Source organism: Chiloscyllium punctatum, chromosome 49 (assembly GCF_047496795.1).
Source record: "Chiloscyllium punctatum isolate Juve2018m chromosome 49, sChiPun1.3, whole genome shotgun sequence".
NCBI lineage: Eukaryota > Metazoa > Chordata > Chondrichthyes > Orectolobiformes > Hemiscylliidae > Chiloscyllium > Chiloscyllium punctatum.
The window spans coordinates 37757107-38333822 of record NC_092787.1 but is presented as its reverse complement, the minus strand read 5'-3'; the positions used below and the strand labels follow the sequence as shown (position 1 = coordinate 38333822).

General features: G+C 46.9%; 8 protein-coding genes across 16 annotated transcripts in view; 3 read left to right on the top strand and 5 right to left on the bottom strand.

Annotated features, from left to right (window-relative positions):
- LOC140469589 (rab-like protein 6) overlaps nucleotides 1-55624 on the bottom strand; it is a 133224-nt gene extending 77600 nt beyond the window's left edge. Inside the window, exons 1-6 of one of the 2 annotated variants that reach the window (XM_072566255.1) lie at nucleotides 55386-55624; nucleotides 44972-45106; nucleotides 39553-39600; nucleotides 24699-24751; nucleotides 7008-7099; nucleotides 5415-5555 (exon numbers count right to left, since the gene is read on the bottom strand). In XM_072566255.1, coding sequence (XP_072422356.1) covers nucleotides 5415-5555; nucleotides 7008-7099; nucleotides 24699-24751; nucleotides 39553-39600; nucleotides 44972-45106; nucleotides 55386-55515 — 599 coding nt within the window. In that variant the 5' untranslated portion in view covers nucleotides 55516-55624. Of the gene's footprint in view, nucleotides 1-5414; nucleotides 5556-7007; nucleotides 7100-24698; nucleotides 24752-25200; nucleotides 25220-39552; nucleotides 39601-44971; nucleotides 45107-55385 lie in introns of those variants that run through there. The other variant, XM_072566256.1, reaches the window with a different exon arrangement.
- Nucleotides 55625-125178: 69554 nt separating this feature from the next.
- On the bottom strand, nucleotides 125179-223412 carry LOC140469584 (coiled-coil domain-containing protein 183-like). The gene is made up of 14 exons (XM_072566247.1): nucleotides 223169-223412; nucleotides 206602-206723; nucleotides 205231-205308; nucleotides 201445-201612; nucleotides 181035-181139; nucleotides 178035-178157; nucleotides 173260-173370; nucleotides 170084-170153; nucleotides 161468-161559; nucleotides 139762-139922; nucleotides 136662-136827; nucleotides 132960-133085; nucleotides 131193-131277; nucleotides 125179-125377 (listed from the first exon to the last, which is right to left on the bottom strand). The coding sequence occupies exons 1-14, from the start codon at nucleotides 223236-223238 to the stop codon at nucleotides 125205-125207; spliced, it is 1650 nt and encodes a 549-aa protein (XP_072422348.1). The 5' UTR covers nucleotides 223239-223412; the 3' UTR covers nucleotides 125179-125204.
- A 1961-nt stretch (nucleotides 223413-225373) lies between these two features.
- On the bottom strand, nucleotides 225374-233611 carry tmem141 (transmembrane protein 141). 5 transcript variants are annotated; one of them, XM_072566251.1, is made up of 5 exons: nucleotides 233370-233578; nucleotides 233041-233107; nucleotides 232864-232947; nucleotides 231861-231968; nucleotides 225374-226544 (listed from the first exon to the last, which is right to left on the bottom strand). In XM_072566251.1, the coding sequence occupies exons 1-5, from the start codon at nucleotides 233421-233423 to the stop codon at nucleotides 226474-226476; spliced, it is 384 nt and encodes a 127-aa protein (XP_072422352.1). In that variant the 5' UTR covers nucleotides 233424-233578; the 3' UTR covers nucleotides 225374-226473. The 5 variants fall into 5 exon arrangements, with proteins under 5 accessions (XP_072422352.1, XP_072422350.1, XP_072422353.1 ...); XM_072566249.1 differs by lacking the exon at nucleotides 225374-226544 and adding an exon at nucleotides 229066-230280 and having other exon boundaries at nucleotides 233370-233556; XM_072566248.1 differs by lacking the exon at nucleotides 225374-226544 and adding an exon at nucleotides 230287-231303 and having other exon boundaries at nucleotides 233370-233597.
- traf2b (Tnf receptor-associated factor 2b) lies at nucleotides 233123-297536 on the top strand. 4 transcript variants are annotated; one of them, XM_072566243.1, is made up of 12 exons: nucleotides 239771-239878; nucleotides 241026-241314; nucleotides 243576-243808; nucleotides 251058-251136; nucleotides 253087-253185; nucleotides 265049-265210; nucleotides 268867-268941; nucleotides 269576-269650; nucleotides 276855-277289; nucleotides 278702-278879; nucleotides 292464-292612; nucleotides 293266-297536. In XM_072566243.1, the coding sequence occupies exons 3-12, from the start codon at nucleotides 243606-243608 to the stop codon at nucleotides 293482-293484; spliced, it is 1674 nt and encodes a 557-aa protein (XP_072422344.1). In that variant the 5' UTR covers nucleotides 239771-239878; nucleotides 241026-241314; nucleotides 243576-243605; the 3' UTR covers nucleotides 293485-297536. The 4 variants fall into 4 exon arrangements, with proteins under 4 accessions (XP_072422347.1, XP_072422344.1, XP_072422345.1 ...); XM_072566244.1 differs by having other exon boundaries at nucleotides 241026-241325; XM_072566246.1 differs by lacking the exons at nucleotides 239771-239878; nucleotides 241026-241314 and adding an exon at nucleotides 233123-233141.
- Nucleotides 297537-298137: 601 nt separating this feature from the next.
- On the bottom strand, nucleotides 298138-417041 carry fbxw5 (F-box and WD repeat domain containing 5). The gene is made up of 9 exons (XM_072566242.1): nucleotides 416910-417041; nucleotides 336785-337001; nucleotides 325284-325441; nucleotides 324263-324437; nucleotides 319673-319821; nucleotides 307220-307685; nucleotides 304718-304865; nucleotides 304374-304586; nucleotides 298138-300216 (listed from the first exon to the last, which is right to left on the bottom strand). Exons 2-9 carry the CDS (start codon nucleotides 336975-336977, stop codon nucleotides 299979-299981), a joined length of 1740 nt encoding a protein of 579 aa, XP_072422343.1. The 5' UTR covers nucleotides 336978-337001; nucleotides 416910-417041; the 3' UTR covers nucleotides 298138-299978.
- An 18368-nt stretch (nucleotides 417042-435409) lies between these two features.
- c8g (complement component 8, gamma polypeptide) lies at nucleotides 435410-469747 on the top strand. The gene is made up of 7 exons (XM_072566241.1): nucleotides 435410-435613; nucleotides 449430-449566; nucleotides 457917-457987; nucleotides 458108-458209; nucleotides 462156-462257; nucleotides 466145-466180; nucleotides 469586-469747. Exons 1-7 carry the CDS (start codon nucleotides 435422-435424, stop codon nucleotides 469606-469608), a joined length of 663 nt encoding a protein of 220 aa, XP_072422342.1. The 5' UTR covers nucleotides 435410-435421; the 3' UTR covers nucleotides 469609-469747.
- Nucleotides 469748-487680: 17933 nt separating this feature from the next.
- Nucleotides 487681-500104, top strand: LOC140469366 (lipocalin-like). Its single transcript, XM_072565815.1, has 7 exons — nucleotides 487681-487835; nucleotides 489977-490116; nucleotides 492099-492175; nucleotides 494046-494159; nucleotides 497818-497919; nucleotides 499286-499311; nucleotides 499965-500104. Exons 1-6 carry the CDS (start codon nucleotides 487740-487742, stop codon nucleotides 499309-499311), a joined length of 555 nt encoding a protein of 184 aa, XP_072421916.1. The 5' UTR covers nucleotides 487681-487739; the 3' UTR covers nucleotides 499965-500104.
- A 32968-nt stretch (nucleotides 500105-533072) lies between these two features.
- Nucleotides 533073-576419, bottom strand: ambp (alpha-1-microglobulin/bikunin precursor). The gene is made up of 10 exons (XM_072566240.1): nucleotides 576264-576419; nucleotides 569144-569289; nucleotides 549373-549455; nucleotides 546075-546188; nucleotides 545891-545992; nucleotides 538213-538256; nucleotides 536893-536974; nucleotides 536456-536623; nucleotides 534958-535131; nucleotides 533073-533303 (listed from the first exon to the last, which is right to left on the bottom strand). The coding sequence occupies exons 1-10, from the start codon at nucleotides 576375-576377 to the stop codon at nucleotides 533266-533268; spliced, it is 1065 nt and encodes a 354-aa protein (XP_072422341.1). The 5' UTR covers nucleotides 576378-576419; the 3' UTR covers nucleotides 533073-533265.
- Between the last annotated feature and the right edge of the window lie 297 nt (nucleotides 576420-576716).

Below are 576716 nucleotides of genomic sequence, written 5' to 3'. Positions count from 1 at the left end.
CAAGGTTCCCCATGGGAGACTGATTAGCAAGGTTAGATCTCATGGAATACAGGGAGAACTAGCCATTTGGATACAGAACTGGCTCAAAGGTAGAAGACAGAGGGTGGTGGTGGTGGAGGGTTGTTTTTCAGTCTGGAGGCCTGTGACCAGTGGAGTGCCACAAGGATCGGTGCTGGGCCCTCTACTTTTTGTCATTTACATAAATGATTTGGATGTGAGCATAAGAGGTACAGTTAGTAAGTTTGTAGATGACACCAAAATTGGAGGTGTAGTGGACAGTGAAGAGGGTTACCTCAGATTACAACAGGATCTGGACCAGATGGGCCAATGGGTTGAGAAGTGGCAGATGGAGTTTAATTCAGATAAATGCGAGGTGCTGCATTTTGGGAAAGCAAATCTTAACAGGACTTATACACGTAAAATGGTAAGGTCCAAGGGAATGTTGACGAACAAAGAGACCTTGAAGTGCAGGTTCATAGCTCCTTGAAAGTGGAGTCACAGGTAAATAGGATAGTGAAGGCGGCATTTGATATGCTTTCACTTATTGGTCAGAGGATTGAGTACAGGAGTTGGGAGGTCATGTTGCGGCTGTACAGGACATTGGTTAGGCCACTGTTGGAATATTACGTGCAATTCTGGTCTCCTTCCTATCGGAAAGATGTTGTGAAACTTGCAAGGATTCAGTAAAGATTTACAAGGATGTTGCCAGGGTTGGAGATTTGAGCTGCAGGGAGAGGCTGAACAGGCTGGGAGGGTCGGAGGTTGAGGGGTGACCTTATAGAGGTTTACAAAGTTATGAGGAGCATGGATAGGGTAAATAGGCAAAGTCTTTTCCCTGGGGCCAGGGAGTCCAGAACTAGAGGGCATAGGTTTAGGGTGAAAGGCATTTGGATGGGTATATGAATAGGAAGGGTTTGGAGGGATATGGGCTGGGTGCTGGCAGGTGGGACTAGATTGGGTTGGGATATCTGGTCGACGTGGACAGGTTGGATCAAAGGGTCTGTTTCCGTGCTGTATATCGAGAGAGAGAGAGAGAGAGAGAGAGAGAGAGAGAGAGAGAGAGAGAGAGAGAGAGAGAGAGAGAGAGAGAGAGAGAGAGAGAGAGAGAGAGAGGGAGAGAGAGAGAGAGAGAGAGAGAGAGAGAGACTGAGGTTGATGGAATGAGCATTTCCTGTAAAGAGTAATATTGTGCAATGCCAGCCCGTCTGCTGCTCCAGCTCTTATCATGAGTTTGCTCCTCACGGGTGTGAAAATCCTGAGACTGTGGTTACAGCCATCACTACGACCAAGTGGAGCACCACATACAGAGTTCGAGCTTTGCAGGATGACAACTCTACAAATCAAATCAGTGATAGCTACCTGGAATACAGATAGCACTATCCATTTTTTTTTTAAACAGGGCAGCAGCTTTGGCCTGGCTCTGACAACATTAAAAATCTGACTAGTGAACATTAGCTCTAACATTCAATTCTTAATTATACATGATGTCATTGGGACATGCACACAGGCAACAGGGCCTTAGTCTGGGCCCCTGCACGCACAAATCAGCTCCCAGCTTTGATGGAGTTGCACTTTGGGGAACACACAGCCCATTATTCTGATGCTCTCCTGACTAGCCTCCCATCCTTTGTTGTGTAACCACCACCTCATTTGGAATTTGCTGCCATATTCTGACTTGTGCTAAGTTCGCTCTCTCCTCAGCAGTGTGTGCTGACCTGCACTGGCTCCCAGGCTTCCACCTTCTTAAGTATAAACCAATCCAGTTTTGTGTTCAAATTTATTCATGGCCATCCACTTCACCTCTTCCTAGAATTGTACCCCCACACACTCAAATTCTCCATTCTTTTCACCTCTTTGGCCTCCCAATCCTCCAAATTTAACGTCCATCCCAACATTACTGTCCTTTTCATTGTTTCATAGTAATAGAAGGTGGTGGTTATACAGCCCATCGAGCCTGCTCCATCACTCATTTGGATCATGGCTGATCAATCCATTGCCTCAGCTCCTTCTACCTGTATTACCCCCATATCCCTGAATCGCCCTACCATGCAAAAACCTGGATGGAATCCATTTCCTAATTGGTTTCACTTTTCTCCTTTTCAAAACTAGGCCCTTGGTCAGCCTTGCACATTGCCTTTCAGGATGCAGGAGGGGAATAAGGCCACTTCACCACTCAAAGCTGCTCTGTGATTCAGTGGGATTAGGGCTGACCTGCTGCTACCTCCATATTCCCACCTTTGAGTTGCCAGGCAACACAGATTTGGTCTGAATGCATTCAAGGCTCTGCTAGCATCAGCCAAGGAAGGTTGCTGGGGCTTCAGGACGTGAACACAAACTCCTGGCTGACATTTCAGTGCAGTACAGAGGGAGCCAGTCTTTTGACCAAGATCCCATTGTTTTTAATTACGTGAATGTAGAAGATCTTCTGGCACTAATTCATAGAACAGCAGTGCTCTGGCCAATACTTATCCCTCAGCCAGCCTGCAGATTGACTGCTGACATTCTTACACTGCAACAGTAACTGGATTTCCAAATGTTTCATTGGTTACAAAGAGCTTTCGATTAGATTCCCTGCAGTGTGGAAACAGGCCCTTCGGCCCAACAAGTCCACACCAACCCATCCACACTCATTTCCCTCTGACTAATGCACCTAACACTACGGGCAATTTAGCGTGGCCAATCCACCTAACCTGCGCATTTTTGGACTGTGGGAGGAAACCGGAGCACCCGGAGGAAACCCACACAGACACGGGGAGAACGTGCCAACTCCACACAGTCAGTCACCATAGGCTTGAGTCGAACCTGGGTCTCTGGCGCTGTGAGGCTAACCACAGCCACTGTGCCACTTAGGATGACATGAAGTTGTTAAAGGAGCTAAGTAAATACAAGGTTTTCCTCTTTATTGCTGAAAACAGACATTTTCTCAAAGCTTTTAGTCCTAAACTCAAAATAACAACTCACAAAAAACAAGTCTAGGGGAAAACCAACTTATACAGGGAAAATACCTGGAGGTCATTTCAGCATATTGCTCCTTCTGAGATCCAGCACAGACACAATTTACCCAGTGCCAATCCCCAAACTTCTCCCTTGCATATTCTCCCTTTACAGCTCCCTCTTAAAATCTTTGATTGAACTTGCCTTGACCACAACCTCAGGCAGTGCATTCCAGATCCTAACCACAGGTGTGAAGACGTTAATCATGTCAATATTACTTCCTACCTAAAGTCTATGCCCTCTGGTTCTCAATCCTAGGCCATCTTCAGTATTGTGCATGAACGAGGATTTGACACCGTGAATGGTAATGAGTTGGGATTTGCTGCCCAAATGGATGGTGGAAGCAGACATAACGACATCAAAAGGGAAAAAAGATGGGCATTTGGAGGAAATAATGCGACAGTCCTGTATCAATGTGCAAACTAATTCCACTGCCTGACTCCATCCCTCACTGCCCCTGCATCAATCAAACTGCTCCCAGAGGGAAGGGCTGATGCATCATAATGTCATGAGCTAAGTAATCTAGAACACCAGTCTACATGTTTGGGGACATGGGCTTGACATGGGCATGGCAGATGGTGAAGTTTAATTCCATACTGTATTTGAACACTAACCTGATGATAACCATGTAACCACTATCAATTGCTGTAAAAACCCCACCTGGTTCACTAAACTCCTTTAGGGAAGGTAGTCTATTGTCCTTACCCAGTCTGACTGATACATGACTCCAGACTCTCAGCAATGAGGTTGACTCTCAACTGCCCTCTAGGCATTTAGGCCTCACCTGTGACACACACACAACGCATGAACAAATAAACTCTATCGATCCCCTGCATCAATCGCAAACTAATCCCGCTGCCCCGTTCTCTCCACACAGCCCTTTATCAAACTAATCCCGCTGCCCCGTTCTCTCCACACAGCCCTTTATCAAACTAATCCCGCTGCCCCGTTCTCTCCACACAGCCCTTTATCAAACTAATCCCGCTGCCCCGTTCTCTCCACACAGCCCTTTATCAAACTAATCCCGCTGCCCCGTTCTCTCCACACAGCCCTTTATCAAACTAATCCCGCTGCCCCGTTCTCTCCACACAGCCCTTTATCAAACTAATCCCGCTGCCCCGTTCTCTCCACACAGCCCTTTATCAAACTAATCCCGCTGCCCCGTTCTCTCCACACAGCCCTTTATCAAACTAATCCCGCTGCCCCGTTCTCTCCACACAGCCCTTTATCAAACTAATCCCGCTGCCCCGTTCTCTCCACACAGCCCTTTATCAAACTAATCCCGCTGCCCCGTTCTCTCCACACAGCCCTTTATCAAACTAATCCCGCTGCCCCGTTCTCTCCACACAGCCCTTTATCAAACTAATCCCGCTGCCCCGTTCTCTCCACACAGCCCTTTATCAAACTAATCCCGCTGCCCCGTTCTCTCCACACAGCCCTTTATCAAACTAATCCCGCTGCCCCGTTCTCTCCACACAGCCCTTTATCAAACTAATCCCGCTGCCCCGTTCTCTCCACACAGCCCTTTATCAAACTAATCCCGCTGCCCCGTTCTCTCCACACAGCCCTTTATCAAACTAATCCCGCTGCCCCGTTCTCTCCACACAGCCCTTTATCAAACTAATCCCGCTGCCCCGTTCTCTCCACACAGCCCTTTATCAAACTAATCCCGCTGCCCCGTTCTCTCCACACAGCCCTTTATCAAACTAATCCCGCTGCCCCGTTCTCTCCACACAGCCCTTTATCAAACTAATCCCGCTGCCCCGTTCTCTCCACACAGCCCTTTATCAAACTAATCCCGCTGCCCCGTTCTCTCCACACAGCCCTTTATCAAACTAATCCCGCTGCCCCGTTCTCTCCACACAGCCCTTTATCAAACTAATCCCGCTGCCCCGTTCTCTCCACACAGCCCTTTATCAAACTAATCCCGCTGCCCCGTTCTCTCCACACAGCCCTTTATCAAACTAATCCCGCTGCCCCGTTCTCTCCACACAGCCCTTTATCAAACTAATCCCGCTGCCCCGTTCTCTCCACACAGCCCTTTATCAAACTAATCCCGCTGCCCCGTTCTCTCCACACAGCCCTTTATCAAACTAATCCCGCTGCCCCGTTCTCTCCACACAGCCCTTTATCAAACTAATCCCGCTGCCCCGTTCTCTCCACACAGCCCTTTATCAAACTAATCCCGCTGCCCCGTTCTCTCCACACAGCCCTTTATCAAACTAATCCCGCTGCCCTATGTCAATCTCAAACTAGTTCCACTCATGCAGAGAGATAAGTTTTGAAGGGATAGGGTACACAGCATAGACTTGTTAAAGGTCTTTTCCAATTCAGTTTGTCAGCCAAACTTCGATCTCCATTCTCACGTTCTCACCTCCAGACTGTGATCACTCGGGTGCAGAGAGTCGGTGCTTCCATACCTGTTGCTGCTCTTTATGAAGTCCCTGACATCGTCAGGCAGGATGACCCGATGCTCTCCCATGTCACGATGGTTCCCAAGCACACAGACGGGAATGTGGTCTGGCACTTTCGGGAGTTCTTTCATGATATAACTGAACGTCCTGCAGAAAGAAGGGAGGAAGTTAATCAACAACCTTCTCCCTCCTAATTGAGTTGGTCCTGCCTTCATATCAGTGTTGTTATTACATTGCTGGTCTAGTAATCCAGAGAGAGCAAGTCCAAAACTGGAAATTAAATAAAAAGTCACAGCAGTAAAAACAATAGTGAAGCATGCAAATTTTTAACAAAGTTAACTGCTTAATCAATTTGCAACAAGGATGGCAAAGTCACATTTGCCAATCATAGTGCAAAGAGACCAGCTCCATGCTGGAAGGAAGATCTCAGAAAACTATCCATACACTAACCAAAACTGGAGGGAACTTGTAAAATAAATTACATGAAGCATTCATCCTTAACGATGAGGCTGGGGACTTTCTACACATTAAAACATCACAAGAACCAAAACTAGTCAACTGCACAAGTTATATAACATGAATATAACATGATCAAAAGCAGTCAAAGGTTCTAGCAGATCCAGAAGTGGAACTGTCAACATAACTTCAGGGAGTGGCCAGATTTGGATCTCCAAATCACCCTTAAACTCAAGGACCATGTGCTCGAGGTGGCAGGTTACACACTCAGAGTTGGCCAATGGGGGCAGGTGAAGGGTGTGAACTCTGGGTGAGAGGGGTGGTGGGAGAGGTGAAGGCTGCACATGCAGTGTGTTTGCAGTCACAGCACTGTGATCAGTCATGAGCAAGGTTGCTGACTAACTGACTGTTCCAGAGTCATCCTCAAACCACCTAAATACTGCTTCCATAGACTCCACGAGATTCTGGTCTCCTGCCTAGTGGAAGGATGTTGTGAAACTTGAAAGGGTTCAAAAAGAGTTACAAGGATGTTGCCAGGGTTGGACAATTTGAGATATAGGGAGAGGCTGAACAGGCTGGGGCTGTTTTCCCTGGAGCATCGGAGGCTGAGAGGTGACCTTATAGAAGTTTATAAAATCATTCGGGGCATGGATAGGGTAAACAGACTAAGTCCATTCCCAGGGGTGGGGGAGTCCAAAACTAGAGGGCATAGGCTTAGGCTGAGAGGTAACAAAATTTAAAATGGACCTAAAAGTGGCAAGGTTTTCACACAGAGGGTGGTACGTGTATGACAGGAGCTGCCAGAGGATGTGGTGGAGGCTGGTACAATAGCAACATTTAAAAGGCATCTGGATGGGTATATGAATAGGAAAGGTTTGGAGGGATATGGGTCAAGCGCTGGCAAATGGGACTAGATTAAGTTAGAATATCTGCTCAGTTTGGACAATTTGGGCTGCTCTATGACTCTGTAACATCAAAACAGGGTTCCACTTAAGGCTATTTTTGGTAGACAAATTTAATACAGCAAACTTGGTTTAAATTAATGTCGGAACATCAGAGGGTGTCAAATCTGAAGCAATGGGTTTTACATTCACAAGACTCACATGGGATGGACACCTATTATGAATGCGGAGAAATGCTTACCACTGCTTGGTGATATCAAACATCATGATCACGCCATTACAGTTCTTGTAGACATCGAGGAACTCTGCATCCAGAGCCAGTTCTGCATCCGACTACCAACAGAGCACAACATGGAGGATTAGATAACAATTATTGATATTATTGGGCAGAGTGAGCCAAGTTTGCACTCAAAATGAAAGTTATATCCTTAGTCAGGCCCAATCTAGTGGAATTAACTCTTCAGTTCTGGGCACCAATGTTCCTTCATGAGGTACTGGCCATGTAGTGGCTACAGCGCAGATCTACCAGAGAGTGATACCGGTGCCAAAAGGGTGAAATTATGATGATGGATTAAGCCCCTGTAGTTTGTATTTCTTAAATAAATCAAACTGAAGTCTTATGATTCAAGGATTTTCCTCAGATGACAGTATCACCAACTAGGGTACATACCCTTTGAATTCAAGCCAAGCCACTCAGTCATGGTATCACGTCGTCCTTTTTCACTGGGAGGAGTGGAAATCTGGAACCCTCATCCTCTTCTCCCACAAAATCTTGTAGATTCTGGGGATTTCAACTGAATGCTTAATAATTGATGGATTTTTGTTGGGTAAGTCGATCAAAGGGTATGTAACCAGGATGGAAACATAAAGGTGAAGTGCTGATCACTCTGGTCTCACTGACTCCTAGAGCTGAAAGGTCTGCTCCTGTTTAAGGGTCCATTAGCAAAGCAGAACATTGGACACGCTTGCAGGATTAGAAAATGGCAGCTCAGAATGACTTGAACAAAATAGCAACTCCTGTTAGCAATCATTTCATGGTGCACAAGCAAACAGAACAACAATGCATTTCCTAGTGGCTATTTTTAGTGAGCCAGTTTGAGTTACACACAGCGGCCCCTTTCAGAGAGTGATTAAACACCAAAAACAAATTAGTTGCAACCTGAAAACCCATATCATTCCTCAGCAGCAATCCCACTGGCCTCATCGCACTATTTCACAAACAAGAGGGGAAGCAGAAATCTATTTTTACAGTTTAGCAAACATCTTATATGCAAACTAGATAATAAATAAAGGTGTGAGCAGGAGTGGAACTTGGGCGCTTGCATGCAGAGAAATGGCAGAAGGGGTGAAAAATGTAGTTAATAAAGCATACAACATCCAAGGCATTATTAACAGGGGCAGAAAGTACAAGCGCAAAGTGCTTTTTTTTAAAAATGCCTTGATGGGAACTGGGCACCGCTGGCAGGGCCCATCTGTAATTGCTCATGAAGATGGCAGTGAGCTACCTTCTTGAATTGCTGCAGTCCTTGCAGTCTAGGAACACCCACAGTGCTGTTAGGAAGGGAGTGCCAGGACTTGTAGAGTCATAGAGATGTACAGCATGGAAACAGACCCTTCGGTCCAACCCGTCCATGCTGACCAGATATCCCAACCCAATCTAGTCCCACCTGCCAGCCCATATCCCTCCAAACCCTTCCTATTCATATACCTATCCAAATGTCTTTTAAATGCTGCAATTGTCCCAGCCTCCATCACTTCCTCTGGCAGCTCATTCCATACACGTACCATCCTCTGCATGAAAAAGTTGCCCCTTAGGTCTCTTTTATATTTTTACGCTCTTACCCTAAACCTATGCCCTCTAGTTCTGGACTCCCCCACCCCAGGGAAAACACTTTCTCTATTTACCCTATCCATGCCCCTCATAATTTTGTAAACCTCTACAAGGTCACCCCTCAGCCTCCGACACTCCAGGGAAAACAGCCCCAGCCTGTTCAGCCTCTCCCTGTAGCTCAAATCCACCAACCCTGACAACATCCTTGTAAATCTTTTCTGAACCCTTTCATGTTTCACAACATCTTTCCGATAGGAAGGAGACCAGAATTGCACGCAGTATTCCAACAGTGGCCTAACCAATGTCCTGCGTACCAAACGCCCTCTTCACTATCTTATCTACCACATTCAAGGAGCTATGAACCTGCACTCCAAAGTCTCTTTGTTCCCTAGGGCCTTACCATTAAGTGTATACGTCCTGCTAAGATTTGCTTTCCCAAAATGCAGCACCTCGTATTTATCTGAATTAAGCTCCATCTGGTCAAGATCCTGTTGTAATCTGAGGTAACCCTCTTCACTGTCCACTACACCTCCAATTTTGGTGTCATCTACAAACTTACTAACTGTACCTCTTATGCTCGCATCCAAATCATTTATGTAAATGACAAAAAGTAGTGGACCCAGCATCGATCCTTGTGGCACTCCACTGGTCACAGGCCTCCAGTCTGAAAAACAACCCTCCACCACCACCCTCTGGCTTCTACCTTTGAGCCAGTTCTGTATCCAAATGGCTAGTTCTCCCTGTATTCCGAGAGATTTAACCTTGCTAATCAGTCTTCCGTGGGGAACCTTGTCGAACACCTTACTGAAGTCCATACAGATCACATCCTCAGGAACAACATATTTCTGGGTCCGTACGGTGATGTCAAACTTATAGAAAGCACTAGAGTCTCGTGTCCACTTTGGACTCCACATTTTAGGAAGGTTGTGAACAAATGGAGAGAATACAGAAATAGTTTCGGAGAATGATCTCAGGGATGAGGAGCTTCCGTTCTAACCTCTACTCTATCGTCCTCACTGTTTTCCATGGAGTAAGCTGAAAGGAGAAGTGACTGACGTAGCAAAAACCATGAGGGGATTTGGACACATAAGATGGAGTTCTCAGAGCTATGCCTTTGTTTCCCCATGGTCAGACTGACGCTCAATATGACAGGCTTTTTTTTTAATGGAGTCTGGTGCTGCTCTAATTCTACCACTTGGAGAAGTCAGAGTAACCATGTGGAAACGCTTGCAGAGAGACACCATGAAAACTTGATCAATCCTTTTTTTTAAAAACCAGCCATATTGCAAAGTTGGCCCTTTTGCTGATAATTAGTCAAGGACTGTAGCAGAGAACACATGAATTAAAAGGCGCAACCTTCAGGTTACTATCACAAATCTAACAGACAGGTGCTTGGATGGGGCATTGTAAGTCCCACACACAGTTCCTAAACTAAAGGAGACACAGGAACATTCAGTACAGGAGACAGTCATTTGTTGCTGGTGCTAGGCCCAGGCCACTCATGAACAATATTACATAATCCAATTGCATAGAATTCTCCACGACACATTTATGTGCTGTACCTACAAAATGCTGGTCAAGCTGAATATGCCAAACAAGAGACTTGGGTTCCATCAACTTGTTCAACCACATGACCGTCAAAAGTAAGGATCAGGAAAGGGTCACTGAGCTTGCTCCACTGTTCAAGGGAGTCATGGCTAATTTTCATTTTGAAAAGGTGACCCCCATTCTATGTTTGAGCAAGAGAGAACATCCTCTCCAGATCTACACTGCTCAGTACAGGCAAATTCAAGCTCGAGGCTGTACCAAAGCTCATTCCTTGAAGGTATTTTCTAATAACCTATTCAGAGGTTTGTTTTTACACACCTCTCAGGCAGGTATGACTTGAAACCAGACCTCTTAGTTCAGAGTTAGGGGCACTACTACGACACAGGAGCTCCTAGTTCATCTCTTTGGCTGGGCCAGCAGATATTGCCCATCCCTAACTGCCCTGTAGGTGGTGGTGGTGAGCTGCCTTCTTGAATACCTGCAGCCCTGTGTGTGTGGATATCCACAATGCTGTTAGGGAGGGAGCTTCAACATTTGTGACCCATCCACACTGAAGGAGTGACAATATATTCCCAAGTCAGGACGAAGAGTGGCTCACAGAGAAACTGGCAGATGGTAAATACTGCCCTTGTCCTTCTAGATGGCAACGATCTCAGATTTGGAAGGTGCAGTCAAGGTGCCTTCAGGGAGTTGCTGCACTGCGAGTCTGTCGATGATATACAGTGCTGTTACTGTGCTTCACTAGCTAAGGGAATGAATCGTGAGAGTGGTGAATAGAATGCCAATTAACTGGGCTGCTTCGTCCTGGGTAGTATCAAGATCTGTTGGAGCTGCATCGGAGACAAATTATGAACTTGCCTGGCTTGTATGAGCCGTATCAGAGGAACTAACAGATAGCATGTTCAAGACAGTAACGGACGAAAATCTTGGTCCATCCATCCAATCTGAGCCAAAGTTCAAATGATTGCAAAATGTTGTGGAATTTTCCCCATCACCACTGAATGTTAGATCTAGTTTTAGACAGATTTTTAGTTAGCAAGGGAATCAAGGGTTTTTGGGGAAAAGGTATGAATATGGAGTTGTGGATTATCAGGCCAGTCATGATCTCACTGAATGGCTGAGCAGACTTAATGAGCTGAAGGGCTTATGTCTACAGCCAAAGTTTAAGTGGTCAGTCTGTGTTATGAAGGAGATCCTGATATCAATGTTTTTTTGTTGCATTTATTAGTTTGATTCCTACTTTAAATGCAACATAAAACCAAAACATGTTTCCAACAAAGACGACCACTTAGCCTGTTGTCTCTACACTGACTCTCTAAATTCACCTCATGCCAGTCTTCTCCCCTAAATCTACATCTACCTCCTTTTCAGGTATTATTCCAGTTCTCATCTGAAAGTCTCAACTGGCCCTGCCTCAGGCATTACCTTCTAGATCCCAACCAGGCACTGAGTGAAGGTTTCTTATGATGTTATTGCCTCTTTTGCCAATTAGTTTAAATCTGCATCCTCTAATTCTTGATCTTTTCACCAATGGGAACAGTTTCTCTCTCTCTCTCTCTCTCTTCAGTGGCCTTCCAGATCCCTAATAATCCTGAGCACCTCAACAAACCTCAATTTTCTCTTCTCCACATGGACCAGTTCCAGCTTCTCCGACTGATCCATGTCACTGAAACCCCCTCAGCCTTGGAACGGTTTGCATGAATATTGTCCTCATTCTCACACAGTGCTTCACCTGCTTCCTGTTTTGCTCATTATTTCAAGCTATTTGGGTTATGAGCATTGAGTTCAACTTTGATGTGGAGGTGCCAGTGTTGGACTGGGGTGGACAAAGTTAATAATAACACAGCACCAGGTTATAATCCAACAGGTTTATTTGGAAGCACTAGCTTTCGGAGCGCTGCCTCTTAATCAGGTGGTTGTGAAGCAGGGTCATAAAACACAGAATTTATAGCAAAAGATTAGTGTCATGCAACCGAAATGATATATCGAACAAACCTAGATTGCTGTTAAGAATGGGTTGCAGGTTTCAGTTCATTATTATGCAAATCCCAGAACTTCCTTTAAGTCACATTCTCAAGATAAACTTAAAAAGTTTTATTAAAAAATGACATCTTAGCTCAATGCATTAAAGGTGTGAGGTTAGATTCTGTCTGTATCCCAGTCATGAGTCAGACTGGTTCTATTTCCACAGTAGGAATTTATAAAATGTTACATGGACTGACTGCCTACAGATTGTGTGCTTTTTGAACAAAGTAGTATGTACCTGCAATTACAATTCAGCAAATTCAAATTCACCCCATCGACGTGAGTGTGTATCCATGTATGTGAGAGAGCGTGCACAAGAACAGATACATGTGCTTGCTTGGTACAGTGTGAGCGTGAGTCTGACAGAGTATAAGCCTGTGAGAGGTAGAGTGTGTGAGGGATGTATGTGAGAGTGTCTGAGGGACAGTCTGTGTATGAGGGTGTGAGTGAAAGTGCGAGAGCGAGAGTGAGTGTATAGTGTGGCGGAGGTTGAGTATATCCTTGTGTACTGAACTTGGCTATCAGCCTCTGCTCGGCCACTCTGCCAAGATTAAATTAGATTAGATTCCCTACAGTATTGAAACAGGCCCTTCGGCACAACAAGTCCACACCAACCTTCTGAAGAAGAACTCACCCAGACCTATTCCCTGATCCGATATCCACGTTGACACTTTGACAGGTCTTGCAGTGGTTGCTAAGACAGGGTAGTAATGCTGTTGAGGCCGATGTTGTCCTGAAGCCCGGGCAGTTTGTTGCAGACAGTGGTCAGTTTAAGGTTCGGTGGTTGTTTCAAGGCGAGAATTGGGGAGGGTGGAGGGAAAGTTTTGGCGAGGTGCTCATTCTTATCGATAATGCGTTGCAGGCTGTGAAGACCATGGTGTAGTCTCTCCACTCCCGGAAGTGCTGGCCATCGAAGGGTACGCTATCGGTTGCATCCTGTGTCTGCCTCCTGAGAAGGTCATTACGGTTTCTTGCTGTGGCACGTCGGAATTGGCGAATTGACCACAACGTTTACACCTTGACAACCAGTTCTTCATTCAGACACACGGAATGGCCATGGGGACCAAAGTTACACTCCAATATGCCAACATTTTCATGCATAAGTTTGGACAAGACTTCTTTTCTGCACAGGACCTCCAACCAGCACTATACACCAGATGTATTGATGTTATTTTCTTCCTCTGGACCCATGGCGAGGAGTCACTGAAATGACTACACAGTGACATCAACAAGTTTCATCCCACCATCAGGCTTACCACGGACTACTCTTTAGTATCTGTCTCATTCTTGGACACATGCATCTCCATCAAGGATGGGCACCTCAGCACCTCACGCTACCGCAAACCCAGAGTTAACCTCACAATGCTTCACTTCTCTAACTTCCACCCTAAACATATTAAAATAGCCATTCCCGACAGACAAGCCCTCCGCATACAGAGGATCTGTTCAGATGAGGAGGAATCTGACGGACACCTAAAAGTGCTCAAGTATGCCCTCATTAGAACAGGGTACAATGCTCAACTCGTCAACCGCCAGTTCGGATGTGCCACAGACAGAAACCATAATGATCTCCTCAGGAGGCAAACACTGGATGCGATTGATAGGGTACCCTTCGTTGTCCAGTACTTCCCAGGAGCTGAACAACCGCACCATGGTCTTCACAGCCTGCAACACATTATCGATGGGGATGAGCACCTTGCTAAGACCTTCCCTACACCTCCCTTCTCACTTTTAAACAACTGCCAAACCTTAAACAGACCTTATTTACAGCAAACTTCGAGAGGCCATGAAAAAGCCTTGGTGGGAAGGATTGGGAAAAAGGCATTCTACACTCGTGAGGAATAAGAGAATGATCAGAGAGGATGGGCTGATTAGGGATAGTGAATGGAACTTGCGCCGGGAGTCTGAAGAGGTAGGGGAGGCCCTAAATGAGTCTTTTGCTTCAGTATTCACAAGAGAGAGGGACTTTGGTGAACACTGATATTAAGTGGAAGTGCTAGAAATTCTGGGAAGCATCAAGATAGGTACGTCCCCAGAGCCAGACCAGATGTATCCAAGGTTACTATGGGAAGCAAGGAATGAGATTGCTGTGCCTCTGTGATACTCTTTGCATCCTCACTCTCTACGGGAGTAGTACCGGATGATCGGAGGGAGGCGAATGTTGCTCCTCTGTTCAAGAAAGGGAATAGGGAAATCCCCAGGAATTACAGACTAGTCAGTCTTATGTCTGTGGTAAGCAAGGTACTGGAAACGATTCTGAGAGATAGGATTAATAACCATTTTAAAAAACATAGTCAGTCAGCATGGCTTTGAGAGGGGCAGGTCATGCCTCACAAGCTTTACTGAGTTCTTTGAGAATGTGGCAAGACAAGCTGACGAAGGTCGAGCAGTGGATGTGGTGCATATGGATTTCAGTAAGGCATTTGATAAGGTTCCCATAGTAGGCCCATTCAGTAAGTGAGGAGGTATGGGATACAGGGAAATTTGGTTATCTGGATACAGAATTGGCTGACCGAAAGAAGACAGCGAATGGTAGTGGATGGAAAGTATTCCGACTGGAGGTCAATGACCAGTGGTGTCCCGTAGAGATCTGTTCTTAGGCGTCTGCTCTTTGTAGTTTGGGCTGAAGGGTCTGTACTGTTCAATGTTCACACAATCCACAGGCAGTCAATTCATGTTACATTTTATAAATTCCTACTCTGGAAACAGAACCAATCTGATTCAAAATTGGGATACAGACTCACTTTAATCTCACACCTTTACTGCATTGTCTGAGCTGAGATGTCACTTTATTTTAATATAAAAAAACCTGAAATTATCTCGAGAATGTGACTGGAAAAAAGTTCTGAGACTTACATACTAATGAACCAAAACCTGCAACCAATTCCAAAAGCTAAAAGACTTAACAACAATCTAGGTTTGTTCAATAAATAATTTCAGTTGCATGACACTGTGATCTTTTGCTATAAATTCTGTCTCTTATGATCCTGCTCCACAGGTGCTCCAAAAGCTTGTACTTCCAAATAAACATGTTGGACTATAACCTGGTGTTGAGAGTGTTTAACTTTAGCAGGATTCATGGCTGCTCATATTGCACTTGACAACCTTTTGTTCCACCCCATGAATATTTTCTCTCGTATGACCGGTGTTTCCAGAGATAAGCTGGAGTTCCGCACTGTAACTTTGGGCTAGCACAAGTTCTGCAGGCTAGCCACATGACTACCAGTCACAGCACAGTAAGGCAGTCCAAGGGCATAAAATTATGGGGAACTGGACAAACCATAATTTGACATCACAGCCTTCCTATGAAACACCTACAAAACTTACAAATAAGGCAAAACATTTCAGTAAATGTCCAAGTGTTGCTGATTGGAGCAAGGAACACGGCACTGCTGTGGTCTGCCATGTCATTCAGCAATTTTGCCTGTTTGTCAGCAAATTGGGTTATATAGGGACTGCCTCAGGGATCTTGAAACTCTGAATGCAAACTTATGCTGGATCCTTTGAGTTTCAACTCACTGGAAATTTACTGTTTTACGGGCAGGGCAGCAACACACCAGTCAGATCTTATCAAACAATTGTTTGTATTACCAGACAATCTGCAGTAAGAACATCAATGCCTACCACCTGTTACAAACACAATAACCTGACCAATCAGCAGTAAGAGGCGCCCAAATATTCCATCCTCCACGCCATGGAGAAAGGTGACCCAGTGGTATTCCACAGGGGTCAGTGTTGGGGCCACTGTTGTTTGTAATATACATAAATGATCTAGAAGAGGGCACTGTTGGTATGATCAGCAAGTTTGCAGATGACACAAAGATTGATGGAGTAGCAGAAAGCATTAGGGACTGTCAGAGAATACAGGAGGATATAGATAGACTGGAGAGTTGGGTGGAAAAAGTGGCAGATGGATTTCAATCCAGACAAATGTGAGGTGATGCATTTAGGCAAGACTAATTCTTGAGCGAATTATACAATGAATGGAAGAGTTTTGGGAAATGTTGATGGGCAGAGAGATCTGGGAGTGCAGGTCCATTGTACCCTGAAGGTTGCTGCACAGGTAGATAGAGTGGTCAAGAAGGCATATAGTATGCTTTCCTTCGTTGGACGGAGTATTGAGTATAAGAGCTGGCAGGTCATGTTAAAAGTGTACAAGACATTGGTTCGGCCGTATTTAGAATATTGTGTACAGTTCTGGTCGCCATGTTACCAAAAGGATGTGGACGCTTTGGAGAGCGTGCAGAGGTTTATGAGGATGTTGTCTGGTATGGAAGGTGCTCGCTATGAAGAGAGATTGAGTAGGTTAGGTTTGTTTTCACTAGAAAAAAGGAGATTGAGGGGGGCCTGATTAAGGTTTACAAAACCATGAAGGGTATAGACAGGGTGGATAGAGACAAGCTGTTTCCCAGGGTGAAGGATTCAATAACGAGAGGTCATGCTTTCAAGGTGAGAGATGGAAAGTTTAAGGGGGATACACGCGGCAAGTACTTCACACAGAGGGTGGTGGGCGTTTGGAATGCGTTGCCAGCAGAGGTGGTAGAGGCAGGCACGGTAGATTCATTTAAGATGCGTCTGGACAGATGCATGTGCAGGTGGGGAGCAGAGGGATACAGATGCTTAGGTACATTTGATTCGGCTAAGGCTTGGAGGGCCAAAGGGCCTGTTCCTGGGCTGTAAATTTGCTTTGTTCTTTGACATCTAATCCCTCTTTTGCCTGTTCCAGCCATTCAGTCAGATGAGAGATCGATTATACTGCCAGAGTGACCTACCAGTCCTCCTTCACAATGTTGTTTTAAGTAAAAACCGCACATTTTAGAGAAAAATCTTACATGTTGTAATAGGAACATAGTTTAACTCCACATTATCGGTCTCATCATGGCAATCTTCATATCTCCTCAGATTAATGCTATGGTACCTTTCATGCAGTCAGATGGACTAACTTCAGTTTCTAATTCCCGCTGCACAATAGAAATGCAACCCCTCTTTTTCTGATCTGTGGTAACAAACTGACTCAGATATGAATGTTCCTAAGGTTTCAGCTGCAGTAGGTAAGATCCTCAATCGCTCTTCCCTTACCTTCTGAATACAGAGAACAGGTGGACTGCACTGAAACATCTCAACCATGTGCACCACCCTTGTACTCTACTTCTCAAGTAATGGAGAACTGAGCCTCAGCAAGCTGAAAGCCCCAGGTACTGCTCAAAAACAGCACTGAGACACTTTAAGCAATTTCTTTAGTGATCTGGGAATGCATGGATTGCAAGGCAAGCAAAGACAGTGCAGTGCTGAACACAGAATGCATAAGTTCCACTATAGGTCACTGACATTGCCATCATATCCACTACCAAACCTGGAACACTTGAGTCGTTAGCATTTCAGATCTTCCATTCCAGCAGAAAGCATTAACAGCTACCAAAAAGATGATTAGAAATGTTATGAATGACCAAATGAAAAATTCAATGCACCAGATATACAGCATGTCTGGGACATTCCAACAACTGATAACCATAACATCATGTGCCCACATCTTTGTGGAGATTTCTGAAAAGCTTGCCAATGTGGTAGAACATTTAGTTGCATCTAAATTTAAAATGCAGGTCACACTTGGTGCGAATAACTTCAAAGCCAACTGATACCATCAGCTTCTTTTCACTGTTGGGAGAACATCAGGTTTATGTGAATTCGCCCACTCTGCTGTTCATTAAGATCACGGTAGATTTGGATAGACCACATTCCCACCTACTACTATTAACCTTTCATTTCCTCGCTCATCAGGAATCTTCCTAACGGCCTTAAAATATTTAAAGAGGATGTTGTTGCTAGGGTTGGAGGATTTAAGTCAAAGGGAGAGGCTGAACAGGCTGGAGATTTTCCCTGGAGCGTCGGAGGCTGAGGGGTGACCTTATAGAGGTTTACAAAATTATGAGGGGCATGGATAGGATAAATAAGCAAAGTCTTTTCCCTGGGGTTGGGGAGTCCAGAACTAGAGAGCATAGATTTAGGGTGAGAGGGGAAAAATATAAAAGAGATCTACAGGGCAACTTTTTCACGCAATTGCAACATTTAAGAGGCATTTGGATGGGTATATGAATAGGAAGGGTTTGGAGGGATATGGGCCGAGTGCTGCCAGGTCGGACTAGATTGGGTTGGGATATCTGGTCGGTATGGACGGGTTGGACCGAAGGGTCTGTGTCCATGCTGTACATCTCTATGACTCTGCCTCCACCACATTTTCAGGAAGAGAGTTCAAAAGACTCCACTCCCAGAGAAAGTTTCTCCACACTCCTGTTTTAAATCGGCAACTTCCTGAACTTTAAGATAGCAATCCCTAGTTCCAGATTCTCTGCCAAGAGGAAACAACTGAGAAGACTGAGCAGATCTTACACACTTCAATCGCGTTGCCCCTTCCCCTTCTAAACTCCAGCAAACACGAGCATCGCCTTTCCAACCTTCCCCATAAGACAACCACCACCCCATCCAAGAACAAAAACTAAAGAAGTGTAAAGCTGAACCAAAAACAATAATTGCTGGAGAAACTCAGGAGGTCTGGTAGCAGCACCGGAGAGAAAGTAGAGCCAACATTTTGGGTCCAGCGACCCTTTTTCAAAAGTAATCGCAACTAGAAAAAGTTGCTTTATTTTGCCTGGGTGGGGGGGGTGGGGGGTGTGGGGAGGAGGGAATAGGTGGTGAACAATACGTGGAGGTCGAGGGGAGAGCGTGCAAGTGAGAACAGCAGTTGGGCAGACAAAGGAATGGATAATGCTCATCCAGGAGAAAGAAAAGCTGCTCATGGGGACCATTAGTGTGAAAACGTTTGGCTGTGGTGAAAGCAACCCATGTGATGGCAAGACCTGGTGTGTAGGAACTGGCAGAACAGCACCTCACTTTCCAGTCGGTGACCCTGCCGCCTTGAGAACTCGATAGTTGCATAGTTTCAGGGCCTGAGCACCTTCCCCCTTGTCCTCCGACCTGCTGTTTTCTCTTGCTGGGCTCGAACTCCAACTATCATTTACTCTTTCCCCTCTCCCATCTTCAGCAATATGCACCAATCCTCTCCCCGCTACAATTACTTCTGAAGGTCACTGGACCCAAAACATTAATTCTGCTTTCTCTTCACAGATGCTGCCAGACCTTCTGAGTTTCTCCAGCTACTCTTACTGCTTTTATTTATCCAGCTAACTTGCACTCAGAGTAACTTCTTTCATTTCTTTTTTATAAGACGTTCTTCGCTTTGTAAAAAAAATTCTGCATAATCTTCTGACCTGCCACTGCATAATAATAATGCCTTTTCTTTGGGTTTGGTATTACCTTTAATGTGTTTAGTTAACCAGAGGACAAGCCTGCCAATATTCTTTAAAGCACTGGTCACCAGTTCAGTCAAAGACTGCCTCCTCCCTGTGGGAACCTTACCATCAGCAAAACTTTACAATATTCCATATTGAATATAGCAAGTGTATTCAAGGGAATTTCAGTCTTGTTCTGAAATAAGTTATCCCTACTTATAGAGTCATAGAGATGTACAGCACAGAAATACAACCTTCTGTCCAACTTGTCCATACCGATCACATTTCTCAAACTAAACGAGACCAACTTGCCTGAATTTGGCCCATATTTCTCTAAACCTTTCCTATTCATGTACTTAGCAACAAGTCTTTTAAATGTTGTCACTGTACCTGTCTCTACCACTTCCTCTAGAAGTGCAGTCCAAATACAAACCACCCTCTGAAAAAGTTTCCCCTCAGATCCTTTTTAAATCTTTCTCCTCTCATCTTAAAAATATGCCCTCTAGTTTTGAACTCTCCCACACAAGGGAAAAAACTTTTGCTATACACCTTATCTATGCTCATTATAATTTCACAAACCTCTAAGGTCGACCATCAACCTTCTACAACTATACCCTTCCACAGTCAATAATTTAGAACATTGAACAATACAACACAGAACAGGCCTTTCGGCCCTCGATGTTGCGCTGACCTGTGAACTATTCTCAGCTCGTCCCCCGACACTATCCCAAAATCGTCCATGTGCTTATCTAAGGATTGTTTAAATCTCCTAATGTGGCTGAGTTGACTACATTAGCAGGTAGGACATTCCACACCCTTACCACTCACTGCATAAAGAACCTGCTTCTAACATCTGTCTTAAATCTATCACCCCTCAACTTGTAGTTATGCCCCCTAGGATTAAGACTTTCACTGTCTACCCTATCTAATCTTCTGATCATCTTGTATGTCTCTATCAAATCCCCTTTTAGCCGCCTTCTTTCCAATGAGAACAGACCTAAGTCTCTCAGCCTTTCTTCATAAGACCTTTCCTCCAGACCAGGCAACATCCTGGTAAATCTACTCTGCACCTTTTCCAATGCTTCCACCTCCTTCCCGAAATATGGCGACCAGAACTGTACACAATATTCCAAGTGAGGCCGCACTAGCATTTTGTATAGTTGGAGCATGATATTGCGGTTCCGGAACTCAATCCCTCTACCAATGAAACCTAACACACCGTACGCCTTCTTAACAGCACCATCCACCTGGGTGGCAACTTTCAGGGATCTATGTACATGGACTCCAAGATCCCTCTGCAATATATCTATAATCCCTCTCTATTCTTAAGTTCCCCTTTGAACATTATCATTTGTATTACATTGCTTTGTCCTCTGCCTTCCTAATAAAATGAAACACTTCATACATGACAATTCTCTGAAAAACCACTGTCTGCCACACGTCTGTCTTTCCATCGGCATTCTCTTTAAAATCTATCACTATTCTCACAGGGCACAACATTAAGATTTTGTCGTCTGCAAATTCTGAAATTATTTACCACACTCTTATGTCTAATCCATTAATACAGAGCAGAGAAAAGTGGTCCAAATAACAACCCCTAGAAAACTTGAGACATCACCTCCCAGCCTGAAAAGAACACATTACCCACAACCCTGCTTTCCTTCCAAGTCACTGCTATCCTTTTTTATTCCATGAGTATTAACTTTGCTGATGCTTGATGACCAGCATGTGGAAGGATTTTCTCAGGTTCAGTGGAGATTTTACAGCACAAAGAGGACCTTTGGCCATTGTGACTGCACAGGTCATTAAACATTCATCGATTTTAATGAACTACCTCTTATGCTGTCTGTATCCCTCTTCATACCCACCTATCTTTTTTTAAGTCACCTGTAAACTTGGCTATAGCACATTCACTTTCCACATCCATGCTAATCATATGTATTGCCAATAATGGTGACCTCTGCACTGATCCCCGTGGACTACCACTGTTACAGATTGCCAGAGTGAAAATGCTCCCTTTCTGGGTAACTCTGTCTATGAACTACACAATCCTTTATCAATGGTAAATACTCCCTCGAAAACTATGGGCTCTTATTGAATAGCCTCATGTGCACTACCTTATCCAACACCATCTGCAAATCTAAATCTATTACAACCATTGCTTCACTCTTATATACGTTTGTTATCTGTTCAAAGAATTCTATTCAATTTGTCAGGCATGGTTTCCCCTTCATGAAGCCAAGTCGACTGTTTTTGTCATCTTACATATTTCGAAATGTTCTGTTATTACATCCTGTTATAATAGACTAACATTTTCCATTGACAAATGTTTGTAAATAAAGGTGATACATTTCCAGTCCGCTGGGACTTTTCCAGATTCAAAGCATTCTTGGAATATTATAATCAGTACACCACTACTTATTTTATTATCATACAGACGTACTTTCGGTCCAACTCATCCATGCCAACTGGATATCCTGAATTAATCTAGTGCCACCTGCCAGCACCCGGCCCATATCCCTCCCATGTACCCATGTGTCATGGGTAGCCAGCTCACCACTGGAATCCATATTCTAGCTGTGGTTATACATTTGTTGTGGCATCGAACAAATAGGTGTTTCAGAGTTCATGGAGAAGTGGAATCCCACACATAGCAACAACTTTTTAAAACATTTTATTGACTTTTCAACTGTGGAGTAAAATCGGAAAACATTACTTTGAATTAAGAGGACTGTAGAAAGAAAATGACCACTATTTACAAAGAAACGACTCTTGCTGAATTTGCCTATAGTTTGCAAAGCAAGAACATTGAATGGGTGCAGAATAAATGATATTAACGTGTGTGAATATCAAAGCCAGACAAAACTTGTTCACTTTTAGGGAAAACTCTACGCAATGACAACGGTTTGACAATGCCTAGCTTTTTCATTGAACAGGAGGAGTGGCTTGGAGACAGAGCAAATGAGAAACAGCTTTTAGATTATGGTGACCAGTTTTTCCATGTAAACAGGAAGGGAGAAACTACTTTGTACGGAGAAATTACCTAGAGACAGCTCTCTCTCTCCCACCAACATCAAATGTACCAGTGAATCAAGCTTTTTTAAAAATTCATTTCTGGGATGGAGGCATTGCTAGCTGGTCATTGTGTTGCCCTTGAAGGGACTTTTTAAGAGGTTGGTATGTCTGAATGACTTCCTTGGCCTCATTCAGAGGGTAACCGAGAGTTAATCACATTGGAATTAGATGAAGACCAGACCAGGTGAGGATGGCAGTTCCCTTGCCTGAAGGATTATAAAGAATCAGGTGGGATTTCCTGAAATTGGTTTCAAGGTAGGCAGTCAATGCTGAATTCCAGCTTTTTAAAATTCAAATTCCCCTATTTGAACCCTGGTCCACAGAACATGAGCTGAATGTCTGGATTAATAGTCTAGCAATTGTACCACTATCCCATTGCTCCACATTCTATATTAACAATTTTCATCTACCCATTTCCATAAAACTACTTTTTGCATATCCCAACTGAAGGGACAAAAAGAAAACTTTCCAGAGTAGGATAAAGATCGATCTGAAATGTCACAAACCCTTTCTATTCTTATACCCATCCAGATACCTTTCAAATGCTGTAATTGTATCAGACTCCACCACTTCCTCTGGCAGCTCATTCCATACACGTACCACTCTCTGTGTGAAAACGTTGCCCCTTAGGTCCTTTGTATATCTTTCCCCTCTCACCCTAAACCTGGGCGGCACGGTGGCACAGTGGTTAGCACTGACCCGGGGAATTGACCCGGGTTCAATTCCCGCCTCAGGCGACTGACTGTGTGGAGTTTGCATGTTCTCCCCGTGCCTGCATGGGTTTCCTCTGGGTGCTCTGGTTTCCTCCCACAGTCCAAAAATGTGCAGGCCAGGTGAATTGGCCATGCTAAATTGCCCGTAGTGTTAGGTAAGGGGTAGATGTAGATGTAGGGGTATGGATGGGTTACGCTTCGGCGGGGCGGTGTGGACTTGTTGGGCCGAAGGGCCTGTTTCCACACTGTAAGTAATCTAATCTAATCTAATCTAATTTATGCCCTCTAGTTCTGGACTCCCAGACCCCAGGGAAAAGACTTTGTCTATTTAGCCTATCCATGCCCCTCATAATTTTGTAAACCTCTATAAAGGTCACCCCTCAGCCTCCGACGCTCCAGGGAAAACATCCCCTGCTTATTCAGCCTTTCGCTCAAACCCTCCAACCCTGGCAACATCCTTGTAAATCTTTTTTGAACCATTTCAAGTTTCATAACATCCTTCCGCTAGGAGGGAGACCAGAATTGCACACAATATTCCAACAGTGGCCTAACCAATATCCTGTAGAGCCGCAACATGACCTACCAACTCCTGTACTCAATGCTCTGATCAATAAAGGAAAGCATACCAAACATCTTCCTCACTATCCTATCTACCTAACTCTCCACTTTCAAGGAACTACGAACCTGCAATCCAAGGTCTCTTTGTTCAGTCACACTTCCAGGACCTTACCAATAAGTGTATAAATCCTGCCCTGATTTGCCTTTGTAAAATGGAACACCTCAATTACCTAAATTAAACTCCATCTGCCACTCATCAACCCATTGGCCCATCTGATCAAGATTTTGTTGTAGTCTGAGGTTCACTACTTCGCTGTCCACTATTCATCCAATTTTGGTGTCTTCTGCAAACATGCTAACTATACCCTTGTGTAATAACTCAGGAAGCTCACCTGGAAAGGAGCATTGCTTATTGTTAAACACCAAAACAGAGCCACTACTCCTGGCATACATAGACACGTCCCAGCCTAGACAGATAGTTCCTCAGACCCATCCCTGGATCTGCTTTATATATTTTCTAATCAAGCTATTCATGAACTTGATGCCACACAACTGGATTCTATACAATATTCATAAATAACTAAATAACAACACTTCTTTTAATTTTGGAAGTCAGGAGTACAACTTGATGAAGCATTAGCAATTCTGGGATGAGAGATGTGAAAATGAGCAGAGCAACTAATGGCCAGAGTGCATTAGTACATTTAACATGTTTACATGGGCAGATTCCATTAGAAATTTTGACAAATATGACGATTCTAAGTTAGGTTTAGGAAAAAGGAATGGAAAAATGAACAAATGTCTGTAAATACATTGTAAACAGTGCCTGCAATGGACATCCAACATATCAACAACAGGATCATGCAGCTCTCCAGTTTTAAATCTAACAACTATACCTCTTGTGGGTCATTCTCCAGTTTCAGGCCATCTCCTTTTTTCCGACATTTACCTAAACAAAGGCAACAATTAGTTAATGATTTACAAGTAAAACTTTCCCTCTCAGAAGCCAAGTATCCCAACAAACTATAAGGGCAAACACCTCATTTCAGTTCCACTGCAACAGCGCAGACAAATAAAAAAGCACAGTCCTGGAAGCTTTTTGCTCCAAGACAATGGTGAATATGAACCCTCTGCCTGCTTCACCTGGGTCTCATTCGTTCTGGTTCACTTTCCTTCCCTTTACATTCTACTATTAAAATAAGATACTTTACTTGTATTACGTATGTCAAAGGTTAGATTACAGGCACAGAGTTGGAAAAGCTCTCTATACTGTCTCTTCAAAATATTGCAAGGACAGGGACAGCATGGGGTAAGATGCAGCCTAAAGCGCTCTCTACACGGTCTCAATAAACACTGCCAGGACAGGGACAGCAGAGGGTTGGATTTAGAGAAATACACCTTCTACTCTTCAGCTGAAAGCAAAACTCCATCCACATTATCCCCATCAAACACTGCCAGGACAGGGGCAGCACAGTGTTAGCTCACGAGTAAAGCTCAGCTTGCGATGTCCCCGTCAAACACTTGCAGGACAGGCAGAACAGGTTCAATGAAAAGACATTCAATGCAAGCAGGAATTTGTTTCAAAATACATAAACTAATTTAGTCATACACAGTCACTGTAATTCCAGAATAACATTCCCCACAAGAACAGGGTAAACCCTGGTTCTTCTTCTGTGTTTCCCCCATCATCCTTGATTTCCTCGACTGATCAAGAATCTATCTCAGCCTTCAAGATACATAAGGTGCTGCCCAATAGCTCTCTGTGACAAGGAGTTGCAAAGACACTCCGTCTGTGAGATTAAAGTTCTCCTTATCTCAGTCTTCAATTGATGCCCATTGGTCCCAGACTCTCCCATGAGGGGAACATCCTCTCAGCATTTACATTATCAAGACCCTTAAGAATCCAATATGTTTCAATGACATCACCTTTCATTATTCTAAACTCCAGTGATTCGAATCCCATGGTGTTCAGCCTTTGCTCTCAAAACAATTCCTCCATATGAGAGACCGTTCCAGTGAACCTTTCCTGAACGGTCTCCAATAAAATAATATATTTTCTTAAAGACGACGACCAAAACTGCTCAGGGCTCCAGACATGGTTACACCAGCACCTTGTCCAGTTACAGTAAGGTTTCCACTCTGTTATACTCCAACTCCCTTAAAATAAGGGGCAACATTCCATTGGCCTTCTGATTATCTCCTGCACCTGTGTCCAACCTAGAGTCTCATGTACAAGTACTCCCAAGTCACTGTTGTAGCTTTTACATTTTTTTCTCTATTTAAATGATACTATTCTTGTTCTCTTCCTTCCAAAATGAACAACTTCATGTTTCCACATTATATTCCATTTTCCAACATTTTGCTACTTACTTAACCTATCACTATCTCTCTGGAAATTGTTGGAACCTGCTTTCTTATGTTTTGTGTCGCCTGCAAGTTTGACTGCAATACTTTTCCTTTCTCCCCCCAAGTCATCAATGTGTATTCTCAACAGTTGCGGTCCCAGCACTGATTCCTGTGGAACCTCACTGGATATTGGTTGCCAACTTTCGATTAGATTAGACTACTTAGTGTGGAAACAGGCCCTATGGCCCAACAAGTCCACACCGACTCTCTGAAGAGCAACCCACCCAGAGCCATTCCCCTACACCTAACACTACGGGCAATTTAGCATGGCCAATTCACCTAACCTGCACATTTTTGGACTATGGGAGGAAACCCACGCAGACACGGGGAGAATGTACAAACTCCAGACAAGCAGCTGCCCAAGGTGGGAATTGAACCCAGGTCTCTGGCGCTGTGAGGCAGCAGTGCTTACTACTGTGCTACTGTGTCACGCAAAAAATTCTGTGTCTTACGATTAGATTAGATTAGATTCCCTACAGTGTGGAAACAGGCCCTTCGGCCCAACAGTCCACACCGACCCTTTGAAGAGTAACCCATCCAGACACATTTCCCTCTGACGAATTGACCTAACCCTACGGGCAATTTCCCATGGCCAATTCACCTGACCTGCACATCTTTTGGACTGTGGGGGGAAACTGGTGCACCCGGAGGAAACCCACACAGACACGGGGAGAATGTGCAAACTCCACACAGTCAGTCGCCTGCAGTGGGAATTGAACCCGGGTCCCTGGTGCTGAGAGGCAGCAGTGCTAACCACTGTGCCACCGTGCAGTCTTCAACTTGAAAAAGAACTCCTTATTCTGTTTCCTGCCCATTAGCAAATTCTGCATTTGTACCAATTCCAAGACCACCAACTCCTATGATTTAACCTTTTGAGAGATACTTTGCCATAGAGTCAGAGATGTACAGCACAGAAACAGACCCTTCGGTCCAATCCATCCATGCCAACCAGATATCCCAACCCAATCTAGTCCCACTGCCAGCACCCGGCCCATATCCCTCCAAACCCTTCCTATTCATATACCCATCCAGATGCCTTGTAAATGTTGCAATTGTACCAGCCTCCACCACTTCCCATGGCAGCTCATTCAATACACGTACCACCCTCTGTGTGAAGTTGCCCCTTACGTCCCTTTTATATCTTTCCCCTCTCACTCTAAACCTATACCCTCTAGTTCTAGACTCATCGACCCCAGGTAAAAGACTTTACCTATTTATCCTATCTATGCCTCTCATGATTTTGTAAACCTCTATAAAGGTCACCCCTCAGCCTCCGACGCTCCAGGGAAAACAGCCCCAGCCTGTTCAACCCCTCCCTGTGGCTCAAATCCTCCAACCTTGGCAATATCCTTGTAACTCTTTTCTGAACCCTTTCAAGCTTTACAGCATCCTTCTGATAGGAAGGAGACCAGAATTGCACGCAATATTCCGAAAGTGGCCTAACCAATGTCCTGTACAGCCGCAACATGACCTCCCAACTCCTGTACTCAATACTCTGACCAATAAAGGAAAGCATACCAAACACCTTCTTCACTATCCTATCTACCTGCGACTCCACTTTATGCTATGAACCTGCAGTTCAAGGTCTCTTTGTTCTGCAACACTCCCCAGGTCCTTACCAATAAATGTATAAGCCCTGCTAAGATTTACTCTCCCAAAAGGCAGCACCTCATATTCTGGAAGTTGACAAATTCAACTGGGTCAACACAACGATCACAGGACAAGCTAAATATAGGACAGCCCGAGAATACTAGCAACATGGCACTCAGCCACAGACTCCAATCAACAAGCACACTGACCTCGACCCAATACACCGGCCACCACAGTGAACAATCAGATCCGGCAACCAGAAGCAGCAGAAACGGAACCAAGTGAATTGCAGAAGACACAGTACAGCAGCGCTCCACAGGAGGCTACAAAGCACTGATTACAGCACCTAGACAGGAGACAAAATGTCTGCAAATCAACTTCCCAGCTTCAACATAGCCACAACTACGACATCACAAGGAAGAGAATCACCAGGGAGATAGAAGGGGAAATGTGTGTATGAAGCCAAAGAAAGTTGGCAGAGTGTTAAAATAATACTTCACAACTGTCTTCATTCAGGAGGAAGGTGCAGATACAGAATTCAGGAAGATGGACTGGGAAGTTCTTGAGCAGATCTCCATTTAGAGAAGCAAAGCTTGCTCAAGGATAATCAGCAATGTTTTGTCAGAGGAGGTCACATCTAAGAAATTTGGTGGAATGTTTCAAAATGGTGACCAGGTGTGTGGATGAAGGCATATGGCAGTCAGTATAGTTAACATGAATTTCCGCAAGGCTTTCAATAAAGTCCCACATGGAAAATGATAAAGAAAGTAAAAGCACATGGGACCCAGGGTAACTTGGCAAGACGTAGCCAACATTGGCTTAAAGGCAGGAGACAGAGTGTGGTGGTAGAAGGCTGTTTGTGTGACTGGAACCCAGTGTGCAGTGGTGTACAACAGGGATTAGTGCTAGGTTCCTTATGGTTTGAGATTTTCATACACGTAGATGAGAACATCAGGAGGATGAAGAATGAAAAGCAAGTTTGGGCATGATTAGCCAGGTGGTTGACACTAAGGAAGGAGGTCTTAGGTTACTAGAGACTGTAAACAGATTGATCAATTAGATGATCAGTGCCATATGGAATTTAACTATGATAAATGGCAGGTGATATGTTGACAGAAGGAACAAGATAAGGGAGTGCTCAATGAATGGCAGGACGCTAGATAACTCAGAGAAAGAGGGATTTTTGGGTGCTTGTCCACAGAACCCGGAGGTAGCAGGATGGACGCTTGCCTATATCATAGATTAGGAGATCAGGGAGCTGTATAGAACTTGGGTTAGGCCACAGCTGAACTGGTTTGTGTTGTTCTGGCCACCACATTACAGGAAGAATATGGCTGCACTGAAGGAGGTGCAGAAAGAAATCACCAAGATACTACCTGGGATGGAGCATTTCAGTGATGAAGAGAGGCCGAATAAGCCTGGGTTGTTTTCTTTGGAGCAGAGAGATTGAAGGAGAATCTAGAGATATATAAGATTATGAGGGGCACAGACAGGATGGATAAAAAGCAGCAGTCATCCTCTGTTGAATGGCCAAGAACAAGGAGGTGTGATTTTACAGGGAAAGACAAGTTTCGGAGGGAATGTGAGGTAATCCTTTCCCTCAGAGGGTGGCGAGGGTCTTGAATACTCAGCTTCGGAGGGTAGTTGAGGTGGGAAAGCTCACCATCTTTTAAAAAAGCATTTGGATGAAGGCTTTGGGCCTACTGCGGGAAAGTGGGACTGGCATAAGTAGAAGTGTATTTTTGGCAGCACAGACTAAGGGCTAAAGGATCTTTCCTATTCTGTATGATTCTATGGCTAGATGATCTTTTAGCAATGGTGTTTGACTGTAAATATTTCACAGGGCACGTTCTGCAAAAAACTCTTACTTGAATATAGTTATACAATCACCTACTTACATCTGTGACAACAGACAGGGGTCAGACTTGCATCGAATTTCACAGTGAAACATGTCCTGAGGCCCACAATGGAATGTCAGCTGAGTAGGGCTTGAACTCAATGTTCTGACTCAGATGTGAGTGGGCTACCCAAGATTTCTGGGTACATCAAACAGAAGGTAAGGACTGTAAATGGTGAACATGGCTATTGAAAGGTATTTTGGCTTCTAATTTTCAAAAGGAAATTCAATTTAACCATAATTGGAAACAAAAATGTCAAATACTCAAACCAAGCAGCATTTACAGAGACAGAAATCATAGTTAACGTTGCAAACCCATGACAAATTATTTGAACTATGACTGCTTCGGAACTTGGTTACCTGCTGGCAGCAGCATTGTGAAAGACAGCCTGACATACTGAACTGATTGATGACATTTGCAGAATCAAACCCTTGATGACTAGGAGCCAATATCAGGATGAGTTTCAAAGAAAGAAAAATGTTGGGGAGGATGGCATTTTATAAATTCACCCGGAATATTTACATTCCAACTTTCAGTGGTTTTGAAATGTTACAATATCATGAGTTCAGGAGCAATGTAACATCTGTGATATCGGTTAAGCTGTGGAAAAGAGAAAGAACAGAATAAAGCAACTGACAAGTGAAAGAGGAGGCAGAAACAGGAAATGCCATGAAGTCTGGAAGTGTTTACTCAGGATGTTAAAAAACCATTGTGCAGCTGTTGCTAATATTTATTTTGATAGAGTTGCACGCCTCCCTGCCTAGAAGGTGGACACTATATGCAAATACAACCATTAGAATGTCTTAGGTTCCTGTTCCACACTCCATTCCCAAACATTTCTTGGCGAACAGTTTGTGAAAAAGCCGGTCTGTTTGCTACCACATTGCCAAATTTGACCCAGAGATAAGTATGCGACTTCATTCATGTTTACACGAAGACCGCCAATTCCCATTTGCATCATCTAACACTCCTTATCCTCTGGTCACTTGCTGCTGAAACACTCATTTCGTCCTTTATCACCTGTAGATTTGACTTTTCAAATGCTGTCCTCACTGGTCTGCCACGTAATCTGGAAGTCATCCAAAACCCTGATGCCCATGACTCACTCCAAGTCTTATTCATCAAAACCTGTCCTTTGCTGACTTACAATAGTTAACAGGTCAAATTCTCATTTCTCTTTCCAAATACCTCATGGCTCAAGAGCATTAGAAAACAGCGGGAGAATGGAGAACTGAGACCATCGAGCCGAATCCACCAGTCAATAAGGAAAAATTGCTGAAGTCCCAGTGGATCATAGTGCCAGTGGATGGTGGAGGTTTAACTCGATGGTGAGGGGAGAGGTTGTGAAGGAGTGTGCTTTCTGGTAAACTCAGCTGAAGCAGACCCCACCCTGTTAGTGCCACTTTGCACCGTAAACCAGTCGCTCAGCTCAAAGGCCCCACACCACTCAATATGATCATGGCTTTTCTTGGGTTTCAACTTCACATCCTTGCCTGCTCCCCATATTCCTTCATTGCCTGAGACACCAAAGTTCTGCCTACCCCAGTGTTAAATGCATTAAATGTGGAGCATCCACAAATTTCTAGGGTGGAGGCTTACAAAAATTCACAATTATTTACTTGGCCTTAACATCCCCACCTCTGTGATCGCAACCAGTTGCATTAGCCTACAACATCTCTGCATCCCTCTTATTCTGGCTCTATAACCATTCTTGGTTTAATCACTCCACACCTGTCCTCAGGTGTTTTGGCCCTAAACTCAGAAATCCTTGAACATCATCTCTCATTTTCCTCATTGAAGACAACACTTCAAAGCTGTCACATTGAGCATGCTTAGAATTATACAGTACGTAAACAAACCATTTGGTCTAATTCATCCATGCTTACCAAGTTTCCTACACTAAACTACGCGTTTGGCCCATATCACCCAATCTTTCCTATTCATGTACCAGTCAAAATGCCTGTTAAATGTGTAACTGCACCTGCATCTACCAGTTCCTCTGGCAGTTCATTCCACATATGAATGACTCCCTGTGCAAAAGGGTCCCCCTCAGATCCCTTTTAAATCTTTCTCCTCTCACCTGAGAAATATGCCCCCTAGTTTTGAACTCCCCCACCCAAGGAAGACCTTTGTTATTCACCTTACCTATCCACCTCTTGATTTTATAAACCTCTAAGGTCACCCCTCAATCTGCGATGCTCCAGTGACAAAATTGCCTGCCTTTCCATATAACTCAAACCCTCCAGTCCCATTGACATCCTGGTAAACCTTTTCTGAACCCTCTCCAATTTGATAAAATCCTTCCTAAATCAGGATGACCAGGACTGTACACAGTACTCCAGAAGAGGCCTCACCAACGACCTGTACAACCACAACATGACACCTCAATGTTTATTACCAATGGTCTGTGCAATGAAGGCAAGCATGCTAGATACCTTTTTAACCATGTAAATGTGATGCAACTTTCAAAGAACTACCCACCTTGACAGCACCACTTCACAGCCCTGCTATTAGCCTTGCCCTTGCTCACTTTATCAAAATGCAATACCTCAAATGTATTCAAATTAACTTCCATCAGCCACTCCTTAGCCCATGGACCCAACTGATCTAGATGTGTTTATAATCTTAGATAACCACCTTCACTGTTGACTACACCATCCATTTTGGCGTCATCCATTATCTTACTAAGCATGTCTGCTAAATTCGCATCCAAATCATTTCACCGCTGAAAAACAACCCTCCACCACCACCGTCTGTCTCCTACCATCAAACCAATTTTGCATCCAATTGATAAGCTCTCCCTAAATCCTATTTGATCTAAGTTTACCATCAGTCTACCGTGCAGAATATTGTCAAAGGCTTCAGTAAAATCCTCTGATGATGTCAAGTCATAAATCTTGTGTGCCTTAGTGCGTTACATGTTGAAACTACAACCAAGCACGTTTCTTTGTTTCCTTTATTCATTCACGGGAAGAGGGGCTTTGCTGGCTAGGCAGCATTTATTTACCACGCTGATTGCCCAGGGGGCGGTTAAGAGTCAACTGCATTGCTGTAGGCCAGACCAAGCAAGATTGGCAGTTTCCTTCCCTAAAGGAAATGTCCAAAAGTGAACCAGATCGGTTTCCTGACAATTGACAATGGATTCATGGATTCTTAATTCCATGTTGTGGAGGTGCCTGCGTTGGATTGGGATGGACAAAGTTAAAAATCACACAACACCAGGTTATAGTCCAACCGGTTTATTTGGAAGTAGCAGCTTTTGGAATGCTGCTCCTTCATCAGGTAGCTGTGCAGCAGGATCATAAAACCCAGAATTTATAGCAAAAGATCAGTGTCATTCAACTGATATAATATATCGAACAAACCTAGATTGCTGTTAAGTATTTCATCTTTGAGAATGGGTTCTTTAATATGTAAATCCCAGAACTTCTTTCAAATCACATTCTTGAGCTAACTTTAGGTTTTCTAAAAAGGGTGACATCTCAGCTCAGGCCATGTATTAAGGGTGTGAGATTTGCATTTGCAGCATTGTAATTATAAATACATTCTATTTTGTTCAAAAAGCATACAATCTGTAGGCAGTCAATGTAACACCTTATAAATTCCTACTTCGGAAACAGAACCACACTGATTCAAGATTAGGATACAGACAGACTCTAACCTCACACCGTTAATGCATTGTCTGAGCTGAGATGTCACTTTTTTTTCCCACAAAATCTTACGTTATCTTAAGAATCTGCTTTGAAAATAGTTCTGGGATTTACATATTAATGAACCAAAACCTGCAACCCATTCTAAAGGATGAAAGACTTAACAGCGATCTAAGTTTGTTCAGTCTATCATATCAGTTGCATGACACTGATCTTTTGCTATAAGATCTGTTTTATGATCCTGCTCCTTCAGCAGGTAGTTGTGGAGCAGTGTTCCAAAAGCTAGTACCAAATAAACCTGTTGGACTATAAACTGGTGTTGTGTGGTTTTTAACTTCTTAATTCCACATATTTATTGAATTCAAATTCCACCATCTGGCATGGTGCGATTCGAAACCAGGTCCCCAAAAGATCTCTGGATTAACAGTCCAGCGATAATACCACAAGGCCATCGCCTCCCTACTGGTCTCTACTTTGGTTATTTCGAGGCTTCTCTCCCTCTGCTAACATACTTTCATTTCCAGCACATCGGAAACTGGAAATCTTGCGAGACAGAACACCAGGGGGAGGCAGTGCCTCCTAAAGCTTCCTCCCCACCTGCCTCGCAAAAGACAGTGCCTACTGGAGAGGAGAAATCAAAAACTTTAAAAGGTACACAATCGAGGTTCATTATTTAGTACAATACCATTCACATTAGCCAGCAAAAGCAGACAATGGTTAATTTCACCAAGTGCCTTCTCTCACTTGCAAACACAAGGAAGCACACATCCATTTACCAAACAGAAATCGTTCCAGGCAGGCCAGCTCTCACCTAACGTACCAGGGAGGAGAACTGTCTGACCTGAAGAGAACCAAGAGTAGAAAATAATGAAAAAGGAACCAAGTACTGAGAAATGACGACAAAATTATATATAGATAAATGTGGTGAACCCCCATCATGTAACTGATGGGGGTTCACCTAACACACAACGCAAATCTAACATTTCATCTCAACATACTTTATCCTTGGTGACTAATGGGATTTCAGAGAAAATTAGAAAATATTAAAATTAAAGATTCTATATCAGTATGTGAAAGAATGCATGACAAACTAAGAAACGAATAGCAGAGATTTATATTAATAGATACCATTGAATAGTAATTTCAGGTTCATAATTTTACAAAGACTAAAGTTGGAAACTAAACAATGTAGGGCATACAGTGGGAATGACAGAGAATGGGGTCCAAGAACTGAAACTATGTCATAGCTGAACAACGTTAATAAACAATATTCTCTATTTAAGTCTTCATTTAGACAGTTTTAAAAAAAGATTTCTCACTCTGACAGCCATGAAACACGACACTATGTGCACATTAACAGTGTTTTCAAACACATCAGAATGGATTTCCACTGTGTAACTCTTACAGGAGATATGACAAACGTACAAGGCAAAGGCATAGCCCAGGTGACACAGGATTGGGTAAAAACAACAGGAAGAGTAGCTTCACTCAAGAATTCAAAATGTTGAATCTATTTGGGTGGAGCAGAAATACAGTAAGGGCAGAAGTGTCTCTCTGGGGTTGTCTGGTGTCCTCTGCAGCAGAGTATCAATCAGGAAATAAATACCAAACATTATCATGGCAGACTTTAATCCTCATTCAAACTCAGCAAATGGCAGTAGCAGTTCAGGGACCAAGCCCAAGAAAATAGGCAAGATAGTTTTCCCGATTAGGATATTGAGTTCCCAACCTTGAGAATATGCTATTTTGAATTGGGGGTTATCCATTGGGTTATTTGATAATGTTACAGTGACGTTTCCTCTTGGAAAGACTGACTATATTTTTCATACCAGATTTGATTAGGAAACTGCATTAAAAGATAGGTATGCAGACAAGTTACAAAGCATTTAAATAACAATGGCATTACTAATAATCAGGATTCGTTAGCTCAGTTAGCTGGACAGTTGGTTTGCGATGCAGAATAACACCAACATAGGCTCGTTCTAGCATCAACTGAAACTACCATGAAGGACTCTCCTTCTCAACCTCTCCCCTCACCTGAGGTGTGGTGACTGTCAGATTAAACCATCATCAGCCATCTCACGAGAAAGCAGCCCCATGGTCAGGTATGACTATGGTGACTGTACCATACCTTACATGATTCACAATGCACATTCCTTTCAGGCACAAACATTCCACAGAAAATGTAAACTGATTCCTGCCAATTGGGGAAGTTAAAAGACAGCATTAGGTCAAGGGAAGCTTATTTCATTAAAACATAGGCAAGCCTCCTGAGCACCTAGTTCGGCAGGGATATCGGAGACATAGCTGTATGTTAATCAGGGGTTGACCTGGTGAGATCTGGGCATATGGAGAAAACAAGAAATCATACGTTGGAATTTTGAGGCGAGTGTGTTGGAATAAAACTATGACCAGGAAAGTATTTGCCTGAACTCAGTCTAAGCAACCTTTAACCACTGGTGTCTATGTAGCCTGAAGAATGGGAGGATTGTAGAATTCAAGAAAACAGAAATTGATCAGGTCACAGCAACTGTCTCTGCAGAGTTTGCACATTCTCCCAGTGTCTGCATGGGTTTCCTCTAGATGTTCCAATTTCCTCGGATAGTCCCTAAAGATCGGCAGGTTTATAGATTAGCCATAAGAAATGCAGGGTTACAGAGTTGGGTAAGGGGGTGGGGGGGGTAGTCTGGATGTGAAGCTCTTCAGGAGGGTTGGTGTGGACTTGATGGACCAAATGATTTGCTTCCATGATGAGCAAGAACGTAACATGCTGTAAACAGCAAAGGGTTAGCAAGATAAAGGTGATAGGCAAGATTGTAAAAGGTATCAAACTCTGCATTTGCCTTCACAAACAAAATGCCACAAAAATATATGGGGAACCTTAGGCCAAGCAAGAAATGAATAAAATTGAAGCAATCCGAGAGAAGTTAAAGACAGTAAGTAACCACAAATCCCCTCAACTAGCATCTTGGCTTCAGTCTTCTGGAATTCCTGACATTTCAGGACAACTCTGGTAAGCAGCTCAAAATCCATTTCTATCAAATAATATTGAGACAGTACATTTACTTAGCAAGCAGAATTGAGTGAGTGGGAAAGTGTGCCATCTTGGGGCAGTACGGTGGCTCAGTGGTTAGCACTGTTGCCTCACAGCGCCAGGGACCCCGGTTCGATTCCAGCCTCGGGTGACTGTCTGTGTGGAGTTTGCACATTCTCCCTGTGACTGCGTGGGTTTCCTCTGGGTGCTCCAGTTTCCCCTCTCAGTCCAAAGATGTGCAGGGTGTGTGAATTGGCCATGCTAGATTGCCCATAGTGTTAGGTGCATTAGTCAGAAGGAAATATGGGTCTGGGTGGGTTACTCTTCAGGGGGTCAAGAGTGGACTTGTTGGGCCGAAGGGCCTGTACAGCAATCTGATCTTGATCTGCCCTAATTTCAGTAAAACATGTGAAAAGCCTCCCCACGGTAGGCTACTGCAAAAAATGCAAAGGCATGGGATTGAGGGTGATTTAGCAGTTTGGATCAGAAATTAGCCAACTGTAAGAAGACAGAGGGTGGTGGGTGATAGGAAACGTTCATCCTGGAGTTCAGTTACTAATGGTGTATCGCAAGGATCTGTTTTGGGTCCACTGCTGGTTGTCATTTTTATAAAATGACCTGGATGAAGGTAGAGAAGGATAGTTTAGTAAATTTGTGGATGGCACTAAAATCGGTGGAGTTGTGGATAGTGCGGATGGATGTTGCAGGCTACAGAGAATCATAGATAAGCTGGGCTGAGAGGTGGCAAATGGAGTTTAATGCAGAAAAGAGTGAGGCGATTCACTTTGGAAGGAATAACAGGAATAGAGAGTACTGGGCTAATGGTAAGATTCGTGGTAGTGTGGATGTGCATAGATCCTTGAAAGTAGCCACCCGGGTTGATAGGGTTGTTAAGAAGGCATACGGTGTGTTAGCTTTTATTGGTAGAGGGATTGAGTTTCAGAACCATGAGGTCATGCTGCAGCTGTACAAAACTCTGGTGCAGCCGCACTTGGAGTATTGCGTGCAGTTCTGGTCACTGCATTATAGGAAGGATGTGGAAGCATTGGAAGGGGTTCAGAGGAGATTTACTAGGACATTGCCTGGTATGGAGGGACATTCTTATGAGGAAAGGCTGAGGGACTTGAGGCTGTTTTCGTGAGAGAGTAGGAAGTTAAGAGGTGACTTAATAGAAGCATACAAGATGATCAGAGGATAGATAGGGAGGGACAGTGAGGTGTGGTGATGCCTGGCACAAGGGGACATATCTTTTTAAAAAAAGGGGCAATCGATGTAGGACAGATCTCAGAGGTAGGTTCTTTACTCAGTAGTAAGGGCGTGAAATGACCTGCCTGCAACAGGAGCAGATGCGCCAACAATAAGGGCATTTTAATGGTCATTATATCGACATTTGGATGATAATGGAATAGCTATGTTAGATGGGCTCCAGATTGGTTTCACAGGCCAGCCCAACATCGAGGGCCAAAGGAGCTGTAGTGTTCCAAGAGAAAGGGAGAAAGGCCAAGCAAGAGCTGAGATTTGATGTCTAGTGGCGTTTACTTGGTAAGCGGGTAAATTATTGGTTGGTAGTTTTATAACTCTCCCTGAGGCAGCAGTTTAAGCAAGTACTCAGGAGATAAATGCAGCATAATTAAACAACTTAATATGACTACACAATCATTGCATATGGTTTCTAAAGTTAAAATCCTAAACAATTAAGGGAAATTTGACATTGATAGCAGGGCAGGAGATATGTTGCAGCCATTGCATATGGGAGCTGGTGAACACACCTTGGCAACCATAGCTGCACTAAACCTCTACAACGTGAGGAACCACAGCTCTGTTGGCGAGTTGGAGTCCAAACTTTGGGCACTACAACACATCAGGGCAAATCCGACCCAGTCAATTACTGTCCCAATCCACTCTCAATCATCAGCAAAGTCATGGAGGTGAGGGTGGTGTGGAAGGGTCAACTAATAGTGCCACCAAGCAGCACCTGCTCAATAATAACCTGCTCATTTTTTTAAAAAAATTCTTTTATGGGATGTGGGTGCCACTGGCTGGGCTAGAATTATTTTTTTTCTGCCTAGCCCTAGCCGACCTTGAGAAGGTGATGGTGAGCTGCCTCCCTGACCCACGTGCTGTGGGTCGAATGCCATTACTGAGGGAATTCCAGGGAATTGATACTTGGTTTGGATTCCACAAGCTATTGACTTCTAGCTCACCACCACCTTTCTCCCAGCCAGTGATGCCCATGTCCTACAGGAGAATTTTAAAAAGTTACAACTTTGGTCCAAACATGGCCAAAACAGCTGTATTCCCGAAGTGATGTGACACCAAAGTTGTATTTGACAGAGTGTGGCATCAAGGAGTCCTAAAGAATCTTGTGCCAATGGGAATCAGGAGGAAAACTCGGCACTGCTCATAACCATACTTAGCACAGCCATAGATGGTTGCGGATGCTGGAAGTCGGTCATCTCAACTCCATGACATCACCGCAGGAGAGCTTCAGGGGAGTGTCCAAGGCTCAAACATCCTCAACCGCTTCAATGACCTTCCCGCCACCATAAGGTCAGAAAGGTCCATCAAAACCACCAAAAGGTCACGAGCAGATTTAACAGAGGGACTCAAAACCATGAAGGGTTTTGATAGTGAAGAAAGAATGACAGTTGATTAATGAAGGTCCCAGATTGAAGTAAATTAGATGAAGAAAGAGAGGGCGTGATGGGTGGGTATTTTTAAATGGCAAATTCCTCTGATATGGAACAGACAACCTGGAAGAATGATGAAATTATGCAAGAATAACCGCCAAAGGGAACGGAATACACAGGGATATGGGGAAAGAGTGGCCGTGGGAGAAATTAAACAGTAAAGCTTGCACAGACACGATGAGCCAAAGAACCTCCTTTGTGCTACAACAGTCTACATTTCATCGTGGTCATGAACATAATCAATCCACACAACACTGTCCAAACAAGATTTTACCACAGGAATTGTCAAGTTGAGATACAGAGGAGGACTGGACATGAAACTAGAAGGCAGAAGGAATTAAATAAACAACTCAACAGAGGTTCACTGTGACATTCTGCTCCATCCGAATAACCTCGAAAAGAGAATTACACAGATCAAAAATCTATATATGGAAATAAACTAAACAGATCTTCAACAGTTTAGAGTTGAGAATACGACTTACCTTTATCCACTATATCCCACACCTCCACCTTCACAATGTCATCAGTTGCTGCAATATAAGACAACATTAAATCATTTGCAAATGACAAATTTCAGCTCCTTTAAAGTTGCTTGAAACAGCAGGCTGAGGGTCAGAGGAGAAATTTAAACCAACTGGAACAACATGAATCAGAGACCCAATGCCTGCAATTTCTGCACATAGTCAGGACACTTCGGTATCTAAGATCAACTGTGAAACAAGTGTCTTCAGCTGCTTGAGCTCCACGAGAGGATGCAGAATATTCTGAAGGGGGCAGTGAGCAAATTTCATGGTAAGTCAGTGTCAGTGACATAAAACAGGCAGGTGTGGAGACGCTAGGTGCAGCTATTCAGGAACTAGGGAGGTGGTCAAAGAGTGGGACCCTATAGATACCAATTTCTGGATTGCTCCCAGTGTCTCTCACTACTCAGTAGAAATCAGTTGTAGCTTGAAGCTTTATACAGGAGGGAGACATTCAGGTGTTTAAACATTGGGACAGGAGACTCCTATTTAAAATGGATGAGTTGCACCTCCATATTAGATAGAAACAGATCAAAATAACCTGATGGTTTACAAGGACCAGTATGCTAGGGAGATTGGTCATGCTAAATTGCCCATAGAGTTCAGGGATGTGTAGTTAGGAATATTAGCCACAGGAAATGTAGGGTTATAGGGACTTGTTGGGCCCACCAAATGGCCTGTTTGCACACTGCGGGGATTCTAGGATCTGTAAATGCATAAAGTGTGGTGAGTTAGAACCTGAATACAATGGAATAGAAAAACATTGATGAATGGAGAATAGTTAATATTCAAGGATACAAAGTGTTCAGAAAAGAACAGGAACAAAAAGGGGAATCGGTTGGCAGCACGGATTAGGGAAGGTATTATAGTGTTGAAAAGAGACAAGGTCTTGAGGAGTTAAGGACAAAATCCACTTGGTTAGAACAGAGAAATAAAAAGACATACAACTGAGAATATTCTGCAGGCCTCCAAATGAGGGAATAGGAAGAGCAATTCAGAGTGGAAACCATGGAAATGTGCAAGAACTACAGAGTGGAGATATCACAGTCTTTAAGAACATTGTTCCAATGTTTTGAGTTCAGTGAAAGGAGGGAAGGGGAGAAATGCGCTTGGGAGCGCATTCTAACCAGGATATCCCGGGTCCAAACAGGGAGGAGGTATTGCTGGGTGAGGTATCACAAGGGGACCAAGTACCTGTTCAAGAAAACCTGGTTAAGAAGGCTTATCAAATGGTAAGGTTTAAACGGGCAATGCAGAAAAACAAGGAATAAACCAAGTTAAATGTCTAAACTGGAAGACGGCAAACAACAACTGGCTGAGAAGGGAGCTGGCGCTCAGTCCTTGGAAGTTAGTGAGGCCAGGGTTGGGAACTGAAGCTCAGGTCCTGGTAGTACAAAGTGTACTGACACACTGGTAACAGAATTGACATCTTTACCCGAAACTTCAAAAGGCAGCTCTGGTTGTGGGTGTGACTTTAACTAAGTGCTGTGATTTGCTTCTGTTAAATAGGTAGTTCAGAGGACAAACACTGGTAGCGGTGGATGGAATGAACGGGGAATGCTGCACTGCAGTAATCCTGGCACAACAATCAGCACTCAGGGCCTCAGCAACTGTGCAGGGCACTGCTCCCGAAACTAACAGTCCAGGTTAATTTTACATGCTACTTACTTCCTCTGTGAGCAGGACTGTTCTTCAGATTGGGACGCTGGTGCACCCTCAACCAGTTCAAAGTCCTGATGCAAGAGTGACTGTCCTACCACATTCAACCAACTCAAACTACAGATTAAATACAAGGTCATTTCATTGGGGAGCTCAATGCAACTCAATCCTTGGTTTGGAGGGATATGGGCCGGGGGCTGGCGGGTGGGACTAGATTGGGTTGGGATATCTGGTCAGCATGGACAGGTTGGTCCGAAGGGTCTGTTTCCGTGCTGTACGTCTCTATGACTCTAAGAGGAAGAATAACACTTGGGGGAAAAAGTGCTGAGTTTTGAAGCAACCCAGCATTTAATAGATGACATAGGACTGCTGGCACAGAGTTAGTGAGCTAAGAATGGCATTGGGTTCTGTCAGTTAATTTCCATTAAATGCAATATTGCAATGCTGTCAGCAATTAAACAACAGTAATATCTGGCACTGAAGACTGCTTACTCAAATTACTACTTCCAGGAATTGCATGCCTATCCAACATTTAGTTGATCAGTCTTTTAAGCAGGAATTGTAAAGTATCTGAACAATACCATTCCAACTGAAATTAACTGTGTTCACATTAGCTTAATGAAAATGAACCATTTTATTAAAAGCAAAGTTGGCAAGGCATAACAGTTAGAATGATAATTCATGACTAATCATTTCCTGTAATTGCATATTTAACAAGAGGTTACATTCCAGGAGCCAAGCATGGGACAACTTGAAAGACTCAGTGAGCTTGTCACGGCTTGTATACCTTTGAGGTCGCAAGAATTAGGATCTTTACTCTGTGCCTAACCCTGCACTGTACCCGCTCTGGGTGAGAGAGCAGTTTAGAATTCAGCAAAGGAGGACAAGGGCATTGATGAAGAAAGAGAAAATACAGTACAAGTGTAAGCCTGTGGGAAATATAAAAACTGACTGTAATAGCTTCTATAGGTATGTGAAGAGAAAAGTTGTGAAGACCAAAGTAGGCCCCTTACAGTCAGAAAAAAGGGAATTTATACTGGAGAACAAAGAAATGATGAAGCAATTAAACACATATTTTGGCTGTGTTCACCAAGGAAAACACAAACCACCAACCAAAAACACTGGGAAAGACAGGATTCAGTAAGAGGGCGGAACTGAAGGATATCAGTTAGTAGGGAACTGATATTGCAGAAATTAATGGGATTGAGGGCCAATAAATCCCCAAGGCTTAGCTATCAGATTACTTAAGGAGGTAGCCCTAGAAATAGTGAGTGGTCATCTTCCAAGACTTGGTAACACTCTGGAATGTGAGGGGTAACTAACGTAACTCTAAAATAAAACAAAGATTGCTGATGCTGAAGATCTGAAAAAGAAAATCCGACATAGTTGGACAAATGCAGGAGGTCTAGCAACATCTGCACAGAGAGGCAGAGTTAACTTTCCCAACTCCAGTGACACTTCTCCAGAAGCAGTTCTGAGAAAGCGACACCGTGGTTTCGCTCCATAGATGCTGCCAAATTTGCTTAGGTTCTCCAGCAATTTCTGTTTTTGTAACTAACTTAATAGCTCTACTTAAAAACTGAGGCAGAGCGGAAACAAGGAATTAAAAGACCACTCAACCCGGCATCAGTAATAGGGAAATGCTGGTGTTGACTGTACAAGATTCAATTGCAGGATTGGGTAGAGTCAGCATGGACTTAGGAAAGGAAAATCATATTTGACAGATCACATGGAATTCTTCAAGGATGTCGAGTTGTTAAAGGGAAGCCAGTAGATGTGGCTTATTTAGACTTTAAGGCTTTCAACAAAGTCCCACATAAGAGATTAATGTACAAACTTAAAGCACACAGACAGCGCATTTAGATAGGTTGGCAGACAGGAAACAAAACATAGCAATACAGTCAAAATCCCTACAGCGTGGGGACAGGTTCTTCGGCCCAACAAGTCCATACTGACCCTCCGAAGAGTAACCCAGCCAGACTCATTCCCCTATCCCATTATTCTATATTTACCCCTGACTAATGCACCAAACCTACACATTTCTGAACACTATGGGCAATTTAGCATGGCAAATTCACCTAACCTGCACATCTTTTGGATTGTGGGAGGAAACCTAAGCAGACACGGGGAAAATGTGCAAACTTTATACAGACAGTCACCTGAGGCTAGATTCAAACCCAGGCTCCCAGCGCTGAGAAGCAGCAATGCTAACCACTGAGTCACCATGCCGCCCCAGGGAACATAAATGGGTTTTTTTCCTGAATAATAGGCAGAGACTTGGAGGGTACCTCGGGGATCAGTGTTAGGACTCTAGAGTTAGGTCAGGAAACTAAATACAGTATCTGCAAATTTGCAGATGATGCTCAGTTGAGTGGGAGGGTGAGCTGCAAGGAGGAAGTAGAGAAGCTTTACTGTGATGTGGACAAGCTGAGTGAGTGGGCAAATGCATGGAAGATGTAGTATATTGTGGATAACTGTGAGGTTATCTACTTTGGGAGCAAAAACAGGAAGGTGGTTTATTATATAAATGGCTATAAGTTGAGAGAGGGGAAATGTGCAATGAGACCTGGGTGTTTTCGAACAGCAGTCACTGAAGACAAACGATCATGTTGGCCTTCATAGCAACAGGATTCAACACAGTTCAGGGTTATCTTGCTACAATTACATAGGGCCCTGGTTAGACCACACCTGGGGCAGTGTGTGCAGTTTTGTCTCTCCTTACCTGAAAAAGTTCTCGTTACGGAGGGAGTACAGCAAAGGTTTATCAGACGGATTCCCGGGATTGTGTGACTATGATGCATGGAGACAGACTGGATGGCTTAGGAGTATATTCACTGGAGTGTAGAAGAATAAAGAGAGATTTCATAGAAACTTTTAAAATTCTAACAGAACTAGTCAGGATAAGTGCAAGAATGATGTTCCCATTGACAGGGGATTCCAAAACCAGAAGTCACAGTTTAAGAGTATGGGTAGGCCATTTAGGACTGAGATGAGGAGACATGTATTCAGAATGGCAAGCATGTGGAATTCTCAGCCACAGAAAGTGGTTGAGGTCTAAACAGTGAATGCCTTCAAGAAGGTGTTAGATATAGTTCTTGGGGCTAAAGGGATCAAAGTGTAGGGGAGAAAGCAGGAACTGGGTACGGAGATGGATAATCCGTCATGATCATATTGAATGGCGGAACAGGCTTGAAGGGCCGAATGGCCTACTCCTGCTTCCTGAATTTCTATGTTTGATTGGTTAGCATTGAGGAAGCTTTAATCTGCATCTAACTTCATGCTGTCCTTGTCCTGGGGGGGTGGACATGGAAACTTCCTCTGTGGTTCACACTGATGCACTGCGTTCAGCAACATTCGATCACAGTAAGATGGAGAAGAGACTCTCTCCTGAACATTACACCAATGACACAGATATCAGAAACTGCTGTTTGATCTCCATCTGCACCTGAGAAGGCAGCGTCATCATTGCACATCAGTTTACTCTGCCTCCCGTGCTCCAATTTCACTTCCCGGTAAACACAAGTGATTCAAACCCAGAAATCTCGGAACATTCAGCTTCCCGTAGCACCGACTGCTCTGAATGTTTCCAACACTGGCATGCAGGGAGCGATTGAATCAGTTAGTATCATATTCACTGAATTGAAGGGGTGGCGGGGGGTGGGGGCGGGGGGGAAGGGAGGTGGGTTCTTTTGAAACATTAAAATTGTTGCTCGAGACTCACTCTTGTAGCTCCAGTGAATGCAGGTGACCTGGATCTCCTGTGTTGGAATGTACTGCTCCACAAATTTCTTGCCCTGCAGTCTGTGCCAGAGTGTAGTCTTGCCTGTGTTTCTGTCACCTCGTATCAGAATCTTCACTGCAAGTAAAAAGGAAATGCTGCAAGGTATTACAACCATCATCACTCTCACCTGACTACAGGCCCATTTCCCCCACACACCGCTCCATTCAAACCTTCAAAACCATGAGAAAAGAAAACAGAGAGCAGGAGCTTTATCGCTCGGGACCTCACGGTGCACATTACTGGGATCACAGAGTGGGGGAAGCTGAAACCTGAGCAAAGAAAAGGCTGGCTGATAGTTGGGAACAGAAATGGTGGAAAGGTAGGGTAAAAGAACAGAGGAGTTAAGGAAACTGGAGGCAAGAAACGTTAGACGAAGAAATGGGTCATGTCAGAGAAAGTAGAAAGACACAGTATTGTCAGGGCATATCCAACCATTCTACTCCAGCAGACTCTTTATCTCAGTCCTCCCTCCAACACCTCACGGCATCCCCTCTCCTCTCCTTCCCCCCCCCCCCCCCCCCCCCCCCCCCCCCCCCACACACACACACACACCCAATAACGAACCACCTCACTGAACCATGTATCACAAGGGAAATAATCCTGGAGTTCATTTATTCACACTCAAGAGGCCAAATAAAAGGTCAACCAACAGCCACTGCACAAAATAGATGAGTTTAGAGTAGACAGAAAGAAAGGGAACCGTTTTACAACATGTTATAAAATTAGTGGTAATTTCACAAACAATAGGTATATCCAAGTGGGGTCCACGTGCAAGTGCCGTTCTGATAAGGTTCAGTTGATTGCTGGCAACTGACAAACTCAGCGTTTGTAGCGTCGATCTTAATGTCTTTTAGGAATTGTGTTCAAATGCCAGCCTTTCAGCACTGAGATATGCCAAACGTCCTCTCACAGAAATAACTGTGCAGTGTAGAATGCTGCGATCTAGATGTGATAAGAGAATGCAGGTAAGGGGTCTGCTCTGTGTTGCACTGCGGCTGCCACACACTCCTATACCAGTGCCAGATTCCATTCTGATTGGTTTAAACAGTGACGAAAGGCAGTCAATGTACAATCACTCAGTGAGCACACTTCACCTGACTGCTGAGTGATCATAGTTGTTGCAGAGTGGCACAGCATCCAGTCAATGCAGCGCATGGATTCAGCCTCAAAACTGAGGCAAAAAAGCAGAAAATGAAAGTCAAAGAATCAACACTGCATTCAATGACACTCTTGTCTTCCTACCAACACTGAAGCCGTGTAACACAGTGAGAAATTTATCCCTCAATTCTGGATCCAAGTGTTAGACAGTAACAGACCTGTCCCCCAGTGTTATACAGGGACAGACCTGTCCCCACCAGTATTGTACCCCAGTGTTATACAGTGACAGACCCGTCCCCACCAGTACTGTACCTGTTATACAGTGACAAGCCTGTCCCAATTGGTATTGTACCCCAGTGTTATACAGCAACAGCCTGTCCCCCACCATACTGTACACCAGTGTTATAGTGACAGACTTGTCCACCAGTACTGTACCCCAGTGTTATACAGTGACAGACCCTTCCCACCAGTATTGTACCCCAGTGTTATACAGTGACAGACCTGTCCCCACCAGTACTGTACCCCAGTGTTATACAGCAACAGACCTGTCCCCCACCAGTACAGTACCCCAGTGTTATACAGTGACAGACCCTTCCCCACCAGTATTGTACCCCAGTGTTATACAGTGACAGACCTTCCCCACCAGTATTGTACCCCAGTGTTATACAGAGACAGACCTGTCCCCACCAGTACTGTACCCCAGTGTTATACAGCAACAGACCTGTCCCCCACCGTACTGTACCCCAGTGTTATACAGCAACAGACCTGTCCCCCACCGTACTGTACCCCAGTGTTATACAGTGACAGACCCTTCCCCACCAGTACTGTACCCCAGTGTTATACAGCAACAGACCTGTCCCCCACCGTACTGTACCCCAGTGTTATAGTGACAGACCCTTCCCCACCAGTACTGTACCCCAGTGTTATACAGCAACACACCTGTCCCCCACCATACTGTACCCCAGTGTTATAGTGACAGACTTGCCCACCAGTACTGAATCAGTTATACAGTAACATCTGTCCCAACCGGTACTATATTCAGTGTTATATAATAACAGATCTACCCTTTACCAGAACTGCAGTGTCAGACCTGACCCACTAGTACTGTACTCAGTGTTACAGTAACAGATGTTGTCACCAAAACCACACCATTGTGTTATACAGTGACAGACCTACCTTTAGCAGAATTGTACCCCAATGTTACAAAGTGACAGACTGGACCCCATGATTCCTGATGAAGGGTTTTGCACAAAACATTGATTCTCCTGCTCCTCAGATGCTGCTAGACCTGCTGCACTTTTCCAGCACCACACTCCAGACCCCCATGAGTACCATGCCCCAGTGTTATACAGTGACAGTCCTGTGCGCATCAGTATTACAGAGTGACAGACTTGCCCTCACTGGTATACTATCCCACCAACAGACCTATTCCTACTAGAACTGTACCCCAGTGTTATACAAAGACTGACCTGCCCCTACCAGCATTGTACACTTGTTATACAGTTACAGACTGCCATTAGTACTGTACCCCAGTGTTATACAGTGACAGACCTGTCCCCACCAGTACTGTACCCCAGTGTTATACAGTGACAGACCTGTCCCCACCAGTACTGTACCCCAGTGTTATACAGTGACAGACCTGTCCCCACCAGTACTGTACCCCAGTGTTATACAGTGACAGACCAGTCCCCAACAGTACTGTACCCCAGTGTTATACAGTGACAGACCTGTCCCCACCAGTACTATACAGTGACACAGACCTGTCCCCACCAGTACTGTACCCCAGTGTTACCGATAAACCTGTATTCAAAAACAACTTGCATTATACAGCATTTTGCACAAAACAAAATTTCAGCATGAAATTTGTGCAGCTTTTCGACCTGCATTCACTGTTCTCATCTCAGACAATATTAATGTCATGTTTCTTATGCATTGCAATAGAAACACAAGAGCAGGAGTAGCCCGTTCAGCACTTCAAGCCTGCTTTACAATTCAATATAATCATGCAACTCTACCCGGCTCCTGTATTCTCCCCCTTCCTGTGGGTGCTCCAGTTTCCTCCCACAATCCAAAGATGTGCAGGTTAGGTGAATTGGATCTGCTAAACTGTCAAAGTGTTGGTGCATTCGTCAGGGGGGAACGTGCATGCGTCAAGGGGGGAGCGTGCATGCGTCAAGGGGGGAATGTAGAGTAATAGAGTAGGCAAATGAATCTGAGTGGGTTACTTGTCGGAGAGTCGATGTGGACTTGTTGAGCTGAAGGACCTGTTTCCACGCTGTAGGGATTCTATCCTTTGGTCCCTATAGTTCCAAGAACAAGTACATCTCCCTTGAAAGTCTCAACAGTTTCTTGTGGCAGAGAATTTCACAACTCACCACTCTCTGGGTGAAGAAATCTCTCATCTATGTTCTAAAAGGGTTACCTCTTCGCCATCAACTGTGCCCCTGATTCTGGACTACCCGGTGTCATTAAAAGCATCCATCCTGCATCTATTCTATCTAATCCTGCTAGAATTGTACAGGTTTCTAAGAACCCGCCTCCCCCCGCCCCTCAAATCCAGTGAATATAATACTAACTGATCCAATCCCTCCCTGTATGCCAGTCCCAGCCTCCCAGTCTAGATTTTGCATTTCCTGCATAGCAAGAGCATATTCCCTCAGATAATGAGACAAGAACAGCACGTGATGATCCAGGTATGGCCACATCAATGGCCTGTACAACAGCAACAAGACACCCCTGCTCCTGTACTTGAATCCTCTTGCTATGGAGCCCTTCCTTGCCAGCTGCATCCACCTGCATGCTTAATTTCAGTGGCTGGTGTATGAGTATACCCAAGTCTCAGCGCTCATTCCCCTCTCTCAACATATCGCCACATCAGATTTACCTTCTTGATTTTGCTCCCAAAGCAGATGACCTCACCTTTGGCCACTTTATACTTCATTTGCCATGAATTTGCACACTTACCCATGCAAATCAAAAGCTTCTATGCCTCTACCACCCACCATACCGTCTGAGGGGAACGTGAGGACTGCAAATGCTGGAGATCAGAGTCATAGAATGTGGGGCTGGAAAAGCACAGCCAGTCAGGCAGCATCCAAGAAACAGGAGAATCGACGTTTCAAACATAAGCCCTTCATCAGGAATGAGACTCCTGATTGTCCTAGCCCTCAGACTCACTGTTTTTCCAATACCAAACTCTTTAACATACCCTCGCACCCAGCTTTGTCTCATCTGTAAACCTGGAGTTATGACACGTACTTTCCTCACCTAAATCATGAATATATGTTGTGAACAGCTTGCCATTCTGAAAATGACCCATTTATTTCTAGTCTTTTGTCTCTCATTTGTCAACTCGTTCTCACCTAATTTCAGTACACAACCCCCAATCCTATGCACTTTAAATTTTACACATTAGCATAAAATGTAGGACCTTACCAAAAGCAGTCGGAAGATCCAAATAAATCTCATCCTCTAGCTCCTCCTTGTCCACTCTATTAGTTACATCCTTAAAATACTTCACCTGTTTTTTCAAGCATTTATAAATCCATGCTGACTGTCCAATCCTGTCACTATCTGCCTATTGTATCTTTTATGATGGAATCCATCATTTTCCCATGACCAATCCCAAGCTAACCAGTCTATAATTTGTTGTTTTGTCTCTGTCCCCTTCACATTTACTACCCTCCAATCCGAGAAACTGTTCTAGAGTCTAACATTTTAGAAAATGACTACTAGCTCTTATAGAGCCCAAGCTGTATAGCATGGAAACAGCTCGTTCATGCTGATCAGATATCCTAAATTAATCTAGTCCCATTTGCCAGCATTTGGCCCAGACCCATCTAAACTCTTTCTATTCAAATAACCATCCAGATGCCTCCACAACTTCCTCTGGCAGCTCATTCCATACATGCACCACCCTTTGCTTGAAAAGGTTGTCCCTCATGTCCCTTTTAAATCTTTCCCCTCTGGCCTTGAACCTATGCCCTCTGGTTTTGGGCACCCTGACCCCAGCGAAAAGACCTTGGCTCGTCGTCCTATCCAGGCCCCTCAATTTTCTAAACCTCTATAAGGTCACCCCTCAGCCTCTGACGCTCCAGGGAAAACAGCCCCAGCCTATTCAGCCTCTCCCTTTAGCTCAAATCCTCCAACCCTGGCAACATCCTTGGAAATCTTTTCTGAACCCTTTCAAGTTTCACAACATCCTTGCTATAGCAGAGACACTAGACTGTGGCTGCACAGGACATTGCTTAGGCCACTTTTGGAATATTGTGCGCAGAACAGGCCCTTCAGCCGTCGATGTTGTGCCAACCTGTGAACTGTTCTCAGCTCATCTCCCTTCACTATCCCATCATCATCCACGTGCTTATCTAAGGATGGTTTAAATATCCCTTATGTGGCTGAGGAATACCATTTCTCATTGGTTTCTCCAATACCATTTCCCCATTTATTGCAGCGTCTTTCCAACTTCTCTGCTGAGAGCCAGGCAAAAAGTTTCTTCAAAAATGTGCCTCTTCTCACAATACTCAAGGTCTGCACTGTTTACCAACTGCTTTGCTATAAAATATTCCAATGACTCTCAGCATTATTAAACCAAGTTTAACAAATCAAAGGCTATAAAGGTCAACAAGTTGCTTTGCTGAAGTCCCAGAAAGGAAGAAAGCAACGTGGAGCAGCATAGGGAGGAAGTTTCAAAGCCACCATTGGTGAGGATATTTAGAGTGAGTGTGAATGTGGTCCAAAATGGTGGTTGGAAGCAAGGGTGAGCGAATTGGTGGAGAGTTTTGAAAATAATGTGGAAAATTTTAAAATTGGAACATTGTTAAGCTGACAGCTAAGGTAGATAAGCAAATTCTGAGGTGCTTGAGCAGGACTGGTGGGGTTTAAGGTCTGAGAAGCAGAGTTTGGTTGAACTCACTCCACAACGGGTCAACGACAATGCATTTTGAACAAGATCAAAGACAACATCATCATGGGTAAGGGTTTCAGCAGCTCTTGAACTCAGGCAAGGTGGGGTTTTTGGAAGTGCAAATGGGTTTAGTTATGGCATGGATATCAGAACAGCAGTGCATCTTGAGGATAAATATGAGATGACGACTTAAGAGTCTGCTCTCACCTGAGACATTTGCCACCAGAGGGATGGAGTCAGGTGCTCAGAATGAAGTTTATGATAGGAATCAAAACCAACAATGATTTTGGTCTCATGTAGTACTGGATGACAATGACCTACTCCATCTTGTTCATATGTTATGACCAAAGGGTCATGAGGTAGTGGCAAGACAGAGCTACTGTCAGCGTACAGGTGACACTTAACATTACTTTCAAATGATGTCAGTGAGCAGCATTATTGATGTGGAAAGCAGTGCTTAATGATAATGCACTAGGAGGCACCAGTGGTAATGATGCATGAACAGGATGAGAAGCAATTGTAAGGGATTCTTTGACCAACATTGAATGGATAAGAATGGAATGAGTTGCCAGCAGTTCCACCCAGCTGGATGGACAAAAAATGGACAAACTATGTCCAAGACTGCAGACAGCTCGAGAAGAAAGAAGGAAAGTTTACCTTTGTCAGTGACATTACTGAATCTGACAAATGAGAGTACGGACACAGGATCTAGAAGTCAGAGGTGCGGTGAAGAGACAAGTATGTGAACTTTGACCTAAGGAAACAAGTATGTGAACTTTGACCTAAGAAAAGCCCACCATCAGAAGCACAAACCTGATTCTCATTTTGAGGTCAATTCCCTTGAATATTCACAACATTAGGTGAGGGGAGAGTATACATCTCATTTCCTTTACAGACAGTCTTTTATTGGTGCTAGAAACAGCCCATCCCCAGGTTCAGCACTTCTCTTCAACTTAAGACAGTGTTCCCTGTCAGAACTAACTCTGTTCCCAAATCATCTCCATCTCCAAACCTTGGGCCTGCCCCTGGCCTCTCAGTACATATCCTCTCCCCTTCCCCGCCTCCCTAATCCTGGCATCAATCAGTCACAGCTCTCTCTATACTGCTCTCTCTCTCCTGTCCACAAACCATGACCCTATCTGCCTCTCACCCAGACTCCTCTCTCCCCCTTTTATCTTCTGTTTCCCTGCTCCTGTACTCCACTCTCCCCATAACCTCCTTGCCTTCTGAGCTGTCTTCTCATATCAATCTCCCCTCAGCAGCCAGCCTCATTCAATAATGTACTGCACACTCCCTGTCCCCTCACCCTGTGCCCACGTCTCCCCTCACTCCCTCCCCCCATCAGTCTGTCTGTCTCTCTACGCCCCCAGCCCCACTCATTGTTGTACTGCACTCTCCCTCTGTCCCCTCCCCCATGTTCTCCCCCACCCTCTGCCGCCCCCCAGCCCCACTCACTGTTGTACTGCACTCTCCCTCTGTCCCCTCCCCCATGTTCTCCCCCCCTTCCCCTCACTCCCCCAGCCCCACTCTCTGTTGTACTGCACTCTCCCTCTGTCCCCTCCCCCATGTTCTCCCCCCCTTCCCCTCACTCCCCCAGCCCCACTCTCTGTTGTACTGCACTCTCCCTCTGTCCCCTCCCCCATGTTCTCCCCCCCCAGCCCCACTCTCTGTTGTACTGCACTCTCCCTCTGTCCCCTCCCCCATTTTCTCCCCCCCTTCCCCTCACTCCCCCAGCCCCACTCACTGTTGTACTGCACTCTCCCTCTGTCCCCTCCCCCATGTTCTCCCCCACCCTCTGCCGCCCCCCAGCCCCACTCACTGTTGTACTGCACTCTCCCTCTGTCCCCTCCCCCATGTTCTCTCCCCCTCCCCCCAGCCCCACTCTCTGTTGTACTGCACTCTCCCTCTGTCCCCTCCCCCATGTTCTCCCCCCCTTCCCCTCACTCCCCCAGCCCCACTCTCTGTTGTACTGCACTCTCCCTCTGTCCCCTCCCCCATGTTCTCCCCCCCTTCCCCTCACTCCCCCAGCCCCACTCTCTGTTGTACTGCACTCTCCCTCTGTCCCCTCCCCCATGTTCCCCCCCCCTTCCCCTCACTCCCCCAGCCCAACTCACTGTTGTACTGCACTCTCCCTCTGTCCCCTCCCCCATGTTCCCCCCCTCCCCCCCCAGGCCCACTCACTGTTGTACTGCACTCTCCCCCTGTCCCCTCCCCCTCCCCCCCCAGCCCCACTCATTGTACTGCACTCTCCCCCTGTCCCCTCCCCCCCCCCAGCCCCACTCATTGTACTGCACTCTCCCCCTGTCCCCTCCCCCCCCAGCCCCTCATTGTACTGCACTCTCCCCCTGTCCCCTCCCCCCCCCCAGCCCCACTCATTGTACTGCACTCTCCCCAATCCCCTCCCCCATGTTCTCTCCCCCTCCCCCCCAGCCCCACTCATTGTACTGCACTCTCCCCCATCCCCTCCCCCATGTTCTCTCCCCCTCCCCCCCAGCCCCACTCATTGTACTGCACTCTCCCCCTGTCCCCTCCCCCATGTTCTCCCCCCCAGCCCCACTCACTGTTGTACTGCACTCTCCCTCTGTCCCCTCCCCCCGTTCTCTCCCCCCTCCCCCCCAGCCCCACTCATTGTACTGCACTCTCCCCCCTCCCCCCTGTTCTCTCCCCCCTGTTCTCCCCCCCTCCCCCCCAGCCCCACTCACTGTTGTACTGCACTCTCCCCCTGTCCCCTCCCCCCCCCAGCCCCACTCACTGTTGTACTGCACTCTCCCCCTGTCCCCCCCCCCCCCCAGCCCCACTCATTGTACTGCACTCTCCCCCCTCCCCCTGTTCTCTCCCCCTCCCCCCCAGCCCCACTCATTGTACTGCACTCTCCCCCCTCCCCCCTGTTCTCTCCCCCCCCCCCCCAGCCCCACTCATTGTACTGCACTCTCCCCCCTCCCCCCTGTTCTCTCCCCCCTCCCCCCCAGCCCCACTCATTGTACTGCACTCTCCCCCCTCCCCCCTGTTCTCTCCCCCCTCCCCCCCAGCCCCACTCATTGTACTGCACTCTCCCCCCTCCCCCCTGTTCTCTCCCCCCTCCCCCCCAGCCCCACTCATTGTACTGCACTCTCCCCCCTCCCCCCTGTTCTCTCCCCCCTCCCCCCCAGCCCCACTCATTGTACTGCACTCTCCCCCCTCCCCCCTGTTCTCTCCCCCCTCCCCCCCAGCCCCACTCATTGTACTGCACTCTTCCCCCCTCCCCCCTGTTCTCTCCCCCCACCCCCCTGTTCTCTCCCCCCTCCCCCCCAGCCCCACTCATTGTACTGCACTCTCCCCCCTCCCCCCTCCCCCCCAGCCCCACTCATTGTACTGCACTCTTCCCCCCTCCCCCCTGTTCTCTCCCCCCTCCCCCCTGTTCTCTCCCCCCTCCCCCCTGTCCCCTCCCCCCCCCAGCCCCACTCATTGTACTGCACTCTCCCCCTGTCCCCTCCCCCCTCCCCCCTGTTCTCTCCCCCCTCCCCCCTGTCCCCTCCCCCCCCCCAGCCCCACTCATTGTACTGCACTCTCCCCCCTCCCCCCTGTTCTCTCCCCCCTCCCCCCTCCCCCCTGTTCTCTCCCCCCTCCCCCCTCCCCCCTGTTCTCTCCCCCCTCCCCCCTCCCCCCCAGCCCCACTCATTGTACTGCACTCTCCCCCTGTCCCCTCCCCCCTCCCCCCTGTTCTCTCCCCCCTCCCCCCTCCCCCCCAGCCCCACTCATTGTACTGCACTCTCCCCCCTCCCCCCTGTTCTCTCCCCCCTCCCCCCCAGCCCCACTCATTGTACTGCACTCTTCCCCCCTCCCCCCTGTTCTCTCCCCCCACCCCCCTGTTCTCTCCCCCCTCCCCCCCAGCCCCACTCATTGTACTGCACTCTCCCCCCTCCCCCCTGTTCTCTCCCCCCACCCCCCTGTTCTCTCCCCCCTCCCCCCCAGCCCCACTCATTGTACTGCACTCTCCCCCTGTCCCCTCCCCCCTCCCCCCTGTTCTCTCCCCCCTCCCCCCTGTCCCCTCCCCCCCCCCAGCCCCACTCATTGTACTGCACTCTCCCCCTGTCCCCTCCCCCCTCCCCCCTGTTCTCTCCCCCCTCCCCCCTCCCCCCCAGCCCCACTCATTGTACTGCACTCTCCCCCTGTCCCCTCCCCCCTCCCCCCTGTTCTCTCCCCCCTCCCCCCTCCCCCCCAGCCCCACTCATTGTACTGCACTCTCCCCCTGTCCCCTCCCCCCTCCCCCCTGTTCTCTCCCCCCTCCCCCCTCCCCCCCAGCCCCACTCATTGTACTGCACTCTCCCCCCTCCCCCCTGTTCTCTCCCCCTCCCCCCCAGCCCCACTCACTGTTGTACTGAACTCCTTTGGCGAATCTCCGTTGCAGACTCTGGTTCATGCTCTGTAAGCCCGCGGGGATAATCCTCTCCCTGCCCGGGGCCTGCTCCGTGCCCACCAGCTTCTTCAGCGCTGAAAACATGTCTCCGCAGGAATGGGGCCTGTGCTCAGGCCCCGGGACCAGGGAACTGACAGAAACACAGCAACCGACACACAGCCCACCACCGGCCCGGGACACTGCGCCTGCGCGGGAGGATCGCCCTCAACGCGCAGGCGCTCACGCAGCCGGTACAGCCCACAACCAGCCCGGGACACTGCGCCTGCGCGGGAGGATTGCCCTCAACGAGCAGGCGCTCACGCAGCCCACATCCAGCCTGGGACACTGCGCCTGCGCGGAAGAATCATCCACAATGCGCAGGCGCTCACGCAGCCCACATCCAGCCTGGGACACCGCGCCTGCGCGGGAGAATCATCCACAATGCGCAGGCGTTGCACGCATCCTGTTCACCCCACCACCGGGCCGGGACACCGCGCCTGCGCGGGAGAATCATCCACAATGCGCAGGCGCTTATGCAGACAACAGGTGATCTCCCCACAAGAGGAGGACGTTCAGCCCATCGAGTCTCAGCCCCAATTTAACATCATCATGAGTGGTCATGCTTCAATTCCGCTTTTCTGCCTGCTCCTTACAGCACGAACATACTCTCTGTGCCAGCCTTCAATATAGGAGCATGGACAATCCATGGGATAGTAATAGTTATGGAGATGTTCGGCACAGAAACACACCATTCAGTCCAACTCATCCAAGACCACCAGATATTCTCATATAATCTAGTCCCATTTGCCAGCACTTTGCCCATATCCCTCTAAACCCTTATTCATATACCCATCCAGATGTTTTTTAAATGTTGTAATTGTACCGGTCTGCAGGACCTCCCGTGGGAGCTCATTCCATACATGGGTCACCCTTTGTGTGAAAAGGTTTGCCCTTGGGCCCATCTAAAATCTTTCCCTGCTCATCTTAAACCTACACCCTCCAGTTTTGGACTCCCCTACCCTGAGGAAAAGACCTTGGCTATGTATCCTATCCAGGCCCCTTATGCTTTTATAAGGTTACCATTCAGGCTCTGATGCTCCAGGGAAAATAGCCCCAGCCGATTCAGCCTCTACCTGTAGCTCCAACACACTGAAACAGCTCCTGATGAATCTAAAGGATCCTCTGCCAACAACCAGCAGAACGAATGTCATATACAAAATGTAACTGCAAGGACTGCAACAAATATTACATCGGAGAGACTGGCAGGACACTAGCTTGTGTTCAGGATATACAAGCCCCAACTAGCCCCCAAAAGACATGACCAACTATCATTAGTATTCTTACACACAGAGAACAAGGGACACCAGTTTGACTGGGACAATACATCCATCCTGGGACTGTTACTCGACATTTGTCAGTTCAGGTCTTGATGCTGTTGGATCTTTCGACATTTGTACAAGGACTACTTCATTGTCTGATGAGTTGCGAATGGTACGATCATTAGTGAACATCTCCACTTCTGATCTTCTAATGGAGGGAAGGTTATTGATGAAGATGGTTGGACCAAGGACACTACCCTGAGGAACTCCTGCAGAGATGTCCTGGAGCTGAGATGACTGACCGCCAACAACTACAACCATCTTTGAATGTGGCAGGTATGATTCCAATCAGAAGAGAGATCCCCACATCTTTCCATTCCCCTCACCCCATTCCCATTGACTCCAGTTTTGCTAGAGCTTCTTTGTGCCCCACTTGGTCAACTGCAGCCTTGACGTCAAGGGCTGTCACTCCCACCTCACCTCTGGAATTCAACTGTTTTGTTCATATCTGGACCAAGGCTGTAATAAGGTCAGAAGCTGAATGGCCCTGGACAGGGTGGATAGCAGCTATATCCCTCAGTTGAAGAGTCAGGAACAAGAGGGCACAACCTGAAAGTAAAAGGCAGCAAGTTTAGAGGGGGTTTTAAGGAAAATGTTTTCACCCAGAGGGCAGTGGAGGTCTGGAATACATTGCCTGGGAGGGTTTTTGAGACAGTATAGACTTGGTCAGCCAAAGGCCAAATTCTACGTTATATGATTTTGCCATTCTACGTTTTATTGCTGAGCAAGTTCCACTTGATAGCATTATGAAGGACTCCTGTCACTTTCCTGATGATCAAGGGTAGAATAATTGGGCTGTAATTGGCTGGGATGAAACTGTCCTGCTTTTGGATGGGACTTTCCTGGACAATTTTCCACATTGTAGGGTAGGTGCCAGTGTTGTAGCTCAAGGGATCTTTTTCAGGATGGCAGCTGGTGACTAGTTCCACAGGGACCAATATTGGGACCACAGGTATTCGTATTGTACGTGAACGACCTGGGAGAAGGAACGGAGGAGATTGTTGCTAGGTTTGCAGGTGACACAGCGAGAGGTGGAGAGACAGGCAGTATTGAGGAAGCAGAGTGTCAGCAGAAGGATTTGGACTGGCTGGGAAAGTGGGCGAAGAAGTAATAGATGGAATACAATGTAGGAAAGTGTGAGATTGTGCATTTGGGTAGGAGGAATAGAGATGTAGATTATTTTCTAAATTGGTAAAGGCTTAGGAAGTCTGAAGCACAAAGTGATTAGAAGCTCTATTTCAGAATTCTCTCAAAGTTAATATTCAGGTTCAGTTGGCAGTTAGAAAGGCAAATACAATGTTAGCATTCATTTCAAGTGGGCTAGAAAACAGGAACTGAGATGTACTGCTGATGCTGTATAAGGCTCTGGTCAGACCGAATTTGGAATATTGTGAGCGGTTTTAAGCACTATCTAAGGAAGGATGTACTAGCATTGGAGGGGTCCAGAGAAGGTTTATGTGAATTATCCTGGGTACGAGGGGTTTGTTATATGAGGAGCAGTTGAGGAATCTGGGTCTGAATTTGTTGGAGTTTAAAAGGTTGAGGCCTGGATAGAGTGACGATGTTTCTATAAGTAAGAGAGACTAGGACTCGAGGATCAACCTGAGAGGGAAGAGATGACCATTTTGAAATAAAGGGCATAGGTTCAAGGTGAGAGGGGAAAGATTTAAAAGGCACAGAAGGGTCAACGTTTTCACACTCATGTATGGAATGAGCTGCCAGAGAAAGTGGTGGAGCTGGTACAATTACACCATTTAAAAGACACTTGCACAGGTACATGGGGAGAAAAGGTTGAGAGGGATATGGCAAAAGTGAGGATTGCAGATGCTGGAGATTAGATTTAAGATTAGAGTGTTGCTGGAAAAGCACAGCAGGTCAGGCAGCATCCAAGGAGCAGGAAAATCGACGTTTCAGGCAGGAGCCTCAGGCGTGGAGAGATAACTGGGAGGGGGTGGGGCTGGGGAGAAGGGAGCTGTGAGTGCAAAAGGTGGATGGAGGTGGGGTAAAGGTGATAGGTCAGGGAGGAGGTGGAGCGGATAGGTGGGAAGGGAGATTGGCAGGTAGGACAGCTCATGGGGACAGTGCTGATCTGGAAGGTTGGAACTGGGGTAAGGTGGGGGGAGGGGAAATGAGGAAACTGGTGAAGTCCACATTGATGCCCTGGGATTGAAGCGTCCCAAGACAGAAGATGAGGTGTTCTTCCTCTCGGAGTTGGGTGGTGAGGGAGTGGCAATGGAGGAGGCCAAGGACCTGAATGACTTCGGCAGAATTGGGAGGGGGAGTTGAAATGTTGGGCCACTAGGCGGTGGGGTTGATTGGTGCGGGTGTCACGGAGATGGATATGGCCGAAATACAGGCAAATGGGACCAGTTTAGATTTTTTTTTCTTTTTATTGTCAGTTCTTCTCAAGTCAGTAGCTTATTTCCAACTCAAACAATTAACAAAGCTATGATAGCCAAGACTTACAAACATAGTCTGGGATCTATACTTGCTGATGTTACTGTACATTACACACTCATACAGCTGACTGACGACACTGACTCCATGATTTAGAGAGATTGTAGATGAGGTAGATTCTTTTTTTTTGACAAGCAGTGCCCTTCACATCAAACGCCCCACCAAGTTTATGGTTTTTTTTTCTTTTTTTTTGGGACCAGTTTAGATGAAGAAACCTAATCGGTATGGACAGGTTGAGCTGAAGGGCAATGACCTTATAAATATATGTTGCTATAAAAAGCCATGTGGGTCCATTGCCTCTTCTCCAACAACATCTGTAATCTGAGGAAGGGTCACTGAACCTGAAACCTTAACTCTGATTTCCCTATTCAGATGCTATCAGACCTTCTGAACTTTACTGGCAATTTCTGTTTTGTTTCTGATTTCCAGCATCTGCAGTTTTACATCCCTTTTCGTTCCCCGGTCTCTGTGTCCAGAAGTGTTGTTGTGGGAGGCAATGGCTCAGTGGTATTATGACTGGACTGTTAATCCAGACATCTGAATAACATTGTAGGGAACTGGATTTGAAACCCGCCATGGCAGATGGTGCAATTTGAATTCAATAAATATGTGGAATTACAAAACTACTGAAGACCATTAGATTATTGGAAAAACCCATCCGAGTTCCCCATTCTCCTTTAGAGAAGGAATCTTCCATTCTTACCTGGTCTGGTCTACATGTGACTCCAGACCCACAACAATGTGGTTGACTCTTAACTGGGCAATAAATGCTGCCTATCCAGCAATGCCCTCAACCCGGAAATGAATAACAAAGTTGTTATCGATGTCTTGGGAAGGGAGATGTGCAAGAAACAGGTGGGAAATACAAAGAATGGCCAGGGACGAAGGGCCTGCAGATCTGAGTGCTGTACTGTGCGTGGGTCAGTGTGTGATGGATCTTGTTTTAAAGGCTCTCAGATGCTGTAGCCCTCTTCCTCACAGGGGGAGACACACCCTGCTGTGACTGTGCTCACTACCATTTTCTTACCCATTATGTCCATTTGAATTCCAGCGTGATGGAAGGCCACTGCCCTCTTTCATTCACACTCTCATCTCACTGCCCTCATTCACTCACACTCTCCCCTCACTGTCCTCATTCACTCACACTCTCCCCTCACTGTCCTCATTCACTCACACTCTCATCTCACTGTCCTCATTCACTCACACTCTCATCTCACTGTCCTCATTCACTCACACTCTCATCTCACTGTCCTCATTCACTCACACTCTCCCCTCACTGTCCTCATTCACTCACACTCTCATCTCACTGTCCTCATTCACTCACACTCTCATCTCACTGTCCTCATTCACTCACACTCTCCCCTCACTGTCCTCATTCACTCACACTCTCATCTCACTGTCCTCATTCACTCACACTCTCATCTCACTGTCCTCATTGACTCACACTCTCCCCTCACTGTCCTCATTCACTCACACTCTCCCCTCACTGCCCTCATTCACTCACACTCTCCCCTCACTGTCCTCATTCACTCACACTCTCATCTCACTGTCCTCATTCACTCACACTCTCCCCTCACTGTCCTCATTCACTCACACTCTCATCTCACTGCCCTCATTCACTCACACTCTCATCTCACTGCCCTCATTCACTCACACTCTCATCTCACTGCCCTCATTCACTCACACTCTCATCTCACTGTCCTCATTCACTCACACTCTCATCTCACTGCCCTCATTCACTCACACTCTCATCTCACTGTCCTCATTCACTCACACTCTCCCCTCACTGTCCTCATTCACTCACACTCTCCCCTCACTGTCCTCATTCACTCACACTCTCCCCTCACTGTCCTCATTCACTCACACTCTCCCCTCACTGTCCTCATTCACTCACACTCTCATCTCACTGTCCGCATTCACTCACACTCTCCCCTCACTGTCCTCGTTCACTCACACTCTCCCCTCACTGTCCTCGTTCACTCACACTCTCCCCTCACTGTCCTCATTCACTCACACTCTCCCCTCACTGTCCTCATTCACTCACACTCTCCCCTCACTGTCCTCATTCACTCACACTCTCCCCTCACTGTCCTCATTCACTCACACTCTCATCTCACTGTCCGCATTCACTCACACTCTCCCCTCACTGCCCTCATTCACTCACACTCTCCCCTCACTGTCCTCGTTCACTCACACTCTCCCCTCACTGTCCTCGTTCACTCACACTCTCCCCACTGCCCTGATTCACTCACACTCTCCCCTCACTGTCCTCATTCACTCACACTCTCCTCTCACTGTCCTCATTCACTCACACTCTCCCCTCACTGTCCTCATTCACTCACACTCTCCCCTCACTGTCCTCATTCACTCACACTCTCATCTCACTGTCCTCATTCACTCACACTCTCATCTCACTGTCCTCATTCCCTCACACTCTCCCCTCACTGTCCTCATTCACTCACACTCTCCCCTCACTGTCCTCATTCACTCACACTCTCCCCTCACTGTCCTCATTCACTCTCACTCTCCCCTCACTGTCCTCATTCCCTCACACTCTCCCCTCACTGTCCTCATTCCCTCACACTCTCCCCTCACTGTCCTCATTCACTCACACTCTCCCCTCACTGTCCTCATTCACTCTCACTCTCCCCTCACTGTCCTCATTCCCTCACACTCTCCCCTCACTGTCCTCATTCCCTCACACTCTCCCCTCACTGTCCTCATTCCCTCACACTCTCCCCTCACTGTCCTCATTCACTCACACTCTCCCCTCACTGTCCTCATTCACTCACACTCTCCCCTCACTGTCCTCATTCCCTCACACTCTCCCCTCACTGTCCTCATTCCCTCACACTCTCCCCTCACTGTCCTCATTCCCTCACACTCTCATCTCACTGTCCTCATTCCCTCACACTCTCATCACACTGTCCTCATTCACTCACACTCTCCCCTCACTGTCCTCATTCACTCACACTCTCCCCTCACTGTCCTCATTCACTCACACTCTCATCTCACTGTCCTCATTCACTCACACTCTCATCTCAATGCCCTCATTCACTCACACTCTCCCCTCACTGTCCTCATTCACTCACACTCTCCCCTCACTGTCCTCATTCACTCACACTCTCCCCTCACTGTCCTCATTCACTCACACTCTCCCCTCACTGTCCTCATTCACTCACACTCTCCCCTCACTGTCCTCATTCCCTCACACTCTCCCCTCACTGTCCTCATTCCCTCACACTGTCATCTCACTGTCCTCATTCCCTCACACTCTCATCACACTGTCCTCATTCACTCACACTCTCCCCTCACTGTCCTCATTCACTCACACTCTCCCCTCACTGTCCTCATTCACTCACACTCTCATCTCACTGTCCTCATTCACTCACACTCTCATCTCAATGCCCTCATTCCCTCACACTCTCCCCTCACTGTCCTCATTCACTCACACTCTCCCCTCACTGTCCTCATTCACTCACACTCTCCCCTCACTGTCCTCATTCCCTCACACTCTCCCCTCACTGTCCTCATTCCCTCACACTCTCCCCTCACTGTCCTCATTCCCTCACACTCTCATCTCACTGTCCTCATTCCCTCACACTCTCATCACACTGTCCTCATTCACTCACACTCTCCCCTCACTGTCCTCATTCACTCACACTCTCCCCTCACTGTCCTCATTCACTCACACTCTCATCTCACTGTCCTCATTCACTCACACTCTCATCTCAATGCCCTCATTCACTCACACTCTCCCCTCACTGTCCTCATTCACTCACACTCTCATCTCACTGTCCTCATTCCCTCACACTCTCATCTCACTGTCCTCATTCCCTCACACTCTCATCACACTGTCCTCATTCACTCACACTCTCCCCTCACTGTCCTCATTCACTCACACTCTCCCCTCACTGTCCTCATTCACTCACACTCTCATCTCACTGTCCTCATTCACTCACACTCTCATCTCAATGCCCTCATTCACTCACACTCTCCCCTCACTGTCCTCATTCACTCACACTCTCATCTCACTGTCCTCATTCACTCACACTCTCATCTCACTGTCCTCATTCACTCACACTCTCATCACACTGTCCTCATTCACTCACACTCTCCCCTCACTATCCCCATTCACTCACACTCTCCCCTCACTGTCCTCATTCACTCACACTCTCCCCTCACTGTCCTCATTCACTCACACTCTCATCTCACTGTCCTCATTCACTCACACTCTCCCCTCACTGTCCTCATTCACTCACACTCTCATCACACTGTCCTCATTCACTCACACTCTCCCCTCACTGTCCTCATTCACTCACACTCTCATCACACTGTCCTCATTCACTCACACTCTCCCCTCACTGTCCTCATTCCCTCACACTCTCCCCTCACTGTCCTCATTCACTCACACTCTCCCCTCACTGTCCTCATTCACTCACACTCTCATCTCACTGTCCTCATTCACTCACACTCTCATCTCAATGCCCTCATTCACTCACACTCTCCCCTCACTGTCCTCATTCACTCACACTCTCATCTCACTGTCCTCATTCACTCACACTCTCATCTCACTGTCCTCATTCACTCACACTCTCATCACACTGTCCTCATTCACTCACACGCTCCCCTCACTGTCCCCATTCACTCACACTCTCCTCTCACTGTCCTCATTCACTCACACTCTCCCCTCACTGTCCTCATTCACTCACACTCTCATCTCACTGTCCTCATTCACTCACACTCTCCCCTCACTGTCCTCATTCACTCACACTCTCCTCTCACTGTCCTCATTCACTCACACTCTCCCCTCACTGTCCTCATTCACTCACACTCTCCCCTCACTGTCCTCATTCACTCACACTCTCCCCTCACTGTCCTCATTCACTCACACTCTCATCACACTGTCCTCATTCACTCACACTCTCCCCTCACTGTCCTCATTCACTCACACTCTCCCCTCACTGTCCTCATTCACTCACACTCTCCCCTCACTGTCCTCATTCACTCACACTCTCATCTCACTGTCCTCATTCACTCACACTCTCCTCTCACTGTCCTCATTCCCTCACACTCTCCCCTCACTGTCCTCATTCACTCACACTCTCCTCTCACTGTCCTCATTCACTCACACTCTCCCCTCACTGTCCTCATTCACTCACACTCTCCCCTCACTGTCCTCATTCCCTCACACTCTCCCCTCACTGTCCTCATTCACTCACACTCTCATCACACTGTCCTCATTCAGTCACACTCTCCCCTCACTGTCCTCATTCACTCACACTCTCCCCTAACTGTGCTCATTCACTCACACTCTCCCCTCACTGTCCTCATTCACTCACACTCTCCCCTCACTGTCCTCATTCACTCACACTCTCATCTCACTGTCCTCATTCACTCACACTCTCATCACACTGTCCTCATTCACTCACACTCTCCCCTCACTGTCCCAATGCACTCACACTCTCCCCTCACTGTCCTCATTCACTCACACTCTCATCTCACTGTCCTCATTCACTCACACTCTCATCACACTGTCCTCATTCACTCACACTCTCCCCTCACTGTCCCCATTCACTCACACTCTCCCCTCACTGTCCTCATTCACTCAAACTCTCATCTCACTGTCCTCATTCACTCACACTCTCCTCTCACTGTCCCCATTCACTCACACTTTCCCCTCACTGTCCTCATTCACTCACACTCTCATCTCACGGTACTCATTCACTCACACTCTCATCTCACTGTCCCCATTCACTCACACTTTCCCCTCACTGTCCCCATTCACTCACACTCTCCCCTCACTGTCCTCATTCACTCACACTCTCATCACACTGTCCTCATTCACTCACACTCTCCCCTCACTGTCCTCATTCACTCACACTCTCATCTCACTGTCCTCATTCACTCACACTCTCCTCTCACTGTCCTCATTCCCTCACACTCTCCCCTCACTGTCCTCATTCACTCACACTCTCCTCTCACTGTCCTCATTCACTCACACTCTCCCCTCACTGTCCTCATTCACTCACACTCTCCCCTCACTGTCCTCATTCCCTCACACTCTCCCCTCACTGTCCTCATTCACTCACACTCTCATCTCACTGTCCTCATTCACTCACACTCTCCCCTCACTGTCCTCATTCACTCACACTCTCCCCTCACTGTCCTCATTCACTCACACTCTCATCTCACTGTCCTCATTCACTCACACTCTCCCCTCACTGTCCTCATTCCCTCACACTCTCCCCTCACTGTCCTCATTCACTCACACTCTCCCCTCACTGTCCTCATTCACTCACACTCTCATCACACTGTCCTCATTCAGTCACACTCTCATCTCACTGTCCTCATTCACTCACACTCTCCCCTCACTGTCCTCATTCACTCACACTCTCCCCTCACTGTCCTCATTCACTCACACTCTCACCTCACTGTCCTCATTCACTCACACTCTCCCCTCACCGTCCTCATTCACTCACACTCTCATCTCACTGTCCTCATTCACTCACACTCTCCCCTCACTGCCCTCATTCACTCACACTCTCCCCTCACTGTCCTCATTCACTCACACTCTCCCCTCACTGTCCTCATTCACTCACACTCTCCCCTCACTGCCCTGATTCACTCACACTCTCCCCTCACTGTCCTCATTCACTCACACTCTCCTCTCACTGTCCTCATTCACTCACACTCTCCCCTCACTGTCCTCATTCACTCACACTCTCCCCTCACTGTCCTCATTCACTCACACTCTCCCCTCACTGTCCTCATTCACTCACACTCTCCTCTCACTGTCCTCATTCACTCACACTCTCCCCTCACTGTCCTCATTCACTCACACTCTCATCTCACTGTCCTCATTCACTCACACTCTCCCCTCACTGTCCTCATTCACTCACACTCTCCCCTCACTGTCCTCATTCACTCACACTCTCGCCTCACTGTCCTCATTCACTCACACTCTCCTGTCACTGTCCTCATTCACTCACACTCTCCCCTCACTGTCCTCATTCACTCACACTCTCCCCTCACTGTCCTCATTCACTCACACTCTCCCCTCACTGTCCTCATTCACTCACACTCTCCCCTCACTGTCCTCATTCACTCACACTCTCCCCTCACTGTCCTCATTCACTCACACTCTCCCCTCACTGTCCGCATTCTCTCACACTCTCATCTCACTGTCCTCATTCACTCACACTCTCCCCTCACTGCCCTCATTCACTCACACTCTCCCCTCACTGTCCTCATTCACTCACACTCTCATCTCACTGTCCTCATTCACTCACACTCTCCCCTCACTGCCCTCATTCACTCACACTCTCCTCTCACTGTCCTCATTCACTCACACTCTCATCTCACTGTCCTCATTCACTCACACTCTCCCCTCACTGTCCTCATTCACTCACACTCTCCCCTCACTGTCCTCATTCACTCACACTCTCCCCTCACTGTCCTCATTCACTCACACTCTCATCTCACTGTCCTCATTCACTCACACTCTCCCCTCACTGCCCTCATTCACTCACACTCTCCTCTCACTGTCCTCATTCACTCACACTCTCATCTCACTGTCCTCATTCACTCACACTCTCCCCTCACTGTCCTCATTCACTCACACTCTCATCTCACTGTCCTCATTCACTCACACTCTCCCCTCACTGTCCTCATTCACTCACACTCTCCCCTCACTGTCCTCATTCACTCACACTCTCCCCTCACTGTCCTCATTCACTCACACTCTCCCCTCACTGTCCTCATTCCCTCACACTCTCCCCTCACTATCCTCATTCACTCACACTCTGATCTCACTGTCCTCATTCACTCACACTCTCCCCTCACTATCCTCATTCACTCACACTCTCCCCTCACTGTCCTCATTCACTCACACTCTCCCCTCACTGTCCTCATTCACTCACACTCTCCCCTCACTGTCCTCATTCAATCACACTCTCATCTCACTGTCCTCATTCACTCACACTCTCATCTCACTGTCCGCATTCACTCACACTCTCCCCTCACTGCCCTCATTCACTCACACTCTCCCCTCACTGTCCTCATTCACTCACACTCTCCCCTCACTGTCCTCATTCACTCACACTCTCCCCTCACTGTCCTCATTCACTCACACTCTCATCTCACTGTCCGCATTCACTCACACTCTCCCCTCACTGCCCTCATTCACTCACACTCTCCCCTCACTGTCCTCGTTCACTCACACTCTCCCCTCACTGTCCTCGTTCACTCACACTCTCCCCACTGCCCTGATTCACTCACACTCTCCCCTCACTGTCCTCATTCACTCACACTCTCCTCTCACTGTCCTCATTCACTCACACTCTCCCCTCACTGTCCTCATTCACTCACACTCTCCCCTCACTGTCCTCATTCACTCACACTCTCATCTCACTGTCCTCATTCACTCACACTCTCATCTCACTGTCCTCATTCCCTCACACTCTCCCCTCACTGTCCTCATTCACTCACACTCTCCCCTCACTGTCCTCATTCACTCACACTCTCCCCTCACTGTCCTCATTCACTCTCACTCTCCCCTCACTGTCCTCATTCCCTCACACTCTCCCCTCACTGTCCTCATTCACTCACACTCTCCCCTCACTGTCCTCATTCACTCACACTCTCATCTCACTGTCCTCATTCACTCACACTCTCCCCTCACTGCCCTCATTCACTCACACTCTCCTCTCACTGTCCTCATTCCCTCACACTCTCATCTCACTGTCCTCATTCCCTCACACTCTCCCCTCACTGTCCTCATTCCCTCACACTCTCCCCTCACTGTCCTCATTCACTCACACTCTCCCCTCACTGTCCTCATTCACTCACACTCTCCCCTCACTGTCCTCATTCCCTCACACTCTCCCCTCACTGTCCTCATTCCCTCACACTCTCCCCTCACTGTCCTCATTCCCTCACACTCTCATCTCACTGTCCTCATTCCCTCACACTCTCATCACACTGTCCTCATTCACTCACACTCTCCCCTCACTGTCCTCATTCATTCACACTCTCCCCTCACTGTCCTCATTCACTCACACTCTCATCTCACTGTCCTCATTCACTCACACTCTCATCTCAATGCCCGCATTCACTCACACTCTCCCCTCACTGTCCTCATTCACTCACACTCTCATCTCACTGTCCTCATTCACTCACACTCTCATCTCACTGTCCTCATTCACTCACACTCTCATCACACTGTCCTCATTCACTCACACTCTCCCCTCACTATCCCCATTCACTCACACTCTCCTCTCACTGTCCTCATTCCCTCACACTCTCCCCTCACTGTCCTCATTCACTCACACTCTCCTCTCACTGTCCTCATTCACTCACACTCTCCCCTCACTGTCCTCATTCACTCACACTCTCCCCTCACTGTCCTCATTCCCTCACACTCTCCCCTCACTGTCCTCATTCACTCACACTCTCATCACACTGTCCTCATTCAGTCACACTCTCCCCTCACTGTCCTCATTCACTCACACTCTCCCCTAACTGTGCTCATTCACTCACACTCTCCCCTCACTGTCCTCATTCACTCACACTCTCCCCTCACTGTCCTCATTCACTCACACTCTCATCTCACTGTCCTCATTCACTCACACTCTCATCACACTGTCCTCATTCACTCACACTCTCCCCTCACTGTCCCAATGCACTCACACTCTCCCCTCACTGTCCTCATTCACTCACACTCTCATCTCACTGTCCTCATTCACTCACACTCTCATCACACTGTCCTCATTCACTCACACTCTCCCCTCACTGTCCCCATTCACTCACACTCTCCCCTCACTGTCCTCATTCACTCAAACTCTCATCTCACTGTCCTCATTCACTCACACTCTCCTCTCACTGTCCCCATTCACTCACACTTTCCCCTCACTGTCCTCATTCACTCACACTCTCATCTCACGGTACTCATTCACTCACACTCTCATCTCACTGTCCTCATTCACTCACACTCTCATCACACTGTCCTCATTCACTCACACTCTCCCCTCACTGTCCTCATTCACTCACACTCTCATCTCACTGTCCTCATTCACTCACACTCTCCCCTCACTATCCCCATTCACTCACACTTTCCCCTCACTGTCCCCATTCACTCACACTCTCCCCTCACTGTCCTCATTCACTCACACTCTCATCACACTGTCCTCATTCACTCACACTCTCCCCTCACTGTCCTCATTCACTCACACTCTCATCTCACTGTCCTCATTCACTCACACTCTCCTCTCACTGTCCTCATTCCCTCACACTCTCCCCTCACTGTCCTCATTCACTCACACTCTCCTCTCACTGTCCTCATTCACTCACACTCTCCCCTCACTGTCCTCATTCACTCACACTCTCCCCTCACTGTCCTCATTCCCTCACACTCTCCCCTCACTGTCCTCATTCACTCACACTCTCATCTCACTGTCCTCATTCACTCACACTCTCCCCTCACTGTCCTCATTCACTCACACTCTCCCCTCACTGTCCTCATTCACTCACACTCTCATCTCACTGTCCTCATTCACTCACACTCTCCCCTCACTGTCCTCATTCCCTCACACTCTCCCCTCACTGTCCTCATTCACTCACACTCTCCCCTCACTGTCCTCATTCACTCACACTCTCATCACACTGTCCTCATTCAGTCACACTCTCATCTCACTGTCCTCATTCACTCACACTCTCCCCTCACTGTCCTCATTCACTCACACTCTCCCCTCACTGTCCTCATTCACTCACACTCTCACCTCACTGTCCTCATTCACTCACACTCTCCCCTCACTGTCCTCATTCACTCACACTCTCATCTCACTGTCCTCATTCACTCACACTCTCCCCTCACTGCCCTCATTCACTCACACTCTCCCCTCACTGTCCTCATTCACTCACACTCTCCCCTCACTGTCCTCATTCACTCACACTCTCCCCTCACTGCCCTGATTCACTCACACTCTCCCCTCACTGTCCTCATTCACTCACACTCTCCTCTCACTGTCCTCATTCACTCACACTCTCCCCTCACTGTCCTCATTCACTCACACTCTCCCCTCACTGTCCTCATTCACTCACACTCTCCCCTCACTGTCCTCATTCACTCACACTCTCCTCTCACTGTCCTCATTCACTCACACTCTCCCCTCACTGTCCTCATTCACTCACACTCTCATCTCACTGTCCTCATTCACTCACACTCTCCCCTCACTGTCCTCATTCACTCACACTCTCCCCTCACTGTCCTCATTCACTCACACTCTCGCCTCACTGTCCTCATTCACTCACACTCTCCTGTCACTGTCCTCATTCACTCACACTCTCCCCTCACTGTCCTCATTCACTCACACTCTCCCCTCACTGTCCTCATTCACTCACACTCTCCCCTCACTGTCCTCATTCACTCACACTCTCCCCTCACTGTCCTCATTCACTCACACTCTCCCCTCACTGTCCTCATTCACTCACACTCTCCCCTCACTGTCCGCATTCTCTCACACTCTCATCTCACTGTCCTCATTCACTCACACTCTCCCCTCACTGCCCTCATTCACTCACACTCTCCCCTCACTGTCCTCATTCACTCACACTCTCATCTCACTGTCCTCATTCACTCACACTCTCCCCTCACTGCCCTCATTCACTCACACTCTCCTCTCACTGTCCTCATTCACTCACACTCTCATCTCACTGTCCTCATTCACTCACACTCTCCCCTCACTGTCCTCATTCACTCACACTCTCCCCTCACTGTCCTCATTCACTCACACTCTCCCCTCACTGTCCTCATTCACTCACACTCTCCCCTCACTGTCCTCATTCAATCACACTCTCATCTCACTGTCCTCATTCACTCACACTCTCATCTCACTGTCCGCATTCACTCACACTCTCCCCTCACTGCCCTCATTCACTCACACTCTCCCCTCACTGTCCTCATTCACTCACACTCTCCCCTCACTGTCCTCATTCACTCACACTCTCCCCTCACTGTCCTCATTCACTCACACTCTCATCTCACTGTCCGCATTCACTCACACTCTCCCCTCACTGCCCTCATTCACTCACACTCTCCCCTCACTGTCCTCGTTCACTCACACTCTCCCCTCACTGTCCTCGTTCACTCACACTCTCCCCACTGCCCTGATTCACTCACACTCTCCCCTCACTGTCCTCATTCACTCACACTCTCCTCTCACTGTCCTCATTCACTCACACTCTCCCCTCACTGTCCTCATTCACTCACACTCTCCCCTCACTGTCCTCATTCACTCACACTCTCATCTCACTGTCCTCATTCACTCACACTCTCATCTCACTGTCCTCATTCCCTCACACTCTCCCCTCACTGTCCTCATTCACTCACACTCTCCCCTCACTGTCCTCATTCACTCACACTCTCCCCTCACTGTCCTCATTCACTCTCACTCTCCCCTCACTGTCCTCATTCCCTCACACTCTCCCCTCACTGTCCTCATTCACTCACACTCTCCCCTCACTGTCCTCATTCACTCACACTCTCATCTCACTGTCCTCATTCACTCACACTCTCCCCTCACTGCCCTCATTCACTCACACTCTCCTCTCACTGTCCTCATTCCCTCACACTCTCATCTCACTGTCCTCATTCCCTCACACTCTCCCCTCACTGTCCTCATTCCCTCACACTCTCCCCTCACTGTCCTCATTCACTCACACTCTCCCCTCACTGTCCTCATTCACTCACACTCTCCCCTCACTGTCCTCATTCCCTCACACTCTCCCCTCACTGTCCTCATTCCCTCACACTCTCCCCTCACTGTCCTCATTCCCTCACACTCTCATCTCACTGTCCTCATTCCCTCACACTCTCATCACACTGTCCTCATTCACTCACACTCTCCCCTCACTGTCCTCATTCACTCACACTCTCCCCTCACTGTCCTCATTCACTCACACTCTCATCTCACTGTCCTCATTCACTCACACTCTCATCTCAATGCCCGCATTCACTCACACTCTCCCCTCACTGTCCTCATTCACTCACACTCTCATCTCACTGTCCTCATTCACTCACACTCTCATCTCACTGTCCTCATTCACTCACACTCTCATCACACTGTCCTCATTCACTCACACTCTCCCCTCACTATCCCCATTCACTCACACTCTCCCCTCACTGTCCTCATTCACTCACACTCTCCCCTCACTGTCCTCATTCACTCACACTCTCATCTCACTGTCCTCATTCACTCACACTCTCCCCTCACTGTCCTCATTCACTCACACTCTCATCACACTGTCCTCATTCACTCACACTCTCCCCTCACTGTCCTCATTCACTCACACTCTCATCACACTGTCCTCATTCACTCACACTCTCCCCTCACTGTCCTCATTCCCTCACACTCTCCCCTCACTGTCCTCATTCACTCACACTCTCCCCTCACTGTCCTCATTCACTCACACTCTCATCTCACTGTCCTCATTCACTCACACTCTCATCTCAATGCCCTCATTCACTCACACTCTCCCCTCACTGTCCTCATTCACTCACACTCTCATCTCACTGTCCTCATTCACTCACACTCTCATCTCACTGTCCTCATTCACTCACACTCTCATCACACTGTCCTCATTCACTCACACTCTCCCCTCACTGTCCCCATTCACTCACACTCTCCCCTCACTGTCCTCATTCACTCACACTCTCCCCTCACTGTCCTCATTCACTCACACTCTCCCCTCACTGTCCTCATTCACTCACACTCTCCCCTCACTGTCCTCATTCACTCACACTCTCCCCTCACTGTCCTCATTCACTCACACTCTCCCCTCACTGTCCGCATTCTCTCACACTCTCATCTCACTGTCCTCATTCACTCACACTCTCCCCTCACTGCCCTCATTCACTCACACTCTCCCCTCACTGTCCTCATTCACTCACACTCTCCCCTCACTGTCCTCATTCACTCACACTCTCATCTCACTGTCCTCATTCACTCACACTCTCCCCTCACTGCCCTCATTCACTCACACTCTCATCTCACTGTCCTCATTCACTCACACTCTCCTCTCACTGTCCTCATTCACTCACACTCTCCCCTCACTGCCCTCATTCACTCACACTCTCCTCTCACTGTCCGCATTCACTCACACTCTCACCTCACTGTCCTCATTCACTCACACTCTCCCCTCACTATCCTCATTCACTCACACTCTCCCCTCACTGTCCTCATTCACTCACACTCTCCCCTCACTGTCCTCAATCACTCACACTCTCCCCTCACTGTCCCCATTCACTCACACTCTCATCTCACTGTCCTCATTCACTCACAATCTCCCCTCACTGTCCTCATTCACTCACACTCTCCTCTCACTGTCCTCATTCACTCACACTCTCATCTCACTGTCCTCATTCACTCACACTCTCCCCTCACTGTCCTCATTCACTCACACTCTCCCCTCACTGTCCTCATTCACTCACACTCTCATCTCACTGTCCGCATTCACTCACACTCTCCCCTCACTGCCCTCATTCACTCACACTCTCCCCTCACTGTCCTCGTTCACTCACACTCTCCCCTCACTGTCCTCATTCACTCACACTCTCCCCTCACTGCCCTCATTCACTCACACTCTCCCCTCACTGTCCTCATTCACTCACACTCTCATCTCACTGTCCTCATTCACTCACACTCTCCCCTCACTGCCCTCATTCACTCACACTCTCCTCTCACTGTCCTCATTCACTCACACTCTCATCTCACTGTCCTCATTCACTCACACTCTCCCCTCACTGTCCTCATTCACTCACACTCTCCCCTCACTGTCCTCATTCACTCACACTCTCCCCTCACTGTCCTCATTCACTCACACTCTCCCCTCACTGTCCTCATTCAATCACACTCTCATCTCACTGTCCTCATTCACTCACACTCTCATCTCACTGTCCGCATTCACTCACACTCTCCCCTCACTGCCCTCATTCACTCACACTCTCCCCTCACTGTCCTCATTCACTCACACTCTCCCCTCACTGTCCTCATTCACTCACACTCTCCCCTCACTGTCCTCATTCACTCACACTCTCATCTCACTGTCCGCATTCACTCACACTCTCCCCTCACTGCCCTCATTCACTCACACTCTCCCCTCACTGTCCTCGTTCACTCACACTCTCCCCTCACTGTCCTCGTTCACTCACACTCTCCCCACTGCCCTGATTCACTCACACTCTCCCCTCACTGTCCTCATTCACTCACACTCTCCTCTCACTGTCCTCATTCACTCACACTCTCCCCTCACTGTCCTCATTCACTCACACTCTCCCCTCACTGTCCTCATTCACTCACACTCTCATCTCACTGTCCTCATTCACTCACACTCTCATCTCACTGTCCTCATTCCCTCACACTCTCCCCTCACTGTCCTCATTCACTCACACTCTCCCCTCACTGTCCTCATTCACTCACACTCTCCCCTCACTGTCCTCATTCACTCTCACTCTCCCCTCACTGTCCTCATTCCCTCACACTCTCCCCTCACTGTCCTCATTCACTCACACTCTCCCCTCACTGTCCTCATTCACTCACACTCTCATCTCACTGTCCTCATTCACTCACACTCTCCCCTCACTGCCCTCATTCACTCACACTCTCCTCTCACTGTCCTCATTCCCTCACACTCTCATCTCACTGTCCTCATTCCCTCACACTCTCCCCTCACTGTCCTCATTCCCTCACACTCTCCCCTCACTGTCCTCATTCACTCACACTCTCCCCTCACTGTCCTCATTCACTCACACTCTCCCCTCACTGTCCTCATTCCCTCACACTCTCCCCTCACTGTCCTCATTCCCTCACACTCTCCCCTCACTGTCCTCATTCCCTCACACTCTCATCTCACTGTCCTCATTCCCTCACACTCTCATCACACTGTCCTCATTCACTCACACTCTCCCCTCACTGTCCTCATTCACTCACACTCTCCCCTCACTGTCCTCATTCACTCACACTCTCATCTCACTGTCCTCATTCACTCACACTCTCATCTCAATGCCCGCATTCACTCACACTCTCCCCTCACTGTCCTCATTCACTCACACTCTCATCTCACTGTCCTCATTCACTCACACTCTCATCTCACTGTCCTCATTCACTCACACTCTCATCACACTGTCCTCATTCACTCACACTCTCCCCTCACTATCCCCATTCACTCACACTCTCCCCTCACTGTCCTCATTCACTCACACTCTCCCCTCACTGTCCTCATTCACTCACACTCTCATCTCACTGTCCTCATTCACTCACACTCTCCCCTCACTGTCCTCATTCACTCACACTCTCATCACACTGTCCTCATTCACTCACACTCTCCCCTCACTGTCCTCATTCACTCACACTCTCATCACACTGTCCTCATTCACTCACACTCTCCCCTCACTGTCCTCATTCCCTCACACTCTCCCCTCACTGTCCTCATTCACTCACACTCTCCCCTCACTGTCCTCATTCACTCACACTCTCATCTCACTGTCCTCATTCACTCACACTCTCATCTCAATGCCCTCATTCACTCACACTCTCCCCTCACTGTCCTCATTCACTCACACTCTCATCTCACTGTCCTCATTCACTCACACTCTCATCTCACTGTCCTCATTCACTCACACTCTCATCACACTGTCCTCATTCACTCACACTCTCCCCTCACTGTCCCCATTCACTCACACTCTCCCCTCACTGTCCTCATTCACTCACACTCTCCCCTCACTGTCCTCATTCACTCACACTCTCCCCTCACTGTCCTCATTCACTCACACTCTCCCCTCACTGTCCTCATTCACTCACACTCTCCCCTCACTGTCCTCATTCACTCACACTCTCCCCTCACTGTCCGCATTCTCTCACACTCTCATCTCACTGTCCTCATTCACTCACACTCTCCCCTCACTGCCCTCATTCACTCACACTCTCCCCTCACTGTCCTCATTCACTCACACTCTCCCCTCACTGTCCTCATTCACTCACACTCTCATCTCACTGTCCTCATTCACTCACACTCTCCCCTCACTGCCCTCATTCACTCACACTCTCATCTCACTGTCCTCATTCACTCACACTCTCCTCTCACTGTCCTCATTCACTCACACTCTCCCCTCACTGCCCTCATTCACTCACACTCTCCTCTCACTGTCCTCATTCACTCACACTCTCACCTCACTGTCCTCATTCACTCACACTCTCCCCTCACTATCCTCATTCACTCACACTCTCCCCTCACTGTCCTCATTCACTCACACTCTCCCCTCACTGTCCTCAATCACTCACACTCTCCCCTCACTGTCCCCATTCACTCACACTCTCATCTCACTGTCCTCATTCACTCACAATCTCCCCTCACTGTCCTCATTCACTCACACTCTCCTCTCACTGTCCTCATTCACTCACACTCTCATCTCACTGTCCTCATTCACTCACACTCTCCCCTCACTGTCCTCATTCACTCACACTCTCCCCTCACTGTCCTCATTCACTCACACTCTCATCTCACTGTCCGCATTCACTCACACTCTCCCCTCACTGCCCTCATTCACTCACACTCTCCCCTCACTGTCCTCGTTCACTCACACTCTCCCCTCACTGTCCTCGTTCACTCACACTCTCCCCACTGCCCTGATTCACTCACACTCTCCCCTCACTGTCCTCATTCACTCACACTCTCCTCTCACTGTCCTCATTCACTCACACTCTCCCCTCACTGTCCTCATTCACTCACACTCTCCCCTCACTGTCCTCATTCACTCACACTCTCATCTCACTGTCCTCATTCACTCACACTCTCATCTCACTGTCCTCATTCCCTCACACTCTCCCCTCACTGTCCTCATTCACTCACACTCTCCCCTCACTGTCCTCATTCACTCACACTCTCCCCTCACTGTCCTCATTCACTCTCACTCTCCCCTCACTGTCCTCATTCCCTCACACTCTCCCCTCACTGTCCTCATTCACTCACACTCTCCCCTCACTGTCCTCATTCACTCACACTCTCATCTCACTGTCCTCATTCACTCACACTCTCCCCTCACTGCCCTCATTCACTCACACTCTCCTCTCACTGTCCTCATTCCCTCACACTCTCATCTCACTGTCCTCATTCCCTCACACTCTCCCCTCACTGTCCTCATTCCCTCACACTCTCCCCTCACTGTCCTCATTCACTCACACTCTCCCCTCACTGTCCTCATTCACTCACACTCTCCCCTCACTGTCCTCATTCCCTCACACTCTCCCCTCACTGTCCTCATTCCCTCACACTCTCATCTCACTGTCCTCATTCCCTCACACTCTCATCACACTGTCCTCATTCACTCACACTCTCCCCTCACTGTCCTCATTCACTCACACTCTCCCCTCACTGTCCTCATTCACTCACACTCTCATCTCACTGTCCTCATTCACTCACACTCTCATCTCAATGCCCGCATTCACTCACACTCTCCCCTCACTGTCCTCATTCACTCACACTCTCATCTCACTGTCCTCATTCACTCACACTCTCATCTCACTGTCCTCATTCACTCACACTCTCATCACACTGTCCTCATTCACTCACACTCTCCCCTCACTATCCCCATTCACTCACACTCTCCTCTCACTGTCCTCATTCCCTCACACTCTCCCCTCACTGTCCTCATTCACTCACACTCTCCTCTCACTGTCCTCATTCACTCACACTCTCCCCTCACTATCCCCATTCACTCACACTCTCCTCTCACTGTCCTCATTCCCTCACACTCTCCCCTCACTGTCCTCATTCACTCACACTCTCCTCTCACTGTCCTCATTCACTCACACTCTCCCCTCACTGTCCTCATTCACTCACACTCTCCCCTCACTGTCCTCATTCCCTCACACTCTCCCCTCACTGTCCTCATTCACTCACACTCTCATCACACTGTCCTCATTCAGTCACACTCTCCCCTCACTGTCCTCATTCACTCACACTCTCCCCTAACTGTGCTCATTCACTCACACTCTCCCCTCACTGTCCTCATTCACTCACACTCTCCCCTCACTGTCCTCATTCACTCACACTCTCATCTCACTGTCCTCATTCACTCACACTCTCATCACACTGTCCTCATTCACTCACACTCTCCCCTCACTGTCCCAATGCACTCACACTCTCCCCTCACTGTCCTCATTCACTCACACTCTCATCTCACTGTCCTCATTCACTCACACTCTCATCACACTGTCCTCATTCACTCACACTCTCCCCTCACTGTCCCCATTCACTCACACTCTCCCCTCACTGTCCTCATTCACTCAAACTCTCATCTCACTGTCCTCATTCACTCACACTCTCCCCTCACTGTCCTCATTCACTCACACTTTCCCCTCACTGTCCTCATTCACTCACACTCTCATCTCACGGTACTCATTCACTCACACTCTCAGCTCACTGTCCTCATTCACTCACACTCTCCCCTCACTGTCCTCATTCACTCAAACTCTCATCTCACTGTCCTCATTCACTCACACTCTCCTCTCACTGTCCCCATTCACTCACACTTTCCCCTCACTGTCCTCATTCACTCACACTCTCATCTCACGGTACTCATTCACTCACACTCTCATCTCACTGTCCTCATTCACTCACACTTTCCCCTCACTGTCCCCATTCACTCACACTCTCCCCTCACTGTCCTCATTCACTCACACTCTCATCACACTGTCCTCATTCACTCACACTCTCCCCTCACTGTCCTCATTCACTCACACTCTCATCTCACTGTCCTCATTCACTCACACTCTCCTCTCACTGTCCTCATTCCCTCACACTCTCCCCTCACTGTCCTCATTCACTCACACTCTCCTCTCACTGTCCTCATTCACTCACACTCTCCCCTCACTGTCCTCATTCACTCACACTCTCCCCTCACTGTCCTCATTCCCTCACACTCTCCCCTCACTGTCCTCATTCACTCACACTCTCATCTCACTGTCCTCATTCACTCACACTCTCCCCTCACTGTCCTCATTCACTCACACTCTCCCCTCACTGTCCTCATTCACTCACACTCTCATCTCACTGTCCTCATTCACTCACACTCTCCCCTCACTGTCCTCATTCCCTCACACTCTCCCCTCACTGTCCTCATTCACTCACACTCTCCCCTCACTGTCCTCATTCACTCACACTCTCATCACACTGTCCTCATTCAGTCACACTCTCATCTCACTGTCCTCATTCACTCACACTCTCCCCTCACTGTCCTCATTCACTCACACTCTCCCCTCACTGTCCTCATTCACTCACACTCTCCCCTCACTGTCCTCATTCACTCACACTCTCACCTCACTGTCCTCATTCACTCACACTCTCCCCTCACTGTCCTCATTCACTCACACTCTCATCTCACTGTCCTCATTCACTCACACTCTCCCCTCACTGCCCTCATTCACTCACACTCTCCCCTCACTGTCCTCATTCACTCACACTCTCCCCTCACTGTCCTCATTCACTCACACTCTCCCCTCACTGCCCTGATTCACTCACACTCTCCCCTCACTGTCCTCATTCACTCACACTCTCCTCTCACTGTCCTCATTCACTCACACTCTCCCCTCACTGTCCTCATTCACTCACACTCTCCCCTCACTGTCCTCATTCACTCACACTCTCCTCTCACTGTCCTCATTCACTCACACTCTCCCCTCACTGTCCTCATTCACTCACACTCTCATCTCACTGTCCTCATTCACTCACACTCTCCCCTCACTGTCCTCATTCACTCACACTCTCCCCTCACTGTCCTCATTCACTCACACTCTCGCCTCACTGTCCTCATTCACTCACACTCTCCTGTCACTGTCCTCATTCACTCACACTCTCCCCTCACTGTCCTCATTCACTCACACTCTCCCCTCACTGTCCTCATTCACTCACACTCTCCCCTCACTGTCCTCATTCACTCACACTCTCCCCTCACTGTCCTCATTCACTCACACTCTCCCCTCACTGTCCTCATTCACTCACACTCTCCCCTCACTGTCCGCATTCTCTCACACTCTCATCTCACTGTCCTCATTCACTCACACTCTCCCCTCACTGCCCTCATTCACTCACACTCTCCCCTCACTGTCCTCATTCACTCACACTCTCATCTCACTGTCCTCATTCACTCACACTCTCCCCTCACTGCCCTCATTCACTCACACTCTCCTCTCACTGTCCTCATTCACTCACACTCTCCCCTCACTGTCCTCATTCACTCACACTCTCCCCTCACTGTCCTCATTCACTCACACTCTCCCCTCACTATCCTCATTCACTCACACTCTCCCCTCACTGTCCTCATTCACTCACACTCTCCCCTCACTGTCCTCATTCACTCACACTCTCCCCTCACTGTCCTCATTCAATCACACTCTCATCTCACTGTCCTCATTCACTCACACTCTCATCTCACTGTCCGCATTCACTCACACTCTCCCCTCACTGCCCTCATTCACTCACACTCTCCCCTCACTGTCCTCATTCACTCACACTCTCCCCTCACTGTCCTCATTCACTCACACTCTCCCCTCACTGTCCTCATTCACTCACACTCTCATCTCACTGTCCGCATTCACTCACACTCTCCCCTCACTGCCCTCATTCACTCACACTCTCCCCTCACTGTCCTCGTTCACTCACACTCTCCCCTCACTGTCCTCGTTCACTCACACTCTCCCCACTGCCCTGATTCACTCACACTCTCCCCTCACTGTCCTCATTCACTCACACTCTCCTCTCACTGTCCTCATTCACTCACACTCTCCCCTCACTGTCCTCATTCACTCACACTCTCCCCTCACTGTCCTCATTCACTCACACTCTCATCTCACTGTCCTCATTCACTCACACTCTCATCTCACTGTCCTCATTCCCTCACACTCTCCCCTCACTGTCCTCATTCACTCACACTCTCCCCTCACTGTCCTCATTCACTCACACTCTCCCCTCACTGTCCTCATTCACTCTCACTCTCCCCTCACTGTCCTCATTCCCTCACACTCTCCCCTCACTGTCCTCATTCACTCACACTCTCCCCTCACTGTCCTCATTCACTCACACTCTCATCTCACTGTCCTCATTCACTCACACTCTCCCCTCACTGCCCTCATTCACTCACACTCTCCTCTCACTGTCCTCATTCCCTCACACTCTCATCTCACTGTCCTCATTCCCTCACACTCTCCCCTCACTGTCCTCATTCCCTCACACTCTCCCCTCACTGTCCTCATTCACTCACACTCTCCCCTCACTGTCCTCATTCACTCACACTCTCCCCTCACTGTCCTCATTCCCTCACACTCTCCCCTCACTGTCCTCATTCCCTCACACTCTCCCCTCACTGTCCTCATTCCCTCACACTCTCATCTCACTGTCCTCATTCCCTCACACTCTCATCACACTGTCCTCATTCACTCACACTCTCCCCTCACTGTCCTCATTCACTCACACTCTCCCCTCACTGTCCTCATTCACTCACACTCTCATCTCACGGTACTCATTCACTCACACTCTCATCTCACTGTCCTCATTCACTCACACTCTCCCCTCACTGTCCTCATTCACTCAAACTCTCATCTCACTGTCCTCATTCACTCACACTCTCCTCTCACTGTCCCCATTCACTCACACTTTCCCCTCACTGTCCTCATTCACTCACACTCTCATCTCACGGTACTCATTCACTCACACTCTCATCTCACTGTCCTCATTCACTCACACTTTCCCCTCACTGTCCCCATTCACTCACACTCTCCCCTCACTGTCCTCATTCACTCACACTCTCATCACACTGTCCTCATTCACTCACACTCTCCCCTCACTGTCCTCATTCACTCACACTCTCATCTCACTGTCCTCATTCACTCACACTCTCCTCTCACTGTCCTCATTCCCTCACACTCTCCCCTCACTGTCCTCATTCACTCACACTCTCCTCTCACTGTCCTCATTCACTCACACTCTCCCCTCACTGTCCTCATTCACTCACACTCTCCCCTCACTGTCCTCATTCCCTCACACTCTCCCCTCACTGTCCTCATTCACTCACACTCTCATCTCACTGTCCTCATTCACTCACACTCTCCCCTCACTGTCCTCATTCACTCACACTCTCCCCTCACTGTCCTCATTCACTCACACTCTCATCTCACTGTCCTCATTCACTCACACTCTCCCCTCACTGTCCTCATTCCCTCACACTCTCCCCTCACTGTCCTCATTCACTCACACTCTCCCCTCACTGTCCTCATTCACTCACACTCTCATCACACTGTCCTCATTCAGTCACACTCTCATCTCACTGTCCTCATTCACTCACACTCTCCCCTCACTGTCCTGATTCACTCACACTCTCCCCTCACTGTCCTCATTCACTCACACTCTCCCCTCACTGTCCTCATTCACTCACACTCTCACCTCACTGTCCTCATTCACTCACACTCTCCCCTCACTGTCCTCATTCACTCACACTCTCATCTCACTGTCCTCATTCACTCACACTCTCCCCTCACTGCCCTCATTCACTCACACTCTCCCCTCACTGTCCTCATTCACTCACACTCTCCCCTCACTGTCCTCATTCACTCACACTCTCCCCTCACTGCCCTGATTCACTCACACTCTCCCCTCACTGTCCTCATTCACTCACACTCTCCTCTCACTGTCCTCATTCACTCACACTCTCCCCTCACTGTCCTCATTCACTCACACTCTCCCCTCACTGTCCTCATTCACTCACACTCTCCCCTCACTGTCCTCATTCACTCACACTCTCCTCTCACTGTCCTCATTCACTCACACTCTCCCCTCACTGTCCTCATTCACTCACACTCTCATCTCACTGTCCTCATTCACTCACACTCTCCCCTCACTGTCCTCATTCACTCACACTCTCCCCTCACTGTCCTCATTCACTCACACTCTCGCCTCACTGTCCTCATTCACTCACACTCTCCTGTCACTGTCCTCATTCACTCACACTCTCCCCTCACTGTCCTCATTCACTCACACTCTCCCCTCACTGTCCTCATTCACTCACACTCTCCCCTCACTGTCCTCATTCACTCACACTCTCCCCTCACTGTCCTCATTCACTCACACTCTCCCCTCACTGTCCTCATTCACTCACACTCTCCCCTCACTGTCCGCATTCTCTCACACTCTCATCTCACTGTCCTCATTCACTCACACTCTCCCCTCACTGCCCTCATTCACTCACACTCTCCCCTCACTGTCCTCATTCACTCACACTCTCATCTCACTGTCCTCATTCACTCACACTCTCCCCTCACTGCCCTCATTCACTCACACTCTCCTCTCACTGTCCTCATTCACTCACACTCTCCCCTCACTGTCCTCATTCACTCACACTCTCCCCTCACTGTCCTCATTCACTCACACTCTCCCCTCACTATCCTCATTCACTCACACTCTCCCCTCACTGTCCTCATTCACTCACACTCTCCCCTCACTGTCCTCATTCACTCACACTCTCCCCTCACTGTCCTCATTCAATCACACTCTCATCTCACTGTCCTCATTCACTCACACTCTCATCTCACTGTCCGCATTCACTCACACTCTCCCCTCACTGCCCTCATTCACTCACACTCTCCCCTCACTGTCCTCATTCACTCACACTCTCCCCTCACTGTCCTCATTCACTCACACTCTCCCCTCACTGTCCTCATTCACTCACACTCTCATCTCACTGTCCGCATTCACTCACACTCTCCCCTCACTGCCCTCATTCACTCACACTCTCCCCTCACTGTCCTCGTTCACTCACACTCTCCCCTCACTGTCCTCGTTCACTCACACTCTCCCCACTGCCCTGATTCACTCACACTCTCCCCTCACTGTCCTCATTCACTCACACTCTCCTCTCACTGTCCTCATTCACTCACACTCTCCCCTCACTGTCCTCATTCACTCACACTCTCCCCTCACTGTCCTCATTCACTCACACTCTCATCTCACTGTCCTCATTCACTCACACTCTCATCTCACTGTCCTCATTCCCTCACACTCTCCCCTCACTGTCCTCATTCACTCACACTCTCCCCTCACTGTCCTCATTCACTCACACTCTCCCCTCACTGTCCTCATTCACTCTCACTCTCCCCTCACTGTCCTCATTCCCTCACACTCTCCCCTCACTGTCCTCATTCACTCACACTCTCCCCTCACTGTCCTCATTCACTCACACTCTCATCTCACTGTCCTCATTCACTCACACTCTCCCCTCACTGCCCTCATTCACTCACACTCTCCTCTCACTGTCCTCATTCCCTCACACTCTCATCTCACTGTCCTCATTCCCTCACACTCTCCCCTCACTGTCCTCATTCCCTCACACTCTCCCCTCACTGTCCTCATTCACTCACACTCTCCCCTCACTGTCCTCATTCACTCACACTCTCCCCTCACTGTCCTCATTCCCTCACACTCTCCCCTCACTGTCCTCATTCCCTCACACTCTCCCCTCACTGTCCTCATTCCCTCACACTCTCATCTCACTGTCCTCATTCCCTCACACTCTCATCACACTGTCCTCATTCACTCACACTCTCCCCTCACTGTCCTCATTCACTCACACTCTCCCCTCACTGTCCTCATTCACTCACACTCTCATCTCACTGTCCTCATTCACTCACACTCTCATCTCAATGCCCGCATTCACTCACACTCTCCCCTCACTGTCCTCATTCACTCACACTCTCATCTCACTGTCCTCATTCACTCACACTCTCATCTCACTGTCCTCATTCACTCACACTCTCATCACACTGTCCTCATTCACTCACACTCTCCCCTCACTATCCCCATTCACTCACACTCTCCCCTCACTGTCCTCATTCACTCACACTCTCCCCTCACTGTCCTCATTCACTCACACTCTCATCTCACTGTCCTCATTCACTCACACTCTCCCCTCACTGTCCTCATTCACTCACACTCTCATCACACTGTCCTCATTCACTCACACTCTCCCCTCACTGTCCTCATTCACTCACACTCTCATCACACTGTCCTCATTCACTCACACTCTCCCCTCACTGTCCTCATTCCCTCACACTCTCCCCTCACTGTCCTCATTCACTCACACTCTCCCCTCACTGTCCTCATTCACTCACACTCTCATCTCACTGTCCTCATTCACTCACACTCTCATCTCAATGCCCTCATTCACTCACACTCTCCCCTCACTGTCCTCATTCACTCACACTCTCATCTCACTGTCCTCATTCACTCACACTCTCATCACACTGTCCTCATTCACTCACACTCTCATCACACTGTCCTCATTCACTCACACTCTCCCCTCACTGTCCCCATTCACTCACACTCTCCCCTCACTGTCCTCATTCACTCACACTCTCCCCTCACTGTCCTCATTCACTCACACTCTCCCCTCACTGTCCTCATTCACTCACACTCTCCCCTCACTGTCCTCATTCACTCACACTCTCCCCTCACTGTCCGCATTCTCTCACACTCTCATCTCACTGTCCTCATTCACTCACACTCTCCCCTCACTGCCCTCATTCACTCACACTCTCCCCTCACTGTCCTCATTCACTCACACTCTCATCTCACTGTCCTCATTCACTCACACTCTCCCCTCACTGCCCTCATTCACTCACACTCTCCTCTCACTGTCCTCATTCACTCACACTCTCCTCTCACTGTCCTCATTCACTCACACTCTCCCCTCACTGCCCTCATTCACTCACACTCTCCTCTCACTGTCCTCATTCACTCACACTCTCCCCTCACTGTCCTCATTCACTCACACTCTCCCCTCACTGTCCTCATTCACTCACACTCTCCCCTCACTGTCCCCATTCACTCACACTCTCATCTCACTGTCCTCATTCACTCACAATCTCCCCTCACTGTCCCCATTCACTCACACTCTCCCCTCACTGTCCTCATTCACTCACACTCTCCCCTCACTGTCCTCATTCACTCACACTCTCCTCTCACTGTCCTCATTCACTCACACTCTCATCTCACTGTCCTCATTCACTCACACTCTCCCCTCACTGTCCTCATTCACTCACACTCTCCCCTCACTGTCCTCATTCACTCACACTCTCATCTCACTGTCCGCATTCACTCACACTCTCCCCTCACTGCCCTCATTCACTCACACTCTCCCCTCACTGTCCTCGTTCACTCACACTCTCCCCTCACTGTCCTCGTTCACTCACACTCTCCCCACTGCCCTGATTCACTCACACTCTCCCCTCACTGTCCTCATTCACTCACACTCTCCTCTCACTGTCCTCATTCACTCACACTCTCCCCTCACTGTCCTCATTCACTCACACTCTACCCTCACTGTCCTCATTCACTCACACTCTCATCTCACTGTCCTCATTCACTCACACTCTCATCTCACTGTCCTCATTCCCTCACACTCTCCCCTCACTGTCCTCATTCACTCACACTCTCCCCTCACTGTCCTCATTCACTCACACTCTCCCCTCACTGTCCTCATTCACTCTCACTCTCCCCTCACTGTCCTCATTCCCTCACACTCTCCCCTCACTGTCCTCATTCACTCACACTCTCCCCTCACTGTCCTCATTCACTCACACTCTCATCTCACTGTCCTCATTCACTCACACTCTCCCCTCACTGCCCTCATTCACTCACACTCTCCTCTCACTGTCCTCATTCCCTCACACTCTCATCTCACTGTCCTCATTCCCTCACACTCTCCCCTCACTGTCCTCATTCCCTCACACTCTCCCCTCACTGTCCTCATTCACTCACACTCTCCCCTCACTGTCCTCATTCACTCACACTCTCCCCTCACTGTCCTCATTCCCTCACACTCTCCCCTCACTGTCCTCATTCCCTCACACTCTCCCCTCACTGTCCTCATTCCCTCACACTCTCATCTCACTGTCCTCATTCCCTCACACTCTCATCACACTGTCCTCATTCACTCACACTCTCCCCTCACTGTCCTCATTCACTCACACTCTCCCCTCACTGTCCTCATTCACTCACACTCTCATCTCACTGTCCTCATTCACTCACACTCTCATCTCAATGCCCTCATTCACTCACACTCTCCCCTCACTGTCCTCATTCACTCACACTCTCATCTCACTGTCCTCATTCACTCACACTCTCATCTCACTGTCCTCATTCACTCACACTCTCATCACACTGTCCTCATTCACTCACACTCTCCCCTCACTATCCCCATTCACTCACACTCTCCCCTCACTGTCCTCATTCACTCACACTCTCCCCTCACTGTCCTCATTCACTCACACTCTCATCTCACTGTCCTCATTCACTCACACTCTCCCCTCACTGTCCTCATTCACTCACACTCTCATCACACTGTCCTCATTCACTCACACTCTCCCCTCACTGTCCTCATTCACTCACACTCTCATCACACTGTCCTCATTCACTCACACTCTCCCCTCACTGTCCTCATTCCCTCACACTCTCCCCTCACTGTCCTCATTCACTCACACTCTCCCCTCACTGTCCTCATTCACTCACACTCTCATCTCACTGTCCTCATTCACTCACACTCTCATCTCAATGCCCTCATTCACTCACACTCTCCCCTCACTGTCCTCATTCACTCACACTCTCATCTCACTGTCCTCATTCACTCACACTCTCATCTCACTGTCCTCATTCACTCACACTCTCATCACACTGTCCTCATTCACTCACACTCTCCCCTCACTGTCCCCATTCACTCACACTCTCCTCTCACTGTCCTCATTCACTCACACTCTCCCCTCACTGTCCTCATTCACTCACACTCTCATCTCACTGTCCTCATTCACTCACACTCTCCCCTCACTGTCCTCATTCACTCACACTCTCCTCTCACTGTCCTCATTCACTCACACTCTCCCCTCACTGTCCTCATTCACTCACACTCTCCCCTCACTGTCCTCATTCACTCACACTCTCATCACACTGTCCTCATTCACTCACACTCTCCCCTCACTGTCCTCATTCACTCACACTCTCCCCTCACTGTCCTCATTCACTCACACTCTCCCCTCACTGTCCTCATTTACTCACACTCTCATCTCACTGTCCTCATTCACTCACACTCTCCTCTCACTGTCCTCATTCCCTCACACTCTCCCCTCACTGTCCTCATTCACTCACACTCTCCTCTCACTGTCCTCATTCACTCACACTCTCCCCTCACTGTCCTCATTCACTCACACTCTCCCCTCACTGTCCTCATTCCCTCACACTCTCCCCTCACTGTCCTCATTCACTCACACTCTCATCACACTGTCCTCATTCAGTCACACTCTCCCCTCACTGTCCTCATTCACTCACACTCTCCCCTAACTGTGCTCATTCACTCACACTCTCCCCTCACTGTCCTCATTCACTCACACTCTCCCCTCACTGTCCTCATTCACTCACACTCTCATCTCACTGTCCTCATTCACTCACACTCTCATCACACTGTCCTCATTCACTCACACTCTCCCCTCACTGTCCCCATGCACTCACACTCTCCCCTCACTGTCCTCATTCACTCACACTCTCATCTCACTGTCCTCATTCACTCACACTCTCATCACACTGTCCTCATTCACTCACACTCTCCCCTCACTGTCCCCATGCACTCACACTCTCCCCTCACTGTCCTCATTCACTCACACTCTCATCTCACTGTCCTCATTCACTCACACTCTCCCCTCACTGTCCCCATTCACTCACACTCTCCCCTCACTGTCCTCATTCACTCAAACTCTCATCTCACTGTCCTCATTCACTCACACTCTCCTCTCACTGTCCCCATTCACTCACACTTTCCCCTCACTGTCCTCATTCACTCACACTCTCATCTCACGGTCCTCATTCACTCACACTCTCATCTCACTGTCCTCATTCACTCACACTCTCATCTCACTGTCCTCATTCACTCACACTTTCCCCTCACTGTCCCCATTCACTCACACTCTCCCCTCACTGTCCTCATTCACTCACACTCTCATCACACTGTCCTCATTCACTCACACTCTCCCCTCACTGTCCTCATTCACTCACACTCTCATCTCACTGTCCTCATTCACTCACACTCTCCTCTCACTGTCCTCATTCCCTCACACTCTCCCCTCACTGTCCTCATTCACTCACACTCTCCTCTCACTGTCCTCATTCACTCACACTCTCCCCTCACTGTCCTCATTCACTCACACTCTCCCCTCACTGTCCTCATTCCCTCACACTCTCCCCTCACTGTCCTCATTCACTCACACTCTCATCTCACTGTCCTCATTCACTCACACTCTCCCCTCACTGTCCTCATTCACTCACACTCTCCCCTCACTGTCCTCATTCACTCACACTCTCATCTCACTGTCCTCATTCACTCACACTCTCCCCTCACTGTCCTCATTCCCTCACACTCTCCCCTCACTGTCCTCATTCACTCACACTCTCCCCTCACTGTCCTCATTCACTCACACTCTCATCACACTGTCCTCATTCAGTCACACTCTCATCTCACTGTCCTCATTCACTCACACTCTCCCCTCACTGTCCTCATTCACTCACACTCTCCCCTCACTGTCCTCATTCACTCACACTCTCACCTCACTGTCCTCATTCACTCACACTCTCCCCTCACTGTCCTCATTCACTCAAACTCTCATCTCACTGTCCTCATTCACTCACACTCTCCTCTCACTGTCCCCATTCACTCACACTTTCCCCTCACTGTCCTCATTCACTCACACTCTCATCTCACGGTCCTCATTCACTCACACTCTCATCTCACTGTCCTCATTCACTCACACTCTCATCTCACTGTCCTCATTCACTCACACTTTCCCCTCACTGTCCCCATTCACTCACACTCTCCCCTCACTGTCCTCATTCACTCACACTCTCATCTCACTGTCCTCATTCACTCACACTCTCATCTCACTGTCCTCATTCACTCACACTCTCCCCTCACTGCCCTCATTCACTCACACTCTCCCCTCACTGTCCTCATTCACTCACACTCTCCCCTCACTGTCCTCATTCACTCACACTCTCCCCTCACTGCCCTGATTCACTCACACTCTCCCCTCACTGTCCTCATTCACTCACACTCTCCTCTCACTGTCCTCATTCACTCACACTCTCCCCTCACTGTCCTCATTCACTCACACTCTCCCCTCACTGTCCTCATTCACTCACACTCTCCCCTCACTGTCCTCATTCACTCACACTCTCATCTCACTGTCCTCATTCACTCACACTCTCCCCTCACTGTCCTCATTCACTCACACTCTCATCTCACTGTCCTCATTCACTCACACTCTCCCCTCACTGTCCTCATTCACTCACACTCTCCCCTCACTGTCCTCATTCACTCACACTCTCGCCTCACTGTCCTCATTCACTCACACTCTCCCCTCACTGTCCTCATTCACTCACACTCTCCTGTCACTGTCCTCATTCACTCACACTCTCCCCTCACTGTCCTCATTCACTCACACTCTCCCCTCACTGTCCTCATTCACTCACACTCTCCCCTCACTGTCCTCATTCACTCACACTCTCCCCTCACTGTCCTCATTCACTCACACTCTCCCCTCACTGTCCTCATTCACTCACACTCTCCCCTCACTGTCCGCATTCTCTCACACTCTCATCTCACTGTCCTCATTCACTCACACTCTCCCCTCACTGCCCTCATTCACTCACACTCTCCCCTCACTGTCCTCATTCACTCACACCCTCATCTCACTGTCCTCATTCACTCACACTCTCCCCTCACTGCCCTCATTCACTCACACTCTCCTCTCACTGTCCTCATTCACTCACACTCTCATCTCACTGTCCTCATTCCCTCACACTCTCCCCTCACTGTCCTCATTCACTCACACTCTCCCCTCACTGTCCTCATTCACTCACACTCTCCCCTCACTGTCCTCATTCACTCACACTCTCCCCTCACTGTCCTCATTCACTCACACTCTCCCCTCACTGTCCTCATTCACTCACACTCTCCCCTCACTGTCCTCATTCACTCACACTCTCCCCTCACTGTCCTCATTCACTCACACTCTCCCCTCACTGTCCTCATTCATTCACACTCTCATCTCACTGCCCTCATTCACTCACACTCATCTCACTGCCCTCATTCACTCACACTCTCCCCTCACTGTCCTCATTCACTCACACTCTCCCCTCACTGTCCTCATTCACCCACACTCTCCCCTCACTGTCCTCATTCACTCACACTCTCCCCTCACTGTCCTCATTCACTCACACTCTCATCTCACTGCCCTCATTCACTCACACTCTCATCTCACTGCCCTCATTCACTCACACTCTCCCCTCACTGTCCTCATTCACTCACACTCTCCCCTCACTGTCCTCATTCACACACACTCTCCCCTCACTGTCCTCATTCACTCACACTCTCCCCTCACTGTCCTCATTCACTCACACTCTCATCTCACTGTCCTCATTCACTCACACTCTCCTCTCACTGTCCTCATTCAATCACACTCTCATCTCACTGTCCTCATTCACTCACACTCTCATCTCACTGTCCTCATTCACTCACACTCTCCCCTCACTGTCCTCATTCACTCACACTCTCCCCTCACTGTCCTCATTCACTCACACTCTCCCCTCACTGTCCTCATTCACTCACACTCTCCCCTCACTGTCCTCATTCAATCACACTCTCATCTCACTGTCCTCATTCACTCACACTCTCATCTCACTGTCCTCATTCACTCACACTCTCCCCTCACTGTCCTCATTCACTCACACTCTCCCCTCACTGTCCTCATTCACTCACACTCTCATCTCACTGTCCGCATTCACTCACACTCTCCCCTCACTGCCCTCATTCACTCACACTCTCCCCTCACTGTCCTCGTTCACTCACACTCTCCCCTCACTGTCCTCGTTCACTCACACTCTCCCCACTGCCCTGATTCACTCACACTCTCCCCTCACTGTCCTCATTCACTCACACTCTCCTCTCACTGTCCTCATTCACTCACACTCTCCCCTCACTGTCCTCATTCACTCACACTCTCCCCTCACTGTCCTCATTCACTCACACTCTCATCTCACTGTCCTCATTCACTCACACTCTCATCTCACTGTCCTCATTCCCTCACACTCTCCCCTCACTGTCCTCATTCACTCACACTCTCCCCTCACTGTCCTCATTCACTCACACTCTCCCCTCACTGTCCTCATTCACTCTCACTCTCCCCTCACTGTCCTCATTCCCTCACACTCTCCCCTCACTGTCCTCATTCCCTCACACTCTCCCCTCACTGTCCTCATTCCCTCACACTCTCCCCTCACTGTCCTCATTCACTCACACTCTCCCCTCACTGTCCTCATTCACTCTCACTCTCCCCTCACTGTCCTCATTCCCTCACACTCTCCCCTCACTGTCCTCATTCCCTCACACTCTCCCCTCACTGTCCTCATTCCCTCACACTCTCCCCTCACTGTCCTCATTCACTCACACTCTCCCCTCACTGTCCTCATTCACTCACACTCTCCCCTCACTGTCCTCATTCCCTCACACTCTCCCCTCACTGTCCTCATTCCCTCACACTCTCCCCTCACTGTCCTCATTCCCTCACACTCTCATCTCACTGTCCTCATTCCCTCACACTCTCATCACACTGTCCTCATTCACTCACACTCTCCCCTCACTGTCCTCATTCACTCACACTCTCATCTCACTGTCCTCATTCACTCACACTCTCCCCTCACTGTCCTCATTCCCTCACACTCTCCCCTCACTGTCCTCATTCCCTCACACTCTCATCTCACTGTCCTCATTCCTTCACACTCTCCCCTCACTGTCCTCATTCCCTCACACTCTCCCCTCACTGTCCTCATTCCCTCACACTCTCCCCTCACTGTCCTCATTCACTCACACTCTCCCCTCACTGTCCTCATTCACTCACTCTCATCTCACTGTCCTCATTCACTCACACTCTCATCTCACTGTACTCATTCACTCACACTCTCATCTCACTGTCCTCATTCACTCACACTCTCCCCTCACTGTCCTCATTCACTCACACTCTCCCCTCACTGCCCTCATTCCCTCACACTCTCCCCTCACTGTCCTCATTCACTCACTCTCATCTCACTGTCCTCATTCACTCACACTCTCCCCTTACTGTCCTCATTCACTCACACTCTCATCTCACTGTCCTCATTCACTCACACTCTCCCCTCACGGTCCTCATTCACTCACACTCTCCCCTCACTGTCCTCATTCACTCACACTCTCCCCTCACTGTCCTCATTCACTCTCACTCTACCCTCACTGTCCTCATTCCCTCACACTCTCCCCTCACTGTCCTCATTTACTCACACTCTCCCCTCACTGTCCTCATTCACTCACACTCTCCCCTCACTGTCCTCATTCACTCACACTCTCCCCTCACTGTCCTCATTCACTCACACTCTCATCTCACTGTCCTCATTCACTCACACTCTCCCCTCACTGTCCTCATTCACTCACACTCTCATCTCACTGTCCACATTCACTCACACTCTCCCCTCACTGTCCTCATTCACTCACACTCTCATCTCACTGTCCTCATTCACTCACACTCTCATCTCACTGTACTCATTCACTCACACTCTCATCTCACTGTCCTCATTCACTCACACTCTCCCCTCACTGTCCTCATTCACTCACACTCTCATCTCACTGTCCTCATTCACTCACACTCTCCCCTCACTGTCCTCATTCACTCACACTCTCATCTCACTGTCCTCATTCACTCACACTCTCCTCTCACTGTCCTCATTCACTCACACTCTCCCCTCACTGTCCTCATTCACTCACACTCTCCCCTCACTGTCCTCATTCACTGACACTCTCCCCTCACTGTCCTCAGTCACTCACACTCTCATCTCACTGTCCTCATTCACTCACACTCTCCCCTCACTGTCCTCATTCTCTCACACTCTCCCCTCACTGTCCTCATTCACTCACACTCTCCCCTCACTGTCCTCATTCACTCACACTCTCCCCTCACTGTCCTCATTCACTCACACTCTCCCCTCACTGTCCTCATTCACTCACACTCTCCCCTCACTGTCCTCATTCCCTCACACTCTCCCCTCACTGTCCTCATTCACTCACACTCTCCCCTCACTGTCCTCATTCACTCACACTCTCATCTCACTGTCCTCATTCACTCACACTCTCCCCTCACTGTCCTCATTCACTCACACTCTGCCCTCACTGTCCTCATTCACTCACACTCTCATCTCACTGTCCTCATTCACTCACACTCTGCCCTCACTGTCCTCATTCACTCACACTCTCATCTCACTGTCCTCATTCACTCACACTCTCATCTCACTGTCCTCATTCACTCACACTCTCATCTCACTGTCCTCATTCACTCACACTCTGCCCTCACTGTCCTCATTCACTCACACTCTCATCTCACTGTCCTCATTCACTCACACTCTCATCTCACTGTCCTCATTCACTCACACTCTCATCTCACTGTCCTCATTCACTCACACTCTCCCCTCACTGCCCTCATTCACTCACACTCTCATCTCACTGTCCTCATTCACTCACACTCTCATCTCACTGCCCTCATTCACTCACACTCTCCCCTCACTGTCCTCATTCACTCACACTCTCATCTCACTGTCCTCATTCACTCACACTCTGCCCTCACTGTCCTCATTCACTCACACTCTCATCTCACTGTCCTCATTCACTCACACTCTCATCTCACTGTCCTCATTCACTCACACTCTGCCCTCACTGTCCTCATTCACTCACACTCTCATCTCACTGTCCTCATTCACTCACACTCTCATCTCACTGTCCTCATTCACTCACACTCTCCCCTCACTGCCCTCATTCACTCACACTCTCATCTCACTGTCCTCATTCACTCACACTCTCATCTCACTGCCCTCATTCACTCAGACTCTCCCCTCACTGTCCTCATTCACTCACACTCTCATCTCACTGTCCTCATTCACTCACACTCTCCCCTCACTGTCCTCATTCACTCACACTCTCCCCTCACTGTCCTCATTCACTCACACTCTCATCTCACTGTCCTCATTCACTCACACTCTCCCCTCACTGTCCTCATTCACTCACACTCTCATCTCACTGTCCTCATTCACTCACACTCTCCCCTCACTGTCCTCATTCACTCACACTCTCCCCTCACTGTCCTCATTCACTCACACTCTCCCCTCACTGTCCTCATTCACTCACACTCTCCCCTCACTGTCCTCATTCACTCACACTCTCATCTCACAGACCTCATTCACTCACACTCTCCCCTCACTGTCCTCATTCACTCACACTCTCATCTCACTGTCCTCATTCACTCACACTCTCATCTCACTGTCCTCATTCACTCACACTCTCCTCTCACTGTCCTCATTCACTCACACTCTCCTCTCACTGTCTTCATTCACTCACACTCTCATCTCACTGTCCTCATTCACTCACACTCTCCCCTCACTGTCCTCATTCACTCACACTCTCCCCTCACTGTCCTCATTCACTCACACTCTCATCTCACTGTCCTCATTCACTCACACTCTCCCCTCACTGTCCTCATTCCCTCACACTCTCCCCTCACTGTCTTCATTCCCTCACACTCTCATCTCACTGTCCTCATTCCCTCACACTCTCCCCTCACTGTCCTCATTCCCTCACACTCTCCCCTCACTGTCCTCATTCACTCACACTCTCATCTCACTGTCCTCATTCCCTCACACTCTCCCCTCACTGTCCTCATTCCCTCACACTCTCCCCTCACTGTCCTCATTCACTCACACTCTCATCTCACTGTCCTCATTCACTCACACTCTCCCCTCACTGTCCTCATTCCCTCACACTCTCCCCTCACTGTCCTCATTCACTCACACTCTCATCTCACTGCCCTCATTCCCTCACACTCTCCCCTCACTGTCCTCATTCACTCACACTCTCATCTCACTGTCCTCATTCACTCACACTCTCCCCTCACTGTCCTCATTCACTCACACTCTCCCCTCACTGTCCTCATTCACTCACACTCTCCCCTCACTGTCCTCATTCACTCTCACTCTCCCCTCACTGTCCTCATTCCCTCACACTCTCCCCTCACTGTCCTCATTCACTCACACTCTCCCCTCACTGTCCTCATTCACTCACACTCTCCCCTCACTGTCCTCATTCACTCACACTCTCATCTCACTGTCCTCATTCACTCACACTCTCCCCTCACTGTCCTCATTCACTCACACTCTCATCTCACTGTCCTCATTCACTCACACTCTCATCTCACTGTCCTCATTCACTCACACTCTCTTCTCACTGTCCTCATTCACTCACACTCTCCCCTCACTGTCCTCATTCACTCACACTCTCATCTCACTGTCCTCATTCACTCACACTCTCATCTCACTGTCCTCATTCACTCACACTCTCATCTCACTGTCCTCATTCACTCACACTCTCTTCTCACTGTCCTCATTCACTCACACTCTCCCCTCACTGTCCTCATTCACTCACACTCTCATCTCACTGTCCTCATTCACTCACACTCTCCCCTCACTGTCCTCATTCACTCACACTCTCATCTCACTGTCCACATTCACTCACACTCTCATCTCACTGTCCACATTCACTCACACTCTCCCCTCACTGTCCTCATTCACTCACACTCTCATCTCACTGTCCTCATTCACTCACACTCTCCCCTCACTGTCCTCATTCACTCACACTCTCATCTCACTGTCCTCATTCACTCACACTCTCCCCTCACTGTCCTCATTCACTCACACTCTCATCTCACTGTCCTCATTCACTCACACTCTCATCTCACTGTCCTCATTCACTCACACTCTCATCTCACTGTCCTCATTCACTCACACTCTCCTCTCACTGTCCTCATTCCCTCACACTCTCCCCTCACTGTCCTCATTCACTCACACTCTCCCCTCACTGTCCTCATTCCCTCACACTCTCCCCTCACTGTCCTCATTCACTCACACTCTCCCCTCACTGTCCTCATTCACTCACACTCTCCCCTCACTGTCCTCATTCACTCACACTCTGCCCTCACTGTCCTCATTCACTCACACTCTCATCTCACTGTCCTCATTCACTCACACTCTGCCCTCACTGTCCTCATTCACTCACACTCTCATCTCACTGTCCTCATTCACTCACACTCTCATCTCACTGTCCTCATTCACTCACACTCTCATCTCACTGTCCTCATTCACTCACACTCTGCCCTCACTGTCCTCATTCACTCACACTCTCATCTCACTGTCCTCATTCACTCACACTCTCATCTCACTGTCCTCATTCACTCACACTCTCATCTCACTGTCCTCATTCACTCACACTCTCCCCTCACTGCCCTCATTCACTCACACTCTCATCTCACTGTCCTCATTCACTCACACTCTCATCTCACTGCCCTCATTCACTCACACTCTCCCCTCACTGTCCTCATTCACTCACACTCTCATCTCACTGTCCTCATTCACTCACACTCTGCCCTCACTGTCCTCATTCACTCACACTCTCATCTCACTGTCCTCATTCACTCACACTCTCATCTCACTGTCCTCATTCACTCACACTCTGCCCTCACTGTCCTCATTCACTCACACTCTCATCTCACTGTCCTCATTCACTCACACTCTCATCTCACTGTCCTCATTCACTCACACTCTCCCCTCACTGCCCTCATTCACTCACACTCTCATCTCACTGTCCTCATTCACTCACACTCTCATCTCACTGCCCTCATTCACTCAGACTCTCCCCTCACTGTCCTCATTCACTCACACTCTCATCTCACTGTCCTCATTCACTCACACTCTCCCCTCACTGTCCTCATTCACTCACACTCTCCCCTCACTGTCCTCATTCACTCACACTCTCATCTCACTGTCCTCATTCACTCACACTCTCCCCTCACTGTCCTCATTCACTCACACTCTCATCTCACTGTCCTCATTCACTCACACTCTCCCCTCACTGTCCTCATTCACTCACACTCTCCCCTCACTGTCCTCATTCACTCACACTCTCCCCTCACTGTCCTCATTCACTCACACTCTCCCCTCACTGTCCTCATTCACTCACACTCTCATCTCACAGACCTCATTCACTCACACTCTCCCCTCACTGTCCTCATTCACTCACACTCTCATCTCACTGTCCTCATTCACTCACACTCTCATCTCACTGTCCTCATTCACTCACACTCTCCTCTCACTGTCCTCATTCACTCACACTCTCCTCTCACTGTCTTCATTCACTCACACTCTCATCTCACTGTCCTCATTCACTCACACTCTCCCCTCACTGTCCTCATTCACTCACACTCTCCCCTCACTGTCCTCATTCACTCACACTCTCATCTCACTGTCCTCATTCACTCACACTCTCCCCACTGCCCTGATTCACTCACACTCTCCCCTCACTGTTCTCATTCACTCACACTCTCCTCTCACTGTCCTCATTCACTCACACTCTCCCCTCACTGTCCTCATTCACTCACTCTCCCCTCACTGTCCTCATTCACTCACACTCTCATCTCACTGTCCTCATTCACTCACACTCTCATCTCACTGTCCTCATTCCCTCACACTCTCCCCTCACTGTCCTCATTCACTCACACTCTCCCCTCACTGTCCTCATTCACTCACACTCTCCCCTCACTGTCCTCATTCACTCTCACTCTCCCCTCACTGTCCTCATTCCCTCACACTCTCCCCTCACTGTCCTCATTCACTCACACTCTCCCCTCACTGTCCTCATTCACTCACACTCTCCCCTCACTGTCCTCATTCACTCTCACTCTCCCCTCACTGTCCTCATTCCCTCACACTCTCCCCTCACTGTCCTCAGTCACTCACACTCTCATCTCACTGTCCTCATTCACTCACACTCTCCCCTCACTGTCCTCATTCACTCACACTCTCCCCTCACTGTCCTCATTCTCTCACACTCTCCCCTCACTGTCCTCATTCACTCACACTCTCCCCTCACTGTCCTCATTCACTCACACTCTCCCCTCACTGTCCTCATTCACTCACACTCTCCCCTCACTGTCCTCATTCTCTCACACTCTCCCCTCACTGTCCTCATTCACTCACACTCTCCCCTCACTGTCCTCATTCACTCACACTCTCCCCTCACTGTCCTCATTCACTCACACTCTCCCCTCACTGTCCTCATTCACTCACACTCTCATCTCACTGTCCTCATTCACTCACACTCTCATCTCACTGTCCTCATTCACTCACACTCTCATCTCACTGTCCTCATTCACTCACACTCTCATCTCACTGTCCTCATTCACTCACACTCTCCCCTCACTGTCCTCATTCACTCACACTCTCCCCTCACTGTCCTCATTCACTCACTCTCCCCTCACTGTCCTCATTCACTCACACTCTCCCCTCACTGTCCTCATTCACTCACACTCTCCCCTCACTGTCCTCATTCACTCACACTCTCCCCTCACTGTCCTCATTCACTCACACTCTCCCCTCACTGTCCTCATTCACTCACACTCTCATCTCACTGTCCTCATTCACTCACACTCTCATCTCACTGTCCTCATTCACTCACACTCTCCCCTCACTGTCCTCATTCACTCACACTCTCCCCTCACTGTCCTCATTCACTCACACTCTCCCCTCACTGTCCTCATTCACTCACACTCTCATCTCACTGTCCTCATTCACTCACACTCTCATCTCACTGTCCTCATTCACTCACACTCTCCGCTCACTGTCCTCATTCACTCACACTCTCATCTCACTGTCCTCATTCACTCACACTCTGCCCTCACTGTCCTCATTCACTCACACTCTCATCTCACTGTCCTCATTCACTCACACTCTCATCTCACTGTCCTCATTCACTCACACTCTGCCCTCACTGTCCTCATTCACTCACACTCTCATCTCACTGTCCTCATTCACTCACACTCTCATCTCACTGTCCTCATTCACTCACACTCTCATCTCACTGTCCTCATTCACTTACACTCTGCCCTCACTGTCCTCATTCACTCACACTCTCATCTCACTGTCCTCATTCACTCACACTCTCATCTCACTGTCCTCATTCACTCACACTCTCCCCTCACTGCCCTCATTCACTCACACTCTCATCTCACTGTCCTCATTCACTCACACTCTCATCTCACTGCCCTCATTCACTCACACTCTCCCCTCACTGTCCTCATTCACTCACACTCTCATCTCACTGTCCTCATTCACTCACACTCTCCCCTCACTGTCCTCATTCACTCACACTCTCCCCTCACTGTCCTCATTCACTCACACTCTCATCTCACTGTCCTCATTCACTCACACTCTCCCCTCACTGTCCTCATTCACTCACACTCTCATCTCACTGTCCTCATTCACTCACACTCTCCCCTCACTGTCCTCATTCACTCACACTCTCCCCTCACTGTCCTCATTCACTCACACTCTCGCCTCACTGTCCTCATTCACTCACACTCTCCCCTCACTGTCCTCATTCACTCACACTCTCATCTCACAGACCTCATTCACTCACACTCTCCCCTCACTGTCCTCATTCACTCACACTCTCATCTCACTGTCCTCATTCACTCACACTCTCCTCTCACTGTCCTCATTCACTCACACTCTCCTCTCACTGTCCTCATTCACTCACACTCTCATCTCACTGTCCTCATTCAATCACACTCTCCCCTCACTGTCCTCATTCACTCACACTCTCCCCTCACTGTCCTCATTCACTCACACTCTCATCTCACTGTCCTCATTCACTCACACTCTCCCCTCACTGTCCTCATTCACTCACACTCTCCCCTCACTGTCCTCATTCACTCACACTCTCATCTCACTGTCCTCATTCACTCACACTCTCCCCTCACTGTCCTCATTCACTCACACTCTCATCTCACTGTCCCCATTCACTCACACTCTCCCCTCACTGTCCTCATTCACTCACACTCTCACCTCACTGTCCTCATTCACTCACACTCTCATCTCACTGTCCACATTCACTCACACTCTCCCCTCACTGCCCTCATTCACTCACACTCTCCCCTCACTGTCCTCGTTCACTCACACTCTCCCCTCACTGTCCTCATTCACTCACACTCTCCCCACTGCCCTGATTCACTCACACTCTCCCCTCACTGTCCTCATTCACTCACACTCTCATCTCACTGTCCTCATTCACTCACACTCTCCCCTCACTGTCCTCATTCACTCACTCTCCCCTCACTGTCCTCATTCACTCACACTCTCATCTCACTGTCCTCATTCACTCACACTCTCCCCTCACTGTCCTCATTCACTCACACTCTCCCCTCACTGTCCTCATTCACTCACACTCTCCCCTCACTGTCCTCATTCACTCACACTCTCCCCTCACTGTCCTCATTCACTCACACTCACCTCTCACTGTCCTCATTCACTCACACTCTCATCTCACTGTCCTCATTCACTCACACTCTCACCTCACTGTCCTCATTCACTCACACTCTCATCTCACTGTCCGCATTCACTCACACTCTCCCCTCACTGCCCTCATTCACTCACACTCTCCCCTCACTGTCCTCGTTCACTCACACTCTCCCCTCACTGTCCTCATTCACTCACACTCTCCCCACTGCCCTGATTCACTCACACTCTCCCCTCACTGTTCTCATTCACTCACACTCTCCTCTCACTGTCCTCATTCACTCACACTCTCCCCTCACTGTCCTCATTCACTCACTCTCCCCTCACTGTCCTCATTCACTCACACTCTCATCTCACTGTCCTCATTCACTCACACTCTCATCTCACTGTCCTCATTCCCTCACACTCTCCCCTCACTGTCCTCATTCAATCACACTCTCCCCTCACTGTCCTCATTCACTCTCACTCTCCCCTCACTGTCCTCATTCCCTCACACTCTCCCCTCACTGTCCTCATTCCCTCACACTCTCCCCTCACTGTCCTCATTCACTCACACTCTCCCCTCACTGTCCTCATTCACTCACACTCTCCCCTCACTGTCCTCATTCACTCTCACTCTCCCCTCACTGTCCTCATTCCCTCACACTCTCCCCTCACTGTCCTCATTCCCTCACACTCTCCCCTCACTGTCCTCATTCCCTCACACTCTCCCCTCACTGTCCTCATTCACTCACACTCTCCCCTCACTGTCCTCATTCACTCACACTCTCCCCTCACTGTCCTCATTCACTCACACTCTCCCCTCACTGTCCTCATTCACTCACACTCTCCTCTCACTGTCCTCATTCACTCACACTCTCCTCTCACTGTCCTCATTCACTCACACTCTCATCTCACTGTCCTCATTCACTCACACTCTCCCCTCACTGTCCTCATTCACTCACACTCTCCCCTCACTGTCCTCATTCACTCACACTCTCCCCTCACTGTCCTCATTCCCTCACACTCTCCCCTCACTGTCCTCATTCCCTCACACTCTCATCTCACTGTCCTCATTCCCTCACACTCTCATCACACTGTCCTCATTCACTCACACTCTCATCTCACTGTCCTCATTCACTCACACTCTCCCCTCACTGTCCTCATTCACTCACACTCTCCCCTCACTGTCCTCATTCACTCACACTCTCATCTCACTGTCCTCATTCACTCACACTCTCCCCTCACTGTCCTCATTCCCTCACACTCTCCCCTCACTGTCTTCATTCCCTCACACTCTCATCTCACTGTCCTCATTCCCTCACACTCTCCCCTCACTGTCCTCATTCCCTCACACTCTCCCCTCACTGTCCTCATTCACTCACACTCTCATCTCACTGTCCTCATTCCCTCACACTCTCCCCTCACTGTCCTCATTCCCTCACACTCTCCCCTCACTGTCCTCATTCACTCACACTCTCATCTCACTGTCCTCATTCACTCACACTCTCCCCTCACTGTCCTCATTCCCTCACACTCTCCCCTCACTGTCCTCATTCACTCACACTCTCATCTCACTGCCCTCATTCCCTCACACTCTCCCCTCACTGTCCTCATTCACTCACACTCTCATCTCACTGTCCTCATTCACTCACACTCTCCCCTCACTGTCCTCATTCACTCACACTCTCCCCTCACTGTCCTCATTCACTCACACTCTCCCCTCACTGTCCTCATTCACTCTCACTCTCCCCTCACTGTCCTCATTCCCTCACACTCTCCCCTCACTGTCCTCATTCACTCACACTCTCCCCTCACTGTCCTCATTCACTCACACTCTCCCCTCACTGTCCTCATTCACTCACACTCTCATCTCACTGTCCTCATTCACTCACACTCTCCCCTCACTGTCCTCATTCACTCACACTCTCATCTCACTGTCCTCATTCACTCACACTCTCATCTCACTGTCCTCATTCACTCACACTCTCTTCTCACTGTCCTCATTCACTCACACTCTCCCCTCACTGTCCTCATTCACTCACACTCTCATCTCACTGTCCTCATTCACTCACACTCTCCCCTCACTGTCCTCATTCACTCACACTCTCATCTCACTGTCCACATTCACTCACACTCTCATCTCACTGTCCACATTCACTCACACTCTCCCCTCACTGTCCTCATTCACTCACACTCTCATCTCACTGTCCTCATTCACTCACACTCTCCCCTCACTGTCCTCATTCACTCACACTCTCATCTCACTGTCCTCATTCACTCACACTCTCCCCTCACTGTCCTCATTCACTCACACTCTCATCTCACTGTCCTCATTCACTCACACTCTCATCTCACTGTCCTCATTCACTCACACTCTCATCTCACTGTCCTCATTCACTCACACTCTCCTCTCACTGTCCTCATTCCCTCACACTCTCCCCTCACTGTCCTCATTCACTCACACTCTCCCCTCACTGTCCTCATTCCCTCACACTCTCCCCTCACTGTCCTCATTCACTCACACTCTCCCCTCACTGTCCTCATTCACTCACACTCTCCCCTCACTGTCCTCATTCACTCACACTCTGCCCTCACTGTCCTCATTCACTCACACTCTCATCTCACTGTCCTCATTCACTCACACTCTGCCCTCACTGTCCTCATTCACTCACACTCTCATCTCACTGTCCTCATTCACTCACACTCTCATCTCACTGTCCTCATTCACTCACACTCTCATCTCACTGTCCTCATTCACTCACACTCTGCCCTCACTGTCCTCATTCACTCACACTCTCATCTCACTGTCCTCATTCACTCACACTCTCATCTCACTGTCCTCATTCACTCACACTCTCCCCTCACTGCCCTCATTCACTCACACTCTCATCTCACTGTCCTCATTCACTCACACTCTCATCTCACTGCCCTCATTCACTCACACTCTCCCCTCACTGTCCTCATTCACTCACACTCTCATCTCACTGTCCTCATTCACTCACACTCTCCCCTCACTGTCCTCATTCACTCACACTCTCCCCTCACTGTCCTCATTCACTCACACTCTCATCTCACTGTCCTCATTCACTCACACTCTCCCCTCACTGTCCTCATTCACTCACACTCTCATCTCACTGTCCTCATTCACTCACACTCTCCCCTCACTGTCCTCATTCACTCACACTCTCCCCTCACTGTCCTCATTCACTCACACTCTCCCCTCACTGTCCTCATTCACTCACACTCTCCCCTCACTGTCCTCATTCACTCACACTCTCATCTCACTGTCCTCATTCACTCACACTCTCCTCTCACTGTCCTCATTCACTCACACTCTCCTCTCACTGTCCTCATTCACTCACACTCTCATCTCACTGTCCTCATTCACTCACACTCTCCCCTCACTGTCCTCATTCACTCACACTCTCCCCTCACTGTCCTCATTCACTCACACTCTCATCTCACTGTCCTCATTCACTCACACTCTCCCCTCACTGTCCTCATTCACTCACACTCTCCCCTCACTGTCCTCATTCACTCACACTCTCATCTCACTGTCCTCATTCACTCACACTCTCCCCTCACTGTCCTCATTCACTCACACTCTCATCTCACTGTCCCCATTCACTCACACTCTCCCCTCACTGTCCTCATTCACTCACACTCTCACCTCACTGTCCTCATTCACTCACACTCTCATCTCACTGTCCTCATTCACTCACACTCTCCCCTCACTGCCCTCATTCACTCACAATCTCCCCTCACTGTCCTCGTTCACTCACACTCTCCCCTCACTGTCCTCATTCACTCACACTCTCCCCACTGCCCTGATTCACTCACACTCTCCCCTCACTGTCCTCATTCACTCACACTCTCATCTCACTGTCCTCATTCACTCACACTCTCCCCTCACTGTCCTCATTCACTCACACTCTCCCCTCACTGTCCTCATTCACTCACACTCTCCCCTCACTGTCCTCATTCACTCACACTCTCCCCTCACTGTCCTCATTCACTCACACTCACCTCTCACTGTCCTCATTCACTCACACTCTCATCTCACTGTCCTCATTCACTCACACTCTCACCTCACTGTCCTCATTCACTCACACTCTCATCTCACTGTCCGCATTCACTCACACTCTCCCCTCACTGCCCTCATTCACTCACACTCTCCCCTCACTGTCCTCGTTCACTCACACTCTCCCCTCACTGTCCTCATTCACTCACACTCTCCCCACTGCCCTGATTCACTCACACTCTCCCCTCACTGTTCTCATTCACTCACACTCTCCTCTCACTGTCCTCATTCACTCACACTCTCCCCTCACTGTCCTCATTCACTCACTCTCCCCTCACTGTCCTCATTCACTCACACTCTCATCTCACTGTCCTCATTCACTCACACTCTCATCTCACTGTCCTCATTCCCTCACACTCTCCCCTCACTGTCCTCATTCACTCACACTCTCCCCTCACTGTCCTCATTCACTCACACTCTCCCCTCACTGTCCTCATTCACTCTCACTCTCCCCTCACTGTCCTCATTCCCTCACACTCTCCCCTCACTGTCCTCATTCCCTCACACTCTCCCCTCACTGTCCTCATTCACTCACACTCTCCCCTCACTGTCCTCATTCACTCACACTCTCCCCTCACTGTCCTCATTCACTCTCACTCTCCCCTCACTGTCCTCATTCCCTCACACTCTCCCCGCACTGTCCTCATTCCCTCACACTCTCCCCTCACTGTCCTCATTCACTCACACTCTCCCCTCACTGTCCTCATTCACTCACACTCTCCCCTCACTGTCCTCATTCACTCACACTCTCCTCTCACTGTCCTCATTCACTCACACTCTCCTCTCACTGTCCTCATTCACTCACACTCTCATCTCACTGTCCTCATTCACTCACACTCTCCCCTCACTGTCCTCATTCACTCACACTCTCCCCTCACTGTCCTCATTCACTCACACTCTCCCCTCACTGTCCTCATTCCCTCACACTCTCCCCTCACTGTCCTCATTCCCTCACACTCTCCCCTCACTGTCCTCATTCCCTCACACTCTCATCTCACTGTCCTCATTCCCTCACACTCTCATCACACTGTCCTCATTCACTCACACTCTCATCTCACTGTCCTCATTCACTCACACTCTCCCCTCACTGTCCTCATTCACTCACACTCTCCCCTCACTGTCCTCATTCACTCACACTCTCATCTCACTGTCCTCATTCACTCACACTCTCCCCTCACTGTCCTCATTCCCTCACACTCTCCCCTCACTGTCTTCATTCCCTCACACTCTCATCTCACTGTCCTCATTCCCTCACACTCTCCCCTCACTGTCCTCATTCCCTCACACTCTCCCCTCACTGTCCTCATTCACTCACACTCTCATCTCACTGTCCTCATTCCCTCACACTCTCCCCTCACTGTCCTCATTCCCTCACACTCTCCCCTCACTGTCCTCATTCACTCACACTCTCATCTCACTGTCCTCATTCACTCACACTCTCCCCTCACTGTCCTCATTCCCTCACACTCTCCCCTCACTGTCCTCATTCACTCACACTCTCATCTCACTGCCCTCATTCCCTCACACTCTCCCCTCACTGTCCTCATTCACTCACACTCTCATCTCACTGTCCTCATTCACTCACACTCTCCCCTCACTGTCCTCATTCACTCACACTCTCCCCTCACTGTCCTCATTCACTCACACTCTCCCCTCACTGTCCTCATTCACTCTCACTCTCCCCTCACTGTCCTCATTCCCTCACACTCTCCCCTCACTGTCCTCATTCACTCACACTCTCCCCTCACTGTCCTCATTCACTCACACTCTCCCCTCACTGTCCTCATTCACTCACACTCTCATCTCACTGTCCTCATTCACTCACACTCTCCCCTCACTGTCCTCATTCACTCACACTCTCATCTCACTGTCCTCATTCACTCACACTCTCATCTCACTGTCCTCATTCACTCACACTCTCTTCTCACTGTCCTCATTCACTCACACTCTCCCCTCACTGTCCTCATTCACTCACACTCTCATCTCACTGTCCTCATTCACTCACACTCTCCCCTCACTGTCCTCATTCACTCACACTCTCATCTCACTGTCCACATTCACTCACACTCTCATCTCACTGTCCACATTCACTCACACTCTCCCCTCACTGTCCTCATTCACTCACACTCTCATCTCACTGTCCTCATTCACTCACACTCTCCCCTCACTGTCCTCATTCACTCACACTCTCATCTCACTGTCCTCATTCACTCACACTCTCCCCTCACTGTCCTCATTCACTCACACTCTCATCTCACTGTCCTCATTCACTCACACTCTCATCTCACTGTCCTCATTCACTCACACTCTCATCTCACTGTCCTCATTCACTCACACTCTCCTCTCACTGTCCTCATTCCCTCACACTCTCCCCTCACTGTCCTCATTCACTCACACTCTCCCCTCACTGTCCTCATTCACTCACACTCTCCCCTCACTGTCCTCATTCACTCACACTCTCCCCTCACTGTCCTCAGTCACTCACACTCTCATCTCACTGCCCTCATTCACTCACACTCTCCCCTCACTGTCCTCATTCACTCACACTCTCCCCTCACTGTCCATATTCACTCACACTCTCCCCTCACTGTCCTCATTCACTCACACTCTCATCTCACTGTCCTCATTCACTCACACTCTCCCCTCACTGTCCTCATTCACTCACACTCTCATCTCACTGTCCTCATTCACTCACACTCTCCCCTCACTGTCCTCCTTCACTCACACTCTCATCTCACTGTCCTCATTCACTCACACTCTCATCTCACTGTCCTCATTCACTCACACTCTCCTCTCACTGTCCTCCTTCACTCACACTCTCATCTCACTGTCCTCATTCACTCACACTCTCATCTCACTGTCCTCATTCACTCACACTCTCATCACACTGTCCTCATTCACTCACACTCTCCCCTCACTGTCCTCATTCACTCACACTCTCCCCTCACTGTCCTCATTCACTCACACTCTCCCCTCACTGTCCTCATTCACTCACACTCTCCCCTCACTGTCCTCATTCACTCACACTCTCCCCTCACTGTCCTCATTCACTCACACTCTCCCCTCACTGTCCTCATTCACTCACACTCTCATCTCACAGACCTCATTCACTCACACTCTCCACTCACTGTCCTCATTCACTCACACTCTCATCTCACTGTCCTCATTCACTCACACTCTCCTCTCACTGTCCTCATTCACTCACACTCTCCTCTCACTGTCCTCATTCACTCACACTCTCATCTCACTGTCCTCATTCACTCACACTCTCCCCTCACTGTCCTCATTCACTCACACTCTCATCTCACTGTCCTCATTCACTCACACTCTCCCCTCACTGTCCTCATTCCCTCACACTCTCCCCTCACTGTCTTCATTCCCTCACACTCTCATCTCACTGTCCTCATTCCCTCACACTCTCCCCTCACTGTCCTCATTCCCTCACACTCTCCCCTCACTGTCCTCATTCACTCACACTCTCATCTCACTGTCCTCATTCCCTCACACTCTCCCCTCACTGTCCTCATTCCCTCACACTCTCCCCTCACTGTCCTCATTCACTCACACTCTCATCTCACTGTCCTCATTCACTCACACTCTCCCCTCACTGTCCTCATTCCCTCACACTCTCCCCTCACTGTCCTCATTCACTCACACTCTCATCTCACTGCCCTCATTCCCTCACACTCTCCCCTCACTGTCCTCATTCACTCACACTCTCATCTCACTGTCCTCATTCACTCACACTCTCCCCTCACTGTCCTCATTCATTCACACTCTCCCCTCACTGTCCTCATTCACTCACACTCTCCCCTCACTGTCCTCATTCACTCACACTCTCCCCTCACTGTCCTCATTCACTCACACTCTCCCCTCACTGTCCTCATTCACTCACACTCTCATCTCACAGACCTCATTCACTCACACTCTCCACTCACTGTCCTCATTCACTCACACTCTCCCCTCACTGTCCTCATTCACTCACACTCTCATCTCACTGTCCTCATTCACTCACACTCTCATCTCACTGTCCTCATTCACTCACACTCTCATCTCACTGTCCTCATTCACTCACACTCTCCCCTCACTGTCCTCATTCACTCACACTCTCCCCTCACTGTCCTCATTCACTCACACTCTCCTCTCACTGTCCTCATTCACTCACACTCTCATCTCACTGTCCTCATTCACTTACACTCTCACCTCACTGTCCTCATTCACTCACACTCTCATCTCACTGTCCGCATTTACTCACACTCTCCCCTCACTGCCCTCATTCACTCACACTCTCCCCTCACTGTCATCGTTCACTCACACTCTCCCCTCACTGTCCTCATTCACTCACACTCTCCCCACTGCCCTGATTCACTCACACTCTCCCCTCACTGTCCTCATTCACTCACACTCTCCTCTCACTGTCCTCATTCACTCACACTCTCCCCTCACTGTCCTCATTCACTCACTCTCCCCTCACTGTCCTCATTCACTCACACTCTCATCTCACTGTCCTCATTCACTCACACTCTCCCCTCACTGTCCTCATTCACTCACACTCTCCCCTCACTGTCCTCATTCACTCACACTCTCCCCTCACTGTCCTCATTCACTCACACTCTCCTATCACTGTCCTCATTCACTCACACTCTCCCCTCACTGTCCTCATTCACTCACGCTCACCTCTCACTGTCCTCATTCACTCACACTCTCATCTCACTGTCCGCATTCACTCACACTCTCCCCTCACTGCCCTCATTCACTCACACTGTCCCCTCACTGTCCTCGTTCACTCACACTCTCCCCTCACTGTCCTCATTCACTCACACTCTCCCCACTGCCCTGATTCACTCACACTCTCCCCTCACTGTCCTCATTCACTCACACTCTCCCCTCACTGTCCTCATTCACTCACTCTCCCCTCACTGTCCTCATTCACTCACACTCTCATCTCACTGTCCTCATTCACTCACACTCTCATCTCACTGTCCTCATTCCCTCACACTCTCATCTCACTGTCCGCATTCACTCACACTCTCCCCTCACTGCCCTCATTCACTCACACTCTCCCCTCACTGTCCTCGTTCACTCACACTCTCCCCTCACTGTCCTCATTCACTCACACTCTCATCTCACTGTCCTCATTCACTCACACTCTCCCCTCACTGTCCTCATTCACTCACACTCTCCCCTCACTGTCCTCATTCACTCACACTCTCATCTCACTGTCCTCATTCACTCACACTCTCCCCTCACTGTCCTCATTCCCTCACACTCTCCCCTCACTGTCTTCATTCCCTCACACTCTCATCTCACTGTCCTCATTCCCTCACACTCTCCCCTCACTGTCCTCATTCCCTCACACTCTCCCCTCACTGTCCTCATTCACTCACACTCTCATCTCACTGTCCTCATTCCCTCACACTCTCCCCTCACTGTCCTCATTCCCTCACACTCTCCCCTCACTGTCCTCATTCACTCACACTCTCATCTCACTGTCCTCATTCACTCACACTCTCCCCTCACTGTCCTCATTCCCTCACACTCTCCCCTCACTGTCCTCATTCACTCACACTCTCATCTCACTGCCCTCATTCCCTCACACTCTCCCCTCACTGTCCTCATTCACTCACACTCTCATCTCACTGTCCTCATTCACTCACACTCTCCCCTCACTGTCCTCATTCACTCACACTCTCATCTCACTGTCCTCATTCACTCACACTCTCCCCTCACTGTCCTCATTCACTCACACTCTCCCCTCACTGTCCTCATTCACTCACGCTCTCCCCTCACTGTCCTCATTCACTCTTACTCTCCCCTCACTGTCCTCATTCCCTCACACTCTCCCCTCACTGTCCTCATTCACTCACACTCTCCCCTCACTGTCCTCATTCACTCACACTCTCATCTCACTGTCCTCATTCACTCACACTCTCCCCTCACTGTCCTCATTCACTCACACTCTCATCTCACTGTCCTCATTCACTCACACTCTCATCTCACTGTCCTCATTCACTCACACTCTCTTCTCACTGTCCTCATTCACTCACACTCTCCCCTCACTGTCCTCATTCACTCACACTCTCATCTCACTGTCCTCATTCACTCACACTCTCCCCTCACTGTCCTCATTCACTCACACTCTCATCTCACTGTCCACATTCACTCACACTCTCATCTCACTGTCCACATTCACTCACACTCTCCCCTCACTGTCCTCATTCACTCACACTCTCATCTCACTGTCCTCATTCACTCACACTCTCCCCTCCCTGTCCTCATTCACTCACACTCTCATCTCACTGTCCTCATTCACTCACACTCTCCCCTCACTGTCCTCATTCACTCACACTCTCATCTCACTGTCCTCATTCACTCACACTCTCATCTCACTGTCCTCATTCACTCACACTCTCATCTCACTGTCCTCATTCACTCACACTCTCCTCTCACTGTCCTCATTCCCTCACACTCTCCCCTCACTGTCCTCATTCACTCACACTCTCCCCTCACTGTCCTCATTCACTCACACTCTCCCCTCACTGTCCTCATTCACTCACACTCTCCCCTCACTGTCCTCAGTCACTCACACTCTCATCTCACTGTCCTCATTCACTCACACTCTCATCTCACTGCCCTCATTCCCTCACACTCTCCCCTCACTGTCCTCATTCACTCACACTCTCATCTCACTGTCCTCATTCCCTCACACTCTCCCCTCACTGTCCTCATTCCCTCACACTCTCCCCTCACTGTCCTCATTCACTCACACTCTCTTCTCACTGTCCTCATTCACTCACACTCTCCCCTCACTGTCCTCATTCACTCACACTCTCATCTCACTGTCCTCATTCACTCACACTCTCCCCTCACTGTCCTCATTCACTCACACTCTCATCTCACTGTCCACATTCACTCACACTCTCATCTCACTGTCCACATTCCATCACACTCTCCCCTCACTGTCCTCATTCACTCACACTCTCATCTCACTGTCCTCATTCACTCACACTCTCCCCTCCCTGTCCTCATTCACTCACACTCTCATCTCACTGTCCTCATTCACTCACACTCTCCCCTCACTGTCCTCATTCACTCACACTCTCATCTCACTGTCCTCATTCACTCACACTCTCATCTCACTGTCCTCATTCACTCACACTCTCATCTCACTGTCCTCATTCACTCACACTCTCCTCTCACTGTCCTCATTCCCTCACACTCTCCCCTCACTGTCCTCATTCACTCACACTCTCCCCTCACTGTCCTCATTCACTCACGCTCTCCCCTCACTGTCCTCATTCACTCACACTCTCCCCTCACTGTCCTCAGTCACTCACACTCTCATCTCACTGTCCTCATTCACTCACACTCTCCCCTCACTGTCCTCATTCCCTCACACTCTCCCCTCACTGTCCTCATTCACTCACACTCTCATCTCACTGCCCTCATTCCCTCACACTCTCCCCTCACTGTCCTCATTCACTCACACTCTCATCTCACTGTCCTCATTCACTCACACTCTCCCCTCACTGTCCTCATTCACTCACACTCTCATCTCACTGTCCTCATTCACTCACACTCTCCCCTCACTGTCCTCATTCACTCACACTCTCCCCTCACTGTCCTCATTCACTCACACTCTCCCCTCACTGTCCTCATTCACTCTTACTCTCCCCTCACTGTCCTCATTCCCTCACACTCTCCCCTCACTGTCCTCATTCACTCACACTCTCCTCTCACTGTCCTCATTCACTCACACTCTCATCTCACTGTCCTCATTCACTCACACTCTCCCCTCACTGTCCTCATTCACTCACACTCTCATCTCACTGTCCTCATTCACTCACACTCTCATCTCACTGTCCTCATTCACTCACACTCTCTTCTCACTGTCCTCATTCACTCACACTCTCCCCTCACTGTCCTCATTCACTCACACTCTCATCTCACTGTCCTCATTCACTCACACTCTCCCCTCACTGTCCTCATTCACTCACACTCTCATCTCACTGTCCACATTCACTCACACTCTCATCTCACTGTCCACATTCACTCACACTCTCCCCTCACTGTCCTCATTCACTCACACTCTCATCTCACTGTCCTCATTCACTCACACTCTCCCCTCCCTGTCCTCATTCACTCACACTCTCATCTCACTGTCCTCATTCACTCACACTCTCCCCTCACTGTCCTCATTCACTCACACTCTCATCTCACTGTCCTCATTCACTCACACTCTCATCTCACTGTCCTCATTCACTCACACTCTCATCTCACTGTCCTCATTCACTCACACTCTCCTCTCACTGTCCTCATTCCCTCACACTCTCCCCTCACTGTCCTCATTCACTCACACTCTCCCCTCACTGTCCTCATTCACTCACACTCTCATCTCACTGTCCGCATTTACTCACACTCTCCCCTCACTGCCCTCATTCACTCACACTCTCCCCTCACTGTCATCGTTCACTCACACTCTCCCCTCACTGTCCTCATTCACTCACACTCTCCCCACTGCCCTGATTCACTCACACTCTCCCCTCACTGTCCTCATTCACTCACACTCTCCTCTCACTGTCCTCATTCACTCACACTCTCCCCTCACTGTCCTCATTCACTCACTCTCCCCTCACTGTCCTCATTCACTCACACTCTCATCTCACTGTCCTCATTCACTCACACTCTCCCCTCACTGTCCTCATTCACTCACACTCTCCCCTCACTGTCCTCATTCACTCACACTCTCCCCTCACTGTCCTCATTCACTCACACTCTCCTATCACTGTCCTCATTCACTCACACTCTCCCCTCACTGTCCTCATTCACTCACGCTCACCTCTCACTGTCCTCATTCACTCACACTCTCATCTCACTGTCCGCATTCACTCACACTCTCCCCTCACTGCCCTCATTCACTCACACTGTCCCCTCACTGTCCTCGTTCACTCACACTCTCCCCTCACTGTCCTCATTCACTCACACTCTCCCCACTGCCCTGATTCACTCACACTCTCCCCTCACTGTCCTCATTCACTCACACTCTCCCCTCACTGTCCTCATTCACTCACTCTCCCCTCACTGTCCTCATTCACTCACACTCTCATCTCACTGTCCTCATTCACTCACATTCTCATCTCACTGTCCTCATTCCCTCACACTCTCATCTCACTGTCCGCATTCACTCACACTCTCCCCTCACTGCCCTCATTCACTCACACTCTCCCCTCACTGTCCTCGTTCACTCACACTCTCCCCTCACTGTCCTCATTCACTCACACTCTCATCTCACTGTCCTCATTCACTCACACTCTCCCCTCACTGTCCTCATTCACTCACACTCTCCCCTCACTGTCCTCATTCACTCACACTCTCATCTCACTGTCCTCATTCACTCACACTCTCCCCTCACTGTCCTCATTCCCTCACACTCTCCCCTCACTGTCTTCATTCCCTCACACTCTCATCTCACTGTCCTCATTCCCTCACACTCTCCCCTCACTGTCCTCATTCCCTCACACTCTCCCCTCACTGTCCTCATTCACTCACACTCTCATCTCACTGTCCTCATTCCCTCACACTCTCCCCTCACTGTCCTCATTCCCTCACACTCTCCCCTCACTGTCCTCATTCACTCACACTCTCATCTCACTGTCCTCATTCACTCACACTCTCCCCTCACTGTCCTCATTCCCTCACACTCTCCCCTCACTGTCCTCATTCACTCACACTCTCATCTCACTGCCCTCATTCCCTCACACTCTCCCCTCACTGTCCTCATTCACTCACACTCTCATCTCACTGTCCTCATTCACTCACACTCTCCCCTCACTGTCCTCATTCACTCACACTCTCATCTCACTGTCCTCATTCACTCACACTCTCCCCTCACTGTCCTCATTCACTCACGCTCTCCCCTCACTGTCCTCATTCACTCACGCTCTCCCCTCACTGTCCTCATTCACTCTTACTCTCCCCTCACTGTCCTCATTCCCTCACACTCTCCCCTCACTGTCCTCATTCACTCACACTCTCCCCTCACTGTCCTCATTCACTCACACTCTCATCTCACTGTCCTCATTCACTCACACTCTCCCCTCACTGTCCTCATTCACTCACACTCTCATCTCACTGTCCTCATTCACTCACACTCTCATCTCACTGTCCTCATTCACTCACACTCTCTTCTCACTGTCCTCATTCACTCACACTCTCCCCTCACTGTCCTCATTCACTCACACTCTCATCTCACTGTCCTCATTCACTCACACTCTCCCCTCACTGTCCTCATTCACTCACACTCTCATCTCACTGTCCACATTCACTCACACTCTCATCTCACTGTCCACATTCACTCACACTCTCCCCTCACTGTCCTCATTCACTCACACTCTCATCTCACTGTCCTCATTCACTCACACTCTCCCCTCCCTGTCCTCATTCACTCACACTCTCATCTCACTGTCCTCATTCACTCACACTCTCCCCTCACTGTCCTCATTCACTCACACTCTCATCTCACTGTCCTCATTCACTCACACTCTCATCTCACTGTCCTCATTCACTCACACTCTCATCTCACTGTCCTCATTCACTCACACTCTCCTCTCACTGTCCTCATTCCCTCACACTCTCCCCTCACTGTCCTCATTCACTCACACTCTCCCCTCACTGTCCTCATTCACTCACACTCTCCCCTCACTGTCCTCATTCACTCACACTCTCCCCTCACTGTCCTCAGTCACTCACACTCTCATCTCACTGTCCTCATTCACTCACACTCTCATCTCACTGCCCTCATTCCCTCACACTCTCCCCTCACTGTCCTCATTCACTCACACTCTCATCTCACTGTCCTCATTCCCTCACACTCTCCCCTCACTGTCCTCATTCCCTCACACTCTCCCCTCACTGTCCTCATTCACTCACACTCTCTTCTCACTGTCCTCATTCACTCACACTCTCCCCTCACTGTCCTCATTCACTCACACTCTCATCTCACTGTCCTCATTCACTCACACTCTCCCCTCACTGTCCTCATTCACTCACACTCTCATCTCACTGTCCACATTCACTCACACTCTCATCTCACTGTCCACATTCCATCACACTCTCCCCTCACTGTCCTCATTCACTCACACTCTCATCTCACTGTCCTCATTCACTCACACTCTCCCCTCCCTGTCCTCATTCACTCACACTCTCATCTCACTGTCCTCATTCACTCACACTCTCCCCTCACTGTCCTCATTCACTCACACTCTCATCTCACTGTCCTCATTCACTCACACTCTCATCTCACTGTCCTCATTCACTCACACTCTCATCTCACTGTCCTCATTCACTCACACTCTCCTCTCACTGTCCTCATTCCCTCACACTCTCCCCTCACTGTCCTCATTCACTCACACTCTCCCCTCACTGTCCTCATTCACTCACACTCTCCCCTCACTGTCCTCATTCACTCACACTCTCCCCTCACTGTCCTCAGTCACTCACACTCTCATCTCACTGTCCTCATTCACTCACACTCTCCCCTCACTGTCCTCATTCCCTCACACTCTCCCCTCACTGTCCTCATTCACTCACACTCTCATCTCACTGCCCTCATTCCCTCACACTCTCCCCTCACTGTCCTCATTCACTCACACTCTCATCTCACTGTCCTCATTCACTCACACTCTCCCCTCACTGTCCTCATTCACTCACACTCTCATCTCACTGTCCTCATTCACTCACACTCTCCCCTCACTGTCCTCATTCACTCACACTCTCCCCTCACTGTCCTCATTCACTCACACTCTCCCCTCACTGTCCTCATTCACTCTTACTCTCCCCTCACTGTCCTCATTCCCTCACACTCTCCCCTCACTGTCCTCATTCACTCACACTCTCCTCTCACTGTCCTCATTCACTCACACTCTCATCTCACTGTCCTCATTCACTCACACTCTCCCCTCACTGTCCTCATTCACTCACACTCTCATCTCACTGTCCTCATTCACTCACACTCTCATCTCACTGTCCTCATTCACTCACACTCTCTTCTCACTGTCCTCATTCACTCACACTCTCCCCTCACTGTCCTCATTCACTCACACTCTCATCTCACTGTCCTCATTCACTCACACTCTCCCCTCACTGTCCTCATTCACTCACACTCTCATCTCACTGTCCACATTCACTCACACTCTCATCTCACTGTCCACATTCACTCACACTCTCCCCTCACTGTCCTCATTCACTCACACTCTCATCTCACTGTCCTCATTCACTCACACTCTCCCCTCCCTGTCCTCATTCACTCACACTCTCATCTCACTGTCCTCATTCACTCACACTCTCCCCTCACTGTCCTCATTCACTCACACTCTCATCTCACTGTCCTCATTCACTCACACTCTCATCTCACTGTCCTCATTCACTCACACTCTCATCTCACTGTCCTCATTCACTCACACTCTCCTCTCACTGTCCTCATTCCCTCACACTCTCCCCTCACTGTCCTCATTCACTCACACTCTCCCCTCACTGTCCTCATTCACTCACACTCTCCCCTCACTGTCCTCATTCACTCACACTCTCCCCTCACTGTCCTCAGTCACTCACACTCTCATCTCACTGCCCTCATTCACTCACACTCTCCCCTCACTGTCCTCATTCACTCACACTCTCCCCTCACTGTCCATATTCACTCACACTCTCCCCTCACTGTCCTCATTCACTCACACTCTCATCTCACTGTCCTCATTCACTCACACTCTCCCCTCACTGTCCTCATTCACTCACACTCTCATCTCACTGTCCTCATTCACTCACACTCTCCCCTCACTGTCCTCATTCACTCACACTCTCATCTCACTGTCCTCATTCACTCACACTCTCATCTCACTGTCCTCATTCGCTCACACTCTCCTCTCACTGTCCTCATTCACTCACACTCTCATCTCACTGTCCTCATTCACTCACACTCTCATCTCACTGTCCTCATTCACTCACACTCTCCTCTCACTGTCCTCATTCACTCACACTCTCATCTCACTGTCCTCATTCACTCACACTCTCATCTCACTGTCCTCATTCACTCACACTCTCATCACACTGTCCTCATTCACTCACACTCTCATCTCACTGTCCTCATTCACTCACACTCTCCCCTCACTGTCCTCATTCACTCACACTCTCCCCTCACTGTCCTCATTCACTCACACTCTCCCCTCACTGTCCTCATTCACTCACACTCTCCCCTCACTGTCCTCATTCACTCACACTCTCATCTCACTGTCCTCATTCACTCACACTCTCATCTCACTGTCCTCATTCACTCACACTCTCCCCTCACTGTCCTCATTCACTCACACTCTCCCCTCACTGTCCTCATTCACTCACACTCTCCCCTCACTGTCCTCATTCACTCACACTCTCCCCTCACTGTCCTCATTCACTCACACTCTCATCTCACTGTCCTCATTCACTCACACTCTCATCTCACTGTCCTCATTCACTCACACTCTCTTCTCACTGTCCTCATTCACTCACACTCTCCCCTCACTGTCCTCATTCACTCACACTCTCATCTCACTGTCCTCATTCACTCACACTCTCATCTCACTGTCCTCATTCACTCACACTCTCCCCTCACTGTCCTCATTCACTCACACTCTCCCCTCACTGTCCTCATTCACTCACACTCTCCCCTCACTGTCCGCATTCACTCACACTCTCATCTCACTGTCCTCATTCACTCACACTCTCATCTCACTGTCCTCATTCACTCACACTCTCATCACACTGTCCTCATTCACTCACACTCTCATCTCACTGTCCTCATTCCCTCACACTCTCCCCTCACTGTCCTCATTCACTCACACTCTCCCCTCACTGTCCTCATTCACTCACACTCTCCCCTCACTGTCCTCATTCACTCACACTCTCCCCTCACTGTCCTCATTCACTCACACTCTCATCTCACTGTCCTCATTCACTCACACTCTCATCTCACTGTCCTCATTCACTCACACTCTCCCCTCACTGTCCTCATTCACTCACACTCTCCCCTCACTGTCCTCATTCACTCACACTCTCCCCTCACTGTCCTCATTCACTCACACTCTCATCTCACTGTCCTCATTCACTCACACTTTCCCCTCACTGTCCTCATTCACTCACACTCTCCCCTCACTGTCCTCATTCACTCACACTCTCCCCTCACTGTCCTCATTCACACACACTCTCCCCTCACTGTCCTCATTCACACACACTCTCCCCTCACTGTCCTCATTCACTCACACTCTCATCTCACTGTCCTCATTCACTCACACTCTCATCTCACTGTCCTCATTCACTCACACTCTCATCTCACTGTCCTCATTCCCTCACACTCTCCCCTCACTGTCCTCATTCACTCACACTCTCCCCTCACTGTCCTCATTCACTCACACTCTCCCATCACTGTCCTCATTCACTCACACTCTCCCCTCACTGTCCTCATTCACTCACACTCTCATCTCACTGTCCTCATTCACTCACACTCTCATCTCACTGTCCTCATTCACTCACACTCTCCCCTCACTGTCCTCATTCACTCACACTCTCCCCTCACTGTCCTCATTCACTCACACTCTCCCCTCACTGTCCTCATTCACTCACACTCTCATCTCACTGTCCTCATTCACTCACACTTTCCCCTCACTGTCCTCATTCACTCACACTCTCCCCTCACTGTCCTCATTCACTCACACTCTCCCCTCACTGTCCTCATTCACACACACTCTCCCCTCACTGTCCTCATTCACACACACTCTCCCCTCACTGTCCTCATTCACTCACACTCTCATCTCACTGTCCTCATTCACTCACACTCTCATCTCACTGTCCTCATTCACTCACACTCTCCCCTCACTGTCCTCATTCACTCACACTCTCCCCTCACTGTCCTCATTCACACACACTCCCCTCACTGTCCTCATTCACACACACTCTCCCCTCACTGTCCTCATTCACTCACACTCTCCCCTCACTGTCCTCATTCCCTCACACTCTCATCTCACTGTCCTCATTCACTCACACTCTCCCCTCACTGTCTCCATTCACTCACACTCTCCCCTCACTGTCCTCATTCACTCACACTCTCCCCTCACTGTCCTCATTCACTCACACTCTCATCTCACTGTCCTCATTCACTCACACTCTCATCTCACTGTCCTCATTCACTCACACTCTCCCCTCACTGTCCCCATTCACTCACACTCTCCCCTCACTGTCCTCATTCACTCACACTCTCCCCTCACTGTCCTCATTCACTCACTCTCATCTCACTGTCCTCATTCACTCACACTCTCCCCTCACTGTCCTCATTCACTCACACTCTCATCTCACTGTCCTCATTCACTCACACTCTCCTCTCACTGTCCTCATTCCCTCACACTCTCCCCTCACTGTCCTCATTCACTCACACTCTCATCACACTGTCCTCATTCAGTCACACTCTCCCCTCACTGTCTTCATTCACTCACACTCTCCCCTCACTGTCCTCATTCACTCACACTCTCCCCTCACTGTCCTCATTCACTCACACTCTCTTCTCTCTGTCCTCATTCACTCACACTCTCATCTCACTGTCCTCATTCACTCACACTCTCCCCTCACTGTCCCCATTCACTCACACTCTCCCCTCACTGTCCTCATTCACTCACAATCTCCCCTCACTGTCCTCATTCACTCACTCTCATCTCACTGTCCTCATTCACTCACACTCTCCCCTCACTGTCCTCATTCACTCACACTCTCATCTCACTGTCCTCATTCACTCACACTCTCCTCTCACTGTCCTCATTCCCTCACACTCTCCCCTCACTGTCCTCATTCACTCACACTCTCATCACACTGTCCTCATTCAGTCACACTCTCCCCTCACTGTCTTCATTCACTCACACTCTCCCCTCACTGTCCTCATTCACTCACACTCTCCCCTCACTGTCCTCATTCACTCACACTCTCTTCTCTCTGTCCTCATTCACTCACACTCTCATCTCACTGTCCTCATTCACTCACACTCTCCCCTCACTGTCCCCATTCACTCACACTCTCCCCTCACTGTCCTCATTCACTCACAATCTCCCCTCACTGTCCTCATTCACTCACTCTCATCTCACTGTCCTCATTCACTCACACTCTCCCCTCACTGTCCTCATTCACTCACACTCTCATCTCACTGTCCTCATTCACTCACACTCTCCTCTCACTGTCCTCATTCCCTCACACTCTCCCCTCACTGTCCTCATTCAGTCACACTCTCATCACACTGTCCTCATTCAGTCACACTCTCCCCTCACTGTCCTCATTCACTCACACTCTCCCCTCACTGTCCTCATTCCCTCACACTCTCCCCTCACTGTCCTCATTCACTCACACTCTCCCCTCACTGTCCTCATTCACTCACACTCTCATCTCACTGTCCTCATTCACTCACACTCTCCCCTCACTGTCCTCATTCACTCACACTCTCCCCTCACTGTCCTCATTCACTCACACTCTCATCTCACTGTCCTCATTCACTCACACTCTCCCCTCATTGTCCTCATTCACTCACACTCTCATCTCACTGTCCTCATTCCCTCACACTCTCCCCTCACTGTCCTCATTCCCTCACACTCTCATCTCACTGTCCTCATTCACTCACACTCTCCCCTCACTGTCCTCATTCACTCACACTCTCATCTCACTGTCCTCATTCACTCACACTCTCCCCTCACTGTCCTCATTCACTCACACTCTCATCTCACTGTCCTCATTCACTCACACTCTCCCCTCACTGTCCTCATTCACTCACACTCTCCCCTCACTGTCCTCATTCACTCACACTCTCCCCTCACTGTCCTCATTCACTCACACTCTCATCTCACTGTCCTCATTCACTCACACTCTCCCCTCACTGTCCTCATTCACTCACACTCTCATCTCACTGTCCTCATTCACTCACACTCTCCCCTCACTGTCCTCATTCACTCACACTCTCATCTCACTGTCCTCATTCACTCACACTCTCCCCTCACTGTCCTCATTCACTCACACTCTCATCTCACTGTCCTCATTCCCTCACACTCTCCCCTCACTGCCCTCATTCACTCACTCTCCCCTCACTGTCCTCATTCACTCACACTCTCATCTCACTGTCCTCATTCACTCACACTCTCCCCTCACTGTCCTCATTCACTCACACTCTCCCCTCACTGTCCTCATTCACTCACAATCTCCCCTCACTGTCCTCATTCACTCACACTCTCCCCTCACTGTCCTCATTCACTCACACTCTCATCTCACTGTCCTCATTCACTCACACTCTCATCTCACTGTCCTCATTCACTCACACTCTCATCTCACTGTCCTCATTCCCTCACACTCTCCCCTCACTGTCCTCATTCACTCACACTCTCCCCTCACTGTCCTCATTCACTCACACTCTCATCTCACTGTCCTCATTCACTCACACTCTCCCCTCACTGTCCTCATTCACTCACACTCTCATCTCACTGTCCTCATTCACTCACACTCTCATCTCACTGTCCTCTTTCCCTCACACTCTCCCCTCACTGTCCTCATTCACTCACACTCTCCCCTCACTGTCCTCATTCACTCACACTCTCATCTCACTGTTCTCATTCACTCACACTCTCCCCTCACTGTCCTCATTCACTCACACTCTCCTGTCACTGTCCTCATTCATTCACACTCTCCCCTCACTGTCCTCATTCACTCACACTCTCCCCTCACTGTCCTCATTCACTCACACTCTCCCCTCACTGTCCTCATTCACTCACACTCTCCATCTCACTGTCCTCATTCACTCACACTCTCCCCTCACTGTCCTCATTCACTCACACTCTCCCCTCACTGTCCTCATTCACTCACACTCTCCCCTCACTGTCCTCATTCACTCACACTCTCCCCTCACTGTCCTCATTCACTCACACTCTCCCCTCACTGTCCTCATTCACTCACACTCTCCCCTCACTGTCCTCATTCACTCACACTCTCCTCTCACTGTCCTCATTCACTCACACTCTCATCTCACTGTCCTCATTCACTCACATTCTCCCCTCACTGTCCTCATTCACTCACACTCTCCCCTCACTGTCCTCATTCACTCACAGTCTCATCTCACTGTCCTCATTCACTCACACTCTCCCCTCACTGTCCTCATTCACTCACACTCTCCTCTCACTGTCCTCATTCACTCACACTCTCCCCTCACTGTCCTCATTCACTCACACTCTCCCCTCACTGTCCTCATTCACTCACACTCTCCCCTCACTGTCCTCATTCACTCACACTCTCATCTCACTGTCCTCATTCACTCACACTCTCCCCTCACTGTCCTCATTCACTCACACTCTCATCTCACTGTCCTCATTCCCTCACACTCTCATCTCACTGTCCACATTCACTCACACTCTCCCCTCACTGTCCTCATTCACTCACACTCTCCCCTCACTGTCCTCATTCACTCACACTCTCATCTCACTGTCCTCATTCACACACACTCTCCCCTCACTGTCCTCATTCACACACACTCTCCCCTCACTGTCCTCATTCACTCACACTCGCCCCTCACTGTCCTCATTCACTCACACTCGCCCCTCACTGTCCTCATTCACTCACACTCGCCCCTCACTGTCCTCATTCACTCCCACTGTCATCTTTCTGCTCTTCATGCCACTTAATTCATCACTCAGCCTTCACTCTCTGGCCACCCTCTGATTAGATTAGATTAGATTACTTGTTTCAATGACGCTCATAATAAATGTGCACAACATTCGCACATTTGTGCAACAGGCACTTCCACGGCATGTTGAATCGATGAGTAATTCAATTATCTGATTATAAAGTGTAGACCCCACCCCCTGTTTCGGTTGGCATCTTTTTGGTGGTAATTTGCCTGTCCATTTCAACCACCTGTGGAAAGAAATTTGGATTCTTCACTTGTTCCGACACCATTTCCTTTGGCTTTTACTATCAACCTTTCTGTGAGTTCATCTCTCCTGCCTTCTAAAGCATTATTGTCCTTGCCTTTTGGTTTCTTTTCTCACCTCCCCCCTCCCAGTTTTAAATCTCTCACGTCCTGGACAGTGCCCAGTTCTGGTGCCACAGCATCGATATGAAACATTCCCTGTGTTTCTCCCTCCACAGATGTTTCCTAATCTGCTGAGTATTTCAAGGACTTTCTGTTTGAACTTCAGATTTCTATCATCCACAGTATTTTGCTGTGGTAACAAGGAAGAAGCGGTTTGTTTTCAAAGTAAATAGACAGCCGTTTATTTTCAGTGTTTCGGACTGAGCTGTCCTCACAAACCCATATCACAAATGATTTTCTTCTTGCTGACATAGCGTTTCCTGCCCTTCTTCTTCACTCTCCTCACTATCCGTGTCTTGTCTTGCACAAGAAGTTCACTCCGTCGTTTAATTTCTTCTCTTGTGAGAATACCGTCCGCTCCTGCTGCTAAAAAGTCTAAATCATCTGGAAGAGAAGAATAGGAGAATTGGACACAACTCCCAAAGGTACTCGATTCTGGACTGATTACGTGGTGCTCTGGACTCGTTGCTGGGGGCCTGACTGAATGGTACAAGCACCATCCTTCATTATAGAGAGAATACTGAGGCTATCAGTTCTGACAATTCATCAGTTGTAAATCAATTCCAGCAGCACGCCATTTGCTGTTAAAAAGGCAGAAGTCAGGAAATTTGGGAAGGTTCCCTGCTCCTCCAGATGCTGTGCTGCAACAAGAAGGTTGGCTTGGGCAGGGTAGCTTTTTGTAGACCAGTGTACACAGCATGGGCTGGCTGGCAGTAAAATTTGTATAATAACTACGATAACAGAATCTTACTGGAACAAATGGAAGAGTGTGGAGTTGGTGTACAAATGTGATAGGTAGCCACAAAATGCACATAAAAAGAAAATGTGTGCGTCACATTCAATCATTGTAATTAGTAGCTTTATAAATGGTAATAACCCTTACAAGGCCCATGGAGAATCACTCATTAATCTAGCTGTGGAGCTGTTCCCTTGGTAACAGGCAATAGCCTGCCCACCTGGAACTCATCACCTGAGCCTGGTTTGGGGCCCTCTTGTGGCACAGTGGTAACATCCTTTACTCCTGCATCGGAGGTCTGGGTTCAAGTCCACCCTGTTCCAGAGGTGTGTAATGACATCTCTGAACAGGTTGATTTAAAAAAAAAGTAAGATAAAAAAAATAGAAAATGAGGTCAGGATGAGGGCACTGTTGTGGTACAGTGGTGGTATCTCTATCCCTGGACAGGAAGTTTCAAGTCCCACCCGTTTCTAAGGTGTGTAATAATATCTCTGAACCGGCTGATTAGAGAAATAGGTTAATAAAAAATTAAAAACATTAAAGAGCTGTGTTCTTCTCCTTATCTCTCCCTGGTTTACCCTTCCGCACTTTGCATGTAAATTAAGAAAGAAAATGAGGCCTGTGTTAAGGGCTTTTGTAGCATGGTGGTAGAATATCCTTGCCTCTGAGCTAGGAGGCCTCAGTTCACATCCCACCTGCTCCAGTGGTGTATCATGGTATTTTATGGAATAATAGAATCCTTACAGAATTAAAGCAGTCCACTCAGCCCATCGAGTTCACACCAACCACGGTAGCACAGTGGTTAGCACTGCTGCCTCACAGCGCCAGAGACCCGGGTTCAATTCCCGCCTCAGGCGACTGACTGTGTGGAGTTTGCACATTCTCCCCGTGTCTGCGTGGGTTTCCTCCTGGTGCTCCGGTTTCCTCCCACAGTCCAAAGATGTGCAGGTCAGGTGAATTGGCCATGCTAAATTGCCCGTAGTGTTAGGTAAGGGGTAGATGTAGGGGTATGGGTGGGTTGCGCTTCAGCGGGGCGGTGTGGACTTGTTGGGCCGAAGGGCCTGTTTCCATACTGTAAGTAATCTAATCTAAACCCTCTGAAGACCAGCCCACCCAGACTTACTCTGTACCTGTAACGCTGCATTTCCCATGGCTAAACAGCCTGAACATCCCTGGACACTCCGGGCAATTTCCCACGGCCAATTCACCCTGACCTGCACATTTTTGGACTGGAGCACCCGAAGGAAACCCACGCAGACATGGGGAGAATGTGCAAACTCCACACTGACAGTTGCCTGATTGTTGGAATCGAACCCGGGTCCCTCATGCTGTTAGGGAGCAGTGCTGAGCACTGAGCCACCGTGCTGCCTCTCTGAGGAGGTTGATTAGAAAAAAGTGGAAATCAGACCCAGGTGGGAGTCTCTTGGAGTGCAGTGGTAATGTCCCTGCCTCCAAGCTATGAGCTGAAAATGTGTTGCTGGAAAAGCGCAGCAGGTCAGGCAGCATCCAAGGAACAGGAGAATCGACGTTTCGGGCATCACCCCTTTCTCATTCCTGAAGAAGGGGTGATGCCCGAAACGTCGATTCTCCGGCTCCTTGGATGCTGCCTGACCTGTTGCACTTTTCCAGCAACACATTTTCAGCTCTGATCTCCGGCATCTGCAGTCCTCACTTTCTCCTCCAAACTATGAGCCCGAGGTTTAAGTCCCACCTGCTTCAGAGGTGTGCCAGCATGTCTCTGAACAGGTGGATTTGAAAATATTCTAAAGCAAACCCAGACGCAAAAATAATACAAAGCAGACGCAGAGAATGGACTCTTGTGACCCAGCAGTAATGTCCCTACCTGGGAGCTTGGCAGCCTGGGTTCAAGTCCTAGCTGCTCCAGAGGTGTGTCCTCACATCTGTGTACAGGTTGATCCAGAAATAAAGCTAATCCAGTGATGGGCCTGCAGGCTGTGACAAACCTATACCCACCACAATGAGTGGCTCTGTTTTTGTGTTCAATCAGAAATGACATTCCTTTTCAGTCAAGTTTCCTTACTCTTTTATAAAAGAATCCCTCTCGTGTGGGAACTGGCCCTTCAGCCCAACAAGTCCATACTGACCCTCCACAGTGTAACCCACCCAGACCCATTCCCTTACCCTGGGATCCTAAATTTAGACCCAACCACTGCAATTAACCTACACATCCTTGAATACAGTGGGCAACTTAGTATGGCCAATTCACCACCCTGCACATCTTTGGATTGTGGGAAGAAACCCACACAGACAGTCACCCGAGGCAGGAATGGAATCCAGTTCCCTGGTGCTGTGAGGCAGAAGTGCTAACTTCTGAGCCACCGTGCTGCCCCTTGTTATTACATGAAGAATAGTAATTTTATTTTAGAATGAATTGAAGTTAAAAGGTCAGGTGATCTTTTCTAATACATGTCAATATACATGAAAGTATAAAAGACCCGAGACAACAGGTGTGTAGACTTCTCAGTGCAAGAATCCTATTCTATCCCAATAAGATGTGAGGCCATTTGTAAGGACAATGAAAATCACTGAATCACAGAAGTGTTATAGTTGCAGAGGTAGCTATTCAGCCCATCCTGACTACACCAGCTCCTCAAATTAAGGTGATTACCAGGTGCCAATCTCTTGTTTTTTCCCCATATCCCTACACCCTATTTCTGACCAAATAATCATCCAACATCCTCTTTAACACCTCAGCTGAACCTGCCTCTACCATATTCCCAGGCAATATATTCCATTATACCTGGACTGCATTTGAGATTTTTCAAAGAATAACAGAAAGGCTTGATGACGGTAACACTTTTCAAAAATATATACACAGATTTCCAAAAGGTGTTTGATAAAAGTACCACACAACTCTCGTGTATGGGATGTAATAGGTTATTGCATAAAAGGTACAGTAGCAGTAACTACAAAATTGGCTGAGAGATGTGAAACAGAGACCAATGACCAATGGATAGTTTTCGGAATGGAGGAACATTTGCAGTGGAGTTTGTCAGTGCTTGGGACCTTTGTTCTCCCTGAAATATATTGATGATCTAGGTCTTGGTGTGTGTGGGACAGTTTCAAGGTTTACGGATGACATTAAACCTGGGAAGAATTGTAGACTGGGAGGAGGACAGTGTGGCGCTCCAAAAGGACATTGACAACTTGGTGGCATGGGCTGATGAGGTTCAACACAGAGAAACGTGACGTGTTGCACTTTGATCAGAAGAACATTGAAAAACAATAGAGAATACAGGGTACAACTCAAAAGGGAATGCAGGAGCACGGGGACTTCCCACAGGGGGTTGCAAACGGGGCCAGCCGGGTGGTGGAAAATGGGGGTAGAATATTTAGGGTGGTTATTTTTAACTGGCACAGATGTGATAGGCCAAAAGGCCTTTATCTGTGGTGTGGATCTTGATGACTCAGAGGTAGCTGTGTACATGTGTGCACAGACCAGTGAAGGTGGCAGGCAGGTAGAACGGGTGTCTTAATGCCGAACAAACTCTCCGGCTCTTACAACTGTACAGATTCAATCCTTCAGATTTGAATTATCTTTGAAAATGCCAAAACAAAAGGGTGGTAGAGTGGTTAGCACTGCTGCCTCACACCTTCAGGGACCCTGGGTTCAATTCCAGCCTTGGGCGACTCTCTGTGTGGAGTCTGCATATTCTCCCTGTGCCTCCAGGTGTTCCGGTTTCCTCCCACAGTCCACAAATGTACAGGTTAGTCGGATTGGCCATGCTAAATTGCCCACTGTTTCTAGGGATGTGCAGGCTAGGTGGATTAGCCGTGGGAAACGCAGGGTTACGGGGATGGGTGAGTGTTCTTTGGAGAGTCAGTATGGACCCAATGGGCCAAATGCCTTGGCTTCCACACTGTAGTGATTCTATGAAGTGTTTTTATTATTTTTCATCTCTCTCTGTCTCAACTGTCTGTCAACAAGCTGTTGTTTGTACGTTATCTGGAATATATGAAATATTTTAAAGCCAAGAGTGGGCAGTGATACACATTTTGTATGGAACATGAGCAAAGATGTTGCGCTGTATCCTCATGCCATTCTCCTGAAGGACAGTGGGAAGGACTGGAAGGATTTGCAGTTTGAACAAAACTGAACTACAGCAAAGGAACAGGCCTTTCAGCTCTCCAAGCTTGTGCCAATCATCATACCCTAACTAAACTAATGAACAAACCTTCTGCCCTGATTCGGTCCCTATCCCTCTGTTCCCTCCCTATTCATGTCACCGTCCAGATGCCTCTTAAATGTCACCACGATACCTGCTTCCACCACCACTTCTGGCAGTGTATTCTGGGCTCCTACCATTCTCTGTGTGAAAACCTTCCCTCGCACACCTCCCTTAAACTTTTCCCTCTCTCACCTCGAACCTGTGCCCCCTCATAATTGAGACTTCACTCCTGTGAAAAAGCCTCAATCAACCTTAGCTATGTCTCTCATAATTTTGTAGATTTTTATCAGATCTCCTCTCAGCCACTGTCTTTCCAGTGAAAACAATCCTAAACTTTTTAACCTTTCCTCATAGCCAACGGCCTCAAGATTGGGTAACATCCTGGGGAACCTTCACTCTCTCCAAAGCTTCCACCTCCTTCTGGTAGTGTGGTGACCAAAACTGCATACAGTTCTCTAAATGTGGCTGAACAAGGGTTTTATATAGCTGCACATGGTTTGTCAACCCTTGTAATCCATACCCCAGCTGATGAAGGCAGGCATGCCATATGTCTCCATAATCACCTTGGTCACAGGTGCTGCCACTTTTAGGGAATTGTGGACCTGCATGCCCATATCCGTCTGCATGTTAATGTTCCTAGAGGTCCTGTGGTGTATAATTCACACCGAAATGCGATCCTCCAAAATGCATCACCTTGCCTTTGTCTGGATTAAACTCCATCCGCCATTTCTGTGCCCAAGTCACCAATCTACCTATTCTGTTGTATGCTTTCACAATTGTTGACACTATCAGCAACTCCAACAATCTTCGTGTCATCGGTAAACTTACTCATCAGACCACCTACATTTCCCTCCAGATCATTTATATATGTATTACAAACAATGCAGGACCTAAGAGGACCTCTGTGGAACACCACTAGTTACCGGTCACCATTCTGAAAAACACCCTTCCACTGCTACCCTCTATGACCAAGCTAGTTTTGTATCCATCTAGCCAACCCACCCTGAAGCCCATTGATTTTAGATCTTGTACCAAAATGTCTATTAAAGTGAAATATGAGCTCTCTGTCCAGGGCTGAAACCATCTTTATCCCTTTAGGTCTAGACAATGAGGATTTTGCATGGTCTCACAAGCCATACTTCAGGGGCTGGGGATGAGGCAGGAGGATGAAATCATTCAACCTCATTCCATGCATCTTCATGAAAAAAAGAATAAAGAGACAGCTCTAATTGTAAATCAGCCCTTGGTCTGGGAGACTGTGTGGAACACTCACCGTGGATTTCAAAGTCATCAACATCAACCATGACATTTCTGTTCATTTCATTTTCACCAAATGTCTTCTCAATTAATTCTGTTAACTGAATTAGATAAGAGAGACAAATTAATTCTTATCAACTTGACAAGTTAATAAAGGGTAGGTTGGATGGTCAGTTTATTTTGTAATTGGTTTATTTTGTGACTGGATGACTGGGATGATGTTGCAAATGTTCATCTCTGCAGCTGAGATGGGTAAACTGTGTTTGACAGTTAAGTCATAAAACACAGTCTCAGGCTGCATTAATCTTGAGTTTTCTGGCTCTTCTAAGATGTATATTGTTGACTTTGCTGACCTCTCCCAAGACCCAATATTGGATTCAGACACCTTGGAAGTTAGTTAGTAATGAACACTTGCTTGATAAGATTCTACAGCTGGTTCTGAAGACTAAACCTCCTAATCGCACACTCTCCTAAAGTTGTTAAAAGCTATTACACTCCGCCCCAAACCCCTTGGTCATCTTGTGTGAAATAGTTTAAACTAATTCCCTTATGCCTTTTATGTTTAGGAGCTGTGTCCCGCTGTTTACAACAATGTCAAACGTGTCAGCAGAATCCAAGTATCCATTTCCTTCAAAATCTCCAATGCGTCACTATGTCTCTGAGATTCTTGTCTTCCCCAACAATGACCTAAAGCTGGCTGAAAGGAGATTTACTGCCATTACTTTGGCATGTGGAGTTTGTAGTTATACAGCTGAGGACCAATGTATTACCTTGTCCTCCTACTCTGGAAGTCTTTTGCCCTTCTACTTTTAAAACTTCCCCATTTAGTGTATTCCTTCTGCCGACTAAAACATAAAGGGCCCAATGGCAGCACAAGTCCCTCACTCACACTGGAATTAAACATCATCAAACACCAAGTTACAATTTGAAAGTACAAGTTTTTGGAACACTGCTCCTTCATCAGATAGCTAATAGGGCAGGATACATAGCACACAGAATTTATAGTAAAAGATCAAAGTGCCCTCTAACTGAGGCAGTGTGTTACACCAACCTAAATGGCTGTTAAGTCTTTGATCACCGAGAATGGGGATGCAGGTTTTGACTGATTGATTTATAAATCCCAGAATTTCTTTCAAGTCACATCACTGAGATAACTTAAGGTTTTATCAGTATATATAAAAAAATGGTGCCATCTCAGCTCAGACAATACATTAAAGGTGTGAGGTTAGAGTCTGTCTGCATCCCAATCTTGAGTCAGAAAGGTTCTATTTCCACAGTAGGAATTTATAAAATCTTACATGGACTGACTGCCTACAGATTGTGTGCTTTTTGAACAAAGTAGAATGTACCTGCAATTACAATTCAGCAAATTCAAATTCACCCAATGGACTTAAGTGTGTGTATGAGGGAGAGGGAAAGTGTTTGTGTGGGGGAGAGAGAGTGTGTGTGTGTGTGAGAGAGAGGGAGAGAGTGTATAAGTGCATGCATAATCACACACTCCCACTCTCTCTCTCCCTCACATGCACATAAGTCAGTTGTATGTCACTTTGACCTTTTACTTATAAATTCTGTGTCCTATGTATCCTGCCCCATTAGCCACCTGATGAAGGAGCACCACTCTGAAAGCTAGTATTTTCAAATAAACCTGTTGGACTATAACTCAGTGTTGTGCGATTTTTAACTTTGTCGACTCCAGTCCAACTACGGCCCCTCCACTACTCACACTGAGGACAGTTCAGACCAGGGATACAATGAGATTCACCGTAACGTGACTGCACATTACCTTCTGTTGTTCAGTTGACATCCACTCGTCAATGACAAAGTTTCTAACTTTGTTCTCCAAGAAAATTAACTTTTCCTCACAGATTTGTAACTTCTCATAGGTGTCCTGTGGTTCACCAGTAGACATCTGAGACACAAAACAGAGCCAGCTGGATTGTTTCCTGTAGGTACAGTTCCATTCAGCAAAAGCAATGACCATCTTCAGTAAGAGACAATCTAACCCCTGCCCCTTGCCATTCAATGATGTTACCATCGCTGCGTCCCCCATTATCAACATCTTGGGAGTTACCATTGACCAGAAATTCAGCTGGCCTCACCACATAAATACGGTGGCTACAAGAGCAGGTCAGGGGCTAGGAATACTGCAGTGAGTAATTCCCCTCCTGACTCCCCAAAGCCAGTTCACCATCTACAAGGTACAAATCAGGAGTATAATGGAATACTCCCACTTGCCTGAATCAGTGCAGCTTCAACAACACTCAAGAGGTTTGACACCATCCAGGACAATGCACCCCGTTTGACTGGCACCAGATCCACAAGTATCCACTCTGTCCTTTTTTTTGGATTAGATTACTTACAGTGTGGAAACAGGCCCTTCGGCCCAACAAGTCCACACTGACCCGCCGAAGCACAACCCACCCAGACCCCAGACCCCTACATTTACCCCTTCACATAACACTACGGGCAATTTAGCATGGCCAATTCACCTGACCTGCACATTATTGGACTGTGGGAGGAAACCCACGCAGACACGGGGAGAACGTGCAAACTCCACACAGTCGCCTGAGGTGGGAATTGAACCCAGGTCTCTGGCTCTGTGAGGCAGCAGTGCTAACCACTGTGCCACTGTGCCGCCCACATCGTCCTCCACCGACGTTCAGTAGCACTGGTCAGTACCATCTACAAGGTGCACTGCAGAAATTTGTCAAAGATCTTTAGACAGCACCTTCCATGACCACTTCCATCTGGAAGGCAACGGCAACAGATACATGGGACTATCACCATCTTCAAGTTCCCCTCCAAGCCACTCACCATGCTGACTTGGAAATATATCGCTATTCCTTCATTGTGGCTGGGTCAAAATCCTAGAATTCCCTCCCTATTAGCATTGTGGGACTACTTATAGCATAAGGACTGCAGTGGTTCAAGAAGGCAGCTCACCACCACCTTCTCAAGGGCAATAAATGTTTCCTGTTCAGGTCTATTCACCAAAACTAAAGTGCAGTAAACGCCCCTTGCAGAAGAAATCAATTAAAGGTACAAGAAAGTAAATACCCCCAAAAAAGGAGGGTTCTTGTGCACAGCGAGTGTCCCATCCTCTGGAACAGAAGATCTGCATATAGAGGCACATCTTAAACTGGATGAGCAAATTGATTCAATATGTCTTCAAAAGATGAGGAATTAGGGGTATGGGTGTGTCTGGGGTTGAGACACGTATTAGCAAAACTGTAGGCCAGTGAGAGTCAGTGTGTGTGGGACTGTATCCCAGTGAGAGTCAGTGTGTGTGGGACTGTACCCCTGTGAGAGTCAGTGTGTGTGGGACTGTACCCCAGTGAGAGTCAGTGTGTGTGGGACTGTATCCCAGTGAGAGTCAGTGTGTGTGGGACTGTACCCCTGTGAGAGTCAGTGTGTGTGGGACTGTACCCCAGTGAGAGTCAGTGTGTGTGGGACTGTATCCCAGTGAGAGTCAGTGTGTGTGGGACTGTACCCCAGTGAGAGTCAGTGTGTGAGGGAGTGTACTCCAGTGAGAGTCAGTGTGTGAGGGACTGTACCCCAGTGAGAGTCAGTGTGTGTGGGACTGTACCCCTGTGAGAGTCAGTGTGTGTGGGACTGTACCCCAGTGAGAGTCAGTGTGTGTGGGACTGTATCCCAGTGAGAGTCAATGTGTGTGTGGGACTATATCCCAGTGAGAGTCAGTGTGTGAGGGAGTGTACTCCAGTGAGAGTCAGTGTGTGTGGGACTGTACCCCAGTGAGAGTCAGTGTGTGTGGGACTGTATCCCAGTGAGAGTCAGTGTGTGAGGGACTGTACCCCAGTGAGAGTCAATGTGTGTGTGGGACTATATCCCAGTGAGATTCAGTGTGTGTGTGGGACTATACCCCAGTGAGAGTCAGTGTGTGTGGGACTGTACCCCAGTGAGAGACAGTGTGTGTGGGACTGAAACCCTTTAGGGTCCTCCATGCGTGAAGATGAAAGGACCACCCAGTTGTCAGGAAGTTGACAGGGTAGGTGTCAGAAGTTGTTACCCCTTGTGGGACAGTCGAAGGACCAGAGGGTCCAATCTCTGAATCTGGCCCCATATAAAACAGAGATGAGGAGGAACATCTTTTCTCAGCAGGTAGTGAATCTGTGGATTCTTTATCACAGAGGTCCGTTTATACTGTGTCGTTAAGTGTATTAAAGGCCTAAATGGACAGATTTTTCATCAATATATGTATCAAAGGTCATGAGGAAAATGCAGCAAAGTGGAACTAAAGATGATCAGATCAGCAATGAGCTCACTGAATGGGGGAGCAGAGTTGAATGGCCTCCCTCTGCTGCTAAATCTTATGGTCTCACAGCAGGAGTGTGTGGGCAGTTTTTCAACACTGTCGTTCTCTCAGTTTTAAATCAACAGCTGATAAGGTTCACCATTCACCACATAATTTTCTACCAAAAGGGTTTTGAATCCTGGGGAGAATTGGAGCTCTAAAGACTGAAATAAAAGGCTTGGCTGTTTGTTGCACCAAGGGCTCAGGAGAAATTATCACAATTGGTTAAGATTAGAGTGGTGCTGGAAAAGCACAGCAGGTCAGGCAGCATCCGAGGAGCAGGAAAATCGATGTTTCGGGCAAAAGCTCTTCACCAAGAGAATGGGGCCGCTGCTCATGAAGAGCTTTTGCACGAAATGTCGATTTTCCTGCTCCTCGGATGCTGCCTGACCTGCTGTGCTTTTCTTGCACCACACTAATCTTGACTCTAATCTCCAGCATCTGCAGTACCCACTTCTGCCACAATCGGTTAAGTAAAGTTGAGGGTATTCACAACTTGTGATCTAATTGAATGGCAGAGCTGGAGGGACCGAATGGCCTCCTCTTGTTCCAATGTTGTCTCTTGGCCCAGTTATTGTATTGTATTATTCATTTATGGAATGTGAGCATCGATGGCTGGGTCAGCATTTCTTGCCTGTCCCTAGTTGCCCTTGAGAAGGTGGTGGTGAGATGCTTTTTAAACTGCAGCAGTCCATGTGCTGTGAGTTGATCCACAATACTATAAAGGAGGGAATTCTAGGATTTTGACCCAACAATAGTGAAGGAATGGCAATATATTTCCAAGTGAGGATGGTGATTGCCTTGGAGGGGAGCTTGAAAGTGGTGTTGATCCCATACATCTGCTGCTTTTGTCTTTCTAGATAGAAGTGGTCGTGGGTTTGGAAGACACTGTCTGAGGATCTTTGGCGAATTTCTGCAGTGTATCTTATAAATAGTGCATACGGCTGCTACTGAGCACTGGTGTTGGAGAGGGTGGATGCTTGAGGATATCATACCAAGCAAACAAGCTGCATTGTCCTGGATGGTGTCAAGCTTGTGTGTTGTTAGAGCTGCACTCATCCAGGCAAATATTGCACCTCAGTATTATGGTTGACAGGATGGTAAATGTAACACTGAATATTTTCTTTCACAATAACGAATGGAAATGATATTACCCAGTGGTATAGCACAGACCTCAGTGGTACCAGGAATGCCGTATAGGGTGTAGTACAAATTGTCAATCCCATTCTCAATGGACAAGAGGAGATGTTCACTGTTGAACAGCTGCGTTAACACACTCGCAAGCTTCTCCTTTTCAAGCTTCAACTGTTGTTCCGTACCCGCCTTTAAAATGGTCAGGCTGATAAGACAGAAACACAAAGAATATCACCGAAACCAGTCAAAAAACCACTTTGAGGCAACTCTCATTGCTGACTTGTCCTGGCTGCTCCTGAAGCCAAGAGTTTTAAATTGGAAAAACAGTTAGGGCATTCTTTTTAACAGAGTCCATTTGTCATGTAGCTTCTCCACAGTACGGTGGGAAATTAGTGCTTATTGCAACAAAATGGAATATAGAATTTGAGTTTGATATGTTGTCACATGTACCGAGGTACAGTGAAAAGTGTTGTTTTGCATGCTCCACAGACCAATTGTACCGCTCAACGTGCATCAGGGTAACATTCCTGATGAAGGGCTTTTGCCCGAAACGTCTATTTTCCTGCTCCTCAGTTGCTGCCTGACCTGCTGTGCTTTTCCAGCATCATTTTAATCTTAACAGAACAGAATGCAGAACACAGTTTCACAATAGCAGAAGAAGGTGCAGAGAGACAGATTTGAGAGGTCTGTTGGAAAGTCTGATAGCAACAGGAAAGAAGCTGTACTTGAAGCTGTTTGTACGTGTATTCAAACTTTTCTACCTTCGGCCCAACAGAAGAGAGTATAACTGGGGTGTGAGGAGTCTTTGATTACATTGATTGCTTTCCAGACGCAGCAGCAAGTGTAGACAGAGTCAATGGATGGAAGGCTGGTTTGCATGATGGACTGGGTTGTATTTCACAACTCTCTGTATTTTTTTGCGGGATTGGAAAAGCAGTTGCCCTACCGCGCTGCGATGCATCGAAAAAGGATACTTTCTATGGTTCATCAATAAAAACTGGGTCAGAGTTTTTGTCGACATGCAGAATTTCCCCAGCCTTCTTTGGAATCAGAGGCGTGGATGTGCTTTCTTGACCGTTGCATCCACACGGATGGACCAGGACAGACTGTTGGTGATCATCATTCCCAGGAACTTGATGCTCTTGACCATCTCCACCTCAGCACCACTGATGCAGACATGGGTGTGCCCTCCACTTCCCTTCCTCAGGTCAATCACCAGCTCCTTCATCTTGCTGACATTGAGGGAGCGATTAGTGTCTTTACATAAAGCCACTAAGTACTCAGTCTCTTTCCTGTCTTCAGTCTCATTGTTGTTTGAGATTTGATCTACAACGGTGGTGTCGTCAGCAAACTTGTAAATTGAATTAGGACAGAATTTGACCACATAATCATCAGGATATAAGGAGTATAGTAGGGGGCTTTTGTAGGTATAGTAGGTAGACTTTCAGGGACCAGTGTTGAGGATTATGGTGGAGGAGGTTTAGTTGCCTCTTCTTACTGATTGTAGTCTGTGGGTCAGGAAGTCAAGGATCTAGTTACATGGAGTGGGGGGGGGAGCCAAGACCTAGGTCTCAGGGTTTAGAAATAAGCTTATTTGGAATTATAGTGTTGAAGGCCGAGCTGTAGTCAATAAGTAGGACCCTTGTTATTATGCAGATGTGGCCAGGAAGATGGCATCTAATGTGGACCTATTGCGCTGGTAGGCGAATTGCAAAGAAGTAGGGCAATTTGATATACTGGAGTTGATGTGAGCCATGATGAACCACTTGAAGCACTTCATAATCATGGAGGTCAGAGCCAGTGGGCGATAGTCACTGAGGCACTTTGCATGAATTTTCTTTGACACCGGGATGTTGGTGGTCTTCTGGAAGCAGAAGGTGACTTCAGATCATAATAAGGAGGTTAAAAACATCTGCGAATACTCTCACCAGCTAGTCCACACAGGATCTGAATGCACGGCCGGGAACACCATCCAGGCTGGTCGCTTTCCGTGGGTTCACTCTCAAGAAGGCCGATCTAACATCAGTGGCAATGCCTGGAGGTGCGTCCTGCAGTGGAAGAGGTGACATCACGTCAATGACTTTCTGTTCAAAGTAAGGTTTGAAGGTACTTAATTCCAGCTGTTCTGTGATCTCTCAAACGTTGACTCAGTTTGTAGCTTGCTCTCTCCTGAGTGACAGCCCTTCGTCTCGCTGTTTCTCTGTAACCTGAAGCATTGCTGTTCCTATATTCTGTTGGAAAAATCGACTTTAAACCTGGACTCTGCCTGAAGGCTTTGCACATTTATTAATGCATTTTCTGTCGTTAGGTCGAGTAAAGGTGTGAAATTGTCTTTTAAGATACAGATTTTAACTTTGGTGGAGCAACTGAAGGTTCAGCAGCTTTCCTGTTCCTATACATTCTTTACTCAGCGAGTCGTAAGTTCATGGAATGCCCTGCCAGTAGCAGTGGTGGACTCTCCCTCTTTATGGGCATTTAAACGGGCATTGGATAGGCATATGGAGGATAGTGGGCTAGTGTAGGTTAGGTGGGCTTGGATCGGCGCAACATCGAGGGCCAAAGGGCCTGTACTGCGCTGTATTCTTCTATGTTCTATATATATGAGGTAGAAAGATGCAAAGAATGTGGAATAGCTGTAGTGGAAGGGAACATTATATTATCTGTATGGAGGATATTTCTGGAGTTAGTGCTGAGGGGGGGCTTTTAAAATTCATTCATGGGACATGAGTGTCACTGGCTAGGCCAGCGTTTATTGCCCATCCCTAATTGCTCCAGAGGGCAGTTCAGAGTCATCCACATTACTGTGGGCTTGGAATCACATGTCAGCCACATCAAGTAAGAATGCAGATTTCCGTCCCTGAAGGACAGGTTAGGTTTTTCCGACAATTGACAACAGCGTTGTGGTTATCGTTAGGATTCTTAATTTCAGACTTTTTTAGTGAGATTCAAATTCCCCCATTCACTGTGGCGGGATTCAAAACCAGATTCCCACTCTCTGGATTTAGCAATTATACCATTAGCCGCTGCCTGTCTTGCAGAGACCTCCGGGGCAATTCCTGAAAGACATTTCAAAACAGGTGATGAGATAACAAGGTCTGTAATCAACTTCTCACAAAGGGTTCCAGTGAGCGGCTTGTACCTGGCTATTGTCTTGTTGGGGTCAAACTTTAGCTCAGCATGTTCTAGCAGCAGATTGTCCAAATCCTTGTTCAACTGATTCCGCTTCTCCTTCCGCTGCCTGAGTTTCCACTGTAAGTAGTCACTAGTCGCACCCTGCATGTTTATTCTCTGCTCAATATCCTGTGTAAAATAAATTTTAAATCTTAATATTGTTAGCCCTCTACCATATTGAATTTGGGCTCCAACAGTTACCAAGGAGATAACAGCCTTCCCCACTGAAGCCACTCTGTTTGATTGTTTGAGTCATGGGATACAGATGCTGTTTACCAGGCCAGTATTTATTGCCCATTCCTCTTGACCTTGAGAAAGTGGTGCTGAGCAAACTTCTTGAACCGCTGCAGTGCATATGCTGCAGGTAGACACATTACGGAGGGTGGGGTCCAAGGATTGTAACCCAGTGACATTGAAGGAATGGCAATACACTGCAAGCCACTGGCTTGGAAAAAGTGCAGATGCTGTTGTTCAAATCCATGTGCTGCCCTTGTACTGAGGAAATATCATGCTGTCATAGGGTTAGTACTGAGGGAGTACAGCACTATCAGAGGGTCAGTACTGAGGGAGTACAGCACTATCAGAGGGTCAGTACTGAGGGAGTACAGCACTATCAGAGGGTCAGTGCTGAGAGAGTACAGCACTATCAGAGGGTCAGTACTGAGGGAGTACAGCACTATCAGAGGGTCAGTGCTGAGGGAGTGCCGCACTGTCGGAGGGTCAGTACTGAGGGAGTACAGCACTATCAGAGGGTCAGTGCTGAGGGAGTACAGCACTATCAGAGGGTCAGTGCTGAGAGAGTACAGCACTATCAGAGGGTCAGTACTGAGGGAGTACAGCACTATCAGAGGGTCAGTGCTGAGAGAGTACACCACTATCAGAGGGTCAGTGCTGAGGGAGTGCTGCACTGTCAGAAGGTCTTTTGAGGGAGTGCTGCACTATCGGAGGTCTCTACCAAGTGGGTATAAAAGATTCCATAGCACTATTATGAGGAAGAACAGGGGAGTTCCAATTCACTTATAACTACAGTTTCAAAATGACAATGAGCAGAAAATGTCTTCAGGAAATGATCTCTCAGTTACATCCTCATCACCTTTTCTGCTGTAATCCACATTATAATGATTACGCTGTCTGATCCTGGCTACTCCACTAGTACTGTCCTCAGCTCTGCTGTTCCCCTCCATCTAAGATACAGTGTTGACAAATTTAGTTATCCAGTATCATATCTGGGTGGACTACATAAAGTATCTTCATGTCTTTCTCTTCCGTCTGCCAAAGCTACTCTCCACTGCAGTTTCCTTTACAAAATGAAAATATTGTGGATGACGGAAATCGGAAATACAAACAGGAATGCTGTACTGTAAGTACACAGCATTTCCAACAGGAGTTGTAGGGAGAGTCAGAATTAACATTGCAGGTCTGAAACTTCAGCCTCTCCTCTTGATTGCAAACTTCTCTTTTAATCTCTTCCACCCTCCCTCCCAGTATGTAAAAGGAGCTTGTCAGTGGGACTGAAATGCTGCAATCAGCTGCCTCAGCCACATCCCTTCCTTCCCTGAGCTCACTGGATCAAAGATCCTCTCAGGATTCCCTCTGCCTGAGCGCTGTACTTGCACCTATCTTTAGTTTCTCTCCTGTGTTTCCTCCCATCTCCTCCAGACTGATCTCTTGTATACGACACATTTTCCTCTATTTATCGTATTCTTATTATTTATTTTTCATTCCTTTCCAAAGTCCTTGAAATATTGTTACCTCCGAAATCCATCTCCACAGGTGATCCCTCCCATCAGGTTTCCCCTCCTGCCTCAGAGTTGAAACTGCATTATTAAAGTCATGGATGACATCCTGAGCGACTGTTGGAAAGGTAAACATTCCTAGTTAATCCTCCTTGCCTGTCTTCAGCCTTGGACATGGTGACCATACTTTCCTTCTCTAGCAATTTTCCTCTATTGTCCAGTTTTTTTTATATAGAATCCCTACAGTGTGGAAACAGGCCCTTCAGCCCAACAAGTTCACACCGACCCTCCAAAGAGTAACCCACCCAGACCCATTTTCCTACCCTATGTTTACCCCCAAACTTACACATCCCTGAACACTAGGGGCAATGTAGCATGGCCAATTCACCTGACCGGCACATCTTTGGACTGTGGGAGGAAACCGGAACACCCGGAGGAAACCCACACAGACACGGGGAGAATGTGCAAACTCCACACAGAGAGTCACCTGAAGCTGGAATCAAACCCGGGTAACCACTGCACTGAGCTAGATCCATTCTTGCCGAGCCAATTGTAGCAGAGAATTACTTGTAATCCTGCTCATGCATACCTCGGATGGTCATCAAAGATTGATTCTTATTCCACGTTTATTTCTTAACTACATCCACGTCATTATTTCAAAACACAATGTCATACTCCAGACAAACACGAACAACACTAACTCTACCATCTCCTCACATGAAAAGGTTGCTTCCCTGACAGTCAGTAAAGGTTGAGCAGAAATTTCCTCCAATTAGATATTGTCACCTCTAGACTAGACTCTTCCAACACATTGAGTCATCCCCCAATTTTGTACCATCCCATACTCTGCTGTTCATGTCCTCATTTACACCCAGCACCATTCACCATCCATCCCTGTACTTGCTGATTGATATTGGCTCCTGGTTAAACAATCTATCAAACTTTAATCTTCTCATGCTTGTTTTCAAATCCCTTTATGGCCCACCCATATCTACTTTTATGATGTCCTCCAGCCCTACAACCCTCTGAGATATCTGTTGTTCTTCCAGCTCTGGTTTTTTTCTCAACAATTCCAGTTGTATCTGCCCCACCACACTCAGCTATATTTTCAGCTGCCCAGCTGAGGAACTTCTTTCCTAACCCTCGCCAACTCTTAAACTCCTTTACTATTGAAAGGCCAGTAACCCGTCACCAAATCACCCTTTATTTACTTATGGACAGTACATTGGCTGTGGCCAGCCAGCTTGGTATCCTATGCCTAAACTGAGGGGATTCTCACCTCTTGGCTATATGAGTCAACCAATCACTACGTCCTTCACCCAACACCCCCCCCAAAACCAGGGATATAGGCCTAGTCTTTGGCTTGTAGTTTCTCCTGTGATGTTTTCACTCCAAGTTCCTCTGATTCTGACTGACACAGGCGGCCGGTACCAGTCTATAGCCCGTCTCTTGTGTTCGGAGCATTGCATGAGAGTCTCCTCCTCTTCTTCTGGGGGTAACGTTATTGAGACTGCATCTATCTCGGACTCTGAGGTTTGCTCGACATGAGACAGAGGGGGAGAACCTGACAGGCCTTCGGGCTGTTCTGAGGGGCCAGGTATGTTTTGCTCATATCTCTTTTGTGAGGTAACAGCTTTGAGTTGATCCCTGTGTTTCTTCAGGACTGTATCACTGACCTGATCTTTGTAAGTGACGGGACCTGACCTCGCATCAACCTTGCCTCATAGCCATATAAGACTATTTCCATGGTTCCGGCACCAAGCTTCATCCCCTGAATTACGTTGTCTCTCTCACCTCGAGGAGGCATTTGGCCATCATTGGCACTCCTGCTGGCATTTCACCCCCCCCCCAACCCTCCCCCACCCCACCCCATGTCTGGGAATATTAGGTTGAATCTGGTTGGGAGTCTTCTCCCCATTATCAACTCTGCTGGAGCTATCCCTCTTGTTGAGTGTGGGATGGTCCTATAATCAAACAGAAACCAGGATTTGGAGATGCCAGTGTTGGACTGGGGTGTACAAAGTTAAAACTCACACAGCATCAGATGAAGGAGCGTCACTCTGAAAGCTAGTGTGCTTCCAATTAAACCTGTTGGACTATGACCTGGTGTTGTGTGATTTTTAACTTAGAAACCAGGACAGTTTGGTATCAAGTGACACTGTAGGCTACTTCTTTAAGCCTTCCCTCAGCATTTAGACCACTCTATATGCGAGACCATTGGATGATGGATGGTATGGAGCTGTCCTTATGTGCCGAATGCTATTGGACTTTGGGCAGCACGGTGGCACAGTGGTTAGCACTGCTGCCTCACAGCGCCAGAGACCCGGGTTCAATTCCTGACTCAGGCAACTGTCTGTGTGGAGTTTGCACATTCTCCCCGTGTCTGCGTGGGTTTCCTCCGGGTGCTCCGGTTTCCTCCCACAGTCCAAAAATGTGCAGGTTAGGTAAATTGGCCATGCTAAGTTGCCTGTAGTGTTAGGTGAAGGGGTAAATGTAGGGGAATGGGTCTGGGTGGGTTGCTCTTCAGAGGGTCGGTGTGGACTTGTTGGGCCGAAGGGCCTGTTTCCACACTGTAAGTAATCTAATCTAAATATTCAGATTCCCTGCTGGTAAATAACGTCCCATTGTCTGTGACCAATACTTCTGGGAGTCCATGTATTACAAATGATGCTGGCAGCTTCTTAATCATCATCCCCGTGTTTGCCAAATGAATTATATGCCAACCACTATGAATGGGCGTCCACAATGACCAGGAACACTGAGTCCAGGCAAGTCCATAGTTGAAGTTAGGGCAGATGAAAAGCAACAAATAATCCAGCCTACTTGCAGACCTGCAGCATTCTCGGTTATAAGGGGCTTAACTATCCAAGAGGCATCAGACACTAAAACCTTCCAAGAGGTGACATTCCTGGTTCAGGAATGTTACCACCCCAAGCCTTCTCTAATGCTGAGATGGTATTGGTTTTATTTGGCTGTTCGAGAACTGGGGGAATTCATATCAAGGTTTTTGACAAGGTTAAGACGACATGTGACTTTCAGCTAACACTGAATGAGATTAGATTACTTACATTGTGGAAACAGGCCCTTCGGCCCAACAAGTCCACACTGACCCGCCGAAGCACACCCACCCATTCCCCTGCATTTACCCCTTCACCTAACACTATGGGCAATTTAGCATGGCTAATTCACCTGACCTGCACATCTTTGGACTGTGGGAAGAAACCAGAGCACCCCGAGGAAACCCACGCAGACACAGGGAGAATGTGCAAACTCCACACAGTCAGTCGCCTGAGGCGGGAATTGAACCAGGGTCTATGGTGCTGTGAGGCAGCAGTGCTCACCACTGTGTCCCCGTGCTGACAGACCGTTTGGTATGTGGGATTAATGACATAACCATGCAGAAGCGCTTACTGGCTGAAATCCAACTGGACCTCAAACAGGCACTGCAGCTGGCCTGGAGCATGAGAAAATGCAGCAAGTGGAGCATGGGAGCTATATCGTATCCCAATGGGAGTGGACTCACTCGCCTCTGGGACTGAGCTTGGGGAACACCCCTTGAGTATAGGCAATTGCAGAGCCTCACTCAGGGCATATGCTGAGCAGAGGGACTCTAGGCCAGCTCACAACAAAACCCCACAACAAAGCCGAGCCTTGGCCAAGTGGCTAAAAATGTACTTCAGGGCCAGCAAGCCATTGTTGTTGTTGCCAGTATGTGGATTCAAGACAGCAAGGGAGTCCCACAAGGCCTGACATGAGTAAAATAACTGCACAGAGGCTGGTATCCCATCACCAAATCATCCTTTATTTATTTGTGCACAGTAGACAGGCAAGAACCAGCCAGCTCAGAGATCTATGCCTGAACTGAGGAGATTCTCATCTCTTGGTTATATATATTTTTCTCTTTCTCTGAAGAGATTCTAATCTCTTGGTTAATCTCCTGGTTCTAGGTTTTGTTTTACTCATAGTTATACAAAATATAATATAACAGTAACAAGATACAAGAGAAATAGGGACCCAAGCATGAAGTGCCCGAAATCTCACAAGCAACACTACATAAAACACACAAAATCTCTTGGTTCTTTCTGTTCGAGTGCAGAAAACTTTATTCGTTCAGGTTATAAGTCTGCTTGCTGAGCTGGAAGGTCCATTTTCCGACGTTTCGTCACCATACCAGGTAATATCATTTTTGAGTCTTTGGTGAAGCTCTGGTGTCATGTCACTTTCTATTTAAGTATCTTCGTTTCTTAAAGTGAGTGATATCATTTCCGGCCCTTTTACTCAGAGGATGGTATATGGGGTCTAAATCGATGTGTTTATTGATGGAGTTTTGGTTCGAATGCCAGGTCTTCAGGAATTCCCGTACGTGTCTCTGTTTAGCTTGTCCTTTGATGGAAGTGTTGTCCCATTCAAAGTGGTTCTTCCTCATCTGTATGTAAGGATAGCACCACGAGGGCATAAATCTTTATTTATATTCCACCACCAAGAAGAAAGGAAACACCAGAGTGACCTGGCTCCATTAGTCAGCCAGGGCTTTCCTGATTGGCCGAGTTTAACAACCCCAATCAATGACCTCATGGTTAACAAGGTCAACCTGGATCCAATCACCACATCTATCCTTTATGACACTCATTAAAATCAACATCTTTAACCAAACTTCTTCAATGTCTACTGCCTCCTTTTGGAGCCATTGATAATGCTCCTTTGAAACACAATTTATTATATCAAAGGTGCTTTCCGAACAAAATACTCCCCGCCCATCTTGTTCGGTTAATCAATGTTGTTCTGTATATGTTTTTGGTGATGTCGTGGTATCCTGGTAAAATATTTATCACTCAAATAATGTCAATAAAGCACATTTCCTAACTTTTTTTATTGTTATATTATCTGGAAAGAGCTAGGAACTAATTATCCAGGAACTAATTATAGGTGTCAGTGTTCCATTGGGCAATGTGCACAGCTGCATTGCAGAGTCAGCTATTGTGCACAGTGTGATATCAGCCTCGGCAAATCTCCTAGCCAGAGCAACGTGACAAGGGAGAATTAAACAAAGAGCTCTCATCTTTCAATGCTTTAACATTGGTGACCATTGTCATTGAGTCATAGAGTTATAGAGATGTACAGCATGGAAACAGACCCTTTGGACCAACTCGTCCATGCCGACCAGATATCCCAACCCAATCTAGTCCCACCTGCCAGCACCCGGCCCATATCCCTCCAAATCCTTCCTATTCATATACCCATCCAAATGCCTCTTAAATGTTGCAATTGTACCAGCCTCCACCACATCCTCTGGCAGCTCATTCCGTACACGTACCACCCTCTGCGTGAAACTGTTGCCCCTTGGGTCTCTTTTATATCTTTCCCCTCTCACCCTAAACCTATGCCCTCAAGTTCTGGACTCCCCAACCCCAGGGAAAAGACTTTGCCTATTTACCCTATCCATGCCCCTCATAATTTTGTAAACCTCTATAAGGTCACCCCTCAGCCTCCGACACTCCAGGGAAAACAGCCCCAGCCTGTTCTGCCTCTCCCTGTAGCTCAAATCCTCCAACCCTGGCAATGTCCTGGTAAATCTTTTCTAAACCCTTTCAAGTTTCACAACATCTTTCCAATAGAAAGGAGACCAGAATTGCACACAATATTCGAAAAGAGGCCTAACCAATGTCCTGTCCTGCCACAACATGACCTAAATAACCTAAATGTGCAAAGAAGTACACTGACAACCGACTGAGGTAGTTGGTTGGACTTTTAGTGTGGAGCACTTGCATGAATTGGAAGGTACCTGTATTCACACACATTTCTTTGCAGATGGAGAGAACATTTCAGAGAACAACTGAAGAACACCTGCAGCGATGTTCTCGAGTTGAAATGATTAATCTCCATCTACCACAACTATCTCTGCTGCCGCGACCTGTCCACCCCTCTCACCCACTCCAACCTCTCACACTCATAACGCGCAGCCCTCCACTCCCTCCGCTCTAACCCCAACCTCACCATCAAACCGGCAGACAAGGGAGGTGCGGTGGTAATTTGGCGCACCGATCTTTACACCGCTGAGGCTAAACGCCAGCTCGCGGACACCTCCTCCTACTGCCCCCTTGACCATGACCCCACCTCCCACCACCAAACCATCATCTCCCAGACCATCCATAACCTCATCACCTCAGGGGATCTCCCATCCACCGCCTCCAACCTCATAGTTCCACAACCCCGCACCGCCTGTTTCTACCTCCTGCCCAAAATCCACAAACCTGACTGCCCCGGCCGACCCATTGTCTCAGCCTGTTCCTGCCCCATCAAACTCATCTCTGCATACCTCGACACGGTCCTGTCCCCCTTAGTCCAAGAACTCCCCACCTACGTTCAGGACACCACCCACGCCCTCCACCTCCTCCATGATTTTCGCTTCAGCGGTCCCCAACGCCTTATCTTCACCATGGACATCCAGTCCCTATACACCTCCATCCCCCATCACGAAGGCCTCAAAGCCCTTCATTTCTTCCTTTCCCGCCATACCAACCAGTACCCTTCCACCGACACCCTCCTTCGACTGACTGAACTGGTCCTCACCCTGAACAACTTCTCTTTCCAATCCTCCCACTTCCTCCAAACCAAAGGAGTAGCCATGGGCACCACATGGGCGCCAGCTATGCCTGTCTCTTCATAGGATATGTGGAACAGTCCATCTTCCGCAGCCACACTGGCCCCACCCCCCACCTTTTCCTCCGCTACATCGATGACTGTATCGGCGCTGCCTCGTGCTCCCACGAGGAGGTTGAACAGTTCATCCACTTTACCAACACCTTCCACCCTGACCTCAAATTCACCTGGACCATCTCCGACTTCTCCCTCCCCTTCCTAGACCTCTCTATTTCTATCTCGGGCAACCGACTCAACACAGACATTTACTACAAACCGACCGACTCCCACAGCTACCTAGATTACACCACCTCCCACCCTGCCCCCTGTAAAAACGCCATCCCATATTCCCAATTCCTTCGCCTTTGCCGCATCTGCTCCCAGGAGGACCAATTCCAATACCGAACAACCCGAATGGCCTCCTTCTTCAAAGACCGCAATTTCCCCTCAGACGTGGTCGACGATGCCCTCCACCGCATCTCCTCCACTTCCTGCACCTCCACCCTTGAACCCCGCCCCTCCAATCGCCACCAGGACAGAACCCCACTGGTCCTCACCTTCCACCCCACCAACCTCCAGATACATTGTATCATCCTCCGTCATTTCCGCCACCTCCAAACAGACCCCACCACCAGGGATATATTTCCCTCCCCACCCCTATCAGCGTTCCAGAGAGATCACTCCTTCCGCGACTCCCTCGTCAGATCCACTACCCCCACCAACCCAACCTCCACTCCCGGCACCTTCCCCTGCAACCACAAGAAATGCAAAACTTGCGCCCACACCTCCCCCCTCACTTCCCTCCAAGGCCCCAAGGGATCCTTCCATATCCGTCACAAATTCACCTGCACCTCCACACACATCATTTACTGCATCCACTGCACCCGATGTGGTCTCCTATACATTGGGGAGACAGGCCGCCTAATTGCGGAACCTTTCAGGGAACACCTCTGGGTCACCCGCACCAACCAACCCAACCACCCCGTAGCCCAACACTTTAACTCCCCCTCCCACTCCACCAAGGACATGCAGATCTTTGGCCTCCTCCGTCACCAGACCCTGACCACACGACGCCTGGAGGAAGAGCACCTCATGTTCCGCCTAGGAACCCTCCAACCACACGGGATGAATGTAGATTTCTCCAGCTTCCTCATTTCCCCTTCCCCCACCTTATCTCAGTCCCAACCCCCGGATTCAACACCGCCTTCTTGACCTGCAATCTTCTTCCCGACCTCTCCGCCCCCATCCCATCTCCGGCCTATCACCCTCACCCCCACCTCATTCCACCTATCGTATTCCCAGCGCCCCTCTCCCCTACCTTTTATCTCAGCTCGCTTGGCACACCAGCCTCATTCCTGAAGAAGGGCTTATGCCCAAAACGTTGATTCTCCTGCTCCTCTGTGTCGATTCTCCTCTCCTCCTGGCCTGCTGTGTTTTTCCAGCACCACATTTTTCAACTCTGATCTCCAGCATCTGCAGTCCTCACCTTCTCCTAGTATCTCTGTTTGTGCTATGGATGACTATAACCAGCAGAGAGATTCCCCTCTGATTACCAATGACTCCAGTTTTGCTGAAGTTCCTTGACACCAGTGGTGAAATGTGGCCTTTATGTCAAGAGCTGTCACTCTCACCTCACCTCTCGGATTCTGCATCATTATCCGTGTTTGAACCAAGGCTGGAATGAGCTCAGGAGCTGAGTGACCCCAGCGGAACCCAACCTGTGCATCACTGTGTAATCACATTGATGATGACATCTTCCATCACTTTACTGATGATCAAGACTAGACTGATGGGGTGATAATTGGCCAGGTAGGGATTTATCCTGCTTTTGGTTTACAGAACACACCTGCCCAGTTTTCCACATTGTCAGGTAGATAACAGTGTTGTAATGGTACACAGCCTGGCTGTGGGTGTGATTCGTCCTGGATACAAGTCTTCAGTTCTATTGCCAGAATTTTGTCAGGGCCCATAGCCTTTGCAGCATGCAGTGTCTCCAAATGTTATTTGCTATCACGTGGAGTGAACCAAATTGGCTGAAGACTATCATTTGTGATGTTGGGAACCTCTGGAGGAGGAGATAGATCATCCACTTGGCACTTCTGGTTGAAGTTTGTTGCAAATGCTTCAAACTCAGCTTTTGCTCTATGTGCGGGACTCCCCTATCATTGGTGTTTTGGATATTTGCAGGGTTTTCTCCTTCTCCTATTCGTTGTTTAATTGTCCACCAACGTTCATGACGAGAGGTAGCAGAATTGCAGGTCTAATCCATTGTTTGTGAAATTACTTTTCTTTTAACTCACTTGTGGGAAGTGGCCATTGCTGACTGGCCAGCATTTATTACCCGTCATAAATTTGTCATTGAATAGGTGCCATCTTGATGTGCTGGAGTCAAGATGTCGGTGGGTTGACCTACAGTGCCTTTAGGGAAGGAATTCCAAGACTTTGACCCAGCGACAGTGAAGAAAAGACAATTTATTTCCAAGTCAAGATGGTGAGTGGCTTGGAAGGGAACTTGAAGGTGGAGGTGTTCCCATGTGTCTGCTGCTCTTGTCCTTCTCGCTCTATCACTTGCTATTTAAGCTGTTTGGCATGCAAGTAGTCCTGTGTTGTAGCTTCACCAGGTTGACACTTCATTTTCAGATATATCTGGAGCAGCTCCTGGTATTCCCTTCTGCACTCTCCCATGAACCAGGGTTGAACCTTGGCTTGATTATAATGGCTTAGAGAGGATATGCCAGACATGAAGTTGCAGATTGTGGTTGAATACAGTTCTTCTGCTGTTGATGGCAGTATGAATGTCTCATGGATGCCCAGTCTTGAGATGTTATCTGTTTTAAGTCTATTCCATATAACATAACAATAGTGACATACAAGATGACGGAGGGTATCCTCAATGTGAGGATGGAACTTCGTCTTTGCAAGGACTTTATACGGTGGTCACTCTTACCGACAATGTCATGGACATCTGCAGCCAACAGATTGGTGAGGATGAGGTGAAGTATATTTTTGCCTCTTACTGGTTACCTGAATAACGTGCACAGACTCAGTCTAACTCTACGCTGTCGTTTATGACTTGACAGTACAGTCAGTAGCACTGTTGTCACCGAGTCACACTTACTGGTGAATACTGAAGTTCCTCACCCAGAATGCATTCTGTGCTCTTGCCACTCTCGGGTCTTCCTCTTCAATGAAGAGGAGCACAGTGGAAAAGCTGAGGAAAAGTGACAGATGGCAAGGGAAAATACATCCTGTTTTTCTGAGGAACGTTCTTATGGGGCTATGTTTTGGTTTCTGTGTTCCTTTATCTTTCTTCAAATGTCGCAGAACAGGTGGATAAGGTGGTGAAGAAGGCATATAGGATGCTTTCCTTCATTGAGCAAGATGCTGAGTACAGAAGTAAGGATGTAATGTTGGAACTACACAAGATACTGTTAGGCCAAAGCTGGAGTTTTAGGTGCAGCTCTGGCCACAGGAAGACACTGTCGAGGTGATTTTCAAAAATGCTGCCTGTGTTTGAAAACTGCAACTATGAGGAGTGACTGGGTAGGTGAATTGTTTTCTCTGCGAAAGAAGAAGTCGAGGGGTGGTTTAATTGAGGTGTATAAAATAATGAGGGGCTTGGATAAGTGGACAAGAAAACCTGCTTCCCCAAGTGAAGAGTTCAATTAATGGGGCACAGATTAAGGTGGTTGGGAGAGAGTTTAGAGGGGACATGAGTTAAAGGTTTTCATGTGACCAATTGCATTGGACCTGAGTTGGGTGAAGTCATCAGTCACTGCCTGTCAATGTGTTGGTGCTGGAAAGGTAAGCAGCCCCTGTTTATTTCTAATTGCAAATGCAGCTGAACTTTATTTTTCACCTTTCTCTGTTGTTTAGTGAAAGTTGATGTTAAGAACTGATGCAAGCCTTCACAATATCTGATGCTCCTTCATTTAAACTTGACAAGTGCAGTGAGTGGTCAAACACACGATAGAGGCAGTATATGTTTGGTAAATATGAGGTTTTCCACTTTGGGAGCAAAAGCAGGAAGCTGGAATATAATTTGAATGGCTATAAATTGAGAGAGAGGAACGTGTGCAGCATTTTTGGAGCAGCAGCAGGAGGAGCTGTGAGAGCGAGGACTGGGGTGCTGCTGGGTAGGTAAGTTAATCCTTTCATAACTTATCTCATAAATATGCTGAGCGCACACTGAGGAGGATCAGAAAAGGGACTGCTGAGGAAGTGAGGTAATATATTTGAGCAGTTACTTTACCCAAAACACTACTTTGGTAGTGTCTCCCACCCATCCTCATCCTCTAACCAAAGCAAAAGGTTCTGTGCGCCGATTCTGTAAGGTTCCTAGTTTTTTTTAAAAAATACTCTCTTTGGGAATTCAGAACAGTGGGAATGGATGTTAGGAGGAATGCATGCTCCTCCTGTAGGATGTGGGAGGTAAGGGTCACCACTAGTGTTCCCACTAACTTCATCTCTGGGAAGTGCACCCGCGGGTCCACTGCAACTGTGTCATGGAGCTGGAGCTGGATCATTCGGGAGGTGGAGGGGGTAACAGAGAGGAGTTACAGGGAGGTAGTCTCACCTCAGCTCAGGAAAAAGGTAGATGGGTTACAGTCAGGGGACGGAAAGGGAAGAGGCAGACAGTGCAGGGAATGCCTGTGGCCATTCCCCTCAATAGTAAGTATACCATCTTGGATACTATTAGTGGGGGATAACCTACCAGGGGAAAGCTATGGTGGCTAGGTCTCTGGCGCGGAGCCTGGCTCTGTGGCTCAGAAGGAAGGAAGGGAGGAGAATAGAAAAGAGCTAGTGGTAGGAGACTCAATAGTTAGAGGAACGGACGGGAGATTCTGTGGTCGTGAACAAGACTCCAGGAAGATATGCTGCCTCCCAGGTGCCAGGGTCCGGGATGTCTCTGATCCAGTCTACAAGGTTCCGAAAGGGAAGGGTGAGCAGCCAGAAATCGTGGTGCACATTGGCAACAATGACATTGCTAGGAAAAGGGATGAGGGTCTAAAAGGTGATTTCAGGGAGTTAGGGTTGGAAGCTAAACAGCAGGATGAACAGAGTAGTAACTTCAGGATTACTACCGGTGCCACGTGCTAGTGAGGAGAGGAACAGGGAGAAAAAACATGTGGCTACAGGGCTGGTGCAGGAGGGAGGGCTTCAGGTACGTAGGTCATTGAGATACTTTCTGGGGAAGGTGGGACCTGTACATGAAGATGGGTTACATTTAGTCTGGAGGGCACTAATGTTCTGGGCAGGAGATTTGCTGGAGCACTTTGGGAGGATTTAAACTAGTTTGGCCGGGGGATGGGAACCAGAGCTACAGATTAGACGAGAGTTAAATGGGCAGAAATAGAATGCAGAGAGTCTGTCAGGAAGGATACACAGCAGATAGGGCAAAGGGATGGGTTAAAGTGGGTCTGTTTCAATGCAGAGAGTATCAGGAATAAGAGTGATGAACTTCGAGCATGGATTAGTACTTGGAACTATGATGTTGTGGCTATAACGGAGACATACGTTTCAGAGAGCAGGAATGGTTGCTGGATGTTCCAGGGTTTAGATCTCTTCAAAAGAATGGGAGGTGGGGAGGGGGGGGGGGGTTAAAAGAGGAGGGGGAATACTATTATTATTTAGAGAATGCACCATAGCTGCAAAAAAGGAGGTTGTTGAGGACAGTTTGTGTACTGAGTCAGTACAGGTGGGAGTCAGTAACAGGAAAGGAGCAGTCACTTTATTGGGTGTTTTCTATAGACCCCCCCCCCCCCCCCCCCCCCAATAGCAGCAGAGAGATTGAAGATCAGGTTGGACAGCAGATCTTGGAAGGGTGCAGATGTAAGAGTTGTTGTTACGGGTGACTTCAACTTCTCCAATATTGATTGGAACCTCCTTCGTGCAGATACTCTGGATGGAGCCAATTTTGTCAGATGTGTCCAGGAAAGATTCCTGACTCAAATGTGTGGATAGGCCGTCTAGGGGGTCAGCTATATTGGATTTGGTGCTAGGCAACGAGCCAGGCCAGGTGTCAGATCTCTCGGTGGTAGAGCATTTCGGTGACAGTGACCATAACCGCATCCCTTTTACCATAGCCATGGAGAGGGATAGCAACAGACAGTATAGGAAGGTAGGTGAAAGTGAGGACTGCAGGTGCTGGAGATTAGAGTTGAGAGTGTGATGCTGGAAAAGCACAGGCCAGGCAGCATCCGAGGAGCAGGAGAGTCAACATTTCAGGCAAAAGCCCTTCATCAGGAAAGATATGGGAGCATGGTAAGGTATTTAATTGTGGGAGGGGAAATTATACTGCTATTAGACAAGAGCTGTGGAGTATAAATTAGGAACAATTGTTCGACGTGAAATACACAACAGAAATGTGGAGGCTGTTTAAGGAGCACTTTTGTGTGTTGAATAACTTTTGTCCCACTGAGACAGGCAAGGAATGGTAAGGTGAAGGAGCCTTGGATGGCAAGAGCAGAGGAGCTTCTCATCAAGAGGAAGAAGGAAGCTTACTTAAGGTTGAGAAAGCAAGGATCTGGCACAGCTTTACAGGGTTACAGGGTAGCTAGGAAGGAACTCAAAAATGGACTTTGGAGAGTTAGGAGGGGGCACAAAAACGTCTTGGTGGGAAGTATTAGGGAAAACCCAAAGGTATTCTACACACACATGAGGAATAAGAGAATGATCAAAGAGAGGGTAGGGCCAATGAGGGATATTGGAGGGAACTTGTGCCTGGAGTCTGAAGAGGTAGGGGAGGTCCTAAATTAGTTTTTTGCTTCAGTATTCACTAGAGAGAGGGACCTTGTTAATGGTGAGAACACTGTGGACCAGGTTAATAGTCTTGAACAGATTGATATTAAGAAAGTGGCTGTGCTGGAAATTCGGGAAGGATCAAAATAGATATGTCCCCAGGACATAACCAGATATGTCCAAGGTTACTACAGGAAGCCTTGGCGATGATCTTTGCATCCTCACTCTCCACGGGGTCAGTACCGGATGATAGGAGGGAGGTGAATGTTGTTCCTCTGTTCCAGAAAGGGAATAGGGAAGTCCCTGGGAATTACAGACCAGTCAGTGTTACATCTGTGGTAAGCAAGGTGCTGGGAAGGATTCTGAGAGATAGGATTAATGACTATTTGGAAAAACATAGTTTGATTAAAGATAGTCAGCATAGAATAGAATCCCTACAATATGGAAACAGGCCCTTTGGCCCAACAAGTTCACACCAGCCCTTTAAAGAGTAACCCACCCAGACCCATTCCCCCTGACTAATGCACCTAACCTATACATCCCTGGATGCTTTGGGCAACTTAGCATAGCCAATTCACCTAACCCCCACAGGTTTGGACTGTGGGAGGACACCGGAGCACTGGAGCAAACCCACACAGACGCAGGAAGAATGTGCAAACTCCACACAGATAGTCGCCTGAGGCTGGAATCGAACCCAGGTCCCTGGCGCTGTGAGGCAGCTGTGCTAACCACTGAGCCACTGTGCAATATAATAGATAAGCGGACTAGAGGGAGGCCATATTGGATTTGGTGCTTGGCAACGAACCAGCATGGCTTTGTGAGGAGCAGGTCATGCCTCACAAGGCTTATTGAGTTCTTTCAGGATGTGACAAGTTGACGAAGGTCAAGCAGTGGATGTGGTGTATATGGATTTCAGTAAGGCACTTGATAAGGTTCCCCACATTGGGCTCATTCAGAAAGTTAGGAGGTATGGGATACAGGGAAATTTGGCTGTTGGATAGAGTACTGGCTGGCCGAAAGAAGACAGATTGTAGGAGGGATGGAAAGTATTCAGCATGGAGGTCAGTGACCAGTGGTGTCCTGCAGGGATCTGTTCTTGGGCCTCTGCTCTTTGTAGTTTTTATAAATGACTTGGATGAAGGAGAGGAAGGGTGGGTTAGTAAGTTTGCTGATGATACAAAGGTTACAACAAAACATTGACAGGATGCAGAGCTGGGCTGAGAGGTGGCAGATGGGAGTTCAACCTGGCTAAATGAAAAGTGATTCATTTTGGAAGGTCAAATGGGGTCCATGTACATAGATGTCTCAAAGTTGCCAGACACGTTATTAGGGTTGTTAAGAAGGTGTAACAGTGGGACTGAATTTAAGAGCCACGAGGTTTTGCTGCAGCTCTATAAAACCCTGGCTAGACCACACTTTGAATATTGTGTCCTGTCTGGGGGGGTTGCTTCTTTATCGGAAGGATGTAGATGCTTTAGAGAGGATGCAGAGGAGATTTACCAGGGTGCTGCCTGTACTGGATGGCATGTTTATGAAGAAAGATTGAGTGAGCTGGGGCTTTTCACACTGGGGAGAAGGAGGAAGAGAGGTGACTTGATAGAGGTGTACAAGGTAATGAGAGGCACAGATAGAGTAGATCGCCAGAGACCTTTCCCCAGGGCAGAAATGGCTGTCACAAAGGGTCATAATTTTAAGGTAACTGGAGGAAGGTTTAGGGAGATGTCAGGGGTTGGTTCTTTACACAGAGAGTGGTAGGTGCATGTTATGCACTGCCAGCGGTGGGAGTAGAGTCAGAGACATTAGGGACACTTCAGTGACTGCTGGACAAGCACATGGACAGCAGTAAATTGAAGGGTCTGTAGGTTATGTTGATCTTAGGTTAGGATAAATGCTAGGCACAACATTGTGGATCAAAGGGCCTGTACTGTGCTGTACTGCTCTATGTTCTAAGACTTGGATGTCCTCATACACTAGTCATTGAAGGAAAGCAAGCAGGTGAGGTCACACTTAGAATACTGTGTCGTTTGCTCTCCTTATCAGAGGAAGGATGTTCTTGCTCTCAAGGGAGTGCAGTGAAGGTTTACTAGGCTGGTTCTGGGGATGGCAGGATGAAGAGAGTCTGAACTGATGAGGATTACATTCACTTCAGTTTAGAAGAGTAAGGGAGATCTCATAGAAACCAAGAAAAATCTAACAAGACAAGTGAGGATGGATCCAGAACCAAGGGTCACAGTCTGAACATACATGGTAAGCCGTTCAGAACTGAAATGAGGAGAAATGTCTTCACCCGGAAAGTAGTGAGCCTGTGGATTTTGCTACCACAAGTCAGAGTTAAACCATTTGATTTCAAGGAGGAGTTGGATACAACACTTGAGGCGAAAAGTATACGCGGGAATAGCAGGAACAGGCTGAGTTGGATGGTCAGCCATGATCATAATGATTGGTGGAGCAGGCTCAAAGGGCTGAATGGCCGAATTCTATTTTCTCTATTTCCATGCTGCTTTACACTAGTATTGGTGCTATGTAAAGACCGGCTATCCTTCAGTCAGTGTCACAGGGTCATGTGGTGCATAGGGTGGCTATCCTCTCTGCCTTCCTTCATACAGCTGTAGCTGACATGAGAATTGCTGATACAGGTGACCAGGTTTCTGTATGTACCAAGCAAACAGCTTTTTTTTTTTGCAAACAAATTGTTTTCAACCATTGGCAGAAAAGAAACGCAATCACTAACTTAAAATTTCCTAGAATTGAAACTCTACCCTGTTTAAAAATTAAAACAAACTCAAGGAAAATAAAAATACAAACAGGCACAGAAAGAGACAAATATTACAGATTAGGAAGAGACAAAATATCAGTGAGGCAAGTTCTGAAACCAATCCAGATTACAGGCATCTGTTATGGGCCAGACCAGACTCCTCAATATTTAGTAAAAACATAGCCGAAACCCTAACGGTTTCTTGTCTTAAAGGTAAAGGTCAGGTGCTGTGTTCCAGATGCAATTTGATTGGTCAAGCTACTTGACATTAAGTAAAACATAATTTATTCAAAAACTACAGTTAAAATACAACAAAAGAAAGAAGAACATGGAATTAACAATTCTCTTAGAAAACTTAACAGCATAATAGATACAGTAAGTATTATTAATTAACACACCCTTGGCAAAACGACAAATTCAGAAAACAGATTACCTCACCTGTAATACTCTAATCCAGGAGCAAAGAACATCAAAAGACAACTCAGAGAGATAATGTGTGGCAGCCGGGAGAGATTCACTGCCTTCCCAATCCTGCTGAGACCCCAACAGCAACTGCGAAAAGCTAACTAAAACCCTGGATCTGTGAGAGCTTGACCACACCCATTCAGGCTGCTTCTATTGTTCCAGTTAAAAATCACACAACCACCTGATGAAGAAGCAGCACTTTAAAAGCTCGTGCTTCTAAATAAACTTGTTGGACTATAACCTAGTGTTGTGTGGTTTTTAACTTTGTCCACCTCAGTCCAACACCAGCAGAAGGCTTCACGGGTTGTTTATCTTCACATAGACTGCTTGACACCTGTCACCCAATGTCTCTTGAGGGAAAAAAAAGGACAAAACACACCTTTTAAAACTACAACATCATCACACATCAATGAGAGGATTTCCTTCAGCTCCTTTACAATTCCTGATGACGTTTTGAGGAAGACAAAAGGTTATGGACACAGGATTCACTTTGTGTCCACTAGTTGAGTATTTACCCTTTTATTGTCTCTGGAGGTTTCCTTTTTGATTTTTCCCTTCAAGAAGGCAATTTTTAGACAGACAGACTCTGCTTGGAATATTCTTTTACTCTTCCACTCACAAAAGAGTAAAAGAGATGTTTTCTCTTTCACAGGCTGGATGTTTTTGCCGTATTGTCCAAGCACAAATCTGCATTCACGCACTCAGGAATTAATCAACAAGTTGTTATTAAGCTGAAGACACATTTCTGGTCCTGATGAAAAAAACAATCAAAAGTTTGTCACTGGGCAAAACTGCCCACATAAGGAACAGAGGTGTCTGGCATCCTACTCCACTATTTGAATTTTAAAAATCTTATAGATACAACGCACAAGTTATTTTTTTAAATTGCAAAATTTTCTTTCATATCTAATTGCCTTAAAGCAGTAATCTTACACATTCCACAGTCAAGAAAAATAAAAGTGGTCTTCACAATATTTCATAAGGTAAGCAATGCAAATTTGCACAAGAATATTCGCAACAGCTTACAGAGAGAAAATGTTCAAGGATGGACACACTTGTCCCTGCTAAATTTGGGAATATACAACAGTGATTCATTTCCCTGTTCAGTGACAGTGTGGACATTCCAGTACAGTGGGCTTACATAACTGCAGTGACAGTGTGGACATTCCAGTACAGTGGGATTACATAACTGCATTGACAGTGGGTACATCCCAGTACAGTGGGATTATATAACTGCATTGACAGTGGGTACATCCCAGTACAGTGGGCGTATATAACTGTAGTGACAGGGGTACATCCCAGTACAGTGGGCGTATATAACTGCATTGACAGTGGGTACATCCCAGTACAGTGGGATTATATAACTGCAGTGACAGTGGGTACATCCCAGTACAGTGGGATTATATAACTGCAGTGACAGTGGGTACATCCCAGTACAGTGGGCGTATATAACTGCAGTGACAGTGGGTACATCCCAGTACAGTGGGCGTATGTAACTGCAGTGACAGTGGGTACATTCCAGTACAGTGGGCGTATATAACTGCAGTGACAGTGGGTACATTCCAGTACAGTGGGCGTATATAACTGCAGTGACAGTGGGTACATTCCAGTACAGTGGGTGTATATAACTGCAGTGACAGTGGGTACATCCCAGTACAGTGGGATTATATAACTGTAGTGACAGTGGGTACATCCCAGTACAGTGGGTGTATATAACTGTAGTGACAGTGGGTACATTCCAGTACAGTGGGTGTATATAACTGTAGTGACAGTGGGTACATTCCAGTACAGTGGGCGTACATAACTGCAGTGACAGTGGGTACATTCCAGTACAGTGGGCGTACATAACTGCAGTGACAGTGGGTACATCCCAGTACAGTGGGATTATATAACTGCAGTGACAGTGGGTATATTCCAGTACAGTGGGTGTATATAACTGCAGTGACAGTGGGTACATTCCAGTACAGTGGGCGTATATAACTGCAGTGACAGTGGGTACATTCCAGTACAGTGGGCATATATAACTGCAGTGACAGTGGGTACATCCCAGTACAGTGGGTGTATATAACTGCAGTGACATTGGGAACGTTTCAAGTCGTGGGTTCAAGTCCCACTTACTCTGGAGCAGTACTGTACTAAGTTTGCTCTAGGCTGCAGTGTAATTTCCCTCAGTCCATGCCTGCAAATGGCAGTTTTGAAAGAAACGCTGATTTCGAAAGGATCTTGGCATACAGTGGTAATGTCTCTACATCTGGGCTAAAAGGTCATGTTCCAAGTCCCTCCTATTACAAGGTGTGCCTAAACAGGACGATTAATAACATGAATTGATTTCTGTTTGGGAAGGGGGCTGATCTGGAAGAGAGTGGAATAGTTCGGGTTGGGGTTCGCTTATTGCATTTACACTGGGCTGTGAAGTTTGAACAAACAAATGTGAAAGACAGACCAGCTCCTACTTCATGCAGTAGAATGAGAATTACCTTTATTATCATATGTTACTCAAATGAGTATCGTGAAAAGTTTACAAGTTGTGACTTACGTGTAAAGGTACCCAGGTACCAATTCTTCAGCACAAATTATTAGGGGGAAAACATTAGAAAATTAAGGCAATGAAAAGTCCAACATTACGGATCATAGGAATAAATTTTAAAAATGATGAAATAAAAAATTCTTCTAACCCAGTCCACGTTGACACCTCACCTCTAGTCCATACCAAGCCTTGATTTCAGACCATGTTGGGCTTCACCTTGAGGCTCTCAAAGCTGGGAGAATGCTCTGGATTGCCCTTGAGTCTGGAAGTCCATGCTGAGGCCATGTTACGCCGAGAGACCAACACACCAGGCGGCTGGGCACCCAACATGCTGGGTCGAGAGGCTGCCACGCTGGGTCCGCAGCACATTAAAAACAATACACATACCTGCTCCCCTGCTGGGAGCTCTCCAGGTTCCTCCAAGTTCAGCTGTGAATTTCACTGTTTGGTCATTTTTCCTGGACACACTCTGATGTCCAGAGACACTTGAACTCAAACAGCAAAGGCAGTAACTGTGCAGATTCACTGCTGTGTCAGACAGCAGTGTTGGCTTCATTCTCGGACCGTGCGGTCTCTACCTGTGTCTGTCTTCCTCCTTTTACAAGTGCTGTTGTTTTGATCTTTTTTTCCCTCAAACTTCCAAAACAATGCAACAACTTATAAAACAGCAAGTGCTGCTCCTGAAATTTGAGGAATTCGTCTCCAACACCTAAAATAGCTTTTAAAAAAGGAGCAATTCCTACAGCCACAAATCTTTCCCATCCTCCATCTTAGATTACTCAGAATTGTCCTGTGCATTTATCACATTTACCTGTATCTTTGAGCAGGTCATTAGTTCCTTCAGCTTGTTGATTTCACCGATGACTGTAATTTCAGCTCCGGTATGAACGCGGCTTCCATATTCTGTGGAACAAAGAAACCATGCCTAAGATTGGACCCTCCACAGATACTGCAGACCTACTGAGTCCTGTCGTCATTTCTGGTTTTGTTTGTTTGAGGAATTACTTTTGTTATTCCTGTCTCTCAATGCTAAATGTGAGGTTATCCATTTTGGAGGTAAAAATAGCAGATCAGTGTATGATTTAAATGGTGAAAGATTGTAGCATGCTGTTGTGCAGAGCAACTGAGGAGTGCTTGTACATGAACCGCTAAAGGTTGATTTGCAGGTGCCACAGGTAATCAGGAAGACAAATGGAATACTGGCTTTCATTGCTAGAGGGATTGAATTTAAGAGCCAGGCGTACAAGGTGTTGGTGAGGCCACACCTGGAGTATTATGTGCAATTCTGATCTCCTTACTTGAGGAAGGATATATTGGCTTTGGAAGCGGTGCACAGAAGGTTCACCAGGTTGATTCCGGAGATGACGGGGTTACCCTATGAGGAGAGGTTGAGCTGCCTGGGACTGTACTCGCTAGACGTTAGAAGAATGAGAGGGTATCTTAGAGATATAAAATATAAAATTAAAAAAGGGATAGATAAGATCAAGGCAGGCAAGTATTTTCCACTGGTGGGTGAGACTAGGACTACAGGAAATAGCCTCAAGGTTAGAGGGAGTAGATTTAGGACAGAGATGAGGAGGAACTGCTTTTCCCAGAGAGTAGCGAATCCTTGGAATTCTCTGCCCAAGGAAGCGGTAGAGGCAGATTTATTAAATATATTTAAGGCAAAGTTGGGTGGGTTTTGCCACATAGCACAGTTAAGGGTTATGGGGATAATGCAGGTAGGAGGAGCTGAGAGGATGGATAGATCAGTCATGATCTTAATGAATGGTGGAGCAGGCTCGATGGGCCAAATGGCCTACTTCTGCTGCTATTACTATGAACTGATGAATTCTTCCTTCATAACCATTTCTAGTTCATTAAAATGGACAGATGTTGCGAATTTTGATTTTACTTTGGGACTAAATTCCCAAAGGGGATCTTGTGGTACAGTGGTAGAGTCTCTACCTTAGAGCCAAGAGACCTGGGTTCAAGCCCCACCTGCTCCAGTGGTGTGAAATAGCATCTCAGAACGTGTTGATTTGGAAAGAATCGGCCGAAAATACCAATTGGAAAGATCATGGATAATAGCAGGAGAAGGCGTTGATTGGGAAATCTTTAGCAATTTAATAAGTTTTGGCAGGGCAGTTCAGACCCATAGAGGGCATGACCTGTTCCATTCAGGAACTCTTCACCTCACGGGCTTGTTGCAGTGATACCAAAACCTGAGCAATGGTGCAATTGCTAGACTATTAATCCAGAGACCAAGATAACATTTTAGGGCTGCCTTCGGCTGATGGTAGACATTTCATTCAAGGTTTTTGTTGAATTTAGTGTCTAATGACGACCACAAAACTGTTGTCAACGGTTGGAAAAACCCATCTGGTACATTAATATCCTTTAGGAAAGGAATCTGTTCCTCACATCTGATCTGGCCTACATGAGACCCCAGACCAACATCAATATGATTGACTCTTATCTGCCCTCGATGGAATTAGGGATGGATAATAAATGTTGGCTTCGCCAGCAACACTTACATCCTGTGAATCAATAAATTAATCGGAAATAAACTTTCAGGTTAAAGGCCATTAAATGTGTCTAAATATCAGGGCTCACTCAGTTGGGGTGAGGATGGACCCTGTAACTGAGTCACATAGTCATAGAGATGTACAGCTCGGGAACAGACCCTTCAGCCCAACTCGTCCATGCCAACCAGATATCCTAAATTAATCTAGTCCCATTTGCCAGCACTTGCCCTATATCCTTCTCAACCCTTCCTATTCTTTTAAGTGTTGTAATTGCACCAGCCTCATTCCACATACAATGGCAGCTCATTCCATATACACACCACCCTCTGTGTGAAAAAGTTGCCCCTTAGGTCCCTCTTAAATCTTTCCCCTCTTACCCTAAATTTATGCCTTCTATTTCAGGACTCCCCCAACCCAGGGAAAAGATGTTGTCTATTTACCCTATCTATGGCTCTCGTGATTTTGTAAACCTCTATAAGGTCACCCCTCAGCCTCCGACGCTCCAGGGAAAACAGTCCCAACCCGTTCAGCCTCTCTCTACAGTCCATCCCACCAACCCTGGCAACGTCCTTGTAAATCTTTTCTGAACCCTTTCAAGTTTCACATCTTTCTGATAGGAAGGAGACCAGAATTGCACACAATATTCCAAAAGTGGTCTAACAAACTTCCCATACAGCTGCAACATGACCTCCCAACTCCTGTACTCAATACTCTGACCAATAAAGGAAAGCATACCAAATGCCTATCTACCTGCGACTCCACTTTCAAGGAGCTATGAACCTGCACTCCAAGGTCTCTTTGTTCAGTAACACTCCTTAGGACCTTAGCATTAAGTGTATAAGTCTTGCCCTGATTTGCTTTCCCAAAATGCAGCACCTCACATTTATTTAAATGAAACTCTATATGCCGTTCCTCAGCCCATTGGCCCATCTGATCAAGATCCTGTTGTAATCTGAGGTAACCTTCTTCGCTGTCCACTACACCTCCAATTTTGGTATCGTCTGCGAACTTACTAAGTATACCTCCTATGTTCACATCCAAATCATTTATGTAAATGACAAAAAGCAGTGGACCCAGCACCGATCCTTGTACACCTCTGGTCACAGGCCTCCGGTCTGAAAAACAACCCTCCACCACGACCCTCTGTCTTCTACCTTCGAGACAGTTCTGTGTCCAAATAGCTAGTTCTCCCTGTATTCCATGTTATCCAAACTTGCTAACCAATGAGGAACCTTGTCAAATACCTTACTAAAGTCCATATAGATCACTTCGACCGCTTTGCCCTCATCCATCCTCTTTGTTATTTCTTCAAAAAACTCAATACAGTTTGTGAGACATGATTTCCCACTTGCAGAGCCATGCTCACTATTCCTAATCAGTCCCTGCTTTTCCAAATACATGTAAATCCTGTCCCTCAGGATTGTCTCCAATCAGTGCCCACCACTGATGTCAGGCCCACTAGTCTATAGTTCCCTGGCTTTTCCTTACCGCCCTTCTTAAACAGTGACATTATGTTATCCCAACTTCCATTCTTCCAGCACCTCACCTGTGGCTATCGATGATACAAATATTAGCAAGAGGCCCAGCAATCACTTCTCTAGCTTCCCACAGCGATCAGATACTGGGGATTTATCCACCTTTATGCATTTTAAGATATCCAGCACTTCTTCCTCTGTAATATGGACATTTTTCAAGATGTCGCCATCTATTTCCCTCCATTCTATATCTTCCATGTCTTTCTCCACAGTAAACACTGATGCAAAACACTTGTTTAGTATCTCCCCTGATTTCATGAGGTTCCACACATAGGCTGTCTTGCTGGTCTTTGATGGGTCCCATTTTCCATCTTGCTACCCTTTTGTACTTAATGTATTTATAAAATCACTTTGGATTCTCCTTAACCCTAATTGCTAAAGATATCTCATGTCCCCTTTTTGCCTTCCTGATTTCCCTCTTAAGTATACTCCTTATTGCCTTTATACTCTTCCAAAGATTCACTCTATCTCGTGCTGTCTATACCTGACATATGATTCCTTCTTTATCTTGACCAAACCCTCAATTTCTCTAGTCATCTAGAACTCCCTGCACCTACTAGCCTTTCCTTTCACCCTTAAGGGAACATATTATCTCTGGACTCTTGTTATCTCAGTACTGAAGGCTTCCCATTTCCCAGCTATCCTTTCATCTGCGAACATCTGCCCCCAATCAACTTTTGAAAGTTCTTGCCTAATACTGCCAAATTGGCATTCCACCAATTTAGAACTTCAACTTTTAAATCCCATCTATCCTTTTCCATCACTATTTTGAAACAAATAGAGTTCTGGTCACTGGCCCCAAAGTGCTCCCCCACTGACACCTCAGTCACTTGCCCTGCCTTATTTCCCAAGAGTAGGTGATGTTTTTCACTTTCTCTAGTCAGTACATCTACATACTGAACCAGAGAATGTTCTTGTCCACACTTAACAAATTCCTCTCCATTTAAACTCTTAACACTATGGTCGTCCCAGTCTATGTTTGGAAAGTTATAAACCCTTGCCATAGCCACCCTATTATTCTTCCAGATAACCAAGATCTCCTTGCAAATTTGTTTCTCAATTTCCTGCTGACTATTGGGCAGTCTTTAGTACACTCCAATAAGATAATCATTCCTTTCTTATTTTTCAGTTCCTCCCAAATAACTTCCCCGGACGTATTCCCAGGAATATCCTCCCCAGGTGCAGCCTTTATTCTTATCCTTTATCAAAAACGGTCCCCCCCCACCCCCTGGCTCTCTTGCCCCCTTCCCCCCCCCTCTCCCCCTCACCCAAACCCCCACCCCCTTTCTGTCCTTTCTGTAGCATTTATATCCTGGAACATTAAGCTGCCAGTCCTGCCCATCCCTGAGCCATGTTTCTGTAATTGCTATGTAATTGCCAGTCCCATGTTCCTAACCATGCCCTGAGGTCATCTGCCTTCCCTGTTCGGCCTCTTGTTTTGAAATGAATGCAGTTTAATTTACCTCATTTGTTTACTTTACTTTGTTTTAATTTACTTTGTTCCTGCCTGCCCTGACTGTTTGACTCGCTCCTTTTCCCAACTGTACCAGTCTCTGACTGATCTCTTTCCTCACTATTTGTCTGAGTCCTACTCCCCCTTAAATCCTCCCAAGCAGCTCCAGCAAATCTTCCTGCCCGTGTATTAGTCCCCTTCCAATTCAGGTGCAATCCGTCCTTCTCGTACAGGTCACCTCTATGCCAGAAATGATTGCAATTCTCCAAAAATGTGAACCCTTCTCCCCTGCACCCGGTGTCTCAGCCACGCATTCATCTGCTCTATCCTCCTAGTCTTACCCTCACTAGATTGTAACACCAGGAGTAATTCAGATATTACTACCCTCGAGGACCTCCTTTTTAAATTCTTGTTTAACTTTCTGTATTCTCCCTTCAGAATCTCATCCTTTTCCTTTCCTATGTCGTTAGTTCCAATGTGAACAATGAGCTCCTGATGTTCTCTCTCTCTCTCCTCTGAGAAATCCTTAATTCTAGCACCAGGGAGGCAATACACTCTTCTGATTTCTCAAATTTGGCCGCAGAAATGTCTGTTCGTGCTTCTAACTAGAGAGTCCCCTATCACAATCGATCGCTTGGAACCTGACATGCCCCTCAGATCCCATAGTAAAAAAGAACATGGTCTGGAACTGTTGGCACACCATGGGAGAACTTCTGCAACATGATGTGTGGTCAAGAGGGATATGGGCCGGGTGCTGGCAGGAGGGACTAGGTTGGGTTGGGATATCTGGCCGGCATGGACGGTTTAGACCGAAAGGTCTGTTTCCATGCTGTACATCTCTATGACTCGATAACTCTGCAATCATTACAAACAATGGTGACCCTGAAGCCACAGGGTCATCCATTACACTATCTCCCCATTTCTCAAGGAATGGCAAAGCATATGTCCAAGGATAACTGCTCCTGTTGTTGTTGTAGCTACCTGTGACTAAAGTCGACAAAATGGCCCCCTGGGACTTTTTAGCTGATACAAGATGGCCGAAAGGCATTGGCAGCTACATATAGCTGACTTTCACAGGCAGAATTGTGATATCCATACAGAATTACTAGATAAGATAATGAAAGCTCCCTTCAGTGTCCTAAAAGTGTACAGATGAGAAGAAAAGATAGGGAATTTAATCGGATTTTTGCAGACAGTTCTAAATACATAAGCATTTTGAAAAAGAATATCCTTAGTAGGATTAGATTAGATTACTTACAGTGTGGAAACAGGCCATTCAGCCCAAAAAGTCCACACCGACCCTCGGAAGAGCAACCCACCCAAGACCCATTCCCCTACATTTACCCCTTCACATAACACTATGGGCAATTTAGCATGGCCAATTCACCTAACCTGCACATTTTTGGACTGTGGGAGGAAACCGGAGCACCCGGAAGAAACCCACGTAGACACGGGGGGAGAATGTGCAAACTCCACACAGAGAGTCGCCTGAGGTGGGAATTGAACCCGGGTCTCTGGTGCTGTGAGGCAGCAGTGCTAACCACTGTGCACCGTGCGGCAATAAGTAAAATTTCTGCTCTGTCAACTGAGGCAAAAACAGTAAATGGTCAGGTTGTAAGTTTGCTCACTGAGCTGGTAGATTTGTTCTCAGATGTTTTGTCACCATGCTAGGTAATACCATTAGTGAGCCTCCAATGAAGCACTGCTGTTATATCCCACTTGCTTTTTATGTGTCTTGGTCTGTTGTGGTGGGTGAAATCATTTTTGGCTCTTTTTCTGAGTGGATGGTAAATGGGGTCCAAATCGATATATTTGTTTTCAGTTTGAATGTATTATTAGTATCCTTACACACAGATGAAGACGGACACCAGTTCGACTGGGACAATACATCCATCCTGGGACAGGCTAAACAAAGACACACATGGGAATTCCTAGAGGCCTGGCATTCAAACCGACCAAGACACGTAAATAGGAAGTGGGCCAGAAAGCCAGCGCTTCACCGGAAGCTCACTGATGATGTTACCTAGCATGGTGACGAAACGTCTGAAAACGAACCTTCCAGCTCAGTGAGCAAACTTACAACCTGAGCCACAAACCTTCTCAAAAATCGCAAACAATAAATGGTGTAAACACAAGAAAAAGAGCAAAAGAGGCTGTAAAGCACGGAAAATAAATAATTGCAGCTTAAGTACAGATCAGTGCATCCAAAGATCAACGGAAAAATGGCAGTGACCATTTATAAGATAATAGCGACAGTGACATCATGACCTTGAGAATCCAAATAAGTTTCTTTTAATGACTTGTTAAGTTGTGCAAGTAATTGAATTTCACTCTCATCAATGGAATTCGAAAACATGCTGTCTTATTTACTAAAAAGATCTAGTTTGAAATAGAGACAGTAAGATTTATAAAGAATTAATCTTCTGGTTTAAAACCAATGTATAGCATGGAAATAGCAGGGGTCGTAAAATGCAGCAACTAGGAGACAGTGAGGACTGCAGATGCTGGAGGGTCAGAGTCAATATAGTGTGTCGTAGGAAAAGGCACAGCAGGTCAGGCAGCATCTGAGGAGCAGGAGAGTTGACATTTTGGGCAGAATTCTGCCTGAACAGTTGATTCTCCTGCTCCTCGGATGATGCCTGCCCTGCTGTGCCTTTTCCTACGACACACTGTATCAACTCACAAAATGAAGCTGCAAGGCAGAAAGACTGTATTTGTTGGTTCTCCCAGGTTCGAGTGAAAGAGAAGCCGACTCATCTTCCTCCAACCACAAGGGGTGAATACAGATTTCTCCAGCTTCCTCATATCCCCTCCCCCCCACCTTGTCTCAGTCCCAACCCTCAGACTCAGCACCACCTTCTTGACCTGCAATCTTCTTCCTGACCTCTTCGCCCCCACCCCCACCCCACTCCGGCCTATCACCCTCACCTTGACCTCCTTCCACCTATCTCATTCCTAACGCCCCTCCCCGAAGTCCCTCCTCTCTACCTTTTATCTTAGCCTGCTGGACACACTTTCCTCATTCCTGAAAAAGGGCTCATGCCCGAAACGTCGATTCTCCTGCTCCTTGGATGCTGCCTGACCTGCTGCGCTTTTCCAGCAACACATTTTTAAGCTCTGATCTCCAGCATCTGCAGTCCTCACTTTCTCCCAGTTTGTTAGCCTTGTTAAAGAACTACAACATTAGGCGTAACTATGTAACTTTATATTAGAACTGAGATTATAAATTTTATAACAGTCTGTAGAATTTAGCAGGCTTTTGTATCATTTGTAATAAGGTTAGTTGAGATTTTGGAAGAGTTCTTAGTGGTAAGAAAGTATCCAGTTTTTTTTGGCAATTAACATGATGCAGCTGACGAATGTCTGGAAATTTGTATAAGTGTAAGATCCCAAAGATAGATGATGGCGGTACCTGGTGAGTATTAGGAGGACCTAGGGCTGTCCATAGATTTGTCCATCATTGATTGTGCATTTACAGGATTGGATGTATAGATTTGGGGATGTGGCTAAAAATGACATTAATGTTGCATGTAATTATTGTAATGCACAATGTATAGAAATGCTGTACTTTGTTCAAGGAACAAGAGCGTCCTATAGGGGTCCTCTGCCACACAGCAAAGTAAAGAGCTTTGAATAAAGGTCGATTTGATCTCCTCAACGTGGGACACAGCACTCCCCTTTGATATCTCCCTCCAATTGATATCTCCCACCAACATTGCAACTGTCGGATATTATTGGACTGAGTCAAAAGTAACAGCAATGTAGTAGAGAAAAGAAGATTTCAGGGCTGTCTCTCTCGGTGGTTAAGACATTATTTCACATGCAACTTCATAATTACATTATCCAGTATTAATATAATTCCACTCATATACTTAATAAAATAACAAACACAGATTATCTGATATTTAACATAATTCTCAATCTTTTGTTACCTGTAACACTTTTTCTTGATTTTAATCCACCAGCTGATGACTGACCAGATCTAAGCGAGGAAGCATCAATCTAAATGGGATTAGATCATTCATGAGAAATATTTATAGTATGTTATATTTATTATTTCAGAGAACAGGCTTGGGTGAACTTGCTGCTCTGCCACCATCTAATCTGTACTTCAACTACATTGTTCCAACTGTCTTCAATTGTCCTAGATACCCACACACAAGATTCTATATTGTCAATGTTCGCATTGTAATTGCCCACAGCACCCTTTGCCTTCAGGGAAGTAGGTACAGGAGGCCATTCAGCCCCTTGAGATGGATCTACCATAGAGTCATACAGCATGGAAACAGACCCTTCAGTCCAACTAGTCCATGCTGACCATGGTCCCAAATTAAACTAGTCCCATGTGCCTATGTTTGGTCCACATCCCTGCAAACCTTTCCAATTCATGAACTTATTCAAATGTCTTTTAAATTTTGTAACTGTACCTGCATCCACCACTTTCTCTGGTAGTTCATTCTACACATGAACCACTTTCTGTGTAAAAAGGTTACCCCTTATGTCATTTTAAAATCTCTCTCCTCTCACTTTAAAAATATACCCCCTAGTGTTGAAAACTCATCCATCCGAGGGAAAAGACCTTTGTCAATAACCTTATCTATGTCCCTCATAATATTATAAACCTCAATATAGTCACCCCTCAACTTCCGACACTCCAGTGAAAACAGTCCCAGCCTTTCCAGGCTATTTTTATATCTCAAACTCTGCATTCCCGGCAACACCTTGGTAAATCTTTTCTGAACCCTCTCCTGTTTAATCATATCCTTCCTATAACAGGGAGTCCAGAACTGCACGCAGTACTCCAGAAAAGGCCTCACCAATGTACTGTACAACCCTCAACATGACATTCCAACTTCTATACTCAAAGGTCTGAGCAATAAAGGCAAGCGTACTAACCACCTTCTTAACCATGCTGCCTACCCATGACACAAATTTCAAAGAATTATGTACCTGAACCCCTTGGCCTCTCTGTTCTACAACACTATCCACGGTCCTATCATTAATTCAAAAAATCACATGACACAGTTATAGTTCAACAGGTTTATCTGAAACTGCAAGATTTCAGACCACTGCTCCTTCCTCAGGCAGCTGGTGAGAGAGAATACATTGGACACAGAACTTATCAGTAAAAGACCAAAGGCAAATGTATTAAACAAACCTAGATTGTTATTAAGTCTTTGATCAGTAATAATGGAGATGCAGGTTTTGATTCATTAATATGTAAATCCCAGAATTTCTTTCAAGTCAAAGCCCCGAGACAAGTTAAGGTTTATCAGTAGAAAGGTGACATCTCAGATCAGGCAATGCATTTTAGGTGTGAGGCCTTGTTTCAAGTCGGTTTGTGTCTCAACCTGGAGTCAGACTGGTTTTATTTCCAAAGTAGGAATTTATAAAATGCCACATTTATACAGACACTTACAGACTGTCTACAGATCATGTCCTTTTTGAACAAAATAGAATGTATCTGCAAATGTAAATTCACCCCATAGACTTAAGTGTGCATGCACATGCATGTGTGTGTGTGTGTGTGTGTGCACGCTTGAGGGAGTGTGTGTGAGTGTGAGGGAATATGTGTGAGTGTGCGTGTGTGCATGCGTGTGAGTGTGTGTGCTTGAGAACGAGTGTGAGGGAGTATTCACCTCTGAAAGTGTGTATGAGAGTGTGAGTGGATGTGCATGTCTGAGAGAATGTGTTTATGAGAGAGGGTCTGTGTGAGTGTGTGTGTATATGTGTCCTTGTGTGAGAGTATGTATAACGTGGTAGGGTCACCTGTAGTGTGACATGAACCCAAGGTCCCAGTTGAGGCCAATCATATGGGTACTGAAGTTGGCTATCAGCCTCTGTTCGGCCACTCCACATTGTTGCATATCCTGAAGTCCACCTTGGAGGATGGTCACCCAAAGATCCGAGGCTGAATGTCCCTGATTGCTGAAGTGTTCCCCGACTGGGAGGGAACACATCTGGCAACTGTTGCGCCGTGTTCATTCACCCCATGGTTGTAGCGCCTACATGGTTTCACCAATATGCCATGTCTTGGAGTATCCTTGCCTGCAGCGTATGAGATGGATAACATTGGCCGAGTCAGATGAGTATCTGCTGTGCATGTGGTGGGTGGTGTCCCCACATGTAACAGTAATATCCATGTCTAGGCTTTGACATGTCTTGCAGAGGTTGCCATGACAGGGTGGTATGATGTTGTGGTTGGTGTTATATTGAAGGCTGGGTAATTTGCTGTGAACGATTGTTTGTTTAAGGTTTGGCGGTTGTTTGTAAACAAGAAGTGAGGGCATAGGAAAAATCTTGGCAAGATGCTCATCATCATCGACATATGCATTACAGGCTGTGGAGAACACGGTCTCTCTCTCCCTCACACATACATATAAGTCCATGGGGTGAATTTGCATTTGCAGATTTGTATTTGCAGATACATTTTATTTTGTTCAAAAAGCACACAATCTGTAGGCAGTCCATGTGACATTTTATAAATTCCATTTTGAAAACAGAACAAGTCTGACTCGAGGTTTGGATACAGAAAGGTTCTAACCTCACACCATTAATGGATTATCTGAACTGAGGTGTCACTTTTTTTAATATACTAATAAAACCTTAAATTATCTCGGGGCTGCGACTTGAAAGAAGTTCAGGGATTTCCATATTAATCAATTGACACCTGCATCCCCATTCTAAGTGATTTAAGACTTAACAGTAATCTAGGTTTGTTCAATATATCGCATCAGTTGTATGACACGATGATCTTTTGCTATAAATTCTGTGCCTTATGATCCAGCCCCACTAGTTAACTGATGAAGGAGCGGCGCTCTGAAAGCTAGTCCTTTCAAATACACCTATTGGACTATAACCTGGTGTCGTGTGATTTTTAGCTTTGTCTACCCCAGTCCAACAGTGGCACCTCCATATCATGTCCAAAAATGGCTCTTGTATGGCAGTGGTAGTGTCCTTAACTTTGAACCAGGAGACCTGGGGTTCAACTCTCACCTGTGCCTGTGAGGTATGCAGTAACATCTCCGAACAAATTGGTTAAAAAACATTCTTAAAAAAAGACACAGTCCAAGACACAGCAGCAGAAGCAAACGAGTGCTATCCTTACACGTTTCAGTGCATATTTCTCCAAGTTCAGTAGCTTCCTCCGATTGGCGAGTAAGGTTTCTCGCTCTTTCTTTTCCGTACTGTATGACTTCTCCAGAACATCCAATTCGATCTACATACAGCAGAAATAAAAAGTAAACAACTGTAGCTTAACACGGCGGCTGAAGGTTTTTGGGATCGTCTGTTATTAGGAAAATTATTTGGTCTATTATAAAGGATGTAATCGCAGAGCATTGGTGAAGTACAGTCAGCATGGTTTCATGAAGGGCAAATAATGCCTGACAAATTTACTGGACTTCTTTGAAACGAACAGGACAGATAAAGGGGAAGGAGTGGATATAATACATTTGATTTTCGGAAGTCATTTGATAAAGTACCACAGATTATTCCAATTGTTCCACAGAAAGGGCACAGCAGACATGTGGAGACTGTTTAAGGAACAGTTGCTGTGAGTGCTGCATGCATTTATTCCTCTGAGACAGGTAAGAAGGGGTAAGATTAAGGAACCTTGGATGATGAGAACAGAGGAGCTTCTCATCAAAAGGAAGAAGGCAGATTACGTAAGGTGGAGGAAGCAAGGATCTAGCACAGCTTTAGAGGATTACAGGCTTACCTGAAAGGGGCTCAGAAATGGACTGAGGAGAGCCAGGAGGGGGCACTGAAAAGGCTTGGCGGGAAGGATTAGGGAGAACCCAAAGGCATTTAATTCATACGTGAGGAATAAAAGAATGATCAGGGAGAAGGTAGGGCTGATCAGGAATAGCTGAGGGAACTTGTGCATGGAGTCTGAGCAGATAGGGGAAGCCCTAAATGAGTTTTTTGCTTTGGTTTTCACTAAGGAAAGGGACCTTGTTGTGAATGAAAACTTTGAGGAGCTGGGATACAGTCTTGAACAGGTCAAGATTGATGAAGTTAATGGGATAGAAATTTTGGCAAACATTAAGATTGGTAAGTCCCCAGATTTATCCGAGGTTGCTCTGGGAAGCAAGAAAGGAGGTTGCTAAGCTGCTGGTGAAGATCTTTGCTTCCTCACTCTCCACGGGAGTCTTAGCAGAGGATTGGAGGGAGGCAAATGTTGTTCCTCTTTTCAACAAGGGTAATAGAGAAATTCTGTGCTGTATTTTTCTATGTTCTACAGATTGGGCTACTTAATACGGTAAGAGTCCATTCTGTTGGAAGCAGTACATTAGCATGTATAGAGTACTGACAGAGTACTAATAGAAGACAGAGACTTGGGATAAGGGAAGCATTTTGAGGATGGCGATCTTGTGGAGAGCACCACCAAGCTCAGTGCTACGGCCACAGTTATTTACAATATTTATTGATGATCTGAATGAGGAATGTACTGTGGCCAGGTTTGTGATCACACAAACGTAGGTCGGAAAGCAAGTGGTGAGGGTGATATGAAGAGTCTGCAGAGGGATGCAGTCAGATTAACCACGTGGACAAAGATTTGGCAGATAGAATATAATGTGTGGTTATACATTTTTACAGGAAAAACAGAGGAGTGGAATACTAATTAAAAGGACAAAGACTGCTGAAAGCTGCATAACAGAGGGATTTGGGAGTCCCCATGCATGAATCACAAAAAAACTGGCATCCAAGTTCAGTGGCTGGTAGGGAAGGAATGTTGGCCTTCAAGTTTCAAAGGGAATGAAATATAAAAGTTGGGAAGTTCTGCTAAAGCTATAAAAGGCACTAGTCAGATCAGAACTAGAATACTGTGAACCGTCTTGGTCCTCTTATCAAAGGAAAGATATACCTGCATTGGACGCAATCCAGAGAAGGTTCACTAGATTACTTACAGTGTGGAAACAGGCCCTTCGGCCCAACAAGTCCACACCGACTCACCGAAACACAACCCACCCAGACTAATTCCCCTACATTTACCCCTTACCTAACACTACGGGCAATTTAGCACAGCCAATTCACCTAACCTGCACATCTTTGGACTGTGGGAGGAAACCGGAACACCCGGAGAAAACCCACTCAGACACAGGGAGAATGTGCAAGCTCCACACAGTCAGTCGCCTGAGGCGGGAATTGAACCCGGGTCTCTGGCGCTGTGAGGCAGCAGTACTAACCACTGTGCCACCGTGCAGCCCACTAGGTGGATACCAGGTATGGAGGCCTTATAAGGAGAGGTTGAGTAGGTTGGGGCTGTAAATTTTGGAATTTCGAAGAATGAGAAGCAATGTTATTGAAACATACAAGATTCTTAGGGGACTTGATAGATTGTTTCTCCTTGTGGGCTTCACCCAAGGGTATTGTCTCAGAATAAGGGGTCGCCAAAGAGGAATTTTGTCTCTCAGACAGAAGTGAATCTATGAAATTCTTTTGTGTTCAGGGCTGTCAAGGGTGAGTTGTTAAGTATGTTCAGGGTTAAGATTGATGCATTTTTAATCAATAAAGGAATCAAAAGTTATAGGGAAAAGGCAAGGAAGTGATGTTGAGGATTATCGGATCTCATTAAATAGTTGAGTAGCTTTTTGTACAGAGATTAGCTTTTATTTGTCATTTCTACCATAAACAACTGATACAGTAAAAACGAGACAGAGTTCCTCCAGGACCAAGGTGCTACATGGACAGCACAAACTACACAATCATTCACAGGGCGACATAAAGTGCAAAACACGCAAGTTACAGTGTAATAAGAGAAAGATAATTAATAGACATTGTTCGAGCAGCAATTCAAAGTCGTGCAAAGAATTTCATATGGGAAAAGAGTCTGATCATATAGTGTTAAGGAGCCTGGAGGCTTGAAGGAAGAAACTATTACAGTCTGGCCATGAGAGACCAAATGCTCCGGTATCTTCGGGTCTTCCAAAATTCTCTGAGCTTTTCAGATGCAGTGTGTGTTGAAAATGCCTGTAATGGTGGGCAGAGAGACCCCAATGATCTTCTCAGCTTGGCCTCACTATCCATTGTAGGGTCTTACAATCCAAGACAGTGGAATTCCCAAACTATGCTGTGATGCAGCAGCTGAGGGTACTCTCAATTAACCCTCTATAGAATGTGGTGAGGATGGAGGGGGGTGGTGTGGGAGGTGGACTACACAGAAAGGAGAGGCGCTGCTGGACATTCTCGGCTATGGAGCTGGTGTTCAGGGTCCAGGTGAGATTGCCTGCCAGGTGAATGCTCAGAAATTTGGTTCTCTTCACGATCTCCACGGGGGAGTGATTGCCCCAAGCCCTCCGAAAGTCAACAACCATCTCTTTCGTCTTGTCCACGTTCAAAGACAGGTTGTTGGCTCTGCACCAGTCCTATAGCCACTGTACCTCCTCTCTGTATGCTGACTCGTCGTTCCTGCTGATGAGATCCACTACAGTCGTGTCTTCGGCAAACTTGATGATGTGATTCAAGCTGTGCGTTGTGTGTCATCAGGGTGAACAGCAGTGCAGCAGACTTGTGGGCTCAGCAGCCCACTTCTGCTCTTACGTCTTCTGGTTTTGTAGGTTCTATTGCAATTGCAAGATAGTAATTTTGGAAATTGAGGCTGATGGTATGAATGGCTGGATGTAAAAGGGGCATATCAAGGCTTTAGCCCAGAAATCTTAGCTGGAATCCCATTTCATTTCCACTTATGCAATTGTTTGGACATCGCCACATGAGCCACATATCAAAGTCTTCTGGAGAAGCAGGAGGATTACAAGTACACAGACTTACTTGTGATGCAGAGGGCAGATATTGTTTAAAGCTCAGCATTATGAAAGAGTCCATTCTTGGGAAAAGGAAAAGTGCAAAAAGTCTAAATGTCTGAATTGTTAACAGAGAAACAGAAGAGTGACTTCGGCCACAAAGTTGGAGTGCTGGCACAAGAAGAAAATGAAATTCAAAACTCTTACAGAAAACATATAAAAGCAAAGAGACAAAGCAAAATTGGCAGAAGACATTGACGAGACCTGAATATTGTGCACAATCCTGAGCATCAGGTTCAATAGAACACCGTTATCTAACTGTGCCACAGCTGCACTTAAGAGTGTTTGACGGGGACAATGAAGAGAAAGTTTTACTGTGTTTAATCCAGTGCTGTGCCAGTCCTGGCTGAGTTTGATGGGGACAGTGTAAAGGACCTTCACCCTGTATCTAACCCCATGCTGTCCCTGTATTGGCCGGGTTTGATGGGGACAGTGTAGAGGGAGCTTTATTCTGTATCTAACCCCATGCTGTCCCTGTATTGGCTGGGTTTGATGGGGACAGTGTAGAGGGAGCTTTATTCTGTATCTAACCCCATGCTGTACCTGTATTGGCTGGGTTTGATGGGGACAGTGTAGAGGGAGCTTTATTCTGTATCTAACCCCATGCTGTACCTGTCCTGGGAGTGTTTGATGGGACAGTGCAGAGAAAGCTTCACTCTGGGGAGGAAGACAGTGGTGTAGTAACAACATCACTGTATTAGTAATCCAGAGGACCAGATTAACGCTCTGGGAGTGTATGCTCAAGCCCCAACACAGTATGTGGAATTTGAATTTAATTAATTAATCTGGAAGAGAAAGCAAGGCTCATGGCAGTTGAGCATCAGAATTATCATCAGTTGTTGTAAAACCTTATCTAGTTCACTGTTTTTGTTTAAGGAAGCAACTCTGCAATCCTTACCTTTTAGAGTCTACACATGACTCCAGCTCCACAGTTCTGTGGTTTACCTTTAAATACAAGGCACTTGGTTCAAGAGCAATTAGGAATGAGCAACAATTAGCAACTTTGCCAGTAATGCCAAAGTCCACTGAAAGAATATCAGTAGCATGCCTGTCGTGTCGTAGGATTTCTGGTCCTTACCCACATGTTCTTTCGGGCTTCTGCAGCTTCTCGAGACACCTGGGCTAATGCAGTGAGCTCAGCTTTGTGTGCATCCACAATCGCACTGAAGCTGTCCACTCTCTGAGGTATATACGCTGCATCCTGAAACCATATAACAGCAATAACACAAAATCCGGAGTCATAAATAACCACTCAATTCATCATGTCGTCTGAGATAACAAATCACAGCAGAGGAAAGGAACAAAGTCATCAGCAGGACGAAAACAGAATCTATGTAATAAAGGGTCAATGACACTAAGGGTGTAGGCGACAGTGTGTGTGCAGGGTCAGGCTCACAAAGAAGTTGTTGAGTCTCAGTTGTGAATTGGGGGTGGGGGAAGATTCATTCAGATGTTGGATGTGCATGGGGAGATGGGGTGGAGAGGTCACCTGTCAGGTTGGGTAGCAGTCAGATCTGGGAGAGGCAAGAGGGGCTGGCTGTCCCTGAGGGCATGTTGGGAGTGGGGGGAATCAACTTTAAAGCTAGTCAGTAGATACAACAGGTCTTAATTTCTTCAAATTTCCCAGACTAATCATTAACGTCAGGGAGCAGAAAGTGAGGACTGCAGATGCTGGAGATTAGAGTCAAAGAGTGTGATGCTGGAAAAGCACGGCAGATCAGGCAGCATCCGAGGAGGAGGAGAGTTGACATTTCGAACATCAGGAAAACCTGGAGTAATAAGTAGCCACGCAATGCATTATTTCTCCTTAGATAACAAGCAGAGAAAAGGAACAAAATCATCAGCAGGATGAAAACAGAATCCACATAGTAAAGGGACAATGATGACGGGCTTATGCTTGAAACGTTGACTCTCCTGCTCCTCGGATACTGCCTGACCGGCTGTGCTTTTCCAGCACCACACTCTCAACTCTGATCTCCAGCATCTACAGTCCTCACTATCTCCCAGTTGATTATAACCTTATTGCGAAGCCTCTTCCAAGGATGCCTACCTTGAAGAAGTTCTCCTCCCCCCTAACCGTTGAGATCAGTCAGTCTGAAGGGTCTGACTTGAACACACAGTTATGGATGTTTTCAGAGGTGTCAGAAATAATTGCCCATCAGAAATTCAACTTCATATGCAATTCTATTCGCTCCACACGATATCAAGAAATGGTTGGAGACACTGGATACTGTCAAGGCTACGGGCCCTGACAACATTCCAGAAATAGTACTGAATATTTGTGCTCCAGAACTTGCCATGACTCAAGCCAAGCTGTTCCAGTCCAGCTACAATAGTGGCATCTATGTGGGAGATTCCAACAATGCGAAAGATTCCCCATGTATGCCCTATGGACAAAAAGCAGGACAGATTCAACCCAGCAATTATGCCCCATCATTCTACACTTGAACATCAGCGAACTGATGGCATGTGTCAACAATAGCACAATCAAATGGTAATAACCTGCTCACTGATGGACAGTTTGGCTGCTCAGCTCCTGACCTCATTACGACCTCGGTTCAAACATAAATAAAAGAACTGAATATTCTGGAAGTGAGGTGAGCCTGACTGCCCTTAACAACAATGCCACCTTTGATGGAGTGTGACACTAAAGAACCCTAGCAAAACTGGAGCCAAAGGAATTTGAGAAAATCCTTTCAACTGTTTGAATCATACCTGGCACAAAAGAAGATGGTTGTTGTGGAGGACAATCAACTTAGTCCTAGGATAATCTCTGCAGGTTTTCCTCAGGCTAACGTCCCAGGTCCAACCATCTTCAGCTTCTGCAGTGATATTTCCTCCATCATAAGGTTAAAAGTCAGGATGTTTGCCATTGATTGCTCAATGTTCAGCTCCATTCAGGAGGCCTAATGTTGAAATATTCCATTTCCAAATTCAGCAAGACTGGGACAACATCCAAATTTGATGATTAGTTGCAAGTAACATTCTCACCATGCAAGTGTCAGACAATGACCATCCACCATAACAAACATGAGAGAATCCATTTATTATTCTTTGGTGTTCACTTGGCATTACCATTACTGAATCCCCCACTAACAACATTCTGGGGGTTACAAATGAGTAGAAACCATATTTATAACCATATGGATTCTAGCTACAAAAGCAGGTCAGAGGTTGATAGATCTGTGGCAGATCCCTGAAGAAGGGCTCATGCCTGAAACGTCAATTCTCCTGTTCCTGGGATGCTGCCTGACCTGCTGCGCTTTTCCAGCAACACATTTTCAACTCTGATCTCCAGCATCTGCAGTCCTCACTTTCTTCTTAAATAATGAAAGATCAAACCCAATCAGCACCATACCATAGTGATATACAGTGACAGACCTGCCCACCAGTACTGTACGCTACTGTACGTTATGCAGTGACAGACCTGCCTTTTCAGTCCTATGCCCCAGTGTTATACAATGACAGACCTGTCCCCACCAGCACCATGCCCAGTGTTTTATGATAGACAAGCAGGAGGCTGGAAGAACATAGCAAGCCAGGTGCCATCAGGAGATGGAGAAGTCAACATTTTGGGTATAACCCTTCTTTGGAAATGGAGATGGGGATATGGGGAGTTGCAGATAAAGGGAGGGGGAGGAGGGTTTTGGGTGGGGAGAGGAGTAGAATGGTGAGGTGGTGATAGGTGAATACAAGTGGTGGTGACAACCTGGTTGGTCGATGGGGGGGTGAATCTGGTTGGTAGCTGGAAGGAAGGGTTGGTAGATGGAATGGAAAGGAGGTGGGGCTGGGAAAAGAGTCAGGGAATGGTTGGGAAGGTTATACAGTGTTGTACAGTGACAGACTGATTGCCACTAGTACAGAACCCTATTTTACATTGGTCAAGTTTGGAGGGACAAAATATTTAACTGCTCTTGTTTCTTTTCTTCATGTTGAGTGGACCTGGGATGAAAGTTGCAACAACAATATGTTAGTATTTAGCAAAGAGATGGAGGTGTCGAACTGGCTGCAGCTGACACAGGCTACACTGACCATTGGAAATGGGTTGAAATCCCGGGCTGCACTGTGGTTTACTCACCCGCTGCAAGCACTCCAGGATGTTTTGATACATTTGATAAATCTGTTTTGCAACCTGCACTTTAGTATCCATCTTCTCTATCTTATTCTCAATCTGACGAATAATCTATAAACAAACAAACAGATCTTAGTGTTTCTTCTACAAAGTGCATGTAAAAAGAAACAACTAGAGATAGTGAGGAAAAGAAAGGTGGTTTGGAACGCTGAGAGGATTAAAAAATTTGAGTAGTTATCTGGTTGGTATTCTGGCAATCAGGATTCAGAATAGTTTTTGTTGAGTAAAGGCTTCAGGGATTATAGAACCTAGTCAGGTGGAGTAACAATACAGATTAACCTGATCTCTGCCAATAGCAGAGGTAAAAACAATGACTGCAGATGCTGGAAACCAGATTCTGGATTAGTGGTGCTGGAAGAGCACAGCAGTTCAGGCAGCATCCAAGGAGCTTCGAAATCGACGTTTCGGGCAAAAGCCCTTCATCAGGAATAAAGGCAGTGAGCCTGAAGCGTGGAGAGATAAGCTAGAGGAGGGTGGGGGTGGGGAGAGAGTAGCATACAGGGCTAGAGAGCTAAATTAAATATTTTGATGCTAATAATCAGATGTTTGATAGTTTTCTCAGTATCTGAACTTGAACATGCAAAGGACAGGATGTCAGCCATTTGTTCAGGTAGCATGGACAGGAGACACTGACAGTGGGCAGTCAGGACGGTTGGATTTCGGGGTTGCACCTCATGTACTTTGTTGTGAGACAAACATATAGAGATATTGAATGTTTAAGCACAAATTTTTTTCAAACAAAGAAAGGATTATACAAGTCCAAAAATGACTGATAGTATAAATTTAGTAGGCGAAAGTGGAGACTGCAGATGCTGGAGATTAGGGTCGAGATTAGAGTGGTGCTGGAAAAGCACAGCAGGTCAGGCAGCATCTGAAAAGCAGGAGAATTGACATTTCGGGCAGGAGCCCTTCATCAGAAATAAATTGAGTGACTGAGAAATCCCTTTGAGGATTACATACAGTGTCAAGGAATCTTTACACAGCAACACCTGAAAGGGAGAGATGCCATTCAAAAACTAGACAGTGATCTCCTGTGACTACAGGCATTATTAGGGGTTAATAGGTCATAGTAAGAGTAATGTAAGCAGTTCTGGATTCCCATACTATAAAAGTAATGTGACTGAATTGGAGACAGGGCAGGTGAGATTTACCAGAATGTTGCCTCGGCTGGAGAGTTTTGGTTATGAAGAGAAATTTGATCTATTGGAGTTGCTTTCCTTGGAGCAAAGGAGACTGAGAGGGGGACATGATTGAGATATTTAAATTATGAGGGGCTTAATCAGGAAGAAACCTTGGTGGAGGGAGCAATGACTAGGGGGCATAGATTTAAGGTAGGGGCAGTCAGTTTACTGAACATGTCAAGAAAATACTTAATCACCCAGAAGGTGATGATAATCTGGAACTCATTGCCTGTAAGGGTGGTGGAGTCAGAGACCCTACTAACATTTTTGTCTTTAGCATATGTGTTTGCAATGCCAAAGCATACAAAATTATGGGTCAAGTGCTAGAAAATGGGATTACAATAGTTAGGTAGTTGATTTTGATTGGCACATATTTAATTAACCAAGGGATCTTTTTTCTGTGCTGTCGACCTCTGTGACTATGAATGTCTCTCTCTCTCTCTCTCAACAAAAAGTAATCTTCTATGGTTTGTCTCCCAAACTGTAGACATGAGAAAGGTAGTTCTGGGCAAAAGGTATCTTTATGTTTTCCTCTTCCAAGAATATGCAAGAAATGTGATTTAATACCAATTGCAATCCCTGGTTTTAGTGTGTTTTGGCAGTGGTTCCCAACTTTTATAGTGTCAAGGTACACTTAAATGAGACAAACAATTTTATGGCTCAACCACTTTGATTGATTCTAAACAGAACACTGACTGCATTTATTATGGTTACAGTATTTCTAAAGACATTTGGAATATAATACACAAATAAGCAAACGTAGGATCAGAAGCATTAATATTTCAAATCCACCACAAGGTGGTAATCCTCGGACAGGCTTGAGAGTTCCATTGATCCTGAGAATGATGCTGTCTGGTGTTCTCAACTCCTGGAAGTGCCACCTATGACAGTAAGATCAGAGCAGAGGAACCAGACAAAGCACAGTTCAAAATAAGTCCTCAATGGCGATCCAGACAGAAGATCTTTATGTGATAGCAATGGCTGGGACGGTGGACGATGGCTCTGGCAATAAATAGGGAGATCCATTGTATTGAGGTTTCTGCCAAGGGCCATGTGACTGCTGATGTGCAATAGCATTTCCACATTAAAAGATGTCCTGCACAAGGTGTCCACCTGCGGGAATTCAACTTCCCAAATACACACAACACAAGCCCTGTGGTGATTAGAGGTGACAGGGTGACAGGGACATGATCATGAGATCTGGAAGCCCTTAACTTCGGACCGGCAAGTAGGCAAGTAGATAGAATTTAACTCTGTCATTTCACTCTTGGAATCAGAACAGGAGAGTGTATCAGCAGCTTTATTCATGATTGAGCAGCCCTCTTCAGGGTCCACTCTGCGCACCCTGCATGTGTAAGAGGCGAGAAGAGCTGGAAGCATAAAATCAATAGCTATACAGTATAGAAGCAGATCCTTTGGTCCAACTCATCCAGGCCAATCAGATATGCTGCCCTAAAAATAATCTGTTCCGTCACCAAACATGCTGGAAAAATGCATCCAATGGACTCATCTACTGTGGTCTGGAAACTAAAGTCAAACTCATTCTCAAAACTTGGAATGTATAAACCTCATGTACAAATGGGCAAAGCAATTGTGTGCAATGAAGAACTGCACTTGTGGCCTGTGAACACAGGCACTTCAACACTGATATCACTGTCCTGCAGGAGACTTGGAGAGCAGCTGAAGGGCAACTCAGTGAAGGAGGGACTGGTTACACCTTCGTCTGGAGAGGAAAACCCAGAGGATCAATCAGAGGAATTGGTTCGCTATCAAAAATGAACTCATGAACCAACTCTCACAACTCCCTGTTGGTGTCAATGATCATTTCATGATTCCATCTGTCACTTGCTAAGAACTAGCAGGCAACTGTGTGACTGTCTATGCTCAAATCTCTTATGCTACAGATGACTCCAAAGAAGACTCCTATTCCACCCTTGACACCATACTAACCAATATCCCAAAGGAAGATACAATGATTTTCCTTTGACACCTCAATATCAGGGTTGGAGGATACCCAACTCTGAAAAGGAACCATCAGAAAGGAAGGATACAGTACTGGAATTGCCATTCCAATAGGATTCTAGAGTTCACAAAATGTGTGGAACACCAGCTGGTCATCACCGACATAGTATTCCACCAAAAAAAACAAGTTTAAGATTCCTTGGAGGTATCCATGATCAAAATGCTGACACACGATCGATCGCATCATCTTTCAATCCCAAAACCGGAAGGATGTCTCCATTACCAAAGCAATGAATAGTGCAGATGACTTCTGTTCAGGCCACCAGCTCATTGACTCTTCAATGTCTATCAAATGCCACCAAAAGCAGCGAAAGACAAAGAAACTGTTTAGAAAAAAGCTCAAAATTGAGTGGCTTCAAGAGCTGACCTGATTAGCGAAGTTTCAGCAATGCTTTCACCAAAATCTCCAAAGTGTTCATTTTACCGGGGTGGATGAAATCTGGAAACAGCTGAAGACCGTTATTGTCTCACGCCATGAAGAAACCACTGGCTACAAGATCAGGAAACATTAAGACTTGTTCAACAAGAATGACCACATCATCCAAAACCTCATTCACAAGAAGAGGAAAGCTCTCCATGCCTGGCAAAAAAATAACACCAAAGAGCAAAGCTTGTTAAACAGCAAAGCTGGAGTTACAAAAAAGGTCAAGGGATATCAAGAATCTGTTGTGGATTGAGAAAGCTAAGGAGCTGCAAGTTCTTGCTGACAAACACAATACCCAAGGTTTCCTCAGTTCCATCAAGGCAATGGTCTCAGTGAGACAGCATTTTGGCGATAGTGATCGCAACTCCTTGCCCTTTACTATAATCACAGGAGCAGACGGTATGGGAAAGTACTTAATTGGGGGAGGGGGAATTACAATGCTATCAGGAAGGAACTGTGGAGCATAAATTAGGAACAGATATTCTCAGGGAAATGCACAACAGAAATGTGGAAGTTGTTAAGGGAGCACTTGCTCCAAGTGCTGGATAGATTTGTCCCACAGAGGCAAGGAAGGGATGGCAGGGTGAAGGAACTGTGGATGGAACATCCAGTCAAAAGGAAGAAGGCAGGTTACTCAAGGTTGAAGAAGGAAAGATCAGAGAGGCTCTAGAGGGTTACAAGGTAGCCAGGAAGGAACTGAAAAATGGATTTAGGAGAGCTAGAAGGGGGCATGAAAAAGCCTTGGCAGGTGTGTTTAAGGAAAACCCTAAGGTGTTCTACACTTGTGTGCGGAATAAGAGGATGGTCAGAGTGAGGGTAGGTCCGATTAGAGGTAATGGAGGGAACTTGGGCCTGGTGTCGGAGGAGGTAGGGGAGGTCCTTAATAAATATTTTGCTTCAGTATTCACTACTGAGAGAGGCCTTGTTGTTTGTGAGGACAGTGTGAAACAGGCCGATATGCTCGAAAAGGCTGATATTGAGGAGGAGGATGTGCTGGAAAGTTTGAACAACGTAAGGATAGATAAGACACCTGGGCCAGACGGGATATACCCAAGGTTACTACAGGAAGCATAGGAAGATATTGCTTCACCTTTGGCAATGATCTTTGGATGGTCACTGTCCACTGGAGTAATACCAGATGATTGCAGTGACAAATGTTATTCCCTCATTCAAGAATGGGAATAGGGATAACCCTGGGAATTATAAACCAATCAGTCAGTCTTACATCTGTGGTGGGTAAATTATTGCAGAGGATTCTGAGAGACAGGATTTATGATTATTTGTGAGGGCAGGTCATTCCTCACAAGCCTTATTGAATTCTTTGAGGATGTGACAAAACACATTGATGAAGGTGGAGCAGTAGATATTGTTATGAAGTGTAGGCATGTACCTTACCTTTAAAAGAGTTGAAAAGCTGGCAAGGACTGACTGCAGGTACAGAGTATGCTGAAGAAGTTAAAATGTAATATTTGACTGTAAAACCAATAGTATAGCTGAGTTGCCATGGTACACAACAAATTCAAATTTGGCCAATCAGTTTAAAATATGCCCCAAGATACCAAACACCAATCAAATTTGAAATGTAGTGTTTTGATGACATCAAGCCAATGAGATGGTCTGATGCTTTGGGAGAATAAAATTGGGCATTTTGAGCAGTTAGCCAGAATGGTAAAGAGCACCCACAGATTTGCTCACTGAAAGGTACCTGTTCATATGAAAGACCTGTGAAGCAGAATACTGAAGAAAAGATGACAGAGGAAAATCTACAGAGGAAGATACAAAGAGAAGATTTGACAGCTGGCTGGTTTTGAAGTTTGAATTTTTTAAATAAATTTTCATCAGGGTTTTTATCAGACTAGAATTATAGAGTAGGGAGGTTAACTAGGTTTAAGAGAAAGGAGTTGTAAATAGTTGTTAAGAAATAAATTGGTAAGTTTTTTCTTCAAATAGTGATATTTGGGATACTTCTTTCTCACTCAAAGTTATGGCACGAGGTGAGCTTTTCTGTGTGTCTGATTTAAATTTGCAGAGGGGTTTACCCCATGTCACAACAATGTGGTGTACAAGGACTTTAGGAAGGCATTTAACATAGTTCCCCATGGTAGGCTCATTCAGAAAGTAAGGAGGCATGGGATAGAGGGAAATCTGGCTGTCTGAATACAAAATTGGCTGGCCCATAGAAGACAGAGGGTGGTGGTAAATGGAAAGTATTCAGCCTGGAGCTCGGTGACCAGTGGTGTTCCACAGGGATCTGTTCTGGGACCTCCTCTTTGTGATTTTTATAAATGACTTGGATGAGGAAGTGGAAGAGTGGTTTAGTAAGTTTGCTGATAACACAAAGGCTGGTGGAGTTGTGGATAGTGTGGAGGGCTGTTGTAGGTTGCAACAGGACACTGATAGGATGCAGAACTGGGCTGAGAAGTGGCAGATGGAGTTCAACCTGCAAATGTGTGAAGTGATTCATTTTGGAAGGTCGAATTTGAATGCAGAATACAAGGTGAAAGACAGGATTCTTGGCAGTGTGGAGGAACAGAGAGATCTTGGGGTCTATGTCCAGAGATCTCCCAAAGTTGTCACCCAGCTTGATAGGCTTGTTAAGAAGGCGTGTGGTATGTTGGCTTTCATTAGGAGGGGAATTGAGTTTAAGAGCCACAAAATTATTCTGCAACTCTATAAAGTCCTGATTAGACCACACTTGGAATATTGTGTTCAGTTCTGGTCGCCAAATTATAGGAAGAATATGGGAGCTTTAGAGAGGGTGCAGAGGAGATTTACCAGGATACAGCCTGGACTGGAGGGCATGTCTTATGAAAAAAGGTTGAGGGAGCACGGCCTTTCCTCATTGGAGTGAAGATGGATGAGAGGTGACTTTATAGAGACGTACTAGATGATGAGAGGCATAGATAGAGTGGATAGCCAGAGACTTTTTCCCAGGGCAGAAATGGCTATCATGAGGGGGCATACTTTTAAGGTGATTGGAGGATGGTTTTGGGGAGATGTCAGAGATAAGTGCTTTACACAGATAGTTGTGGGTGAGTGGAATGCACAGCCAATAGTGGTAGTAGAGTCAGACACATTAGGGATATTTAAGCAACCTTGGATAGGCACATGGATGATAGTAAAATGAAGGGTATGTAGGCTAGTCTGATCTTAGAGTAGGGTAAAAGGTCAGCACAACATTGAGGGCTGAAGGCCCTGTCCTGTGTTGTACTGTTCTATGTAATATATGGATCCAACACCCTGGGCCTCAAACTGGTGCACAGTAAAGAGACAGAGAAAACATCAGCTTCTGATGGAGAGAACACTTCAAAGAATTCCTAAACTGCAGTGCAATCACTGATAAGGAGGTTGTTGAGGAACTACCTCAACTCCCCATCAAAAATGATCTTGGACTCCTATTGAGTGTGGCACAAGCTGAAGCACCCCATTTGACACATGGAAAATGGGAAATCTGCAGGAGTAATTGGAGATGTTTAAACTTGGACAAGCAAAGCTTAATCATCATCTTCATCAATTGTTCCTGAACATCTGGGACAAACAAGAAATCCCTGATAATCTCAGGAATGCTACTTTCAGTGTTGTCTTTAAGAAAAGAGACAAAATGGACTGTGGGGAAACACTGAGTAATCTCCCTACTTGCCACCTAGGAAGATCATTTCCCAAATCCTCGCTCGGCATTTTTAGCAACTCCAAGAGAAATGCAGGAACAACTCCAACCAAACCACACGGCCTTCATTGATCTGACTAAAACTTCAGACTCAATCAATCGGGGGGGTGTCATGGAAGACCCTGTCAAATATCAGCTGTCCAATGAAATGTATCAACATTCTCCATCTCCTCCATAACAAGATGTCCTCACTGATGTAATATGACAGAATCCTTTGAGATCAAGCAGGGATGTGTCATCAGCACCACCCTTTGCTTTACCTTCACTGCAACCATTCTTCATCTTGTCAAGACAAGCTTTGCAGTGACATGGACATTTTCTGTAGGATGGACAATCTTTCAACCTCAATCAGTTGCAGTCCAAGCGAGAAAACACGATCAGCCTCGTTTGTGCAACTTCAATATGTGGATGACGACATCATCGCCACGCTCTCAGAAGAGAACCTTCAAGTTTTGCTTAGCGCCTTTGTGGAAGCATACCTAAGAATTGGTCTCAGCCTTAACTTCAAGATGACTCAATCCTTAACCAACCTGTCCCAGGTCAAATTCTGGTCCATCCATCCATTAAGAACAATGAAGAAATCCTCCCAAACATGGAACATCTTCCTTATCTGGAAAGTTACCTCTCATCTGAGGCTGATATCTATGTAGAGATTCAACATCACATTCAATCTGAATGCTGTCTTCAGACATCGAAGGATGAGAGTCTTTGAAAACTGTGACATCCTTGCTGATACCAAGATTCTTATGTATATCCTTTGGACTCTTCTTTATAGCTCTGAAACTATAGCTCTGGACTATGTATAGATGCCTTCTCAAGACCTTTCCGAAGTACCATCAACACTTTCTGAGATGAACTCTCCACACCAGCTGGAAGGACAAGCATACTGACATCAGTATCCTTCCAAAAGCACCAACCAATAGCAGCTATTAGCACCAGCACCGAGGCCATGATCATCCAAAACCAACTTCTCTGAGTTGGCCACCTTCTTGGGATGCCCGAGTTACAACTGCCAAAGCAAATCTTCACACAGCTCAGGCACGCCTTCAAATGACAAGAGTTCAAAGGGAGAATTTCAAAGACTCCCTGAAGGCTTCCCTCAAGAAATGGATGGGAGACCCCTGCTTAGAAGTAAATTAGAATCAGAATCTCTACAGTGTGGAAACAGACCCTTTGGCCAACAAGTTCCACACCAACCCCCCCCCCTCCCCCCCCCCACCAAAGAGTAACCCACCCAGACCCATTCCCCTACCCATATTTGCCCCTGACTAATGCACCTAACCTACACATCCCTGAACACTACGGGCAATTTCCCACAAACCAATTCACCCTAAGCTGCACATCTTCGTGACTGTGGGAGGAAACCGGAGCACCCGGAGGAAACCCACGCAGACACGGGGAGAATGTGCAAACTCCACACAGACAGTTGCCTGAGGCTGGAATCGAACCCGGGTCCCTAGCGCTGAGAGGCGGCAGTGCTCACCACTGAACCATTGTGCCGCCCTAGAAGAGACCAATTTGGAGAAAACCGATGTATGAAGAGGCACAATTCTTTGAGAATACCCGGCAGCAAGAGGAAGTGCAGAAAAAGAACTGGAGAAAGGAATACTAATAATCTCAGGGCCAAGGACCAATTCCACCTGCCCAATATGTGTCGGGGATGCAGCTCTAGGTCTGGCTCAACTACCATATAAGGACCCACAGATACCATGACCAGTGACATAGAATTTCCTCGGTAGTCAATTAAATTCATACGTGAGTGATTGCGAGGACCATTTCAAATCCATTGGTAAAAACACACCGTCTTTGACTGCAAGCAGACACATTTGCGAAGTCGATTCAACTCAACTATCTTTAACTGTTCATGAACAATGGAGCATAGCAAAGTACAACAATTGTAATTTATCAGATTAGTCGGAGTCCTGCTCGTGCTGGTGTGCACAGAGCCTTTTGAGCTGGACAGGAATTGAAGAGAGGGCCACATGCAGATCTTGCTCCTCTAACAAGTGCTACTTCTTGTTGTTTTTCATGTACAACACTGCTGAAAATGGTTGCACCCAGAGGTTTGTTGTTGCAAACAGCAAGAGTACAGGAATAGCATTGTCAGAGATAGTCAGATATTCAGCCAGACCATGGGCAAAGACACCTCTCCAAACTTCAGCTTCATCATGTGGTCAATCCGTAGCTCTGTGTATTCCTCTTCGTCTTTTGACACCAGCTTTTGTGATAAAGACAGTGAACCAAATGGTTCATGTATCTAGTCAGAGTCTTCCACATTTGCTATGGGGAGGTAGAATTTGAATTTCTCTTGCCGTGCTTTGAGTTGTTCGAATATGAGGCTGTGCATCTTCACCGTTGCACCTGCTGCTGACAACGTTGGTGGGAACATCTCCAGTGAACCCCCTAAAACTGCCTCTTGCCAAAGGCCCAGTTTTGCCCTGAAACCCTGAAGTTTATCAATGATGGTGAGGATCGTCTCATTCTTTCCACTCCACGTTAGCATTCAGATGGCTGAAAATGTCTGTGAGGCATGCCAGCTTTTCCTGCCTGCAATGATCAGAGAGGAATTTTTTATACATTGTTGAAAACCCTCTCAGTTCTGTCCGGAATTCATGAATATTGGAGAGAATCTTTCCCCATAATAGCCATTGCACCTCACTGTGTAACAGTAAACTCTGATGCTCTGTTCCAACTCTGCCTACAAAAAGAGTGAACAAATCTGAATTTGTGATTTCCATAACTTGCTCTGGATTTGTACGTCAGGATCTTATTGACCAACCCATTGATTTTCTCCCAGTCATTCAGGCTGCTCCATCTGTACAAATGCTCCAACACAGGCATACTTGTTTTCCCTCAAAAAGCTATCTGTTCCCCAGAGTACTTCTTCACCAGTCACATGGTAGCTCCTTACAGAGGAAACATGTTCTGAATGGAGTTGCCATAAACATCTCAGCAGCTGGTAGTGTCCACCACCGGGAAACTAGCCTCTTGAGCTTTATCCAATATCTACACACACTTCATCAGATATTGGACCTGCTTGACATTTTCTTCTCTAAACCTCTTGAAGCACTGAGTATGTCTGTTCACAAGAGATGAGTGTTTTGCCCATTAATAGTATCTTAACATACTTGGTACCATCGTAGTGTTTGCCAGTTTCTCTCAGCAGATGAGACATTCAGGTAAAGGGCAAATGGCATCTCCTGTCCAAGAAAATTCAAAGGTCAGATAGCTCTCGCTGTACTGTCTGTGAACAGTTCTTGCTTTTTTTCTGCTTTGGGTTCAGATGTTTCATCAACTGAACTAGCAGAGCAATTGCCTTTTTTGACAATAAACTTATCCATTTCTTCTTAAAATCTAAGGCATAGATAAGTGGTGCAAGGTCAAAGAATACCAAAAATATTCACTTTAAAATCTGTGCTAATGTGGAAATGTGTTCAGACAGACAAGCCTGTTCCACAGCTGTTTCAATCGCCTCATTACAGCAGACATGCAGTTTCTTCAACTAGGCAAAAGTGAGGACTGCAGATACTGGAAACCAGAGTCTAGATTAAAGTGATGCTGGAAAAGCACAGCAGTCAGGCAGCATCCAAGGAACCTGGATTAGACTCATGCAGTTACTTCTCATTACCAATCTCTCGCTAACAAGTATGATTGTCCACTGAGGAAATTTCTCCTCATAATGAATGTTTGGTCTTGTGTAAGTGCAGGTGCCAAATCCCTGCAGCAAACTGGTTGAAAATCTTTGTTAGCGTGCTGATGTGCTAGTTTGCTCATTTCAAGTTCAAGTTCCACTACGCTAAATTGTGCAGTGAAAGGTACAGCTAAGAACTTTGTGTATACACAGGTAAAAAGAAATATAGTCTCTCTCCGATTGCTTAATGCTAGTCGTCAGCAAAGCCACTACTGACAGAAATCAGACAACTCAATCGACCCGACAGTGGAACCAAACATCTGCAAATAACTAGTCAACTGCCAAGGTCAGTTCAATAATCACCCATCTCAAAGGCAACAATATTTCACAATCTATTTCACAATCACAGATGAGCCAAAGCCTTCCTTTGACTTTTTCAATGAACTTCTTTGACTTCCTTCAGCTTTCTGGATGGACTTCTCGTTTCTAATCTGTGTGCATGAGAATTATGATCTATTATCTTCTTGTGTGGTGTGGTAGCTAATAAATGCACTCTTTCATAACCCAAGAAAATCTGGTTAAATTTGCTGTAAAACCTTAATGCACTGGGATGGGAAAAGATATCCATGAGGGAAGGGGTCATTTCTAAAGTAACCATGTTGTGACTAATGAAAGGAGGAACTGAATAAAGAAGGGAAGTCAGATCATCACTCCTCACCCAGGTCTTTAAAGGTCTGGGCTATTCCATCAGCAAGTGTAATGAATTGGGGATCATTGACTGGAATCAAATCCAAACAACTTGGAACTCTTGCAGCAGATGTAATAAAGCAAGGCCCTGATATTTGCCCTGGGATAATCCAGGATTTTAACAAGATGTTGTGCTTCAAGCAAACAGAAAGACTGGTTTCCAACACATCATTAAAGGCATAATGTCCCTGCTGCTTACAAGCTGCAGGGTTGTCTATTGGGAGCTAGATTGCATACTGGTAAGGAAACAAGGCAATAATTAATTCCAATAACAGAAATAGAAGTTGCACGATTCTGTCTGTGATCTGGATCTACAAGGGAGCGAGGCGTTAGTGGTGAATGAGGGGCCAGGAAGTCAAGATGATGAAGGCGATAGGGCTGTGGAGTAGCTAAAGCAAACAACATGGGAAATAGCTCAGATTAAAGGCTGAGTGAGAATAAAGAAGCAATGATTTTGGCAAGGTAAGCAATGAGGTGCTCAAATGAGTAAACATCCAGTGAAACAGCTCAGAGTAAGTGGCATGAAAGGTCAAACAGAGAATGTGGAAAATGTAGCTGGGTCGGATTGTCTTGGTGAGAGAGACAGAATTGACAGGCCAACTAAGTGTTGGAACGTAGCACAGTACAGCACGACAACAGGCCTTTTGGCCCACCATGTCCATGCAGACCATGATGCTATTCTAAACTAATCCCATCTGCTAGAACATTGTCCATATCCCTCTAATCTTTGCCTGTATAAGACTTTGGTCAGGCCACAGTTGGAGAACTGTGTGCAGTTCTGTTTGCTGCACCACAGGAAAGATGTGGAGACTTCCAAGACGGTGCAAAAGAAGTTTACCAGGATTTCTCCTGGATTGGAGTGTCCTCACTTTAAGAAAAGGTTGGACAAACTTAGATTGTTTTTGTGAGAGCATCAAATGCCGAGGAGTGACCTGCAGCGTAGAAAGCACGCTACCTGGATGCATTGCTGCTTGGTATGGCAACAGCTCAAAGCTGCAAGAAATTACAGAGTTGTGAACACAGCCCGTCCATCACACAAACCTGCCTTCCATCCATTAACTCTGTTCATATTCCTTGTTGCCTCAGGAAAGTAGCCAGCATCATCAAAGACCCCTCACACACTGGTTCAACTCTCTTCCACTCTCTTCAATTGGGCCGAAGGTACAAAAGTTTGAAAATACATACAATGGATTCAAGAACAGCTTCTTCCCCGCTGTTATCAGACTTTTGTATGGAACTTTCATGTATTAAAGTTGATCTTTCTCTGCACCTTCTCTGTAGCTGTAACATGATATTCTGCACTCTGTTCTATTGCCCTGATGTACTTATGCAAGATGTGATTTGACTGGACAGCACACAAAGTAATACTTTTCACTGTTTCTCAATACATGTGACAATAATAAATCAAAATCAAATCAAAATCAATCATCTTTGTCACTTCCTCAAAAAAATCTAATCAAGTTTGTGAGATATGATCTCCCCTGCAAAAAGCCATGCTGATTATCCATAATAAGTCCATTCTTTTCCAAATCCAAGTAAATCCGGTCCCTAAGAATCCTCTCCAAACATTTCCCACCACTGATGTAAGGCTCACTGGCCTATAATCAGCATTTTCATCCAAGGTAGGGAGGCGATACTGATAAAAGATGTGATATTTTCAGGGAGATGTAGAAATGATGGGACAGAGGTAGAGGTAGATTAGAGGTAGATAGAAGAAATTCACTTAGTGGCCTGGGCAGAGATTGGGTAGCTCATTATCGGAAAATATTCAAGCATTGGACAAGGAGAAGAATAAAAGTTCACAAGAATGTTATCAGGCACAATAAATCATAGGTATGAACAATCAAATCATATGGAAATTTCTGTTGGCCTGGACGTGAAATGAAGATGGACTAGCGATTTTCAACATTACAAATGCTTGAGAAATAAATAATGGAGGTTAGTTTCCACTGTGAAGTTCAGTCACAAGGGGAAACAGATTGACCGATAGTCACAAGGGACAACAGCCATGTGAGGACATAAAGTGAGAAACAGTCACAGGAATCAACTAGTCAGGGAGTAACAGTCATAAAGGGACACAGACCAACTGTGTCATGATGGGGGGGGGGGGGGTGTCGACAGAGGCTCAGTAGCTCACTCCCCATCCTCTCACCCTCTAAACTTCTGTAATATGGGGCCGCAGAGTCTGCCTTGACTCATGGATTAGTGAGATCCCTCACTTGAGTGGGAACTGCCTCAAGTTTTTCATAGAATAGATTCCCTACACTGTCGGAATCTGGCCATTCGCCCAACAAGTTCACACCAACTCTCCAAAGAGCATCGCACCCAGACCGATTCCCCTACCCTATTACTCTACATTTCCCCCGACTAAAGCACCTTACCTGCGTACCATGGCCAATTCACCTCACCTGCACATCTTTGGACTGTGGGAGGAAATCCACGCAGACACGGGAGAATGTGCAAACTCCACACAGACAGTCACCTGAGGCTGCAATCGAACCCAGGTCCCTGGCGCTGTGAGGCAGCAGTGCTAACCACTGATCCACCGTGCTGCCCAAACGAGGGAAATGAGGGAATGACAGAGTGGAGAAAGGGGAAGGAATGGGATCTGAGGAGATTGGCTGTAGCTGAAAAGCATGAACTGAAGCCTCCCTCCTGTGCTGACATACTCATCAGTAACTTTTTTTTTGTGTATTATAGAACCAGGCGTCGACATACATTTTCCCAATTCAGAAGGCACACTACCAAAATTAATTGACCACTTCACATTCTCTCCAACTACCACCTCAACTCTTCCAAAGGTTTTAGCAGCTCCACTCTATCCCAGCATTCCCTGGATGAAACACTTCCATTGTGCTCCTGTCACAGAACCAAATCCTCATGAATCAAAGTCATGGAATAGTATCTTTAAATACCAACAGCCAGGTCTGTGGCATCACTGTTGGCTCTGCAGTGGAGGAAAAAGACTGGGACAGCTTTAGAGAAAGGGGACTTGATTGTAAGGGGAGCTGACAGGCACTTCTGTGGTTGCAAATGAGACTCTCAAATGGTGTGTTGCCGCCCTGGTCAGGGCTGTCTCGGACCAGCTGCAGGGCATTCCAAAGGAGGATGGTGAACAGCCAGCAGTCATGGTACATGTCAGTACCAACGATATGGTGGAGCACATTAAAAGCCGGGGAGGCCAGTCAAAAGTGTAGTGTGCATCAGAGACTGCCTCAAAAAGAAATTAGGAAGGCAAAGAGGGGCCATGAGATATCTTTGTGAGATAGGAACAAGGAAAACCCCAAGTATATGTAAATATATTTAGAGGAAAAGGATTACCAAGAAAGGGAAAGATTGGGAGCTATCAGAGTACAAAGGAGCAACCTATAGGTGGAGCCAGAGGTCCCGGGTGAAGCCTTCAGTGAACATTTCTCATCTGTATTTACAAAGGACAAAGACGTTGCAGTGGAGACTTCAGTCGGGATAGTGAGGTTTCAAAGTATATTCAGATTAATAAGGAGGAGCTATTCAATGTTTTAGTGGGTACACACGTGTATAAATGGAGCTGCTGAGGTTTATCCTAGGCTGCTATAGGAGGTGAGGGAGGTAAAAACAATGACTGCAGATGCTGGAAACCAGATTCTGGATTAGTGTGGTGCTGGAAAAGCACAGCAGGTCAGGCAGCATCCGAGGAGCAGGAAAATTGGTGTTTCGGGCAAAAGCCCTTCATCAGGAATACAGGCAGAGTGCCTGAAGGGTGAAGAGATAAATGAGAGGAGGGTGGGGGTGGGGGTGGGGAGAAAGTAGCATAGAGTATAATATGTGAGTCGGGGGGGGGGGGGGGGGGGATGAAGGTGATAGGTCAGAGAAGAGGGTGGAGTGGATAGGTGGAAAAGAAGATAGGCTGGTCAGACAAATCATGGGGACAGTGCTGAGCTGGAAGTTTGGAACTGGGGTGAGGTGGGGGAAGGGGAACTGAGAAAACTGTTGAAGTCCACATTGATGCCCTGGGGTTGACGTGTTCCGAGGCGGAAGATGAGGCGTTCTTCCTCCAGGTGTCAGGTGGTGAGGGAGCGGCGGTGAAGGAGGCCCAGTACCTCCATGTCCTCGGCAGAGTGGGAGGGGGAGTTGAAATGTTGGGCCACGGGGCGGTTTGGTTGATTGGTGCGGGTGTCTCGGAGATGTTCCCTAAAGCGCTCTGCTAGGAGGCGCCCAGTCTCCCCAATGTAGAGGAGACCGCATCGGGACCAGCGGATACAATAAATGATATTGGTGGATGTGCAGGTAAAACTTTGATGGATGTGGAAGGCTCCTTTAGGGCCTTGGATGGAGGTGAGGGAGGTGGTGTGGGCGCAGGTTTTGCAATTCCTGCGGTGGCAGGGGAAGGTACCAGGATGGGAGGGTGGGTTGTAGGGGGGCGTGGACCTGACCAGGTAGTCACGGAGGGAACGGTCTTTGCGGAAGGCGGAAAGGGGTGGGGAGGGAAATATATCCCTGGTGGTGGGGTCTGTTTGGAGGTGGCAGAAATGTTGGCGGATGATTTGGTTTATGTGAAGGTTTGTAGGGTGGAAGGTAAGCACCAGGGGTGTTCTGTCCTTGTTACAGTTGGAGGGGTGGGGTCTGAGGGCGGAGGTGCGGGAGGTGGACGAGATGCGTTTGAGAGCATCTTTAACCACGTGGGAAGGGAAATTGCGGTCTCTAAAGAAGAAGGCCATGTAGTGTGTTCTGTGGTGGAACTGGTCTTCCTGGGAGCAGATACGGTGGAGGCGGAGGAATTGGGAATACGGGATGGCATTTTTGCTGGAGGTAGGGTGGGAAGAGGTGTAATCCAGGTAGCTGTGGGAGTCAGTGGGTTTGTATAAAATGTCGGTGTCAAGTCAATCGTCATTAATGGAGATGGAGAGGTCCAGGAAGTGGAGGGAGGTGTCAGAGATGGTCCAGGTAAATTTAAGGTCAGGGTGGAATGTGTTGGTGAAGTTGATGAATTGCTCAACCTCCTCGCGGGAGCATGAGGTGGCGCCAATGCAGTCATCAATGTAGTGGAAGAAGAGGTGGGGAGTGGTGCCAGTGTAATTACGGAAGATGGACTGTTCTACGTAGCCAACAAAGAGACAGGCATAGCTGGGGCCCATACGGGTGCCCATGGCTACCCCTTTGGTCTGGAGGAAGTGGGAAGATTCGAAGGAGAAATTGTTAAGGGTGAGGACCAGTTCGGGAAATTGTTAAGGGTGAGGAGACTGCTGGGGTCCTAGGGGAGATATTTAATACGTTACTGGTCACAGGTGAAGTTCCAGATGTCTGAAGGATAGCTAATGTGGTTCTTTTGTTCAAGGAGAGTGGCAGGGATAGGCCAGGTGGACCAGTTATTCTGATAGGAATGGTAAGGAAATTATTAGCCAAAGTTCTGAGGGACAGGATTAACTAATACTTGGAAAGGTAGGGTTTGATCATGGATTTGTGAGAGGGGGACTGTACCTAACTAATTTAATTGAGTTTTTTGAAAAGGTGACTTAATGTTTGATGAGGATAATGCAGTTGATGTGGTTTACATGGACTTCAGTAAGGCCTTTAGTGAGGTCCCACATGGAAGGCTGATCCAAAAGGTAAAAAGCCAAAGTAAGTTGGCAAACTATTTCCAAAACTGGCTTACCATTAGGAGGCAAAGGATGATGTTGGAGGATTGTTTTTGTGATTGGAATCCTGTGACCAATGGCGTACTGCTGGGACCCTTGCCATTTGTTATGCACAGTTATGAGTTGGGTGAGAATGGAGGAAATCTAATTAGTAAGTATAATTAGCAGATGATTGGTGGTGTTGGTAGTGAGGCTACAGTCTGATACTAATCAACTGGTAAATTGGGGACAGCAATGGCAGATGGAATTTAATTCTGATAAGTAAGAGGTGATGAATTTTGGGAGATCTAATAAGGGGAGACGATACATAATGAATGGTGGGTCCCTAGGGAGTACTGAGGAACAAAGAGACCATGGTGTACAAGTCCATAGATCCCTGAAGGCGGTCAGTGCAGGTACATTCAACAGGGCGAAGAACATCGGAGCAAGGAAGTCTTGTTACAACTTTATAATATGTTGGCTTGGCCACAGGTGGAATACTGAGTGTAGTTCTGGTCACCACATTATCAGAAAGATGGGTTTGCAGTGCAGAGGAGATTCACCAGGATTTTGGCAGAGTTGGGAAGTCTTAGTCATGAATAGAGATTGGACAGGCTGGGTTTATTTTCCTTAGAGCAGGTGAAGCTGAAAACAGATCTGATTGAGGTATACAGAATGAGAAGATGCATGGACAGAGTAGATCATGAGAATCTTTGTGCAAGGGTCTCAGACAGAGGGAATAAGTTTAAGGTTAGGAGGTGGATTAGAGGAGACAAGGAAGAAAACCCTTTTAACCTTGTGGATGGTAGAATTAAGGAACGTGCTGCCTGAGCACGTTCAGGTAGGAACTCTTACAACATTTATGAATCATCTGGATTAGCACTTAAAATGCCCGTGCCACTGTAGGCTATGGACCAAGAGCAGATAAATGTGATGAGTATAGTTTGGTGTTTGTTGGTCAGCATAGGCATAGTGGACTGAAGGATCTGTTTTGATGCTGTTTAACTATGACTCTATCAAACATTTCATGTCTTTGTGCCTCTTGTCCACAATTAGACTCAGTGATGTTGGGGTCTCCTGGTACCATGCTAACAATCACTTACAATGTTTCATGACCTCAGCTAAACCCCAACGGTCCAATCTTGAACACTTCATCTTTAGTTTTTACATCTGAGACCCAGGTGATGTTATCCAGAAGCTTAAAGGGATTTTTCACTAAGTCCACAATGAACCTCCCATCAATCTTACCTCCTCTGTCAACTCACGGCTTATTTATTAAAGTCTTTCAAACTGCATCTCCAATATTCCTTAACTCAATCATTTTAATACCAGCAAGACCAAAGTCATTCATTTCCCACACACCCCCATCAATCCTTATTTCACCTCTGTCTCCTTTTCACTACGGGGTACACAACCTTGACGTGTTACTCAACCAATATCTCAGTCATTGTGCCATCAAAGCTGCTTCTTTTCACATCGAAAACATTGACTATCTACGGTCCACACCTCGACTGCTCTCTAAATCATAACTTTATCAATTACAGATGGAATTCTATCTAAGCCTCTCTAATTGGCTAACCTCTCTGATTTTTATTAAACTACAAATGTCCTCTCCCATAAACACCATTAATCAGTCACTGCCATCACTAAGCTCCACTGACTTCCTGACAATTGATATTCAGAACTCTCAATGTGCTCTTCCCCCTCTCTCACCTCTTGCACCTGCTGTCAGGATCTCCTGCCTTCTCTCCACAATCGAAACTGTGCTTTCAGGTTCTACCTACACCCCATCCTTGCCAACTGCAACTCCATATTCCTTCTTTCTTCACTCCCTCCCTCCTTACAAACACCTCCTCCTCTGCTTGTTTATTGAGTTGTCACCTTATACAGCTCTAGGAGTTAGAACTTGTTCACCCGACTTGGCCATTTTCCTCCAAGTTTCATTTCATCATTCCCACCTCCAAAATAGCTGACATTCTTGCCAGTTGAAATAACTCCACAGAGGCCGGTATCCCATCACCAAGTTACCATTTATTTACACGTTGACAGTCCTTGACACGAATCCAGCTCACTCAACGTGAACAGAACCTCTGACACTCCTGTTTATGTCTGCCAGCCAGGGCTCCCTGATTGGACCAGATTAACAGCCCCAATATGGGAACTCACATTCTACAAGGTCGATCCTTGTTACAATCACACCACAAGTCACCATCCTCTTCATCCTTACAGTGTATTGTACATACCCTAGTCGGACAGTGAACAGCCTCTTGGCTTTATCATTCCAAATCACAGAATCATAGAATCCCTAGAGTGTGGAAACAGGCCATTCAGCCCATTGAGTCCACACCAACCCTCCAAAGAGCATCCCATCCAGACTCACCCTTCTACCCTATCCCTGCAACCTTGCATTTCCCATGGCCAGTCCATCTAGTCTGCACATCCAATAATTCTATGGGTAATTTAGCATGGCTAATCCACCTAACCTACACATCTTTGGATTGATATTTGATATTTTAGTAAAAGTCCGAGTGGGGTAAGAATGCATGCAAACTAGCAGTGATATCTCTCATAAACATGTTTAAACAAAGATTGAGAATTACCTGAAAGAAAAGCTAAAAGAAAAAAAATGAATGAATGTGTCATGTAAGAAAAACAGAATTTCAAACTGAGTAGGATTTTTATTTTGTTTTTCAAAAATCAGCTTAATATTGAGCTTGTGCATCAGATTGTTCAGATTGATGGTATCGGCATACACTGTTTATTTTGATTACAATAGTATCTTGGAGATTAATGTTCAATTCTGAAATAATCCTTCAGTGTTCCATTTGTGTTAGCAACTGTCTAAGATATATATCACTGCACCTTACATTCTTCACTCTCTAAAGATATATCTCTATACTGAATATACATTCCTCTGTACCTAATATTCACCTGTAAACATAAATCACTCTGTAAATATACATCCCTCTGTACCCAACGAGCAGTATTTCCAGTTCATATTAATCTGCACCTTTTGACATAGTAATATAGACACACTGATTGACAAGGGAGATGAAAGGATCAATGTTTAAAATATAAAGGAAAGTGTACCTGAAGATCATTGTGTTCTCCTACGTCAAATTGCGTCTCCTTTTTAACTGACCTCAACGTTTCCATAAGGTCCATCAAAATCTTTTGACGTTTCTTAACCTCATAGCAGTTCAGATTGTAATGGTTCACTGTGTCATACAAATGTTTACTTAGCAACTCTTTGGAACCCTAGAAGGTCAAAAATGCAGTGAGTTAGAAATCCAGAAACTGAGAAATATGGTGGCAAGTTTAATACTGTTGCAGGTTCAATAAACCTCAGGCTGTATGTTTGCTCACTGAGCTGGGAGGTTTGTTCTCAGACATATCATCACCATACTAGGTAACATCATCAGTCAGCTCCTGATGAAGCATTGGTGTTCTACCCTACTTGCTATTTATGTGTCTGGTCAGTTGTGGTGGGTGATAGATTTGGACCCCATTTACCAATCTCTCAGAAATATAACAGGAAGTGATATCAAAAGTTCACCAAAGAGGAAGAGAACAACAACAGACTCCCCTTCCTAGACATCACAGTGCAACGAAAAGCTAACGGCTGCAGACCAATATCTACAGGAAAGCCACACACGCTGACCAGATACTTAAGTACAGGAGCAATCATCCTAACGCCCATAAACGGAGTTGCATCAGGATATTATTTAAATAGGTAGAGGTATATCAGGAATAAAAGAATGATGAGAGAAAGATTAGGGCCAATCAAGGACAGTAGTGGGAAGTTGTGTGTGGAGTCCAAGGAAGTAGGGCAAACGCTAAATGAATATTTTTCATCAGTATTCACACTGGAAAAAGACAATGTTGCCAAGGAGAATGTGGAGAAATAGGCTACTAGACTACATGGGATTGAGGTTCACAAAAAGGAGGTGTTAGCAATTCTGAAAAATGTGAAAATAGATAAGTCCCCTGGGCCGGATGGAATTTATCCTCAGATTCCCTGGGAAGCCAGGGAGGAGATTGAAGAGCCTTTGACTTTGATCTTTATGTCATCATTGTTTACAGGAATAATGCCAGAAGGCTGGAGTATAGTATATGTTGTTTCTTTGTTCAAGAAGGGGAGTAGAAACAACCCTGGAAATTATAGACCATTGACCCTTCTTTTGGTTGTGGGTAAAGTGTTGGAAAGGGTTATAAGAGATAGGATTTCTAATCATCTAGAAAGGAATAACTTGATTAGGGATAGTCAACACGGTTTTGTGAAGGGTTGGTCGTGCCTCACAAACCTTATTGAGTTCTTTGAGATGGTGACCAAACAGGGCAAAGCGGTTGATGCAGTGCATAAGGCGTTTGATAATGTTCCCCACGGTAGGCCATTGCACAAAATATGGAGACATGGAACTGAGGATGATTTAGTGGTTTGGATCAGAAATCGGCTAGCTGAAAGAAGACAAAGGGTGTTGGTTGATGGGGAAATGTTCATCCTGGAGTTCAGTTACATGTGGGGTACCACAAGGATATGTTTTGGGGTCATTGCTGTTTGTCATTTTTATAAATCACCTAGATGAGGGCATTGAAGGATGGGTTAGTAAATTTGTGGATGACACTAAGGTCGGTGGAGTTGTGTATATTGCTGAAGAATGTTCCAGGTTACAGAGGGACATAGATAATCTGTAGAGCCGGGCTGAGAGATGGCAAATGGAGTTTAATACAGAAAAGTGTGAGGTGATTCACTTTGGAAGGAGCAAAAGGGATAAAAGAGTACTGGCCTAATGGTAAGATTCTTGGTAAGGTAGACAAGCAGAGAGATCTCTATGTCCAGGTACATAGATCCCTGAAAGTTGCCACTCAGGTTGATAGAGTTATAAGGCGACATGAGCTTTTCTTGGTAGTGGGATTGAGTTTCGGAGCTATGAGGTTATGCTGCAGCTGTACAAAATTCTGGTGCGGCCGCATTTGGAGTATTACATACTGTTCTGGTCACTGCATTATAAGAAGGATGTGGAAGCGTTGGAAAGGATACAAAGGAGATTTACCAGGATGTTGTCTGGTATGGAGGGAAGGTCTTATGAGGAAAGGCTGAGGGACCTGAGGCTATTTTCGTTAGAGAGAAGGTTGAGAGGTGACTTGAGACATATAAGATAATCAGAGGATTAGGGAGGGTGGACAGTGTGAACCTTTTTCCTCGGATGGTGATGGCTAGCACGACGGGATATAGCTTTAAATTGAGGGGTGATAGATAGGACAGATGCCAGAGGTAGTTTCTTTACTCAGTAGGGACGTGGAATGCCCTGCCTCCAACAGTAGTAGACTCGCCAACTTTAAAGGCAATTAAATGTTCATTGGATAGACATATGGACAAGAATGGAATAGTGTAGGATAGATGGGCTTCAGATTGGTTCCACAGGTTGGCGCAACATCGAGGGCCAAAGGGTCTGTACTGCACTGTACTGTTCTATGTTCTAAATGAGCCACAACACACTGCAGCACCCAGGAACTACAAGAAGCCAAAGAAAAACACCTATACAACGTATTCAGAAACAACGGTTACCCGATAAGCACAGTGCGCCAATTCCTGCACAACAAACTTAAACAAGAAGACACAACGCACCCAGAGACTCTAGCTACCCTGCCATACATCAAAGAGATCTCCAAGATGATGACCAGACTACTCCGGCCCCTCAGCATCATGGTAGGCCACAAACCTACCATCACACTGAAACAGCTCCTGATGAACTTAAAGGATCCTGTGCCAACAACCAGCAGAACAAACGTCACACACAAAGTACCCTGCAAGGGCTGCAGCAAACATTACATTGGACAGACAGGCAGGGAACCAGCCATCAGGATACACGAGCACCAACTAGACACCGAAAGGAGGTGTAAGAGCCAAAGTTTTTTCACACAGAGAGTGTTAATTGCCTGGAATGCACTGTCACAGGAGGTGGTAGAGGTGGTATACAATAATAATGTTTAAGAGATATATTGACCGATTTGTGAATAGGTACGGAACGGAGGGATATGAACAGTGTAGAGGTAAAAGGTTGTTAGTTTAGAAAGGCATCATGTGTTGGCGTAGTTTTAGTAAACCAAAGACCCTATTCCTGTGCTGTACTGTTCTTTGTTATTACAGATACATCATTACATACCATGTCCTATGTTCTATATGACTTGACTACAAAGATTGGTACACCATTTCAAGAATCTGGTGACTTATGCAGCTTATCAGTTTATTCCAAGTGTAAGCCCAAAACGGAGGCAAGTCATCTGTCCTTTGTGTTTTACTGATAAATTTAAGTGATAAGCTGTTCTGAATTTTGTTCAAATTGTTAATGTTTTTGTGCAATTATCAGTGTAACCGTGTCAATGATACTGAGTACTGTGTGTTTTATGTGCCACACACTGTGAAAGCAAAACAAACCCAAAAGTGAACGGTAGTCATACCTGGCACATTGAGACACTGGTCATAAACAAGTTCCTCAGTCAATCAGTGACAGGAGAATTACATACATCCTCAAAGAGCAAACTATTTCAAAGCCATGTCAGGGGCATAGGAACTGGATCCATCACTACTGCATAATTCTATGACAGTACAGACTGAAATGGGGAATATTGAATCTTATTCTCAGTAGTCTCTTTGTCAAATTCTTACTTTGGGAGTAGAGTCTTTGATTTGTCATCAAATCCACAGGTATGTCAACTGTGCAGCACAAACATGGACTGAAACAAGAACTATTTGAAGCCTATACAAAGATTGTGCACCAAGTGTGAATGATGTGTTTACCCATGCTCTATTAGGAATCTACTGGGAGTGAGGTTGGTGCTGATGCGTGGAATTAAATGGTCTGATTGTAATACCTCAATGGTCGCTTTTGCTAAGCAGAGTCTCAATTCCTTTCGATCCTCACATTCTCGACTAATGATGTTTTCGACCACCTGCAGGAAAAGTAGATAGAGTGAGGGAAGGACCAAATGCTTAAAACTATCTCAATCTTATTCAAAATGTACCAGACCTTGAAATTCCTTGTTAATTAAAAGTGAGGAGATCTATAGATCCTAATGAATATTCCTCAGTCTCCCAGATCACAGCACTGGAATAACGTCATTGCTCTGCACTAACCCACACTGTTTCCATCTTCAACTGCACATTGCAACAATGAGGGCTAGGCTAACAAGCTAATGGCATTGTCCATTATTCCAACAGAACGGTCAGACTGAGCAGGAACCTCTCACTGACAGTAGCTGAATAACTCCAATAGGTGGAAGACTGACAAGTATGAGAAGACAAGCAGTGCAGAAGAGAAAATCCAATGTGGGGATGTTCCTGACTCACTATACTGAAGCACCGGACAATTGGAGATGAGATTTCACTAGGGCAGCATGGTGGCTCAGTGGTTAGCACTGCTGCCTCACAGCACCAGGGACCTGGCTTTGATTCCAGTCTCCCTGTGTCTGTGTGGGTTGCCTCTGGATGCTCCAGTTTCCTCCCACAATCCAAAGATGTGCAGGTTAGCTGAATTGGCCAAGGGATCTGTAGGTTAGGTGCATTAGTCAGGAGTAAATGTACAGTACTAGGGTGGTGGAACAGGTCTGGGTGGGTTACTCTTCGGAGGGTCGGTGTGGACTTATTGGGCTCAAGGGCCTGTTTCCACACTGTAGGGATCTATTCTATGATTATCCATAACAGAGGACACAGTACGTATTGTGCCTCCCATATGGTGTTTAGTTGACAGTGCTAGTCACTGCGATTGGCTGCAGTGGTTAGTGACAGCAAGTTTACTGCTCTTGCCTGTAACATGTTGAGAGAGATGGTCGGAAGGACACAATGGGTAAGTGAATGGCTCTCTGATGGCCGTGGAGAAAGTGAGGACTGCAGATGCTGGAGACCAGAGTTGAAAAATGTGGTGCTGGAAAAACACAGCAGGTCAGGCAGCATCTGAGGAGCAGGAGAATCGACGTTTCGGGCATAAGCCCTTCTTCAGGAATATCTTCCTGAAGAAGGGCTTATGCCCGAAATGTCGATTCTCCTGCTCCTCAGATGCTGCCTGACCTGCTGTGTTTTTCCAGCACCACATTTTTCAACTCTGATGGCCGTACCATGGTGAGTGAGCAATCTTTCATTGGCCTATCAATCACATTTATACATGTTAGGTTCAACATGACCTTTTTTATTCCAGAAATATACTTCATTGATAAAATTTACGGCTACTTATGTGATATTTCACTCACCCGATCAGCTTTCTGAAATTTAATGCTCTCCTGCATGACCTCCTTGCGCATTTGCCCAAGTTTCTCTGCATTTTGCGCAATCTCTTTTTCTGCTGTTTGGTAATAAGCATTCTTGTATTTCTCTGAAAATGAATTCAAAAGCATCAATGGATCATCTTATTGATTGTGGAGAAATCTAGAATGTTCTGCTCCACAATATTCTTAATGCTCAGATCAATTTTAATTCAACCATTGCAATGGCAATTCAGAGAATTTGGTTTGTTTACGAGGCACTGATTACTCGGTGAATACGTGGAGAAATAACGTGGAACCACAAAACTATAAAGGGCTTAGTAAGTAACAAATTGAATGTTGACTGGGATTGAGGGGCATATTCTATGTACAGAGGACAGGGACCAATTGATGTGGAGGAAAGTGGCTACGGTTTCTGGGCATGTTTTGTCTGTTTGTTTGGGTTTGTTGTGGAGAAATTGACAGTCTGTGTTTATTGGGTGCCATCCTTTTTGAATACCTACATCAAAGACATCTCGGAAATGACTGCCAGACTACTCACACCTCTTGGCATCATGGTAGCCCACAAGCCCACCAACCCACTAAAACAGCAGCTAATGAACTTAAAAGATCCTATATAGATAACAAGCAAAACAAACGTCATTTACAAAATACCTTCAAAGTTTGTGAGAAGATTTGTAGCTCGGGTGCTCGTTGTTGTGGTTCTGTTCGCCGAGCTGGGAATTTGTGTTGCAGACGTTTCGTCCCCTGTCTAGGTGACATCCTCAGTGCTTGGGAGCCTCCTGTGAAGCGCTTCTGTGATGTTTCTGAATCACTATAAATGCTGGAGGAAATATCACAGAAGCGCTTCACAGGAGGCTCCCAAGCACTGAGGATGTCACCTAGACAGGGGATAAAATGTCTGCAACACAAATTCCCAGCTCGGCGAACAGAATTACAGAATACCTTGCGAGGACTGTAACAAACACTACATTGGACAAACAGGCAGAAAACTAGCCACCAGGATACATGAGCATCCACTATCCACAGAAAGACATGACTCATTCTCACTAATATCCTTACATACAGATGAGGGAGGACATCACTTTGACTGGGGGAACACATTCATCCTAGGACAAGCCAAACTGAGACACGCACGAGAATTCCTAGAAGCATGGCATTCCAACCGGAACTGCAACTCAACAAACACATCAATTTGGATCCCATCCACCACCCTCTAAGAAAAAGAACAGGAAGTTACACCACCAACACAGGAAATGACATCACCATAGGAAATGGCACCACCAACCCAAGAAAACTAAACACATAAGTAGAAAGCGGGTCATAACACCAGTTCTTCACCAGAGGCTCATTGATGATGTTGCCTATTATGGTGATGAACCGGCTGCAAACATTGTATTCTTTTAAGTGCCTCGTAGGTTTGTAAACAAATAAACTGCTTGATTGATTGGCTCCAATGGTAGATTCCATCACAGTGATGTTAACCTTCAATCAGTCAATGTTATTTTGACTCTTGCTCCCTTTAGGTTGAGAGTGTGGGGTTGTAGATGGTGTCTTCAAGTAAGTTTCATTTCACGGTATGGGAATGCCAGAGAGCATCTGGTCAAACAAGTTGAGGAGCTGCTGTTAGAATCTGGGCAGGCAGCGTGCCTGATGCTCATACTAGGACTGTATTTCTGCCAAGAATGAAAAACCTCCCAGTGTTGTATCCTAACTCTGGTGGTTACTAAGATGTGAGCTGTATCAGAGTCAGCACTATGGTATCAGTTTGTGTGAGAATGTAGTTCAGAGAGACATGTCTGGTGATGGTCAGATCTAGCTGGTTCCAAAGTCTTGAATTTCAATATCCCCAGAACACCTTGTTGCAGCTTCCAAAAGAAGGTGCTGGTTACACAAAGCTCATGGTAGCAGCAAAGCTCAAATTGCCTTCGTTTTCATTTATCTTTCCAAAGTCATGATGTCAGAAGCAGGAGGGTCAGGCTCCATATTCCTCTCTCATTCCTGCACTGAAATCCCCTTATAGTTAAGGCTGCTTACTAATTTAGGAATTCTGCTGTTAGCAGTGTCAAACTGCTCTGTCACCGACATTTCTTTCTACATTACACCTTTTGCAATGGGGAAACGGTTATGGTCACTATCTACTTTATGCCCCATAGCAACACCCTGACTATACAGAGTCTGACTTTTTTCAGTTCTCTAAGATTGATGTATATCAGTCCCTGTGCCAATCAAGGTTCAGCTTCTCACACTGCATGATCGGTGTTCCCTTTCTAAGGTTGACACCCTGAAAAGATTCTCAGTATACATGTGCAAAACACAATTGTGGAGAACCCCCGTTGGTACTGACAATGACATCAATTCATCTACTTGCTAGTATTGATTTGGCTTATTTCTGGGGCGGGGCAGTGCAGACCTTTCTGCATGTGTAATGTAAACCCTTCAGGGGTGTCAGAAAGTACACCCTTCTGAGTGTGTGTCCTTGCATCCCAGTCCTGATGAGTGTGAGACTGAAAGCTTCGACTTTGTGAGTTATTTTTAAAGTAAAAGACTTTTGTTCTACCAGGCAGTTAAAGATTACTGAGGTGGTGAGTGTGTATACGGTCAGGAAACAGTGCGCAGAAATCCTCGGATTTTATGAGGAGGTGGTCACTGGAAATCCTGTCAATGGCATAAAGAAGACTTTATCAGCTGTGACGCATAAATGAGTTCACTGTTAAAGGTAATATGACACAACAGCGACTCGAACCTGACTCAGGCAATGGATCCCCACCATTCCCACTACTCTCCACATCACCCAAACAGAGAAACCAGATTATCATCTAAATATGGAGGCAGGTATCGGGTGCAAAATACTATACTGCGATTCCTTGCTCAGGGAAAACAGTGTCAGTCTTCCTAACTCCACACCATTTTCACCTGGTGTTTTTTGGTTCTGGAAGGCTATTGGTACAAAACATATGCAAACTTTTTCCAGACCCTCGGAATTCCTACAGTGAGGACCACTGGAGAAACTACTTCCTCTCAGCCCTTAAAAAGGGCACCGGGAAGAGGTTGTGGTCACTTGGGAAGCCTCTTTAGGAGCTAGAAACATTCTGTAACATAAAATGTCAGTGCTAGACACAGAGTGATAATGTGTGTGTTTTACTGCAGTGATTCAGATTGGGATTACCCTGAGAAGGCATTTGACCTTGACAATGACCAGCATTATATAGTGTCATGCATGACAATACCTTACATTTGTTGGAGCTGTGATAATTTACTTTAAAAAAAAAGTTTTGAAAAGACATTCCAGCCTCTGCTATCAGCTTATGTGATGGGATTTATATCAACAGACAGCTCCAGCTGTTTAAAAAAAAACCCTGCCTCTGAAAGTGGAAAAATGGTTCTGTGCTTGCTTCATTAATTTGCAGGCACATGAGTTTGAATTGGAAATGTATACCATTCTGTGTATCAGTTTCAAGCAACACAGCCGTACGTTTTTATGACATCGGTCGTCATTATGAATGCTCAGCTCAGTTTCCAAGTTACTATTAGGTTCAGTTCAGCAGGTTGGTCCCTGATGACTAATGTAATGTGTTTACTGCTTGAGTGAAGAGAGCTAGTGTGCTTTTTTGCCTTTGTGCTAGTTTGTTTCTCTTCTCATCCTGGATAACATAAACACAGCTAATATGCAAGTTTCTCCCTGTCAATATACAGCTGTGCTCCCTAATGATAAGGCACAAAAACTGTTCCTCGTTAATAACTCCATTATGTTCAGGGAGCTGAAGGCAAAGGGAGTAAAGCTTGACTAAAGATATGGAATGGATCCCAAAGGTGACAGAAGTCTAAATATATCACTTTTCCGACAACGTCTGCAGCCTGTTCGGCACCCAACACAGTGCTGGGCACTTCTTTGGATTCAATGGAAGAGGTCGAGAGGGCACTCCAATGTTTGCACAGCCGAAAGGATAGGGCATTGCAGTTTTACTGCACAGCAGGAAAACACAGGAGTCAGCAGGTATGACCTGCCATTGAGAACAGCCTATCCCCAATGACAGGCAGGACCCACCTTGTGTCAGATAGCCACTAATGAATGGCCAGTGACTTCAATGCTTGCTCGAACTGACAGCCACGGCCCAACAAGAGTAAGGAATATACCAAACAAAGAGAAAGATGCTGATTAGGTTGGAATATCTGGGTCTGTTTCCGTGCCGTACATCTCTATGACTTGCCGGTGGAGGTGGGTATGATCAACACTGAATTTGAGGAGCAGAACTCTGTCAGAGTTTCTTCCCAACAACAGCCCAGGCTTAATCAAAATCAGACAGAGCATAAACATTCCACATGCAGCTAGCAGGGAGGGAGTTCATAGAAAATGTGGAGACTTCGCTGTAAGGAGTTTGTTATTTACAGTGGTAGAAACCCGCCCACAAATGTTTCAAAACATGTTCCTTTCATCCGTGTCTTGACTGAAGCAGTTAGCTTCATGGGGATCTCCGCTTCAACATGTTGTATCCCCTTCAACCCTGCTTTGCAGAGGCGACAGGCCAGTTTACAAGCAGTCGGCACTGTTTTCAGCAGAATCCCTGAATTAGTAAGCAGCCTTAAATACAGGAGGTTTCAATGCATGAACAAGACAGGAACTGGGGGCCCGACCCTACTGCCTGTGACACCAGGGCCTTGCAAAGATAAGTGAAAAGTGACACAATTTGAGCTCTGCTGCTACCATGAGTTTGGCAGAAACACAGTCTTCATATCAGCATCAGGCACAATGCCAGTCCAGACAGTTAAAGTCATCGAGATCTACAGCACTGAAACAGGCCCTTCAGTCTAACTTGTCTAGGCCAGATATTCAGAATAAATATAGTCCTATTTGCCAGCACCCAGCTCATAACCCTTCCTAATCATATACCATCCAGATGCCTTTTAAATGTTGTAATTGTATGAGCCTCCACCACATCCTCTGGCAGCCTATACATGCAGCACCCTCGATGTGTAAAAGTTGCCCCTTAGGTCTCTTTTTGCCTCTCACCCTAAACCTATGCCCTCTAGTTTTGGACTCCCCCTATCTGGAGCAAAGACCATCCCTATTTACCCTATCCATGCCCCTCATGATTTTATAAACCTTTACAACCCTTGCTAGATAATCTCTAGCATTCCCATGCAGAAGTGAAATGAAAATTACTTGAAGACACCACCTACTGTTTCACTTTCTCAACAGGTAAGAAGCAAGAATCAAAGCACTCGGGCTGATTGAAGGTTAACACGGAATCTGCCATTGGAGGTTAACAATCAAGCAGTTTCTTATTTGTTCACAAACCTAATAGGCACTTAAAGGAGGACAATCTTTTAAGACTGTAAAGTATTTTTACTTTGTGTAAAAAGAACAGGGTCCCATATTTTAATATATGTAACTTCTAGTCTGAGTGAGTGAGTTACACTGTGAATCTGATTGTCTTGATATCTGGGATAATCCTTAGCATGAGAGGGTGCGAGAATGTGTGTATGTGTGTGGGGGGGGGGGGGGGGGGGGGGGGGGGGGTAGAGAGAAAGGAAAGAATGCATTTAGATTAGATTAGATTCCTTAGTGTGGAAACAGGCCCTTTGGCCCAACAAGTCCACACCGTCCCTCCGAAGAGCAACCTACCCAGACCCATTCCCCTACGTTTACCCCTTCACCTAACACTACGGGCATAATTTAACATAGACTTTCACCTAACTTGCACATTTTTGGACTGTGGAAGGAAACCGGAACACCTGGAGGAAACCCACACTGACACGGGGAGCTATTTATTTAGAGCGAAAGAAATTCTAGAGGCCACTGTTTGGTTGGGATGAAGCGACTCTTGGATAGGCACATGGAAGTTAGTACAGTGAAGGGTATGTAGGTTGGTCTGATCTCAGAGTCAGATAAAAGGCCAGCACAATGAGGGCTGAAGGGCCTGTACTGTACTGTTCCATGTTCTATATAAAGAAGACTTGCAGGAAAATCATGGTGAGGGGACAAATCCATAGCATTATCTTATGGACTAGGAAAGTAATGGTGTAAAGAACAGAGGGACAGGTTTCTGATGTATATTCAGGAGAGTTTTCTTGGCTAGTACATGTGTCACCCCATTTTGAAAGACCTTATCTAGTCTGGGGAATGAGGGAGTCCTCAATTGGATCAAGTGTCATTTGGGGGTACATTTAGGAGACAGTGATCACAGCACTATAAATCTAAAGATTAGCTTTCGAGGAGAATATGGGACAAGCTAGAGGAAAAATATTTAATCTGTGGTGAGCTTATTTCAGGGGCTGTCAAACAAATCTGTCACAAGTGAAATCAAAGATTGGCAGATAAAACTGTAACGATAATGAACTTAAGAAATTAGATTCCCTACAGTGTGGAAACAGGCCCTTCAGCCCACCAAGTCCACACTGACCCTCTGAAGAATAACCCACCCTGACCCATTTCCCTCTGACTAAAGCACCTAACACTTTGGGCAATTTAGAATGGCCAATTCACTTGACCTGCACATCTTTGGACTGTGGGAGGAAACTCATGCAGACACGGGGAGAATGTGCAAACTCCACGCAGACAGTCGCTCAAGGCTGGAATCAAACCTGCGACCCTGGTGCTGTGAAGCAGTCGTGCTAACCACTGAGCCACCGTGCCAGTATAATAAGTTGTAGGAGCCCCTTGGCTGCTAAAACACAGATAAATTGCTAACTTGGCCAAACAATAAGGGATGCTGGGTACATTGGCCAAGTAAAACTCTGAAATCACAAAGCCCGCACACTAGACACAGTGCAAACACAGCAGCCAGATGTTAATTACATTAGCACGATGTAAAAGACAACAGTTATCCTAATCAGACATTTCCCCAACAATTGATCCACTAAACTTCCACTTTGGAAGGTTGAACTTATGCAGAATATACAGATCGAGCCAGGATTCTCGGAAGTGTGGAGGAACAGAGGGATCTTGGGATCCATGTCCATAAATCCCTCAAAAGTTGCCATCTAAAGGTGATAGGGTTAAGAAGGCATTTGGTGAGTTAAGGGGGGGATTGAGTTTAAGAGCCACGAGGTTATGCTGCAGCTCCAGAGCCCTGGCTAGACCACACTTGGAATATTGTGTTCAGTTCTGGTTGCCTCATTATAGGAAGGATGTGGAAGCTTTAGAGAAGGTGCAGAGGAGATTTACCAGGATGCTGCCTGGATTGGAGGGTGTGTCTTATGAAGCAAGGTTGAGGGAGCTAGGACTTTTCTCATTGAAGCAAACTTGATAGAGATGTACAAGACAATAAGAGGCATAGATAAGAGTGAATAGCCAGCGACTTTTTCACCAGGACAGAAATGGTTAGCACAAGGGTGTATAATTTTAAGATAATTGGAGGAAGGTTTAGGAGAGATGTCAGAGGTAGGTTCTTCGTGCAGAGAGTGGTGGGTGTGTGGAATGTACTGCCAGCAATGGTAGTAGAGTCAGAGACATTAGCGACATTCTTGGAATAGGCACATGGATGATAGTAAAACGTAAGGGACGTAGGTTCTTCTGATCTTAGAGTAGGATAAGAGGTCGGCACAACATCAAGGGCTGAAGGGCCTCTACTGCTCTATGTAAACGTCGAATGTGTCAGAAAGGCACCAGGTCCTGCTACACAAAGAGACAAACAGTAACATGCTATCCAAGTGACTGACACAGTTTCGAACTATCAAGTGTATTGCCCTGATTGGCCAGAACTATAGAAGGTTCCAGGAAACCATCTAAAAGGTACAGAAAACAGGATTCACCTGCAGACCTTCTGCTTGAATCATCCAAACCCTCCCCAGCAGACCAGGTGACCATCCAGGGACAGAGATACAGAGAGAGAGAGAGAGAGAGAGACGCGACGTAAATCTACAAGGGATTCAAGAAGTATTGTAATCTTAAAGTGCCAAATAGGATTAGAGATGATATGTTTAGTATCAAAGGTTATTGTAACTTTGTTCCTAATAAAGTTGGGACTGTTTTGCATTGATATGGTTTGTGTTCGTATTGATTTGACCGCTTTGGTATTATGGGACACCTGGGAAAGTTTAAGGTGACACTCAACAACAAAGTCTACAAATGCCAATACTAAAACCAGCTTCCAGGCAAGGTTCCTGGAGCTATGATTCCAGACAGAATATTCCTATTTGTCAAGCTCCGAGGTGAGCAGGAATGAACAGGCTCTCCTTCTTTCTCACCCTAGTCCCTGGGTTGGTCACAACAGGGTTAGTTTAAAAAGTAACCCCCTTCTTTGTCAGTACTTTCACCCATACCCAAATGAGTTTTTCTTAAAAGAGAGACAATTTAAGGTTTGTGTAAAGATTTGTAGCTGGGGTGCTGGTTGCCACAGTGGTGAGTATGTTCGCTGAGCTGGCAAGTTGATTTGCAGACGTTTTGACCCCCGTCTGGGTGACACCTTCTGTGCTTTGGAGCCTCCTGTGAAGCGCTGTTGTACCCTGTCTTCTGGAATTTATTTGGTTCCGTTCCTGCTGCTTCCCGTTGTCGGTTCCGGTTATTCGTTGTAGTGGCCGGTATACCGTATTGGGTCCAGGTCTATGTGCTTGTTGATGGAGTCCATGGGTGAATGCTATGCTTCTAGGAATTCTCTAGCTGTCTTCTGTTTGCCTTGTCCAATGATCATTGTATTGAACTTGTGGTCCTTGTCATCTGTGTGTCTGGCTACTAGGGAGAACTGGTTGTGGCGTTTACTGATATGTTGGTGTTCATGGATGCGGATATGTAGTTTGTTCTACATGGTGTTTCGTGCAGTCTTTGCATGGAATCTTGGAATCTACGTTTGTCTTGCTTGCAACGCTAGCTTCCATTTAAAAAACTCTCCGAATTGACAGCCAGACTTCTGCAACCACAGGGATTCATGAAAACCCATAAACCGACAGCTATGCTCAGACAACAACTCCCCAGGACAAAAGAACCTCTACCCATCATATGCAAGCCAAATGCCGTATACAAGATTCCATGCAAAGAGTACACAGAACACCATATAGGACAAATTTGACTGAGGTGACACAACGATCATAGCACAAGCCAAACAGAGGAGAGCCAGAAGATTTCTAGAAGCATGATATTCATCCACAAACTCCATCAACAAACACATAGACCTAGACCCAATATACCAGCCATTACAACGAACAACTGGAACTGGCAGCAGCAAGAATGGAACCAAATCAATTCCAGAGGATGCAGTGCAGCAGGAGGCTCCAAAGCACTGAAGATGACACTTAGACAGGGGATGGAAAGTCTGCAAATCAATTTCCCAGCTCGGTGAACATAACCACAACTACGAGAGACAATTTAACCAGCACATTGCTGGAGAAACTCAGCAAGTCAAGCAGCAACTGTGGAGACAAAAATCGAGTCAATGTTTCACGTCCAGTGACCCTTCTTCAGAACACAATTTAACCAGGCTTTCTCGAGTTAACAAAAGAACATGTTTATTTGTTACCAAACGCGAGAAGAAATAATAACGTAACAGATATGCACACAGATTTAAAGGAAGTAGCAAGGTCAAAAAAAAATGTTATAAGATGTTCAGGCCAGTAGCTGCACTGTTCGTGAAGAGAAAATCTGAGAATACTGACGGTTGACCAGTCAGTTTCAAGATTCCTGGCTTTGTAGGTCGGCTGAAATATGTTGGTTCTGTTTCCTTTTAAACCAGCTTTCTAAGTGGCTTCCAGCATTCAAAGGAAGAGAGTCTTTTGCCCGCAATGCAGGAGTGACTAACTGATGGTTCTGCAACTATGACCTTCACACCACACTTGCGCTCAAATGCAGGCACGGCCACCTGAGTACCGTAGCCCACTGGTACACACAGAGCAGGGATAAAACTCCCTTTTAACCCCTGTTTCTATGTATTTTTAAAATGTAAACATCTCTCATTGAGACTGCTGTTGTTTTTCCCCAACAAAGTCACAGTCCGAGCTACCTATAGTTTAGTTTGTAGTGCATTTCTCCTTTTGATGTCTTTTGATAGATTGATTTATTTATTGTCACTTGTACTGAAGTACAGCAAAAAGCTTTGTTTACAAGTCATACAGACAGAACACAATAAGCAAGGATGTACAGAATAAAAGATTTAGACAGAGGCATACAGATAACATTGTACAGGGTGTACAAGAGAGAGCAACATAAGCAAGATCAGCATTATTTGAGGCTACATTCAGTAGTGTAATAACAACCAGGAAGAAATTGTGATACATGTGTTCAGGCTTCTGTATCTTCTGCCTGATGGAAGAGGTTGGAGGAGATCATTACTGGGGTGCAGAGGGTCTTTGATGATATTGGCAGCCTTTCCACGCCAGAAAGCCATATAAATGAAGTCCATCGATGGAAGGTTGCCTCCTGTGATGGCCTGAGCTGTGCACACTACTTTCTGTAGTTCCCTACAATCCTGGGCAGAGCAGTTGCTGTACCAGGCCGTTATGCACCCGGACAGAATGCTTTCAACTGTGCACCTGTAGAAGTTGGAGAGAGTCCTTATGGACATGCCGAATTCCCTGAGCTACCGGAGGAAGGAAAGGTGTTGGTGTGGCCTCTTGAATGTCGCAACATGGGAAGACCAAGACAAGTTGTCGGTTATCGTCACTCCAAGAAACTTGACGCTTTGGTGTAACATCCCAGAGTTTCTCTCCACACAGCCAACTGAATATGCATCCACAGTCATCTTTTGGCTTCAACTCACTTTCTTTCCCAAAAAGCACACAATATACCTAAAAGTTCAACATGTCAATGAGTGATCTGGGGTCATAATCCATGGTCATGAAACTCAGAGATTGATTAAATATTTTAGAATAACTCTCTCCTCAATAGGAAATATCTTCTCTTATACCAACTTCCTGGACTACGGAACACAGCTTAGCAACAGCCATTATCTCTGGAAAATGTGCGTGTGTGTGTGTGTATGTGTGTGTGTCTGTGTGTGTAACCTTAACCAATTTTCTGAAGATGAAAGAGGACATTTTAGGAGACCACAAAACAATGTCATGTATTTCTGACTGAAATAGGATGACTTCACTTACTGTGAGTATCTACCCTCTGCGAATGAATTATTGAATAAATGATTGGTATGTCTCCCACAAATAAGACACTCTGGGGTGGTAAAAAAAATGCCCTCAGTTCTTTCATCCACATCATTGATGTATAACATGAATATTTGTGGTTTACATTAGGTTAGAGTAGATTCCTTACATTATGGGTACAGACCATTCAGCCCAACAAGTTCACACCCACCCTCCGAAGAGTAATCCACCCAGACCCATTCCCTACATTTTCCTAATGCACCTAACACTATGGGCAATTTAATGTGGCCAATCCACCTAACCTGCACACCTCTGGATTGTGGGAAGAAACCAGTGGACTCAGAGGAAACCCATGCAAACAGGGGGAGATTGTGCACAGGATGAATGTCTCCTGTGCTTCCTTAATTACCCTCAGAAACGCCTGCCATTGCTGCTCCACCATCTTCCCTGCTAGGTTCCCTTTCCATCAACTCTGGCCAGCTCCTCTCTCATGTCTTTGTAGTTGCCTTTACTCAATAGTGAACAGTTTTGGGTGCCTTACCTAAGGATGGATGTGCTGGCCTCGGAGGGGGTCCACAGGAGGTTTGCAATAGTGATCCCAGGGATGAAGGGCTTGTCATATAAGAGCGGTTGAGGACTTTGGGTCTGTACTTGATGAACGTTTAGATGGATAAGTGGGGAATTCATTAACATTACAGAATACCGAGAGGCCTGGAAAGAGAGGATGTGGAAAAATGTCTCCACAAGTAGAAGAGACTAGGACTTGAGGGTACAGTCTCAGAGTGAAGGGACGATGCTTTGAAACTGGGATGAGGAGGAATTTCTTCAGCCAGAGGGTGGTGAATCTGTGGAACTCATTACCATAGAGGACTGTGGTGGCCAAATCACTGTGTGTATTTAAAACAGATCAAGAAGGCAGGAGAATGGGGCTCAGAAACAGTCGACAGTATGGTGCTGGAAAAGCACAGCAGGTCAGGCAGCATCCGAGGAGCAGGAGAATCGACATTTCGGGCATAAGCCTTTCATCAGGACATTCCCGATTCTACTGCTCCTCGGATGCTGCCTGACCTGCTGTGCTTTTCCAGCAATACACTCTCAACTCTGATCTCCAACATCTGCAGTCCTCACTTTCTCCTTCAGAAACATATCAGCCATGATTGAAAGGCACAGCAGTCTTGATGGGCTGAATGGTGTAATTGCTTTTATAGAAAAGACCTGTAAGAAACACATTAGTACAGTGGAGCCCGTGAGGGAACAGGTGGCACAGTGACTCAGTGGTGAGCAATGCAGCCTCACAGCACCAGGATCCCAGTGTTGATTCCAGCCTCGGGTGACTGTCTGTGTGGAGTTTGCACATTCTCCCCGTGTCTGTGTGGGTTTCCTCCGGGTGCTCCGGTTTCCTCCCACAATCCAAAAAATGTGCAGGTCAGGTGAATTGGCCACGCTAAATTGCCCGTAGTGTTAGGTAAGGGGTAAATGTAGGGGCATGGGTGGGTTGGGCTTCGGCGGGTCGGTGTGGACTTGTTGGGCTCAAGGGCCTGTTTCCACACTGTAATCTAATCTAAAAAAAAATCCATACCTGCCTGTTCCCTCATGGGCTCTACCACAAGCTGCTCCAGATAAAATCTCAGACATTCCACAAGTTCCTTTCCTTGAGATCTGCTAATTGTCCCAGTCCATCTGCATTTGGAAGTCCCCTATGACAACTGTACTAATGTGTTTCTCACAAGGCTTTTCTATAGGCCTTGGATTTATTTTCTTCCTCACATCCTGACTACTGCCAGGAGGCCTGTACATACTTCCCAACAGAGTATTATTTTCCTGCAGTTCCTCAACTCTGCCCACACAGATTCTATGCCTTCCAACCCCATATCACTTCTTGCGATCGCTTTAAATTCATTTCTTACTAACAAGGCAACCCCCATCCCCTCTACCCATTCTTTTGATAGGACTCATATCCTTGAATATTTACAGAGTCATAGTTTCATACACACGGAAACAAACCCTTTGGTCCAACTCATCCATGCTAAACTGATCTAGTCCCATTTGCCATCATTTGGCCCATAAACCCTTCCTATTCATGTACCCATCCAGATGCCTTTTAAATGTTGTAATTGTACCAGTTTCCACCATCTCCTCTGGCTGCTTAGTCCATACACACACCATTCTCTATGTGATAAAGTTGCCCCTTAGGTCCCTTTCAAATCTTTCCCCTCACCTGAAATCAATGCCCTCAAGTTTGGACTCCACTACGCTGGGCAAAAGACCTTGGCTGGTCACACTATCCATGCCCCTCATGATTTTATAAACCTCTATACGGTCACCCCTTCATCCGACGCTCCAGGGAAAACAGCCCCAGCCTGTTCAGCCTCTCCCTGTAGCTCAAACCCTCCAACCCCAGCAACATCCTTGTAAATCCTTTCTGAATGCTTTCAAGTTTAACAACATTTTTCCTACAGCAGGGAGACCAGACTTGCACACAGTCTTCCAAAAGTGTCTAATGTTCCGTACAGCTGCAACATGGCCTCCAAACTCCTATACTCAATACACTAAGGTAAAAACAATGACTGCAGATGCTGAAAATCAAATACTGGATTAGTGGTGCTGGAAGAGCACAGCAGTCCTGATGAAGGGCTTTTGCCCGAAACGTTAATTTCGCTGCTCGTTGGATGCTGCCTGAACTGTTGTGCTCTTCCAGTACCACTAATCCAGTACTCAATACACTGTCCAGTTTAGGCAAGCATGGTAAAGGCCTTGTGCAACAGCCTGTCAACCTGTGACTCCACTCTCAAGGAACTATGCACCTGCACCCTCAGCTGCTCGTTGGATGCTGCCTGAACTGCTGTGCTCTTCCAGCACCACTAATCCAGTATTTTTATCTCTTTGTTCAGCAACACTCCCCAGTGCCCTACCATTACCTGTGTAAATCCTGCGCTGGCTTGCCTTACCAAAATGCAGCATCTCACATTTATCTGTATTAAACTTCATCTGCCACTCCTTGGTTGATTAAAGTCCTGTTGTACTCAGAGATAAGCTTCTTCACTGTTCACTACATCACCAACTTTGGCAACATCTGCAAATGTACTAACCATACCTCCTAGATTCACATCAAAATCATTTATATAAATGATGAAAAGCAGTGGGTATCCCGGTATCCTGAAAATCATTGATATTCTTGAGGCACAATGTAGTTCCCAGCCCTGAGCCTCTTGCAGCCACACCTCTGTGATGCCCACAATATCAGACCTGCCACAAACTCATTTATCTTGTTTCATATACTGTATGCATTTAATTAAGTACAACACCCTCAGTCCTGCATTGACTCCCCTGCTTCTTGCAGTTCAGTTTACCTGCTGCGCCTAAATTAGATTCCTGACTCTTTCCATGTTCTTCCCACACTTGTTCTAGAAACATTACTAACCTCTGCTGAGCTCTCCCACCCTTAAATTTTTTTGCATAACTTTCCATACAACTGAACCCCCTTACTATTTAGAGTAAAGTCCTAGAAGCAGTCCTAGCTTTGTGATTCTGGTCCCAGTCGGATTCAGGATCCCATCAAAATATCTCCCTCCTTCCCCAGTACTGGTGCCAATATGCCAGGAATTCAAACAGGTTTCTCCCACACCAATCTTTGAGCAGCATGGCTCTCTCTTTAACCTTGTTGACCCTTTGCCAATTAGTTCATAGCTCAGGTAGTAATCCTGAAATGAGTACCTTTTTTTTTGTTGTGCTTTTTAATTTGGCCCCGAGTTGCTCATATGCCCTCAGCAGAACCTCTTTCTCCCTATAAGACCTTACAAACAAGATGCGAAAAAAGCTAGAAAACTACACTGCTTCCCTCTGCACCGAATTGCTATGCTGCCTACAAAGTTCCCAAACATATCCTCACTTGGGCTGTCTCTCACTTTCCTGACTGAGAGAAGCTTACTAGTTGTGTGCATTCACCAGGCCCTCTCTCAGATAGGGATGACATGAGCTGAAAGGACTCCCATTAGTTAAGCTTTAATAGTAATCAGACTGACTGATAACAGGCCCCTCCTCAGTCAGCTACCCAGATTATTTTTCACTATTCGTTATGCTGGGATTGTTGTAACAAACTCAAGAACTGTAATTGCTGGAGATCTGAAACAAACTAAAATAGTAGATACTGGAGAAACTCAGGAGGTCTAGGATCATCTCTGGAAAGAAAACAGTTAACATTTTGAATAAAATGAGCCTTCTTTAGAAGAATTCAGGTGCAAGGTTTCTGGAGTCAAGAATGTGATCTCTGATAACATTACCTCAGGTCCAGTCTGGCCACTTCCCAAGCTGGACTATTTACATAACGTTATTGACTCCAGAAACCCTGCATCAGAACGCCTCTACAAAAGGCTCATCGGATTCAAAGCATTAACTGTTTTCTCTCTGTAGATGATTATAGACCTCCTGAGTTTCTCCAGCATCTTCTGTTGGGAAAGTAAATCTTAGCAGGGCTTACACAGTCAATGATAAGGTCCTAGGGAGTGTTGCTGAAAAAAGAGACCTTGGAGTGCAAGTTCATAGCTCCTTGAAAGTGGAGCGCAGGTAGATAGGATAGTGAAGGCGGTGTTTGGTATGCTTTCCTTTATTGGTCAGAGTATTGAGTACAGGAGTTGGGAGGTCATGTTGCGGCTGTACGGGACATTGGTTAGGCCTCTTTTGGAATATTGTGTGCAATTCTGGTCTCCTTCCTATTGGAAAGATGTTGTGAAACTTGAAAGGGTTCAGAAAGAATTTACCAGGATGTTGCCAGGGTTGGAAGATTTTAGCTATAAGGAGAGGTTGAATAGGTTGGGGGCGTTTTCCCTGGAATATTGGAGTCTGAGGGGTGACCTTATAGAGGTTTATAGAATCATGAAGGGCGTGGATACAGTAAATTGACAAAATCTTTTCTTTGGGGTGGGCGAGTCCAGAACTAGAGGGCATAGGTTTAGGGTGAGAGGGGAAAGATAAAGAAGAGACCTAAGGGGCAACTTTTTCACACAGAGGGTGGTACGTGTATGGAATGAGCTGCCAGAGGATGTGATGGAGGCTGGTACAATTGCAACATTTAAGAGGCATTTGGATGGGTATATGAATAGGAAGGGTTTGGAGGGATATGGGCCGGGTGCTGGCAGGTGGGACTAGATTGGGTTGGGATATCTGGTCGGCATGGACGGGTTGGGCCGAAGGGTCTGTTTCCATGCTGTACATCTCTATGACTATTTGTCTCTCCACAGATGCGGTCGTAGATGCAGATGTAGAAACTAGGATTAGGAGGGGTGGGGGTTAATGGAAGCTGTACAGGGTCAGGGTAGGGTGAGGGATGAACTGGGAATGGTGTGGGTGAGGGATGGGTCAGGACAAAGGGGTGGGGTCACAATGAGCTGGGGTTCAAGGGTGAGCTGGGATGGGTGGGCCTTGTATGGTCAGGGTGAACAGTGTAGAGTGAGGTATATTAGGGGTGATCTGGTGGGATTAGGGCAGAGACAATGATGAGTCCCCCACCGCCCAGCTCAATGAACTTTACCTTCCAGGTAGATTTTGTTCCTCAATTGAACTATCTGGTCACGACTGTTCCATTGTTTAAAGCACTCCATGCCTGCAGCACACAGCCGCAGTAATATCAGGATGAATATTCCTCACAGACCCTGACCACGACCCCACACACACACACTCCCTCCACCTCACCCTACAGCCGCTCGAATGGCCGACAACCGCCTTCTCCCGCCTTTTATACCCGGCCCACGTCACACTGCCAGCTCTCTGAGCGCACAACGCCCGGCTCGCGGGAGCGCGCGGGGCGGGGTTACACCAGGGGTGGGCGGGGCCTCTCCGGGGAGGGGCGGGGCCTCTCCGGGGCTGGGAGTTCACACCGGGGAGGGGCGGGGCCTCTCCGGGGCTGGGAGTTCACATCGGGGAGGTGGGCGGGGTCTCTCTGGGGAGGGGCGGGGCCTCTCCGGAGAGGGGGCGGGGTCTCTCCGGGAAGGGGAGGGGGCGGGGTCACACCGCCGAGGCGACGGGAGCCCTCCTGCTGGGTGGATGGGCGGATCTCACGCAGGAGCGGGAGACAGGGCTTACACGAGGGACGGTGGGATTCAATCAGGCGAGGGGTCGGGGGTCACATCGGGAGGGACTCTACCATGTGGGTAACCTCCAGCTGAGGGGGGCGTGGCTCCTTCCGGGCAGGGGGCGGGCTTCATCCGGGGAACGGCGGGGCACTCAGTGCGAGGGGCGGGGCTCAGCCTGGGGAGTGGGCGGGCCTTTGCCGTCTCGGGTCTTTACGAAGTGGCGCTGCTGTCCTCTAGAGGGTGCTATTCAGCCCTTGTGGAGCTGCCTGGTTTCTGGGAGTGAGAGAGCTGACAGTGGGCTACCTCACAGCCCTTTATATGGGTTTTATATGGTTAGAAAATTCCTTTTGAAAGTTGCAATGATTCAGTCTCCACCATACTCTCAGGCAGTACCTTCCAGATCACACATATGCTCAGCCCTGATTAGATTTTGTCTTAAACCATTAGCAGCATATAGACATTATTATCATCTTCCTCTGACCAAAATTAAGTTCCACACTTGTCCACATTTTACACTGTCATCCTGTTGGCCATTTACTGAACCTATCCCTTTGCAGCCTCATTACGTCCGCTCTATCACTCATTTTACCACCAGATTTGGCATAATCCACAAATTTAAAAACATTACTTTCTGAATATCTAAATTATTACCGCTGATTATAAACAGCTGATGCTCCAGCACTAATCCTTGCAAGAATCTGCAGTATGTCAACATCTAAATGCCTCCACTGTGATCAGTCAGTGCACCTTATCCATTAACTGATCCTCAGAAAATGTGGATATATTGCCTCTAACTCCAGAAACTCTTGTCTTGATAATTAACCCTTACTTGGAGAAAGTGAGGCCAGCAGATGCTGGAGATCAGAGTCAAAAGGTGTGTTGCTGGAAAAGCACAGCCAGTCAGGGAGCTTCCGAGGAGCAGGACAGTCAACGTTTCGGGCATAAGCCCTTCATCAGAAATTTGGGGGTGGGGGGAGGGGAAAGGAGGGTGGGGGTGGGGTTGAACTGGGACTCCAAAACCTGTGCCCACATCTCCCTCCTCCCCTCTGTTTAAAGCTCCAAAGGATCCTTCCACATCTGACAGACATTTTCCTGCACATCCACACACCTGATCTACTGTGCCTGTTGCTCGCGATGTGGTCTCCTCTACATTGGGGAGACAGGATGCCAACTCGTGGAATGTTTCAGGGAACATCTCTGGAACACACCCACCAAACAACCCCACTGCCCTGTGGCCGACCACTTCAACTCCCCCTCCCATTCTCCTAAGGACTTGCAAGTCCTGGGTCTCCTCCACTACCAAATTCAAGCTACCTGACGCCTGGAGGAAGAACACCTCATCTTCTACCTCGGGACCCTCCAACCATACAGCATGAATGTCAACTTCACTAGTTTCTTTATCTCCCCTGCCCCCACCTCATCACAGATCTAACCCTCCAAACCAGCACCGCCCTCTTGAACTGTCCTACCTGTCCATCTTCCTTCACACCTGTCCGCTCCAGCCTCTCCTCTGACCTATCACTATCACTCCCCACCTGCATCTGCCTTCCCTCTCCACCCCACCCCCATCCTCCTATTTATGTCTCAGCCCTTCTCCCCCACCATCACCCCACCCCCCCACATTCCTGACAAAGGGCTTATGCCCGACACGTTGACCCTCCTGCTCCTTGATTGCTCCCTGACCTGCTGTGCTTTTCCAGCGCCACAATTAACCCTTACTGCAACAGCTTGTCAAAAATCTCTTGGAAATCCTGCTTCCATGATCTTGGTGGACACTGCAGTCACTCTCCACTCTTTAAGCCTCCAAATGTTAGCCTTTCTCCAGTCTCCCACTTCCTGGTTGTGGCCTCTTCCCGCTGCCAGATTTGACCTATACATGTCTTCACTCCCCTGGCCTTGTGTTTCTGTTCAACATCCAGATTCAACCTGAAGCTGTAACTCTAATGTCAGGGAAGTGAGAATCAACGAGATGTAGGAACTGAAATAGGCCATTCAACTCATTATAACATTTTCCTCTGAGAATTGAGAATCTTTGGAATTCCCTTCATCAAGTTTTTGCCCAGTCAAACATATCCCTCTGCAGACTCTTTATATCATCCTTACCACTTCCAAATTTATTAATTAAATGTTGTTGCGATGATGAGATTAGAAAATGGATGACCAGAGCATTAGCCTGGTCCTCTAGAATAAAAGCTTTGGGACTTGTACAATTCATGTCATTTTTTTTAAGAGAGACTCCATCCTGACACAGTCTCTTGACTTGCTCTGCAATTGACACCGATTGTTGCACACTTAGGAATGCTCAACATAGCAACAAGCCTGATTCGATAGGTTGCAATTTAACACAGATTGTGACAGGAAAGTGACAGACAGAAGCAAGCAACACCTCCTGAAGGTGGAGACCTGGAAGTCAACATCAACAGATGTGAAGCTGGAAGAGCACAGCAGGTTAGACAGCATCCGAGGAGCAGGAAAGTCAACGTTTCAGGCCCGAGACATTGACCTCCTGAAGTTAGCCGCATCAAACCTTTTCTCTGTAAAGTTCAACTCTCCAATTATATGTCAAAAGGTTTGTGAAGGTTTGTAACTCAGGTTGAGGTTTAGGGTATAGGTTTGCTCGCTGAGCTGTAGGTTTGATATCCAGACGTTTCATTACCTGCCTAGGTAACATCATCAGTGGCGACCTCCAAGTGAAGCGAAGCTGTTGTCTCCTGCTTTCTATTTATGTTTGTCCTGGATGGGGTTCCTGGGGTTTGTGGTGATGTCATTTCCTGTTCGTTTTCTGAGGGGTTGATAGATGGTAGATAGATAGATCTAGATGCTCAGCGAGCAAACCTACACCCGAAATGTCAAAAGATAGAAATCTACATTGAGATGCTGAAATAAAGAATTCTCAAACACAATCAAAGATCCCAGTACAACTCACAACCAAGTGAACTGTAGACTGATTCTCACTGTGCAGAGTATTGAAATATCAGCCCATAGAACCATGGAGTCATCCAGCATGGAAACAGACCCTTCAATCCAACTCCTCCAAACTTAACCAGTCCCACCTAATTTTGTGATTTTGGTCAGATGTTACAGAACTGTGTTCCCTTATCTTCTTCCTTCCACTCATATTTGTGTTTTTTTGTTTGTGTGTCTACCTCCACCTGTGTTTCTCAGCTTTTGAGTGCCTGCTCATGTATTTCTAATATGTGAAGGTCTGCTGTAAAAGGAGTAACATTTGAGATACATAGATTAGAAATCCTATTATTTTACTGTTCTGGTTAATGTTAAAAGTGTTGCCATAATTAATTATGTCTTATTGTTGCTGAAGGAATCTGGTGTGGTTTGTTCCTATCCTGGGTGGCAGAGACAAATTCTGTGTTTTTTAGTATTTTATTAAATCTGAGATCATTCTGGTGATACTACAACTTGATTTCCAGCACTTCCCCAGTGAGTGGTGATACTTTCCTCATTGGCCCAGTACGTAGAATAGGGGAAACACCATTTAACAGGCCAGGAAGATCAGCAAAGCTGCCTATATATGGAACCACAGGAAATGGGTGAAATACAGAACGACTATTGTGCATCAGTGATTATTGTTGAGAAGGCTATGAAGCTAGGAACTTGGGGGAAATAAACAGCAATATTTTGGAAAGTGTCCATATTACAGAGGAGGTGGTGCCAGATGTCTTAAGATGCCCAAAGGTGGATAAATCCCCGGGATAGATTACGTGTAACCTAGAAGTCTGTGGGAAGCTAGGGAAGGGATTGTTGGTCCCCTTGCTGAGATATTTGTATCATCGATAGTTACGGGATATAGTTCGTGTTGGAAGATTAGAGGTTGGCTAATATTGCTCCACTGTTTAAGAAAGGTGGTAAGAAAATGCCAGGGAACTCCAGACCACTGAGCCTGACATCGGTGGCATGCAAGTTGTTGGAGGAAATCCCGAGGATCATGTATTTGGAAAGGCAAGGACTGATTAGGGATAGTCAACTTAGCTTTGTGTGTGGGAAATAGTGTCTCACTATTTTGATGGAGTTTTTTGAAGTGACAAGGAGGATTGAAGAAGGCAGAATGGTAGATGTGACCTATATGGACTTCACTAAGGCATTCAATAAGGTTTTGCATAATAGACTGGCAAATAAGGTTTGGTCATATAGAATACAAGGTAAAAACAATGACTGCAGATGCTGGAAACCAGATTCTGGATTAGAGTGGTGCTGGAAAAGCACAGCCGTTTAGGCAGCATCCAAGGAGCAGGAAAACCGATGTTTCTGGCAAAAGCCCTTCGTCAGGAATACAGGCAGAGAGCCTGAAGGATGGAGAGATAAATGAGAGGAGGGTGGGGGTGGGGAGAAAGCAGCATAGAGTACAATAGGTGAGTGGGGGTGGGGATGAAGGTGATAGGTCAGGGAGGAGGGTGGAGGAAGGTAGCAAAGAGTACAATGGGTGGATGGGGGTGGGATGAAGGTGAGAGATCAGAGAGGAGGGTGGAAAAGGATAGGTCAGGTCATGGGGACGGTGCTGAGCTGGAAGTTTGGAACTGGGGTGAGATGAGGGAAGGGGAAATGAGGAAACTGGTGAAGTCCACATTGATGCCCTGCACCACTCTATTCCACAGAGAATACAAGGAGAACGAGCCATTTAGATTTAAAAAAGGCTCGAAGGTAGGACACAGTGGGTAATGATGGAGGGTTGTTTTTCAGACTGGAGGCCTGTGACCAGTGGTGTGCCACAAGGATCGGTGCTGGGTCCACTGCTTTTGGTAATTTACATAAATGATTTGGAAGTGAATGCAAGAGGTATGGTAAGTAAATTTGCAGCTGACACCAAAATTGGTGGTGTAGTGGACAGCAAAAAGATTATTTTGGGAGCTTGATCAAATGGGCTGAAGAGTGGCAGATAAGAGTTTAATCTAGATATATGTGAGGTGCTATATTTTGGTAGGGAAAATCAGGGCAGGGCTTGTACGCTTAATGGCAAGGTCCTGGGAACACAGATGTAAGATGCTGCCAGACCTGCTGCGCTTTTCCAGCAATACATTTTCAGCTTACATAATGTAATAACAAGCATTAAGTTATGCAGTTAGCTATAACAGTCATTTAATACTATATGTTCTGACATATATCATTATGCTATAGATTACAACATTCCATGATTATATTGTCTAACAATTCTCTCATCTCTTGAAGAATCAAGATTGAAACCTGGTGTATCCATGATCCAACAATCAATGTGCAGACTCCCATTCTCTGCCGTATTGGTGACCAATGTGCAACAGGTATTCAGTTACCAAAACATTAATTACAAAGCAAAGAGATAATATTGTCAGTCAAGATGAAAGGATGAACTGCAACACAGTAAAACTTGTCTCTTTATATACATTTATTGTGTTAAACAATTCAATACCCTACTCAGGACACCTACCATCCAATAGAACAGTCATGTCATTTCGTGCAGCATTGAATTGCCCTTTTGTAACATTGGTCTGCAGTTCCACAGAAGCATTAACAACTAAATCCTGACACATCAAATGACCAACAGCTTAAAAGAAAGGGATGTAATGACACAAAGAGGGAGATACAGAGACTAAGAGGCTATGTTGGGGAATTCTGGTGCTTTGCCTATAGGCAGCTGTAAACAATATTCCCATTGGTGAATGGATTAAAATAAAGGCTGTCGAGGGAACAGAATTAGGGGAAAACCAAGGACTCTGAGGGCATTGAATACTTTGGATCATTTGACAGCAGGGTTGAGAATTTAAAAGAAATCACTTCAGTGTTTTTTTACATAGGACTCACCTCACTAACTCATAACCATTACATTCTGCCCAATTGCAGATCTGAACAGAAGATTTTTACAGCCACTTGCTTCTGGAAGAGTCATGGTGGATTCCCTTGTGTTCTTATCTTCAAAGTACCTTATCCTCTGACCAACATCCTCACTGAGAAAATAACTAGTACTGGGGTGGAAAGTTTAAAGTAATTTGGCAAGAGGGGTTGAGCCCCAAAATTTGGTATTATAAAGTAGAAACCAGGACAAGGCTTGCACTATACAAAGTGCACTTCATAAGGTGAGTGAGTGGCTGTGCAGATTGCCATGTGAGGACAGCATTGTGGTTATCTGTCCCTCAGGGAGACGGGCTTCTGATGTGGGTCTTCATGTGACCACTCATGAGCTCAGTAGCAGCAAGCACAAGAAAAGGCGAGATTGGAGGAGCTGTCCCTTGGAGATTCGATCACTTTCACGTACATTTCTCTGATCGGTCGCTCCAGTAATTGAACTGTTTTTTTCAGGGTTCCTAGGGTGCATTCACTTAATGCCTTTGTGTATTTTCACCCATGACTCGATGAGGTACTAAAATAACACCTTCAGGATTAGATAAACAGAAGTGGGGAGTGGAATGAAAGTGAAATGAAAATGGTTTACTGTTTAAGCTGGAGTAAAGCAGGGAACATTTCCTCTCCCTGCACATTACTTGAATGAGGTGACAACTCGGCAATTAATCCATTATATCTCCATATCGAGTTTTTTTTCCAATGTCAGTGCTTTCCACAGAGCCATTATTTTGATCCTTTGTAACTGCAAAGACAGGAGAATTACGGAACCATGCAGTACAGTTGGCCATCTTGTTTATATTTGAACCATTTAATCAAATAGTCTTACACCCTTACAAACTTAAAGTAGTACCTTATTGCCATGGGTGCGGATTATTGCTGGAACTTCAACTATTTACAATCTGTTTTAATGACTTAAGATCATAAGACATAGGAGCAGAAGTTAGGCCATTCAGCCCATCACGTCTGCTCTGCCATTCAATCATGACCGATACATTTCTCAACCCCATTCTCCCTACAACCCTTGACAATCAAGAACCTATCTATCTATCTTCGTCTTAAGTACACTCCATGACTTGGCCACCACAGCCTTCTGTGGCAACAAATGCCAGCGATACTTGGAGAAAGGGATGGACAGTATTGTGTTCAAATTGGTTGGCAATACAAAGATCAATTGGAAAGCAAGCTAGGAGCAGGGACATAATGAGTGTGCAAATGGGTTAAGTAAAAACATGGCAAACTGCAGTATAAAAATGTGAACTTTCAGTAAGAATTGAGCATGTGAATATTATTTAAATGGAGACTGTACAATGCTGCAGTCCAGAGGGATCTGGGTGCCCTTGTTCATGAATCACAAAAAGTCAAGTCAAGCAAGTAGTTAAAACTAACGAGATGTTGGCCTTTGTTACGGGGAGAATGAAGTGTCCAAATAGGGATGTATTGCTACAAGTTTACTGAACAATTGCAATAACTACAATGGAATACTATACACAGCTTTAATCTCCTCATTTAAGTTGGATCATGTTTCCATTGTCGAGTGTGATGCTGGAAAAGCACAGCAGGTCAGGCAGCATCCGAGGAGCAGGAGAATCATAAGCTCTTCATCAGGAGCCCTTCATTATGTCTGAAATAGCGATTTTCCTGCTCCTCGGTTGCTGCCTGACCAGCTGTGCTTTTCCAGCGCCACACTCTCGACTCTGATCCCCAGTCCTCACGGTCTCCTCATGTTTCCATTGGAAAGAGTTCACAGAAGGGTCTGGACTGATTCCTGGAATAAAGAGGTAGGGTTGAGCAGGTTTGGCCTATTTAATCTTAATATGATGTACAGGTGTTCAAGGGTGCTTACGTGCACCCAGAGTTCCATAAGCTTTCACATTTTTGATAACCCCTTGTGTGAATCCGTATGAAATTCCTTTTAAGTCCACATAAGTATCATCACTTATCTATCAGATGTGAAATCAAAATGTTTCTGCAGCTAGGTCAGATATCCTCTCATATATCCTGCTGACTCACTGATTAGCTCATACTTGTCCAAATGCTCAGTCACTCTGTCTCTGATGATAACTTCCAGTAACTTCACCAAAACTAACTAGGAAATGAAAAGTCTTAAATTCTTGGCTACTGTCTTTCCTGTCTCAAACATAGTGACTAAGGTGAAAAGCCAGTTTAACCCATTGCCTCACCTAAGTTACAATCAGGTTTACCTTTGTTTAAAACTATCTTTTTATATATCTCAAATAAAAACACTTTTCCTCCTTCCTGTGAGAATACAGGAAAGCTTTCCCACACTCGGCACAGTTTCATTCTCACGCTTTTCCTTCTCACCTTCATCAGGGCGATGTGGCATTGTTCCAGTCTCAAGGTAAACCCACAGATTTGAGCACTTCTGAGTCTCTAGGCGTGTCACTACGTAACTCATCAGTGAACCTGCCACTGTGCAAAAGGAAACAGTAATTTATTAAACAATGACCAAGTGTAGCCTGTCCACAAAAGGAGGAATAAATCAAACCCAACAGGTTAGCACTGTTGCCTCACCGCGCCAGGGACCCGGGTTCGATTCCAGCCTTGGCTGACTATCTATGGAGTTTACACGTTCTCCCTGTGTCTGCATGGGTTTCATCTGGGTGTTCAGGTTTCCTGACACAGTCCAAAGATGTGCAGCTTGGGTGGATCGGCCATGCTAAATCGCCTGTAGTGTGCAAGGACGTGCAGGTTAGGTGGATTGGCCATGCTAAATTGCCTGATGGGTTAGCCAGGGGGAACACAGGGTTACAGGGATAAGTTTGGGGCGTGGATCTGGGCAGGATGCTCTTCAGAGAGTTGGTGTGGGCTTGATGGGCCAATGGCCTGCTTCCACACTGTAAGGATTCTATGAAATAACTGATCTTTTCGCCTCCTGTTTATGATCAGCAAAGCAATAGAGAGTGTGATTGACAGCACATTGCTCAGCAATTACCTGCCCCACTGCCAGGTGCCTGTTGCTCTCATGGTAGTCTCCTGGTCAATACCTAGGGTCTAACCAAACTTTGAAACAAATAGTTGGTCATTTATCTAACTGCTGTTTGTGGGCCCTCTGGAACTGGTTGATCAATGAAGCAAGTAAGTGAATATTAAAGGTAACCCATTAGCTGCGAGGTGCTTTCATTGACCTGGGGGACGCTGTTATTTTCATTTCTAAAAGCACCAGGAAAAGTATCTAGTTGCAGAAACAGTCCCAGACAAAACTGAAGCATCCCAGGAAGGCAGCAATGGAGCAAGAGTTACTAATCAATTTGCAAACTTGTGCAATGTAATATTACTCAGTATGAGAGCCAGTACTGACACTAACCTACAGACAGCAAAACGTTCCATTGCATTGGGAAAGGGAGCTTCTTACTCAGCAATCTCTGAGTGATAAACATCCCACTGGTACCTGTAGAGATTTCATCAAGGAAAGTAAAGTTTAAAACAATGAACTCAGGGTCCTCAAGTGCGACATCGTGAAGGTTCAAAATTGCATAATTACCTAATATAAATGTGCCGACGCCCTTCATGAATGCGTGCGACTGGCAAGCTGCATATTCCTGAAGAGCCTGCAGACGAAAGGAAGGGTGTTATTAGCTGGAGGTACAGTGAGAGAGCCCGGGGTCACACACCGCAAACTCTGAGAGAGCCCCGAAATAACCTACAGACCCACAGCGCAAGCAGCAGCTCACTCAGCATTCTCCCAAAACGCTGCACAAGCCCAGCTCACCCTCCACAGGTTACCATGCAAGACCACTGCTGTGGGGGGGGGTCTGTCAAACCTCCCCCCCCCCCCTGACCAGGCTGGCCGGAGGGGAGGGGGTTCTTTACCGGGTGTTTCGCGGCCACCGAGTCCTCCAGCCGGCGGAGACCCAGATTCACCATCTCCCGGTCCCAGCGAGAGAGACCAATCCCGGCCTGGAGTCTCACAGGGATCCGGGAGGCTGTGGCAGGGAGGAGGAGGGAATCCTGGAGATTTGGGGGAAGGGGATCCCGGAATTTGGGGGGGGGGGGGGAAATCCTGGAGTGTGGAGTTGGGGGTAGGGATCCCAGAATCTGTCTGTGTGTGTGTGTGTGTGTGTGTGGGGGGGGGGGGGGGGGGATCCTGAAATTTAGATGGGATCTTGGAAATTGTGGGGGATCCTGGAGTTTTTGAGGGGGTGGATCCTGGAATTTGTGCGGAGTGGGGGGGGGGGGAGATCCTGGAATGGTGGGGGGGATCCTGAAGTCTTGGGGGGGGGGTGTCGTGGAGTTTGATAGAAGATCCTAGAGAGTGTGGGGGGTGGGGAGAGATCCTGGAGTTTGAGGGACGGGAGTGGGGAGGGGATTCTGGAATCTCGGGGGGGGGGGGTGGATCCTGCCGCCTGGAGGAAGGGGATCCTGGATTGTTGGGAGGGGTGAGCAGTATGTATCCCTTGAGTTTGAAGGTGGGGGGGTAGGATGGGGTGAGAACCTGGAGTCTGGGGATAGGTGTTGGGGGCTGTATGTGTTGACTGAGCTGATCCTGAATCTTAGGGAAGGTGGGGAAACCCGGCCTGGATTACAGAGAGAGGATCCTGGAGACGATCATGCAAGGTGGGGATGCTGGAATTGGGGTGGGAGGTGAAGAGAATCTGGCATGATTCTGGGGAGGGGGGGAATTGCCTTTGTGCCTCTCCAACTCCTCCTCTTACCCCTTCCATAGACTGAGATAAAGGTTCCCTGACCATCCTATTAGCTGAGAAATGGACTATCAACTTATAGAGGAGGAATATGAAAAGGTGTCAACACAAGAAAGTCTGTGCGAGCTTTTAGAATGCTGCTCATGAATAAACATCAATCATGCCATGTTTATTAAAACAGAATTGGACACAGAACATAGAGCAGTACAGCACAGTACAGGCCCTATGGTCCGAGATGTTGTGCCAGCCTTTTAGCCAACTGTTAGGATCTGACTCATTGGATTAGTGAGGACTGTAATCGTGTTGTATCATTTGTTCACTCAAGACCCGGAATACACAGCAGGCTACATGTGCAAGAATTAGATAAATGTTTATCTATAAATATTTGAACAGGCGTATGGTCAGGAATGAATTATTATTCTTCCTGTGAAACTATGGTGTCCTTCGTAGTAGTAGAGAGAACTTCAGACGAGCCCTCATATCAGTTAATACAGTATGTCCAGTTCTGAAGAAGGTCGCTGGACTCTATTTTCTCTCCACAGGTGCTGCCAGGTCTGCTGACCTTATCCAGCAATTTCTGTTTTTGTGTGTAATATGTTCAGTACTGAATAATCAGTGGATCATTTTATACATAGGCATGTTGATGTATTTTATATCAAACAGATTATATATGAGGATTTGTGACTGTCTTTCAGGTACAGTTCCTGCTCCCATTTCAATTTTGTAAGTAATATTTGAGATGAACCTGTTATCACATAATGAGTGTCACAGAGATGATCTATACTAATAATCCACTCGGGGCACAATTTCAAAAGTACTGTAGACTTAAACACTTAATGGTAAGGTCCTAGGGAGTGTTGCTGAACAAAGAGACTATGGAATGCAGGTTCATTGCTCCTTGGAAGTGGAGTCACAGGTGGATAGGATAGTGAAGAAGACGTTTGGTATGCTTTCCTTTATTGGCCAGAGTATTGAGTACAGGAGTTGGGAGGTCATGTTGTGGCTGTACAGGACATTGGTTAGGCCAATGTTGGAATATTGCTTGCAATTCTGCCTTCCTATCGGAAAGATATTGTGAAACTTGAAAGGGTTCAGAAAAGATTTACAAGGATGTTGTCAAGGTTGGAGGGTTTGAGCTATAGGGAGAGGTTAAATTGGCTGGGGCTGTTTTCCCTAGAGCGTCAGAGGCTGAGGGATGACCTTATAGAGGTTTATAAAATCATGAGGGGCATGGATAGGAGAAATAGACAAAGTCTTTTCCCTGGAGTGGGGAGTCCAGAACTAGAGGGCATAGGTTTAGGGTGAGAGGGAAAAGATTTAAAGAGACTGAAAGGGCAACTTTTTCACACAGAGGGTGGTACGTGTATGGAAAGGGCTGTCAGAGAAAGTGGTGGAGGCTGGGACAAGTGCAGCATTTAAAAGGCATCTGGATGGGTATATGAATAGGAAGGGTTTGGAGGGACATGGGCCGGGTGCTGACAGGTGGGACTAGATTAGGTTGGGATATCTAGTCGGCATGGACGGGTTGGACCGAAGGGTCTGTTTCCGTGCTGTACGTCTCTATGACTCTATGACAAAATTTAGAGTCTTTGACTGTGAGAATGATAATGATAGATTTCAAATGGACATAACACAGCTGATACAATGGCAGTTGGAATTTAGAGCATATACACGTGAAGTGGTACAGTTTGATAGGAAAGTCAAAGCCATAGAAATGTGACCATGCTGTCACTTTAAATAGGTTATTTTGTCCTTGGGTTTTTTTTGAAGAGAGGTTGTAAAGGCAGAGGCTGAAGTGTCTAGTTTAACAATGGAATGGGCATTATTGGTTCTCCCAGTCCAGCTTTTGTTTTAGTTTGTTTTAGCTGCAACAGTCATAAGGTGTGTGATTCATGGGAAGTTGCAAGCATCAGTAAAGAATTCCTCTGCCTGTAACAATCTTTGAATATACCTTTTTTGTCGAGGGGTGTGTTTATGGGATGTTACTATATTGGAGCAGTTAATTAATTAAGTTGCTGTATTGGGTTCGGTTAAGTTTGCCAGTAGTTAAGTTATTCTAAATTCTACTTTCTTTTGTTTGTATTTCAACTGCAGTGTTTAAATAAATTGTTTTGCTTAAAATTTAGAAGTTTAACCAGTTGCATTACACCTGGAATATTCACTTCACATCTGCCTTTAAAATAAAATATGTTAGGGTCGAGGCTACCTTCTTAAAATATTTTGAGGGAGTCTGGCCTGGTCCATAATAGAGAATAAAGGGAATGATTCTAAAAGATATGTAGAAACATAGGGATTGGGGATAAACATGAGTAAACTAATGGTGGCAGGATAAGTTGAGAATGTGCTTTGAAATTTGTATATCCTAGTGTTCACGAATGGGGCAGTCGAGTACAAAACCACATGAGGTAACCAAGAGGATAGATTAGGGTAGGGCAGTGGATGTTGTCTACATGGACTTCAGTAAAGCCTTTGACAAGGTCCCACTCAGCAGGCTTATCATGAAGGTTAGGACACATGGGATCCAAGGAGAGCTAAAATCTAGATTAAAAAATCGGCTTGATGATAGGAAGCAGAGGGTGATGATTGAAGGTTGTTTCTCGGACTGGAGGCCTGTGACCAGTGGTATGCCACAGATGTCAGTGCGGGGACCTTTTGTTATTTGTTCTTTACATAAGTGATCTGGAAGTGAATGTACAAGGCATGATTAGTAAGTTTGCGAATGATACAAAATTAGGAGGTATCGTTGATAGCGAGGAAGGTTGTCAAAAATTACAGAGGGACCTTGATCAGATGGGGAAGTTGGCTGAAGCTTGGTAAATGTAATTCAATACAGGTAAGTGTGAAGTATTAGACTTTGGAGAGTCAAACCAAGGTAGGACTTATTCAGTAAATGGCAAGGTCCTGAGGAGTGTAGTGGAACAGAGGGACCTAGGGTGTATGAGTACATAGTTCATTCGAAGTGGCGTCACAGGTAGACAGGGTGGTGAAGAAGGCATTTAGCATGTTGGTCTTCATCAATTGAGGCATTGAGTGTAGGAGTTGGGTTGTCATGCTACAGTTGTATAAATCGTTGGCAAGGCTGCAATTGGAGTACTGTGTACAGTTTTGGTCACCCTGTGATAGGAAAGACACAGTTAAACTGGAAAGAGTGCAAAGAAGATTTACGAGGATGTTGCCAGGACTAGTAGGCCTGAGTTATAGGGAAAGGTTGGTCAGGATAGGACTTTATTCCTTGGAACGTAGGAGAATGAGGGGTGATCTTATTGAAGTGTATAAAATCATGAAGGGCATCATGAAGGATGAATGCATATAGTCTTTTTCCCAGGAATAGGGAACTGAAAACTACAGGGCATAGATTTAAAGTGAGAGCAGAAAGATTTAAGAAGGACCTGAGGGGCAACCTTTTCATGCAGTGAGTGGTGCATATGTGGAATGGGCTGCCAGAGAAAATGGTTGAGGCAGGTACAATAGCAACATGTAAAAAACATTTGGATAGGTACATAGATGAGAAGGGTTTACAGGGATATGGACCAAATGTAGACATTGGGAATTAGCTGAGTTGCCACCATGATCAGCATTGAGCAGTTTGGGCCGAAGGGCCTGTTTCCATGCTGTGTTACTCCAAGACTGTATGAGAAACTTATCAATTTTGAGGGCCATGGACAATTTGGGGTGACTGGGTTTTTGAAGGTGTTGGTTTATCTGGAGATTTGGAGGACATGGGGGTGCAGGTTTTGGGGATTGGTTAGTTTGGAATTTTGGCATCTATTTGCAGAACATCGCTCGATGTTTTCATTGGGCTGTCGGTGCTTTGGGGAGTCTTTGCTTCAAAGGAAATATACTTGATTGTGGGTCTTGATCGTTACAGGAGGGTTGGTGTTTTGGGAGACTTGTTGATTATCATTTTTTTACGATCATTATCCTGTTTTTGAAATAATGGTTGTTTATTGAGATTGAGCTAGTTTGGGGGCATTGTTGGATTTTTTTGGGGAATTGTTGATTGTTATGGGATTATTATCTGGTTATTGAGATTCTGAGCAGGTTTGGGGGGGATGGTTGGGGTGTGTTTTTGGGACTATTAATTTGTTTGGTGGTATTGTTGATTGTTGAGGGGATTATTAGCTGTTTTTGGGATTATTATCCAGTTCGGGAGTGGCTTGTTGGAGTGTTTTTAGCAAATTGTTGATTGTTGTGTGGATTAATAACTGTTTTTGGGATTATTATCCGGTTCAGGGATGGATTGTTGGGTATTTTGAACTGATTGTTGTGGGGATTATTATCTGTTTTTGGAATTATTATCCGGTTCAGGGGTGAATTGTGGGGTGTTTTGAGTAGATTGTTGATTTTTGTGTGGATTATTAACTGTTTTTGGGATTATTATCCGGTTCGGGGTGAATTGTGGTGTGTTTTGAGCAGATAGTTGATTGTTGTGTGGATTATTAACTGTTTTTGGGATTATTATCCGGTTCAGGGATGGATTGTTGGGTATTTTGAACAGATTGTTGATTGTTGTGTGAATTATTAACTGTTTCTGGGATTATTATCCGGTTCAGGGATGGATTGTTGGGTATTTTGAACAGATTGTTGATTGTTGTGTGGATTATTAACTGTTTTTTGGGATTATTATCTGGTTCAGGGATGGATTGTTGTGTGTTTTTAGGGGGTTGTTGATTGTTGTGTGGATTATTAACTGTTTTTTGGGATTATTATCCGGTTCAGGGATGGATTGTTGTGTGTTTTTAGGGGGTTGTTGATTGTTGTGGGGATTATTATCTGTTTTTTGGGATTATTATCTGGTTCAGGGATGGATTGTTGTGTGTTTTTAGGGGGTTGTTGATTGTTGTGTGGATTATTAACTGTTTTTTGGGATTATTATCCGGTTCAGGGATGGATTGTTGTGTGTTTTTAGGGGGTTGTTGATTGTTGTGTGGATTATTAACTGTTTTTTGGGATTATTATCCGGTTCAGGGATGGATTGTTGTGTGTTTTTAGGGGGTTGTTGATTGTTGTGGGGATTATTATCTGGTTCAGGGATGGATTGTTGTGTGTTTTTAGGGGGTTGTTGATTGTTGTGGGGATTATTATCTTTTTTTGGGATTATTATCCGGTTCAGGGATGGATTGTTGTGTGTTTTTAGGGGGTTGTTGATTGTTGTGGGGATTATTATCTGTTTTTTGGGATTATTATCCGGTTCAGGGATGGATTGTTGTGTGTTTTTAGGGGGTTGTTGATTGTTGTGTGGATTATTAACTGTTTTTTGGGATTATTATCCGGTTCAGGGATGGATTGTTGTGTGTTTTTAGGGGGTTGTTGATTGTTGTGTGGATTATTAACTGTTTTTTGGGATTATTATCCGGTTCAGGGATGGATTGTTGTGTGTTTTTAGGGGGTTGTTGATTGTTGTGGGGATTATTATCTGTTTTTTGGGATTATTATCCGGTTCAGGGATGGATTGTTGTGTGTTTTTAGGGGGTTGTTGATTGTTGTGGGGATTATTATCTGTTTTTTTGGGGATTATTATCTGGCTGTGGGGGATTGTTGGGGTGTTTTCAGCAGGCTGGTTGATTTCCCCCTCCTCCAGTGCCTGAGCCCCGGGCCTGGGTTTTGTCTCCGCCCCGCTCTCAGGCCCCGCCCTGGGCTTTGTTCACATCGCCCAGAGAGAGCGGCCTGCAGCGGGCGGTGAGTGTGCTCCTGGTCCCAGCGCCAGCCTCGGGGGGCACGGGCTACCCTGCAGCACCCGGGCCCCGGGCCTCGGGCCTCAGGCCGGCTCCCGACAGGCGGCTCCGCGCTGTCCCACACCCACCCTCAGGCTGAGGGCCGGGAGTCCGGGATCGGCCCCGAGAGACTGCCCCAGGCCCAGGGACCCGGGGGAGCAGGGGGCTCCGACAGGGAGGGGAGTGGAATAAGGAGGGGGATGGGAGGGTGTGAGGGTCAAGGAGGGAGTGGGGGTGCAGGGGAGTGAGGTGATCGGAGTGAGGGAGTGGGGTGTGAGGGTCAGGGAGGGAGTGGGGAGGGTGCAGGGAGTGAGGTGATCGGGGTGAGAGAGTGGGGTGTGAGGGTCGGGGATGGGAGTGGGGTGTGAGGGTCAAGGAGGGAGTGGGGAGGGTGCAGGGAGTGGGGGTGCAGAGGGGTGAGGGAGTGGGGTGTGAGGGTCAGGTAGGGATTGGGGGGGTGAGGTGTGAGGGTCAGGGAGGGTGGAGTGGGGTGTGAGGGTCGGGGATGGGAGTGGGGAGGGTGCAGGGAGTGGGGAGGGTGCAGGGGAGTGAGGTGATCGGAGTGAGGGAGTGGGGTGTGAGGGTCAGGTAGGGATTGGGGGGGTGAGGTGTGAGGGTCAGGGAGGGTGGAGTGGGGTGTGAGGGTCGGGGAGGGAGTGGGGAGGGTGCAGGGGAGTGAGGTGATCGGGGTGAGGGAGTGGGGTGTGAGGGTCGGGGAGGGTGGAGTGGGGTGTGAGGGTCGGGGATGGGAGTGGTGTGAAGCTGTGGTGAGGTGGGGTTGGGTGTGGAGGGGTGTGAAGATTATTGACCAGATCATGGAAATTGGGAAAGGCTGAAGTGAGTCTGTGAATGGAGACTGCCCGGTCATGGTTTTGGACAGATTTGTTGCAGTTTAACTATAGGAGATTGAGTGATAGCACATAGACTGTGAGGGTATTATTTCCTGATGATATCCCTAAGACAGGACTGAGCTTTGTAATGGTGGCCCTAACTATCAGTGCTTGTTCCTGCAAATTTATTGCCAGCTTTTGGATAAGAGACAATCAGACTTTAGTTCATTGTAGTTTGAAGACAAACCATCTCCTTCTCAATTGTTTTAAATGTATGTCTAGGTCCATGAGAATATGTCACAACACATAAATTATGACTTCAGTAAACTACAACCTTGGTGCTGAGGGCAACCAGATTGGAAGGTTTTGAAGAGCTTCTGAAGAATTGGGCACGTTGCTGACAAATGACTCAATGTTCAAGGACCTGAAGACAGAACAGTAATCTAGAAGACGCAATTCTAAAGGAATAGTGGATGTGTTCTGATTGTGGGTTCAGGTGGAGTTTTGTGGCATGGGGATATTGACGTCTGAGGATATGGACATTTAACACCACGAGAGCCCAGAAAGGGAGGTGAGTAGAAAGTGAGTCGAGTATATTATTCAGGTTTGAAGGGTATGTGGAGGGAAGGAAAGGGAAGAAGCTGCAAAATGTTGGGGGTGCAGGTTTGAAATGGGTTGAAGGAGTTTGGGGCCAGTATGTGGTTAGTCAAGAGATTTTTTTTGACCTTTTGATAGGATGAAAAAGAGAGCTGGTGTTCATGCTTTGGGCAGAAGGTGCAGCTGAGGATAGGTTTACAGTTGTTGAAACTAAAGAACCCGAAGTTTGAGAGATGCCTCGGTTGATTCAGTGGAAATGGAGGCAGATGCCAATAGCAGCAAAGATCAAGATTGACAGAGGGCCTGACATGGAATGTTATTGAGTTAGACCAATATGAGATTTGTGGCAATCATTCTCTACAGGGTTAAACTGTGGGGAGAAGAATTGGATTGTTGGAGAGAAGTCAGGTGGGAAAAAGAAGAAAATAGAGATATCAGTAACCAAGATCACAAAATAATAATACCGTGAAAGACAAATGTTGGGGCACATTAAAGCTCCCCATAACTGGTCTGTATCAAACACTGTTTTAAATTGAAAGTCAATTACTTTTGACACACTGTCCCTATCAAACACTTCCAGAACCAGGTCAGCACAGGGTTAGATATAGCATAAAGTTCCCTCTTCTCTTTTAAACTGGAAGGAAACTGAAAGTGAAGTTCTCTCGAAACTACCCGCATTAATAATCCTGGGAATTACAGATCAGTCAGTCTTACGTCTGTGGTGGACAAAGCATTGGAGAGGATTCTGAGAGACAGATTTATGATAACTTGGAAAACCATAGTTTGATTAAAGATGGCCAGCATGGGTTTGTGAGGGGCAGGTCATGCCTCACAAACCTTTTGAATTCTTTGAGGATGTGATAAAAAACATTGATGAAGGTAGAGCAGTGGCTGTGGTGTACATGAATTTTAGCAAGGCGTTTGATAAGATTCCCCATGGTAAGCTCATTCAGAAAGTAAGGAGACAGGGATACAGGGAAATCTGTCTGTTTGGGTACAGAGTTGGCTGGCCCACAGAAGAGACAGAGTGGTGGTAGATAGAAAGCATTCAGCCTGGAGCTCGGTGACCAGTGGTGTTCCTCAGGAATCTGTTCTGGGACCTCCTCTTTGTGATTTTTATAAGTGACTTGGATGAGGAAATGCAATGGTGGGTTAGTAAGTTTGATGGCATGATGGTTGGTGGAGTTGTGGATAATTTAGAGGGCTGCTGTAGGTTGCAGCAGGACATTGACGGGATGTAGAACTGCACTGATAAGAGGCAGATGGAGTTCAACCTGGAAAAGTGTGAAGTGATTAACTTTGGAAGGTTGAATTTGAATGAAGAATATAGGTTCAAAGGCAGGATTCTTGGCAGTGTGGAGGAACAGAGGGATCTTGGGGTCCATGTCCAGAGATCTCCCAAAGTTGCCACCCAGCTTGATAGGCTTGTTAAGAAGGCGTGTGGTGTGTTGACTCTCATTAGCAGGGGGATTGAGTTTAAGAGCCGCAAGGTTATGCAGCAGCTGTATCATGCCTTGCTTAGACCACACTTGGAATATTGTGTTCAGTTCTGGTCACCTCATTATAGGAAGGATGTGGGAGCTTTAGAAAGGGTGCAGAGGAAATTTACCAGGATGCTGCCTGGACTAGAGGGCGTATCTTTTGAAGAGAGGTTGAAGAAGCTAGGGCTTTTCTCATTGGAGCGAAGAAGGATGAGGGGTGACTCGATAGAGATGTACAAGATGATGAGAGGCATAAAACGAAGAGGCATAATTTTAGGGTGATTGGAGGAGGGTTTAGAGGAGATGTCAGAGGTAGGTTCTTTACACAGAGAGTGGTGGGTATGTGGAATGCATTGCCAGGAGTGGTAGTGGAGTCAGAGACATTAGGGATATTTAAGCATCTCTTGGATAATATAATGAAGGGTATGTAGGTTAGTCTGATCTTAGAGTAGGATAAAAGGTCGGCACAACATTGAGGTCCAAAGGGCCTGTAATGTTCTATGTTCTATTAAACATTCCCAGGAAAGGGATAGCATGGGATTGGATACAGAGTAAAGATCCTTCTTCTATAAATGACTGTAGTTCTGTGAGGGGAAGTGTTGTGTTAACCAGACACAAGCCAGATTTGGAAGAATAGAATGCGGTCTAAAGTTTTGCACAGTTTAATTGAACTCAGTTTATTCATGTTTTCTCTGGTGCCACATCTTTCAAGTCGTAATAAGTTAAAAATCTTTTTATTTCTTCCATTTTCCAGGAAAACTGACAGTTGAGGAGCTTATAACACATGGCAGCAAGGAGTGAGAGGAGCCCACCAAACTCATTAGAATCCCAAGCTGCGGGAAATCTGAGTGGTTTTCCAAAAGAACTTTTGGCAACAAAAGTCGAGGGGAAGTACCTGTGCTTTGAGTGTCACGGAATTCTCAGGAAACCATTCCAGGCACAATGCGGTCACCGTTACTGTGCATCCTGCTTGAAGAGGATTGTCAGGTAAAAGACTACAAGTTGCTGATTCCCAAACCTGCATTGCTGAAAAAAAACCTCTCACAGCAGGTTTGGAGATATTAAAAAAAGTTCTGTTTTCTTCCCTTCTTACCCCAGCTTAACTCTTGCTGACACCGTTCAGTCCCCGTGTCATCCAGTAAATAAACTCTAGACTCTTTGACTGTACGAACATCAGGTGAAAAGTCCTGTTACCTGTAGTCTTAAGACTGAAGAATAAAAGTCCCTATTTCTGGCTCATCGTATCAACATCATGCACATTCAAATTCATTAGGTTTCCCTGTATTCTACATCAACTCTATGACTCTGTCCCAAACTGCTCCATTTCTTTTAATTTTCCACAGCACTAGTGGTGTGATCTTTTGGATCTTTCCTCTTACTGATCTTTATAGAGGTTACGAAAATCATGAAGGGCTTGGATAAGATGAATAGCAAGGGTCTGTTCCCTAGGGTGGGGGAGTTACTTTGTACTAATTACCCATAGTAGAGGTTGAGGTTAAATGCAGATACAATGAAAAGAAGTAAATTGAGGGCAGAAACTAAACTGGTTAACTGAAAGAAAAAAAATGGAGGAAAATATAAGATTTAAGACAAAGTCCAGGACCAGTGTTAACTTTTTTTTAAACACGTATAGCCCTTTTATTTTTGCCTGGCTGTGCACACTTGTTAATTTAGAAAGTCTTGGGTTAAATGGAGACTCTGGTTGCTGCGAGACCCACACAGCTTGGAGGGAACGCTAATATGGTTCAGATTAGCACCAACACCACAGGTTCTGTTGCTGTCCCAGTTGAGGTAGATTCGGGGCCTGTCTCCTTGCTTTGGTTCTGAGAGCGAGGCCATGGTGAAACATCACTGACAAAAAACTGCCGAGCTCGGATCTTCCAATTCCTCCATCTCTGCCGTGTCTGCTCAGACTAAATCCCTTTTCCACCCGGTATTCTGCGAGACCTCCATCCTGTTCTCCAAATTCCTCAGCTTCCGCCGCATCTGCTTGGATGAGGAGACATTCCACTCGTGAACATGCCAGATGTCCACCTATTTCAAACAACGTGCCTTTCCTCCCTCTGTCATCCAGACAGCCCTCCGCCATACCACCTCCATTTCCCGTTCCATTGCTCTAAATCCCCATCTCCCAATGGAATAAAGACAGAGACCCCTTTTGTCCACCCTACCAATGTCCGCATCCAATGCATTATCCTTAAACACTTCTGCCAACTGCAACTATACCCCACCACCAAGAACATCTTCCCCCTCCCACTCCTCTGCCTTCTGCAAGGACCATTCCCTTTGACAGGTCTTGGTTTGCACCACTCTCCCGTTTGACACCCCCCCCCCCGGTACTTACCCTGCAACTAGAAAAGATGCAAAACCTGCCAGTACCCCAGCCCCTCTCACCTCCATCCAGGTCCTCAAACAGTCCTTCCAGGTGAGACAAAGGTTCACCTGCCTGTCTTCCAACCTCGTTTGCTGTATCAGGTGCTCCTGATGTGGTCTTCTCTACATCAGGGAGACCGAACGTAAACTTCGGGAATGGTTCACCGAGCATCGCAACCGGGCCCGCCGAACCTCCTGGTCACCGCCATTTTAATTTCCCTACCACTCCCTTTCCGACATGACCATCCTTGACCTCCTCCATTGCCACATTGAACCAAACCGCAAACTGGAGGAACAGCACCTCATCTTCTGCCTGGGCAGCCCACAGCCCGGAGGACTCAACATTGAGTTCTCCAATTTCAAATAACCTCCCTTCCCAGCCCCTCCCTGCCACCAACCGGATTCTTTCCTTCCATTGAGCAACCAGCTAGTACCCTCTACCTGTCTTCACCTATCCCCACTTCACCATCCAGCCTCCACCCCACCCCCCCCTTTATCTGCAGCTCCCCTTATACCCACCCCCAGTTCTGAAGAATAGTTATACCTGAACTGTTGACTTCTCCACTTCCTGATGTTGCCTGGCTTGCTGTGTTCTTCCAGCCTCCTGCTTGTCTACCTTGGATTCCAGCATCTGCAGTTTTTCTGTCTATTGAGACATTGGAAAACAATCCAAGGACTGTCTTTAGGCAGAACACGTATAATGGGGAGTAAAGTATTGATATGTCAGAAATCTTCGAAAACAATTTTGATTCAGGAATTGAAAATTGTAGGCCATTCAGCCCGTTAAGTTACCCTGCCATTTAATATGATCACCATAACCCTGTATGCCACAGTAATTTGAAATGTATCAATCTCCACATTAAACATCCTCAGAATTCAGTTCTCTGTGAGAGAGAATTCCAAAGATTCACAACAATGAGGAAAATAATTTTTCCTCGTCTCTGCACTAAGTGGTTATTTTAACCTATGTTCCTTGGTTTTAGCTCCCCCCCCCCCACCCCCACCCACCAAGCCAGAGGAAACATCGTACCTGCATTTACTGTGCCTATCCCATTAAATCACCGTAGATGAAGTACCTGAATGTTTAGGGAAGTACAATTCCCTCAATAGAGAACTAGTATAGACTGTAAAGTGTGTGAACTCTTATCCAGAGTAGTCAGTTGAATGTTTTGGTAGAGTGATTAACATGATTAGTAAAGGAATACCTGTATGCATGAATGTTATTTATATGAACTTCCAGAAGGCATTCTAGAAGTTCTTATAAGAGACTTTGAACTCAAAATTGAGAGCATGTGTACCTGGAGGTTTAGGGGTAGGAGGCTAATGGGAATGTTTTGATTAGCAGGCACAAATTACTGCAGATCTTGGAATCTGTACTGACAACAAAAAATGCTGGGTATTACAGTGGGTCAGGCATCAGTGGAAAGAGAAAGAGAAAGAGAGAGAGAGAGAGAAAGCAAGCTACTGTTTTGAGTCCACATGACTGTTCATCAGAGCTGACATGGCGCGGAGGGGACAGAATTTGTGCAATAGTGTGTGGGTGGAGTGCTGGGGGAGGAAGGGTGCTGACAGTGCAGATTAAGTGATCGGACTGTGGGAACGGCAGGACAATGGTGAGTCTCAGTGTTAAATTGGAAAGAACAGCTTGAGTGGGAGTAGGAGAGAGAATACATGGTGACAGAGAATACAACAAGTAAAGCTAACAATCTGAAGATGTTGAACTCCATCTAAAGTCCAGAAGGTTGTAAAGCGTCTAGTCTGAAGATGAGATGTTGCTCCTCCAGTTTGTGTTGTGATTCGCTGGAACATTGCAGAATGCCAAGAACAGACAAGTGCCATGTGAGCAGAACACTGTGATAAGATGATCAGGAGGTCAGGGTCATGCTTGTGCACGGAACAGAGGTGTCCTGCAAAGCAGTCACCCTGTCTGTGTTTGGCTTCTCCAATGTAGAGTCGGCCATATTGGGTGCAGCTAATTAGAGGAGGTACAGGTGAAATGCTGCTTCACCTGGTGTTGCTGGGATTATAGTTCTCCCTGTTTTCCATGAGTCAGGATGTGACATCGTCAATGCTATGACATCACTCCTGTATGACAGGAGGCTTGGAAGGTTCTTCCACAATTTTGAACCATATTCTTCCTGGCCTGGGTGACTGATGCACTTTAAATACTGCCAAACATTTGAGCACCTCTTTGTTTTTATCTTATTCCTCATTTTATTTCATTTCAGGTATGATATTTCATATCTTGACCAATCAGAGTCATCCAGGCTGGGTTAAATTTAAACTTGGCAATTAAATGTCAAGCATCATCCAGTTGGTGCATTTCCCCATGGCAACATCTTTCAGTCATAGTTCACTTGCCAACCAATAGTATGCTCTTGTCATTCAGTGTAAAACCACTGGCCTTGTGGGCCGGGGGGCACAACAGTACCGCGTCTAACTCCAGATCAGACGATTGTGCTTTCAAGTTGCGTCAGGCTCACTGAAGCTTAGTTCCTTGTATTTCAAATCAAGCAAGGAGTTCGTTCACTCCGGGTGTCTGTTGAGCCAAGTCTTCTTTCTGGAAACTTTCGATCACAAGTGAAGTTTTATTTTGATTTAATCCCTGCTCTCCTCTTCACTGTTTGATCACACAGTATTTCCCTTTGATGTGAAGGGCACTGCTTGTCACTGGCCACTCGGGTGTTTCCTATCTTCCTGGTGGTGGAAACTGAATAAAGATTCGTGCACCTTGTGTCTCTCACTGTATCTCACACCTGCACATGCACAACATGGTGCTGGGGAAAAAATAAGCACTACCGCAGTTAGGCGAAAAACAAAACAAAAAAAATAAAATAAATCCGCTGTCTCTCTTTACACCGGTAATTCTTATGCATTGTCCTGGTGAGTGTATGATGAAAAGCTTGACAAAATATCTTTTGTTCAGAAGCACTCAATGTCTATTACCAAATCGTCATAGATAATAAATGAGATTAAAAATACAATAATATCCATTTACCATCAGTTTGAAATTATTTTCCTTGCCAAATACTCATTTAGTTTATTGACCATGCCTCTGTCTCCAGCATTTCGTTTCTGCTTGACTTTGAAGGACAACCATAAATGTGAACCGCAATGGACTTGAATAATCGATAATCTGCTGCTTTCAAAATTACTCTGCAGGGTGATACTTTGTCGTTGTACACCATTAGGTGCCTGTGACTAATTGGAAATCTCGGGTGCAGCTGGTTAGGATATTAGTAATACCTTCCATAAGCCTCCGGCATTTTAAACATCCCCATGTCTTAAGTTGCACCAAGTCCCGTTCCCAAAGCCTTTACACTTCCTACTCTGTTTCCTTCTTTAAGATGTTTGGTGAGATGATCAGATATAAAGCAGACTGCAAGTCTTTTTGATCATGAACTCAAAAGCTATGAATGCTTTGCTGCCTTGGTTACTGCATGGTGATGAATACTCTTAAGTAATGTGCCTGTAATTGCATTGTGAGAGTATACATTAAGCATTTTACTGAAACAAATATTGAACTCCAATAAGATTGGGCCATTGATCAAACACAAATTGCTGTCTTGAGACAAGCTGTCAACACTCAAGATTGCTGCTCTATTGAAAGAACAAAAGATGAAAGTGCCGATTTCAGTAATGCGCAGATTTAAAGTTATCATTATTAGAAAGCACAGATGACTAATCCTGTCGAAGTGTTCCTGCAGTTTCCAAAGTTGCAGTGTGTTACTGTTGGGCAATGTTAGAGCTGCTAACTCATGTGAAATCCTCAACAATAACTTAAGGGGCACCTTCAGTAAATCCTAAAGCATTTCAGAGTATTGCAAAGTAATATTTGCATGGAGACTCAGAAAGATATGTTAGGTAGATGGTCTGTATTGAAGAGGAGGGTATTTATGTGATTGGAGCGGGGTTTGACAAACGCAAGTACTCATGAATGATGTGTTTTAATGAAGGGAAGTGGGGGAAGAGATTGTTTTTGGAAGGGGCGGTGTGTAGGGTGGGCACACCTATGGTTTGTGTACTATTGTTGTGGGAAATGTGTGGGTATTTTCTGTTGTGGAGAGGTGGTCTGACGTCTCTTGGGTGTGCTTGGAAAGGGTTATTTTAATTTTTTGGCGAGGGTGCTTCAGTGAGAGAGTGCCTGATAATTTGGTAGCTGTCCTGTGATTTGTCTAACTGCATCTATCAGTGAGCTACATCCCCCTGTGTATGACATGATTTTGTTTCCTCCCTCTTTCCTTTGCACATGTCCATATTTGCACAAAAAAAGCTGTTACTGAACATAGAATCTTTTGAAAATGATCTTGAACTCAGCCAACACTCTGCAACATTGATTCTCTCTCACTAAGTTCTTGTCACCCATTACCCCAATGTTCACGAATCTAAAGTCATTTATTCTTGTTCCCAAATTCCTTCGTGGCCTCACCCCTCTCGACTTGTGGATTCTTATAACCCTATCTGTTTGCTGTGTTGCTCAAGCTTATAGGAGTCTGTAGTCCCTGTAAACACAGCTTAAAGGGAATATTGTTTGCGTATGAATTTGTTTGTTCTGGTGCACCATGTTCTTTACGTCATGGCTGATCATTTTATAAGGAACGCTGTCTACAGTCATAGGGTCAGGCAGTATGAAAACAGGCAGGCATCGATCCAACTAGTCTACATCAACCATGTTCCCAAACTAAACTCCTCTCTGTGCATCTCTGACTTTAGGCGTTTTTTGCATTTTTATTTTTCATTGTTCCACTGTTGTCGGTTGTACCATTATTATTGATTTTTAAATTTTTTGTTCATGGGATGTGGGCATCGTTGGCAAGGCCAGAATTTATTGGACGCTCCTCATTATTCAGAGTCAATGACAGCTGTGGGTCTGGAGTTAACATGGAGCAGGTTGAGAGGTGACCTTATAGAGGTTTATAAAATCATAAGAGTATAGTTAGGTTTAATGGTTGGTGCCTTTTCCCTAGATTAGGGGATTTCAAGACTAGGGGGCACATTTTAAGATGAGAGGAGAGAGATTTAAAAAAGACTGGGAAGGGGAGAGGGACTTTTTTTTTAACAATTGGTGGCTCACATGTGGAATGAACCTTCCAGGGAAGTGCTGGATACGGGTGCAATTACAATGTTTAAAAGACACTTAGATAACTACAGGAGTAGGAAAGGCTTTGAGGGATATGGGCCAGGAGCAGGCAGGTGGGACGAGTTTAGTTTGGGATTATGTTCTGCATGGATTGGTTGGACTGAAGAGCCTGTTTCCACACTGGGTGACTCTGGGTAGGCCAGAGCAGGTAAGGATGGCAGATTTCTTTCAGTTTGCAACGGTTGAAAGTCAGTTTGTGCTCGCTGTTAAGCTAGTTTTTAAATTCCGAATTTTAAGTTTAAATTTCGCTGCCTGCTCTGGGGGTTTTCGAACCCTGGATTCCCAGATCTGTGACATTGCCATTTCATGATGGTAAGCTCTGAATTGTCTCCCTACTGCCTACCTGTGTGACCACCCCGTTGATCACCTGTCCTAACTTTTCAGGTGGCTCTATCGACTTGTGCAAAGTGCTTTGGGACATTTAGCCGAAAGGTGCTGTACAGATGCTGTTGTTGAAGACGGGCTTTGTGTCACATTCTTGGGCATAGTATTAGGCTGTTCCATGTTCTTCCGCCCTGACTGTGTGCAAGGTTTCCTAAGGTGCCAGAGTGACACCTTCTACTGCCCCTGAACAACTGCTGATGTCTGGTGAAGAATGGGTGCGGATGTAAAGGAACGAGGCAGCAGGAGCCAGCATTTCCAGGCAAAGGGGAATTATGGTGGGTAGAAGGAATCCTGATGCTGCTTTATTGGGATTGTTGATTTCTGTGTTTTCTTTTCCAGTACTGGCTCCCAAAAATGTGCAGCCTGCATCCAAGAAGACATTTATGAAGAACCGTTGTCTGTTCTGGATGCCAGCTCAGTAAGTAACGGCCCACCAAGATTTGAATGCTGCAAACATTAAACATTTGAAGAGTTGCTAGAAAACCTAGGATTATGGACAACATTCTGCATGGGTGTCCCAGTCTGTCTCAGAGAATGAGTCTCCAATACAATGGACTCGGTAATGGAGAGCACAGTGCGATAGTAACAGATTGAGGAGAAGCCCATCCAACTCATGTGTCAGCATTAGATTAGATTAGATTCCCTACAGTGTGGAAACAGGCCCTTCAGCCCAACCAGTCCACACCGACCCTCCGAAGAGTAACCCACCCAGACCCATTTCCCTCTGACTAATTGATCTAACACTATGGACAATTTCGCATGGCCAATTCACTTGACCTGTACAGCTTTGGATTGTGGAAGGAAACCGGAGCACCCGGAGGAAATCCACGTAAGACAGTGGGAGAATGTGCAAACTTCACACAGACAGTCACCCGAGGCTGGAATTGACTTTTATTATTGACATTATTCCCTCAATACATCTTTCATTACCCTGAATCTCAAAGTTGATAAGTTTCCACTTGGGTCGAAATTCTGCTCTGCAAACAGATCAGTTTTCTGTAAAACAGTTCCTCTTGCATTTCCTATTTAGAATTTTCTCTATTTGCAAAGATCAATATGGAGCAAACTGGCTGTAGATAATGTTGGTCTGTGACATCATTTAGCTCTATTTTCTCCTCCGTTCAGGAATGTATCTGTCTCTATAATCACCTGCATTCCTACAGGGTCCTGTCCTAAAACTCTAGTTTCCTCTGATTCTCGCTGACTGTTCCCAGTCTAACCACCTGACCATTCACCACTCTGTTCACCTTCACTTCCTATTTTGAAATTCTCTCCTTTCCATCTCTTCACCTCTGTTTCCTCTTTTAAGATTGTCATCTTTGCCTAAGTTATTGGTTATCATCTTGATTTTTTGTTCCTTTTGGTTCCATGTTCATTTTCCTGGCTGGAGCCCTCTGAGCATCTTGGGGGACGTTGCTTCCACATTAAAACTGCAGGTGTCATTTGGAGAAAGTAACCAAGCCAATATGTTTAGGAGCGAGGGTTACTTCTGTTTCTGGGTAATGTTTGAATGAGAATCGAGAGGTTTGTCAAAACACCTTGTTTTTTTTTTCCCTGGTGTTGACCCTGGAATGGGGTGAATCAGAAAGCATTGATCCCCAGCTCCCAGCCAAGTCTTCCTTTATTCAGTGGATGGGAGAGCAGGAGCTTTAATCTGCTGACAATAACCTGAGCTAAGACTGTGTGTTGGCAAAAGGGAAAGTTACTTTTACACTGAAGTAGACTAATAGGCCCACCATTGAGTGGAGAAGTGTGGGGGAATGGTTAGAAGTTTTGAAGTAAATCAGGTTAATTTTTAGCTTTCGTGGTATATTGGCATCAAGCTGAGTAACAGCAGCAACAGTTTGTAAACTTGCTGTGTATGTAGTTGTTAAGATACATTGTTCAGGCTATCCTGTTCGATCCATCTGGAAGCTGTTTAGCTGTTTCAGGATTTCCCACATGCCCTGGATGATGCTGGCTGACCTGCCTTGATTTCTTTCCCACTATTGGGAGCCTAAAATTTGGGAATTTTAATATAACATATCCAATAGAAAATTCAGAAGAGTGATTAAAATCTACAACTCATTATAACATGAATTAATTAGGGTGAATACCTACTTCTCGAGTGCTAGGTAAACACTTGTGCAAAGGATTAGAAAGATGTGCTCATCACTAAGTGGCACGAGATGGAAGAAGGTTAATGAGGAAGATGAACATTGTTTATGTTTGTTTTTGTGCCTGTTCAATAATCTGTTTGAAAAAAATGTCAAGTGGGGCCCTTTAATCTTTTAGCCACCGATCTCCCTGAGTCTTCACTCAGCTGACTGGAAAAAGTAACCTGAACAAGTGACTGAACTTCCCCTTGTATTCTTCTTTCTTTGCTTAGGCTTTCCCCGACAATGCAGCTCGCAGAGAAGTGGAAAACCTGCCTGCAGTTTGTAACAATGAGAGTTGTACCTGGAAAGGCACTGTTAAGGAGTATGAGGTAAGAAGAAAGATTCAACACAAAGGCAAGGAATCTTCAATGAAAACTAATGGAAGGGGTTCCTTGGAAACCTTGTTCTGAGCTGGCAGGGAGTTAGAATATCAAGCAGAGTTTCTCCTCATTGTTGTCACGTGTACCTAAGTACGGTGAAAAGTTTTGTTTTGCGAGCAGCACAGGCAGATCATAGCAAACAAAGGCATACAGATTATAGGGTGCTTAACACAGAATGAGGCACGCAAAGCGAGATCGTTGAATTTGAAATTAGAGATCATTGAGTCATAGAGATATCCAGCATGGAAACAGACTATTTGGTTCAACTGTTCCAATGCCAATCAGATATCCTAACCTAATCCATTCCCATTTGCCAGCACCCGGCCCATGTCCGTCTAAACCCTTCCTATTCATATAGTCATCCAGATGCCTTTTAAATCCTGTAATTGTACCTCCAACACACCCTCTGGCAGCTCATTCCATACAAGTACCACCCGCCAGGGGAAACAGCCCCAGCTTAGGGACCTTAGAGTGCAGGTTCATAGCTCCTTGAAAGTAGAATTGCAGGTATAGGATTGTGAAGAAGGCATTTGGTATGCTTTTCTTTATTGGTCAGAGGATTGAGTACAGGAGTTGGGAGGTCATGTTGAAGCTGTACAGGACATTGGTTCGGCCACTTTTGCGATATTGCGTGCAATTCTGGTCTTCCTATCAGAAGGATGTTGTGAAACTTGAAAGGATTCAGAAAAGAGTTACAAGGATGTTGCCAAGGTTGGAGGATTTGAGCTACAGGGAGAGGCTGAACAGGCTGGAGCATCTGAGGCTGAGGGCGACCTTATAGAGGTTTACAAAATCATGAGGGGCATGGATAGGATAAATAAACAAGGTCTTTTCCCTAGGGTAGGGGAGTCCAGAACTAGAGGGCATAGGTTTAGGTGAGAGGGGAAAGATATAAAAGGAACCTAAGGGACAACGTTTTCATGCAGAGGGTGGTGCATGTATGGCTTGAGCTGCCAGAGGAAGTGGTGGTGGCTGGTACAATTACAACATTTAAAAGGCATCTGGATGGGTATATGAATAAGAAGGGTTTGGAGGGATATGGGCCAGGTGCTGGCAAATGGGACTAGACTAGGTTAGGATATCTGGTTGGCATGGACGAGTTGGACCAAAGGGTCTGTTTCTGTGCTGTGTATCTCTATGACTATTCAGCCTCTCCTTATAGTTCAAATGCTCCTACACTGTCCACTCAGCAGGGAATAAGCTTGCATTGAACCTGTTGGTGTGTGCATTGAAGCTTCTGTATCATCTGTCTGATGGAAGAGAGCATTACTGGGTGAGAGGGGTCTTTGATAACGTTAGCAGCCTTTTTGCGGCAACGAAAATGTAAATGGAGTCATGGATGGGAGTTTGGCTTCTGTGATGGTCTGAGCTGTGCACACGACGTTCTGTAGTTTCTTATGGTCTTGGGCAGAGCAGTTGCCAGACTAAGCCATTTTGCATCCGGATGGAATGCTTTCTGTGGTGCATCTGTAAAAGTTGGTGAGGGTCCTTTATCGACATGCTGAATTTCCTAAACCGCCTGAGGAAGAAGAGGCATTGTTCTGCCTTTTTGAACGTCGCATATACATGTGAGGTCCAAGATGTTTTGTTGATTATCGTCACTCCTTGGAACTTGATGCTCTTCATCACCTCAGCTCTGTTGATGTGGATAGGGGTGTGTCATCCTGCAGTCAATGATCAGTTCTTTTCATTATCATCCATTGCTGGTTCAGTTAGCGAATCTGGACCTGGGCTAAGGTTAGAATTAGGTTGACATTATGCTTCAAATTTCCCTTTCATGAATCACTCACTGTGCAACGCACGAAGGAAATGTCCCTCCCATCCTGGAAATGTCTCATCTCTGGAGATTTACATCAGGAGAATCTTTTTTTAAAGAACTGCAAAATTTAAGAGAAGTGGGAAAGAGTAATATGGAGCAGAGTTGTTGGGCTTGTAGCAGAGAACTAAAGTAATTGTAAAGTACAGTAAAGGTTCAACATGGGGAATATGAAGGGAAATGAGAGTACATGATAACTAACCTAAAAGAAAACTCCTTTTATGTAAATCTATAAAGAACATAATGGTAGTCAGGTTGTGTGTGGCTGGAAAAAAGGCTTTTGTTGAAGTATTTTGTCTTATACTTGTCAGGACAACTCACAAGAACACCAATTCATGGCGTAAATCAATGTTTATACTACCCAAAAGGCAAATGCTGATTGGTTCACGAGTGTATTCTGTTTGGTATGTGTGTTACTATGGAGACTGTACCAGTTAATGATGATTGACTATTTACTATCTGGCTTTGTTTAAATTTTAAACCTTGTGGTTGATTGCTGTGAAGAATGAACCAGTAAGTGGGCTGTTACCTATATTAGGAGAAAGTGAGGACTGCAGATGCTGGAGATCAGAGCTGGAAAAGCGCAGCAGGTCAAGCAGCATCCAAGGAGCAGGAGAATCGACGTTTCGGGCATAAGCCCTTCACCTGCTCCTTGGATGCTGCCTGACCTGCTGTGCTTTTCCAGCAACACATTTTTCAGCTCTGTTACCTATATTGTTAAGTTGAAATAGATGCAGTGTGTGTATGCGTTCTTTCTTTCTATCTGCAAACAGCAGGGCCGTATATAATAATTTATGTTGCGTCCAGTACGTGTGAGACAGCCACACAGCAAGCCTGACTGACCATCCTAACTTGGTTGTAGTGTAATTCTTCACACACTCAGGCTTATCCATTGAATGTCATCCATACTGAAACATTGGTCACTACATTGCATGTTTTTACAAACGTAGGCGAGTTGGGTATGGTCAATACTTTGCTTGTTGTGAATAGCTGAAGGGGTGTGCTGTTGCAATCTGCCAGTGTCTAGATTAGAGTGGTGCTGGAAAAGCACAGCAGGTCAGGCAGCATCCGAGGAGCAGGAAAATCGACGTTTCGGGCAAAAGCCCTTCATGAGAACTGAAGACAGAGAGCCTCCAGTGGGGAGAGATAAATGAGAGGGGCGTGAGGATGGGGAGAAGGTAGCAAAGAGTACAATGGGTGAGTGAGGGTGGGGATGAAGGTGATAGGTCAGAGAGGAGGGTGGAGCAGATAGATGGGAAGGAAGATTGGCAGGTAGGACAGATCATGGGGACAGTGCTGAGCTGGAAGGTTGGACTGTGGTAAGGTGGGGGAAGGGGAAATGAGGAATCTAGTGAAGTCCACATTGATGCCCTGAGGTTGAAGTGTTCCGAGGCAGAAGATGAGGTGTTCTTCCTCCAGGCATTAGGTGGTGAGAGAGCGTTGGTGGAGGAAGCCCAGGACCTGCATGTCCTCAGCAGAGTGGGTGGGGGAATTGAAATATTCAGCCATGGGGCGGTGGGGTTGATTAGTGCGGGTGTCCCGGAGATGTTCCTTAAAGCGCTCTGCGAGAAGGCGTCCAATCTTCAGATGAGAACACCTCATCTTCTGCCTCGGAACACTTCAACCCCAGGGCATCAATGTGGACTTCACCAATTTCCTCATTTCCCCTCCCCCCACCTTACCCCAGTCCAACCTTCCAGCTCAACACTGTCCTCATGATCTGTCCTACCTGCCAATCCCCCTTCCCACCTATCCGCTCCACCCTCCTCTTTAACCAATCATCTTCATTCCCACCCCCATCCACCTATTGTATTCTTTGCTACCTTTTCCTCACCTCCACCCCCCCTCTCATTTATCTCTCCACCCCGGAGACTCCCTGCCTTCAGTCCTGATGAAGGGCTTTTGCCTGAAATGTTGATTTTTCCTCCTCCGCGGATGCTGCCTGACCTGATGTACTTTTCCAGCACCACTCTAATCTAGACTTTGATTTCCAGCATCTGCAGTCCTCACTTTTGCCCTGTTGCAATCTGCCAGTCTTTGGGATGTATGGTCTCCATATCTGGCATCAAATGAGCACTGAAATTCATATACCACAATTCTCATTTGTGTAATAGAAATCACCTTGGCATCGCATCCCACCACCAGTCACTACTACATGTTATAATACAATAATATATTACTAATACATAGTGGCAGCTTGAAATGTCTTCCAGGATAATCTGAGGAAGACTATGCACCTTTCAGGACTAAGAGTGACTGCCTTTTCTGAGTTTGCATGATATACAGGGAGAAATGGTCTGAACAGAGTAGCCATTGTTGCAGGATGTTTTGATGTGCCCTAATTCAGCAGGACGTTTGCAAATGAATTGAGGCCCCCATTTACAATGTGACTTCTGAGCTACTGTTTTTTGGTCAAAGATCAAGTGAGGCTGACTTGGAAACAAGAAATGGAGATCTTCCTGTGGAGGTAGAGGGCTGGTGGTGGGCTTAAATAAATACCATGGCAATGTCCTCTCCCCTTGTGAGGACGGATGCTATCTCAGTAAAGGGTGAAGAAGTTGTGATATCAGAAGGGGTAAATATAGAAAGAGATGAAATAATTGGCCGTGTCCGAAATGAAGCCAACCAGTCAGATGGGATGCATTTTAAGTTACTGAGATGGGAATTCCAGAGACTCTTGACTGAAATCTTCCAGTTCTCCTCGGATATTGAGTTGGTGCCAGATGGATTGTAAATGATTGACCCCTGTTTGAAAATAGAAACAGGGATTAACTATAAACTACAGACCAGATAGCATCATGTGGGTAATGTGGAACTCTAATCCAGGGCAAAATGGATTGGCCTTTAGAGAAGTATGGGCTAACGTGTGCCAGTGAGCCTGGGTTTGTAAAAAGCAAATTGTTTGACTTGATCAGGTTGTTTCAGGGCAGTGTGGTTGGAGTTGTGTACATGTGGATTTTCAAAAGATGTTTGGGCAAGATACCATATAAAAATTTGTTCACAACATAAAAACAAATGTGATTGAAGGGCCTTTGGCAACTTAGGTTTAAAATGAGCAGAGGGAAAGAAAGTAATGGTTGTTTTGGCAGGAGTATCTATTTTTATTATTAGCGTGTATTAATTTCCTGGTTTTGGATATGTAGGGCCCAATTCCAAAGTTTGCAAAGTGACGAAGGAGCGACAGGTTTTTCAAGGCTAGAGACAAACTGGTGAAATGGGCAGACACACAAGGTGAATTGTAATGCGGACAAGGATTCATTTGATGGGTGAAATGAGGCAAGGAATAAAAACTAAATATAATATAAACAAACTGTCAAATAACATGAACAAAAACGTTATTCAAGGTCTTCAGGATCAGGGAGACTTGCGTGGTTCTGTACACAAATCTTCAAAGGGTAGTTTGAGAAAGGTGTGGGGGAGAAACAAAGAACAGTACAGCACAAAGCCTTCGGCACATCAACTGCATGTCACCTTTCTAAACTAAAAACCTTTTTTGTCTCTACCCAGTCATCACCCCTCTTACCGTTGGCTATTTGTACATCTGTCAAGATGTTTTTTAAATATTGCTATTGTATCTGTTTCTACCACGAACTCTGACTGTGCCTTGGAGGCACTTACCACCCTTTGTGTAAAGAAAATTTGCCAGTCACATCTGTTTGAAAATTACTCACCTTTGCCTTAAACGTATGTCCCCTTGTAATTGCCATTGACTCTAACTCTCCATTCTATCTCTGCCTGTCATAATTTTGTAAACTTCTGTCGTGTCACCTCTCAACCGCTGATGTTTAAGTGAAAGCAAATCAAGTTTGGTCAATCTCTCCTCATAGCTCATTCCCTCCAAGCCAGGCAACTTGCTGATTAAACAATGTTTGGACCCTTTCCAAAGTCTCTACATCCTTCTGGTGATGTGGCAACCAGAACTGTAAAATATTCTGAATGTGGTCTAACCAAAGCTCTCTACAGTTGCAGTGTGGCTGGCCAATTTTTATACTCTGTGCCCTCACTGATGAAGGCAAGTATGCTATATGCCATACTACTTTATCCATTTGTGTTGCTACCTTAAGGGAACTGTGGATCCCTTTGAATGGTAATACCTCTAAAGTTCTGCCATTTACAATCTACTTCCCTCCTGCATTAGACCTCCCAAAATGCATCACCTTGCATTTGGATTAAACTCCATCTACCATTTCTCCATGTGGGAATCCTCAGATTTATGAACAGAGGAATCGAGAATAGAGAGGTAAAGCCTGGGTTAGCCATTAACTGGAGCATTATGCTCAATTCTGGGCATCCCACTCTTTAAGGCCTTGACACCCTTCCTGGAGGGTTGTGTAGAACTGGGTGGAATGAGCCCAGGGAAGGGGGACTTGTGTGGAGAGAATGTGTCTTTTCTTAGGACAGAGAAGTTCAAGGAAGATTTCCTCGATTGGTTCCAAATTTTGAACAGTTTTGATGAAGTCAGTAAGAAGAGACCAGTTCCACTTGGATGGGCACCAAATTGAAGGAGATTGATGAAAAAAAATCAAAGGTGACACATCTCATTATAAAGTAAGCATCTGTGATAGGGGAAAGATAAGGGCAGTAAATTGTTGCTGGCTTTATCAAAGTGGCCTAACGGGCTGAATGGCCACCTCCAGTATCATTTTATGATTCTAAGATGCATTTGTATAGTGCCTAGACCTTGAAGCACCTAGAGTGTTTTTCTTAGAGTTGCTAAGTTTATAGCAATTTGAGAGATTGGTTAAGGTTAAAGATGTGATCTAAAAAATGGGAGGGGGGAGGAGTATGAAAGTCAAATTCTAGGGCAGGATGCCTTGTGAGCAAAAGAACGGTGGGGTGTACAAGTGGTCAGAGCTACAGGAACATCTGGTCTTGGGGATTGGAGGGTGAGTTATCAGGACTGGAAGAGGTTAGAGATTCAGCAGATATTGGAAAAGGGAGGGTTTTAAACACTTTGTGAGTTGGGAGTGACAGTTGTTTTTGGTCAGTGATGATGTGGAGGTGCCATTGTTGGACTGGGGTGGACAAAGTTTAAAAAAAAAATCACACCACACCAGGTTGTTGTCCAACAGGTTTACTTGGAAGTACTAGCTTTCAGAGCGTTGCTTCTTCATCAGGTGTTGTGTGATTTTTAACTTTGTTTAGTGAGGTCTGGCGCTGGATGAATGAGACATGAAGAGGGATTTTTATTCTAAAAATAGACATGAGGTGATCTGCAATTTAAGAGTGAGAAACCAGGAACCTGATGAGCAGGACAGTGGAATAGTTGAATCTGGAGGTTAAAAAGATCTGGAAGAGATTTCAGCAACCGAGTGATGGTGGTCGACAATGTTATGAAGATTATAGGAAGTAGTCTTTGTCGTGGAGAAGATGTGAAGTTAGTAACTCAGGTCATGGCTGAAGAGGAAGCGAAAATTGAATTGGAGGTTGGAGGGAAGGAAGAATTCTCGCAGTGAAGTAAGTGACCAGAGAACTCATTACAGGATCTGTGTTTTGCACAGATATGTAAGAGTATAACCATATGATTTACATTTTCATAAAACCTTCAGGGTTTCTGGGAATGTGTTGGTTCTGCTGTTCTGATTTTAATTTCCTTGTAAGATGAGTATAAGTTCCATTTTTGAGTTCTGTGTTCATTACCATTGGGAGAGGATTGATGTCTGTTCATTTCCAAACCAAGATGAAATCCAAGATTGTAGCTAGGGACCGCCAGTAACAATTATTGTGGTTTTTTTAGTTTCAAGTTTATTCTTTTGTTACTAATAGTTTGAACTTGAAACTTTACTGTCTTCATGGCACAAATGATTACGTAGAATTAATCTCTCTAGTTATTTGACTGCAAGAAACCACCGTGAGAATAGAAAAATGGCCAAATAGAAACGAGAGAGTTGAATGGCAGGAAATCAGAATAATGAAAATCGTAAAGACAAGGAAGTGAGGGATGATGCCTGTGAGAAAAGACCATTGTCAGAAGGCAAGATCAGAGATCTGACACCAAATAGCTGACAGGAAATTCCAAATCAAATCTTTGGATTCTGTCTGATTATTGTAATTCTTATGAGGGACAGATTATTTGCCAGTCGCGTGAAGCGAACACATTCAAAATTCTATGGAATTTTGAGGGAGGCATGAGAGAAAGCTAGGGCAAACGATGCTGCAGAAATGAAAAGAAGGATTAGAGAGGTTTAAAGTGAAAATATAAGTGGTCAAGAATTTAATCACACCTTAAGAGAATTGTTATCAAAGTGCAGAACTACTTGGGGATGGTTGAGGAATTTCATTACGGGGATGATAGAATACTGAGTGTTCTTACTTTACAGATGCGAATGGGAATGTTCACTAAAGATCCATGTAAGACACAACAAACAGCAAATGGAATGGATTTATAATGAAATCGAATGGTCAGCACTGGTGCTGAATGGATGATTGAACTCAGCGGGCTTCCCTCAGCTTTGTTGAGTAAAACATGAGGATAACAGTAGAACACCGTTGTAAGAGAGAGAGCGACAGACTCATAAACTGGATGGCTAGTTAGGACACAAACTGGTTACTTAATGTTGGTTATGGATAACTTCTTTCCATTCGAAAGCAAGTTAACAAAACATTCCACTGTCCCTGATAAATGTTCATATTTCTAAATGTTTACTAAGTTGTTTGACAAATGTCATGTTTTTGAACTGAGCTGTTGTGTACGGAGTGAGTTTTGAGAAGACTTGTAGCTCAGGTTGAGGTTCTGGATGTAGGTTTGCTCGCTGAGCTGGAAGGTTCATTTCCAGAAGTTTTGTCACCATTCTCGATTAACATCTTCAGTGAGCCTCCGAATGAAGCACTAGTGGTGTAGCCTACTTTCTGTTAAAATGTTTGCATTTCCTTGGGTTGTGTATGGATTTTGAGGAAATGTTGAATCAGGCTGGACAGTAAGTGGCATTCTTTTGTGTTGTAGCAGTGGATAGCACTGCTGCCTCACAGTACCAGGGACCCAGGTTCAATTCTCAGCCTTGGGTGACTGTCTGTGTGGAGTTTGCACATTCTCCCCACGTCTGCGTGGGTTTCCTCCGGGTGCTGCGACGTCCTCCCACAGTCCCGAGATGTGCAGGTCACGTGAATTGGCCGTACTAAATTGCCCGTAGTGCTCGGTGCATTAGTCAGAGGGAAATGGGTCTGGTTGGGTTACTCTTCGGAGGGTCGGTGTGGACTGGTTGGGCCAAAGGGCCTGTTTCCACACCGTAAGGAATCTAATCTAAACGTCTGCACTGCAAACAGGTTCCATAAATGCAACCCAGCAGTCAGTATCGAATCTGTTTGCTCTCCCCTCTCCAGAAGGCATTGCTGCATGAATATGTTGAGTATTTTAGTATTTCTCCCAGCAGCCTCCACTTTGAGTACAGGTAGTGTGATGAGCATAGTCCCCTACAGGAATTATCACACCTCAGCTTTCACTGTAATTGCCTGACACAAACATGTGCACAATCCAGCAGAGTTTATTGGATGGTGTTTGTGGGTGGGGACCCCACTTGAACATTCAATCACTTGGAAGATCTCGGTAGATCTGTGAAGGTTTAAGATTTCAAACGATTTACCTTTTTCCATTGGACATTGTGCGGTACCAACAGTGAATGACACTTTTATATTGAATTAAAACTGAGACCATTTAGTCTGAATGGCATGGTTATTCATTCCCTTTATAAACCTAACAAGTGGAAGTTCTTCACCTTGATCAGCGAATCCCTACAGTGTGGAAACAGGCTCTTCGGCCCAACAAGTCCACACTGACCGTCTGAAGAGTAACCCATCCAGACCCATTTCCCTACCCTATTACTCTACACTTACCCCTGACTAATGCACCTAACTTACACAACTCTGAACCCTATTGGCAGTTTAGCATGGCCAATTCACCTGATCTCTAAATCTTTGGACTGTTGGAGGAAATCCACATAGAATGTGCAAACTCCACATAGAGTGGTCACCCGATGCTGGAATTGAACCCAGGTCCCTGGTGCTGTGAGGCAGCAGTGCTAACCACTGAGCTACCCTGGTTTTTAATTTTGGTTTTCCATTGACTGTTGTTTGAGCATGCTTATTGTACCTTACAGCACAGGTGGGCCTTCGTTCAGAGTCCATGTTGCCATCTCCCAGTGGTTGGGGTGGTGACCTATCTGGGGGTGTATTTATGACTAGGTGAGTGCAGTGTGTAAGGGTGAACATGAGGGGCCCAATGTTGATTTGCTGAACAGAAGTACAGGAGATATTGGTTTCTCTTTGTCTTGGTGCTTGTCATTAGGAAACAAAAAGGCAGGATTCCAGCTGGCCATGCCCCTCTCAGGGAGGTATTCCTGTAGGCTTGAGGTTAGAATGAGATCAGGATTAATTGCAGTTCTCCCATGTTTCAAAAGCTTGTGTGTTTAGGCTGTTTAACGTATGACTACCACACCCAGCATTAATAAGTTAGCATGTTTTAGAGGTGAGGGAAGAAAAGCAAAATGTTAAGTAAGATTACAGGAGGTGATTTCTGCACAACCTGCAGTGTTCTACCCACTGAGCTGCTGTTTGTGTTATAGAGCAGGTCCTATTGGGTAAACATCAGGTGTTTGGTTGATAGAGACTGAGAGAAGTTGAAGGTTGTGTTTAAATGGAGTAAGATTCTGACAGAGGCCAGTTATAATGTTGACATCGCTTTAAATCCAGAAACCTTATTGGAATAGGAATTCATGCTCCAGCCTCTGTTTCTGTGCAGTTACACAGACTTGAGTACAGCAATAGTTTGTGCAAACCCAGCTGCCACCACTATTTATTCAGTGGTTTGTTTGATCAGTGCGGCAGATCTTGCTTGGAAAGTCCCTGAGAGTCTACAACAACTCTGACATTTTAAATAGCACGGGACAGTGGAAAGTCCCAAACATTTGCTGCTGTAAATGGGGTTACTGATTGTGGGGGATACTACCAATAGTAACAATAATATGTTTTTGAATGTAATTTGCTGATTTTCCTCACAGAACTGCTGATTGGGTTTCAAGAGTGATATTTCATTTCTGTTTTTTAAATCTCATCTGAATGTTCAAATGAAATGGTTGCAATAATTTACACCAGTGCTTGAGTTCAGAATGACAGCACTCCCAGGACAGGGAGAGCTTGGGTTTACGTACAGAGTAAAGCTGCCTCTACTCTGTTAAACTGAAAGTAAAGCTGCTGGAAGTGATTAATGGCTAAAGGATGAGGTTAGATACAGAGCAAAGAACCTTCTGTTCTTTTAAAGTGAAATTAAAACTTCATCTACATTGTCCCCAGCAAACACTCCCACAGCAGGCACAGCACAGGGTCAGAGGGGAAATCTCCCATTAAGCTGTCTCCCTCAACACGCCGATGACAGGTATAGCACTGGGTTAGTTACCATGTGAAACCCAGTACCTTTTTGAAGTTAACTGTTTTTGTATTCTTATGTTGTTTTGTTTGAGAATGGCTGAAGTAGTTGGAAGGATGCCCTAGGTAACTAAAAGTCTGTTAAGCGTTAATAGGAGTGTTCCCATCATCTACGAGCAGCTTTTTCCCAGGTGGTAGAGCAGTTTTGTATGTTAAGGTGAATTTATTGTTCCTCACATCAGACCACAAGATTAAGGGGGATGAGGAGGGGTCAAGGGATGGGGGTTGGCAGGTTGTGTGAGTATTCTGCTGAATGTTTCTCCACTTACTGGGACCCTGTTGAGATGTGAATATTCTGCTTGGGTTGTTGCTACTGAAAGCAGAGCGCTGAAGGTTCCCATGTGACCTCCTGATGAGCGGCACAACAAAGTCTTAAAGGTCAGTGTGGGCAAGGTTGTGACAATTCTGGTAATTCATGGTGACTGACTTCACGTTGGAGGGAGGAAGGGAGGTTGATGACGAAAGACCATGTGGATGGCGTGTCAACCCCTAATGGAAGAAACAGTCCATCCAATAGTTCCCCTGTTGTTGCAGTCTGGTTAACTGTCCCCATTATCTATTGCTGATGTTGTGTTGCAGGCTGACCACGAGGGAAGATGTGAGTATACATTAACGCCTTGTGAAGCGTGCAGCAGGATGGTACGCCAACTCGACATGTCTCGCCACTTGGAACGAGAGTGCCCCGAAAGGAACCTCAACTGCAAATTCTGTAAATTATTGTTTCACCACAAGGATATTAAGGTGATTGATCTTCTGAACCAGAATGAATTGCATTCATTAGGACAACGTCTTGGTAATTGATGCTGACGACAGAGAGCGAAAGGGCCCTCTTGTGGTGCAGTGGTAGTGTCCCTACCCTGGACCAGGAGGCCCTGGTTCAGTCCCAACTGATCCAGAGCAGTGTAGTTACATCTCTGAACAGGTTGGTTAGAAAAATAGTAGCTGCGTGTTTGTTTTATTTAAACTAATGTGTGTATTTCCTGTGGTAGTAATTAAATGGGTCCCAGTCCCATCCTCCTTTAAAATAGAGGAATCTCACCCTCATGGCCATTTACTCTTTGCCCTTTACACTGGGACAACCAAATCCATTCTATGGTGTTCAGAGCTAACAGGTAGGTGAGCTCAGTGTAGAGCTGGGCCAGTCTGATTTGTCAGAGTGGCAGCCAATCCCTTTGCTGACCTGGACTTAAGTTTCTTAAGTAAAATACTTTTAATGTTGGTTCCCAATCCCAACAAATGAACTTTTTCTCCTTATGGATATAGCTGTGAATTCTCTGCATCTTCTTGGTATCTGCTCTGATGAAAGTTTCGTCTTGACTAAGTTTACTGAATTCTCTGTTGTTTAGTATCTGGATTGCAAATGCAGAGACATTGAGCTAGAATTAGTGGGAACAGATCCAGTGTGGTTTAACTGGCACCAGATTCTTAGTAATGGGTACTGAGCTGGCTGAAGTTGGACAGGGTGGACTGAAATGTCCTTACTGCAGCAGATGCAAAGAGGCAGTCAAATCTGACCGCTGCTGTCAGATAGCAAAGCTGCAGCCATTGTAAGTGAGATCATAGATGATTCAGAAACCCAAACCTCTATATTTGACAGCCGGTCATTTCCTGTGTCTCAGTCCTTCACCGTGTGAGAGCAATAACAGACTGAATGTTGACTGAAGGCCAGCATACAGGAGAGCTGTCACTTTCAAGAGAATGTATTCCAATGCTCAGGATAGCTGATCATTCACCAACTCTGGCCATGGGGATTGATATATTAAACAATTCACTAATCAACATCACATGCCGTACCACATCCTCTTTCTGATCATCTGCTCTCACTCCTGAACGTGCAATCTGACACTGGCCTCAGACTCCATCGTGTCAGAAACTCTACCATAGTTGGCTCCGTCTCCCCAGTAATTTCTGTTTCACTTCCAGGTCTGAAGTAAACGTTCAAACATAGGTACACACAGCAAGCTGAAGGAGGCAACATACAGGCAAAGTAGTCCCATTGATGTATTCGTTACCCCAGCAAGAGAATTCTGTCATGAAGCCAAAGGGATTTTAATAATGGGATGAAAGAGGAAATTTGGAAGTGTTTTACTGTATATGTTGCAGTTCCACTCACTCCTGATGATATGTGTCTGATAAAGGGCAGGAAATACAAAGGATCACACACCCAGGAGTTATTGCTTAGTGCATTGGATCGATTCTGTTCAGTTATTCAAAGAAGCAATTAACTTTTGGAACTTGCTTTGTGAACTCATGGTTCTAAAGGCCACTCTGATAAGAATATCTCAAGTCTGATAATCAGCTGATTAGCTAAACTGAAACTGGATTTTCCGAATGGACAGAGGTCAGAAATGTACAATATGAGAAAGAATGTTGCAAGCAAAAAGGACACAGCATCATAGCATATTGCATCACAAAGAGCATTCTACCCATTGACCCTGAAATGATCTTTATCTCCTGCTGTTACTTCCTGCTCCTTACATTTATAATTTCCAAATCGTTTATACTTGCTGTACGAATTGTTAGGAGCTCAAAGAGTGGTAAGAAAATAGGATTTCAGAGCAAGAGTGGGCTTGGTTATCATGGCTGGTCTGGTTATGATCTCAACACTTTGCTGTCTTTACCTCACTCCCAATAATCTTTGATTCCCTTGTCTATCAAAAATCTAGCTAACATGGCCATGAATAAATTAAATGATCCAATTTCTACAGTTATGCAGGGAAGATAATTTAACACATTACTGATCGTGAGAGGAAAAGGAATCTGCTCACCTCTCTTTTAACAGTGAGAGCTTTTGTTTTTAAACCTAGTCCTAGTCTCATGTTAGATTCTGGGAGGACATCATCCATGTCAAGTCCCCCAGGATCTTGTATGTTTTAATAAGGTCACCTCACATTCTTCGAAACTTCATTGGGTATCAGCCCTACTTGTTCATCTTTATTTTGAAGATAGGCCCTAGGGTCTTGGAATAAGTGCTGAACCTTCTCTGAAGTGGTTCTAACACAATTATGGCCTTTTACAAATGAGGAAACCGAATCTATACCCAGTACTGTAGATGTGGTAGTATTGCAGCTACATTTCTCTATATTTATTTTCCATTCCCCTCGTAATAAATTTCTAAATTTCCATTTGTCTTTTGAATCACTTGCTATACGTGCATGCTGACATTTTATATTCCTGGACCAATTGTGACCCTTTCTGATTGGTTCTTTGTGTTCACCCTGCTTTCTCTCTCCCTCTCCCTGTGTGGGTGCATGCTGCTGGCAATCTCCCTCTTGCTGCCTTTCCTTGGGGCAATGGATATGTCTGTGTCTGTTTTTCTCATTCTCTTACCACCCTGCCATCTCTGTTACTCGGTGTGGATGCACACTGCTCTTTCTCTCTCTAATCATATTCCGTGGTGGATGCCTATGTCTCTCTCTCCCTCTGTCTGTCTCGCTCTCCCTCTGTCTGTCTGTCTCGCTGTCCCTCTGTCTGTCTGTCTCGCTCTCCCTCTGTCTGTCTGTCTCGCTCTCCCTCTGTCTGTCTGTCTCGCTCTCCCTCTGTCTGTCTGTCTCGCTCTCCCTCTCTCTGTCTGTCTCGCTCTCCCTCTCTCTGTCTGTCTCGCTCTCCCTCTCTCTGTCTGTCTCGCTCTCCCTCTCTCTGTCTGTCTCGCTCTCCCTCTCTCTGTCTGTCTCGCTCTCCCTCTCTCTGTCTGTCTCGCTCTCCCTCTCTCTGTCTGTCTCGCTCTCCCTCTCTCTGTCTGTCTCGCTCTCCCTCTCTCTGTCTGTCTCGCTCTCCCTCTCTCTGTCTGTCTCGCTCTCCCTCTCTCTGTCTGTCTCGCTCTCCCTCTCTCTGTCTGTCTCGCTCTCCCTCTCTCTTTGTGTCCTCCACCTCTGTTCATGTGCACGCTGCTCTCCCAGCTACTTGGCAGCAAGAAGCTGAACCCTGGAGAGGCTGTTTGTGCTGTTGTGTCTCAGCGCTGGAGACTCCTTGACTTTGCAGTTTTCCTGGGTGTTCTGGGTCAAGAGGGAGAGGTGACCTCGTTCTTGCTGCCAGGTGGTCTGAGTTGAAGGTGAGTTGAGGACATACTCAGGCCTGAGCCTCCAGGTTACCCAGCTGTTGCACTCACTGTGGGATTCAACATGCTGTTTAGGAATCAGATGGGATGTTGATGAACCATCTCTGATTCTGAAGTTGGTGGGCCTGCTGAGGGTGATGGTTTTGCAGCTGTTCGACAAGGCATCTCACCACCACTTTCTCAAGGGCAGCTAGGGACAGACAGCAAATGCTGGCCAGCCCAGTGATGCCACATCCCACAAATAAATATTTTTAAAAAAGGATTGCTGTTTGAATCCAGTAACAGCACTATAGCTACAGAAGAAGTTACTGAAAGTGTCATTTCTGGTTGCCCCTCACAGGCCCATGATGAAATCTGTTCCAAGTTTCCGTTAACATGCGAATGGTGCGGAAAGAAAAAGATTCCAAGAGAAAAGGTAAAGTGTGTGTTTGAAACCGATCAGGAGGCAGGAGGACAGTCCGAGAGTTAGAGTTGGTTAACAGTGCTGCAATGTATAAAAGAAATGATCTGGTTGTATTTCTCCCTCCCCTCTGATGAAAGCCTGATTCTCCCTCTTTAACAGCCACTGGCTCAATTAACAGTTTACTCAGACCAAGCACCTTGCACACTTCAGTGAACTTGCCTATTTTGGAGCAGTTTCCTATGTCCACATGCACTAGAACTCAATTAAAACTTAGTAACCAGTGAGAATTTTGTCCTTTTAGCTTCTATTTTAGCCTATGACAGTTAGATGAAAGTTAGATTATACTGCTCCTCGGATGTTGCCTGAACTGCTGTGCTTTTCCAGCACCAATCTAATCCAGAATCTGGTTTCCAGCATCTGCAGTCATTGTTTTTACCTAGTTAGATGAAAGTGCAGTTTCAAACTCGTTATTCCAGCAGAGTACTTACAATGAAGGAAATGGACGTTTCTTTGTCCGTGATATTTGGAACTATATTTCAGGGCTTTGACTGACAGTCAGCATGTGGCCAGGCAGGTGTATATGTGGAGGAGCAGTTTCATGTAATGCTGATCTTCCAGTGTGTTTATTGTATGTTCCTCTCCACAGTACTTGGATCATACTCGGACATGTGGGAAGGTGAAGTTCCCTTGCCGCTTTAACGTGATTGGCTGTGAAATAACTGTAAGTGTACTAAACAGCGTTCTGTCTATTTTACAACAGATACAGGATGAGTAATAATAAAGATGGATTCAGAGCAGTGTGTTAGTTAATACTGTTTACCTCTGAGGGCTGTGCTGATATTCACAGAATCATACGGAAGAGACCCTTCAGCCCATCAAGCCTACACCACAAAGCTGCCACTACAAGTGTGCTAATCCCAATTTCCTGCAGTTGTTCAAAAACTATGCCCTCCTGTGATTAACCCTCTTGTGCTTTCTATTCACCCTGGCCATGCCCCTCATAATCTTATACACCTCAACCATGCTTTAAAGAAAACAATCCAGCCTGTCCAGTCTCTCCTGAAAGCTCGATTGTTACATTCCAGACAACATTCTGGTGAACCTCCTCTGTACCCCTGTAGTACTATCACATCCTTCTAGTAGTGAGGTGCCCAGACCTGCACATAGTACTTCATCTGTGGCCTAACCAATGCTCTGGACAATTCCAACATTACCTTCTTGCGGTTTTGCTTTCATTAGTCGTGGCATAAGGTATGTGCTCCATATGCCGCCTTAACTATCCTAATCATGTGCTGTGCCAACTTCAGGGATCTGTGAATAATTACCCCAAAATCCCTCTGTTCCTCTGAGTTACCCATTGTCCTGCCATTCATTAAATACATTCCTCCTCTTGCTGCTTCCAAAGTGTATCACCCTCGCATTTCTCAGGGTTAAATACCATCTGCCACTGGCCTGCCCATCTGACCAAACCATTTATATCTCTCTGTAACCTACAACCACCTTATTTACTATTAACCACTCTGCCAATCTTTGTGTCTTCTGTAAATTTGTTTAACGTTCCCCTCACATTTTCATCTGTATAATTTTAAATATATATTTCAAACAATAAATGATCCCAGTACTGATCCTCGTGGTATAATGCTGGACATCAGACACCCGTCACTCAAACAGCCTTCTCCCACTGTGCTTTGTTCCTATTACTAAACCAGTTTCTGAACCATCTCACCAAGTTTCCCAGAATTCCATGTGCTTTAACCTTCTCAATCAGTCTACTATGTGTGACCTTGTCGAAGGTTTTGCTAAAAGCCATATCAACCACAGCAGCTGAACTTCCCTCATCCACATACTTGGTCACATTTTCAAAACATTCTAACAAATCTGTTAGGCATGACCTCCCTTTGACAAAGCCATGCTGACTCTTCGCAATTAACCCAGGCCTTTCCAAGTGGTTATTAACTTGTTCTTTCAGAATTTTCTACAATGTTTCACGACAACAAATGAGAATCACTGGTCTGTAATTTTCTGGTTTATTTATACCACCCCTTTTAAAATGTGGAACCACATTAGCCAACCTCCAGTCCTCTGGCACTACCCCCCCTTGGCCAGAGAGAAATTAAAAACTTGTTTCAGAGTTGCTGCAATTTCCTGATTTGTCTCCCATAGCAGCCTGAGATGTAACTCATCGGGGTCTGGGGATTTGTCTATTTTTAAGCCCGACTGAGCCTCCAATATCTCTCCGTTTCCTGTGTCGAACTGTGTAGGTTCCTCACAGTCCCTTTTCCTGAATTCCGTATCTACATTCTCCTTTTCCAGAGTGAAGACCGAAGGGGAGAATTCATTCAGGTCCTTTCTGATATCTTCTGACTCCCCACACAGATTGCCCCATGATCCCTAATGGGCCCAACTCTTTCCCTGGTTAGCCTCTTTCATTTGACGTATGTATAAAATATCTTGGGATTCTTCCTAATCCGGTTCACAAGTCCCTTCTCATGTGTTCCTGTAGGGCTGCAACTGAATTGCTCCCTTTGGACTTGTTGAAAGCCCTACTGCTCTCCTCTATCTAGTCCTGAATTGTCCTAGACACCCAGGATTCTCTGAAGTTATTGTTCCTACATTTCCCCCTAAAGAGTACATGTTGGATTTGTACTCTTCCCCAGCTACTTTTTGGATGCCCCCCAGTTGCTCCACTGTAGACTTACCTACTGTGGCTACATCCTGCTTTATTTTAATAAAACCTGCCTTCCCTCAGTTGAAAGCTGTCTTTAGCAGGCCATCTTTCTCCATGTCCAGAATCAAGTTGAACGGTACCGTATTGTGGTTGCTATCGCTTAAATGTTCTCCCACTGCCACATCAAACCCCTGTCTGGCTTCTCTCCCCAGAACCAGATCCAGCACTGCACCGTCCATGTTGGGCCATCTACATATTGATACCAAAAAAAACTCCCTTGGATGCATTTCAAAAAGTCCGCCCACTCTAAAACCTTAACACTTTGACTATCCCAATTTATGTTGGGAAAGTTGAAATCCCCGCGTATAATCGCTCCTCTGTTTCTCACTCATTCCCACAATGATGGGTAGCCTTCATTTATCATACTAATGTCCAGATTATCTCATCTGTAGATAACCTGACCATGCCTAGCACAGTGACCCTTGGAACCTGGGCTTTTCTTTTACTATTGTGAAAGTTCTATGTTTCACCGTGCCATCAGGGTTGTTGCATGTACCATGCTGGGGATTGTAAACGCAGCAGCCACGTCATATGGCTAATAGATATTCACTCTATATTGCTGGACTGTTAATTACATTAAATTGCTCGGTATTAATTGGGGACTCCCTGTACAAGCAGCTTGTATGAGGGGTTGATTGTAGATACACGATATGTAGTGTGCCTCTTGTCAATAAACGTGTAAATGTAAAAATATTAGATTAGATTACTTACAGTGTGGAAACAGGCCCTTAGGCCGAACAAGTCCACACCGACCTGCCAAAACACAACCCACCCAGACTCATTCCCCTACATTTACCCCTGCACCTAACACTGCGGGCAATTTAGCATGGCCAATTCACCTGACCTGCACGTTTTTGGATTGTGGGAGGAAACCGGAGCACCCGGAGGAAACCCACGCAGACACAGGGAGAATGTGCAAACTCCACACAGACAGTTGCCTGAGGCGGGAATTGAACCCAGGTCTCTGGCGCTGTGAGGCAGCAGTGCTAGCCACTGTGCCACTGTGCCGCCCACTAGTTTCCAATATTTCATCCTCCATCTCACTGGGAGCTTCAGTGGTGCAGGGACTCTAGTGCTGAAAAATGTGTTGCTGGAAAAGCGCAGCAGGTCAGGCAGCATCCAAAGAGCAGGAGAATCGACGTTTCGGGCATAAGCCCTTCTTCAGGAATGAGGAGGGTGTGCCAAGCAGGCTAAGATAAAAGGTAGGGAGGAGGGACTTGGGGGAAAGGCGTTGGGAATGCGATAGGTGGAAGGAGGTTAAGATGAGGGTGATAGGCTGGAGAGGGGGTGGGGGCGGAGAGGTTGGGAAGAAGATTGCAGGTTAGGAAGGCGGTGCTGAGTTCGAAGGGTTGGGACTGAGATAAGGTGGGGGGAGGGGAAATGAGGAAACTGGAGAGCTCTGCATTCATCCCTTGTGGTTGGAGGGTTCCTAGGCAGATGATGAGGCGCTCTTCCTCCAGGCGTCGTGTGGCCAGGGTCTGGCGATGGAGGAGGCCAAGGACCTGCATGTCCTTGGCGGAGTGGGAGGGGGAGTTGAAGTGTTCAGCCACGGGGTGGTTGGGTTGGTTGGTGCGGGTGTCCCAGAGGTGTTCTCTGAAACGTTCCGCAAGTAGGCGGCCTGTCTCCCCAATATAGAGGAGGCCACATCGGGTGCAGCGGATGCAGTAAATGATGTGTGTGGAGGTGCAGGTGAATTTGTGACAGATATGGAAGGATCCCTTGGGGCCTTGGAGGGAAGTGAGGGGGGAGGTGTGGGCGCAAGTTTTGCATTTCTTGTGGTTGCAGGGGAAGGTGCTGGGAGTGGAGGTTGGGTTGGTGGGGGGTGTGGACCTGACGAGGGAGTCGCGGAGGGAGTGGTCTTTCCGGAACGCTGATAGGGGTGGGGAGGGAAATATATCCTTGGTGGTGGGGTCTGTTTGGAGGTGGCGGAAATGACGAAGGATGATACGATGTATCTGGAGGTTGGTGGGGTGGTAGGTGAGGACCAGTGGGGTTCTGTCCTGGTGGCGATTGGAGGGGCGGGGCTCAAGGGCGGAGGAGCGGGAAGTGGAGGAGATGCGGTGGAGAGCATCGTCAACCACGTCTGAGGGGAAATTGTGGTCCTTGAAGAAGGAGGCCATCTGGGTTGTTCGGTTTTGGAACTGGTCCTCCTGGGAGCAGATGCGGCGGAGACGAAGGAATTGGGAATATGGGATGGCGTTTTTACAGGGGGCAGGGTGGGAGGAGGTGTAATCTAGGTAGCTGTGGGAGTCGGTCGGTTTGTAGTAAATGTCTGTGTTGAGTCGGTCGCCCGAGATAGAAATGGAGAGGTCTAGGAAGGGGAGGTAAATTTGAGGTCAGGGTGGAAGGTGTTGGTAAAGTGGATGAACTGTTCAACCTCCTTGTGGGACTCTAGTGGCAGGTCACTGGTCTCAGTAACTGCTCTGTCTTTGACCATACTCCATGTTGTCCATGTCTCTTAACAATCCTCAAATCAGGAGTGTAATAAGTGTTTTGGGGTTTTGAAGGGTCAAAGTTGAACTGGTCACTGTAGTTGATCTAACCCCAGTCCTGTTGCTGTAGTCACTGTGCTGAGAGTGGATGGTGAAGTTCAGTTTCTGGTCAGTGCTGTTGGCTGAAATGACAGTGATGCTGGTGTATGTCAGGCAGATGGTTTGGTTTTCCCCAGTCTGAAATAATTGAACAACTCGGTCTGGGTGCTGTCCAGCCTCCTCCATATCCAGAAGTTGGTTTCTGTCTTGTGGTGCTGTTCTGGGAAATCTAAATTCTTCAAAACTTCCTTATCTTAAGATTGAAACTGAGTAGCCCCAAACTTGTTTCATTCCTCTTACTGAGGTAGCAACTCCATTGTGTGTGCTGCACATGTCAGTGTGTCAGCATCTCCGTGAACAGACTGTGGTTGTATTGGAACCTTGCAGTACAGTCAAAAATAGAACTGTCTTTTTTAAACTAAAAGGATCTCTGTTTTGCATGCAGAGCTGGTGTGACTCTCCCTATAGGAGGAATTAAAATCCTGATTGCAGTCAGCTAGTTTCACACACTCCAACTATAGTAATTGCTGACATTTGTAATATAGGGGAGCTGATCGGAGAGTCCCTACAGTGAGGAAACAAGCAACTTGACATGACATGCCTACACCAGCCCTCCAAAGAGTATCCCCACCCAGACCCATTCTCAATTACTCTGCATTTATTCTGACTAATACACCTAACTTACACACCCCTGAACACTACAGGCAATTTAGCGTGGCCAATCCACCCTAACCTGCACATCTTTGGATTTTGGGAGGAAACCGGAGCACCTGGAGGAAACCCACGCAGACACGGGGAGAATGTGCAAACTCCACACAGACAGTCGCCCGAGGCGGGAATCAAACCCAGGTCCCTGGCGCTGAGGCAGCAGTGCTAACCACTGAGCCACCATGCCGCCCCTAAAGCATGTTGTTAAGTGAATTGGCCTGAAGCCAATTGGAGTAATCTCACTGATACCTACAGTAGATAATGTATGTGAACAGGGTGCATCCTGCCTGAAATATCTTACCCCTCCCTTATCCTCTAGCTGCCTGCTGGGAAGATTGTCAGACACAGGCTGTCATGGGTCAGCTAGTAGGTGTGTATTTTGTTTGAAGTTAGCTGGGAGTACAGGAGGACTGGAAAGTTTTGGTGTTCTTAGCTTTTAATCTCTATCCAGGGAACAGAAATTCTCAAGTGAGAAAGTGATGCTTAAGCTATACAGAGGCTTGTTCAGATCCCCCTCTGGAGGACCTGTTCTGGGCATCTCCCCTCTGAACAGATAGTTTAACTTGGAGATAGCTCCTGCACAGATTGACCAGTGTCACGTCATGAAGACAGTTTGTACAAATGTGGCTTCTATTTGTTTGCATTTAAAAGGTTGAAGTGCAATTTAGTGTTTAGGATGGCAGAAATTTGATTAAATAGACAAGGAAAACGTATTTCCCCTTGTGGAGGAGACCGAACTGGGACATGGAACCTTCAGATTACGCTTCGGTCATTTGGGTGAAGTCCAAAATCACTGCTTCCCACAAAGGGGCTGAAATTCTACAGCTGTCTTAGGTACCAGCAAATGCTGGGCAGAGTTGAAATTTTAAAGACTGCAATTGATGCTCTAACCGAACAAAACTCTCCTGAAGGAATATGGAACAAAGGAGGATAGGTGGAGTTTGAGATATAGATCAGAAAATTCTAATTGAATGCAGAACAGACTTAAGGGATGGAATTACCACTTCCTGTTCCCCTGCAGTATTGCTCTGTCTGTGGACTTACCTGTCCTATTCACCGGCTTTGTACAACTCCAAAAGCCCACATTCTACAGTGTAATGTAGAAAATAAACAGTGTGTTTTCTTCTTCAAGTGCATCAGGATCTAACCGAGAACAATTAGGCTTCTTCAAAATTATTCCTTATTTTTCAGTTCTGCAGAGATCTCCGCACACCGAGCAGCACTGCTGGTTTACTAACCTGCTGTTTACTTTCTGTACACAATCTGCAATGGTTTAGATAGATTTTTATCGTGGCTGTGCAGTTGATTTGAGATCAACAGGGTTAATGAGGGTTGCCAACAAGATTGAGTAACTGAAGGACAACTTGATACAAATTCCTCAAAAATAACAATCTGAGACACACTTGGGGTTTATGTCGAAGTGCAATGTGAATGTAAGGTACTTCTCAAAGCATTTAGTGACCTTGATGGGTTTTACGCCAGTTGACAGTAGTTCCTGTTGGATTACATTGGTTTCTTATTTTAATCACAGTTTTATCAATTGTAGTCAAATTTCCAGTCTGCTGTGATGGGATTCCTAAACCCGTGTCGCTAGATCATTAACCTAAGCTTTAAGATTACTAACTAGTTTATTGACATTGTCACTGTCTCCCCTCAGTCACTAGTCTCCAGGGTTTTTGATGCCTTCTGGTGTTTAGATGTAGATGCCATTGAGATGGCCCTTTCTGAATGCTACCTTGCCTAGTGTTCAGCAACGCGTCAGTGTGGCTTCATTTCAACCGCCCGCTGTACCCGCTCTGCGTGTTGCGAGGGGCAGACTCGATTTGATGTTGGACATGGTGTAATGTTTTCTCTGAAGGGAGGTTGAGATCCTTGTGAGTGCTGTGCGGTGCAATGTGGCTTTGCCAGCCTGTGAGTGTTGGCTGTTGTTGACAAATGTTTCTATTGATCCTTGCCAGGCTGAGAAGGAAAAGCTGGCTGAGCATGAGAACCAGTGTGTGGTGGACCACATGCAGATGCTGCTCCAACATGTGATGGGAATACGGAGTGCTGTGGAAAGCCTCCAGCCTCTGCACCTGCAGCAGGCCAAGCTCAAGGTCAACCAGCTCTTTACCTCCGTTCGCGAAATGGAGGAGACTCTGGGACCATTCCGATCGATCAGTCTTGGTGAGAGAGGCTCCTCCTCTCCCATTGGGGACCTGGCGAAAGCTTACTTTTCAGAAAGCTTAGAAGATGTGCAAAAGCGATGTGGAGCTCTGAAGCTCAAAGCTGAAACATTTGAAAACATTGTCTGTGTTCTTAACCGTGAGGTGGAGCGAGCCTCTGTGAGCATGGTAGCTTACGAACAGCAACACAAACTGGACCAGGAGAAGATTGAAGCCTTACAAGCAAAGGTGGGTGAACTGGCACATCCAGACTAACCTCCCGAGAAAATACAGGCAGTCAGCAGCCTGTAGCATATACCATGTGCAGAAGCTGCATACCTCAGTGCTTCCCACGACTACAATACGGTGCGATAGGCCAGCACTGCACCCCCCCCCCCCCCCCAATGTTTTACACAAGGGCTCCTTTGTGCACAGCAACAGTCTGTGACCGAAGTCACTCAAACCGTGAGAGAATGCAGGACCTGGTGGAGCAGGACCCATGGGTCAATGTCTGACTGCTGACCCACATCACTGTACAGGATCCTGAAATAGTCCCCACCCCCAGCCCAATAAATGCATCTTAACCCATTCATCAAAATTCTGCTTAGCTAAGATAAGTGATAGCTCTGTCACTGTATAACACTGGGGCGCAGTGCTGATGGATATTCCAAAATGGTACCACACAACAGTTAGACAGTGACAGACCTGTCCCCACCAGTATTGTACCCCAGTGTTATACAGTGACAGACCTGTCCCCACCAGTATTGTACCCCAGTGTTATATAGTGACAGACCTGTCCCCACCAGTACCGTACCCCAGTGTTATACAGGGACAGCTGTACCCCAGTGTTATACAGTGACAGACCTGTCCCCACCAGTACTGTACCCCAGTGTTATACAGGGACAGACCTGTCCCCCCCAGTACTGTACCCCAGTGTTATACAGTGACAGACCTGTCCCCACCAGTACTGTACCCCAGTGTTATACAGTGACAGACCTGTCCCCACCAGTACTGTACCCCAGTGTTATACAGTGACAGACCTGTCCCCACCAGTACCGTACCCCAGTGTTATACAGGGACAGCTGTACCCCAGTGTTATACAGTGACAAACCTGTCCCCACCAGTACTGTACCCCAGTGTTATACAGGGACAGACCTGTCCCCACCAGTACTGTACCCCAGTGTTATACAGTGACAGACCTGTCCCCCCCAGTACTGTACCCCAGTGTTATACAGTGACAGACCTGTCCCCACCAGTACTGTACCCCAGTGTTATACAGTGACAGACCTGTCCCCCCCAGTACTGTACCCCAGTGTTATACAGTGACAGACTGTCCCCACCAGTACTGTACCCCAGTGTTATACAGTGACAGACCTGTCCCCACCAGTATTGTATCCCAGTGTTATACAGTGTCAGGCCAATCCCCATTAGTGCTGCACCTTGTGTTTTACAGCGACAGAATTTTCCTCACCAGAACCATTATTCTGTTCATAATGCTTTCTCCTTGCAAGTTTTGAAGGACAAGATGTTATGTGTTTCTACCTCACATTCACTTTACATGGAGTGAAATCTCTTCGAATGAACCTTGGGATAAGGTGTAAGGTTGTCACTAACGATGGTATTTATGTCATGGATCTGCATGGCCTGTTCCTGTCATTCAGGTGCGTCAGATGGAGCATGCTACAGCCTTGAAAGACCTGTCTATAGCACAGCTGGAACTGAAGCTGCAGGCACTGGAGTACAGCACTGACAATGGAATCTTTATCTGGAAAATATCCGATTTCGGTCGAAGACGACAGGAGGCTAAAACCCAACGATCGCCTGCTATATTCTCCCCAGGTAAGTTCCGTGTTGTCGGATTACTTACAGAGAGCAATCCGTGCTCGCTACATCCAGGCATAATGTCTTTTGTTATGGTCTGTGATGCCTGGGAGGTCAGTGGTTGGAAAAATGGATGCTGGGACCTCAATTGTGACTATGTTGGAATTTGGAAATTTGAGAGGAACAGAGAGGCAGCGAAATATGGGTGTAGTGAGGAGGTGTTATTTTTCGTGCATGGAATCCTGTGTCGGTCAGACTTTGGTGAATGTTTAGCAGTAAGGATTTCCCTTCTGCTGGAGAAAGGGTGGTTTGCTGCATTCCCCCGTCTCTCAGCTGCTTTTCCATCAAGACACAAGGCCTGGCTATTTTGGCAGATGTGGTTGATGCTGAAACAGGGGCTTTCTCTGCTTTTGCCCCTTGCCACAAACCACATGGTGTTACCACTGGGCAGTCTCTGCCAAATGTACTAAATACTTGCAAGCATTACTTTCATGCCATAGTGGCCTATGCTTTGTCCTTCCAACATCTGGCCCTATACTGTGAGGTCAGCAGAGTTTATCACGAGAAGGGCTGGATAGAACGTGGAGCAAGAGGGCAGTCGATCCAGTGAGGATTTCCCAGCAGTCAGTTGGCTTCATTCCAGTAAAAGGGCATTACATAAAAACATAGAAGCTAAGATCTGGAGTAGGCCATTCAACCCTTTGAGCCTGCCCCTTCATGCTGTTCAATACGATCATCCAATTCATCCTGCTTTCTCCCCATACCCTTCAAATGTTTTCAATGAGTTAGATGTAGTTCTTAGGGTTAAAGGTGTCTTAGTGTTAAATATTTTGACCTCACCATTTTTTGTGGTGGAAAATTCCGCAGACTGTTCACTCTCTGGGTGAAGAAATGTCTAACCCTAACTGATAATCTGGAACACTGTAATTGACCTATTCATCACGGTCAACAGCCATAGAGTGGCTCTGCATCGCTGCCAGACATTCCTAAGTAACCTTCAAGGTGCTTCTTCTCATCATGTAAGGTGAGAGTTGCCTGTCAACCTTTGGATATTAATGAGTAGAACTGGTCATGAAGTTGTGCATCTGCTGCCTGCCTTGCCTGTGATTTACTATTCCAGTTCTCTCCACCAATGCAGGATAGTGCTGATCTCCATTTAAGAGAGAGTCTGATGTATGACCATCTCTGATCTGCCTGCCCACTCCTATCTAACACACCGAGTGTACACAGGGAAAACAGACTTCTTGGGGCTGCAGCAAATATAATTGGCCTGGGAGTTTCTAAACTACCTTCAACTCGTATTGTTCAGAACAGCTGTGTGCAGTACTCGGAGAGTGTGGAGCATGTTGCAATTTTTGTACTTTGAAAATTAGTTGTCTGTTTGGATTGTTTTAAATGTTCTTCGAACAGGATGCCCCTTTTTGAAAACTTATGATAATTTCTTATGAAAAGACATGTTTCCCTAAGACATAGTCATGGAGTCATACAGCACAGAGACAGACCCTTCAGTCCAATTCATCAGCACTGACCAGACATCCCAATCTGACCTGGTCCCCTTTGCCAGCATTTGACCCTTATCCCTCTAAGCCCTTCCTAAACACGAACCCATTTTTTAAGTGTTGTAATTGTACCAGCCTCCACCATTTCCTCTGGCAGCTCATTCCATTCACGTACCACCCTCTGCATGAAAACATTACACAGAATACCTTCTAAATCTCCCCCCACCTTAAATCTATGCTCTCCAGTTTTGGACTCCCACACCCTAGGAAAAAAAGACCTTGGCTATTTACCTGATCCATGCCCATCATGATTTAAAAACCCCTATAAGGTCAGTCCTCAGTTACTGATGCTCCAGGGAAAATAGCCCCATTTTATTTCACCTCTCCCTATAGCTCAAACCTTCCAGTCCCGGCAGCATCCTTACCACAGAATGTATTGTGGATGATTACTCTCTTGGGAACTACGCATTTTGTTTAACCTTTTTTTAAATCAGATTTTATTCAGAATATTAGGCAAGTATTGCTTTCAATGATGCTAGTGTTTCAGCCGCTAAGGTGCTTTTAACTCCCCTTTTTAATTTCCTGGCTTCCCATTCCACGGGACAACATTTAGGATTCCTTCACCAAGAATATGATAAACTCCGCCTTACTGAAGGATCCACCCGGGAGACTGGCACGTGAAGCTTCACTAAAAATGGCAAAATTGATAGCTTCCGGATCATCCAGGACTGGGAACTTGATGCCAGTCTGAGTGTTCCACTGGGAAGGAATAAAGTCTAGTCTGAGTGTGCCATCACTTAAACTGACCAGTCAAACATTTTAACTGGTCTACCTGACCTTGGATGTCAGACTGTCTTTCTGTGAGGATCTGGTTTAATTTATTGGGATGTGATTGTCATGTTCACTGTAAGATTCCGATCCACAGTCACTCCCTATTTATTCTGCTTGATTTCTAATCCTACGTATTTAAAGCATCTTGAGGCCTGACTACCAACCTTCCTTAAAAAAGTTTTATTTATCACCTATTGTCCACATTCTCCAGTTTCTACTGGTTGCAATCACAAATGTCCAGGTGCTTGGGAAGTTGCAAAACCTGTCTGGGTTTGCGTTTAACTGAACACAATCTGCTTCCAGTACAATAGACCTGCCTAAGGAATACCACCCACACTTAATACATCAATCAACAATAAACATGTTTTTTAATTGCCACAGTTTGCCTTCTGTATTGTTAGCTTCTTTAGCTAACCTTTGACGTTTTCTCCCTTATGAAACTGAAGCTTTTATATCCATCAATTTACATTCCCAGGAATATGTCACTAAAACAGCTAAGAAAATGTCTGGCTCCCTTTTCCTGCCATAGGGAAATTATTGTTATTCATCTCTGGGTTGGGGTGTTGCTGGCTGGTCAGCATCCTCGTTGCCCTTGAGAAGGTGATGGTGAGATGCCTCCTTGAATCACTCCTGTCTACGTGTGATAGGTTGACCAGCAATACTATTAGGGAGGGAATTCTGAGATTTTGACCAAGTGACAGTAAAGGAATGGCAATATATTTCCAAGTCAGGATGGTGAGGGGCTTGGAGGGGAACTTGCAAGTGGTGGTGTCTCCTATGTATCTGCTGACCTTGGCCGTCTAGATGGAAGTGTTTGTGGGTTTGGGAGGTGCTGCCAGAGGATCTTTGGTGAATTTCTGCAGCATAGAAGAACAAAGAACAAAGAAAATTTACAGCCCAGGAACAGGCCTTTCGGCCCTCCAAGCCTGAGCCGATCCAAATGTACTGTATCAACCTGTCGGTCAGTTCCTAAGCATCTGTATCCCTCTGCTCCCCACCTGCCATGCATCTGTCCAGACGCATCTTAAATGAATCTACCATGCCTGCCTCTACCACCTCTGCTGGCAACGCGTTCCAAACGCCCACCACCCTCTGTGTGAAGTACTTGCTGCATGTATCCCCCTTAAACTTTCCACCTCTCACCTTGAAAGCATGACCTCTCATTATTGAATCCTTCACCCTGGGAAACAGCTTGTCTCTATCCACCCTGTCTATACCCTTCATGGTTTTGTAAACCTTAATCAGGTCCCCCCTCAATCTCCTTTTTTCTAGTGAAAATAAACCTAACCTACTCAACCTCTCTTCATAGCGAGCACCTTCCATACCAGACAACATCCTCATAAACCTTCTCTGCACCCTCTCCAAAGTGTCCACATCCTTTTGGTAATGTGGCGACCAGAACTGTACACAATATTCTAAATGCGGCCGAACCAATGTCTTGTACAATTTTAACATGACTTGCCAGCTCTTATACTCAATACCCTGTCCAATGAAGGCATCATACTATATGCCTTCTTGACCACTCTATCCACCTGTGCAGCAACCTTCAGGGTACAATGGACCTGCACTCCCAGATCTCTCTGCTCACCAACTTTTCCAAAGGCCCTTCCGTTCATTGGAGAATTCGCTCTAGAATTAGTCTTACCTAAATGCATCACCTCACATTTGTCTGGATTGAAATCCATCTGCCACTTTTCCGCCCAACTCTCCAGTCTATCTATATCCTCCTGTATTCTCTGACAGTCCCTATTGCTTTCTGCTACTCCACCAATCTTTGTGTCATCTGCAAACTTGCTGATCATACCAACAGTGCCCTCTTCCAGATCATTTATGTATATCACAAACAACAGTGGCCCCAACACTGACCCCTGTGGAACACCACTGGGTCACCTTTCTCCATTTTGAGAAACTTCCTTCACCTACTACTCTCTGTCTCCTGTTGCTCAACCAGTTCTTTATCCACCTAGCTACAACACCCTGCACATCATGTGACTTCATTTTCTCTATTAGTTTACCATGGGCAACCTTATCAAACGCCTTACTAAAGTCCATGAATATGATATCAATCAATAGCCCTTCCTTCATCTATCAACTTGGTCACTTTCTCGAAGTAAGTATTAAGTAAGTAAGGCACGATCTCCCCCACACAAAACCATGTTGCCTATCACTGATAAGCCCATTCTTTTCTAAATATAAATAGATCCTATCTCTTAGTACCTTCTCCAGCAATTTTCCCACCACCGACATCAGGCTCTCTGGTCTGTAGTTACCTGGAATATCCCTACTACCCTTCTTGTACGGTGGACAACATGAGCAACCTTCCCGTCCTCCAGCACTTCACCAGTGTTTAAGAATGCCACAAAGATATCTGTCACGGCCCCAGCTATTTCCTCTCTCACCTCCCTCAGCAACCTGGGATAGATCCAATCCGGTCCTGGGGATTTGACTACCTTAATAACCTCTAGCCTACCCAACATACCTTCTCTACTTATGCCAACGTGATCCAGACTAATCAAACTTCTCTAATCTCAAGATTCATCATGTTCCTCTCCTCAGTGAACACTGATGCAAAGTAATCATTCAGAATCTCACCCATTCTCTTGGGTTCGACACACAGCCTTCCTTCGTTATCCTTAGGGGACCAATCCTTTCTCTAGTTACCTGCTTGCTTCTTATATAAGAATAAAATGCTTTGGGATTCTCCTTGATTCTGCTTGCTAAAGCTATTTCATGACCCGTTTTAGCCCGCTTGATTCCGCGTTTAAGACTTTGTCTACTCTTCCGATATTCCTCCACGGCCCATTCTGTTCTTCGCTGCCTAGACCTTATGTACGCTCCCCTTTTCCTCTTGGCTCGTTGTACAATTTCTCTTGTCGTCCATGGTTCACGAATCTTGCCCTTCCTATCCTTTGCCTTCAACAGGACATGCCTATCCTGCACTATCTTTAACCTATCTTTGAAAGCCTCCCACATATCAAATAGGATATTCAAATAGCTGTGTCTAATCCACATTTCTGAGCTCCTGCCTAATTTTGATATAATTGGGCTTGGCCCAGTTTAGTACTCTTCCCTGAGGACCACTCTCATCTTTATCTACGAGTATGCTAAAACATACAGAATTGTGGTCACTGTTCTCAAAGAAATCCCCCACCGCAACTTCTATCACCTGTCCTGGCTCATTCCCCAGTACCAGGTCCAATATGGCCCCTTCCCTTGTTGGACTCTTGACATACTGCTCTAGAAAACTAGACGCTTCTTACAAATCCTACTCCATCCAGACCTCTGACGCTAAGTGTATCCCAGTCAATGTTGGGAAAATTTGAATCTCCCATCAACACTACCCTATTGCCTCTACATCTTTCCATAATCTATTTACCTATTTGTTCTTCTACCTCACGCTCACTGTTGGGAGGCCTGTAATACAGCCCCAACAATGTAACTGCACCCTTATTTCTCAGCTCCACCCATAATGCCTCACTACCCACGACCTCCATAGTGTCCTCCTTGAGCACAGCCGTAATATCATCCCCGACCAGCAATGCAACTCCACCCCCACCCCCCCCCTCCCCTTTTACTTCCCTCCCTGCCCTCTCTAAAGCGTCTATATCCTGGAACATTTAGTTGCCAATCATTATGCTCTTCCTTCAGCCAAGTCTCTGTGATTGCAATAACGTCATACCCCCAGGCATCAATCCAAGCCCTAAGTCCATCTGCCTTACCCACTATACTCATTGCATTCAAGTAGATGCATTTCAGGCCACCAGTTCTTTTGCGCTTATCCGCTCTCTGCCTACTCTTCCCTTTATTAATGCTATCTTCATGATTCTTACAGTCTCCAGTCTCTACCTCGCTGCCTATTTGTTTTCTCTTCTGGTTCCCAGTCCCCTGCCACATTAGTTTAAACCCCCCCCAACAGCAGGAGCAAAACTTCCCCCCAAGGATATTGGTTCCGGTCTGGTTCAGATGTAGGCCGTCCCTTTTGTAATAGTCCCACCTTCCCCAGAACCGCTCCCAATGTCCAACAAATCTGAACCCCTGTGTCCTACACCATCTCTCAAGCCACGTGTTCATCCTGCCTATGTTTTCATTTCTACACTGGCTAGCACATGGCACTGGTAGTAATTCTGAGATCACTACCGTTGAGGTTCTCCCCTTTAACTTCTCTCCTAGCTCCCTGACTTCATCTTTCAGGACCTCTTCTCGTTTTCTACTTATATCGTTGGTGCCTGTATGCACCACGACAACTGGCTGTTCACCCTCCCTTTCAGAATGTTCTGCAGCTGATCGGTGACGTTCCTGACCCGAGCACCTGAGAGGCAACATACCATCCGGGAGTCCCGTTTTTGGCCACAGAACTGCCTATCGACTCCCCTCACAATAGAATCCTCTATGACTATGTCCCTACGAGTCTTTTTCCCGCCCTTCTGAACAGCAGTGCCTGCCACGGTGCCATGATCCTGGTAACTGCTGCCCTCCCCCTGGTGAGCCATCTCCCCCAACAGTATCCAAAACTGTATACCTGTTTTGGAGGGAGATGACTGCAGGGGACACCTGCACTGCCTTCCTACTCTTTCTCTGCCTTTTGGTCACCCATTCACTGTCTGCCGCAGTAATTCTAACCTGCAGTGTGACCAGTTCACTAAACGTGCTATCCACAACCACCTCAGCATCGCGGGTGCTCCACAGTGAGTCCATCCGCAGCTCCAGAGCCGTCATGTGGTCAAACAGCTGCAGCTGGACACACTTCTTGCAAGTGTAAGAGTCAGGGACATCAGACATGTTCCTGAGCTCCCGCGTCAAGCAAGAGGCACATGTCACGGGTCTGAGGTCCCCTGCCATTGTAAGCTTAGCTTTATATGAACTAACTAAAACCAAACAATGCAATTAAATATATGAAAAAGAACGATAAAAAAGAAATAAAAGCCTTACCTTACAGAATCTTTTTCTTCCGGTTAGAGGAGGGGGCAGGAGGGAGATACTACATGCGTAGTATCTCAGGTTTAGCCACTGCCCAAATATAAATTAAGCCCTTACTCTTCCCAGCAGCCCTTGCTTCACCTCACCTTCTCTCCTCAACGCTATCTGTATGATGTACCTTGTCCAACTACACTAATTTTGATAACCAAGTCTGTCTTTGAAAGCCTAAGCCACTAGTCTAGCTTTATCTTAGGCATCCACCTTGATGATATGTATATCGGTGTGATAAACATGGCTGTCCCATATGTAGACCTTCTGTGTTGTGTTTAATTCATTTGTGGGACGTGGGTATCGTTGTCTGGTCAGTCTCCAGTTGCACTTATATATCAAATTCTTTCCAGCTTTCCAACTCTTTTTTTTTAATTTGGTACCCTTTATCAACTTCTCAATTATTAGTAGCTGTTAAACATTCTTAATTGTGAGGAGTTCAAATTCTCCTGAGATTCCCAGGCTGTTCCTCAGTCCTTGTTCTTATCAAGCAATGTTCTCTGCTCCTTCTCTGATTTCACTGGAGAACACAATAAGATCTCCCTGGGTTATGACTCTTGACCTTTGCCCAAGGCCATGTTTACTTCCAGGTCCAATTTCAGAACTCATATTTTCTGATCTTCCATATCTTTTACGATCCCATGAATCTTACTCCTGTCCCTCATTAGAGTCATACGGCATGGAAGTGGACCATTCGGTCCAACTAACCCATGCTGACCATAATCCCAAACTAAACTAGTCCCACCTGCCTGCTCCTTGGCTCATGGCCCTCCAACCTTTCCTATTCATGTACTTTGAAAAGACACTTAGATAATTTTGGAACTGTGCCCGATTCTACCACTTCCTCAGAAAGTTTATTCCCATGCAAACCACCCTCTGTGTGTATAAAAAAAAATGCCCCCGATCTTGAAATTCCTCTCTCCTAGGGAAAGCTACCTACCATTAACACTATCAGTGCCCCCTTGTGATTTACATATAGCCTGTGTTTATGTTTGCTGGTAGCTTTCCCTTCAGTGATAGCAATCCCCCGTTCATCAGCCTTTCTGGCGTGGGTGTTACCTTAGGCTATTGCTCAAAGTCAGCACCATGAGAATCATTAGCCCTATCTCGTTAATCAGTATCATTTTGCCCATACTCTTGTCAATCCCTCATCTGCTGTAATCTGCTTATGGGATGTGTGTATCAAGTGCATCATGCCTCCTCACTTTCTCAGACTTGTTCATATTCTGTAAGAGTGTAATCTGTGCCAGTGATCCGCAAGGAACACACACTGACAGCCTGATTGCTTGGATGTGAATCACTGGTTGTGCTCTCCTCTTTTATGATATATGGACTGGCACATTGCCTCCGTGGTTAGCACTGCTGCCTCATAGCACCAGGGACCTGGGTTTGATTCCACCCTCGGGTGACTGACTGTGTGGAGTTTGTACATTCTCCCCGTGTCCGCGTGGGTTTCCTCGGGGGTGCTCCAAAGATATGCAGGTCAGGGTGAATTGGCCGTGGTAAATTGCCCCATAGTGTTAGATGCATTAGTCAGAGGGGAATGGGTCGGTGTGGACTTGTTGGGCCAAAGGGTCTGTTTCCACACTGTAGGGAATCTAATTTAATCAATATCCCATCCCCTTGCCTAAACTATATTTCTGATGGCTTTATACAAAATTTCCTCTGAAATCTCACCCTTTTGTCCTGTTTACAGAGCATTTGAATACTCAATAAAATTGGTATTGAGAGACCATCTCAGTTGTATTCTTTTTTGAAACACTAACTCCAAAGAATATTTTGGATTTTTCTCAAAAACCAGCCGATATGGATTGTAGCCCCAACAGTTTGCACCAAGTTCTTTGCAAGGATCGCCTGTGACAAGGCAGAGTTTAGATTTTCAGGAAAAAACTAACTCCACTTAGTACTCAGAGTCTACCCATGTTCAACACCTTTATGCTTACCGGTAAATCTCTGGAGATTAATAACTCAGGGTGATCCAAATACATTGCTTTCAACCTTGAATATGGTTTTATAAATTCTTCACTAGAAAACCATCTAGCTTCCCAAATTTGTCAAAGTTTGACCATTTCTTTAATACGTCACCTTTCTTAAATTTTGTCCATAAATTTGAATTGAATTTCCAAACCATCCTTTATGTCAGACGTTTGAGGCTGGAGTTCCAGGTATAAAGGTTCTTGGCCCTGCTTTGCGTTAGAAGCATCAGTGCCAAGGCCGTGACCTGTTTCTTCCCGTGACGAGGAAGTAACCCCTGTCACTTCTCTACCTCATTGTCCGGTCAATCATGAGGTCCAGTCTCACAAGGCACTGATGGGGAAAACCTATTCAGACATGTTTGGAGAAGAATAACTAATTCCAAATGCAAAGTAACTCAAATCACAACCTGAAGGAAATCTTTGTTTCCAATGTTTAGGCAGCCATCCTGTGCTGCCTCTGTTAATCGCTTCTAACCCAAGCTGCTCAAACGGAAATGGAGAGACCTGAACCGGTCCAGTCAATAAATTCTCTTCACAGAGTTGCCTTGTGCTGTCTCTACCCCAGCTCTTCCTCCTGTTAACACGCTAAACCAGTTGATTCCACGAAAAATGATTTTTATGACATACCTTTGTAGCTATCACATCCTGAGGTGGATCATGAACCGGTCCTTCTCGTCCAGAGATAGAGACACTGCCCTGCACCACAAAACCCACAGGTTCCATGTTTTAAGTATCCAGCTATCAATTATCTCCTGATTCTCACCTTAGCATCAATTACTTGCTATACTAACACAAGACTGTTGTGGAGCAGTGTCCTATCTGTGGACCAGAAGGTCCAGGTTTGAGTTTTGTCCAGCACAGAGATATGTCAGCATATGACAAAATAGGTTGATTTTATTTTTTTTTAAAATTACCATTCATTACTTTCAACATGCACTCCTTCCATCACCAATGCTCAGTGACAGCTGTATGTACCCCACTGCAACAGCTCCCCAAGCGTCCTCCGCTTCCAAACCCATGATCTCTACCACCCAAGATGAAAGACAGTAACAAATAGGAACAACCCCAATCACCCACAACTTCTGCTCCAATTATTTGACCAAGAACAAAGAAAGTTTACAGCCCAGGAACAGGCCCTTCGGCCCACTATGCCTGTGCCAATCCAAATCCCCTATCTAAACCTATCACCCAATACCTAAGGATCTGTATCCCTCTGCTCCCCACCTACTCGTGCATCTGTCCAGACACACCTTAAATGAATCTACTGTGCCTGCCTGTACCACTCTGCTGGCGTTCCAGGCACCTACCACCCTCTGTGTAAAATACTTGCCGCGTGTATCCCCCTTAAATTTTTCAGCCCTCACCTTGAACCTCTTGTTATTGAATCCTTCACCCTGGGAAAAAGCTTGTCTCTACCCACCCTGTCTATACCCTTCATGATTTTGTATACCTCAATCAGGTCCCCCCTCAATCTCCTTTTTTCTAATGAAAACAATCCTAACCTACTCAACCTGTCTTCATAACCACCCTGACCTGGAAATATATCACAGTCCCTTCACAGCCGTTGTATTGTTCATTCCTTCAGTCGCGGCCTGTCCTGCTGTGAATTCATGGCTTTTAATGATGGCTATAATGTTGGAGATTTTATACTATTGGAATGAAGTGAATGTTTACCAAGTAGAATTTAAGTAGTGCACTTTTTTGTTTACTTGACTTATTGAGACATCAGAAAGACCACCCTGTGGAAGCTAGATGTGAAGTTCACTTTTTTTTTAAAAACCAGCTGGGTAAGCTTTCCAATTGGATGCAAAATTGTGTCCTGCCAGTAAGCCAAAGAGATGGTGACGGGTTGTTTTACAGACTGAAGGCTTGTCACTAGCCTTCTCGGTGTTCCACAGGGAACGGTGCTGGGTCCACTTCTGCTTGTCATCTATATTCTCATCTCAATCATTCACACAAAAGGCATGGTTAGTCAGTTTATGGATGACACCAAAATTGATGGTGTAGTGGACAGTGAAGAAGATTATCTAAGATTACAAAGAGATCTTGATCAATTGGGATAATGGGCTGAGGAGTGGCAGATGAGGTTTAATTTGAATAAACGCAAGATATTGCATTTTGGAGAAACAAACCAGGGCAAGTGTTATCTTTGAAATGCAAGGCCCTACTTTTAATTGTATAAGTTCATGATTCATGAAATGTTTCAAGGGATATCAACCAAACGCAGGCCAATGGGTCCAGTTTAGTTTATGGTCAGCCTGGACTAGTTAGGCCGAAGGGTCGGTTTCTGTGCTGTATGACTCTAAGCAAAGATGTCAAGTATCTCTCAAGCTGTCCACCTGTGCATCTAATACACCTCAAACATTCCCAGGACTGGAACAGCAGAAGGTTCGGTACAGAGTAAAGCTCCTTCCACAATGTCTGTATCAAACACTCCAGGAACAGTTACAACTTTACTCTGGGTTAGATACAGAGTTCCCTCACATTACCCCCATTAAACACTCGTAACCAGGAAGAATTCTTTGTTTATTCAAGCCAACTCCATATGTGTTTCCTGACACCATTGTAACAGGGGAATTCCATTCAGTCCTTTTAAGTTAATGACAAACAGGTTCAAACATAGTTCTTGTGCAAGGCTTTTTTCTATTAACAGAACTTGTAACAATCTCTGGCTTTATTGATCTATTTGAGTCATAGCTGAGTTTTTGGGGAGAAATTCCATGCCTGCTCTGTGGAAAGGTGCTTCCTCCAAGATCAGTTCAGTGAATGCCAGTCCCCTGCCCATCCCCAACTCCTCTTCTCCATCTATTTATCCAACTCTGTATAGAAGCCTGACTCTGCGTGCCCAGAGAGAAATGTACTGACTTATCTACTGACTCTGTGCAATACCTTGTTTTACAATGTGTCTCTGAAGCACCTGGGACATTTCACTCTGTTAATGGCACTTAACAGATTGGAGGTATTGTTCTTCCTTGTATCATCATTCCCTCATTTGTCTTCTGCTTCTTGAACCTTCCACCAGTTAGCTCTGTCCTCATTCCTCATGATCTGGAGATGCTGGTGTTGGACTGGGGTGGACAAAGTTTTAAAAAAAAATCACCCAACACCAGGTTATAGTCCAACAGGTTTATTTGGAAGCACTAGCTTTCAGAGCGTCACTCCTTCATCAGGTGGTTGTCCTGCTGAAGGAGCAGCGCTCCACAAGCTAGTGCTTCCAAATAAACCTATTGGACTATAACCTGGTGTTGGGTGATTTTTAACTCATTCCTCATGATTTTGAACATCTCAGTAAATATCTCAACCTTCTCCTCCAGGAGAAACAGTCCCACCTCCAATCCATCCATTTGTGCTGAGCCCCATTTGTGGGTGGCACGGTGGCACAGTGGTTAGCACTGCTGCCTCACAGAGCCAGAGACCCAGGTTCAATTCCCGCCTCAGGCAACTGACTGTGTGGAGTTTGCACGTTCTCCCCGTGTCTGCGTGGGTTTCCTCCCACAGTCCAAAGATGTGCAGGTCAGGTGGATTGGCCATGCTAAATTGCCCGTAGTGTTAGGTAAGGGGTAGATGTAGGGGTATGGGTGGGTTGCGCTTCGGCGGGGCGGTGTGGACTTGTTGGGCCGAAGGGCCTGTTTCCACACTGTAAGTAATCTAATCTAATCCACATTGCTGGCTCCAGTGATGAGGAACCTCATTCTTGTGAATTTTTAATGCACTCCTTCAAATCCTTATTAAAGGGCAGTGCCCAGAGCTGGCCCCAAAGATTCATCTGAGGCTAGTGTTTTCTGAAGGTTCACCATAAGCCTCTGTCTCTGTACTCCATGCTTCAATTACAAAAGGCCGAGAGTGGCGTTGTAACCGCTTTTTTTTCAAACTGTCCTGCATCTGTCAGCACTTTCTCCACAGATACCCACTGGTCCCTTTGCTGCTGAACCCCATTTAGATTTTGGTAAGAAGAATGAGATAAAATGAAGATTACAATTCGATCACTTCACACTGCTCTGCATTAAGAGCTCATTTGCCACCTGTCTATTCATTGGGTCTGTTATTGTCCTCCTCTTGGTTGACCCAAGTTTGTCATTAATACAACTGAGAAATTCAGACATCCTCTTACCAATCGCTGGCAATCATGTTGTTTACAGACTGGAAGGAAGTTTGACACTCTGTACTCTTGCTGTCACTCAGCCAGTCACATTTGAGCTTTATTGCAGTTACATTCCTTTACCTTTGGCAGCCAAAGCTATACTTAAATGTAGAATGCCTGTGTTGTGTACTTCCTGGTCTCTGTTTCTGGATCTCCGTTTGATATTAAATGTTTGTTCCTTGTTGTGCAGCTTTCTACACCAGTAAATACGGCTACAAGATGTGCCTGCGTGTCTATCTGAATGGTGATGGGGTGGGCCGTGGAACCCACATGTCTCTCTTCTTTGTTATTATGAAAGGAAACTACGATAGTTTGCTGAAGTGGCCTTTCAAGCAAAAGGTGGGTTTGTGTTCTCATTGGCCAGTGGCTGCAGGTAGTGACCCGGGGTTAAATGTTCTTGTATTCTGCATGTAGGTCCTGGTATAGACACCGGGGTTCAGTGTTCACCATCCCGGTATTGGTAAACGGTGAATACTAGAGGATTGGGGTCTGCTGAAGAGGACCTGAAAAATGTGTTGCTAGAAAAGCGCAGCAGGTCAGGCAGCATCCAAGGAGCAGGAGAATCGACGTTTCCTGAAGAAGGGCTTATGCCCGAAACGTCGATTCTCCGGCTCCTTGGTTGCTGGCAGGAAGTAATGATGATGCAGTCTGTCACCCACGGTTTGGGGGGTGGGTGATATGGATGGTGGGGGTAATACCTGTTCCTGAGAGGTAGCGGTGGAAGCTGGGGCTGGGGTTGGTCACTGGGGGAGGAGCAGAGGTGGACAGTGGTGAGTTTCACTTTCTTAAATGCAGAGGAATTCTGCTAATATTTGTCACCCGGCCAACATGAGATAAAGATGGCAATGTGAGTTCAGTAATGAGTTACTGATGGTGGGATCTTGCTGTGCACAGTTCAGCTGTCATTTCTTGTTGATGGCCAACACTGGCCACATGTTGGAATGATGATCTCGGTGGCTGTTTTGAATCTCCGGTGTTCTCTTCCCCTGCAGGTGACTCTGTTGCTGTTGGACCAGACTAACCGTGAGCACATCATCGATGCATTCAGACCGGATATCAGTTCCTCCTCATTCCAGAGACCAGTCACCGAGATGAACATTGCCAGTGGGTGCCCACTTTTCTGTCCACTTAGTAAACTGGACAGCAAGAACAATTACTCACGTGAAGACTGTATTTTTATCAAAGCCATTGTGGACTTAACTGACCTGTAACAGACCTTTGATCAGACACTGGAATGGGCTGCTGTCCACTATACAATGCAGCAACAGTTTCCCATCCCAGTGGCACTGTCCTGCTGGTCACAGTGTAACTGTGCTGAGTCCCATTTCCAGGTGACCTGACATAGCTTAGACTTAACCCACATTCTTTGTTGCTGGGTCATTATTCTGGAGTAGATCAAGCCACTGCCATTAAACTAAGTAATGGCTGGTCTGTACTTCTATCATTAGCAGATGGGAATTATCTACATCATTGTACCCTTTGATAATTGCATAGTAGGCCAGCATAGTGGTTAGCACTGCTTCCTCTCAGTGCCAGGGACCCAGGTTCGATTCCACCCTCAGGCAACTGTGCTCTGGTTTCCTCCTACAGTCTAAAGATGTGTAGGTTAGATGGATTGGCCATGCTAAATTGCCCACAGTGTCCAAGAATGTGTAGTTATGTGGATTAGACATATGAAATGTAGGATTATAAGGATGGGGGGGTGGGTCTTGGTGGGATACTCTTCGGAGGGTCAGTGTGGGCTCGATAGGGTGAAGTGCCTGTATCCACACTGTAGAGATTCTATGATTGTAATCAAATGAGCGTGTAGCCAGTTCTGCAATCTATACTATTACTGGTTTGTATCTCCCCATTGCAAGAGCTGCTTGTTTATTGCAGACTTTTCAAAAACAGGAGGATCTTTCTTTCACAAACACAGTTTGTGGCCATTAAGATGAGAGAGAGCAGTTTGAGACAAGGTGCAGTGGATGTACCTTTGCCTTTCCCCTGGCTGAGGCATGTTGTAGTCAGTGACACAGTATATCCTCACAACAAGCCTGGGATTCTGCTCGGCAGGGTGAGCTGGGAGTGAGTAGTTCCCTGCGGGAGAGGAAGAGCAGCTATCCTTGTCGTCCCTGTTCCCACTCTTCAGCCACATAGTGAGCTGCAGAGTTAACCTGGAAGAGGTCACAGTTCCCTGTGGTCATGGATTCATCTGCTGAGCCAAGTACACAATGTGCCCCTTCCAACTTCTCACTAATGCAACCTTATGCAGTTTGTGCATTGTATCCCGAGCTGAATTTTCACATTGACCGCAGCCAATCACAACGTGGAGAGTGGGGCTCACGCTAAGACCACCTGGACAGTGCCCATTAATAATGAGGTAGCGTCTCTAACCCTGAGCTGTGTAACGAGTTGACCATTTAACTGTGAAGGTGTTTCCTTGCCTTGGCAGTGATGTGCACCGTGGAGGTAACACACTTAAGAAGACAGGATGCAGTTGCCAACAATTCCCAAACCAGAAGCTTGACTCAGCAATGCTCAGAATCCCTCCATCAGGACTTTGATTGCTGGTTGTGTCCATTTACCCTTTTATATTGTAACAGCCTCTAGCTCATAATAATTTATAATGTTTTGCATATAAAATAAGTTTTACACAGTAGCAATGAATTCTAAGAGATGAAGTGGCTACTGAGAATAAATGGAGGTCTAAGAAGCTTAATTCCTTCTGATGTCTCTGGATGGGCCAAGGCTTCAGTATGGAAGAGTTTCAGCAGGGTGCCAGGTCTGCATGCTCCACCAAGTGAGTTCAGCTGAGCAACGAACGGGCAACAAACCAGTCCGATCCTGATCTGAGGAGATTGGCAGCTGGTGTTTGGTGGGGCCTCTGTTGTGAACCTCACAGTAGAAAGGGAGAGACCTCATTGGTTGTAAGAATGGGCAAGTGTCTAATATGACCTGGCTCACTATTGCTTACCTTGTCCTTTTAAGTTGTGTGTGGTACCAATGGCCAGTGCATGATGAATTGCTATTGGTCAAAATGTACAGTGTTAGGTGATCATGTGAGCTTGGTGAGTCAAGATACAGGGAGACTTCGCGTTCAGGAAAAAATGACCATAAATCCATTCATGATAATTGGGAACATTTCCAACTTTTCCATCGGGTGAATCTGTGGTTTTTGGAAAGTTCCCATTAGGCCAGAATATGACCATTGATACTCGGTTGCCTGTCGTAAATCACATGGACGAAGTATGAATCTCTAACCTTGGGATACTCCGCTGTTTGGGAGGTTGCTGCATTAGGATGATTTCCCCAATGAACTCTGTGCATTCAGGGAATTACCCAGTGGCCAGGCCGTAGTCTTACCAGTTGTGAAAGCAGACTGTTAGTGATCAGTCCTGATGTGAGGGATTGCTGACCAAGTGACACTGCTTCTATAGCTTCACCTTTGAATTTGACTGTAGGGATTCACAATCTTTTCTACATGAACTGCTGCCCCTGTCCGTAGTTGTACAATGACTGAGAAGACATTGTGTTTGGGATTTAAATTATTGATGGAAAATGTAATTAAATTGAGCAGTGAGTTTGAGTTCTGCAGATTGCCAGCCAGGTGAGTGACTGTGAAACACACGCTGGTTCTTGCAGGCAGAATGTGGGAATGTATAAAGAAGAGTGTTTTCAGGGAAGCAGTGGGCTGAACAGAGCTGTCAGTTCAGTGCCTGTTACTTTGTGAGATGGAAGCCAGGAGCAGGGGTAGGCTGTGGTATTGTGTATTAAAGAGCTGGGTAAACAACAGCTGGACAATCCATTGTGAGATCGGAAAGCAGGGCTGAGAGTTTAATGTCGCTCCGTGTAGGAGTGGGTTAGGTGTAAAATTGTGCCACCTAGTTTAGAGGCAGAGGTGTAATGCAAAGCACGTGTTTTTGTGGATACCAGATGGGAATGGGTCTGTATCAAATCTGTGAACTGCTATTAAAATAGAATCCCAGTAAAAGCACCACAGCTCCATCTCTTTACAACCCAGCAACGTCCTTGTTGCTGAAATGTGTGGGCCACGCTTCCTCATTGGAGATAGGAGGATCTGTGGGCAGTGGGAACAATGCTCCCTTTCCTCCTGGAGATTGAGGAGTGAATGGTCTATAAGAACATGTGCTTTATTCAGAATGGGTTGTCTCTGTTATTGGGAGTAACAGTTTAAGGCGAGTTGATGGGGGTCAGACATATTTAATAGACTCCAGCTTCTTTAAACTGAAGTCATGATCCAATGGTATTCCTTCAGGCCTGAAGGCTCTTGTCAGTTGACTTCCTGGATTTTGTATGCAGCAGCTTTCCTTAACTTCAAGATATAGTAGTTGAGAAAGTAGCTCATTCCCTCATTAATATTACAGCTAAATAATTTTCAGTTAGGGTTAGCATATTGACAGGACTGTTAGTAAACAATGGCATTAGTCAAAAAGGGTTTGAGTGTCAAACTATATCAAACGCAACAAAATTGTGGGCAGAGATCCTTACTGTTTGGCCAGTGCTAACTGATGGAAATCTCTGTAATGGGTGGATGAAACCAAAAGCACAGTGTCCCAAACATTCCACGCTCCAGTGACAGTGACAGTGAAAGCAGGACTGAGAGTGTCTCCAAGCTGGGCTCCTGGTATAACACAGGAAGCAGCAGGTCATTGAAATAACTGGAGATGTTGTGCTTTTATTAGTTTTTATTTTATTAGCATTAATAATAAACCAATAAAAGCACCACATCTCCATTTATTTGAAACAGTTGGCAATAGGATGATGCTGAATTGCATTACGTGGGCCACACATCCTGCCATTGAAGATAATGGGAGCTTGTGTGTGGATCTGTGGGAGCATTATCCCTTCACTCCTTATAGACCATTTTCTCCTGGGGATTCAGAACATGTCCTTTATTCAGTATAGATTGGGTCTCTGTTATTGAGAGTCATAGGTTAAGGCTCGTTGATGGGGATCAGACCTATTTAATGGACGAGCTTCTTTAAACTCGTGTGTGTACATGAAAGAGAGAGAGACACCTGTATGCTATGGGTGTGAGGGAGAAAGAGACTTGTACACTGTGTGAGAGAGGGGGAGATGTGTGTGTGTAGAATCAGATGCACAGTGTATATAGGATGTGCATCTGTTGCATTCAAGGTATGTGCTCTTGCTGTACATACATGATAATACTTTGTTGGTTGCTGATCTGCACATATCACTGTGAGCACTATAAAGAAAATGGATTTATTTTCATTAAACCAATTTAACTGGTTTAATTGTACCATTAGCCAAATGTCGTCATTGTTGCTGAACATTAGATTTTATTTATTAAGCAGTTCAGGACACTCTCCAGGATTGGGGCATCTGGCGAAAAACAATTTAGAAAAGCCAGTTGGAAAATAGTTTACACAAAAATCAAACAATCCATCACTCAACATAATACGGAGAGATGGAGGTGTTCCTCAAAGAACATGAGTGTAGTGTCTCAGTTTCATAGCCCATTTGACCCCCTGGTCAACGCCAGTGTTGCTGCTCCATACCTACCTCCTTGTGACATATCAGCTGGCTTTCTCTCATGTTGCTTTTAAACCAGGTTACACATTCTGCCTAATAATGGCCTCAGGGTTTGGTTTCCCACTTTTCCGTCATGTCCCCAGCCTTCTCTTGAAACCAAAATAACCTGAGCCTGGTCAGTCTTTCCTGTTCGACGCACAATAAAAAGTGTAACTATATACTTTGCCTAACATGGAGCAAGTCCTTCCCAGTTAAGGATCAGGAGTCATTCCCCAGTGTATGATGCTGGTGGGTGAACCAAGGGTTCAGGTGTCATTTAAAACCAGCTGGAACTGGCAGAGGACGAGAACAGGACAGAAACATGGCACTGTTTTTAACTATGCAAGTATTTATTTTTCACTTCATACAGAACATTGTGCTACATGCAATGCATGGCTGGGACTAAGAACCTGGGTCAATGACTTTTTTGAGTTGGTGGTTGGAGTTTAACATATAGTTGAGAATAACAGTTGCTAAGAATTTTCAGGTGCTCCTTAAGGTAACAGGAAGTTAAACTGGAATTTCTCACTTCATTCATGGCAGCGAGAAGTGTAATTACTCAATTTTTGTCTGATCAGGCATTGTCTGTGCTTGGGAAACATTGGTGCACTCTAAGAGAATGTGCTATTTCAACTTAAATGGCAGATTGATGAAACAGGAGTAATAGTAACTTCTGCTATTTCAGCTGAACATCTTTCATTTGCTTAACAGACCAACGGATGAGGTTCAGTCTATGAACGGAAATTGCCCAGGCTTCCTGTTCTCTTTCATCACTCCAGGAGCACTAGCTAACTTCTTAAAAATAGTTGTTGGGTTTAGTGTGGTGTTAATACAGTGAGATCAGGTGTAAGTGCTGCTGTCATTTACAAATCATTCCCACTTACCTGGAGAAGGTGACTGCTCATAGATCATGCGTTAGCGTAATCGGTTCATCAACTTTTACTGTTTTTAATTTTAATTTTAGTTCTTGTTCAGAATTTACTGTAGTGAGGTCATTGAAGTTTATTCTGAGGATCAGTGTGTCTGGGATTGGCTATTCTGCGTAATTATATTTGACTTGTTGCTAGACCAATCATAGCTGAGTGATAAACAGCTGACATTGAAGCAGGATCCTGTGGGACTAGTCACACAGAGGCCAGACTGGACAAGGATGACATATTTCTGTCCCAGCTGTTATTTTTAATGTTGTTAGAAGTGACTGTGAAGCTGTTAGATTGCTATTAGAGAAAGGAGTAGACTCCTTGGCCTTGGCTCACTACCACGCTATTCTTAGTTTATTTTTCAAGATCCAATATTCATCAATGTTAATGTTGAACAAACTGAACAGCCACATGTCTCAGGGGAGCACCTACTGAAATTAAATTTTCATTAAACAATGTAGATTCTCAAATTGCCGAAAATCTTGACGTGTTGAACGTGAGCTCAATTAGACTGAGGGTAATGATTTTGCTACTTTGCTCTGGTTCGATCATTAACTTGCTCAGTTGGTACCACAATCATTCTGGTGCTATAAGCTTCTTTCGACATGAGGGACAACACATGTAAACTCTCACCATCTACATGAATAAATTCTCCCAAGGTGGAAACTGGGCTTGGCAGACAGGTCTGTCTATCAATCAAATAAACAGACCCGGTTCAGTAACCAGCCCATAGCTTTAAAGTTGTCACAGCAACTTTAAACCACGTGAGAAAATGTCTTCCTGAATCTGTTCAGGGATAGAGAATATAAAGATTTTTATTTGATGTTTTATATTAGAATTACAACAAGGCAAAGTCAATTTTAAAAGCAAGAGTTGTAGCCCTAAGGAAGAAGCCCCAGCCCAAGAAATCAGGGTGGTTGTGTTGTCTGTGATAGTGCATGAGGTGAACGTTTAGCTCAGTGTTGGATGAGGGTTTGGCAGCTGATGGTTACTCACTGAATTGGTGGCACAATTCTGTGAGGCTGAGCCAACTCACCAAACAAGGAACTGGAGGTGAATCAGCTGTAACCTGGGTCATATCACCCAAACGTGTGAGCAAACACCCAACAAATAGAGGGACAAGGAGGATACTCACAGTCAAATAAACACACGATTGAACATTCTCCCCTCCACTTGCCCATTTCCTGAAGGCAGGAATTCCAAAACTGGACAGACTGAGCGGGAACACAGCCAGTTGAGATCTGCCAAAGTCATTTCTTACTCAGCCAGAAGAAAGAGAGTTTCTTGCGATTGGGTTTGCTGCTGACAATGCGGAGGACGCGGGGCGAGCGCCAAACCTTCAAGGTGCAGTCGTCACTGGCTGTGATCAACATCTCCTGGTCCACGGGACTGAAGGCAACAGAGTTCACCACATCATCGTGCTGCAGCTTGGCCAAGCAGATGTTGTAGTGTCGGTCCCAGATGTAGCCATGCCGGTCCTCAGCACCACTGCCAGATAGAGACAGATACAACGTCAAGAAACAACCCCGAGGCTGACCCATCCCCCCCCCGACACTGGGCCTGACCCATCCCCCCGAACACTGAACCTCACCCCTCACTGACCCATCCCCCCGGACACTGAGCCTGACCCCTCATTGACTCATCCCCCGACACCGGGCCGGACCCTCATTGACCCATCAACCAACACCCAGCCCGACCCTTCTCTGACCTCGTACTGACCCATCCCCCCGACACTGCTCCTGACCCCGTACTGACCCATCGCCCGACACCGAGCCCGAGCCTGACCCTGACCCCGTACTGACGCATCCCCTAATCCTGACCCCGACCCCTCACTGACCCATCCCCCGACACCGGGCCCAAACCCTCACTGACCCATCCCCCCAGACCGAGCATGACCCCGTACTGACTCAGTCCCCCAACCCCTCACTGACCCATCAACTGACATCCAGCCCGACCCCTCACTGACCCATCCCACCGACACCCAGCCCGACCCTTCTCTGACCTCGTACTGACCCATCCCCCCGACACTGCTCCTGACCCCTTACTGACCCATCAACCGACACCCAGCCCGACCACGTACTGACCCATCCCCCCGACACCGGGCCCGACCCCTCACTGACCCATCCCCCCGACCCCTCACTGACCCCGTACTGATCCGGACCCCGTACTGAACAGTCCCCCGACACCGGGCACGAGCCCTCGCTGACCCATCAACTGACACCCAGCCCGACCCCGTACTGACCCATCCCCTGACACAATGACCCCTCCCCCAACACTGGGCCCAACCCCTCATTGACCATTCCCCCAACCATGTACTGACCCATCCCCCGAATCCGAGCCCGACCCCTCGCTGACCCATCTCCTGACACTGAGCCCGAGCCCGAGCCCGACCCGTCACCGAGCCCGACCCCTCCCTGACCCACCCCCCAACACCGAGCCCGACCCCGTACTAACCACATCCCCCGAGACCAGGCCCGAACCCTCGCTGATCCATTCCCCGACACCCAGCCTGGCGCCTCACTGACCCATCCCCCGACACCCGGCACGACCCAGTACTGACCTATCCCCAGACACCGAGCCCGACCCCTCACCGACCCATCCCCCCGACACTGGGCCCGACCCCTCACAGAATGGGGTCAGACCCATCATCCCGACATTGAGCCCGACCCCTCACTGACCCCATTCTGACCCATCATCCCGACATTGAGCCCGACCCCTCACTGACCCATCCCCCCCGACACTGGGCCCGACCCCTCGCTGACCCATCCCCCCCGCCAACGGGCCCGACCCCTCGCTGACCCATCCCCCCCCGACACCGGGCCCGACCCCTCGCTGACCCATCCCCCCCGACACCGGGCCTGACCCCTCGCTGACCCATTCCCCCCCGACACCGGGCCCGACCCCTCACTGACCCATCCCCCGGACATAGAGCCTGACCCCTCACTGACACATCCCCGACACTAAGCCCGACCCCTCGCTGACCCATCGCCCTGACCCCTCACTGACCCCGTACTGACCCATCAACTGACACCCAGCCTGACCCCTCACTGACCCATCCCCCCCAACACCGGGCTCGACTCCTCACTGACCCATCCAACCGACCCATCCCCCGGACATAGAACCTGACCCCTCACTGACACATCCCCGACACCGAGCCCGACCCCTCGCTGACCCATCCCCTTGACACCGAGCCCGACCCCGTACTGACCCATCCTAAAACCGAGACTGACCCGTCACTGACCCATCCCCCGACACCAAGCCCGACCCCACACTGAGCCATCGCCCGACCCCGTACTGACCCCTCCCCCCTGACACCGAGCCTGACCCCATACTGACCCATCTTAACACCGGGCGCGACCCCTCACTGACCCATCCCAACACCGCGCCTGACCCCTCACTGACCCATCCCAACACCGCGCCTGACCCCTCACTGACCCATCCCAACACCGAGCCTGACCCGTCACTGTCCATCCCCCTCCACACAGCCAGATCCACCACAGTACATACTGCTGCTGAGGTGTTTGTGATGGAGGGAGTGGATGTGGTCTCTCGGTAAAATGCACTGCACAAATTCACCAAAGATTACACAGCACCTCCCAAACCCACAGCTGTTTACACTGAGAAGGACAAGGGCTGGAGTGACATGGGAACATGATCACCTGTAAGCTCATCTTCTAGTCTCTCACCATCCTGACTTGGAAATTTATCGCTGCTCCTTCACGGTTGTTGGGTCAAACTCCTGGAATACCCTCCTAAGGGCATTGTGGGCCAACTTCAGGAAGGCACCTCACCATTACCAATGATGGTGAGATTCCCTCTTATTAGAGGGATTTGCGTGGTGCCAATATTACTTCCACTTTTCAGCCCAAGTCTGGATATTGTCCGGATCTTGCTGTATTTGGACACGGACTGCTTCAGGAATGGTGCTGAAAACTAATGAGACCAGTAGTGGGTATACCCACTTACTGGTCTCATTAATAAAGGGAAAGCAGCTGAAGATAGTTGGGCCTAGGACACGATCTGCAGGAGTTCCTCAAGGTAATGGCTCCCAGCCACAATGGACTGGGCATACCTGAAGATTGTTGAATATCAGTCAATCAGAGCCGAGTTTCCTTTTGATTTCTATTGACTACAAGGTGGCAATCAAACAGCATTTGAGCAAGCAGGGAATAATGGAGCCCTATCAAAACTGTAACATCATTCAGCATAGAAACAGGCCCTTCAGCCTATTATGTCTATATCAACTAATACCAAACTACACTAATTCCATTTATCTGCATTTGGTCCATAGCACTTAAAATGCCCGTCTATAGTATACTCCGTGTTGCGAGTACCTACCTCCACCAGCCTGTCAGACAGCGCATCTCATATTTCTATCCCCCTCTGGGTGATCATTGTTTTCTCAGCTCTCCTCTCAACCACTTGCTCCTCACCTTAAAGCTGTGCTCTCTCTGATCGGAGATCCATCTGTCACGCGGCAGCAATTATCACAACTCTCTCTGTCTCTGCTTCTCAGCAGTTTGTCTAGTCAATCAGATCCCCTCTGCTCCAGGGAAAACAAACCCAAGCCATCCCGCCCAGCCGGAGACATTCCATTCCAGGCAACATCATGGTGAATCTCGATTGCACTAGAGTGTGTGCAGACATGTCCTTCCAATAGTGTGGGGACCAGAACTGCACACAGTATTCCATAATGTTGTTATCAAGTTGGAACAAGACTTCCTTGTTCCTGTATTCTATACCCCAGATAAAGAAGGCAAGTACCCCATACGCTGCCTTCACCACCCTATCTATTGATCTCTAAAAAACACAAAGTTCCTTTGTTCCTCTCCCTGCAATTTATTGTGTATATCCTTCCTTTTTGGGAGATGTAATAATGTATCACCTAATACTTATCAGAACTACATACTACCTGCCACTGCTCTGCCCAATTTACCAACTTGTCAATGTCAGGGTGTCCTCTTCACTATCAACACCACCAACAATTTTCATGTTATCTGTAAACTTAATTAATTATAACTTCTACATTCACATCCAAGTATTATAACAAACAGCAAAGGTCCCAGCAGTGAGCCCTTTGGTACATCTCTGCTGTCAACCTAGTAATGGGGAAAATTACCAAGTACAGTGATGTGGCTGTCCTAGAACAGTTTGACTAGGGGCCTAAGTTAACCAGAATGATGGCATGGCCCACAGGCCGTGCTTTCCCCAGTGTGATCAGGTGAGTTTTCACATCAACACGGTGACCTGGATTGGCTTCAGAGTGAGAATTGTAAATGGGTGGATCCCAGGATGTTGCTAGGCTGAAATGCAGCGTACACCTTGGTGATCCCACCTTCAAGAAACATGCAGAGGAGACGAGATTAGCTCTGCCTGAGAACAGGTATAACTCCCTCAGCCAAACCCAGGTAGTTGTACCAAGCTACACAGGTGTTGTTACTGAGTCAGGGCCTGGCGACCATCCCTGAGTTAATAGAGAGAGATATGGCTTCTTCCTTGTGACTCTCACTACCCTGACTGTACCAGCCCTTTCCCCCACTCCTCCTGAACGATGAGCATCCATTGTGGTAGAGGAGGTCAGGCTGCAGCATCTGTGGAATCTAAAGAGAGAACCAACAGGGGCAAATCAAAACCCAATCCGTTACCTGGCGACGTAATCTCTGCTGACATCCAGGAAGATGAAGAAGCACTCGTCATTGGGGGTGTAGGCGGTGTGTGCCCTCAGAGTCTGAGTGACTTCCCGCATCGTCTTCAAGTCAAACACATGGATATCAATCTCCTCGGCAATGGGTGGAGGGTTCATCGGATCACTGATGATACAGCCTTTGGGCCAGGCTCGACTGTTCACGTATAAATACCTGTGAGGAAGAAGAATGCAGTATCAGAACCACAAAGCGGTGAGTTGTCGAGGAGCTGATGTGCAAGCTGGTGTCTCTAATATGATTCACAGTCTTTGCATGCTTTGGCAGAATGGAGGGGGAGGACTGACCTGTGATCTGGAGACAGACCCATGCCTATGATGTGACCGTGGACATCAATCGTGTAGTCCAATGCATCAAAGAACTCGTTGGAGCTTCGTTCTTCTCCTAACACAGGTCCTGATGTCGTCATATGTTGAGGCAAAATTTGTTTAATACCTGCAATGACAAGAGTCATAGAGTCCTTCAGCATGGAGACAGGCCCTTTGGCCTGAACTGCTCCATGTCGACCAAAATCTCCATCCATCTACGCTAACCCCATTTCCCTGCACTTGGCCCATCTCCTTCTAAACCTTCCTATCCATGTATTTGTCCAAATGTCTTTTAAATGTTGTTAATGTACCCGCCTCATTCACTTCCACTGGCAGCTCATTCCATATGTGTACCACCCTCTGTGTAAAATAGTTGCCCCTCAGCTTCCCTTTTATACTTTCCCCTCTCACCTTATTAAACTGACTAGTTTTGTCCTGCTCCATAATTATTTTGGGACCAGTGACCATTGAACTTAATAGAACGAAGTGCTCTCCCGCTGTCACCTGTCCTGCCCAATTTCCCAAGTGCGGGTCGAGTTTTGTCTCTTTCTGAGTAGAACCCTCTATGTACTGCTTGAGGAAACTTCCCTGAATGCACTTAAGGGCTTAGATTGGGTAGAATTTCTTATCGCTATGGCAGTCGCAGACAGAGTTTTGACAAATCCAGTGAGATTATCAGTTCTGGGGAAAATAGTTCTGGGGATTTGGGTTTGAACCTCACCATAGTAAGTGGTGAAATTCGAATTCAATAACTAAAACTTGGAATTAAGAGCTGGTCTCACTGCACCTATTAATGGACGCCATTATAACTACTGACAAACACCAATCTGGTTCACTGATATCTTTCTGGAGAAGAATGGCAGCATTTCTTCCCTTACAGACCTACATGTGACTCCAGACCCACAGCAATGTAGCTGACTCCTGACAGCCCACTGAACTGGCTGAGCAAACCACATAGTTCTAGACCAATGAAGGATGGACGATAAATGCTGACCCAGACAGCAACACTCATAAACCGTTAACAAATACAAATCAATTCAAAACGAGGGACAAGTATGTCCAGTACATTTGTTTCCACGTGCTCCTTGGATGTTTTGACTGGGCAGAGACAAGATTATTTGGTATCTCACTTGATATCTGATAATACCAACCCTGTTCCTCTCCTTTGCCCAACATCCAAACTATAGACTTCAAAAAAATAAGGATCAAAAAGCTCCCTTTCAGATGCGCTGGTTTTCTCCCACAGTACAAAGATGGGACTAGATTGGGTTGGGATATCTGGTCAGCATGGACGAGTTGGTCTGAAGGGTCTGTTTCCGTGCTGTACATCTCTATGACTCTATGCGCAGATTAGGTGGATTGGCCGTGGGAAAGCAAGATTGTGGGGTAGGATAGGTCTGGGTGGGATGCTGTTCAAAGGGTCAGTGTGGACTCAATGGACTGAAAGGCCTCTTTCCCTACTGTAACACTGAATAAATCATAGCTGTTCTGTTCTGGGCACTGCACATTCGGAAAGATGTGAGGACATTGGATCAGGTGCAGAAGAGAATGACAAGAATGGTTCCAGGGCCGAAGGATTTCGGCGAGGAGGTTAGAGTGGAGGAGCTGGGACCACTTTCCACACTGATTTGAGCACCTCGAACTGACCTTCTCCAAGGAAAGTGAGAAACCCATTGGTGGAAGGATCGAAAAGCAAGGCTGCAGATTCAGGTGATTGGCAAAAGGAGCAATGCTGACATCAAGACCAATGTCTTCCTGCAAGAAGTGGTTAGGATCAGAGATGCAGAGTCAATGAAGCTCTCACAGAATCCCCCCAGCATGGAGGAGGCCATTCAGCCCATTGAGTTACCACTGACCCTCCAAACAGCATTCCACCCAGACTCACCCCCCCTACCCAATCCCATAACCCCACATTTCCCATGGCTAATCCACATGGCCTGCACATCCATGGATACTGTGGGCAATTTAACATGGCCAATCCACCTAACCTGTCCCATCTTTAGACTGAGGGGAAACCGGAGTACATAGAGGAAGCTCATGTAGATACAGGAAGAACATGCAAACTCCACACCGTTGCCCAAGAGTAGAATTGAACCCAGGTCCCCGTCACTGTTAAGCAGCAGTGCTAACCACTGAGACACCAAGCCACTCCTTTCAATTCAAAGCAGTGAATTTCTGAAGAGGAAACATTGGTGAGGTTACAGGGAATTGCAGAGCACTGGCACAAATACAATGGGCTAAACTGTCCTCTTATGTGCTGTAATCACCCTATGGTATTATTTATCGCTCTCTGTTACCTACTTTACAATGGTCCTTAAAATCTACCTCACTGCTTGAACATCTCCACATCTGTTTTAGTCAAATGTTACTTCACCATTGTTCCTTCCTTGGGACAGTGCTGTATAAATGCAAGCTGTTCACCATCACACCACCAAAACCCATACTGGTGACCAAGAGCTCGCCGCGGGAGTCAGTAGCTACCTATTTGGTGGGGAGTGTATGTAAGGCTTCCTGTGGTGAAGATCAAGTACTTTTTGTCTGGATTTGTCTGCTGTTCCGACAGGAGACTCATGTCTGCTGGCTTCGTTTTGGCCTGGAGAAAAAGTTCTGCCACCCTTGCTTCAATTTGTTTTTCATCCATCAGGGGCTGCTCCCCGTCGGAGAATACATTCCCGTCTCTCTGTTCACCATCCTGGCTGCTGACCATGACCTCTCCTGGGCCCTCACTCCTGTGCTTGGCTCTGGTGCACACCTCGTCCTCGCTGTCACTGCCCAGGTCAAACACTTGGGGGCTGGAGTCACTCGGCTGCTCCTCGGAGCCCAGCAGTAGGTCCGGGGTGTCGTGGCGACTGCAGTCTGCCACCATGACGGTGCGAATTGTGCTGGCGTTCAGATTCTGGAGCTGAAACAGCCTCTTCACCACGTTTATATTCTCCGATTCGATATCCTAGAGTGAGGTAGAACATAGCATTAAGACTCAAGATAAACAGGCAACATGCCAGCCCTCAGCACTCAGAACTCAATGTTACACACAGAACACTGCGGGTGCTGGAATTGGGCAACAGAAACAGGAAATGCTGGGAGTTCAGCCTTTTGGGAGAACTAGCTCTGATGGGGAGAAACAGACAGTGTGTGTTTGAGCTGCTCCACCTTGCATCAGAACACTTCATAACTGTGTTTCTTTAAAGTATTGGACAGGAATGAGCCAGATCTCTATCAATAGATGCAGTGGACCACACAAAGGGTGTTTTTAGGGGAGCACTGAAGTGCAAAGGCATGAAATTAAAATGAAGAATTGCAAATTCTGGAGATCTGAAACAAAACAAAAACAGAAATAGCTGTTGGAACTCAGCAAATCTTGCAGCATCTGGGAAGAGGGAAACAGCGTTTCAAGTGCTCTTCAGAACTCAACTTCAAGGGTCACTGGGCTCAGAAACCTAACTTTGTTTTCTCTCCATTCACCTGCTGAGTTTCTCCAGCAATTTTTGTTTTGCTGCAGAGGCTCAGGAGGGTCCTGGGTGACCAGAGAATACAGAGCCAGTGTTGGAGAATACGGAGCCAGTGTTGGAGAATACGGAGCCAGTGATTGAGAATACAGTGCCAGTGATGGGGAATACGGTGCCAGTGACTGAGAATACGGTGCCAGTGACGGAGAATACGGTGCCAGTGACGGAGAATACGGTGCCAGTGACGGAGAATACGGTGCCAGTGATGGGGATTATGGAGCCAGTGATGGAAAATACGGAGCCAGTGATGGAGAACACGGTGCCAGTGTTGGAGAACACGGTGCCAGTGATGGGGAACACGGTGCCAGTGATGGGGAATACGGAGCCAGTGATGGAGAACACGGTGCCAGTGTTGGAGAACACGGTGCCAGTGATGGGGAACACGGTGCCAGTGATGGGGAATACCGAGCCAGTGATGGAGAGTACGGAGCCAGTGATGGAGAGTACGGAGCCAGTGATGGAGAATACGGAGCCAGTGATGGAGAGTACGGTGCCAGTGTTGGAGAGTACGGTGCCAGTGTTGGAGAGTACGGTGCCAGTGTTGGAGAATACGGAGCCAGTGATGGAGAATACGGAGCCAGTGATGCAGACTGTTCACAACTAGGAAACCTCAACCTGAAAAGTTTACTCTCTGTGGTAGAATTGTCAAGCATGGTAAAAGGCCTTTCAGCCTATCAAACCAATGCTGTTCAAAAACAACCCCCTGACAATTCTTATCCTGTTTTCCAATTCTTGGCCCATAGCCCTGTGCGCCTTGGCATTTAAATACTGACCAACAGTTATGAGGGTTTCTGCCTCTACCATATTCACAGGCAGGGAGTTCCACATTCCCTGTTCTTTCTGGGTGAAAAAAGTTTCCCTCAAATGTTTTTTAAACTGAGTGCCCCCTGCCCTGGATATATCCTCCCTGGTCAATGAGCCTTCTATCAAGGGGAAAGGTTACTTCCTGTCTACCCTATCTATAATATTTCAATCATGTTTTCCTTGGAGCAGAGCAGACCGAAGGGGGACTACCTCAGCCAGTCCAAACTCTCTTCACAACTGAAACTCTCCAGCTGAGACAACATCCTGGTCAATCTCTTCTTGACCTTTCCAGTGCTATCATATCCCTCCTGGAACGTGCATTTCAGAACCACAGACAGTACTCTAACCCCAGTGATTTCTCTTTATAGTTGCTTCCCCGGTCCTTGCCAGGCCTCAGATGTTCACTGCACACACAGCATTGCCACCACTCAGGAGGGAACCCCTTCGAATTGCAGATCAATCCTGAAATAGGACATTGAAACATTTTCCATCTGAAATCAAAACAGTCTCAACCTTTTCATTATTGTGATGCTGCTAACCACAGTATGATTATCTCAGGTCAACATCTTAGTCTCAGGATGCTGGCAGTGTTAGAAATGGGGAAAAGTGATGTTTTTGCAGATATAGAAAAAACATACAGAAAAGGGGCACAGCAAGAGAACTATTAACTCTGCAGATATTTAGGGAAGAGTATCTCTACTTTTCAGTGTATAATTGTGGTTAATTAAATACTAACTTTGGTGTGTAATTATTATAGTAAATAAGTTATTTTTAAAAATTATGTTTTCAGCAAAAAGCTGAGATAACCGAAGTGCTTGGGCTATACAAAATGATACAAGTTAATGAAATGTCTGAGGATGGAATGTACCAGCAGAATTGATACAAAATGTTAAACCAGATCTTGATGTACTGTTGACAAAATAATGTGTGTCAGCACTTACAGAGAGGAAGGTTGCCAACCTGGGGAAGGGGGCAATGGGCATGGAGCATAGATGGGCAGAGGCAAAATACTAAGAGAGATTGGGTAATGCAGGAGTAGGGAGAGGTGACCTCACGCAGCTCAAAAGTATAACTGTGTAGTAGTTTGAATAATCATCACTTCAATTGCTCTCTGCAATTGGGGTCCTTTCTTGCAAGATCGTAGAATAAATTGTCTTGTTTCCAGCTTTGGTGGTCTCGTCTAAATTTTATTGAATTTTGTTTCTAACAGCAGGAACCTGGTTGGAACGACATTAAGTACTGCCCACATCTGTACTGTTCCCCAGTGTCATAGAGAGACAGGTCCCAACCCAGTACTGTACCGCAGTATTATAGAGACAGACCTGTCTCCACTAATACTGTATGGTTAGCAAATTTAATAGAACATAGACCGTTACAGTGCAGTACAGACCCTCAATGTTGCACTGACCCGTGGAACCAATCTGAAGCCTATCTAACATACACTGTTTGATTTTCATCCATATCTTTATCCAATGACCATTTAAATGTCCTTAACGTTAGCAAGTCTGCTACTGTGCAGGCCGTGTGTTCCACACCCCTGCTACTCTTGACAACTTTAAGTACATTTAAGTTGGCGAAGCTACTACCGTTGCAGGCAAAGCATTCCATACCCCTACTACTCTCTGAGTAAAGAAACTACCTCTGACATCTGTCCTATATCTATCACCCATCAATTTAAAGTTATGTCCACTCGTACTAGCAATCGCCATCCCACGAAAAAAGCTTTCACTGTCCACCCTATCTAACCCTCTGATAATAGAGACATATAAGATAAAGTCACCTCGCCACCTTCTCTCCAACGAAAACAGCCTCCAGTCCCTCAGCCTTTCCTCTTAAGACTTCCTTGCGTACCAGGCAACATCCCAGTAAATCTCCCCTGCACCCTTTCCAAAGCTTCCACATCCTTCTTATAATGTGGTGACCAGAACTGTACACAATAATCCAAGTGCGGCCGCCACAGAGTATTGGTACAGCTGTAGCATAACCTCATGGTTCTGGAACTCGATCCCTCTATTAATAAAAGCTAAAACACTGTATGCCTTCTTAACAACCCTGTCAACCTGGGTAGCAACTTTCAAGGATCTGTGTACATGGACACCGAGATCTCTCTGCCCATCTACACTCCCAAGAACCTTACCATTACCCTAGTACTTTGCATTCCGGTTACTCCAACCAAAGTGAATCACCTCACACTTGTCCGCATTAAACTCCATTTGCCACCTCTCAGCCCGGCTCTACAGCTTATCTATGTCTCTCTGTAACCTACAACATCCTTCGTCACTATCCACAACTCCACCGACCTTCGTGTCGTCTGCAAATTTACTAACCCACCCTTCTACGACCTCATCCAGGTCGTTTGTAAAAATGACGAACAGCAGTGGACCCAACACTGACCCTTGCGGTCCACCACTCGTAATTGAACTCCAGGATGAACATTTCCCATCAACCACCACCCTCTGTCTTCTTTCAGCAAGCCAATTACTGATCCAAACTGTTTTATCTCCCACAATCCCATTCTTCCACATTTTGTGCAATAGCCTACCGTGGGGAACCTTATCGAACACCTTGCTGAAATCCATATACACCACTTCAACTGGTTTACTCTCATCTACCTGTTTGGTCACCTTCTCAAAGAACTCAAGAAGGTTTGTGAGGTACAACCTACCCTTCACAAAACCATGCTGACTATCTCTAATCAAATTTTCTTTTCTAGATGAATATAAATCCTCTCTCTTATAACCTTTACCAACACTTTACCAATAACTGAAGTAAGGCTCACTGGTCTATAATTATCTGGGTTGTCTCTACTCCTCTTCTTGAACAGGGGAACCACATTTGCTATCCTCCAGTCTTCTGGCACTATTCCTGTAGACAATGAGGATTTAAAGATCAATGTCAAAAGCTCGGCAATCTCCTCCCTGGCTTCCCAGAGGATCCTAGGATAAATCATATCCTAGGATCTATCCTAGGATTTATCTATTTTCACACTCTGCAGGATTTCTAACACCTCTTCCTTGTGAACCTCAATCCCACCTAGTCTAGTAGCCTGTATCTCAGTATTTTCCTCGACAACATTGTCATTTTCTAGAGTGAATACTGTCAAAAAATATTCATTTAGTGCTTCCCCTATCTCCTCTGACTACAACTTCCCACTACTATCCTCGATTGGCCCTAATCTTACTCTCGTCATTCTTTTATCCCTTAAATACCTAGAGAAAGCCTTAGGGTTTACCCTGATCCTATCCACCAACGACTTCTCACGTCTCCTCCTGGCTCTTCTGAGCTCTCTGTAGGTTTCTCCTGGCTACTTTGTAATCCTCAAGCGCTTTAACTGAGCCTTCACAACTCATCCTAACATAAGCCTCCTTCTTCCTCTTGACCAGAGATTCCACTTTCTTCGTAAACCATAGCTCCTGCGCTCTACAGCCTCTTCCCTGCCTGACAGGTTAATACTTATCTAGGTCACACTGGAGCTTTTCCTTGAATAAACTCCACATTTCTAATGTGCCCGTCCCCTGCAGTTTCTTTCCCCATCCTATGCTTCCTAAATCTTGCCTAATCACGTCATAATTGCCTTTCCCCCAGCTGTAAGTCTTGCCCTGTGGTGTACACCTATCCCTTTCTATCACTAAAGTAAACATAACAGAATTGTGATCGCTATCACCAAAGTGCTCACCTCCTTCCAAGTCTAACACCTGACCGGGCTCATTACCCAGTACCAAATCTAATGTGGCCTTGCCCCTTGTTGGCCTGTCTACATACTGTGTCAGGAAGCCCTCCTGCACACACTGGACAAACTGACCCACCTATAGTACTCGTACTATAGTGTTTCCAGTCAATATTTGGAAAGTTGAAGTCCCCCATGACAACTACCCTGTCTCTCTCACTGCTATCTTTTCCTCTACATCGCTGGAACTATTCGGAGGCCTATAAAAAACTCCCAACAGGGTGACCGCTCCTTTCCTGTTTCTAACCTCAGCCCATACTACCTCAGTTGACGAGTCCCCAAACATCCTTTCTGCAATTGTAATACTGTCCTTGACCAACAATGCCACACCTCGCCCTCTTATATCATCTTCTCTGTTCTTACTGAAACATTTAAATCCTAGAACCTGCAACAACCATTCCTGTCCCTGCTCTAACCATGTCTCCGAAATGGCCACAACATCGAAGTCCCAGGTACCATCCATGCTGCAAGTTCACCCACCTTATTCCGGATGTTCCTGGCATTAAAGTAGACACACTTCAGACCAACGTCTTGCTTGCCAGTGCCATCTTGTGTCCCTGAAATATGATTTCGGACCTCCCTACTCTCAACCTTTTCTATACTCGAACTACAATTTTGGTTCCCATCCCCCTGCTGGATTAGTTTAAACCCACCCCAACAGCCTTAGCGAATTTGCCCACCAGGATATTGGTACCCCTCTGGTTCAGATGAAGACCATCCTGCTTGTAGAGATCCCACCTACCCCAGAAAGAGCCCCAATTATCCAAGAATCCAAAACCCTCCCTCCTGCACCATCCCTGTAGCCACGTGTTGAACTCTTCTCTCTCCCTATTCTTTGCCTCACTAGCATGTGGCACGGGCAACAAACCAGAGACAACAACTCTGTTCATCCTAGCACTAAGCTTCCATCCTAGCTCCTTGAATTTCTGCCTTAAATCCCCATCTCTCTTCCTACCTATGTCGTTGGTGCCTATGTGGACCACGACTTGGGGCTACTCTCCCTCCCCCTTAAGGTCCCAAAAACATGATCAGAGACATCACGAACCCTGGCACCTGGGAGGCAACACACCAACTGTGAGTCTCTCTTGTCCCCACAGAACCTCCTATCTGTCCCCCTAACTATGGAGTCCCCAATGACTACTGTTCTGCTCCTCTTCCCCCTTCCCTTCTGAGCAGCAGGGACAGACTCTGTGCCAGAGCCCTGTACCCCACTGCTTTCCCCTGGTAAGTCCCCCCAACTCCCCCCCCCCCCCCAAACAGTATCCAAAACGGTATACTTGTTGTTGAGGGGAATGGCCACAGGGGATCCCTGCACTGCCTGCTGGTTCCCTTTCCGTCCCCTGACTGTAACCCATCTGCCTTTTTCTTGTATCTTAGGAGTGACTACCTCCCTGTAACTCCTCTCAATAACCCCCTCTGCCTCTCAAATGATCCGAAGTTCATCCTGCTCCAGTTCCCTAACATGGTTGACAGACTAATATGACAGACTAATCTCCATTAGTACTGTACCCCAATGTTTCACAGTAACAGACTTGTCACAACCAGTAATGTATTCCAGTGTAACCCAGAGATAGATTATCCCCACAAATACTGTCCCCCAGTGTTACAGTGACAGAGTTGCCCCACCAGTATTATAATCCAGTGTTATAAAGTGACAGACCTCTGCCCCCTAGTATTGCGTCCCAGTGTTATACAGTGACAGATCTGTCTCCCAATACTGTACTCTGGTGTTATGCTGCATCAGATCTGCCCATGGGGCGGCACGGTGGCTCAGTGGTTAGCACTGCTGCCTCACAGCGCCAGGGATCCAGATTCGATTCCAGCCTCAGGTGACTGTGTGGAGTTTGCACCTTCTCCCTGTGTCTGCGTGGGTTTCCTCCGGGTGCTCTGGTTTCTTCCCATAATCCAAAGATGAGCAAGTCAGGTGAATGGGCCATGCGAAATTGCCCATAGCGGCAGGTGCATTAGTCAGAGAGTTACTCTCTGGAGGGTCAGTGTGGACATGTTTGGCCAAATGACTTGTTTCCACACTGGAAAGAATCTAATCTAATATCACCATTAGGCCCCAGTGTTATATCTGTCTCCTCCAGTACTGCAGAGTCCTGTTTGGAGAGGAAGTGATCTATACCCCTTTTCCTGAGTTACCGTCAGTTTGACTGCATCGACAGTGAGACTTCCACCAGCGCATGGTTACAATGCACTGATCCCAGAGACTGGAGTAGACACCTCCCTCTAGTGGCTGTAGTCTATATTCCTGGTTGCCTGAGATTACACAAACAAACTGCTGAAACTGTACAGAACATTGTTCCAAGCGATTCAGATCATAAGAACTGCGAGGAAGGTGAAATCAAACACAGAATACAGCACTGTAGGGTTTCTCAGTGACTGTGAGTAAACGGGCTGCAGCACAGCTCTCGTTAACAAACTGATAGGTCCAAAGGAGATCAGTGGATAGAGAATAAATACAGAGCCAGTCTGGACAGGAGTGAGAATCACAAGACAAACATGTAAAAGCATTTTCAGGAAGATTGAGAGAAGAAAAGGAGAGATGAAAACAAGATTAACAAATGATCATAGACAGTGTAAAAGAACAGAAACTGAAAACAGTACAGAAATATGCAATGCAAAGGAATGTACAGGTACACATGCACGGACTTGTGGCACAGATACTCATAAGGAAACATTCACATTTGAAGATAAGCGCACAATTCCTCAAACCTACATGTACACATTCCTCAGATTATAAACAGATTGCAGTGTGATATTAGCAGATTTGTGTGTCAGTTTGTTCACTATGGCCTGGAGTTTCCAAACAGTGACAAATATGCTCAGATCTAGTCTGCTTGACGCTTGTCTGTCTTGTCCCTGCTGCACGTTTACTGATTCTCCTCAGCCCAGCTTTCCTAGAAATGCAGAGTACATCAATGGCCCTAGGGAATTCGACCACCTTTTTATGACACTCACTGACAACTAGGTAGTTTAAATCCAGTGTAATGTTAGTGAAGGAGGGAGGTGGCGGCTGGGCAGGCTTTATTTATTTGTTAGTGGAATGTGGGTATTGCTGGAGGGCAGAGGGCAGTAAAGAGTTAGTACATTTCTGTGGGTCTGGAGTCATGTGTAAGCCAGATGAGGCTAAGGCAGCATTTTCCTTCCCTAAAGATTCTTGCAATAAAAGAAATTTGAAATTAAATAAAAACTAGCCAGATGATGACAATGAATTCATCTGGTTCACAAACGCTCCCTAAATACAGAAGGAAACATCAGTGAGCCAGATGTGTTCATTGTCATCATTCAGCTAATTTTATTTAATTCCAGATTTTATTTATCAAATTCAAATTTCACCCCCCTCCACGGTCAAACCCATGTTCTGCTGGGTTTCTGGATTACTGGTCTCGTGACATTACCAGGTTGGCAGGGGGTAGATGAGAAGGGTGTTGGCTGAGAGGAAGGTCAGTTCCCAAGTTGCCCAAAAGTTGAACTGATCTTTTTCAAACAGTGTGAGACAAGTGGACTGACAGATTGTTGAAGGATAAGCCAATGGGAGGCACTAAACAGTGAGATCCTTGGCATAAAGCAGACATCGCCCCTGCAGACATAAAATGGGACTGTCAAATCTAGATGTCTAGATTTAGACAAATCTAGAGAAATACAGGGGAAGGTTAAACAGAAAAATGAAGTGTATGCTAGTCACACATAACACTGCAGTTAGCCTAGAGGAGTGCAGGAAGTGCAGGGATTAAGTGAGAAAAGAAATATTTTTTTTCCCTGTCTTTGATTTCCTTATCTACTGGTGAAACATCTTTGGGTTTTCCTTTATCTTGCTAAAGAACAAGAGGAGAATTCAGGAAAGAGTGGGACCTATCAGAGATGAAGAAGGGAATGTGTGTGAAGATACAGAGATATGGGAGGAATTTTAAATTAATTTTTTTGTCTCTGTATTCACAAAGGAAAGAGATGATGGAGATATAGTAACGCAAGAGGAGCAGTGTAAAATATTGGACAAAATAATCATGACGAGAGAAGAAATGTTACAGGAATTAGAATCCTTGAAAGTGGAAAGTTGCCAGGGCTTGATGGATTATTCACTGTGATGTTGAGGGAGGACTGGGAGGAAATTGGAAAGGACATCTGGGTATCTATGGGTCAGCATGGACAAGATAGGCTGAATAGGCCCCTTCGTGCTCCATCATTTCTATGGTTCGATGACACTTGTGACTGTTCAGAACCCCGAAATACCATCAACTCATTAACTTTTAATTCCACAACGTGCTTTTGAAACGTGACGTGCCACATCCGAAAAATGACAGCAGATGTAAATTTAGTCACTGTTTGGAAAAATCCTGTTTGGATTTGTAGAATGCTGTACCTATAGATTGTTGGAAAAAACCTTAAGAGAGAATAAAAGGAAGAGAGAACAAAGGAACTGACTACCTACCCCCTCTGCAAGCCACCCCTACAGAGTTTTTATGGTTTGGCTTTCCAGGATTATACAAAGCAGGGGTTACAAACTACCTATAATGCTAATCTGTGTGTGTTAATGGCCTGATGTTCTACTGTGTGGACTAGTGTGCTGTGGGGTTCACAGCTTTAAGAACAACCATTTAAACACCCCTGCATTGTTGGTAAAAGGAAGAAGAAAATACTGTCTCACTCTGCTGCTGCAAACAGGAATTAGGACAAAAAAGTCTCAATCAACCTACACACCAACTGAACCACGCGGCCTGTGAGGAGCTGTAGCTGGTCACACTTGCTGCAGACATAGTTGTCAGAGACACTAGACTGCTCCCTATCTCCCACATCTGGCATGAGTATACAACTATCCTAACTGCCATCTCTGACCCTCCACAATTAAACAAAGAATGGAATCTTACGTTACCTCATTGCTGATCGCCCTCTTCACCGAAGCCCCCACTTTAACCTCCATCAGCATTTCAACTACAAAGGAGCGCCTTCTCAAAATAGCCACTCCACGAGAGCTTGCCTCCCTTTTATTTGCTCCAGGGTGGCCAAGGACTCCTCCTAGAACCCTCCTCAGTGGCTTCTCAGCAGTGCCCTTGTTAGATGCCCTTGCACCGCTAACACCAGTTCCCTTCTGTACTCCCCTCCTTGGTTGAGTGACTGAGCCAAGTCCTCCCAGAAGTCTCCTCACTCACTGTTCAGCAGCACCCTCAATGAACTGTGGCAGGTCTAGAAGACAACTCACTCCCACCTTTTCAAGGGTAATCGGCATGGGCAACCCAGCCAGCAACACCCTTATCATGTGAATGAGTAAAAAAGGCACTAAATGGAAATGTGTCGAAATGACACTTTGGTAAAGTCAAGTAAAATTCAAGTTTGTGAGTTTAAAGTGTATCTACTGGATTAGTGGTGCTGGAAGAGCACAGCAGTTCAGGCAGCATCCAACGAGCAGCGAAATCGACGTTTCGGGCAAAAGCCCATTCCTGATGAAGGGCTTTTGCCCGAAACGTCGATTGCGCTGCTCGTTGGATGCTGCCTGAACTGCTGTGCTCTCCCAGCACCACTAATCCAGTATTTGGTTTCCAGCAGCTGCAGTCATTGTTTTTACCCAGTTTAAAGTGTATCTCCTATCCAAAATTGTATCCGCACCAAAGTAGTGAGACTTCTTGAATAGTTGTTTTTCACACAGTATGGAGGTGTCTCCCACAGCTCAACAATTTGGAATTAAGTATCGAGGGAGAAATTTCAAAGTTTGGAGATATTACAAATCTTGGAGATATTACAACCAATGAGAAGGATGGCCATACGTTTCTGTGAAACAGGCTGGTGAACCGGGCATTTAACGGATAAAACTTAATGCATAGAAGCTGAAATAATTTGATGGAAAGCATAAGGAGACACAATATGAAAAAGATATAAAATCAAAGAAACCTGGGCGTGATGAGTTTTAAATGGGGCAGGACAGATTGAAAAGGCTGTTGAAAGTGCAGCTGGTCTTACTGAGAGAGGCACAGAATGCAAAAACAAGGAGATAATGCTAAGCCTTAATGAAATGTGGCCGAGTTACAGCTGGGGATTATGTCAGTTACGGACCCCTCACTTAAAGGTACGGTATACATCTTCAACTTCATATCATTACCATCCTTCTTAAGAGAGAGGGAATGCTGTTATGCACTGAGAGCATGTTAATTCATGTCCTCCACTGTGAAGACAGATACAAAATACCTGCTCAATGCCTCGGCCATTTCATCACATGCCCCTTCTCATCCTCTAAAAGACCACTTTAGCCACTCTTTTTTTGTTTTATATATTTACTTTCTCACACATACATGCAGTGGCTGATATACACACCGTTGCTCACAAATGCACATACTCAAACATACACTCACCTGCACATGCACACACTGTCATATACATGCAGTTGCTTGCAACCCCACGCACTCACTCATGGACACAAACTCAAGTCCACTCACTCATGTACACCAACAGCAGCAGCTTGTCATACACTATGGAGATGGCATTCCCTATTCCTTTGGTATATCTTGTGAATTGTCTTGATTAGTACAAGATAGAAAGCTTTGACTGGATGTGTGTTTCTTCAGCAATACTTTGTAGAATACTTGCTTACTCTATCATACTTTCCCTCTCTCTAAAGCTCTCTATTCAATTTGCTTCCCCTACCATTCTCACTTGAGATCTCAATGATACTCACCGCTTCCATGCTTTCTGTGTCTCTCTGTCAGGCTTTGCAAAGCCCAATGCTCTCTCTGACACAGTCACTTGTTAAGTCTCTGTCATGCTCATTTGCACACTCTGCATTCCTACATTTGGCATCAGAGAGACACAGTAATATACTACTCCTGTCAACGTATTGGCTTCAATTTGAAAGAAGGTTAGGTTTAAAGGGATGATGGTGGCAAAGTACTAATGTGTACTTACTTGGTAGGCCTTGTTTAACCACAACACTGAGCAGGACGTCATATTCCCAATCCAGTGTAGATTCCCAGAGATCAGATGTGTTTCATTTAACCAACAACCAAAGACATCATACGGTTTATTCCTCACTCTGGACAGCAAGGTGAAGTCATCTGAAAGGAGAGATTACCCAGAGCAGGTGAAATTAATATTGCTTACAGACTAAAACAATGCCACAACAAGGAAGACACAGGAAAAGGGCTGTTTCATTCGCTAGCCTCTCACAAATGCTTTCCCCTTTTTCTCTGCAAATGTTTCCTTTTCAAACATTTTTCCAGTTACGTTACAAACATTATTCCCGAATCTCCTCCATTTGAGGCAATGCATTCCAGCTGCAAACTTTGAACAACTTTCAGAAACTGCTGCAATATATTTCACATTTAACATTTCTTGGATGACTTCAGTTTTGAAGGATTGCAGAAAAAGGACTTTAATATCCATTAAACTTGAAATAAAGATCCAAATTAGGAAGGCCAATCTTGATTTTTATGCTCAAGTCTGGAGTGAGTCTTAAACCCCCAATCTTCAAAGTGACAGTTCTCTGAACTGAGCCAAAGCTGATACACACAGCTATAATTAATGAATCCTCATTTTCTTTCAAATGTCATTTAATATTTTTCTTCGATTGATCTGTTCTTTTATCCATTCACAGGATTCAGTGTTGCTGGCTGTGCCAACATTTAGTGTCCATCTCTGATTGACCTGGAGAAGTTAGTGGTGAGCTACCTTCTTGAACTGCTGAAGTCTAAATGAATCCCTAATATTGACTTTCAGATGACTGTCGGCAGTTGTTGAGTTTCTCCCGCTCACTTCATGTTGAACAGAGTTTAACACTTGCAGTTTTCCGGCTCCCCAGCACTGAACCCAAATCCAAAGAAGATTATGGTCAGACTCTCAGCACTTACCGCCCTGACTTTATAGAATTGAGGCAGAGGACTAGCCGTGGTCATATTGTTTACAGGAGCAGACCAGAGGGGCTGAATGGCCTCCTCCTGCTCCTAATTCAGACATTCTGAACTCCCATCAGCAAACTAAGATGTAGTCACTTGGACCTGGTCTAATCTCAACTTTCAGTAGTGCCCGATCTTTACCATGTTTTGTTTCTTGATGAACTCCTCTTAAACTGCGAAATCCAACTGCCCCCTGCTGCAATTTCTTATACTTACCAATTCTTTTTTCCTTTATTCTTATACTACAATTAAAATACAAACAAATTGTGTTTTGAACAAGTAATATGGGGCGGCATAGTGGCTCAATGGTTAGCACTGCTGCCTCACAGCACCAGGGACTTAGGTTCAATCCCAGCCTCGGGTGACTGTCTGTCTGGAGTTTGCACATTCTCACCGTGTCTGCGTGGCTTTCCTCACACAGTCCAAAAGATGTGCAAGTCAGGTGACTTGCCATGCTGAAATGCCCAAAGTGTTCACAGATGTGTAGGTTAGGTGCATTAGTCAGGAGTAAAAAGGATAATAGGGTAGGAGAATGGGTCTGGATGGGTTACTCTTCGGAGGGTCTGTGTGGACATGTTGGGCCGAAGGGACTGTTTCCACACTGTAGGGATTCTGTGGATATTACCAATCGAATTACATCAAACACAGCACCTTATACTTGCCTTTAAATAAAAGTTTAGGATCTAGGCTATCTCCTTGATCTATTTGAAGAGAGCTTGGTCTGGTCCATAACACTGCCTAAAAGCCTCTTAAACATTGTGCATAAGTTTATAAAAGATTCTTGCACTCCAGGTCACTCTGGTACCGTACCCCAGTGTTATACAGGGACAGACCTGTCTCCACCAGTACTGTATCCCAGTGTTATACAGTGACAGTCTCTTCCCCACCAGTACTGTACCTCAGTGTGATACAGTGACTGACCAGTCCCCACCAGTAATGTACCCCAGTGTCCTACAGCGACAGACTTGTCCCCACCAGTACTGTACCCCAGTGTTATACAGTGACAGGCCTGTCCCCACCAGTACTGTACCCCAGTGTTATACAATGACAGACCTGTCCCCACCAGTATTGTACCCAAGTGTCCTACAGCGACAGACTTGTCCCCATCATTACTGCACCCCAGTGTTATACAGAGACAGACCCATCCCCACCAGTACTGTACCCCAGTGTTATACAGTGACAGACCTGTCCCCACCAGTACTGCACCCCAGTGTTATACAGAGACAGACCCATCCCCACCAGTACTGTACCCCAGTGTTATACAGTGACAGACCTGTCCCCACCAGTACTGTACCCCAGTGTTATACAGGGACAGACCTGTCCCCACCAGTACTGCACCCCAGTGTTATACAGAGACAGACCCATCCCCACCAGTACTGTACCCCAGTGTTATACAGTGACAGACCTGTCCCCACCAGTACTGTACCCCAGTGTTAAACAGTGACAGACCTGTCCCCACCAGTACTGTACCCCAGTGTTATACAGTGACAGACCTGTCCCCCCCAGTACTGTACCCCAGTGTTATCCAGAGACAGACCTGTCCCCACCAGTACTGTACCCCAGTGTTATACAGTGACAGACCTGTCCCTACCAGTACTGTAACCCAGTGTTATACAGTGACAGACCTGTCCCCCCCAGTACTGTACCCTAGTGTTATCCAGAGACAGACCTGTCCCCACCAGTACTGTACCCCAGTGTTATACAGTGACAGACCTGTCCCCACCAGTATTGTACCCCAGTGTTATACAGTGACAGACCTGTCCCCACCAGTATTGTACCCCAGTGTTATACAGTGACAGACCTGTCCCCACCAGTACTGTACTCCAGTGTTATACAGTGACAGACCTGTCCCCACCAGTACTGTACCCCAGTGTTATCCAGAGACAGACCTGTCCCCACCAGTACTGTACCCCAGTGTTATACAGTGACAGACCTGTCCCCACCAGTACTGTAACCCAGTGTTATACAGTGACAGACCTGTCCCCACCAGTATTGTACCCCAGTGTTATACAGTGACAGACCTGTCCCCACCAGTATTGTACCCCAGTGTTATACAGTGACAGACCTGTCCCTACCAGTACTGTACCCCAGTGTTATCCAGTGACAGACCTGTCCCCACCAGTACTGTACCCCAGTGTTATCCAGTGACAGACCTGTCCCCACCAGTATTGTACCCCAGTGTTATACAGTGACAGACCTGTCCCCACCAGTATTGTACCCCAGTGTTATACAGTGACAGACCTGTCCCCACCAGTACTGTACCCCAGTGTTATCCAGAGACAGACCTGTCCCCACCAGTACTGTACCCCAGTGTTATACAGTGACAGACCTGTCCCCACCAGTACTGTACCCCAGTGTTATACAGTGACAGACCTGTCCCCACCAGTACTGTAACCCAGTGTTATACAGTGACAGACCTGTCCCCACCAGTACTGTACCCCAGTGTTATACAGTGACAGACCTGTCCCCACCAGTATTGTACCCCAGTGTTATCCAGTGACAGACCTGTCCCCACCAGTACTGTACCCCAGTGTTATCCAGTGACAGACCTGTCCCCACCAGTATTGTACCCCAGTGTTATACAGTGACAGACCTGTCCCCACCAGTATTGTAGCCCAGTGTTATACAGTGACAGACCTGTCCCCACCAGTACTGTACCCCAGTGTTATCCAGAGACAGACCTGTCCCCACCAGTACTGTACCCCAGTGTTATACAGTGACAGACCTGTCCCCACCAGTACTGTACCCCAGTGTTATACAGTGACAGACCTGTCCCCACCAGTACTGTAACCCAGTGTTATACAGTGACAGACCTGTCCCCACCAGTACTGTACCCCAGTGTTATACAGTGACAGACCTGTCCCTACCAGGACTGTACCCCAGGGTTATACAGAGACAGACTTGTCCCCACCAGTACTGCACCCCAGTGTTATATAGGGACACACCTTTCCCCCCCAGTACTGTACCCCAGTGTCATACAGGGACAGACCTGCCCCACCAGTACTGTACCCCAATGTTATACACTGACAGACCTGTCACCACCAGTACTGTACCCCAGTGTTATACAGGGACAGACCTGTCCCACCAGTACTGTACCCCAGTGTTATACAGGGACAGACTTATCTCCACTGAAAGAAGGTCCAGCACTGTATTCTCGATGTGAAATACATCTATTTGGCTTCATCTTGCTCTGATTTCATATATTTTTGATATTGCATCATTCCCTTGTTTTCAGTAGAGACCAAGTCTGAAAGGTATAATATGCGCACTTGCATTCTCCTGAATGCAGAAGATTAAGGGTATTGATATTGAGTTGTGTATTTAATAGGCCCTTGTAATTCTGTCCTGCAAAAAGACAGTGAATAAGAAAGAGGAACTGCAGCTTTCAAGACTGAGATCAACAAATGTTGTTTTTGAAGGAATATGGATCAAAGATGGGTCAATGGAGTTTTGTCCTGATCATCAATCTTGTTATTGAATGGGTAATAGGCTTTCGGGAAGCAATGGCCTCCTCCTGTTCCCATTTTGGTCAAAATATGTTTCCCAAGGCTCAGTGTTTTTTCTGGTATTGCTGAACTCATTAACATTACGCTGGCAGAGGTACCTAGACTGAAGACCGCAATTTCACCAGATGATGAGCTGTGAGGCCCAATGTAGACTCCAGAGACAAGGAGGAGGGTGTCCTCAGCATTGAACTGGGAGAACTGGGTATAGCTCCAATTGTAGGGGCGCATGTTGGCACTGTGCAACACTGAAATCTCCAAATCATTGCTCCACACCTGAAAGAAACAATGAAAACGACACTGAGGATGCCATCTAACAGCCAGAGTTCCTGTTCAACAGAATGAGCTCAGGCACTTACAGGTTTGTAATAAAACATCTTACAAACAATGTATTACCTAAAAATAAGACAGTGATGGCTGAAAATAGGTTGTGTTGGGTAGCAACCGATGTGAAATATAGACAAGTTGTCATCACATATAGGCAACTTTCCCTACACAATAGAAATGAAAATAAATCTGGGCAGCCAATGAATTCTGAGAAACATCATCTGAAAAAGACTGAGGCGAGACTGCAGCGTACTAAACAAGAAACAAGATAGACAGGAAACTAGACATTGCTTGAACATTTCAAACAATGCCCGGGACTACCTACATGTGTTTATCCAAAACCAGTATATACCAAAAACTACATTCGGAACAAATTGAAATAGTCATTCAATAACGTAACAATGGTACAGACTGCAAAGACAGAGAGAGAGAGAGAGATTGTAAAGACACACTAAGAGAGGTTACAAAGACACAAAGGTCATAAACTCACAGAGCAAGAGATTTTAAACGCACACAGAGGGTGAGAGAGATCATAAACTCAGACAAAGCGAGAGAAGACAGAAATCATAAACTTTGAATGAAGTTGTAAACTTGAGAGTAAGAGAGGTCACACGGAGTGAGAGACCATAATTTCAGAGTGCAGGATGTGAAGTCAGTGAGAGAGGGTAAAACTCACACAGACTGACAGAGGTCAGAAAGTTATACAATGAGATGGAGGTCCTAAATTTATAGAGGGACAGAGGTTGTAAAATTACACAGTGAGACAGGTCATAAATTCAGACAGAGAGATCTCACCTTGACAAAACAGTCCTTGGAACAGGAGCCAAATAAGTAGCCATTGTGAGAGAAACTGACATGTAAGACTTGGTCACGATGTTCCTTCAAGGTCTCCACTTCCACACATGGGATTGTGTCGTACAGTCTCTGAAATTCACCCAGCCATGAAACTGCAGCTAGAAGAAGCAAGACATTAGCATTGAGCTGTGTTAGCCTGTGGCAATACCCGATATCTGTTTTAGTTGAACATCTATTTCCTTCCTGTACCCTGCCTGTAAACTCTAAGCAGCTACCTGTGAGAAATAGACATGTGGAACATTGGTGAAGGTGGTATTTCCTCATGAAAGCTGGTACGAGTCACAGTGTTAGGCAGTGCAGTGTTTTGCTATCAGAGTCAAAGAGTGTGTTGCTGGAAAAGCACAGCAGGTCAGGCAGCATCCAAGGAGCCGGACAGTCGATGTTTCGGGAAGGGCTTATGCCCAAAACATCGTTTCTCCTGCCCCTCAGATGCTGCCTGATCTGCTGTGCATCTGAGGTCCTCACTTTCTCCAGTGTTTTGCTGTGCTCAAAATCAGGGCTAGAATAAATATCCCAGCATTAGCACAAGAATTGATGAGTACAATGTCATTGATGAGGTTCATATAGACTTCCCAAAAACATTCGCTCATAGAGAGAACAAGAACGAGAGGGCATTGATAGAAAGTGATGTCAAAAGAAGCAAGGGTAATGTGAGAACAGATTTCTTCACTCAGCAAGTTGTGAGGGAATACACTGCCTGGAAATGTGGTGTAGGCAGGTAGAATTGGATGGTTATTTGGACAGAAATGAGAAAACAGAGTATGGCATTAAGTAATGGAGCTAGTTCAGGCATGATGGGCTGAATGGTCTCCTACCGCACCATAACAATTCTGTGATTTGATAAAAAGTTTCAATTAGTCCCGAGTATCACGAAATAAAAGGTCCAGGAGCAACACAGATAAGAAATTGGTTGGGTGACAGGAAATCTTAGAGTGGCAAACAGATGTTGTATGGACCAGGGAAGTTTTATATCCGGATTTTATGTATTCATTCGTGAAATGTGGGCATTGCCCATCATTTACTGCCCATCTCTGATTGCCCCCATTAGCAGCCAACCACATTGCTGTGGGTCTGGAATCACATGGAGGTCAGGCCAGGTAAGGACAGCAGTCTCCTTCCCTAAAAGACATTAGTGAACCAGATTGTGCTTTTAATTGAAGGTAGTTATATCTTTTTTTAAAGAATGTAACTACCTTTAATTGTCACTCCAAATTTTTACTGAATTCAAATCTGTCATGCTCTGATTCAAACCTGGATCCCCAGAATATTCTGGATTACTCGCCTAGATCTCCCAAAGATTGGTATTAGGCCCAATTTTATAGACTATTAGGACCCTTCTTTATATATAAATCAATGACCAACATCTTAGTTTACAGAACACAATTTGAAAATCTACAGATGACAAAAGAATTGCAAGCATTGTGAACTCGGAGACCAATGGGGATTAACTTCCAAAGGACCCAGCTGGGTTGGTGGACAGGCAGCAAATGAAATTTATACAAAGAAGTGTGAAATGATTCATTTTGGTAAGAAGAATGCAGAGAGACAATAAAAAACAATTGATACAATTCTTAAAGGAAGTGCAGGAACAGAGGGCCCTGGCTGTTCATGTGTATAAATTATAAATGGTTCAGAGAGTGGTTTCATAAAGCATACAAGATCCTGAGCTGCATAAAAAGAGGGACAGAGTACAAAAACAAGAAAATGATGCTAAATTTCTGTAAACCTGTGCTTTAAACTCGAATGGAGTAATAGAAGAGTGTAGAAATGAATGAAGGTGGAGGTCAAAAATAGCCAACACTTAAACGATATGAAAATGGGTACATAAAATAAACAGCTGTGAATTCCCCGCAGGAGCCAAGGGAAATGGCAAAGGTTAATCCAGACCAAAACGGTCTTTTCCCAGATGGCAGATACCATGAGGTGGTGATGATAACTGATAGGCACGCATTTACAGATACGAAAGGACAGCGCAAACGGAAACATTATACTCAGTTACAGATATCTGAAAGGCCACAGGACAGTCACCTGGATGACAGCAGCCATGGTTGGCGGGGTCACAAGTTTGTAGTCAAGATATTTGCAGATGTACCTGAAATGGCCTGGGAAGCCCCAGGAGTCATCAGCCAAAGCGAGATACAGAAGAACAGATCGAGAAAACGAACATTTAGATATCTAACAGGGTAATCTCCTCCATCTGACAGACTCAGACAGTAACTGTATAGATTACACAAGCTACAAATTTAACAGTTAATAGACAAAGGATTCCAATCAGATCTACAAATCTCAGATGTGGATGGATGACAGCCTTCCACATGGATGGGATGAGCCAACAATCAAAGTGAATTGACACAATAGCATTGTGGATGGCATGGTGCCTCAGTGGTTAGCACTGCCGCCTCACAGCACCAGGGTCCCAGGTTCAATACCAGCCTTGGGTGACCATCTGTGTGGAGTTTGCACATTCTCCCCGTGTCTGCGTGGGTTTCCTTTGGACACTCCGGTTTCCTCCCACAGTCCAAAGATGTGCAGGTCAGGTGAATTGTCCACATTGTCCACAGTGTTAGGTGCATCAGTCAGAGGGAAATGGGTCTGGGTGGGTTACCCTTTGGAGGGTGGGTGTGGACTTGTTGGGCTGAAGGGTGTGTTTCCACACTGTAAGTAATCTAATCTAAATTTACAAACCCTCAAGGACCTAAATATTACATCCTTATAGAACCTGGATGGTAATTTCGACCTGAGCAGAATACACAACAGAGCTACGGGACTGGGTATACGTAACTGTGTATGTGAAGCCAACATTAGTATGAGTTCATCTCGAGACTTTCGCAACAATATTGTGGGACTATAAGCTTAACTTGACTGCTGGCTGGAAGAAGCTACCTCCCCTTTGTGGGGGAGTCTGGTCTGGAGGACCAGTATTGTGCAACTATATAAAGATCGACACAACTGACAGGATAGATGGTGTTATAACTTTAGTGCCTGCGGATAATAAAACCCCACACAACGTCCAAAACCAATGAGTCCACCAGCAGATAGAATAGCTAGGGTAGGGTACGAAAACCCAAACCATGATGGCATCATGGTACTACAGCCATTTTTAAAGTGACTTAGAATGTTTCAGGAACATTCCCTTTTTGTCTATAATATGTCACAATAACAAAATGCTACACCACGGGTTAGACAACAATTTGTAAAAATGATTAGAGATTCTAAGCTCAGAATTGCCCTGGAAATTAGTTAAAAATCACACAACACCAGGTTATAGTCCAACAGGTTTAATTGGAAGCACACTAGCTTTCAGAGCGACGGGAGCGTCGCTCTGAAAGCTAGTGTGCTTCCAATTAAACCTGTTGGACTATAACCTGGTGTTGTGTGATTTTTAACTTTGTACACCCCAGTCCAACACTGGCATCTCCAAATCCTGGAAATTAGAGTAGGCCAGAAGTCTAAATATAGAGGGAAGGGAAGCCTGAATGGGAGTACTAGGGGGTTGTTCAGAAGTGCTAACTTTGCCCTCAACTGAGGGAATACGTATAGATTACATAATTACACCTCCTGGGTGTCCAAGGGTTACAGTACAGAAGATAACACAATTGAATATGTGGCTGAAGAGCTCGTATAAGAGGGAGGGTTTCAGACATCTGAATCGTTGTGATCTCTTCCAGGCCATGTGGGACCCAGACAAGAAGAAAGGTTTGCACCTAAACGGGACAGGCACCAATATCATCGCAGGAAGTTCCTTTAGTGCCACTCGGGAGGGTTTAAACTAATATGGCAGGAGATTGGCAAACAGAACAGCATATGGAGTGATCGAGGAGAAAGTCAATGTTAGGTCAACTAAGTCAAATAGGAAGAACAGGCAGGGTCAGGTTAATGGACACAGCAGGACGAGTGGTCTGAAGTATACTTATTGCAAGAAATATAACAGGTAAAGCAGATGAGCTTAGAAGAGACAGTGAGGACCGCAGATGCTGGAGAGTCAGAGTTGAAAGTGAAAGCTGGAAAAGCACGCAGGTCAGGCAGTATCTGAGGAGCAGGACAGTCGACATTTCGGGCTTAAGACCTTCATCAGGCCTACTCCTGGGACGCTGCCTGACCTGCTGTGCTTTTCCAGTGCCACACTTTTTGTGACTCGAGATGAGCTTACAACCTGATTTAGTACATGGGACAATCACGTGGTAGCCATTACAGAAACGTGATTGAGAGAAGGGTAGGACTGTCCAATCGATGCACCAGGGTTTTGATGTTTCAGGCATACCAGACAGGACTGTAAAACGGGAACAGGAATTCCATTACTGATGAAGGAGAGTGTAACAGCTATGCTGAGAGAGACATCCTGGAGGGTTCATCCAGACAGGCCATATGGGGACAACTCTGGAATAAGAAAGGTGCAATCACCAAGATGGGGTTATACTACGGGCCTCCTAGTACTCAGTGGGAAAATCATGGAAAGATTTTAAAACCAAACAGGACTTGTTGTAGTAAGTAATTCTAACTTCCCCCAATATTGACCAGGACTCCTTTAGTACCAAGGGCTTAGAAGGGCAAAATCTGTTAAGCGTATCATAGAACATAGAAAAGTACAGCACAGAACAGGCTCTTTGGCCCACGATGTTGTGCCGAGGTTTAGTCCTAATGTAAAATATAATAACTTAACCTATGCACCTCTCAACTCACTGCTATATATCCAGGAAGGTTTCTTGAAATAATATGTACAGAATCCAAATAGGAAAGGGGCAGTACTAGACCTTATTTTGGACAGTGAGCCTGGCCAGGTGGTTAAAGTTTCAGTGGGGGGACATTTTGGGAACAGCGATCATCAAGCTGTAAGTTTTAACATGGTTATAGATAATGAAAAGGCTGGTCCTTGCATGAAAATACTAACTTAGGGGAAGGATAATTCCATCAGTATTAGGCAGGAACTGGAGAAATTAGATTGGAGTGGCTGTTTGAGGGTAAATCTGACATGTGGAAGTCTTTTAAAGGCCAGCTAATCAGAGTTCAGAACTGGCATGTTCCTGTGAGGATGAAAGATAAGGGTGGCAAGATTCAGGAATTTTAGATGACAAGAGATATTGAAAGGGTTAGTCAAAAATTGAAAGGAACCATATGTAAGGTTTAAGAAACTGAAATCAAACAAGACCATTTAGGATAATAAACAAGATAGAAAATAAATTAGAAATTAGGAGGACTAGGAAGGGAGGCCCATGAAATGTCCTTGGCAAATAGGGTTAAGGAAAATCCCAAGGCATTTTATACATATATTAGGACCAGGAGGCTAACCAGGGAAAGGGAAGGGTAGGTCCACTCAAGAACAAAGGAGGGAATTAATGCATAAGACCCAGAGAAACTGGGTGAGGTCCTGAAACAGTACTTCACATCAGTATTCACCGCTTCTGCAGCAGCAGTGGGAGTGGTGAGAATGAGGATCAAGGGCTGCTGGGAGTGTAAATTAATCCTTTAGCTGGGGCTGTTTTCCCTGGAGCATCGGAGGCTGAGGTTTACAAAATTGAGGGGCATGGATAGGGTAAATAGGCAAAGTCTTTTCCTTGGGGTCGGGGAGTCCAGAACTAGAGGGCGTAGGTTTAGGGTGAGAGGGGAAAAGATATAAAAGAGACCTACAGGGTAACCTTTTCATGCAGAGGGTGGTACGTGTATGGAATGAGCTGCCAGAAGTGGTGGAGGCTGGGACAGTTGCAACATTTAAGAGGCATTTGGATGGGTATAAGAATAGGAAGGGCTTGGAGGGATAGGGGCCGGGTGCTGGCAGGTGGGACTAGATTGAGTTAGGATATCTGGTCAGCATGGACGGGTTAGACCGAAGGGTCTGTTTCCATGCTGTACTCGCTATGACTCTAATTACTTATCTCCAGAATAGGCAGAGTGTACACTGAGCAGGAGCAGACACGGGACTGCCGAATAAGTGAGGTAATATATTTGGGTGGTTACTTTACCCGAAACACTACTTAGGTAGTGTCTCCCACCCATCCACCTCCTCTAACAATAAAAAAGGTTCTGTGCACTGATTTGGTAAGGTTCCTAGTTTATTTTTCAATAGTTTCTTTGGGAATTCAGAACAGTGGGAATGGATGTTAGGGCAGTTGCATGCTCCTCCGGTAGGATTTGGTAGGTAAGGGTCACCACTAGTGTTCCCACTGACTTCATCTATGGGAAGTGCACCCGCCTCCAGCTCCACAGAAACTGCGTTAGGGAACTGGAGCTGGAGCTGTATGAACTTCGGATCATTTGGGAGGCAGAGGGGGGCAATAGAGAGGAGTTACAGGGAAGTAGTCACACCTCAGGTACAGGGAAAAAGGTAGATGGGTAACAGTCAGGGGACAGGCAGACAGTATAGGGATTCCCTTTGGCCATTCCCTTCAATAATAAGTATACCGTTTTGGATACTGTTAGAGGGGAATGATTTACCAGGGGAAAGCTATGGTGGCTAGGTCTCTGGTACTGAGCCCGGCTCTGTGGCTCAGAGGGGAAGGCTGGAGAATAGAAAAGCGCTAGTGGTCGGAGACTCAATAGAGGAACCGACAGGAGATTCTGTGGTCGCGATCAAGACTTCAGGAAGGTATGTTGCCTCCCAGGCGCCAGGGTCTGGGATGTTTTGGATCCAGTCTACAAGGTTCTGATGAGGGACGGTGAGCAGCCAGAAATCGTGATGCACATTGGTACCAATGACATTGCTAGAAAAATGGATTAGGGTCAAAAAGGTGATTTCAGGGAGTTAGGTTGGAAGCTAAAAAGCAGAATGAGCAGAGTAGTAACCTCAAGATTACTACCAGTGCCACGTGTTAGTGAGGAGAGGAACAGGGAGCAAATGCAGCTAATTATGTGGCTACAGGGCTGGTGCAGGAGGGAGGGCTTCAGGTATGGAGATCATTCTGCGGAAGGTGGGACCTGTACATGAAGATGGGTTACACTTAAACTGGAGGGGCACCAATGTCCTGGGCAGGAGATTTGCTGGAGCACTTTGGGAGGATTTAAACTAGTTTGGCCAGGGGGTGGGAACCAGAGCTACAGATGAGGTGGAAGGGTGGGTTAGTAAGTTTACCGATGACACAAAGGTCAGTGGTGTTGTAGATAGCGTCAAGGGCTATTGCAGGCTACAACAAGACACTGACAGGATGCAGAGCTGGACAGAGAAATGGCAGATGGAGGTCAATCTGGATAAATGCGAAGAGATTCATTTTGGAAGTTCAAATTTGAATGCTGAATACAGGGTTAAAGACAGGATTCTTGGCAGTGTGGAGGAACAGCGGGATCTTGGGGTCCGCATACATAGATCCCTCAAAGTTGCCAGCCAAGTTGACAAGGTTGTTAAGAAAGTGTACGATGTTTTGGTTTTTATTAACAGGTACATTCAGTTTAAGAGCCGCGAGGTTTTGCTGCAGCTCAACAAAACCCTGGTTAGAGCACACTTGGAATACTGTGTCCAGTTCTAGTCATCTCATTATAGGAAGGACGTAGATGCTTTAGAGAGGGTACAGAGGAGATTTACCAGGATGCTGCCTGGATTGGAGGGTGTGTTTATGAAGAGAGGTTGAGTGAGCTCAGGCTTTTCACACTGGGGAGAAGAAGGGAGAGAGGTGACTTGATAGAGGTGTACAAGGTAATGAGAGACATAGATAGAGTAAATAGCCAGAGACCATTCCCCAGGGCAGAAATGGCTGTCATGAGGGTGATTGGAGGAAGGTTTAGGGGAGATGTCAGAGGTAGGTTCTTTACACAGAGAGTGGTGGGTATGTGGAATGCACTGCCAGTGGTGGGAGTAGAGTCAGAGACATTAGGGACATTTAAGCGATTGCTGGACAAGCACGTGGACAGCAGTAAATTGAGGGATGTGTAGGTTAGGTTGATCTTCGATTAAGATAAATGTTTGGAGCAACATCATGGGCCTGTACTGTTCTCTGTTCTGTGTCCTACAGGAACATGAATATGTTCATGATATAGAGAGGGTATGTTGATAAAAGCATAGAATAGAACAGAACAGAAGAATAGAATAGAACGGAATCCCTACGTTGTGGTAACAGGCCATTCGGCCCAACCGAAGTCCATACCAATCCTCTCTAAAGTACCTAACCTACACATCCCTACAAATATTCTGGTGCATTTCAATATTAAGGAGGATGTTAGATGTCTTGAACAACATTACAGTAGATAAATCGCTTGTGCCTGATGATATTTATCCCAGGATAATGAAGGAGGGAAAGGAGGAATTCCTGGCCCCTGCAGAGATCTTTGTATCCTCTTCAGCCACAAGTGGGGTCCCAAATGACTGATGACTAGCCAATGTTGGTTCTTTATTTAAGGAGGACAGCAGGGATCATCCAGGAAATTACAGGCCATGTTGGGAAGCCTTGTCTCACAGACCTGATTGATTTTTTTTTTGACAAAGTAACAAAATTGACTGATGAGGGTAGAGCAGTGGATATTGTCCACATGGACTTTACTAAAGCATTTGATTCAAACATCAGGTTGAAACTTGAATGCAGCTGCCAGCAGGGAATGTTTTTCTTTCTGCAGACTCAAACAGAGTGGATTTTTTTTGTCACAGGGAGGAGTGTTCACTCCGTTATATATACTGAAATTGTACCTTTCGTTTGATTCAGCATGAATTCTTAACCTAGGAAGGATAGCTCAATTGTAGTTGATTGGATAACCATGACCCATGTTAATTTCTGATTAGCAGATGCAAATGAATTGCAATCATGTGGTTAGCACTGCTGCCTCACTGTCCCGGGTTCGATTCCAGCCTCAGGCGACTGTCTGTGTGGAGTTTGTACATTCTCCCAGTGTCTGCGTGGGTTTCCTCCGGTTTCCTCCCACAGTCCAAACATGTGCAGGTCAGGTGAACTGGCCATGCTAAATTGCTCCATAGTGTTCACAGATGGGTAGATTAGGTGCATTAGACAGGGGAAAAAGCATTAGTGTAGGGGAATGGATCTGGGTGGGATACTCTTCAGAGGAGTGGTGTGGTAAAAACAAGGACTGCAGATGCTGGAAACCAGAGTCTAGGTTAGAGTGGTGCTGGAAAAGCACAGCAGGTCAGGCAGCATCCGAGGAGCTGGAAAATCGACATTTTGGGCAAAAGCCCTTCATCAGGAAGAGAGGCAGGGTGCCGGCAGGGTGGAGAGATAAATGAGGGGGGAGGGGGGTGGGGGAAGGTAGCAAAGAGTACAATGGGTGGATGGGCGTGGGGATGGAGATGATAGGTCAGAGAGGCGGGTGGAGTGGATAGGTGGAAAGGAAGATAGGCAGGTAGGACAGGTCATGGGGACAGTGCTGAGCTGGAAGGTTGGAGCTGGGGTGAGGTGGGGGAAGGGGAAATGAGGAAACTGGTGAATTCAGATACATGTGACTACATATGCTTGAATAAAAGCGCTGAACAAAATGGAGTCTCATCTGATCACTGTGGGTGGGGTTCACTGAACTTCCATTTGATTCTCTCTATTGCCTCCATTGTCTCTCCGTGTAACCTGTGCATACTCATCTCCTGCTCCTTTCATTCTATCTTGGATCATTTATTACCTGTCCTCTTGAACAATTTTTCTCAACACTTCCTCTTTCTACCTCCTTTCCTATTTTCAAAACTGGGAAATACATCTGTTTGACTAATTCTTGCTTCCAACCCAACTTGGAGTTTTGCTCATCTACTTTTGCAATATCACAGACAGCAGGTTTATTCAAAAACAATTAAATGGCGAAGTTAATAATGGGAGGGTGAATGCTTCCTTGAGAACACTAGAAACCATATCCGAGGCAACCAGTTAGACCAAAAGCTCCTGGTGACCAGCTGCTTTGAGACAATTTGGGAACTAACCTTTCTTACTCGGCACTAACGGTACACAAGTTCAAAAAATGTTAAAGGGAAGGAAAGAAATCTAGACAAACTGCCATTTAACGTCCGGGGTAAGAGGCAAATTCACTCCAGATCAGAAAAAAGACTTGCAATCATACAATATCTTTCGTAACTTTAGAACATCTCAGAGGTTGTTGCACAAATTTAATGCTCACGGGCAACGAAAATAGAAGCTGCTGAAAAAGCTCAGCAGGTCAGGCAAGCAGCTGTGAAGAGAAACCAAAGTTCATGTTTTGAGTCCGGTGATCATTCCTCAGAACCCAAAACGTTAACTCTGATTTCTCTTCCCAGATGCTGTCAGACCTGCTGAGCTTACCCAGAAACATCTGGTCTTGTTTCTGGTTTACAGCACCTGCAGTTCTGTTGGCTTTTATTTAATGCTCAAGGGATTCAACATGAGCGGGGAGTAAGGACTGATTTGAAAGCATGAATGAAAATGTGGTTTTTGGGACAGAGGGTATTGTACGAGAAGGACTGGTGTTGAGCCCTTAGCTATTTTCAGAATAGTCTTACATGCAGATCGGTAAGGGCATCTAAATTTGCTTACTATACACACCTCCATTGGAAAATTGAGGATGGTTCAGTGCCTTACAATGTGAGGGACCCAGTTCAATTCCAGCCTTGGGTGAACATGAGTGTGGAGTTTGCACATTCTCTCCATGTCTGTATGGCTTTCTGCAACGTCCTCCAGTTTTCTCCCACAGTCCAAAAATGCACATGTTAGGGGGATTGGCCATGCCAATTTGCCCTGTAGTGTCCTGGGATGTGCTGATTGGGTGAATTAGCCATGGGAAATATGGAGTTACGGGGAGATGGAGCTATGGGGGGTGCACTGGGTCTGGGTGGGACGCTGTCCCGAGTGTCAACGTGGATTCGATGTGCCGAGTGGCGTCTCTCCACACCGTAAGGATTCAGTGAAAGGAAGCCGGAGACTGCAGAGACATACAGACAAGGGAAGTGACATATAGACTGGAAGGTGACAGATAGAGGACAAAGTGGGCAAGTAAGAAATTAACAACTATATGAAGAGAAACGGAAAGGCAGAATATTTTTTAAAAAGGTGCAAAACTATTAAATTTGGCATTCACAGGAATTTGGGTACATCACAGAAATGGAAGATACATCTCAACTTCGTTCACAGGTTAATTTGAAATTAAAATATTGAAAAATCAGCCACGTGAGTTCTTCTTGCAATCCATGCTCCTAGAGTTCTCATTCCAGCTGCTTGGACAAGGACCACTTCAGAAAACTACATGCAGCAAGGATACCAAAGGCATGTTCGTCCTGAGTGCAAGGTGTGAAGTCAGGAAGCCTTGCTGTAATTCTACAAGGCTTTATTGAGATCATATCTGGAGAACTGTGCTCAGGTTTGGCCTATTACCTGAGAAAGGTAGAATATCCTGGCCTCAGGGGCAAGGTTGAGGTCAAAGGTCAGTTGTTGCCATATTGAATGGCGGAGGTTCAAGAAGCACTGAAACATTCCCTCCTTCGGTTCTGAAGGCAAGTGTTCAACAATGTATGACACACTTGCGATCGCACACTGTCCAGCAGGGTAACAAAACAGACAAACCTGGGTGACGAGGCACTGAGCGATTCACTTTGTAGTAACGATAAAAGAGGTCTTTCCAGAGAAATTCGTCGCGGGACACCCCGTACCACTGCCTGCATGTGGTGCCAGCTGCGAGGACGTCTTGATGTTCCAGTTTCAGGAAGACTTCAAGGAGAACGGTGTCTGGCAGCTGGGGGAGGCCCCCTCCCTCCATCCTATCATTCTGAGTTCATGGACACTGAAAAGAAAATCATCAGGAAAAGAATGAAAACGCAAAATGCTGATTCAGGAAGCATTCCTACATTGCAATACCCCTTGAGGGTCAAACAAACCACATCTTACACAGCAACTCAGCAATATTTCTGGAGCTCTGGATTTTAAAATATTTATTTTGAGCTCACTGGCAAGGTCAGGATATGTTGTCCATCCCTCACTGTTCTTCAGCTGAGTGGTTTGCTCGAGAATTTCACACCTAGTTAAGAATCAATCACATTACTATGGGTTACCACTGTCTCAGTAACCGTACCACGACACCACCGTCTCAGTGATAATATCAGTAATAGATTCAGAAGGTCAACAAAGAGACTCTGCAATGGTGCCGACACAGAAACCCACAGCTGCACAGTGCAGAAACAGCAGCGATAAAGAACGTAACCATCTGGGAGACAGAGATATCTACAGTCCATAGCAGCCAACGCCAAGATATAGAACATAATTATAAAGTATTCACATATTAAACACAAAAAAAACCACTCTACCTGTTGAACTAGTTGACCACCAAGTGCAAGAAATACATCTGATCCCAGTATGTCAGCGCAGGACGGAACCGTCAGTGTGACAGCGCAGGACGGAACCGTCAGTGTCGCAGCGCAGGACGGAACCGTCAGTGTCACAGCGCAGGACGGAACCGTCAGTGTCGCAGCGCAGGACGGAACCGTCAGTGTCGCAGCGCAGGACGGAACCGACAGTGTCGCAGCGCAGGACGGAACCGACAGTGTCGCAGCGCAGGACGGAACCGTCAGTGTCGCAGCGCAGGACGGAACCGACAGTGTCGCAGCGCAGGACGGAACCGTCAGTGTCGCAGCGCAGGACGGAACCGTCAGTGTCGCAGCGCAGGACGGAACCGTCAGTGTCGCAGCGCAGGACGGAACCGACAGTGTCGCAGCGCAGGACGGAACCATCAGTGTCGCAGCGCAGGACGGAACCGTCAGTGTCGCAGCGCAGGACGGAACCGACAGTGTCGCAGCGCAGGACGGAACCGTCAGTGTCGCAGCGCAGGACGGAACCGTCAGTGTCGCAGCGCAGGACGGAACCGTCAGTGTCGCAGCGCAGGACGGAACCGTCAGTGTCGCAGCGCAGGACGGAACCGACAGTGTCGCAGCGCAGGACGGAACCATCAGTGTCGCAGCGCAGGACGGAACCGACAGTGTCGCAGCGCAGGACGGAACCGTCAGTGTCGCAGCGCAGGACGGAACCGTCAGTGTCGGAGCGCAGGACTGAACCGTCAGTGTCGCAGCGCAGGACGGAACCGACAGTGTCACAGCGCAGGACGGAACCGTCAGTGTCGCAGCGCAGGACGGAACCGTCAGTGTCGCAGCGCAGGACGGAACCGACAGTGTCGCAGCGCAGGACGGAACCGACAGTGTCGCAGCGCAGGACGGAACCGACAGTGTCGCAGCGCAGGACGGAACCGACAGTGTCGCAGCGCAGGACAGAACCGTCAGTGTCGCAGCGCAGGACGGAACCGTCAGTGTCGCAGCGCAGGACGGAACCGTCAGTGTCGCAGCGCAGGACGGAACCGTCAGTGTCGCAGCGCAGGACGGAACCGTCAGTGTCGCAGCGCAGGACGGAACCGTCAGTGTCGCAGCGCAGGACGGAACCGACAGTGTCGCAGCGCAGGACGGAACCGTCAGTGTCGCAGCGCAGGACGGAACCGTCAGTGTCACAGCGCAGGACGGAACCGTCAGTGTCGCAGCGCAGGACGGAACCGACAGTGTCACAGCGCAGGACGGAACCGTCAGTGTCGCAGCGCAGGACGGAACCGTCAGTGTCGGAGCGCAGCACTGAACCGTCAGTGTCGGAGCGCAGCACTGAACCGTCAGTGTCGCAGCGCAGGACGGAACCGTCAGTGTCGCAGCGCAGGACGGAACCGACAGTGTCGCAGCGCAGGACGGAACCGACAGTGTCGCAGCGCAGGACGGAACCGACAGTGTCGCAGCGCAGGACGGAACCGTCAGTGTCGCAGCGCAGGACGGAACCGTCAGCATCAGAGCGCAGGACTGAACCGTCAGTGTCACAGCGCAGGACGGAACCGACAATGTCAGAGCGTAGGACTGAACCATCAGTGTCACAGCGCAGGACGGTACCGGCAGTCTCGGAGCGCAGGACGGAACCGTCACTGTCGCAGCGCAGGACTGAACCGGCAGTCTCGGAGCGCAGGACGGAACCGTCAGTATCAGAGCGCAGGACAGAACCGTCAGTGTCACAGCGCAGGACTGAACCGTCAGTCTCGGAGCGCAGGACGGAACCGTCAGTGTCGGAGCGCAGGACGGAACCGTCAGTGTCGGAGCGCAGGACTGAACCGTCAGTGTCGGAGCGCAGGACTGAACCGACAGTGTCACAGCGCAGGACGGAACCGTCAGTGTCGGAACGCAGGACGGAACCGTCAGTGTCACAGCGCAGGACGGAACCGTCAGTGTCACAGCGCAGGACGGAACCGTCAGTGTCGGAGCGCAGGACGGAACCGTCAGTCTCGGAGCGCAGGACGGAACCGTCAGTATCACAGCGCAGGACTGAACCGTCAGTATCAGAGCGCAGGACGGAACCGTCAGTATCAGAGCGCAGGACTGAACCGTCAATGTCACAGCGCAGGACGGAACCGTCAGTGTCAGAGCGCAGGACGGAACCGTCAGTGTCGAAGCGCAGGACTGAACCGTCAGTGTCGTAGCACAGGACTGAACCGTCAGTGTCGTAGCACAGGACTGAACCGTCAGTGTCGGAGCGCAGGACGGAACCGTCAGTGTCGAAGCGCAGGAATGAACCGTCAGTGTCGGAGCGCAGGACTGAAACATCAGTGTCAGAGCGCAGGACTGAACCGTCAGTATCACAGCGCAGGACTGAACCGTCAGTATCAGAGCGCAGGACTGAACCGTCAGTATCGCAGCACAGGACTGAACCGTCAGTGTCACAGCGCAGGACGGAACCGTCAGTATCAGAGCGCAGGACTGAACCGTCAGTATCACAGCGCAGGACGGAACCGTCAGTATTAGAGCGCAGGACGGAACCGTCAGTGTCGCAGAGCAGGACGGATCCGTCAGTGTCGCAGAGCAGGACGGAACCGACAGTGTCAGAGCGCAGGACTGAACCGTCAGTGTCACAGCGCAGGACGGAACCGTCAGTGTCAGAGCGCAGGACTGAACCGTCAGTGTCACAGCGCAGGACGGAACCGTCAGTGTCAGAGCGCAGGACTGAACCGTCAGTGTCACAGCGCAGGACGGAACCGTCAGTGTCACAGCGCAGGACGGAACCGTCAGTGTCGGAGCGCAGGACTGAACCGTCAGTGTCACAGCGCAGGACGGAACCGTCAGTCTCGGAGCGCAGGACTGAACCGTCAGTGTCACAGCGCAGGACGGAACCGTCAGTGTCAGAGTGCAGGACTGAACCGTCAGTGTCACAGCGCGGGACTGAACCGACGGTGTCACAGCGCAGGACGGAACCGTCAGTGTCAGAGTGCAGGACTGAACCGTCAGTGTCACAGCGCGGGACGGAACCGTCAGTGTCACAGCGCAGGACGGAACCGTCCGTGTCACAGCGCAGGACGGAACCGTCAGTGTCACAGCGCAGGACGGAACCGTCAGTGTCACAGCGCAGGACGGAACCGTCAGTGTCGCCGAGCAGGACGGAACCGACAGTGTCGCAGAGCAGGACGGAACCGACAGTGTCGCAGAGCAGGACGGAACCGACAGTGTCGCAGAGCAGGACGGAACCGACAGTGTCACAGCGCAGGACGGAACCGTCAGTGTCAGAGCGCAGGACTGAACCGTCAGTGTCACAGCGCAGGACGGAACCGTCAGTGTCGCAGAGCAGGACGGAACCGTCAGTGTCGCAGCGCAGGACGGAACCGTCAGTGTCAGAGCGCAGGACGGAACCGTCAGTGTCACAGCGCAGGACGGAACCGTCAGTGTCACAGCGCAGGACGGAACCGTCAGTGTCACAGCGCAGGACGGAACCGTCAGTATCAGAGCGCAGGACAGAACCGTCAGTGTCACAGCGCAGGATTGAACCGTCAGTCTCGGAGCGCAGGACGGAACCGTCAGTCTCGGAGCGCAGGACGGAACCGTCAGTCTCGGAGCGTAGGACGGAACCGTCAGTGTCGCAGCGCAGGACGGAACCGTCAGTATCAGAGCGCAGGACGGAACCGTCAGTCTCGGAGCGCAGGACTGAACCGTCAGTGTCGCCGAGCAGGACTGAACCGTCAGTGTCGCCGAGCAGGACGGAACCGTCAGTCTCGGAGCGTAGGACGGAACCGTCAGTGTCGCAGCGCAGGACGGAACCGTCAGTGTCGCAGCGCAGGACGGAACCGTCAGTATCAGAGAGCAGGACTGAACCGTCAGTATCAGAGCGCAGGACGGAACCGTCAGTCTCGGAGCGCAGGACTGAACCGTCAGTGTCGCCGAGCAGGACTGAACCGTCAGTGTCGCCGAGCAGGACGGAACCGTCAATGTCGCAGAGCAGGACGGAACCGGCAGTGTCACAGCGCAGGACGGAACCGGCAGTGTCACAGCGCAGGACTGAACCGTCAGTGTCACAGCGCAGGACTGAACCGTCAGTGTCACAGCGCAGGACGGAACCGGCAGTGTCACAGCGCAGGACGGAACCGGCAGTGTCACAGCGCAGGACGGAACCGGCAGTGTCACAGCGCAGGACGGAACCGGCAGTATCAGAGCGCAGGACGGAACTGGCAGTATCACAGCGCAGGACTGAACCATCAGTGTCACAGCGCAGGACGGAACCGTCAGTGTCAGAGTGCAGGACTGAACCGTCAGTGTCACAGCGCGGGACGGAACCGTCAGTGTCACAGCGCAGGACGGAACCGTCAGTGTCAGAGCGCAGGACTGAACCGTCAGTGTCACAGCGCAGGACGGAACCGTCAGTGTCAGAGCGCAGGACTGAACCGTCAGTGTCACAGCGCAGGACGGAACCGTCAGTGTCACAGCGCAGGACGGAACCGTCAGTATCAGAGCGCAGGACAGAAGCGTCAGTGTCACAGCGCAGGATTGAACCGTCAGTCTCGGAGCGCAGGACGGAACCGTCAGTCTCGGAGCGCAGGATGGAACCGTCAGTCTCGGAGCGCAGGACGGAACCGTCAGTCTCGGAGCGCAGGACGGAACCGTCAGTACCAGAGAGCAGGACTGAACCGTCAGTATCAGAGCGCAGGACGGAACCGTCAGTCTCGGAGCGCAGGACTGAACCGTCAATGTCGCAGAGCAGGACGGAACCGACAGTGTCGCAGCGCAGGACAGAACAGTCAGTGTCACAGCGCAGGACTGAACCGTCAGTGTCGCAGCGCAGGACGGAACCGTCAGTATCAGAGCGCAGGACGGAACCGTCAGTCTCGGAGCGCAGGACTGAACCGTCAGTGTCACAGCGCAGGACGGAACCGACAGTGTCGCAGAGCAGGACTGAACCGTCAGTGTCGCAGAGCAGGACGGAACCGACGGTGTCGCAGAGCAGGACGGAACCGACAGTGTCACAGCGCAGGACGGAACCGGCAGTGTCACAGCGCAGGACTGAACCGTCAGTGTCACAGCGCAGGACTGAACCGTCAGTGTCACAGCGCAGGACGGAACCGGCAGTGTCACAGCGCAGGACGGAACCGGCAGTGTCACAGCGCAGGACGGAACAGGCAGTGTCACAGCGCAGGACGGAACTGGCAGTGTCACAGCGCAGGACGGAACCGGCAGTGTCACAGCGCAGGACGGAACCGGCAGTATCACAGCGCAGGACTGAACCGTCAGTGTCACAGCGCAGGACGGAACCGTCAGTGTCAGAGTGCAGGACTGAACCGTCAGTGTCACAGCGCGGGACGGAACCGTCAGTGTCACAGCGCAGGACGGAACCGTCAGTGTCAGAGCGCAGGACTGAACCGTCAGTGTCAGAGCGCAGGACTGAACCGTCAGTGTCACAGCGCAGGACGGAACCGTCAGTGTCAGAGCGCAGGACTGAACCGTCAGTGTCACAGCGCAGGACGGAACCGTCAGTGTCACAGCGCAGGACGGAACCGTCAGTCTCGGAGCGTAGGACGGAACCGTCAGTGTCAGAGCGCAGGACGGAACCGTCAGTGTCGCAGCGCAGGACGGAACCGTCAGTATCGCAGCGCAGGACGGAACCGTCAGTGTCGCAGCGCAGGACTGTACCGTCAGTATCACAGCGCAGGACTGAACCGTCAGTGTCGGAGCGCAGGACGGAACCGTCAGTGTCAGAGCGCAGGACGGAACCGTCAGTGTCGCAGCGCAGGACTGAACCGTCAGTCTCGGAGCGCAGGACTGAACCGTCAGTATCACAGCGCAGGACGGAACCGTCAGTATCGCAGCGCAGGACGGAACCGTCAGTGTCGCAGCGCAGGACTGAACCGTTAGTATCACAGCGCAGGACTGAACCGTCAGTGTCGCAGCGCAGGACGGAACCGTCAGTGTCGCAGCGCAGGACTGTACCGTCAGTATCACAGCGCAGGACTGAACCGTCAGTGTCGGAGCGCAGGACGGAACCGTCAGTGTCAGAGCGCAGGACGGAACCGTCAGTGTCGCAGCACAGGACTGAACCGTCAGTATCACAGCGCAGGACTGAACCGTCAGTATCACAGCGCAGGACGGAACAGTCAGTATCGCAGCGCAGGACGGAACCGTCAGTATCAGAGCGCAGGACTGAACCGTCAGTATCACAGCGCAGGACGGAACCGTCAGTATCGCAGCGCAGGACGGAACCGTCAGTATCAGAGCGCAGGACTGAACCGTCAGTGTCACAGCGCAGGACGGAACCGTCAGTGTCGCAGAGCAGGACGGAACCGACAGTGTCGCAGAGCAGGACGGAACCGACAGTGTCGCAGAGCAGGACGGAACCGACAGTGTCGCAGAGCAGGACGGAACAGATAGTGCCACAGCGCAGGACGGATCCGTCAGTGTCGCAGAGCAGGACGGAACCGTCAGTATCGCAGCACAGGACGGATCCGTCAGTGTCGCAGAGCAGGACGGAACCGTCAGTGTCACAGCGCAGCACTGAACCGTCAGTGTCACAGCGCAGGACGGAACCGTCAGTGTCACAGCGCAGGACGGAACCGTCAGCGTCGGAGCGCAGGACGGAACCGGCAGTGTCACAGCGCAGGACGGAACCGGCAGTATCAGAGCGCAGGACGGAACCGGCAGTATCACAGCGCAGGACTGAACCGTCAGTGTCACAGCGCAGGACGGAACCGTCAGTGTCAGAGTGCAGGACTGAACCGTCAGTGTCACAGCGCGGGACGGAACCGTCAGTGTCACAGCGCAGGACGGAACCGTCAGTGTCAGAGCGCAGGACTGAACCGTCAGTGTCACAGCGCAGGACGGAACCGTCAGTGTCACAGCGCAGGACGGAACCGTCAGTATCAGAGCGCAGGACAGAAGCGTCAGTGTCACAGCGCAGGATTGAACCGTCAGTCTCGGAGCGCAGGACGGAACCGTCAGTCTCGGAGCGCAGGATGGAACCGTCAGTCTCGGAGCGCAGGACGGAACCGTCAGTCTCGGAGCGCAGGACGGAACCGTCAGTACCAGAGCGCAGGACGGAACCGTCAGTCTCGGAGCGCAGGACTGAACCGTCAGTATCAGAGCGCAGGACGGAACCGTCAGTCTCGGAGCGCAGGACTGAACCGTCAATGTCGCAGAGCAGGACGGAACCGACAGTGTCGCAGCGCAGGACAGAACAGTCAGTGTCACAGCGCAGGACTGAACCGTCAGTGTCGCAGCGCAGGACGGAACCGTCAGTATCAGAGCGCAGGACGGAACCGTCAGTCTCGGAGCGCAGGACTGAACCGTCAGTGTCACAGCGCAGGACGGAACCGACAGTGTCGCAGAGCAGGACTGAACCGTCAGTGTCGCAGAGCAGGACGGAACCGACGGTGTCGCAGAGCAGGACGGAACCGACAGTGTCACAGCGCAGGACGGAACCGGCAGTGTCACAGCGCAGGACTGAACCGTCAGTGTCACAGCGCAGGACGGAACCGGCAGTGTCACAGCGCAGGACGGAACCGGCAGTGTCACAGCGCAGGACGGAACCGGCAGTGTCACAGCGCAGGACGGAACCGGCAGTGTCACAGCGCAGGACGGAACCGGCAGTGTCACAGCGCAGGACGGAACCGGCAGTATCACAGCGCAGGACTGAACTGTCAGTGTCACAGCGCAGGACGGAACCGTCAGTGTCAGAGTGCAGGACTGAACCGTCAGTGTCACAGCGCGGGACGGAACCGTCAGTGTCAGAGCGCAGGACTGAACCGTCAGTGTCAGAGCGCAGGACTGAACCGTCAGTGTCACAGCGCAGGACGGAACCGTCAGTGTCAGAGCGCAGGACTGAACCGTCAGTGTCACAGCGCAGGACGGAACCGTCAGTGTCACAGCGCAGGACGGAACCGTCAGTCTCGGAGCGTAGGACGGAACCGTCAGTGTCAGAGCGCAGGACGGAACCGTCAGTGTCGCAGCGCAGGACGGAACCGTCAGTATCGCAGCGCAGGACGGAACCGTCAGTGTCGCAGCGCAGGACTGAACCGTCAGTATCACAGCGCAGGACTGAACCGTCAGTGTCGCAGCGCAGGACTGTACCGTCAGTATCACAGCGCAGGACTGAACCGTCAGTGTCGGAGCGCAGGACGGAACCGTCAGTGTTAGAGCGCAGGACGGAACCGTCAGTGTCAGAGCGCAGGACGGAACCGTCAGTGTCGCAGCGCAGGACTGAACCGTCAGTCTCGGAGCGCAGGACTGAACCGTCAGTATCACAGCGCAGGACGGAACCGTCAGTATCGCAGCGCAGGACGGAACCGTCAGTGTCGCAGCGCAGGACTGAACCGTTAGTATCACAGCGCAGGACTGAACCGTCAGTGTCGCAGCGCAGGACGGAACCGTCAGTGTCGCAGCGCAGGACTGTACCGTCAGTATCACAGCGCAGGACTGAACCGTCAGTGTCGGAGCGCAGGACGGAACCGTCAGTGTCGGAGCGCAGGACGGAACCGTCAGTGTCGCAGCACAGGACTGAACCGTCAGTATCACAGCGCAGGACTGAACCGTCAGTATCACAGCGCAGGACGGAACAGTCAGTATCGCAGCGCAGGACGGAACCGTCAGTATCAGAGCGCAGGACTGAACCGTCAGTGTCGCAGCGCAGGACGGAACCGTCAGTATCGCAGCGCAGGACGGAACCGTCAGTGTCAGAGCGCAGGACTGAACCGTCAGTGTCACAGCGCAGGACGGAACCGTCAGTGTCGCAGCGCAGGACGGAACCGTCAGTGTCGCAGCGCAGGACGGAACCGTCAGTGTCGCAGCGCAGGACGGAACCGACAGTGTCGCAGCGCAGGACGGAACCATCAGTGTCGCAGCGCAGGACGGAACCGACAGTGTCGCAGCGCAGGACGGAACCGTCAGTGTCGCAGCGCAGGACGGAACCGTCAGTGTCGGAGCGCAGGACTGAACCGTCAGTGTCGCAGCGCAGGACGGAACCGACAGTGTCACAGCGCAGGACGGAACCGTCAGTGTCGCAGCGCAGGACGGAACCGTCAGTGTCGCAGCGCAGGACGGAACCGACAGTGTCGCAGCGCAGGACGGAACCGACAGTGTCGCAGCGCAGGACGGAACCGACAGTGTCGCAGCGCAGGACGGAACCGACAGTGTCGCAGCGCAGGACGGAACCGTCAGTGTCGCAGCGCAGGACGGAACCGTCAGTGTCGCAGCGCAGGACGGAACCGTCAGTGTCGCAGCGCAGGACGGAACCGTCAGTGTCGCAGCGCAGGACGGAACCGTCAGTGTCGCAGCGCAGGACGGAACCGTCAGTGTCGCAGCGCAGGACGGAACCGACAGTGTCGCAGCGCAGGACGGAACCGTCAGTGTCGCAGCGCAGGACGGAACCGTCAGTGTCACAGCGCAGGACGGAACCGTCAGTGTCGCAGCGCAGGACGGAACCGACAGTGTCACAGCGCAGGACGGAACCGTCAGTGTCGCAGCGCAGGACGGAACCGTCAGTGTCGGAGCGCAGCACTGAACCGTCAGTGTCGGAGCGCAGCACTGAACCGTCAGTGTCGCAGCGCAGGACGGAACCGTCAGTGTCGCAGCGCAGGACGGAACCGACAGTGTCGCAGCGCAGGACGGAACCGACAGTGTCGCAGCGCAGGACGGAACCGTCAGTGTCGCAGCGCAGGACGGAACCGTCAGCATCAGAGCGCAGGACTGAACCGTCAGTGTCACAGCGCAGGACGGAACCGACAATGTCAGAGCGTAGGACTGAACCATCAGTGTCACAGCGCAGGACGGTACCGGCAGTCTCGGAGCGCAGGACGGAACCGTCACTGTCGCAGCGCAGGACTGAACCGGCAGTCTCGGAGCGCAGGACGGAACCGTCAGTATCAGAGCGCAGGACAGAACCGTCAGTGTCACAGCGCAGGACTGAACCGTCAGTCTCGGAGCGCAGGACGGAACCGTCAGTGTCGGAGCGCAGGACGGAACCGTCAGTGTCGGAGCGCAGGACTGAACCGTCAGTGTCGGAGCGCAGGACTGAACCGTCAGTGTCGGAGCGCAGGACTGAACCGACAGTGTCACAGCGCAGGACGGAACCGTCAGTGTCGGAACGCAGGACGGAACCGTCAGTGTCACAGCGCAGGACGGAACCGTCAGTGTCACAGCGCAGGACGGAACCGTCAGTGTCGGAGCGCAGGACGGAACCGTCAGTCTCGGAGCGCAGGACGGAACCGTCAGTCTCGGAGCGCAGGACTGAACCGTCAGTATCAGAGCGCAGGACGGAACCGTCAGTATCAGAGCGCAGGACTGAACCGTCAATGTCACAGCGCAGGACGGAACCGTCAGTGTCAGAGCGCAGGACGGAACCGTCAGTGTCGAAGCGCAGGACTGAACCGTCAGTGTCGTAGCACAGGACTGAACCGTCAGTGTCGTAGCACAGGACTGAACCGTCAGTGTCGGAGCGCAGGACGGAACCGTCAGTGTCGAAGCGCAGGACTGAACCGTCAGTGTCGGAGCGCAGGACTGAAACATCAGTGTCAGAGCGCAGGACTGAACCGTCAGTATCACAGCGCAGGACTGAACCGTCAGTATCAGAGCGCAGGACTGAACCGTCAGTATCGCAGCACAGGACTGAACCGTCAGTGTCACAGCGCAGGACGGAACCGTCAGTATCAGAGCGCAGGACTGAACCGTCAGTATCACAGCGCAGGACGGAACCGTCAGTATTAGAGCGCAGGACGGAACCGTCAGTGTCGCAGAGCAGGACGGATCCGTCAGTGTCGCAGAGCAGGACGGAACCGACAGTGTCAGAGCGCAGGACTGAACCGTCAGTGTCACAGCGCAGGACGGAACCGTCAGTGTCAGAGCGCAGGACTGAACCGTCAGTGTCACAGCGCAGGACGGAACCGTCAGTGTCAGAGCGCAGGACTGAACCGTCAGTGTCACAGCGCAGGACGGAACCGTCAGTGTCACAGCGCAGGACGGAACCGTCAGTGTCGGAGCGCAGGACTGAACCGTCAGTGTCACAGCGCAGGACGGAACCGTCAGTCTCGGAGCGCAGGACTGAACCGTCAGTGTCACAGCGCAGGACGGAACCGTCAGTGTCAGAGTGCAGGACTGAACCGTCAGTGTCACAGCGCGGGACTGAACCGACGGTGTCACAGCGCAGGACGGAACCGTCAGTGTCAGAGTGCAGGACTGAACCGTCAGTGTCACAGCGCAGGACGGAACCGTCAGTGTCACAGCGCAGGACGGAACCGTCCGTGTCACAGCGCAGGACGGAACCGTCAGTGTCACAGCGCAGGACGGAACCGTCAGTGTCACAGCGCAGGACGGAACCGTCAGTGTCGCCGAGCAGGACGGAACCGACAGTGTCGCAGAGCAGGACGGAACCGACAGTGTCGCAGAGCAGGACGGAACCGACAGTGTCGCAGAGCAGGACGGAACCGACAGTGTCACAGCGCAGGACGGAACCGTCAGTGTCAGAGCGCAGGACTGAACCGTCAGTGTCACAGCGCAGGACGGAACCGTCAGTGTCGCAGAGCAGGACGGAACCGTCAGTGTCGCAGCGCAGGACGGAACCGTCAGTGTCAGAGCGCAGGACGGAACCGTCAGTGTCACAGCGCAGGACGGAACCGTCAGTGTCACAGCGCAGGACGGAACCGTCAGTGTCACAGCGCAGGACGGAACCGTCAGTGTCACAGCGCAGGACGGAACCGTCAGTATCAGAGCGCAGGACAGAACCGTCAGTGTCACAGCGCAGGATTGAACCGTCAGTCTCGGAGCGCAGGACGGAACCGTCAGTCTCGGAGCGCAGGACGGAACCGTCAGTCTCGGAGCGTAGGACGGAACCGTCAGTGTCGCAGCGGAGGACGGAACCGTCAGTATCAGAGCGCAGGACGGAACCGTCAGTCTCGGAGCGCAGGACTGAACCGTCAGTGTCGCCGAGCAGGACTGAACCGTCAGTGTCGCCGAGCAGGACGGAACCGTCAGTCTCGGAGCGTAGGACGGAACCGTCAGTGTCGCAGCGCAGGACGGAACCGTCAGTGTCGCAGCGCAGGACGGAACCGTCAGTATCAGAGAGCAGGACTGAACCGTCAGTATCAGAGCGCAGGACGGAACCGTCAGTCTCGGAGCGCAGGACTGAACCGTCAGTGTCGCCGAGCAGGACTGAACCGTCAGTGTCGCCGAGCAGGACGGAACCGTCAATGTCGCAGAGCAGGACGGAACCGGCAGTGTCACAGCGCAGGACGGAACCGGCAGTGTCACAGCGCAGGACTGAACCGTCAGTGTCACAGCGCAGGACTGAACCGTCAGTGTCACAGCGCAGGACGGAACCGGCAGTGTCACAGCGCAGGACGGAACCGGCAGTGTCACAGCGCAGGACGGAACCGGCAGTGTCACAGCGCAGGACGGAACCGGCAGTATCAGAGCGCAGGACGGAACTGGCAGTATCACAGCGCAGGACTGAACCATCAGTGTCACAGCGCAGGACGGAACCGTCAGTGTCAGAGTGCAGGACTGAACCGTCAGTGTCACAGCGCGGGACGGAACCGTCAGTGTCACAGCGCAGGACGGAACCGTCAGTGTCAGAGCGCAGGACTGAACCGTCAGTGTCACAGCGCAGGACGGAACCGTCAGTGTCAGAGCGCAGGACTGAACCGTCAGTGTCACAGCGCAGGACGGAACCGTCAGTGTCACAGCGCAGGACGGAACCGTCAGTATCAGAGCGCAGGACAGAAGCGTCAGTGTCACAGCGCAGGATTGAACCGTCAGTCTCGGAGCGCAGGACGGAACCGTCAGTCTCGGAGCGCAGGATGGAACCGTCAGTCTCGGAGCGCAGGACGGAACCGTCAGTCTCGGAGCGCAGGACGGAACCGTCAGTACCAGAGAGCAGGACTGAACCGTCAGTATCAGAGCGCAGGACGGAACCGTCAGTCTCGGAGCGCAGGACTGAACCGTCAATGTCGCAGAGCAGGACGGAACCGACAGTGTCGCAGCGCAGGACAGAACAGTCAGTGTCACAGCGCAGGACTGAACCGTCAGTGTCGCAGCGCAGGACGGAACCGTCAGTATCAGAGCGCAGGACGGAACCGTCAGTCTCGGAGCGCAGGACTGAACCGTCAGTGTCACAGCGCAGGACGGAACCGACAGTGTCGCAGAGCAGGACTGAACCGTCAGTGTCGCAGAGCAGGACGGAACCGACGGTGTCGCAGAGCAGGACGGAACCGACAGTGTCACAGCGCAGGACGGAACCGGCAGTGTCACAGCGCAGGACTGAACCGTCAGTGTCACAGCGCAGGACTGAACCGTCAGTGTCACAGCGCAGGACGGAACCGGCAGTGTCACAGCGCAGGACGGAACCGGCAGTGTCACAGCGCAGGACGGAACAGGCAGTGTCACAGCGCAGGACGGAACTGGCAGTGTCACAGCGCAGGACGGAACCGGCAGTGTCACAGCGCAGGACGGAACCGGCAGTATCACAGCGCAGGACTGAACCGTCAGTGTCACAGCGCAGGACGGAACCGTCAGTGTCAGAGTGCAGGACTGAACCGTCAGTGTCACAGCGCGGGACGGAACCGTCAGTGTCACAGCGCAGGACGGAACCGTCAGTGTCAGAGCGCAGGACTGAACCGTCAGTGTCAGAGCGCAGGACTGAACCGTCAGTGTCACAGCGCAGGACGGAACCGTCAGTGTCAGAGCGCAGGACTGAACCGTCAGTGTCACAGCGCAGGACGGAACCGTCAGTGTCACAGCGCAGGACGGAACCGTCAGTCTCGGAGCGTAGGACGGAACCGTCAGTGTCAGAGCGCAGGACGGAACCGTCAGTGTCGCAGCGCAGGACGGAACCGTCAGTATCGCAGCGCAGGACGGAACCGTCAGTGTCGCAGCGCAGGACTGTACCGTCAGTATCACAGCGCAGGACTGAACCGTCAGTGTCGGAGCGCAGGACGGAACCGTCAGTGTCAGAGCGCAGGACGGAACCGTCAGTGTCAGAGCGCAGGACGGAACCGTCAGTGTCGCAGCGCAGGACTGAACCGTCAGTCTCGGAGCGCAGGACTGAACCGTCAGTATCACAGCGCAGGACGGAACCGTCAGTATCGCAGCGCAGGACGGAACCGTCAGTGTCGCAGCGCAGGACTGAACCGTTAGTATCACAGCGCAGGACTGAACCGTCAGTGTCGCAGCGCAGGACGGAACCGTCAGTGTCGCAGCGCAGGACTGTACCGTCAGTATCACAGCGCAGGACTGAACCGTCAGTGTCGGAGCGCAGGACGGAACCGTCAGTGTCAGAGCGCAGGACGGAACCGTCAGTGTCGCAGCACAGGACTGAACCGTCAGTATCACAGCGCAGGACTGAACCGTCAGTATCACAGCGCAGGACGGAACAGTCAGTATCGCAGCGCAGGACGGAACCGTCAGTATCAGAGCGCAGGACTGAACCGTCAGTATCACAGCGCAGGACGGAACCGTCAGTATCGCAGCGCAGGACGGAACCGTCAGTATCAGAGCGCAGGACTGAACCGTCAGTATCAGAGCGCAGGACTGAACCGTCAGTGTCACAGCGCAGGACGGAACCGTCAGTGTCGCAGAGCAGGACGGAACCGACAGTGTCGCAGAGCAGGACGGAACCGACAGTGTCGCAGAGCAGGACGGAACCGACAGTGTCGCAGAGCAGGACGGAACAGATAGTGCCACAGCGCAGGACGGATCCGTCAGTGTCGCAGAGCAGGACGGAACCGTCAGTATCGCAGCACAGGACGGATCCGTCAGTGTCGCAGAGCAGGACGGAACCGTCAGTGTCACAGCGCAGCACTGAACCGTCAGTGTCACAGCGCAGGACGGAACCGTCAGTGTCACAGCGCAGGACGGAACCGTCAGCGTCGGAGCGCAGGACGGAACCGGCAGTGTCACAGCGCAGGACGGAACCGGCAGTATCAGAGCGCAGGACGGAACCGGCAGTATCACAGCGCAGGACTGAACCGTCAGTGTCACAGCGCAGGACGGAACCGTCAGTGTCAGAGTGCAGGACTGAACCGTCAGTGTCACAGCGCGGGACGGAACCGTCAGTGTCACAGCGCAGGACGGAACCGTCAGTGTCAGAGCGCAGGACTGAACCGTCAGTGTCACAGCGCAGGACGGAACCGTCAGTGTCACAGCGCAGGACGGAACCGTCAGTATCAGAGCGCAGGACAGAAGCGTCAGTGTCACAGCGCAGGATTGAACCGTCAGTCTCGGAGCGCAGGACGGAACCGTCAGTCTCGGAGCGCAGGATGGAACCGTCAGTCTCGGAGCGCAGGACGGAACCGTCAGTCTCGGAGCGCAGGACGGAACCGTCAGTACCAGAGCGCAGGACGGAACCGTCAGTCTCGGAGCGCAGGACTGAACCGTCAGTATCAGAGCGCAGGACGGAACCGTCAGTCTCGGAGCGCAGGACTGAACCGTCAATGTCGCAGAGCAGGACGGAACCGACAGTGTCGCAGCGCAGGACAGAACAGTCAGTGTCACAGCGCAGGACTGAACCGTCAGTGTCGCAGCGCAGGACGGAACCGTCAGTATCAGAGCGCAGGACGGAACCGTCAGTCTCGGAGCGCAGGACTGAACCGTCAGTGTCACAGCGCAGGACGGAACCGACAGTGTCGCAGAGCAGGACTGAACCGTCAGTGTCGCAGAGCAGGACGGAACCGACGGTGTCGCAGAGCAGGACGGAACCGACAGTGTCACAGCGCAGGACGGAACCGGCAGTGTCACAGCGCAGGACTGAACCGTCAGTGTCACAGCGCAGGACGGAACCGGCAGTGTCACAGCGCAGGACGGAACCGGCAGTGTCACAGCGCAGGACGGAACCGGCAGTGTCACAGCGCAGGACGGAACCGGCAGTGTCACAGCGCAGGACGGAACCGGCAGTGTCACAGCGCAGGACGGAACCGGCAGTATCACAGCGCAGGACTGAACTGTCAGTGTCACAGCGCAGGACGGAACCGTCAGTGTCAGAGTGCAGGACTGAACCGTCAGTGTCACAGCGCGGGACGGAACCGTCAGTGTCAGAGCGCAGGACTGAACCGTCAGTGTCAGAGCGCAGGACTGAACCGTCAGTGTCACAGCGCAGGACGGAACCGTCAGTGTCAGAGCGCAGGACTGAACCGTCAGTGTCACAGCGCAGGACGGAACCGTCAGTGTCACAGCGCAGGACGGAACCGTCAGTCTCGGAGCGTAGGACGGAACCGTCAGTGTCAGAGCGCAGGACGGAACCGTCAGTGTCGCAGCGCAGGACGGAACCGTCAGTATCGCAGCGCAGGACGGAACCGTCAGTGTCGCAGCGCAGGACTGAACCGTCAGTATCACAGCGCAGGACTGAACCGTCAGTGTCGCAGCGCAGGACTGTACCGTCAGTATCACAGCGCAGGACTGAACCGTCAGTGTCGGAGCGCAGGACGGAACCGTCAGTGTCAGAGCGCAGGACGGAACCGTCAGTGTCAGAGCGCAGGACGGAACCGTCAGTGTCGCAGCGCAGGACTGAACTGTCAGTCTCGGAGCGCAGGACTGAACCGTCAGTATCACAGCGCAGGACGGAACCGTCAGTATCGCAGCGCAGGACGGAACCGTCAGTGTCGCAGCGCAGGACTGAACCGTTAGTATCACAGCGCAGGACTGAACCGTCAGTGTCGCAGCGCAGGACGGAACCGTCAGTGTCGCAGCGCAGGACTGTACCGTCAGTATCACAGCGCAGGACTGAACCGTCAGTGTCGGAGCGCAGGACGGAACCGTCAGTGTCGGAGCGCAGGACGGAACCGTCAGTGTCGCAGCACAGGACTGAACCGTCAGTATCACAGCGCAGGACTGAACCGTCAGTATCACAGCGCAGGACGGAACAGTCAGTATCGCAGCGCAGGACGGAACCGTCAGTATCAGAGCGCAGGACTGAACCGTCAGTATCACAGCGCAGGACGGAACCGTCAGTATCGCAGCGCAGGACGGAACCGTCAGTGTCAGAGCGCAGGACTGAACCGTCAGTGTCACAGCGCAGGACGGAACCGTCAGTGTCGCAGAGCAGGACGGAACCGACAGTGTCGCAGAGCAGGACGGAACCGACAGTGTCGCAGAGCAGGACGGAACAGATAGTTCCACAGCGCAGGACGGATCCGTCAGTGTCGCAGAGCAGGACGGAACCGTCAGTATCGCAGCACAGGACGGATCCGTCAGTGTCGCAGAGCAGGACGGAACCGTCAGTGTCACAGCGCAGCACTGAACCGTCAGTGTCACAGCGCAGGACGGAACCGTCAGTGTCACAGCGCAGGACGGAACCGTCAGCGTCGGAGCGCAGGACTGAACCGTCAGTGTCACAGCGCAGGACGGAACCGTCAGTCTCGGAGCGCAGGACGGAACCGTCAGTGTCACAGCGCAGGACGGAATCGTCAGTGTCAGAGTGCAGGACTGAACCGTCAGTGTCACAGCGCAGGACTGAACCGTCAGTGTCACAGCGCAGGACGGAACCGTCAGTGTCACAGCGCAGGACGGAACCGTCAGTGTCACAGCGCAGCATTGAACCGTCAAGTGTCACAGCGCAGCATTGAACCGTCAAGTGTCACAGTGCAGGACGGAACCGTCAGTGTCGCCGAGCAGGACGGATCCGACAGTGTCGCAGAGCAGGATGGAACCGACAGTGTCACAGCGCAGGACGAAACCGTCAGTGTCAGAGCGCAGGACTGAACCGTCAGTGTCGCCGAGCAGGACGGAACCGTCAGTCTCGGAGCGTAGGACGGAACCGTCAGTGTCGCAGCGCAGGACGGAACCGTCAGTATCAGAGCGCAGGACGGAACCGTCAGTCTCGGAGCGCAGGACTGAACCGTCAGTGTCGCCGAGCAGGACTGAACCGTCAGTGTCGCCGAGCAGGACGGAACCGTCAGTGTCGCAGAGCAGGACGGAACCGACAGTGTCGCAGCGCAGGACTGAACCGTCAGTGTCACAGCGCAGGACGGAACCGTCAGTGTCACAGCGCAGGACGGAACCGTCAGTGTCAGAGCGCAGGACTGAACCGTCAGTATCAGAGCGCAGGACGGAACCGTCAGTCTCGGAGCGCAGGACTGAACCGTCAGTGTCGCCGAGCAGGACGGAACCGTCAATGTCGCAGAGCAGGACGGAACCGACAGTGTCGCAGAGCAGGACGGAACCGACAGTGTCACAGCGCAGGACGGAACCGGCAGTGTCACAGCGCAGGACGGAACCGGCAGTGTCACAGCGCAGGACTGAACCGTCAGTGTCACAGCGCAGGACTGAACCGTCAGTGTCACAGCGCAGGACAGAACCGGCAGTGTCACAGCGCAGGACGGAACCGGCAGTGTCACAGCGCAGGACGGAACCGGCAGTGTCACAGCGCAGGACGGAACCGGCAGTATCAGAGCGCAGGACGGAACCGGAGTATCACAGCGCAGGACTGAACCGTCAGTGTCACAGCGCAGGACGGAACCGTCAGTGTCAGAGTGCAGGACTGAACCGTCAGTGTCACAGCGCGGGACGGAACCGTCAGTGTCACAGCGCAGGACGGAACCGTCAGTGTCAGAGCGCAGGACTGAACCGTCAGTGTCACAGCGCAGGACGGAACCGTCAGTGTCAGAGCGCAGGACTGAACCGTCAGTGTCACAGCGCAGGACGGAACCGTCAGTGTCACAGCGCAGGACGGAACCGTCAGTCTCGGAGTGTAGGACGGAACCGTCAGTGTCAGACCGCAGGACGGAACCGTCAGTGTCGCAGCGCAGGACGGAACCGTCAGTATCGCAGCGCAGGACGGAACCGTCAGTGTCGCAGCGCAGGACTGAACCGTCAGTATCACAGCGCAGGACTGAACCGTCAGTGTCGCAGCGCAGGACTGTACCGTCAGTATCACAGCGCAGGACTGAACCGTCAGTGTCGGAGCGCAGGACGGAACCGTCAGTGTCAGAGCGCAGGACGGAACCGTCAGTGTCAGAGCGCAGGACGGAACCGTCAGTGTCGCAGCGCAGGACTGAACCGTCAGTCTCGGAGCGCAGGACTGAACCGTCAGTATCACAGCGCAGGACGGAACCGTCAGTATCGCAGCGCAGGACGGAACCGTCAGTGTCGCAGCGCAGGACTGAACCGTCAGTATCACAGCGCAGGACTGAACCGTCAGTGTCGCAGCGCAGGACGGAACCGTCAGTGTCGCAGCGCAGGACTGTACCGTCAGTATCACAGCGCAGGACTGAACCGTCAGTGTCGGAGCGCAGGACGGAACCGTCAGTGTCAGAGCGCAGGACGGAACCGTCAGTATCAGAGCGCAGGACTGAACCGTCAGTATCACAGCGCAGGACGGAACCGTCAGTATCGCAGCGCAGGACGGAACCGTCAGTATCAGAGCGCAGGACTGAACCGTCAGTGTCACAGCGCAGGACGGAACCGTCAGTGTCGCAGAGCAGGACGGATCCGTCAGTGTCGCAGAGCAGGACGGAACCGACAGTGTCGCAGAGCAGGACGGAACCGACAGTGTCGCAGAGCAGGACGGAACAGATAGTGCCACAGCGCAGGACGGATCCGTCAGTGTCGCAGAGCAGGACGGAACCGTCAGTATCGCAGCACAGGACGGATCCGTCAGTGTCGCAGAGCAGGACGGAACCGTCAGTGTCACAGCGCAGCACTGAACCGTCAGTGTCACAGCGCAGGACGGAACCGTCAGTGTCACAGCGCAGGACGGAACCGTCAGCGTCGGAGCGCAGGACTGAACCGTCAGTGCCACAGCGCAGGACGGAACCGTCAGTCTCGGAGCGCAGGACGGAACCGTCAGTGTCACAGCGCAGGACGGAACCGTCAGTGTCAGAGTGCAGGACTGAACCGTCAGTGTCAGAGTGCAGGACTGAACCGTCAGTGTCACAGCGCAGGACGGAACCGTCAGTGTCACAGCGCAGGACGGAACCGTCAGTGTCACAGCGCAGGACGGAACCGTCAGTGTCACAGCGCAGCATTGAACCGTCAGTGTCACAGTGCAGGACGGAACCGTCAGTGTCGCCGAGCAGGACGGAACCGTCAGTGTCAGAGCGCAGGACTGAACCGTCAGTGTCACAGCGCAGGACGGAACCGTCAGTGTCGCAGAGCAGGACGGAACCGTCAGTGTCAGAGCGCAGGACGGAACCGTCAGTGTCACAGCGCAGGACGGAACCGTCAGTGTCACAGCGCAGGACGGAACCGTCAGTACCAGAGAGCAGGACTGAACCGTCAGTATCAGAGCGCAGGACGGAACCGTCAGTCTCGGAGCGCAGGACTGAACCGTCAGTGTCGCCGAGCAGGACTGAACCGTCAGTGTCGCAGAGCAGGACGGAACCGACAGTGTCGCAGCGCAGGACAGAACAGTCAGTGTCACAGCGCAGGACAGAACCGTCAGTGTCACAGCGCAGGATTGAACCGTCAGTCTCGGAGCGCAGGACGGAACCGTCAGTCTCGGAGCGCAGGACGGAACCGTCAGTATCAGAGCGCAGGACGGAACCATCAGTATCAGAGCGCAGGACGGAACCGTCAGTGTCGGAGCGCAGGACAGAACCGTCAGTATCAGAGCGCAGGACGGAACCGTCAGTATCAGAGCGCAGGACGGAACCGTCAGTCTCGGAGCGCAGGACGGAACCGTCAGTATCAGAGCGCAGGACGGAACCGTCAGTCTCGGAGCGCAGGACGGTACCGTCAGTCTCGGAGCGCAGGACGGAACCGTCAGTCTCGGAGCGCAGGACGGAACCGTCAGTGTCAGAGCGCAGGACGGAACCGTCAGTCTCAGAGCGCAGGACGGAACCGTCAGTATCAGAGCGCAGGACGGAACCGTCAGTCTCAGATCGCAGGACGGAACCGTCAGTATCAGAGCGCAGGACGGAACCGTCAGTCTCGGAGCGCAGGACGGAACCGTCAGTGTCGCAGCGCAGGACTGAACCGTCAGTGTCGGAGCGCAGGACGGAACCGTCAGTCTCGGAGCGCAGGACGGAACCGTCAGTCTCGGAGCGCAGGACGGAACCGTCAGTGTCGGAGCGCAGGACGGAACCGTCAGTCTCGGAGCGCAGGACTGAACCGTCAGTGTCAGAGCGCAGGACGGAACCGTCAGTATCACAGCGCAGGACTGAACCGTCAGTATCAGAGCCCAGGACTGAACCGTCAGTATCAGAGCGCAGGACGGAACCGTCAGTATCAGAGCGCAGGACGGAACCGTCAGTCTCAGATCGCAGGACGGAACCGTCAGTATCAGAGCGCAGGACGGAACCGTCAGTCTCGGAGCGCAGGACGGAACCGTCAGTGTCGCAGCGCAGGACTGAACCGTCAGTGTCGGAGCGCAGGACGGAACCGTCAGTCTCGGAGCGCAGGACGGAACCGTCAGTCTCGGAGCGCAGGACGGAACCGTCAGTGTCGGAGCGCAGGACGGAACCGTCAGTGTCGGAGCGCAGGACGGAACCGTCAGTCTCGGAGCGCAGGACTGAACCGTCAGTGTCAGAGCGCAGGACGGAACCGTCAGTGTCGCAGCGCAGGACGGAACCGTCAGTGTCGCAGCGCAGGACTGAACCGTCAGTATCACAGCGCAGGACTGAACCGTCAGTGTCAGAGCGCAGGACGGAACCGTCAGTGTCGCAGCGCAGGACTGAACCGTCAGTATCACAGCGCAGGACAGAACCGTCAGTATCACAGCGCAGGACGGAACCGTCAGTGTCGCAGCGCAGGACGGAACCGTCAGTGTCGCAGCGCAGGACTGAACCGTCAGTATCACAGCGCAGGACTGAACCGTCAGTGTCGGAGCGCAGGACGGAACCGTCAGTATCAGAGCGCAGGACTGAACCGTCAGTATCAGAGCGCAGGACGGAACCGTCAGTATCAGAGCGCAGGACGGAACCGTCAGTGTCGCAGCGCAGGACGGAACCGTCAGTGTCACAGCGCAGGACGGAACCGTCAGTCTCGGAGCGCAGGACGGAACCGTCAGTGTCACAGCGCAGGACGGAACCATCAGTGTCACAACGCAGGACTGAACCGTCAGTATCAGAGCGCAGGACGGATCCGTCAGTGTCACAACGCAGGACTGAACCGTCAGTATCAGAGCGCAGGACTGAACCGTCAGTATCAGAGCGCAGGACAGAACCGTCAGTGTCGCAGCGCAGGACGGAACCGTCAGTGTCGCAGCGCAGGACGGAACCGTCAGTATCAGAGCGCAGGACGGAACCGTCAATGTCGCAGCGCAGGACGGAACCGTCAGTGTCGCAGCGCAGGACGGAACCATCAGTGTCGCGACTGAACCGTCAGAATAAAAATGTAATTGGGGACAGTATAGTCAGGAGGTACAGACACTTCTGTGTGGTCAGGTTCGAAGTGCCCAAGGCTGTGTTGCCTGCCTGGTGTCCAGGTTCAGCATATCCCATTTGGGCTCCAGGGGAACTTGGAGTGGGAACTGAAAGATCCCAGTTCTCTGTAGGTATCAATTATACAAGGAGAAACACATTCAAATTGGGGGGTATGAGCAGCTAAGGGTAAATAAAGAAACAAAATGAAAAAGGAAATAATCTCTGAATTCCTACCTGAGCCATGACCTCAGTGGGACAGAGTCTCAGATTACAGAGGTAAACGCATCGCTCTAAGTTTGGTGTGGAAGAAAGAGGTTCAAATTCATGGAATAATGGCACCAGGAATAAGGAAGGAAGGATCTGTTCCGATGGGACAGGCTGCACCTGCATCATGCTGTGTCCAGATTCCTGATGAATCATGTAACTACAATTATACATCAGCCTTTAAACTCAATAATGCGGGGGGGGCGGGCGGCGGGGAGGTTTCGTAGCATGGAAAATTATGGAAAAAAATTAAAGGGGAATGGGCTCAGGAGAAGTTAAGGTTTCTTGAACAAGTAGTAGCAGGGTCAGGAAGCTAACTTCAGGCACAGCAGATAAGGGGACAACTATGAGAATGGAGTAAGTTAACACAGGATTAATGGTGTTGTTCTTAATACTCAGAGTATATGAAACAAAGTAAATAAGCTTGTGGCACAGACTGAAATTAGGGGCTATGATGTAGACGTTTTCACAGACACGCGGCTGCAAGGGGTCAGGGCTGGGAACGAAATATGTCTTCTATCGAGAGGGCAGGCAACTGGCCAGAGGAAGAAAGAGATTGCTATTAGTAAGAAGTTAAATTAAATTGATAAAGAGAAGTGATTTATAGTTGAAAGGTCTCGAATCTGTGGGGCTAGAGTGGAGGAAATACAAAGGAAAAAAAGACCCGAATGGGCACCACGTTCAGACCTCCAAGCAGTAGTCAGGACCTGGGTCAGAAAATAACACACAAGATTTAAAAACGCATGTAAGGAGGACACTACTAAAAGACATTAATCGTGGGGGGTTTCTATACGCAGGTCGGCTGGGAAAATTGGGTTGAAAGCTTATCCCAAGATCAAGAATTTGTGGAATGTCTGTTTTTTGGAACAGTTTGTGGTAGACCCAATTAGGGAACAGGCTTGGATTTGGTAATGTGTAATGAGACAGACTTGATCAGAAAGCTGAAGGTGAAGGGACTGTAAGGGGACAGTGACCATGATAGGACAGATTTCACCCTGCAGCATGAGAGGGAGAAGCTGGAATCAGATCTAAATGGGATTACAATGGAGTAATGACAATGATATGAGAGAGGAGCTGGCCAGGGTTGATTGGAAGGGAAGATGGTGAAGCAATAATGACAAGACTTTCTGGGAGTAATTCAGGAAGCAAAGCAGAAACTCATCCCAAGAAGAAGAGGAAAGATTGTCAGGGGAGGATGTGGCAACCATAGCTCACATGGGAAGTCAGGGACAGGTATAAAAGCAAAGTAAAAAGCATACAGTGTGGTGAAGATTAGCGGGAAACCAAGTTGAAATATGAGGCAAGCTAGCTAGTAATATAAAAGAAGATTGCAAGAGTTCTTTTTGATATATAAAAGTTAGGAGTGAGGAAAGAGTGGATATTGGATTGGTGGAAAATGACACTGGAGAGGAAGTAATGGAGAACAAAGAAATGGCAGAGGAACTGAACAAGTACCCACAGTGGAAGCACACCAGAACTTCAAGAGAGTCAGGGGCAGGTGTGACAGCAGACACCATCGCGAAGGAGAAATTCCGGGGAAGCTGAAAGGTCTGAGGGTGGATAAATCACCCGGACCAAATGGACTACACTCCAGGTTTCTGAAGGACACAGCTGAGGAGAACGTGGAGGCATTGATGTGATCTTTCAGGAATCACTGAAGTCAGGGAGGCTCCCAGAGGACTAGAAAATGGCCAAAGTAACACGCCTGTTTAAAATGGGAAGGAGGCAGAAGATAGAAAATTATGGACCGGTTAGCCTGCCCTCAGTTGTTGGGAAGAGTTTGGAATCTGTTATTCAGAATGAGATTGTGGAGTACTTGGAAGTGCATATTTAAAAAGGCTCAGTCAGCACAGCTCAGTCAAGGGAAGGTCATGTCTTATAAATCTGTTAGAATTCTTTGAGGAGGTAATGAGCAAGTTGGACAAAGGAGAGCTAGTGGATGTGATCTATTTGGATTTCCAAAAGGCCTTTGAGAAGGTGTCGCACAGGAGGTTTCTAAATAAGATAAGAGCTAATGATGTTAGAGACAAGGTACTGGCATGGATAGAGGACTGGCTGACTGGCAGCAGGCAGATAGGGGGATCTTTTTCAGATTTGCAGCTAACGATACATGGAGTTCTACACAGGGCAGTGTTGGAACGACATCTATTCATGTGATGCATAAACGATCTGGCCGAAAGAAGTGAGGGCATTGTAGATGACACAACGACAGTTGGAGGGGCAGGCAGTGTTGAGGAAGGAGGAAGACTGCAGAAGGGCTTGGATAGAATAGCTTTGTGGGCAAAAGAAGTTGGACACAATGTGGGGAAGTCTGATGTTATGCAGTTTGGTCGGAAAAATAAATGGAGAAAGGGCTCAGAAATGTGAACGCAAAGAGACTTAGAAGTCTTGGTTGAGGATTCTCTCAAGGCTAACATGCAGGTTCAGTGGGCAGTTAGGAAGGCAAATGAAATATTTGCATTAATTTCAACAGGGATAGAATACAAGAGCAGAGAGGTACTGCAGAGGCTGTGTAAGGCTCTGGTCAGACTGCATTTGGAATCTTGTGAGCAGCTTTGGGCCCTGTTTCTACACAAGAATCTGCTGGTGTTTGGAGGGTGGAGAAGAGATTTACAAGAATAAAAGGTGATTAAGGGCTTGTCAAATGAAGAGCAATTGTGGACTGTGGGTCTGTTCTTGATGGAGTTAGAAGGATGAAGGAGGATCTCACTGAAACTTAACAGAATACTGAGGCCTGGATAACATGGACATGGAGATCATGTTTCCGCCAGTAGGAGAAACACCTGAGGGCACAGCCTCAGAGTGAAAGGAGAGATGCGGAGGAATTTCTTCAAGTATGGGGTGATAAATCTATGCTACCCATTGCCAAGGAAGGCCATGCCAGTGAGTGTATTTAAGTAAAAGATAGATAGGTTCTTGATCAGTAAGTGCATCAAGGGCAACAGGGAGAAAGCCAGAGATTGGTTTCAGAAACATTATCAACCACGAATAAATGGATACAGCAGACTTGATGAACTGACAAGTAATCTGCTCCTCTATCTTATGGCACTCTACAAGTGAGAGATATGTCCCCACAAGTACTGTAACCCAGTGTAATATAGTGACTGACCTGTTCCCACCTGTCTTGCATCCCAGTGTTATAGAATGACAGACCTATCACCACCAGTACAAAAGTGTAAAACGTGGGGGGCACAGGAGCACAGTGGTTAGCACTGCTGCCTCACAACGCCAGAGACCCAGATTCAATTCCCGCCTCAAGCAACTGTCTGTGTGGAGTTTGCACATTCTCCCTGTGTCTGCGCTGGGTTTTCTCCTGGTGCTCCGGTTTCCTCCCACAGTCCAATAATGTGCAGGTTAGGTGAAATGGCCATGCTAAATTGCCCGTAGTGTTAGGTGAAGGGGTAAGTTGTAGGGGAGTGGGTGTTGGTGGGTTGCTCTTCGGAGGATCGGTGTAGACTTGTTGGGCCGAAGGGCCTGTTTCCACACACTGTAAGTAACCTAATCTAACTCTAATGTTATATATGATAGATTCCTATTCTCACCCCACTGTACCCCAGAACTATACAATGACAGACTATACCAATACAGATAAACGAATACTGTGTCAGACAGTTATACTTCTGTCCCCACCAGAATACAACCCCAATGTTACACACTGACAGACCTGCCCATCAGTACTGCACCTCAGTATTACGGAGTGACAGACCTGCCCTTCAGTACAGTACTCAAGAGTTATACTGTGACAGACTCATCCCCACTAGTACACACACCCAAAGATATACAGTGACTGGCGTGTCACCACCAGTATTTAACTAAACTGTAAATGAGAGACAGAGTTGTCCCATCCAGTACACAACCCTGATATTAAACACAGACAAACCTGTCGATATCAGTACTGTAGCCCTGTGTGAAGGAAAATATCATGTCCACACGAGCATTAAGGACTGAAAGACCTGTCCCACCAGTACTGTACCCCAGTGCTATACAGTGACAGACCTGTCCCCAAGAGTACTGCACCCCAGTGTTATACAGTGACAGACCTGTCCCCACCAGTACTGTACCCCAGTGTTATACAGTGACAGACCTGTCCCCACCAGTACTGTACCCCAGTGTTATACAGTGACAGACCTGTCCCCAAGAGTACTGCACCCCAGTGCTATACAGTGACAGACCTGTCCCAAGAGTACTGCACCCCAGTGTTATACAGTGACAGACCTGTCCCCACCAGTACTGTACCCCAGTGTTATACAGTGACAGACCTGTCCCCACCAGTACTGTACACCAGTGTTATACAGTGACAGACACGTCCCCAAGAGTACTGCACCCCAGTGTTATACAGTGACAGACCTGTCCCAACCAGTTCTGTACCCCAGTGTTATACAGTGACAGACCTGTCCCAACCAGTTCTGTACCCCAGTGTTATACAGTGACAGACCTGTCCCCACCAGTATTGTACCCCAGTGTTATACTGTGACAGATCTGTCCCCACCAGTACTGTACCCCAGTGTTATACAGTGACAGACGTGTCCACACCAGTACTGCACCCCAGCGTTATACTGTGACAGATCTGTCCCCACCAGTATTGTACCCCAGTGTTATACAGGGACAGACCCGTCCACACCAGTACCGTACCCCAGTGTTACACAGTGACAGACCTGTCCCCACCAGTACTGTACCCCAGTGTTATACAGGGATAGACCTGTCACCACCAGTACTGCAACCCAGTATTATACAGTGACAGACCTGTCCCCACCAGTTCTGTACCCCAGTGTTATACAGTGACAGACCTGTCCCCACCAGTACTGTACCCCAGTGTTATACAGTGACAGACACGTCCCCAAGAGTACTGCACCCCAGTGTTATACAGTGACAGATCTGTCCCCACCAGTATTGTACCCCAGTGTTATACAGGGACAGACCCGTCCACACCAGTAATGTACCCCAGGGTTATACAGTGACAGACGTGTCCACACCAGTACTGTACCCCAGTGTTATACTGTGACAGACCTGTCCCCACCAGTACTGGAACCCCGTGTTATACCGTGACAGACCTGTCCCCACCAGTACTGTACCCTAGTGTCATACAGGGAAAGACCTGTCCCCACCAGTACTGCATCCCAGTGTCATACAGTGACAGACCTGTCCCAACCAGTACTGTACCCCAGTGTTTCACAGTGACAAACCTGTACCCACCTGTACTGTACCCCAATGTTATGCAGTGACAGCCCTGTACCCCAGTGTTATACAGTGACAGACCTGTCAGCACCGGTAGGGTATCCCAGGGTTACACAGTGACAGATCTGTCCCCACCAGTATTGTACCCCAGTGTTATACAGTGACAGACGTGTCCACACCAGTACTGCACCCCAGCGTTATACTGTGACAGACCTGTAGCCACCAGTACTGTACCCCAGTGTTATACAGTGACAGACCTGTCCCCACCAGTACTGGAACCCCGTGTTATACCGTGACAGACCTGTCCCCACCAGTACTGTACCCTAGTGTCATACAGGGAAAGACCAGTCCCCACCAGTACTGTACCCCAGTGTTTCACAGTGACAAACCTGTCCCCACCTGTACTGTACCCCAATGTTATGCAGTGACAGTCCTGTACCCCAGTGTTATACAGTGACAGACCTGTCAGCACCGGTAGGGTATCCCAGGGTTACACAGTGACAGATCTGTCCCCACCAGTATTGTACCCCAGTGTTATACAGGGACAGACCCGTCCACACCAGTACCGTACCCCAGTGTTACACAGTGACAGACCTGTCCCCACCAGTACTGTACCCCAGTGTTATACAGGGATAGACCTGTCACCACCAGTACTGCAACCCAGTATTATACAGTGACAGACCTGTCCCCACCAGTTCTGTACCCCAGTGTGATACAGTGACAGACCTCTCCCCACCAGTACTGTACCCCAGTGTTATACAGTGACAGACCTGTCCCCACCAGTACTGTACCCCAGTGTTATACAGTGACAGACGTGTCCACACCAGTACTGCACCCCAGCGTTATACTGTGACAGACCTGTAGCCACCAGTACTGTACCCCAGTGTTATACAGTGACAGACCTGTCCCAACCAGTTCTGTACCCCAGTGTTATACAGTGACAGACCTGTCCCCATCAGTATTGTACCCCAGTGTTATACTGTGACAGATCTGTCCCCACCAGTACTGTACCCCAGTGTTATACAGTGACAGACGTGTCCACACCAGTACTGCACCCCAGCGTTATACTGTGACAGACCTGTAGCCACCAGTACTGTACCCCAGTGTTATACAGTGACAGACCTGTCTCCACCAGTACTGGAACCCCGTGTTATACCGTGACAGACCTGTCCCCACCAGTACTGTACCCTAGTGTCATACAGGGAAAGACCAGTCACCACCAGTACTGTACCCCAGTGTTTCACAGTGACAAACCTGTCCCCACCTGTACTGTACCCCAATGTTATGCAGTGACAGCCCTGTACCCCAGTGTTATACAGTGACAGACCTGTCAGCACCGGTAGGGTACCCCAGTGTTACACAGTGACAGACCTGTCCCCACCAGTACTGTACCCCAGTGTTAGACAGGGATAGACCTGTCACCACCAGTACTGCAACCCAGTATTATACAGTGACAGACCTGTCCCCACCAGATCTGTACCCCAGTGTTATACAGTGACAGACCTGTCCCCACCAGTACTGTACCCCAGTGTTATACAGTGACAGACCTGTCCCCAAGAGTACTGCACCCCAGTGTTATACAGTGACAGACCTGTCCCCACCAGTTCTGTACCCCAGTGTTATACAGTGACAGACCTGTCCCCACCAGTATTGTACCCCAGTGTTAAACTGTGACAGACCTGTCCCCACCAGTAATGTACCCCAGTGTTATACAGTGACAGACGTGTCCACACCAGTACTGCACCCCAGCGTTATACTCTGACAGACCTGTAGCCACCAGTACTGTACCCCAGTGATATACAGTGACAGACCTGTCCCCACCAGAACTGGAACCCCGTGTTATACTGTGACAGACCTGTCCCCACCAGTACTGTACCCTAGTGTCATACAGGGAAAGACCTGTCCCCACCAGTACTGCATCCCAGTGTCATACAGTGACAGACCCGTCCACACCAGTACAGTACCCCAGTGTTACACAGTGACAGACCTGTCCCCACCAGTACTGTACCCCAGTGCTATCCAGTGACAGACCTGTCCCCACCAGTACTGTACCCCAGTGTTATACAGTGACAGACGTGTCCACACCAGTACTGCACACCAGCGTTATAGTGTGACAGACCTGTCCCGACCAGAACTGCAACCCAGTATTATACAGTGACAGACCTGTCCCCACCGGTACTGTATCCCAGTGTTTTACAGTGACAGACCTGTCCCCAACAGTACTGTACCCCAGTGTTATAGGGACAGACCTGTCCAAACCAGTACTGTACCCCAGTGTTATACAGTGACAGACCTGTCCCGACCAGAACTGCAACCCAGTATTATACAGTGACAGACCGGTCCCCACCGGTACTGTATCCCAGTGTTTTACAGTGACAGACCTGTCCCCAACAGTACTGTACCCCAGTGTTATAGGGACAGACCTGTCCCCACCAGTACTGTACCCCAGAGTTATACAGTGACAGACCCGTCCCCACCAGTATTGTACCCCAGTGTTATAGGGACAGACCTGTCCAAACCAGTACTGTACCCCAGTGTTATACAGTGACAGACCTGTCCCGACCAGAACTGCAACCCAGTATTATACAGTGACAGACCGGTCCCCACCGGTACTGTATCCCAGTGTTATACTGTGAAAGACCAGTCCCCACCGGTACTGTATCCCAGTGTTATACAGTGACAGACCTGTCCCCAACAGTACTGTACCCCAGTGTTATAGTGACAGACCTGTCCCCACCAGTACTGTACCCCAGAGTTATACAGTGACAGACCCGTCCCCACCAGTATTGTACCCCAGTGTTATACAGTGACAGACTTGTCCCCACCAGTATTGTAGCCCAGTGTTATACTGTGACAGACCTGTACCCACCAATACTGCATCCCAGTGTTATACAGTGACAGACATGTCCCCACCAGTACTGTCCTCACGAGTACGTTCCCCAGTGCTATACAGTGACAGACCTGTCCCCACCAGTCCTGTACCCCAGTGTTATACAGGGACAGATCAGTCCCCACCAATACTATACCACAGTGTTATACAGTGACAGACCTGTCCCCACCAGTACTGTATCCCAGTGTTACACAGTGACAGACCTGTCCCCACCAGTACTGTACCCCAGTGTTATACAGGGATAGACCTGTCACCACCAGTACTGCAACCCAGTATTATACAGTGACAGACCTGTCCCCACCAGTTCTGTACCCCAGTGTTATACAGTGACAGACCTGTCCCCACCAGTACTGTATCCCAGTGCTATCCAGTGACAGACCTATCCCCACCAGTACTGTACCCCAGTGTCATACAGTGACAGACCTGTCCCCACCAGTACTGGAACCCCGTGTTATACCGTGACAGACCTGTCCCCACCAGTACTGTACCCTAGTGTCATACAGGGAAAGACCTGTCCCCACCAGTACTGCATCCCAGTGTCATACAGTGACAGACCTGTCCCGAACAGAACTGCAACCCAGTATTATACAGTGACAGACCGGTCCCCACCGGTACTGAATCCCAGTGTTATACTGTGAAAGACCAGTCCCCACCGGTACTGTATCCCAGTGTTATACAGTGACAGACCTGTCCCCAACAGTACTGTACCCCAGTGTTATAGTGACAGACCTGTCCAAACCAGTACTGTACCCCAGAGTTATACAGTGACAGACCCGTCCCCACCAGTATTGTACCCCAGTGTTATACAGTGACAGACTTGTCCCCACCAGTATTGTACCCCAGTGTTATACAGTGACAGACTTGTCCCCACCAGTATTGTAGCCCAGTGTTATACTGTGACAGACCTGTACCCACCAATACTGCATCCCAGTGTTATACAGTGACAGACGTGTCCACACCAGTACTGCACACCAGCGTTATACTGTGACAGACCTGTCCCGACCAGAACTGCAACCCAGTATTATACTGTGACAGACCAGTCCCCACCGGTACTGTATCCCAGTGTTATACAGTGACAGACCTGTCCCCAACAGTACTGTACCCCAGTGTTATAGGGACAGACCTGTCCAAACCAGTACTGTACCCCAGTGTTATACAGTGACAGACCTGTCCCGACCAGAACTGCAACCCAGTATTATACAGTGACAGACCGGTCCCCACCGGTACTGTATCCCAGTGTTTTACAGTGACAGACCTGTCCCCAACAGTACTGTACCCCAGTGTTATAGGGACAGACCTGTCCCCACCAGTACTGTACCCCAGAGTTATACAGTGACAGACCCGTCCCCACCAGTATTGTACCCCAGTGTTATACAGTGACAGACTTGTCCCCACCAGTATTGTAGCCCAGTGTTATACCGTGACAGACCTGTACCCACCAATACTGCATCCCAGTGTTATACAGTGACAGACATGTCCCCACCAGTACTATCCTCACGAATACGTTCCCCAGTGCTATACAGTGACAGACCTGTCCCCACCAGTCCTGTACCCCAGTGTTATACAGGGACAGATCAGTCCACACCAATACTATACCACAGTGTTATACAGTGACAGACCTGTCCCCACCAGTACTGTATCCCAGTGTTACACAGTGACAGACTGGTCCCCACCAGTACTGTACCCCAGAGTTCGACAGGGACAGACCCGTCCACACCAGTACTGTACCCCAGTGTTACACAGTGACAGACCTGTCCCCACCAGTACTGTACCCCAGTGTTATACAGGGATAGACCTGTCACCACCAGTACTGCAACCCAGTATTATACAGTGACAGACCTGTCCCCACCAGTTCTGTACCCCAGTGTTATACAGTGACAGACCTGTCCCCACCAGTACTGTATCCCAGTGCTATCGAGTGACAGACCTGTCCCCACCAGTACTGTACCCCAGTGTTATACAGTGACAGACCTGTCCCCACCGGTACAGTGCCCCAGTGTTATATAGTGACAGACCTGTCCCCACCAGTACTGTACCCCAGTGTTATACAGTGACAGACCTATCCCCACCGGTACAGTACACCAGTGTTATACAGTGACAGACCAGTCCCCACCAGTACTGTATCCCAGTGTCATACAGTGACAGACCTGTCCCCACCAGTACTGTACCCTAGTGTCATACAGGGAAAGACCTGTCCCCACCAGTACTGCATCCCAGTGTCATACAGTGACAGACCTGTCCCAACCAGTACTGTACCCCAGTGTTTCACAGTGACAAACCTGTCCCCACCAGTACTGTACCCCAATGTTATGCAGTGACAGCCCTGTACCCCAGTGTTATACAGTGACAGACCTGTCAGCACCGGTAGGGTATCCCAGGGTTACACAGTGACAGATCTGTCCCCACCAGTATTGTACCCCAGTGTTATACAGGGACAGACCCGTCACCACCAGTACTGTATCCCAGTGTTATACAGTGACAGACCTGTCCCCAACAGTACTGTACCCCAGTGTTATAGGGACAGACCTGTCCAAACCAGTACTGTACCCCAGTGTTATACAGTGACAGACCTGTCCCGACCAGAACTGCAACCCAGTATTATACAGTGACAGACCGGTCCCCACCGGTACTGTATCCCAGTGTTATACTGTGAAAGACCAGTCCCCACCGGTACTGTATCCCAGTGTTATACAGTGACAGACCTGTCCCCAACAGTATTGTACCCCAGTGTTATACAGTGACAGACCCATCCCCACCAGTACTGTACCCCAGTGTTATACAGTGACAGACTTGTCCCGACCAGAACTGCAACCCAGTATTATACTGTGACAGACCAGTCCCCACCGGTACTGTATCCCAGTGTTATACAGTGACAGACCTGTCCCCAACAGTACTGTACCCCAGTGTTATAGGGACAGACCTGTCCAAACCAGTACTGTACCCCAGTGTTATACAGTGACAGACCTGTCCCGACCAGAACTGCAACCCAGTATTATACAGTGACAGACCGGTCCCCACCGGTACTGTATCCCAGTGTTATACTGTGAAAGACCAGTCCCCACCGGTACTGTATCCCAGTGTTATACAGTGACAGACCTGTCCCCAACAGTACTGTACCCCAGTGTTATAGTGACAGACCTGTCCCCACCAGTACTGTACCCCAGAGTTATACAGTGACAGACCCGTCCCCACCAGTATTGTACCCCAGTGTTATACAGTGACAGACTTGTCCCCACCAGTATTGTAGCCCAGTGTTATACTGTGACAGACCTGTACCCACCAATACTGCATCCCAGTGTTATACAGTGACAGACATGTCCCCACCAGTACTGTCCTCACGAGTACGTTCCCCAGTGCTATACAGTGACAGACCTGTCCCCACCAGTCCTGTACCCCAGTGTTATACAGGGACAGATCAGTCCCCACCAATACTATACCACAGTGTTATACAGTGACAGACCTGTCCCCACCAGTACTGTATCCCAGTGTTACACAGTGACAGACCTGTCCCCACCAGTACTGTACCCCAGTGTTATACAGGGATAGACCTGTCACCACCAGTACTGCAACCCAGTATTATACAGTGACAGACCTGTCCCCACCAGTTCTGTACCCCAGTGTTATACAGTGACAGACCTGTCCCCACCAGTACTGTATCCCAGTGCTATCCAGTGACAGACCTATCCCCACCAGTACTGTACCCCAGTGTCATACACCGACAGACCTGTCCCCACCAGTACTGGAACCCCGTGTTATACCGTGACAGACCTGTCCCCACCAGTACTGTACCCTAGTGTCATACAGGGAAAGACCTGTCCCCACCAGTACTGCATCCCAGTGTCATACAGTGACAGACCTGTCCCGAACAGAACTGCAACCCAGTATTATACAGTGACAGACCGGTCCCCACCGGTACTGAATCCCAGTGTTATACTGTGAAAGACCAGTCCCCACCGGTACTGTATCCCAGTGTTATACAGTGACAGACCTGTCCCCAACAGTACTGTACCCCAGTGTTATACAGTGACAGACCTGTCCAAACCAGTACTGTACCCCAGAGTTATACAGTGACAGACCCGTCCCCACCAGTATTGTACCCCAGTGTTATACAGTGACAGACTTGTCCCCACCAGTATTGTACCCCAGTGTTATACAGTGACAGACTTGTCCCCACCAGTATTGTAGCCCAGTGTTATACTGTGACAGACCTGTACCCACCAATACTGCATCCCAGTGTTATACAGTGACAGACGTGTCCACACCAGTACTGCACACCAGCGTTATACTGTGACAGACCTGTCCCGACCAGAACTGCAACCCAGTATTATACTGTGACAGACCAGTCCCCACCGGTACTGTATCCCAGTGTTATACAGTGACAGACCTGTCCCCAACAGTACTGTACCCCAGTGTTATAGGGACAGACCTGTCCAAACCAGTACTGTACCCCAGTGTTATACAGTGACAGACCTGTCCCGACCAGAACTGCAACCCAGTATTATACAGTGACAGACCGGTCCCCACCGGTACTGTATCCCAGTGTTTTACAGTGACAGACCTGTCCCCAACTGTACTGTACCCCAGTGTTATAGGGACAGACCTGTCCCCACCAGTACTGTACCCCAGAGTTATACAGTGACAGACCCGTCCCCACCAGTATTGTACCCCAGTGTTATACAGTGACAGACTTGTCCCCACCAGTATTGTAGCCCAGTGTTATACCGTGACAGACCTGTACCCACCAATACTGCATCCCAGTGTTATACAGTGACAGACATGTCCCCACCAGTACTGTCCTCAGGAGTACGTTCCCCAGTGCTATACAGTGACAGACCTGTCCCCACCAGTCCTGTACCCCAGTGTTATACAGGGACAGATCAGTCCCCACCAATACTATACCACAGTGTTATACAGTGACAGACCTGTCCCCACCAGTACTGTATCCCAGTGTTACACAGTGACAGACTGGTCCCCACCAGTACTGTACCCCAGAGTTCGACAGGGACAGACCCGTCCACACCAGTACTGTACCCCAGTGTTACACAGTGACAGACCTGTCCCCACCAGTACTGTACCCCAGTGTTATACAGGGATAGACCTGTCACCACCAGTACTGCAACCCAGTATTATACAGTGACAGACCTGTCCCCACCAGTTCTGTACCCCAGTGTTATACAGTGACAGACCTGTCCCCACCAGTACTGTATCCCAGTGCTATCCAGTGACAGACCTGTCCCCACCAGTACTGTACCCCAGTGTTATACAGTGACAGACCTGTCCCCACCGGTACAGTACCCCAGTGTTATATAGTGACAGACCTGTCCCCACCAGTACTGTACCCCAGTGTTATACAGTGACAGACCTGTCCCCACCGGTACAGTACCCCAGTGTTATATAGTGACAGACCTGTCCCCACCAGTACTGTACCCCAGTGTTATACAGTGACAGACCCGTCCCCGCCAGTACTGCACTCCAGTGTTATACAGTGACAGACCAGTCCCCACCAGTACTGTATCCCAGTGTCATACAGTGACAGACCTGTCCCCACCAGTACTGTACCCTAGTGTCATACAGGGAAAGACCTGTCCCCACCAGTACTGCATCCCAGTGTCATACAGTGACAGACCTGTCCCAACCAGTACTGTACCCCAGTGTTTCACAGTGACAAACCTGTCCCCACCAGTACTGTACCCCAATGTTATGCAGTGACAGCCCTGTACCCCAGTGTTATACAGTGACAGACCTGTCAGCACCGGTAGGGTATCCCAGGGTTACACAGTGACAGATCTGTCCCCACCAGTATTGTACCCCAGTGTTATACAGGGACAGACCCGTCCCCACCAGTACTGTATCCCAGTGTTATACAGTGACAGACCTGTCCCCAACAGTACTGTACCCCAGTGTTATAGGGACAGACCTGTCCAAACCAGTACTGTACCCCAGTGTTATACAGTGACAGACCTGTCCCGACCAGAACTGCAACCCAGTATTATACAGTGACAGACCGGTCCCCACCGGTACTGTATCCCAGTGTTATACTGTGAAAGACCAGTCCCCACCGGTACTGTATCCCAGTGTTATACAGTGACAGACCTGTCCCCAACAGTATTGTACCCCAGTGTTATACAGTGACAGACCCATCCCCACCAGTACTGTACCCCAGTGTTATAGAGTGACAGACTTGTCCCCACAAGAATTGTACCCCAGTGCTATACAGTGACAGACCTGTCCCCACCAGTCCTCTACCCCACTGTTATACAGGGACAGATCTGTCCCCACCAGTACTATACCACAGTGTTATACAGTGACAGACCTGTCCCCACCAGTACGTATCCCAGTGTTATACAGAGACAGACCTGTCCCCACCAGTACTGCACCTCAGTGTTATATAGTGACAGACCCGTCCCCACCAGTACTGTATCGCAGTGTTATACAGGGACAGACCTGTCCCCACCAATACAGTACCCCAGTGTTATACAGGGACAGACCAGTCCCCACCAGTACTGCACCCCAGTGTTATACAGTGACACCCCTGTCCCTACCAGTACTGTAACCTTCTGTTATACAGTGACAGACCTGTCCCCACCAGCACTGTACCATAGTGACATACAGGGAAAGACCTGTCCCCACCAGTACTGCATCCCAGTATTAAACAGTGACAGACCTGTCCGCACCAGTACTGTACCCCAGTGTTATACTGTGATAGACACGTCCCCACCGGTACTGTACACCAGTGATATACAGTGACAGACCTGTCCCCACCAGTATTGTAGCCCAGTGTTATACAGGGACAGACCTGTCCAAACCAGTACTGTACCCCAGTGTTATACAGTGACAGACCTGTCCCGACCAGAACTGCAACCCAGTATTATACAGTGACAGACCGGTCCCCACCGGTACTGTATCCCAGTGTTATACAGTGACAGACCAGTCCCCACCGGTACTGTATCCCAGTGTTATACAGTGACAGACCTGTCCCCCCCAATACAGTACCCCAGTGTTATACAGGGACAGACCAGTCCCCACCAGTACTGCAACCCAGTATTATACAGTGACAGACCGGTCCCCACCGGTACTGTATCCCAGTGTTATACAGGGACAGACCTGTCCCCACCAATACAGTACCCCAGTGTTATACAGGGACAGACCAGTCCCCACCAGTACTGTACCCCAGTGTTATACAGTGACACCCCTGTCCCTACCAGTACTGTAACCTTCTGTTATACAGTGACAGACCTGTCCCCACCAGTACTGTACCCTAGTGTCATACAGGGAAAGACCTGTCCCCACCAGTACTGCATCCCAGTATTAAACAGTGACAGACCTGTCCCCACCAGTACTGTACCCCAGTGTTATACTGTGATAGACACGTCCCCACCGGTACTGTACACCAGTGATATACAGTGACAGACCTGCCCCTACCAGTATTGTACCTCAGTGATATACAGTGACAGACCTGTCCCCACCAGTATTGTAGCCCAGTGTTATACAGGGACAGACCTGTCCAAACCAGTACTGTACCCCAGTGTTATACAGTGACAGACCTGTCCCGACCAGAACTGCAACCCAGTATTATACAGTGACAGACCGGTCCCCACCGGTACTGTATCCCAGTGTTATACAGTGACAGACCAGTCCCCACCGGTACTGTATCCCAGTGTTATACAGTGACAGACCTGTCCCCCCCAATACAGTACCCCAGTGTTATACAGGGACAGACCAGTCCCCACCAGTACTGCAACCCAGTATTATACAGTGACAGACCGGTCCCCACCGGTACTGTATCCCAGTGTTATACAGGGACAGACCTGTCCCCACCAATACAGTACCCCAGTGTTATACAGGGACAGACCAGTCCCCACCAGTACTGTACCCCAGTGTTATACAGTGACACCCCTGTCCCTACCAGTACTGTAACCTTCTGTTATACAGTGACAGACCTGTCCCCACCAGTACTGTACCCTAGTGTCATACAGGGAAAGACCTGTCCCCACCAGTACTGCATCCCAGTATTAAACAGTGACAGACCTGTCCCCACCAGTACTGTACCCCAGTGTTATACTGTGATAGACACGTCCCCACCGGTACTGTACACCAGTGATATACAGTGACAGACCTGCCCCTACCAGTATTGTACCCCAGTGTTATACAGTGACAGACCTGTCCCCACCAGTATTGTACCCCAGTGTTATACAGGGACAGACCTGTCCAAACCAGTACTGTACCCCAGTGTTATACACTGACAGACCTGTCCCGACTAGAACTGCAACCCAGTATTATACTGTGACAGACCAGTCCCCACCGGTACTGTATCCCAGTGTTATACAGTGACAGACCTGTCCCCAACAGTACTGTACCCCAGTGTTATAGGGACAGACCTGTCCAAACCAGTACTGTACCCCAGTGTTATACAGTGACAGACCTGTCCCGACCAGAACTGCAACCCAGTATTATACAGTGACAGACCTGTCCCCAACAGTACTGTACCCCAGTGTTATAGGGACAGACCTGTCCAAACCAGTACTGTACCCCAGTGTTATACAGTGACAGAGCTGTCCCGACCAGAACTGCAACCCAGTATTATACAGTGACAGACCGGTCCCCACCGGTACTGTATCCCAGTGTTATACTGTGAAAGACCAGTCCCCACCGGTACTGTATCCCAGTGTTATACAGTGACAGACCTGTCCCCAACAGTACTGTACCCCAGTGTTATAGTGACAGACCTGTCCCCACCAGTACTGTACCCCAGAGTTATACAGTGACAGACCCGTCCCCACCAGTATTGTACCCCAGTGTTATACAGTGACAGACTTGTCCCCACCAGTATTGTAGCCCAGTGTTATACTGTGACAGACCTGTACCCACCAATACTGCATCCCAGTGTTATACAGTGACAGACATGTCCCCACCAGTACTGTCCTCACGAGTACGTTCCCCAGTGCTATACAGTGACAGACCTGTCCCCACCAGTCCTGTACCCCAGTGTTATACAGGGACAGATCAGTCCCCACCAATACTATACCACAGTGTTATACAGTGACAGACCTGTCCCCACCAGTACTGTATCCCAGGGTTACACAGTGACAGACTGGTCCCCACCAGTACTGTACCCCAGAGTTAGACAGGGACAGACCCGTCCACACCAGTACTGTACCCCAGTGTTACACAGTGACAGACCTGTCCCCACCAGTACTGTACCCCAGTGTTATACAGGGATAGACCTGTCACCACCAGGACTGCAACCCAGTATTATACAGTGACAGACCTGTCCCCACCAGTTCTGTACCCCAGTGTTATACAGTGACAGACCTGTCCCCACCAGTACTGTATCCCAGTGCTATCCAGTGACAGACCTATCCCCACCAGTACTGTACCCCAGTGTCATACAGTGACAGACCTGTCCCCACCAGTACTGGAACCCCGTGTTATACCGTGACAGACCTGTCCCCACCAGTACTGTACCCTAGTGTCATACAGGGAAAGACCTGTCCCCACCAGTACTGCATCCCAGTGTCATACAGTGACAGACCTGTCCCGAACAGAACTGCAACCCAGTATTATACAGTGACAGACCGGTCCCCACCGGTACTGTATCCCAGTGTTATACTGTGAAAGACCAGTCCCCACCGGTACTGTATCCCAGTGTTATACAGTGACAGACCTGTCCCCAACAGTACTGTACCCCAGTGTTATAGTGACAGACCTGTCCCCACCAGTACTGTACCCCAGAGTTTTACAGTGACAGACCCGTCCCCACCAGTATTGTACCCCAGTGTTATACAGTGACAGACTTGTTCCCACCAGTATTGTACCCCAGTGTTATACAGTGACAGACTTGTTCCCACCAGTATTGTAGCCCAGTGTTATACTGTGACAGACCTGTACCCACCAATACTGCATCCCAGTGTTATACAGTGACAGACGTGTCCACACCAGTACTGCACACCAGCGTTATACTGTGACAGACCTGTCCCGACCAGAACTGCAACCCAGTATTATACAGTGACAGACCTGTCCCCACCGGTACTGTATCCCAGTGTTTTACAGTGACAGACCTGTCCCCAACAGTACTGTACCCCAGTGTTATAGGGACAGACCTGTCCAAACCAGTACTGTACCCCAGTGTTATACAGTGACAGACCTGTCCCGACCAGAACTGCAACCCAGTATTATACAGTGACAGACCGGTCCCCACCGGTACTGTATCCCAGTGTTTTACAGTGACAGACCTGTCCCCAACAGTACTGTACCCCAGTGTTATAGGGACAGACCTGTCCCCACCAGTACTGTACCCCAGAGTTATACAGTGACAGACCCGTCCCCACCAGTATTGTACCCCAGTGTTATACAGTGACAGACTTGTCCCCACCAGTATTGTAGCCCAGTGTTATACCGTGACAGACCTGTACCCACCAATACTGCATCCCAGTGTTATACAGTGACAGACATGTCCCCACCAGTACTGTCCTCACGAGTACGTTCCCCAGTGCTATACAGTGACAGACCTGTCCCCACCAGTCCTGTACCCCAGTGTTATACAGGGACAGATCAGTCCCCACCAATAATATACCACAGTGTTATACAGTGACAGACCTGTCCCCACCAGTACTGTATCCCAGTGTTACACAGTGACAGACTGGTCCCCACCAGTACTGTACCCCAGAGTTCGACAGGGACAGACCCGTCCACACCAGTACTGTACCCCAGTGTTACACAGTGACAGACCTGTCCCCACCAGTACTGTACCCCAGTGTTATACAGGGATAGACCTGTCACCACCAGTACTGCAACCCAGTATTATACAGTGACAGACCTGTCCCCACCAGTTCTGTACCCCAGTGTTATACAGTGACAGACCTGTCCCCACCAGTACTGTATCCCAGTGCTATCCAGTGACAGACCTGTCCCCACCAGTACTGTACCCCAGTGTTATACAGTGACAGACCTGTCCCCACCGGTACAGTACCCCAGTGTTATATAGTGACAGACCTGTCCCCACCAGTACTGTACCCCAGTGTTATACAGTGACAGACCTGTCCCCACCGGTACAGTACCCCAGTGTTATATAGTGACAGACCTGTCCCCACCAGTACTGTACCCCAGTGTTATACAGTGACAGACCCGTCCCCGCCAGTACTGCACTCCAGTGTTATACAGTGACAGACCAGTCCCCACCAGTACTGTATCCCAGTGTCATACAGTGACAGACCTGTCCCCACCAGTACTGTACCCTAGTGTCATACAGGGAAAGACCTGTCCCCACCAGTACTGCATCCCAGTGTCATACAGTGACAGACCTGTCCCAACCAGTACTGTACCCCAGTGTTTCACAGTGACAAACCTGTCCCCACCAGTACTGTACCCCAAAGCTATGCAGTGACAGCCCTGTACCCCAGTGTTATACAGTGACAGACCTGTCAGCACCGGTAGGGTATCCCAGGGTTACACAGTGACAGATCTGTCCCCACCAGTATTGTACCCCAGTGTTATACAGGGACAGACCCGTCCCCACCAGTACTGTATCCCAGTGTTATACAGTGACAGACCTGTCCCCAACAGTACTGTACCCCAGTGTTATAGGGACAGACCTGTCCAAACCAGTACTGTACCCCAGTGTTATACAGTGACAGACCTGTCCCGACCAGAACTGCAACCCAGTATTATACAGTGACAGACCGGTCCCCACCGGTACTGTATCCCAGTGTTATACTGTGAAAGACCAGTCCCCACCGGTACTGTATCCCAGTGTTATACAGTGACAGACCTGTCCCCAACAGTATTGTACCCCAGTGTTATACAGTGACAGACCCATCCCCACCAGTACTGTACCCCAGTGTTATAGAGTGACAGACTTGTCCCCACAAGAATTGTACCCCAGTGCTATACAGTGACAGACCTGTCCCCACCAGTCCTCTACCCCACTGTTATACAGGGACAGATCTGTCCCCACCAGTACTATACCACAGTGTTATACAGTGACAGACCTGTCCCCACCAGTACGTATCCCAGTGTTATACAGAGACAGACCTGTCCCCACCAGTACTGCACCTCAGTGTTATATAGTGACAGACCCGTCCCCACCAGTACTGTATCGCAGTGTTATACAGGGACAGACCTGTCCCCACCAATACAGTACCCCAGTGTTATACAGGGACAGACCAGTCCCCACCAGTACTGCACCCCAGTGTTATACAGTGACACCCCTGTCCCTACCAGTACTGTAACCTTCTGTTATACAGTGACAGACCTGTCCCCACCAGCACTGTACCATAGTGACATACAGGGAAAGACCTGTCCCCACCAGTACTGCATCCCAGTATTAAACAGTGACAGACCTGTCCGCACCAGTACTGTACCCCAGTGTTATACTGTGATAGACACGTCCCCACCGGTACTGTACACCAGTGATATACAGTGACAGACCTGTCCCCACCAGTATTGTAGCCCAGTGTTATACAGGGACAGACCTGTCCAAACCAGTACTGTACCCCAGTGTTATACAGTGACAGACCTGTCCCGACCAGAACTGCAACCCAGTATTATACAGTGACAGACCGGTCCCCACCGGTACTGTATCCCAGTGTTATACAGTGACAGACCAGTCCCCACCGGTACTGTATCCCAGTGTTATACAGTGACAGACCTGTCCCCCCCAATACAGTACCCCAGTGTTATACAGGGACAGACCAGTCCCCACCAGTACTGCAACCCAGTATTATACAGTGACAGACCGGTCCCCACCGGTACTGTATCCCAGTGTTATACAGGGACAGACCTGTCCCCACCAATACAGTACCCCAGTGTTATACAGGGACAGACCAGTCCCCACCAGTACTGTACCCCAGTGTTATACAGTGACACCCCTGTCCCTACCAGTACTGTAACCTTCTGTTATACAGTGACAGACCTGTCCCCACCAGTACTGTACCCTAGTGTCATACAGGGAAAGACCTGTCCCCACCAGTACTGCATCCCAGTATTAAACAGTGACAGACCTGTCCCCACCAGTACTGTACCCCAGTGTTATACTGTGATAGACACGTCCCCACCGGTACTGTACACCAGTGATATACAGTGACAGACCTGCCCCTACCAGTATTGTACCTCAGTGATATACAGTGACAGACCTGTCCCCACCAGTATTGTAGCCCAGTGTTATACAGGGACAGACCTGTCCAAACCAGTACTGTACCCCAGTGTTATACAGTGACAGACCTGTCCCGACCAGAACTGCAACCCAGTATTATACAGTGACAGACCGGTCCCCACCGGTACTGTATCCCAGTGTTATACAGTGACAGACCAGTCCCCACCGGTACTGTATCCCAGTGTTATACAGTGACAGACCTGTCCCCCCCAATACAGTACCCCAGTGTTATACAGGGACAGACCAGTCCCCACCAGTACTGCAACCCAGTATTATACAGTGACAGACCGGTCCCCACCGGTACTGTATCCCAGTGTTATACAGGGACAGACCTGTCCCCACCAATACAGTACCCCAGTGTTATACAGGGACAGACCAGTCCCCACCAGTACTGTACCCCAGTGTTATACAGTGACACCCCTGTCCCTACCAGTACTGTAACCTTCTGTTATACAGTGACAGACCTGTCCCCACCAGTACTGTACCCTAGTGTCATACAGGGAAAGACCTGTCCCCACCAGTACTGCATCCCAGTATTAAACAGTGACAGACCTGTCCCCACCAGTACTGTACCCCAGTGTTATACTGTGATAGACACGTCCCCACCGGTACTGTACACCAGTGATATACAGTGACAGACCTGCCCCTACCAGTATTGTACCCCAGTGTTATACAGTGACAGACCTGTCCCCACCAGTATTGTACCCCAGTGTTATACAGGGACAGACCTGTCCAAACCAGTACTGTACCCCAGTGTTATACACTGACAGACCTGTCCCGACTAGAACTGCAACCCAGTATTATACTGTGACAGACCAGTCCCCACCGGTACTGTATCCCAGTGTTATACAGTGACAGACCTGTCCCCAACAGTACTGTACCCCAGTGTTATAGGGACAGACCTGTCCAAACCAGTACTGTACCCCAGTGTTATACAGTGACAGACCTGTCCCGACCAGAACTGCAACCCAGTATTATACAGTGACAGACCTGTCCCCAACAGTACTGTACCCCAGTGTTATAGGGACAGACCTGTCCAAACCAGTACTGTACCCCAGTGTTATACAGTGACAGAGCTGTCCCGACCAGAACTGCAACCCAGTATTATACAGTGACAGACCGGTCCCCACCGGTACTGTATCCCAGTGTTATACTGTGAAAGACCAGTCCCCACCGGTACTGTATCCCAGTGTTATACAGTGACAGACCTGTCCCCAACAGTACTGTACCCCAGTGTTATAGTGACAGACCTGTCCCCACCAGTACTGTACCCCAGAGTTATACAGTGACAGACCCGTCCCCACCAGTATTGTACCCCAGTGTTATACAGTGACAGACTTGTCCCCACCAGTATTGTAGCCCAGTGTTATACTGTGACAGACCTGTACCCACCAATACTGCATCCCAGTGTTATACAGTGACAGACATGTCCCCACCAGTACTGTCCTCACGAGTACGTTCCCCAGTGCTATACAGTGACAGACCTGTCCCCACCAGTCCTGTACCCCAGTGTTATACAGGGACAGATCAGTCCCCACCAATACTATACCACAGTGTTATACAGTGACAGACCTGTCCCCACCAGTACTGTATCCCAGGGTTACACAGTGACAGACTGGTCCCCACCAGTACTGTACCCCAGAGTTAGACAGGGACAGACCCGTCCACACCAGTACTGTACCCCAGTGTTACACAGTGACAGACCTGTCCCCACCAGTACTGTACCCCAGTGTTATACAGGGATAGACCTGTCACCACCAGGACTGCAACCCAGTATTATACAGTGACAGACCTGTCCCCACCAGTTCTGTACCCCAGTGTTATACAGTGACAGACCTGTCCCCACCAGTACTGTATCCCAGTGCTATCCAGTGACAGACCTATCCCCACCAGTACTGTACCCCAGTGTCATACAGTGACAGACCTGTCCCCACCAGTACTGGAACCCCGTGTTATACCGTGACAGACCTGTCCCCACCAGTACTGTACCCTAGTGTCATACAGGGAAAGACCTGTCCCCACCAGTACTGCATCCCAGTGTCATACAGTGACAGACCTGTCCCGAACAGAACTGCAACCCAGTATTATACAGTGACAGACCGGTCCCCACCGGTACTGTATCCCAGTGTTATACTGTGAAAGACCAGTCCCCACCGGTACTGTATCCCAGTGTTATACAGTGACAGACCTGTCCCCAACAGTACTGTACCCCAGTGTTATAGTGACAGACCTGTCCCCACCAGTACTGTACCCCAGAGTTTTACAGTGACAGACCCGTCCCCACCAGTATTGTACCCCAGTGTTATACAGTGACAGACTTGTTCCCACCAGTATTGTACCCCAGTGTTATACAGTGACAGACTTGTTCCCACCAGTATTGTAGCCCAGTGTTATACTGTGACAGACCTGTACCCACCAATACTGCATCCCAGTGTTATACAGTGACAGACGTGTCCACACCAGTACTGCACACCAGCGTTATACTGTGACAGACCTGTCCCGACCAGAACTGCAACCCAGTATTATACAGTGACAGACCTGTCCCCACCGGTACTGTATCCCAGTGTTTTACAGTGACAGACCTGTCCCCAACAGTACTGTACCCCAGTGTTATAGGGACAGACCTGTCCAAACCAGTACTGTACCCCAGTGTTATACAGTGACAGACCTGTCCCGACCAGAACTGCAACCCAGTATTATACAGTGACAGACCGGTCCCCACCGGTACTGTATCCCAGTGTTTTACAGTGACAGACCTGTCCCCAACAGTACTGTACCCCAGTGTTATAGGGACAGACCTGTCCCCACCAGTACTGTACCCCAGAGTTATACAGTGACAGACCCGTCCCCACCAGTATTGTACCCCAGTGTTATACAGTGACAGACTTGTCCCCACCAGTATTGTAGCCCAGTGTTATACCGTGACAGACCTGTACCCACCAATACTGCATCCCAGTGTTATACAGTGACAGACATGTCCCCACCAGTACTGTCCTCACGAGTACGTTCCCCAGTGCTATACAGTGACAGACCTGTCCCCACCAGTCCTGTACCCCAGTGTTATACAGGGACAGATCAGTCCCCACCAATAATATACCACAGTGTTATACAGTGACAGACCTGTCCCCACCAGTACTGTATCCCAGTGTTACACAGTGACAGACTGGTCCCCACCAGTACTGTACCCCAGAGTTCGACAGGGACAGACCCGTCCACACCAGTACTGTACCCCAGTGTTACACAGTGACAGACCTGTCCCCACCAGTACTGTACCCCAGTGTTATACAGGGATAGACCTGTCACCACCAGTACTGCAACCCAGTATTATACAGTGACAGACCTGTCCCCACCAGTTCTGTACCCCAGTGTTATACAGTGACAGACCTGTCCCCACCAGTACTGTATCCCAGTGCTATCCAGTGACAGACCTGTCCCCACCAGTACTGTACCCCAGTGTTATACAGTGACAGACCTGTCCCCACCGGTACAGTACCCCAGTGTTATATAGTGACAGACCTGTCCCCACCAGTACTGTACCCCAGTGTTATACAGTGACAGACCTGTCCCCACCGGTACAGTACCCCAGTGTTATATAGTGACAGACCTGTCCCCACCAGTACTGTACCCCAGTGTTATACAGTGACAGACCCGTCCCCGCCAGTACTGCACTCCAGTGTTATACAGTGACAGACCAGTCCCCACCAGTACTGTATCCCAGTGTCATACAGTGACAGACCTGTCCCCACCAGTACTGTACCCTAGTGTCATACAGGGAAAGACCTGTCCCCACCAGTACTGCATCCCAGTGTCATACAGTGACAGACCTGTCCCAACCAGTACTGTACCCCAGTGTTTCACAGTGACAAACCTGTCCCCACCAGTACTGTACCCCAAAGCTATGCAGTGACAGCCCTGTACCCCAGTGTTATACAGTGACAGACCTGTCAGCACCGGTAGGGTATCCCAGGGTTACACAGTGACAGATCTGTCCCCACCAGTATTGTACCCCAGTGTTATACAGGGACAGACCCGTCACCACCAGTACTGTATCCCAGTGTTATACAGTGACAGACCTGTCCCCAACAGTACTGTACCCCAGTGTTATAGGGACAGACCTGTCCAAACCAGTACTGTACCCCAGTGTTATACAGTGACAGACCTGTCCCGACCAGAACTGCAACCCAGTATTATACAGTGACAGACCGGTCCCCACCGGTACTGTATCCCAGTGTTATACTGTGAAAGACCAGTCCCCACCGGTACTGTATCCCAGTGTTATACAGTGACAGACCTGTCCCCAACAGTATTGTACCCCAGTGTTATACAGTGACAGACCCATCCCCACCAGTACTGTACCCCAGTGTTATACAGTGACAGACTTGTCCCCACAAGAATTGTACCCCAGTGCTATACAGTGACAGACCTGTCCCCACCAGTCCTCTACCCCAGTGTTATACAGGGACAGATCTGTCCCCACCAGTACTATACCACAGTGTTATACAGTGACAGACCTGTCCCCACCAGTACGTATCCCAGTGTTATACAGAGACAGACCTGTCCCCACCAGTACTGCACCTCAGTGTTATATAGTGACAGACCCGTCCCCACCAGTACTGTATCGTAGTGTTATACAGGGACAGACCTGTCCCCACCAATACAGTACCCCAGTGTTATACAGGGACAGACCAGTCCCCACCCCAGTGTTATACAGTGACACCCCTGTCCCTACCAGTACTGTAACCTTCTGTTATACAGTGACAGACCTGTCCCCACCAGCACTGTACCATAGTGTCATACAGGGAAAGACCTGTCCCCACCAGTACTGCATCCCAGTATTAAACAGTGACAGACCTGTCCGCACCAGTACTGTACCCCAGTGTTATACTGTGATAGACACGTCCCCACCGGTACTGTACACCAGTGATATACAGTGACAGACCTGCCCCTACCAGTATTGTACCTCAGTGATATACAGTGACAGACCTGTCCCCACCAGTATTGTAGCCCAGTGTTATACAGGGACAGACCTGTCCAAACCAGTACTGTACCCCAGTGTTATACAGTGACAGACCTGTCCCGACCAGAACTGCAACCCAGTATTATACAGTGACAGACCGGTCCCCACCGGTACTGTATCCCAGTGTTATACAGTGACAGACCAGTCCCCACCGGTACTGTATCCCAGTGTTATACAGTGACAGACCTGTCCCCCCCAATACAGTACCCCAGTGTTATACAGGTACAGACCAGTCCCCACCAGTACTGCAACCCAGTATTATACAGTGACAGACCGGTCCCCACCGGTACTGTATCCCAGTGTTATACAGGGACAGACCTGTCCCCACCAATACAGTACCCCAGTGTTATACAGGGACAGACCAGTCCCCACCAGTACTGTACCCCAGTGTTATACAGTGACACCCCTGTCCCTACCAGTACTGTAACCTTCTGTTATACAGTGACAGACCTGTCCCCACCAGTACTGTACCCTAGTGTCATACAGGGAAAGACCTGTCCCCACCAGTACTGCATCCCAGTATTAAACAGTGACAGACCTGTCCCCACCAGTACTGTACCCCAGTGTTATACTGTGATAGACACGTCCCCACCGGTACTGTACACCAGTGATATACAGTGACAGACCTGCCCCTACCAGTATTGTACCCCAGTGTTATACAGTGACAGACCTGTCCAAACCAGTACTGTACCCCAGTGTTATACACTGACAGACCTGTCCCGACCAGAACTGCAACCCAGTATTATACTGTGACAGACCAGTCCCCACCGGTACTGTATCCCAGTGTTATACAGTGACAGACCTGTCCCCAACAGTACTGTACCCCAGTGTTATAGGGACAGACCTGTCCAAACCAGTACTGTACCCCAGTGTTATACAGTGACAGAGCTGTCCCGACCAGAACTGCAACCCAGTATTATACAGTGACAGACCGGTCCCCACCGGTACTGCATCCCAGTGTTATACTGTGAAAGACCAGTCCCCACCGGTACTGTATCCCAGTGTTATACAGTGACAGACCTGTCCCCAACAGTACTGTACCCCAGTGTTATAGTGACAGACCTGTCCCCACCAGTACTGTACCCCAGAGTTATACAGTGACAGACCCGTCCCCACCAGTATTGTACCCCAGTGTTATACAGTGACAGACTTGTCCCCACCAGTATTGTAGCCCAGTGTTATACCGTGACAGACCTGTACCCACCAATACTGCATCCCAGTGTTATACAGTGACAGACATGTCCCCACCAGTACTGTCCTCACGAGTACGTTCCCCAGTGCTATACAGTGACAGACCTGTCCCCACCAGTCCTGTACCCCAGTGTTATACAGGGACAGATCAGTCCCCACCAATACTATACCACAGTGTTATACAGTGACAGACCTGTCCCCACCAGTACTGTATCCCAGTGTTACACAGTGACAGACTGGTCCCCACCAGTACTGTACCCCAGAGTTAGACAGGGACAGACCCGTCCACACCAGTACTGTACCCCAGTGTTATACAGGGATAGACCTGTCACCACCAGTACTGCAACCCAGTATTATACAGTGACAGACCTGTCCCCACCAGTTCTGTACCCCAGTGTTATACAGTGACAGACCTGTCCCCACCAGTACTGTATCCCAGTGCTATCCAGCGACAGACCTGTCCCCACCAGTACTGTACCCCAGTGTCATACAGTGACAGACCTGTCCCCACCAGTACTGGAACCCCGTGTTATACCGTGACAGACCTGTCCCCACCAGTACTGTACCCTAGTGTCATACAGGGAAAGACCTGTCCCCACCAGTACTGCATCCCAGTGTCATACAGTGACAGACCTGTCCCGAACAGAACTGCAACCCAGTATTATACAGTGACAGACCGGTCCCCACCGGTACTGAATCCCAGTGTTATACTGTGAAAGACCAGTCCCCACCGGTACTGTATCCCAGTGTTATACAGTGACAGACCTGTCCCCAACAGTACTGTACCCCAGTGTTATAGTGACAGACCTGTCCCCACCAGTACTGTACCCCAGAGTTATACAGTGACAGACCCGTCCCCACCAGTATTGTACCCCAGTGTTATACAGTGACAGACTTGTCCCCACCAGTATTGTAGCCCAGTGTTATACTGTGACAGACCTGTACCCACCAATACTGCATCCCAGTGTTATACAGTGACAGACATGTCCCCACCAGTACTGTCCTCACGAGTACGTTCCCCAGTGCTATACAGTGACAGACCTGTCCCCACCAGTCCTGTACCCCAGTGTTATACAGGGACAGATCAGTCCCCACCAATACTATACCACAGTGTTATACAGTGACAGACCTGTCCCCACCAGTACTGCATCCCAGTGTCATACAGTGACAGAACTGTCCCAACCAGTACTGTACCCCAGTGTTTCACAGTGACAAACCTGTCCCCACCAGTACTGTACCCCAATGTTATGCAGTGACAGCCCTGTACCCCAGTGTTATACAGTGACAGACCTGTCAGCAGCGGTAGGGTATCCCAGGGTTACACAGTGACAGATCTGTCCCCACCAGTATTGTACCCCAGTGTTATACAGGGACAGACCCGTCCCCACCAGTACTGTACCCCAGTGTTATACAGGGATAGACCTGTCACCACCAGTACTGCAACCCAGTATTATACAGTGACAGACCTGTCCCCACCAGTTCTGTACCCCAGTGTTATACAGTGACAGACCTGTCCCCACCAGTACTGTATCCCAGTGCTATCCAGCGACAGACCTGTCCCCACCAGTACTGTACCCCAGTGTCATACACCGACAGACCTGTCCCCACCAGTACTGTATCCCAGTGTTATACAGTGACAGACCTGTCCCCACCAGTACTGTATCCCAGCGTTATACTGTGACAGATCTGTCCCCACCAGGATTGTACCCCAGTGTTATACAGTGACAGACCTGTCCCCACCAGTACGTATCCCAGTGTTATACAGAGACAGACCTGTCCCCACCAGTACTGCACCTCAGTGTTATATAGTGACAGACCCGTCCCCACCAGTACTGTATCGCAGTGTTATACAGGGACAGACCTGTCCCCACCAATACAGTACCCCAGTGTTATACAGGGACAGACCAGTCCCCACCAGTACTGCACCCCAGTGTTATACAGTGACACCCCTGTCCCTACCAGTACTGTAACCTTCTGTTATACAGTGACAGACCTGTCCCCACCAGCACTGCAACCCAGTATTATACAGTGACAGACCGGTCCCGACCGGTACTGTATCCCAGTGTTATACTGTCACAGACCAGTCCCCACCGGTACTGTATCCCAGTGTTATACAGTGACAGACCTGTCCCCACCAATACAATACCCCAGTGTTATACAGGGACAGACCAGTCCCCACCAGTACTGCAACCCAGTATTATACAGTGACAGACCGGTCCCCACCGGTACTGTATCCCAGTGTTATACTGTGACAGACCAGTCCCCACCGGTACTGTATCCCAGTGTTATACAGGGACAGACCTGTCCCCACCAATACAGTACCCCAGTGTTATACAGGGACAGACCAGTCCCCACCAGTACTGTACCCAGTGTTATACAGTGACACCCCTGTCCCTACCAGTACTGTAACCTTCTGTTATACAGTGACAGACCTGTCCCCACCAGCACTGTACCCTAGTGTCATACAGGGAAAGACCTGTCCCCACCAGTACTGCATCCCAGTATTAAACAGTGACAGACCTGTCCCCACCAGTACTGTACCCCAGTGTTATACTGTGATAGACACGTCCCCACCGGTACTGGACACCAGTGATATACAGTGACAGACCTGCCCCTACCAGTATTGTACCCCAGTGTTATACAGTGACAGACCTGTCCCCACCAGTATTGTACCCCAGTGTTATACAGGGACAGACCTGTCCAAACCAGTACTGTACCCCAGTGTTATACACTGACAGACCTGTCCCGACCAGAACTGCAACCCAGTATTATACAGTGACAGACCGGTCCCCACCGGTACTGTATCCCAGTGTTATACTGTGACAGACCAGTCCCCACCGGTACTGTATCCCAGTGTTATACAGTGACAGACCTGTCCCCAACAGTACTGTACCCCAGAGTTATACAGTGACAGACCCGTCCCCACCAGTATTGTACCCCAGTGTTATACAGTGACAGACTTGTCCCCACCAGTATTGTAGCCCAGTGTTATACCGTGACAGACCTGTACCCATCAATACTGCATCCCAGTGTTATACAGTGACAGACATGTCCCCACCAGTACTGTCCTCACGAGTACGTTCCCCAGTGCTATACAGTGACAGACCTGTCCCCACCAGTCCTGTACCCCAGTGTTATACAGGGACAGATCAGTCCCCACCAATACTATACCACAGTGTTATACAGTGACAGACCTGTCCCCACCAGTACTGTATCCCAGTGTTACACAGTGACAGACTGGTCCCCACCAGTACTGTACCCCAGAGTTAGACAGGGACAGACCCGTCCACACCAGTACTGTACCCCAGTGCTACACAGTGACAGACCTGTCCCCACCAGTACTGTACCCCAGTGTTATACAGGGATAGACCTGTCACCACCAGTACTGCAACCCAGTATTATACAGTGACAGACCTGTCCCCACCAGTTCTGTACCCCAGTGTTATACAGTGACAGACCTGTCCCCACCAGTACCGTACCCCAGTGTTATACAGGGACAGCTGTACCCCAGTGTTATACAGGGACAGACCTGTCCCCCCCAGTACTGTACCCCAGTGTTATACAGTGACAGACCTGTCCCCACCAGTACTGTACCCCAGTGTTATACAGTGACAGACCTGTCCCCACCAGTACTGTACCCCAGTGTTATACAGTGACAGACCTGTCCCCACCAGTACTGTACCCCAGTGTTATACAGTGACAGACCTGTCCCCCCCAGTACTGTACCCCAGTGTTATACAGTGACAGACCTGTCCCCACCAGTACTGTACCCCAGTGTTATACAGTGACAGACCTGTCCCCACCAGTACTGTACCCCAGTGTTATACAGGGACAGACCTGTCCAAACCAGTACTGTACACCAGTGTTATACAGTGACAGACCTGTCCCCAACAGTACTGTACCCCAGTGTTATAGGGACAGACCTGTCCAAACCAGTACTGTACCCCAGTGTTATACAGTGACAGACCTGTCCCGAGCAGAACTGCAACCCAGTATTATACAGTGACAGACCGGTCCCCACCGGTACTGTATCCCAGTGTTATACTGTGACAGACCAGTCCCCACCGGTACTGTTTCCCAGTGTTATACAGTGACAGACCTGTCCCCAACAGTACTGTACCCCAGTGTTATAGGGACAGACCTGTCCAAACCAGTACTGTACCCCAGTGTTATACAGTGACAGACCTGTCCCGACCAGAACTGCAACCCAGTATTATACAGTGACAGACCGGTCCCCACCAGTACTGTATCCCAGTGTTATACTGTGACAGACCAGTCCCCACCGGTACTGTATCCCAGTGTTATACTGTGACAGACCAGTCCCCACCGGTACTGTATCCCAGTGTTATACAGTGACAGACCAGTCCCCACCGGTACTGTATCCCAGTGTTATACAGTGACAGACCTGTCCCCAACAGTACTGTACCCCAGTGTTATAGTGACAGACCTGTCCCCACCAGTACTGTACCCCAGAGTTATACAGTGACAGACCCGTCCCCACCAGTATTGTACCCCAGTGTTATACAGTGACAGAATTGTCCCCACCAGTATTGTAGCCCAGTGTTATACAGGGACAGACCTGTACCCACCAATACTGCATCCCAGTGTTATACAGTGACAGACATGTCCTCACGAGTACGTTCCCCAGTGCTATACAGTGACAGACCTGTCCCCACCAGTCCTGTACCCCAGTGTTATACAGGGACAGATCAGTCCCCACCAATACTATACCACAGTGTTACACAGTGACAGACCTGTCCCCACCAGTACTGTATCCCAGTGTTACACAGTGACAGACTTGTCCCCACCAGTACTGTACCCCAGAGTTAGACAGGGACAGACATGTCGACACCAGTACTGTACCCCAGTGTTATATAGTGACAGACCTGTCCCCACCAGTACTGTACCCCAGTGTTTCACAGTGGCAAACCTATCCCCACCAGTACTGTACCCCAATGTTATGCAGCGACAGCCCCGTACCCCAGTGTTATACAGTGACAGACCTGTCCCCACCAGTACTGTATCCCAGTGTTATACAGGGACAGACCCGTCCCCACCAATACTGTACCCCCGTGTTATTACAGTGACAGGCCTGTCCCCAAGAGTACAGTACCCCAGTGATATACAGTGACAGACCTGCCCCCACCAGTATTGTACCGCAGTGATATACAGTGACAGACCCGGCCCCACCAGTATTGTAGCCCAGTGTTATACAGGGACAGACCCGTCCCCACCAATACTGTATCCCAGTGTTATACAGTGACAGACCTGTCCCCACCAGTACTGTCCACACGAGTACTGCACCTCAGTGTTATACTGTGACAGACTTGTCCCCACAAGAATTGTACCCCAGTGTTATTCAGTGACAGACCTGTCCCCACCAGTACTGTACCCCAGTGTTATACAGGGACAGACCAGTCCTCACCAGTACTGTACCCCAGAGTTATACAGGGACAGACCTGTCCCCACCAGTACTGTACCCAAGTGCTATACAGTGACAGACCAGTCCTAACCGGTACTGTACCCCAGTGTCATACAGTGACAGACCTGTCCCCTCCAGTACTGTACCCCAGTGTTATACAGTGACAGACCTGTCCCCACCAGTACTGTACCCCAGTGGTATACAGTGACAGACCTGTCCCCACCAGTACTGTACCCCAGTGTTATACAGTGACAGACCTGTACCCACCAGTACTGTACCCCAGTGTTATACAGTGACAGACCCCTCCCCACTATACTGTACACTAGTGTTATACAGTGACAGACCTGTCCCCACCAGTACCATACACCAGTGTTCTACATTGACAGACCTGTCCCCACCAGTACTGTACCCCAGTGTTATACAGTGACAGACCTGTCCCCACCAGTACTGTATACCAATATTATACAGTGACAGACCTGTCCCCCACCAGTACTGTATCCCAGTGTTATACAGGGACAGACCTGTCCCCACCAGTACTGTATCCCAGTGTTATACAGGGACAGACCTGTCCCCACCAGTACTGTATCCCAGTGTTATACAGTGACAGACCTGTGCCCACCAGTACTGTATCCCAGTGTTATACAGTGACAGACCTGTGCCCACCAGTACTGTATCCCAGTGTTATACAGGGACAGACCTGTCCCCACCAGTATTGTACCCCAGTGTTATACAGGGACAGACCCATCCCCACCAGTACTGTACCCCAGTGTCATACAGTGATAGACCCGTCCCCACCAGTATTGTATCCCAGTGTTATACAGGGACAGACCTGTCCCGACGAGTACTGTACACCAAAAATATACAGTGACAGAACTGCCCCCACCAGTATTGTACCGCAGTGATATACAGTGACAGACTTGTCCCCACCAGTATTGCACCCCAGTGTCATACAGTGATAGACCCATCCCCACCAGTACTGTATCCCAGTGTTATACAGTGACAGACCTGTCCCCACCAGTACTGTACCCCAGTGTTATACAGTGACAGGCCCGTCCCCACCAGTACTGTGTCCCAGTGTTATAGTGTGTCAGACCCGTCCCCACCAGTATTGTCCCGCAGTGTTATACAGTGACAGACCCGTCCCCACCAGTGTTGTACCCCAGTGTTATACAGGGACAGACCTGTCCCGACGAGTACTGTATCCCAGGGCTATACAGTGACAGGCCCGACCCCACCAGTATTGTACCGCAGTGTTATAAATGGAAAAAACCCTTCCCCACCAGCACTGTACTCCAGTGTGATACTGTGACAGGCCCGTCCCCACCAATACTGAACACCAGTGATAAACAGTGACAGACCTGACCCCACCAGTATTGTACCACAGTGATATACAGGGACAGACCCGTCCACGCCAGTACTCTACCCCAGTGTTATACAGTGACAGACCCGTCCCCACTATACTATACACTAGTGTTATACAGTGATAGACATGTCCCCACCAGTACTGTCCCCACGAGTACTATACACCAGTGTTATACAGTGACAGACCCGTCCCCACCAGTACTGTATACCAGTGTTATACAGTGACATACCTGTCCCCACCAGTACTGTATCCCAGTGTTATACAGGGACAGACCTGTCCCCACCAGTACTGTATCCCAGTGTTATACAGGGACAGACCTGTCCCCACTATACTGTACACTAGTGTTATACAGTGATAGACATGTCCCCACCAGTACTGTCCCCACGAGTACTATACACCAGTGTTATACAGTGACAGACCCGTCCCCACTATACTGTACACTAGTGTTATACAGTGATAGACATGTCCCCACCAGTACTGTCCCCACGAGTACTATACACCAGTGTTATACAGTGACAGACCTGTCCCCACCAGTACTGTATACCAGTGTTATACAGTGACATACCTGTCCCCACCAGTACTATATCCCAGTGTTATACAGGGACAGACCTGTCCCCACCAGTACTGTATCCCAGTGTTATACAGGGACAGACCTGTCCCCACCAGTACTGTATCCCAGTGTTATACAGTGACAGACCTGTCCCCACTAGTACTGTATCCCAGTGTTATACAGTGACAGACCTGTCCCCACCAGTATTGTACCCCAGTGTTATACAGGGACAGACCCATCCCCACCAGTACTGTACCCCAGTGTCATACAGTGATAGACTCGTCCCCACCAGTACTGTATCCCAGTGTTATACAGGGACAGACCTGTCCCGACGAGTACTGTATCCCAGGGTTATACAGTGACAGGCCCGACCCCACCAGAATTGTGCAACAGTGTTATACTGTGACAGACCCGTCCCCACCAGTACTGTACCCCAGTGTTTCACAGTGACAAACCTGTCCCCACCTGTACTGTACCCCAGTGTTATGCAGTGACAGCCCTGTACCCCAGTGTTATACAGTGACAGACCTGTCAGCACCGGTAGGGTATCCCAGGGTTACACAGTGACAGATCTGTCCCCACCAGTATTGTACCCCAGTGTTATACAGGGACAGACCCGTCCACACCAGTACTGCAACCCAGTATTATACAGTGACAGATCTGTCCCCAGCAGTACTGTACCCCAGTGTTATACAGGGACAGACCTGTCCCCACCAGTACTGCAACCCAGTATTATACAGTGACAGACCTGTCCCCACCAGTTCTGTACCCCAGTGTTATACAGTGACAGACCTGTTCCCACCAGTACTGTATCCCAGTGTTATCCAGTGACAGACCTGTCCCCACCAGTACTGTACCCCAGTGTTATACAGTGACAGACCTGTCCCTACCAGTACTGTATCCCAGTGTTATACAGTGACAAACCTGTCCCCACCAGTACTGTATCCCAGCGTTATACTGTGACGGATCTGTCCCCACCAGGATTGTACCCCAGTGTTATACAGTGACAGACGTGTCCACACCAGTACTGTACCCAAGTGTCATACAGTGATAGACCCGTCCCCACCAGTACTGTATCCCAGTGTTATACAGGGACAGACCTGTCCCGACGAGTACTGTACACCAAAAATATACAGTGACAGAACTGCCCCCACCAGTATTGTACCGCAGTGATATACAGTGACAGACTTGTCCCCACCAGTATTGCACCCCAGTGTCATACAGTGATAGACCCATCCCCACCAGTACTGTATCCCAGTGTTATACAGTGACAGACCTGTCCCCACCAGTACTGTACCCCAGTGTTATACAGTGACAGGCCCGTCCCCACCAGTACTGTATCCCAGTGTTATACAGGGACAGACCTGTGCCCACCAGTACTGTATCCCAGTGTTATACAGTGACAGACCTGTCCCCACCAGTACTGTACCCCAGTGTTATACAGTGACAGGCCCGTCCCCACCAGTACTGTGTCCCAGTGTTATAGTGTGTCAGACCCGTCCCCACCAGTATTGTCCCGCAGTGTTATACAGTGACAGGCCCGTCCCCACCAGTACTGTGTCCCAGTGTTATAATGTGTCAGACCCGTCCCCACCAGTATTGTCCCGCAGTGTTATACAGTGACAGACCCGTCCCCACCAGTGTTGTACCCCAGTGTTATACAGGGACAGACCTGTCCCGACGAGTACTGTATCCCAGGGCTATACAGTGACAGGCCCGACCCCACCAGTATTGTACCGCAGTGTTATAAATGGAAAAAACCCTTCCCCACCAGCACTGTACTCCAGTGTGATACTGTGACAGGCCCGTCCCCACCGATACTGAACACCAGTGATAAACAGTGACAGACCTGACCCCACCAGCATTGTACCACAGTGATATACAGGGACAGACCCGTCCACGCCAGTACTCTACCCCAGTGTTATACAGTGACAGACCCGTCCCCACTATACTGTACACTAGTGTTATACAGTGATAGACATGTCCCCACCAGTACTGTCCCCACGAGTACTATACACCAGTGTTATACAGTGACAGACCCGTCCCCACCAGTACTGTATACCAGTGTTATACAGTGACATACCTGTCCCCACCAGTACTGTATCCCAGTGTTATACAGGGACAGACCTGTGCCCACCAGTACTGTATCCCAGTGTTATACAGGGACAGACCTGTCCCCACCAGTACTGTATCCCAGTGTTATACAGGGACAGACCTGTCCCCACTATACTGTACACTAGTGTTATACAGTGATAGACATGTCCCCACCAGTACTGTCCCCACGAGTACTATACACCAGTGTTATACAGTGACAGACCTGTCCCCACTATACTGTACACTAGTGTTATACAGTGATAGATATGTCCCCACCAGTACTGTCCCCACGAGTACTATACACCAGTGTTATACAGTGACAGACCTGTCCCCACCAGTACTGTATACCAGTGTTATACAGTGACATACCTGTCCCCACCAGTACTGTATCCCAGTGTTATACAGGGACAGACCTGTCCCCACCAGTACTGTATCCCAGTGTTATACAGGGACAGACCTGTCCCCACCAGTACTGTATCCCAGTGTTATACAGTGACAGACCTGTCCCCACTAGTACTGTATCCCAGTGTTATACAGTGACAGACCTGTCCCCACCAGTATTGTACCCCAGTGTTATCCAGGGACAGACCCATCCCCACCAGTACTGTACCCCAGTGTCATACAGTGATAGACCCGTCCCCACCAGTACTGTATCCCAGTGTTATACAGGGACAGACCTGTCCCCACTATACTGTACACTAGTGTTATACAGTGATAGACATGTCCCCACCAGTACTGTCCCCACGAGTACTATACACCAGTGTTATACAGTGACAGACCTGTCCCCACCAGTACTGTATACCAGTGTTATACAGTGACATACCTGTCCCCACCAGTACTGTATCCCAGTGTTATACAGGGACAGACCTGTCCCCACCAGTACTGTATCCCAGTGTTATACAGGGACAGACCTGTCCCCACCAGTACTGTATCCCAGTGTTATACAGTGACAGACCTGTCCCCACTAGTACTGTATCCCAGTGTTATACAGTGACAGACCTGTCCCCACCAGTATTGTACCCCAGTGTTATCCAGGGACAGACCCATCCCCACCAGTACTGTACCCCAGTGTCATACAGTGATAGACCCGTCCCCACCAGTACTGTATCCCAGTGTTATACAGGGACAGACCTGTCCCGACGACTACTGTATCCCAGGGTTATACAGTGACAGGCCCGACCCCACCAGTATTGTGCAACAGTGTTATACTGTGACAGACCCGTCCCCACCAGTACTGTACCCCAGTGTTATACTGCGAAAGACCTGTCCCAACCAGTAATTTACCCAGGGTTATACAGTGACAGACCTGTCCCCACCGGTACAGTACCCCAGTGTTATACAGTGACAGACCAGTCCTCACCAGTACTGTATCCCAGTGTCATACAGTGACAGACCTGTCCCCACCAGTACAGGAACCCCGTGTTATACCGTGACAGACCTGTCCCCACCAGTACTGTACCCTAGTGTCATACAGGGAAAGACCTGTCCCCACCAGTACTGCATCCCAGTGTTAAACAGTGACAGACCTGTCCCCACCAGTACTGTACCCCAGTGTTTCACAGTGACAAACCTGTCCCCACCTGTACTGTACCCCAGTGTTATGCAGTGACAGCCCTGTACCCCAGTGTTATACAGTGACAGACCTGTCAGCACCGGTAGGGTATCCCAGGGTTACACAGTGACAGATCTGTCCCCACCAGCATTGTACCCCAGTGTTATACAGGGACAGACCCGTCCACACCAGTACTGCAACCCAGTATTATACAGTGACAGATCTGTCCCCACCAGTACTGTACCCCAGTGTTATACAGGGACAGACCTGTCCCCACCAGTACTGCAACCCAGTATTATACAGTGACAGACCTGTCCCCACCAGTTCTGTACCCCAGTGTTATACAGTGACAGACCTGTTCCCACCAGTACTGTATCCCAGTGTTATCCAGTGACAGACCTGTCCCCACCAGTACTGTACCCCAGTGTTATACAGTGACAGACCTGTCCCTACCAGTACTGTATCCCAGTGTTATACAGTGACAAACCTGTCCCCACCAGTACTGTATCCCAGCGTTATACTGTGACGGATCTGTCCCCACCATGATTGTACCCCAGTGTTATACAGTGACAGACGTGTCCACACCAGTACTGTACCCAAGTGCTATACAGGGACAGACCTGTCCCCACCAGTACTGTACCCCAGTGTTATACTGTGAAAGACCTGTCCCAACCTGTACTGTACCCCAGTGTTATACAGTGACAGATCTGTCCCCACCGGTACAGTACCCCAGTGTTATACAGTGACAGACTTGTCCCCACAAGAACTGTACCCCAGTGCTATACAGTGACAGACCTGTGCCCACCAGTACTGTATCCCAGTGTTATACAGGGACAGACCTGTCCCCACCAGTATTGTACCCCAGTGTTATACAGGGACAGACCCATCCCCACCAGTACTGTACCCCAGTGTCATACAGTGATAGACCCGTCCCCACCAGTACTGTATCCCAGTGTTATACAGGGACAGACCTGTCCCGACGAGTACTGTACACCAAAAATATACAGTGACAGAACTGCCCCCACCAGTATTGTACCGCAGTGATATACAGTGACAGACTTGTCCCCACCAGTATTGCACCCCAGTGTCATACAGTGATAGACCCATCCCCACCAGTACTGTATCCCAGTGTTATACAGTGACAGACCTGTCCCCACCAGTACTGTACCCCAGTGTTATACAGTGACAGGCCCGTCCCCACCAGTACTGTGTCCCAGTGTTATAGTGTGTCAGACCCGTCCCCACCAGTATTGTCCCGCAGTGTTATACAGTGACAGACCCGTCCCCACCAGTGTTGTACCCCAGTGTTATACAGGGACAGACCTGTCCCGACGAGTACTGTATCCCAGGGCTATACAGTGACAGGCCCGACCCCACCAGTATTGTACCGCAGTGTTATAAATGGAAAAAACCCTTCCCCACCAGCACTGTACTCCAGTGTGATACTGTGACAGGCCCGTCCCCACCGATACTGAACACCAGTGATAAATAGTGACAGACCTGACCCCACCAGTATTGTACCACAGTGATATACAGGGACAGACCCGTCCACGCCAGTACTCTACCCCAGTGTTATACAGTGACAGACCCGTCCCCACTATACTATACACTAGTGTTATATAGTGATAGACATGTCCCCACCAGTACTGTCCCCACGAGTACTATACACCAGTGTTATACAGTGACAGACCCGTCCCCACCAGTACTGTATATCAGTGTTATACAGTGACATACCTGTCCCCACCAGTACTGTATCCCAGTGTTATACAGGGACAGACCTGTGCCCACCAGTACTGTATCCCAGTGTTATACAGGGACAGACCTGTCCCCACCAGTACTGTATCCCAGTGTTATACAGGGACAGACCTGTCCCCACTATACTGTACACTAGTGTTATACAGTGATAGACATGTCCCCACCAGTACTGTCCCCACGAGTACTATACACCAGTGTTATACAGTGACAGACCCGTCCCCACTATACTGTACACTAGTGTTATACAGTGATAGACATGTCCCCACCAGTACTGTCCCCACGAGTACTATACACCAGTGTTATACAGTGACAGACCTGTCCCCACCAGTACTGTATACCAGTGTTATACAGTGACATACCTGTCCCCACCAGTACTGTATCCCAGTGTTATACAGAGACAGACCTGTGCCCACCAGTACTATATCCCAGTGTTATACAGGGACAGACCTGTCCCCACCAGTACTGTATCCCAGTGTTATACAGGGACAGACCTGTCCCCACCAGTACTGTATCCCAGTGTTATACAGGGACAGACCCATCCCCACCAGTACTGTACCCCAGTGTCATACAGTGATAGACCCGTCCCCACCAGTACTGTATCCCAGTGTTATACAGGGACAGACCTGTCCCGACGAGTACTGTATCCCAGGGTTATACAGTGACAGGCCCGACCCCACCAGTATTGTGCAACAGTGTTATACTGTGACAGACCCGTCCCCACCAGTACTGTACCCCAGTGTTATACTGCGAAAGACCTGTCCCAACCAGTAATTTACCCAGGGTTATACAGTGACAGACCTGTCCCCACCGGTACAGTACCCCAGTGTTATACAGTGACAGACCAGTCCTCACCAGTATTGTATCCCAGTGTCATACAGTGACAGACCTGTCCCCACCAGTACAGGAACCCCGTGTTATACCGTGACAGACCTGTCCCCACCAGTACTGTACCCTAGTGTCATACAGGGAAAGACCTGTCCCCACCAGTACTGCATCCCAGTGTTAAACAGTGACAGACCTGTCCCCACCAGTACTGTACCCCAGTGTTTCACAGTGACAAACCTGTCCCCACCTGTACTGTACCCCAGTGTTATGCAGTGACAGCCCTGTACCCCAGTGTTATACAGTGACAGACCTGTCAGCACCGGTAGGGTATCCCAGGGTTACACATTGACAGATCTGTCCCCACCAGTATTGTACCCCAGTGTTATACAGGGACAGACCCGTCCACACCAGTACTGCAACCCAGTATTATACAGTGACAGATCTGTCCCCACCAGTATTGTACCCCAGTGTTATACAGGGACAGACCTGTCCCCACCAGTACTGCAACCCAGTATTATACAGTGACAGACCTGTCCCCACCAGTTCTGTATCCCAGTGTTATCCAGTGACAGACCTGTCCCCACCAGTACTGTACCCCAGTGTTATACAGTGACAGACCTGTCCCTACCAGTACTGTATCCCAGTGTTATACAGTGACAAACCTGTCCCCACCAGTACTGTATCCCAGCGTTATACTGTGACGGATCTGTCCCCACCAGGATTGTACCCCAGTGTTATACAGTGACAGACGTGTCCACACCAGTACTGTACCCAAGTGCTATACAGGGACAGACCTGTCCCCACCAGTACTGTACCCCAGTGTTATACTGTGAAAGACCTGTCCCAACCAGTACTGTACCCCAGTGTTATACAGTGACAGACCTGTCCCCACCGGTACAGTACCCCAGTGTTATACAGTGACAGACCAGTCCTCACCAGTACTGTATCCCAGTGTCATACAGTGACAGACCTGTCCCCACCAGTACAGGAACCCCGTGTTATACCGTGACAGACCTGTCCCCACCAGTACTGTACCCTAGTGTCATACAGGGAAAGACCTGTCCCCACCAGTACTGCATCCCAGTGTTAAACAGTGACAGACCTGTCCCCACCAGTACTGTACCCCAGTGTTTCACAGTGACAAACCTGTCCCCACCTGTACTGTACCCCAGTGTTATGCAGTGACAGCCCTGTACCCCAGTGTTATACAGTGACAGACCTGTCAGCACCGGTAGGGTATCCCAGGGTTACACATTGACAGATCTGTCCCCACCAGTATTGTACCCCAGTGTTATACAGGGACAGACCCGTCCACACCAGTACTGCAACCCAGTATTATACAGTGACAGATCTGTCCCCAGCAGTACTGTACCCCAGTGTTATACAGGGACAGACCTGTCCCCACCAGTACTGCAACCCAGTATTATACAGTGACAGACCTGTCCCCACCAGTTCTGTATCCCAGTGTTATCCAGTGACAGACCTGTCCCCACCAGTACTGTACCCCAGTGTTATACAGTGACAGACCTGTCCCTACCAGTACTGTATCCCAGTGTTATACAGTGACAAACCTGTCCCCACCAGTACTGTATCCCAGCGTTATACTGTGACGGATCTGTCCCCACCATGATTGTACCCCAGTGTTATACAGTGACAGACGTGTCCACACCAGTACTGTACCCAAGTGCTATACAGGGACAGACCTGTCCCCACCAGTACTGTACCCCAGTGTTATACTGTGAAAGACCTGTCCCAACCAGTACTGTACCCCAGTGTTATACAGTGACAGACCTGTCCCCACCGGTACAGTACCCCAGTGTTATATAGTGACAGACCCATCCCCACCAGTACTGTAACCCAGTGTTATACAGTGACAGACTTGTCCCCACAAGAACTGTACCCCAGTGCTATACAGTGACAGACCTGTCCCCACCAGTCCTCTACCCTAGTGTTATACAGGGACAGATCTGTCCCCACCAGTACTATACCACAGTGTTATACAGTGACAGACCTGTCCCCACCAGTCTTCTACCCTAGTGTTATACAGGGACAGATCTGTCCCCACCACTACTATACCACAGTGTTATACAGTGACAGACCTGTCCCCACCGGTACTGTATCCCAGTGTTATACAGTGACAGACCTGTCCCCAACAGTACTGTACCCCAGTGTTATAGTGACAGACCTGTCCCCACCAGTACTGTACCCCAGAGTTATACAGTGACAGACCCATCCCCACCAGTATTGTATTCCAGTGTTATACAGTGACAGACCTGTCCCCACCAGTATTGTAGCCCAGTGTTATACAGGGACAGACCTGTACCCACCAATACTGCATCCCAGTGTTATACAGTGACAGACATGTCCCCACCAGTACTGTCCTCACGAGTACGTTCCCCAGTGCTATACAATGACAGACCTGTCCCCACCAGTCTTGTACCCCAGTGTTATACAGGGACAGATCTGTCCCCACCAGTACTATACCACAGTGTTACACAGTGACAGACTCGTCCCCACCAGTACTGTACCGCAGAGTTAGACAGGGACAGACATGTCGACACCAATACTGTACCCCAGTGTTATACAGTGACAGACCTGTCCCCACCAGTACTGTATAACAGTGTTATACAGTGACAGACCTGTCCCCACCAGTACTGTACCCCAGTGTTTCACAGTGACAAACCTATCCCCACCAGTACTGTACCCCAATGTTATGCAGCGACAGCCCCGTACCCCAGTGTTATACAGTGACGGACCTGTCCCCACCAGTACTATACCTCAGTGTTATACAGGGACAGACCCGTCCCCACCAATACTGTACCCCAGTGTTATACAGTGACAGACATGTCCCCAACAGTACTGTACCCCAGTGTTACACAGTGACAGACGGGTCCCCACCAGTACTGTACCCCAGAGTTAGACAGGGATAGACCTCTCCCCATCAGTATTGCACCCCAGTATTATACTGTGACAGACCCGTCCCCACCGGTACTGTACACCAGTGATATACAGTGACAGACCTGCCCCCACCAGTATTGTACTGCAGTGATATACAGTGACAGACCCGTCCCTACCAGTATTGTACCCCAGTGTTATACAGGGACAGACCTGTCCCCACCAGTATTGTAGCCCAGGGTTATACAGGGACAGACCCGTCCCCACCAATACTGTATCCCAGTGTTATACAGTGACAGACCTGTCCCCACCAGTACTGTCCACACGAGTACTGTACCGCAGTGTTATACTGTGACAGACCTGTCCCCACAAGAATTGTACCCCAGTGTTATTCAGTGACAGACCTGTCCCCACCAGTACTGTACCCCAGTGTTATACAGGGACAGACCCGTCCCCACCAGTACTGTACCCCAGTGTCATACAGTGACAGACCTGTCCCCTCCAGTACTGTACCCCAGAGTTATACTGTGACAGACCTGTCCCCACCAGTACCTTACCCCAGTGTTATACAGGGACAGACCTGTCCCCACCTTTATTGTACCCCAGTGTTATACAGTGACAGACCCGTCCCCACTATACTGTACACTGGTGTTATACAGTGATAGACACGTCCCCACCAGTACTGTCCCCACGAGTACTATACACCAGTGTTCTACACTGACAGACCTGTCCCCACCAGTACTGTACCCCAGTGTTATACAGTGACAGACCTGTCCCCACCAGTACTGTATACCAGTGTTATACAGTGACAGACCTGTCCCCACTAGTACTGCACCCCAATGTTATACAGTGACATATCTGTCCCCACCAGTACTGTATCCCAGTGTTATACAGGGACAGACCTGTGCCCACCAGTACTGTATGCCAGTGTTATACAGGGACAGACCTGTCCCCACCAGTATTGTATCCCAGTGTTATACAGGGACAGACCTGTCCCCACCAATACTGTATCCCAGTGTTATACAGTGACAGACCTGTCCCCACTAGTACTGTATCCGAGTGTTATACAGAGACAGACCTGTCCCCACCAGTATTGTACCCCAGTGTTATACAGGGACAGACCCATCCCCACCAGTATTGCACCCCAGTGTCATACAGTGATAGACCCATCCCCACCAGTACTGTATCCCAGTGTTATACAGTGACAGACCTGTCCCCACCAGTACTGTATCCCAGTGTAATACAGTGACAGACCTGTCCCCACTAGTACTGTATCCCAGTGTTATACAGTGACAGACCTGTCCCCACCAGTACTGTATCCCAGTGTTATACAGTGACAGACCTGTCCCCACCAGTACTGTACCCCAGTGTTATACAGGGACAGACCTGTCCCCACCAGTACTGTATCCCAGTGTTATACAGTGACAGGCCCGTCCCCACCAGTACTGTGTCCCAGTGTTATAGTGTGTCAGACCCGTCCCCACCAGTATTGTCCCGCAGTGTTATACAGCGACAGACCCGTCCCCATCAGTATTGTACCCCAGTGTTATACAGGGACAGACCCGTCCCCACCAGTAATGTATCCCAGTGTTATACAGGGACAGACCTGTCCCGACGAGTACTGTATCCCAGGGCTATACAGTGACAGGCCCGTCCCCACCAGTATTGTCCCGCAGTGTTATACAGTGACAGACCCGTCCCCACCAGTATTGTACCCCAGTGTTATACAGGGACAGACCCGTCCCCACCAGTACTGTATCCCAGTGTTATACAGGGACAGACCTGTCCCGACGAGTACTGTATCCCAGGGTTATACAGTGACAGGCCCGACCCCACCAGTGTTGTACCACAGTGTTATACTGTGACAGACCTGTCCCCACCGATACTGCACACCAGTGATATACAGCGACAGACCTGCCCCCACCAGTATTGTACCACAGTGATATACAGGGACAGACCCGTCCACACCAGTACTGTATCCCAGTGTTATACAGTCACAGACCAGTCCCCACCAGTACTGTACCCCAGTGTTATACTGTGACAGACCTGTCCCCACCAGTACTGCAACCCAGTATTATACAGGGACAGACCCGTCCACGCCAGTACTCTATCCCAGTGTTATACAGTGACAGACCCGTCCCCACTATACTATACACTAGTGTTATACAGTGATAGACATGTCCCCACCAGTACTGTCCCCACGAGTACTATACACCAGTGTTATACAGTGACAGACCCGTCCCCACCAGTACTGTATCCCAGTGTTATACAGTGACAGACCTGTCCCCACTAGTACTGTATCCCAGTGTTATACAGTGACAGACCTGTCCCCACCAGTATTGTACCCCAGTGTTATACAGGGACAGACCTGTCCCCACCAGTACTGTATCCCAGTGTTATACAGTGACAGACCTGTCCCCACTAGTACTGTATCCCAGTGTTATACAGTGACAGACCTGTCCCCACCAGTATTGTACCCCAGTGTTATACAGGGACAGACCCATCCCCACCAGTACTGTACCCCAGTGTCATACAGTGATAGACCTGTCCCCACCAGTACTGTATCCCAGTGTTATACAGGGACAGACCTGTCCCGACGAGTACTGTATCCCAGGGTTATACAGTGACAGGCCCGACCCCACCAGTATTGTGCAACAGTGTTATACTGTGACAGACCCGTCCCCACCAGTACTGTACCCCAGTGTTATACTGCGAAAGACCTGTCCCAACCAGTAATTTACCCAGGGTTATACAGTGACAGACCTGTCCCCACCGGTACAGTACCCCAGTGTTATACAGTGACAGACCAGTCCTCACCAGTACTGTATCCCAGTGTCATACAGTGACAGACCTGTCCCCACCAGTACAGGAACCCCGTGTTATACCGTGACAGACCTGTCCCCACCAGTACTGTACCCTAGTGTCATACAGGGAAAGACCTGTCCCCACCAGTACTGCATCCCAGTGTTAAACAGTGACAGACCTGTCCCCACCAGTACTGTACCCCAGTGTTTCACAGTGACAAACCTGTCCCCACCTGTACTGTACCCCAGTGTTATGCAGTGACAGCCCTGTACCCCAGTGTTATACAGTGACAGACCTGTCAGCACCGGTAGGGTATCCCAGGGTTACACAGTGACAGATCTGTCCCCACCAGTATTGTACCCCAGTGTTATACAGGGACAGACCCGTCCACACCAGTACTGCAACCCAGTATTATACAGTGACAGATCTGTCCCCACCAGTACTGTACCCCAGTGTTATACAGGGACAGACCTGTCCCCACCAGTACTGCAACCCAGTATTACACAGTGACAGACCTGTCCCCACCAGTTCTGTACCCCAGTGTTATACAGTGACAGACCTGTTCCCACCAGTACTGTATCCCAGTGTTATCCAGTGACAGACCTGTCCCCACCAGTACTGTACCCCAGTGTTATACAGTGACAGACCTGTCCCTACCAGTACTGTATCCCAGTGTTATACAGTGACAAACCTGTCCCCACCAGTACTGTATCCCAGCGTTATACTGTGACGGATCTGTCCCCACCAGGATTGTACCCCAGTGTTATACAGTGACAGACGTGTCCACACCAGTACTGTACCCAAGTGCTATACAGGGACAGACCTGTCCCCACCAGTACTGTACCCCAGTGTTATACTGTGAAAGACCTGTCCCAACCTGTACTGTACCCCAGTGTTATACAGTGACAGACCTGTCCCCACCGGTACAGTACCCCAGTGTTATATAGTGACAGACCCATCCCCACCAGTACTGTAAACCAGTGTTATACAGTGACAGACTTGTCCCCACAAGAACTGTACCCCAGTGCTATACAGTGACAGACCTGTCCCCACCAGTCCTCTACCCTAGCGTTATACAGGGACAGATCTGTCCCCACCAGTACTATACCACAGTGTTATACAGTGACAGACCTGTCCCCACCAGTACGTATCCCAGTGTTATACAGGGACAGACCTGTCCCCACCAGAATTGTACCCCAGTGTTACACAGTGACAGACCTGTCCCCACCAGTGTTATCCAGGGACAGACCTGTCCCCACCAGTACTGCACCTCAGTGTTATACAGGGACAGAGCTGTCCCCACCAGTACTATACTCCAGCGTTATACTGTGACAGACCTGTCCCCACCAGTACTGTACCCCAGTGTTATACAGTGACGGACCTGCCCCACCAGTACTGTATCCCAGTGTTTTCCAGTGATAGACCTGTCCCCACCAGTACTGCACCTCAGTGTTATACAGGGACAGAGCTGTCCCCACCAGCACTGTATCCCAGTGTTATACAGTGACAGACCTGTCGCCACCAGTACTGTACCTCAGTGTCATACAATGACAGACACATCACCACCAGTATCATACCCCAGTGTTATATAGTGACAGACCCGTCCCCACCAGTACTGTATCGCAGTGTTATACAGGGACAGACCTGTCCCCACCAATACAGTACCCCAGTGTTATACAGGGACAGACCAGTCGCCACCAGTACTGTACCCCAGTGTTATACAGTGACACCCCTGTCCCTACCAGTACTGTAACCTTCTGTTATACAGTGACAGACCTGTCCCCATCAGTAGTGTACCCCAGTGTCATACAGTGACAGACTGTCCCCACCAGTACTGGACACCCGTGTTATACTGTGACAGACCTGTCCCCACCAGCACTGTACCCTAGTGTCATACAGGGAAAGACCTGTCCCCACCAGTACTGCATTAAACAGTGACAGACCTGTCCGCACCAGTACTGTACCCCAGTGTTATACTGTGATAGACACGTCCCCACCGGTACTGTACACCAGTGATATACAGTGACAGACCTGTCCCCACCAGTATTGTACCCCAGTGTTATACAGGGACAGACCTGTCCAAACCAGTACTGTACCCCAGTGTTATACAGTGACAGGCCTGTCCCCACCAGAACTGCAACCCAGTATTATACAGTGACAGACCGGTCCCCACCGGTACTGTATCCCAGTGTTATACAGTGACAGACCTGTCCCCAACAGTACTGTACCCCAGTGTTATAGTGACAGACCTGTCCCCACCAGTACTGTACCCCAGAGTTATACAGTGACAGACCCATCCCCACCAGTATTGTATTCCAGTGTTATACAGTGACAGACCTGTCCCCACCAGTATTGTAGCCCAGTGTTAAACAGGGACAGACCTGTACCCACCAATACTGCATCCCAGTGTTATACAGTGACAGACATGTCCCCACCAGTACTGTCCTCACGAGTACGTTCCCCAGTGCTATACAGTGACAGACCTGTCCCCACCAGTCCTGTACCCCAGTGTTATACAGGGACAGATCTGTCCCCACCAGTACTATACCACAGTGTTACACAGTGACAGACTCGTCCCCACCAGTACTGTACCGCAGAGTTAGACAGGGACAGACATGTCGACACCAGTACTGTACCCCAGTGTTATACAGTGACAGACCTGTCCCCACCAGTACTGTACCCCAGTGTTTCACAGTGACAAACCTATCCCCACCAGTACTGTACCCCAAGGTTATGCAGCGACAGCCCCGTACCCCAGTGTTATACAGTGACGGACCTGTCCCCACCAGTACTATACCTCAGTGTTATACAGGGACAGACCCGTCCCCACCAATACTGTACCCCAGAGTTAGACAGGGATAGACCTCTCCCCATCAGTATTGCACCCCAGTATTATACTGTGACAGACCCGTCCCCACCGGTACTGTACACCAGTGATATACAGTGACAGACCTGCCCCCACCAGTATTGTACTGCAGTGATATACAGTGACAGACCCGTCCCTACCAGTATTGTACCCCAGTGTTATACAGAGACAGACCTGTCCCCACCAGTATTGTAGCCCAGGGTTATACAGGGACAGACCCGTCCCCACCAATACTGTATCCCAGTGTTATACAGTGACAGACCTGTCCCCACCAGTACTGTCCACACGAGTACTGTACCGCAGTGTTATACTGTGACAGACCTGTCCCCACAAGAATTGTACCCCAGTGTTATTCAGTGACAGACCTGTCCCCACCAGTACTGTACCCCAGTGTTATACAGGGACAGACCCGTCCCCACCAGTACTGTACTCCAGTGTCATACAGTGACAGACCTGTCCCCTCCAGTACTGTACCCCAGAGTTATACTGTGACAGACCTGTCCCCACCAGTACCTTACCCCAGTGTTATACAGGGACAGACCTGTCCCCACTATACTGTACACTGGTGTTATACAGTGATAGACATGTCCCCACCAGTACTGTCCCCACGAGTACTATACACCAGTGTTCTACACTGACAGACCTGTCCCCACCAGTACTGTACCCCAGTGTTATACAGTGACAGACCTGTCCCCACCAGTACTGTATCCCAGTGTTATACAGTGACAGACCTGTCCCCACTAGTACTGCACCCCAATGTTATACAGTGACATATCTGTCCCCACCAGTACTGTATCCCAGTGTTATACAGGGACAGACCTGTGCCCACCAGTACTGTATGCCAGTGTTATACAGGGACAGACCTGTCCCCACCAGTATTGTATCCCAGTGTTATACAGGGACAGACCTGTCCCCACCAGTACTGTATCCCAGTGTTATACAGTGACAGACCTGTCCCCACTAGTACTGTATCCCAGTGTTATACAGTGACAGACCTGTCCCCACCAGTATTGTACCCCAGTGTTATACAGGGACAGACCCATCCCCACCAGTATTGCACCCCAGTGTCATACAGTGATAGACCCATCCCCACCAGTACTGTATCCCAGTGTTATACAGTGACAGACCTGTCCCCACCAGTATTGTACCCCAGTGTTATACTGTGACAGGCCCGTCCCCACCAGTACTGTGTCCCAGTGTTATACAGTGACAGGCCCGACCCCACCAGTATTGTACCACAGTGTTATACTGTGACAGACCCGTCCCCACCGATACTGTACACCAGTGATATACAGTGACAGACCTGCCCCCACCAGTATTGTACCACAGTGATATACAGGGACAGACCCGTCCACACCAGTACTGTATCCCAGTGTTATACAGTCACAGACCAGTCCCCACCAGTACTGTACCCCAGTGTTATACTGTGACAGACCTGTCCCCACCAGTACTGCAACCCAGTATTATACAGTGACAGACCAGTCCCCACCGGTACTGTATCCCAGTATTATACAGTGACAGACACGTCCCCCCCCAGTACTGTATCCCAGTGTTAGACAGTGGCAGACCTGTCCCTACCAGCACTGTACCCAAGTGTTATACAGTGACAGACCCGTCCCCACCAGTATTGTAGCCCAGGGTTATACAGGGACAGACCCGTCCCCACCAATACTGTATCCCAGTGTTATACAGTGACAGACCTGTCCCCACCAGTACTGTCCACACGAGTACTGTACCGCAGTGTTATACTGTGACAGACTTGTCCCCACAAGAATTGTACCCCAGTGTTATTCAGTGACAGACCTGTCCCCACCAGTACTGTACCCCAGTGTTATACAGGGACAGACCCGTCCCCACCAGTACTGTACCCCAGTGTTATACAGTGACAGACCTGTCCTCACCAGTACTGTACCCCAGTGTTATACTGTGACAGACCCGACCCCACCAGTACTGTACCCCAGTTTTAAACAGTGACAGACCTGTCCCCACCAGTATTGTACCCCAGTGTTATACAGGGACAGACCCGTCCCCACCAGTACTGTACACCCGTGTCATACAGTGATAGACCCATCCCCACCAGAATTGTACCCCAGTGTTATTCAGTGACAGACCTGTCCCCACCAGTACAGTACCCCAGTGTTATACAGGGACACACCTGTCCCTACCAGTACTGTATCCTTCTGTTATACAGTGATAGACCTGTCCCCACCAGTACTGGAACCCCGTGTTATACCATGACAGACCTGTCCCCACCAGTACTGTACCCTAGTGTTATACAGGGACAGACCTGTCCCCACCAGTTCTATACTCCAGTGTTATACACTGACAGACCTGTCAGCACCACTAAGATATCCCAATGTTACACAGTGAAAGACCTGTCCCCACGAGTACTGTACCCAAGTGTTATACTGTGACAGACCTGTCCCCGCCAGTACTGTACACCAGTGTTACAGTGACAGACCTGTCCCCACCAGTACTGAATCCCAGTGTTATACAGTGACATACCTGTCCCCACCAGTACTGTATCCCCATTTTATACAGGGACAGACCTGTTCCCCACCAGTACTGTACCCCAATGTTATACAGTGACAGACCTGTCCACCCCAGTACAGTACTCCAGGGTTATACAGGGACAGACCTGTCCCCACCAGTACTGTATCCCAGTGTTAGACAGGGACAGACCTGTCCCCACCAGTACTGTACCCCAGTGTTATCCAGGGACAGACCTGTCCCCACCAGTACTGTACCCCAGTGTTATACTGAGACTGACCTGCCCCCACCAGTATTGTACCCCAGTGTGTTATACAGGGACAGACGTGTCGCCCCCAGTATTGTACACCAGTGTACTACAGGGACAGACGCATCCCCACCAGTACTGTACCCCAGTAATATACAGTGACAGATCTGTCCCCACCAGTACTGTACCCCAGTGTTATACACTGACAGACCTGCCCCCACCAGAACTGTATCCCAGTGTTAGACAGTGACAGACCTGTCCGGAACAGTACTGTATCCCAGTGTTTTCCAGTGATAGACCTGTCCCCACCAGTACTGTACCCCAGTGTTATACAGTGACAGACCTGTCCCGCAGTGTTATACATGGACAGACCTGTCCCCACCAGTACTGTACCCCAGTGTTATACAGTGACAGACCTGTCCCCACCTGTTCTGTACCCCAGAGTTATACAGTGACAGACCTGTCCCCACCAGTACTGTACCCCAGTGTTATACAGTGACAGAGGTCCCCACCAGTACTGTACCCCAGTGTTATACAGTGACAGACCCGTCCCCACCAGTACTGTACCCCAGTGTGAAACAGTGACAGACCTGTCCACACCAGTACTGTACCCCAGTGTTATACAGTGACAGACCTGTCCCCACCAGTACTGTACCCCAGAGATATACAGTGACAGACCCGTCCCCACCAGTACTGTACCCCAGTGTTATACAGTGACAGACCTGTCCCTCCCCAGTACTGTACCCCAGTGTTATACAGTGACAGACCTGTCCCCACCAGTACTGTACCCCAGAGTTATACAGTGACAGACCTGTCCCCACCAGTATTGTACCCCAGTGTTAAACAGTGACAGACCTGTCCCCACCAGTACTGTACCCCAGTGTTGTACAGTGACAGACCCGTCCCCACCAGTACTGTACCCCAGTGTTATACAGTGACAGACCTGTCACCAGTACTGTACCCCAGTGTTATACAGTGACAGACCCGTCCCCACCAGTACTGTACCCCAGTGTTATACAGGGACAGACCTGTCCACACCAGTACTGTACCCCAGAGTTATACAGTGACAGACCTGTCCCAACCAGTATCGTACCCCAGTGTTATGCTGTGACAGACCTGTCCCCCCCCAGTACTGTATCCCAGTGTTATACAGTGACAGACCTGTCCCCACCAGTATTGTACCCCAGAGTTATACAGTGACAGACCTGTCCCCACCAGTATTGTACCCCAGTGTTATGCTGTGACAGACCTGTCCCCCCCCAGTACTGTATCCCAGTGTTATACAGTGACAGACCTGTTCCCCCCCCCCCAGTACTGTACCCCAGAGTTATACAGTGACAGACCTGTCCCCCCCAGTACTGTACCCCAGTGTTATACAGTGACAGACCTGTGCCCACTGGTACTGTATCCCAGGGTTATACGGTGGCAGACCTGTCCCCACCAGTACTGTACCCCCGTGTTATTCAGTGACAGACCTGTCCCCACCAGTTCTGTACCCCAGTGTTATACACTGAAAGAGCTGTCCCCACCAGTACTATACTCCAGCGTTATACTGTGACAGACCTGTCCCCACCAGTACTGTACCCCAGTGTTATACAGTGACGGACCTGCCCCACCAGTACTGTATCCCAGTGTTTTCCAGTGATAGACCTGTCCCCACCAGTACTGTACCCCAGTGTTATACAGTGACAGACCTGTCCCGCAGTGTTATACATGGACAGACCTGTCCCCACCAGTACTGTACCCCAGTGTTATACAGTGACAGACCCGTCCCCACCAGTACTGTACCCCAGTGTTATACAGTGACAGACCTGTCCACACCAGTACTGTACCCCAGTGTTATACAGTGACAGACCTGTCCCCACCAGTACTGTACCCCAGAGTTATACAGTGACAGACCCGTCCCCACCAGTACTGTACCCCAGTGTTATACAGTGACAGACCTGTCCACACCAGTACTGTACCCCAGTGTTATACAGTGACAGACCTGTCCCCACCAGTACTGTACCCCAGAGTTATACAGTGACAGACCTGTCCCCACCAGTATTGTACCCCAGAGTTATACAGTGACAGACCTGTCCCCACCAGTATTGTACCCCAGTGTTAAACAGTGACAGACCTGTCCCCACCAGTACTGTACCCCAGTGTTGTACAGTGACAGACCTGTCCCCCCCCCCCCACCAGTATTGTACCCCAGTGTTATGCTGTGACAGACCTGTCCCCCCCCAGTACTGTATCCCAGTGTTATACAGTGACAGACCTGTCCCCCCCCCCCCCCCCAGTACTGTACCCCAGTGTTATACAGTGACAGACCCGTCCCCACCAGTACTGTACCCCAGTGTTATACAGTGACAGACCTGTCCACACCAGTACTGTACCCCAGTGTTATACAGGGACAGACCCGTCCCCACCAGTACTGTACCCCAGAGTTATACAGTGACAGACCTGTCCCCACCAGTATTGTACCCCAGTGTTATGCTGTGACAGACCTGTCCCCCCCCAGTACTGTATCCCAGTGTTATGCTGTGACAGACCCGTCCCCACCAGTACTGTACCCCAGAGTTATACAGTGACAGACCTGTCCCCACCAGTATTGTACCCCAGTGTTATACAGTGACAGACCTGTCCCCACCAGTATTGTACCCCAGTGTTATGCTGTGACAGACCTGTCCCCCCCCAGTACTGTATCCCAGTGTTATACAGTGACAGACCTGCCCCCCCCCCAGTACTGTACCCCAGTGTTATACAGTGACAGACCCGTCCCCACCAGTACTGTACCCCAGTGTTATACAGTGACAGACCTGTCCACACCAGTACTGTACCCCAGTGTTATACAGGGACAGACCCGTCCCCACCAGTACTGTACCCCAGAGTTATAGTGACAGACCTGTCCCCACCAGTATTGTACCCCAGTGTTATGCTGTGACAGACCTGTCCCCCCCCAGTACTGTACCCCAGTGTTATACAGGGACAGACCCGTCCCCACCAGTACTGTACCCCAGTGTTATACAGTGACAGACCTGTCCCCCCCCCAGTACTGTACCCCAGTGTTATACAGTGACAGACCTGTCCCCCCCCCAGTACTGTACCCCAGTGTTATACAGGGACAGACCTGTTCCCCCCCCAGTACTGGACCCCAGTGTTATACAGGGACAGACCTGTTCCCCCCCCCCAGTACTGTACCCCAGTGTTATACAGGGACAGACCCGTCCCCACCGGTATTGTCCCCCAGTGTTATACAGTGACAGACCTGTCCCCCCCCAGTACTGTATCCCAGTGTTATGCTGTGACCGACCCGTCCCCACCAGTACTGTACCCAAGTGTTATACAGTGACAGACCTGTCCCCACCAGTATTGTACCCCAGTGTTATACAGTGACAGACCTGTCCCCACCAGTACTGTACCCCAGTGTTATACAGGGACAGACCTGTCCCCCCCAGTACTGTACACCAGTGTTATACAGGGACAGACCTGTCCCCCCCCAGTACTGTACCCCAGTGTTATACAGTGACAGACCTGTCCCCACCAGTACTGTACCCCAGTGTTATACAGTGACAGACCTGTCCCCCCCAGTACTGTACCCCAGTGTTATACAGTGACAGACCTGTCCCCACCAGGATTGTACCCCAGTGTTATACAGGGACAGACCTGTCCCCCCCCCAGTACTGTACCCCAGTGTTATACAGTGACAGACCTGTCCCCACCAGTACTGTACCCCAGTGTTATACAGTGACAGACCTGTCCCCCCCCCAGTACTGTACCCCAGTGTTATACAGTGACAGACCTGTCCCCCCCCAGTACTGTACCCCAGTGTTATCCAGTGACAGACCTGTCCCCCCCCCAGTACTGTACCCCAGTGTTATACAGTGACAGACCTGTCCCCCCCCAGTACTGTACCCCAGTGTTATACAGGGACAGACCCGTCCCCACCAGTACTGTACCCCAGTGTTATACAGTGACAGACCTGTCCCCCCCCAGTACTGTACCCCAGTGTTATACAGTGACAGACCTGTCCCCCCCCAGTACTGTACCCCAGTGTTATCCAGTGACAGACCTGTCCCCCCCCCAGTACTGTACCCCACAGGGACAGACCTGTCCCCACCAGTACTGTAACCCAGTATTATACAGGGACAGACCTGTCCCCCCCAGTATTGTACCCCAGTGTTATACAGTGACAGACCTGTCCCCCCCCCAGTACTGTACCCCAGTGTTATACAGTGACAGACCTGTCCCCCCCCCAGTACTGTACCCCAGTGTTATACAGTGACAGACCTGTCCCCCCCCAGTACTGTACCCCAGTGTTATCCAGTGACAGACCTGTCCCCCCCCCAGTACTGTACCCCAGTGTTATACAGTGACAGACCTGTCCCCCCCCCAGTACTGTACCCCAGTGTTATACAGTGACAGACCTGTCCCCCCCCAGTACTGTACCCCAGTGTTATCCAGTGACAGACCTGTCCCCCCCCCAGTACTGTACCCCACAGGGACAGACCTGTCCCCACCAGTATTGTAGCCCAGTGCTATACAGGGACTGACCTGCCGTGTCCCAGTCTCTGTTTTCTCTTCACTCTGACCCCAGGCCCCGGCTGCGGCCTGCTGTTGTGAATGTTGTTGAGTTGAGCGCCGAGCGCCCGATGACAGGCTGTTCAGGCGAGCGCTGCATCATCGATCACATCCACATGCGGGAGGGCGTGTTAATTCTCCGGTTCTCAGACCATCCACCGGGGAAACACAGGCTGGAGGGTGTGGGACTAACTACTGCACTGTCCAAGAGTCAGTGCTGAGGGAGTGCCGCACTGTCAGAGGGTCAGTGCTGAGGGAGTGCCGCACTGTCAGAGGGTCAGTGCTGAGGGAGTGCCGCACTGTTGGACGGTCAGTGCTGAGGGAGTGCCGCACTGTTGGACGGTCAGTGCTGAGGGAGTGCCGCACTGTCAGAGGGTCAGTGCTGAGGGAGTGCCGCATTGTCAGAGGGTCAGTGCTGAGGGAGTGCCGCACTGTTGGACGGTCAGTGCTGAGGGAGTGTCTCACTGTCGGAGGGTCAGTGCTGAGGGAGTGCCGCACTGTCGGAGGGTCAGTGCTGAGGGAGTGTCTCACTGTTGGACGGTCAGTGCTGAGGGAGTGCCGCACTGTCGGAGGGTCAGTGCTGAGGGAGTGTCTCACTGTCGGAGGGTCAGTGCTGAGGGTGCGCCGCACTGTCAGAGGGTCAGTGCTGAGGGAGTCCCGCACTGTCGGAGGGTCAGTGCTGAGGGAGTGTCTCACTGTCGGAGGGTCAGTGCTGAGGGAGTGCCGCACTGTCGGAGGGTCAGCGCTGAGGGAGTGCCGCACTGTCAGAGGGTCAGTGCTGAGGGAGTGCCGCACTGTCGGAGGGTCAGTGCTGAGGGAGTGCCGCACTGTCAGAGGGTCAGTGCTGAGGGAGTGCCGCACTGTCGGAGGGTCAGTGCTGAGGGAGTGGGCACTGTCGGAGGGTCAGTGCTGAGGGAGTGGGCACTGTCAGGGCGTCAGTGCTGGGGGAGTGCCGCACTGTCGGAGGGTCAGTGCTGGGGGAGTGCCGCACTGTCGGATGGTTTGCCTTGAGGGAGCACCGGGCTGTGGGAGTGCTGAATATTGGAGGGTACAGCATATGACCATGTCTTTGGTACAGGTAGGAATGGTCAATAAATATGGTCATTGCCTATGTTGACCACTGAGTAAAAAGGCTTAAATTTTATGGCCTCCTCATATCTCTCACAAGTTTGTTTGGAAAACTTGTTTATTTTGGCTCGATAGGTTTCATGTGCTGCCCAACTCTTTATCCATGCTCCATCTGCTTGATATTTCCACTTCCACATATTCTCCCTGACTCAACACCCTGCCCTACTTTCACCCTCTCCATACCCCTCGATGAGGCACAGTTTTCATTAACTGGTGTAATGAGCATTTGATACAGCTGTGAGCGGGCCCGCACCTTTTACCTGATCTGCTTTCAATAGAGAGCCAGGATTAACAGTTCGTTACAACAGCAATATAGTTGTTCAGGCAGCATAGCACTTTGTGAGCCCATGCAATCCTGAATGTAGCAGACTCTGTGGAAATTACCTTGGAAATTGAAAGTTCTGGTGAGCACTTCCCCTACCCCTGGAATCATCTAGAAGTATCTATTTAGATTGGAGAATTCAGTTCTGCTGTGAAGTTAATAGTTATCAAGGAAGAGTAAAATCCTCATCTGACTTTTGGGTAACCGATGAATTGGGTTATGAAGGTGTGGCTGTGTACTGTACCTTTAAGAGAGTTGAAAAGCTAGCAAGGACTCACAAAGTACAGTGAGTTCTGAACAAAGTAAAAATGTAACATTCGGTTGAAACAAATAGCTGCAGATGAGTTGCCTTGAAACAAAAACAAATTCAAATTTGGCCAATCAGTTTAAATTATGCCCCAAGGTACCAAAATCCAATCAAATCCGAATTTAGTGTTTTGATAATATTAAAATCAGTGAAATGATCTGATGTTTTGGGGTATAAAACCGGATATTTTGAACGGTTAGAGGAAGAACTGCCAAAGACATCCACACATATAGACTGCTCGCTGAAGAGCTTTCTGAAAGGTACCTGTCTATAAGAAAGAAACCGACCTAGAGACAATCTAGAGAGGATAATCGACAAAGCTGACTGGTTTTTGAAAAGTGATTTGTTTTTGTAGATCTTAATTGGTTTTATTTATTGGACCAGTATTGTAGAGTGGGAGGTAAAAGATAGGTTTAAGAGAAAGGAGTTGTAAGTAGTTGTTGGTTTTAATATTCTCTGTTGGACTTAAAGAATAAAATTGTTAATTTTTACTTTAAATAGTGACCTGTGGCATAGTTCTTTGCCTCTCAAATTTTAACAGATTACGGCGTGAGGTGAACCTTTTCTGTGTCGGGTTTAAATTAGTCACGGGTTTTACCCCGTGTCGTAACAGATTGGGGGCTCATCTGAGATTTGAAGAGGTTTAGACAGATCCAGTCTGAGGTTTGGACAGGTTTGAACAGATTTGGGGATACGAGAAAAGCCCAGTAGATTTAAACACATGCAGATTAGTGTCATGGATCTTTAAACAAAACATAAGTGAGACAGTTTGTTTAATTTTGGTGACTTGTGGTTGCTTAAATTAAAAGTGAGAGAAATGGCTCTTAAAATTGCTGAAGAGGTTCTGGGATTTGAAGACAATTCTCAAATTTGACAAGAAAGTTTTAGAAGGAAAGAGAAAGGCCATACATTTAGAATTAGCAAAGAAATTAGATTTGGGCTTAACTAAGGGCAAAAGTAAAGCTGAAATTGTAAGGGAATTACTCAAATACTTAGATGTGTCAGAGATACAGACAAGTGCAGTAGAGTTAGGAAAACCTAAGTTACAGTTGAGGCAAATGGAGTTAGAAGACAGAGAAAGGGAGAGAGAGAAAGAAAGAAGAGAGAGGAAAAAGAAAAAAGATTCTTAGTTGAGCAAAGAGAGAGAGGAGAAAGGGAGAGAGAGAGAAAGAGAAGAGAGTGAGAGAGAGGAAAAAGAAAGAGAGCTGGCTCTTAGCTGAGCAAAAAGATAGAATTTGAACTTGAAAAGTTGTGACTTAGTCAGCAAAGTCAACAGGATGGAGAATAAAAGAGAAGGTAGTGATATATGTAAATATGTCAAAACATTTTGATGAGAAAGATGTTGAAGCCGCCTTTTGTTTCATTTGAAAAATTGGCTAGGCAGATGGAGTGGTCTTAATATCAACAAGGTAAAAACAGTGACTGCAGATGCTGAAATCCAAATACTGGATTAGTGGTGCTGGAAGAGCACAGCAGTTCAGGCAGCATCCAACGAGCAGCGAAAGGGCTTTTGCCCGAAACGTCGATTTCACTGCTCGTTGGATGCTGCCTGAACTGCTGTGCTCTTCCAGCACCACTAATCCAGTAGATGGAGTGGTCTGACCCTTTATGGATAATGCGAATTCAAATGAAACTGGTAAGCAGAGCAAGTGAGGAAGGTCAAGAGATTATGAAGAGGTTAATCATGCTATTTTAAGAGTATATGAATTGGTACCAGAAGCATATGGACAGTGGTTCAGAGACACAAAGAAGGAACCAGGTCAGACTTACATTGAGTTTGAAAGAATTAAACATAGTCATTTTGATCGATGGGTGCGGACTTTAATGAAAAATAGGACTTTTTAGGCTCTAAGAGAGATTATTCTGCTGGAGGAGTTTAAAAACTCACTTCCAGAGATGGTAAGAATTCATGTGGAGGGACAGAAAGTTCAGGAAGTGAGAAGGGCAGCAGAATTGGCAGATGACGACATGTTGGTGCATAGGACAAACTTCCGACCAGAAATTCATCCTGGAGGGATAGAAGTTGGGAGAAGGGGAGATCCGACACTGCGAAACAAAGAGTAGAGAGCACTGGTAAGAATTTATCACAGGATAAAGAAGCCCAAGAGGGTGGAAAGGAGGTGAAAGGCCTCAGGTGTTTCCACTGTGTTAAAGTGGGACATGTAAAGCCATGGTGCTGGTCATTAAAGAAAGGCACTGTGGGAAAAGATGTGGTTAAAGAAACTAAGCCAGTGGCATTAGTGAAGGTAGTAAAGGAGACCCCAAGAACAGCCGAGGACCTGCAGGAGAGTGCACAGCCTAGTCAGGGGCTGGGTATGGAGTTAGTACCTATTCTCTACAAAGAATTCGCCTCGGTGGGTAAAGTTTACTCAGAAAGAGCAGGGGAGAAGGGCAAGAAGTTATAATTTTGAGAGATACAGGATCTAACCAGTCGCGAATAGAAAGGGATGAGCGAATATGCACTCTTTCTGATCTGTTACCCGAGAGTGTGGCAATTTGTGTGATAGTTGACAGAAATTTAGCATTCCCTTATGTAAGATCAATTTGGAGTGCCAACTCAAGACTGGGGAAGTTGCAGTGGGAGTGATTGACCGAGTGTCAGTTCCAGGAATCCAGTTTGTTCTTGGGAATGATTTGGCAGGATCCAAGGTGGGAGTGACACCCCTTGCTGTGGATAAGCCCAAGGAAGACCAAGAAACTGAGGAGTTAAAACAGAAATATCCTGGCATTCTCCCAGACTGTGTCATAACCAGATCTCACAATCATTAGTCACAGCACGAAGCAAAAACTAAAGAGAGAGATGAAGGAGTTGAGGTTCAGTTAACAGACACCCTGTTTGACGCATTGGTGCAGGAAAAGCCTGAACAGGCAGAGGGTCAGACCTAAGTATTTAGTCCTAAAAGACTTAGGGACTTGCAACAGAAAGACAAGATGATAAAAGATATATGTGTGGATGCGTACTCTGAAAAGGAGGCAGAGAGTATTCCTCAGGGTTATTATCTGAAAGATGGAATCCTAAGACGGAAATGGAGACCATGGCAGGTTAGTGCAGAGGAGAAATGGGCGGAAGTGCACCAGACTGTGTTGCCAGTAGCATACAGACATGAGGTAATACAGGTAACACATGAACTACCTACAGGAGGTCACCTTGGGGTACAAAAGACTCAGGCTAAGGTACAAAAACATTTTTATTGGCCTGGAATGCACAAGGATATGGTTAACTTTTGCTAAATGTGTCATACATGGCAAATGGTGGATAAGCCACAGGTGGTAATAAAGCCAGCACCCTCGTTGCTAATTCCTACATTTGAAGAACATTTCATGCAGGTTATAATTGATTGTGTCGGTCTCCTCCTGACAACCAGTATTTGTTAACCATAATGGATGTGCCTACCAGAGACAATTCCATTATGGAGTATCAAGGCAAAAAAGGGTGGGAGAAGAGTTAGTAACTTTCTTCACACGATATGGGCTACCCAGAGAAATTCAGTCGGAACAAGGGTTACATTTTACTGCTAGGATGTTTTAAGAGGTTATGGATAACTTAGATAGACAGCACTTTAAATCGAGGGAGCTATAGAAAGGTGGCATCAGACCTTGAAGATCATGTTGAGAGCATACTGTCAGGATTACCCGAATGATTGGGATATAGGTATCCCATTCGTATTGTTTGCCATTAGAGATGCCCCAAACTAATCTACTCAGTTCACTCCCTTTGAGTTAATATTCCGTCATGAAGTGAGAGGCCCTTTGAAATTAATTAAAGAAAAATTGACAGGACCAAAGTCGGAGATCTCACAAATGATTATGTATTGGAGGTGAGGAAGAGACTAAATCGAGTAGGTGAGTTCGCTAAACAGCACCTAAAGAGGGCACAGTGTAGAATGAAGCAGGTGGCAGATAAAAGCTTTGAGATTCGGATGTTCTCCCGAGGGGATAACGTGTTAGTACTGTTACTAGTGACAGGAGATCCATTCAAAGCCAAGTTTAGTGGTCCATATCAATTGAGAGAAAGTTGAGTCAGGTATCTAGTAAAGATGACAGATAGAGAAAAAGGGATTGAGTATGTTATGTGAACATGTTGAAGCCGTATTATATGAGAGAGAAAGAGCTAGTGAAACAGGTGTTAGTTACTGCCCCGCAGAGTGAGGAATCAAATCCAGATGACGTGGATTTTGATATGCCTCAGAATAGATTAAAAAATGAAGAAGGTCTTGAGGAGTGGGATAGATTAGTAAACTATCTGTTTAGGAGCATAGAACACAGTTGAAAGGTTTGTTACTGCAGTGTGTAAGAATCAGATGGGGAGCACTGATGCTGTTGTACATGAAGTAGACATAGGGAATACTGCTCTGATAAATCCTTTCAAAGCCAGACGGGTCCAGATGGAGGTGGAGGCCATGCTCAATGAGAACATCATCGAACCGAGACAGAGCGAGTGGAGTTCGCCAATCATTGTAGTTCCCACACCAGATGGGACTCAATGATTTTGCATGAATTATCGAAAGGTCAATGCCATTACAAAATTGGACTCTTATCCAATACCAAGATTGGAGGACTATATCGAGAAAGTTGGACAAGCCAGTTACATCACCAAGTTGGACTTACTGCATGGTTACAGGCAGGTACCTTTATCAGAGGTGGTGAAAAGAATTTCAACTTTTATAACCCCAAATGAGCTATATCAATTTAAAGTGATGCCCTTTGGAATGAAGAATGCACCTGCCACATTCCAAAGACTCATGAACAGAGTTTGTGGTTGGGTTAACAAACTGTCTGGACGACATAGTGGACTTTAGTAAGTCCTGGAAAGATCACATGGTACAGTTGGCAGAGCTCTTTGTACGACTATGAGAAGCAAAACTGATAAACTTAAATAAAACGGAATTCGCGAAAGCAGAGGTGACCTTCTTCGGACATAACATTGGTCATGGAGGGTGGACCCCACAGAATGGAAAGGCAAAGGCCATTGAGGAATTTCCATGACCAACCTCGAAGAAAGAGGTGCTTCGATATTTGGGACTAAGTGGATTCTATCGGATGTTTGTTCCAAACTCCAGCAGTGTAATGGCATTGTTAACTGATTTACTGAAGAAGAACACAAAGTTTCGGTGGACAGAACAATACCAGGAGGCATTTGTCCATTTCAGAGCAATATTGAGCACTGCACTAGTTTTAGCTATCCCAAACTTTTCAAAACCTTTCAAAGTCGCCATCAATGCTAGTGACATTGGAGTTGGAGCTGTCCTCCTACAGGAAGGTGAGGATGGGATTGAATAGCCAGTTGGTTACTTTTCAAAGAAGATCAACATCCACCAGAGGAAATACTCCACAGTCGAAAAAGACCTATTGAGTTTGGTACTGGCCTTACAGCATTTTAATGTGTATTTCACAAACAATGTGTCGGATTCAGTTGTGTACACGGATCACAATCCTCTTTCGTTCTTGCAACATTTAAAGACAAGAATATGAGACAATTTCATTGGAGTCTTATGTTACAGACTTTTTAATTTACATATTGCACAATACTGGTCCATTAAAAAATCCTGATTAAGATTTACAAAAAAAAAATCACATTTCAAAAACCAGTCAGCTTTGTCTGGTTGCGGATCGTAAGAATGTAATTGCAGATGCGTTATCGTGGATTTAACTGTTAAAGTATAGATAAGATTGCTATCTAATCAATGTTATATATATGTGGTTGAGGAATAGAAGAAAAATGAAGCCACCTTTTTTCATTATGATAGTTCATATTTTCGTAAGGGTGAGGTGTTATGAAGGTATAGAAATGTACTGTACCTTTAAGAGAGTTGAAAAGCTAGCAAGGACTGACAAAATACAAAGAGTCCTGAACAAAGTAAGAATGTAACACTTGTTTGAAACAAATAGCTGCAGCTGAATTAGCATGAAGCAAAAATTCATATTCAGCCAATCAGTTTAAATTATGCCCCAAGATACCAAAATCCAATCAAATTTGAATTTAGTATTTTGATAATATTAAAATCAATGAAATGATCCAATATTTGGGCTATAAAGCCAAACATTTTGAACAGAGGAAGAACTGCCAAGGACATCCACACATATAGACTGCTAGCTGAAGAGCTCTCTGAAAGGTATCTGTTTATAAGAGGATTGCGAAACAGAACATCGAAACCGAATGAGAGACAATCTACAGAGGAAAATCAACAAAAGAGAATTGACAAAGCTGACTGGTTTTTGAAATGTGATTTTTTTTTGTAAATCTTAATCAGGATTTTTTAATGGACCAGTATTGAAGAGTGGGAGGTAGAAGATAGGTTTAAGAGATAGGAGTTGTAGATAGTTGTTGGTTTTAATATTCTCTGTTGGACTTAAAGAATAAAATTATTAATTTTTACCTTAAATAGTGACCTCTGGAATAGTTCTTTCCCTCTCAACTTTTAACAGATTACGGCGTGAGGTGAACTTTTTCTAGGTGCACAGGGATTTACCCCCTGTCGTAACTATTGACATCGCCAACATGCAACATACAACCAAACTATTCCTCTAGACCCTTAACACATGACAAGCCCCCACCTAATCTGACTTACTGTAAAACACTCCACTTACCTGGCCCTCTACCCTAGTACTGTATTTAACCTGACCTCACCCTTTCTCTTTAAATTCGCTCATGGGATGTGGGCATCACTGACTGAGCCAGTATTTTGCCTGTCCCTAGTTACATTTGAGAAGGTGGTGGTGAGCTACTGCAGTCCATGTGCTCTAGGTTGACCCACGATGCTGTTAGGGAAGGAATTCCAGATTTTGACCCAGTGACAGTGAAGGAGCGATGATACATTTCCAGGTCAGGATGGTGAGTGGCTTGTAGGGGAGCTATGGTGTGGTGATGTCCCCATGTATCTGTTTCCTTTGCCCTTCTGGATGGAAGTGGTTATGGGTTTGGAAGGTGCTGTCTAATTTCTGAATTTCTGCATCTTGTAAATAATACAACCTGCTGCTACGGAGTGTCAGTGGTGGAGGGATTCATTGTTTGTGGATGTGTTGTCAATTAATGGGGTGTTTTGTACTGGATGGTGCAAAGCTTTTTGAGCGTTGTTGAAGTTGCACCTGTCCAGGCAAGTGGGGAGTATTCCATCGTACTCCTGCCTTGTGCCTTGTAGATGGTGGACAGGCATTGGAGAGTCAGAAGGTGAGTTACTCACTGCAGAATTCCTAGCTTCTAACCTGCTACTGTAGCCACTGTGTCTATGTGACAAGTTGAGTTTCTGGTCAATGGTAACCCCAAGGATGTTGATAGTGGGGGATTCAGTAATGGTAACACCATTGAATATCAAGAGGCAGTGGTTAGATTTACTCTTATTGGAGATGATCATTACCTAGCATTTGTGTGGCATGAATTTTACTTGCTGCTTGTTGGCCCAAACCTGGATATTGTCTAGATCTTGTTGCATTTAAATACGGATGGCTTCAATATCTGAACAATCATAAGTGCGCAGTGTTCAGCACCAATCATTAATGAAGCAGCTGGAGAGGTTGGGCCTACACCACTACCCTGACAAACTCCTACAGAGATGTCTTAGAGCTGAGCTGACTGACATCCAACAGTCACAATTATTATGATTCCAGCCAGTGAAGAGTTTGCCCCCGATACCAATTGATTCCATACACGTACTCCTCCTCAGCAGCCATCAAAGTGACTTTGAATGATGCTGGACAATAACAACACAGGATATGGTGACGACCTGCTGTGAAAAACGTCAAGTACCTGTGATTGCCACTCTGCCTCTGATTGCCACTCTTCCGTATTCAATACGAATTTCTGCAAATCATATAAGATTCCCCCTATGCTTCTTGACTTTTTTTTAACAGATGGCTAACATCAGTTATCAAGCCAACTTGAGTAAAGCTAATTTATTTCGTAACAGACTAAATAATAGATACTAGACATGAAGCTCAACAGGATACTTGAGTCCAATGATCAGTCCTTAAAAGGTGGCCCACAGTGTTCTGGAGGTGAAGGGAGTGGACATGAAGTTCCTTTGCGGGGGCTACTCTTTACGATGTCCTGGATGGTGTCAAGCTTCTAAGCAGCTATCCACCCAACCTGGGGTGAGTATTCTACCATGCTCCTTGTCTTGTGCCTCGGAGATGGTGGGTTTGTTTCGGTGATTGAGGGGGTGGGAAGTGAGTTACTGCGTGCTGCCCCTTACCTGCCGTTATTTGTACAGTTGGTCCAGTCACGTCAATGGTGAACTCCTCTGACCCCCACACTTGGGTTTTAACATTGATAGCGGGGGATTCAGTAATGGTGATGCAGTTGAAGCTGAGGACAGGACAAGATGGGGATGCGGGTAACATGGTATTTGTGCGGTGGGAGCATTTATCTTTGGGAGTTCAGGCTGATGTGTACAGGCTGCTCCCTTATATGAGGAATTGCAATTGGACTGAACATTGCACAGTTATCAGCAAATATCAGCATTTCAGACCTAATCTCCTAAATCTTGTGCACTGGGCATCCCCAAGACAATTTACCACATTCGATACTCTTTCAACCCATTGTATCCGTCCAGTCAAAAATAACCACCTAACTTTCTAATCCCATTTTCCAGCACTTGGCCATAGCCTTGTATGCCTTGGCATCACAAGTGCACATCTTAATACTTGTTAAATGTTATGAGGATTCTCCTTATAGGCTGTGAGTTCAAGATTCCTAATGTTTCCTCCCAAACCTTCTGCCCCTTACCTTACCAGTCACTGATCCCTCCATCAAGGAGAAACGTTTCTTTCTGTCTACTGTATCTATGCTCCTCATAATTTTATAATCTCAGTCATGCTCCTCTCAATCTCCTCTACTCTAAGGAAGTCAACCCCAATCTGTCCAATCTCTCTTCATAACTAAAACTCTCCAGCCCAGGCAACATCCTGGTAAATCTCCTCTGCAGTGCTATCACATCTCTCCCATAATGTGGATTCCAGAATTGCACACAATACTCTAGCTGCAGCCTAATCAACGTCTGATACATACCCAGCTTCCGTCCCCTTCTCTTAATCCAAACCTCACTCTGGCTGTAATAAAAGAGCTTTGGCTGCAGGTGTTGCTCGCTCTGGTGCACAAGGTGAAGAGGGAGCCAGATATATCCCTATCCTTGTTTGGAGCCCAACAGAAGGATATTAGGTTGCCAATGTTGCCATGTTGACTTATTTTGTGTTCACTCTGAGAGCAATGATTTGGCCTTTGTGTAGCTAATCTCCTTCAGTTTAAATTACTTATCTCATCCAGCCCATACCTTAGGGCAATATTAATATCCATTACTAGATGGAAAGAGTGTGATAAGAACCCAGATTTTGCAAGCAGTGACAAAAAGACAGTGCTTGAGGCTGACCTCAGGTGACAAAAAGACTATCCACAGAGGTTCTGGTTGAATTGCACATTTCCTAGAGTTAATTCACTCCTATCTATAGGTGAGCTGTGAGGTTCAGCAACAATAGCAAACAGGCGAAGCAACCAATCACATTAAGTAATTCCTGTCAACAGCAAAACGGGGAGTTATATTACACCTTTTAATCATTTTACAGACTGTAAAATAAAGATTGGGGAATACACCTGGTATTAAGTCGGAAGAAGAAATACCTTAGACCTTTAAAAAGTTATCTTCCAATAAAACAATGAGATGTTTTATTTACAGTGGAGAAATTTGACATTGTACAAATGTAAAATTGTTTCTTCAAGGCTAGAGAGTTAGTTCAGACGTAATTCAATATACACCATTAAAACCCCAATTACATCCTACTTAACTTGGGCATAACCTTTTCAAGGTCTTTATACTGAGAAACTAATAGCACTGGAATGGAAGTTTATGTCAAAGACTTCCATCGGGGGGGGATCCCAACTGTCCAGTCTCTGGAGCAACAAATCACTGAAAACATCTTCTTCATCTCTGTCTTTAACTGCATACGTGTAAATGTCAGATGTCGCTTCAGTGTCTCCATTAGGAAAGACCAAGGCCTGACAGTTTCACTGGGTCACAACCACAAATCTATTCAGTTTGCCCATAGGTCATTTTTAAAATTGCTCGATCTAGATCCATTCTGTTATGTATTTAACTTTATATTAATTCAAGGAAGATCACAGAATGTTAGAAATTTGCTTACCACTTCTTTTGAAATACCTGAAGGCACTTCTAATGGATTATTTATTTATTCAGTGACCGTGAGCATTGTTGGAACTATTGTCCATCTGGAATTGTCCTGGAAAAGGTGTTAGTGAGCTATCTCCTTGAACTGTTGCAGTCCATATTATGCTCACTGTCCCTAATAAAGAGGGAATTTCAGGATTTTGATTTAGTGACTCTGAAGGGTCAGTAATATACTTCCAAGTCCGGATAGTGTGTGGCATAAAGGAGAATATGATAATGGTAATACTCCCATGAATCTGATGTCCTTGTCTTTCTCAATGGTAGTGGTCATGGGTTTCGAAGTTTCTGTTTTAAGGAGTTGCTACAGGCAGCTTGTAGATGGTACACCCTGCTGACACTGTGTGAAAGTGGTGCAAGAATTGAATGTTAAAGGGAGTGAATGTGGTGTAAATCAAGAAGGCTGCTTTTCCCTGGATGGTGTTGAGCTTCTTGACTACATCCATCCAGGCAAGTAGAAAGTACTTCACCACAGTCCTTTCATTATATCTTGGAGATGGTGGACAGGTTTTGGGGAGACAGGAGTTGCTCCCTCCAGCATCCTTAGCCTTTGGCCTGCTGTTTTAGACACAGCACTTATATGGACGAAAGTGAGGACTGCAGATGCTGGAGATCAGAGCCAAGATTAGAGTGATGCTGGAAAGGCACAGCAAGCCAGGCAGCATCTGACGAGCAGGAAAATCGACGTTTCAGCTGGAGCCCTTCATCAGGAATAGATGAAGGGCTCCTGCCCAAAACATTGATTTTCCTGCTCCTCACAGTACTCATATAGCTGACTCAGTTCAGTTTCTGTCAGTATTACCAACCCGAAAGTTGATATTGGGGATTGCAGCAATGGTAATGCCATTGAATATCAAGGGGAGGCTCTCTCCTGTTGGAGATGATCAATGCTTGACAGTTGTGTGGTGCAAATGTTCCCTATGTCTTATAAGTCCAAGCTTACATATTGTCTGGGCCTTGCTGTGTATGGAAACAGATTGTTTAGTATCTGAGGAGTCGCAAATAATGCTGAATATTGAGTGACAGAATAGAAACTAAATATCCAGAGGCTGTTGCTAGGCACCCTTCAAAACTCAGTCATTTTGACTTCCAATTATAGGCCATTAAGCATTCACTCATCTCGCTTTTCAAATGTGTCTCTCAAAAGTCGCTTGGTTTATTGTAACCAGCACACAATCCTCACTTCATTTGACCTTCTGACATCTGTGTTTGAAAAAGTCACATGATAACTTCTTTGCAACCCAGGAATGGTGCAAAACTTCATCTTCCAATTCTCATAATTTATAAATATGTGTTCCAACAGGTTATAGATTGCAGTTAAATACAACATTACTTCTGATGGCCACCAATGCCTCTTAGATGCCTGGGTTGACTTGCTAGATCTCTGAAATCTATCCCATCAAGCACAGTGGTTATGCAACAGAGAGGGTATGCCCAATATGAAGACTGGAATTTGTCTCCCGATAACTGTCAGTAGTAATTAGGAACTCCCACCTTGGAAGTAGAACCAGTCTGACTCAAGATTAGGATACAGACAGACTCTAATCTCACACCTTTAATGCACTGTCTGAGCTGAGATATCACTCTTCTTTTATAAAACCTTAAGTTATCTTGAGAATGTGACTTAAAAGAAGTTCTGGGATTTACATATTAATGAAGTGAATCCAGTAACCCATTCTAAAAGATGAAAGACTTAACACCAGTCTAGGTTCGTTTGATATATAATTTCAATTGCATGACACTGTAATCTCTTGCTATAAATTTTCTGTTTTATGATCCCATTCCACAGCTATTAGATGAAGGAGCAGAGCTCTGAAAGCTAGTGCATCCAAATAAACCTGTTGGACTAAAACCTGGTGTTGTGTGATTTTTAACTGTCCACCCCAGTCCAATGCCGGCACCTTCACATCATGAACAGACACATCTGTGACAGGTGGATTGGTAAGGATGAGTTCAGTTGTGTTTTTCCCTCTTGGTTACTGCTGCAGATTCCATCTCACAGCTATGCTGTTGATGACATGACTAGCTTGGTCAGTGGTACTGATAGTGAGCCAGTCCAGCTGATGGACATTGAAGTTACCCGCTCATTCTGTGCTCTTACAACTCTGTGTATCTTCCAAGTGGTATTCAACATGGAGAAGATTGAACAATCAACTGAGAGAGTGTTTATGTGGCAATCAGTAGGAAGTTTCCTGGCTCATGTTTGACTTAATGGTTGGAGAGTAATGTGCTTTCTCTTTGGATTAGACTTCATACAGAACAACACAGCCTAAAATGGTGCTTAGAATTATGTTTTTAAAGTAATCAGCAAAATGTACTTCACCTCCCTGTAACTTTCACTGACTTACTAGTTTTCTAGTTTTACTTACATTCAGGAATCATATATTTTCAATGTCATTTTGTTAATGACATTAATATTGCCGTATGAAATTGAATTAATGATGCAAAAGTAAGCTACATTTATCTCACCATCAAATATTAGAGAAGAATTTTACTGGTCTGAGGAAGTACTTTGTAAGATGTTGCATGCACCTCCAATATGGAAATGTTTCTCATCGTGTTGACAGCAGACAGAATATTAAAAGACTGCACCAGTTTGGCTGCAGGCCAATTTTACAGTTGCCTAAATAACTCTTACGTGCCGAAAGATATTTTGTTTTTTACTCAAGTGTGATGAATAATTTCCAGCTGCATTCCTGAAGCATTTGTGCAATATTTTACAAAACATTACTTTGAACATAGCGTGTTTTGATTCTTTAATATACAAAATCCACTGATGGTATTAGCTGATGGAAAAAAATGATGCCAAAACAACAGATTTACAATTTTGTGGTAATGTGGTCAAAACTAGTTTAATTTTTGAAAATATTATGATGTAAATTGGATACAGATGAAACAAAATTATTCTTAAGATCCAAGACCTGATAGAGAGAGAGGGTATGGGAATGGGATGCATTTGAAGCATACGACAAAAGGGCGAACATCTGAACAAGGAAGAAGGAACAGGAGTAGGCCTTCGAGAATGCTGCACCATTCAATAAGATCACGGCTGATCTGCTTTTCACCTCAACTCTGTAATCCTGAATATCCTTGATAATTCATTGGTTATCTATCTCTGTCTTAAAAACAAATCAAAGATTTCACACTCATTGCCTTTTGAGGAAGGAAATTCCCAAGACTTCCCACTTTCTAAGAGAAAAAAAAAGTCTTTCCTGCTCTATATCTCAAATGGTCAGCCCCTTACTTTTAAACTGTGGCCCCTAGTTCTAGATTCTCCCATAAGGATACAGCCAGTCAAGACCCCTCAAGATCTTTTATATTTCAATTAAGTCACCTGAACTTCAGTGGATACAGGCCTAGTCTGCCTAGCCTTTTCTCATAAGACAATTTGCTCATTCCAGGTTTTGGTCAAGAGTATGGTGCTAGAAAAGCACAGCAGGTCAGGCAGCATCCGAGGGACAGGAGAATCAATGTTTCTGGCATAAGCCCTTCATCAGGAATGATGATTCTCCTGCTTCTCAGATGCTGCCTGACCTGCTGTGCTTTTCCAGCATCACACTCTTGACTCTGCAGTCCTCACTTTCTCCTCATTGCAGATATTAGTCAAGTAAACCTTCTCTGAACTACTTTCAATTCATTAACATCCTTCCATATGTATGGTAACCAGTACTGTGATCTTATCAATGCTCTGTATAAGCGAAGCATAGCTTCCTTATTTTTGCACTCAATTACCCTCACAAACAGAACACTTTATTAATTTTCATGATTACTTGATGTACTTTCATACAAGCTTCTGCAATTCCTGCACTAGGGCATCCAGATCTTATTTATTCACTCATGGGATGTGGCCAGCATTTATTGCCCATTTCTAGCTGCCTTTGGCAAGGTAGTGGTGAGCTGCCTTCTTGAACAACTGCAGTCCATGTGCTGTGGGTTGACCCACAATGCCCTTTGGCATTGGGGATTCCAGTATTTTGACCCAGCGACAGTGAAGGAACATGTTATATTTCCAAGTTAGGACAGTGGAAGGGAACTTGCAAGGAGTGATGTTCCCCTGTATCTGCGACCCTTGTCTTTCTAGATGGAAGTGGTCGTGGTTTGGAAGGTGCTGTCTAAGGATCTTTGATGAATCTCTGCAGTGAGTGGAGGGGGTGGATACTTGTGGATGTGGTACCAACCAATGCTGCTTTGACCTGATGGTGTCAAGCTTCTTGAGCGTTGTTAGAGCTGCACTCATCTAGGCAAGTGAGGAGGAATCCGTCACACTCCTGACTTGTGCCTTGGACAGGCTTTAGGGAGTCAGAGATAAGTTACTCGCCACGGTATTCCTAGCTTCTGACCTGTTTGTGTTGCCATTGTGTTTATGTAGCAAGTCTAATTGAGTTTCTGGTCAATGGTAAGCTCCAGGACGTTGATAGTGGGGTACTCAGCGATGGTAATGCCACTGAGTGTCAAGGAATGGTGGTTATAACGTCTCTTACTAGAAATGGCCATTGCCTGGCACTTGTGTAGTGCAAATGTTATTTGCTGCTTATCAGCCCAAGCTGATATTGTTCAGACTTTGTTGTATTTGAACATGAATTGCTTCAGTATCTGAGGAATTGTGAATGGTGCTGAACATTGGGTGATCATCAGCTAAGTGATGCTGGAAGGAAAGGTCATTGATGAAGCAGCTGAAGATGGTTGGGTCTAGGGACACTACCCTGAGGAGCTGCTGCAGAGATGTCCTGGAACTGAGATGTCTGACTTCTAACAACCATAACCATTTTTCTATGTGCTGGGTACACTCCAACCAGCAGAGAGTTTGTCTATGATACACATTGATTCTAGTTTTGCTATAGCCTTCTGATGTCAAGGGCTGTCACTTTCACCTCATCTCTGGAATTGAACTATTTTGTCCATGTTTGAACCAAGACTGGAAAGAGGTCAGGAGCTGAATGGCCCTGAGAGTCCAAACTGAGTGTAAATGAGCAGGTTATTGTTGAGCAGGTGCGGTTTGATAGCATTATTGATTACCCATTCCATCACTTTACTGATCTAAAGTAGATTAATGGGGCAGTAATTGGTGGGCTGGAGTCGTCCTGTTTTTTTATATACATGTACAATTGCAACATTTAAGAGGCATTTGGATGGGTATACGAATAGGAAGGGTTTGGAGGGATATGGGCCGGGTGCTGGCAGGTGGGACTAGATTGGGTTAGGATATCTGGTCGGTATGGACGGGTTGGACCGAAGGGTCTGTATCCATGTTGTATATCTCTATGACTCCATGACATACCTGGGTAATTTTCCACATTATTAGGTAGATGTCAGTATTATAATTTTGCAGGAAGTTCTGGAGCACAAGTCTTCAGTACTATTGCTGGAATGTTGTCAGGGCCTATAGCCTTTTCAGTATCCCATGTCTCCAACCATTTCTTGATATTATGTGGAGTGAATCGAATTGTGTGAAGACTGGGATCTGGAATGCTGGGGACCACTGAAAGAGGCTTAGATGGATTATACATTTGGCACTTTAGACTGAAGATTGCTGCAAAAGCTTCAGCCTTATCTTTTGTTTGGACTCTTCCACCATTAAGGATGGGGTTATTTGTGGAGCTTGCTCCTGCAGTGAGTTGTTTAATTGTCCATCACCATTCACACCCGGATGTGGAAGGACTGCAGAGCTTCGACCTGATCCATTGGTTATAGGGTTTTTAGCTCTGTCTATCACTTGTTGCTTATGCTGTTTGGCGTGCAAGTCATTCTGTTTGATAGCTTAGCTAGATTGGCACCGTACTTTTAGATATGCCTGATGCTACCTCTGATATATCCTCCTGCACTTTCCACTGGGAGTTGATCCCCTGGTTTGATTGTAATGGTTGAGTGGGAAATACAGAGTCATAGAGCTGTACAGCACAGAAAAAGATCCTTCGGTCCAACTCGTCCATGCTGACCAGATACCCCAACCTAATCTCATCCCATTTGCCAGCACTTGGCCCATATCCCTTTTAAACCCTTTCTATTCATATAGCCATCCAGATGCCTTTTAGATATTGTTGGTGTGGATTTGTTGGGCTGAAGGGCCTGTTTCCACACTGTAATTAATCTAATTAAAAAATATCTAATCTAATAAAATAGTAATTCAGAGCTCAGGTTACTATTCTGGAGACAAGTGTTTGAACCCCACCATGGCAGCTGCTGGTCATTGATTGTCGTAAAGAAGAACCTTGTTCATTAAGGGAAGGAAATCTGCCTCCCTTATGTGGTCTGGGCTACATGTGATTAAAGACCCACAACAATATGATTCACTCTTAACTGCCCTCTGGATAATTAGGAATGGGGTAATAAATGCTGGCCCAGACAGCTAAATCCATAACCTGAATTAATTTTAAAAAACAGGAAGAAGGTGGAATTGAGTAATATGGAGGGAGGGTGGCTAGCTGGGATTGTGGGAGGATGTGGATTGAGGGATATTTAAGGAAACTTGGCTGGGAATCAGAACAAACTGCAGTTTCTTTAATGATAAACCAGAGTTAACTTTTGACCTGAATTAATACTGGGCTATGCAGTGAAAATGCCAAAGGGTTCGCTGGACAGATACCTGCCTTGTCTCCAAACCATGGGATCTATCCATCTCCTTTTCCTTTGTGCAATTTGTTTGATCTTCTCCCCATGCAGCAGAGGCACAAGGTCTCAGAGGCCGAATCGAAGGATTGACAACCCCATCGACAGGATCCGGGCACAGAACAATTTTAATGTTCAGCAGGTAATTGCAGAAAAAGAAAATAATGTTTAAAATAATATAGCGTCTTTCACCATCTCAGGGATCCCAAATTCCTTCACGGCTTGTAAAGTACTTTTGAAGTGTAGTCACGGTTGCAGTTGGAAAAATGCTGTAGTCAATCTTCGCACAGCAAGCTCCCACAAACAGTCATGTGATCGTGATCAGGTAATCTTGATTTTGTGATGTTGATTGAGGGATAAATAATATCCAGAACACCACACATAATTCTTTTCTTTAAAATAGTGCCGTGGAATCATTTATGTTCGCCTCCAAGAGCATAAATTTCAAGCCTCATCTGAAATACCTCTGATAGCACAGTACTCGCTGAACGTTGCATTATAATTCCAGTTTAGAATGCTTTGCCAAAATCCTGACGTGAGACATGAACCGACAACTTCACCATTTTCTAAAGGTGGCATAAATCCATGCCTTCAGCTCGAGCCAGATGACATGCTGGACTAAAGTGTCTCATTCAGAAACACCGTCATAACTCCAATATAACAGGATTATCTCAGACCTGTGCAGACAACTAGAAACCAGCGTGTGTGGTGAATAATAACAGACTGTAGGGGACGTAGACTGGAGAAATAGATAGACCCCTGGCCGATGGGATTTATGGCAGCAATGTTTGAATTGAAGCTTTTTTGTAGGAAGAATGAGGAGAGAAAATATAAAATCAAAAGTACAGTTCTAAACAAATTGTGAGAACAGGGAGTGCTGGGGTTGTAATTAATGAGATCATTGAAGAAATCATTAAGATAGCAGTTTAAACACATGTATGGCGACCGTATCTGTATCAACAGAGGAAAGGTTACATGAACAACCTTGTAAAGCTCTGCCTTTCCCCAGCTGGAATATTGTATCTAAATCAGTGTATCACACTTTGGGAAGTGGTTTAGGAGAAGGTGCAGAGGAGATTTACCAAAATGATGCCAGCAATGACGACATTAACCTAAGTGGAGATACTCAGTTGTCTCCTTTGACCAGAGAAAATTACATGAGGATTTAATAGTCTTATAGAACATAGAACATTACAGTGAAGTGCAGGTCCTTTGGCCCTCGATGTTGCGCGACCTGTGGAACCAATCTAACCTGCACTATTCCATAGTCATCCATATGTTTATCCAATGACCATTTAAATGCCCTTAAAGTTGGCGAGTCTACTACTGTTGCAAGCAGGGTATTCCACACCCTTATTAGATTAGATTACTTACAGTGTGGAAACAGGCCCTTCGGCCCAACAAGTCCACACCGACCCGCCAAAGAGCAACCCATCCAGACCTGTTCCCCTACATTCACCCCTTCACCTAACACTACGGGCAATTTAGCACGGCCAATTCACCTAACTTGCACATCTTTAGACTGTGGGAGGAAACCGGAGCACCCGGAGGAAACCCACGCAGACACGGGGAGAATGTGCACACTCCACACAGACAGTTGCCCGAGGCGGGAATTGAACCCGGGTCTCTGGCGCTGTGAGGCAGCAGTGCTAACCACTGTGCCGCCCGGGTATCACTCTGAGTAAAGAGCCTATCTCTGACATCTGCCTTTATCAATTTAAAGTTATGTCCCCTCGTGCTAGCCATCACTATCCAAGGAAAAAGGCTCTCTCCATCCACCCTATTTAACCCTCTGATTATCTTATACGTCTCAATTAAGTCACCTTTCAACCTTCTTCTCTCAAACGAAAACAGCCTCAAGTCCCTCAACCTATCCTCAGGACATTTTGATGAAGTAGAATAAGGTCAACATATTTTGATTGGCGGACAGGTCTGCAACTGAGAAAGACAAAATCCAAGTGAGTTATTGACTACACTGTTTGGAAATTTGGTTGAAATTTGAAATTAAAGGGTTGTTTTATCTAGGGTTCATTGAAAGAAAAGAGTGGGAGGGGTTAAAAGGCCTGAAACAAGAGACTGACCTACAGTGGGTCCAATGGCAGAGTGATGTCACAACACACAGCTTAACGCAAGTGCAGGGAAAGAAGCTGATTGGCGAGTAGGACTGGTGAATATTCCAGTCTTTAAAGTAAAAGTCAGGTCTCCAGTTTATGATTAGGTTTCCAGTATTTTTTCTCTCTCTCCTCTTAAAAATAACTGCTTAAATTTTAGATTAATACTTGTGATTCTTTTCTTTTGAATCTAAATAAATAGAATATTGCAGTGCAATGTAAACAGCATGGAATCTCTAGTCATTGATTTAAATTTAATGTAACAGTGATGGTAGGGTGGGTGATGTATTGCTCCTGCACCATGTGGAAGCTGCTGGACACCAATGAGATTCAGAACAGACACGTCATTACTAATTATTTGCAACTTGAGAAGCTGGATCCAAATCGAGGAGCTGGAATCTGAGCTGCAGATGCTGTGTCACTGCAGGGAAGTGGACGGCTACTTGGACACTTTGTTCCAGAAGGCAGTCACGCCTCTCAGACTAGGTAATTCAAAATTGATGTGTGATCAGGGACAGGACGGTATGAGAGCAGGTGAGGTAGGTGTGAGAACCCAGGGTTTAGAATTGAGAAGCCTTAGCCCCTGCATTTGTCCAACAGTTATTAAGTTCTTGCAAGCCACGTGGACAAGTGTGGGAACTGCAGGGAGGCTGAACAAACTGACCACAGCATCTTGGTACATTGAATGATTTATATGGGGGGTGGGGAGATGAAACAAGAATGTAATTATGGTAGGGGACAGTATAATTGGGGAGATGGGGTTCTTTGCAGCTGTGCCCAGGAATCCTGAAGGCTTTGTCACTTCCCTGGTGCCAGCGTTAAGGACATTTCCTTGGAGCTGGAGAAGAACTTGGAGAGGGAGGGGAGAGGTCCAGTAGCCATTATCCACATTAGTACCAACAACATTGAGAGAATGGGAATGGAAGTTCTGCTGAAGGATTTTGAACAGCTAAAATGACGAGTTAAATTAAAAGGCAGAACCTTCACAGTAATAATCCCTGGATTACTGCCAGAGCTACGTGCAAATTGGCATTGGGTAAATAAAGTCAATGAGTTAAATGCATGGTTCAAAGATTGATGAGGGTTGAATAAGTGCCAGTTTACTGATGCCAGTGCCCAATACTGAGGTAGACAGGAACCGTGAGGTGTGATGGGCTTTACTTTGAACTGTGCTGGGACCAAGTTCCTGATAATCAAACAGTTGGGTTGTAGAAAGGGCTTGAATTAATTACAGGGGAGTGAGGTTTGAGAGAGAGTAAATAAAGGCTTCCACCCAAGAGGAATTGGCAGAATTGGAGGACCATTTTCTGGAAAATTATATCCAGAGTGCATCAGGATGGTATAGAGGAAGCAAATGTAGAACAATAGCAGGAAAAAGGATGATCATAGAATCCCTACAGTGTGGAAACATGCCATTTGGCCCAATAACTTCACACCGACCCTCCGAAGAGTAACCCACCCAGACACATTTTACCCTATTACTCTACATTTACCCCTGACTAATGCACCTCATCTACACATTCCTGAACACCAAGGGCAACTTAGCATGGCCAATTGACCTAACCCGCACACCTTTGGACTGTGGAAGGAAACCGGAGCACCTGGAGGAAACCCACGCAGACACTGGGAGAACGTGCAAACTCCGCACAGGCAGTCACCTGAGGCTGGAATCGAACCTGAGTCCCTGACGCTGTGCTAACCACTGTGCCACCGTGCCGTTCCAATTCAAGATCACTTCTTGATGTTACATTATTCCATTCTGTACTAACAATGTTACCTCACCTGCCTTTCCTTCCTGCCTGCCCTTTTGAAACTTCACATATCCCTGAATACTTAGTTTCCAGGTTTGATCTCCTTGTAACTGTGTGTCTATAATGCAAGATCATACTTGTTAACCTGTGGCTTTGAGGTGAGAAATGAAGAAGGAAAGTAGATACTAGAAGGAGAAGAGAAGAGAAGAGAGAATAAATCAGGAGATAATGAGGGCATGTTGTTAGAACCCTCACTGATTTTTGATTATTTTTATTGCATTCTTTGATTAATTTTGATTTGGAAGTATGAGCTCAACCTTCGGGCTGTGGGCAGCAGCTTATGTTTAACAAAAAAGGGAAAAAACAAACTGTTTTTGAAGCCAGGCTGGAAGTTAATTGCAGGTTAGATTCTACAGAGTCTTTGACATCATGGAGAGCAGTATGTTGCATCAGATAGCAGATGTTTGGCCATTAATAAGGTCAGTACCCAGGAATTAATGCCAGGAAGTCTGGGAGAGAACATGATGGTCAATCACAGGTAGGGGCAAAAGATAGGTAGTTTGAACTGAGTTTTCTAAGAGAAGCAGTATGGCTGTTGATGCTACAGCATTAAAAATTTGAAAGCTTCCTGCCTAACTTCCCACTAACAGCTACTGGAAGTTCAGAGAACAGAAGTTAAGTTATAGGAAGTACTGATACTCCTTTGGAGTGAACTGAAGAGATGGTCCTGATCGATGACTTCAGAAATCAACCAAGAAACAATCACATATGCCATGGAACAACACAACATGTGAAACATTTAAATAATCAGTTGCAGTTTTGTTAATTTATTCCTTACCTGTGTTCATTTGTCTGTCCTTTGTGTGACTAGGGCTGTAAACAGAAGCACCTGAAGTTAAATCATAGAAACAAATTAGATTGTTGTTTGATACAGTTTGTTATGCTATAAAGCAGTAGATCCATTCTCATGCAATCTCATGTTATAAGAAAAATCACAGAATAGAAGCACCATTTAAACTGTTGGGGCAAGAATTGCGATTTAATCCATACAAACTTTAAAAGTTTGTGCTTTAGAAACAGTATCTCCAATTCATCAATAGCATTATAGCGGATTTACATTAATGAAACACACATTGTAGCAGAAGAACCTGTGTTGATCTGCTAAATTTGTTATAAGTCTTTTGTTTAAACTGTGAACCCATAGTCTAAAATTGATTATTCACAAAGTCTGGGATTGGCTGTTCAAACAGTCTGGCGAGGACCATTGGGGTCAGAGTTGATTGGAAGGGGAGCCGAGTAAAGAAGACATGATAGAGCAGCAATGACAGGAGCTTCTGGGGTAACTTAGGAGGCACTGCAGAAATCCATCCCAAGAGTGAACGAGACAACTATGGCAAACAAGGGAAGTCAGGGACAGCATAAAAGCAAAAGACAAAGTGTGCAAAGTGATAAAGAGTAGTGGGAAACCTTTAAAAGCCAGCAGAGGACAACTAAAAAAAAGCAGTTGGTGGGGGAAGGGGGGTAGGGGGTGATGAAAAAGAGGGTAAGTGAGCTAGAAATACAAAAGAAGGTTCCAAAAGTTTTTTTTAAGATATAAAAATTAAGAGAGAGGCAAGAGTGGACCACTGGAGAAGTAGTGTTGGGGAACAAAGCAATGGCACAGGAACTGAATAGGTATTTTGCATCAGTCTCATAGTAGAAGGCACCAATAGCAAAGCAGAACATCAAGAGAGTCGGGGGAAGAGGTGAGTGTCAAGGCCATCACTAAGGAGAAGGGGCTGGGGAAGCTGAAAGGTTTGAAAATGGATAAATCATCTGGACCAGATGAACTACATCCCAGAGTTCTGCAGGAAGCCACTGAGGAGATTGTGGAGACATTGGTGGTGATCTTTCAGGAAGCACTTGAGTTGTGGAGATTTTAATAGGACTGGAAAATGGTTATTGTAACATCCCTGTTTATGAAGGGAGGGAGGCAGAAGATGGGAAATTATAGGCTGGTTAACCTGACATCAGTCGTTGTCTTATGTCTTATGTTGGGAAGATTTTAGAGTTTATTATAAAAGTTTGAGATTGTGGAATATGTTATGGACCAGATCAAACCCCCTCAAAATAAATTAAGAAGATAGCCTTGATGCTAACGTTTTCTTATTTATAAAGCAAATGTCAGGCGTTGCATTCTGGATGCAGTTCAATTGGTCAAACTACCAGATCTGAAGCAAAACACACTTTATTCATAAGCTATAGTTAAAAAAAGAAGAAACTGGAATAACTTAAGTCTGTTGGAAAATTTAATGAAATAATAGGTTAGTTATCTATGAAACAGTAACTGTTCCAATATAGTAACATCCCCATAAACACACCCTTGACAAAAGGTACATTCAGTAAAACAGATTGTCTCACATGCGATTGTAGCAGCAGGAAGAGAATCCCAAGCTTCTAGAAGAAGAGAGAGGAGAAAATAGCTTCTACATCCTGCTTCAAGAACCCAGCAGCTGCTACTGAAAACTACACCGAAAAATCCTGATTCGGTTGGAACTTGACCCCGCCCATGTAGGCTGCTTCTATTGTTCCAATTAAAAGAAAACAAGGCCTTACGAGTTGTTTACGGGTTTTCAACAAATTCTGTCTTCAAATCTCTGTTCAAAACAAAAGAATAAAATACATCTCTTAAATCCATGGTATTGTCACAAGTACTTGGAAGAGTATTTTAAAATGGGGTGAGTCAACATGGCTTCATCAAAGGGAACTCATGCCTGACAAATCTGTTCAATTTCTTTGAGGAGAGCCAGTGGACGTGATCTATGTGGATTTCCAGAAGGCCTTGGACATGGTGATGTGCAGGAGGCTGCTAAATAAGAGAAGAGTCTGTAGTGTAAGGGGCAAAATGATGGCACAGATAGAGGATTGGCTGACTGGCAGAAGGCAGAGAGTTGGCATAAAGGGGTCTTTTTCACAATGGTAATGGGTGACTGGTAGAGTTCCAATGGGGTCAGTGCTAGGACCACAACTATTCACGTTATATTTTTATAATCTGGACAAAGGAACTAAGTTTGCTGATGACACTAAGATAGGTGGAGGGACAGGTAGTGTTGAGAAAGTAGGGAGGCTGCAGAAGGACTTGGACAGGGTAGGAGAGCGGGCAAAGAAGTGACCGTTGGAATACAATGTGGGAAATTGTGAGGTTTCTACTCTGGTAGGAAAAATTGAGGCATAGACTATTTTCTAAATGGGAAAAGGTTTCAGAAATCTGAAGCACAAAGTGAGTTAGGAGTCCTACTTCAGGATTCTCATAAGGTTAACATGCTGGTTTAGTTGATTCTTAGGAAGACCAATGCGACGTTAGCATTCATTTTGAGAGGACCAGAATACAAGAGTAGGGACGTATTGGTGAGGCTGTATAAGGCTCTAGTCAGACCGTATTTGGAATATTGTGAGCAGTTTCTGGCTCTATATCTAAGGAAGGATGTGCTAGCAGTGGAGGGGCCTCAGAGGAGATTTAAAAGAACAATACTGGGGATTAAGGGCTTGTCATATGAGGAGCGGTTGAGGACTCTGGGTCTGTAGTTGATGGGGTTTAAAAGGATGATCGGGGGGACCCCACTGAAACTTACAGAATACTGAGAGGTCTGGATAGAATAGACATGGAGAAGATGTTCGACTAAGGGGTGAGATTGAGACCCGAGGGCACAGCCTTTGAGTGAAGTGATGAACCTTTCAAACCGACATGAGGAATTTCTTCAGCCAGAACGTGGCAAATCTGTAGAGCTCATTGCCACAGAGGACTGTGGAGGTCAAGTCATTGAGTGCATTTAAGACAGAGATGGTAGGTTATTGATTAGTAAGGGGATCAAGGATTACGGAGAGAAGGCAGGAGGATGCACTTGAGAAACATCAGCCATGACCAAATAGCAGAGCAGACTGGATGGACTGAATGGCCTGATTCTGCTACTATATCTTCTGGTCTTCTGGGTCAATTTTGAGGGTCTTTAAAGATTTTATTTCAACTGTGTTGTGTATGATTTGGAAGATTGATATGATTTGGCTGTCTGTCTCCGTGTGGTAGTATATAACAAAAGCAGTACATTATTTGTGGGTGACTTTAACCTTCATGTTGATTGGGATAGTCAGATTTGCAGAGAAAGCCTTGAAGAAGAATCCATAGAGTGTCATCAGGACAGTTTCTTAGAACAATATGTTGTGGATCCAACCAGGAATCCAGTTATTTTCAATCTGGTGATGTATAATAAAATAAGTTTAATAAATATGTTAGAGCAAAAGATCCCGAGGAAACAATGACCATAACTTGGTAGAATTTAATATTCAGATTGAGAGAAGGAAGTTGGGTCAGAAGCAATTGTGCTAAGCTAAAATATGAAGGATTGAGAGCACAACTTGCAGGACTGCCGTGGGAAAGAAATTTAGTAGCAAAGCTAGTTGATTAACAATGGCCGACATTGAAGAAAATAGTTCATGGTGCACAGCAAAGACATACAGTCTGGTGAGGAAAAAAGGTTCTAGGAAGGACCTAAGCCAACTATAGTTAACCAGGGAGGTTAAGGACAGCATCAAATTGAAAGAAAGAGTATGTAATGCTGCAAAGACCATTGGTAAACCAAAGGAATGGAACAGTTTTAAAAACGGTGGAAAGGCGACCAATGGAAAGGAGAAATGAGCTTAGGATATCTGGTCGGCATGGACAAGTTGGACTGAAGGGCACAGACCATGCTGTACATCTCTATGACTCTAAGTAATATCAAGATGGACCGGAAGCGCACAGTGGCACAGTGGTTAGCACTGCTGCCTCACAGCGCCAGAGACCTGGGTTCAATTCCCGCCTCAGGCGACTGACTATGTGGAGTTTGCACGTTCTCCCCGTGTCTGCGTGGGTTTCCTCCGGGTGCTCCGGTTTCCTCCCACAGTCCAAAGATGTGCAGGTCAGGTGAATTGGCCATGCTAAATTGCCCGTAGTGTTAGGTAAGGGTTGGTGTAGGGGTATGGGTGGGTTGCGCTTTGGCGGGGCGGTGTGGACTTGTTGGGCCGAAGGGCCTGTTTCCACACGGTAAGTAATCTAATCTAATCATTCTTTTAAATACATGAACAGGAAGAGGGAAGCCAAAGTGATAATAATCCCGTCAGAGAATGAGACTGGGGAAATAATAATGGGAACCAGGGAATGGAAGAGGAGTTGAATAAATGCTTCACATCAGTAAAAAAAAAGCTAATAACATTCCAGAATTACTAAATATTCAAAGGGCAAAAGGAGGAGAGGAAACAAATTCAATAATCTTTGCTAGAGAAAAAAAGTACTTGGGAAACTTATAGAGCTAAAGACTGATAAGTCCCTTAGAGCAGATGGGATATATCCTGGGATATTAAAGGAAGTAGCCATAGAGAAAATGAAGCACTGGTAGTAATCTTCCAGAATTCCTTTTTCATTTTAAAGTCCCAGAAATTTGGAAAACTGCCAATACAACGCCTTCAAAAAGGGAAGGAGATAAATAGTCCAGCTAGCTCAACATCGATTATTGGGAAAATAATAGAATCTATTATAAAGAATGTAATAGAACAGCATTTAGAAATACAAATTACAAACAAGTAGAGTCAGCATGGTTCATGAAGGGGTATTCATGTTTACCAAATTTAATAGAATTCTTTGAGGAGGTAACAAGCAGGATCAATAAAGGGGAAACATTGGAAGTGATATGTTTGGATTTTCACAAGATGTTTGAAAAGGTACTACTCATTAGGCTCCTTAATAAGGTAAGAGCCTACGGTGTTAGAGATAGTATATCAGCATGGATAGAGGATTGGCTATCTAATAGAGAACAGAGAGTTGCAATAAGAAGGCATTTTCAGGATGACAGCTTGTGACTGGTAGTATGTCACAATGATCAGTGGGGCCACAGTTATTTACAATATAAGTTAATGACTAGAATGAGGAAAGTGAATGTTTTATAGCCAAGGTGGCAGATTTTCCACTGGAAATAGGATGACGATGACACACCCAGCATTATGGACAGATTTAGCAAGTGGGCGAAACCTTGGTAGGAAGAAAAATGTGAGGTTATGCACTTTGAGATTAGATTAGATTACCTACAGTGTGGAAACAGGCCCTTTGGCCCAACAAGTCCACACCGACCCTCCGAAGAGTAACCCACCCAAACCCATTTCCTTCCGACTAATGCACCTAACACTACGGGCATTTTAGCATGGCCAATTCACCTGACCTGCACATCTTTGGACTGTGGGAGGAAACCGGAGCACCCGGAGGAAACCCAGGCAGACACGGGGAGAATGTGCAAACTCCACACAGACAGGCACCCAAGGTGGAGACCAAACCTGGGACCCTGGTGCTGTGAGACAGCAGTGCTAACCACTGTGCCACCGTGCCACCCAACAGTGGCAGGAACAGTGTTGAAGCTGAATATTATTTAAATGAAGAAAGACTACAGAAAGCTGCAGAGGAGATGGAGTTTGGAGTCCTTAACAATACATCACAAAAAGTTGGCACCTGAGTTCAGTGGATACTAGAAAAGGCAAATGAAATATCAGCCTTAATTTCAAAGAGAATAGAATAGAAACATATGGAGGATTTACTAAAACAATATGAGGCACTGATCAGACCACAGTTTGAATAACATGAACAGCGTTGGGGCTCTTATTTAAGGAAAGGAACAGAAACATATGTGAATAGAGAACATTGGAGGCAGGACTCAGGGAGAGGAAGAGAGAAAAAGAAGGGAAAGGCAAACCTGGCATTGGAGGCAGTTCACACAGCTGATACCAGGGTATGGAAGTATTGTTTAATGAGGAGAGGTTGAGTAGATTGGGCATAGAACTTAGAACACTACAGCACAGGAACAGGCCTTTCAGCCCACAATGTTGTGCCAAACGTGACACCAGATTAAACTAATCCCTTCTGCCTGTCCACATCCCTCCATTCCTTGCCTATTCATGTGCTTATCTAAAAGTCCCTTAAACACCCTATTGTATCTAGCTCCACCACCACCCCCAGCAGCATGTTCCAAGCACCTAATACTCTTTATGTAAGAAACCTGCCCCTCACAGCCCCTTTGAACAATTCTCCTCTAGTATTTCAACTCTGAGAAAAAGATTCTGACTGTCAACCCTATCTATGCCTCTCATAATTTTATAAACTTCTATTAAGTCTCCCCTCAGCCTCTGCCACTCCAGAGAAAACAATCAGTCTCTCCTTATAGCTCACAACCTCTTAAGCCTGGTAAAGCTCTTTTGCAACCTCTTCAAAGTCTCCACATCCTTCCTGTAACGTGGCAACCAGAATTGATGCAATACACGAATTGTGGCCAAACCAAAGTTTTATAATGCTGCAACATGATTTCCTGACTCTTGTATTCAGTGCTCTGACCAATAAAGGCAAGCATGCCATACACCTTCTTCACCACCCTATTTACTTAGTGGTCACTTTCAGGGAGATATGGACCAGGACCCCAAGATCCCTCTGTATATCAATGCCATTCAGGGTCTTGCCATTAACTGTAAACCTACCCTTAACATTTGATCTCCCAAAGTGCAACATCTCACACTTGTCGAGACTAAACCCCACCTGCCATTTCTCCGCCCATGTCTGTGGTATTCTTTGACTGCCTTCGACACTATCCACAACTCCACTGATCCTTATGTCAACGGTAAGCTTACTAACCCATCCAGCTTTGTTTTCAGCCAAATCATTTCTATAAATCACAAATAGCAGAGGTCCCTGCATAGATCCCCTCAGAGCACCACGAGCCATGGGCCTCCAACCTGAAAACACCCTTCCAGCAATACTCTGTGTTTTCAGCAGCCAAGTGGATCCCACGCATCTTGATCTTCAGCATGAGCCTATCATGACGGACCTAATCAAAAGCCTTGTAAGATCCATGTAGAAACCATCCACTGCTGTACCCTTATTGATCACCTTCATTACCTCCTCAAACCAATCAAGTTAGTCAGACATGACCTGCCCCACACAAAGCCCCATATTGACTCTGCCTAATTATTCTATGCTTTTCCAGATGTATGTAAAGCCTAACCCTAATAATCCTCTCCATCAGCTTCCCAACCACCGATATGAGATTCACCGATCTATAATTTCCTGGATTATCCCTGTTGAACAGTGGAACCACATTATGCACTGGCCAGTCCTCAGGGACCTCTCTTGCAGATAGGGAGGATACAACGATCGTGGTCAAGGCCCTAGCAGTCTCTTCTCTTGCCTCTCTCAATAACATGGGGTAGACACCATTGGACCCTGAGGACTTTTCCACCTTAATGCTCTTTATACCATTTCTTTCTTGACTTCAAAACACCCTTGCATATTTGCGTGCCTCACACAAATCTCACTAACCTCAATATCCTGTTCCTTACTGAATACTGACACAAGGTACTCATTTTGGATTTTGTGCATAATCTCTGCCTCCAAGCGTAAGTTCCCTCCTTTATCCTTGAATGGGCATACGTCCTCCCAGTTTACTCTGTTGCTTTTAACGTATATATAAAATGCTTTGTGATTTTCTTTAACCCTATTCGCCAAGTTATTTCATGGTCCCTCCTTGCTATCCTAATTTTATGCTTGAGTTCTTTCCTGCTTTCTTTTATTCCTCATGGACCCTTTCTGATTTTAGCTTTTTAAACCTTACATATGCTACCATTTTCATTTTGACTAAATTCACAACCCCACTTGTTATCCAAGGGTCCCAAACCTTGCCATCCTTGTCCTTCCTCCTGACTGCAACATGCCAGTTCTGAACTCAGATCAGCAGGTCTTCAAACAAATGCCCCTGTGTCAAAAGTGGATTTGCCAGATAACAGTTCCTCCCAATTAATACTCCCTAGCTCCTATCTAATACTTACGTAAATTTTCCCTCCCCCAATTTAGTACCTTCCTGCAAGGTCCTGAATTATCGTTCTTAAAATAGCTATCTTAAAACTTAAGGGGTTGTGATCACTGTTTCCAAAATGTTCTACCATTGAAAGGTCAGTCACCTGGCCAATACAAGGCCCAATATGGCTCTTCCTCCAGTTGGACTATCCATATACTGTTTCAAGAAACCCTCTTGGATGCACCTCACAAATTCTGCCCCATCTAAGCCTCTTGCTTTATGGAAGTCCCAATCAACATTGGGGAAGTTAGTCACTCACCATGGCAACCATGTTGTTTTTGCACCTTTCTAGAACTTGCCTACATATTTGTAGGGATTCTATTTATTCCTCAGTCTCTTGGTGGTTCAACCTCCTGTAGCATGATCCCATCAGAGTGATTGCACTTGCCTTATTTTTGAGCTCTACCCATGTTGCCTCAGTGGATGAGCCTTCCATTATGTCCTCTCTGAGAACAGCTGTGATATTCTCGGATTAGTACCTCCACCTCTTTTGTCTCCCTCTCTATCTCATCGAAAACAACGAAACTCTAGAACATTGAGCAACCAGTCCTGTCCCTCTCTCAAGCAGGTCTCTGTAATGGCCACAACATCATAGTCCATGTACTGATCAGGCTCTAAGCTCATCTGCTTGATGAGCCTTGGACTTAAGCCCATCAGCCCTGTCATGTTCATGTGCTCATGTACTCATTGGAATTTGGAAGAATGAGAGGTGACTTTTTTGAAACATACAGGAATCTGAGGGGATTTGACAGGATGGAAGCAGAAGGTCTCCCCTTCTGAGAGAGTCGAAGACCATGCGGCACAATTTCAGAATGAGGGAGTGCACATTGAAGACAGAAATGAGGAGCAACTTCTTCACTCAGAGGGTTGTGAGTCTGTGGAATTCTTCACCACGGAAGACTATTAAGACTGGGTCTTTAAATGTGTTCAAGGGCTGAGGTAGACAGATTTTAAACCAGTAAGGGAATCAAGGCTTATGGAGAAAAGGCAGGAAAGTGGAGTTGAGGATTATCAGATCAGCCATCGAATGGAGGGCCAGACTAGATGGGCTGAATGGCTGACTTAGTTCTCCACATTTTATGGCCTCAAAGGGTTACACATCAGATTTAAGTTGATTTGCATAGCCCAGGGAGAGCTTCATACAGTTTCTATGCCATACCTGCTGTAAGAGTGTTTGATAAGGCTTTTAATTTTAGTTCACAGGGGTGTGGTATCTCATTTCCGTTGGGTCAATGTGTGGTTACCTCAAGCTTAACAACCACCGACTGGAGGCAGTCACCGTGAAGGTAACCAATCAGGATCAAGATATTCGCATCAATACATTACGCAAACTGTGAGTAGAAACAAAGTCATTTTGAGAGTTCATTTTTTTTCCTTTAATTCACTTATTCTTCACACAGTGCGAGTCAGTGTCGCAACACTGTGAGCAATTTAGCATGGCAATCCACCTAACCTGCACATCTTTGGACTGTGGGAGGAAACTGGAGCACCCGGAGGAAACCCCCGCAGACACGGGGAGAATGTCTGTGTGAAATTTGCACAGTCGCCTGAGGCTAGAATCGAACCCAGGACCCTGGCAATTTGCCACTGTGTTGACAATAGACAATAGGTGCAGGAGTAGGCCATCAGCCCTTTGAGCCTGCACCGCCATTCAAATGATCATGGCTGATCATTCCTAATCAGTATCCTCTTCCTGCCTTATCTCCATAACCCTTGATTCCACTATCTTTGAGAGCTCTATCCAACTCTTTCTTAAATGAATCCAGAGACTGGGCCTCCACTGCCCTCTGGGGCAGAGCATTCCACACAGCCACCACTCTCTGGGTGAAGAAGTTTCTCCTCATCTCTGTCCTAAATGGTCTACCCCGTATTTTTAAGCTGTGTCCTCTGGTTCGGCACTCACCCATCATCAGAAACATGTTTCCTGCCTCCAGAGTGTCCAATCCTTTCATAATCTTATATGTCTCAATCAGATCCCCTCTCAGTCTTCTAAACTCAAGGGTATACAAGCCCAGTCGCTTCAGTCTTTCAGTGTAAGGTAATCCTGCCATTCCAGGAATTGACCTTGTGAACCTACGCTGCACTCCCTCAATAGCCAGAATGTCTTTCCTCAAATGTGGAGACCAGAACAGCACACAGTACTCCAGGTGTGGTCTCACCAGGGCCCTGTACAGCTGCAGAAGCACCTCTTTGCTTCTAAACTCAATTCCTCTTGTTATGAAGGCCAGCATGCTATTAGCCTTCTTCACTACCTGCTGTACCTGCATGCTTACCTTCATTGACTGGTGTACAAGAACATCCAGATCTCTCTGTACTGCCCCTTTACCTCTCTGTTGCCCCAAAAGGGAGGGAGAGTCACTCACTCTGACCTCCCCCAGGGACAGTCACTCACTCACTCTGACCTCACTCTTATCCAATTCCAGCGCTATCATACAATGCACTGTTCCTGGAACCTCTCACCCCTCAACGGATACTCTCCTGAGCAGCCTGCATCTCTGGCACCTGCTCTATGAGTAAGAGACAGCTGTGTACCCAGATGAGCACTGACAATCTGAGTCCATCCTGCTCAAACATCCACATCCTGCCAACTAGCCAAGAGTCTGAATCTGTTAAAGAACAGGAAGATGGTGCTGCAAATCTCCAAGTGATATGAAAAAGGTGGTCCAGAGGAGGGTCATCCTCTTCCCAAAGGACCATCAGACGAGGCCATGACTCCAGACCCTGGCAGGAGAAGGTGAGGACTGCAGTTACTGGAGATCAGAGTCAAGAGTGTGATGCTGGAAAAGCACAGCAGGTCAGGCAGCATCCGAGGAGCAGATGAATCGACGTTTCAGGCCGGAGCCCTTCATCAGGAATGATGTTGAGGGCTGGGGAGCTGAAAGATAAATTGGAGGGGGTGGGCTTAGGTAGACAGTAGCTGAGAATGAGATAGGTGGATGAAGGTGATAGGTCAGAGGAGGGAATGATGGACGGGTCTGGAGAGCAGGGCTGAGTCGTGGGCTTGGGACTGGGATAATGTGGGGGAGGGGAAATGAGGAAGCTGTTGAAATCCACATTGATCCTGTGCATTTGCAGGGTCCTGAGGCGGAATATGAGGCATTCCTCCTCCAAGTGTCAGGTGATAAGGGTTTGGCGATGGAGGAGGCCCAGGACCTGCACGTCCTTGATGGAGTGGGAGGGGGAGTTGAAGTGTTCAGCCACGGGGCGGTGGGGTTGGTGGTTGCAGGTATCCCAGAGGTGTTCTCTGATTTCGGTAGAGGTGCAGGTAAATTTCTGACGGAAGTGGAAGGATCCCTTGAGGCCTTGGTTGGAGGTGAGGGGATTAGTGTGGGCACAGGACCCTGGTAGCCTCATTCGAAGCTTCCACCTGGATCAGTGCTTTCTCAGTGATGCCACAGAAGGTCAATACTCACCCCCACAGCAGCAGGTTTGATGATGCACTCTCTCTCTCTCTCTGCTACCTCACATCCAGTCTGCCTCTGCAGCTGGATGGAGGGGTGTCTATGAGGATAGAATCGCTTGCTGAAGATGACTGGGAATTCATATCTTGCCAATATCAAAAGTAAGTACTTTTCTTCATTTCACTGCTATTCTCAGAGTGCTCCCACTGTCAGTCTCATTCATTACAGGCCATGTCTAATCATTAGCTGCGTTGCCTTCTCTATCTTGTGTCCTCCAGGTACAGTGGAATGTCCATGACCTCTGGGGAGAAATGAGCTGGTCTCTCAGAAAGTGACCTCCGTGGAAAAGGGCGCTGAGGCTTCAGAGGAAGCAATGGTCAGACTGCCTCTTGCAGCGAGTCAGACTGACACCTCGGTTGGAACTTCAGGGGCAGAAGGTTTGGGACCACAATCTGGTGAGCATCTCACTGTGACACCTCCGCAAGTGGCTGAGGAAGAAATGACTCAGGACGCTGGCACGTCCTGAGAGGATTACAGGAGACCAAGCACATGCTCAGCCCCAAGCAGGACAGGACCCTGTGGTGTCAGCAATCAAGGGCTTCAGCAGAACAGCCAGGGAGGAATAGAAGCAGCAGGCAGTACATGGATGGCAATGGCTCTTGCTACCCAGTGGTTGCGGGAGTACAGCTCTGCTATGGGGACCAAACTGTCCCAAACATGCAACTGCCTGTTGGCTGCCATGGAGAACCAGGACCAGCAGCCTTGGAGTCTGCTAAACACCATCATCCAGCCCTCGGCCACTCATGGAAACAGGGAAGTGCCAGGAGACATCCAAGATGACCGACAGAGACCTTTAATAAGAGGTTGCCTTTCAGGACCCTTCGGGGTGGCTAGGCCCTTCACCTCCATTCTGCCTGCTCCTCCCCTCCAACCCTTGGAAGTTGAAGCCAAGGAGGGTTCACTTGCCTCTGGCATGTCAACCTCCACATACCTGGACCATGCTCCACACAAGCACCCCTGGGGTCACCAGACCAAACCTCCAGGGCCAATTGGCTCCTCTACTGAGCCGGCTCCCTGTACGGGAGCTCCAGAAACTGAGACTGTGCTGAGACAGAGTGAAGGGAGCGACAAAAATCAAATCTTTTAAGAGCACATTGATGGAGCAGGTGACACTGCATTGCATTTTGATGTTCACAGTTTCACAAATGTAAGTAGTTTTGCACTGCCTGAGCCTCTGTCTAGCCCTGAATGTAACAGATGTCACCATGATACTAATACCATCGCCATCACCTTTCCTACTATCCATGCACCATCTTGTTGAGAGCTTGCTGCAATGTGACAGGAAGGGGAACAAGGCACCATTGGCACTCTTGGTCTCTCTGTTCAAAGTGTGAGTATGAACAAAGTGCACGGAGAGCCAACACATCAGGGCCACGAGGGATTAGGATTCTGCAAGTCTGTGTGCTGTACGGTGCATGGTTCAATGCGTAATGTTGCCCTTTAAAGGGCCTCACTTAGTGGGTTCCCTCACCGGTTGAGTCACTTACCCCACTCACCTGGGTGTGATCGCAGACTTTATCTTTCCTATCACACAGATTCAATTTTCTGCACGATGGAAGGAGGTTTCCAGAATCCAGCTCCATGTATCAGTGAGGCCCCAGACATGCAGATCCTCTTCTTGTTATCCCTTCCTGTGAAACCCCATAGGCTTCACCCCTTTTCAGGTCTCTAACTAACTATATGAGCAACACCTCCCCACTGTAGGCCAGTTAGTTTAACTATGGTTATTAAACTCTGTGGTGGGAAAAAAATGTTAAAAGTTTCATGAAAGAAGTTTAGCAGCCCCTTGAATAAGTTTAAGATAATTAGGCACAGTGAACATAGTTTGGTGAAATGTAAATTATGTCTGAACAGTCTATTGGAGTTCTTTGAGAAAGTCATGCATGCTGTGGAGAAAGGGGAACCAGTAGATGTACTGTACTTAGATTTGATAAGATGCCACATCTTATTGTAGAAATTTAAAGCTCATGGTGTGGGGAATATTGGTAGCACATTGAAATGGTAGAAGATAACTTTACTAACTGGAAGCAGGGCGTAGGTTTAAATGGGTCTTTTTCAAATTGGAGTCAAAAAAGGGTGGCTCTGGAAAAGTACAGCAGGCCAGGTAGCATCTGAGGAGCAGGAGAATCGATGTTTTGGGCATAAGCCCTTCATCAGGAATGAATGCTCCTCAGATGCTGCTTGACCAGCTGTGTTTTTCCAGAGCCACCCTTTTTGACTCTGACTCTCCAGCATCTGGAGTCCTCACTTTCTTCTCTTCTTCAAGTTAACAAGGTGTAAGATTGGTGTATTAGAGGGATTAGTGCTAACACCTTAACTGTTTACAATTTATATAAATGTCTCAAATGAAGGTACAAAATGTATAACTACCAAGTTTGATGATGGCACACAGATAGGAAGGACAGTTGAGAAGAGGAAGTAAGGATCCGACAAAAAGATATAGATAACAGAAATTGCAAATGGAGTATGTTATGGGAAAATGTGAAATTGTCAATATTGGGTGGAAGAATATAAAAGCAGCATATAATCTAAGTGGTAAGAGATTGCACAGCTCTGAAATGTTGAGAAATCTGTGCGTTCTAGTGTATGAATCACAGAAGGCTATGATGCAGGTACAGAAAGTAATTAGCAAAGCTAAGAAAATGTTATTATTGGTTTAAGCCTTTCAGTTACACAGGACATTGGTGACATTATATCTGAAGAACAGTGTACAATATTGATCACTTCATTTAACAAAGGATATAAATGTGTTGGGAACAACTCAGAGATAAATACCAGACTAAGATTGGAAAGGCTGGGCTGTATCTTCTATAGTTTAGAAAAGTAAAGGGGGAGAGAGGCATTTTGAAACGTACACAATTCTGAGGGACATTTCCTCTCCACACCCAGACTGTCAAAACCCCTCCGAATCTTATATGTTTCCTCTCCTGAGAGAATTGAGCACTTGGGCTCACCATTTAAACATCAGGTGTTTCCCATTTAAAACAAAGAAGAAGCAGATTTGTTTTCTCTCAGAAGATTAGGAGTCTTTGGAAACAACTTCCTAAAAAGGAAACTGAGTGGTGGATAGATCATTCTGAAGAAAGGGAAGGGTGAAAGGATGTAACGAATAGACTGGAACGTGGAGTTGAGGTTGCAATCAGATCAACCATAACTGAATGGCAAGGCAGGCTTGACTGGGTGAATGGCCTTCTCTTGCTCCTTTTATATATTTTAATATGTAAGTTTGCGTGTAATCTGTGAATGAAACAAACACTTTGGAAGAGACTTTCCTCAGGGATCCTCCTGCTACGATGCTGTCACCTTGGCAGAATCCCTATTTCTACAAAGGATAGGGGGCTAATGCTGACCTTCTGATGAAGGAACAATGATTAAGAGCATTGTGCTTGGTCAATTCACTTGTTCGTTTCTTATGTAAGATCCTGAACCCTTTACTGGGATCAATGTCCAATCCTCCCAACCAACATGTAAACATTACTGTTTTCCGCAAGCTCTCATAACTCAGGGGCCTAATTCAAACTCTCCAGTCATTATCCTAAGCTGACACTTAACTGCATTGCCCATGTGCAGTTCTCATTATTCCCAGTCCCAGAATTTGACTCCATTTCTGAGGTTGAAAGGATCAGGAATTGATGCAAACTCAATCCCTTGCAGAGATCTGGGCTATATTCCAATGTCTGGGATCTTGTTAGGTCTCTTTATTGTCAACACACTCTGTGCTAATACCTAGAGTCCCTCTAAGCCCGAGTCCCATGTTGTATCCTGTCAGTTTATGTTGGATCATATATTCTATTTTCTTTTACAAACTTCATGACATGAAATGACATCAGGAGAACTCTGCTTACTAACTCATTGTTTGGACAAAGGAAGTTTTCCATACCTATCCATTCAACCTCTCTTAATATTGAGCAACTCAATTAATGTCTTGTCAGCCCTCTTTCTTTTAATAAAAGAAACTTCACTTTTTCTGGTCTCAGGATCTTTGTGAATCTCTTCTGTTGTCACTCCACATCATTGCACTTCTCCAGGGCAATTAGGAATGGGCAATAAATGGTGCGCCAGTCAGTGATGCCCACATTTCATGCATGAATGCTTTTTCAACTTTTTCAGACCTGAAGTAAGGTCTCCAGAAACAAAAACAGAAATTTCTGGAAAAATATGTCTGTGAACTATAGTCCACTGAGCCTAACATCTGTGGTGGGTAAGTTGTCACACTGGATTCCGAGAGATAGGATCTATAGGCATTTGGAGAGGCAAGGACTCATTTGGGATAGTCAGCATGACTTTGTAGGTGGGAGATCATGTCTCATGAATTTGATTGACTTTCTGAAGGTGTGACCAAGAAAATAGACATTGTCTACATGGACTTTAGCAAGGCCTTTGACAAAGTACTGCATGGTAGATTGTTGAGTAAGGTTTGTTGTGGACCAGGCCAGATCCCCCTCAAAATATGTCAACAAGGTTAACCTAGAACCTAACTTTTCTTATTTTAAAGGCAGGTACAAAGTGGGTGTTCTAGGTATGATGGTCAAACCATTCAGCTTCAAGCATGGCTGAATTTAATTAAATACTACAGTTGAAACACAAACAAAAGAAAGCAGAATTTAGAATAACCTAACTTTTGAAAAACCTAATGGACTCGATACAGTAACCATTACAAATTAACTGTTCCAATACAATAACATTCCATAAACATACTCTGGATTAGTGGTGCTGGAAGAGCACAGCAGTTCAGGCAGCATCCAAAGAGCTTCGAAATCGACGTTTCGGGCAATACCTCTTCCATAAACATACCCCTTGGCAAAAAAGTAAATTCAAACCCAGATTCTTACATGCAGGAGGGAACCCAAGGTGTGCCAAGGGGATCAGTGTTGGGTCCACTGTTATTCATCTTTTATCAAAATTATTTGGGTGAATGCTTAGGAGGTATAATTAGTAAGTTTGCGATGACACCATGATTAGTGGTATAGTGGACAGTGAAGATGGTTATCTGGGAATAAAGTGAGATCTTTATCAACTTAGCCAGTGGGCAGAGGAACAGCAGATGGAGTTTAATTTAGATAAATGCAAGTTATTGCATTTTGGTGGGTCAAACCAGGGCAGGACTTAAACAGTCAATGGTATGGCCCAGGGGAATGTTATAGAACAAAACAATCTAGGGGTATAGGTTCATAGCTCTTTGAAAGTGAAGTCACAAGTAGATGAAGAAGGCTTTCAGCATTTTTATCAGGCAGAGCATTGACTATAGGGGCTGGGAGGTCTTTTTCCAGTTGTATAGGATGTTAGTGAGGCCACATTTGGAGTACTGTGTGAAGCTCTGGTCACCCTACCATAGAAAGTATATTATTAAACTAGAAATAGTGATGAAAAGATCTACTAGAATGCTTCCTGGACTGGAAGGTTTGAGTTATAAAGAGAGGCTGGATAAGTGGGACTTTTTCTCCTGGAGTGGAGGAGAGTTAAGGAGTGACCTTATAGAAGTCCATAAAATCATGAGAGGACTATACAAGGTAGATAGCCAACAGCTTTTCCCTCAGCCTAAAGCTAGAATGCGTAGATTTAAAGTGAGAGAGGAATGATACAACAGGGTCTAGCAAGGAAATTCTTCCACACAGAAGGTGGGTGTCTGGAATGGGCTGCCAGAGATAGTGGTGAAAGCAAGTACAATTTCATCATTTAGGAAACATTTAGACTGGTACAATGATTGGATAGCTAGGAAGGGATAGGGACCAAATATTGACAATTAGGACTTGTTTAAATTGTGAAAATTGAGCAGCATGAGCCTGTTTCCATGTTGTAGACCTCAATGACTCTATAACCCAGCAGGTCTGGCAGCCTCTAAGGAAAGAAAGCAGAGTTAACGTTTCAGATCCAGTCACCCTTCTTAAGAGCTTCACAGATCCAATTCTTCTGTCCACAGATGCTGCCAGACCTGTTGGGTTTTTCCAGCAATTTAGGTATTTGTTTCTTATTTCCAGCATCCTCAGGACTTTCAGTGTTTTGTGTAATGTCTCCAGATCTGGATGAGACACTGTTTTTCAGCGATCACCATTTACCTTACCAGGTTCAGCATGTTGTATGGTCAAATGGTGAAACATCAGTAGAATTTCTGTGGGAAGTGAGGAACTCTAGCCCCTGAGGGAGTAAGCTTTCTGATCCGCTCCCAGCATGTTACCAACTGAAAGCAACATTCCCCTTTTGATTCCCTTTCCTCTCTTCCAGGGATGGACTGTGCTGGGACATAAAACAAGACTATAAGATGGATGCAACTCCTGGGAGGTTCTCTAGGAAAAGTGTGTAAAACCCTTCTTCTACCAGTTCCAGCTTCTATTCCCCTTCCCTCCCCTAAAGCAGATGACTTGTACAGACTTCTCAGTAGCCACCATTACAATCACAATTGCTTCATGTTACAGATCGTGGAGTTAAGACTGACATTGTCATTGCTGAAACGGATTACACCAACTATGCAATCCTCTTCCTTCAACAAAGGAGGAAAATCACTGTCAAACTCTATGGTGAGTACAGCGTGGTGCAAACATGAGCCAGGTTTTGTCAAGATCTGTGAACCTTTGGGCAGGCAGCACACTTCAGACAGTCATAGAATCCCTTCAGTGTGGAAACAGGCCCTTTGGCCCAACAAGTCCACACCGACCCTTCGAAACGTATCCCACCTAAACCCATTCGTCTACATTTACCCCTGACTAATGCACCTAATCTACATATCCATGAACACGACGGGCAATTTAACATGGTCAATTCACCTAACCTGCACATCTTTGGGACTATGGGAGGAAACCAGAGCACCCGGAGGAAACCCACACAGACACGGGGAGAATGTACAAACTCCACACAGACAGTTGCCTGAGGCTGGAATCAAACCCGAGTCGCTGGCGCTGTGAGACAGCAGTGCTAACCACTGAGTCACCATGAGTCATACAGCATGGAAATAGACCCTTTGGTCCAACCAGTCCATGCTGAACATAAACTATTCCTATCTGTCTGCTCTTGGTCCCCATCCCTCCAAACCTTTCTTATTCATGCACATATCCAAATATCTTTTAAATGTTGTAATTGTACCCACATTCACCACTTCCTCAGGAAGCTCATTACATACACGAACCACCCCCCCATGTAAATAAACTTGCTCTCATGTCTTTTTAAAATCTTTCTCCTCTCATCTTAAAAATGCTTCCCCTAGTCTTCAAATCCCCCATCCTAGAGAAAAGAAGACTACCATGAACTCTATTTATACCCTCCTAAGCTCCAGTGAAACAAATTCCAACCTGTCCAGCCTTTCTTTATATCTCAAACTTTCCATATGGGCGGCACGGTAGCACAGTGGTTAGCACTGCTGCCACACAGCGCCAGAGTCCTGGGTTCAATTCCTGCCTCAGGCAACTGTCTGTGTGGAGTTTGCACATTCTCCCTGTGTCTGTGTGGGTTTCCTCCGGGTGCTCCGGTTTTCTCCCACAGTCCAAAAATGTGCAGGGTAGGTGAATTGGCCATGCTAAATTGCTTGTAGTGTTAGGTGAAGGGGTAAATGTAGGGGGGTGGGTTGCTCTTCGGAGGGTCGGTGTGGACTTGTTGGGCTGAAGGGCCTGTTTCCACACTGTAAGTAATCTAATCATATGAGGCAACATCCTAGTAAATCTCTTCTGAACCACTTCCAGCTTGATAATGTCCTTCCTATAACAGGGCGATCAGAACTGGACACATTATCCCAGAAGAGGCCTCACCAATGTCCTGCACAACCTCAACATGAAGTCCCAACTCTAGAACATAGAACAATACAGCACAGAACAGCCCTTCGGCCCATGATGTTGTGCCAAACATTTGTCCTAGCTTAAGCACCCATCCATGTACCTATCCAATTGCCGCTTAAAGGTCACCAATGATTCTGACTCTGCCACTCCCACAGGCAGCGCATTCCATGCCCCCATCACTCTCCGGGTAAAGAACCTACCCCTGACATCCCCCCTATACCTTCCACCCTTCACCTTAAATTTATGTCCCCTTGTAACACACTGTTGTACCCGGGGAAAAAGTTTCTGACTGTCTACTCTATCTATTCCTCCAATCATCTTATAAACCTCTATCAAGTCACCCCTCATCCTTCGCCGTTCCAATGAGACAAGGCCTAGCACTCTCAACCTATCCTCGTACGACCTATTCTCCATTCCAGGCAACATCCTGGTAAATCTTCTCTGCACCCTCTCCAAAGCTTCCACATTTTTCCTAAAGTGAGGTGACCAGAACTGCACACAGTACTCCAAATGTGGCCTAACCAAGGTCCTGTACAGCTGCAACATCACTTCACGACTCTTGAATTCAATCCCTCTGCTAATGAACACTAATACACCATAGGCCTTCTTACAAGCTCTATCCACCCGAGTGGCAACTTTGTCGTCAAAAGACTGAGCAAGGAAGACAAGTGTGCCAAACATCTTTTTAACCACTCTGTCTATATGTGATGCAAATTTTAAAGTATTATGTACCTGCATCCCTAGGTCCCTCTGTTCTACAACACTACCCAAGGCCCTACCGTTAATTGTATAAGCCCTACGCTTGTTCGTTGTACCAAAACACAACACATTTATCCAGATTGAACTTAATCTGCCATTTTTCAGCCCATTATAATCTCAGAACATCTTCTTCACTGTCTACTGCGCCATCAATTTTACAAACGTACTAACCTCACCTTCTATATTCTTATCCAAATCATCTATATAAATAGCAGGCAAAAGAGGACCCAGAACTGATCCCTGTGAAACACACTGGTGCCAGGCCTCCAGTCCAAAAAACAACCCTCCCCCACCACCCCCTCTCTCCTGCCATGAAGCCAATTATGTATCCAATTAGATGACCCAAGGGTCAATGTTTATTGGGTGTCTGGAGCACAGCAAAACCTTTAACTTCTCTGACCTCTGCCGAGAATAGTCAGTTTATAAAATTCCTGATTTCATGCTGATTGGCCTGTTTTTTTTTCCCGAACTCTTGCCTCCCCTTTTGCAGTCTTATACAACTGATACATGGGACTGTGTATCTAGCACCTTATCATTAGTATTTTACAATGAATCAGTTATATGGGCAATCAAGGTGGTCACTTTGCACACAGGAAGATTTCACAACTGGCCAATGAGAGTGGTCGAAGGTTCATCATGTTTTTGGTCATGCTATTTGAATAAGTGATATCTGGGCGGTAGGTCTACATGATGTATAAATAACATTACCGTGGATGATAAGTAGTAACTCTTGAAATATGAACTGTATTGTTTACTTGAGTGGGGGTCTTAAATTCTTACAAACCATGAAATGCACCTTACCATGATGTCATGGAAAAGTGACAGAAAATTAATAAGTGATCACAGACTGAACTAAAACTTGAAAGTTTGATTAATTTATTAGATTAGATTAGATTACTTACAGTGTGGAAACAGGCCCTTTGGCCCAACAAGTCCACACCGCCCCGCCGAAGCGCAACCCACTCAGACCTATTCCCCCTACATTTACCCCTTTACCTAACACTACGGGCAATTTAGCATGGCCAATTCACCTGAAGTGCACATCTTCGGACTGTGGGAGGAAACCGGAGCACCCGGAGGAAACCCACACAGACACAGGGAGAATGTGCAAACTCCACACAGTCAGTCGCCTGAGGTGGGAATTAAACCCGGGTCTCTGGCGCTGTGAGGCAGCAGTGCTAACCACTGAGCCACCGTGCACATTAGCTTGTACAGTTTTGGATTACTTATTACTTTGGTTCGACCTTCAACATGTGACTCAATTCTATCATGTTATTGCAGTCATTTGGCTTGTCTCCAGCACCACCTCATTTTAAATTTTTTGTAATGATCTCTCTGCCTCATTTCATTGGATTATATATCATCCCTTCCCTTGTTAATCAGCTGCTGACATTTTACTCATGCTGTCTGACACTCTTGATCATCTGCAGAGACTTATTATTTGACCAGTTGATGCTCCACTCATGTAAATTGTCGGATCTTTTGGATCTCTCTGCTGATAGATTCTGTGCTAGTGCGCTTCTCTCTCACTTCACTTCATGATTGGGGCAGAAAGCTTGTGAATTCAAATAAATCTGTCAGACTATAACCTGGTGTCATGTGACTTCTGACCTTGTCCATTCCAGTCCAACACTGGCACCTCTGCATGTTTAATTGCCACTTTCTTGCAAGTTGGTGTTGAAAGAGATGTGATTTTCTGTGCCAAAGCATTAAGGAATAACTTAAAACTGTCCAAATGCCTCACAGTGAGCAGACATGAGTGGGCAGAAGTGATTTATTGCACTGTTCAAACTGCTCTCCAATGCACTGTATTCTGTTGACTGATGTTTAACCAAGAGCATTCTGGGAGCAGGATGTGATGCCAAATGTTGTAATTGAGAAATTGAGAACTCTCCTGAACAGACCAGGCCATGTTAATGTTTTATTTCCTTATTTCCAGGGAGAGGCATCGAAGTCAGTGAACCTGTGCATTTGAAGTTCCGTCAATTTGTCATCGATAACAACATTCCGGAAGTTTTCATTTACGTCTTCCCTCGCTATGGTCAGAATTTTCCCAATAAATACAGTGGGCTTTAAGAAACATGTTCACAATTTGCTCACTCTTAGAGATATAAGGCTCAGATGTATTAAACAAAACTCCTCCAATCGGTTTGAAGATTCACTTTGCAATGGTTCATTGCTGCCCTCAGCTTGTACTAACTGTATCAGATACATGAAGACCTCACATTTCAACGAAAACCAGCCTCGATTGGTCCACGTGAAATTTGGGGCCTTTGGAAGAAGCCTAATAGGCTGCTTGGTGTTTGAGAGGTTTGTGGATAATGGGGGATGCAAGGTGACCCAGTCTGAGTGCAGGGATAACCACAAGGTTAGGCAGTTCTTCATTTCCCTGATGATGGAAATCCTCTGGGATGTAGCGTCTGTTGTTTTAATAAATGCTGACTCCATCTAATCTATCCCAGGGTATTGGATGGCTCTTTGACTGGGTCAGATATCATACCACTCCGAAAAGGTTTGGTGTTAACATATAGAGTCAGCTGGATCCCCTGGAACTAGTTTTGATTGCCTGAAGAGAAGAAAGGGAGAGTTTTCCAGAGCTCTGTTCACTCTTCTTAACTTTACCTTTTCTCTGCTGTGGTCTGTTCCAGTCAATAATAGTCACAACTGGGCATCAGTTTAAGGTGGTTAGAGGAATGTTTTGGGGAGATGTCAGAGGTAGGCTCTTTATAGAGTCATAGAGATGTACAGTACAGAAACAGACCCTTCAGTCCAACCCATCCATGCTGACCAGATATCCCAATCCAATCTAGTCCCACCTACCAGCACCCAGCCCATATCCCTCCAAACCCTTCCTAGTCATTATCCATCCAAATGCCTTTTTAAATGTTGCAATTGTACCAGCCTCCACCACTTCCTCTGGCAGCTCAGTCCATACACCCACCACCCTCTGTATGAAAGTTGCCCCTTAGGTCTCTTTCATATCTTTCCCCTCTCACCCTAAACCTATGCTCTCTAGTTCTGGACTCCCCCACCCCAGGGAAAAGACTTTGCCTATTTATCCTATCCATGTCCCTCATGATTTTATAAACCTCTAAGATTATCCCTCAGCCTCTGACCCTCCAGGGAAAACAGTCCCAGCCTGTTCAGCCTCTCCCTTTAGCTCAAATCCTCCAACCCTGGCAACATCCTTGTAAATCTTTTCTGAACCCTTTCAAGTTTCACAATATCTTTCTGATAGGAAGGAGACCAGAATTGCACGCAATATTCCAATAGTGTCCGAACCAATGTCCCTTACAGCTGCAACATGACCTCCCAACTCCTGTACTCAATACCCTGACCAATAAAGGAAAGCATACCAAATGCCTTCTTCACTATCCTATCTACCTGCAACTCCACTTTCAAGGAGCTATGAACCTGCACTCCAAGGTCTCTTTGTTCAGCAACACTCCCTAGGACCTTATCATTAAGTGTATAAGTCCAGCTAAGATTTGCTTTCCCAAAATGCAGCACCTCACGTTTATCTAAGTTAAATTCCATCTGCCACTTCTCAGCCCATGGCCCATCTAATCAAGATCCCATTGTAATCCGATGTAACTCTCTTCACTGTCCACTACCCCTCCAATTTTGGTGTCATCTGCAAACTTACTAACTGTACCTCTTATGCTCCCATCCAAATCATTTATATAAATGACGAAAAGTAGTGGACCCAGCACCGATCCTCGTGGCACTCAACTGTTTACAGGCCTCCAGTCTGAAAAACAACCCTCCACCTCTGTCTTACCTTTGAGCCAGTTCTGTATCCAAATGGCTAGTTCTCCCTGTATTCCATGAGATCTAACCTTGCTAATCAGTCGCCCATGGGGAACCTTGTCGATTGCCTTACTGAAGTCCATATCGATCACATCTACTGCTCTGCCCTCATCAATCTTCTTTGTTACTTCTTCAAAAAACTCAATCAAGTTTGTGAGACATGATATCCCATGCACAAAGCCATGTTGACTATCCCTAATCAGTCCTTGCCTTTCCAAATACATGTACATTCTGTCCTTCAGGATTCCCTCCAACAACTTGCCCACCACTGAGGTCAGGCTCACTGGCTTGTCCTGACCACCTTTCTTAAACAGTGGCACCACATTTGCCAACCTCCAGTCTTCCAACACCACCTGTGACTATCGATGATACAAATATCTCAGTAAAAGGCCCAGCAATCACTTAGGTAAAAACAATGACTGCAGATGCTGGAAACCAAATTCTGGATTAGTGGTGCTGCAAGAGCACAGCAGTTCAGACAGCATCCGAGGTGCAGTAAAATTGACGTTTCGGGCAAAAGCCCTTCAGCAGGAATACAGCTGTATTCCTGATGAAGGGCCTTTGCCCGAAACGTTGATTTTACTGTTCCTCGGATGCTGCCTGACCTGCTGTGCTTTTCCAGCACCACTCTAATCTAGAATCTGGTTTCCAGCATCTGCAGTCATTGTCTTTTCCTAGTTGATTTTAACCCTACTGCGAATCATCTTGCAAGAATGCCTGCCTTGAAGAAGTTTTCCTCCTCTCTCTACCTGTATTCCCGATGAAGGGCTTTTGCCCGAAACGTCGATTTTATTGTTCCTCGGATGCTGCCTGAACTGCTGTGCTCTTCCAGCACCACTAATCCAGCAATCACTTCCTTAGCTTTCCACAGAGCTCTAGGGTACACCTGATCAGGTTCTCGGGATTTATCGACTTTTATGCATTTCAAGACATCCAGCACTTCCTCCTCCGTAATATGGACATTTTTCAAGATGTCACCATCTGTTTCCCTACATTCTATACCTTCCATGTCCTTTTCCACAGTAAATACTGATGCAAAATACTCGTTTAGTATCTCCTGCGGCTCCACACAAAGGCTGCCTTGCTAATCTTTGAGGGTCCCTATTCTCTCCCTAGTTACCCTTTTGTCCAGTGGTGGGTGTGTGGAATGCACTGCCAGTGATGGTAGTAGAGTCAGAAAGGGATATTTAAGCAACTCTTGGGTAGGCACATGGATGATAGTGAAATGTAAGGAATGTAGGTTAATTTGATCTTAGAGTCGGATAAAAGGTTGGCACAACATCGAGGGCCAAAGGGCCTGTACTGTGTTGTACTGTTCTCTGTTCTTATCTGAACAATGAGAGTGTGAGACTGGGCTGATGGTCATGTTGTTCTATTCCTGTCCATTTCTCCATATGACACATTTTAAAGCTTCATTTGCACAATAGACACAGCATTAATGAGAGCACAGTCAAGTATAGGAGGCCCTGGGTGAGAGAGGGAGAGCTGCGAGAGAGAGGGAGTAAGCTGGGAGAGACAGGGGAGTGTAGGGGAGCTGTGGGCGGGGTGTTGCTGAGGTAGAAGAGGGAAGCTGGGACAGAGAGGAGATGAGTAGGGAGAGGGAGGCAGAGCTGGGAGAGAAGGGGTGAGTTGGGAGAGAGAGTGAGCTGCAGAAGTTGGAGTTGGCAGAGAGGGGGAGCTGGGAGAGAGGGAATTGGTGGAGAGAGGGGAACATAGGGAGAGGGGGGGGGTTTGTAGAGGGAGAGCTGGTAGAGACAGAGCTGACTGAAAGGGGCAGCAGAAGGAGAGGGGGAGGTGGGAGAGAGGGAGCTAGCTTTGTGGGAGCTGGGAGACACAGTACTGGTGGAGAGGGGAGAGTGGGCAGAACAGGTGCTCCTGCTGGGGGCGAAATCAATGAGGTGATGACTGAGCGAGTGATTGAGAGACAAACTGATAATGTTCAGGATTCAGTATTGATATGAAATTTTATGTAACTGGAGCTGAAATTCAAAATGAAGGTAATAATGTTGTACCTGGTCAGCCAACACGTCCCTTGTCCTTGTTGGGTGGATTCTGATAAGCAAGTTGAGAATATTAGATACTTCATGGTCATGCTGATCATCTTTTTCTCTCTCCCAGGACACTGCGATGTTGCTGATGAGTTCCATCAGCTCGGTAAGTTACTTAGTGTTTTCTTCACCTGATCACTCCTCGGCAAGTGAATGAGAGCAATCCTTCATGTTACTGCCAAACCCCAGCTCCACCTTCAGCTGCTTTCTCTCTTTCAGTATTAAGTCCTTTTTATTGTTTTGATTCCCAAACCATTCATGAAGAGCTCTCGGAGCTCCATGTCGTCCAGCTCGACACCTAACTGCCGTTAGCTGGGCCTTGGGTCAGATAGCAGGACCTTTGTAATCCATTGCTTCGCTGCTCTTCCATTGTAATATTGGGAGAAAAACATTAAACCCTTGCACCTTCAATCACTTCACAGTTAATTAATTCCTTTGCAGCAATTGGTATCAAGTGGCAGCCCAGATATACATAGCAAGATCCCACAAAGAACGTATCATCCAATCATTAGTTTTTAATGACACAGGTCACTGTTCCCTTTCAGCTGAGTCTCTGCATGCTGATAGGCTTCTGCTTCCAGCAGTCATTGCCGCACTCAGACCTTGGAGGTTTGTCCAGCAGTGGCAAACATTTCGAGTCACAGAGTCGTGGAGATGTACAGCACAGCAGCAGACCCTTCGGTCCAACTCGTCCATGCCGACCAGTTATCCGAACCCAATTTGCCCCATTAGTCCCATTTGCTCGCACTTGGTTTATCACCCTCCAAACCCTTCCTATTCATATACCCATTCAGATGCCTTTTAAATGTTGCAATTGTACCAGCGTCCACCACTTCCTCTGGCAGCTCATTCCAAACACGTACTCCCTTCTGCGGGTGAGCAAACGGAGATACTGACTGACAGAATATTGTTACCTCTGCAACAATTTCATCTCCTCTTTTGTGACTCCTTCAAATCCATCTGCCCCATTCTCAACCCAAACTCTAAACCCTGAAGTACTCCTGCTGTTTCTCTACCTCTCCCTGTCAATCCTTAAATTAATCCCACTTTCCTATTCTTTCTCCAAAGTGCTGTGCCAGTCCTTAGACTGATCCCATGACTTCACTGTCTTTGCACAGTTAATCTCTCAGGTATCTCGTACACACGGGCAATGGGAGGGGGCATTTACCTGAATCTACTGGTTACATGCAAAATACTGGTGGTGGCTGGGAGAACTCACCTCATCATTGCCATGAGATAAATGTGTGTTTAAAGGAGGTTCAGCCAGGACCAATGATAAATACCAGTCTAACTGACTGCAATAGGTGATTCTGTCTTGGTTGATAAGGTCAGTCTTTAACTAGCTTTAATGAATTCATTATTCCCCTCCAATAGCTGATAGCAGTAAAGTCCCCAGTTTCTCAGATCCTAAGCATCTGGAATTCCCCATTTGAATCTTGGATGTCAGTTGCATGAGAATTCCAGATGTTTGGGATAAACAGGGACTTTGCTGCATAACATTCCATCAGTCCCAAACACACTCAGGACATGATGCATCAGTCCCACGCTCACACTGCCTTCCCGTAGCCCAATTACAATTCCAAGTGAACCCCTCCCCTCCATTCTCTACTTAAGCCGACATTTGATTCCCAGACTTCTGTCACTGCCTGTACTGTCTCACCTAATGATTAAGTAACAAGCTTGGTAAATGGCTAAGACCTTAATAAATGAGCAAAACTCTAAGTGACCATTGATAAACTATCTCTCCTTTTCCTTGCCCTGACTTCTGCTTTAATATAGTGTTCACACTCTCCTCTTCCAACACCTCTTCACTATCATCCAGTGGGACTGTACTCACCTGGTTCCGTTCCTTTTTAATCATAGCCAGACAATTATTCCTTCATCGTAACTCTGGTGCTTTTCAAGCATCTATTTGTTGCACATCACACTTCTCGTCTCTGTGCTGCCCCTCAACAATAACAGGTAAAAACAAAGCATCAGGGCTTGCCAGTGAGAGCCACCTTTACCCTGTGACATTTGTGTTGTCTTTTAATGATCAAATTCCTCATCCAACTTTATTCCTGAAGAGTATAAATACCGTCCAATTAAAGACGAGAAGATGGAAACCATTCTCTTCCATTCTCATTACAGGCTCTCCTTCCCAGCTGCTGACTCAATCCCTCTCCCCCGCTATTGTCTGAGATTGAGATAAACTCTTCACAAATTCGGTGTCACATTTGATGCCTGGGTGAACTTCCTATCACTCCACCTCTGTGATATCAGTCACCATAGTCTCAGCTTTTCCACTCCTGAAACCCACAGCTGAGCTTCGGATTGATGCCTCAGATTCTTGCCGAATGGCTACTCCCTACTGTTGACTCTATTATGGGATGTGGGCATCACTGGCTAGGCCCTGGAGGAATACACTATTACCCTCGTTCTACTACTCTACAGATCCTAACCTACAATATAAGTATTTTTCCTAGCTCAAGAAATACAAAATTGAGAAGTTCTTTCATTCAGTCTTCCAGGAGAACAAACAGGTTTCACCCTGATGTGACAGCAAGGCTTTTTCAGAAACAGAAGTGATCAGGTAGACAAAACCTTCCTTACAGGCTCCCCACCCCCACTGAAGACCATTATAAACTCCAAGCCCATGTTCAAACATACCCAACAAGAGCTTTCCAACAAAACAAATGGCGATCACAAGTCATGTGATTCTAGGAAAAGCTGCTTGTTAAGCAAGCACCAAAGCCTATGTTGAACTTCTAATGACCTCTTTAAAAGAATCCACTCCAGATATCTCCACAATCCATCAAAATTTAAGACTTCAAATAATTTAAAAAAGACAAATATGTAGTGTTATCATAACAGACTTTAAAACCTTCCTTAAAATCTATTTCTTCAACCATGGGCAGCACGGTGGCACAGTGGTTAGCACTGCTGCCTCACAGCGCCAGAGACCCGGGTTCAATTGCCGCCTCAGGCAACCGTCTGTGTGGAGTTTGCACGTTCTCCCTGTCTCTGCGTGGGTTTCGTCCCACAGTCCAAAAATGTGCAGGTTAGGTGAATTAGCTGTGCTAAATTGCCTGTAGTGTTATGTGAAGGGGTAAATGTAAGGGAAAGGGTCTGGGTGGGTCGCTCTTTGGAGGGTTGGTGTGGACTTGTTGGGCCGAAGGGCCTGTTTCCACATTGTAAGTAATCTAATCTAAAAAAAACTAAGCATTTGGTCATTGTTTGTGACTTGGTGTCAAACCATATTTGATACTTGCTGCCCTGAAAGACCTTGGGGTGTTTTATTATATTAAAGTTGCTATGTTAATATAGATTGTTGTCATGGTAAATAAATAAGCGGTATGCCCAGCAAAGGCATGCCACTGTTATCATATTGGTACAATCCTGTGTAAGCAGGTAAGACCATTAGTATCTTGTCGCAGTTCAAGTAATATCTCTGATGACAGCCCTTCTGTTATCACTAATTCTATGCTGTTACAGTTTATAGTTTTTGAATTTTAATTTTGTTTTGCAATAGATGACGATTTTGGAAAGTCTTGAAACAAGAAGCCAGGAGCCTCACTAAGTAGGCCCAGAGTGATTGCAGATTTGGTTTGCGTTTCTGCTACTGGATTTAAGCAACATCAGCTCTTCTGTCCTGTCAGTTTATCAAATAAAGTTGTGTTTCAGAAAATCTCAATTTTAATGTTGTATTCCCAGTACTCCTAAACCTGCCCTACTTTGTAAGGACTGACTTTGCCAGGTGAGAAAATCTTATTACAGGGAAACAAAATAAGGAGATTTGGAAAAGATGCCAATAGATTTGGGAGGTGATGATACTTTCAAGGATTTTGGAGATGTAAAGGTTGTCAGCGATAGGGTAAGGGTTTTCAAGATGAAAGGATTATCATGGTTTTCTAAGACAGGGTCCCCACTTATTTTTCCACATGCCATGGTCTTGCATTTCCCTTTTCAGTTGCTCATAGGAGTCTTCCATTTTCCATTGTCAGTCATCACCATTCTCCTTCTCCCTCTTGGTCTATATTCCCCTAATCTTCCTACAATTGCTTCCTTCTCATGCCAATCCAATTTTGCTGCTGCTTCTTGAAGATTTTCACAAATAATCTTTTCTCCTGCACTGTCCTGGTCAGATCTACGTGTGACTCCTCACCCATAATCATGTTATTGAGTTATCCACCTAATCCTCATTTCCCTGCACTTGGCCCACATTCTTTGAAACCTTTCCTATCCATGTATTTGTCCAATTGCCTTTTAAATGTTGTTAATGTACCCGCCTCAACCACTTCCGCTGGCAGCTTGTTCCACATGCGTATCACCCTCTGTGTATAAAAGTTGCCCCGCACGTTCTCTTTTATTCTTTCCCCTCTCACCTTAAACTGATGCCCTCTAGTCCTCGATTCCCCAACCCCAGGGAAAAAGACTGACTGCATTCATCCTATCCAGGCCTCTCATGATCTTATACACTTCTATAAGATCCTCCTCAGTCTCACACTCTCTAACGAGAAAAGTCCTAGCTCATCCAACCTCTCCATATAACTCGACCATTGAGTCCTGGCAACATCCTTGTAAATTTCTTCAGTATTATTTCCAGTTTAATAACATCCTTCCTACAGCAAGGTGACCAAAACTGAACACAATACTCCAAGTGCAGCCTCACCGACATCCTGTACAACTGCAACATAACTTCCCAACTTCAATACTCAATACCCTGACTGATGACGACCAGTGTGCCAAAACACTCACTGCCATGTCTACCTGTGCCTCTACTTTCAGTGAACCGTTCCCCTGAACTCCAAGGTCCCTCTGTTCCACTACACTCCCTAAGGCCCTATCACTCACCATGAAACTCCTACATTGATTTGTCTTTCCAAAATGCAAGACCTCACAATTATCTGTATTAAACTCCATTTGCCATTTCTTGGCCCGCTTCCCCAGCTGATCAAGGTCTTGCTGAAATTTCAGTGAACCTTCCCCACTGTCCATGATACCGCCTATTTCAGTGTCATCTGCAAACTTACTAACCATGCCTTGTGCATTCTCATCCAAATCATTAATACAGATAATGTATTAACAAACAGGAAAGGGCCCAGCACTGGCCCTTGAAGCACTCCGTTAATCACAGGCTCCTAGGGCTGATACAAACTGTCCTCTGAACTGGCCCAGCAAGCCACTCAATTCGAGGGCAGTTAGGGATGAACAACAAATACCAACTCTGCCAATGATGCCCACATCCCACGCAATAATTTTAAAAAGTCCAGAGAATTTCTTCTTTGTTCTGTGTTCCCTTCAGCTGAGCCACTCTGTCCATCTTCAAAAACATATTTCAAAACCTCTTAGTCTTTGGATCTTCACTTCTCTCGATGTTTACCTTCCAACCCTGTACAACAAGCCACAACAAATTACAGTGTTGAGAATTATTCTCTTGACACCCAGTTCTCATTCCTACACTTAGAAATCTTTCATTTTTATTGGGGGGAATGCATTCTTTGCCATGATCATGCTCTAACAAGATGCCTTCCAAGTACAGAGGAGCGTCAATTATCCAGAATTTGATAATCTAAGTATCGGATTATCTGGCAAGATGCTGGACTAAACGATCTATGATAATCTATGACAATAATCTATGTAATGTTGTCTGTTTGTCTGTGTGTGCAAGAGGGAGTTTATAAGGGAATTATAAGAATTAGCAGTGTTGTATGTTGGCGATTTATAAGTATTAGCAATAGTTAGAGTCTAATGATTTTTAATGCAGTCATAGAGTCATAGAGTTGGACAGCATGGAAATAATTCGTTCATGCTGACCAGATATCCTAAATTAATCTAGTCCCAATTGGCCCATATTCCTCTAAATTCTTCCTATTCATGTATCCATCCAAATGCCATTGAAATGTTGTAATTGTACCAGCCCCACCACTTCCTCTGGCAACTCATTCCACACACACACCACTCTGCATGAAAAAGTTACCCCTTACATTCTTTTTAAACCTTTCCCCTTTCTGGATGTAGTTTGATCACTGAGCTGGAAGGTTCATTTTCAGATGTTTCATCACCATACCGGGTAACATCATCAGTGAGCCTCCGGATGAAGCTCTGGTGGTATGGCCCGCTTTCTATTTGTGTGTTTAAGTTTCCTTGGAGTGGTGATGCCATTTCCTGTGGTGACATCATTTCCTGTGGTGATATCATTTCCTTTTTTCGCAGGAGCTGGTAAATGGGATTCAAGTCAATGTGTTTGTTGAAAGAGTTCTGGTTGGAATGCCATGCCTCGAGGAATTCTTAAATCTTCCCAACTCGCTTTCTCCTCCCTGGCAGAAAAACTTTAGCTATTTCCCCTATCCATGTCCCTCATGATTTTGTAAACCTTTATAAGGTCATCCCTCAGTCTTTGAAGCTCCAGGGAAAATAGCCCCAGCCTATCCAGCCTCACGTATTTGTAAATCCTTTCTGAACCCTTTCAAGTTTCACAGCATCTCTCCTATAACAGGGAGACCAGAATTCAACATGCTATCCCAAAAGTGGCCTAACCAATATCCTGTACAACTGCAACATGACCTCCCAATTCAAAGCACTGACCAATAAAGGCAAGCATACTAAATACCTTCTTCACTATCATATCTACCTGGGACTCCACTTTCAGTGAACTATGAACCTGTACTCCAAGGTCTCTTTGTTCAGCCACTCTCCCCAGGACCTTATCATTAAGTGTGTAAGTCTTGCCCTAATTTCCCTTAAGCAAAATGCAACACTCCTGAGCTCATTGGTCCATCTGATCAAGGTCCCATTGTACACTGAGATAGCCTTCGCTGTTCGGTCCATCACCAATTTTGGTGTCATCTGTAAACTTGCTAACCGTACCTCCTGTGCTCATAAATAAACCATTCCTTCGTTTCCATTCAAAGGTTCCATTCCTGAGAACCCCCACAACTGTTGACATTCATGAGTGGGTAGCTCATTAAAAATAGGTTAAAGTGGCTAAAATTATCACAGATATGCAATTTTTTGCCAGCGGACATTGATTTTTGTTGTTACTTATTTTTGGCATGGATAATCAAATTCATGGTTTTGTGCATCCAGAGGATTTGCTGTACATCGTGAGTTTTATTCAATACTGAAAGCTCCTCTGTGCTTTCTTTCAATTCTGATCTGAGATTCAGGTAAGTTGAGGAACTTAGTGAATGTTATAAAATCGTTAACTTTTGTGATGACCCCAGGAATTTTAGGTTCACTACCCGAGTGAGTCGTAACAAACCGCAGTAAGATTTCCTTGCTCCTGTGCTTAAACCTTGTCACAAAGAAGACCAACATACCATCTGGCTTCCTCACACCTTGCTGCACTCTCGTGCTTGCTTTCAATGACTGGTTTTACAAGGGCATTCAGGTTCCTGTGTACATTGACATTTCCCAATCTACATATCCAGAAATTGACTTTGTCATGCATCTATTCTGCTGTGCTCCATCTATTTTAGGGTATTTCTGATGAAACGTAGACAAGTCTGAGGTATTCAGCCCATGAAAACAGTTCATTTCCAGTAGAGTTGGTTCTGATATAATGTGATAGTTCCAGACACGTGCGATCTCACATTATATGAAAACCGTGCAATAGCCACACCATTTAAACGAATGGGGTCAGAATTGCGTCATAGTCAATACATGTAAGCAAAGGTCGCGATTAACAAATAACGGTTTAAATTCTTCAAATGCATTAAAGCCAAATCACGTTGAAGAAACATAGTTTATTGCAGAACCGACTGTAGCTATCTCAATTCTAACGGTTTGCTTACACAATTCTGATATCGCCCAATCAAGGATCTGCAGCTCTACTCTTGCTTTGAACTTGGAAAGAATCTCCTCTGATTTACAGTTTATGCACAGGAATTTCATGAACATCTTGTTGATGTTCACGAGGTTTTGCCATGGTTTTGTGGTTGTTGGAAGCTTTCCTGCTATTGTTCCGTGTGAGGTTTCATTATATTATAGAGCTGGCTGCCTGGTAGACTTGTCACGCCTGTTTCTGGACTTGATGGTGCTATGTTTTCCCCTTCATGTGCTTTTTCAGCCCCCCGCACCTATCAAGTGGTGTTTTGCCACAGTCTGTATCATAAATAGCTCTAAAGGCCAGGTTTTCCCTTTCTCTTTACACCTACACTTCACTGGCCCAATCGAAATCAACTAATCTCATATGTTTCCTATTGATCCTCTGGTCCGTGTAAATTACAGGCCCAGACAGAGCTTTGTCTGGAGGCAGTGTTTGACCTCTTGCAGTTCTGGGGACAGCTTCTGCCTCCTTTGCAGATTGCTGGTGTCATGCCAAGTTAAATTTGATGTTCCCCTGATGTTTGCAGCATCTTTGACACACGCGAAATACCACTGTTAGGCTTCTTGCAGACTAAGAAAAACAACTATTGATCAAACATGTCTGTCTAATCTTTACCTTTCCAACTTGGTTCTGCCATAATCTGGCTTTGCTGGAAAACCTGTGTGATATTTTAACAAATGCCTTTTGGTCTTCCTCACACACCGCATCATCAATCCTCTCTGCTGCCTCAACAAATTGGTTCATGGTTTGGCTTGAACCAATCTGTACTGGACTTTCTTAACTATTGAGGCTTTCGAACAATGAAAATTTACTTTTGTTTTGGATTAGTTTTTAGCAGCAGACCAGACAATGGCATTTAAATGGATTGGCCTGTGAGGATACACCTACATGCTTTCTTGAAGGTTGCTAACATCCCGACTTTCACGATGACAATGGCAACCTCATCTTCCCTTCATAAAAACCGAAAAAAACCCATACATCAGCCGTGCCTCCATTTATAAGCCCCTTTCTGTCCATAACCATTCTGCCCTCACTCGTTTTACCATCTGTGTGTCAGAAAAGTGTGAAAGATGAAGGCCAGAACATAGAAAATGGATCATGTTGTGTGAAATACGACTTTCTGGGAGTTGGGTAACTTCAGGTCATGGACCGTTGTATAAGATTTGGAGTTTGCATAACTTTGATTTACATAAGAAGGATGTCCGTGTGGAGCAGGCATCCTCCTCTGTCCCACAAATGCATATTGTTACTTTCTGTCACGTTATCCGGAACAGTTACAAGCCAAAACTTCATAATCCAGGCCATTAATCACACACACATGTTGTTTATCCTGGCCACATGCATAACAATTGGCTTTGCTCTCCTATCAGATTTTTTGCAAATTTAAAATGCAAAAAATGTGAAAAATAAAATATCTGGTACACAGACTGTTCGAGGAATAGCTCTTTGGGGAATAAGAGGTTAAGGGCCATGATTCCACAAGAAGAAACAGCTGTATACTCTCACTGGGGTCCAGTTCCACACACACTGACTCTCACTGGGGTACAGTCCCACATGCACTCTCTCTCATGGGGTACAGTCCCACACATACTGACTCTCACTGGGGCATGGTCCCACACACACTGACTGTCACTGGGGTACAGTCCTGCTCATGCAAACTGACTCTCACTGGGGGACAATCTCACATACGCTGACTCTCACTGGGGTTCAGACCCACACACACTGACTCTCACTGTGGTACAGTCCCACACAAACTGACTCTCACTGGGGTACAGTCCCACACACCCTGACTCTCACTGGGGTTCAGTCCCACACACACAGACTCTCACTGGGGTTCAGTCCCACACACACAGACTCTCACTGGGGTACAGTCCCCGGCAGACTGACTCTCACTGGGGTACAGTCCCCCACATGCACTGACTCTCACTGGGGTACAGTCCTACACACACTGACTCTCACTGGGGTTCAGTCCACACACACTGACTTGCACTGGGGTACAGTCCACACACACTGACTCGCACTGGGGATCAGTCCCACACGCACTGACTCTTACTGGGGTATAGCCCTAGACACGCACACTGACTCTCACTGGGGTACAGTCCCACACACATACTGACTCTCACTGGGGTACAGTCCCACACACACTGACTCTCACTGGGGATCTGTCCCACACACACTGACTCTCACTGGGGATCTGTCCCACACAAACTGACTCTCACTGGGGTACAGTCCCACACACACTGACTCTCACTGGGGATCTGTCCCACACAAACTGACTCTCAGTGGGGTACAGTCTCACACACACTGAATCTCACTGGGGCACCATCACACACACTGACTCTCACTGGGGTTCAGTTGTACACACACTGACTCTCACTGGGGATCTGTCCCACACAAACTGTCTCTCACTGGGGTACAGTCCCACACACACACCGACTCGCACTGGGGTACAGTCCTACACACATACTGTAACTCTCACAAGGGTCCTGTCCCACACCCTGATTCTCACTGGGGTCCAATCCGCAACACACGGACTCTCACTGGGTACAGTCTCTCACACACTGACTCTCACTTGGGGTACAATCCCACACACACTGATTCTCACTGGGGTTCACTCCCACACACACACTGACTCTCACTGGGGCATAGTCCCACACACACTGACTCTCACTGGGACTCAGTCCCACACACACTGACTCTCACTGGGGATCTGTCCCACACAAACTGACTGTCACTGGGTACAGTCCCACACACCCACTGACTCTCACTGGGGTACAGTCACACACCCACTGACTCTCACTGGGGTACAGTCTCACACACACTGAATCTCACTGGGGCACCATCACACACACTGACTCTCACTGGGGTTCAGTTGTACACACACTGACTCTCACTGGGGATCTGTCCCACACAAACTGTCTCTCACTGGGGTACAGTCCCACACACACACCGACTCGCACTGGGGTACAGTCCTACACACATACTGTAACTCTCACAAGGGTCCTGTCCCACACCCTGATTCTCACTGGGGTCCAATCCGCAACACACGGACTCTCACTGGGTACAGTCTCTCACACACTGACTCTCACTTGGGGTACAATCCCACACACACTGATTCTCACTGGGGTTCACTCCCACACACACACTGACTCTCACTGGGACTCAGTCCCACACACACTGATTCTCACTGGGGATCTGTCCCACACAAACTGACTGTCACTGGGTACAGTCCCACACAGACACTGACTCTCACTGGGGTACAGTCACACACACACAATGACTCTCATTGGGTTACAGTCCCACACACACTGACTCTCACTGGGGTTTCAGACCCACACACACTGACTCTTACTGGGGTACAATCCCACACACACACTGACTCTCACTGGGGTACAGTCCCACATGCACTGTCTCTCACTGTGGTACAGTCTCACACACTCTGACTCTCATTGTGGTCCAGTCCCACATACACACTGACTCTCATGGGGTACAGTCCTACACACACACACACTGACTCACACTGGGGTCCAGTCCCACACACACTGACTCTCACTGGGGTACAGTCCCACATTCACTGACTCTCACAGGGGTACAGTCCCACACACACTGACTCTCACTGGGGTTCAGTCACACACACTGACTCTCACTGGGTTTCAGTCCCACACACACTGAGTCTCAATGGGTACAGTCCCACACACTGACTCACACTGGGGCATAGTCCCACACCCACTGACTATCACTGGGGTACAGTCCCACACATACTGACTCTCACTGGGGTTCAGTCCCACACACACTGACTCTCACTGGGGGACAGTCCCACACACTGAATCTCACTGGGGGACAGTCCTGCACACACTGAATCTCACTGGGATACAGTCCCACACACACTGACTCTTACTGGGGTACAGACCCACACACAGACTCACACTGGGGTACAGTCCCACATACACAGACTCACACTGGGGTGCAGTCCCACATACACAGACTCACACTGGGGTACAGTCCCACATACACTGACTCACACTGGGGTGCAGTCCCACAGAAACACTGACTGTCACTGGGGTACAGTCCCACATACAAACTGACTCTCACTGGGTTTCAGCCCTGCACACACAAACTGTCTCTCACTGGAGGACAATCTCACACACACTGACTCTCACTAGGTTCAGACCCCCACACACTGACTCTCACTGGGGTACTGTCCCACATGCACTCTCTCTCACGATGTACAGTCCCACACACACTGACTCTCACTGTGGCATAGTCCCACACACACTGTCTCTCACTGGGATACAGTCCCACACACACTGACTCTCATTGGGGTACAGTCCCTCACACACTGACTCACACTGGAGTACAGTCCCAAACACACTGACACTCACTGGTGTATACTTCCACCCACACTAACTCTCAGTGGGGTATATTTCCACACACTGTCTCTCAGTGGGGTACACTTTCAATGCCCCAGTACCCCTGTTTGAGTCAGTGTGTGTCGATCAGTAATCCCTGTGTAGTAGAGTGGCTCAGTGTTTAGCACTGCCTCACAGCGCCAGGAATATTGGTTCGATTCCAGCCTTGGGCAACTGTCTGTGTGGAGGTTGCACATTCTCCCCACGTCTGCATAGGTTTCCTTCAGGTACTTCGCTTTCCTCCCACAATCCAAAGGTGAATTGAATTTTCTAAATTGCCCATAGTGTTCAGGGATATGTAGTTTAGGCGCTTTAGTCAAGGGTAAATGTAGGGTAAAATGGGAATGGGTCTGGATGGGTTACTCTTTGGAGGGTCAATGTGGGCCGAATGGCCTGCTTCCACACTGTATGGATTTTATGATGATTCAATGGGTGACAGTTCTACACACACTGTGATTGTCAGTGGGGTACAGTTCCATACACACTGACTGTGACTAGGGCAGAAGACAAAAGTTTGATCAAGAGGGAGAATCCAAAGTATGAGAATAAAATTGTAGAGAGTCAGTGTGTGTGAGACTGTACCCCAGTGAGAGTCAGTGTGTGTGAGACTGTACCCCAGTGAGAGTCAGTGTGTGTGGGACTGCATTCCCTGTGAGAGTCAGTGTGTGTGGGACTGTATCCCAGTGAGAGTCAGTATGTGTGGGACTGCATCCCAGTGAGAGTCAGTGTGTGGGGGACTGTAGCACAGTGAGAGTCACAGTGTGTGGGACTGTATCCCAGTGAGAGTCAGTGTGTGTAGGGCTGTACCCCAGTGAGAGTCAGTGCATGTGGGACTGTATCCCAGTGAGAGTCAGTGTGTGTGGGATTGTATCCCAGTGAGAATCAGTGTGTGTGGGATTGTATCCCAGTGAGAATCAGTGTGTGTGGGATTGTATCCCAGTGAGAGTCAGTGAGTGTGGGACTGTACCCCAGTGAGAGTCAGTGTGTGTGAGACTGTATCCCAGTGAGTATCAGTGTGTGTGAGACTGTACCCCAGTGAGAGTCAGTGTGTGTGGGACTGCATTCCCAGTGAGAGTCAGTGTGTGTGGGACTGTATCCCAGTGAGAGTCAGTGTGTGTGGGACTGTCCCCCAGTGAGAGTCAGTGTGTGTGAGACTGTACCCCAGTGAGAGTCAGTGTGTGTGGGACTGCATCCCAGTGAGAGTCAGTGTGTGTGGGATTGTATCCCAGTGAGAGTCAGTGTGTGTGGGATTGTATCCCAGTGAGAGTCAGTGTGTGTGGGACTGTATCCCAGTGAGAGTCAGTGTGTGTGGGATTGTATCCCAGTGAGAGTCAGTGTGTGTGGGACTGTATCCCAGTGAGAGTCAGTGTGTGTGGGACTGTACCCCAGTGAGAGTCAGTGTGTGTGAGACTGTATCCCAGTGAGTGTCAGTGTGTGTGAGACTGTCCCTCAGTGAGAGTCACAGTGTGTGGGACTGTATCCCAGTGAGAGTCAGTGTGTGTGGGACTGAACCCCAGTGAGAGTCAGTGTGTGTGGGACTGTACCCCAGTGAGAGTCAGTATGTGTGGGACTGAACCCCAGTGAGAGTCAGTGTGTGTGGGACTGTACCCCAGTGAGAGTCAGTGTGTGTGGGACTGCATCCCAGTGAGAGTCAGTGAGTGTGGGACTGTATCCCAGTGAGAGTCAGTGTGTGTGGGACTGTACCCCAGTGAGAGTCAGTGTGTGTGAGACTGTATCCCAGTGAGAATCAGTGTGTGTGGGATTGTATCCCAGTGAGAATCAGTGTGTGTGGGATTGTATCCCAGTGAGAGTCAGTGCATGTGGGACTGCACCCCAGTGAGAATCAGTGTGTGTGGGACTATATCCCAGTGAGAGTCAGTGAGTGTGGGACTGTACACCAGTGAGAGTCAGTGTGTGTGAGACTGTATCCCAGTGAGTGTCAGTGTGTGTGAGACTGTACCCCAGTGAGAGTCAGTGTGTGTGGGACTGCATCCCCGTGAGAGTCAGTGTGTGTGGGACTGTTGCACAGTGAGAGTCACAGTGTGTGGGACTGTATCCCAGTGAGAGTCAGTGTGTGTAGGGCTGTACCCCACTGAGAGTCAGTGCATGTGGGACTGTATCCCACTGAGAGTCAGTGTGTGTGGGATTGTATCCCAGTGAGAATCAGTGTGTGTGAGATTGTATCCCAGTGAGAGTCAGTGTGTGTGGGATTGTATCCCAGTGAGAATCAGTGTGTGTGGGATTGTATCCCAGTGAGAATCAGTGTGTGTGGGATTGTATCCCAGTGAGAGTCAGTGCATGTGGGACTGCACCCCAGTGAGAATCAGTGTGTGTGGGACTGTATCCCAGTGAGAGTCAGTGAGTGTGGGACTGTACACCAGTGAGAGTCAGTGTGTGTGAGACTGTATCCCAGTGAGTGTCAGTGTGTGTGAGACTGTATCCCAGTGAGTGTCAGTGTGTGTGAGACTGTACCCCAGTGAGAGTCAGTGTGTGTGGGACTGCATTCCCAGTGAGAGTCAGTGTGTGTGGGACTGTATCCCAGTGAGAGTCAGTGTGTGTGGGACTGTCCCCCAGTGAGAGTCAGTGTGTGTGAGACTGTACCCCAGTGAGAGTCAGTGTGTGTGGGACTGCATCCAAGTGAGAGTCAGTGTGTGTGGGATTGTATCCCAGTGAGAGTCAGCGTGTGTGGGATTGTATCCCAGTGAGAGTCAGTATGTGTGGGACTGTATCCCAGTGAGAGTCAGTGTGTGTGGGACTGTACCCCAGTGAGAGTCAGTGTGTGTGAGACTGTATCCCAGTGAGTGTCAGTGTGTGTGAGACAGTCCCTCAGTGAGAGTCACAGTGTGTGGGACTGTATACCAGTGAGAGTCAGTGTGTGTAGGGCTGTACCCCAGTGAGAGTCAGTGCTTGTGGGACTGTATCCCAGTGAGAGTCAGTGTGTGTGGGATTGTATCCCAGTGAGAATCAGTTTGTGTGGGATTGTATCCCAGTGAGAATCATGGTCTGTGGGATTGTATCCCAGTGAGAGTCAGTGCATGTGGGACTGCACCCCAGTGAGAATCCGTGTGTGTGGGACTGCATCCCAGTGAGAGTCAGTGTGTGTGGGACTGTCCCCCAGTGAGAGTCAGTATGTGTGGGACTGAACCCCAGTAAGAGTCAGTGTGTGTGGGACTGTACCCCAGTGAGAGTCAGTATGTGTGGGACTGAACCCCAGTGAGAGTCAGTGTGTGTGGGACTGTACATCAATGAGAGTCAGTGTGTGTGGGACAGTACCCCAGTGAGAGTCAGATCAGACTCTCACTGGGGTACAGTCCCACACGCACACTCTGACTCTTACAGGGGTCCAGTCCCACATACACTGACTCTCCTGGGGTACAGTCCCACATGCACTCTCTCTCACGGGGTCCAGTCCCACACACACTGTCTCTCGCTGGGGTACAGTCCCACATGCACTCTCTCTCACGGGGTCCAGTCCCACACACACTGACTCTCTCTGGGTTCAGACCCACACACACTGACTCTCACTGTGCTACAGTCCCACACACACTGACTCTCACTGGGGTACAGTCCCACATTCACTGACTCTCACAGGGGGATAGTCCCCCACACACACACTGACTCTCACTGGGGTCAGTCACACACACTGACTCGCACTGGGTTTCAGTCCCACACACACTGAGTCTCAATGGGTACAGTCCCACACACACTGACTCTCACTAGGGTACAGTCCGACACACACTGATTCTCACTGGGGTCCAGTCCCACACACACTGACTCTCACTGTGGTACAGTCCCACATTCACTGACTCTCACAGGGGGACAGTCCCACACACACACACTGACTCTCACTGGGGCTCAGTCACACACATTGACTCTCACTGGGGCTCAGTCCCACACACACTAACTCTCACTGGGGTACATTCCCACACACACGGACTCTCACTGAGATACAGTCCCACACACACTGAATCTCACTAGGGTAGAGTCCCATCACACACTGACTCTCACTGAGATACAGTCCCACACACACTGACTCTCACTGAGATACAGTCCCACACACACTGACTCTCATTGGGGTACAGTTCCACACTCACTGACTGTCACTGGAGTACAGTCCCAAACACACTGATTCTCACTGGTGTATACTTCCACCCACACTAACTCTCAGTGGGGTATATTTCCACACATTGTCTCTCAGTGGGGTACACTTTCAATGCCCCAGTACCCCTGTTTGAGTCAGTGTGTGTCGAACAGTAATCCCTGTGTAGTATAGTGGCTCAGTGTTTAGCACTGCCTCACAGCGCCAGGAATATCGGTTCGATTCCAGCCTTGGGCAACTGTCTGTGTGGAGGTTGCACATTCTCCCCACGTCTGCATAGGTTTCCTTCAAGTACTTCGCTTTCCTCCCACAATCCAAAGGTGAATTGAATTTTCTAAATTGCCCATAGTGTTCAGGGATATGTAGTTTAGGCGCTTTAGCCAAGGGTAAATGTAGGGTAAAATGGGAATGGGTCTGGATGGGTTCCTCTTTGGAGGGTCAATGTGGGCCGAATGGCCTGCTTCCACACTGTATGGATTTTATGATGATTCAATGGGTGACAGTTCTACACACACTGTGATTGTCAGTGGGGTACAGTTCCATACACACTGACTGTGACTAGGGCAGAAGACAAAAGTTTGATCAAGAGGGAGAATCCAAAGTATGAGAATAAAATTGTAGAGAGTCAGTGTGTGTGAGACTGTACCCCAGTGAGAGTCAGTGTGTGTGGGACTGCATCCCAGTGAGAGTCAGTGTGTGTGGGACTGTAGCACAGTGAGAGTCAGTGTGTGTGGGACTGTATCCCAGTGAGAGTCAGTGTGTGTAGGGCTGTACCCCAGTGAGAGTCAGTGCATGTGGGACTGTATCCCAGTGAGAGTCAGTGTGTGTGGGATTGTATCCCAGTGAGAATCAGTGTGTGTGGGATTGTATCCCAGTGAGAGTCAGTGTGTGTGTGATTGTATCCCAGTGAGAGTCAGTGCATGTGGGACTGCACCCCAGTGAGAGTCAGTGTGTGTGGGACTGTACCCCAGTGAGAGTCAGTGTGTGTGAGACTGTATCCCAGTGAGTGTCAGTGTGTGTGAGACTGTCCCTCAGTGAGAGTCACAGTGTGTGGGACTGTATCCCAGTGAGAGTCAGTGTGTGTAGGGCTGTACCCCAGTGAGAGTCAGTGCTTGTGGGACTGTATCCCAGTGAGAGTCAGTGTGTGTGGGATTGTATCCCAGTGAGAATCAGTGTGTGTGGGATTGTATCCCAGTGAGAATCATGGTGTGTGGGACTGTACCCCAGTGAGAGTCAGTGCATGTGGGACTGCACCCCAGTGAGAATCAGTGTGTGTGGGACTGCATCCCAGTGAGAGTCAGTGTGTGTGGGACTGTCCCCCAGTGAGAGTCAGTATGTGTGGGACTGAACCCCAGTAAGAGTCAGTGTGTGTGGGACTGTATCCCAGTGAGAGTCAGTGTGTGTGGGATGGCATTCCCAGTGAGAGTCAGTGTGTGTGGGACTGTACATCAATGAGAGTCAGTGTGTGTTGGACAGTACCCCAGTGAGAGTCAGATCAGACTCTCACTGGGGTACAGTCCCACACGCACACTCTGACTCTCACAGGGGTCCAGTCCCACATACACTGACTCTCCTGGGGTACAGTCCTACATGCACTCTCTCTCACGGGGTCCAGTCCCACACACACTGACTCTCGCTGGGGTACAGTCCCACATGCACTCTCTCTCACGGGGTACAGTTCCACACACACTGACTCTCACTGGGTTCAGACCCACACACACTGACTCTCACTGTGCTACAGTCCCACACACACTGACTCTCACTGGGGTACAGTCCCACATTCACTGACTCTCACAGGGGGATAGTCCCCCACACACACACTGACTCTCACTGGGGTCAGTCACACACACTGACTCGCTCTGGGTTTCAGTCCCACACACACTGAGTCTCAATGGGTACAGTCCCACACACACTGACTCTCACTAGGGTACAGTCCGACACACACTGATTCTCACTGGGGTCCAGTCCCACACACACTGACTCTCACTGTGCTACAGTCCCACACACACTGACTCTCACTGTGGTACAGTCCCACATTCACTGACTCTCACAGGAGGACAGTCCCACACACACACACTGACTCTCACTGGGGCTCAGTCACACACATTGACTCTCACTGGGGCTCAGTCCCACACACACTAACTCTCACTGGGGTACATTCCCACACACACGGACTCTCACTGAGATACAGTCCCACACACACTGAATCTCACTGGGGTAGAGTCCCACGCACACGGACTCTCACTGAGATACAGCCGCACACACACTGACTCTCACTGAGATACAGTCCCACACACACTGACTCTCACTGGGGTACAGTCCCACACACACTGACTCTCATTGGGGTACAGTTCCACACTCACTGACTGTCACTGTAGTTCAGTCCCAAACACACTGATTCTCACTGGAGTACAGTCCCACACACACTGACTCTCACTGGGGTACAGTCCCATACACACTGACTCTCATTGGGGTACAGTCCCTCACACACTGACTCACACTGGAGTACAGTCCCAAACACACTGACACTCACTGGTGTATACTTCCACCTACACTAACTCTCAGTGGGGTATATTTCCACACATTGTCTCTCAGTGGGGTACACTTTCAATGCCCCAGTACCCCTGTTTGAGTCAGTGTGTGTCGAACAGTAATCCCTGTGTAGTATAGTGGCTCCGTGTTTAGCACTGCCTCACAGCGCCAGGAATATTGGTTCGATTCCAGCCTTGGGCAACTGTCTGTGTGGAGATTGTACATTCTCCCCACATCTGCATAGGTTTCCTTCAGGTACTTCGCTTTCCTCCCACAATCCAAAGGTGAATTGAATTTTCTAAATTGCCCATAGTGTTCAGGGATATGTAGTTTAGGCGCTTTAGTCAAGGGTAAATGTAGGGTAAAATGGGAATGGGTCTGGATGGGTTCCTCTTTGGAGGGTCAATGTGGGCCGAATGGCCTGCTTCCACACTGTATGGATTTTATGATGATTCAATGGGTGACAGTTCTACACACACTGTGATTGTCAGTGGGGTACAGTTCCATACACACTGACTGTGACTAGGGCAGGAGACAAAAGTTTGATCAAGAGGGAGAATCCAAAGTATGAGAATAAAATTGTAGAGAGTCAGTGTGTGTGAGACTGTACCCCAGTGAGAGTCAGTGTGTGTGGGACTGCATCCCAGTGAGAGTCAGTGTGTGTGAGACTGTACCCCAGTGAGAGTCAGTGTGTGTGGGACTGTATCCCAGTGAGAGTCAGTGTGTGTGGGACTGCATTCCCAGTGAGAGTCAGTGTGTGTGGGACTGTATCCCAGTGAGAGTCAGTGTGTGTGAGACTGCATCCCAGTGAGAGTCAGTGTGTGTGGGACTGTACCCCAGTGAGAGTCAGTGTGTGTGAGACTGTACCCCAGTGAGAATCAGTGTGTGTGGGACTGCATCCCAGTGAGAGTCAGTGTGTATGGGACTGTACCCCAGTGAGAGTCAGTGTGTGTGGGACTGTACCCCAGTGAGAGTCAGTGTGTGTGAGACTGTACCCCAGTGAGAGTCAGTGTGTGTGGGACTGAACCCCAGTGAGAGTCAGTGTGTGTGAGACTGTACCCCAGTGAGAGTCAGTATGTGTGGGACTGCATCCCAGTGAGAGTCAGTGTTTGTGGGACTGTATCCCAGTGAGAGTCAGTATGTGTGGGACTGCATCCCAGTGAGAGTCAGTGTGTGTGGGACTGCATCCCAGTGAGAGTCAGTGTGTGTGGGACTGTATCCCAGTCAGAGTCAGTGTGTGAGGGACTGTATCCCAGTGAGAGTCAGTGTGTGTGGGACTGCATCCCAGTGAGAGTTAGTGTGTTTGGGACAGTACCCCACTAAGAGTCAGTGTGTGTGGGTCTGTACCACAGTGAGAATCAGTGTGTGTGGGACTGTATCCCAGTGAGAGTCAGTGTGTGTGGGACTGTACCCCAGTGAGAATCAGTGTGTGTGGGACTGTATCCCAGTGAGAGTCAATGTGTGTGGGATTGCATCCCAGTGAGAGTCAGTGTGTGTGGGACTGTATCCCAGTGAGAGTCAGTGTGTGTGGGACTGTATCCCAGTGAGAGTCAGTGTGTGTGGGACTGTATCCCAGTGAGAGTCAGTGTGTGTGGGACTGCATCCCAGTGAGAGTTAGTGTGTTTGGGACAGTACCCCACTAAGAGTCAGTGTGTGTGGGTCTGTACCACAGTGAGAATCAGTGTGTGTGGGACTGTATCCCAATGAGAGTCAGTGTGTGTGGGACTGTACCCCAGTGAGAATCAGTGTGTGTGGGACTGTATCCCAGTGAGAGTCAGTGTGTGTGGGATTGTATCCCAGTGAGAGTCAGTGTGTGTGGGACTGTATCCCAGTGAGAGTCAGTGTGTGTGGGACTGTACCCCAGTGAGAATCAGTGTGTGTGGGACTGTATCCCAGTGAGAGTCAGTGTGTGTGAGACTGTACATCAGTGAGAGTCACAGTGTGTGGGACTGTATCCCAGTGAGAGTCAGTGTGTGTAGGGCTGTACCCCAGTGAGAGTCTGTGCATGTGGGACTGTACCCCAGTGAGAATCAGTGTGTGTGGGTCAGAATCCCAGTGAGAATCAGTGTGTGTGGGACTGTCCCCAAATGAGAGTCAGTATGTGTGGGACTGAACCCCAGTGAGAGTCAGATCAGACTCTCACTGGTGTACAGTCCCACACACACTGACTCTCACTGGGGGACAGTCCCACACACGCTGACTCTCACTGGGATACAGCTCCCCACATATTGACTCTCATTGGGGTACAGTCCCAGACACACTGACTCTCACTGGGATACAGCTCCACACATATTGACTCTCATTGGGGTACAGTCCCACACACACTGATTCTCACTGGGGTACTGTTCCTCTGTCTCTCACCTCTGTATTGGTCCCACACACTCTACTCTCTCTGGTTTACCATTCTACAGGCACTGACTCTTCATCGATCCTAATATGCTGATTTGGTAATACCCCAATTGTCTAAAGATGTTTTCCCCACATTAAATACACGCTACAATCCCAATTGAATCAATTCTGTTACCCACTTAAAATACTGAGACAAGACATAATTGTTTTGTCACATTGACAAGATGTTCGTGAGATTGATATCTGGTTTTTATGTGTTTAAATGTTCGTGAGATTAATTCTGGTTGTGGTGTGAATCTTAAAACGTCTAGCAGCCAGTGCCGTGTGATTTAAATGAGTTCAGCATGTTGCGTCTGTGACTTATTCAACAGCTGTGGTTCTCTCTCCTCTATAAATACAAGACCTCAGACGAGTGCGAACATGAAACGTTTCTGACAGTCTGTGAGTCTCAGCAGGATCTACAAGGATGAACAAGCTGGTATTGTGTGCCACTCTGGCACTGTTCTGGTCAGCCGTTGTGTCTGGGGAGATCCAAGTTCAGCCCAACTTCAACCTCGAGCAGGTACCAGGGTTTATTACAGTCCCCTGACAGCAGGACTTCTATCACTGGGATGGAACTGAAACCAGGAGAACAGCAGAATGCTCCAGCATGCCCTGACAGTGAGAAAGAGACCGGGTTGTCGGCGAGGGTTTGGTAGCTTGACAATGTTTGGGGCAGTAAGCAGTGAGGGAATTTCTATGTGAGAGGGGAGGAGGGTGGGTTTAGTGACTGGCTGAGGAACTTGGTAGTTGAGAGAGCGTCTGTGTTGTGAAAGACGAGGGGTGGTTTGAGTTTCTGAGGTGTGTTTTTAGAAGCCACTACACGTATCGCGTTCTTCCTCGGTTTCCTGTCAGTGGATGGGCAGGAATATGGGAATTGTCAATTTGTTTGAGGTGGGAGGAGGGAATGTCAGTTGGATTGCCTTGACTTTGTGCATGGGTGATATTGTAGGGGGTACAGACTCCTAACTGGAATCCCCTGTGAGCTTTGTCAGACTCCATGGAGGACAGGTGTATCCAGGTTGATGATACCAATTGAACTTGGACATGAGTTCAGTGAAGTCTCTGCTGTACATGTCAACAAGTTCTCATGATCTCAGCAGTGACCTGAGCAATTTACATGCCTGTGAATTCACAAAGAGCTCACTCTGACTGGACACTTCCAATGCCCTCTCCATCACCCTACCCTTCCAACACTGCAATTGCCCCCTCTGATATTTCCTGCCCTCCATCCTAAACCTTCCACCTTCTGATTATCTTCTCACTCACTTGCCCACTTCTCCCTCACATGGGACTGCAAACTGCCCCTCCACTCTCCCTGCTCTTTGCTCTCACCCCCCTTTCCCCCACACCCCCCCCCCCCCCAATTGTGCTCTCCCCAATTTAAGCCTCAGATTGTCCACTCTGTGGGGGTGAGAAATGCTGCTTAAACCGGTTGAACGAAGAGCCGATGGCCTGCACACTTTCTGTGCTTTTTCGCAGTATTAGAGACCATGAGCAGCAAGTTACAGTAATATAGAAATGGAATCACGTGCTTGCTGCAGAAATACACTTCCAACAGTCAGTTACTGACACTGGGACATGGAGATTGCTGAACTAAACCTTGCTGTGGAAAGGTATTTAAAGGAATTTTCTAGCAGGTCTAGGGTTGCTTGCAAATTGTTTTTGTTTTGAAAATCTCATTCTACTTTTTGCATTGTTTGAACTCAACATCTGCAATATTGATCCGACTAATTTTCTGCTTATTGCTCCCTGAGACAGGAACTGCATTGTACTGTGCTAATTCTCCTGCCATTCTGTTATCGAAAGGATGAATGAAAGATGAACTGCAAGCACTTCAGAGAGGCTTGTAGCAAGCTACCAGACAACTCTCAGTCACCACAACAGACATACAGCTCCCAATCACCCCATCAATTACAGCTCCCAATCACCCCATCGATTACAGCTCCCAATCACCCCATCGATTACAGCTCCCGATCACCCTATCGATTACAGCTCCCAATCACCCCATCGATTACAGCTCCAAATCACCCCATCGATTATAGCTCCCAATCACCCTATCGATTACAGCTCCCAATCACCCTATCGATTACAGCTCCTGATCACCCCATCGATTATAGCTCCCGATCACCCCATCGATTACAGCTCCAAATCACCCTATCGATTACAGCTCCTGAACACCGATATAAACATATAGCTCCCAATCACCCAACTGATTACAGCTCCTGAACACCTATATAAACATACAGCATCCAACCATATGTATAAACTTACAGGTCCCAAATTCCCATATAGACATGCAGCTCCCAAACACTTGTATAGACATACAGCACCTATATATAAGCAAAATCAGAGATTGAAGGAGAATAGTGTGCCCATTCATTAGAATTCATGGGGAGGTAATTATAGATCAAACCATATAGTTTGAAGCAAATACAAGGAAATCACTATTGTCAAAGCCATTCAGTCATGACCCTTTGTGGTTCAGGTGGCTCTTCAACATCAGACTGCCTGCAGTGCTCAACTATGACAATGCCACAGTATGTAAATCCACCACACTCACTCTGTAACTGGCAAAAAAGTACAACAGGACAATCTAGTTTCACTTATCCCAGGGATTATACCTATGTCCATTCTAATGTCAAAGAATCTGTTTCTGTTCAGTTTATAGGGAAATGGTACATCATTGGGATGGCTTCTGATGCGCAATGGTTCACTACAAGGAAGGATAAGTTTAGGATGAGTACAATTCTCATGAAGCCTGCCGAGAACGACAAGGTTGAAACTGTTTTGACAAAAACCAGGTAAGGTTATAAAACCCAAATATACTTCCAATTATAACCCAACTTGAGAGAACAAGCCAATTATTACAATCGTTACACCCACACCATTCATTTCCCACAAATAGTATCCACTGAACCACAGTAAGGATTCAGAAATCGTTGCGGGAAAATAAAGTTCAGTAAACATAGTTTAATAAAAATTAATTTCCATGAGATTGTCCAAGCTTCCAGTGTTTCACATAATCCTTAAGTATTTTTCCAATAAGGGAAATGAAGAGAGGGTGGAATTGTGGAATAGGGGGAGAGTGTGAGAACGAGGGATATGCGGACAGGGTGGAATCTAAAGGTATTGTTGGTCACTAACTCTGGAGAGGAGACACTGCTCAGATATGTGCAATATTGTTTATGTCCCTTCACAAGTACACAAGATCCAGTGTACTGAGGACCTGGTGGTGATGATGAAACACTGCACAGAGGTCCTGGTTTATCCCGAGCCTGTCTAGTCAGGACCACTCTCATGCAGTACGTCAATGTCTACCTTTCCCCATGGATATTGTACCAGGAAGGTTTTTGTGCCTTCCTGTGTTTCCCACACCAGGACCCAAAGGATGTCTGCTGGTGGATCTTGCTGTGGACATTTTCTGCATGTACAAGGTAGGCAGTGGCTGGATTGAGCAGGTCATTTCAGTGTGGGTCAATCCAATGCAGCACCAGTGGTTTCAATTAGCTCATGGGTTTTTATCAGTCAGCTAATGTGGGGGGAATGGTGTTGCTGTTTGCAAAGACGACAAACAGAGCTGTTTCTCTAAGGATTCCAGTTATGATTAACATAGTTAACTTGACTGAGTGGGAACAAGATGTATGTGTGATGATCTTTGCCAGACAAGGGGCAGCGCTCTAGTGTAGAGCATGATAGGACAATTGCCAAGGTCTGGTGTTGTGTTAGGAGCACCCAATGTAGACTTAGCAAGTTTTGTACTCAACTGTTTCCAGTTTTGCTGTGTTCTTCAGATGCCCCAGAGGACAATGTCCTGACTAGTGTCACTTGCATGTGCATTAAGAATATAAGAATCAAAGAACAAGGGGCAGGAGTAAGCAATTCAGCCCCTCGAGCCTGTTACGCCATTTAATACAATCATGGTTGATCTGATTTCAGCCTCAACTCTCTGCCCATCCCTTGTAACCCTTCAAGCCATTACTAATTAAAAATCTGTTTATCCCCTTCTTCAATTTATTCAGTGTCCCAGTCTACTGCACTCTGAGGTGAATCCCAAACATCCTCGACTCCAGCACACTGTTCTGCTCCTAAACTGGACAGAGTGCTTCCAACTCGACTCAGGAGAGTTGTTTAAACAGCTTGCCAATGGATGGATTCACAAATGCGTTGGGCAAGGGGAAGATTGGCCAAAGGCTTAGTGCTAGTCAGAACCCTGTTCAACATCTATCCAAAACAGCAGCCAACTGCCACATCCCATATCCTTATCCATTCTCGGGATATCTATCCTTGTGTACCTGAAAGCAAACCCTGCACTGTAACATGATACCATTCATAAACAACAGCAGCACATGACATTTCCCATTGAGTCACTCAACAATCCTTTAAAATCCCATCCCAGAATCACCTCCCTCCCTTTAATACTTCCCACCCAGTCTAATCCCACTTTCCCCCTCACTCCCTGCACTCTTTAATTTCCCACCCAGTCTAACCCCACTCTCTTCCTCACTCCCTGCAGCCTTTAATATCCCTCCTAGTCCGATCCCATGTTGCCCCTCACTCCCCGCATTCTGCAATTTCTCCCTCAGTCTAATCCATTCTCCTGGTCGCTACATAGCCGTTTAGACAAACCCACTCAACTGAGAGCTCTCATTGTCTAATGACAAGTGGTAGCCTGATTGTTCCATATTATCTGAAGGAAAGTTATTATGAGCTCTTGGATTTGGTATGTTTCTGAGAATCACAGAAAGCTTTGCAGTGTATTAATTGTGTCTTTTTATTCCTGCAGGCGGGGGAAATGTTTGCAGATAATCTTCCCTTACAGGATGACAGATCGGGAAGGACAATTCTTCTTCCACAGTGACCGTCAGTACCCACTTCAATGTGTACTCTTGTGGTGCTTCTGTTTAGTCACAGCCATCTTCCTTTGTTCTTGCTTCAATACCTCTTGTGTTCCCTACTCCTGCTCACCTTGCCCTTCACACTAACTGGCCCTGAACTCTCGTCATCTCATTTTTGAGAACCTCCCACTTGCCAGACGTCCCTCTACCTGTGAACAGCCTCCCCCCAATCAACTTTTGAAAGTTCCTGTCTAATTCCATCACAATTGGCCTTGCTCTAATTTATAACTTTAAATCCATGGGCCTATTATTTTCCATAACAATTTTAAAACCAATAGAATTATGGTCATTGGTCCCAAAGTGCTCCCCTAACACCTCGGTCACTAGCCCTGCCTTATTTCCCAAAAGAAGGTCATCCACACACCGAATGAGAAAATTTTCTTGAACACATTTAACAAATTCCTCCCCATCGATTGGATTTGGAGACACCGGTGTTGGACTGGGGTGTACAAAGTTAAAACCACCTGATAAAGGAGCAGCGCTCTGAAAGCTAGTGCTTCCAAATAAGCCTGTTGGACTATAACCTGGTGTTGGGTGACTTTTAACATTGTACTCCCCATCAAAGCTCTCAACATTATGGCAATCCCAGTCTATGTTTGGAGAGTTAAAATCCCCTCCTATTACAACCCTATTATTCTTGCAGCTATTGTGATCTCCCTCCAGATTTGTTCCTCAGTTTCCCTCTGACTATCGGGGGGCTTTTAATACATCCCATAAAAGAGATCACCTCCTTATTTCGCAGTTCCACTCATTTAGCTTCACTGAACAATTCCCCTCCCTAAGTACAGCCGTGATGTTTTCCCTGGGGCAGCACGGTTGCTCAGTGGATAGCACTGCTGCCTCACAGCGCCAGGGACCCAGGTTCAATTCCAGCCTCGGGCAACTGTCTGTGTGGAGCTTGTACATTCTCCCCGTGTCTGCGTGGGTTTCCTCCGGGTGCTCCGGTTTCCTCCCACAGTCCAAAGCTGTGCAGTTTAGGTGAATTGGCCATGCTACATTGCCCGCAGTAGTAGGTGCATTAGTCAGGGGTAAACGTAGGGGAATGAGTCTGTGTGGGTTGCTCTTCGGAGGGTCGGTGTGGCCTTGTTGGGCCGAAAGGGCCTATTTCCACACTGTAGGGAATCTAATCTAATCAAAAATGCGACTCCCCGTTCTCTCTTGCCTTCCATTCTATCCTTCCAGCATGTACCCAGGAACATTAAGCTATTATTTCTGTCCCTCCCCCGGCACCTTTCTGTAATAGCTGTGATATCCCAGCCCCGTGTTCCCATGTGTTCATGTGCCTTACCTGTCAGGTATGGAATTGAAATAAATGCATTTTAATTCATCAGTCTTCCCTCATTTTCTAATGGAATTGCTATTCTCACGAAACGTCCTGATGTGTGCAAGATGAAAGCATTCGCTGACCTGGTCTTTTGACAGCTGGACTGAATTATTAATTGTTTGGTTTACCAAGAGGATTAGTATTCTTATAAGTAACTATAATAGTTACCCAGATCAGTAAATTTTATAAAAAACTGGATTGTTTAATGGATTGGTATTCCTTTTAGATAAATACATTTTAACTTTAGCTGAGTAAATTAATTAGTATTTCTGTTAAACAATTGAATTAATGCTTCTTCTAAATAATTCCCATTCGATAAATAAATGAGTCAGTATTCTTTTAAATAAATCAGCTAATTTTCTCATAAGATAAATGAGTGAGTCCTCTCTCTTCATCTCACTCCTCCATCTAAACTCTCTCTCAAAGTGTCACTCTCCTATTTCATATATTGCTGTGTCCAGGTCTATGGCGAATATTACATGACATGTAATATGTTACTGTCTCTGTTCAGGTTGGAACAGTGACAATGATGTATATGTGACAGAAACGAACTATGGTGAATATGCTTTGATACACAACACCATCATGAAAGGACCAGAAGTCACAACCCTGGTAAAGCTGTATGGTAAGAGGCCCTGTTCCTGATATCTTTCACATTAAAGTAAAACTGAGGCCCATAAGGGAATCCAATGGCCAGAGCTAGGAACTGTTGGACTGCCCATGAAGTGCAACCTCCCCCTTATTTATACTCACCACTGAGAGAATGCTCTATGGGGTCTTGTCGGAAATTGCATTATTTATTGTTACTGCTGAGAAGAAAGTCAGATTTGGACTTCGAGAAGGTGTTTGACAAGATACTTTCAAAAGGCTGGTGGTGGTATATTGGCATGGATTGAGAATTGGCTAATGGGCAGGAAACAGTGAGTGGAATAAAGGGTTCTTCTTCAGGTTAGTGACCTATGGCCCGGGGTGTTCCACAGGGATCAGTGCTGGGTTCGCAGTTGTTTTTAATATATATTTTAGTTGGAAGAAGGAAGCAAATAAGCTGTAGCTAAGTCTGCACACAATGCAAAAATAGGTGTGAGAGGGATACACACAGTTTACAGAAAGAGATATTGATAGGTTAGGTCGGTGGGCAAAAGGTTAGCAAATGGAACATGATGTGGGAAAATGTGAAGTTGTTCATCTTGGAAGGGAGAACAGAAGAACAGAATATTATCTAAATGGGAAAAAAACTGCAGAAAGCTGGAACATAATGGGACTTGGGAATATGTGGGCATGAAACATAGCAAGCTAGCACATATATGCAGCAGGTAACCAGGAAGGCTAATAGAATGTTGGCCCTTCCTTCAAGGGAGTTGGAAAATAAGAGTAGGGAAGTCTCACTGTAACTGTACAAGGTGCTGGTGAGACCACATCTAGAGCACTGAGAGCATTTTGGTCTCCTCTTTTAAGAAATATAGTATTTGACTGAGCCAGTTTAGAGAATGTTCACCGGGTTGATCCCTAGCATGGAAGGATTGTCTCATGAGCAAAGGTTAAACAGGTTGGGACTCCACTCACTGGACTTTAGAAAAATGAGCGGTGATCTCATTGAAACATACAGGATTTTTAAAGGGCTTGGAGGGAGTGAGGACTGCAGATGCTGGAGATCAGAGTCAAAACGTGTGGCGCTGGAAAAGACAGTAAGTCAGGCAGCATCCAAAGAGCAGGATATTTCGGGATGAAGGGCTTCTGCCCGAAATGTCGACTCTCCTGCTCCTCAGAGCTGTCTCTTATCCTCCAACTCCCTTGAAATAAGGGCCGACATTCGATTAGCCTTCCTGGTTACCTGCTGCATCTGTGTGCTAGCTTGCTGTGTTTCATGCCCACATGCTCGCAAGTCCCTTTGTATTCCAGCTTCCTGCACTTTTTCATTCTTAAAGAGCTTGACAGGATAAATGCTGAAATGATACCACCTCATGTGAGTGTAAGGGACCAGAGGGCATAGTCTCAGAGTAAAGTGGTGCCTTTTTAAGAGTGAGATGAGGAGGAAATCCTTCTCTCGGAGAGTTGTGTGTCTTTGGAACTCCCTGCTACAGAGAGCTGTGGGGGCAGAGCACTTGTGTATAGTTAAGGCTGAGACAGATTGATTAGTCAGAGAATTAAGGCTTATGGGGATGTGAGGAGCATGGGATCAGCCATGATCTGATTGAATATCAGAGCAGGTACAAGGGGCTGAATGGCCTCCTCCTGTTCCTATTTCTTATGGTCTTGTATGCCCAGCAGACTGTGCCCCTGAGTCCAGTTGAGATCAAAGGCACCAGTCTCAGATTTGGTGGAATGCACAGTGAACATTTTCTTGGTAAATCCTCTCAGTTGTCACAGTCTGCCTCCTCAGTGACGGTGTCAGGTACAAGGGGTGCCAGGCTGTGCCCTCGAGCTGGGTATTTCCCTGGCCTGCTGTTGCTGAGGAATTTGTGGTGAAGATGGAAAACAGCTGATATTGGTGTTGACACACATCAGGAACTGTCATGTTGCTGACTGGCTTCATGTTCCCATGTCCATCTCTCCATCATCACAGCAATGGTCCTGGTCATCCCTGAACAGCTCCACTCCCCTCTATTTGAAAGGAATGAGGAGTTTTGTATCCAGAACTCACCCCCACGATATACCAGTCCTAGCCCTTGATTCAGGTATTAATGTGCTCACATCTCCAGCAATGAGAGAAGGAGAATGATCAGATGAGATGGGAATGGGTGCAGGAGCACTTGTGGGCATGCATAACACACCAGATGATGAGTGTGCTAATGAGTTAAATTTCTGTCTGTGTACAGGTGGATTGGCATGTACAGGGTGGATTGGCCATGCTAAATTGTCCCATAGTGCCCAGGGATGTGCAGGTTAGGGTGGATTGGCCATGCTAAATTGTCCCATAGTGCCCAGGGATGTGCAGGTTAGGGTGGATTGGCCATGCTAAATTGTCCCATAGTGCCCAGGATGTGCAGGTTGGGTGGATTGGCCATGCTAAATTGTCCCATAGTGCCCAGGGATGTGCAGGTTGGGTGGATTGGCCATGCTAAATTGTCCCATAGTGCCCAGGGATGTGCAGGTTAGGGTGGATTGGCTGTGCTAAATTGTCCCATGGTGCCCAGGGATGTGTAGGTTAGGGTGGATTGGCCGTGCTAAATTGTCCCATGGTGCCCAGGGATGTGTAGGTTAGGGTGGATTGGCCATGTTAAATTGTCCCATAGTGCCCAGGGATGTGTAGGTTAGGGTGGATTGGCCGTGCTAAATTGTCCCATAGTGCTCAGGGATGTGTAGGTTAGGGTGGATTGACCGTGCTAAATTGTCCCATGGTGCCCAGGGATGTTCAGGTTGGGTGGATTGGCCATGCTAAATTGTCCCATGGTGCCCAGGGATGTGTAGGTTAGGATGGATTGACCATGCTAAATTGTCCCATAGTGCCCAGGGATGTGTAGGTTAGGGTGGATTAGCCGTGCTAAATTGTCCCATAGTGCCCAGGGATGTGTAGGTTAGGGTGGATTGGCCATGCTAAATTGTCCCATGGTGCCCAGGGATGTGTAGGTTAGGGTGGATTGGCCGTGCTGAATTGTCCCATAGTGCCCAGGGATGTGCAGGCTGGGTGGATTGGCCGTGCTAAATTGTCCCATGGTGCCCAGGGATGTGTAGGTTAGGGTGGATTGTCCATGCTAAATTGTCCCATAGTGCCCAGGGATGTGCAGGTTGGGTGGATTGGCCATGCTAAATTGTTCTGTAGTGTGCAGGCTACAGGTGGTAGATGTTAGCCATGGTAGATGTGGAGTTACCAGGATAGGGTGGATTGCTTTTTGGAGGATCAATGCAAACTTGATGGGCCAAGTGGCCTCCTTCTTTATTGTAGGGATTATATTTGTTTTCGTTTAGCACTATTATGCTTTGGACAGTTTGCATTGGCAATGAGTTCCACTATGTATCTGATACAGGTTCAATGGATGTTGAATCTCACTGGAAGTCAGTTCCATTGAAATCTACTGTTGATAAGATATGGGTTCCACAGTCATTAAAATCACTGACATGGCAGAAACTAAAGGTGACACTGAATATTATTGCATGCACCATATTCCATCAGCACTGCCCATTGTTGGGTAACAGTGTCAGATGATGGCTGTGGTATCTCAGGGATACTGATTATTGCTAGTGTAACAATAAGTGATTGGTTTGTACATTACACTTAAAAAGTGCTGGACATTGATTATATTTTCAGAATGTTAAGTGATGTCTTGATGTTCTTCATGTTTCAGGTAGAGCCCAGGAACTGAGACCTGAGCTCCTGGAGAAGTTCAGACAGTATAGTCTGGCACATGGAATGGAGGAAGAGAACATTGTAACTTTTGCTAAGCAAGGTAACTATTATAAGACCATAAGACCATAAGACATAGGAGTGGAAGTAAGGCCATTCGGCCCATCGAGTCCACTCCGCCATTCAATCATGGCTGATGCGCATTTCAGCTCCACTTGCCAGCGTTCTCCCCGTAGCCCTTAATTCCTCTAGACAACAAGAACCTATCAATCTCGGCCTTGAAGACATTTAGCGTCCCGGCTTCCACTGCACTCCGTGGCAATGAATTCCACAGGCCCACCACTCTCTGGCTGAAGAAATGTCTCCGCATTTCCGTTCTGAAATGACCCCCTCTAATTCTAAGGCTGTGTCCACGGGTCCTAGTCTCCTCGCCTAACAGAAACAATTTTCTAGCATCCACCTTTTCAAAGCCATGTATTATTTTGTACGTCTCTATTAGATCTCCCCTTAATCTTCTAAACTCCAACGAATACAATCCCAGTATCCTCAGCCGTTCCTCATATGCTAGACCTGTCATTCCAGGGATCATCCGTGTGAATCTCCGCTGGACACGTTCCAGTGCCAGTATGTCCTTCCTGAGGTGTGGGGACCAAAACTGGACACAGTACTCCAAATGGGGCCTAACCAGAGCTTTATAAAGTCTTAGTAGTACATCTCTGCTTTTATATTCCAACCCTATCATGTAGAACAGAAAAGAAATGAACACTCCTGACCATCTGCAGTTAGACAGGTCACACTCTGATACAGTCAAGAAAATGGGAATGGGTGGAGGCAGGAATACATTAGCTACTGTAGGACTTAAGTTCAACTTTGACTCTTGGTATCTTAAGAGACTAGATGAGGCCATTCCATCCACCTTGCCTGTCTGGCTCTTTGGAAGAATAATTCATTTAGTCCCATTCCCTTTCCCTCGGTCCAGTAAATCATCTATTTTAACAAATTTTGCCAAGTTTCCTTATGAAAGTCAATCTTGAATTTTCTTCCAGATCATAACAACTCATCCTGCTGAAAAAAAACTTATCTCCCACATTTCTCTGATCAATTTTACAAAAATTTAGTTTTGGTTTCATTGCGTTATTTAAACATTTGAGACAAATGTCTTCAGCATGTTAGGATTGTTTGGAATTTCACAATTTGTCTTGCTCCCTGATCACTATTGAGTCAACTCACCCCGTGAGAGCACAGTGTTCGGAACGTGACTCCTCAGTAATCTTGGCTGATGGATTGAAGTCTTTGGTGTGGGTTTGACTCAGCAAGGCAGGGAGATGTTAACTGAAGCAAAAGTGATGGCTGTACTGGTGTAGACGCGGATAGGGTATGGGATTCAGCAGCAGTTTAAGTAACTGAAGGAATGTTTTTCCATTGAAGTATGAAAATTAACCTTTTCTTCTTATTTGATCTCTTTTCAGATGAGTGCAAACCGACCCCTGCTTAGGTCAGTCTTTGTACACTATCTCTGTTTTTTGACAGGCTTTCGGGATTATTGACTGTTCATTGGTCCCTTCCGGCTGGGATAGATGAGATTTCTGGTGATAAGTTGAATCAAGGCCCCAGTAGTGAGATGTTGGACCAAGCCAATACAGCCCTGACAGTCTGAATGCCTGGTATTGAATGCAGTCAGGTGTTTGGTAACTGGCCAGTCATCAGGGTCAATCATGGCATTGGAGCAGGAAGCATTACAGTACCCAACGTGGTATGGTAGCCTGAAGTGGACCAATTTCAGGTCCATGCTGGTGAATAACATGGTTTTAACTAGCTTAACTGTGGTGGTACCCATAAAGGCCTGACTTTTGTCATATGGTCCTTACCATTCAAAGTGTTTAAGCAATGCTATAGAGAGAGAATGACCACCTAATGATTACATATGAAAAATTCTGAAAACTCACCAAAGGAAAATCTAAACTCCCTTCTGCAAAAGACAGAGTGCCCTAGGGATCAATTGGAGGTTTCAAGACTGAGATCAACAGATTTTATTTCGAGGGGTGATGGGGGAATCAGGATTACTGAGCAGAGCTATGGAACTGGAGGTTTGGGACTGTTCAAGTAATGGGGACACAGAGCTAATTACAATTTTGAATCTTTCTGCAGGACTGAACAGCCAGGTCTGTGCTAAAGTAACTACACGGGAGGGAATAGTTGCATTACCAACCTGCTCCACGCCTTTGATCACTCAAACATTGTAGACTGCATTTACACAGCCAGCAACTAATAAAATCACCATAATCACACATTGTCTCTGCCTGAATCCTTGTTGAGGTCCTATTGAGTCAATTCGTGTGCAGGAGGAGGTCATGTGCGTGGATCTGTGCAGTTTTGACAAAGTGATAAAACATTAATGTTATCCAGGTTCCAGTGAGATAGGGGAAGGGATCTGTAAACAACAGGCAGGATTCACACAGGTCATGGTCAATATTTACCAGAATTCACAGAGATGTTTGGCTTTATTTGTGCCCAGTTTGTGTCCCTGCTGCTCTCCAAAGTCTTCCTGTCTCTTCGAGGGAAGACTGCCCCACAGCTTGTCTCTACCAAATCACCTCTCCTAATGTGTAAGATGGACAGTGAATTCAGGGAGTATTATGTGTACCTGTTGGTTAATCTCACAAGAGAACAGCTGTGGTGAGACTGTCACATATGCTGCTTGGTCCAGATCAGCAGTTTCAGAGCTGGGGACACACTGATTTTTACTTTTATAAAATACCTTGGTTGTGTGGCTTTGAAACTGTAACTAATCATTCACTGCTGTGATAAAGCAGGAATCCATTCTTCCATTCTTGATGAGCGTCAGAGTGGACAGGCAAGTAGCAAAGTTTGCTGACAACATGAAGCGAAGTTTCACAATAATTAATGTCGCTGGAATCAGAAGGTTCCAAAGGAACAATGGTGGATTGAGTGAGTGGCTCTGACTGTGGCAGACAGAGTTCAATGTGAGAAAGAAAAACTTGGGGGCAAGAAAGGGGGTTTTCTCAATGGGGAGAAGTTCAGAACTGTGAGCATGCAGAGATTTATGGGTCCGAGTGCAGAAGTCACTAAAATCAAGTGAGCGGATCCAAACCAGAATGAGAAAGGTGAATGGAAGTTCGGTTGAACTTCCCCATTGGGCTAGAATACAAAAGCTGGAAGGTGTGTTCCAGTTGTACAGAACTCTGTCCGGCCTATAACTGGAGAGACTGTGGCCAGTCATGGACAGCAGCATCAATTCACTAGAAATACACCAGTACTAAAAGATTAAATGATCAGCCTGGGTGATGCAGGCTAATCCTAGATTCCCTCAAATTGAGATGTGATCAAATTGAAATAATGAAGATGATAAAAGATTTGACAAGTTGACAGAGAAAAACAATTTCTCTGGTGGCATTATCCAGCAGACCGGGGGTCTGGCTTAAAGTTCTGCTCAGGGCAGAGGCCAGGAAGCACTTTGTCACAAAGAGACTGGAAACCCGGAACCCTCTTGCCCAAAAAAACCTGGCGAGGCTCTAGATCAACTGAGAAGGTCGAAACTGAGAGTGGTAGATGTTTCTTACACAAGGAATAGGGAACTGGACAAGTAGAGAGCATTACAGAGCGGTACAGATCAACCATGATCTAATTGGATGATAAAACAGGATTGAGGGGCAGAATGACCTCTTCCTGTTCCTAACACTGTAACAGACCAACTGGGAAATCAGTCAGTGGATATTTATACCCCCACGACCAAAGAGCTGAGTTTTGGTGAGAGAGTCGGGCCAGAGGGAGGGGACATCCTTGTTTTTCCTGAGCTCACTCACTCCCCTCATTCATCAGCCAATCAGCATGGAGTCATCAAGTTCAGCAAAGGCCCTTCAGCCTATTAAGTCCATACCACTAAAGACATGCTACTACATTCACTAGTCACACTTTTCCAGACTAGGTTCTTTGCTTTAAATGTTATGACGTGAAGTGCTCATCCAAGTACTTTTAATTTGTTTCGACTTAATTTGATTTGATTTATTATTCACTTACTTTTTAAAGATTGTGAGATTTTGCATCTCAACTACTTGCCCAGACAGTGCAATGGCCGGGGGAGGGGGGGAGGGGGTTGGGGATGGTGGGGGTGGGGGTGCACTCTCAGATTTTCCTCAAATCCGTTCTAAATCTCCTGCCTGTCACTTTTAAATTATTCCCCATTGTTAATGATCCTTTGACTAAGGGAAACAGTTTCTTTCTATTCATCCTGTCCAGGCTGCTTTTAATCTCAAAAGCCTCAATCAGGGCCCCTCTCAACTCCCTACTCCAAGGAAAACTACTCACGCTTATCCAGCCTCTCTTCATCACTGAAATGCTCCATCCTAGGCAATATTCTGGTGAATCTCTTCTCTACCTCTGCTGAATTCCTGATGAAGGGCGTTTGCCTGAAATATTGATTTTCCTGCTCCTCAGATGCTGCCTGACCTGCTGTGTTTTTCCAGCACCACGCTCTAATCTTGTCTCTACTCCTTTCTGTCCACTCACATCCTCCCTATATTGTGGTGACCTGAAATGTACACATTACACCAGCTGTGACCTAACCAAAGTTCAACATGACCTCCCTGCTCTTACAACTGATGAGGGCAAGTGTCCTGTATACCTTCTTAACGACTCTACTAACCTTCTCTGCCAACTTCAGGATCTTTCCACAAACACCCAAGTCCCCTCTGTTCATCTGAGCTTCCTAATGTCCTTCCATTTATTGAGTTCTCCTTTGTCTTGTTACTTTTTCCAAAGTGCATCACTTCACATTTATCCGGGTTAAATTCCATCTGCCACTGGTCTGTCCATTTGATCAATCCATTTATATCCTCCTGTAATCTAAGTCCTTCATCCTCACCATCAACCACCCTGGGCAATCTTTGTGTCACTTGCAAACTTATTGATCATTGCCCCTATATTCTCATCTACATCCTTTATGAATGTCGCAAATAATAAGGGACCCAGCACTGATCCAGCTTTCTACCACTACCCTCTGTCTTCTACCACAAAGCTAATTTTGGTTGTATCTTGCCAAGCTGCCCTGGATCCCATGAGCTTTTGCCTTCATTATCAATTTCCCATCTGGGACCTTGTCCAAGGCCTTGCTGAAATCCATATAAATTCCATCCACTTCCCTACCCTCAATCAAACACGTAGTCACCTCTTTGAGAAGTTCCATCAGATTTATTGGGCATGATCTGACTTTAACAAAACCAAATTCATTTTAAATATATTTTCATGGGTTGAGAGTGCTGTGGTCACATTTATCTTATTGCCTTGACCTGTACCCATTTGGTATAAGTGAGTGGTTGTGGAAAGACTATTAGAGTTGGGTCTTAGAAAATCTTCACTTAATATCTGCTCATGGAATTTCATTCGGAAGCGACTGGTCACTTATCAGGAGTGGGATCCTGAGCCTCCTTTTGTCCATCTCCCTAGCCCAGGGCCACGAGAGTTAGTTGTAGCTCATCAATGAGTGTCTGCCTCTGATCAGAGAACATAACACTGAGCAGCAAAAGGTGGAAGGGTGTTCAGTTCAACTACATTTCAAGATGAACGGGAAAGCTGATGATATTGCTCCCAAAGCAAATTGAGAATTTCATTGCTCGGGGGGGGGGGGGTCCTGATTGAGGTACTTAAGATTATAAGGGGCCTGGACAGGATGAACAGAAAGAAATTGTTCCCCTTAGTCAAAGCATCATTAACAAGAGGGCATAATTTTAAAGTGACAGGCAGGAGGTTTAGAAGGGATTTGAGGTTATGATGTTGAAATGTTTCCAGCAACTCTTTATCTTTTGATGAACGATTAACCAACATAAACAAAACAGAGAGGTCAATGAATGCCCTTTGCAGCCTTGGACACTGCAGCTGTTTGCTTTACAAAGTGTTTTTTGTTGAGCACAAGGACATGGATGAAGACTATCTGGTTAAGGACAAAAGCAATTTATAAACTCAGTGCTCATCAAGGTAGACTGTTGCAACTTCAGAACTTGATGATTTTGAAGTTACAACATTAATGCTCATGGCTGTAGGTGACCTAAGTGTTTCCTGTTCAGGGAATGTCCCCCATGCTCTGTACCTGGTTATTAATCGACAAAACCGAGTGCATAGCATGACCTAATACATATCGTGTCTCCCACTTGCCCTTCTCACACTCCTATCTGCTGGATAAAAGTCCCAGTGGAACGAGGTCAGATTACAATTCGATTAGCCTTCACTACTTGGCAATAGCCCAGTGCTGTTATCATGAGACTATTAATCCAGAAGCTCAACTAATGTTCTGGGGTCTTTGGTTCAAATCCTAGGTCTATTGATGACCACAAAACAATTGTTGGGGACACCCATCTGGTTCATTAATATCCTATTACCAGCTTTTGCCCTCTCTGTTAATTTGACCCCAGCAGGTGTAGCACTGTAGCATTAAGGGTAAGTATCATTATGTTAATGAATAGCAAAGTCATTTAGAGGGACACACTTGGTTCCAGAACTGATCCAGAGGGGTTCTGGAATGTTCTCCCCCAACCAGCTATGTAAATAATGTAATTCATTCATAAAAGCTCACTGTTCATTAGTATGAGGAGGAGCCTACCTTCCTGCACATCCTCAGCATGAAGGCACAACATAGTGGCAGTGGTAAAACCAAATATAGCTTTTCTCAAAGGTCATAAGCATGGTGGCTCAGTGGTTAGCACTGCTGCCTCACAGTACCAGGGACCTGGGTTCAACGCTAGCCTCGGGCGACTGTGCAGAGTTTGCACATTCTCCCCATGTCTGCATGAGTTACCTCCAGTTGCTCCAGTCTTCTGCCCCTGCAGGTTAGGTGTATTGGCCGTGGGAAGTGCAGTGCTTGGGAATAGAGTGGAGGGTGGGTCTGGGCTTGATGCTCTTTGGAGGGCCAGTTGATGGACTGAATGGCCTGCTTCCACACTGTAGGGATTCTCTGAAAAAAATCTGTGATCTGGTACTTGATTGCATCCATCGCTAGCACAACGATTTCAAACTAAGGTGACCTGTAACAGCTCCTGCACTGAGGCATGATGAATGACTTTCAGAAGATGCTCGCTACTCAGTGGGAGAGCCTGCACAGCTCTCAAGGCAGACACCTGGCATCCACAGGTGAGTTTATACATCAGTTCTACAGCCTGTTTACAGTCCTGGAGAAGCTCAGTACTGGCACCACATCAAACTCAAAGCAAATCCCAAAATCACGTGTGTTTTCACACCCCGGATGGTACAACATTCTTGTAGAATCAAAGTAAAATAAACAATTCAGGTGATGGTCGGTCAGGGCATGAATTCAAACGTCATGTAGCCAATAACATTATACTTCGCTAAGGTGCCACTCTCCAAACTGATTGCTTCCTAAAGAATTTATGAATCACACAGCACCAGTGTGTTATAGTCCAAAAGGTTTATTTGGAAGTACTAGCTTTCAAAGGACTGCTTCTTCATCAGGTGTTGGTGGAGTATAAGATCGCAAGACACAGAATTTACAGCAAAAGGGTTACAGTATCATGGAGCTGTAATGATATATTAAACAAATTCAGATTAAGTCTTCCATCTTTTAGCATGGGATATACCAAGGCATATTAAACAGCCATCAGACAAGCCCTCTACATACACAGAATCTGTTCAGGTGAGGAGGAATCTGACGGACACCTGAAGGTGCTCAAGGATGCCCTCATTAGAACAGGGTACGATGCTCAACTCATTGACCGCCAGTTCGGACGTGCCACAGTGAGAAACTGTAACGACCTCCTCAGGAGACAGACACAGGCTGTGACTGACAGGCTACCCATCATTGTCCAGTGCTTCCCAGGGGTCTAAACACTATGCCATGTTCTTCACAGCCTGCAACACAACATCGATGAGGAGGACCACCTGGCCAAGATCTTCCCCATGACTCTACTTCTCGCCTTTATACAACCACCGGGGATCCAAGATGGCGGCCAACTAGTAGGTCTGCCTTGCTGAGCTCTGCACCGTAACCCAGGTGAAGGGGTGATTTTACCCTCCACAACTAAGCTATTTTGAAGAAAATCGACAGTTTAGCATTAATAGAGGTGTTTTGTATCTTTTTGGTTTTAGCAAGGGAAGATGACTAGAGGTAAAGGGCAGAATAAATCACAACAGGCAGGACACTCCCCTACAGCATCGGACATGCCCGTGGCTGTAGCTGCAGCCTCTCCCAAAATCCCAATGGACTCACTCACACAACAAGGCCTGGCTGCGGAGATCACAAAACCCTGGGAATTGATCAAGGCATCGATTGTAGAGAGTCGCATCGAGCTGCAGCTGACCTCTGCTATGCTGCAGAAGCATGAGCAGGAGCTGCAGAGTCTCGGGGAGTGAGTGGAGGAGATTGAGCAGCGGGCCGTGACATCAGAGACCGCGGTCAAATCCTCGGTGGGACATATCCAGGCTCTGAAGAAGCTGGTATGGGCCTTAGTTGACGACCCGGAGAGTTGAGGTCGAAGAGAAAACATCTGGTGGCCGGGCTGCCGGAGCGAGAGGAAGGTGAGCAGCCAGACATGTGAAGAATGGCTGTCTCAATTTCTGGGCTGGGAGGCCTAGGCAGGCCGAGTGCGGATTGAGAGAGCTTCACTGGGTGGCGGTGTGCAGGCCCGGTTCGGACCAGCACCCCCGCTCGGTCCTAGTGTGATGCCAGTCCTATAGGGACAAACAAAAGGTAATGGAAGCCTCCTGGTCACTGGGAAAGGATCCACGGGCCCTAGTTTATAAAGGATCAAAGATTATGTTTGTTCGGGACTTTTCTGCAGCTGTGATCTGCAAGAAGAAGTCCTTCAAGAGGTGAAGAAGGGACTGAGGGATCTGGATATTCAATATTCAACAGTATTCCGCTTTAATCACAAAGGGTCCGGGCATGTATCTGACTCCTCAGTAAAAGCAAAGAACTTTCTGGACACTTTCAAATAGACCGGATGGTCCAAAGAACATAGACAATAATGGCTCTCTTTTCTTTATCTTTTTTTCTCTATCTTGTGTACTTCTCCTTTTTCTCTATTATTGTATTACAGAAAGTGTTGTTGGTTTTCTTTTTTTCACAGTGGTAATTGAGACCAAGTTAGGCTTGGGGATCGGTGAAGTGCCCACTTTTAAATTTTTTTTGTTCATAGCCCCTATTTTGTTGTTTATCCTTCACCTGCATTTGGGGCGCAGCTCAAGTTAGAAGGAGCGATGGAGGTGTGGGTGGGAAGTGTAAGCGCCCCCTGTGGGCAGGGAGGAGAGTTTCCCATCAAGTGTTTTTAGATGCTGTAATTGGTTTAGTTTGTTGGTTTTTAGGAGAGGTAGTCTTTGAATGTTTTGTCAATGTAGTTTTAGTGTGTGTATTTTTTAGACTACATGAGTGTTCATTTATTTACACTCAGCGCGCTCTCAGTTGGGTTCTTCCTCTCGTGAGTTCAAGAGTTGTTACAGAGGGATATGGCTGAGCCTTTCCTTAAATGATGCACCTGGAACATTAAGGAGAGTCACTCGCTGGTCAAGAGAAGAAAAGTACTTTGGAGTCTCAGGAAGGAGTGGGTTGATATTGCCCTGTTGTAAGAAACCCATCTTAATGAGAAGGAGCACCTAACGTTACAGGAGGATAGGTTTGATATCGTGGTTTTTTTTGTCCTTTAACACTAAGATTAGGGGAGTGGCCATGCTTGATCAGAAGAGTCTCCCACTAAAGTTATTAGATCAAGTTAAAGACGAATATGGGTAGTTTGTAATTCTTAAAGCTTTCATACATGGTGAAGGGTATGGCATTCTAAACGGTTACTGCACCCTGGCACACCCCCTCAAATTCCTGACTGATGCACTTTCTAAGTTGATTGCCCTTGGAAAGTGACACGCTATCAAAGGGGAAGATCTTAATCACCTCATGGACCCCACAGAGGAGAGAACGTCCAAAGGTCCCCCAAATGTCTCTCCGCAATCCAAGCAATTAGTTGACTTATGTGTGAAATTGGGGCTGGTGGACATTTGGAGATGTCTCCACCCTCCGGGTAAGGACTTCACCCTTTTCTCTAAACCACACAAGTGTCACACCAGGAGTGACATATTAGCACCTTCGGTTTTTCTGGATTCAGTGATGTCCTGTAAAATTGGAAATACAGCCATTTCTGATCATGTGGCAGTGTATTTGGAGGTTGAGATTAAGAGCAACAGAACAGGCTCTCCACATTGGCAGATGGATCCTTTTATACTTAAGGACAGTAAGTTTGTTGAGTACTCCTCGAGTGAATTCAAAGCATTCTTGGCTATCAATTTTGGTACAGCTAGTAATCATCTATACTCTGGGAGGCTGCTAAGAGGGATAGTTATCTCTTATTGGGATAGCCAGAAGAGACAGGAAGGAGAGCAGCATCGTTTGCTCGAGGCATGGTTGAAGGTAGCTGAGACAGCATATTTTGATTGGCCGTCAGTGACTAAATTGCAGCGTGTCATAGCCCTCTGGGTTGCTTTGAACTCCGTGCTCACTCAGACAGTGAAGAGAGAACTTTCTTTTGTGAAGCAAAGGCTGTTTGAGCATGGCTGTAGGCCCAGCAAATACCTGACACATCTGGCTAGGAGAAAAAGCACCCTCCAATCCATTACATTAAATAGAAAAGGCACTGGGATTCTTATGTGTGACTCTAAAAAGATCAATGTGACATTTCGGAGTTTTTACTCTGAGCTATATCAGTCGGAATGCTGCGAGGATCGGTGGGCTAACATGGAGTCTTGTTTTAAGAACCTGAACCTTCCAGGTTTGACCTCAGAACAGGCGTCCCTTGTTAACACGCCCTTGACAGTGCAAGAAAGCAATAAGACAGCTCCAGAGTGGGAAGACATCTGACCCTGATGGTGTCCCGAGTGAATTCTACAAAGAAAATATCCTGTCAGGGCGAAAACAGGACACATACAACTATTTGTACAGTCATGACTGCCTCCCGCCATCCCTGAGAGAGGCCAACATCTCCGCCATTCTTAAGAAAGGGAAGATCCCGGAGGACTGTGCCTAAATTTGGATTTTAAAATTTTATCCAAGACACTTAGAACTTAGAACATGGAACATTACAGCACAGAATGGGCCCTTTGATCCTCGATGTTGTGTCGTCCTGTGGAACCAATCTGAATCCCATCTAACCTACACTATTCCATTCTCATCCATATGTTTATCCAATGACCATTTAAATGCTCTTAAAGTTGGTGAGTCTAGTACTGTTGCAGGCAGTGCATTCCATGCCCCTACTACTCTCCGAGTAAAGAAACTACCTCAGATATCTGTCCTATATCTATCACCCCTCAATTTAAAGCTATTTGCCCTTGTGCTGGCCATCACTATCCAAGGAAAAAGGATCTCACTGTCCACCCTATCTAACCCTCTGATTATCTTATATGTCTCAATTAAGTTACCTCACAACCTTCGTCTTTCTAATGAAAACTGCCTCAAGTCCCTCAGCCTTTCCTCATAAGACCTTTCCTCCATACCAGGCAACATCCTGGTAAATCTCCTCTGAACCTTTTCAAAAGCTTCCACATCCTTCTGATAACACGGTGACCAGAACTGCACGCTATACCCCAAGTGTGGCTACACCAGAGTCTTGTACAGCTGCAGCATGACCTTGTGGCTCCAAAACTCAATCCCTCTTCCAATAAAAGCTGACACACTGTATATCATCTTAACAACCCTATCAACCTGGGTGGCAACTTTCAGGGATCTACGTACATGGACACCGAGATCTCTCTGCTCATCTACATTACCGATCTTATCATTAGCCCAGTACTCTGTATTCCTGTTACTCCTTCCAAAGTGAATCACCTCACTCTTTTCCGCATTAAACTCCATTTGCCACTACTCAGCTCAGCTCTGCAGCTTATCTGTGTCCCCCTGTAACCTGCAACATCCTTCTGCTCCTCAAATGACTTTAGTGTCATACACAAATTTACTAACCCCTCCTTTTACACGCTCATCCAGGTCATTTATAAAAATGACAAACAGCAGTCTTCCCAAAATAGATCCTTGTGGTACACAACTAAGAACTGAACACCAGGATGAATATTTCCCATCAACTACGATTCTCTGTCATCTTTCAGCTTGCTAATTTCAGATCCAAGCCACTAAATCGCCCTCAATCCCATTATTTCGTACTTTGCAAAATAGTCTATGGGCATTCTTATCAAATGCCCTACTGAAATCCATATACACCACATCAACCGCTTTACCCTCATCCACCTGTTTGGTAACTATCTCAAACCATCTTGCATTGAGATTGGAGAAGGTATTGCCCTATATTGTTAAGGAGGAACAGACAGGTTTTATAAAGGGATGTAGGTCCTCCAATAATATCAAAACATTACTTTATATGGTCTGAGTGTGACAGCAATGATTGATTTAGAGTTTGGTGATGTCTTTAGACACAGAGAAGTCATTCGATTGGGTGGAGTGGCTGTATAACTTTTATATTCTGGACTGGTTTGGTCCAGGCGAGGTCTATGTCAGATGTGTTGGGGTCCTGTACGTTGACTCTCCTGAGTGCGTTTCTCACTATTGGTAGAAGATCCAGTAAGTCCAGTATTGGTTGGGGCAATCGCCAATGTTGCTCCCCCATCACTGCTCGTGTTTACATTGGTGATTGAGCCGCTGGTAGAGGCGATTCATAAGGACTCTAACATAACTGCCCCAGAAGTGGGATCAGGGGCACGTAAGGTTACGTTGCATGCAGATGATATTCTCCTCCTCTAATCAAACCTGGCAACTTCTGTTACCCATTTAATACAACATACTAATTTACTCGGCTCTTTTTCGGGATATAAAATTAATTTTGCACAATCGGAGGCTCACATGGGGGGTGTTAAGGGAATACCTGATATTGAAGGTGAATTACGATTCCCCTTTAAATAGTTGTTGGGGGGGTTTCTTTACTTAAACATTAATGTTACTCCCACCTTTGATCAGGTCTTTAAGGCTAATTTTTGCTCGTTCGTTTGACAAGATTAGACAAGACCTTCAAAGATGGGAGGCCCTTCCAATCTCCTGGTTAGGTCGAATAGCCTTGATCAAATTGAATGTCCTTCCTTATCTGTTATATCCCATCCCAATGCTCCCACTGATGTTTTCCAGGAAAATGTTGCAGAGATTCACTGGTTGGTTTAGTTCTTTTATTTGGTGTCACAGGTGGCCCCTGATTAAGCTGGCCAAATTGCAGTTACCCCAAAGGTTGGGAGGAATAGACTTTCTGGATATTAAGAATTACCAACTAAGTCCTTACTGTCCTTCGTGAGTGACTGGGCTTATGAGGACCCGAGATCAAAATAGTTGGATATTGAGGCGTCCCAGGCAAAGTGCCCCCCTTACTCGTCTATTGTTTGTCGATAAGATGAGGACAGTTATGGAATACTGTCGGAATCCAATCATTATTAATACAGTCAAAGCATGGAGAGCAATGCGACAGAGCAGGGCAGTTTATCTCAAACCTTCTTTCTTAGTTGGTCCTCCAGGATTTGGGCCAGGGATGATGGACCCTGGATTCAAACTGTGGGCAACTAGGGGAGTCTCCTGTTTGGGAGACTTGTTTGAGGGGAGGTCGCGATGTCCTTTGTCCAAATGAACCGATAGTATGGACTGGCCAGCCCAGCAGAGATCTTGTTTGTTACTTTCAGGTTCAAGAAAAGACCAACCTCCATCAGTCTGATATGGAGAGGAGAGTGTTTCATGCCGCAAGCACTCTCTCAGTTAGTACTCTTTACCATCTTTTGGGGTGCAGTGCCCTCGAGTGACATTGAGCGACTATGTGAGGTCTGGGAGCAAAAGTTGGGAGTGGAGATTCCTTCAGGGACATGGGAGGACATTTGGGGGAACGCGAGAAAGGTCTCAATCTATAACAGGACGCATGCCATACAGTTGAAGCTTCTTCCATAGGCTTCATCTGGCCCCAGATCGTCTTGTGAAATTCAAAAAGGGAACATCTCCAATGTGCTCCAAGTGCAAAATAATCATAGCTACTCTCACTCGTTGTTTGTGGTCATGCCACAAGCAGTGTAGGTACTGGAGCGCTGTGGCGGGACTAATAGAGAGGGTCCTGGGGACCGAAGTTAAGGTAGACCTGATCTGTCTGCTCTTGGGTCTGCTGAATTTATCTTCCTTAGACGCACATGGGAAAAAGCTATTTAACACTCCCACTTACTGTGCGAGGAAGAGCATTTGATGAGCTGGGTCTCTGAGAAACCCCTCGGCCTATTGAGGTGGCGCAAGTTAATTATGGAACACATCCCTTTGGATTTCCTCACAATCATAAAACAGAACTTTTTCATAAGACATGGCAGCCCTTTTTGAATTGCCTGGACACAGACTTGTCTGCCATTTTAATTCAGGCCTTTGTTTAGCCATGATGATTAGGTTTAGTGAGCCTTGTGCCCCGGGAGGAAGAGTCCTGAATATATACGGGTGTAATAATCAATGATTCTGAAGATTGGGAGCCTTGGTGTGGTTACGCTGAGTGGCGTTATTTATTTATTATTCGATTTGTAGTGTGTGTAGTTTTGATTTGTTTTATGGAGTAAGGTAATAGTTCCTTCATTATAATTGTTGTTATAATAATAAATTGTTATATTTTTGTTTTTTTATAATTTTGTAAAGAAAAAGAATTCTCAATAAAAATACTTCAAACAGAAAACACAAACCTCAAACAGATTATTGTTCACAGGAAACTGCCCGGCTTTCAGGACAACATTGACACAACACTGGGCAACCCTGTCATGGCAACCTCTGCAAGACGTGTCAGAGTATCAGCACGCGATGAGTACTAATGTGACTCAGCCTATGTTGCCTATCTCATACGCTGCAGGCAAGGATGCCCCAAGGCTTGGTACATTTGTACCAGCAGACACTATGATATTAGAGGAATGGAACAATGCAATAATCACGAGGCAGGAGTGTTCCCTCCCAGTTGGGGAACACTTTAGCGGTCAGGGACATTCTGCCTCGGGCCTTCTGGTGACCATCCTCCAAGCGGACTGCAGGACAGGCAGAAACGCAGAGTTGCCGAGCAGAGGCTGATAGCCAGGTTCAGTACCCATGAGGATGGCCTCAAATGGGATCTTGGGTTCATGTCACACTACAGGTGACCCCATTGTGTACAGACACACGCAAACAGACACACACACACACACTCCTATGTACACAGACACAAACACAGACCCTCTCTCATACACAAGCTCTCTCTCAGACATTCACACATGCACGCCCCCCAACATTCACACCCATGCATTCATCCTCTCACAGGCTTCTACCCCATCACACTCACACTCATACTTGACCAAGTTTGCACACACACATACACATACACTCTTTCACCTGCACTCACACCCACACGCACACAGTCATATGCACACGTTCACTCTGTCTCTCCTGAACACGCACACACATATGTTTTGTATTTGTATTTGCAGAATTACATTTCATTTTGCTCGAAAAACTGCATCAATCCATGTAAGGTTCTGTAAGTCCCACTCTAGAAATAGAACCAGTCTCACTTAACATTGGGTCACAGACTTTAACCTCACACATTTAAGGCATTGTCTGAGCTGAAATGGCACCTATTGTTAGAAAAGCTAAAGATATTTTGAGAATTTAACTTGAAAGGAGCTCTGGGATTTACATGTTAAAGAACTCGAACAAGCATATCCCATTCAAAAGATGAATGACTTAATCTGAATTTGTTCAATACATCATTACAGCTCTATGACACTGTAACCTTTTTTGCAATAAATTCTGTGCCTTAAGATCTTATACCCCAAAGCTACCTGGTGAAGGAGCAGTGCTCCAAAAGCTAGTACTTCCAAATAAACCTGTTGGACTATAACCTGGTGTTGTGTGATTTTTAACTTTGTCCACCCCAATCTAACACCAGCTCCTCTGAGTAAGGAATTTATGTTGATCTGAAGCATTTCAATAAGGCCAAGTGATGCAAGACGTGTCAAATAGAGACAACAGGACATACCGGTTAAGGTCTCAAATAGCACAATACTCGTCAAACTAGATGGCAAGAGCAACATCTGGCACCTTCCTTTGAGTGAAGACTGCAAGCTCCTATCTCAGCCTAGAGCAGCCAATTGACTGACACTCTATCCACCATATCCAGAAACATCCAGTCCCTCCACTGCTGACGCTCAGTAGCAGCAGTGTATACTACCCACAAGATGCACGGCAGAAATTCACCAAAGATCCTCAGCAACTTATAGATCCCCAACCACTTTCATCTATAAGGAGAAGGGCATTAAATATATGATAAGCCTATCACCTGCACGTTCCCTCGTAGCAACTCACCATCCTGATCTGGAAATATATCCCCATTCTTTCACTGGGTCAAAATCTCGAAATTCCCTCCCTAACAACATTGTGGGTCAGCCTGCATCTTTATTCTATCACTGGATGAGGCTGTTGCTGGCAAGACCAGCATTTGCATCCCTAATTGCCTTTGATCTGAATTACTTGGTCGGCCATTTCAGAGGGCAATATATTGTTGGCCTGGAGTCACATGGAGGCTGACCTGGGAGAGGATGTCAGGATTCCTTCCCTGAGTGGCATTAGTGAACCAGATGGGTTTTGCAGCAATCATTGCTGATTGTCATGGTCAGCACTGTTAAGGCTACTTTTATATTTACTAATTGAATGTACATTCTACCAGCTGCTGTAGTGAGGTTTGAACTTGCAGCCCAGAACATTAATCTAGATTAATAATCCAGTGACATTACTGTAATACCACTGTCAGCCTGCAACTGTGAACAGTCCGTGTAGGCAGATCACCTTGTCCAGGGCAGTTATGGATGGACAATAAATCCTCGACTACCCAGTGATACCCACATCCTGTGGATAAATAAAAATGAACAGATAAATCTTTCCAAATTGTGTCTGAGAGATGTGGAGGGGCTTTGGAACAAAATGCTGGAGTTTTGGACCAGGGCGCAGTCATCAGGAAGGAAGCCCTGAACATTACAGTTATGTGTGTGAGTTCATGAAGCTCAGGAAATAAAGTTGGTGAGCTGCATGCACAGAGAGACACAGGGGGGAATGAGCGTGTGGCAATAATAGAGACCTCGCTCACAAAAGGTAGGAATTGGTGTAAATGGTGTTGGACGGGAGGCCAGAATTTCACAATGAGGCAGGGAGCCAAAGTTGGGAAAACTTCTGATGCAGCAGTCCTGTCTCCATCCAAATGTCCAATATAGTGTGTGGAGACAGGGCAGGGTCAAGGCAGGATCTCCAACCCCAGGGATGGAGCAGAGGCTGCCATTGAGGTAGTGAAGGGTCACGTCACTCACTGGGACATTTTCTCCTGGCCTTTTTGATCAGAAAACATAGGAGCAGAAATTAGACCATTCAGCCCATTGAGTATGCTCGTCCATTCAATCATGGCCGATAAGTTTCTCAACCCCATTCTCCCACTTTCTCCCTTAGGTGTTCAAAGTTTGTGAGAAGATTTGTAGCTCGGGTGCTTGTTGTTGTGGTTGTGTTCGCTGAGCTGGGAATTTGTGTTGCAGACGTTTCGTTCCCTGTCTAGGTGACATCCTCAGTGCTTGGGAGCCTCCTGTGAAGCGCTTCTGTGCTGTTTCCTCCAGCATTTATCGTGATTTGTATCTGCCGCTTCCGGTTGTCAGTTCCAGCTGTCCGCTGCAGTGGCCGGTATATTGGGTCCAGGCCGATGTGCTTATTGATTGAATCTGTGGATGAGTGCCATGCCTCTAGGAATTCCCTGGCTGTTCTCTGTTTGGCTTGTCCTATAATAGTAGTGTTGTCCCAGTCGAATTCATGTTGCTTGTCATCTGAGTGTGTGGTTACTAAGGATAGCTGGTCGTGTCGTTTCGTGGCTAGTTGGTGTTCATGGATGCGGATCGTTAGCTGTCTTCCTGTTTGTCCTATGTAGTGTTTTGTGCACTACATTGGTTTTGCTCATGATTCGGAGATGCTGGTGTTGGACTGGGGTGTACAAAGTTAAAAATCACACAACACCAGGTTATAGTCCAACAGGTTTAATTGGAAGCACACTAGCTTTCGGAGTGACGCTCCTTCATCAGGTGATTGTGGAGGGCTCAATCGTAACAGAATTTATAGCAAACATTTGCAGTGTGATGTAACTGAAATTATACATTGAAAAATTGATTGTCTGTTAAGCCTTTCATCTGTTAGAATACAGTGATAGCTTCACTTCTTTCATGTGTAAATCACGAAATCCTTTTTTTTAAAGTTGTATTCTCGGGTTACCTGTTAACAATGGTGATAGCTAGACAATATGTTGAAGGTGTTAGCCCCCTGTGTTCTCTGTCTATGACCTGATGTTTAGATTGATTCTAATCGAAAAAGTGAGATAACAGAGTTTTACATAAATTCATGCAGTTTTTGAGCTCAGAGTTCTACATGAATGCATGCAGTTTTTGAGCAAAGTGCAATGTAACTCTGCTTGTCATCTGAGTGTGTGGCTACATAGAACAAACAGGAAGACAGCTAACGATCCACATCCATGAACACCAACTAGCCACGAAACGACACGACCAGCTATCCTTAGTAGCCACGCACTCAGATGACAAGCAACATGCGTTCGACTGGGACAACACTACTATTATAGGACAAGCCAAACAGAGAACAGCCTGGGAATTCCTAGAGGCATGGCACTCATCCACAGATTCAATCAATAAGCACATCGACCTGGACCCAATATACCGACCACTGCAGCGGACAGCTGGAACTGACAACCGGAAGCGGCAGATACAAATCACGATAAATGCTGGAGGAAAGATCACAGAAGCGCTTCACAGGAGACTCCCAAGCACTGAGGATGTCACCGAGACAGGGGACGAAACGTCTGCAACACAAATTCCCAGCTCGGTGAACAGAACCACAATAGCTTTCTCCCTGTAACCCTTGATCCCCTTGATACTCAAGAACCTATCTAGCTCCGTCTTAAATATACTCAGTGACTTGGCTCCACAGCCTTCTGTGGCTGTGAATTCCATAAAGTCACCACTCTCTGGCTGAAGAAGTTTCTCCTTATCTCCATTCTACATGTCTTCCCTTTAAAAACTGTTAGGCCCTCTAGCCCTTACCCCTCACCTCACAAGGCAGTGCAAGTGTTGGTGGGGAAGCACCTTGGGACCAGCAATCAATTCTATTAGAGCATAGAACATAGAAAAATACAGCGCAGTACAGGCCCTTCAGCCCTCGACGTTGCGCCGATCCAAGCCCACCTAACCTACACTAGCCCAATATCCACCATATGCTTATCCAATGCCCGCTTGAATGACCATAAAGAGGGAGAGTCCACCACTGATACTGGCAGGGCATTCCATGAACTCACGACTCGCTGAGTAAAGAATCTACCCCTAACATCTGTCCTATACCAACCTCCCCTTAATTTAAAGCTGTGTCCCCTAGTAACAGCTGACTCCATACGCAGAAAAAGGTTCTCATGGTCACCCCTATCTAAACCCCTAATCATCTTGTACACCTCTATCAAGTCACCCCTAAACCTTCTTTTCTCCAATGAAAACAGCCCCAAGTGCCTCAGCCTTTCCTCATACGATCTTCCTACCATACCAGGCAACATCCTGGTAAACCTCCTCTGTACCCGTTCCAGTGCCTCCACATCCTTCCTATAGTATGGCGACCAAAACTGCACACAATACTCCAGATCAGGCCGCACCAGAGTCTTATACAACTGCAACATGATCTCAGGACTCCGGAACTCAATTCCTCTACCAATAAAGCCCAGTACGCCATATGCCTTCTTCACAGCACTATTTACCTGGGTGGCAACTTTCAAAGATCTGTGTACATGGACACCAAGATCCCTCTGCTCATCCACACTACCAAGTAGCCTACCATTAGCCCAGTAATCCATCTTCTTATTACTCCTACCAAAGTGAATGACTTCACACTTACCTACATTGAACTCCATTTGCCACCTTTCTGCCCAGCTCTGCAACTTATCTATATCCCACTGTAACCTGCCACATCCTTCTTCGCTGTCCACCACTCCACCGACTTTCGTATCATCCGTAAACTTGCTCACCCAGCATTCAAGCCCCTCCTCCAGGTCATTTATAAAAATGACAAACAGCAATGGTCCCAAAACAGATCCTTGCGGAACACCGCTAGTAACTGCACTCCAAGGTGAACCTTGACCATCAACTACTACCCTCTGTCTCCTTCCAGCCAGCCAATTCCTAATCCAAACCTCTAATGCACCCTCAATGCCATACCTCCGTAATTTTTGCAGTAGCCTACCATGGGGGACCTTATCGAATGCCTTGCTATTAGTTTTAAAATAGTTATGGAAAAGTATTGTTTAAAAGTTAAAATTGGGGGAAGGCAAATTTTGATGGTGTGAGACAGGACCTTCCAAAAGTGAAGGATAAGGCTGGTAGGAATAGGGAACAATTGATGAATAAAGATATTCAGGCTCTGGTCAGGAAAAGGAAGGAGTCATATATTAGGTATAAACAAAGGGGGATCAAATGAATCTCTTGAAGAGTATAAGGGGCGCAGAGGCATTTTTAAGAGGAATGTCAGGAGGGCAAATTGGGAATACGAGATAGTCTTGGCAGAAAAGGTTAAGAATAATTCAAAGAGATTCTACAAGTACACTAAAAGCAAAAGAGGAACTAGGGGAGAATAGGTCCCCTTAAACATCAGGAGAAAGTGAGGCCAGCAGATGCTGGAGATCAGAATTGAAAAGTGTGGTGACAAGCACGGCAGCAACCGAGGAGCAGGAGAATCGATGTTTCGGGCGTAAGCCCTTCATCTGGAATGAGGCATCATCAGGAATGTGATGAAGCTTATGCCTGAATTGTTGATTCTCCTGCTCCTCGGATGCTGCCTGACCTGCTGCGCTTTTCCAGTGCCACACTTTTCACACCTTAAAGATTAGCAAGATTGTTTATGTGTGGAACCACAGGAGATGGGAGAGCCCCTAAACAAATATTCCGCCCTAATTTTTACTGTGGAGAAAGGAAACAAGGCTAGGGAACTTGAGGACATAAATATTGATGCTTTGAAAACAGTCCATATCACAGAAGAGGAAGTGCTAGGGGTCTTAAAAATCTGATTAAATGTATCCCAGGACATTGTGGGAAGTTAGGGAAGAAATTGTGAGGCCTATGGCAGAGATATCTGTATCATCTACAGCCACTGTGAAGTGCCAGAGGACTGAAGGGTGGCTAATGTTGTGCCTTTATTGAAGAAAGGTTGTAAGGAGAGGCCTGGGAGCTATTGACTGACATCAGTGTTGGGTAAGCTGTTGGAGAGGATTCTGAGAGATAGGATTTATGTGCATTTGGGGAAGCAAGGACTGATAAGGGATGGTCAACATGACTTTGCGTATTGGAGATCATGTTTCACAAATTTGATTGATTTTTTTGAAGGCATAAGCAAAAAGATAGATAAGTGTATAGTGCGTTGTCTACATGGACTTTAGTAAAACCTTTGACAAGGTCCACATGGCAGATAAATTAGTAAATTTAAATCACATAGGATTCAAGGGAGCTTGCCAATTGGATACAAAATTGGCTTTATGATAGGAGACAGAGGAGAGTGGTGGAGGGTTGTTCTTTGGACTGGAGACCAGTGACCAGCAGGGATTGGTGCTGGGTCCACTTTTGTTTGTCATTTATATAAATGATATGTATGTGAATTTAGGAGGTGTGGTCAGTAGGTTTGTGAATGACACCAAAACTTGTGATATAATGGACAATGAAGAAGGTTATCTAAGGTTACAAAGGGATCTGTATCAACTGGGCCAGTTGGCTGAGGAGTGACAGTTTAATTTGGATAAATGTGAGGTATTGCGTTTTGGTAAAACATACATAGGCAGGACTGGTACAGTTAATGGTAGGGCCCTGGGTAGTGTTGCTGAATAAGAGCCCTCAGGGTTCAGGTACATAGTTCTTTTTTTGTGTGTTTTTTTATTGAAAAAGATTTTTATTCTTTACAAAATTATAAAATTACAAAAACTATAACAATCCGAGAGTATAACAACAATTACAGTAAATTAACTACTACTCCAATAAATAGTACAGGGTGCTAATCGAGAGAGTACCTGCAATCTGAAGTACTGTCCTCTCTCCATCATACCCATAAGGATCAATCAGAAGGGTAGTCTTTTTCTGGATGAAGTCCCTGGCCTGAACGTAACGAAACAGGTCCCTGCTGGGCAATTCATACTTGGGACTCAACTGATCGAAGGACATCATGATCTCCCCCTCAGATAAGTCTCCCAGACGAGAGACTCCCCTGGACGCCCAACTTAAAACCAGAGTCCATCAACCCTGGCCAAAATCCTGGCATTCCTACTAGAGGAGTGAGAAAGGAGGTTTTACATAAACTGCCCTTGCTTTGTTGCATCGCCCTCCACACTTTAAACGTATTGATGACGATTGGGTTCCAACAATACTCCATGACTGTCCTCGTCTTATTCATCAATAACAGATTAATAAGGGGGCACCTCACCTGGGAGGCCTCGATATCCAGCCATATTGGCCTCGGGTCCTCACAAGCCCTATCATTCACAAAGGATAGTAGGGAGCTTATTCGATACCTCTTAATATCTGGAAAGTTTACACTCCCCCCACCATCCCCCATTCCCTGTGATGCCAAATAAAAGAACCGAGCCAACCGTTGAGTCTGCGCAATGTTTGCCTCGGCAACATCAGCGGAGCATTCGCACGGGATATAATAAACGAGGAAGAACATTCATTTTAATAAGAGCCATTCGGCCTAACCAAGATATTCGAAGAACCTCCCAATGCTGAAGATCCTGCCTTATCTTATTGAGCAAGTGCATATATAACTTGGCCTTCTATAACTGGTCAAAGGTGGGAGTAATGAAAATGCCTAGGTGCAGAAAGCCTCCCTGTGACCACCTGAAAGGGAATCCGATTTCACCTTCAACATTTTGCCTAAGACCCCACCATGGGCAAGGCCGAACAACTTCATAAAGTTAATCTTATATCCCGAGAAACAGCCAAATAAATTTATACATTGTATTAAATGAGGCACAGACCCTGCTGGGTTTGATAGGAAAAGGAGAACATTATCTGCATACAGTGTGATCTTACACGCCACTGAAACCACCTCCAGGGCAGTTATATTGGGGTCCTTCTGGATTGCCTCCACCAACCACTCAATCACCAGTGTGAACACCAGCGGTGAGAGAGGACAACCTTGCTGGCTGCCTCTACCAATACTAAAATTATTCGATCTTATTTCATTAGTAAGGACTGCTGCCATAGGATCACAATATAGCAGTTCCACCCACCTGGTAAAGACCACACCAAGACTAAACTGTTCCAGAAAACATAAAAAAGATACTGACACTCCACCCGGTCAAACGCCTTCTCTGCATCAAGGGAGACCACTAAGCCTGCAATCGAGCTGTGCTGGCACACCTGGACAATGTTCCGTAATCTTTTAATGTTATTAGAGGACCTTTGGCCCTTAATAAACCTGTCTGGTCCTCCTTTACAATAGAGGGCAACACCTTCTCCAACCTCCAATGTGAGTGTCTTAGATAAAATTTTAAAATCAGACTTTAGCAGCGAAATGGGCCGATACGAAGCACAGTCCTCTGGGGCCTTCCCTCTCTCAAGGCTGAGAGAAATATTAGCTTCTCTCAGAGAGGACGGGCGACAGTCCTGACTGTATGAATAATTGTACATGTTCAGCATTGGTCCGGCCCACATATTCATAAATTCCTTATAAAACTCACTCGGAAGGCCATATGGGCCAGGTGCACTTTGGAGCTCTCTTACCATCTCCTGTATCTCTTACACTGTCAAGCAACCTTACAAAAGGGACGCCTACTCTGGAGTCATACCTGGAAGGTCCAGGTTCTTCAAAAAGGACTCCATCTTCGTCAACCTGTCCTCATAGCCCTCCGACCGATACAGCCTGGAGTAAAATTTCTGAAAAGGCATATTAATCTTTTTGGAATCGCAAGTCAGAGTCTCAGTGCCCCCTCTGATAGATGTGATAGATTGAGGAGTGCACTTTTTCCTATCCTAATATGCCAGGTGTTTACCTGGCCTCTCCCCATTCACCTTTGTTTCGTGAAAGATATCTCTCACTTCGCTGTTTGAGTAAGCACAGAATTCAGACTAGCCCAGAGAGTTGTGATTTGCTGTAATTTAATCACGGTTGGCCTGTCAAAGTATGCAATCTCTGCTGTCTCCCGCTGGGTCTCGAGCAGACGTTGCTGCTCTCCCCTCTGTCGTTTCCAACTCGCTGAATAAGAGATGATTATACCCCTTGCGTAGGCCCTGGCAGTCTCCCAAAACGCAGATGGGTTGCTGGCTGTGCCTGAGTTGATATCCAAAAACCTTTTAAATTCCCATGAGAAGTATCTAATAAACTTACTATCCTTAAGGAGAAAGGGGTCCATGTGCCAATGCCATTACCTTTGTCTGTAACCCCCAAATACACTGCCGCATGATCAGAAATGGCTACGTTTCCAATTTTACAGGACAACACTGAATCCAAAAAAGCCGATGGAGCAAGAAACAAATCAATCCTTGTGTAATACTTGTGTGGATTAGAGAAAAAGGGTGAAATACCTACCCACCGGATGAAGACCTTTCCATACATCCATCAATCCCAAATCCACCAATTGTTTAGATTGTGGGGAAGTGCCTGGGAGACCCCTGGTTATCCTATCTACTGTGGGATCCATGAGGCGATTAAAGTATCTCCCTATAATAGTATGGCACATTCCAAGGTCAATCAACCGAGGAAGTGCATCCATCAGATATTTAAGAAGGGGGGGGGGGGGGTGTGCCGGGGGACAGTAAACATTTAGAATGCCGTATTTCTCACCATGTGTAAAAGCTTTGAGAATCACAGACCACCCATATTCATTCTTAATTTGATCTAGCAACTGGAATGGGAGATTCTTTTGAAGGGGGAGAGTCACTCCCCTGCTTTTAGTGTTAAACGATGAAAAGAGCACCCGGTCAAACTGCCCCTGCTGCAACTTCAGATGCTCCTTGTCATCAAGGTGGGTATCTTGTAAGAGAGCGGCATCAACTATCTTCTTTCTAAGACTTGAAAGAATTTTCTTTCTCTTAATCAGTGGATGACTGCCCTTAATATTCCAGGGGCATCATTTGAAGGAGCAACTAGCAGTAGTTGTCTAAACTGCCCATGACCAACCAAGAGGACAAACCCTACTCATGACGTGCTGAGTGGAGACAATTAAAGGCTCAGAGCCTGAAGAACATATCTACAAAACCTATTAAAACAAAACTTCAAAAAACTACAGCTGCAATAAACCAGCACAAAAAACAGATAATAGGAGACTTTTCCCCTTGCCCATAGGGGGCACTCACACTACCCTCCATGGCTCCTTCCAGCTGAAGCTTTGCTCCAAACCCAGGCAAAACAGAGGTAATAAAAAAACGTAAATCTTATAAGCATAGGAATTAAAAGTGGGCATTTCACCCATCCCACCTATGCTTTGACCTCCAATATTGCTGGAAAAAACAAACCAAAAGTTCCAAGAACGCTTCCCAGACCCCAGGAAAACGAAAAGGCACGAGAAAAGAAAAAATATTAAAGGGACAAAACAAAACAAGAAAAACAACAACAAAGGAGAACCATTATTGTCCACATTACTCGAGCCAGTCAGTCTATTTTAAGGTGCCCAAAAAGTTATTTGCTTTCTCTGATGAATCAAAGACATGTATGGTGCCTGCATGGCTGCAACAGAGCTCTACGATGTATCTGATGGAGTATTGGATATCCAGATCCCTCAGCCTCTTCTTTACCTCATCAAAGGTATTCCTCTTACAGATCACTGCCACAGAAAAGCCCTGACACAACATAATCTTCGATCCCTTATAGATCAGGGCCTGCAGTTCCTTCCCCAGCGTTCTGGAAGCTTCTAAACCTTGTGATGGTCTCTATAGGACTGGAATCGCACTTGGACTGGGCAGGGGTGCTGGGCTGACCTGGGCCTGCGCACCGTGACCTGGTGAACTTGATCAATCCTCACCAGGCCCCCACCCACTTGGCTTCCCATCCCAGAAAATGCGGCAGCCATTGCTCAAAAAAACCTGGCCGGCTTGATCCCCTTCTTGCTTCGCCAATAATATGAAAGTTCTTTCTCCGACCTTGATCCTCGAGGTTGTCGACCTGCTCCACTAAGGCCTGTACCTGCTTTTCCAAAGCCTGGATCCATCCCGCCGAAGATTCAGCCGTGGTCTCTGATACCACGGTCTGCTGCTCGACCTCCTCTACACGCTGCCAAAGACACTGCATCTCCTGCTCCTGCTTTTGCATTATGGCCGAGATCAGTCCCAGCCTGGCCCTGGTCTCTTCCATTGCTGATTTGATCTTTTTTCAGAGTTTAACAAACTCCAAAACCGGGCCTTGCTGACCAGGTAAATCCAACTGATACTGCGGCTGCAGATGTGCCCATCACTGCAGAGGAGAGCCCTGCTTGTTGTGATCCACGCTGCCCTTTTCCATTAGTCATCCTCCCCATTCACTAAGAAGGAGGTATAGCGATTCTAATCACTTAAAATCACCTATTTTTCCCAGAATAGATAAGATGTGGACGGTAAAAGCACCACTTTGCCTGGGTTATGGTGCAGAGCTCAGCAAGGCAGACCTGTTAGATCGCCGCCATCTTGAATCCCCATAGTTCTTTGAGAGTTGTGTCACAGGTTGATAGGGTGGTTGAGAGGGTGCTGAACATGCTTGCCTTCATGGCTCAGACCACTGAACACAGGAGTAGGGATGTCATGTTGAGATTGTACAGAATGTTGGTGAGGCCACTTCTGGAGTACTGCATACAGTTCTGGTCACCCTGCTATCGGAAAGATGTTATTATTAAACTGGAGAGGGTTCAGAACAGATTTACCAAGATGTTGCCGGGACAAGAGGGTTTGAGTGATAAGGAGAGGCTGGATAGGCTGCAGGCTTTATTCACTGGAGCATAGGAGATTGAGGGGGCGACCTTATAAAAGGTTAAAAAAATCATGAGAGGCAAAGATAAGATGGATAGCAAAGGTCTTTTCCCTAGGGTGAGGGTTTTCAAAACTATGGTGCACATTTTTAAGTTGAGAGAAGAGAGATTTAAAAGGGACCTTTTTCACATAGAAGGTGTTTTTCACATAGATGGGATGAACTGTCAGAGAAAGTGGTAGATGCAGGTACAGTTACAACATTTAAAAGACATTTGGACATGAACAGGAAATCTTTAGAGGGATATGGGCCAAATACAGGCAAGTGGGGCTAGTTTAGTTTGGAAACTTGGTCAGCATGGACAAGTTGGACTGAGGGGTCTGTTTCTGTGCTGCATGACTCTATGGCACAGTCTATACCATCTCCTTGTGTATATGCCTCTTCCATGCTGCAATGCCATCTACATGCCCTTTCTAGAAATTGGGAATACTCCGCCTCCGCTGTATCTGCTCCCAGGAGGACCAGTTCCACCATAGAACACACCAAATGGCCTTCTTCTTTAGAGACCGCAATTTCCCTTCCCACGTGGTCAAAGATGCCCTCCAACGCATCTCGTCCACATCCCGTACCTCCGCCCTCAGACCCCACCCCTCCAACCGTAACAAGGACAGAACGCCCCTGGGTGCTCACCTTCCACCCTACAAACCTTCGCATAAACCAAATCATCCGCCGACATTTCCGCCACCTCCAAAAAGACCCCACCACCAGGCGTATATTTCCCTCCCCACCCCTTTCCGCCTTCCGCAAAGACCGTTCCCTCCGTGACTACCTGGTCAGGTCCACACCCCCCTATGACCCACCCTCCCATTCTGGCACTTTCCCCTGCCACCGCAGGAACTGTAAAACCTGTGCCCACACCTCCTCCCTCACCTCTATCCAAGGCCCTAAAGGAGCCTTCCACATCCATCAAAGTTTCACCTGCACATCCACTAATATCATTTATTGTATCCGTTGCTCCCGATGTGGTCTCCTCTACATTGGGGAGACTGGGCGCCTACTAGCAGAGCGCTTTAGGGAACATCTCTGGGACACCCGCACCAATCAACCAAACCGCCCCGTGGCCCAACATTTCAACTCCCCCTCCCACTCTGCCGAGGACATGGAGGTCCTGGGCCTCCTTCACCACCGCTCCCTCACCACCAGATGCCTGGAGGAAGAACGCCTCATCTTCCGCCTCGGAACACTTCAACCCCAGGGCATCAATGTGGATTTCAACAGCTTCCTCATTTCCCCTTCCCCCACCTCACCCTAGTTCCAAACTTCCAGCTCAGTAACTGTCCCCATGACTTGTCCGGACTTGTCCTACCTGCCTATCTCCTTTTCCACCTATCCACTCCACCCTCTCCTCCTTGACCTATCACCTTCATCTCCTCCCCCATTCACCCATTGTACTCTATGCTACTTTCTCCCCACCCCCACCCTCTTCTAGCTTATCTCTCCACGCTTCAGGCTCACTGCCTTTATTCCTGATGAAGGGCTTTTGCCCGAAACGTCGATTTCGCTGCTCGTTGGATGCTGCCTGAACTGCTGTGCTCTTCCAGCACCACTAATCCAGTATCCAGAAAGCTGAGCTAACCAATTCCTCAGAAAAGGGAGGGAATAGAGAAAAGAAGGAGGATAGTATTACTGCTAAAGGAGCCGGAGACAGAGCCTGGGACAGAAATGTCAAAAACAGACTGTATCTCTTGGCAGCTGAGAATGCATCAAGGGACACTTAGGAGGCACAGTGCTGGCTCATTGGTCTGGGGTATGATTCCCACTTTAGAGGGTGGCGTAAGTGCGAGGAGTGGGCAGCACGGTGGCACAGTGGTTAGCACTGCTGCCTCACTGCGCCAGAGACCAGGGTTCAATTCCCACCTCAGGTGACTGTCTGTGTGGAGTTTGCACATTCTCCCTGTGTCTGCGTGGGTTTCCTCTGGGTGCTCCGGTTTCCTCCCACAGTCCAAAGATGTGCAGGTCAGGTGAATTAGCCATGCTAAATTGCCCATAGTGTTAGGTAAGGGGTAAATGTAGGGGAATGGGTCTGGGTGGGTTGCACTTCCGCGGGTTGTTGTGGACTTACTGGGCCGAAGAGCCTGTTTCCACACTGTAAGTAAGTAATTTAATTTAATCTAGGTCCTGAATTCAAATCCCTGATGAGCTCTGGTGTTCTGCATCTGGTTCCATTTTATTTCAAGGTGAGTGGGGAAAGATTTAAGAAGGACCTGAGGGGCAATTTCTTCACACAGAGGGTGGTGCATATATGGGCTGTCAGAGAAAGAGGCCAAGGCAGGTACAATAGCAACATTTAAAAACAAAATTTGGATAGATGCATAGATGGGAAGGGTTGAGAGGGATATGGACCAAATGCAGGCCGTTAAAACTAGCTGAGTGGGCACCATGGTCAGCATGGACCAGTTTGGGCTGAAGGATCTGTTTCAATGCTGCATTACTCTATGACTCTATGACTTTATGACTGTCTAACTGGAGCTGTTATTTGGGCCACTGACTGGTGGGACAGGTCTTTTGGAGGAAACATACACAGATGTTTAACAAACTATAGAGTAGCAAGAGTGAGGCGCTGTAGCTACTCTCATTCAGACTGAGATAGTGATGGTGGGAAGGGCACAAATCAGGAAGGAGCAGATCCTGATGTTTCCCTCTGAAGGGAAGGAGGCATTGCTGGATCTAGAGAAGAAGGAGCATGTGTCCCTGTAGGAAAATTTAAGAAACTGTGATCATTGTAACATAAGAAACTACAATTGTGCATTTCAAAAGGCAATTGGTCAAGGATAGGGAGTGAAAATTTGCAGGTAAGAGTCCATGGGATCCAACGCAAGTTGGCAAATTGGATCCAATGTAATTGGAAGCCTGGGACCAGTGATGTACACAGGGATTGCTGTGGGGACCCTTGTTGTTTGTCATCTATCAAATTAACGAACCCGACATAAATGTAGAAGGTATAATTAGTAAGTTTGTTGATGACATGAAAGTTGATGGAAAGTTGATATTGAGGAGGACGGCTGATATTGATCAGCTGGAAAATTGGGTAGAACAATGGCAAGTGGAATTTAATCCTGGCAAATGCAAGATGATGCATTTTGGGAGGTTTCATAAGGGAAGGATATGCACAATGTGTGGTGGGTCCCGAGGGAGGACTGAGGAGCAAAGTTATAGATCCCTGAAGGTGTCAACACAAACAGATAGACAGATATTCCTGATGAAGGGCTTTTGCCTGAAACGTTGATTTTACTGCTCCTTGGATGCTGCCTGAACTGCTGTGCTCTTCCAGCACCAGTAATCCAGAATCTGGTTTCCAGCATCTGCAGTCATTGTTTTTACCGAGATAGACAGATGGACAGATAGGTAAAAACAAGGACTGCAGATGCTGGAAACCAGGGTCTAGATTAGAGTGGTGCTGAAAAAGTACAGCAGGTCTGGCAGCATCCAAGGAGCAGGAAAGATAGACAGATATTCAGACAGGCAGGTTGTTCACCTTCATCAGCAGGAGAGTAGAAAATATGAGCAGGAAATCTTGTTGTAACTTTATAAAACATTGATTAGGGCACTGATGGAATATTGTGTGCAGCTCCAGTTGTCACACTGTAGGCAGGGTGCAATTGAACAGGAGAGGATATAGAGGCAATTCACCAGGATTTTGCCTGAGTTGGAAAGTCATAGTCATGAAGAGAGACTGGATAGGCTGGGTTTGTTTTCCTTGGAGCAGGCAAAGACATGAGAACATCTGACTGAGATCAACAAAATGATGAGAGGCATAGACAGGATGAATCATGAGAACCTTTTCCCTATGTCAGAGGTGTCTAAGATAGGGGAGGTGAGGAGTGAGTAGTTTGGAGGGGATCTGAGGAAAAATGTTTTCATTCAGAGGGTGTTAGAAATATGGAATGTGCTGCTTGAAATGACAGTGGAGGTAGGTACTCTCACAATATTTAAGAAACTTCTGGATGAGCACTTAACATGGCAGGACACAGTAAGATGTGGACTAAGTGCAAGCAAATGAGATGAGTGTAGTTTGGTGTTTATTTGGGCAAGGCTGGAGGAGTGCATTGAGCTAGGATGCTTTTGCAGAGATCCAGCACTGACATGACCTGCTGAGTGGCCTCTATCTATGCTGAAACCATTTCTTGTTTCAGTGATTGCGGGTGTTGGAGAATGATGTGGGGCTTAGAGAGCAACCTAAAGGGGACAGCTCTCACAGGTATCTGCTGTCCTTGTCCTTCTCACTCGTATAGCTCATAGGTCATAGAAAATGTGACGCTACTGTTTGAAAAATCAGTTCGACAAACATTGGGGAATAATGGGCCGCTTAGCTTCACTTCTGTAATGGGGAAAATGATTCATAGAATTCCTACAAAGTGGGAACAGGCCAACAAGTCCACACTGGCCCTCTGAAGAGTATTCCAACCAGACCCATTCCCCTACCTTATTATTCTACATTTCCCCTGACCTATGCACCTAACCTACACATCCCTGAACACTATGGGCAATTTAGCATGGCCAAGCAAACTAACCTGCACATCTTTGGACTGCGGGAGGAAACCGGAGCACCAGGAGGAAACCCATATAGACAGTCACCCAAGGCTGGAATTGAACCTGGCATCGTGAGGCAGCAATGCTAACCACAGTGCTACCCTAGAATTTACTGCCCATCATTTTAAATAGAACTCCTATAGTGTGGAAACAGGCCATTTTGCCCAACAAGTCCACAACAACTCTACAAACAGCATCCCACCCAGACCCAACCCCCTACCCTATCCCTGTAACCTTGCATTTCCCCTGGTTAATGAACCTAGCCCACACATCCCTGGATAATGTGTACAGTTTAGCATGGCCAATCCATCTAACCTGGACATCTTTGGATTGTGGGTGGAGCCAGAGCACCCAGCTTGAATCTATTATCAAGGAAGAAATAGGAAGGGATCTAGATAGGAATTGTCCCATTGGACAGACACAGCATGGGTTCATGAAAGGCAGGTCATCCTTAACTAATTTATTGGAATGCTATAAAGACATTACCACTGGTGGACAATGGGGAACCAGTGGATGTTGTGTCTCCAGATTTCCAAAAGGCATTCCACAAAGTTTCGCACAAAAGGCTGCTGCATAAGATAAAGATGCACGGCATTATGAGAAATGTTCTGGCATGGATAGACGATTGGTTAACTAACAGGAAGCAAAAAGATGGGGGTAAATGAGTGCTTTTCTGGTTGGCAATCAGTGACTAGTGGTGTGCCTTAGGGACCAGTGTTGGGACTGCAATTATTCACAATTTACATAGATGATTGTGATTTGGATGCCATGTGTGGTGTGTCAAAGTTTGCGGTTAACACTAAGATGAGTGGTAGAGCAAAGTCTGCAGAGGACTGTGAAACTTTACACAAGGACATAAACAGTTTAAGTGAGTGGGCAAAGATCTAGCAGATGGAGTACAATGTTAATAAACGTGAAGTCATCCACATATTCGATAGGAATAACAGTAAAAAGGACTATTTATTTGAAAGGTAAAAAATTGCAGCATGTTGCTGTGTAGAGGGACCTGGGTGACCTTGTGCATAAATAAGAAGGTTTGTAGTACAACAGAAGGCTAAAGGGATTATGTTTAAAAGCAGAGAGGTAATGTTGCAGTTGTATAGGGTGTTGGTGAGGCCACACCTGGGGTAGTGTGTGCAGTTGTGGCCTCCTTACTTGAGAAAGGATGAACTGGCGCTGGAGGGGGTGCACAGGAGGTTCACTAGGTTGATTTTGGAGTTGAGGGGGTTGGCTTCTGAGGAGAGGCTGAGTAGACTGGGGTTATATTCATTGGAATTTAGAAGATTGAGGGGGGATCTTAGAGACACATATACAATTATGAAGGGAATATAGAGGAAAGAAGTAGAGAGGATATTTCCATTGGCTGGTAAAACTAGAACAAGAGGACATAGCCTCAGAATAAGGGGGAGCAGATTTAGGACCAAATTGAGGAGGAACTTCTTCACCCAGAGGGTTGTGACTCGATGGAATTCCCTACCCAGTGAAGTAGTTGAGGCTTTCTCATTGAATGTTTTTAAAGCTAAGGTAGACAATTTTTTGAACAATAAAGGAATTAAGGGTTATGTTGAAAGGGTGGGTAAATGGAGTTGAAGCCACCAAAAGATTAGCCATGATCTGATTGTATGGCAGAGCGGGCTCAAAGGGCCAGAGGGCCTACTCCTGCTCCTGGTTCTTATATCCTTATGTTTGGACGATGCTGTTGGAGGATCCTTGGCGAATTGGCTGCCACACACCAAGGAGATGACAGACACAATAAGGGAACAGGTGGAGAAAAGTGCTGTTTGAGGAGGAGAATCCTATTGAGATAGCTATGTCATTCAAATGGCTCAGTCACCTCTCCCTGCCTCGATCCATTCTGCTTCCACCCACTTTGCTCTAACCCATTCTGCTGGATGGTGTGGGGCTTCCTCTGTGTTGCTGCTAACGTCCTGACTCCTGCCTCCTGGACGGGCTTTGGGAAGTCAGGACATGTGTTACTCATTGCAGTGTTCCTTGTCCCTGACCTGCTGTTGTAACCTCTACATTTATGTGGTTGACCCACGGTAACTCCCAGGATACTTGGGTTTTCAGTGATGGTGATGCTACAGAATGAAAGGAAAAACACTGCAAACTCACCTTTGCTCATTGCTTGGCACTTGTGTGACCCAAATATTACTTGTCACTTGTCAGATCGAGCTTGGATATTGTGCAGGTCTTGATGCATTTGGACATAGACCATTTCATGTACCTGAGAGATTGTGAATGGTGCTGAACATCGAGCAATCATCAGTGAACATTCTCACTTCTGACCTTATGATGGAGGGAGGGTCATTGATGAAGCAGCTGAAGGTGATTGAACCTATGAGACTACACTGGGGAACTCTTGCAGAGATGTCCTGAAGCTAAGATGATGACCTCCAACAACCTCAAACATCTTCCTATATGCCAACAAATGGAGAATTTTTCCCTGATTTCCATTGACTCTGATTTTCCGAGGGCTCCTTTTTGCAACATTCGTCAGATGTGGCCTCGATGTCAAGGGCTGTCACTCTCACCTCCCCTCTGGGATTCAGCACTTTTGTCCATGTTTGAACCAAGGCTGTAATAAGGTCAGGAGCTGAGTGGACCTGGTGGAAACCAAACTAGGCATCACTGAGCAGGTTATTGCTGAGCAGGTGTTACTTTATCCTGCTTTTTATGATCAGGACACTTTTGGGCAATTTTCCACGTTGTCGAGTAGATGTCTGTGTTGTAGCTGTATTGGAACAGCTGGGTAAAGGAGTGGCAACTTTGGGAGCGCACGTCTTCAGTACGATTGCCAGAATGTTATCAGGACCCACAGCATTTACTGTGTCCAGCACCTCTAACTATTTCTTGACATCATGTGGAATGAAACCAATTGGCTGATACTAATGTCACTGACCTAGTTATCCAGGCTTATGCTTTGACTTTAAAGCTTCTCGTCCCATCATAGCAACAAAATTTCACTAACAAATTTGGAGTTAAAAACAAGCCTCATGAAATTATCATTGATTGTTGCAGAAGTCCATCTGGTTGAGCGATGTCCTTTCTAGAAGAAAATGCTGGGCTGAACTGGTTGGGTCATATCAGTTGAAATCTTGTAGAGGTCTAAATGATGTGGGGTTTGCTGAGAAATGTGCCAGAATTCCAGTTAAACAGTCAATGCTGCAACAGTCTAGGGAGGTATCCCAAAATTACCCTTTCAAGGGAAGAATAGACACCTTTTCTCAAATACCCACATTACATTTGGCCCAACAAGACAACACTGATCCTCTGAAAATTATCCCACCCAACCCTATTCCTCTACCATATTATTCAACATTTCCCCTGACTAATGCCCCTAACTTACACATCCCTGAACACAATGGGCAATTTATCATGCGCAATTCTCCTAACCTGTACATCTTTGGACTGTGGGAGGAAACCCACGCAGATACAGGGAGAATGTGTAAACTCCACACAGACAGTTACCTGAGGCTGGAATCGAACCCACAATCCCTGACGCTGTGAGGCAGCAGTGCTAACAACTGAGCCACCGTGCCGCCCGACATGAAGAGATCACACTTTGCTCTCAAAATCTCAAGCTCTTGTTGCTGGTAATGGTGATATAAGACATGTGGTGCCAAAATGAGAGTACCTGGGAATCCCTTGTATAGATCAGAATGTTGCACGTTGAACAATCCACACCCTGGAGACACGAGTATTTTCAATTACAGAATTTTATTGATCAATTAGTTTGAAAGCATGTCACAACACTGAGCTGGAATTTGGGTAAACTCCCTCCTCCTATCCTTTAGGATCAGGCCGTACAAAGTATCTGATGGATCACTCAAAGTCATCACTTTAATGATTATTTCCATCATTGCTCTCACTGTTTTCTTCTTTTACTTCCAGCTACACTTTCTTGGGAACAACCAGAAGCTCATCATCTTCTGCAAAAGAGAGTAGGGTCAGTGTCGTCACAGCTGGTTACAGATCTGTGCCACACAGTGTGACAGCAAGTGAAACTCTTAGGGAGGCCCTGTTCTTTTCACAATATTTACCCCCATGCTATGAACAGTTAAGAGCCTTCTGATTACTGTCTCTCTTATAGAGTCATAGAGATATACAGCATGGAAACAGACCCTTCAGTCCAACTTGTTCATGCCGACCAGATATCCCAACCCAATCTAGTCCCACCTGCCAGCACCTGACCCATATCCCTCTAAACCCTTCCTATTCATATACCCATCCAGATGCCTTTTAAATGTTGTAATTGTACCAGCCTCCACCACTTCCTCTGGCAGCTCATTCCATACACACTCCACCCTCTGTGTGAAAAGGTTGCCCCTTAGATCTCTTTTATATCTTTCACCTCTCATCCTAAACCCATATCCTCTAGTTCTGGATCTCTCCACCCCAGGGAAAACACTTGTTCTATTTATCCTATCCATGTCCCTCATGATTTTATAAACCTCTCTAAGGTCACCCCTCAGCCTTTGACGGTCCAGGGAAAACAGCCCCATCCTATTCAGCCTCTCCCTGTAGCTCAAATCCTCCAACTCTGGCAACATCCTTTTAAATCTTTTCTGAACCCTTTCAAGTTTCACAACATCTTTCCGATAGGAAGGAGACCAGAATTGCACGCAATATTCCAACAGTGGCCTAACCAATGTTCTGTAAAGCCACAACATGACCTCCCAACTCCTGTACTCAATAGTCTGACCAATAAAGGAAAGCATACCATACGCCTTCTTCACTATCCTATCTACCTGTGACTCTATTTTCAAGGAGCTATGACCCTGCACTCCAAGGTCTCTTTGTTCAGCAACATTCCCTTGGACCTTACCATTAAGTGTATAAATCCTGCTATGATTTGCTTTCCCAAAATGCAATATCTCAGATTTATCTAAATTAAACTGCCACTACTCAGCCCATTGGCCCATCTGATCAAGATCCCGTTGTAATCTGAGGTGACCCTCTTCGCTGTCCACTACACCTCCAATTTTGGTGTCATCTGCAAATTTACTAACTATACCTCCTATGCTCACATCCAAATCATTTATATAAAATACTGAAAATGAGGGCCCAGCACCGATCCTTGTGGGACTCCACTGGTCACAGGCCTCCAGTCTGAAAAACAACCCTCCACCACCACCCTCTGTTTTCTACCTTTGAACCAGTTCTGTATCCAAATGGCTAGTTCTCCCTGTATTCCGTGAGATCTAACCTTGCTAACCAGTCTCCCATGGGGAACCTTGTCAAACACTTTGCTGAAGTCCATATAGATCACATTTACCGCTCTGCCCTCTTCAATCCTCTTTGTTACTTCTTCAAAAATCTCCATCAAGTTTGTGAGACATGATTTCCCACACACAAAGCCCCTTGGACACTTGTCCTACTTCAGCCACCAGTAGAACGCTGATTGATGACTGTGAGTTTAACCGTGAAATGAAATTGATCAGGAAATATAACCAGTCCCAGTTGAGATATACCAGGAACATATGCAGTATAGTCTAAAGGATTAATGTCAATATGTAAATAAGGTCCTGCAATATTTACCTCCCACCACTCCACCCCTCAACCAAGTCTTCATGTATGCCATACCTTCTGGGACAGCATCACAGTATTCCTCACACTCCTTCTTGGTGTAGAACTTGTTTCCATTTCCTTGACACCCACTGTATGTGAAGGGTACACATGCACCAGCAGCAGAGTCAAAGGCCCAGAGAGGAATAGTTGACTTGCATGGACCAGGTTCCATAGGCAATCTACAGGCAGCTGAAACACACACACACACACACAGAGGTATTAGAAAGAGGATCACAAAGACTAGGTACACATAGGGAACAGACAATCACACTGAAGATCACTAACACCTATTACAGACACAACTGTCAGCTCCCATGGTGGAATGGCCTGTTAACATTTACTATCAAGACACAGACATAAAAACTGGCAGAGGGTAAGGTGCCAGATGCTAGTGATGTGGGAAAGTGACGGCTGTTCGAAATGACAGCGAGAAAGTGGTGCAGCTTTTTCCTATTTAGAGTGGCCAATCTGTCCATTGACCCATAATGCACCTGTTCAGAGGAGTACTCTGACTGAAAATGTACACAGACAGGTGTACTGTGACTGAGCTCCTGAATGAGTGTATGTATGAGTATTTCTGGGGTAAGACTCAGAGAGAGTTATAGCCCTTCAGCACATCAAGTCTATGTTAGTCAAAAACAACCACCTAACTACTCTGAGCCCATTTTCCAGCTCTTGGCCAAAGCCTTGTATGCCTTGGCATCAAAAGAGCTCATCTAAATACTACTTCAATGCTCCAAGAGCTTCTGCCGCTCCCACCCTGGGTGAAAAAATCCTATCCTCATTTCTTCTCCAAATCTTTGTCCCTTACTCTTCCCTCAGGTCACTGATTCCGCCACCACAGGTAACAGTTTCTTCCTGTTTACCCTGTCTGTGTCCCTTGTTAGTCTATACATCTCAATCATGTCCCCTCTCAATCTCCTCTGCTCTAAGAACAACCCGAGTCACTGTTCAGTCTCTTTTCATAAGTAAAGCTCTCCGGCCTTGTTTGTGCTGAATCTTACTTTTCTTAACTCAGTGTGAGTTATGTTGAGTTTGTTGGAGCTGCGAGGGGCCAAGTGAGATTAGTCCTCTTGGGAGTAAAGCAGAATAAAGGGGTGATTTATTCATGATTTACAGGATTATAAACAGTATTTATAAGATTGGCATGAAAAAGCTGTTTCTAATCACTGATTGTGTCAGGGAGCCCTGATTGAAACTGCTGGGTAAGAGATACAGGGAAATGTGAACAAGACTTGCTTAGAGTAGCAAGTGCAATTAAACTGGAATTTGCTGCTTCTGGCACTGATGGAAGCAGAGATGATGAATAATTGGAAAAATGGAAAAACCTGAACAAAATAAATGCAAAAGAATGTAGAATAAAGAGTTGGGACTTAATTGGATTGCAGTATATCAAACCAGCATGGACGTCAGTGGGCTGAATGGCCATCTTCTGCATCATAGTGACTCTATGGCCCTCTCAGTATTGACGGAGGAATGTATAGTCACTGTTTGAGCTTGGGGATTATCTCACCTACAGTCCTGCATCTCTGCAAACATTCCTGCTCTGACTTAAAGTTGTTTCTGTTTCCAAGACAACCGCCATAATTGAACGTCTGACAGGCCATTGAGCTGTGGTTGTAGTAGAATTTTAATGCATGGCCGAAGCAGGGCCCAGCATCAGGTGTCAGTTGACAGGATCCTTCAGAGAAAAAGCAAACAACAGGATTAATTTATCATTAAATACACGAACCTTCCTAACCCAAATACTAACTCTAACCATACCCTATGGAGGGCCACTTAGTACGCCTACCCTTCCCATTCCAATAATCTTGGAATCAGGACCAATCTTCACACAGTTACTCTCAGATTGCTTTATAAGGGAAGTTTTCCCATCGGGGCTGTTTCCCACTCTGTTCTCAGTAATAGACCCAGTGTTAGATCCAACACCGTATCCCATGCTGCTCTCACCTGCAGTATGAGTTGTGTTCATGAAGTCTTCAAAGCCAGACCCTTCCTCATCTTGTCCTCCAAGTGCTCGACGTTTGCGATCCTTGTGCAGCAAGAGAGACAGAGAGAGTGAGAGATGGAGAAAACATTCCAGAATTACATAAGGACCAGAAAATTGAAGATGAAGCAGAGTAGAGGACACACCACTGTCTGTATCAATGGTGCTGGGTGGAGGTATTCAAGACCTTCAAGTTCCTAGCAGTAAATATCATTAACAATCCTTCCTAGTCCATTCATGTCAATGTGATGGCCAAGCAAGTAGATCAATGCCTCTGCTTCCTCAGAAGGTGAAGGAAATTTGGCATGTCTGTAAAGACTCATCAATTTTTATAGATGCACCATAGAAAGCATCCTATCCAGCTGTATCACAGCTTGGTATGGCAACTGCTCTGCCCAAGACCATAAGAAATTCTAGAGAGTTGTGAACACATCTCAGTCCATCACGAAAACCAGCCTTGCTTCCATTGACTCCACTTACACTTCCTGCTGCCTTGGGAAAGCAGCCAACCTGATCAAAGACCATTCCAACCCTTTTTAGATTCTCTTCCCCTTTCTTCCATCGGCCAAAAGATACAAAAGTTCAAAAACACACACCAACAGATTTAAGAACAGCTTCTTCCCCGCTATTATCAGACTTATGAATTGACTTCTCATATATTAGAGTTGATCTTCCTCTGCACCTTCTCTGTAGCTGGAACACTATAGTCTGCATTCTGTTCTATTACCCTGATGTACTTATGTAAGATATGATTTGTCTGATTAGTTCGCATTACAATACTTTTCACTATATCTCAGTACACGTGACAATAATAAGTCAAATCAAATCAAAATCAAACAATGAAGAAGAAAGGGGGACATGACTGAGAGCTGGCCGAGAAAGCCTATGGTTCAGCGCTGTCAGATGAAGCATACGGAACTGTACACCCCGTCAGTAATAAACCAGCTATCGTTGGAACATTCTGAAACTAGACTAACGAACATACAACAACAGCTGCCAGGATTATCCCGGGTTATCATTCCCATCATAGAGGTTAAAGTGATATGTTGCTTTGTTAGTTCCTTTTGGACCACATCTCCCCAGTAACAGACACAGGTCCACCCTGGTCAGCAGAGTTCCCAGCACTAGTCTTTTACGCACTTCACTTTGTCAATGACCTAGAGCCAGTCTCTGAGCTGATCCGCTCTGTGTATCTCCCAAAACCTGATCACTGCGACACTCGACTCCAACACCTTCTGTCCTCATGGCTGACTATTCCGGAAGTGACTGATTGATTGCCTCACCTTGACCGATGACTCTGGGATGGGGTCCCATGGAACACATGCTCCTGTTAGAAACAGATACACAGTTAGGATCCTGTCTGTAAACACGAACCAACACTGACATTTCATGATGGTCATTCAAAACCAGGGGGAGTCGGGAGGCTCTGTAATCATGAATTAACTTCCTCATTCAAACCACAGTATGGCAATCAGATCTCAATGAGTCCATATCATGTACAAAACAGGGGAACTGATGTTCATTTTGTTTCATCTCTCTCTGACTCCTCTAATTTGTCTGTCTTGACCTCTCCCTCCTTTCTCCTCTTTTTTCTCTCTCTTTCTGTTTTAGAATGAAAGTGATTCTAAATGCAAGAGGAATAACAGCACATTGAGCTGGCAATGTCAAGATGAGAATTGGATGAGGTTTTCCATTTTGGCTGCAGGAAGAGAAAGATAACATTTTATCTCAATGGAATGAAATGTCCGAATGTATTGGTGCAAAAGGGATCTGAGTATCCTCATGGTTGAATGGCAGAAATAGATCGGTTAAATGTGTAGGCAAAACACTGGCAAATGGAGTGTACTCTGGGAACAAGTGAAGTTGGTCATTTTGGAAGGGAGGCCAAAAGGACACAATATTATTTCAATGGAGAAAAACTGCCACTTCCTTGTTCCACCTAACTGTCTCGCCAGGTTCATTTTCTAAGGGGCCTGTGTCCACCTTGACCTCTCTTTTCCTTTTTATATTTTTAAATCGTATACACCTCTCTCGGGTCCCCTCATCAATCTTTTCTGCTCCAAAGAAATCAACCCAAGCTTCTCCAGCCTCTCTTCACAGCTGATGTGCCCCATCCCAGGGACCATCCTGGTGAACCTCCTCTGCACACGTCCATTGCAATCACATCCTTCCTATAGTGTGGTAACCAGAACTGCACACTGTACTCCAGCCACTGCTTAACTAAAGATCTGTACCACTCCATCAAAACTCCTTTGCTTTTCTAATCTATGATAAAAGCAAGTGTCCCATATGCCTTCCTAACTACCTTCTTAACTTGTTGTGTCCACAGTGATATGTGGAAAAGCACTCCAAAATCCCTCTGTTGCTCTGAGCTTTCTAGTGGCCTGCCATTCACTGAGTACTCTCTCCCTTTGTTTCTTTTTCCAAAGTGTATCACCTCACATTTATCACGGGGTTAAGTTACATCACCCACGGATCTGACGGACCTGTTTATGCCCTTCTGTAATCTAAGACTTTCTTCCACATTGTCAACCACCTGGCCGATCTTTATCATTTGCACACTTACCTATCAACCCTCCCCCACATTCGCATCAGCATGTTATAGGGCTGTTTATTGCATGACATTTGAGGTGGTTTGGAACGTTGCTTTGAGGTTTCTCAATGTGAAAGATATAACAGTGCTTATTTAAAAAGAAAGATATTTTGCTTCAATTAAGAAGATAGTCAGACAAACAAAATGGCTGGAAGAGGGTTAGATGTTAATATTACAGGGTGTGCTGACAGGAGCTAATACTGCTGTGTATGCCAGCTTATCACAAGATTAATCTGCAGAGTATGAACCTGTCAAAGATGCAATTCTTAATGTTTATGAGCTATTAAAGCTTATTCATAAAAATTTAGGACTACGAGAAAGAAACCTAATTGGACACTTGTAGAATTTTCAAAGGAGAGAGAAGTGCTGTGGGATCAGTGGTTGATATCACTTAAGCTAGAGAAGCATTTGAAAATGTGAGGGAAGCTATGATTATCGAAGAATTCAGAAATAGAATACATGCAAATTTAAAAACTTATTTAGATGAGCATCAAATATCCATAATCAGTGAAACAGCAGTTCTGGAGTGTACCCATGATATCTCACATAGATAATTACATGCTGGGAAATGGTCAAATGGAAATCCACAAGGAAATTGGTGAAGGGGAATATTAGTGGCTGGAAGTGGAGCTAGTTGTAGACAACAGACAGAGGCATGTCAAAGTGGTAAAGGAGGAAGGCTAGAACTGAAAGTTTGTAGAAACAAATTGACATGCTTTCATTGTAATAAGGGCGAACATAACAAAGCAAATTGCTCGAAAAGAAATGAGAGACCAATTGCAGTAATCGGACTCTTCAGAAACAAAGTAAGAGAACAGGGAAGGAAATAGGTACTAAAACTGTGGGAGGGATACAAAGAAAACATTAGAATGTACTAAGATGGTACAGGACAGACATGAACATTATATTTCGTGATAGAGAGTCGAGGAATAGGGAGAGAGAAGAGTTAAATGCGTGGCTACAGGGGTGGTGCAGGAGGGAAGGATTCCGGTATTTGGATAACTGGGGTTCGTTCTGGGGAAGGTGGGACCTCTATAAACAGGATGGTCTACACCTGAACCTGAGGGGCACCAGTATCCTTGGGGGGAGGTTTGCTAGTGCTCTTTGGGAGGGTTTAAACTAACTCTGCAGGAGCATGGGAACCTGGAGTGTAGCTTTAGGGTACAGGACCTTGAGTGTAGGGATGTTAGGAGCATGGCATCGATCTCGAAGGAGAGTGTCTGTAAACAAGAAGGTGGCTTGAAGTGTGTATACTTCAATGCCAGAAGTATAAGAAATAAAGTAGGTGAGCTTGCAGCATGGACTGGTACCTGGGATTTCGATGTTGCGGCCATTACAGAGACATGGGTAGAACAGGGACAGGATTGGCTGTTGCAGGTTCCAGGGTTTAAATGTTTTAGTAGGGTCAGAGATGGGGGTAAAAGAGGGGGAGGTGTGGCATTGCTTGTCAAGGATAGTATTACAGCAGTAGAAAGGGTGATGGAGGAAGACTTGCCATCTGAGGTAGTGTGGGCGGAGGTTAGAAATAGGAAAGGTGAGGTCACCCTGTTAGGAGTTTTCTACAGGCCTCCTAATAGTCCGAGAGAAGTAGAGGAAAGTATTGCGAGGATGATTCAGGAGAAGAGTGAAAGTAGCAGGGTGGTTATTATGGGGGACTTTAACTTCCCAGATATTGACTGGGAAAGCGATAGCTCGAGTTCGTTAGATGGGTCGGTGTTTGTCCAATGTGTGCAGGAGGGTTTCCTGACACAATATGTAGACAGGCCAACAAGAGGTGAGGCCATACTGGATTTGGTTCTGGGTAATGAACCAGGCCAGGTGTTAGACTTGGAGGTAGGTGATCACTTCGGGGGCAGTGACCACAACTCGGTGACTTTTACTCTAGTGATGGAGAGGGATAAGTGTGCACTGCAGGGCAACAGTTATAGCTGGGGGCAGGGAAATTATGATGCGGTGAGGCATGACTTAGGATGCGTGGATTGGAAAAATAGGCTTCAAGGGAAGAACACAAATGATATGTGGAGATTGTTCAAGGAACAGCTAATGGGTGTCCTTGATAAGTATGTACTAGTCAGGCAGGGAGGAAAGGGTCTTGTGAGGGAGCCGTGATTTAACAAGGAATTGGAATCCCTTGTGAAAGGGAAGAGGGCGGCCTATGTAAAGATGAGGCGTGAAGGTTCAGTTGGGGCGATTGAGAGTTATAAGGTAGCCAGGAAGGATCTAAAGAGAGAGCTAAGAGCAGCGAGAAGGGGACATGAAAAGTCCTTAGTTGGTAGGATTAGGGAAAACCCAAAGGCTTTCTATAGGTATGTCAGGAAGAAAAGGATGACTAGGGTAGGTATCGGTCCAGTCAAGGATAGTAGCGGGAAGTTGTGTATGGAGGCGGAGGAGATTGGTGAGACACTAAATCAATACTTTTTGTCAGTATTCACTCAGGAACAGGACATTGTTGCCTATGTGAATACTGAGTCACAATTAATTAGAATGGACATCTTTGAGGTATGTAGGGAAGCGGTGTTGGAAATTCTGGAAAGGATGAAAATAGTTAAGTCCCCTGGGCCTGATGGCATTTATCCTAGGATCCTCTGGGAAGCTAGGGAGGAGATAGCGGAGCCATTGGCCTTGATTTTTATGTCGTCGTTGTCTGCGGGAATAGTGCCAGAGGACTGGAGGATAGCAAATGTGGTCCCCTTGTTCAAGAAGGGGAGCAGGGATAGCCCGAGTAACTATAGGCCAGTGAATCTCACTTCTGTTGTGGGCAAAGTCTTAGAGAGAATTGTAAGGGATAGGATTTATGAACATCTGGATAGGAATAATGTGATCAAGGCTAGTCAGCATGGTTTTGTGAAGGGCAGGTCGTGCCTCACAAACCTTATTGAATTCTTTGAGAAGGTGACCAAGGACGTGGACGAGGGTAAAGCAGTAGATGTGGTGTATATGGATTTTAGCAAGGCATTCGATAAGGTACCCCATGGCAGGCTAATGCAAAAACTACGGAGGTATGGCATTGAGGGTGCATTAGAGGTTTGGATTAGGAATTGGCTGGCTGGAAGGAGACAGAGGGTAGTAGTTGATGGTATAGATTCATCTTGGAGCGCAGTTACTAAAGGTGTTCCACAAGGATCTGTTTTGGGACCATTGCTGTTTGTCATTTTTATAAATGACCTGGAGGAGGGGCTTGAAGGCTGGGTGAGCAAGTTTGTGGATGACACGAAAGTCGGTGGAGTTGTGGACAGCGAAGAAGGATGTGGCAGGTTACAGCGCGATATAGATAAGTTGCAGAGCTGGGCAGTAAGGTGGCAAATGGAATTCAATGTAGCTAAGTGTGAAGTCATTCACTTTGGTAGGAGTAACAAGAAGATGGATTACTGGGCTAATGGTAGACTACTTGGTAGTGTGGATGAGCAGAGGGATCTTGGTGTCCATGTACACAGATCTTTGAAAGTTGCCACCCAGGTAAATAGTGCTGTGAAGAAGGCATATGGTGTACTGGGCTTTATTGGTAGAGGAATTGAGTTCTGGAGTCCTGAGGTCATGTTGCAGTTGTATAAGACTCTGGTGCGGCCTCATCTGGAATATTGTGTGCAGGTTTGGTCGCCATATTATAGGAAGGATGTGGAGGCATTGGAACGAGTGCAGAGGAGGTTTACCAGGATGTTGCCTGGCATGGTAGGAAGATCGTATGAGGAAAGGCTGAGGCACTTGGGGCTTTTCTCATTGGAGAAAAGAAGGTTTAGGGGAGATTTGATAGAGGTGTACAAGATGATTAGGGGTTTAGATAGGGTTGACAGTGAGAACCTTTTTCCGCGTATGGAGTCAGCTGTTACTAGGGGACACAGCTTTAAATTAAGGGGTGGTAGGTATAGGACAGATGTTAGGGGTAGATTTTTTACTCAGCGGGTTGTGAGTTCATGGAATGCCCTGCCAGTATCAGTGGTGGACTCTCCCTCTTTATGGTCATTTAAGCGGGCATTGGATAAGCATATGGAGGTTATTGGGCTAGTGTAGGTTAGGTAGTCTTCGGTCGCCGCAACTTAGAGGGCTGAAGGGCCTGTACTGCGCTGTATTTTTCTATGTTCTATTTCAGAGATCGACAAGGAAAAGCAAACTCCTGAAGGTTGTAAATATTTTATATCAGAAAGGGTGGTCATTTTTTATGCTTCAACTCAGGAATATAAACCAGAAATGATATTAAGAAACACTAGAACAAGTTGGTGCTGGCTGATGATGATATTTCTTTCCAGAGGGGATGAAGGGGAACATATGAAGTGGAGGAAGTCACAGAGATTACAACCAATCTCATTATACAGAGTTGGATTAAAGAGGGACTTGGTAAATGGAGAAGTGGTAGAGTAGTGAAAATATTCCTCCAGAGGAAACAAACTCATTCTAAAGAAGAGTCATACAGAGCTCAAAACATTTACACTGTTTTTCTCTCTCCAGTGTTGTTGTCGGACTTGCTGAGCTTCTCCAGTATTGTCTATGTTTGTCTCAGATTTACAGCATCTGCAGTGGTTTGCCTTTATTCCTATAGAGAGAGTTGGAAAATGACCAAAGTCTTGCAAAATGAGCGTCCTGGATTATTTCCTCATTGTGTCATAACTGGATCCCATAAAACGTAATCAGGAAGAAAAGGAGTTTATGAAACAGGGAGATGATTTGAAAATTCAGATTTGAAATGCAGATACAATTTTTGAAAAGCTAATTGAACAGAATGAAGATAAAGAAAGTTGAGACAGCTTGTCCACCTTCTTAAGTAAGAACGCAACAGACATATGGAGACAGGTCTAACAGGACTAGATGGGGTAAACACAGGGAGGATGTTCCCTATGATCGGGAAGTCCAGATCCAGGGGTCACAGTTTGAGGATATGGGGTAGGACATTTAGGACTGGGATGAGGGGAAATGTGGTGAACCTGTGGAATTCTCTGCCACAAAAAGCAGTTGAGGTCAAAACATTGAATATTTTCACGAGGGAGTTTGAGGGTAAAAGGATCAAAACATTTGGAAGAAAGCAAGAACAAGAGCTGGATAATCAGCCACGGTCGTATTGAATGGCAGCTTGGCGGGCTGAATGACCTCCTTCTGCTCTTCATTTCCATGTTTCTATTTGGTATAGAACAATTTATACCAAACAGCCTACTCAGAAACTGATTTAGAAACTATATCTGAGTGTTATTACTGAGAAACAAAGTATTAGTGAAGGAAATAAGAAAAGAAATAAACATCAGAGCACTTTGAAACTGAATCCAAATTATCAGTTAACACGTTAACTGTTGTGTGACATAGAATTAGTGTTAAGATGATTTTGATATATGATGCCTCTTTCAGATACACTTCCATTCTTCTCGAGGGGAGATGTGATATAACGGTGATGTTTATACGCTTGTTATTTTAATATTGTTTCCTGTAAGGTTGCTTTTTAAAATCTGCGACATCCATAATTAAAAGTGAGAGGAAGTTACCCAGAATACCTAAGAACTATCAAGAGGGCTTGGGGGAGAATTTTTCAAACTCTGATTTTCTTTATGAGTCTGTGTTGGTAAGTTGTTTGACTGGGAAGAACATATTAAGCTCTGAAGTACAAACAAGTCTTTCAATTGAGTGACACGTACTAAGCAGCATTCCTGACATAAAATTTTGGAATAATTAGCTTGTCTTACAATTAATAGTCCCAGACTGGATTGTTTCGATCGAGTCAGTGAAAAAGAACTAAAGGTTTTGAAGTTCTAAAAAAGGAAGTAAAAGAAATGGAAGCTGTGTTAGGGAGAGCACAGCACTGAAAGGAAGCTCAGTTAGCTTAAGAAATAATGATTAAGAAAGAGTTCGAACAGATCTGTTAAGATTTTAAATACTCCAAGCCCACCAACAAAATAAAAACAAGTCCCTCTATTAGAAATTAGCTGGTACAGCACCAGATGTTCTCGGAATTGTAATGGTGCTTGTAAGGTCTACCAAAGGGGATTGATTCCAAAACAAAACTGTTGTTTCTATTCAATCTGCAAAGAGTGCTTGGGTTACTTCTACTATATGCTTAAAAATCTTGTTTAAGTTAATAGAATGGTTTATTTCTTGATGATCTTCATTTCTGTTGTGAATAAAATTTTGTTTGTTTTATTGATTGAAAAAAACCCCGACGAAGTGAATGTGCATGTTTCACTTAAAGCTTATTTCAGTAACAAACATTTAAATATAATTATGATCTATCTAGCCAGGTTTGTATCTGGGATCTACCTTGGCTGGTATTGATATCAGCTGGGCATTAACCCATTGTAACTGGGACCCACGAGATCATTGTAATGGAACAGTGCACAGCTGGAAATAACTGACAGGTTGCAATGGGGCCCAGGGGTTCTTGATGTGCTTACCCCTCTCAGGCAGAAAGATGATCATGTCCTCTGGGACCCCGTGTCTTAATGCAAACTCTTTGAACTCTTCATTGATCTCCTTCCTCAGCTTCCGTGTCCTTCCTGTGAGATGAGTACTTAGTTAAAGATCCAGGAATCAATCTGAGAAAGTGGTGAGTGGAGCAGCTGATGTATAATCTCTTACCGTACAGAGACACTGACTTTGTTTGGTTCAGCCCTTTCATGTTATCATACAGTATTAAAGCATATTCCTGGTAGTTGGTTTTGATGACTCGGATATCTGCTGTGGCTTCAAAGACTGTCAAAGAAACACATAAGCTGCTTAATTAGTTTCTTTATTGGGTGTGACCCCTCTTCTTAGAAACTGTTACCCACCTCCAACCCCTCTTTCCTCTCCAAGGTCATTGCCCCTTCCATGGCATAAATGCAACCTCAAGTTCTGCACTACCTTAGTTTTTCCCATGTACACTGATTGCAGCCAGCTCTACCTCAGCCACACATCACTCTCGCCCTCAACATTGTCACAATATTGCTCCAATGTCCATCAATGGACAAACAGAAATGTCCTCCAATTAAATACTGGGAAGACCTAAACCAATGTTTTTTGGTCACCACCACAAACTCTACTTTCTGGTTTGGCACCATTCTTCTCCCCAACATCTATCGAAGGATGAATTAAACTTTTTACAAACCCAGTGCCCTAATTCACCTTGAAATGAGCTTCAAGCACAAATCAATATTCATCACTAAGAACACCCATTTCCGTATCAGTTACATTATTTATTCCACTGTGCCTCAGCTCATCTGCTGAACCTACGTTCGGAAACATCAAGCAGGGGCAGAGAGAGGTCATTCAGGCTCTCGATTCTGCTCTGCTATTCAACAAGATTGTGGCTGATCTGTATGAGTTACAAGTTCCACATTTCCACCTACACCCTTGTCACACTTTATTTTCCTGCCTTACAATATTTCAATTTCTGATCTCCTTCAGCTTCTGAGGCAGAGAGTTTCAAAGTTCGTTTCAGAGAGAAAAAAAATTCTTTGTATCTCAGGTTTAGAAACACACTGTCTAATTTTAAAACAGTGCTGTCTAATTCCAAACTGGTTCACAAAAGGAAACTCCAGTGGAAACAGGCCCAGTCTGTCCAACAATTTGATTATCGTTCATTACAATTGTGTAAAACTCCTTTAAACAGCCTCCATCATGTGTATATCATGATTAAATACTGAACACGAGTGTTACCTGTAAATGTGACAGTTGCCCTGGCCAAACTTCAATTATCCACCCTTCAGAACGTGAGCTCATTCAGACATTGTTGCTGTATCCGAACTCAAGCCACGTGCTGCTCCGACATCACCTTTGTACTCACTGAGCAAGTGAGCAAACATCAGCCCAGAGTTTTTGAATCCCTCCTTGGCCTTGCCCGCTCCATAACTCTGTAATCTCTGCCCACCCTCTAAATCCCACCAAAGTCTCTTTGCTGTTTCCATTCTGGAATCTCGATGATCCTGGTTTTCCTCACTCTGTCATTGGTAGAGGAACATTCCATGGACTGGGCCCCAACCTGTGGACTTTATTCTGAAATCTAACCCTTCTTGAGTGCCCTCTTCTTTAAAAACACTTTTTAAACTATGTCTCTTTGAATAAAGTTTGCTCATCTGGCGCTGTACCACTTCATGCGGCTGTCCTTGTTCTGGGAGTGTTGGATGGAGACAATGTCGAAAAAGCTTTAATTTCAGTTTAAAACTGTAGAGGAATCTTTACTCTGTATCCAACCCTCTGCTGTCCCTGTTCTGGGAGTGTTGGATGAGGAGAGTGTTGAGATGGCTTTACATTCATTTTAAAAGATTTGTGGGAACTTTGCTTTGGTTCAAAAGAGTAGAGAAAGCTTTACTATCAATTTAAAAGAGTAGAGGAAGCTTTACTATCAATTTAAAAGAGAAGAGGAAGCTTTAATTTAGTTTCAAAGAGTTGAGGAAGCTTTACTCTATGTCTAACTCTATGTTATCACTGTCCTCGGAGTACTTGATGGAGACAGTATAGAGGGAGTTTTATTCTGAATCTAACCCTGCGCTGGTCCCGACTTGGGAATATTTGATGGAGACAGTATGGGGAAAGCTTTATTCTGAATCTCACACAGTACCATCCCTATCTTGGGAATATTTGATGGGGACAGGGTAGAGTTATCCCATGCTGTCCCTTTGATGTAGACAAACAAGGGATTTTTGCTCCATCTATCTGACCTCATGCTCTCATTGTCCTGGAGGTTTTCAATAGGGACAATGTAGGGGATGCTTTATACTGTGTCTAATGGTGAAGTGTTGAATGTTATAATGTCTCAGTTGGGGGAACACTCTTGGTACTAACCAGAAAGTCATTGTTCCCTTTTCCCTTTCACTTCCTGATTTGTCTGGTTCTAAATGAGTACTTGCTCATTTAGAATCAGGATCTTTCAGGAGAGGATTTATCTACCAGTGAGGTAATAGGATCAACCATGACCAACCCTGTCCAATCATGGCCTAGAATCTCTCTTGGCTGAGCAAATCTTGTATCCTATTTGTGAACAGTAAAATCCCACAAACAGAGAATTTGTGATTTGATTGTGTTGATGATTTTTGGATTTCCATTGGTCAGGATACTAGAGGGATCTCCCCTGCCCTTTTTCTATTTCAAGTCTGTGGATTGTTTAGACATTTGAGAATGAGTTGAATTTTGGCTTCACAGCTCAAGTGAAAGACAGCTTCTCTGACTGTGCAGCATCTGAAGATTCAGCCAAGACTGTTTGGAGCTTAAGATTCTGCAGTGGAACTATTCTGATCACAGTCCCACAAACCACACTTCCTGCTTGACTCTGCTCATCTATTTGATCTTAAACGAAGATCCAATCGCTCCTCATCCTGCTCCAAACTGAATTGAAATGGCATCTCATTCCTCAGAGATTTATTTATGGTAACTAATAGACCAGATACTGAGCTCTTACACTTTGGCACGTCCTCCCTAAAACTACCTCAGCTTGTTTAAACATGTTCTTCATATCACCCTATTCAATATCCTTCTTATTATTCATAGCACATCATTCAATACTCTTTCACATCTCCATTAAATATGTTTTATATCATTGTATTCAATATCCTTTAGATCAACCTATTCAATATCCTTCATATTATTCATCGCACATTATTCATTACCTTTTAATCTCTCCATGCAATAACCTTAATATCATCTGTTACAATGTCCTTAATATCAGCCCATTCAATAACATTCATATCACTCCTTCATGTCACTCCATTCAATGTTCTTCTAATCTCTCCATTCAGTATCTTTCATTTCATCCCATTCAGTATTGTTCATATCACCATTTAATATCTATTTGGCCATCTCTCCTGTGTGACATTTTCTTTTAGTCTCAGAGAAGGACCTCGAGACATGAATGATGCTCAATGCAATTTCCAATTGATTTGCATTGAGAGCTTTGTCTTACCATTCGTGGAATTAAATACAAAGTGTCCTGGAAGATCTTGCACATTGTACTCTGCCACCACCTGAACACACAAGCTTCCATTCCTAACAATAAAAAGAGAAAGCACAGAGAGATAAGCTGTGTTGTAGTATAGGATTGCCGTGTTACTCCACAACAGACTACATTTTAGACAGTTGCAACCCAAGTTGGTGAGTCATAGAGTCATAGAGACGTACAGCATAGAAACAGACCCTTCAGTCCAACCCATCCATGCTGACCAGATATCCTAAACTAATCTAATCCCATTTGCACTCTAAACCCTTCCAATTCATATACCCATCAGGACACCTTTTAAATGTTGTTATTGTACCAGCCTCCACCACTTTCTCTGGCCGCTTGTTTCATGCACGCACCACCCTCGACGTGAAACCGTTCCCCTTAGGTTCCTTTTATATCATTCTCCTCTCACCTTAAGTATATTCCCTCTAGTTTTGGACTTTCCTCCCATTGAAAAAAGACCTTAGCTATTCACTCTATCCATGCCCCTCATGATTTTATAAACCTCTATACGGTCACCCCTCAGCCTCCAAAACTCCAGGGAAAACAGCCCCAGCCTATTCAGCCTCTCCCTATAGCTCAAAACCTCCAACCCCAGCAACATCCTTGTAAATCTTTTCCGAACCTTCTCAAGTTTAACAACATCTATCCTATAGCAGCGAGACCAGCAATGAATGCAGTACTCTAAAAGAGGCCTCACCATTGTGCTGTTCAGCCACAACATGACCTCTCAACTACTATACTCAATGCACTGACCAATAAAGGGAAGCATGACAAAGGCTTGTCTTCCTGCGACTCCACTTTCAAGGAACTATGCACCTGCTCTCCCAGGTCTCTTTGTTTGGTAACACTTCCTAGGGCCCTGTCATTAACTGCATACGTTTTGCCCTGATTTGCCTTACCAAAACACCGCCTCTCTCAATTATCTAAATTAAACTCCACCTGCTATCCTCATCCCATTGGGCCTAGAAAATCAAGGTTCCATTGTATTCTGAGATAACCTTCTTCGCTTTCCACTATCCCACCTATTTTGGGATCTGATGGTGGGTCTATAGTGCATCAGGAGGTCTCATGTTAGTTTGTGGTGTGTGATAACCTGGTAGTTGGCCTTAATGATGTGGATCTAACAGTGAGTAGCCAGTGCCGGGGATGGGGGTGGGGGGGGGGGGGGGGGGGGGATCTCTTGTGGCGGATGTCTAGTGGTAAGCCTGTAGATCTATTGTGGATCTATTGGAGGGTTGTAGCGTTGGGTTATCTGGTGGTTAGTAGGGAGAGATGATTTGGTGATGATCAATATTATTGGGGGATTTGGTGGTGCATCTGTATTGTTCAGGAATCTGGTGGTGAGTCTGTATTGTTGGGGATATGTTTGTGAGTCAGTACTGTTTCGGGATCCAGTGGTGGGTTTGTATTATTGGGGGATCTAGTGGTGGGTCTGTTGTTGGAGGATCTGGCGGTGAGTCTGTGATTTGGGGATCTGGTGCTAAGTATGTACTAATGGGGGATCTGTTGGTGAGTCTGTATTATTGGGGGATCTGGTACTGGGTTGAAATGCTGGCAAGTGAGTTGTGAATATGAACCTATCCTAAAAGGAAGACTGAGGCAATAGTCTGTCTTTGCTGCAATCTGAAACATTAACAAAAGCTGGTAGAAATCCTGTGCAGTTTCTGGCAGCGAGTGGGAGAACAGGTTGAAACTCTTTATTCAAATGAGTTGCTGAGAGGGACAGAGCAGGCTGGAAGCCAGTGCAGAGACTGGGAGGATCCAGGTGGGAGAGCACAAATCTAAAGTTCCCCGATGAGGGCATCGAGGGACTGACGCAATCACAAAACGGAAGATAGCATACAGCAAAACAAGATGGTAACAGCACGTGCAAAAACACAACTTGTGTTGAGAGGAGTGAAATAAAAACCAACCCCACCAACTGTCCTCCAAAATAAAAACACACATAAACAGAAAGGAGAACTGGTCAGAGGTTTGGCAATGATTCCCATTCAACACTAAACGTCCTGATTTAACACTATAATTAACAATTTCACAGCAGATACACTGGTCACAAAGTCATTTCCCTCAATTTGGGTACTTTTCTGAAACAAACCTTTGTCTGTTCCACTATATTGACTGTTCCATATATTATACTGTGCTTCAAATATTCTATTCGTTACACACTGCACTGTTCATTCTGTACACTATACACTATACTGACATTCCATACACTGTATACTGCACTGTGCATTCCATACACTACACACTATACTGACATTCCATAAACCACACACTGCACTGTTTATTCCATGCACTGTACACTGCACTGTGCATTCTATACACTACATGCTGCACTGTGCCTTCCATACACTGTACCTTCCATACACTGTACACTGGAGGAGAAAGTGAGGACTGCAGATGCTGGAGATCAGAGCTGAAAATGTGTTGCTGGAAAAGTGCAGCAGGTCAGGCAGCATCCAAGGAGCAGGAGAATCGACGTTTCGGGCATCAGCCCTTCTTCAGGAATGAGGAAAGTGTGTCCAGCAGGCTAAGATAAGAGGTAGGGAGGAGGGACTTGGGGGAGGAGTGTTGGAAATACGATAGGTGGAAGGAGGTCAAGGTGAGGGTGATAGGCCAGAGTGGGGTGGGGTGGGGGCAGAGAGGTCAGGAAGAAGATTGCAGGTTAGGAAGGTAGTGCTGAGTTCGAGGGATTTGACTGAGACAAGGTGGGGGGAGGGGAAATGAGGAAACTGGAGAAATCGGAGTTCATCCCTTGCGGTTGGAGGGTTCCTAGGCGGAAGATGAGGCGTTCTTCCTCCAGCCATCGTATTGCTATGGTCTGACGATGGAGGATTCCAAGGACCTGCATGTCCTTGGTGGAGTGGGAGGGGGAGTTAAAGTGTTGGGCTACGGGGCGGTTGGGTTGGTTGGTTCGGGTGACCCAGAGGTGTTCTCTGAAACGTTCTGCAAGTAGGCGGCCTGTCTCCCCAATGTATAGGAGGCCACATCGGGTGCAGTGGATGCAGTAAATGATGTGTGTGGAGGTGCAGGTGAATTTGTGACAGATATGGAAGGATCCCTTGGGGCCTTGGAGGGAAGTGAGGGGGGAGGTGTGGGCGCAAGTTTTGCATTTCTTGCGATTGCAGGGAAAGGTGCTGGGAGTGGAGGTTGGGTTGGTGGGGGGTGTGGATCTGACGAGGGAGTCGCGGAGGGAGTGGTCTTTCCGGAACACTGATAGGGGTGGGGAGGGAAATATATCCTTGGTGGTGGGGTCTGTTTGGAGGTGGTGGAAATGACGAAGGATGATACGATGTATCTGGAGGTTGGTGGGGTGGCAGGTGAGGACCAGTGGGGTTCTGTCCTGGTGGCGATTGGAGGGGCGGGGTTCAAGGGTGGAGGAGCAGGAAGTGGAGGAGATGCGGTGGAGGGCATCATCAACCACGTCTGAGGGGAAATTGCGGTCTTTGAAGAAGGAGGCCACCTGGGTTGTTCGGTATTGGAATTGGTCCTCCTGGGAGCAGATGCGGCAAAGGTGAAGGAATTGGGAATATGGGATGGCATTTTTACAGGGGGCAGGGTGGGAGGAGGTGTAATCTAGGTAGCTGTGGGAGCCGGTTGGCTTATAGTAAATGTCCGTGTTGAGTCGGTTGCCCGAGATAGAAATGGAAAGGTCTAGGAAAGGGAGGGAGGAGTCTGAGACGGTCCAGGTAAATTTGAGGTTGGGGTGGAAGGTGTTGGTAAAGTGGATGAACTGTTCAACCTCCTCATGGGAGCACGAGGCAGCGCCGATACAGTCATCGATGTAGCGGAGGAAAAGGTGGGGGGTGGTGCCAGTGTAGCTGCGGAAGATGGACTGTTCCACATATCCTACAAAGAGGTGGGCATAGCTGGCGCCCATGTGGTGCCCATGGCTACTCCTTTGGTTTGGAGGAAGTGGGAGGATTGGAAAGAGAAGTTGTTCAGAGTGAGGACCAGTTCAGTCAGTCGAAGGAGAGTGTCAGTGGAAGGGTACTGGTTGGGTCGGCGGGAAAGGAAGAAGCGGAGGGCTTTGAGTCCTTCGTGATGGGGGATGGAGGTGTACAGAGACTGGATGTCCATGGTGAAGATAAGGCGTTGGGGGCCGGGGAAGCGATAATCATGGAGGAGGTGGAGGGCGTGGGTGGTGTCCTGAACGTAGGTGGGGAGTTCTTGGACTAAGGGGGACAGGACCGTGTCGAGGTATGCAGAGATGAGTTCGGTGGGGCAGGAGCAGGCTGAGACAATGGGTCAGCCGGGACAGTCAGGTTTGTGGATTTTGGGCAGGAGGTAGAAACGGGCGGTGCGGGGTTGTGGGACTATGAGGTTGGAGGTGGTGGATGGGAGATCCCCTGAAGTGATGAGGTTATGGATGGTCTGGGAGATGATGGTTTGGTGGTGGGAGGTGGGGTCATGGTCAAGGGGGCAGTAGGAGGAGACATCAGTGAGCTGGAGTTTAGCCTCAGCATTCCATACACTATTCACAGCACTGAGATTCCATACATCACACACCACACTGAGATGTTATACACTACACACTGCACTGAGATTCCATACACTACACACTGCACTGTGCATTCCATACACTATACACTGCACTGAGATTCCATACACTACACACTGCACTGTGCATTCCATACACTATACACTGCACTGAGATTCCATACACTGTACGCTACATTGTGCATTCTATACACGACAGACTGCATTGTGCATTCCATACACTACACACCACACTGTGCATTCTATACACTACACTCTGCACTGTGCATTCTACACACTACATACTGCACTGATATTCCATACACTACACACTGCACTAAGATTCCATACACTACACACTGCCCTGTGCATTCTATATACTATACACTGCCCTGTGCATTCCATACACTACACACTGCCCTGTGCATTCCATACACAGTACTATATATTCCATGCATTAAAACTGCGCTGAGATTCCATATACTATACACTGCACAGTTCATTCCGTACATTACACACTGCACTGTGCATTCCACACACTACATACTGCACTGAGATTCCATCACTATACACTGCACAGAGATTCCATACACTCACACACTGTACTGTGCGTTCCATACACTGTAAACTGCACTGTGCATTCCATAGACTACACACTGCACTGTGCATTCCATACACTATACACTGCACTGAGATTCCATACACTATACACTGCACTGTGCATTCCATGCACTATACACTGCACTGTGCATACTAGACACTGTACACTGCACTGAGATTGCATACACTAAATGCTGCACTGTGCATTCCATACACTACACACTGCACTGAGATTCCATACACTATACACTGCACTGTGCATTCCATACACTATACACTGCACTGTGCATTCCATACACTATACACTGCACTGTGCATTCCATGCACTATACACTGCACTGTGCATACTAGACACTGTACACTGCACTGAGATTGCATACACTAAATGCTGCACTGTGCATTCCATACACTATACACTGCACTGAGATTCCATACACTATACACTGCACTGTGCATTCCATACACTATACACTGCACTGTGCATTCCATGCACTATACACTGCACTGTGCATACTAGACACTGTACACTGCACTGAGATTGCATACACTAAATGCTGCACTGTGCATTCCATACACTACACACTGCAGTGAGATTCTGTACACTATACACTGCACTGAGCATTCCATATACTACGCATTGCGCTGTGCATTCCATAAACTATAAACCACACTGTTCGTTCCATGCACTGTACACTGCATGGAGATTCCATACACGACACACTGCACTGAGATTCCACACAATACACATTGCACTGAGCATTCCATACACTACACATGGTGCTGTGCATTCCATACACTATACACTGCACTGAGATTCCATACACTACACACTGCACTGTGCATTCCATACACTACAGTGTATAGTGTATGGAATCTCAGTGCATTCTATACACTGTACACTGCATTGAGATTCCATACACTATACACTACTCTGTGCATTTCATATAATACACATGACACTGTGCATTCCATACACTACACACTGCACTGTGCATTCCATACACTCCACACTCCACTGTGCATTCCATACACTATACACTGCACTGTGCATTCCATACACTATAAACTGCACTGTTCATTCCAAACACTATACTGCACTGAGCATGCAATACACTATACACTGCACTGTGCATTCCATACACTATACACTGCACTAAGATTCCATACACTACACACTACACTGTGCATTCCATACACTACACACTGCACTGTGCATTCCATACACTATACACTGCACTGTGCATTCCATACACTTTCCACTGCACTGTGAATTCTATACACTACACACTGCACTGTGCCTTCTGTCCCCTGTCCACAGCACAGTGCATTCCAAGCACTATACACTGCACTGTGCATTCCATGCACTGTACACTGCTGTGAGACTCCATACACTGCACACTGCATTGAGATTCCATACACTACACACTGCACAGTGCATTCCATACACTACACACTGCACTGAGATTCCATACACTATACACTCCACTGTGCATTCAATACACTAAACACTGTGCTGAGATTCCATACATGACACACTTTACTGAGATTCTATACACTACACACAGTCCTTATAGTATATACTACACTCAGATTCCTTACACTGTACACTGTACTGAGATTCCATACTTTAAACACTGCACTGAGATTTCATACACTACACACTGCACTGAGATTCCATACACTGTACACTGCACTGAGATTCCATACACTGCATTGTGCATTCTATACACTACACACTGCACTGAGCAATCCATACACTACACATTGCATTGTGCATTCCATACACTGTACACTGCACTGAGATTCCATACACTGCACTGTGCATTCTACACACTACACACTGCACTGTGCATTCCATACAATGTACACTGCACTGAGATTCCATACACTCCACACTGGACTGTGCATTCCATACAGCATAAACTGCACTGAGATTCCATACACTATGCACTGCACTGTGCATTCCATACACTATACACTGCACTGAGATTCCATACACTATACACTGCACTGTGCATTCCATGCGCTATACACTGTACTGTGCATTCTATATACTATATACAGTACTCTGCATTCCATACACTACACACTGCACTGTTCTTTCTGGACTGTACACAGTACTGTGTATTCCATATACTACACATTGCACTGTGCATTGCACACACTGTACACTGCACTGTGCTATCCATGCGCTGTACACTGCAGTGAGATTCCATACACTATACACTGCACTGTGCATTCCATACACTACACACTGAACTGTTCTTTCTGGACTGTATACTGCACTGTGCATTCCATGCACTATACACTGCACTGTGCATTCTATATACTATACACAGCACTGTGCATTCCATACACTACACACAGCACTGTGTATTCCATACACTACACACTGCACTGTTCTTTATGGACTGTACTGAGCACTGTGTATTGCATGCACTATAAACTGCACTGAGATTCCATACACTACAAACAGCACTGTTTCTTCCATGCACTATACACTGCACTGAGATTCCATACACTATACACTTCACTGATCATTCCATGCACTATACACTGCACTGTGCATTCAATACACTAAACACTGCACTCAGATTCCATACATGACACACTTTACTGAGATTCTATACACTACACACAGTCCTTATAGTGTATACTGCACTGTGCATTCTATATACTATACACAGCACTATGCATTCCATACACTACACACTGCACTGTTCTTTCTGGACTGTACACAGTACTGTGTATTCCATGCACTATAAACTGCACTGAGATTCTGTACACTATACACTGCACTGTGCATTCCATACACTACACACTGCCCTGCGCATTCCATACACTGTACACAGCACTGTTCATTCCATGCACTGTACACTGCAGTGAGACTCCATACACTGCACACTGCATTGAGATTCCATACACTACACACTGCACTGTGCATTCCATACACTACACACTGCACTGAGATTCCATTCACAACACACTGCACTGTGATTCCATAGACTACACACTGCACTGTTCATTACATACATTATACGCTGCACTGAGATTCCATTCACTACGCACTGCTCTGTGCATTCCATATACTGTACACTGCACTGTGCATTCCATTTACTATACATTGCACTGTGCGTTCCACCCACTGTACACTGCACTGTGCATTCCATGCACTGTGCACTGCAGTGAGACTCCATACACTACACACTGCACAGTGTATTCCATACACTACACACTGCACTGAGATTCCATACGCTGTACACTGCACTGTGCATTCTATACACTAAACACTGCACTGAGATTCCATACATTATACACTGCACTGAGATTCCATACACAACACACTGCACTGTGCATTCCATACACTGTACATTGCATTGTGCATTCTATATACTATACACTGCCCTGTGCATTCCATACATTACACACAACGCTGTGCATTCTGCACATTATACAATGCACTGTGCATTCCGCACACGAGACACTGCACTGTGCATTCCATATACCATAAACGGCACTGCATTCCATACATTTTACACTGCACTGTGCATTCCATAAACTACACACTGCTCTGAGCATTCGATACACGACACTGCACTGTTCATTCCACACACTACACACTGCACTATGCATTCCATACACTATAAATTGCATCGTTCATTCCATACACTGTACAGTGCACTGCGATTCCATACACTACGCACTGCTGTGCATTCCATATAATATAAACTGCACTGTTTATTACATATACTGTACACTGCACTTAGATTCCATACACTGCACACTGCACTGAGATTCCATACACTATAAACTTCACTGAACATTCTAGACACTACACACTGTGCTGTGCATTCCATACACTGTACACTGAGATTACATACAATATACACAGCACTATGCATTCCATACACTGTACACTGCACTGAGATTACATACAATATACACAGCACTGTGCATTCCATACACTACAAACTGCACTGTTCATTCCATACACAAAACACTGCACTGAGATTCCATGCACAGTAGACTGCACTGTTCATGCCATACACTGTACACTGCGCTATGCATTCCATACAATACACACTGCAATGTATTCCATACACTATGCTCTATTCTGTGCATTCCATACACTACACACTGCACTGCGCCTTCCATACACTACACAATGTGTTTTATACATTTATACATTTATTTCACTCTGCACTGTGCATTCCTTACACTGTACACTGCACTGTTCATTCCATACAGTACACACTGCACTGTGCATTCTACACACTACACACTGCACTGAGATTACACTACAAACTGCACTGAACATTCCATACATTACACACTGCGCTGTTCATGCCGTACACTACACACTGCACTGAGATTACATACAATATACACTGCACTGTGCATTCTATACACTGTACACTGCATTGTTCATGCCATACACTACACACTGCACTGAGATTACACTACAAACTGCACTGAACATTCCAGACACTACACACTGCGCTGTGCATTGCACACACTATACACTGCACTGAGATTCCATACACTACACACTGTACAGATCATTCCATACACTACACACTGCGCTGTGCATTGCACACACTATACACTGCACTGAGATTCCATACACTACACACTGTGCAGATCATTCCATACACTACACACTGCATTGTACATTCCATACACTACACACTGCACTGTGCATTCCATACATTATACACTGCACTGTTCATGCCGTACACTATACACTGCACTGTGCATTCCATACAATACACACTGTACAGATCATTCCATATACTACACACTGCATTGTGCATTCCATACACTCCACACTCCACTGTGCATTCCATACACTATACACTGCACTGAGATTCCATACACTACACACTGCACTGTGCATTCCATACACTATACACTGCACTGAGATTCCATACACTCCACACTCCACTGTGCATTCCATACACTATACACTGCACTGTGCATTCCATACACTATAAACTGCACTGTTCATTCCAAACACTATACTGCACTGAGCATGCAATACACTATACACTGCACTGTGCATTCCATACACTATACACTGCACTAAGATTCCATACACTACACACTACACTGTGCATTCCATACACTACACACTGCACTGTGCATTCCATACACTATACACTGCACTGTGCATTCCATACACTTTCCACTGCACTGTGAATTCTATACACTACACACTGCACTGTGCCTTCTGTCCCCTGTCCACAGCACAGTGCATTCCAAGCACTATACACTGCACTGTGCATTCCATGCACTGTACACTGCAGTGAGACTCCATACACTGCACACTGCATTGAGATTCCATACACTACACACTGCACAGTGCATTCCATACACTACACACTGCACTGAGATTCCATACACTATACACTCCACTGTGCATTCAATACACTAAACACTGTGCTGAGATTCCATACATGACACACTTTACTGAGATTCTATACACTACACACAGTCCTTATAGTGTATACTACACTCAGATTCCTTACACTACACACTGCACTGGGATTTCATACACTGCATTGTGCATTCTATACACTACACACTGCACTGAGATTCCATACACTACACGCTGCACTGAGATTCCATACACTGCATTGTGCATTCTATACACTACACACTGCACTGAGATTCCATACACGACACACTGCACTGAGCATTCCATACGCTACGCACTGCACTGTTCATTCCATACACTGTACATTGCACTGAGATTCCATACACTGCACTGTGCATTCTATACACTACACACTGCACTGAGCATTCCATACAATGTACACTGCACTGAGATTCCATACACTATACACTGCACTGTTCAGTCCATTCACTGTACACAGCAGTGTTAATTCCATACACTGTACACTGCACTGAGATTCCACACAGTACACACTGCACTGAAATTCCATATACGTTACACTGCACTGTTCAGTCCATACACTACACACTGCACTGGGATTCCATTCACTATACACTGCACAGTACATTCTATACACTACACTCTGCACTGTGCATTCCGTACACTGTACACTGTACTGTTCTTTCCATACACTACACACTGCACAGTGCATTCTATACACTACACACTGCACTATGCATTCCATACACTACACACTGCACTGAGATTCCATAAATGACACACTTTACTGAGATTCTATACACTACACACAGTCCATACAGTGTATACTACACTGAGATTTCATACACTGTAGACTGCACTGAGATTCCATACACTACATTGTGCATTCTATACACGACACACTGCACTGAGCATTCCATACACTACACACTGCACTGAGATTCCATACACTGCACTGTGCATTCTATACACTACACATTGCACTGAGCATTCCATACAATGTACACTGCACTGAGATTCCATATACTATACACTGCACTGTTCAGTCCATTCACTGTACACAGCAGTGTTCATTCCATACACTGTACACTGCACTGAGATTCCATACACTACACACTGCACTGTTCAGTCCATACACTGTACACTGCACTGAGATTCCACACAGTACACACTGCACTGAAATTCCATATACGTTACACTGCACTGTTCAGTCCATACACTACACACTGCACTGGGATTCCATTCACTATACACTGCACAGTGCATTCTATACACTACACACTGCACTGTGCATTCCATACACTACACACTGCACTGAGATTCCATAAATGACACACTTTACTGAGATTCTATACACTACACACAGTCCATACAGTGTATACTACACTGAGATTTCATACACTGTAGACTGCACTGAGATTCCATACACTACACACTGCACTGTGCATTCCATACACTACACACTGCACTGAGATTCCATACACTGCACAATGCACTGTGCATTCTATACACTGCACACTGCACTGTGCATTCTATACACTGTACACTGCACTGTGAATTCCATGCACTATACACTGCAATGTCCATTCTATATACTATACACAGCACTGTGCATTCCATACACTACAGCCAGCACTGTGCATTCCATACACTACACACTGCACTGTGCATTCCATACACTGTACACTGCACTGAGATTCCATTCACTAGAAACTGCACTGTGTATTCTATGTACTATACACAGCACTGTGCATTCCATACACTACCCACTGCACTGTTCTTTCTGGACTGTACACTGCACTGTGCATTCTATACACTGCACACTTCACTGTGCATTGTATACACTACATACTGCACTGTGTATTCTATACACTACACACTGCACTGAGATTCCATACACTACACTCTGCACTGTGCATTCCATAAACTACACACTGCACTGTGCACTTCATATATTACAAACTGCACTGAGATTCCATACACTGCACACTGCACTGTGATTCCATACACTGCACACTGCACTGTGCATTCTATACACTACACACTCCACTGTGCATTCCATACACTACATACTGCACTGTGATTCCATACACTGCACACTGCACTGTGCATTCTATACACTAAACACTGCACTGTGCATTCTATACACTACACACTGCACTGTGCATTCCATACACTACACACTGCACTGTTCATTCCATACACTGCACGCCGCATTGGGCATTGTATACGCTGTACACCGCACTGAGATTCCATACATTACGCACTGTACTGATATTCCATATATTAACTCTGCACTGTGCATTCTATACACTACACACTGCACTGTTCAGTCCACACACTGCACTGAGATTCTATATATTACACTCACCGAGTCCCGGAGCAGAGCAAGGGGGGTATCCCGATTCCCGGAGCAGAATGATGGGGGAGTCCTGAGTTCTGGAGCAGGGAGAGGGTGGAATCCCGAGTCCCGGTGCAGGGAGAAGGGAAGTGAGTCCCTGAGCAGTGCGTTGGGAAACCTACATCCCAGTGCAATGCAAGTGGAAGATAGTCCCAGAGCAGCACAAGGGAAATGCCGAGTCCCAGTGCAGTGAGAGGGGTAATTCGTCCTGGAGCAGCGCAACTTAGTTTGGTGCAGCTGATGGCCGGTGCGGAGCGGAGCTTTGGTGCCCTCCATTTTGTGTTCAGCAGCAAGAAGAGTGGGAATGATGACCAGGGGGGCTGATAGGAAGGTGAATCACCACTTTAAAAACTGACCTTGTAAATAGATGGAGCACACACTGAGCAGGAGCAGACGCAGTACTGCTGAGTAAGTGAGGTCATATATTTGGGTGGTTATTAGATTAGATTACTTACAGTGTGGAAACAGGCCCTTCAGCCCAACAAGTCCACACCGCCCCGCCAAAGCGCAACCCATCCATACCCCTACATCTACCCCTTACCTGACACTACGGGCAATTTAGCATGGCCAATTCACCTGACCTGCACATCTTTGGACTGTGGGAGGAAACCGGAGCACCCGGAGGAAACCCACGCAGACACGGGGAGAATGTGCAAACTCCACACAGTTAGTCACCTGAGGTGGGAATTGAACCCAGTTCTCCTGCGCTGTGAGGCAGCAGTGCTAACCACTGTGCCACCGTGCCGCCCACGGTTACCCAAAACACGACTCAGGTAGTGTCTCCCACCCATCCTCCTCCTCTAACCAAAGAAAAATGTTCTGTGTGCCAGATTGGTAAGGTAACTAGCTTTATTTTTTGGAATTTAGAATAGTGGGAATGAATAGTTGGATGTTCCTCCTGCAAAATGTGGGAGATAAGGGTCACCTCTAGTGTCCCTGCTGACTTCATCTCTGGGAAGTGGACCCAACTCCAGCTCCTCAAAAACTGTGTTAGGGAGCTGGAGCTGGAGCTGGATGAACTTTGGATCATTCGGGAGGCAGAGGGGATAACAGAGAGGAGTTACAGGGAGGTAGTCCCACCTCAAGGATAATAAAAAGACAGATGGTTTACAGTCAGGGGACGGAAAGGGAACAGGCAGGCGGTGCAGGGATCCCCTGTGGCTGTTCTCCTCAATAAGTATACTGTTTTGGAAAATGTTGGGGGGGATCCAATTACCAGGGGTAAGGGAAGTGGGGAGAGGAGGAGAGCATTAGTCATTGGGGACTCCATAGTTAAGGGGACAGACAGGAGGTTCTGTGGGCACGAGAGAGACTCACGGTTGGTGTGTTGCCTCCCAGGTACCAGGGCTTGTGATGTCTCTAATGGTGTTTTTGGGACCCTTGAGGAGGAAGGGGTGCAGTCCCAAGTCGTGGTCCACATCGGCACCAACGTCACCAGTAGGAAGAAAGGTATGGATCTAAGGCAGAAATTCAGGGAGCTAGGGTGGAAGCTTAGACTTAGAATAAACAAAGTTGTTATCTCTGGTTTGTTACTGGTGCCACGCGCTGGTGAGGCTAGGAACAGAGAGAGAGAGGAGTTGTACACGTGGCTACAGGGATGGTGCGGGAGGGAGGGTTCGGATATCTGGATAATTGGGGCTCTCTCTGGAGGAGGAGGGACCTCCACAAACAGGATGGTCTTCACCTGTACCAGAGGAGTACCAATATTCTTTGGGGGGGGGGGGGGGTCGGGGGGACATTTGCTAATGCTCTTTGGGAGGGTTTAAACTAATTCAGCAGGAAGATGTGAACCTAACTTATAGTTCCAGTATCCAGGAGGTCGAGAGTTGTGAGGTCAGAAATAAGGTTTCAAGGTTGCAAGAGGGTACCAGCAAGCAGCAAGGTGTTTGAAGTGTGTCTACTTAATGCCAGGAGCATCCAGAACAAGGTGGGTGAATTTGCAACATGGGTTGGTACTTGGGATTTCAATGTTGTGGCTATTTCAGAAACATGGATAGAGCAGGTACAGGAATGGTTGTTGCAGGTTCTGGGATTTAGATGTTTATAAGAACTGAGTAGATGGTAAAAGAGAAGGAGGTGTAGCATTGTTAGTTAAGGACAATATTACGGTGGCAGAAAGGATTTTGAGGACTCATCTACTGAGGTAGTATGGGCTGACGTTAGAAACAGCAAAGGAGAGGTCACACTGTTGGGAGTTTACTATAGGCCTCTGAAGAGTTCCAGAGATGTAGAGAAAAGGATTGGAAAGATTATCCTGGATAGGAGTTAGAATAACAGGGTAGTTGTTATGAGGGACTTTATCCAAATATTGACTGGAAATACTCTTGTTCAAGTACTGTAGGTGAGTCAGTTTTTGTCCAATGTGTGCAGGAAGGTGTAGACAGACCAACAAGGGGCAAGGCCACCCTAGATTTGTTACTGGGTAATGAACCCAGCCAGGTGTTAGATTTGGAGGTAGGTGAGCACTTTGGTGGCAGTAACCACAATTAGGTGATGAAAAAGGATAGGTATATACCACAGAGCAAGAGTTTAGCTGTGTGAGAGGCAATTATGATGCGATTAGGCAAAATTTAGAATGCATAGGATGGGGAAGGAAACTGCAGGGATGGGCACAATTGAAATGTGGAGCTTATTCAAGGAACAGCTACTGTGGGTCCTTGATAAGTATGTACCCGTCAGGTAGGGAGGAAGTGGTTGGGCGAGGGAGCCATGGTTTACTAAAGAAGTTGAATCTCTTGTCAAAATGAAGAAGAAGGCTTATGTAAGTTTGAGACATGAAAGCTCAGTTAAAGTTAGCCACAAGAGACCTAAAGAGAGAGCTACGGAGAGCCAGGAGAGGACATGAAAACTTGTTGGTAGACCGGATCAAGGAAAATCATAAAGTTTTCTATAGGCAAATCAGGAATAAAAGAATGACTAGAGAAAGATTAGGGCCAATCAGGGACAGTCGTGGAAAGTTGTGCGTGGGGTCCTAGGAGATAGGAGAAGTGCTAAATGAATAGTTTTGGTCAGTATTCACACTGTTGTCGACAATGTTGTTGAGGAGAATTCTGAGATACAGGCTACTAGACTGGATGCAATTGACGTTCACAAGGAGGAGGTGTTAGAAATTCTGGAAAGAATGAAAATAGATAAGTCCCCTGGGCAGGTTGGGATTTATCCGAGGATTCTCTGGGAAGCCAGGGAGGAAATTGTAGAGCCTTTGGCTTTGATCTTTATGTCGTCATTGTCTTCAGGAATAGTGCCAGAAGACTGGAGGAGAGCAAGTGCTGTCCCCTTGTTCAAGAAGGGGAGTAGAGACAACCCTGGAAATTATAGACCAGTGAGCATTACTTTAGTTGTGGCTAAAGTGTTGGAAAAGGTTCTAAGAGATAGGAATTTAAATCATCTAGAAAGGAATAAATTGATTAGGGATACAATTTTGTGAAGAGTAGGTCGTGCCTCACAAACCTTATTGAGTTCTCTGAAATGATGACCAAACAGGTGGATGAGAGTAAAGCGGTTGATGTGGTCTATATGGATTTCAGTCAGGCGTTTGATAAAGTTCCCCACAGTAGGCTATTACACTACACATGGAGGCATGGGATTGAGGGTAATTTAGCGGTATAGATCAGAAATTGGCTAGCTGAAAGAAAACAGGGGGTGGTGTTTGATGGGAAATATTCATCTTGGAGTTCAGTTACTAGTGGCGTACCTCAAGGATCTGTTTTGGGGTTAGTGATGTTTGTCATTTTTATAAATGACCTAGATGAGGACATAGAAGGATTTGTTTGTAAATTTGTGGATGACTCTAAGATCGATGGAGCTGTAGATAGTGATGAAGGTTGTTGCAGTTTACAGAAGGACATAGATAAGCTGCAGAACTAGGCTGAGAGGTGGCAAATGGAGTTTAATATGGAAAAGTGTGAGGTGATTCACTTTAAAAGAGCAACAGGAATAAAGTGTTCTGGGCTTATGATATGTTTCTTGGTGGTGTAGATGGCAGAAAGATCTCGATGTCCATATACATAGATCCCTAAAAGTAGCCACCCAGGTTGATAGGGTTGTTAAGAATGCAAATAGTGTATTAGCTTTTATTGGTCAAGGGATTGAGTTTTGGAGCCATGAGGTCATGTTGCAGCTGTACAAAACTCTGGTGCAGCCACACTTGGAATATTGTGTGCAGTTCTCTTCACCGCATTGTAGGAAGGATGTGGAAGCTTTGGAAGGGGTTCAGAGGAGATTTACCAGGACATTGCCTGGTATGGAGGGAAGGTCTTATGAAGAAAGGCTGAGGGACTTGAGACTGTTTTCATTGGAAAGGAGGTTGAGAGGATATATGAGATAATCAGAGGGTTAGATAAGATGGACAGTAAGAGCCTTTTTCCTCGGATGGTGATGGCTAGCATAAGGGGATATAGCTTTAAATTGAGAGGTGTTCAATATAGGACAGATATCAGGGTTAGTTTCTTTACTCAGAGAGTAGTAGGGGTGTGGAACACACTGCCTGCAACAGTAGTAGACTTGCCAACTTTAAGGGCATTTAAATACTCATTGGATAGGCATATAGATGAAAATGGAATAGTGTAGGTTGGATATGCTTCAGATTGGTTCCACAGGATAGTGCAACATCGAGGGCTGAAGGGCCTGTACTGCGCTGGGATATTCTATGTTCTATGGACTGGAGGCTTGAAACTGAGTGAGGCAGTTGTTGGACGAGGGCCTGGCATGGGCAGACAGACTGAGTTGCTGCTATTTGAAATTCTTTACAGAACTGTAATGTCAATCCTTTAACTATATTATAATTATCTTATTTCCAACTTATTTTTTAGACACTATAAGTGATGCTACTACTTTTCATAGTCATAGAGTCATTGAATCCTACAGCATAGAGACAAGCCCTTTGGCCCAAACTGGTCCATGCCAACCAGAATACACCCTAGCCCCATTTGCCTGCACTTGGCCCATATCCTTCTGAACCTCTCCTCTCCATGTATTTGTCAAAATACCTTTTAAATACTGTTAATGTACCCATCTCAACCACTTCCTCTGGCACCTCATTCCATATGCGTACCACCCTCTGTGTAAATAATTTCTGTTCAGGTTCTCTTTTATTCTTTCCCCTCTACCCCTAAACTGATGCCCTCTAGTCATCGATTCCCCAACCCTGGGAAAAGGACTGAGTGCATTCACTCTATCTATTCCTCTCATGATCTTATACACTTCTATAAAAACACCCCCTCACTCTCCAATGTTCTCTATAGAAAAAAGTGCCAGTTTGTCCAACCTCTCCCTATAATGCAGATTGTTGAGTCCTGGCAACATCCTTGTAAATATGTTTTATTCCTCTTTTGTATCCACGATTTGTATCTAGGTCCTTGTCCTGAAGATGGTGTCATTAAAGGCAGCCATTGTAAAAATGCTTCTCTGTCCTTCTACATGATAATAAAGGATATTCTATTTTGTTCTATAAAGTGCACACTTCACTGTTCATTCCATCCAACATGCTGTCCATTCTATACATGGCAATGTTCATTTCGTACACTGCACACTGCCCTGATGATTCCATACATTGCACAGTGCACTGTCCATCCCATATACCGCACACCGCACTGACCATTTCATACACTGTACACACTGAGCTATCTATTCCATAGACTGCACTGACCATTTCTAACACTACACTCTACACTGTCAATTCCACACTCTGTACTGTTAGTTCCAGACACTGAGCTTCAATTATACATTCTGCACTGTCAGTTCTTTCCAATTCCACATGCTGTATATTTCACTGTCAGTTCCACACTCTGCATTGTCAGTTTCACACAACATGTACTCCACACTGTTGTCAGCTTCATTCACTGCACTGAATTCCACACTCTTCACATTGCACTGTTAATTACACACTCTGCATTGCCAGTTCCACACAATGTGCACTCCACACCGCTCTGTCAGTTCCGCACACTGCCCTGAGTTTCATTCTCTTCACACTGCACTGTCAGCTCCACACAATGCACCCTCTTTTCCACAAACAGCACACTGCACAATTCACTCCACAAACAGCTCCGTCAATATCACACTGCACCTGAAGTACCACACACTGTATTTGCACTTTCCACTCCAACACAGAACTGTTAGTTCCACGCTCTGTACTGTCAGTTCCAAACGTTGCACAATCAATTCTCCACACTGCCCTGGCAGTTCCACAAACTGCATTGGCTGTTCTGATGTCAGGTTAGACAGTTAAAACAGTATCTTTGTTAACTAGAGAATTTCCACTCATTTTATGGTTATCTTTACTGTGTTTGTATATGAATGAGGTGGTGAGAAGGTGCAAGTGCTAATGTCACCGGATCTATAATCCAGGAGCCCCGTCCAATAACCTTGCAGTGTGTTCAACCCTTGCAACATAGCTGATAGAAATGACATGCAAATAACTAAATATTGAACATGAAGCTAGTTTGAGGAGGCTCATGGTGACGCCCTTATGTCTGAGCTAGGAGACCTGGATTCAAGTCCTACCTGATGCAGAGGTGTATGCTAACATGACCGAACAGTTTGTTTAGAAAATATCTATAAAGTTAGTCTTGCTGGCAATGAAACCCGCTGCTGATTGTTGGTCAATTCCCATGTGGCTCACTAATGTCCCTCAGGGAAGGAAACTGCTGTCCACTCCTGTTCTGGTTTCCATGTGACTCCAGGTGCACATCAATCTGGTTGATTTTTAAATGCCCTCCATAGCAAGTTCCTGAGTTCCAGGGCAATTAGGGATGGTCCACAAATGCTGGCCTTGTCCCTGAAGAATGAAACCCTTCACACAACTCCCGTGAACTTTAATCACTGAATATCATGGTCAGGGTATAAATAAATCTCCTTACCGATCATACACATAGTTCCCGATGAGCTTATCCATTTCCTCGTTGATTGACAATGTTACCTTGCTAATTGCTACTATTTTCTCAATTTTCTTAATGAACTCAGGGCAATCACAGCCATTTGCAAGTGTGAACCATGTCCCAAGAAACTGCAAGAAAAATATTTTCATTAAAACTACAGTTCATAACTGTCAAATATAGAGCCTTGCATTACAATCTGATAAATGCCAAACCATTCATTTGCACTTATATAGCACCTTTAACATCACAAAACCCCAGGTGTTACGCAGGAGTGTGATAAACCAAAGTATGACTCAGCCACAAAAGGAAATATTAAGCAAAATAGCAAATAGTGGTCTAAGTGGAAGTTTGAAGGAAGTGGGATAGAGACGCTATGCAGTTTGAGGAGTGGGTTCCAGAGCCAAAGGCCCAGGCATATGAAGGCATACCCACCAATGTGTGGGACAAACTAAAGTGAGGAAGCTAAAGAAGCTCAAGTTGAAAGGACATAGATCTCTTGAAGATTTGGGAAGCTGCAGGTATTTCCTGACAGCGGGTGGCCTGAAGTCATGAAGGGATTTCAAAAACCAGGATGAGAATTTTAAAGTAGAGATGTTGCTATCAGAAATGTAGATCAGTGAGGATAGTGATGATGGATGAAAGGATCCTGGGCAGCACAGTGGATCAATGGTTAGTACTTCTGCGTCAAAATGCCAGGGACCTAGGTTTGATTCCAATCTCGGGTGACTGTGTGGAATGTGTGTGTTCTTTCTGCATCTGCATGGATTTGCTTTGGATGCTCTGGTTTCATCCCATGGTACAAAGATGTGCAGGTTAAGTGGATTAGCCATGGGATATGCAGGGTTGCAGGGATAGATCTGGGAAGGATGTTCTTCGGAGAGTTAGTGTGGACTTGATGGGCTGAATGACCTACTTCCACACTGTAGGTTTTCTATGATTTTAGTGATTTAATTTCAACCTGATTCTATGGGTCTACATCCATAGAACTGAAGGAGGTGGCTCGAAAAATCGTGGATGCGTTGGTGATTATTTTCCAAGTTCGATAGATTCGGGATCAGTTCCTGCAGATTGGAGGGTGGCTAATGTTGTACCACTTTTTAAGAAAGTTGGGAGAGAGAAAGCAGGAAATTATAGACCAGTTAGTCTGACCTCAGTGGTGGGAAAGATGCTGGAGTCTATTATAAAGGATGAAATTACGACACATCTGGATAGTAGTAACAGGATAGTTCAGAGTCAGCATGGATTTATGAAGGGGAAATCATGCTTGACTAATCTTCTGGAATTTTTTGAGGATGCAACTCTGAAAATGGATGAAGGAGATCCCGTAGATGTAGTGTACCTGGACTTTCAGAAAGCTTTTGAAAAAATCCCACATAGGAGGTTAGTGAGCAAAATTAGGACACATGGTATTGGGGGCAAAGTACTAGATTGGATTGAAAGTTGGTTGGCTGACAGGAAACAAAGAGTAATGATAAACGGCTCCATTTCAGAATGGCAGGCAGTGACCAGTGGAGTACCGCAGGGATCTATACTAGGATCGCAGCTTTTTACAATATATGTTAATGATATAGAAGATGGTATTAGCAATAACATTAGCAAATTTGCTGATGATACTAAGCTGGGTGGCAGGGTGAAATGTGATGAGGAAGTTAGGAGATTACAGAGTGACCTGGACAAGTTAGGTGAGTGGTCCCAGATGCATGGCAGATGCAGTTTAATGTGGATAAATGTATGGTTATTCACTTTGGTGGCAAGAACAGGAAGGCAGATTACTACCTAAATGGAATCAATTTAGGTAAAGGGGCAGTACAGAGAGATCTGGGTGTTAATGTACACCAGTCAATGAAGGCAAGCATGCAGGTACAGCAGGTAGTGAAGAAGGCTAATAGCATGCTGGCCTTCATAACAAGAGGGATTAAGTATAGAAGCAAAGAGGTTCTTCTGCAGCTGTACAGGGCCCTGGTGAGACCACACCTGGAGTACTGTGTGCAGTTCTGGTCTCCAAACTTGAGGAAAGACATTCTGGCTATTGAGGGAGTGCAGCATAGGTTCACGAGGTCAATTCCTGGAATGGCGGGATTACCTTACACTGAAAGACTGAAGCGACTGGGCATGTATACCCTTGAGTTTAGAAGACTGAGAGGGGACCTGATTGAGACATATAAGATTATTAAAAGTTTGGACTCTCTAGCGGCAGGAAACATGTTTCCGCTGATGGGTGAGTGCTGAACCAGAGGACACAGCTTAAAAATATGGGGTCAACCATTTAGGGCAGTGATGAGGAGAAACTTCTTCACCCAGAGAGTGGTGGGTGTGTGGAATGCTCTGCCCCAGAGGGCAGTAGAGGCCCAGTCTCTGGATTCATTTAAGAAAGAGTTGGATAGAGCTCTCAAGGAGAGTGGAATCAAGGGTTATGGAGATAAGGCAGGAACAGGATACTGATTAAGGATGTTCAGCCATGATCATATTGAATGGTGGTGCAGGCTCGAAGGGCAGAATGGCCTACTCCTGCACCTATTGTCTATTGTCTAGTGGGAGCAAGGACACAGGAACCGTGTTCTGGAGGAATTGGAGTTTCTGGAGAATGAGTGGAGCTGACCAGAAATGAGTTGGAAGTGTCTGGGATAAGAATAACCACAGCATGAATGAGGCTTTCATCAAAGGGGACTCAGGCAAGGCTGAAGTCAGTGAGATTCTGGATTAGTGGTGCTGGAAGAGTTGAAATGTAGCCGATTGAGTGTTATTGCAAAGATATGACTGGAAGTTTGTCTCTGAAAAGGTGCAAAATTTACGTTGACAACAGTCTGGTTCAACTGCAGAGACTTTCATGTGAGAGAGATGGAGTCAGGAGTATGGGAATGGAGTTTGGAGCACAGACCAAGAATAATGGCCCCAGTCTACCCAAGGTTTAAGTGGAGGTCATTTTTGTTGATCCAGTAATGGATATTGATCTTCAGCCATTCAGCCCATTGAGTTTGCTTCATGGTTCAATGAGATTGCTGCCTATTTGGTTGTAGTCTCAATTCTCATTTCCTGTTTAATCCCTGCAACCCTCATTGATCCAAATTTCTCTAATTCAGCCCCGAGGATTTTCAATGACCTGGCCTCGACAGCTCTCTCAGGTTAGAGAAGCCCAAAGTGTAACCATCTTCTGACGGAAGACAATTGAGCTATATGGAGAGGCTGAATAGAATGGGACTATTTCTCCTGGAGGGTCAGAGACTGCGGGGTGACCTTATAGAGGTTTATAAAATCACGAGGGACATACATAGGGTAATTAGACAAGGTCTTTCACTGGGTTTCCCTGGAAGTTCAGTATGAGAGGGTGTAGGTTTAAGGTGAGAGGGGAAAGATTTAAAAGGGAGCCAAGGGGCAACCTTTTCATGCAGTGGGTGGCGCATGTATGGGATGAGCTGCCAGAAGAAGTGATGGAGGCTGGTATAATTACAACATTTAAAAGCAATATGAATGGGTATACGATTAGGAAGGGTCAAGAGGAGTATGGGTCAAATGTAGGTAAAAGGGACTAGATTTATAAAATCACGAGGGACATAGGATATCTGGTTGGCATGGATGAATTGGACGCAAGGGTCTGTTTCTGTGTTGTATATTTCTGTGACTCTATGACACTAAATTCATCCTCTTCTCTGTCTTGTTTTTAAACTAGTCCCAAGTTGAAGATTCCCTCAGATGGGAAAACATTCTTTCAGTATCTATCCTGCCAAGCCCCCTCAGAATAATAAATGTCTTGGTAAGACCATCACTCATTCTTGCAAACTTCAATGTGTACAGGTCCAACCTGCACAACTTTCCTCATAAGACACACCTTCATCCCAGGAATCAGCCTAGTGAGCCTTTGTTGGACTGTTTTAATGACCAAAACTGTTGACAATATTCCAAGTGCAGTTTCACCAATGACTTGGACAATCGTAGTAAAGCTATCCTATTTTTATACTCCATCTTCCTTACACTAAAGAACTGTACAGCAGAGGAACAGACCCTTAGGCTCACCACAGTTGCACCAACATGTGATGTCCTTCTAAACTAGAAGCAATTTGCTTCTACACGATCTGTATCCGTCTATTCCCGGCCTATTCATGTATCTGTCAAAATGGCTCTTAAACATTGCTATTGCTTCTACCACCTCTTCTAGTAGCACATTCCAGGCATTTCCCACCCTCTGGGCAAAATACTTGCCTCCCACATCTCTTTTAAAATTACCCCCTTTTACCATAAACTTATATCCTCTCATAATTTATATTTCCATCCTGGGAAAATGATTCCAACTGTGCATTCTATCCAAGCTTCTCATAATTTTATAAGCTTCCCTCAGCCTCCAATGTTCAAGTAAAAACAAACCAAGTTTGTCCAATCTCTCCTCATAGCTAGTATCCTCCAAACCAGGCAACATCCTGGTAAATTGTTTCTGTGTCGCCTCTAAAGCTGCCACATCCTTCTGGTAGCGCAGCAACCAGAACTATACACAATATTCCAATTGTGGTCGAACTGAAGTTCTATACAGGCTGTAACATAACTTGTCAACTTCCATACTTTATTTCCTGACCGATGAAGGCAAGCATGCCACATACCTTATTGACCACCTTATTGATTTGTATTGCCACTTTCAGGGAACTGTGGACCTGTACACCTAGACCCCTCTCTATGTTAATGTTAATAAGGGTTCTGCCATTTACTGTACACTTCTCTCCTGTGGAATGAGCTGCCAGAGGAAGTGGTGGAGGCTGGTACAATTGCAACATTTAAAAGGCATTTGGATGGGTATATGAATAGGAAGGGTTTGGAGGGATATGGGCCGGGTGCTGGCAGGTGGGACTAGATTGGGTTGGGATATCTGGTCAGCATGGCCGGGTTGGACCGAAGGGTCTGTTTCCGTGCTGTACATCTCTACGACCCTATGACTCTATTAGACCTTCCAAAATGCATCACCTTGCATTTGTCTGGATTAAATTTTATGTGCCATTTCTCCTCCCAGGTCTCCAGTTTATCTATATCCTACTGTATCCTTTGTCAATCTTCCTTACTATCCACAGCTCCTGCAATCTTTGTGTTGCCCACAAAGAGCCAACTTTGAGTCTTTCTAATTTAACATGTGCCCACAGGCTGACCTTTCATGTTTCATGTACAAGGACAGCCAGATCCTTCTGTACTGCAGCATTCTACAGTCTCTCTCCATTAAGTGTTATTCTATTTTTCTTAGCAAAGATTATTCCACATTCTGCTCCATTTGCCAATTTCTTTTGCCCACTCACTGAATCAACCTCCTCCCTCACAATCCCAACTTACATGAAAAATTTTGATGAGGAAATGAAATATTCGCTAATGACACAAAATCAGACGGAATTGTGAGCTGTGGAGAAGGAAGGAAGGAGGCATCAAAGTGGTTTAAACAAGTTGAGTACATGGCAGATGCAATTTAAGGTGGATACATATGAATTTATACAGTTTGGCAGCACAAACTGAACGACAGGGTGTTATTTAAATAGCGATAGATCGGAAAATGTTGATGTACAAAGGGTCCTGGGGGTCCATGTGCACTGGTCATTAAAAACAAGCATGCAGCTGTAATACACTGTCAGGAAGGCAAATGGTATTCATTGGAAGAAGTTTTGGATACAGGAGTCGGGAAACTTTAACTGCAGCTGTATAGGTCCTTGCTGAGTCCACTGCTGGAATACTGTGAGAAAAAGAAACCCAAGATCTGCAGATGCTGGAAATCAGAAACAAAAACAGAAACTGCTGGGAAAACTCAGCAGGTTGGCAGCATCCGTGAAGAGAAAACAGAGTTAACATTTTGGGTCCAGTGACCCTTGGAGAAGCACCTAAAGAAGGATCACTGGACCCAAAACATTATCTCTGCTTTTTCCCCACAGATGCTGCCATTCCTGCTGAATTTTCCCAACCATTTTTGCTATTGTTCCTGGAATATTGTGTGCGGAGTTTTGTCTCCCGAAAGATATGCGCAGCAGGTCAGGCAGCATCCAAGAAGCAAGAGAATCAACGTTTCAGGCATAAGCCCTTCATCCTGAAGAAGGGCTTATGCCCGAAACATTGATTCTCCTGTTCCTTGGATGCTGCCTGACCTGCTGCACTTTTCCAGCAACACATTTTTCAGCTCTGATCTCCAGCATCTGCAGTCTTCACTTTCCCCTGTCCCAAAAGATATGCTTGCCATAGAGGGAGTGCAGTGAAAGTTTGTCAGAGTGGTTCCTAGACTAGATCTTAGTCCTCTGCAGAGGGGATTAAGGCAATTTAACTGGCATTTGGAAGAATGAGAGGGGATTTGATCGAAACATATTCAATTCTAACAGGGCTGGAGAAATTGGATACAGATCCCTTTGGATGATCTAGAACAAGGAGTCACAGGCTCAGGACACAGGGCATGTCAGAATTAGAAGGTGACGAATCCTTGGAACTCTGTATCACAGAAAACTCTGGAGGCCAAGCCACTGAATATATTTAAGAAGGTACATTACCATCTTTGGAGGCACGGTGACTCACTGGTTAGCACTGCTGACTCACGGCGTCAGGGTCCCTGGGTTCGATTCCTGCCTCAGGTGACTATCTGTGTGGAGTTTGCACATTCTCCCCATGTCTGCGTGGGTTTCCTCCCACAGTCCAAAGATGTGCAGGTGAGGTGAATTGGCCATGCTAAATTGCCCATCGTCTTCAGGGATGTGTAGATTAGATGCATTAGTCAGGAGTAAATATAGGATGATGGGTTAAGGGAATGGGTCTGGGTGGGTTACTCTTTGGAGGGTCATTGTGGACTTGTTGGGCCAAAGGGCCTGTTTCCACACTGCAGGGATTCTATTCATACAAGTTTCCCTCCAAGCCACCCACCATCCAAACTTGGAAATATATTGCTGCTCCTTCAGGGTCACTGAGTCAAAATCCTGGCATTCCCTCCCTAACAGAATTGTGGGTTTACCTCCATCACATGAACTGCAGAGGTTCAAGGTCAACTTGGGACTGGCAATAAATGCTGGACCAGCCCACATCCTGTAATTGAATTTAAAAGCAGGACTACAGTCTCCAAAACCCAACAAGCCAAAGTTGTTGTGTGAAATCAAATGTCAATTACCTTCTTTAAATCAAAGTTTTCTTGAATCTGATCATAGTTAGTTTCTTTCAGTGGGACAGCAGCTCCAGTTCCCAGGGAGAGCACAGCAACCAGCAACACAACACCGCACCTCATTTTCTCTGGTCAGCTCTGGTCTGATCCAAAACGACAGAAATGAGCAATAACATGAAGTACAGGGAGGTGTGTAGCTCAGGATTTCCCAATCCCGGGTTAGGTACAACAACGGACGGTCAAACATCCAATGTTGATGCTTCTTGTTAATTGTTAATCACAGTACAGACCAGCAATTGGGAAATGGAAGCAACTGGAATTTTCCAGTTTAAAGTTAAAGTATGTCCAGAAACTTAGTCAATGGCATCATCTCCTCCTTTGCTGAGAGTTGGGGGAGGGGGGGGGGGGGGGGAAGGGATGGGGGGGGATCTGGAGAAAGTTATCTTGTCTTCTTACCTGGTT

What these genes read in the sequence shown, in the direction of transcription:
- LOC140469584 (XM_072566247.1), bottom strand. Translation starts at nt 223,238, where the DNA reads ATGGAGTGCTTTAAACAATGGAACAGTCGTGACCAGATAGTTCAATTG. An exon ending in TCCTGGAGTGCTTGCAGCGG is followed by an intron (nt 178,158 to 181,034) that starts GTGAGTAAACCA and finishes ATATGGTTTCAG; the next exon opens with GATGCAGCGTATATACCTCA. An exon ending in TGATGACTTTGAAATCCACG is followed by an intron (nt 125,378 to 131,192) that starts GTGAGTGTTCCA and finishes CTTCTCTTCCAG; the next exon opens with ATGATTTAGACTTTTTAGCA.
- tmem141 (XM_072566248.1), bottom strand. Translation starts at nt 233,423, where the DNA reads ATGGTGAATCTGGGTCTCCGCCGGCTGGAGGACTCGGTGGCCGCGAAA. An exon ending in GAACGTTTTGCTGTCTGTAG is followed by an intron (nt 231,969 to 232,863) that starts GTTAGTGTCAGT and finishes CCTTTTGCACAG; the next exon opens with TGGCAGGTTCACTGATGAGT. An exon ending in GCCACATCGCCCTGATGAAG is followed by an intron (nt 231,304 to 231,860) that starts GTGAGAAGGAAA and finishes TCTTTATTCCAG; the next exon opens with GAATCAGTCCAGACCCTTCT.
- traf2b (XM_072566246.1), top strand. Translation starts at nt 243,606, where the DNA reads ATGGCAGCAAGGAGTGAGAGGAGCCCACCAAACTCATTAGAATCCCAA. An exon ending in CTGTTCTGGATGCCAGCTCA is followed by an intron (nt 251,137 to 253,086) that starts GTAAGTAACGGC and finishes TTCTTTGCTTAG; the next exon opens with GCTTTCCCCGACAATGCAGC. An exon ending in GCACTGTTAAGGAGTATGAG is followed by an intron (nt 253,186 to 265,048) that starts GTAAGAAGAAAG and finishes GTTGTGTTGCAG; the next exon opens with GCTGACCACGAGGGAAGATG.
- fbxw5 (XM_072566242.1), bottom strand. Translation starts at nt 336,977, where the DNA reads ATGGAGGGAGGGGGCCTCCCCCAGCTGCCAGACACCGTTCTCCTTGAA. An exon ending in CTCAGTGCCTCGTCACCCAG is followed by an intron (nt 325,442 to 336,784) that starts GTTTGTCTGTTT and finishes TGCTTCTTCTAG; the next exon opens with CTGCAGTTTCATGGCTGGGT. An exon ending in AGCAGAGATTACGTCGCCAG is followed by an intron (nt 300,217 to 304,373) that starts GTAACGGATTGG and finishes TCTATCTGGCAG; the next exon opens with TGGTGCTGAGGACCGGCATG.
- c8g (XM_072566241.1), top strand. Translation starts at nt 435,422, where the DNA reads ATGCCAAAGGGTTCGCTGGACAGATACCTGCCTTGTCTCCAAACCATG. An exon ending in ACAATTTTAATGTTCAGCAG is followed by an intron (nt 435,614 to 449,429) that starts GTAATTGCAGAA and finishes TTTTAATTTTAG; the next exon opens with TTCACAGGGGTGTGGTATCT. An exon ending in ATCAATACATTACGCAAACT is followed by an intron (nt 449,567 to 457,916) that starts GTGAGTAGAAAC and finishes CCTCTCTTCCAG; the next exon opens with GGATGGACTGTGCTGGGACA.
- LOC140469366 (XM_072565815.1), top strand. Translation starts at nt 487,740, where the DNA reads ATGAACAAGCTGGTATTGTGTGCCACTCTGGCACTGTTCTGGTCAGCC. An exon ending in ACTGTTTTGACAAAAACCAG is followed by an intron (nt 490,117 to 492,098) that starts GTAAGGTTATAA and finishes TTATTCCTGCAG; the next exon opens with GCGGGGGAAATGTTTGCAGA. An exon ending in AACCCTGGTAAAGCTGTATG is followed by an intron (nt 494,160 to 497,817) that starts GTAAGAGGCCCT and finishes TTCATGTTTCAG; the next exon opens with GTAGAGCCCAGGAACTGAGA.
- ambp (XM_072566240.1), bottom strand. Translation starts at nt 576,377, where the DNA reads ATGAGGTGCGGTGTTGTGTTGCTGGTTGCTGTGCTCTCCCTGGGAACT. An exon ending in GGGAACTATGTGTATGATCG is followed by an intron (nt 549,456 to 569,143) that starts GTAAGGAGATTT and finishes TTTTATTGTTAG; the next exon opens with GAATGGAAGCTTGTGTGTTC. An exon ending in TCCCAGAGTCATCGGTCAAG is followed by an intron (nt 536,975 to 538,212) that starts GTGAGGCAATCA and finishes TTGCTGCACAAG; the next exon opens with GATCGCAAACGTCGAGCACT.